General features: G+C 40.4%; 1 protein-coding gene across 5 annotated transcripts; it reads right to left on the bottom strand.

The window, feature by feature from the left end:
- Positions 1-31,168: 31,168 nt before the first annotated feature.
- On the bottom strand, positions 31,169-318,787 carry RFX3 (regulatory factor X3). Of its 5 annotated transcripts, XM_004766195.3 has the most exons (18): positions 286,383-292,665; positions 269,456-269,529; positions 193,334-193,458; positions 150,578-150,675; positions 129,848-130,106; positions 112,269-112,343; positions 103,426-103,607; positions 99,747-99,866; positions 88,232-88,353; positions 86,343-86,455; positions 81,900-82,015; positions 81,310-81,464; positions 77,155-77,252; positions 73,773-73,922; positions 66,038-66,246; positions 56,409-56,562; positions 42,027-42,069; positions 31,169-38,389 (listed from the first exon to the last, which is right to left on the bottom strand). In XM_004766195.3, the coding sequence occupies exons 1-18, from the start codon at positions 286,433-286,435 to the stop codon at positions 38,151-38,153; spliced, it is 2,385 nt and encodes a 794-aa protein (XP_004766252.1). In that variant the 5' UTR covers positions 286,436-292,665; the 3' UTR covers positions 31,169-38,150. The 5 variants fall into 5 exon arrangements, with proteins under 5 accessions (XP_004766252.1, XP_044920966.1, XP_044920965.1 ...); XM_045065031.1 differs by lacking the exons at positions 269,456-269,529; positions 286,383-292,665 and adding an exon at positions 318,524-318,787; XM_045065030.1 differs by lacking the exon at positions 112,269-112,343.
- Positions 318,788-417,090: the final 98,303 nt, after the last annotated feature.

Below are 417,090 nucleotides of genomic sequence, written 5' to 3'. Positions count from 1 at the left end.
TCCATGAATCAGTTTTTCCGACTTCTGTATTGCATGGAAGGCAGATTCACCCATACCCTCTATTTGAACCACCGCTGCGCTCCACTTTCTGTCTTCAGTTTATCCAAAATTTCTTTTCAGGGCCACCAACCTTTTTTTTAAACCAGTTCAAGAGAGTTACTGAGAAGACAGAAGAGCTGCAGCCTGCAACAGAGCATTCTGAGATGAATTGGGCAAACTTCTCTGCTGAGTTCCCATCTCTGGTCGGCCACCTCCACATTGTGCTGGAGGAAGGAGGCCGTGCTTTGCCAGCTGTTTGCAGAGACTGAATGGGAGCCAGAGGATCAAACTGGGGAAGCCAAAGCCATGATCCAGATTCTTCCTCTTGTGTATCCAAAGCCATGATCCAGATTCTTCTTCTTATGTATCCAACAACATGATCCAGATTCTTCCTCTTGTGTATCCTCTAGAAGGCGTAAGTACTCTCGGAAGGAAGAGGAGGACCCCTGGTACACAGTTTCCCTGAGACACCCCACCCCAACCCATCATTGCCACCTCCTGATTGACTCTGTTGTCATACAGCATCAAAAGCACTTACGTTTTTCCTGAGTATAATCTTCCCAAAGTTTTCATTCCCCAAGTAACATCTGGAAAGGGACCTCTAGTTAAGCTCATCTGCAGGGGCCTGTGACAGCAAGCTCAGCAACCAAAGGGTCTTCAATGGACAAGTGCTGAGTTGAGAGAGAGAACGGAAGTCCGGAACTGGGTGCAAACCTGGGATCAGAGGATCTCACCTAGCTGGGTGAGCACATGTCCCTTCACCTATATTCTGTCTTCCACAGGGAGCACCCCAACCCATTCATGGGCTCTATTTCAACAGCTTAAAGTCTAGACTAGGTTCTTCAACCCCTGGGGAGCTCTTCCTTGTACCTATTAGCAGATCCCACTTCCTGGTCCAGACATTGCTTCAGAGAAACCCAGGCAGGAGTGCCCCCTGCCCCCTTCCCCTGATCTCAAAATATATTATCCTCAGCAATATGGCAGCCACACAGCTTGTTATGGTGCCTCACCAAAAAAAAAAAAAAAAATCTGCGCCTCAGCTGAACAATTTAGAAATAAATTTCTACATGCCACAAAGCTTCTGATGTCACTCATAAGTAATTAAAACAGAATATAATAATCTGCATATGATCTAACCCATTAAATACTTGGGAGTCAAAACTCTTATTTGAGTTTCCCATATTTGTGATTTCACCTATTCACCAAAATGTAGCCCTCGAATCAATATTATCAATGCCTTCATGATTATTTGCAGACACACGCTGGGTGCTGAAAGTTTGAGTCACCTGATGAACACATTCCCAGCTGAGGCTGAGCAAGTGACATTCTGTCCTCTTGTTTCAGCTCTTTCCCTGCAAACAAGCGGTCTTTCTGCAGTCTATTTAGTATCCTGTCTTTCACATTTCATATGCAATTTGTTGGGGATTTTGCTATTTAAAATAATCCCCTAGCACAGTGCCGTCTACCGCTCCTAAACACAAAATGGCTGTGAGGTATCTTACAGAGAAAATACATGATTTAGATCATCTTTGCTTAGGCATAAGTTATGGTACTGTCAGCTGTGAACTTAATGTTAATGAGTAAATAATATATATTAAATAATGTGTCTTGAAATAGATAAACACCTAACACAAGGTTATATACTGACTGACAAAAGTGTAGCCGTGGGCTTGTAGGAACGTAACACTGTATTTCCCCTAGGAGCGACGGTTCAGTATTTGCTAATTCAGTGTTAGCAGCAGCTTTCTAGAACATAACTATCTTGAATGACAGGAATTGACTATTTTTTACCACGGTAATTCATTTTTGGTGGTGCTTGGCGAAGAGACCTCTGTAACTCTCAGACAATGCAAGATACCACTTCAAAGCTTAGGCCTAGCCTCTGCGTGCATGGCTTGGTGAAGGGCACACCTGCTCTTCCTGCAGGTGCAAAATGAGGTGGTCTGAGAGAGGGGACGGAGTGGGGGAGCATGCCAGGCATCGTTACTAGCCTTAAGTTACTGAAGGTACTCAATGTCCTGCATAATACAGGAAGGACTAACTTCATTATGAAAGATGGGGGGACATTATGGGGAAAAAGAAGAAGAAAGTTTATCTTCTCCCTTGGAAAACAAACTATATGGAGAAAGAGGGAAAGAGGAAGTGAGCAAGAGAATGGTCCAACAATCACTCTCTACACTGGTGGGCTTCAAGCCATGGTATGTGAAGACCCAACATGGAAGATTTTAAGGGAATGAATTTCCAGATCTACTGCCACAAGTATTTTTCCTAAAATTGATCTTCCTGAGAAGTATGCACAATGGAGATGCTCACTTTATTAAGGAAAGCCATCTTTCCCTTATCCTAATTTTACTAAGGCTAATGCCATGGAGTACAAACACACATGGAAAGCATTAAATAAAGAGACAATTTAAAATACTGCCCTGGGTATACAGAAAGTAAATGACTACAATCTGTTTAAAAGTCGGGTAATATCCAATTTTTTATTTTCAATGAAACCGTGGGAGGCCTAATTGAGCTGTCAACTGAGAGATTATCAAACATAATTTTAGGTGGTAGATTACTCTCTGACCCTTGGCAACTCCCAGCAATCATGAAGGCCATGAAATACGAGCCCCAATGCTTAACCTTCCCTGGCTTCATGGCACAGCAATGCCTCTGCTGACCCCGTGGGGAGGACGTAGCACCTTCTCCAGAAGACCCAGTCCAGGGGCACCCGCCTGGCTCAGTCAGTAGCGCATGCAACTCTTGATCTCTGGGTCGTGAGTTCAAGCCCCACACTGGGCGTGGAGATTACTTAAAAGAGGCACAAACACCTTGTCCAGGTTTACTGGGAGGGAGTGGCGAGAATTGAAAGGGAGCCCCATAGGGCTGGGAATGCAAAGGGGCAATCATGCCGAGAAGGGTGCTAAGAAGCCTGGGAGGAAGAAGATCTGGGGCCAGCCCCAGGTGCTTTCCTTATTACCTGAACAACCCAGGCCAATTTCTTCGGTGCCCTGAATTTACAGCAGCTTTTACAATATGGGGTCCTTGTGGAGAAGAAACTACGCTGCAGAACAAGAACTGACTCGGGGCTGTCGTCACCATCCTCACTCCCGGCAGGAAACAGGACAAAGTCAAAGTTAAAAAGACTGACACTGAAATAGACCATATGCCCTCACCTGAAGGCTACCACTGGAATTATTTTACAAGAGTTATCTCATTTTTTTTCCTATTGGCCAGCTAATCTTGGTGTTAAGTCAGCTTTTGTTATTGAAAAAGAAACAAAAAAACAAAAAACAAAAAGCCGTGAGGTAGGTGGCCGGACTCCATCCTTCTCTGGTAAGAGAGGGAAAAAAAAAAGCCTGGTTAGTTACAAGACACGTGAGCTGCAGCTCTACTTATTTTTGTTTCTGTCTTTCCGTCACTTGTTCATGGCTGTGACTTACATCCCGCTCATGCCCAGAGGCGCACCGGCATGTTTTGTAAACTAGCAAATAAACAGCTATGCTCCAGATCCGTTTGTATGGAGGCGAAAGCAAACATTAAAAAGCAGAACAGATTAGGGAAAACAAGCTGGACTGAGAAGAGGATTGCAGGGTGGGAGGGGCGTTTTGAAGAACTGACCTAATTATTAGTAATCTGCCAATCTGCATTTAAATCCAGGGTCAGACCTCCTGCGACAGTCAGTAGCAAAGAAACTACGTTCCTGATCCTCAGCCTGGAGCTCTCCCCAGAGGGGTGATGTGTTTGGATGAGATGATGCATGATCTCTCAGGAGGTACATTTCTTGATCTTCAGCCAGTAAATTACAAGGCAGACACAGAAAGCTTACTGACCCACCTCTTTGTTTTTTTTTTTTTTTTTTTAATTTTTATTTATTTATTTGACAGAGAGAGAGATCACAAGTAGGCAGAGATCGAGGGGGAAGCAGGCTTCCTGCTGAGCAGAAAGCCCAATGCAGGGCTCCTGAGATCATGACCTGAGACGAAGGCAGAGGCTTAACCCACTGAGCCACCCAGGCACCCCCACCTCTTATTCTTTTAGCAACTCACCGGAAGCCAGATTACACTTGATTATCTGATTTATTAGATAGTTATGGAAAGACTAAAAGGGATAATACCAAAAAAATGTACAAGTATGTATTTCACTAACACACCCCATATTCTTTTCAATTCTTCCATACATAGAAGAAAGTTGCTTCACCAGTTCACACATATACATCCATCCAGTTGTCACGTCATCTGCATGTTTAGAACAGCTGATATTTATTCAGTGGTCTACACGCCTTGTCATTTGTATATATCACATGGTTGCAGATGTACCTTTAGGCCAGGATTAGTGCTAGTCACATTCTGATGGGCAATGCTGGTCACACTCCGTCACGCACAGTAATTCTAGTTCTCCCAAGATCTCGGGCGCTGCCGCTCTGCTGCTGGGGGACCTCCCTTACTGCAACTTGGTTCCAGCCTTGGGAGGAGCTGCAGCCAAAGTGGAGCCGCAGGTTAAAACGTGCAGCAGCTAATCCAGGAAGCTGATGAAGTACGGAGAGATAATGCAGGCTAACGGCAGCATTCAGTTACAAGTGAGTGACATCTGCCGCTCATTGGTTTTGCAACAGATATTCTGAACTATTTCCACGTCCATTCAAAGCTGTAATAATGGCTTGGTTGTCTTTTCAGGGACATGTTGACACAAAATTTCCACAAGGGGCAAATGAAGGAGAGTGCGATTATCTTAAAGAGCCCTAACTCCTTGCTTGTCAACCAATCAGTACTTCCCTTTCATCCCTCTGTAATTCCTGCGTGAGCCTGGGAAGTACAGGACAAGGAGCACTGGAACCTCCTGCAGTGCCCTGAAGTCCTCACCCGCAAAGCGAGGATGGTAACTCCAGACCCAAACACTCCGTGCAAAGACTGAATGAGTCCTGCCTAGGAAAGCAACGACACTACCCAGGGAAATCGCCTTGCACTCCACAGGCTCTGAGGGCACCTCGCTCACTTGTCTCGAAGCACTCATCTCAGATTACACCTGTGTAAGTAGGGGGTGTGCAGGTGTGTGATGACTTCATGGACATCCCTCTCCCCTGCGCCGCTGTCAGCCCCACCAGCGTGGGTTTCGCTCACCGTTGAATCCACAATGCTTCACGCAGCTCCTGATTCTTAGCGGCCACCCAGACGATATCGACTGAATGAAAGCCAGTAGGCGGCCCATCGTAAAAGCTCGGTGAATGTCAATTTAAAAACGAATACATACAAGATATTCGGTGCCATCAAAATGAGAAATGTAGAGGAGGAAGGCATTCCTAATCATTAAGAGTCTGAATCTGACACGGGAGCTGGCTGCAAAGCTAACACAGCGTTTGCCAGGGGCTCTGGGCTTCCTCGCTGCAGCCGAAGCAAACACTGACGAGGCTCGTGTTTAAGAGCTGGGCCATTACGTGCTAGGAAAAACTGGCTGAGCCCCTGACTGTTCTCTTGGGTCCCCCTTGTTTGTTTAAGAATCTACTTTGTCTCTGATTCTTTCAAATGAATCGCCTGTTCCTTCTGAGTTCTCCTTCTTAATGGAAAATTTAAATCAGCGATAAGCAAAGAATCTTCGAAATTTACAAGCACAGTGCAGATTTGCAGCTCAGTAGCTCCTAGAGGTCTGCCAAATTTGTCAAATTTATAATGATGGTCTGGGGGAAAAATTGTTCAATTAGATTGCCGAGAACACTGACACACACAGAGCACATAAATTTTTACCTTTCAAGGATCAAAATTAATTTTTGGTATGAGGACATTATTAGGATGACAGTTTTACTGTACAAGTTAAAAATAGGAGTTGCATAATAGGACAGAGACACTCTATCACTGAGCTCCTCGTCAAGGCACACTGCAGTGTGTGTGTTCCGGGGACAAAGAGAAATAAACAGCTGAGCTCCTGAGGCAGAAGTGGCACGAGAAGACAACATATTCCAACTAATTGCAGACAATAAAAATAAATCTTAAAGCAATTTTTATATATACGTAAATGCAAAGCAGGCCATTTTAGACAGTTTTCCCAAGCTTTGTCATCAGATCTAAACCTGCAACGCTTCTGCCATTTGTCTAATACAGCGTTTGACTGGAAAGCTTTCAAAATAAATTCACCTTTCTTCTGTAGTTTGGCATTAAGGGTCTACTCTCCTTCTTCCACACTAATTATTATCCTTGAGAAGTTATGTCACTATTAAGAAAAGGCTGAAGAAAATAGCGTTTTGGTTATTTATGTATAGTTTCCAGTTTATTATGGTGCAGAGACAGGGCTCTAAGTCAGCAAATGTGTCCTTTCAAAGCGGTCTCACACCTCTTCACCTCTCTCTGCCCCAAGGTCTCCACGTTACCAGAAGGGAATAATAATAAACTTAACTTCACAGAGTAATGGCCTGGATTATCTTCTTAACTCTTTTTTTTTTAAGTGTATTTATTTGAGACATAGAGAAAGAGGGAGAGGGAGCGCACAAGCGGGAGGAGGGGCCCAGGGAGAAGCAGACTTCCTGCTGAACAGGGAGCCCAAGGCAGGCTCGGTCCCAGGACTCGAGGACCATGACCTCAGCCAAAGGCAGACACTTAACCAACTGAGCCACCCAGGCGCCCATCTTCTCAATTCTTATTTACATGCGTGGATTTGAAATTCATTTCTATTCCCCAAAGAGCAACAGTTCATAGTATAACCATCAGGTCTGGCAACAGGAATAATGTATGTAAAAATGCTTAGTAATTCTAAGACCTACACAAAGAATTTTATTAATGTTATTTTATATACCTTCCCAAGAAAGGAAGGAACACGGATGCTGGCCATTGGTAAAAACAGCCCCAAATGGTCACTTGTGAGCCCAGCCACCCACGGGTTTGCTGAGCCCACACCTCCTTAGGTCTTTCAAAGTGGGCAACACTCAGTACTTTGCATCGACCTTCAGTGGTACCTGCCAATTATCTTCCCCAGGTAGCAGCTAAGAAGGGCTGTACTCTAGAAGAGCTGCAATCTTGCTCTGTAAAAATAGAAAGCCACTTTAACTTGTGTAGGCTTAACGCAAGTGAGGACAGAGAACTAACTCAACCTTAGTACACTCGGAGAGTTTTCCTCCTTCGTATCTTAAAACAATCTGTTTTTTCAAGTGTCTCTGAAAATCAGTAACAAAATCAGGAACAAATTGGTCAAAGAGGACATTTAATTGGTAAACAAAAAGAAAGTATTATTTTCCCAGTTTTTTATGCATATTACTACAACTGAGAGGAATAATCAGCCTTGAGGATAATTAGATTTTTCAATTTTCAATCATCATTTAGTTCACAAGCTATAAACTACCAATTCACCAAAAACAAAGGAAATACAAATGTTTTCCACAAATAAGATCAGATATTCAAGCTCAAGTTGGAATGTGTGAAATAAAAATCTAAAGAAAATCTTTCTTTCTTTTGTAGAATCACAAAAGATTTCAAAATCGTATTGGTGAAACATTCTTCTGCTCATTGATGACTGTTATGTACATTGATAAATATCGCTGGAGGACAGCATCTGCCAAATTTCAAAATATCTGTCTCATTACTCAGCAATTCCACTTTCTTTGGTTAAGATCTGTTTGTTTATTTTAGAGAGAGAAAGAGAGCAAGCATGCATGAGCAGGAGGAGGGACAGAGGGACAGAAATCCTTAGGCAGTCTCCTCGTGGAGCACAAAGCCCCCAGGGACTTGGGGCTCTGGCCTCCATCCTGGGACCCTGAGATCATGACCTGAGCCAAAACCAAGTCTGATGCTTAACCGGCAGAGCCACCCAGGCATCCCTCAACAATTCCACTTGTAAAATGGACTACAGGGTCAAAGCTTATAAGGAGGCCAGGTTTTAAGGTCAAAGCCCAAGCAAAATTTATAAATTTATTCTGAAATCCCTTCAATCCACCTCAAAGGACAACCTACCCTATAGACTTATAGTAGTCTACACGTAAGAAATACGTAAATATCTAGAGACACAAATGTACAATGCAATCGACAGCATGTCCAGCAACACAGCACGATGAGACCATCACTCAGCATCTGAATTAAAATGACAATGCTGAATTTATTGACTAGAGTAAAATTAAAGGAAGTTTTGCTCAGGCTCATTGTCTTTGCATAGGGCAGACTGCTGTCATTTTGCTGTGTGTTGTGGAAAGTGTGGGGTTCAGGGGTTGGCAGCTTTTCAGGGGTGTCATAGCCCCGAGTGCAGGCACCATGACTCAGTGAGACTGCTGATTGGCTGGGTACTGAGGTGAGTCTTGGCCCTGATTGGCCCTGATTGGCTGGCTTCCAGAAGGTGGGGATGGCAGTGACTGGCTGACTTGCACAAACCGGTCACGAAGTTGATCCATTGGTTTAAAATGTTTTCTGACGGCTCCTGCTTATCAGGGCCGCGGAACAATCCCCTTTTCCAAAATTCGCCAGAGTATTTCCATTCCTACTAGTTGAGCTCGTGCAGATGCCTTCTGCTGCAACTCCATTTCACAGTCCCGCAAGCGCAGGTGTGCAGACAGGGACATTCCCTGCAAACAACCTGAATGAGGTGAGTAAATAATTTGGTGATTCTTACTGTGGCATGCAACATCACTGTTTCTTTAAGGAAGGAAACAAGACGTACTTGGGTCCAACGCTCTCCATGACGTCGTGGTGAGTGAAAAACGCAAAGCTCATAACAGGTTCTTAGTGTTTCTAACAGAACTATCTGGAATGATAAGAAAGAAACCGATAAAAAGTATTTACAGTAAAGAGAATCTGGGAGCCTTGGGGTGGGAAGAGTGGAGACCCTTTCTTCAACAAGGCAGGATTCAAAAACCAGGATCTTGGACTCCGCGCGCCATTCTCCTTCCACACTTCCCTGCCAGGCGCCTCTCTTCCACGGAGTGTTCTGACAGCTGGCGTAAGAGCACCCCCAGCACAGTCCACGGCATGTCTTCGGGGCCGATCACAGAACACCGTCAGCCAAACCCCCTCTCCTCTTGACTCATTCCTGTTTGCTTGCTTGAGCATCTTCTCAGGGTCTGGCAAACCAGGGAACAGCCCCATCTTAGAGCTCATCCTGAGCCCGACTGTCCTGCGGGGAGAAGTCTACACCGCACACCTTCCCTGCCCACCTGCTGCTGCTCCTGGGGGGGTTGCGGGGTCTTACCTGCTCACCCTGTGGGATGCTCCTGGTGTTTACATTCTCCCTGTTCTCTCCACGTTCCCTATTTAGTCAGTGCAGGGCTGACATCTTCACACGTGTGTCTTTCAGCCGCCTCCTAAGTCGGTGCCTCCAGGGCCCCCGAAGGACTCCCAGCAGTCTCCCCTCAGACCCTCCCAGCCTCCTGCATGCATCCCCGAGGCTCAGAACGAAACCCAGCCAGGTGGCTGCGGCCCCCAGAGAATGACATTACAGCTGGCCTCCGCGAGAAGGGAATGCAAACTACACTGGAGCAGGAACACAGTCCGTCAGAAAGGCTGAAATCTCTGCCCCAGTCCGCACGCGGGGAGGGGTGGCCGGGGGAGTGAGACTGGGGTACCGACCACAGCAGGATGCTACTAACGTGACCCGAGGCCCACGGTCAGCGGCTGAAGGTGCTCCCACAACAAAATATCCAGACTGCTGGGTGTTCTTCCTGCTGGCCGGGGGTGGGGGGATTAAGTAGGTGGATTTATAGATTTTTATTTAACTTTCAACAATTATACAGGTATACCATGTGCACTGTGAAAAAAGCAGAAACTGGGGCACCTGGGTGGCTCAGATGATTAAGCCTCTGACTCTTGATTTCCACTCAGGTCATGTTCTTGGGATGTGGGATGGAGCCCCTTGATGGGTTCCATGAGCCATGGAGAGTCTGCTTGGGCTTCCCCCTCTCCCTCTGCTCCTCCCCCTACTTTCTCTCTCAAATAAATAAATCTTTAAAAAAAGCAAAAGCAAAAGCAGAAACTGCATACAAGCAAAACGAAGCAAGTACAAGTTAGAATGCACGCATTCAGGAACAATTATTATGAACGTCAGATACACTCTAGATCTGTATACATATACAGAGGTTTTAATTTGCTTTTTAAATTTACACGGGGATTCAATGATAATATACAGATATTAAGTATTTTTCACAGTTTTGTTCTTAATCACAGCAAAGATGTCTTCAGCGTGTGCATTTCACCTGATGTTAGACAGCGGTCTGCCATCCAGCTAGCTCATTTGCATTTAGCTAGCCCATCACACCCATTTCCTGTGGTTGGGTGCTTTCAGCGAAGAAAGAATTCACTGAAAATTGAAGCAAACAGACATTCTTTTGGGTGATTAGGGAGACACAGATTCAGGTAGAAATTTGAATAGCTATGCCCAAGAAGACAAAGAGGGGGCAAAGTTCTAAGTGGAAAGACCCCAGTGCTGCTCGCATTAGGTCCACTATACGTAACAGGGACGGAAATCAGGTTCGCTGGGACTGGTTGGGTCCACATGCAAATGAGGGACTGAAGCCTGCTAAACGGGACCGGCTCCTTTGGAAGTGAAGAACGCAGGTGATCCCACTGCCACGGTGAGGGGCAAGTTCAGTCCAGGCTGACTGCCATGTGGCCATCTGTAAAGTGCAAAAGGTTCAGAACTTCGCCCATTAGGATGCGCCTAAATCTCTCCTCCCTTAGGGCCTCCAGACCCAATTTTAGAAGAGACTCTCTCTGCTCAGCTTGCTGGCTACATTTTGAAATCTCTTTTTATAGCGCTCAGGGATGAAAGAGTTTTGTGGTTGTGGCTGTGTGTAATGTAGGTAGGAGTCTGAATGGTTATTTCTGCTTCTGAAAGTAGAATCTGATGACTTTTGAAAGAGACCCCTTTTGTCTTGGAAATGACGTTAATATCAGCTCTCCTGACCCCAAAGGAAAACAAGAGCTACTGTGCTTCTGTTCTGCACTAAGTCACCTTCGATTCTGAATACGGGTGCTGCAGACTTGAAAGAGGCAAGCATCTAGTTAAGCATTTTACATTCCGTTGTAGCTTTAGCTCAACTGTTCTGGGAAGAGGCAAAGTTTGTCCTACCAAATAAAGCTTCCATCTGAAGCATGCACATATTCAGCTGCTCACGCTGCCATAATAAACCACCACAAACTGGGTGGATGACGGAAATGTATTTTCTCACGGTTCTGGAGGCCAGAAGTCCCAAGATCAAGGTCCCAGCTGATGTGGTTTCTGGTGAGGACTCCCTGGCCCATAGATGGCCACCTCCTTCTGGCCATGTCCTCATACAGCTTTGTTTCAGTGTATACACTCAGGCAGAGATAGCAAGGGAGCTCTCTTGTTACTTTTTTTTTTTTTTAAAGACTTTATTTACTTATTAGAGAGATGGAGAGAGCTCACAAGTAGGCAGAGCAGCAGGTAGAAGGAGAGGGAGAAGCAGGCTCCTGGCTGAGCAAGGAGCCCAATGCGGACCTCGATCCCAGGACCCTGGGATCACGACCTGAGACAAAAGCAGCCACTTAACCGACTACGCCACTCAGGTGCCCCTCTCCTGTTATCTTTGAAAGAGGTCTTCTGCTGCCTCCATTTGACTTGAAACTTTTTGGCTGGATTCTTCTTTTTTTTTTTTTTTTTTCCAATATTTATGCATGTATGGGAGCAGGGGGCACAGAGGGAGAGAGAGTAAGAGAATCTTAAGCAGACTCTGCACTGAGTTGGGACCCCAGAGCGGAGCTCGATCTCATGACCCCAAGATTATGATCAACTGACTGAGCCAGGCACCTGATTCTTCTTTCCAGCTAGTCTCTTGGCTTAGGCAGAAGAACCTGAGGGCAAAGCAGTCCTTGATAGGAACAGAAACTACCCCCTTAAGCAACAAGGACTGCCCTGAGCTAGAGCCAACCAGACCAGCCCCTGATTGACTCCAAGACAATGATGGGTCTGACCCCCACTGCCCACCTGCATGCTCCCACCGACCTCTGTCCTACACTTTTCCTTTGTAACCCTGCAAGTATTTTCAGCAGTTTGGAGACAGTCTTTGAGACATTAGTCAACTGTATTCCCAGGGCTGGCTTCACCGAAATAAATTCCTATCTTGTCTCTCTACCTCTTGTTTCTTTGCCTTTGGACTCTGTCAGCGTGGAGTGGCCATATGTGTTCTGTTTGGGACCCCCAGAGCCAGATGCCCTTTCAGCCCTGAACCCCAGTTATATCCTTCCTTTCAAGGACGTTAATCCTAACAACTTAGCGCTCCACTCTTAGGACTTCATTTAGCCTGAATCACTTCCTTAGAGGCCCGAGCTCCACACAGCCATCCTCAGAGGCGGATCCCAACATCCGGAACAGTGCATACCCACATGACGGTGTCACTTAAGACCGACCAGCTCTTGAGGGATGATGCTAACTTAGCTGGTGGCCTTGAGAATGGGCAGAAAGCTCCTCACAAAATTGGTGGGGGTTCCTCCCACCTAACATGGTCAGGTGGAAAGAGCAGTGTGTGGCTGCAAAGGAAAAGAGAGGACTGTATCTTCCATAAACCCCTCAGCACCCAGGAATGTGCTGGATGCCAAATAGGGGCTCAGGACATGAGAACACCACGGAGCACAGCTCTGGTCCTGAGCTGACTAAAGGCAAATCCTGATGAACCTCTTGTTTGCTATCTTGGGAATATCACTTCGGCTCTCTGAGCCAGAATTTTCTGGCAGACAGATGAGGTACTCTGTGCCGCACCAAGACACCAAGGCCTGGGGCTACTGGCTCTGGCCCCCTAACCCCACCCCCGGTGATGAGCAGGCCCTGGAGGCTCTGCACGTGGTCATTATTGATGCCCGTCGTGACATGCTGGAAGTAGACCGCACTAAATACGCTTTCGTTTCCTCATCTCTCATATGGAGTTCAGCACTTAGCTTGGCCCCAATGTGTTCACTGATTTCCTTCATCTTCTTGGCTAAGTGTTGGCTCTGCCTGGCCCTCAGTTCCTACAAGGATGGAAACAAGGGAGCTGGACCAGAGCACATCCAGGCTTCGTTTGGAATCCGCGAGGCTGCCGCAATCACTGATATTGAAGAGACACAATCTTTACACTGTGTTGAGCTGAACACATCAGAAATGCTTCTATTACCCCACCAGCGAGGGCAGCAAACACAGCACGTTCCCCTGTGCATACGCCCGAAAGGGTCTGCCATGAGCTCCTAACAGTGTAAGTGACTCCCAAGGGGTAAAAATGTGAATTGTTACTAACTCTAAGACTAGTTAGGTTTTATGACGATGCAGATCATTCTCCCATTCATTCACTTACTAGACATTTCCCGAAGGCCTACGACGTGCCACTCGCCACTCTGCGCTGACAACAACCGTTTTAGTGTATGTGCTGCCGACGCGAGCATGACAACAATCATTTTAAAAAGTCCACATTCCCGCCTCATTGATGCCTACAGTGGAGGAAGCAGTCAGTAAACAAATCAACAGGTCCGTACAGAATATGGATGCAGGAAGAGCTATGGGTAAGTCAAACAGGGTGAGGGAGATGGGGAATGCCAGGTGCCGGGCAGGTGACCAGAGAGGTCTTCTCTGATGACGTCTGAGCAGAGGCGGAAAATATGTGACAGTAAGCCACACAGTGTTAGGACGGTATGTTCCCTGACAGATCTCAGTGTCTGTAAGGTTAGCCCTTACAATTTAATAAACACTAAGAATACACACACACATGTTTACTACACAGGAGTAAAGTATAAATACTACTAAAATTAGCAAATGTGGACATATTCACTACCCAGAATAATAAAAAATATTTACTACAAGAGCTCTTGTACCAATTTTTATATCATTTTTAAAAGGCATTTTGCAGAAGAATGTCGAAGGATAAGAGAGAGTCAAGTTATATTGCTAAAATGAAAGAGGCAGGTAAAATATAGCCTTTATAACTTCAGTCCAGACCAGAACTCAAGATGGCCATTCTCTTGTTTGGACACACTGGCTGTCATTGCTTCTGTGCCCACCTTAGTCCATGGCTCTGTATCCAAAATGAAGGAACCTTCAGGAACCACAGCTTAAAAAAGAAACAGGGCAGTCCTGGAGTCAGAACAAGGCTCAAATGGTCCTTCCTCTCCCCATATCACTATCTACAGCTACTCTCTTCCCATGATGAGGCCTACTTGTCCTAGAAGCACTACAGTGGTCTCTCTCTGGCTTGTCAGCCCTCTTGCTCCCAGGAATTATGAACCTTATTTGGAACTCATGAAGCATACTGCTAAGTTTGCAGCCATTTTCTCTCTCATGTATCACACCTGCAATGAGATTGGACACTCGATGAGGACTCAAGAGACCAGAAGATACCTCCACCATAACAGTCCACAATGGTTGTCTTCATTACTGTGCTTTGCTCTGTACGGCTGGCAGCTATATAAAGAGCTAAAGTTTCTCTCCCTCCAGATTATGACATTGACCTGTCTCCTGCTGGTCACTCTCCTCGCCAACGAGGGCCAAGTTCTCCTGATTTGTGCAAACCCTTTGTGCTTGCAGATCACCTGGGGCTCAGGACCAGCAGACCTTGTAGAACCTTGTAGAACCACAGTAGTGGACAAGGGTCCACTTTTCCCCTTGTTTCTAAAGATGGTGATGGGTTTCTGGACATGTCACCCCAAAACAAGACACCCTGCCATACTGAATGTTTTCAGCTGGAGAAATCTGCGGAATGGCAGGTACAGAAGGACGTTCTCACCTCCTCCTGCAGCAGATTAGGAAACCGTCTTGGGAGAGGTGCCCTCCTGCCTCCACCAGGAAGAAAGGAGCATTCTTCCCTCCAAAGAGGGACACAGTGAGGAACCTGGCCAAACAGAGCTTGCCAACTGTCCCCCAGCTAAGTCCACTTATCCGAACCTCTTTGTCTTATCATATTTTTCCAAGACTTTGTACTTCTCATCCAACCTAGCACAGGAACACTTATGTTTAACATTTCTTTGGTTCTTTACTTCTTTGTGAAGGGTCCTGCGTCACTTAAAACTTATATAAATAAATTTGTGTCCTTTTCTCTTGTCTCGGGGGTCCCAGCTAGGAATTTGGAATGGTACAGGAAAAAGTTAATTTTCTCCCTTACAATGGTGTAGCTACAAAACCTCCTAAAACCTGCCTCCAGCTTGCAGCCTACTCTGGATATAGGAGTCCTTCTCTCTCCATACCTGGCTTTGACTTGTGCTAAGGATCCTTGTTTGGCTTCTTCTTCCTGAGACAGTGGATATAATCCCAGCCTGTGGTCTGCCCTGGGGGCTAGAGGTTGAGCCTTGGGTGCCACTGCCTGTGGGTTGCTGGCTTAAAGGGCAATTCTGTTCACTGGTCAGAGCCCAGGGTCTTCGGCACTGACACAAAGGGGTGGGGGCAGAAGGAAATTAACTTGCTCCAGCTAAAGGGAGAAGAAGTGGGGGGAGTTGGCGTTTAGAGCAGGTACTTCGTGCAGAAGGTGTACAGCCTTTGATGCAAGAGGAAGATCTACAAGACGACCATTGACCATACTGAGGGTTATCGCTTTTTCTTCAATTTCCAGAAAAATAAGCCCTTAATGTCGTATTTTGTAATCTGAATTCATGAGATGTCTTTTTCCAAAATTGAACTGAAATACTTATTTTGTCTTTGATAAACAGCAAAACACCTGATGGGGTTCAGGACATACTACCCCAAAATGGAGCACACTGGCATATAAGATACCCAAAAATGAAGGAATTAAAAAAAAAAAAAAAGAACAGAAGAAGCTGGACGATCACTCTAGACATTCCCCCTGCCCCACCACACTCACTCTTCTTCCCCGAAACAGGTCAGAAACCTCCCAAGTGAAAGATACCCTACCAGTACCAGGAGATGGGAAGAAATTCTTATTACCAGAGATGGTGAATCTGAGGCCAAGAAATCCATACAAACTGTTGGGGCCGATTCCGCATTAAAACCTGTTAAACCCCTAGGGCCTGCCTGGGCCTACTTAACCAAAGTGTCTCCATGTTGCCTAGGTAGCCATTTTGTTGTTTAATAAATGCCTCAGCAGTTACTGATACCAGTTCCGGGTAACCGTTGCTAAAACACATACCCAGAACAAGGCCATTTTGCTGTTTAATAAACACCTCAGCAGTTACTAGTCAGTTTCGGGTAACCGGTACTAAAACACACAGGTAGGAGACATCCAATCAGCCAAAGCCACATACGTAGAGGTCTGCAGTTGTGCCCTATAAAACTAGCCTGTAAGACCAAAGGGGGGTTGCTCTCTTAGGAGGCAGCCCTGGCCCGTCAGTTTGACTTCTAACGCTTGGCATAGGATAAAACTTTACATAACTTTCACTTTGTCTCAGCCTTGTTCTCCTGGCTGGTCAGTCTAACTTCTAATGCTTGGCATAAGATACTGCTTTGCATAACTTTCACTTTGTCTCGGTCTTGTTCCTTTGATAATGGACCCAACGAAACAAACCTTGTTAAACTAACCTAACACTGCTTACTACTCCTAGCCCCAAAGCCTTTGTCTTGCAAATTTTTTTTTTTTTTAGATTTTATTTATTTGACAGAGAGAGCAGGTAGAGAGGTAGGCAGAGACAGAGAGGGAAGCAGGTTCCCGGCTGGGCAGGGAGCCTGATGCGGGGCTCAATCCCAGGACCCTGGGATCATGATCTGAGCCAAAGGCAGAGGCTTTAGTCCACTGAACCACCCAGGCACCCCTATCTTACCAATTCTTGACAAATATATGATTGCTTTGTCTAAAGGATACAGAAGCTTCCTGCTTTGGTCACTTCTTTGGGTTTTCATTCTTTTGTGAAGGCTCCTAAGTACATGTAAAAATTCAATAAAATTAGTATACTTTTATCCTATGATCTGTCTTTATCGATTTTCAGAGCCAGCCAGAAACCCTGAGATGGTAGAGGAAAACTTTCTCCTCTCCTACACAGCCTATAAAATATGTTTCCATTTGCATAATGATAACAGGAATATAATAGTAATACAATAGCCAAAATGTACCAATGTACACAACTCTTTGTGTGTGTATGTGTAGAATGTAGAAATATACTTAATTTAAGCTTTATTTATTTATTTTAGAGAGAGAGCGGAGGGAGAGGAAGAGAGAGTCTTAAAGCAGACTCTGCCCTGAGTGTGGCACCAGACTCAGGGCTCGATCTAGACCCTCCCTAAGAACACAACCAGAGCCAAAACCAAGAGTCGGACCCTTGTCCAGCGGTGCTGCCTGGCCGGGTGCCCCAAAATCCACTTAAAATTTTTTAATGGAATTACAGGTGATGTTTTGCTTTCTCTTTGGAGTGTCTTGTATTTTCTAAGTATTCACAGTGAAGATATATTAGTTTGTATGAGTTCCTATTTAAAAGGTGTCTCAAAACATTAAATTGATCCACTAACAGAAAGTCAGAAAGAATTACTTCAGGCAGAGTAAAGCAATCCAGGTAGAAAGTCTGAGATATGAGATACGGATAACATGTTGGTGAATTGAAAACAAACAGTAGCTGTAGGAAACAGCCATAACGTCAAATACATGTACGTAAAAACAAACCGGAACCCATATCTGAGCAACAGTGACACTTCTCTTGGGAGAAGGTTATCAGAGTGACGGTGGCACATAGCTTTGGTGGCATCATTTATGAAGGACAGAGGACAGCAGGAGTAAAAAGAGACATATTTAAAATTTGCTTTAAGTGCTCCTTCCAAGTCAGTAAAATTGAGAGAGATGATGATTTGGGCCCCATTTGACAGAGACATCGCCACAAGACATGAAATCAGGACTTCTATTGTAGGAGTTAAGACAATATAATACGCCTTTGAGAACACGAGTTTAAACCTTACTAACTTAAGATGAGAAAAACAAAGAACTGTAATAACTTAAACGTAAGCTAGTCTTTGGAAATTAGGTCATTTTGTCTTAACGAATCTAGCTAGCCAACCTCTGGAGCTCACAAGGTATTCATACATTCTCCAAACAAGTTATTATATGGAACATGGGCAAATAAAAGTTGAAATTATTTGTTTCCTTATACTTTAATGTGCCCTCTTATTTATGGGGAACTCCTATTTCTAATTCCATACATTTTCTGTTTCCACACTAGATATGAGTCTGTACATCTTAGTTCCATTTCCAACATTTCTGGTAAATTATGGTGAGTTAAGCTAACAAAAGTTTAAATTTTCTACTTGCTAAATATCCAAGGACACGGGAGGAAAAGGAGTATGTGCTTGGGTAGGGCAAACCCATGGATTCCATGAATTTAAAAAACATCCTTGGATATCTCTTTATATTAAAAGTGAATGAGCGAACGGATGGATATGGAAATGAACTGATGATTATGCAAATCATCAAGCAAAACACTTGATCACCTGCCTCCCTTTGGTTTTGCTTCTTCTGGCAGCTGGTTCTGAGCACCTGCACTGCTGTTTTGTGCAGGACCGTTTTCCAAGTTGGCCTTAGGAGTTGGGGAAATACCAGGACGGGGCTTGCCATGGCTCCCGCCAGCACTCAGCCACACGTGCCCTTCACTGTGAGAGGGGGTGCTGCTGGCGGCCGACACCCAGAATCTCAGCGCGGGAGCTGCCTCCTCCACAGAGCTCGGTCCCCTGTCAATCCAGCAATGACTCAGCTGGCCTGTGGCCTTGCATCCCATCTCAGTGGTGACAGCTCCTGTCTCCCCTACGTTCTCGAAATCAGTGTTGCTCACTCAGCCACGGGCTGGTCAGCCCTTCATGTGGCAGGTGAAGAGGTGACGTGCCAAACACTTATAGGACAAAGTAGGCAGAGCTAGACTTAATAAAGAGGTTAAAAAAATAAAAGAGTCTGATAACAGGGGGATGTATTTGAAGGAAGTTCTAACCAAAGATACCACTCTACTCCAAAGGCTCGTGCGTGAAGAAACACAGAATGAACCAGAAGTCACAGAATTAGAGACGCTTCAGAAATGCGGGTCTTAGAGGTCCAGCAGTTTAAAGCCGTCCCTTCTGGTGAGGAAGACCAGATCCTGCCTGAGATCACATAACGCGTACGTGGTGGACTTCACATTTGTGTGTCGCCTCACGAGGCACACTGGCATACACTGCCTTCTTTATTCCACCACACCAACCCAGTAAGTTCAATAATTATCATCCCGCAGGTTCTACATCTGAGGAAACTGTCAGAGATCAGACTTTTCCCCTCCCATGACACACAGAGTCCAGGAATCAGCCTGATGGTTCTCTACCCCTGACCCGGGTGTTCAATAAATGTATGCAGAGCTGCTTGGACCCAAGTCTTTCACTGCAGCTGACTACGTCTTATTGACTGAGAATGATTTTGAGATCACAGAGAGAGGTAAACCATAACTTTGTAAAAAAACAAAGAAAGTAAATGTAAGGATAAATTTAAGCCAAGACTACCTGAGCAATATAATAATTATGAATCACATTTTTATAAACAAATTAAAACACATTAATATATCACCTATAACATATAATTTGAAGGCAATAAATGGGGTTATATTGTTCTAAGACCCATGTATTTTCTAGGAAGAAAGTAAAAGTATTAACACTTTTTTATATTGATTATATGTATATAATTTTTAATAATAAATATTATATATAATATCATATACTATGACATTATTATTATTTCTTTCAAATTCACCAGTAAAGACCAGTAAAAGAGTAGATGACTTCTTAACCAACAGAAGGGAAAAGGACAGAAATTAGCTAGTCCAACAGAAGGGACAAGCAGGAAACACAGGAGGAGCAAGACAAATAAACGGTTAAATCAGATGGCAGATGAGACTGAGGCCCGGGGTGGCTCGGTCTGCTAAGTGGCTGACGTCTGATTTTGGCTCAGGTCGTGATCTCAGTTTCATGAGATGGAGCCCTGCATCAGGCCCCCTGCTCTGCGCTGGCTTCTTGCGACTCTCTCTCTCTCTCTCTCCCTCTCCCTCTGCCCCTTCCCCTGTTCGCACTCTCTTTCTCTCTCTAAAATAATATTTAAAAAGTTGGTGGATGAAACCTAATTATGTCAACAATTGTGTCAACTGTAATAAATAGACCTAATGCCCCAGCTAGTGGCCATGCTTTCTCCGAAACCTCCAACTTTGATCCATTTAACAAGAAAAACATCTAAATCACTAAAATATGTAAAAGTAGCAAGTAAAATTATGAGAAAAAGGGAAAACCAAAAGAACACTGGTGCATCGGTATTAATATGAGACAAGAAAGACCTCCAAGCAGAATAGCACGTTGGAGACACGCAGTCACGTTACAATGGTCCCAAAGGAGAGAAAATTATTTTAACCTGGACTCAGAACAAGATGGCCTTCAAATTAATTCATTAATTAATTAATCGATCATAGAATAACTATAAGGAAAGACAGATCCACAGTGTAAGAGATTAAAACTTACTTGCATAAATTATAGAACAAGCAGACAAAATACACCAGTATGAATATTGAAAATATGAACATAATTATGAATCTGGGCAAAATCTGTGCACAGTACTGAATAACACACAATCTTTTATGGCGCGCACTAAGTATTTAGGGAGACTGACTATACTAGGTCATAAGGCAAACCTACACAAATCTCAAAGGACTGAAATCATACAGGAGTATTCACTGACAGTGACGTAATTAAGAGACAAATCAATCACAACATGACAGCTAGAAAACGCTAATACACTTGAAAAGTAAGACCCCGACTTCCAAGTTGTCTGTGGGTTAAACACGAAATGGTAGTAAACTAAACAAGGTTTAGAAAGGAATGATTACAAACACATACCAAAATATCCCTGAAACTCTTTATGCCAATAGAGTGAAAGACTGACAGAAAATGGAAAATTTCCTAAAAAAAAAAAAAAAAAACAAAACAAAAAACTTACCAAAACTGACTTATAAAAGAACAAAAACCTGAGTTATAACATTATCATGAAACAAAAGGGACCATTTACAATCTTCCTCAAAAGGAAACTCTAGGCCCAAGTGGTTGAGTCTACCAAACATTCAAGAACTAAAGAAATAAGTAAGATGGAGGGAATGCAGAGCAGCATTATTAAAAGAATACATATCTGAAAAATATACATCAAGAAGAAAGACCTAAGTTAGTACATAAGTTCTTGGGGTACCTGGGTGGCTCAGTCATTAAGCATCTGCCTTCTGCTCAGGTCATGATCCTAGGGTCCTGGCATGGAGGCCCACATCGGGCTTCCTGCTCTGCGGGAAGCCTGCTTCTCCCTTTCCCACTCCCCCTGCTTGTGTTCCCTTTCTGTGTCTCTCTCTGTCAAATAAATAAATTCTTTTAAATCTTTATTAAAAAAATATATGCATACATATTTTTTTCTCTTGTTTCTGCATCTGGTAAGCTCTCCAAAAGAGTTAATTTTTAGCTTTACTAGCAGTCAAAAGGAAAGACCGAATTCCAGAAAAAATCAGCTCCCTCCAGCACACCTACAGCAAGGACCGACCCAGCCCTCCCCACACAACCCCCCACCCCAAGCATCCTGCTACCCAGGGGACCACGGTTCACTGGGCTCCTGGATAAACTCATGTGTCATCTCTCATTTCATCTTCACACCACGTCCCTATGTTGTGGGTCCTATTCTTAGCTTGATATCACAGATGATGAAAGTAAACTTCAGAGAAGGGGTTTTCATGGTCGCACAGTTAGCAGACGATAGGGCTTTCTATGACTAGAAAGCTCCTACCCTCAGTCCTTCCATAACTATATTCTGAACGACACCGCTAAGCCTCCCACCATCAATGAAGAATGTTTGTTTTCCCACAACACCCCCTTCCTCAGCACAGATAAACCAGTGCCCACTATTTCAAAGGACCATATGGTGCCGAGGATTGACCTTTAGTGGCTGTTTACAGAACACCGACATTACGAGGACTGGGCAGTCACCAGTTATGAACAACAGGTGTTTAAAAACTGCCCTGGACAAATATTTATGATCTCCATAAATCAGGTGTTAATAATGGAAACTACCCTATAGAGTTCTGGAAAATCATTAATCGAGTCAATATAGAAGTCCTTTACAGTACCCACAAAGAAGCAAGCAGATGGCACCTTCACAAAATACCTTCCACCATTGTATCATGGCCGACCAGGCCCTGAGTATTCCTTGTGTTGTCGAAGTGGAATTGTGTCTGTCCAGCCCTAGCTGCGCTCCACTCTCATAAGCTACCACTACCAATTACAAAGAACATCCAAATTTCATGATGTTTGTTCCTTTCACAGAAGAAACACCCTGCTTCTGAAGAGTACTGGGGGTTGACTGATTCAATTACCAAGTGTACAGCCTTCACCCGGTGCTCTTGGCTCCGACACCCGGAGTGAAGGAGCTGCCATCTGCCCTGTGGAATTAGCCTCCTACTGAGACACATCTGCCTCATTCCTCTGATAGCTGTACCAGGATCAGTACTAACTTCCTAGAGATGCCGCATGGGTCAGTCGGGCGTGGAAGACGGTGTCTAAGGAACCACGAGTCATGCGTTACGCACGTTTCCCACTTCCATCTTTGCTTGTGTGTTGTAGGGTTTTAAAACAGCTGTTGGTTTCCTTGAACCTTTGTATTCAAATCCATTCACAGCTTCAAAGAAAAGAATGATCAAGTCACACTTACAGAGCAGCCTTCTCATAAGTCCGTGAATAAGCAGTGGCTTCCAGGGAGCCAAGAGAGAACCCAGGGCAGCAGGTCACCGCGACGGTGGGACTGTCACAGCTGCGTCCCCGCCAGCACCTTCTGCTGGTCCTTCTGTCCTACGCAAGAAGACCAGAGGACCAGTGTCCCTGGCATGTACTCGTCTTGATGCCGCAGACCAAACAATGTAATGCGCTCAGCTCCTAATACACCTGACATCCAAATGTAGAAAAGAAAGGAAACTTCAAAGTGTGCTGAGTATGAGAGAGAAGTGCCAGTTACAGGAGCACTGGGCCTCGGCTCGGACCCGGGAATTTCGGTGTAAGGGGCACACATTTCACAACCCATAAACTCCACTCTGGTACAAAAGTATTTTTAAAATTCTCTATTTCCAGCACCCGTTCTGCAGTTGGCAGTAACCTTAATAGCTGTTAACTATGAAAAGAGGAAATGGATTGGGAAGAGGTACTGTTTTCTTCTTTGTATACATCTGTTTCGCCTTACAATTATCTTAAGAAAAAGGGTCCAGTCCCCCTGTCTCCTAATGAACCCTCTTCAGACCAGACCCGGATGAACCCTGTTACTCCACGGAAAAGCAGATGGATGATGGTGGTGCTTCAGAATATTCTAGGTTGCCCCAGCGGGCATAGTATGCCGATATACTCTCCCCCAGAAGCCACCCTGTAAAACCAAATGTTAGAACGGATGTATCCCACCAAGTACTATCAAGAAATTGAGCCTCTGAAAACACGTAGAATGTTCTAGTGCCAGAATACAGAGTTCAATAAAAGCTGGAAGAGGAGGGGCAGGCTCAAAGGAGCGGCAGACGGTGAGCATGGGCACTGCTCCCGGCTACTAACAGAGAGCCAGCGGGGACAGAATGGCTCTCTCCATTTGTATGATGCTGCTTAGCAAAACATTTCTTTCTTTTTATCTTTTCTTTCTTAAAAACTTTATTTATTTATGGGGAGGGCACGAGCAGGGGAAGCAGCAGAGGGAGAAGCAGATTCCCCCCTGAGCAGTAAGCCCAGGGTGGGACTCGATCCCAGGACCCTGGGACTATGACCTGAGCTGAAGGCAGATTCTGAAGCAACTGAGCCACCCAGGCGCCCCAGCAAAACATCTGTAGGCAAGAGTGTGACTGTTGTGTTTCACTGGTCCTAAGCCGTGTGGCACTTTGGATTCTGCAAATCATACCAGAGGGCCACATGGCATCCCGTGTTTCATTGTCTGGGATTGGGCATACTGCAGTGACAGCACACCTATCAAGCCTATTTCAGAAATGCAAACAGTGTGATTTCCTGCCCATAGTACCTGCTGTTTCTTAGGGTTTCCCCTAGACATACTCTGTGGTCTTGGTTTGCTGCCAAGTGTCACACTGGGGGCTCTGTATTCTAAAGACCACAGAGCTACCCCTCTAATGCATACGGCCTACTGATGCGAACTCTGAACAGCCGTTCGGGCACAGAGGAAAGCCACCGGGTGCTCCCGACCATTGAGAAACATTTCTACAGAATAGGGACAGCTTGTAAATTTGGGAGACTTTCCAAAATGTTCTGTTATAGATTGTATCCTTTACTCTTAATTTACCAGGCACTCAGAGATTTTTGCTCTTAAGATTTATTTATTTATTTGAGAGAGGGATTGTAGGGGGAGGGGCAGAAGGCGAGAATCTTCAAGCAGACTCCTGGCTGAGCACAGAGCCCGGGGAAGGGGCTCGATCTCACCACCCCAAAATCATGACCTGAGCCTAAACCAAGAGTCAGATGCTTAACTGAGCCACCCAGGTGCCCCAGGCACTCAGAGATTTTTATTTCTTTTTAGGATTTTATTATTTATTTGACAGAGAGAGACACAGCAAGAGAGGGAACACAAGCAGGAGGAGGGGCAGAAGGAGAAGCAGACTTCCTGCTGAGCAAGGAGCCCGAGGCAGGGCTTGATCCCAGGATGTTGGGATCATGACCAGAGCCGAAGGCAGCCGGTTAAACAACTAAGCCACCCAGGCACCCCCAGAGATTTTTTTTTTTTTTTAAATATTCTTAGTACTTCTTAACTCCAATCAACTTCAACAAATATATCCTTTAGTAATAAGATGTAAGAAATCAGGTTAGCAGTATTCATTTGTGATTACTGAAGCATGAACATTTCATGGCTGCATCATTAAATATTGTGTTGAAAGTAAAGCTGTATTTGGGGTGCCTTTCAATATGAATGTCTAAGTAAATGCTTCCCAGAGTTTAGAAAACCATTGGGTCAGTCAGGGATTTTAAGCCATTATGTTCTGCTAGACAGGGGAGTCTGGACTCCTTAGTTTTAACATGTTTGTGTGTGTGTGTTTTAACAGCTCAGTAAATCCTCTCAAAGCAAAAGTGCAGATAAAACCTACAAGATCAAGAAACAGAATACTGCTAGCACCTAAAAGCCTTAAGTACTTTCTTAATTGCAAATGTTTTCTCCTCTCCAAAGGTAAACAATATACTATAGTACGCTTCTTCCAGTTTTTGAACTTAAACGGAATAATGTAACATATTTTCCTCCATATTTGGCTTCTTTTATCCCTATAATGTTTGTGAGATTTACCATGTTGTTGCTTGTGCTTGGTTTAATTTACTAATGTCTGGTGTTCCATTATATGAATAGCCCATAATCTTCTTCCTTCTACAGTTGAAGGAAGTGGGTTGTTTGCAATTTGGTGAGATTATGAGTCATATTTTACATTAGAAAAAAAAATCTTTCTTTCATACTTTAAAAAACAGTTCCCTTACTGAATAAATGTAATGAACTGTTCTGAGAGTATGTAGGTATGTTTAATGGGCTACAATTAAAATGACAGAGTTGTAATAACATGCTAACGTAACAGCTTAGTGCTGTATTTGCAATTCATATTCAAGGTTAACTTCAGAATAATCACTTGGGACATAAAATACTTATTTGCCCAAAGTGCATCCACACTTAACATGGCAATTCCTGAAGGAAGGGTTCCAAATAATCAAATACCAGTTTTGCTGAGTAATCATTTTGCCAGATCATTGACGATTTTTTGAAGTATTGATTTTTCTGCCTGTAAAATGATCAAATATAAGTCCTGGATCAAATATAAGTTGCTTTTTTAAAAAAAGATGTGTTTATTTGAGAGAGAGAAAGCACACAGTTGGGGGTGGTCGGAGAGACAGGGAGAAAGAGAATCTCAAGCAGACTCCCCACTGAGCTAGGAATGGTCCACCCAGCTGTCCCCAAATATAAATTGCGTTTGAGACAGGGAAACCAAAGTGACCCCATGAGGGAAAAGGCTGTTTTGTTTTGTTTCCCTTGGCAGTATTCATTTGCCCAGCTTCTATTCTTGCTATGACGTGCACCCCTATCCCACTCTACACAGGCCTTAGAAAATGCAAATAGCGTATATCCTCCTTATAAGGGAAAAGGAGTTTATGATCTGTCTCAAAAGATAGCATTTAATGAAGGACCAACTGAGAATGACCAGACCACGGGCCCGAGACACGGAGATACCAAGACCCCTGGCTTCAGACAGTAAGTGGCTTATGACGGACACCTGTACCCTGTCCTCTTTCTGATTGGCTCCTGGATGCCTCAGAGGACACATGCACCACAATCATCAATAAAAACCCTCAGACCCCGCACCAAAATGAGATACTTTTCCTTTCAGAGTCTCCCAGATGTTCCATCGGTATCTCTAGTTCGCCTATAAATGCTTTCACCTGCTGCTGGCTCCTGTTGATTTCCATCCTGCATGAAGCCAAGGACCCACCTGGCTGGTCCTGCGGGAGCCCTTCGGGGTCCTTGGACCCGCCCTGCCTCCTTCCCTTTCACAACCATTTTTTTTTTTTCCCCTTTCAGTTAATTGGCTTCTAATGATTTGATTCAGAGCTACTGAAGGAATTATAAATTGATTTAAGCTGTCACAGTAGACTTCAGCGACTCTACTAAATTTTGCAGTGTATTGGCCTCCAAATTTGACTTCGAGAAAGTGTGTGTAGAGAACAGATGTATATTGGGAAAATAGGATGAATGCACAGATAAAACGTTCAAGACGAGTCATTAAGAATTATTTGCAATAGCAGAAAAAACTGACCTTAAATTAGTATAATTATTAGGTAGAGTCATAAGACCACTGATTTCTTAATCCATGCAACAAATATTTGTTGACTGAAGCGCACACCAAGTGCCAAGCTGGGGGGAGACTCTGCAGTGATCCACACGGAGAGGTCTCCGGGGCGCGATTCCAGGGGACAGCCTGTAAGATCCAGACGTCACCTCCTCCCACAGACACAGAGACTAGATGGGAGCTTTCCCTACAGATGGATGCTTTCTCTGAAAAAACCGAAAGGCTGACCGAGCAGCTGCTACAGTGGGGGCAAACGAGAGGGAAACGGCATGGGAGCGGGAGGAGAGGCTGGGGCGCAGCCCCCCACGAACCTGCACCCACGTCCCGCGACGAGCACCGCAAGGGAACTCGAAACCAGCCCTTCTCCCTGACGAGCCAAGGAGTCATACCCCACAGCAGACACCCGGACCTTGAAGATCCGCCCCTGAGAGACGAGCCCCCCAAATAGCTGAGACATCTGGAAACCAACGGGACTCACGTCTAGGAGACCCACAGGCTGAAGCCACACTGCGACCGGCTCTTTAAGGACCCGAGCGCGAGGACTTACCACCCCAGGGCCCCGCGGCGGCGTGTCCTGTCCAGACAGACGTGGAAAGGGCTCCTGTGCTCCGAGGAGCAGCGTCCAGCTCCGAGCTGGTGGGCGCGGCCGGCTTGTCCGGCCACAGAGGCGGGGGGCGCCATCTTGGTCCTCAAGCAGCGCCGGCCTTTCCGCTTCCGCCCACGTGGTCGTCACGGCCGCCGCGCGCTGCACGTCCGCGCGCTGCACGCGTGCGGCGGCTTCTGCTGCGGCGGCCCGGGCGACGCCCCTGATGGCCTGGCTCGGGAGGCCAGGAGGGCTTGCGTTCCTAGGTCCCAGGGTCTGTGACCATCAGAGAGACGGTTCTGGGCAGGCCGGCACCCCCGGGGGCGCTGCACAGACAGAGAATTAAAACGCACCGCAGTCTTCTGGGGGCAAGAAGCCTACTTGTCCAGGAGCAACCTCCCCCGGGGAAGCTTCTGGGTTGGCTCACTTTTAGGGGTCTGGGGCGGGGCTCGAGCTTGCCAGTCACACCCAGGCAGGAGCTTATACCATGGTCTGGCACCCTGATTTTGGGGGCATCACTGCAACGCATGGCTGTGATGGCCAGCAGGACTTAAGGCTCGGTGGGACTGGGACCAGGGAAGACAGTGTTTGAACAGCCGCCACCCCCAGGGCACAGCAGGAAGCCACATTCCCAGGAGCTCAGTCTCTGTGAAAAAGGCCTGTTCGTTCATCATCCTAGTGGCAGCCTGGGGAGCAGACGTCTCCTTAAAGACAGAGAGGTCCCTGCAAACCTGAAGCTTGGGATTACAAAGGGAGACAGGCTTTAAGTAAATATTCATCCAAAATACATATTTAGTGTAAAAAGTGGTTGGTGCTCTACGCATACACTTTCAACACCTTGAGTTTTGAGACCTCTTTATAGCTTTGGATACGTGTCCTGTAGCAGATAAATGATTTGTAAATATTCGCTCCCAGGCTGTGGTGTCAAGGGCTGCGAAGGGGCTGATATTTTAACCTGCTGGCAAGCTAAACCTTAAGCTTCCAAGGTTTCAAAGACACCAGCAGAGCACTCAAGGCTCCTGGGTTGGAGAGAAGGGACTTTGAAACTTCACATTTACAACCGGAAGACCCAGGAGGGAGGTGGAAGGACCCAGGTGGGTACTGCATAGGTGGGGGCCTTGGAGTCACAGCTGAGAATCCCCATTTTTAAAGGGGGCTGTAGCAAGCCTGCCCAACCTTTGTGCTGAAGAAGACAACTATCTATTACGCTGTCAGGAAACCAACACGCCCTCTGCCCCAGAGGGAGCCTTTCTAACTTCCAAGGCTTTTTGCTAAATCTATCTCCCTTGCACACACTCTCTCTCTAATAAATAAATCTTTAAAAAAATAAAAATAAAAGTTTTATAGTTTTAGGTTTCATCTTTCAGTTTCTTTAAATATATATATATATATTTTATTTATTTATTTATTTATTTAAGGGAGAAAGAGATCACAAGTAGCCGTGGGAGGGGGGAGTGGGAAGCAGGCTCCCCGCTGAGCAGGGAGCCTGATGAGGGGCTTGATCCCAGGACTCTGGGATCAAGACCTGAGCCAAAGGCAGAGGCTTAACCCACTGAGCTGCCCAGGCGCCCTCATCTTCAGGTTTCTGATCCTTTTTGTGTATGGTGTGTATGGTGTGTATGGTGTGATCATACTTAATTTTTTTAGACAGATGGGTGTTTTTTTGAAAGATTCTCCATCAAATTGCCTTTACACATTTGTCAAAAACCAGTGGTTCATAAATGTGTGGGTCCATTCCTGTACTCTTTATTCTCGTCTACTGATCTATTTGACAGATCCTGTTGGTCTACCTTGATTCCAATACCACACTATCTTGGTTAGGGTAGCTCTACAAGAGCCTTGAATTTAAGTATTGGTAGCTCTCCAATTTGGTTCCTCTTTTCCAAAGCTGTTTCAGCTAACCTAGATCCTTTGCATTCCCATATGAATTATAGACAGCTTGTCATTGTCCATTAGAAGCTTCCTGGAATTCTGATTGGATTGTGTTGACTCTATAGATTAAATTGGGAAGGATTAACATCTCATCAATCATGGGTCTTCTGCTTCATGAAAACAGCAGATCTCTCCTTTTAGTCTTTAATTGCCCTGTCCAATGTTTTATAGCTGTCAGTGTACAGACCTTTCACATCACTTTACCAGATTTATCATTCGTTATCTCATAGTGTTTCTATTTTTTCTCTCTGTATCTTTTTGCTTTCAACCTCTTGGAGCACATTTTCTTGTACCCAGTATAGAGATCTGTTCTCTTTCAAAAATGTTGTTTGCCAATCTTTCCATTTTAATTGCAATAATAGCGCACTTATTATTTATTTTAGTTACTAATAGATTTGTGTTCACACAGCTTGAGCCCAGCTTCCCATGTTCTCCGGGCACACATGGGATACTTTCCAATTTTAAGGCCAACAACAAACATGAAAAACACGTATCAGCTTTGGAAAACTACTATGTCTAGGGTCCCTCAGCCTAACTAATCTGACATCCAGCCCCTGTGAGAGTGAGCAGACCCCTCCTCCTGGTCCAGATGTTGCTTCAGAGAGAAGCAGAACAGAATCAGACTGCAGTGCCCTTCTGCTCCCTTCTCTGGATTTCAAATACAGGATCCTCAACAATATGGCAGCCATACCATTGATGGCAGATTTCTACACACATTACTTTTAGACCATACTTGAAGGAAAGCATTTGGTGAATTGAATTGAATCAGTTAATGAAAACCGGTGCTATTTTTCAGGCTGAGTTCAAGTCTTGAAATGTCCAAGCTCCAAAAGAGAAGGAAATGCAATTAAGGACCTTTGGTGGGAAGAATAGTAAAACCAAAGTGCACTAATTATAGGATATATTTGAAAGATTTCAGATTTTTAAAAGAAACCCAAGTGCAAAAATAAGGATGGAAACCGGGAACTCCATTTTTTTTTTGTACAAAAGTTCCAAATATCGGACAAGTATTTATGCAACATAAAAATGCTCAAATGGGTTAGATATGTTTTCTTCCTAGCCTAGTACTGTGTCTTCTACTAACTCTTAACTGTCTGGCTCTTCTTTCACTTATTAACTAACATTATTTTGGTACATTTCTGTTACTGGGATCCACTTAAGTTAGAATGATTTTGGTGTTTCTGTGGGCTAAGATATCAACATTTTTGTTTCAGAAGTAACTTCGTACTATGACTTGAAAGCCCCATGGTGGTGATTCCCAAAAGGATATTTTCCGTCTTGCATTTCTATCTTTTAAAGAAATCCAAACAAATTGGCTATTCCATATTCTAGGAGGAGGTCCTACACACACACACACATTAAAAAAAAAAATGTTTGCAAGGTTAAAAAAAAGTGTTTTAAATTTGATTGTGGTGGTGGCCACACGCCTGCTTGTGTTTGTCAAGACTTAGTCATGCATACCGAAAACAATAAGTTTTTCTGTATGTAACCATAGAATTCAATAAGAAATAAATAGGGCAGGGCATCTTCTGAAGTGTATTAAAATGAATTTTAATAAGCTGTTTCAATCTAAGCTAAGAACTTGGGTGCCAGATATCAGTGTGAAGTGACATAAAACAAACACTTTACGAACATCCAAAAATCTGGACTTAGAATGGAACTGTTGACAGCTTCTGAAATTAAACAGCACTCAATCACTAATTTTCTTTGAGGGTAAGATTTGTACCCTGCTGGGTTTATAATTCTGTTTTCTCTTTTTGTGCTGTTCATGTGTAAATATTGCTAATTTCATTTGACACAAAAACAGAAAACAACTTAATTTTGTTTCTAAGCTAGTCAATGACACAGGACTATCCTCTAGATGAGGCAGCAGTGCGTTCTGAGCTTCCTGGCAATGATTTGAGGCGGGGGGGGGGAAAAAGCAATGCGTTTCAAATGTATTTGTAACAAGGAAACAAATTTATTGATTTTAAAAGACAAGACACCATTTTGTTTTGAAAAACACAAGAAAGCTAGCCTGAGTTCAAGTCTGAAATATTCAGAAAAATCCTACTAATATCTTTAGTATGTTCCAGTCATTTGTTTAAACAACACACTAAAAGTTAATATATATTTTTATAATTATAAAAGTTCCCCAGTTATTGTACAGTACACAATACAAATCGCCCACAAACTATTATTTAGCTCCTGCCAATTTTGAGAGGACATGATATACTAAAAGATTTAGCATTTCTCACAAAAATCACATCAGGAAATACGTATTTACAAAATCAAATACATTATACAAAAAACCATCACATGTTATTCGGTAAAGATGTTTTTAAATAATTAAAAAGTTTATTCAACTGTAGTCCAAAAACTGGAAAAGAACATTACATTATCTCACACATACAATCTCTACAAAAGTTGCTTACCTCATTTACATAATATATTCAGTCGATTGTAAAATAAATGTTCAAATATCTCCTAGTGTTACTATGTTTCTGTGCTTGTGGGACTGAATAATGTAATCTGCCACTTACTAAGTGAAATTTAAATGATGGCACTTAAAAAAAAATACAGTATTTTAAAAAAACACAATGAAAGAAGTTTACCTAGAAGGTACGAAAGCCCTGAGTGATAGCGGAATTACTGATTGGTAAGCACTACAATTAAACCTAATTAAAAGTTTACCACCCCAGGCACAAATTTCCAAGTTTTCTCAAGGCACTCACTTAAAGTTTCTGTAACCAATGCATTGGTCACCACCATAGGTCCCAATTGATGATGGAGATGAGTAGCGAAAAAAATTTTGCTTTGGTACAAAAGATGCTTTTTAAACGAATAAAATTCAATACCTCCTTTATTGGGTCATTTAAAATTGTGGTTAGCAGGTTAAAACAAGGCAATCATTCGTTCAAAACTATTAATTCATTGAAGGAAAAATTTACTCGGTTATTAACAGTCAATGGGAGTTTCAATTTTTCCCTTCCTCCCCCAGAATCAGAATTCTTCTAACAGAGATTTGTTGTCCTCATGATCGAGCTACATAACAATTCTTACCAAAAGATTTCATTACTCAGGGCTTCCAATCCCAACATCATAATTTATTTTAAAAAACAAAGGAAAGTTGGGGGGGGGGAGATAAAGAATCACATACCGGAACCGAATAAAAGAAGAGACAAAACACATTTCTTAAAAATAAGACGTGTTACCAATTACTTCAAACAAAAGGAAAAAAAAAAATCCTAGGCAGTCACTTTGTAAGTGGCTTTTACTATTTAAGTAAAATTGGTAAACTAAACTCAGGTCTACTGGCACGTAAAATCACTAGCAGCAATGATCAGAGCATGCAAACTGAGAAGCATTTACAGTAAATCATCATGAAGAATTCAAAAGAAGAGAGTTAAATTAAAACCCTTTGAGTATTGCATGTTAACACATGAGTAATTTGCATGGTTGGACTTCCTACACTGCCTGAAAAGCAATGTTTTTGCGGCAAACTTGCACTATGCTATGGATGTCCCTTCACCAGACATCAGAATAGGTTTACACTCTCAGGCGGCGCCAAGCGCGTCTGCAGACGACACTGCTGTCATGTTCCGGCACGTGGGGGACAAAAAGGGGACAAGGGCACGCAGAGCGTCCCTTGAACCAAGTCGGCAACTGTGTAAGCAGACTGACATTTGCCCAGATCAGAAGCAGTCGTCATGGCATCTCCGGACAGATGAGCTGAGAATGAAATGCTTTGCTCTCTGTTCTACCTACGTCTGAGTTTTTGACAAACTGTGACATAAAGTTTTGGAGCATAGGTAAAATTATGCCCTGTCTGAAATTCCCAAACAATATTATTTTGTGAGCGATCAAACTCCACATAGCTTCCCTGCCCCCAAAGAGTTCAACTTTTCTTCATCCACTCGAACTCATTTCTTCCTAAGGCTTTGCTTACAACTGTACTTTCTAAAGCTAAATAAAAGAGATCTTTCGTTTTGTTTTGGGAAAGGACAAAAACAATAAAAATTTAAAAGAGAAAAAGAAATGTAACCCTTTCTTTATCATACCTTTTAAAGGCAATCTAGGTACTTTTCAATGTGCAGAGATCAGTTTCGACATAGGTCAACAGGCCCATGTTATCTGTCCTCCTTTTCTAGAGTCATGATGTGATGCTAGAAAAGTCGATTTTTTCTGTAAACAGTACACTTACTTAGATGGCAGTGAATATTTGGGAATAAATATATCAAGCCCTCTTGAAGAAGAAAATTAAGAGTTGTATATAAAATGCAAGTGTTCAGCATGGAAACACTTTCTCTTCCTACCCCCCCACCCTTTTAAAAAAACAGCATAATTAGACATATGGATATAGAGTATATTTTACCGGTCTAAGTCTAAATAAATGATCTGAAAGGCTTTTGTCCCCCATTGTATATCTTACAATGCTCAAAGGGTTAATACAAGGCATTACATCCAAGGGGTTTTCTAATACTAGAGCTAAGCACTGGAATAATGCTTCTATTCCAGTTTTTTGTGTTTTTGTTTTGTTTTGTTTTGTTTTAAAATCACCAAACTTGCAGAAATACTAGGATTCCATTCATTGATTTACTCTAACCATCTACATGGAGGTTGATCTGATCTAGTGACAAGCCCAATTTCCGTAGTACTGCATGTGCACCCGTCTCCCCCCTGTTCCCGTGCTCTCCATTGAAATCAGAAGTTCTGATTTGTCCTGATTTCCCTGTTTTGATAGTTGGTGTTTTCTCACCAAGAATTTGGGGGAGGGAAGGTTCTACCAAAAGTCAGTCTGTTGTCTATAACCACTGCCTCAAATTGTACAGAAAGGTGACTTGCCAAAGCTTTTTTTTTTTTTAAACTTTCTACTTGAGTCCACACGGGGAGGACCAACATCACAGTGACACACATTTTTTTTTTTCCTTTTACACTAATGTTTCAAGCACAGCATCATTTTAGACATTTCAAATATACCATCTGAAGAATTTTTTCTTTAATTTGAAAATGCATCACGTTCACCACTTCTGGGGAGCGCGCTCACATAACAAGGCTCATGACGACAGCAATGAAAACCGTGGTCGTTCCTGAACGACGTTGACAGCAGATGCCGCGAGAACGTGTTCGTTTTGACTCGTCTGCTACAAAGCGAAGGCAGTCAGTGTTGCACACTACTAATTTCAGGTACGCAGTGTTAAAACCGTTTTCTAAAATTTACTTTTGTTTTTAAAGTACACCATCTAAAGAGAGGTGCATGAACCGTGCTATACAGTACAAGAAAAAGCACAAAAAGGAAAAAGCAGATTTCTGAAAAGGCAGTAAGACTTAAATAGTCAGTCCAAACATGGTTTGGATGAGAATCCTGAAAAAGTGACCAGCCGTTTGAGAGCCAAAGAAAAAATTCAAAATTGGGCCCTGTGTTCCAAGGAGGTGGGTCCCCCATTTCACCCCATTGTTCACTGGCTTCATGAATGCAAATCTTCTGGGTACGATTCTCAAAGTATGTATGTGAAGATCAAACCATACCCACGAGACTCAATCCTATTTTACGGAAGTAACTTTTCAGAGACTTAAAAATAGCCAACATGCCTTCGTTACATCTTCCGCGCTGAAAGTGTAGCACTTGGTCTATGCAGGTACTTTTCATGACTAGTGGGTTTGGTTACAATGTCAAGAAATATTAAGAAGTCCTTACCATGTGTACTTGTCACTTGTCAATAAATCTACTCTGAGAGTATTAGAATCCGTCTTCCTTAGAAAAAGTCACAGTTTCAATGAATGAAACAAATGAAAACCAAACATCAAATAAATGCAATAAAGGGGATTGTTCCAATTGCCTCAAATGCACAAATTAGGAGGTTTGATTCTCTCCTCTATCTCACAGTTCAAATTCGAGAGTGGTTGAGATGTCTGTGTCTGACCGTAGAGGTGTTCTTGTCTTACTGTAGACTATAGATCACCGGAAATAGCTCACACTGCAGATGCTCTTTTGTCTGTTGGTTTGGAACTATCTGTCCTAGTCAAAGATGAATGTTCCTGTGTTCGTAAAGGAGATCTGGAGGTTTCTAGTGAGCCAAGCTGAAATGCAGTCCTACTTATTAATTCCTAATCTGTCCTGATGGAGAACAAACCATGAACAATTGGAAGAAATGTTGAATCCTGGAGGGTCCCCAATCCCTACCTTCTATCACTCTAAATTTGCCCATTGTTATCAGATTCCTCTAAGGATTACAAATATATCCAACAGTGAACAGTGACAATTAATACATTGAAAATCGTTCAATAAACAAGGCGAAACCAGCAAATACATTTGGTCCAATACAGATAGAGTGGAGTTCTGGGGCTGGTGGACAGGGAGAGGAAAGCAAAGAAGCTTTTCAGAAAGGAGAGTCGAAATGAAGAGTGTCTTTTTCATTTTGTGATTTTAATTTTACCTGTAAACGTCCCCTAATGCACAATGAAATAGATATGTGGTCTTTGCAGTGAAGTTGTTTTGTTTGTTTGCCTTTTTGTGTGTGTAATGGTGCAAATTCATCGCTTTTTGGGGGGGGAGGGAAAAAAAGGGAACTAGTCATTTCAATGATATTTGGATGAGGTGATGGGAGAATGCCAGTGGAGGCTTGCAAATATATGAGATGAGTCATACAAAATTTGAATCCATTTAAAAAATTACATCTAGATCATTTAAAGTTTACTTAAGAAATTGTGTGGATCTTAGTTTTGTGAACGGCCTAAGGCAATCGAGCAACCAGAACACCCTACCCAATAAGCCATTTGGTACTTTTAACTTTACAGACTGGCTCACCCTCTACTTTCCAACCTCCCACCCCTACCCCAATAAAACTGGAAAGATAAACATCTTGAGATTAATATAGGCCTCATTAATCATCTATAAATCATTTTGTGCTTTCTCTCTCTCTCTTTTTTTTTTCTTTTTGGCTTTACATGTTTATGTATTCATTTCTTTTTGCTGGTCAGCTTTTTATAAAAACTACTTAACTGGATCAGTGTGCCGGTTTTTGTGGTTGTTGTGTTGTTGCTGTTAATAACTTGAGTGCTTAAAAGAACCTTGGCTTTTCATGTAAATTCAAATGGGGATGGGTGTATCCTGTCTAGGACCTCACCTGACTTTGAGTTGACCCCTGCCCACCAGCACTTGTGTGCGCTGTGGACACACAGATACCAAGACACAGACGAAAACAAACAAACAAACAAACAAACACATTTAGACTGAAAAGATGCACTTCGATAAGTACCTGCTTATTTTGTTAACTTTCTTCAACGAGAACTAGATAAAAATGACCTAAAACATGTATGATTTTATGTGACAAGTTGGTAATTAAAACTAGTCTGCTATTCCACACCCTTAAGCAATCTGATTCGTAATCAAGTAATATTCAGCTCTATGAACAAAAAAGTCCGTTCGTGGTCACTCGGAGAGGGGAATTGATTTTTTTTCTTTTCTTTCTTTTTTTTTTCTCTTTTTGTTTTGCTCTGCTTGCCCTAAATTTCCTTTGAAGAACACGTGACCTGTCCTCACTCCAGGAATCTGAACGTGACAGGTACACCTTGTCAAATGGATTGAAGAGAATTCACATGAACAAAATAAGCCTTACTAAACCGTAGCTTCAGTTCTGTTTTAAGGCACCATGTAATAGCCGAGGTACGATGATCCCTGATGTACATTCTTCAATGGCACTGGTCCATCCGGCCACCTATCCAAATCCTACTGAATTGGGGATAAGCAACAGTGTGGTGTGCCAGTTACACTGCCTTCAGGTTCTGTTTAAAATTTAAATCCACATACTTTAGAAACCAGGAAATATTTTTTGAAGGAAATCACAATATGCAGGTTGCTACATTCCTTGCATTCTATAAATTTTCTTCTATAATAGCAGCATATTGAACTACTATTAGGAAAAAGACCTGGAATAAAAGAAAGTCATCCAAATGGAATGGTTTCCTGTATGTCCAGCTCAGCATAAGTAGCATGTACACTTAAAAAAAAAAACAAAAAAAAATTAAAAGAAAAAAAGTCAAGTCATTTTTTTTCAGCTTCAGTATCTAACTATAACAGCCCCACTCGACAGCAGAATGCATCTGTGCAGTGGTCCCAAATACAGAATCAGTAGTCTTTAAACAGAGGAATTGGTATGCAAATAACGGTTAAAATTCAATGTTTAACGGAAGCTTGCATTAATGTGGTTTAATAATTATGTACACAAATTATGTACATATTAGCATAATCTCTTGCAGTTCTGTCATTTACTCCGAACGGATAAATGCACAGCTCAATTTTTCTCCCGAGAAAAAGAGATGACCTTCCCAACCCTCTAGCACTGTCATAAAAATGCTCTGTATTCTCTCTCCGTACCAAAGTGTTATCAAAATCCTGTCTTGTGGTTCTGTCCAATGCAAAGCACCTTTCAAAAGCAAATCTGATGCATCTGCCGGCAAATGGGCATGCCTCCAGTGTAAATCAAAGAAATTCCTTTCTTTTGATATTTCACAGAAGTGCATCTAATTAAAAACTTACACATGAAATCATACACCAAGACTAACGATCAACAATAAAATATTTTAAGCTACAAAAATGTAAATTACTTTTTAATTATAAGAAAACAAAAACATTGGCATTAAGTGTGGTAAAAATCCTTCTTGACACCTGAAACTAAAGAAGAAAAAAAAAATTCTTATTACTTAGAGGCAAATGATTTTTTTTTAACGTTAAAAAAAAAACAAAACAAAACCCAAAAACAAAGAAAGAAAGACCTGGCAAAATACATACACCCATTCCATTTCACAACTCCAAAAAGGTAATGTTCAGCACAGATAGAATTTGACAACAGTCGACCTTCAGGCTTATTCAATTTTCAACTTAAGCCCAATCTATCAACAGGGGTAATGTTAGCTGGAAAAATACGCTTTAATATTCCTTAAACCGCGGTGTAGGTGTTTCCGGTGGCGCTGCACTGTCTGATAGTCTGAGTACTTGTGACGATGTGCTCGCTGTGGATGGGGTTCAGGAGGCCGGGCTGCACCCCGCTCTCCAGCACCGGCTGCATGCAGCCCACCGGAAACGCCTGGTTCAGCTCGGTCTTCTCTCTTTTGGCTTGGGGTTCCGAAGAGTCATCCAGTTCTTCATCCATTTCGCTTTCCACTTCGCTGCCTTCGTCTGCACAAACGACACCAAGACCCTGTTACCAGAAGAGTCTCGGCTCGTGCCTTTCATCGGGACCAAGGCTCTATTAGTGCACCCGCAATCCTTTCCAACGTGGCAACAGTAACTGAGTCTTGGCTAGGTTGTGAGTGATACTTTTTAAGAATTCTCTTAAGACGACCTCTGGGATTTCCTGAAGTTTTTGGATTAAGTAGTTGGCTAATCCGAGTCATCCTAAAGTAGTCACTTATGCTGCTTTTGGGGAATGAGCTGAAAAATACTAAGGCAGGAAGAGAAGGAGGGATGAAAGTTCTCCGTCTCCTTCGACATCTACCCTGGGTATCGATTCCATCTGTGCCCGTGTTTATAGTGTTGATTCACAAATAACTACAACACGCACACGCAAGGGTGACTTTTCAGTATCCTTGAGTGTTGTAGATGACAATATTAAATAGGCCCTTAAAAATATACTGACTGAGGTAATACTATCAGAGTAAAAATGTACAATGGATTTCCATTCCTGGCAACACTGCCACTCACTGTTAATAGCTGATATTCATTTCTGGAATTTAAATGTATTAAACAGTCATTGTCACCTTCACATTTTAACATATTTTATGCTAATCAAGGCACCATTATAATGGACTACTGTTTCTCTTTTTCCCCTAGCACGTACCGTTGAAATTCAAGCGTACAGTAGAGAGAGAAAATGCTCACACACAGCTTTACCACCTTACCAAGGTTCTCCTCAGAAGAGTGTGGAGAACACCTTCCCTTCAGTGATAATTTTTAAACAGTAGGGAATAGATTTCTGCCTTAAAAATCTAAAGAGTTTTTACTTCACCTTCTACATGTTTTCCTGTTTTTTTTTTGTTTTAAAGATCAGTTTAAATTTTCATTTGAAACAAAAATTGTTTAGCTGCTCAACTATACCTATACTTAACTAGGAGATTTGGACTTTACAAACATGCAGTGAATGTTTAACAAGTATCTCTTCAGTCTCCTCAGTCTTTAGGGAGGATGGACTCTTTCTCCGAGCTGTTGAATGGAGTTGAACCATGTGGAGCACATGCCTCCAGAAGTCCCTGCTAACAATGGGCCCTTTGGTTTTCATCCCTTATTATTGTTATCTTACTATTGGGGCAAAGCTGGTTCCAGAGAAGAGTGATGAGGAGGAACGGGGCTTGCACACATGGTTGCACACACACACATGGTTGTGCAGCATGTAATTGCCAGCAGCAGCATCTCCAGAGAAGTGTGACTTGTGGCTGAAAAGGCTGGCATGAGATTTATTGACTAGAAAGGATGTAACACATTATTATAACACAGAAGTGCTCTTAGATGAGGCTCATCTACTTTATCCTGTTACCTTCTCGCCTCTGGAGAATGGACTTTATAATAATAGGGTCTGTTAGAACAAGCACATCCAGAGGGAATGTGGGCTGCAGGGAAAGGGGTACGTCTGGTAGACATTTGCTTCGTGAAGACGGTATAATCGAAACATATTTGTATGACACATTTTGGGTCTGTTTTTGTATTTGCTTATATATAAACACAAAAACACTGGAATAATCCTCACATTAAATTCTTAATGGTGGTTATCTCCTAGGGTTCTGACTATGAAGATTCACTTGTCATAATTTCTAAATCTCCGTATTATTTGAAATTTTTATATAGAGCTGAAATGACTTTTATTATCAGGGGGGGAAAAAATTTTTCATTCTGTGGAAAAGCCCACAAGAATTCTTGAAGATTTCACATTCAAGCCTCAGGCCCTGACTACACCAGTTTGGCCATATCTCCAGAAGCACCAGGTCTAGGGGGTGAATGGGACCAGCGGGGCCACCCCAAGGTGAAGATAAATCACACTGCTTCATGGCTCCCTCTCCATCAACATCTCTGTGCCTGAGAAATAGTGTCAAAATAATAAGAAAGGAGCACTGAAAGGAAAAAAAATAATAATTTCAAGCTAGTAGGTGAGCAAAGAGAGCGGAGAGACCCCTTTCATCCACCATTACCTGGGTAGAAATGACAATGGGATAACAGGCTGAACAAATCTAAGTGCTCCAAGGCCACTTCTCTCCATGTCCACTTGTGGGTGATGGGGTTCCTATGGATATGCTCCAAAGCAATCCACCAAAGAGCAAGCCCTCTCTCTGCTTCTAAGGGCAAATTAATGCAATTCACTAGACATTTTATGCCCTCATAAAGACTCAAGGACATTTTCTAGAAACATCCTCAAAGATATGGAAATTTGGCACACAGAAACTAAAATTAGGTGCTACTGGAGTTGACTGAAGACTTCGCTCTGGTCCAGCACTTTACAGAGAGGCTTGGAAGCCATCAGTGGCCAAGTAGAAGATGCTTGTGCACTTTGGCACGTGGGGTGAAATCCTCAGGTGTGACCCATCAGGCTTTGGTCAGTGCAAGGCAAGGTTGCCTCACGTTGGCCACGGGTTTCAGCGCTCACCTTCCTCGATCTGAAGTTACAAACTAGTATCATCACTAATTCATCTTCTTGTCACGGGGTTAGCCGTAGAGAGTACATATTTGCAGAGGAATGTCTCTGGACTATTATTTTCTACCCATCCTGCATGGCTATGATGCCTATTACTAAAACAGGAATCAATGCCTGCACCACTGGTCATAGAGACGGACAGGAGCTTAACATGGGAGTGAGACGGACTCCTTAGGATCTCCACCAGCACGTTCACGGTTTCCACCATCGAGGAGGCAAGGAGGCTGGCCACAAGTACCTGGGGGCAGGAGGCTCCAGAGAACCACGCTGCCATTCACACAGATTCCCCAAGCCCTTCCTCTGGCCCGTTTCCCCTCTAGCTGTGGCTCTGTCCCGGAAAGGTTAATTGTACAGTTTTCCCCCATGTGGGCATTCTGTCCTTGACTCCGGAACTCAGTTCCTTAGAACCTCAGGATATCTTTACTTTCTTGGGGTTTTTGTTTGTTTATTTGTTTTGGTGGTTTTTGTTTTGTTTTAGGCCTATATTTTCTGCAGTGTTTGTTTATTAAACATTTTACTTTTTTTTTTTTTTTTTAATTGAGCTGATATTCATTTGCTTGTTTTAACTGAGGGTGCTCTTCCCCAACCTCATTTCCCCAGAGCCCTGTCCCTTTTACTGTGTGGTTCTGTAGATCCTTCCGGAACATGCATCTGAATGGCGTCTTAGCTGAGTGGCAATGCTGGCTTTATCTGACTGTCCCACTGCTGATCCTGCTTTTTTATGGTAAACTTCCTTGCTATCTCTGAGCTGTTTTTCCAGTGAAAAGTAAGCATTGGTGAGAAGGGCAGGCTGAGAAAGCTTTCCGCCTGCCCCATGGGCCTTCAGTAAAATTTTATCACTTTTCTCCAGGACTCTGGTGGTGGTCAGAAAGAATTTCTTGTTACCTGTAATGAACTGTGGGCAAGAGTCACGCAGAGTTTGTAGCTGCATTTAAATTCAATTCTTGCATTTAATATCCTTCCCATAAAGAAGGCACAGAAATGGAGAAGTAAACAACAGGGATTCCAAGAGACGGAACTGTCCTATTCCTGTAGGGCCATCGGCCATTTCCACAGGATAACACATGCCACATTTTCCCCTATGGGAATTTCTCAAAGAAGTCCTTAAAAATGTGCATTATTTTCACTTCTTACCTTTATCCAGATTTCCAGGAGACACAGCATTTAAATCACCAAACTGTAAAACAACAGTCATTTGGGCAATAGTTACTACCAGGTAGAATAAAATAATATTCTATGAGTCTGTGGTAAAAACACGAGGAGGAACTTTTTAAAACTGTAAACCAGGGACCGTTTTGATCTCTAACTACCTGGGTCACCTAATTGTCCAATCAAACTTGTCGAATCTGAACAGTTGAAATTGTGTCACAATTTAGCTGTCTTGACCTCTTTGCAAAGGAGAGCAATTTTCTCTGTCTTCCACGCTCCATTTTAGTTTTATTATTATTTCCCACTTAGCAGTGAGGAAGTGGGGGCTTGGCTGGCCTGGAGAAGTTGGAGGTGGTGGGATAAATTCAGAAATTTGGTGAAGCAGGACACGTCAGCTCCATCACCCGCGGGCAGTCTAAAAGTTCCCCCCTGGGGCCGGGTGGGGGGCGGCCACCTGACAGCAACTTGGTCCGGCCGCTTGGCTGAACTCTCTCTTTAAAAGCTTTCACTAGTGGAAATAAAAAACAGTGGGAATGCCAAAATTCAGAGTATTTATTTTTTAAAAGCCTTTGAGACTTCTTGTATAATAATTTGATGTTCTTATTTACTAAGATGTCAGGGTCCCGTTTTAAAAAACAAAACCATCTGCTTATTAGTAATGCAACAAGAAAGAGCTTAAAACAATGTGGAACAATTAATAACCTTCAGCTTAGATTTTATTTTCTATTCTGGTTCAAAAGCTTAATGGTATTTTTACCATGAGGAAATGGATTTTGAGAGTCTCAGAGAGAACAAAGATGGATCCTCTAAAAAAAAAAAAAAAAAAAAAAGGAATAGCAGAGCTATTGGGCAATAGTTGATCAGAGAAAGGTGAGGAGAAACCTCAAAGCATCCACTTTTTAAATGGAGAACATTACTATTTTAAAAGCTGAAGATTCAGAATAAGTCATTATAGAAATTCAGAGTTCTCAAGAGGCTTAAAAAGAGGGAGACAGAAATTCTACTTACTTCAGAAGTTTGCTTATAAAGAGTTCCATGATAGGAGTATTTTTTTCATCTACAAGGTATGTCTACAAAGTAATAAAACTGATCTTATTTTGCAAACACATTTTTTTTTTTTTAACCTACATATGTATTGTTCTTTCTAGTAGCTACCTCGGGAGCTTAGACATTTATTCCAAGGTCCAAGGTTCCGGAATGCCTCTTTAACAATCAATTTCAAGAGTTAGCTTATGTACCATTCAAGAAAGCCCATTTTGTTATTTTATACCCAATTGGGACTGCAAATAACACTCCAAATTGTACTGATTTTCTTTGATCCTGGGATGATTTCTGACTACTCATCAAAATCAAATTCACCTCTGCCATGATCCAGGATATTTAAAATAATATGTCATTTTACTCTATTATTTCCCAGCAGTTCAGAGGCAGTTTAAAAAGAAACATGCCACAACATTTTAAGCTACCACAGCATGACTGGAACAAATGTGTAGCTTTCCCCAGGTGACTGCTTTCAAGGGGACAATGGCCTCCTGGATCCATAACTCCTAGAACATTTTTTGGAAAAACTGTCCCATTACTTTACAGTTACATCCCATTGGGCAACAAATATGAAATCATAAATACTGAGCTGTTCTTTTGATGCTGTTCCTGATCACTTGGCTCAGAACCTTATGTTAATCTAAATAAAAGTCTCAGTTTAAATTATGTAAAATTTCTTGAATTAAAGAATGCAAGTGACAACAACAACAACCAAAATCAATGGGACTCTATTTTTGGTATAACTTAAATATTTTAGAACTATAAACAGAGAATGCTCCAAGTTGAAAGATCCTGTATAAGTTATGTCTAAGTGAGGCAACACAATAAGATTCATGTTTCTTTTAAATGAATACTTAATAACACTTAAGATTGATCCTGGAAACAAGCTGGCAAGTGATGAGTCTTAAACATTCCTCTATACCTAGAAAACGTGAACATTCCATTTGTTTTTGAAAGAAATCTCAAGAAGTTGTTTGAGACTAAATTCTTATTGCCATTAGTAATCAGTAACGTTACACAAAACAGCTGAAACCAAATTCTAGACCTACTTGGAAGTCTCCTTCAAAAGAAACTTCTTTTGGTTGCTATTTAACTGCAAATATGGCAACTTCCTTAATACAAAGGTCTTCCTTTGAATGTTTCTGCTTAATCTGAATGAATACATTTGATTACTCAGGATGCTAAAAATAAAAAACCCACAATGATCAACATGTCATTGACTGCTAATACTGTGAGTAAATAAACATTTGCATGCTCAATACTTTGTCCTTGTGGCTACGCCCTACGCTGGACATGGTACAGGCAATCTCAGGGACACCGTCAATGTCTCTAGGTGTTTCTGGGATGAATTACAAAGTCGCACGTGTACAGCAAAGATGGTAGATTTAAAATAAAAATATTGTGATGAAGGTAAGATTCTGATACCCTCTGTAGCAGAAGGTGAAGGCTTTCATATGCATTTCACACGTGAGAAAAGAATACACATGTGACTAAGGAAAGCTCACTTTACTCCCAACGGTAGGCTAAGATTAGGAGTCCGTTACTTCCCTTGTTACTCAACCAACATTCGCTGGGAACCTGACGATGCCAGCCAACCACTGTGCCAGCCAGTTCCAGGCGGTCAATTTGGAAGTATTTCCTCTTTCTAGAGGTGAGTAGCAGAAGTTGTTTATATCACAAAGGACCAGGTAGTTCAGCCACAAAATGAGGCAAGCTTTGAGAAAGTTCTGGAAGCGTGGGCGTCTGAGAAAGGGAAGTCAACTGTGGGGGCTTTGGATGGGGCAGCAGGAGGGAAGGACATCAGTGGTGACCAGGAAGACTAGGAGAGGACGTAAGGAAGACAGTGTCACCAACTGGGGACAGACGACAAGCACTGAGATTACGCTAGCACAAACCACACAAAAGAGAAGGCGGAGATCTAAGATTTGGATGAACAAAATGGAGGCTCAGGAGAAAGTCAAGGCTGACTGAATAGCAGATGAATGAATTTGTTTCCTCACTTTAGCCTCAGCAAAATGTAAGAATTTGGCAAGGCAGCTGAGATTTAATCTTGAGGTCATTAAAAACAATGGACTGATTTGTCTAACATTCGTAGGAAATGTGGTGGTGAGAAAGCAGATGGCCTCTTGATGTACAGGTTCTGGGAAGGCCTGTAGGAATCCATATTCTACAGATAGATCGGGATGTTCTGAAGTAGAAACGGAACGGAACATAGAGGAAGCATATTTGCTGTTTCGGGAAGAAAAATCTCGTTTTCCAGAAACCATTTCCTCCAGGTCACTAAAGTGTCCTTGAGAAAGCATGCCCTCCCGGGGGACGGCAGACCAATACATGTGGCGGGAAGGTGTGAATGACCGCCACCTCGCAAGGAGACCAGTACTGACCGGGACGTGCCAGTGGGCAACTGGACAGCACAGCAAACACAGCGATAGGCAGGACCCTTCCTGGCGAGAGATCCGGTGCGAGCCTGACATGTGGCCAAGCAGCTGTGGAGCAGCTCCTTACACGCCCGTCGAGATCTCCCACCCATGAAAGGGTCGGGGCGCTGCTCACCCCAGAGATGCACACCGCAGGTGCCCCCAAGAGACCACTGCGTGCTGGATCCAGGAGCAGCGAACTTCTCCCGGGGAGGGAGGCAAGGCTTGTACTGTGATCCTTGGGAACGAGGACCATGCAGAGGAAGTCCGGGTGCAGAAAGCAAGCAGGTGGGAATCCGTGGGGGTCCACAGTGAAAGAGACTGGGGACAGGAGTTAGGGACCGAAGGAAAGCGTTCAGGGGCTGGGATGAAGATCTCATTCTTGGGGACGCTTTCCCTGCCAGATGGGTTTACCCCATCCTGGGGAGAAAGCATTAGGGAGTCATCCTAACCACACCACCTTGGGTGGCCAGGCAAACACCCCTCTAGAAGCTGTGTCCTTCTAGAAGATCTGTGAGTGTATCAGATTTACAGGTAGACACAGATTTACAGACGCGATCACACGCACACGTGCACCTGTGCACCCACGTTCTGTTTGCTCACTGAAACAGCAGCTGTCCGCATTGAGAATCACCCTGTCCACCAAGCTACCATGCACAAAAATGCCTAACTGATTTCCCTGGGGGCATCAAAATAGGACCGTGTACAGTCTAGAACAGGGGTTGGCAAACGTTTTTCAGCCAAGGGTCAGACAGCTAACTCCTGTAGTCTTCACGGTCGTGTTGTAAATACTCAACTCCGCCATTTGTGCTGCATTTCTCATTCACAGAGTTCAAATTTTATCTACGACTTTCTACCAGTCTGAAAGGCTCTTTCAGCATGCATTGCAAGTTCTAAGCTTGTTGGAATCCCACATGGATACAAAAAGTTTACCAGGATCGCAGAGTGCAAAGTTTTGTGTGACATATAAACAGGGAAATCATTCCAGACAAAAATGGACACTCAAATTGAGGAAACCAAAAGCTACTGGGCTGTGGGGCGAGAATTGCCCTAAGCCTCACGTCCAAATGGAGGCCTGACTCTACTGTCAAAGTTAGACACTAAGAAATAGGGTATGTACTGGTCTTTGGCCAATTTCATGAGGATTAACTCATGCTACCCAATGGCACCACAGGCAACCCCCAAGCCCTCAGGAGGCTTTCCTATATCAGCACGACCCAGTGGTTCTGTAGGATCTATGCTGTATAGACGCCGGCAGCCAGAGCCAGATGCTGAGATGACAGCAGATGCTTAGCTGAAGGCAGTGACTGCAGATGGCATATAATACCTAGACTTTCCATGTGACCCCAGACATTCCTGCTGATGGGGGAGGGGGCAGCTATGGACATTAGCAGCGGGCAGGCCAAAGAGTTGGAAGTTTCAACTAGAAAAGACCAGTCATTTGGGGGCCTCGACTACTTGCAGACTGGTCTTGCCAGCAGTGGGAAGTTTTGATACATGCATGTCGGGAAGAAACTGTGTGTGTGTGTGTGTGTACATTTTTCCAGTTCCTGCCAATGAATCGTTTGCTCTAGGAAAAAAAATCTTTAAGCTGTCAAAGGCAGTAAGAACAGGTAACTGTAAAATTCTTCTGAGGTGGTTTCTACCTCGTAGTTGGAATAAGATGTCTCTTTGGGACATATTTTTACTCTTAAATGTGAAATAAATTACACATATATAGGAACTGAATATACAATACTTTCTCCCCATGTCACAAGTTCTTTCCTACTAGTCATTCCTACTAGTTAAAATTTGATACAAGTCTAGCTATGATCATCTAATTCTGTTTTTACGTCTTCTCTAATACTGCCATTTTTTTTTTCTAATTGACTTATTCCTGCATTCTGTTTTGTTGACTGTGTTTTTATAAAGCATTGAATTAGTTTGCCTCTGATTACCAGTTGGGCTCTATCCCAAAGAATGTTGTTGGATTCTTTGTAATTCTATGAATCACAGGCCTCAACACTCAAAAACTGTCTAGAGGCTACTTTCCCTCCTTGCCATATAGTTTCATTAATGCTTTCACATGCCTTTATATTATCTGTTTTATGAACTTCAACTTCTAAGCTCATCATGTCAAAAACATGATGGTCTAATTGTACACACTGTTCCCTGGATTGTCAGTGCCAAATCAATATTTAAAAATCTAATCTGGAGGGGCACCTGGGTGGCTCAGTGCATTAAAGCCTCTGCCTTCGGCTCAGGTCATGATCCCAGGGTCCTGGGATCGAGCCCCACATCGGGCTCTCTGCTCATCGGGGAGCCTGCTTCCTCCTCTCTCTCTCTGCCTGCCTCTCTGCCTACTTGTGATCTCTGTCAAATAAATAAATAAAAATCTTTAAAAAAATCTAATCTGGAGTAGAAGGCAATCAAATATAATCTCTCCATGAACAGAAAGGTCTTGAAATGTCAATCACAAGGGATTTCAGAGCATTAGTTAATTTTCTTGAAATGTCTTACAAATGAGAACCAAGTTAATCGAAGAATTTTACATTTAGCTTTAGTGCAGGGTTTCACAACTGAAGACAAACAGTTGTGGATTTTAAAGTGATTTCCAATTTTACAAAATTTGCAAGGAATGCTAATCATGTTCCATTTGGTAAAATCCTGCGTTCCTTGGTGATTTTTCTTTCTATAAATGTATCTCCCCAAGCATTCCCAACTAGTTCTATCAAAGCCTGCTAAGACGGTGAGATTTCTGCCGGCTTGCTGCAAACCAAAGCAAATTGGGCCCTCCAGCTGCTGGTGGTCAGGCTCCTTCGAAACGGCCACATGTGATGTCGGCTGTCCTCTCCACAGACTACGGACTTCCATTGCAAGTCTAAGCCCTCAGGCTTTTTTGTTCCCCTCTGCCCCCTGGGAACACAGCCAAGCATGCGCCTTTATGCTGTTTCAAAATCTCTAGGAACCGCTCAAGAGTAAGTACGCAGGCAATGAAGTAAGAATCTAAGCCCAACTTCCTCTTGAAGGAAAAAGTCATTTCAACAACAAGAATGTACAACGGTACCATTCGGCTGAGCAGAGAAGGGCCTCCGTCCTGAGCCCCACAGTCTGGAGAGCCCTGCCCTGGCTTTCCTGCGGCTGGGGTCCTCCCTCCCGGCCATCACTGGGCCAAGTGGACGTGTCTTCTTGTAGGCTTTGTGTCCGTCCCACTCCGCAGGCCACATTCTTGCGAAGATGTCTGGACTCCCTGAGTCCCCTTCCCGGCCTGTGCAGATTTCTTCTCCAAGTCTTCCCTTCACAAGAAAGAAGGGAGAGCCAGCGAGGGGCAGCGGTTTCCTATGGGTGGATAAAACCTAAACATTGGGCTATTCACAGCATAGGATGGGGAGGGATAAATAAGACAAGTGGTCTGGGGCCAAAGGCTGGGCATATCCATGCCATTATTTGCTGGTATGGCCCTCGGAGGAGCCTGAGAATTCTACATTTAAACCCAGCCTTCTATGTTGTGATCAAGGCATTCTTATCAACCAAGGTGGATGGAATCGATTTTGCTTATACTTTGACTCAACACTTTTGAAACGTTTGGACATGGGGGACCACAGGCCCTGCACAGGTTAGGGTTCAGCCTGGCAGCACATCCTTTACGCAAATGAAACCACGGGTTAAAAAGAAAGAACGCTGGCACACCTAACTTAAGACAGGCTTCATCAAGGCCACGGTCCTCATCTAGGAGGAAATCTGGGCCTCGGTTGACTGTGCGAGAGGCGCACTTCTTGATAATCACACCATCTCCCTTTTTCAGAAATGATTCACTCGACCGGCAATGGGGGTGGGGGTAGAGAAACATGTTCTCTTTAGACCCAGTAGTGTGAATCAGGTTTGAAGGGAGCGTAGTATCAAAACACCTGACCCATGTACTCATAGAGAATCTCTCACATTCACACAAGTGTATTATTGTGTACAGCAAGGGGGAATCGCAGGAAACAGCTCCTGTGACTCGAGGAACTTGTGGTCTCCAACAAGAGCAACTTCTTTATCCAAGGACCAGGAACCACTAGGGCCACCTGTTTGTGAGCGAAACTACCAGAAATACAATGGCAAGGCCAGAAGCCATCTGGGCAGGGCAGGGGATGACAAGAGTGCCGCGAAGAGCCAGCAGAGGGAGCCGTCACGCTTACTCTCTGCCCCAGAATCTACAAGTAGTTCGCTCTGAGGCTGGGGATACCAGGCTAACTCTTCCCTAAGCAAAGAGCCCAGGGGTGGACTTTCCTGAAGAGAACAGTGTGCTGAGATTTCTTTCCTGATATGTCCAGTGACCATTTCAGTTCCTGAAATATGGTAAGAGTTCTTCAACTCTTTTGGAGCGCCTGGGTGGCTCAGTCATTAAGTGTCTGCCTTTGGCTAAGGTCATGATCCCAGAGTCCTGGGATCGAGCCCCGTTATCAGGCTCCCTGCTCAGCGCAAGGCCTGCTTCTCCCTCTCCCACTCCCCCTGCTTGTGTTCCCTCTCTTGCTGTCTCTCTGTCAAATAAATAAATAAAATCTTAAAAAAAAAAAAGTCTTCAACTCTTTTATACTCTTTCCCCACTTCTAAACTCTCTAGGCAAGCTAACCTCTAGTTGAAAGCACTTAGGAAGGCCTAACTCGACAGAGAAGGTCCCAGAAATGTGGACAGACACATCCTGGGGGGGCAGGGGGAAGGAGCACTTCTGGGTCTCTGAGTTCTATTTTCCTGATAAAAGAATCCAGTATGTCAATCATGAAATCCAACGAGAGGGCCTACAAATTGGTAGTCTTTCCATCATTGTTTTGTACTTGCTTTCTGGAATGCGTACTGTTTGAGCACCTACAGGACTGTGGTTAGACCACAGTTACAGGCAGAAGTCCACTCCCTGAAGAGCGGAGGAGCGGAGGTGATCGCCCAGAGCTAGCAGGAAGGAAACCAAGGACAGGTGGCTAATGAGCAGGGATCCCAGAGCTGGAAAGGGCTGTGGCCCTGGGCAGCTGAGTCCCTGGGTGCTTTTCTCAAACACAGAGAGAGAAAGGAACAGAAAGACAAACCAGGGACCAGGAGGGAAAATGAGAGAGCTTCAGGAAAGCCAGTTCTTAGGAACTTGGAGGATGACGGTGTAGAAGCGTCTCCCATGTCCTTCCTCCAGGAGGTCACTTTGAGAATTTATTTTCAAGTTGGCAGGAGTATGCTCATGTAGAGGGCAGATTTACAGCTAAAAGCAGACTACAAATTCCAAAATAATGACTTTGACTTAGGTCTGGTCTGTGGGTAGGTACGGAGGAGCTGAAGGGTGTAATTTGTTGTTGGTGGTGTTTCCCAGTACACTGAGCTTTCCAACTGCCATTGGCCTAGACTCGTTTTCCAGTTCATCGGCACGTCCTAGATGTCTAAGGAACAAAAAGTGGGAAGGGAAAGGGTGGTAGGACCATCAAGATGCATCCCGTGATGCAGAGCTAGCAGGAAGGAACTTCCTAGAACAAAAGGACGAAGCTTACATGCTCGCATCTGGTGTGTGTGTAATCGTGAGTACGTGTGTGTTGGGGAAGCTGAACAGCGCAGACGGAAATAAATGAGTCCCCGTTTGAATCTGTCTACAAACAATTTACACGATGAAAAATGAAAACGTGGACGGCACCCATGTGGCGCCTTGGAACGACACAGTTCTACTTTCTATCCCTTCCTGATTCTGGCGTTGGGGAAATTTTCAACCTCTTTTTCTCGTGGGTGAAATGTGGACACTTGCACATGGCTTTTAAGGTTTAAGTGAATATTTTCTTTTTAAAGATTTATTTATTTGACAGACAGAGATCACAAGTAGGCAGAGCAGCAGGCAGAGAGAGAGGAGGAAGCAGTCTCCCTGCCAAGCAGAGAGCCCGATGCGGGGCTCGATCCCAGGACCCTGGGATCATGACCTGAGCCGAAGGCAGAGGCTTTAACCCACTGAGCCACCCAGGCACCCCTGGATGCTAAGATTCTTTTTTTTTTTAATAAACATGTATTTTTATCCCCAGGGGTACAGGTCTGTGAATCGCCAGGTTTACACACTTCACAGCACTCACCATAGCACATACCCTCCCCAATGTCCATAATCCCACCCCCTTCTCCCAACCCCCCTCCACCCAGCAACCCTCAGTTTGTTTTGTGAGATTAAGAGTCACTTATGGTTTGTCTCCCTCCCAATCCCATCTTGTTTCATTTAAGTGAATATTAAACAAGAATGCAAAACACCTAGTATCACGATTGTCACAAGGCAATTCCCCAGTGTTCATTAATTAGAAAAATTTAGGACTATCAAAAAGCTTTAGTATAACAATAAATGGTATAGCTTTCACCAAGTATTTGTTAGATTTATTAAACCGCTGCTGTTCCAAGATGGCTTTTTTCTGCAGATGATTTTAACGTGAGATTTGATCCATTCATTTTAAAATATCCTAGAACTAACCTATCATTCCACGGGTCCATTTTCAGCATATTCCCTAGTCGCACTAGATTGTAGGACTCACTGAAATCTATTTCTCATTAGTTTGATTTTACCTTCAGAATCCATGCTTATTTACCATGATTCTACGTCTACCAAATGGAACTTTTTCGCTCAACTCTCATCCTAAAAGCTTGCCTTCTGAATGATAATTGCTCTGGTCCAATTTTTAGGTTTTGAAGATCTTTTCTTTTCCCCCCCTTTTACTTTGAGTACATCAACTCTGATAAATTCAAGACATTTTTCTTTTGATGGTATATTCTTAAGGGTTCTTCCATTTTTCTTCCCCTAAAAAGTATGACTAAAATATCATCTTTTTTATATTGCAATTCATATGTGAACCACCGGAGCACTTTTCGGGTCCTACTTTTCATTTCAAAAAATTGGCTAAGTAGGTGGCTTAGATGTAATATTAAATAAATGTAATTAAATTATGACAGAGAATTTAAATATATTGAATAAGTTAAACACAAAAATATTTATCACAGAAAATCATTTTATGCAGCCACCAAAATTTATAGATCCAGCTGAATATTTTAATGGACTATGCCTATTTTAAGGAAATAAACTTCCAGAGAGACTCCAAATAATCATAAGATTCAAATAATAGGATAGTTTCCTGCTCAGTTTTTCTCGTCAGGGCTGTACAGAAAGCCCTGGTTTTTTTTTACAATTTTCATTTAACAGGTGTGCAAACAGATGCAACTTGTTTATTTTATTCCTACTCTTAAAATTTCTCCACTCCCAGAGAGTCTCTGTGTGTATTTATAGTATTAAAGTTCAAAAAAAATTACATAATTTTAGCAGCAAATAAACTCTGTTTCCTTTTTATCATCCAGGCGAAAAATTTTACCAAAAAAAATTTAACGAAACTCTGGACTTGCACGTGCTTTGAATAACTTACTAGTCCGCATTACTGTGGCAGTGGGCTGGCATTTAGATGAAAACGCATGGGGTGAGATTCTGTTTCTGTTTCTTTTTGGGGGGCGCCCTGACACGGCGGTCAGACTTACGGTAGTGTAACAGGGAATGCAAAAATAGTAGTTTTGTACCGCTGTATCTCGTTTATATGTAAAACATGGATTGGTCTCTCCTGCCTGCTCAACTAATGTAAACAACTGTAAAATTAAAATTTATTTGTTGTTTTCTCATTAATAAGGTATACTAACGATCCCTAAGTCACTTTAAAAGGAAAACTTTTCCCCTTGCTTCTGGACCTAGCTGGCTGTCTGCCACCTCTCCCAAGGAAAGCACCCATAAGGCAAAACCAATGTCTGGCCCAGTCCGTCTGACTTCGCGGCTCTTCTTGCTCCCACCTCCCCATCCTGCAACAGGTGATAAGCGTGGGGGATTAGCACCAAGAATTTGGGGGCCAGTTTGCTTGGTTTTGGAGCCTGATTTCGCACCATTAGTGGCTGTGTGACCTTAGCGAGCTACTTGATGGCTCTGTGTCTCATGTCATTGTAAAATACATACGGCTTTGGGGTGCTTGGGTGGCTCAGTGGGTTAAGCCTCTGCCTTCGGCTCAGGTCATGATCTCAGGGTCCTGGGATCGAGTCCCGCATCGGGCTCTCTGCTCAGCAGGGAGCCTGCTTCCTCCTCTCTCTCTGCCTGCCTCTCTGCCTACTTGTGATCTCTGTCTCTCAAATAAATAAATAAAATCTTTAAAAAAATACATACGGTTTTATACAGGGATAACAGTATTCATTGAGTTGTCAAGAATTATTAAGTTAATCTACATAAAACACTTAGAACAGTGCCCAGCACATAAATGGTATGTGAAATGCAGGTTTCACTTGAAGTTTCTGGCTTTCTTTCCTCATGCAATTCTACCTCCTGTCTACTGAATTTGAGGTTGTTTGACCCTCACATTTTCCACAGAAACTTCCCCTTGGCCATACTCCTTTCCATCGCAGGCAGGACCCGTGTGCATGTCTCTGTGCCCTGTTACTTCTGGACTTGATGTCTGGAAGGGGGAATCACCCAAGGGGCGAAAGCAACTGAGCCTCAACATGCAAAAGCCCTTTTGACCTCCAATCTGAATTCTAGGGTAGCCACAGGATAACAAGGGAGAGACAATATGTGAAAATAACCTCTGTTTTCCTGAATTTCCTTCTCTTCTTCCCAAGAATCAAGAAATTTTACATATGATAATATGACCACGACCTCCAGATCTGCAGTGGCCAACAGATATACAAGGCCATTGACGCTGTATGGAGAGAACAAAGCTATAAAAGGAGCCTTGACTGGCCGGGGCTGAATAATGGATGAGTAGAGACAGCTCAAAGGATGGTCCTATAAATTGGGTAAGGAGAGAGTAAGCAAAGAAATCAAGAGATGCTCTTAGATCTTAGGTCTTCCAGAAGGTATTTTTTACCTTATTTTCTAATCAAGATTTTATTCTTATTACATCTTCACCTCTTGGGGGAATGTGTCACACTCATTCACATTGTTTACATAAAATAAACAAAAACCAAACCAAAAGAATGCCTACAGGCACAGTCAGTCGGCAGTACTGACTATGAGACCATCTTAACCCTGGTCAGCCAGCACTGCCCGCACCAACAAGCAGGGGGCGTGCTGAGCCCTCACGCTGGGTGACCAGCTCCTGCCCACTGCCTCTATGCTCTTGAGATGCAAGGGAAGCCAAGACCAGGCATCAGGATTAGCCTCGTGGTACTCATCCGAACCCCTGCTATCACTATGCTGACCACCTTGTTAAGAAGTCCCAGAATAGACGAGGGGGTTGGCAAATGGGTTAAATATACCGGAAGGCAAGTCTGTTTCCAAAGTTCGGAGCCCTCACTGGAGAAATTCTGCAGTACTTAATCTACATGCCCACTGGGCGTTTGTAAGACAACCACTGCAAGAGGCTCTAAAGGAAGGTCAAGTCTAAGAAAAGTCTAGATTGTTTGGGTCCTGCCTGTTGTCTAAAAGCTACAGTGATCCTGGCTTCATCTTGCACACAGAATGTATGTACATATAACTGGCATGATTTAAGCACAATCACTACTGAGAACATCACACAAACACGTACAGATCAACACACGAGAGGGATTTTAAAGAGGGAAAGGGGAACCTTTTGCCCAACCTACTGAAGACGTCTGACATGGATTTTATTGATAGTAGAACACTTACAAAGCATCTTGAGGTATTTTAATATATTTTAATTTATATCTTTTTTTTTTAAAAGATTTTATTTATTTATTTGACAGACAGAGATCACAAGTAGGCAGAGAGGCAGGCAGAGAGAGAGAGAGAGAGAGGAGGAAGCATGCTTCCTGCGGAGCAGAGAGCCCGATGCGGGGCTCGATCCCAGGACCCTGAGATCATGACCTGAGCCGAAGGCAGCAGCCCAAACCACTGAGCCACCCAGGCACCCCGTAATTTATATCTTTATCATATTTATTAAACTAGGAAAAGCATCTAATATTTACTTGGATTTTCTAAAACTTAAATAACCACATACACACAGCTTCAAAATGAACCTATCTTCTTTACTGCTTTGGGTAATTTGTAATATTGCCTGATATTTATTACCTAGCAAGATCCGAAGGACCCCCATTTCAGGACAATGAAATGAGATGGCGGACATTCACTTGAGCATTTGCACCCATCCCGCATCGTGTTCACCACTCCTAGTGTAAATTTACTTCGGAGGGTTAGCTTTCTGACACGCGCTGAAAACAACACAGTTTTATTTTCTATCTAAGAACTATGAAGAGAATGTTTTCTTCTTCATAGCTTCAGCAGTGAGAAACCTGATTTGAAAACCAGAGTCTGAGTACTTGAGACAGTCTCTACCACCCACCAGAGCTATGTAAACATTTCATCTGGGTCCTTTGCTTTTTACATCAACCTCAGATACTCATCTGTAAACCGGGGTAGAGCTGTGCTTGTCTCGGAAAGCGTCCAGTGTTTTGTTACATAGAAAGGACTTCGAGCTGTGCCTGGCACATAGTCAGTGCCCCCAAAACATAAGCTTTTGGCACCATTATCATCGTTACTATCCTTCTGAAACAGAATCATTTCTTTCGTTCCTGGGCACTTGGACAAAGAGCCTACAAAAATACATATTTCGTCTCTTCTGCACATTCCTAGCCCTTCGCCTTATCAGCAACATCAATCTTTCCTACTTCCCGTTCCATAAGGGTTTTTTTCAGTCCAGTGATTCTCAAAGTTTTCTTTCAAGCAGACACCTTTATAATATATTGAACCATACCATGAACGTTCACATGATGTAATTTATAATTTTAGACTCTTTTGTTAAGAGAATACACATAAACAGAAGGATTTAAGGACCCCCACCCCCCAATAACTCCACAGTCCCCCAGGGCCTTCATTGCTTTCATCAATCAGTAATATATTCAAATTAAAACAAAATTCAGGTTCTTTTGTCAAAGCCCCATGAGTCACAGCTTTTCTGGCCTCTCTTACCTCGCCCATGACCGCGATGGGTGTCTCTCCTGTTGCCTGAGCAACACGATGTTCTACTAAGTAGAACATGTACTCATCGTAGAGCAGACGGATCAGGTGGAAGGAGCCGAAGCTAGCAGCACTGCGTAAGGTTAAGTCCCGAATAACCATTGAGCTGTTTCGAGAGAGAAGACATATATGCAGCCAATATTAGTGACCAGGACGAGAGTTCAACCTACTTTCCCTCCTAAAAGAAGTTAAGTCAGAGGGTCTAAAAGGCTGGGGTACTACACAACTTGCCAAAGACTAATTTCATGACTGAAAGCAGTCGGCTCCACTCATTGAAACAGGGTGGTAAAGAGGCACCCCTTCGTGAGTTCTGGTTCGATCCTGACCAGATCTAGACAGGTCTTCACCGGGAAAAAACATTTTATTGTCATGGCTGAGTTTTCTGATTCTATCTCTCTCACAGAGGGGACCAGAACTAAATAAAAAAGATTGTTGAAAGATTGGCAATTCATCACTACCATAAGAAACACTCAAAGTGAAAATCTTATTGATGGGTAAACAATGTGTCACCACATCCCAGTGATGACTTTGGGTGTACACTTCAGAAGAAATAGGTATTTGTGCCATACAAAGATTACAAAACATACTCAGTAGTAACGCTCCCAGATGTGGCCATAGAGAATGAAAGTATGCACAGGGATCCCTGCAGATCTTATTGGAAGGCAACTTTATTAATTGATCCCCAGTTTCTTACTGATGTCCATTTAAATTAAGCTGATTTTCCATTAGAAATAAGTATAATAAAATTAATTAAGAAATGCATATCTTTGAAAAAATGTGAATTTATAAAATATGATACCAAAATATGAATGATATTATTAATACTAACAATATACTCTACTATTTTAAAAATGGAAACCAGTCCTAAATAAAATTTTGTCCTCACTGAAGATACACTGGTCTTGGATCTTATCCTCATACTTCAAACCTCCTTAATATTTCTAACTTAGAGCCAGAGTGGGGTGAGTATATGTGTGTGTGTGTGTGTGTGTGTGTGTGTGTGTGTGTGTATGTTTCTTATCACTCTCATTTCATGGTCTTTTCTAGAGATTTTTGGCCTAGGAGAACTAAAACAGCCATTATATTCTTAGATAGGTGGAAGAAATAGGATCTCACAAATGGATAGGCTGATATCCTAAAGCCTGTTTTGCAATGAAGAATTGTAAAATGTCAGGCAGATGGAAAAAGACTGTACTTCTGTTTTCTGTTTCATTGTCAACTTTATTTATGTAGAGGCTATTAATATATCAAATTCTATACATTCGGTTTGGCAAGTGGCAGATGATCATGGTACATGTGAAACTCTAAACCCTACATTCTGATTCTGGCTCTTTGTTAACTCACTGTCGACTTTAAACAAATCATTTCCCTGAGATTGCTTTTCTTCTTAGGTGAAAATAAAATCTACATTTTTGCTCTTACTTAACTTACATGATTATTTCAAGGATGTGAAATAAACTTATGAATGAACAGACCAACTACTTAAAAATAAGTATAATATACAGAACAGGAGAAGATGAGCTTCTCATTCTCAGTTGGTTATAGCAACAAGAACAGGAGGTCATTATAGGATGATGGCAGCGGACCTCCCATTAGTGGATTTATTTACTAAAAAGAAAAAGAAAAAGCAGGAGTTTAGAGTGAGACTGACTCATGTTAACCACAATGTGATCTTAATTTTAATCATGCCGTTCAACATTTTAACGTTCAAGGTTAGTATAGATCAAATGAGATAATGTATGTGAGATCTTAAGAAAACTAGCCATTACTCACTTCTCTGATGTTGGCTATAGCAACATTTTTCTATATATGTCTCCTGAGGCAAAGGAAACAACAGCAAAAATAAACTATTGGGACTACTTCAGAATAAAAAGCTTCTGCACTGCAAAGGAAACAAACAAAAAACCCTAAAAGACAACCTACTGAATGGGAGAAGATATTTGCAAAGACATATCCAATAAAGGGTTAGTATCCAAAATATATAAAGAACTTATATAATTCAACACACACACATACACACACAAAACACAACAATCCGATTAAAACATAGGCAGATGACACAAACAGACATTTCTCCAAAGAAGATATCCAGATGGCCAACAGACACATGAAAAGATGCTCAACATCATTCATCATCAGGGAAATACAAATCAAATCCACACTGAGGTATCACCTCACTCGGTCAGAATGGCTCAAGTCAAAACACAAGAAATAACAAGTGTTGGCAAAAATGTGGAGAAAAAGAAACCCTCAAGCACTGTTGGTGGGACTATAAAATGGTGCAATCACTGTGGAAAACAGTACGAAGGTGCCTCAAAAAACTACAAATATAATCACCAGATGGTCTAGTAATCCCACTACTGGGTATTTACCCAAAGAATATGAAAACACAAACTCGAAAAGATACACGCACCCTATGTTTATTACAACGTTATTTACAATAGCTCAATTATAAAAGCACCGAGTGTCCACCCATCGACAGATGAATGGACAAAGAAGCTGTGTCATATATACATACATTGACTATTATTCAGCCATAAAAAGAATGAAATCTTACTATTTGCAATGATAGGGATGATCTAGAGATTAAAATGCAAAGTGAAATGTTAGTCAGAGAAAGACAAATACCGTATGATTTCACTCATATGTGGAATTTAACAAAACAAACGAACAAAGGAAAAAAGAGACAAACCAAAAAGCGGACTCTTAACCATAGAGAACTGATGGTTTTTTAGAGGGGAGGTAAGTGGGGGGCATGGGTGAAATAGGTGATGGGGATTATGAGTACATGTATCATGGTGAGCACTGAGTCAGGTACAGAATTACTGAATCACTATACTGTACACCTGCAACTAATATAATGCTGTATGTTAATTATATTGGAATTAAAAGAATTATCCATTACCACAGTACTACATATATTAGAGATAATAATATATTCATTATCATACACCATGGTTCTAGTGAATAGTTCCTTAGACTCAAACACCTTAGGGAAAGCTCAAGTTTAGAACTCTGTAAGTGAACTACTAAAAACAGATTCTTTCATTCACATGCCACACACATAAAATTCTGTTTATAATTCTATAAACGGATATAAAATTCTACATATAAATTCTAGAAACAAACATAAAATTCTATATATTTGAAATTAAACAATTATTTTTCTACGGAAAAATCTAAAAAGGCAGAGAAACCTCTAATTAAAAGAGCAAAAGCAAGCACAACATGAAAATAATAAAATGTTGCATAACATCTTTACCTCTACTGATCCAAACTGGATCATATGAAATAAAGAATTTTGGAAAACCAAGTCAGACAGAGGCAGAATATTTGCTCCTAACTGCATCGCTTATTGAAGGCAGCAAATATTTATAATATGTCCCGGAGAAGACAAATGGCTAAAAAAAGTTAAAAAAATGAATACTCTTATTCAATATTTCAAAAATTACCAATTAAAATACCAAATATCATTTATCATACTGTAAGAGAGGAGGAGGTCCCGTGTCACAGGGAAGACGGGAAAAGAACTCTCATTTACTGTTTTCACAAGTATAAATTCATGAAGCTTCTGCTTAGAAGAGAAATTTGGCAGTATTTATCAAAATTAAAAATGCAGAAAACCTTTGACCTACCAATTCTAATTCCAAAAATTTATGCAAATGAACAAAGGTAAGTTTTAACTGTAGCAAATTTATCCCACTGAGAAACTAGGAGGGAAAGCCAAATATCCATCAGTTGATGTTGATTAAACGAATTATGGCTCATTCATATACAAACTGTGCAGTTTAAAGAAACGAGGAAAACCAGACAGAAAGGTAGTAACTCAGAAAGGTGTCTATGATATTATGTCAAGTTAAAGAAGTAAGATATATAGGAGTTTATTTAACAGGACAACAGTCTTGTAGTTAAAGAAAAAAAAAAAATAACCCTACCCTTAAGTAAATGGGAAATTATTAGCTCTGAGCTAGCACACTTCATTAACACAGTGTTAATCACTTCAGAAAGTTCAAACCTTTTTACCAAAATGCGTCTGAAGATACAGGGGAAATTTCATGCAAAGATTACATTATTTTTGTCATTGTATCACAATGCCAAAACCCACCTAAATGCTTAAGAATAGGGGAAAAGGTAAATGTTTAAATAACGTGTGAGATATACATGTGATATTGGATATTGTGAGAACATTATAAAAGTTATGCTTCTGGGGGCGCCTGGGTGGCTCAGTGGGTTAAGTGTCTGCCTTCGGCTCAGGTCATGATCTCCGGGTCCGTGGATGGATGCCGCACAGGGCTCTCTGCTCAGCAGGGAGCCTGCTTCCCCTCCTCTCTGTGCCTGCCTCTCTGCCTACTTGTGGTCCCTCTATCTCTGTCAAATAAATAAATAAAATCTTAAAAAAAAAAAAAAGCTATGCTTCTGAAGGTGTTTAATGACAAGAAATGCTTAAGATATAATGTCAAGTGAAAAATGCTAAGGGAAAGAAAAATACAGATGATAAACTATGGTAAACAACTGAATTCCAATTTTATATCGCCACAAAAAAGCCCCAAAAATTCACCAGTGGTTATTTTTCCAGGTATTAAAATTATGAATGATGTAAGTTTGTTTCTTGTTAAGTTTTTGGTTTTTTTTTAAAGATTTCATTTTTGGAGCGCCTGGGTGATTCAGTTAGTTAAGTGTCCAACTCTTGGTTTTGGCTGAGGTCCTGACCTCATAGGTTGTGGGATCGAGCCCCATGTTGGGTTCTGTGCTCAGTGGGAGTCTTCCTGGGTATTCTTTCCTTCTGCCCCTCTCCTCACTCATGTTTTCTCTCTCTCTCCCAAATAAGTAAAATCTTAAAAAAAAAAATACAATATCTTATTTTTTTAAGAAATCTCTACCCCCAACATAAGGCTCAAACTTACCACCCACAGATCAAGAGTAACAGTCTTTACTGACTGAGCCAGCCAGGTGCCCTTCCTTGTTATTTGTAATATGTCACAGATTTTCTAAAGTGAGCACATATTGATTTCATTTAAAAAATGTTTAATTTTAATTTTTCGTATTTAAATTTTTTAAAAGATTTTATTTATATACTTGAGAGAGAGAGGGAGAGAACCAGAGAGAGAGAGAGAGAAAGCAGGAACAGAGGGGAGGGGCAAAGAGAGAAGCAGACTTCTTGCTGAGCAGGGAGCCCCAAGCGGGGCTCGAACCCAGGACCCTGGGATCATGACCTGAGCCGAAGGCAGAGCTTTAACTGACTGAGCCACTTAAGTGCCCCTAAAATATGTTTATTTCAATAGAGGACATTACAAGTATAAAAAAAAATTTTTCAGTAAATTGTTGCAGAGATAAATATCCCAGATATAGGATGAATCATATATAGTATTTTTTAAGTTCAAGTTGTAGGCCTTTATATTTCCCTTGAGATAGGAAAAACCCTGAAATCGTGTTAATGACTAAGAAAAGTATTCAGACTGAGGAGCCTTCTGACAGTGCTATCGACGTCTGCTGAGTCCACTGCTTTTGCCCAAGGGGATTTACATTCGTCCACTGGGTCGAGGATTATCGCAGTCTTGCTCTGCGCCAGTGTCTTGTTCCAGAGCGAGTCCCAGGAAATTCTAGTATCAACAGAGCTCACACTCTAGCAAGAGAAATGGCTGGGGAAAAACACCACAGGTAGATATAAAATATAAAGTGAGGCCATGATAAATCCTATGCGAAAAAAATAAATCAGGGAAAGCAGTCAGAGAGTGATGGGGGCAGGTACTTTCAGCGAGGCTGTCAGGTAAATTCTTTCTGAAGAGGGGACATAACGGAGTGGAAACTGGATTGAACGAAGCCTTGTGAATGTGGGAGCTTCCCCGGCAGAAAGGAGAGCAAACGCCAAGACTGTGAGGCAGAACCATGCTGGATGCATTCAAAGAAGAGCCAGGAGGCTCGTGCCAGGAGCAAGGGTGCCTGGGTGGCTCAGTGGGTTAAGCCACTACCTTCAGCTCAGGTCATGATCTCAGGGTCCTGGGATCGAACCCTGCATCGGGCTCTCTGCTCAGCAGGGAGCCTGCTTCCCTCTCCCTCTCTGCCTGCCTCTCTGTCTACATGTGATCTCTCTCTGTCAAATAAATAAATAAAATCTTAAAAAAAAAAAAAGACAAGAAGCAAAGAGAAAAATCCAGAGTGGGCCTGGGGTCACTCCTGGATGTCGGGTCTTGTAGGCCATGACAAGGCCTTGGGTTTTATTCTAAGTGTTTTGGAAACTTTTAGACAGTTAGGCAATCAACTTATTTCAGCACAAAATACACACGTAATACCAAAATCTGCTGGAAAACAAAACAAAACAGAAATCTGCTGACCTTCCGGTACAATCCCTAGCTATTTTTACCAGATACTGATAAGCATGCCATGAAATTACTGTCGTAGGTGTAGAAAAACATCAGTTGACTTGCATGATTAATGCTATGTCTCCTTCAGTATCTTCTCTATGTTGGGCCTTTGCCCTACAAGCCAAGTATTAAATGACACAATTAGCAGTTTAATTGGAAACTTTTTGTCTGATTCAGACTTCTGTAAGATATGTTGCAAAACAGACTCCACTGGATTTCGCGTTGCTAAGTTACCACCAATTCAACTTCTTTTAAAATCAGAGTTCTCCCGTTAAAGTTCTCCCGTTAATTATTTTATAACAGATGAGGGACCCCTTTGTGGATTTATCTTTATAACTATGGTCTGGAAGCTGTAGCATATACGCTAACCAGTGATACTCAGTCCACTCTGTGCATCCGGGGATATGCCACAACCTTCCTAAGGAGAAAGAGGACAGCGTCGCACCGGTGACCCCCACACATTCTTTTCAAACAGTGCTGACGGTCGGCTCCAAAAAACTATTACTTTCTGGAAGATGTATAAATTGTCCAGTTGTAGGAATACTAAGTTCCCTGTATCCCCTTTCAAGTCACTGTATCAAAGCTATATATTTTGTTCTTTAAAAAGGGAGTATTTGGGTGACCCTCAGGAATGTTCTCTTCTGTTAACCACAGAACACACCGGCTGAGAAATGGCCCACATGACTTCTCCAGGTCTGCCCAAGAAAGGTGGTGATATGGTCTTCCCACCTCCCAGCTAGCCAACAGTAGTCATTCAAAGCCAGGTTAGGCCAGGAGAGACCCGTGTTTGGAGCACAGTGTGTCTGCAGCAGCAGGTCACCTGCTGTCCAGATTGTCCGCCAGCCCATTTCTCTCTTTGTACGCATGGAAATGTACACACAGAACTTTAGAAATTATGAGATCACCTGGCTTCAGAACACGAAGGGTCTGTGTGTGGAACTGCCAAATTCTTATTTCAATGCCAGAACCATGGGGGAAAACACACACACACACACACACACACACACACACACAACTCTGTAGTTCTGACTGTCTGATACTTTGTGAATGCAATTTCATTACCAAAATGTTCTTAAGCCTCAGTAAAAAAACAGTTTGGGTTTTAACGGCTCTTCCGTTTCTAAGCTATGGACTTTTCCTACGAGCAGGAGGTATGCATCTGTCTGAATATGCTTTTCCTTCTGCAGCCCTGAACTATCTGCCTTTGAGTCTTTTTGAAATGAAAATAATGACCATAATAGTGTCTAATAATAACAAGCCAATTATCCCCGACTCAGGCAAGGACAGAGGGCAGGCAGGGGATGCTCTGCCGGGTTTGTATATCTGCAGAGAACAAGAAATACAAGTAAGTAATTTTCTCTCCTTTCAAGATACTTGCAACAGATCTCTGCGGAGATGGAGGCTCTAGGGGTTTATTTCTAAAACGATATCAACTAAATATAGAAAAAAAATAAAAACCCACAGGAAGGAGTAGGGCAAGGATGACTTCGCAACATAAGAAAGCTCTAAGAAGGAAGAAAAAAGAAAAAACCCACAACCTTGCATTTTCTGATATTGGCGAAGCTATTGGCCTTAGAGGTTCTAGAAGAATCAGCTTGTGTAACTTTGGTTTCGTCTGTCTTTCATGAAATACATACACCATCTGTATGACTTGCTGAGAAGACAATGTTTGAATAATTAAAAAAAAAAAATCAAGTCATAGGCAAATGGGAAAATATCCAGAATCTTCTTAAGAAATGTTCCCAAATTAAAATTCTGAATTCTTACAATTACCCCTACTGTTGCTGCGGTTTCTTTGAGACACTGTGACAATGTTTTCGAAATCTTCGCCATGTATCCAGGGAAAACCTCCACCTCTCATCGACATCTTTCTCGTTAACACCCAGACATCTAAACCTACCACTGGCCTCGCTGCAGCATACGAGGGGGCTCACTGAGCCAGGCAGCATTTTAATAAGGCCCTTCTCAAATCCCATGGGCTAAAGGTATCAGATGTAGGAGAGACAGAACTGTGGAATTATTCCAATCCCAAAACAAAAACAGAATGACAGTAATACAAAGCAGGCAAGCTTTCCTTCACTTGACCCTGGGCTAGACATCAGAAAGCTATGAGATAAGATAAAATTAACACTTAATGAAGCATCAGAGCAGAGCTAGAGCTTAACTTACCTTATTCGTGTTATGAAATGAAACCCCACCCCTCAGTTTCATCCTATATATATATATGGAATATAAGGTATATAAGCCCATGTACACAGGCTCTGTTTTTAATCCTTAGGGCAGACCTATAGTCAACAACTCATCCCGACCCTTGATGTCACATATCATGTCACCTGAAAGGTTCTCTCTTCCGGGGTTCCATGTCGACAGAAACATGCATATACAATTTTAGTCAATAAGGGATTCATAGTGCACCATCTACTGATTATTGGTTCTTAAACTGGTTATGGATTAGAACCATAACCTCACCAGGAGGAAGCTCTCTGAAGACCAAATTTCTGACGACCTCATGTCCTAATCACTACCATCCACACAACAAGATTTTCAAATCAGTAGGGTTGGGGGACGTTCCTACAATTTTTATTGTTTTTACACTAATTCTAATGTGCAGCTAGGTTTGAAAACAGTCGTAGCTGATAAAATTAAGAAATGAACTGGCTGGTTCTGAGCTTGCATCACCAACACTTAAAAGACTTTCTTAAAGGCACAGATGGCTGGGTTCATGCTCTATAGTTCCTGATTCTGGCAGATTTAGGGGAGCGGCCTGAGCGTTCCCTTTTGGAATATGCTTCCAAGTGAAAGTGATGCTCCTAGTCTAATGACCGCAGCTCGCAAATCACCCACACCAGCAGATCAGGAGGAGAGTGGGGTTAAGTCTTCACCACAGAGGCCCAAATAATGTACGTCTGCAAGAGGGGGGGGAGCTGGGCCCTTTTCTGTCTGTTGCTGAATAGGTCTCCTGGACTGGTGCCCGAGACCTCCCACCTGGGAATGCCCGGGCTGGGAGCAAGAGGCTTCGACTCCCGAACGAGAGGGTCTGTCCCCATAAACCTGCTGGTCCGACTCCACGAGGCTGGAATCGCCGAGGCGGGCTGAAGGTACTAGCAATGGGGAGTTTCCAAACCAACCCTCCGCTCATTTCCTTCCCCCGTCTGAGAAGCACGCCTATTTGCAGAACATGCAACAATCCATGAAGCTCAGGAAAACGTGAGACAGTACCTGTAGAAAGACCATTTTAGCAGGAATTGCCGGGCGGCTTTAGGAAAACTGGGCCTTCCCTCGTAGGGTTTTAGCGCCTGCATCATCACGTTGTCCAGCCACGCGGCCCACTGCTCCAGGGTGCTCTGCTGCTGGAGGGTCATCTTGAAGTCTGTCTCTAGTCTCTGGACCATGTTGTCATCACACTGGCACACCCAAGACGCCTGCTCCTGGGACAGGACACGGAAAGCAAAGGGAAACTTCAACTCAGCGTCTTTCCCTTGAAGGTTGGCACACAGACCCTGCGCGTGAACAGGAAATTACAAGGACAGCTTCCAACAACGACATGAGTTCAGAAAACGAAGGACCACTTGCAGGTTGTTAAGAAAACTTGCAGCCTCTGCCCCTGAAAACAAGACGCGACGTGGAAGTGTGACTTGGTTTTTCCACATCAGCTAGTGCACGTATAGGGCTCAAATACGCGATCATCTAAGGAAAAAGAGTGGCTGAACTGAGTGTACAGGGTCTGCCTCCAAAAGTCAGCTCTCTCTCACTTTCTCCCCACTCTACCTCACCCCACAATTAAGAACAGAGAAAACTTTAAAGCCAATCAATCCGTTTGAGAAGATTTAGGGAAAGTCAGATGGAAAAGCAGATTCGACTGGCCAAAAGTGTTCCCTCAGGATTAAAAGAGAAACAAGCCCAGAGTGGAAGGAGGTGGGAGCATGTGCTGGATGAGTTTTATGGATCAGGAACCAAAATCTCCAGGACTACCGAGGCAAGGGTACGAATGCAAATTAACTTATGGAACTGAAAACAACAGTAACGACGGCCACAAAACTACTTTAGAGAAAAGGTAGACATCTACCTGCATCTCACTGGGAAGTTTTTGGTTCAGAAACAGCAATGGGAACAGAAACTTTTTTTTTTTAAAAAGACTGTATTTATTTATTTATTTGATAGAGAGAGAGAGAAAGAGAGAGAGACCACAAGTAGGCGGAGAGGCAGACAGAAGGCAAGAGCGGAGCAGGATTCTTGCTGAGTAGAGAGCCTGATGATGGGGGCTCCATTCCAAGACCCTGAGATCAAGACCTGAGCTGAAGGCAGAGGCTTAGCCCAGCGAGCCACCCAGGCGCCCATGGAATGGAAACCTTTAAAGTTGCTTTTCAGTAGTTGCTCTAAGTTTTGTGACATTTCCAGGGTTGTGTTATATTTTATTTCTTAGATTTCATCTCTTTAGTAGGAGCAGGGGGAGGAGCAGAGGGAGACGCAGGCTCCCCACTGAGCAGGACGGTAACTGCAGGGCTCATCCCAGGACCCTGGGATCGTGACCCAAGCCCAAAGCAGACGCTTCACTGACTGACCCACCCAAGTGTCCCTGTGTTATATTTAAAAATTAAAAAAATATACACCCTCAGGGTCAAAACATAATTATTGGGGAATATAATGTTTGACTGAGAGTCAGAGGACATGGACTTTAATGCAGGGCGTGTGTCAGCTAAACCCACCTCAAGCAACTCGTGTGATCTACGTGGGCCTCATTTTCCCGAAGTATAAAATAGAGAAATGTGATGTGACAAGAATTTTTAAGCTGCGTTCACTGCAACCAGAAAATGTTTTCAAGAAAAGCTCCTTCGGAGGGGTGTCTGTGAAGGTCCTAATTCTACCTCTAAAACATTGTGATCGCGTGTGTATTTTTCTGGAAAGGGCGTGTATAGCTTCCATGCCACGAGCCGTCGGAGGGCGAGTCCACTCACACCGGCAGCTTCTGCTGAGGAAACCCCTCATCTTCATTCTCGGGTTCCCGCCTCTCTTCTCACGGTACAGACATTACCTATTCAAGAGACTGTTCAACTGGGAGGCATTTTAAAAGCAAAATGCCCAAACTGAATTTATTCTCTTTCCCTAGGTAAACCCACAGTTCCTTCTTTTCAATAGATGACACCATCCGCTATCCTTCTCTGATCTAATTAACCATAAAGTCTTTCAGATGTACCTTCTAAGAATCACTTTCAAAGTTTAAAGTGCACTATAAATATAATTCTAGAAAAAACTGAAAATACGAATGAGCACAAAGGAACAAAATATTAGGAATATCTAAGATGTTAACACTAAGAGATAACTAAAACAGGCTTTCAAACGATTCACATGCACTATGTGCTTATGCATATATAAATATCTAAAATAAAAAAGAATCACATTATTCATTCGAGTAGAGATTCTGCTTAGTTTCTCTTATGAGAACTGAATTTATATATGATATTTATAAGATAACTGAATTTCCATGTAGGCAAATGTAGAGCTATGTTTAATTGCTGAGTGACTGAATTTGCTTTAATGTGTGAATATACCATTATTTTCATAATCCATTCCACACAGTTAGACACTCGTGTTCATTATGATTTTTTACTATTAGGTAAAATGCTGGAATTAGCCATCTTGAAGCGACATCTTTGCAAAGTCTGCATTTACTCCTTTATGAAAGAATTATATAAGAATAATAATTAAACGCTTCCAATACACACTGTCAAATGACTGAAGTTTTATATTAAGAGTCCGGGAGAGTATCCAAGGAAGAATCTAGGCATCAAGGAAAGGATAGGGAAGGTTGTTTTTGTTCTCCTTCATTAATGCCTGCACATTTTTAAAATTGTGGTAAAAAACTAATAACATAATTTTATCTTCTTAACCATTTTTAAGAGTACAGTACAGAAGTGTTAACTATATGCTCCTTATAATGCAATCAACTCTTTCATTTTCATAAATGAAATATATTTATTTATGAAATATGTTCATAATTTATGAAAATTATTTTATATAAAATATATTATTTTATATGAAATATATGAAAACATATTTCATAATTTATGAAATATATTCATTTATGAAATATATTTATAAATGAAATATAATTATGATTTATATATTATATATTATAATGCAATCAACTCTCATTTCAAATATATATTTATATATTAATATAAATATATGAAATATTAAAAATACATATAAAATAATATATTATATATATTATAATGCAATCAACTCTTTCATTTTGCAAAACTGAAACTCTGTATTCATTGTAGGGAGGTTTGTTTTTTGTTTGTGTGTTGATAGCTGGGGTGAGGGCTGGGGGGAGGAACTCACTGGCTTCCTTGGAGGAATTCAGTTTCCTTTCATAAAATAAATTCAAACTCACTATTTACTTGGAAGTGAGTTTTAGGAAAGAGGGTGATTGGGACTGAACACTGACTTAAAAAAAAAAACCACAGGACATTATTCTGGCTTTTCAAATTACTTTACATTATACATCATTTTACTACTTTGGAGACTGAAAATACATTAACAGTAGAATACACTATAAAAACTCCCTTGTGAAAGGAATTTGGACTTTTCAGCTCTGGAAAGGGAAAAAGCTGAGATGAACATTAAAGATGTTCTTCAATTACAAATAAATTATATCCAAAATGATAAGGAATTGGTTGCGTCACAACCGGAATATCTTTTAAATAAGCAAACACAAGTGTACACATGGATAAGTTACCAGGTCAACCCACCAAAGCTATTTGCCCATAATGTTGATGAAAAACTATTTATTTATACACAAAAATGATACCAGTGCAATGTTATCAATTAAATAAAACAAAACCAATTATACTGCAGTAGAAAGATGATTTTTTTAAAGATTTTATTTATTTATTTGACAGAGATCACAAGTAGGCAGAGAGGCAGGCAGAGAGAGAGGGGGAAGCAGGCTCCCTGCTGAGCAGAGCCGGATGCGGGGCTCGATCCCAGGACCTCGAGATCATGACTGGAGCCAAAGGCGGAGGCTTAACCCACTGAGCCACCCAGGCACCCAGCTTATCTTTGTTTAGTAAGATTTGTTTATGTATTAGAGAGAGAGAGTGAGGCAGCAGAAAGAGGGGGAGAAAAATTTCAAGCAGACCCCCTGCTGAGAGCAGACGGACTTGGACTCAGTCTCACAACTCAAGATCAGGACCCCAGCTGAAACAGTCAGGCACTTCACGGATTGAGCCACCCAGACGCCCGCCCCTAGATAGGGGATTTTGAATGTCTGAGGGAAATAGGAGTTAATTAGAGAAGAACGAAGCGGTGAAAAAGATTTACGGATGGGATCTAAGAGCATTATAATATTGACATTAAAGTGTCATCTCCTTGTTAAACATTACAGTCCCCTTATTGCAAGAACACCACCTTCATACATATATATCCCTGTTGCTGAGGTCCCTTTAGAAGGGCCAGGGACGACGTCCAGATGACCAGGAGAGGGTGACAAAAGTGCAAGCAGAGTCAGGGGATGGAGAATCCAGGGGATGCTACAAAAACCGAGCCAAGCTCCCAATAGAAAAGGAAGGAAAGGGAGTTAAAGGTGGAGAACACGATACCCTAAGAAAGAGAAAACTGATCAAAATGAACACAGTGTGAGAAGGAAGGTTGTGGGGAAACAGGCCACTGTGCTCCTGGTCCTCTGAAGAAAGGAAAGGCTCTCAGAGGACAGAGGTGAGTCACCCAGGTATCAGCACTGTTAACTGTCAAGCAGATCCAAGAACACTCCAGAAGAAGGGAAAAGGGAGCCTGAGTTGATTGGGGAGGTAGAGCAGAGCAGAGATAAAATCTACCATTTAAATGCAAAGATGTTCCCAAGGTGGGCAGTTACAACCAGGAGGAACTCATTTGCATAAATACTTCACAGGGTCTCAGATACAGGAGTATAGACAGGGAACAGAAAACCTTTCTCAGATATTACCAGGAATTATTCTTTCTATTTTCTGTTCTGGAACTTAATGTCACATTTGAAACCACAGGTTGCCTTACTACTTCGACTTTTTTAAAAGTGCTTTTTATTTTTATTTATTTATTTTTAAGATTTTATTTATTTGACAGAGACCACAAGTAGGCAGAGAGAGAGGAGGAAGCAGGTTCCCTGCTGAGCAGAGAGCCCCTGGGATCATGACCTGGGCAGAAGGCAGAGGCTTTAATCCACTGAGCCACCCAGGCGCCCCTAAAGGTGCTTTTTAAAGTATCTCTTCTGAATGGAGATGTGAAAGAAACATCAGGATAAATTTTCAGGCAATATGAACTTCTAATAGTCTCACTAAAACCAGTTAACGTAAATTTCATTGAACTATGTTAAGCTAACGGCTTTACAAAACCTGAGACAGTTGTTCTTATAGACATTTTTTGTTTGCCTGTGTGTATTTAAACATGTTTTTACATAGATAAACACACAGATACATAGAAAGGCAGATTTTTTTAAGACTTCACATAACCAGCAGTTTGAGCCCAATCCATGAAAGTGAGAACAAACTTATTACTATATCCCAAAGTGAATCAGGCCCAAATATTACATTTTGATATAATGAAATGGGAAAACCAAACCAGACGTGCAGATTAAAAATTTCTAGGAAACAGGAGTAATTGGTGGTTTATTTTAAAGCGAAGGCATTAAGTTTTACTGAGATACAATCTTCATATCATACAATTCACTCGTTTAAAATGTACCACTCAGTGGCTTCTTGTAGAGTTGTCCACCTGTCACAGTTTTAGAATGTTTTCATGTCCCCCAAAAGACCACCCCCGGCGATCTGTCACCTTTCAATTCCCAGTCCCTAGAACCCAGGCAATCAAGAACCTATTTTCTACCTCTTACAGACTTATCTAATCTGCACATTCCATATAAAAGGAATCATGCACTATGTGACCTTTTGCTTTTGGCTTCTTTCCCTTAGCATAGTAGCTTCCAAGTTCATTCACAAAGTAGCAAGTGTCAGAACCTCATTTCTTTTTGATGCCACATAAGGTTCCACTGCGTGAATACGTTATGTGCTCACCAGTTAGCGGCCATCTGGGTTGTTTTCACGGTCATGCAGCGAAGGTGAAATTATGCTGCCGTGAACGCCCATGTACAAGTTTTACGTGGCCTTGATTTTGTTTCTCTTGGTCTAGGAATGAAGTTGCTGAGTCATAGGGGAACTGCCTGTCAACCCCTGCAGAAACTGCTACACTGTTTTCCAAAGTGGCTGCATTTGACATTCTAGTCAGTGGTTGTGTGGGGTTCCGTGGGGTTCCGTGGGGTTCTGTGGGGTTCCGGGCAGTGCCCTTCCTTCCCCTACATCTTGGGTCTCACTTCTCACACTGTTCATTTTAATCAGTAATCCCTTTCTTTTTTTTTTTTTTTAAAGACTTTATTTATTTATTTGACAGAGAGAAATCACAAGTAGGCAGAGAGGCAGGCAGAGAGAGAGAGGAGGAAGCAGGCTCCCTGCTGAGCAGAGAGCCCGATGCGGGACTCGATCCCAGGACCCTGAGATCATGACCTGAGCCGAAGGCAGTGGCTTAACCCACTGAGCCACCCAGGCGCCCACAGTAATCCCTTTCTTAAGGTAGCATATTCCACCTTAAACTCCCTTCTTTCTGCGATTATCTGTCTGATTATACCCATTTTAGTGTGGATGAAGTAAAAATCCCGCTGTGGTTCTGAGCTGCATTTCCCCAGCGGCCAATTCCATTCATGATCTTTTTAGGGGTTTACTGGCCATCTGTCTGTCTTCTTTGGAGAAATGGCTACGCAGATCTTTGCCCTTTTCAAACTACATTTGTCTTTTTATTGTTGGGTTATAAGAGTTCTTTATATATTCTAGATATAAATTTGTATCAGATAGATAATTTGCAAAAATGTTCTCAATTCCATTGCTGTCATTTCACTTTCTTGCTCATCTCTTGAAGCACAAAAATCTTTCATTTTGGTCATGTTCAGTTTAGGTATTTTTTTTCTTTCTTCTGTTGCTTCTGCTTTGAGCAATGTGCTATTTTTATATGGCAACAACTAGTTTCATTATTTTAGTATCTGAAATAAAATATTTGTGGGAGTTCATAATAATATTCCTAAGTTGCCTGTCTTTATAAGTGTACTATAAAGTATAAGTAAATAGTTTGATCGCAAGGTTAAAATACCTTTTTTTTTTCCATTGGGACAAACAAAAAAGAGCCAAATATATTGCTCCTAATTCTTTGCAAATGAAGAAGTTTTTACCAGATGCTCTGAAATATCATCTAAGTGTTCTTAGTTCTTTCAAGGGCACTATTTTTTTTTTTTTAAGATTTTATTTATTTATTTATTTATTTGAGACAGAGAGAGAAAGAGCGAGAGTGAGCGAGCACGCCAAGTAGGGAGGCAGGTCAGAGGGAGAGGGGATCCCTGCTGAGCAAAGAGCCCAATGCAGGGCTGGATCCCAGGGCCCTGAGATCATGACATGAGCCAAAGGCAGGCACTTAACGTACTGAGCCACCCAGGCACCTCAAGGTGGGGAACTATTAAAACATAAATCTCTTGTGTGTTACAGCACAAAGGACTTCATATATTACTAAATATATAACAATTATCTCAGATCGATGTGATAAGGTGGGAAGGGGAAAGCCCAGAGCAGTTAAGCAACTTGACCAAGATTGGATAGCTAGCAGATGGAAGAGTTTAATCTCTGGCCTACCTAACTTCCATGACTGTGACTGTCCTGACCAATAATTAGCAAACCCTGCTGACAGACATCACATCGAGTATAATACGTCTCAGCAGACTACGAGACAGACGAGCAGTAAAGTCCCGGCTGAGTCAGATTCCCCTCTTTCAGGACACAGGACCACAGATGCTGTCTGTGCCTTGATGAAATGTAGGAAAGAGCAAGAAAAAATGGGGTGTCTTTCCTTGCAAGAGATATTCTGAAAGAAAGCAGAGTACCTGGACATTGGCAAAGTCGACGCGGTTGAGGTCATTGAGCATCTGGTTGATCTGGGAAGTGTTCTGGAGCACTGCACGAGCTGCCTGGGCCAGGTGATTGAGCGATGTGTATCTTCGCAGAGTCTGGGCAAAGGCACTTACAGCGGCAACCTGGGAAGAAATCCCATCAAAACTGGGTAGCTTTCCATTCCAGGAAAAGAGACCGCCGCAATTTTCAATTCTTTATTCCCTTGCCAAATTGTAACTGCTTCCCTCTGATACTTATTTCGAACTCATTTCATGGTAGAGGTTACTTGAAAATTATAGCATTTAAATCTCAAAACCAAGTATTATTTTCCTTTTGAGTAGGTAGAGGTCAAGACTAAAACAAACTCCCATGTTCTTCAACATCTGAGTGCAGCATTAATTAAACCAGTCTTGCAAGAAATGACTTTGTCTAGGGAAGCAGGAAAAGTGTTGATTTTCATGTCTCTTTTACTCTCTGTAGAACCGTCGATATAAACTCAGTAATACCATTTTTCCCCCTTTTTATTTGGGAAACCGAAATGTACCATCTCACTTTTTTAAATGGATAAAAGATTTTTATGGTCTTCAGAGCACTGTCATTCAGATTCACTCTTACGGCTTTTATTTTAGAGAAGGTGTTTTTAGTATTAGCAAATACATTGCCAATAAACTTATCAGACATTGGCAACAAGAATTCTTTTGCACAATCAGAATTTCGGTACAAGAGCCAGCCACGATTTCTCCATTTGCTCCTCGACATCTACTTGTCATTCTTCTCCAGACTTCTCTGCCCAGGAAGGCTGCCCTGAATGGACTACATTAAGCACTGCCCTTACATTTTTTTTTTTTTTAAAGATTTACTTATTTATTTATTTGACAGACAGAGATCACAAGTAGGCAGAGAGGCAGGCAGAGAGGAGGAGAGGAGGAAGCAGGCTCCCCACAGAGCAGAGAGCCTGAAATGGGGCTCGATCCCAGGTCCCTGGGATCATGACCCGAGCCAAAGGCAGAGGCTTTAACCCACTGAGCCACCCAGGTGCCCCTGCCCTTACATTTTGGCTTCCAGTTGGGTTTGGCCAATGATACGCAGTGGGAAGAACAGAACAATGGGGAGGATAAAGAGTGATCACAGAATTTATTCCCCTACAACCTCTGCTCTCTCCGTGTTTTGGCAAAGCTTGCTTTCTTGGACTAAGGCCACACAGTCCTTGAGGGAAGGAGATGATGTCCTAATGCCATAACTTTTACCTCTTTCCCCTTCAGATCTCGGGAAGCTCATGTCTTCCCACTGTTGCCAGCCCCAGGGTGATTTACCATTCCTGAGTTTTCTTAACTGCTCACAGCTTTGGGAATAGACCCTTCTTAAATTCTTTTCAGTTATTCTCCCCTTGGATCTACCATTTGCTTCCTGCTGAGACCCTCAATGAAACAGGTTACACTGAAAGATAGCAAAGATAATGTAAAAAAAAAAAGTCTAGGTAAATATCTAAATCTCACAATCTCATGGAAATCTGTCACATGCACAGTAAATCTAATGAGCATTTTTAACATATCTACGGGACTGCAGGTCATGTCATTAGGTGACAAGTGGTATGTAAGAAGCAGCTGATTCAACAGTCTTGTCCAGGGTGTTCAAAAGTCAAAGGATGCTCTGTCTTAACAGTGAGATGTTTGGGGACTATATGGAAGTTGGAAGAGGTCTTACACTTTTTTTCCATTTCTGTGGTTTCTATTAACCAAGGACAAACTAAATGCCAGACACCATGCTCAGTGCCTCACATATATCACCTGAACTTTCATAACTGTCACATGGGACACACATCGTGACTTAAAGGGGTGAAGCAGATGGCTCAAGGTTGCACCGAAACTATGTTATGGTGGTGGGGCAGGTTTGATAGCAAGGGCCTGTCATAACCAGATTGGGCTCTTTCCTCTGTTGGGGCAGATTATTTTCATTGATTGAGTGCTCAGATGAAAACAGGCTGTACATGAGTGACAGAAGAAAAGCAGAAGACACTATCCCCCAAGGCAGATCATCCGCATCAACTCGGGGGACCAATGAAATTGGCCAATATTGCAAGTAGATTGCTACTACATTCACTTCGATAATACTGGGAAGGAAGGTGCTTCCAGCTGTTTGAAGTACTAATGTGAATAGGACTAAGTTAGCAAACTGGAAGGCATTCCTGGAACCATCATAATCAAACAGTACCTCCTTCCTTTGCCTACCTCAATGTGGCACTCTAGAACTTTCTGCAATGATGGTCATTCTCTGTATGTGTGCTGCCAAATATGGTAGCCACTGGCCACATGGAGCTGTGGCACACCTGAAACACAGCTAGCTAGTGTGGCTGGAGAACTAAAACTTTAACTTAAATTAAATTTCAGATTCAAATTTAAATAGCCACTGTGACTCCCCTTACTGCATTGACAGCATAGTTCTAGAGCAGCGATCTAAGGTGAGCATATCCATGAAACATCCCTGCTGTGTATTTTATTTTTTTGTTTGTTTGTTTTTTCTGTATGTTTTGGAAAGCGATACTGCAAATCTTAGGTCAAAGCAGAAGGAACTAGGAGTGACTTGTGTTCCCAAAGAGACCTGTCAGTTACAAGAAAGTCAACTTATCGACTGTGTCCTCACACTGAAAGACAAGCTGTATGGCTGAGGACAGTGGACACAGCCATTGAGAAAAAGCCAGAAATGTAACTTTTGATGCAAAGTTTAGACAGAATCAGTCTGATCTTGCCATAGGATTCGTTCACAGACTAACTTAAAGTAACAAAGTGAGCAGGGCACACAGTGGAGATCACAAGTCATATCTGTAGCCATACAACCCACATTCCAGATAAACACTGTCAATTATGAGATAACTGCTCACTTTAAGAAATGACTCCTTGATTCACAAAAGCATTCTCCAGTGTTCAAAAAAAAAAATCCTGAAAATCAAAAGGATATTAAATGTACATGAACGTTTCACATTACAAATGAGTGTAGTTCAGGACTTAAAAAAAAAAAATCTAAAACTCCCTCAAGTGGAAACTATTTGAACACTCAGGGCTCTTCTTTTTCATTTTTGAAATTAATGATAAATACACTAAAATATATCTGAAATATACACTTTGGAAAAGGGCTTACAAATACTCCACACTTAAAACACTTTTTTAGTTTCTTCGGAAGGAGTAATATCAAACACCATCTCTCGTGCACGTTCTCGATTACATGGTTATAAAGCCCAAGTAGAAAAAAAAGTTTGAAAAGCTCAGTATATTCTGATACCAACATTGTAAATGACACCATTTAACAGGACAGATCTAAACTTCACAGCTCAGAACAATTTCCTAAAAACAGAAGAAAAGGCAACACATACTAACTTACCTTGGTTTGTATCATTCTCTGTGGGATATTGTTCATGGCATTGGAAAGCCAACCTTCAAGGCTTTTTGCAAAATTTCGAATGGCTTGGGTCAAGGCACCTAAATGTTGAAGAATAAAAGCAGAACGAAAAAGACACCAAAGGATGTTAATCTTTATTCCAGGGGAAGAGAAAAACATGCATACATGACATCTGAAATCGCACAGATCTTATACTGTCCTCACTGATGAGACTTTTATTTTAAATACAATTCCTAACTTTGAAAGCATCCAAGAATTGCATTTTGGGCTTTTTTGTTTGGTTTGGTTTGGTTTTAAAGTTGTTCTGTTCCCAGATATTTATGATACTTAGTTAGGAAATGCAAACATTCAAACATTTTTGCTGATAGCAACATATACCAGTTGTGAATATACTTGTGGAATTTTCTACCTTAGACAAAACAGCCTTTTCGCTAGCAGCTTAATGCTCAAGGGCTAAGTATTTTCTTTGTAAATTCTTCATCCTGACTTTTCAAGCTCTAAATCTATTTTCCTTTCTTTAGTTAAAAAGGAAACAAGGAAAGCTTTCTCCCTTTCTCTACACATCTGTCCGTTCTAGAATAGACTCGGGGAGTGGTTCTCTCTTACTCTGGTTGAAAAGTAAGGTAAAAATTAGAATTGCCTGACTTGAAAATTTCAGACAACTATTCACCGTTTCACTTGGTAGGTAGAGATAAAAGATCAGGGTGATATAATTGCTGTCCCCAGAGATCAGTATTCTAAAGAGATTCCTAAAACAGTCCATTCCGTATTCTTCCCCTATCTGTTAAGATCTGAAAGAGGACTGGGTCCCACGAGAGTAGTTTTTATGGTGGTCATAAAATGACTAGAAGCATCAACAGTTACCAGGAATGACTACAACTATTTTCCAAGAAGGGACCTGCTTCCTGAGATGGGTTGTATAATATAATAAACAGAGAATTTTTCGCTTGGTCAACAAGTCATTCAGTATTTTACCTCATCTGTACCCAAGGCTCCCCAGTGTAGGGAGTGGTTTCAGACATTTAATAGTTAAGTGTTTGAAACACCCACAACATGAAAGAAAGCTCTGTGGGTTCCCTCTAATGTGGTAGACATTATAATTTGGAGTCTCCTACAAGAAACCCGGAAATTACATTTTTCTCAAAAGCTCCCAAGAATATTAATATTGATGCTGGGATTAAATTTCTTGGTTTTGCTTCCTGCGCTCAAATGAGTCTGACATGCTTCTCTAATACTTTTGGTAAAGCAGGACTAGAAATAATTTCACTTGCCCAAGTTGCTTGTGAAAGATACAAATTGTAATGACCCAGTCATAAAAACAATTGATTTTTAAAATCATTTTTTTTTCCAACTGGCCAAATGACAGAAGAGAGGTTGAAATGACTAAATTTTGAAGAAGTATCGACTCTTAACCATGACAATCATCTACTGGAAACACTGAGTTGGAAATTTCTTGAGAACTCATCTTGTGAAATTTCCAAAGCTTCCCACTTGAGCCAAAAAAGAAAAAAAGAAAGAAAAATATTCTTCTGCTGTCTTACGTACTAGAACCATGGAGGGCGGGCATGGATGGAAATGAAAAAGAGTGAAAAAAAATTTAACGACCCTTTTTGAAACTCGGGAAAATTTTGTTCAAAATTCAACTTCGCTATCAGTATTTTGCATGTTTTCTACTATTAATATAATAATAATTATTTGATTTGCATTAAAAAACCCCAAGAACTAAGAGAAGTTACTTTAGAAAAAAAAAATACTGAGTATGGGTCTTGTTTTATCTAGATAAATTTGATGCTGGGAAGATCATAAGATAAAAAGATTTTTTTTTAAATCACATGACTGTAAGTTTTTACTTTCTTGTACTAAATGACATTTGGGGCCACTTTTACGTATACTCGTAATTGTACATAAGTGTTACCAGTTGAGTTCTTATACAATTCTTACACTTAACTGCTTTTCATTTTCAGATAAATGTATTTTAGAATATAGTAGCTTCAAGCTGACTTCAAATTAGTGTGATATGCAGACTTTTTTTGGCTAAAAAAAGGAATCCCATCTGGACAGTAAATGGTAGAGTGAAGTACTAGTAGCCAGGAAAATATAATTTTTAAAAATAAAATTAAGTTTGCTCTCTCTATAGGGATTTGTGTCAGATCAAATTGTGCAGATTGACTCTGACAACTTTTTCTCATGAATGGATGGTTTAAAATTTAAAACTATTCCACAGCTAACTTGTCTCAACCAGCTTGTGATTTTATATTAAAATGTACACGATCAGAAGATAGCTATTTAAGCTGTATTTTAAGCTTTGTTTTGTGAGGTCTTCTTATAGAATCAGAATTAAATTTTTAAATGTACATTGTAGGCTAGCACATTAATGTCCCTTATAATGTTACAGAAACTCTGAAATTATGGTCATCTGTAAATTCCTGAAGTCGAGTTGTCTGTTAAAAGTAGAGACAGACTTCCTGACAGAATAAATTGGTTTTCGAATCAAAATTTGCAAAAACATAAAGAAAGAAAGAAAAAAGAAAGGTCAAGTGTATTGTGCACTTAAAATTATGAGGCTGAGAGTCTCATAATATAACGGATACCTGATTTAGGTTAGGGAACTGTTGACTGCACAAGTCCTGTGGTATAACAGAAGCAAAAGATTTCAGAATTTTTTAATGAAGTTGATGTTGTTGATTCACCTCAAACAAGAAAGAGCTCACAGGTATCTCTTCTTGTACATCATGAGAAAAATGGTACTTGGGACAGGGGGCAAAGATGTCACAGGCTAAGGAGCCAGCCCTACACAACTTCTCTTAAAAATCTCTAGAGATTATCACTCAGGGCACAGGGAGCAGGAGAAAAACAAGGGAAATCGAGATTCCGAAACGTACATCGGTAGAGAATACACGCATGGAAGTGTTCCATGACAACATCACTTTTAATCAACTGTCAGGAAACGTGGTGCAGAGAGACTGGAAAATATTACCAGTTTATAAAAATGTGAGACACTGAAGGTTGGATTTCTTTTTTTTTTTAAATTTATTTCTAGAGCCATGTAAACGTGTTCATTGATATTATATGTAAACGAGCGGCTAAGCATGTATTTCAAGATGGTGGGAAACATACGAAAACACTGCTATCTTCCACTGTTGTTTGTCATATTGAGAAAAAAGAAAGCATAGACATACAAATGCTGGTATCTTCACCTTTTCTTCTAGTAACTCCTTCCTTCATGTTTTGTTATGATTTAATATAAATCATCGGTGAACAGTGCACTTGAAGTACACAGTTGCCAATTTCATGAGCTATGAGACTGCTTTTACCTTGTTAATGTCACTGCGGAGTGGAAACTCTGTCCCATTTCTTTAAAAGCTAAGGGCACTGGGTGCTCATGAAGATGTCGGCATAAAATCCTTCCGACTGCCTCGGACACAAGCATCCATACTAGCGTTTATATTGACACTTGCACAAATAGTTTCATTGGCCACAAGGTAGTTTCATCAACAACATCACAGAAAAAAATTCATCTAGCTTATCTATGTAACTCCTATTTGCCTCACGGTGGGAATACAATCCAGAGACTTTTTGCTCACCATGCCGGTTAACCGTTTACTGCTAATGGAACTGCATTTGTAGTTCTCAACATGACGGACGGGACAAAGTAAACGCTTTTATATAGGAATTCAACTTCAGTGGAAACCAAGCTAAATTCATTTTGATTCAAAAGCAACCATGAAAGAGGCTGATCTACAGATTTCAAAAACTTTTGGCTTTATGAAGGAAACTGTGTCCTTGGGTAGAATAATCTTTACAAGGTTGCCTGGCCTGGGAGTGTTCTTGCAATTAGTTATCGGGGCTGTCACACCCATAGGTTGTCTTTTCTGTCGAAAAGAAAATAAACGATTGGAGAACAGATTTTTTTTTTTTTTTTTCCGCCCGGTTCCCTATAGTTTTGCTCTAGGCTGCTTTCATGCAAAACTCTTGTGTTGCATGTTTCTTTTCTTTTCTCTCCTTTTTTTTTTTTTTTTTAAATTGGCAAATCTAAATGAGATTAGAATCACCCTAGATTGCAACGTCACTTTCCCAAACTACTTGGGTGGAATGTATGAGAACAAAAGCATCCGTACTCGTCTGCATTTAACTTACTAGGAATAGGTCTAAGCACGTCGGGGATGAGAATCTCCACCAAAGCCTGGTACATCCCATGGTCACAGTTACACATCCATTTCAGGATAGACTCATGTTTGCACAGAGTTATCAGCTTTGCTTTCGGAAGTCGACTTTCTATTTCACTCAGATTGCTGGTGTGAATAAATGTAGCAAATGAATAGATGGCAAATGAGGATAAAAAAGAAAATGGACTTTAAAAATAGTTTTAGTTTAGCAAATATCACTGAGGTTAGAACTACACCACCACTGCCCTGGCGCCCTGCGGCCGGATACACGCAACAGTCCCCCAGAGCTGCCGAGGCGCCATCACACTCGGACGGTATGAAGGGCAGATACGATACTCATTCCCTGAGGATGAAATAGCTCTACCACGGTCCCCCAGATCGATCAAAATGGGAGCTACGACACACACACGGAAGCCTCGAGAGAGCGGTTTGTGGTTCATCTCAATCTATTCATTTAATGTTATCAGGTAAGGTTCACAACTGGTATACAGATCTCTCATTTATTAACTGTGACATCTACTCAGCCATGAACGTGAATCGGAAAAGCCTATTGATTCTGACCTTGATTCAGTGAGGGTAGTGCCGTCGGTCGGAGTCGAGGGAGAATAGCGCCAGAATGTTTGCCACAGTTTTTCTATCAGGCTAAACTGAAGATTCACAACAACGTCCAATATTGCCTAAAAAAAAACCCAAAAACAAAACCGAACGGTCATCAGAGTTGCCTTACGACGCCGCTGATGGGGCTGGTGAGGAGCGTGTGGCGGACCGGGACGGAGATGGGGAGCGCAGCTGCGGCGCGGCAGCTACCCGTGAAACTGGGGGACACTCTGCCGACGGAAGTCGGCAGCCCGACCAGCTCGGGCAGGGAGAACAGAACTCTGGAAAGACCAGTGGGATGACGTGTATTCCCCCAGCACGGCCTCATATCCTGGCGTTACCCTCTCTTTTCCTCGCTCACTTCCCTTCCTCTCCATTGTCTTCTCTTACTTTTCTTCCACTCCTTTCCACGCTGCTTCCTCCTGCCTCCGTGACGGCAGCTGCTCTTCTCCTTCTTAGACCCAGAAGGACACAGTCCCCAGGGGGCCAGGGGCGCTCAGGGCCATCCAAGAGGGCAGAAGTGAAGGGTGTGGAGCTGGCGGTGCGGGGCGGACAAGAGCCAAGGCTAAACGCGCCTGTCCTGGGGCTGATGACCATGATTCCAGAAAGTTCCCAGTCAACCAGAGGCTGGGGCAGGAAGCGCGACGGGGCTGGCCTTCAGAGGACAGGGTCCCTCTGGGCAGAAAAAGGGCGCCTCTGAGCTCAAGCCAGGCCTTCGCTTCAGTCCTCCCTCTGCTCCTTCTCTTCAGACAGCAGCTTTGAGACTACTCCCTCTCCCTCTCTAACCTGGGACGCAAGGCCCTCATCTCCTTCATGTTCTCGCCTAGAACCATTTCCCAGCTGCACCAAAGATATTTTTTTTCATGATTCTAAAATTTGCCCCTTCATTAAATTTTGATGATCATATTTAATTTCCCCCTGCCACCGCAATTAGTTTATAAATTTGCCTTCAGATAAAAGCAGTCGGAAAACCAAAGAATAACTTGTTTGTGCAAAGAACATGTGATTCTGTGATTATTTTGGGCATAAAAGACAGAAGTCATCAGCATAACGTGTTTGGTGTCGTCAGCACGGAGAATGAGGACAGGTAAAACAGCCCCAGCAAGATCCACAAAATTCCTAGAAGGAAGGAGACCACTGGTGGCAACCAAGAGAGCCAATCTGGGTATCCGAGGCAAAAATCGGAAAACTGTTAACTCCCTAGTTCTAGAGTCTGTGAAACCCGTGTAGGTCTCTGGACCTCTGTACGGTACAGAGAATAATGTATTTTCTATATAAACACACCCTGAGACCAAGTCAAACATCAAGCAAAACATGTTTGGGAGCATGTTAATTAACACTTTTCATCCTTTGATATCAGGAACAATAAAAGATGCAAGTGTTAAGCCTTGAAATTAAAAGGCAGACAGATGGCCCTCCTCCCAGGCAAAAACGTTCTCAAGGAGGAAATTATTATTTTTTAAAGCTTTATTTATTTATTTTGAGGGAGACAGGGAGAGAGAAAGAGCATGAGTGAGCAAGCACAGGGGGGACAGAGGGGGAGTGAGAGAGAACGTTAGCAGATTCCATGCTGACCAGAGAGCCAGACCCAAGGCTGGATTGTCAGGACCCTGAGATCGTGACCTGACCCAAAACCAAGAGCTGGGCCCCTAAACCGACTGTGCCACCCAGGCACCCCAAGGCAAATTATTATACTCCTTTCCCAATTGTACCTTAGGCACATTCCAGGAGATATCTATTAATAAAGCAACTATTAATGCCATATATAATACCTACATATCTCTATCTATGAGATCGCTATAAGAAAGCTAAGCTTTTATAAAAATAAAACCAATTACCGTTGCAGCAACTTGTATGGAAAATTCTACTTGTGCCTTCCATAAAAAGACTAGTGATACTTATAAAACAGGTTTGATAAGCAAATTGTGAGAATTCCAGGAAAAAAAAAAAAACCCAGGCAAAATAGGTAGATTAATCTTTCTTAAAAACATAAACGGTACAGAATATGAAAAAAAAAATAAGGCAAGGGAAGAATTCAGTGCATCTTACATGTGGTCTCTCTCCAAATTAAATAATCTCAAATAATTCTTTTGAAAAGGACATTCACATCAGCCTCGCTTGAGACATTTTTACAAATGAATAAAACATTTTACCATTTGTCCACCTACTTTCAAATATGTTCAGACTAAAATATATAGGCAAATGTATTTTTAAATAATCCTTATTGTACTGCCTTAGGGCAAGTGACTATTTACAGGACGGGATATGAGTCTGAACACCTGCACTTCAAAAGTTTGGAAGTTTGACATGAAAAAAAAATAACTGGAATTCTTCCTTATCATACAATTGGAGTTTCTTTTCCATGCCTCATAAGAGACAGCATGAATGCTGGTGGTCCTGAAATAAGTGGGGATCATTCATTCCCTGGGCTCCGTGGACTGCCATTTCCCACAAAGACTGATTACCACACACCACTGTGTCTCTTCATACAGACTATTCCTGAATGTGGGTACACTAATGTAATTTTTGTAATCCAGAAGATGATGTCATCTTTCATCTTCCTGGTGGAGTTTTCCACTTCGAATAAGCTTACTGGACATTCTTTAGTAATATAAATAAACCCTGCTCCTATTTATATTTTGAACAAATAAAAGAAACTTAAAACAAACTCAAATTATATCTGTGTAGGCTGGTTTGCTTAAAGCAAGATTCACCTGAACACAGAGACATGAGAAATTGCTTAGAAAATCTTTATATAAATCTTTATTGAAGATACATGATAATCACGTCCCAAAGAAAGATGACTTTTTTTTTTTTTGAGATACATAAGGTTCATCCAGAAATTCTCTAATGTTGGGAGAAGCACAGTACTTAAAGGGAGATGAGTATTAAGAGTCTTTCATCGTTCCGGAAAATGTTGGGAACGAACCGGCAGGACATGTTGGAAACACTTTTGGCACATGGTTTGTTAAGAAAGAGAGAACTCGCCCTTGGTTGGTAATAATCCAGCCCCCTTGACAAGCACTCTGATGCACTCAAGCAATGTGTATTTCTGGAGTGGGAAAAAAAAAATCTGTGAATGCTCTGAGCGGAGATGTTCCACTGCATACTGCATTGTCAGCAGGCAGGACGACTGCCGTGAAACCCCAAGGAGTACCTTTTACCTCTAAACAGATCACAAATAGCCCTGGAATAAAGGTACTTAAATTCTAAACAGACTCCTCTTTCAAAAGGAGAAGCATTTGTTGCAATCTGTTCTGCCCTTTCCACCAGGGGCGCTGCAGGTGTATTAAAAGGCTGGCTTGGAGAAGGGTCACCTCTTGGAGGCAAGGAGCCAGTTCCGGTGGGGAATACTCAGAAAAAGAAGTAGAAGCAGAGATGGGAAACACCCAGAGAAATTTTAATTAACCACAAAAACAAAACAGAACTAGAGCCTCCATAATCCCTCAATAACCTCAATAACATCTAAAATGCTCCATTAAACATTTCTAGGACGTATCTTTTTCTTTTCCCTCTTTTTAAAAGATGACTTATTTATTGAGGTCATCTCCACACACAACGTGGGGCTTGAATTCATGACCCCGGGGTCAAAAGTCGCATGCTCTTCTGACCCAGCAAGGCAGCCCTCCAGAAAAAAAAAAAAAATATATATATATATATATATTATAAAAAAAAAATATATATATATATATATTTTTATAATATATATATATATATATTTTTTTTTCCCAGAAAATATTTTGGACAGAAATACAGTTAACGGTGTAAAATTCAAAAGGTTAAAAGGGATCTTGGGAAATTAATTCTCTTCCACTGACTCCCACTCATCCAGTCTCCATCACAAAGGCAACTACCCTTAACACACTGAACATTTTGTTCTTTGTGCTGGAGATTTGTATATATGTTCTTTATCACTCGAAAGATAGTATACGATACATGCTGCTTTACATCTTACTTTTCCCTTAAAAATAAACCCTGGAACTCAGTCCACAGGAGTATATCTACAAGGGTCTGTTATTTTTAATGGCTGCATAGTACTCTACAGACTGTACGATGTTTTATTTACTCAGCTGCCTTTTAGATGTGGAAGCTACAACCAATCTTTTGCACTAAAAACAATAATGCAACAAGTTCACTTATATTCACCCATATTTTCTAGGGTATGTACCTAAAATGGAATTACCACGTCCAAGGATTCTGATTAGGAGATGCTAAGAAGATGGGCAGTAAAATGCATTCTCCCTTTCCCATAGCCCTCTGTTCTTCAGTCTGAGATAAGAAGAATGATGAACTTTTGACTTATGAACCAACTTCCCCTCTCCTTTAGGAATAAGTTGGATTATTTTGTTTTAGCAAGCTGTCTGGCAAAACTTAGCGTGCATTCCTACTGTGTTTGAGAAAACTTACCTCACAGTGCTCTCGATAAAGACTCTGCAGTGACTTGATATCCTCAAAGGTAGTACCATCTGGCAGAGAAGAGATTTCAACTTCTCCAAACTCTGGAAGTGCTCGAGATGCATCTGTTGCCATGACAACACAACAGGAAAAAACACAAACAAACAAACTATTGTGGATTGTGGCAATTACAGATTAATGAGGAGAAGTTTAAGACAGACTAAGAAAGGAAAAAAAAACAAATGTGAAGGCCAGAGTCCAACGATTAAGAACTTTTCATAGTAGTATTTTTCAAACAAAAATGTAGCAACATCATCGGTATAAAAGAATAGAGGAGGAATGTGAAAATTGTGGAGGAACTAAATGTGATTTCACTACTGTTATACTGGAAATAACATACCATAATGTCTCTCAACATAGGACCCCAGTTGAAAGGAAAATATCTCAAGCTGGCCAGTATCAATTTTAATTATTTTATTATTATGTTACTTAAGAATTAATAAAAAAAATAAACCTGGCTTTACACTCGTTATGCTCATACTTCCTGTATCATCATAAGCCAAAAAGCTACAGGATGAACCCAAATAAAACTACAAAAGTCACACGAAACGTAACAACATGAATTTGACAGGACGGATGCTGCGGCTGTCCTGTGACTGAATTACCTCTTGCAGCATGAATGTGGCATTGACCGCCGCAGCCCAGATCTTCTGAACTCGACAGGCCTCTACCAACAGGTACTTCCTGGTGGTGGGTTCCCCTATTACTCTTCTGTAGTCAAACGAGCTGTGGAACCTTCCTCCACACAGAGCACGGGACATCATTTAGCCTTCCCTTGGGATGCATTACGTATTTGTGCAATCTACATAGTAAGTCTCTCCCTGTTCTTTTCTCGTGGGCTCGGGATATCAGGACACTTTGGTGCCTGCCTGCTTTATCATAAATTCAAATACCAATGTGTGAACTAAAACCGCCCAACAGTAATCGTTCTCCTCTTCTAGATAACCCAGAATAGGTCTTTATTATTTCTTTACAGATTTGAATTGAAATAAAAATACAGGATTAGAAAACAAAATTAAAACCCTCTTTTGAGAGTTCGAAGCTTTCAAGAGTGTCCGGGGAGGTCTCCAGTTTGGGAAGGGCTGCCATCGTGTTTTCAACTTCAGGAGCTATTTTGACTTGAGCGTCCTTTTTAGCTGTTTGTCAGAAGGGGCACACAGACAAACGCACACGCAACCTAGACACATGTGCACTCTTTGGTGGCTTCTATTTATCTTGATCTGTTGTACGGAATCTATGCATGTTCATCTCTAGAAAAGCTGTCGATTGCAGTGCCAACCCTTGCACTGGTAGCTATGACCACAATAAGCAGAATGTTCAAGTTCTACTTCCCCACTCTTTAAATGAAAAGCAACACATAAACCATCTACGGAATTACAAAAATAGGATATATTGTAATTAATTTAAAAGAATAGCTTTTTTAAAGTTTATAGGAACTTCTTTTTTTTCTAACCTGAGACCACACATTTGCAACTTTATACATAGGAAAGGAGAATTCTTGGGGGCCCCTGAAGTTAGGTACTGAAAGTAAACACAACTTTGATCATGAAAGCCCAATTAATACAAATTCCTCAAGACAATTTCATAGCTATGAGCCTTTAACTCCTATGCATTTAGAAGTCCTACATGGCTTGATAATTTTTGAAAGAAGCTCTAGTGAACACGAAGAAACAGAAATGGTCTAGAACTATCCCATGATAGGCAGAGTTTCAGCACACACACAGATGTTTCTGTGTGGCTCACATCTGTAATAGACACAGCACTTGGAGAAAACATTACTGTTGTTCTCTTGTTTTCAACATCTTAATAGCAACCATACTATGCGTTACACCTTGACATACCTAAAAACTGCTGATGATGTTGACTTTGGGCTATTACAGTCTGTTCAACAGATGTGCCGGTCTGTTGACCACTTCCTGTGAAACCATCTGCAACCCCATCCACCTTCTGCATAGGCTTGTACCTAAAAATATTAGATGGGGAAAAACAAACAAATACAATTATTCCTTGTTTTGTCGCACTACACATAACTCCTGAGGCATTTGATTTTACTCAATCTTCTTTAACGTCCCATGATCATTGGAGGATATTTTTTTTCCTTGATAGTCTCAAAAAGTTAGGATGAAGAAATTTTTTCAGTTGTGTAAAGAAAAAGGGGAGAGGGATTGGGGAAGGGGACCAATTTTTGAAAATTCAGAAATGTGTCTAAGAACAAAGGAGTTACGAAGGTATTTCTTCGGGTGGGGTAGCTACAATGCCCATGATGACACGTGGTGTGAACATAATTTTTAGTGGCCAGTGGGTCAAGGGAAAACATTTTAACTACACTGGGACTTTAATCTGAAATAAGACCTAGGAGCAGGGGCCTGAGAAATGTTAATGAACGGCTTTCGATTAATTAATATCTCTCCTACGCGATTCAGCATACAAACTCTACCACACTCTTTTTCATACTTCCTAAAGCCTTCCATGCGTCTCAACACAGTCATTTCCATTGACCCCTAACCTCGCCTGCAAATACAAAGACCATACGCATCAGCTAGCAGAGAAGTACATGCAAGAATCCACCTATAAACCTAGGTTACCACATTTTTTAAAAAAAAGAATCCACGTCCGCTATAGTCACGCATTTATCTTTAAGTCCAAGTCATACAAACTCATGAACTTTCCTGCTAAGATGGAGAAGACAGGCTTCAGCAGCACAGGCAAGAAGGAAAGTCTGCTTGAGAGAGAAACAGCACATGTGAAAAAAAGCCTGGGCAAGTGTCCTAAGATGAGTGGATACAAAATAAGATAGAAGAATTTTTCTAAGATTTCATGTATTTTCCTTCATGTTAGAAATTTAGGGAAAAAAGGCAGATGAACGTAAGAAACGATTAAAATCTACAGTAAGCTTAGGACCTCGAGATACTATTCGCTTTGTTTATTTTCTCATCTTCTCCCCGTTTCTCATTATACTTATAAATAAGACCACCTAATATTCTCTCCACCCAGACACTTGACTCTAACACTAATAACACAAGTCAACCGCATCCGTGATATGAAGTTACCAAGAATAACAATGTTCCTGACACATGAGCAGGGCACGCCCAAAGGCACCTGCACTCTGACAAGAGATACGAATCGGATGGACCCGGTGAGACATCGCGCAAACCACTGCGCGGTCTGCGTTTGCAAACGACTCCATCTTGAATGTTGTTCATTAGAACGTGGATAAACAGAACTTCCAAGAAAAGCTGCCGTCCCTCATAACGACACTTACATTCACTGCTTCTGTGACAGATCCCACAGAGAACTCCGGAAAGCAAACATAAAGTCAGAAGGTGAACAGGGTGAGAAAAAGAGCACAACACACGTCATCTGTGTTATCATCTCGGTGATGGCCCCTTGCCACCCAAATGTGGATTATGTGGATTGTTATTTCTCCAAGGACATGGAACAACTCAAACCTATCCTTTAATTTAATGGGGGGGGGGATCTGAAAGGACTTTTCCACGGGGGCCACACCAAATGATGACAGAAGAGTTAGTACCATCCTGTGCTACAAGTGTCACTGATGAAAAATTGAATTTAAAAATTTTTTTCCTCCTTCAAAAATCATCCCAGAGAACCAAAGAAGACTCGGTGAGGCAAGTACTTTGAGTACTCATGTGGGGAGGCAGTTGCCAACCATTCTGTTCTAGAAGCCCTGAATGATTTTATCCCTGAGGAAGTTCCTCACCCTCACTGACCCATTCCAGGCTTCATCTGATTTTAGCCCTGTTTTTTCAGCTATGAAATTTTATACCACTAATAGAACAGGCTAAAACTGTTTAAACATGTTTCCTCATTTAACTTAATGGAGTTAAGTTAAATGTTAGTATTAACTTAATGGAGTTAAGTTAAATCTTAGTATTAACTAACAGAAATGGTTAAAAGGATTTCAATTCTTTACACTGCAGAAGGGAAAATGGAAAAAGATATCTTATAGACTTAAATTCCATTCAATTTTAATACGGGATTACAGGGTAATTATGAGACTTTGTTTTTTCAAGCTTCCTTGGTCCCGCACAGCATCTAGTATACCACCCACACTTCCTAAGCAGAAATGTTGAGGACAAGTAAAATTTAGCCATAAAAGGAAATGATGCCTATTCCTTTTAGAATGTAAGTTTTCAGAGGACAGCTGCTCTCCCACAATCTACTCGCACACAGCACTTATCAAGCCTGCAGCTCGTAAGCAAAATTATCTGCTTCCTCAGAAAGATGAAGACAGAGGAAATTCCAAAGGGAAAGAAATATGATATTTTTAATAAGCACTCAAAATCAGAACACATTATAATTAATAGTAATGATATTGAGTGGGAAGCGGTGATTAGAGGTACATATATTATACAGACGGAAAATACATCAAGATTAGCTTGTCGATAAAACGGAAGTTGGTCAATTCTAGAGAAATTGTGCGGGTCTGTCAGTACACAAGAACAAATCTTATAGGGAAAGGGAAAGGGAAAGGAAGAAGGAAAGGAAAAAAGAAAAGGAAAGAAAATACAGTCAGAACAGAGAAATGAGTGGATTTATTTGAACGCCACAGTAGTAGGGTGAACAGTAGCATGAACAGATACACTTTGTTTGCCTTGTCAGTAAGACCTCTGTAAGCCAGAACCTTCTGCTGTATCTCTTCAAAGAAAGGTTGAGGGCCAAGTCTGGGGGCAGTGTGGGCCATAATGAAATCAGGAAGGGCGGAATATGGCTCATACACAAGAGTAGTATTCCTGTGAACCTCTGACAGAGCTCCCCAGTAATGCGGACTTTTGCATTTCCTGTTTTGTCTTCAGTAGCAAGTCACAGAGGGGCGTATCCTCAGTGTATTGCCTGACAGGGGGTTGGTCCTTAGAATCCCTGGAAATCAGAAACGTTGGATAGAGGGAAGCTGGATGGTTATTTACCTGAAGCTCTGTCTAAGGAAAACATCCTAATCACTACCATCACCTCAGAATTGGGTCTTCCCCGAGGGAAAGTTTCATAGGAAGTCAAGAAGAGCCACATTACAAATAGGTTGAACAGCATCTGTGGTAACTAATTCTCCTTAGAAGAAACAGTTAAAGATGATATCATCAGACCTTAGATCCTGAAACCTAAATGTATATCAGTGACTGGGTAGCTTTTCAGAAAGCTCAAATGCTAGGCTCACCCTAGACCTACCCAGCAAAATTTTTAACACGGGGCTTCACAAGACCTTCACAAGCCTCCCAGATATTTGAGTAGCCTGCCCAGAACTAGTCCATGGGAGCCTGTTGGCCCCAAAATAAGTTCCTTCAGTCCAATGTTGTGCAGGTACAACTATCACATCAAAGAAAAGTCACTTTTTTATAAACTGAGTCCTCAATTTTTAATTTGTTCCCAATAAACTACATTTGGAATATAAATAAGTATCACTGAGTGACTAATAAATGAATGAAAGCATCCTCAGGGGAACAGATTTCATTTTATCCTACCACCAATTGATCATATCATCTATCAAATCGATCGAACAAATATTTATTGAGCACTTACTATGGGGAAAACATGACAGAGGCATGGTTTCAAAAAGGCCATGTAGTAACAGAAATCTTCCAGGATGTTTCTTATATTCTGTTGACTCATCTGAGCATTCAACATTACATTAACCCCGGTTGAATTCCAACTGACCTTTGAGCAATGAAACAGCTTTCAGACCTCCTGCCTCTCTGCTTTCTTCATAAAGTACCATTTAAACATGAAACTATAAAAGCCAGAGACACTTCCTACCAAAAAAAGTTCCTTGATGAATCCCTTAAAGAATTGAACTTTTTAGTATATAAGAGTATCTTCTCTCTTCGTCCCATTTATTTTACAAATCCAGTAATTTTAGACGAGGTTTTCTGACAGCAGCTCCTCAGTGCTCCTGAGCCGCACACGCTCTGAGAAAGACCTGTGCTTCATCAAATGAAGAAACAGCTCTTGGTTTCCAAATTAGCAAGAGGCAAATGATCATTTTAACAGCTTGCAGCTCCATGGGCAATCCGAGCTGAAGTTGTTAATGATTAAGAAATCAAAGAAAGTCTAATGCTTTAATAGCGGCGTGTACGCATGAAACCTGTCACTAACACAGAAAACACGGAAAATTGTTAGGAATCTTCCCCCATGGGGTTAGTGGTAGCTGTTATTTAGAACTTGGACAGCTGGAACTCTACTGTAAAACTGCATCTAATTCTGTCAAGAATTTCACATGTACAGACACTGAAGGAATCCAACAAGAGGCAAAGAATGCCTTCTATGAGCTCGATTATATTGACTCTCGTATTTAGTGGTATCACGATTGTCAACAGACTAAATGAGACATTTGGGAAAGTCCCTCTTGAAGCAGGTGAAAAATGCATGGGCCTCAAGCAACATCTCAACTGCGTGGGCCATGTGAGTCTTTTATCGTTCTAGAAAGCACACAATCATTTGATCAGTATGAACCAGTCTCCACACTGAGCTCCTCACCAGGGCAAGAGGCTAAAATTTTCTATTGGAACCTTGAGATTCAATTTGGACCAACTGTCCCAGAAGATCTTGAGGCGACTGGAGGTCTGAAGCCAGGCAAAAAAATGAAGAGATCAGAGGAAAATACCGAATGCTGGGAGCATCTTTCTTTCAGCGTGTGAACCGCCTGCTTGATGTCACACTAAGGGTGTCTGTGTCTAAATGACTTCAAACGTCAGCCCTGCTGGTGAATGACAGTCACCCCCATCTCTTCAGTCCTTATTGGTGGCTCTTGAAGTACTTGACTCCTCATTAGCTCTACGTCTATAATTGGGCAAGGAGAGGAGGGAAACATTAAATTCAGAGGGGGTAGTTGTCTTAATGGCAGCAGTTTTAGTAGAAAACGCGAGAGAGGCAGGGAAAGGAGGCTGACGCTGTTTGCTGACAGAAAAGGTGGAGCTCATTCATTCACGTAACAAATATCTACAGAGCGCTGACAAGGTGCTTGCTGCTGGCGATGTATTGTTGAAAGACGCAGACGCGAGGCAGACGCTAGTCTCTTCTCGTGACTTTCAAGGGGTCCTCACCACGAAGGCCACTTGGGATTCGTATGTCGAACTCGTAGAGTCTTGCTACAAATATGCACGACACTTCTTTGCTCTACAGCTGGCCCTTCCTGTTAAACCATTTCTACAGGGAAATGGTACTTTTCTTTGAAAAGTAACAACCTGACTCCACTTGATGCCAAGAGGGCAAGAGCCACAAAAGAGAACAACCTGGGGCTCTGTCTAAGGAAAAACAAATTAGAGAGCATCTCGTATACAGCAAAATTAAATGGGCCTTCATTTCCTTATCAGTAAATAGTCCATGTAATTGCCAAGTGAGATCTTGCATAGAAACTGCTTATTGAAGGACATTTAAAATGTTCAATAAACGTTTATCAAGAGGGTAAATGGTGACTGTCACCATTAACAAACTTTACACGAATTACTATAGTTAATAGTTACTGAATCAGGATTAATTTTGATTCTCTGATCTTTAGTGGAAACTATCTTTACATCGGGGACCACTGCAGGGGCACAGTGCACGTTAGATTCAGTGCCAAGATTCCTTATTTGTTTCCAAAAGCCAAAGGTGCAGGCATGTGATCATCTTCCCACCGATGACTCCTGACCTCAGCTGCCCTAGAGCAACCGACCAGCCCTAGATGCTTAGCTCGGCAGTGACCTCCTGAGATTCCTGGCCCAGGAGACGAAGGGTAAACTGTTAGCATCAATCAAAGCTGAAAACCACTTGCCGGGAGGTGTAAAGGAACAGAAGTCAGAAGTTGCCTAACTGCTAGAGTTCATTCATTTCTGAAACAGCCTTAAAGAAATAAATACTGTTCTCTAGAGCACACAGTATAACAATATTAATGATAACAATTTACCTAACACTTGAATGTTTCCAATTATTAAAAAACAAAACAAAACAAAAAAACAACCACCTTGATATACTCCTTCCCACCTGAACGCAAGAACAATCTGTGAGGTAGTCTACTATGAATCAATGTCCATTTTGAGATGGAGAAACCAAGGTTCAGTGAACTTCAGTCACACACACTGCAGAAATGCCAGAGCAGTCTACTGGGAAATTTAAGATTTCCCAGTCTTAATTATGGGGTACTTTCCACTAAGCCTGGGAAGTCTATATTAAGGAAAGTCTTGTGTTTTTCTCTTAGAAGATTTAATTATTTATTTGAGAGAGAGTGAGAGAGAATGTATATGACTGGGGGGAGGGGTAGAAGGAGAGACTCTTAGAAAGATTTCCTCCCAAGCGTGGAGCCCCACACAGGGCTCTCACGACCCTGAGATCATGCCCAGAGCTGAAACCAAGAGTAGACTCCCAATCGACTGGGCCACTGGGGCGCCCCCTGAGGAAGGTCTTCCATAGACAAGGGTTCATGTCTTCCCTCACGCCTTGGAGACATGCGTGCTTCCACATCTGTCTACATCAAAGCAAAGGCAGCCCTGCTGTGTTTCCAACTGGCCTCTCTCTCCTCTCCAGACCTCAGCGCTTCCTGCTTTCACAGAGCCATTTCCTATGAAGATTCAAAGAGGCAGGAGGGCACACCTGTCCCCACTACTTGGGACATACTCACTGAAGTGTGATTTTTCCCTTTATTTCATATGTACAAATTTATTACATGTGTATGTTCCTGTTTGGCTTATCTTCCCTCTTTAAAGGGGGCATTCTTGTAAGAACAAAGACAAGAGGACTGGGTTCTTCCCTTGTTATAGGATTGTGGATAAGGTACCCTGAGGGAGTTCAGTTTTCTCATCAGGAGGATGGACTGGACTGGGGGAATCTCTTCCTTCCAGCTGTAAGAGTGTACGACTCTAGGATTCCATCTCTTTTAGATGGGATGGACATTTTCTATACGCAAATACAGTGGTTGGGTGGTGGTCGGGTGTTTGTTGGAGGAATGATAAATGCACCTTAATATTCTGAGACCGGATACTGGGACCAGACACAGCCCAGCACACTGTCAAAAAAAAGCGCTTGGCTCCACTCTACCACTTCCGCTACGAGGATTTGGAAGAATAACTCAAACACGTACGCCAACACTCTCTTTCAACTCTTCTTTCAAATGTGAAAAACAAACTGCAGCAAACCTTCTTACTTGGTTTGTAGACCTGAGAAGGCCTGGTCTCCTTTTTCTCTATAGTAACCGGATTTATTTATTGCCTAAATAAGGGCATGCAAATTATCCATGAGTGAGTTTCCTTGAAACTAGAGAAGACATTTATGTGCAGAAGTTATTTTCATGTGAAACATTTTCAACAGAAGGTATTTTAAAAAATTATACATTCTCCTTTTTTGTTTTTTTAAAACGTCTTTTTGATCACCTCTACTGTCATCAATAAGCCAAAGTTATTACACTGTGTTGGACTACACTCCAGTGGCTTACTGATGATGCTCAAAACTACTGGAGCACCTGGGTCTACTTGTCCTTCCACTGAATGTGCACATACTTCTGTGTTGATTAACCCAAAAGCAAACAGAAGACCCTTGTCACCTTGTCACTTACATTTCCTCTTGCCAGCTCTTCTACCCCACGATTGCCCATGAATCAAGTGGGCTCTCATCTGCTCCTTTAGTCTAGGTACATGACTTGAGGATGGCTTCATCTTTCCAATTAAGCTATACTACGGGCTCTGTGACATCCGTTTTTTCGATCAGAAGCTGTTTCCATTTATTTCCAGACTTGTGGCTATGCCCCATATGGTGATGTTGCTGGGATTCGGATGTGGAGACAAGTGGAAATTTCCTCTACTACCCTATTAAATCTTCAGATGAGATACCGAAAGGAAAGGGGCTCTAATAATTATAAAAATATACAGAACAACAATCATCAGTACTTCTCCAACTACTGTGACTCCCAACGTCACAGAAAAATGTGCAAACTGAGCTGTAAAACTTCAATTCTATTTGATCAAATGATCACTGCATATACTTGAATTTTCATTCCGTAAGAACACATAAAACATGTAAATTTATACTTTGGAAGATGTACACATGTACATGCATACATTAATGCTCGAGGCGTTGAGATAATCTGAATATTCTAAAATATTAGATACAAGTAGCTGCTACAAAATATTTTAAACCTTTCACATGACTTATATTTTAACAAGAATGGCAGGCTCTTCTTATGTGAAATTGAATATATTCAGTAGAGTCGTTTGAGTTTTATAAGCCATAAGACAAACGATATAATACTTTTCTTTTTCACTGGTTTTTTCAACAAATACTCTTGACCCCGACATCCAGACTTAGAGAGAGAAACTCTCCCTCTTCTGTCCAAGTCTTCTTGCACAATGGGAAAACAGGCTTCACTGAACGGCTAAGAACGTGGCCAGTTGATAGACTCCTTCAGAGAGAAAACAGAACCCTCCCTCCGTCCTGCTAGTCCAAGTGAGGGGTCTGTGAGGTTGACAACACTAACAGGGCAGTCAGTGATCAAGACACCGTTCCAAGAGCAACTATTCACAATCCAAAACTTGTCTCATTAAAAACAAAGAAAATTTCAGTACCACCGCCCTTGAGCAACACATGTTTGAACTGTGCAGATCCACACAGTCACACACAGCATTTTTTCAATAAATACATACTGTAAATGTATTTTCCTGACTTTTTTTTTTTTAGTAACATTTTCTTTTTCCAGCTGACTTTATGGTAAGAATATACCATATAGTGCATATAACATACAAAACCCGTGGGAATCGACTTTCTATTATCGGTAAGGCTCCTGGTCAACATTATGCTATTAGTGGTGCAGTTTTTCTGGGGAGTCAGCAGTTAAGGCCAGATTATGGACATGTGGCGGGGTCAGTGCCCGATTCCCTGTGGCTCACGGGTCAACGGTACGTCTTTGGTTCTCTCACAGCCTTATTTCACAGGAAAGCAAGCACTGTAAGGAACTAAAGTTGGGCAGAGTGTTCATGGCGTATTAACCTTTAGAGCTCTGGACTCTGTTTCATAAGGAGGCCTTTTTAAGCCCCAGGTCTTTCTTCCCTGACCCAGGCTTTTTTTTTTTTTTTTTAAGATCTTATTTATTTGACAGAGAGAGACACAGTGAGAGAGGAACACAAGCAGGGGTGGCTGGGAGAGGGAGAAGCAGACTGACTCCCCACTGAGCAGAGAGCCCAAGGCAGGGCTCGATCCCAGGACCCTGGGATCATGACCTGAGCTGAAGGCAGAGGCTTAAGGGACTGAGCCACCCAGGTGCCCCATGGGCTTTTTTTTTTTTTTTTTTTTAAAAAACAATGAACATTCCTCGAAGGCTCCCATTTCCATGAGCACTTGCTTGATTCTTCGCAGGTAAATCACAGGGAGAGGTAATCTTCAAGCTATCTTAAAAGCAACTGATCAAGTTTTTGTTCAATATTTAGGTTTGAATATGTTCTTTCTGGACCAACTTGTTCTGATCTTGACCTCCCCATCGGCTCCGCTGTGCAGTGCTGCGATGACTCACAGCAGAGGACGCACCAGAGACGAAAGGCACTAAGTGTCGCTGCTAATAGGTGAACAAAATCATCATAACCCGGGACGATAACCATTTAGGACAATTCACACGAACTCCACCTCCGTATGAGGGAGTGTTCTGACTCAATTTATTGTATTTCTCCAAGACCTTTTAATATAGTTTACTGACTATACCTCAAAAAAACCCAGAAATTAGCAATTCAACAAAGAAGGTCGAGAACCTGTGATTCCAAAATCTGAAACCCTAGAGATCACCATGTAACAGTCAATCCTGAATGGACGGACTCTTCAGTCTAGAACACTAGCACCAGAAATTTCGATCTCGTTAAACCACTTAACGAGCCTCTTACCTCCAGTCTGCTCCCATGAAATATAGTCTTGTCCCTAATGAATCTCTCTAAAAAAAAAATCTGCAAGTCCCATTGTTTTGCTCCAAAGCCTTACACAGCTTCAAAGCCATGTTGCATGCAAAGACCAAAGTTACTGGCCACATATACCACCGAGTCCCCCAAGGTAAGGTCCAAAGGAAGTTTTAAGTCTCAGCTCCTCCCGAACCACTCAACCTTCTCCTCAGTTCTGCCCCTGCCAGGTCAGCCTCACTAAATCACACAGTACTTATCAAGGACATCCTGGACTTTATACTCCCAGGAGCTCTTGCTTGCGTGAGTCCATCTTCCTGATCCCTCTGAGACACCCCCCACCCCAAACAGCACTTTCTCTAGGACACTTCTCAGTCCTCCTGGGGTTAGCTGAAAATTCCTCTGTATTTCACTAGTTCCTGGATCAAAGCTTTACTTCAGCACTTCTCACCCTGCATTCCTTAAGAAAAAAAGGTTCCCGTGCCTCTCCTTCTAATTTCTTAACTCCTCCAAGTTAGAGACTGTTTCTTCCCTGGGCACACAGCGGTCTAGCATGCTTCCTGACTAAGGAAAGGAAGGACCACTGAGTGACAGATTCTTTCTCCGGCAGTGACTAGAGCGAATGCTTCCGACTAAGCTAGTATGGCTGGGGAAGGGGCCCGGCTAATGATCCCAGACCAATAAATTCAGCAGACTGAGGCAGGCCATCTGATGACCTGTGTACAGGCCTGCTTTCCCCTACTTAATTCTGCATGCTCAATTGAAAAGAATAATTATAAATACTATTATGGCTGAGCTATACTGGTAAAAAGGAAGAGACTGTTCATTTTACTTACTCCAGACTGTGACATAAGTCACATGAGACTTGAAGGCCCTGGGCTAGGTCACAGCACTGTGGGCTTGAGTAAATTATTTAACGTCTCTGGGACTTCCCTGAAAAACAGAGCTATTAAGGCTCTGGTTGTCACCAAGCTGAGGGGCCAGACTAGACCGAGGTTATTTTTAATTCTGAGATCTATGATTCCATCCATATATTCATCTATCCATCCATCCACGAAAGCTGGATTCAAAGAAGACGTAAGAAGTCTTTAACTTGGTGCCACTGCTCCTACCATGTTAAGAAAAGTGACTGAGGGAGGTTGCCAACAGCAAGAAAGGAACTCACCAACACCGAAACCAGTTTCCCCATTGGCATCTGCTTGGGTATGCGCCTTACGTGTTGTATTGGGTTGGGTTTCCTCGGCTGCGTGGTTTGGGGTGTCACGTTTAACTTACAAGGGGCCCAGTGGGTTGTCTGATAAGTAATTTTAAAAAGATTTGGAAAACAGAGGAGATGAAATTCTACTAAATCATATTTGAGAACTGTTCATGGTGATTTTTAAAATGCATGCCGACAATAGCCACATTTTTGCACACTGAGGTATTAGCTCTAGAGAAAAGGAGACCGTACATCTAAAGCTATGCGTAGCTTGGACAGGTCAGGGAACATTCCAGAGTCTACCTTTGTTTCTGTTGCATGGGCTGCTGCCTCATAGCCATATACTGCATGTCTTCCTGCAGACGATTCAGAGGGGAATCTGGCTTGACGCGAATCCCATAGTAATGGTACTTGGAGTTTCCTCTTCATAAAAGAACAACAAACATTAGAGACACAGAAAGTCAGTCGAATCAATATTAATCACACAGGATGTCCACTAAGCTACACACTGGGAAAGGTTAGGTAAAAGTGGCGTATTTAGGTCATTTGTTTATAATCTCCCTGTTCTGGATCACCTGTGTATTTTTACGGTGGCTACACCTGAAGAATCAAATTAAGATTCTGAACCAGTGGGCTCAGGGCCCTGCGATAAATCTTTCCTTATAAACTAAAATATTAGTATATTATTATGTTTTATATAAATATTCCTAATAAGCTATAAAATATTAATACAACAGCCACTGAGTCCATGCAAGTTACATTTTTCTTTTCAAATTTGTATTTTAAATTCAATTTAGAAGGGGTGATGGTGCAAAAAAAGTCTGGCCAATTAAAATGCATCAACAGCATAAAGGGCTGCACACTAGATGGGAATTTACTACGACATGGTTGTACAAAACGAAGAAAAGAAATCTTGATTCTATCGTCTTGGATACATTCTCCATTTTTGCAAGTTCTATTACGGCAGAGATCATGAAGGTAACTCCACTGATACAGAATGTTGCGGTGAAGTCTATTATTTACTATTTTGAAACTGAAAAGGAAGCAGGCGTTTAATCTATAGGTCTTGAAACATACTTTATTAGTCTCTGTTCTAACGAATTCATATCAGTTTTGGGGGCTGAGTAAGATGTGTCACAACAGACATGGGGAAATTTCTCTGTGAAAATGGCAAATTTCCACCTGGATGAAAATTGTCACAATTTCCCCATGTTCGTGAGAAAGACCATGTTCCATGTTTGTTATTAGAAACGACAAAGTTTTGCTGTGAATGAAATTTGCAAATTCTTGCAAAAATAACATTTTAAATATGTAGATTTTTGCAAAGGGAAAATAGTTTTTCACAGTCTATATATAGCAAGACATCAGCTGCTTTTTCCATTTTTTTTCTTTCATTTACAAAAAGAAATTCAAGAAGAGTGTGGATTAAATATTTTATATAAAAATAGAACAGAATTTTACTTCCAAAATTAAAGAATATATATTCGAAGACATCAAATCTTATTATATAAATAATATTGCTTTTTTTTTTAAAGTAGGGCGTTTAATATTTACCTAGTTTTGGTAAAATAAAACAGTATGAAAACTTAGGGCCTTCTACTTGCAGAGATTAGATCTTGTCTCCAAAATCTACTGCAGAACAGAACAAAAAACAAAACCAAAAAACACCAATTGGTAGTGTTTTCTCTTACAAACAGGGCAGGGGTAAGGGGTAGAGGTGGGAAGTAGGAGCCACTCCCCAAGGGATGGAGCCATGATCGCTACAGAGTAAAATGGTGTCTGTCTTGTAGACCAAAGCAGATGAAGTGTCTAGTTTCTTCTCCATTTTCTACAAATCAGCATTTCCACTGGGTTGCTGGGGAGATGGTTGGGGGAGATCAGCCATGTCCCATGATTTTCTTTGCTTAAACTTAATTTGCAGATGGATTCTAATGAAAGGAAACTTTTGAATTGCCTTTGTTTAGAACAAAAAGTTCAGAAAAGTTTTGGTTTGAATTAATGCACCGAATTATTTTATTGATTAACAAGTAATAGCTGTGCATACAGTTCATCAAGGAGGAGGAGGAGGAGGAGGGGAAGGGGGAAGGGGAGGGGGTGGGGAAGGGCGAGGGGAATCACCCGAGTTAGTTTGCCTCATGATTTGTAATACTGATTTCCTTTCTGTCCCCTGGGTTAGGAGTAGTAAATGAATGAGAAACCACTCTCCACGACAGACCCCCTGGAGCTCTGCCCTCATCGTTGTCAGCAACTCTGCATTAGAGTTCTGCTATCTTCGTCACATAGCATTTGCTTAAACTCTCCCCATAGGGTTTCTTTCCTCCTTATTCTTCTAGGCTGTCCTTTCCACCTCTAATTGCAAACACTACATCCAATTTTAAAAGGAACAGGAAACATAATTGTTATATGGTGAGGGGGGAAAACAGAACATCAGAAAGTGAAGCTGAAATATTGCAATATGTACTTACAGAGTTGGATTCTACTCATTCACACACCCAAACCACCCCAATCCTGTCCCTTTCTATTTTAAAGATGTGTTTCAAGGTTTGAAAGGAACCTCAAAATAGGACCCACTGAAATCCCTCTCCGCAACAAAAGGAGCACGGCGATACCACTACTACAATGTTGAATAAAGCCCAGACTCTCAAAATACTGGCATGGTATGAGCCTTTGGCAAGGGGATAGCAGGTTAGAGCCCCAAATAAAGATGTTTGTGGTTCTGGGGCGGGGGTGGGGAGGGTGGGGGGGACTATGAGAGAGACAAAGAGCTTTTTTCAAGGGACTAAAAGCTTGAGTTCCTTTAGCCGTCATAGTCTCTCGTTTAAAATATACTATCTTTCCAAGTATAGGGAGAAGAAAATATATTTATGAGAGAACCTCCAGCAACCTGAAGGTAAAATCACTTGAAATGCAACAGAAAGGAGTATAGGGCAGATCTCGTCAATGCCATGAAACTGACACATACACCATCCCCTCCTTTTTAGCATACATTGACTATGAAGTCAATTACTGAGGGTCTTATTGTTTTATTAATATTAAATACTCTTCTTCACTAGAACACTACGAAGCTGAGACTTAAAAACCAATGAAGGGTGTATCATCTAATGTTCTACAGCATAGCATCTTTATTTTTACACTTTTTAATATGGATTTCTGTAGGATTTAGGAAATCAAAAACATCCATATCCTTCTGCCCAGCTTCTTAAAATATTTATGTTATGATAATTTGTAAAAATTATAGAAAGGCCCAAAATGAAACTCCACAGTTCCAAGTATTATGTTCATGATATTTTGATTAGTAAAAACACTCATATCTCTTTCCAAAGGAAAGAGGCGAGAAACTAAGAATTTTTTTCACATTATTGGTTTCCGTGCAATGGTGGTATACTATATTTTTACTTCCCTACATGTACGGTTTCACAGTCAAGAGTTTAAAAAAGACTAGTAAGAGGTTAAACAGGACCACGTCATTACTGAGGGCTTCAAACTCCCCAATTTTTCAAGTTCACCAAATGATTTTTAATTGATCTCCAGAAATGAAAACCAGCTTTAATTTCTCACTCTATTCAAAGAGTTATTTATAACGACATTTCAATATAATTTTGCAACAGTGAAGATAGTTTTCCACTGACTACATCACTTACTCATCTCTAGTCTGATTATTTTTAAAAGGAAAAAATAGTGATTTATATTAATTTTTAAGGCACCATGTGTAAATCTTCCACTAACAGTCTGACTTGCTGATTTCTATATGATTTGAGAATCAACTCATAGCTGAGCTCAGTTACGTTTAAGACAATGCATCATTCTGGTTTCGCAGTATTCTGTGAATAATGACCTCTTCATGAGAGACTGTATAAACTGAGATATTTATTTTTTTATTTATATGTTATCTGTAAGAAAGCACTTTTGCTCCAACGATATACTGAACTGCTTTAGTTTGAAAGAGGGGGATTAGTTTACGATCTTATTTTTTCATACTAACCTAGTTCCCAATCTCCTGGTTCGTAATCCCATAAAAATTGACCTTATTAGTTTTCCAAAAGAAGCAGCATTGACTGGGTCCAGTTTGTGTTCCTGGCAATGTCGTAGGTAGTGGTTGTACAACGTGCTTCTGGGAAGGCTCACTCCTTCTGCTGTCTCATAATTGTCCAACAGCCACTGGAGCTAGTACAAATAAGACAAGGTAAACACAGAGAAACCATATAATTTACCAACATGTCTACAAGCCACTACAAACACAATACACAGAAATACCTAGAAGATCTTCATCAAGACTTGTAATAGGGTCAACTGTTGTAATTCAAAGGTATAACCAGACCTTGAAAACTCTTGGAAATGTGCACCACTGAACCTAATTTATGACCTCAGACCACATCCATTCCTTCAAACATTCAAACATGTGTAAAGAACGCTAATATTCCCTGTATTGATTGCAATTCTGTGGATAAACATCTCTTCGGGAAATTCAAAGAAACCCCTCAACTGGTTGTAAATAAAATTTGTAATTTCTTATGTACAAGACGTTTCCAAGCCTAGTGGCGTGACACATAATACAGCTTTAGGGTTACTTTGTTTTAACACATGAACAGCAGGCTGCCTGGTATGAGTTTTTATATTGTTTCTATTTATTTACATAGAATTTTAATTTACTTATGTAATACACTCCAATAGGACAACAACTGTACTAACTAGTGGGTCAAATTCTGCAAGCAGAAGGGGGAAAAAAAAAAATCAAGAATTTCTTCCCCAGAAAGAAAGAAATTAACCAGACACTGATTAAAAAAAAAAAATATATATATATATATGTAACTTACAAAAAGGAATCTTTTATTACAATCATTGGAGTTTTTCTACTTCCCTGCTATGTTTTTACATAATTTTGGAAGAAACATTACAATGGTAGTTGGTAAATCAACATTTTCTCGGTCTGTAGTTCACATTTGAAAGGTTTATGTTGTCCTGTGTTTTTTAAAAATAATCTTTAAAATAAAGCAAGTGCAAAAGAATTTTAGAAAATATAATATAGGTATGTATTACTGAATTTCAACAGCAGGAAAATTATTAACTCATTCATTCATTTCTTTATAAAAGGGGAAATGAAAAATGACTTTCTTAAGGTCACAGATTGTCTCAGAGCCCAATCTAGTTCCCAACACACATTTCCTGATTACTTGCATACCGGTTGTTATCTCCATTGAGCAGCAAATACTTCACATTACTTGTCTCAACAAAATTTCCATGCCATATAGAAGAGGTGTGATAAAGAAGTGGTATTTTTACATGCAATTTAAATTAAACATAAGTTATGGGAGCCCAAAGATTCCTGGCACATCAACTATGAGCCAGGCAACGTGCTAGGCACCTAGCAACGTAGAAATGAATGTGATCTCACTCTTGTCCTCTAGGAATTTACAATCATATTCCAAAAAACAATACAGATACTCAAATATATCAAAGCACTGGCTTACATATTTTAAGATTTGTGAACAAACTCAGAATCTGAACCTTCAGACTCTTACTAAGAAAATTCATTAAAAATATTTTAGACTTATTACCTTTAACTATGATGACTGAATTGACCAAAACCATTTTAATTTCAAATATTCTTACATGATGGTTATGTTTAATTAAACTTATCCCATTAAACTCATACTGATGTTGGCTCCAAAAATATGGGCACCAAGTCTACAAGTTAGGACACTCTTTTTTTTGTTGTTTTTAAAGTAGGCTCCAGACCCAGCATGGAGACCAACATGAGGTTTGAACTCACAACCCTGAGATCAAGACCTGAGCTGAGATCAAGAGTGGGATGCGTAACCGACTGAGCCACCCAGGCGCCCCCAGAGCACGGTACTTTTAAAAATAAAGTTCACGTTCTGGTCAGGGAGACGTGAAGTTCTCCGTGAACACTTATATATATGAATATGTGCATTTAAACATACTCATTGCCTCTGTAACACATACAACCCTCCCTTTCTAAAAGGTTACACAAAATAAATGTTTATTTACATAATGACAGAAAAATTAAAGGTCAAAAAGAATTCTTTAGAGATGAAGCATCTGTAACCTGACAGTAAGGGCATTTTCCAGAGCCATGCGATTTCTGAGTATTCTAAACAGCACAGAGAGCAAGTTCACTTACTCATACTCATTTTGTATAAGGGGGGGGGCAACATGATTGGAAAACCCAGTTATTATGGCTCGGGTTAGTATTCTGCCTACCACAGTGGGTCAGGATGTCTCTAGTGTTTCTTCATAAATATTCAGATTCTGTAGACTATGAAGGCAACTGAAGACAGTGACACCCAAAATATGGCTGTACGAGTCTCCCTCCTACCCTTCACCTGCACACCTCAGGACGACGACTGGCATCTGAAGGCAGTGCTTCCTCACGTGAATGGTGCTGGGGAGGCTCTAGTGAACCATATTGCCCAGCAATGCGAGCTCTTGTTTTGTGTGTATTAACTAGGTAGAACCTTCCAGTTGGTATTCTAAACATTTAAAGAATACAGAAATACAGGACATAGACTAGAGCAACATAGAAAGGTATAGTCTCTGAGAAATTCAGTTTCTTGTGATGAAGGAGTATAAAGGAAACACCAAAACAGAATCCTTAGAAAGACAAACATATAACAATTCTGAAGTATTTGGGGGGAAGCAAATATTCTGCAACTGAACTAAGGAAGTGTCACATCCACAAGCATGGAACACACAACACATGTAAGTAAAGAATACCAAAGATATGTTTGTATGTATTATCTTTGCTTTCTCATGAATGGCATAGTGTCAAAGCCAAAGCAGTATGATTTTGTAACAAAAATAAATAGATAAAAATAAAATATTTCTTTGCTAATGAGCATAACATAGAGCTATATAGGAAATGTTAATTTAAAGGATATTCTTTTTTCAGAAATGGAAAATGATTTCGTAACATGAACTCTATAACCAAAAGTATACAACTAGTAAAAATAGATCTGATACAATCCACTTTCAACAAGATATAAAGCAAATAAAAATAATTTGTTTAATTAATGAGGTACAAATAGAAAATTTCCGTAAACTGCCTCAAATGTTTACTAGTTCTCTTGTAATATTTAATTACCTAGACGTAAAGACAGATATCTAAAATGACACTATTTTCTCATGATAAAGAAAACTGTCTTGTAGATAAAAAAAAAAACCTGGAAAGCAAATCTAAAAATAAAATATTTGAGGGTATGATCTTAAGATGCCTTTTATAGAAAACTCGTGCAAATATTGAAGTTCCACATAAAATATTTTGAGTCCAAAGGTATGTTTACATATATAAAAGAGTTAATCAAACCACCCTTAAAGAAAACTTTTCACAAAAATAGTGACATAATGACAGCAAAAGTTGCCTTAAAATACTTGGAAGCCTGGATAATATTACTCAAGTCCCAGATGAATCGTTTAGAGAAAATGAAGTTTTTACCGGATTGGCTCCGTGGTCCCCTGAAAGGCTCAACGGGTCAAGTAATCTGGACTGACAGCCTGGCAAACTTCTTGTTTTACCGTATACAGTGTTACATTCTTATAGACTCTTCATTTCTACACCATTTCTTCAAAAACTCTGAGTTTATTTGTAGTATGTGCATGGATGTTTGTGTCTACGTCATCAGTTGGTTTGAAAAACTCCCTAAGAGTGGGTTTCCGGAGGACTGTCACTTTGATGGACGTAAAGGTACATTTCGTTCCCTGCCCCTTATTCGCAGGACAAAGAACATTTGCTCCGTGCCAGAAGGCTGGCAAGCAATTTGGAAGAGCAGGAGGAGGTCACGTGGAGGTGGAAAGCCCTGAGAGCTGGAGACCCAACCTGGAAATGCTGGGGACAACTCAACCATGTAAGCATAGCGGTCCTCAGCTCACTGTGTGAGCGGACTCTGGTTTAGAAGCGGCGAGGTCAGATTCTGAGATGCAGCCGGGTATTACCATGTGCAGGCTACATGCAGTTCTGTCGCCTTCAAGTTTCATCACAGGGACGACATTGTAAATCAGATATTTGGGTCTGAAACACAGAATAAGAAAGGACTGATTTTGTTCTAAGAGAAACCTGGCTGTTCAGTGTAAGCTAAAGGTATCCCCTCTCGTGTGGCTCAAGGGAAGGTCAGACCTGTTGAGATCTAGTTTCCTTGGGCTTCGTCCGTAATAAAATCCCTTTGAACCCTAGAATTCAACACCCTTAACATTTAGCAATTTAGAACTAAACTATTACTATTTTGTGTCCTCTGTTATAAAATGTCATTGAATATTTACTTACCTTTATGGCTTTTAAAAGCCTGTAAAGATACCACAGGAACTTTTAACCTTTATCTTTAAAACTTGATTATTCTACTGATGAACTAACACAGATTCATGTAAGGGTGGAAACCAAGATAATTGCATCTTTCAACCTTTGCATTTAATCTATATTAATCAGGGTAGATTAAGGAAGACGAATAGTTCCTATTTTTCCCAAAGGGAAATACTGATTGACAAATTAAAAAAAAAAAATACTGCATTCCCCAATTAACATCTAAATGTAACATTTGGCATTTTTCCCCCAGATGGATTATTATCCATTAGGATTCATTTTAAGTTCAGTTCATTGATGATATGCATTTTGACAGGTCTTATTTCTGTCATAACTTATATTTACAATACAGCAAAGTCAAGGGAAAGTGAGTACAAAACAAGGGTTTGCTTTGAGCTGAATATATTTAAGTAGCTAAAACCAGCAAAAATCATAAAACAACTTGCTAGATTTAAAAAGTATAAAAAATAAATGCCTGATGCTTTTTATATGCTTTAGATGGATTTTTTTTTTTTAATGCACAAGTTCAAGAACATTTTGTGGAAAGTGGGAACAATTAGTTTAAGAACATTCCTGTGTTCAAATATGCAATCTAAAATATCTCACATCGGGTACAAAATAATCATTAAGTGCCAATTTATATTAGTTACCACTAAGAAGAAGTACAAAATAAACTTCGGTCTGCAATGACTGTCTACTTTGTTGTAGGCAGACGATATACATCATTAAGCCCCACTGCATCCTCACATACAGAAGATTTGGAAATAAAAGTATTTAATTAAAAATGTATTATACTAATACTATACTAATACAGTGAATTCCATAAAGCTAAATCAAAAGTACCATTCTAAAATATAAGGAAATGAGTGATATCTCCCTTGGTTATGATTTTTTTTTTTTTTTTGAAGGATGAGATTATTTGGGAGAGAAACGAAGTTGTCTACTCTTAAATGGAAGGTTGCCCATGTGGCAGTGATAGAAGCCTCATATACTCTTTCTCACAAATTCTATGCAGGGAAAAGGCTGCTTTATGCCAATACTGTTCAGAAACAAACCGATAGAAGCATACTTGATAACAAAAAAATGCATGCATGAGTTCCCAAATAAACGAACATATGACAGGCAAAGGTATGGAGAATACTGAAGGTAAGATAAAGTCTGTTCCCTTCTACTACTTGTTTATGTTCATCCATTTAGGAAATACTTGGGAAACTTCTACCATGTACCAGCCACTCTTCTAGGCACCAGGGATGCCTCAGAGGACAAAACGTATGAAGTCCTCACTCTCCTGGGACTTCAACTTGTCAGTCTGTATGTACTCTCTGCTTGCATGGTGTTACTACCAAAATAATTGCCATTATGCAAATATTGACAATACTAGAAAAGAAACATGCCACTCAATGTAACTATACTCAGTTTCTGAGTGGGGTACTATACAGGGTATGAAACTGAGGAGTATATATGCATCATATGCATTTCAACCTGGAGGATAAAAGGAAGATAATGATAAAAACGGAATAGCAGTACTAAATACTCCTAAGGATACCCTGAAAAGGGGACACAGAAAAAAGAAAGGAAGGAAGGAAGGAAGGAAGAAAGAAAGAAAGAAAGAAAGAAAAAAAAAACAAACACAAAGCCATCATGTTGGAGTCTACGGACAGGAGATAATTTCTTTGTTTGACCGTAAGAAGAATTTTCTGAGTTACTGTGAATAATCAAATGTGTAAAGGGAAAATGGGAAACCCCTTCTATCCCATATTCTAAAATAGAGTGAAATAGACTTTCTGCTCAAAAATCATGATTAACATGCCTCTTCTAAAACTACTAAATATGGGACACATATTATTGATCAGTTCTCCTAATTTCTGGCCTAATGAAATCGATCCTCTGTAGTAACTGAGAGGTCAGGGAAGTATCATCATGAAGTTGGGATTCATGTCCATTTTAAAGAATTCCACAAACCTCAAATGGATCTATATTATGTCCTATATAGTGAGGGATAAAGGTAACTTACAGTTTACTGACATTTAAGATATTAAGGATATATTTTTTAAAAACTTTTCCACTAAAATTTTTCTTTACAAGTGAACATCACCAATTAAGTCAACTGATTTTAAAATGCCCTTAGCAGGTGGTTATCAACTAGAACACATGCAGTAGCTTTTCCAGTTGTTTAGATTAACCTAACAAAAATTAGGAGCATCACTAACTTTCCAAGGACAGAAAAACAACAGGATTATTGTTATGTGTTCAGGGAGAAGCCTGAGTGAACAGCAGAGACAAGATCCTTCCTTTACAGTTTCTATACGATCTGTAGAATCATTTGTATTTGTGAAGACTTGACTGTAAATGTGCTTTAAATGAATTTAACTACCTCAGAGGTGTAACAAAACAAATCAGAACATCTAGAGGGAGATTATCACTGTATTTGCAACATTTATCTATATACTCTGTGTGTGTGTGTGTGTGTGTGTGTGTGTGTACCACCGTGTATATATACTGAAATGTCTCTGGCAGTTAGACAACACTATGGAAGGGCTACCGTGCTATGTAACAAAAAGCATGAAGCCACACAGTAACAAACATTTTTTTCTTGTTTGTGCAGCTTAAACCACACGTTTGTTAACATTAAATATTATTTTGTAAGTTTTACAAGAGAATAAAAATCTCAAAGAATCCCCAAATATCTGAAGAGTTTCCAACAAATCAACAAAAATATACCAAAAAAGCCCTCCATGTTCTTATACCTACATTATTAGTCATGGAATACTAATAAATATTGGTAATCCAAGTTAAAATTATACACAGCACATATTTTACTAAATTGCATAATTCAAGTGAAATAAGATATGAATTAAATAACAAAAACACAATTTCTTAGAAGTCTGACAGTTCAGAAAGTTAACTGTTGACTTCAGCTGTTTATTTGTTTTTCTTATGTTCCTGTACATTTTTTACTAAAAGTAAAAAACATTTTTACTTGCCATTTTCAAAACACAAACGCCAGTTAAGTCATTACCCCCTCCCCCCAAAAAAACCCCTAACAGTGTAAATTAAACCAGTCTTTATACACAACTACAAATTCATGCTAACACCGTAGGGATATACTGATGAAACATATAAAGAGTGACATTTTTTACTGCACATAAATTTTCAGACGGAGGTAAAAAATCACATTCCTTAAACTGTTTCAAAAAGAAAGGCCAAAACATACATTATTTCAAAATTTACAACCTATACTTTTTACCAGAATTGCAGGCATTCTCCAAACTGGCTAACCTGTTTTTATTTGCCATAATACAACCCCTTGAAATAGAAAGAACACACAATATTCATCTAAAAACACATGTGTAAAAGACATGGAAGTATTTAGTGCTGAGCTGGAATATAAAATTTAAGTCTTTGAAAAGTCAATTATTTAAAAAGTACAGTGAAAATATTATCTGTGAACTAAAAGTTTTAGGTTTACTGAAAAAATATCTCATTTCAGTTGGGTGATCCAATTTTAGACTTTTCACTCACAAAATATGGGGAAGAATTCAAAAATTATAACAACTTATTTCTCAGTTTAAGAATACATTAGAAGTTGGGAGGGAAAACTAACTTAGTGTATTGTCATTGATATTAATTTAGCAGAAGATCTATATAAAACAGATGTAAGTCACAGCTCTATTTACTTTTTCCCATATATTCAGAAATTATGGCAACAAAATAGTTTTTAATCAGAATTTCCATCAGTTCCCCCAAATCTGAAATTTGAAAGTGTTCATAGTATCACAAAACTGTCCTTCATCTTCTCAGACTTACCAGTGTTACAGTGATGGCTGCATCTGGTAACAGGTAAAAGCATCAAGAAATAATAACAGTGATCCTATTTAATCACAATTCGTATCAATTTATGGCTTATCTAGAGTCTCCCTTCTTCTCTTGGCCCAGTTTCATTTTTCTGTAGGTCTCAGGACCTGAGCCCATCTAGGTCACTGTTTCCTGCCCACCTTAAACAGTCTTACTGGTAAAGAAATCATCTTCAGACAGTTTACCACTCGGTTTGGTATTAATCATCTTTTTCCACGTACAGAATACTACTGGGCATACAAGCAGACACGACCATCTGCCTGCTTCGGACACAGAGATGCGGGTCACAAGCATTTGCTTCACAGACAATCAATAATATCAAACCAGAAAACTTTAAATATTGAAAATCCCCATTAATTAACTCTCACAAGTAAATGGCAGCTTGGTATGAACTGGAAATGTTACATCTGTACCAAAACAGCACAAAAACCTAGTAAAGCAGTATATTAGGGGCTCCACTTGGGGTTTTTGTTTGTTTGTTTCTTTTAGATATTCTGCTGTACAAAATAGCCATGAAGGAATACAGAGATCATAGGGCGCTGAGAGAGAAAGGTTAAGAAGCAAAATAAACAAGTCAATAAATAAAACAAGCATTTAGAAGCAAGCAACACATGCAGAACAAGCAAGAGATTAGTTTACATGAAGAAGAGGCAACTTACATGGCTGTTGAGGAGAGAGCTTCTGTGAGTGGACAGACCGTCAGACTTTTGCAGCGTCTCAATCGCCATTTCAATCTGATAATAGATGTCATTAAAAAAAGGGCTCAAGACAAGATAGTAATAAAAGGCTCACCAGAGAATTTTTGATAGATTCTCTAAAGTTCAATTTCTTCTTCAATGGTGGCTAATGAACAGCTCTTACCTAAATGTGTCTCTCCCCCACCTGCCCGCCCCACCCCCAGAGAATAAAAAAAAAAAAATAGGCACGCTAATGATAAGCCCGATCGCAAAAAGTACACCTCTTTTTTTTTTTCCTTTCTTTTTTTCTGGAACATTCTGTAATGATGATCAGAATGGAGGCCTGAAGAGCAGGAACTCCAGTGGTTTCTTTCTAGTTATGAGAAAACATTCTTGACTTTCAGAGTTCAAGATGTGGGCTAGTAACCGCTCTCTTTCTAAACAGTCTTTCACAGAGTATTTAATATTTGCTCTATTTTGTCATGGAAGAAAAATTACCCTGCAGATTCTGTGTTTAACATGCATTAGTATTTTAATGCAAATGTACAAAGACCCTTTCATTAGTATTCAAAAGCTACTAACTCTATCCATTCCTCTCTTAACCCTGTATTAAAACTTGGAAATGGAGGGTCATTAGTATGAACAAACACTACGATGTAATCATGGCCCCTGTGTTATATTTTAGGAAGTGGTGGTGAGGCAGAGCTATTAGAAATGACAGCAGAAATGGAACATAAAAGAGAAAATAATTCAGAGTCAACAAAGAAAAGGACAACCACAGAAACAGTTTTATACCATGTAATCTCAGCATACCATGAGCAATCATAGCACCTGAACTAAGGAGCAGGTGCCTAAAATACACGGGATGCACTCTTGATAACCTCACAGCAAAAGATGTCTATCTCTCACTCCCAGTGCTAGGGCACGTACTGTCAAATCAGGTTCTGAACACACTCTATTTGGTTACTTGGCTATGTTAACAACATTAACTGAAGTTAAATTTAAAAATCACATTATGTAAGAGAGAAAACTGATTTCGTTACTTTTATTTCTACCGTGTGATCAAATCAGCACATCAGTAGAAGCACCTATAAAGAACACTTAGGTGTTTTCAAATGTAGTTGACTTACTTCTAGTTTACAGAGGTTACGGAAATTAATGATGCCTTGAAATTCTCACATACCGTGTCCCCCCACCAACTCAAAAATGATGGTTGGCAATGTCCACAGCGAAGTTTTCTCCCCCATCAACGTCCCAATTGCTTCCTGGTGGAACTTTACCCACAGAATGTCCAGTCTCAATTACATCAGCATTAGATCCAATTTTCTTCTAAGCAACTTGGGAACTTAATAGCTTTAATTCTATTTTATGTTATTTCCACAAGTTACTGGTTCTGCCTCCCTTGCTTGAGTTAATAAGATATAAAACTGACAAAAATGTTAGACTAGAAATTATAGAAAAACATATTCTTAAAATAGAGATTATAACAATTCATAAGACTACGTAATATGATTTGTTTCACTGTTAGTTTCTTTTAGATCACAAAATTAAGTAACCTGGCTTCTAAAACACTCCTTGCTGGGTGAATGGTCACGTAGTAGATTTTCAGTTGAAAACCAACTGAAGAAGGTGATATTGTACTAGTGAAAAAAACACACATTACAAAAGAGCAACGTGAATGTACGGAGAAATGAGTAAGCAAGCATTTTACTAAAATGTTGAACAGCAGAACTACAAAGGACCTCGGTACTCATCTCTTAAAAGGGCATCCTAAGTGTTCTTGTTTGCAAAGAGAACACATATATACAAAAAGAGAGCTGGAAAGCCTCACCCTCACATGACTTTAGATCACTTCTGTGAAGAATTCGCTCAGGGGACACCTGGGTGGCTTAGGCTCAGGCTCTGCCTTCAGCTCAGGTCATGGTCCCAGGGTCCTGGAATCGAGTCCCGCCTGCTTCCCCCCCACCCTCTCTGCCTGCCTCTCTGCCTACTTGTGATCTCTGTCTGTCAAACAAATAAATAAAATCTTAAAAAAAAAAAAGAAAGAATTCGCTCAAAAGTCTAATTTGCTTCAATGCCCACATTTTCTTTCTAGCTTGAGTGTCGAGAGTTCGAGGTTCGATTTCAGTCTACTAGATAAAAATACAATGATCTGCATTGCCTGATTTTCCACATTGAGTTGAAAGGTGAAAATGATCAGAGGTGTCACTGCAGTAGTGATGATGGCAAAATCTAGGTCTGTGTGGGTTTATTAACCAGCAATTTTAATTTCTTTATGACTAAAAGAATTCGTGGTTACTGTTTTGGGTCATTACAAAGTGGACATGGTAGACAAGCATTTTCCATTTCTTCCTTAAACCAGTGAGGCTTTAGACGATGATGATACAGGAGGTTATTTTTTGAAAAGTCAATGCTCTGAACTAAGGTTCAGTGCCCAGTTATAGCTCTTACTGAATTATCATCCTGAAACTGAGTCACCAGGCGTGTACATGTCCTCTCGGCAATTACCTATTTCTAGGATACGTGGTGCTTGGGAGTTTAGGCTGGTTCAGGTGACCCTGGACTATTGCCTCACAATCAGATAAGAAGCTACGGCAACTCTTCTGAGATCAGGTGGTGGGATGCTCCATTCGACATGAGACATCTGGCCTGGAGAGACAAGCTTTCAGGGCACTAAGTGGGATTACTGGGGCGAGTGACGTCAAGAAACTCCCTGTATGACAGAGCAGGTAAGAAACCGCCATCCATTCCCGACAATCCGGGCAGAAGACTTCCTAGATAAATCAGTTTTCTGGAAGAGAAAAGAAGATCCTCATCACTATGCTAGGGATGATTTTAAAACGCTCCAGAATCAACAGCTTCATGCGGGGATCCGGGGAGAAGGGGACTTGACTCTGGGAGTGGTTCTCCGCCCAAGACAGGAAACTTTGCTTCCACCCTCCTGCAGACGTATTTTCAGCAATGGAAGAAGAGGGTTTTGCCCTGTGTTTAGACAGGCTGCTGCAATCTTGGAAGAGTGGCAGGCCTCGGGGGCAGAAAAGCGAGAGAGACAAATGAGACATTCTCCAGCTCTGGGAATCATGGGGTCTCCAAGCCTCAGAGGCAGCCCCGACGGAATGCCTGGCCAGGTCCGAAGAGTCAACACGCAGGTAATGAGAACTTGCTACACTCACAGGCCAGATTTCTTTCCAACCACATGGTAGCAGAAGGATGCAAAGACCTCATTGCAGTGTGTCATATGACAAACGACTGCGGAGAATCGTGTGAAAAATGGGGACTGTGTGGAGCACCTTGCTGAGAGGGTCACTGGCCATGAAGACAGTTCAGAAAAATCAGACTTCGTCAGAGAGCAGGCACCCCTGGGAGTCTGGCTGTTACCGAAGCTTCATTTGGGTAAAGAAAGAGGAAAAGGGCTATATTTTAAAAAAATGTTTGGGACTGTGTCACCAGCGAATTAGTCACTGGAGGATTAAAATGAATAGAGGTGTAACACTTGGCTTCCCCAACCAAACGCTGAGTTCTCCAGAGACTGAAAATCAGGGAATGGTGTATATGAGTTTCCTTCACTTGGGCAAAAGACACCCCGTACTAAGTCTGGAGGGCTAATCATAGACTATGCCAACGACTTTGCTTCTGGTACAGGAAGTGGCAATGATCACAACTGTGATAAAAATTTGACCACATGTCAATAAGCAAACCTTAGGTCTTGTGTGGCAGAGTGTGTGTGTGTGTGTGCGAGCACACACATGTACAGGTGTGCATGTGTGCGCAGGGGTGTATGGAAGACTTAAGCCACTATTATTCTGAGAGCATAGAGCAAATACAGCAGATTGCACTAGTGACAAAAGTCTTTCCTGATTTCTCAGGAGTTAAGATTAGAAATTCAGAAGAGGCTGGGGAGCTGCTGTATTTCATATGTAAGAGAAAAAACAATACGTAAAACTCAGTGGAGCTCCTACAAAAAGAGAGCAAACCCTCTAAGAAGGCCTGGAAGGGGACAGGGTACCTATGATCTGATGGGGGGCAGATACCCAGGATGATGAACATATGGCCTCAAACCCAGGCTGCAAACTCTTTTCCAGTCACTACAATGCTAGTGCGTTGTGGGAACCAAAGACAGGTAGAGGGTCTCCAACCACCCAGGGCTACCCTGGGTGTATCTAACCAAGAATCAGTGTCCCGAAAAGGACTTCAACTTCAGAGGGACGTCCCAGCCAAGCCCTTAGGAAAAGAGCATGGGAAGAGAAGAGAACTCAGATGGCGTCTGGATGTCCAGCAAATACAATTGTGACCTCTTCTCCCAACCTCAAAGAAGGGATCGATACTATACGTCTTCTAAGGCAGCAAATACTTTTAAGAACAAAAATGAAATATGAAAAAAACCCATTTTCCCCATTATTTATAATTTCCCATTATTATTTGCAATTGGCATTTGTAGTTTCTTTCCCATAACATTACGGATGGCCCTTTTATTATTAGAGGATGGCTCCTCGTTTTGCAGACTTGCTCCCAGGCTGAGGCGCTCCGCTGGGGGATAGGGAGGTTTACAGGACGTCGGGATCTGGGACGACAGACGTCGTCACCTGCGCACAGAACGGGCAGAGTGGGGAGAACAGGGAAGGACAAAGAGGCTTTGAGGGACTGTGCTCTGGACAGCAGGATGAGAAAACCTCAGCTTTTTCTCCTACAGAATCCTCATAAGAGCTCTACCGCGGCCAGATACTGCAGGTACAAGTACTCAAGGCTGGCTGGAGCACAGGGTTCATTCAGGGGCAGCAGGTAATGTCAAAAAGGTAAATTGCAGTTGGAAATGAGGGAGACTTGAAGGGTGAAGGGTGACAAGTCTTTTGCACAAGTTACATGTGGTAAAAAAGAGGCTCCCCTGGACATGTGATTTATACATCCATTTATGTAGACCTGCACATGACTCAAATAGGGTATCACGTTGTGGACAATTAGGGCTCTCTCTTAATGTAAATATCAACCAGTCATTCCATTACATGCTAATAAGGCAGAAGGAAAAAGAATAATTATATCACCTTATTCATTGTTTTTATAGGTCAAGGCACATTCTCTTGACTCTGAAATGGCTTTATAATCTATTTTAAAGAATAAAGGTCAAGATTGATATATTCAACTACCACTATAATTAAAACTGGTCTCTTGGTAGAAACTATTTCCTTTCTAGAACTGTGAAAGTGATTTAAAAACTGAAGTAATACTATAATATTTTATGGTTTATAAAGCCTTTTTTCCATTAATTCTCTTGCGATCTTCACAGCAACTTTGAGAAGTGGGGAAAGCAAGCAATATTATCTCCTTTTCACAGATTAGAAAACTGAGGTTCTCTGGGATTGAGGGATTTTTTGAGATTGCACAGGTATTAAATAAGAGACTAGAATACAAGACTTATCCCTCAAGGTTCAATATCATTTCCATTTTATGCAAATACAACATAAATATCAGTCATGGAATATTTGAAATCAAAATATCAAATATATCAAATGAAACTTCTAGGGAGTGGCTGGCAAAATTATCAATTTCTAAATGGTTTACAAGGAAATTACTTTCTAATGGGAAAGGGTTTAAATATGATTGACAAATATTACTTGAAAATGATTTCAAAGTGATCTAGTTAAAGGCAACCTAAGCTTCTAAATGGGTAGTCACATTTTAATCATCACAAAAAGTTATCTTTAATGTATAATAATTCCCTTTTTTATTTCCATACAGGTTACTGTATTAATCTCACCAATTAACACAGTTTGTTTTTGTTTTTGTTTTTTTCCTTTTCTTTAGAGAAACCCAATCAAGAGAATACACGAGACTGGAAATTTTCTTTGGGGTAATTACTCCCCTGAACTCTTAAGACTTCACATTTTGTTTGCATCTGAGGTCAAGTCAGAAATGTTTCTACTTGGTGGCTTTGGTTCAGAAAAGCTAACTGTGTTGACCAACATGAACACGTAGTCACCACATTTATCTGATAGAAATGACAGTCTCCTGGTGTATGTGGGGGGGGATGGCTGGGGTGGGTCAGAGGGGCTTCCTACAGGAAGCCCTCCAACCAGGAACATCAGAGGAAAGAATGATGAGATCTTAATCTTCCATGCCTAGGCATTTAGAGCAAAGAAGTTTTAGGTCTTGCAAATGCCTAACTATATAAAATCTTCTCCATTCACATAATTTTATGACATCTAGAGAAAAAATTTAAATTGTTTCGCTTTCAACATGAAGTTTTGGCAGTTTTGTACCACCTGAAGCTATTCTGAAATATTTATGAGGAAAAAAAAAATTGGGGTAAAAAAAACCTTGCATAAATTGAATGTGTTCTGAGAATATTTGACTTAAGTTGGTGGATTGAAACCAAGACTGCTGGTTTGGTTCCTCTGATCACTCTGTACAGCCCACATCCCTCCCGCCCTCACTGGGACCCAAAAGACCAGCATTATCAGTGTGTGACAATGAAACTGTTTTTGAGACATCGATTCCCTAAGTACTCAGGGCTAGAATTACCCTTCGGGAACCTGCTGGGTTAGAATTAAGTGATAGGCTTTAAAGCCAAGTTTACATTTTCCAATATATAAGATTTCAAATCTGCCTTTTGCAGATTATTCTGAGTACTAAAGCACATGTTCACTTGGTATTTCATCTGCATAATCACTAAAACAGAGGATTCCTCCAAGCGTGGTGGTCCTGGATCAGTATGATAGGAGTCACCAGGGCACTTGTAAGAAATGCAAATCGGAGGGGGAGACAAAACGTGAGAGACTGTGGACTCTGAGAAACAAACTGCGGGTTTTGGACGGGAGGGGGGTGGAAGGTTGGGTGAGCCTGCTGGTGGGTATTAAGGAGGGCACGGATTGCATGGAGCACTGGGTGTGGTGCATAAGTGATGAATTTTGGAACACTGAAAAAGAATTAAATTAAAAAAATAAAACGCACGTTTGAACTCTCATAATTTAATAATAATAATAATAATACATCCACTAAAAGTAGAAAAAAAAAAGAAATGCAAGTCTTGGACCCCTTCCCACACTGAATCAATAGCCCCGGGGGTGGGGGAGTGGGGGAGGGCTCCGTCCAGGGATGTATTTAATCAATGCCCCCAGAGAAGGCCCCCAGAGAAGGCACACTAAGTTGGAGAAACATGGCAGTAAAAGAGTGTCAACATTTTTCTTCTTTGTCAGGGTCAGACCGCACTTACTATTTTAGGGAGAGTAAGCAGGGAGAGAATGGGCATTCATTCCTATAATGGTGCTCGGGAACTCTACTTAAAGAGCAATTTTGAAGTCTAAGTATTATTTGGATTTTTGCTTCTCTTTCACTCTCTTCCCACCCAATCCAATCCTACCTTGAGGCAGTTTTGCAATTTATATGAGCTACATATAATCCAAAGATAAAATTTTGGTGAATCTAAAATTAATCAATGTATAACACATTAACATTTGTGATTTTAAAAAATAATGTGGTAAGAGAGAAAAGTGAAAGTAACCGCTTTAAAGAAGTCTGGAGGCTATTTGTGGATTTCCATTTTTGCCTTCGAGGATTAGGCAGCTTTCTGGTATGCCAGAACTGGCTCTGGTACCCATATGGTAAACCTTTTATACTCCCAGAAGCACGTGCCTGGTCCACACTGCTGGCTCCATAAATGTCTGAGTGAATGATTAAAGAAACTAATCCAGACTCCAAGTACATGAACACAAACACAAAACATTCACTTCCGCTCCAAACCACTGAATAAGAGTGGATCCAAAGATCTTTACTGAATTTAATGCCAGTTTCTGTTCTCTGAACTTCCCACAGTCTAATAAAGGAGGACTTCTTCCAGGAACATGACTTCACCTGAATTGTGACACCTCATCAGCAGTCTTTACACTGGGCTCGTAAAGGAAGGGTTGTGTCAGCTGTAGGCATTCGGGAAACACGACCAGATACAGACACTGTATAATCATCAAGGGCTTGCTTGAGATTTTTGCAAATAGTAAATCACCTTTTTCAAATAGATAATGTATTCACATGTCTCCATGTTTTTTTTTTTTTTGTTCCTTCATGCATTCTTCTGGAGATATCTTTGTGCTTATATAAGCATATGCAAATGTATGTTTCTATTTAAGCATGCACACATTACCTCTTGCCTTTTCCCTTAACAATATGGATGGAGATCTTTCCGTCTTTCTAGGTCTCGATCTATGTGTCTCCTCTACGTCCACTTGCGTCTGCACACATCCTGCCTCCTCCTTGACCGGCTGTATAAAATCCCACTGAATTAACAAACGCACCAAAATTTATTTAACTATTTCCCTGCTGATGGACAATTAGCCTTTCCCCAATTCTGTTATAAAGAACTCTCAATTCTGTGATAAAGAACTATCCCATGAATATGGTTGTTCATGTTCGCGCAGCATTTCACATATGCAAGCGTATTGTCACTGGGGTAAATTACTAGAAGTACACTCTTGGGGTCAAAGGATAGATGTATTTTCCATTTTTATAAAAATTTCCATAGCACTCTCTACTCCTGTCTGTGCCATAGTTAGATTCCTCTCAACAGCAAGACAGAGGGCTGGTTTCTTGCGCCCCTGGCAAGGCTGACTGACTTTTCCAGCTTCACCTGTGTGAGAGATGAACAACAGTCTCTCTTTGTGCTTTATTGTTCATTTCCTTTTCAGCGGGGTGCTCATTCATATACTTGCGGCATTTTTTGGTCTTTTTCATTTTCCTCATGGATTTATAACAGTGGTCTATACATTAAACCCATTAGTTCTTCAGATATAATGTCTCAAAACTTTATGCCAGGTTGTTTCATTGTTGCCTTTATTTCCTGTGGTTTTTGTCACTGGAACACTTCCCCTTTATGGAGTTGCTTTTTTAAGAGATATTCTTTGTAGCTTCTGGATTTTACATCATACTTCACCACTATCAAAGGATAATGATAGAATGTGTTTTTTCCAACCAAGTAAAATTAATTTTTGTATAAGGAGTTAATGGATGGAACCCATCTACTTTTCTTTCCTAAACAGTAATCCAGTCGTGCCAAACATCATTTATTGACATTTCATCTCCACCGATAGGCAATACTACCTTTATCATGCGCGATATTCTACACTCACTCAGCCTGTTTAGGGTCTCTAGTCCACGACTGGTCTACACGGATCTATTCACGTGCCAACAATCCTGTTTGAATTACTCTAATTTTACAATATGTTTGGATCAAATTGTAAGGCTGTTAACACCCTACTCTACTCTCCATTATTTCTCTTTTGACAAAATTTCCTTCACTGTTCTTGCATGTTTATTTATATAAACAGCCTTTCTTGTAAAAAGAAGAAAATCTATTGGTTTTTGGATTGGGTTCATATTGAAATATTAAAGCTATTTTAGGAAGATTCAAAATGTGTGATACTGAAACTTCTTTTTCACTCACGCAAACGTCTCTTCAGGCTTTAGGAATTTTAAAGTTCTATTTAGCAGCTGGACCTCGTACATATATTGTTAGTTTACTACATGGTGTGGTTTAAATTGATAATAAATGAGACCGTGGCTTCCATAATATTTTCTAACTACTGTCATTTGCATCTAGAAAAGCTACTGATTTCATTAAACATTAATTTTACTAAATTCTCTTACTAGTTGTTATGGTTTTTCATCTGCTGCTCATGGTTCTTATCAGGTATACAATTTTAACTGCAATGCTGAGCTCTTTATCTCCGTTCTATTTTCCCGTTCTCTTTTTCTTATCTAACTACATCTTTCTTGTAATTTTGGAAGCATGATTAAAACCCCGACATCTTCCTTTCCTATAAGGCAGATGGGAAGGAAAGGTACTAAAACTTTTAAGTAGTAAATTTAAAGTAAATGTGTAAAATTATTTCTAACATTCTACAAGTAGATTACAAAAGTCCTAGCCAGTGAAATTTATGGGCTCCAATAGCTATTATCAAACACAATAGCGAAGTTTTGAAAGAATCCAGGTAATCTTGGGGCTAGTAAACACAACTGTAGTTATGCATGCTGAGGAGACAGTAATCAAATCACATACTTTTGGAGGATGAACTGATAAACAGGGGAACATGGAGAGATTTTCTCTCATTGAAAATTGGTAATTGGTCAGAGGCTTTGTGTTGTATTTTCCCTCATTAAATGAAAAAACATGAGCCAGCGGAACAGTCAGTATTAAAATCTTATGGGCCTAACTACCCTATGATGCAGTAATCGTAATACTGGGTGTTTACCCCCAAAATACAACGACAACAAAAAAAAAAACCCCACTAATTCAAAGGGATACATGCACCCCTGTCTACTGCAGCATTATTTATAAGAGCCCAGATAATGGAAACAGCCCCAGTGTCCTCTGATAGATGAATGGATTAAAAAGATGTGGTATACATAAGCAATGGAATATTACTCAGCCACAAAAAAGAATGAAATCTTGCCATTTGCGACAACATGGATGGAGCTAGAGGTTAATACTAAGCAAAATAAGTCAGACAGAAAGGTACATACTGTTCGAAATTTCGATTCCACTCATATGTGGAATTTAAGAAACAAACCAAAGAGCAAAGAGGAAAAAGAGAGAAACAAACCAAGAAATGGACTCAACTATAGAGTGCAAACTGACAGTGACCAGAGGGGAGTTCGGTAGGGAGCTGGGAAACAGCGGATGGGTTTGAAGCATGTGCTGTGATGAGCGGATGGTGATGTCTGGACTCGGTGAATCACAATGTTGAACACTTGAAACTAACATAACACTGTAGGCCAACCATACTGGAATTAAAATAAAAATGAAATAAAAAATTGTATGGTCTTCACAATGACTCCTGTATTTTATTTTATTTATTTAAGATTTTATTTATTTGACAGATCACAAGGAGGCAGAGAGACAGGCAGAGAGAGAGAGAGAGGAGGAAGCAGGCTCCCCTCTGAGCAGACAGTCCGATGCGGGGCTGGATCCCATGACCCTGGGATCATGACCTGAGCAGAAGGCAGAGGCTTTAACCCACTGAGCCACCTAGGTGCCCCCAATGACTCCTGTATTTTAATTTGTCACCAAGCCATTTCGTATTTTAGCTGGAATTACCTGGTCTCCAGTAGTGAAACATGAGTAATTTTTTTTCCTCCCTCAAAATCTAGAGTAGTTTCAAACTAGTAAATTAATTGGACAAGTGACTTATAAATACAAGGATAAAGCAAAAGTTATACAAGAGATCACCTGGAACATTGCTTATTTCTATATTCATTAAGCAGAATTTACCAACATGAAACCTGCCTAATCTAGACATCGCAGGAAATAGAATATAGCCCTTTCTGGCATGTTTACAACACCCTGTGTTCTGAAACCCCATTTCACTAGGAAACGGCTAAAAATTAGAATAACTCATTACACTTGGCTTTAGAAATTCAGGAGAACCCGTCAGCTATGCTCAGGAGAGGCTGAAGGCCTCTGTCATTGTTTGTCTTAACCTTCCAGTTTATCAGGATTTCTAGGAGTGGAATGTCTTGGAGCCTTAACCGCAAAATTACGGCTTCTAGATCTTATCCGCTTCAAGGCTGGAGCAGAGTGGAACTGAGCAACGGCGGAATGGAGCAGAGATACAGTGATGGAGACCACCAGTCATTCAAAGTCCCATTGTATTAAGTGCTTGGAAAATGAGGTCCCAGAACCTTCACTCAGTTTAGGATTCAGTACAGGAAACAGAAGATTCCGTGGGACTCTCTCTGAGGAGATTCATGTGAGGGCCCCAGCTGGCCTAGAGAAAACAGGGCACGGGAAAACAGAAAATGCTAGGATCGTAATGGACATACGTGTTTCTGCCAAAATAAGAGGAGAAGTGTTTTGTTTTTGTTTTTATTCTTCTCACGGAGACTGACTGGAAGACTAAGAAAATTATTTAAAAGAGGAATGATTATTTCTGTAATATATGAACTACATAAAACTGATGTATGCATAATTTATGCACACTTTTAAATTAAAAGATTTTCTTCCAAGCATATTTTTACGTATGATAATTAAACAGATATTTTCATCTCAGGTGACTATTTTGCTTTTCTACCTCTATATAGCCATAACCCAGAATCCAACATTATTTTTTTCCCACTTTGGTATGAGAGATGGGCAGTCTGCCACCTTCTGTAACAGTCATTTCCCACAAATATAAGAAGGCCTTCCAGGGCCGATGTGAAAAAGAATCTCTGAGATACACTGTTAGGTGAAAAACAAGCAAGATGTAGTATTTTTAAATTACTATTTGTATTTTTAAAAAACATAATGACCAGTAGAGAGACAGAGAAAGAGACAGGGAGAGACATTCTGCTCTTCTATTCACAGAATATCTCTAGCATGACTCAAAAACCTGGACGCAAGCCTGAGAACAGTGTCAGGAGGACAGCCATCACGCACACTCCTAGATCTTTCCACTCGTATTACTTAAGAATACGTAACTAATGCACATACACAAATTAATAAAAACAGAATAAATGGCCGCTGGGACCATCCCAGTAAAGGAATAAGAAGGGCAAAAGCATTTTGCGGAGGGACTAACCACCTTCATTCACCTGTTTTCTTTTTTTCTTAAGTAATCTCTACACCCAACGTGGGGCTCGAACTTACAACCCTGAGATCAAGAGTATGTGCTCTACTGACAGACACAGCCGGGCTCCCCATCCATTCATCTTTTCAGAAAAAAAGAAAAGATGAATGGATGAATTCACCTTACACTGAATCCATAACATGTAACCCAAGAATAAAGAAATAAAAGCATCTCTAACTTTTAAACAAAGCTTAAGTTTCTGTAATTACACAAGAAAGGCCAGACTTTGACTTATATAGCAGGAGACGGACATTCAAATTCCCTCCCAGGCAACTGAAAGAAATGACGGTGTTTTACATTAATCAAAAGAGGGAGAGATATAAACAATATTAGTTTCAACACATTTTCCTTGTGTCTCTGGGTGGGATCTACTTTTAGCAAGAGCCATTTAACATATATAATTACTAAATATATACTAAATATATATATAGAAAGGTATAAAAATTAGCTTTCATATCACAGCCTAAAAAATGATTAATGTAATCTTATTTAGTTAACAAGAAGAAAAAAAAAACCCTCCATAAATAACCGTCTAATTATAAGAACACAAATGTTACTTTATGGAGAAGTAAGTAAATAAAGCTTCTTAAATGGCTAATTATTATAAAGTCTGGTATAAAATAAACTATGTTGCGATGAGCACAAAAATACCACTAACTACAATCACAAGGTTTTGATTCTCAAATGCAAATTGGGTTCAAGTTCCAAAATTCTGCAAATGATGTGGTTCCACAGAACGATAATGAAGAAAAATAAGAGGTGTTTTTAAAAAATTATTTATTTATTTATTTCGGAGGGGGAGCAGAGGGAGAAGCAGGCTCCCCACTGAGCAAGGAGCCCGAGGTGGGGCTCGATTCCAGGACCTTGAGAAACTGACCTAAACCAAAGGCAGACACTGAACCACCAAGCTACCCAGGTGCCCCAGGAAAGTAAGAGTTTTAAATGAATGAAGACACACAAGGAAACATCATGGTGATGCAATCAGGAGAAATATCAAAGTATGATGAGCTCAGAGTTGTGACTGAAGCTAACTCCTCCGTATTAATATCCACATGCCACTGAAATATTAACAATAAACAGATCCCTAGCATTATTAATTTAATAAAATATAAAACATTTATTCAAGTAGTAACTTAGCTAACTCATGTCCAGCGATGTTCCATTAAAAATATTACTCTTTTTGAAAATTATTAATACTACCAGCAGGAAATGTCTATTACTGTGTGTATACATATTTATATAAATAAAAACATATATGTATATATGTGTGTATGTGCATATGAATTATACACACAACTCCAATAATCAAATAATAAAATACAGTAAAAGGAAAAATAGTATCTTGACCAAATCTGAATATTAGTAGTTTATGTTATAATATATAGTCATAAAATAAAATTGTATATATTGCCATCATAATCTTTCAGAAAATTCTGGTATTTCTATGTAACTTGAAATCTGAAAACTTTTATAGTGCAAAGATCAAATACTAAAACACGTAATGTAAATGTTTTGTCATTTAAAGTTATAGAACTGAAGGGAATCATTTGCTCGAATGCAAATTTTCCATTAATCACTCAGAGATCTTTCTAGTATAAGAAAAATGGTTATATACTAAATATTAGATAGGTAAGAAAATATTTCAAGCACTGTTTATTCTTCTTAGCAATGGCTTCAATTTGAAATGATCATTTTGTTTCTGTTGGCGTATCTTGGGAACTGGGTTTGCACATTGAAATAAACTTTTCTTTGAGCCAGAAGTTATTCCTACTAAATTTAGATAGAAGGATTTCTGTATAGACTCAAGTCAAGTGCAAGAGAGAGTCAAGGCAATTCTTCTGAGAACCATGGCAACAAACCTTGCTACCCATGAACTGAGTAAAGTTCTCGTGTTCCCAAGAACTCAAAACTTAATCTGTTTCACATTAACTGAATTAGCTGACTGTACATTCTACTTCTTATGACCTCTTAAGCAATAACCCCAATAGACTATTTCCCAAGCGGGAATTCTGACCACGGTATGGACTACTGCTACCCGTTCAGTTGTGTTAAGCATGCTATAGGAGACAGGCTGAGCACTAAAGAACAAAGAGGGAGATGAACGTTAATGGCACAGCCTGGCTCAATGTTTGAAGGAAAGAGCTTGAGTTCTGACCAACAAGTGGCTCAAGATTGTGCTCATATGGGTTCTACAGAGAATGAAAACGATACATGCAAATAAGCAAATTCCCTTTAATGACATGGTACCTGCCAAAATAATCTGAGTTCTAGGAGTCTGAACAACCAGGAGCTACAAATTTTCGAACATTTGGTAAAAGGAGCATGGTAGGAAATTGTAAATAGGTTGCATGGCACTTAGACTTTGTTCCCTTCACTAGAGTAACAGATGCGAAAGTGTACACTTCATGGTGAATGAAGGAGATGATCTTTCGCACTATCGATCTTTCGCACTATCGAGAGAAGAATCTAAATCAAATATAAGTCTTGACAATAACGGAAGATAATACAATCAACACTAGCAGAAGTATATTTAGATTGTTTATTATTATGTTATTATATAGATCACATTATAAATATTATATTACAATATTTAGATTATTAGATGGATAGATATATCTATCATAGAACACTATCATTTGTGCTTTGACCTTATGATTTTTCCATGCAAAGTTACCTTTTTATTTAACTTTTTTATTCTTTTTGCTAACAAGGACCAAAAAAAATCTTAATAAGAGAACTTTAGGTATTAATGTTCTTTTAAAAAGTATAAATTAATATATACAATTGATACTACAGATTGATGGTTTTTAATAGGTTTCCATTACTCCCAGTTACTCTAACTCAGCTACTTTAAGTGTTGTTTAAAATAAAAATCACACATCAAATCTGTGTAGTGGACAATTTAAAGAGTAATGCCACATTTCATACTCTACATAGAAAACAAAACAAAACAAAAAACAAACTATAAAACTTACTGTTACATTTGCAACTAAATTGTCATGATCCCAAATCATCATATTTATGAACTCAGTGATAATACTAATAAATTTAAGCAACCAGTATCCAGTGGATGAGAATGTTTAGCAGACAGCCTGCAGTCAGTGTGAAGACAGACAACAACTCCTGGAGAAAAGGAAGGAGAAGAATCGGGGATGGCAGAAAGAGCTGGGGATGGGGATGGCAGACGGTACGCCCGCACGGGAGAGGGTGGGTGCCGGAACAGTGGGAAAGAGCTCTGTTTCCCCAGTTTTCAATTCTCCTCAGGCCCTGATAAGTGGCAAGTATCTCCCTTTTCACTGCAAATGACCTTCCGAGTAGCCTTTGTCAGGAGTGCTATAAAGTACGGTACCTGATCTACCTCCTTCCTTTTATGGTAAAGATATTCTACAATATTTTACAATTTACAATTATAAATATTATGATTTTAAAGCTGGGAGGAAATTAAGATATCATTGAGTTTAACTAAGCCCTTATTTTACTGCTAGGGGAATGAGATCCAGAGAACCCATGATTTCGTTTCTAATCGACATAAATATACCAGCGTGGCTAAAAAGTTTAGACATGTCATATTTAGTGATATTAAAAGCAAGAGACAAACACACAAAGAAATGCTTCAAAAACACAAAGAAAGAAGTACAAAGAAGCGCTCTCCCTCAGAATGGCCAGTCATCTGTTCTGATGTTAGTAGGGAACAGTAAATTAAATATAATGAGCTTTTAGAGATGGAGCAGGGGAAAAGTGCCAAGTGATGAAAGTCTGACATATGCAATGATTAGAAACATAAAAATTATATACAAAATACTTACCAGGGACATATTATATCTTGAGGAAAATCCATAAAATGAGAAAGGTAAAGCCTGTCATAATTATTTCCTATTCAATTTGTTTCTACCTCTATTTCATTGTAAGAACAAAATATACGGCAAGATTACGAAATGCACTTAATTCAAATCGCCGGCCCCCTTTTACATAAAGCACATACATAACCACTCCCATTGCTACTTCAGCCGGGGGGCGGTTCTCAGTGATTATCCTCCTTATACTTAGCTGAGGGTAGGCTAGAAAGCTCAGGACACAGTTTGATGGTATCAAATTCTACACAGCTTATTATTACTATTTCTAGGACAGCATTATAATACATTAAAATCTGTGTCAAAATAAATCTTTGTATTAAATTTCAAAAACCTGAAAACTCAAATATGTAGGCAGGTTCCTCAGAGACATGCTCACGCCTATCACCAGAGCCAACGGAGATGTTTTTTCACTGGAATCACCTACGTCAGTCTTTCCCGAAGTGTCTCTGTGGTTGAACAGAGGGACTTTATAAAATGGCACAGGGGTAAACACTTCTAACTTTACTATCTAAGTATGGGTTTTTATATATTTTAGAAAAAAGTACACATGGTTTTCTATTTTAGAAGTGAATCAATTTTTAAAAACACTTTGAGTAGATAATAGTACAGGCGATGTGAGTCAATATGGACAAACTCAATGTCTGAGGTTTGGGAAATGCTGCCCGTATGCTACCTGCTCTGGTGATGAGTTAAGACAACTACTGAAAGATGTGAGAATTCAAACTCAATTGTATTTTACTCTTCATAAGCCAGTGTACATCAGCATAAGATAAAAGTGAGTTCTTTCAGCAGAAATTTACAGTATTTTACTATAATCACTGAAGGAAGCCTATAAAAATTAGCATCAATGAGGAAGACTCACCTCTCTTCCCATTACCCATAAAAAACTTCCCAACTCACGTTAACGGGGGTGGGGGCGGGGGGGGGGCACATATCAGTATCAACCCGCACAGAGGCACACGGGCCACGTTCTGGAAAATACCACAGAACTAAAACTACTCAACACATTCATGCCCACCCCAGTCTGTGTTATTTTTTTTTTCTTCCCTCGAGAAGAAAATGTACCATGGAGGCTACCAAGAAGCTAAATGAAAGAAACAAAAACTCAAATACTTACTGTCGCTGGGGAGGCCCGAGTGGTATGGGTCACTGAGTGACCGGAGTTCTCCATGGAATTGCCGATGAGATAGGTTCCTCCAGAGCTGCTGATGAGTTGTCCTCCCGTGACGCCCATCTGAATCCCACCAGTGCCCACCATGCTGTGGGACGAAACCACGGTGGTCACCTGCGCGGAACTCCCTTGGGTATCAAAGTAATTCCCTCCAGTGTTTTGGCTGTACATCTGCGTTTCTGTGTAAGGATAAGTTGTTGTTCGGCTTTAGAAGAAGAAGGAAAAAGGAAGCAATTTAGTAGCTTATTTAGATCATCCTCAGTTCTTTTCTAGTGTGAACTTATGCTTACAATCTATCAGTTAGCTTAGCCTTTGGAACAAGAAGAGTTTTGTACTTCTGTATGGACTTCATTCCAGAAACGAAGGGTACGTTCCTTTAGTTACGTATCTCAACACTCCTCTGTCCTTGACAGCTTCTGCCCTTGACTGGTGCCTACCTCCAGCACGGAAATAAGCTCAGGTCTCATCCCACCAAGAAATCCTGCTGAGGGCCTTCTCCAATTCCTTAAAACACTGCCTGCAAAACCAATTTTCAAAAAAAGGGGGCAGACAGGTCAAATCCCCATGCTACCTCCCATTCCTGGGCAATCTGCACTAAGCCTTCATGACCAAGGGAGTACGCGTCCATCTCTTCCTTGCCCCCGTAAGGACCTTGAGCAAACAGTTCCCTCTTGCTGGACCCCCCATCCCCATCTCTACCTCCTCCCTTCACACTCACGCTCCTCCCCGAGGAGAGGACTAAACCACCTCTTCGCCTCCTTACTTTCTACTTGGCAACAAGTGCAGTGAAGCTTCCGCCCTGGGCTTTTCATGGCAGTTGCTTTTAATAACGTCGCTTGTGGCCTCATCTAAAAACCAAGCTGAAAGGCTGACGACAAGTCCTTATCTTCTCTGACCGACCTACAGCACGACAGTGCGGACCGCCTCGTGCTGCCCCTTCCTTCTCCTGTTCTGATGAAGAAGCTTCTTGGCTTGATTTATTTTTCCTTTCCAGTGGACTATCCCTTACATTTTAACCTGACTTTGGTTTTCACTTCTCATTGTGAAATAATTAAAAGCTCACAACGAGTTGCCAAAATAGTACAGAGAGTTATAAAACACTTTCACTTAAAAAAAAAAAATTCAAATATCCGGTGATAATTCTCAGTTTTATCAACATTCTCTTCAGCCCCACACCCCACAGCCACCCACTACTGCCCATTTTGTGTTTATGTTCTCAGACATTTTCTAGGTCTATGTAGATGTCCTAACCTCCCTTGCTTCTGTGGCATTTCTTGTCCACTTTTTTGCTTTTTCTCACTATTACCTTTAAAGGACATTTTGGAGGCTCTAGTTTTCTGGTACTTATAATACGAGTATTTTCTGAGGTCTCCATTTTTAGCTCTTATATTTTCTCATTTTTATTCAGACCACCTATTTTTACTATACACATGTTCATAGTAAACGACCTAACATGAGTTAATGTCTCTCTCTACATTGTGGTTATACTTGAAGAATTAAAATCTGGGTTTCTAACAGCCACCCCATGAAAAATGGGAAGTCCCCCTAGGTAAAATTTAACTTATGGCTAAAAAGAAATTCCCTTTCTCTCTTGCGTCTTTCCCTAAACTCCCCCTCTTGGTGGAGGGCCACTATCCTTACCTCATTCTTTCCTCATCCAGACTGACATCAATCACTAAGTCTTACTAGTTTCACCTACAAAATAATCTCCCATCTTCCCTTCCATTCCCACTGCCTTTGTCCGCAAGATTCTCTATTATCCTTGCCCCCAAAATTGGTTTTCCTCCCTCTCGTTTGGTTCTCTTCCAATCTATCTTCAACTTTGCCACCAGGGGAACTTTCCCAAAATTCAACTATGAAACTCAAACTAAAAACCTCCCTATGATTCTTCCGGGTCTTCAGAAGAAATTCAAAACCCTTGACCCGCCTGACAAGCAGCAGCAGGGCTGGGGCCTCCATGATGTCCAGACACGTGACGAGCAATATCTCCAAATGCTCTCCTCACTCATACCACACTGACCTCTGCCCTGCTTCCTCCCAGAACTACTCTTCTGCACACCTTGCCCTCCGCAGCCATTCCTCGTAGGGCTGCTATGTTTTGTTCTCTGGGTCCCTGAAACAGCTCTCAATACACTTATTGTTAATTTCCTCGTGTCTTCATACTCCTGTGAAATTGTGTTTTATTCCCATCTGTACCCTCAACATTGAACACAGTTGCTGGTACGTAGCAGCTATACCCGTAAACAATTAAAAATATGATTCTATTTAAAAGTATATTTGACATAATAGCCACTTTCATAAATTTCTAAAATGTAAACCTTTTTTGGTTCTGGTAAAACGTAAAAATTTATGTAAACTACTTTTTTTTTTCTAAGATTTTATTTATTTATTTGACAGACAGAGATCACAAGTAGGCAGAGAGGCAGGCAGAGAGAGAGAGGGCTCCCTGCCGAGCAGAGAGCCCGATGTGGGGCTCGATCCCAGGACCCTGGGATCATGACGTGAGCCGAAGGCAAGAGGCTTTAACCCACTGAGCCACCCAGGCGACCCTATGTAAACTATTCTAAGATGGTTTGGTATGACTTAAAGCAGGTAATTCAAAACCATTATAAATTATCTTGTAATATAATCTACAGTGTAAATTTTGGTAAAATAATAAAGGCGCTCTAGAAGCACTCTCCACTGGGTAAAGTTACTGCTTTCCCAGAAAGAGTTACCAGAGATCCAGGTATAAATTTTAGTTTGGAGTGATGTGTGAAATACCCCATAGAGAACATTTTTCTTTACAGACAGAAAAATGCCATTTAAAATACATACACACCATCATTGCTCTGTTTCCCAACCAGAAGTAATTTTATATATTTCTTTCATTACACACTTATATAATAAAAAAGAGCCATGTTGCTTTTGAATTTAGGTAAAAAGAGAAACGTGCTTATTTTAATTTATGCCCACTACATATGATAGTGGCCCTATTTCACTGTACTTAAAATAACACAATCTGATGATGATATTTAAGTAAAGCCAAGTAAAGTGTAGTGATATACCTAGGACAATAAATACTTCCAGAAAGCTGGGCATGGTGCTGGCTTTCCTTTTCGCAGTCTGAACAAAATGATTAAGCATGCTCTCCACACAAAGCTGATTTCACAAGTGAAACATACAATAGCTAATGATCGCTAATATTTACTGACCATCTCCTATGCAATAGGCACTATTTAATGTGCTTTTCAGGTATTGACTCAATTTAATCTTCATTACGACTCTATGAGATAGGTACTAGTATAATTTCTAGTTCAGAGATAAGGTGAGTTCTTGTTTAGAAAAGGTTAAAGAGATTACCTAGCTTTGTCTAAAGTAAACAGATAGTTAAAAAAAAAAAAAGTAGATTTTGGGGGCACCTGAGTGGCTCAGTTGGTTAAGCGTCTGCCTTTGGCTGAGGTCGGCTCCCTGCTCAGCTAGGAATCTGCTTCTCCCTCTCCCTCTGCCTTCCCCCTGCTTGTGGTCTCTCCCTCTCTCCCTCTTTGAAATAAATAAAATCTTTAAAAAAAAATAGATTTGGGAGTCTGCATTTAGCCCATGTCCTCAACCATTTCGTCACATAAAAACAGCTTTTTCTGTTTGTCAGTATTTGTGAAGGACTGTGGGAAAAAGCCCCTACAGGTCTTACAGGGAACCCATGAGCTCCTTGCTGCTCTCTGGGATTTGCTTACATCTGGATCTCACTGTTCATTAGCACCACACTCTCCTCTTCTCTGACTCAGAATGGAAACTTTGGAGACGTCCTCCCCACGACAAACGAGGAGAGACGGAGAAGGTGGGGTTATTTCAGAGGATACTTACCACCACACACTTGGATTTTAGAGGTTCTATGATCATGGAAGTCAGTATGCTACCATAAGAGACACATTCCAAGGGATTTAAGTCACTCCAGCTGTGGGGCATACCTCTGGAGTTCTTAGGGAACAAGGGGCATACAAACCAATGCATCACAGATACCTAAAATCTCTACAGCCCTCAAGTCAGTTTGAAAACATGGCAACCCACGTTTCTTTTCATACTTTCTTCTAGTAGTTAGAGATCACTTGTGAGTTAGAAAGTAAGAGAAGAATGGGAGAAGGGGAAAGTCAATGAAGAGTGTGCCTGACTCATGAGCTATCCTCATCACTCAGTCATGACCCCTGGGACAGGAGACAAGACTGGGGTACTGCACAGACACATACTGGGATAAAGACTGGCCATTTCGAGGGAAGGACAAAATTTATTAGGAAATGAAGTGTCGTGGAAGGTTTCTGAATTTGTCTTCTGACAAATGTACCCTTGCAGTGGGAATGGAGGAGACTTTTAAACTGGGTCATAGAGGCGGACCACAATATCCTTAGTCCCTGTCCTTTAAAGGTTAGGATGATAAGCATTAACCCGTCGTTGGGAGTCCTGTTTCCAGAGGAGCCAGAGCCAAAGTCATGCACAGATAACTCCAAAAGGTCTCTGCCATGTCTAAATGCTTTAAGCTCCTGGAGAAATATTGAAAAATGTATGTTAAAAAGAAAAAGAAAAGAAAAGAAAAAGAATCACCAACAGGACAAAGATCTTTCCTAGGTACTGGAAGGAATGACTCTAATTCTGATGGCTCGGATCAGCCTGTTTTTCATACTGCATAATGAATACATAAGAGATATTGCCCGAACACTCTTTTCCCCCCAAATTTCCAAAACATATGTCCCAGAAAATTACTCAATATTTGGCATATCAGACTGAAAGCAGCTTACTATTTCTGGACCGTACGTTCCTGAAACAGCGAAATTCCCAAGCAGTCCTGTGCGCATTTGAAAAGTGCTACTGTGTTCCTTTTGCTTGTTCTTTATTGACTGCCAGACTGTTATGAAAATAATGTGTCATATTATTTCTACAGCAGAAGAGAAGCCTTTCCATTGTTCCGCAGATGTATCCAGTAATGAATGTAAATACGTAGATACGTGCCTACTTGCTAACAGATGCTGCTTCGTAGCTGACTCTTTTATAAGATTCTATGTAAATGTCAGGGCTGATCCATTGAATTCAGTAAATTAGTGCTGTTTGCATCCCATCATGCCTCGGCACACACCTGGGCTAAGCATGACCCTGCGTATTCCCTGCTTGCATTTTCACCAGGATGATTATGCCAATTTACCTTAGCTATCACCAATTTTCTGTTTTCTTTAGCGTCAAGTGTCTTATCCACAACTCCAGGTATAGAGTATCTCTGAACTGTGTGTTTTGTGTTTTGCCCAGATTCTGAATGTCCTCCCGCCAATAAGCTAGTCAGCCAGAGGATTAAGCAATGGCCTGAAAATGGTTAATTAAGGAAATAAGAGTATCTTGCAAGTTTTACACCAGAAAATGTACCATGGAGATAGAATATGATAAAGCAGATCATTATAGTATCTCACACGGGGAGAACGTTTTATTCTTTGCAGGCGACTCTGTACACATTAACAAATATTTACTGAGCATCTATTCTGGCAACTAAAATACAAAGAACAAAAGAGACATGATATCTACGGTCACGAGGGCTAGAGGAGGAGTAGGTGCTCAAAAATAAGAAATGCAGGAGCGCCTGGGTAGCTCGGTCGGTTAAATGTCTGCCTTTGGCTCAGGTCATGATTTCAGGGTCCTGGGATCAAGTCTGGCTTTGGGCTTCCTGCTCATGGGGAGCCTTCATTTCCTCTGACCCTCCTCCCCACTTGTTCATTCTCTCTCCAAAAAAACCAAAATAAAACAAAACACATAAATAAGTAATACAATATGATAATTAGAAATTCTCTTAAGTCTGTGGAAGAAAAATCAAATATGAAAGCAAATAAGTGGTGGTGGCGTTATCAGAGGAGTCAAGTAATGTTATCCCACAGGGGAAAGATTTAGCTTAAAAAACTAGAAGATGAAAAGGAGTCAGCCCTGTGGAAAGCAGAAAAGAGTAACATATCAGGAAGAGAGTACTGCATGTGAAAAGCCACAACACAAGAAAGATCCTGATATTTAGGAAGAAATCACAAGTCTAGAATGGCTGGATATGATGAACGAGGGTATCAGAAAGAAACGAGCTTGGAAAAGTGGGTAAAAATCAAACATGCAAACAGTGTAAATATTTTTTTTAAACTGTGGGTCACATTCACAATTTTAATAGGTCACAACAGCTATTTAAAAAGAGACTGGCCTAGACCAGCCAACATTTCAAGCACACTACACCTTGTAAGGAGAAGCATTATTTTGAGCAACATTTATTTTTATCATTTAAATGCATGGTATGCATGTGTGTGCACATACGTGTGCATATACTCCTGGGTGCATGTGTGTATTTACCTGAGTATAAAATACACACCTCACCTTGTCACTGCGGATAGTAGTTCACTAAGTTTTAAAGACACTGTTAGGAACTATCGTAAGAACTTTGAATTTTGTTTTAAGCTGGTGTGGGAGTAAGAAGGCTTAGCTAGGGGACTGTTCCCGCTAGAGAAATAACCTGAACAAAGTCCTGAGGCCAGAGAGGTAACTGGAAACCATGAGGAAGGGAGGGCCCAGGACTGCAGAGGGGTCATGGGAGGTGATTCTGGAACATGTTCATGAAATAGGATAGGAGGTAATCTTACTGGGAAGCGTTTCAGTGTCCTGAAAGCAATATTCATTTTATCGAACCAGATCGAAGAAATAGGCAAATAAGTGTAGCCAGAATGTCTTCTTAAGTATTTTCCAAAAGTTTGAGAGCACAAGAGGAAACTTGGGAGAATTTGGCAATGAGGGGGAATTATTTGTAAAAGCAGGGATCTACTGTCTCACTTATGGACTAGGGGAACCACACAGATGGGGAACTGTCACCCCCCTTAACACAGCCACGGCCAGAATCTAGAGGTGGCACGGGTGTGTGATTTGAGACTGTGGCAGCATGTGCTGTTCTCACTGGACTTCTGTGATGTGATTTCGTCTACAGTCTGGATGCCTAACACCAGTCATGCCCATCCTGGTTCAGCTGCATTCTCCGGACATCCTTGAAATTCTCTAAGTCACAAATACCTTTCGATAAATCCTGTGTTCTGCTCACATAACCCAAAGCTGGTTCCTGTTGCTTAAAATCAAGAACCCTGCCTTAAACAGTTTTCCACTATGAAGTTTTTAATGTGCATCACAAAAGCCCCGCACAGAAGTAGCTATTATTTGGAATCTTCAACAAACTGCGTTCATGCGGGATATAACTTCCAGCTGGCCGGCACGCATGATTTATTTGAATTTTGAAACAGATCTCTCAAATGCTTCCAGTTAGACTGAAGCCAGAAGATGCCACTGAGTGGGGACATGTCCATTTTGTGAAAGACACCAAAGGGTAAATGGTAATTCCAAAGGGAAGTCAAGTGACATGACATTTAATTTCCTATTATTACCTAAGAATAAAAAAACAAGACTGAAAATAAAGAAAGAAATACTACTCAATATCGTGAATAAAACCCTTGGCTTGATTTAAATTCACAAGTCAGACTTACTTCTGCTCATTTCAACTCCTGTAACAATAAGTAAAAACTAAAAGCATCTATTGAATTGTTGCCAAAACGAGGGAGGAAATGCAATGATGAATGGTAAAAGTCGATAAGAATTCTTGCAACAACTAATTGGGATTTCCCATTCACATGCAGTATTTTCATTACCAAATACGTTGATAATGTCTGGAGTACTGGAACTGGAACTTCGTATCCTCCTGTTACCACTACATCAAGATAACCAGACATTTGCACTTTGTATTTAAATTCTTTAATTCTTATAAAGAAATGTGGTTCTCACACTTCAGCATTCATAAGAATCAGTGGGAGGGCTTGTGAGACACCCATGGCCAGACCCCACCCCCACCCCCACCCCCAAAATTCCTGACCCAGTAGACCAGCTGGGTCCTTCTGACAAGTTCTCAGATGATGTCAGTGCGGCTGGTCTGTGAAACTTTAAGAACCACAATACCGGAAGATACTAAAAATGTGCAACCCACAGTTCACAGGCATGAAAGAAAAAACGATCTGACAATTAGTTCTTCTAGTCCAAGTTTTTTGAAAAGTCTAAAGTCTGCTATCATATAGGAGCTGTACAGTCTGTTGTAGCCATCCCTGAGAGCATTAGCACAATGTCCATTGCTAGAATGGTTTTTAAGCACACCAATGAGGTACACGTAACAAGTACATGTACATGTCATTTGTCCTGATAAGGTAAGTCAGGGAAGAGCATACGGACTTCAGTCAACGTTGGCAGAAATGGAGCATTGAAACTTTTGATCCACAGTCCCTGGTTTAAATTTATAAATAAGAAAAACTGAGCTAGATCGAACAGTAGTTCCATTTTTAATTTTTCTTGAGGAAATTTCATACTGTTTTCCATAATGGCTGTACCAATTTATGTTCCCACCAACAGGGCACAAGCGTTCCTTTTTCTCCACCTCCTCATCAACACATGTTATTTCTTGTCTTTTCATTAACAGCATTTCCCTGATGATTAGGGATGCTGAGAAGTTTTTCATTACCTGTGGGCCATTTGTATGTCTTTGGGAAAAAAAAAAAAAAAAGTCTATTCAGGTCCTTAGACCATTCTTTAATTGAATTATTTGCTTTTTTGCAAACAAAAAGTTGTGTCTGTCCCCCGAATACTTCAGATACCAACCCCTCTCAGATACATGGCAGACAAATATTTTCTCCCTTTTGTTAGATGGCCTTTTCATTTTGCTGATGGTTTCCTTTGCCTTTCAGTTGGATGAGTTCACTTGTTTATTTTTGCTTTTGCTTTTGGTGTCATACCTAAAATATTACAAAGACTGATGTCAAGGAGGGTAAATATACCTTATGTGTTCTTTTAGGAGTTTTATAGTTTCAGATCTTATACTTAAGTCTATAAATCTATTTCAATTTTTGTGAGTGCTGTAACAGGGTGATCCAATTTCTTTCTTCCTTTTTGCATGTAGAGGTCCAATTTTTTTCAGTACCCCTTAATGAAGAGACTGTCCTTTTCCTATTATATATCCTTGAGTCCTTGTCAAAGATTAGTTGGCTGCATATAGTTGAGTTTATGGCTTATTTCTGGGCACTCTATTCTGTTCCACTGGCCCATGTGTCTATTTCAGAGTGACCATATAATCTCGTAATCCCACTTCTGGGTGTATGTCTGAAGGAAATGAAATTAGTATCTCAAAGAGGTATCTATATTCCCTATTCACTGCAGCATTATTCACAATAGCCAAGACATGGACACAACCTAAGTGCCCAGCAACAGATGAGTGGATAAAGAAAATGTGGTAGACATATATGCAATGGAATGTTATTCAGCCATTACAAAAACCTACGAACACTTTGAGAACATAATGCTAAGTGAAATAAGTCAGACAAAGACAAGTACTATATAATCTCCTTTCGATGCAGAATATAAAAAATTAGATTCATAAAAATAAAGAATAGAATGGTTGTTGCCAGAGGCTAGAGCTGGGAGAAATGGGAGATAATGGCCAAAGGACCTAACTTTCAGTTAAAGAGTAAGTTCTGGGGATCTAACGTACAGCACTGTAACTACAGTTAGTAATACTGTCTTATATATTTGAAAACAATAACAAAAACTGAGCAACCACATACATGCACATAAGCCCAAAAATGTTTTGCAGCGGGGGGAAAAAAAGAAGAACCTCCTCCCACCCACCGCCAAAAAAGCTGTGTTAACACTATGTTAACAGCTTCTCAATTCAGTTCCAATCATTTTCCCTTATGTATTTAAAACAACCAAGTTAACATATCGGTAAAGTTGCAGGATACAAAATTACTGCACAGACATCAGTTGCATTTCCATACACTAATAACAAAGTAGCAGAAAGAGAATTTAATGATTCCATGCACAGTTGCACCAAAAAGAATGGAATAATTAGGAATAAACTTAACCACAGAGGTGAAAGGCCTGTAGTCTGCAAACTGATGAAAGAAACTGAAGAATGCACAAACAAATGGAAAGACCTTCCATGCTCATGGATGGAAGGAATTCATATTGTTTAATATCCATACCATCCTAGGAAATCTACAAATTCAATGCAATCTCTCCCTAAATCACAATAATATTTTTCATAGAACTAGAACAAATAAAACTAAAATTTGTCTGGAACCATCAAAGATGCTGTAGAGCCAAAGCAATCTTGAGAAAAAACAACAAGCTGAAGGTATCACAATCCCAGATTACCACACAAAACTGTGGTAATCAAAAAAGTATGGTACTGGCACAAAAACAACACATACCTCAATGGAACAGAAGAGCCCTGAAATAAATCTACATTTATATGTCAATTAATCTATGACAAAGGAATTAAGAAAATAAAAAAGAGAAGAGACTGTCTCTTCAAAAAATGGTGTTGGGAAAACTGGCCAGCTACATGCTGGAGAATGAAACTAGACCACTTCCTTCCACCATATAACGTGAAAATAAACTCAAAATTAATTCAAGACCTAAGTATAAGAACTAAAACCATGAAAGTCATTTGAGAAATCATGGGTAGTAATTTCTTTGACATTGGCCTTGGCAACATTTTTCTAGATCTATCTCCTCAGGCAAAGGAAACAAAAGCAAAATTATTAGGACTACATAAAAATAAAAAGCTTTTGTACAGCATAGGTAACTGCCAACAAAATAAGTCAACCAACTTATTTGCAAATGATATATCTGATAAAGAGGTTAATATGTAAAATATATAAAGAACTTGTACAGCTTAATACCCCTAAAAAACAAATAATTCAATTAAAAATGGACAGAGGACCTGAGTCAACATTTTCCCAAAGAAGACCTACAGATGGCCAACACACATGAAGAGATGCTCAACATTACTCATCATCAGGAAGAATGCAAATCAAAACCACAATGATATACCACCTCACATAAGTCAGCATAGCTAGAATTTAAAAGAAAGGAGAAGGAGAGGAAGAGGAAGAAGTAGTAGTATTAGTAGTAGTATTGGTAATAGTAGTAGTAGTAGTAATAGTAGTAGTAGTAAGTGTGGTGAGGATGTGGAGAAAAGAAACCCTCATGTACTATTGGTGGGAATGTTAAGTTGGAGCAGCCATTTTGGAAAACAGTATGTAGGTTCCTCAAAAAACTAAAAATAGAAATATCATCTCATCCAGTAATTCCACTACTGGGTATTTACCCAAAGAAAATAAAAATACTAACTTAATAAGATACATGTACCCCTATTGTTTACTGCAGCATTAATCCCAATAGCCAAGGTATGGAAGTAACGCAAATGTCCATCCACAGAGGAAAACATAAAGAAGATGCGGTATACAGACACAATGGTGTATTACTCAGCCATAAAAAAGGACGAGATCTTCCCATCTGCAACAACAGGGGTGGATCTAGAGGGTATCATGCTAAGTGAAATGAGTTAGACAGAGAAAGACAAATACCATATACTTTCACTTATACCTGGAAACAAACAAACAAACAAACAAAAAGCAAAACAAACCTATAAATAGAGAGAACAAACTGATGGCAGCCAGAAGGAAGGGGCACGGGGAGTGGGAGATACAGGCTTCCCATGATGAAATAAGTCAGTCATGCGGATAAAAAGTACAGCGTAGGGAATACAGTCAGTGGTATTAGAATAGCATTACATGGTGACGGATGGCAGCCACGCTTGTGAGGGGCACAGCACAATGTAGGGACTTGTTAATGACTACGCTGTACACCTGGAACTAATGGAACACCGTGGGTCAACTATACTTCAATTAAAAAAAAAAAATTAAAGACAGAAAATATTCACAGCAAAAATAAATGAGAAATAAGATAGACCAACCAAGTAGCCCGCTCTTACCTCCCATGTCATTAAATGCTATCTTTTATTGAATCCCTTCAACAAATACAGATTGAGCACCTCTTTTTTTTTTTTTAAGATTTTATTTATTTATTTGACAGACAGAGATCACAAGTAGGCAGAGAGACAGGCAGAGAAAAGGTGGGGGGAGCGCTCCCTGCCGAGCAGAGAGCCCGATGTGGGGCTCGATCCCAGGACCCTGAGATCATGACCTGAGCCGGAGGCAGAGGCTTTAACCCACTGAGCCACCCAGGCGCCCTGAGCACCTCTTTCAATAACTGTTCTAGGTATCAGAAAATGGGAAGCAAAACCCAGGCACTTGACTACATGAAACTCCCATTCTGGTGGGGGAAAGACAAGTGTTAGGTAAGTTAAAAACAGTCACAGCAACGACAGATAGTCATTAAGTGTTGTGAAAGAAATGTGATCTCTGTTAGAGAACAGTAGGGAAAGTTACACAGAACTTTGGCTGTAGAAAAATTGTGTGGCCAATAATAAGAATGAGGAAGACCTGACAAGATCAGAAGAAAACAGAAGAACACAGTCAGAAAAGCCAAGAGGAGATCATGATTCAAGCAAGAACAGAGCAGCTGGCAGGGTGGCTGTTTGACATTAAGAAAATTTAATCTAGAAAAATGTCTATCAGACTTAACAGTTGGAGGTCACCAATGACCTTGACAAGAGCCATTTCATTGTAATGTGAAGAAAGCCAGCTTGGAAGAATATGTGGTCAATCCAGAGAGGTTTTAGCATGAGGAGGGGTAGACAGACCAGGCATTTGTCAGAGATGGATAATTTAAAAAATGGACAAAAGCAGCTAACACACTTGTGTGCTGTTGAGGCCAAACAGAGTGCTAAGGCCAGGCAAACAGCTGCTCTGTGAGGCACAAGATCATGATAACAAACAGACCCTTCACAACTACATGCCTTCAACAGAGATTTCTCACTCCAGCTTCAAATACTGATCAAGTGGAAATGTTTACCAAGTTTGACTTTTGCAGTTAGTTTTAGAAGAATCCCTATATCAAAAGTGAATATACTTTTTCAGACAATGCTAATTACCCCACTTCCCATTCCCCCATGCTCTCTGTCCCTGACCTGGTTACTAAGTAACGCTTTTAACTATTAATTCCATTCCATTAGGATTAGGAAATCTTGATGCAAAAATGCTGTTTGTTGAGGGGACATTGTAGGTAGTGGGAGACATGATACCCGAAGGGGTATCAGCAATTCATTTAAGAAAATTAGTGACCCAACTTGTTTCTACACCTATAAAAGGATATGTGGATCTCTTCCATTTCTTCCTTTCTTAATAAAAGGTGTGGAGAGAAGAGAGGAGGAAAAAAAAAAAAAAGTGTCCAAACTCTTCCAGCTATTATCGTGGAGAACTATTCTAGACAATAAGCTATTGGATAGGAAAATATCACATCTCAAATTACCCTTAATGTGCATCAGTTCATTCTACTAATGAAAAATAATAAAAAGTGATACAGACAGGACAGTCAGATAATATAGCCTTCCTCTCGGAAGCCATTTAACTAAAATGTCCAGTGTTGAAAAATTATTACATATGAACTTTTCTATACATTTTATGACTATCCAAAGAACATTAAATACTCACGAAATATATTTAACTATAAATGTATATGATGATTTTTTTAAAAACATGAAAAGAGATTCATATAAATAACAACATTCTTAGTTTTAAAGAGTAAAAAAAGATCATCTTATACTTTTATAGTATAATAATCTAATAAGATATATAATAATATAAGATATACAATCATGCAATAGTATAAAGTATAAAGTTTACAAAAATGTTTGCTTATAACTGAACTTCCCTCCAATCCCCCAAATAACTCAGGATCAAAAGACCTTTACTTGCAGATCATTGGAAAGAACCATGCGTTGAAGGTCAGAAAATATGAACTCTAGACATTAACTAGCTCGGCAAATCATTGTACCTCTCTGGGACTCCACTTACTCATCTGTGAATTTTAAGGATAGGAATTCACAATCTCGAAACCTACCTAACTGCAACATTCTGAGAAGCCGTATCTGAAAGTCCTCCATTTTTGGAAAGAGGGGAATTTTTCTTTTCTTTCTTCTTAAAGATTTATTTACTCACTTGACAGAACACATACCTTTGTTGGGGGGTGGGGCGGAGAGAGAAGGGGAGAAGCAGACTCCTGCTGAACTTGGGAGTCCGATGCGAGGCCTGATCTCAGGACCCCAAGGTCATGACCTGAGGTGAAATTAAGATTTGGACGCCCCACTGACTGAGCCACCCAGGGGCCTCAAGGGAATTTTTGTTACTGAAGAAATGGAGCCATCTCTAACCACGGAGAGATCTCAGTGTGCTTTTCCACAGAAAAGGGCAGTTTTCTCTCCAAGAGCTTCCTAAGTAATCCGCTCTATACTTCCTGAAACCCAAATGACAAACCAAATCCTATACCAATTTGAATGTGTTTATCAGTAGAAGGATAAATGCAGAAAACACCCTCCCGGTCTCAACTACGGAAACTTCACGGTTTCTTCAAAGTAGGAAGTACTTCAATGTTAATAAGAAAACATAATCGTACCTGCAAATCCTGAAACCTATTTCACTAACCGACAAAAAAGGAACGTGAAGAGTATCCCTTTTCATATTTCTTATTTAAGCATTTAAAAAGTATATGCAAAAGGAGCGCCGGGTGCCTCAGTCGGTTAAACATCTGACTCTTGATTTCAGCTCAGGTCATGATCCAGGGTCATGAGATCGAGCTCCGTGTGGGGCTCCACACTTGAGCACGGGGCCTGCTCGAGATTCTCTCTCTCCCTCTGCCTCCTAGCACCCCACCTACTGCTCGCACGCTCTCTCAATCTCCGTCTAAAAAAATAATAATAATAAACAAAATAAACAGTGCATTGCTTGCCACTAAATTTCTTTCTAAAAAAAAAGTATACGAAAAGAGGAATTAGTAGCTTCAGAAAATGCACATACTGTAGGATTTTCAAGAAATGACTTTTTAAAATGTAAGTCCTCAGGCAGCTGGTGACACAGTTAAGTGTCTGACTCTGAGTTTTGGCTCGGGTTGTGATCCCAGCATCCTCGGGCGGAGCCTCACACTGGGCTCCACGCTTAGCGCGGAGTCTGCTTGGGATTCTCCCTCCCCTCTCCCTTTCCCTCTGCTCCTCCCACTTGTGCTACTTCTCTCTCTCTCTACAATAAATAAGAACTTTAAAAAAAAAAAAATGTTGAGTCCTTTATGAATGCTCATGGATTTTGAACAAATCTGTTCTCTGTCCAGACATTAATAATGTACCAAAACCCAAAGTACACCACAGACAGGACTCCATACTATTCAAGATCACAGAATTCTGAGGTTCACTTTCTAAGGCACTGCACTTCTTCTCCAGGGAACTTCTCAGAGCCTTCGGAAGACAAACAGAAATTTAGAGTCCTCAAAAGAAGGGCTTTTGGCACAGTGTCTCCCTGCTTATATAACCACAGAATACTCTCATGGGACTAACATTCTCTGAAACACACTCTATAAAATTCTGTATTGGGGTTGATGAGAAATCTATGAGCTAAACAGGAAGATGATGAGAAGACCTCCAACCAGGCCAGTCTCACCGCAGCAGATACGCAGGCAGTCAGCACACTGGCATTTCAAAATATTGATCGTCTCTGAACAGCAGACGAGCTTCAAAGAGTGGCTGATATAGGACAATCCTTTAAAATTAAAATCATTTTTCAAAAAAAAAAAAAAAGAAAAGATTTCTTAACTTGGCCATGATAGAGCAGGATGTCTTTATTTCCATTTTGACTAACATGATGGAGGACTGATTGTGGGGGCAAGAAGGAGTCAAAAAAAGGGGTAAGGAAAGAAAAAAAATATCATTCTATTAAAGAAAATTGATTTCTGAGCTACTGCAGGAAGTAGTAATTGTGTTGGGCTGTGTCTCCACGGTATGCAGTGCTTCCCAGCTTGTTTAATTACAGCATTCTAAATTATCAGCCATCGTAAATTCTAAGAATCTGTAGAAAAAGACAAGACTGGGGCTCCTGGGTGGCTCAGTGGGTTAAGCGTCTGCCTTTGGCTCAGGTCATGATCGGGGAGTCCAGGGATGAAGACCTGTGTTGGGCTCCCTGTTCAGCGGGGAGGCTGCTTCTCCCTCTCCCTCTGCTCCTACGCCTGCTCATTCTCTCTTTCTCTCTCTAAAATAAAGACAAGACTATGATCCAGACTTTGGAAAAGATTCATGGGAAAACTACCAGAAGGAAAAGCCAATTCTGTTCCCTTCTTCCTTCCACAGAGAGCTGCTCTCGAACACCCAGCACCAGAAATAAGTCTCGGCCTGTGAGGCTGTGGGAGTCGCCCATCCTCACGACGAGGAAACACTCGGGTATCATCCAGTTATAACAACCGCACATGTTCACAAGTGATGGCACATCTCTGGGAGGGCTATGACCACCTCGCGAGGGAGGCCCTGTGCATCCTGGTGACACGGCATGGGGACCCTGGGAACACGAGCAGCAGCGCACTGGCACTGACAAGGCATGAACAGGTTGTAAGGGCAGGTGCCAGGTGCTCGAAGGTTCATGATAAAGACCAACATACCTGTCTTCCGGGAGTGTCATTAGCGAAAAGCCTCAATGATCGCACTAGAAGTAGGCATCTCCCTGAGACCCAGGTCAGGGATCCGCATAAGCTAGCACAAGACTTCAGTGTGCCAGACTCGAGAATGGGGAGGACTGTTTCCTAACACAGAGGGAAGCTCATTAAAGAGAAAGAGGGAACAGGGCGGCTGGGTGGTTCAGTGGGTTAAGCCTCTGCCTTCGGCTCAGGTCATGATCTCAGGGTCCTGGGATCAAGCACTGCATCAGGCTCTCTGCTCAGCAGGGAGACTGCTTCCTCCTCTCTCTCTGCCTGCCTCTCTGCCTACTTGTGATCTCTCTCTGTCAAATAAATAAATTTAAAAAAGAAAATCTTAAAAAAAAAAGAAAAAGAGGGAACATAAGCCCTCTCAAGTGAACCTTTGAGACAAACACTGTACATAGTCAAATAACAGCCTCCAAAATCACAGAAAGATCGAAAGAGCTTAAGCTCTGGGGAAAAAAAAAAAAAAAAGTTTGTTATATTTGAGAATCAGTATTCATACTCCTCTACCTGCCACAATCGTGAGGATAATTCATGACAAGACAGTTTTTCTTTAGTAAATATGAATGTGCTGCTCCAGGATCTTTAGTCAAAAATTGCACTGGAATGGAAATTTTAATGAAAGGCTTTTGAAGCTGTATCTTCTCTCCGCACACATGTGGCCCCTGCGGCTGGAGATGGGGATACGATCCAGGCCCACAGAGACCGGATCAAAGCTTATTGGACTTTGTGGCAAATGAACTCACGACCTAGAACTCATTAGTCATGATCTAATACACAGACACCGTGAGCCAGAGCAAATACATGTTGACATGAGATATTTACTTGGAATCATTTCTGTACTTAAATGGGCTCTCTCGTTCTGAAGTGTCAACTTTAGCGACGCTGTTTTTCCAAGGTTTTGCAAGTGATCTCACATCTGCCTATGGCTCAGAAGACCCCAAAGGCCGTGACCGAAGAGTTTAAAAAGGCATGAGGCAATAGGCAGAATTCAGGTCCTCAAAAGGAGCCGGAAATAATCAAAAGAAGAACTATAGTACTTAACTTTTTTTATAGTATATAATTTTACAGCAATAGTTAAAGTTACCTGGGTGTTAACTATTTATAAGATGCTACAGAAAGCACTTTTGGAAAAGCTAACCACCTCCACAGCACAGACGGATGAGAGTGAAGCAGGCAGTATATCTTGGACAAAGTCACACACCGGTCCTCTCTCTGCCGGCCTTGGACCAGTGAGGAAGGATGAGGACAGACACTGTCTCCGCGCCCCTTCCAATGCCCTTGGTCCCCTGCTGCTTTCTACCGCAAACATGGACGTTACAGACCAGCGTTCCCAGGTCCCTTGCAGCTAACCACTGCCTTGTGATGTGCTTATACTCGAGAGAGAGAAGCTCAAGGGGGCTGGGGGCATCTGGGAAAGCCTCTGTGTGCATGTTCGTGGCTGCATAAACACATATGTGTACACACATCTGCATGTGTACACATATCCACTTTTCCCATCTGAAATGTAGCTACGATGGTCCCAACCGAAGCAGACATCTCATCAACCTAGCAGAAAATCTTGGCTCTAACATCCCTGAGCGGTGAAACCCATGTCGGTGAAGGAAGCACGGTTCTGGATGTTTCTAAAGGTTCATTTCCTATTACCTTTCGTCGTTTGGCTCCAACCTGTCTCAGCAGACCTCATGAATCCCGACGGAAGAAGAGGCTGATGGAACTGAGAATGACAGGCACCCACTTCCTCCCTTTCTAAGCAAGCCACTTTTCCCTACTATGCAGCCCGTGAAGGCTCACTGCCCCTGTTCCCAGAAATAGGCAGAACTCTGTGAGGCAAGACTTCATCTCCTGGAGCATTTCCATGCTGTGGCCAGTCCAGCTATGTTCCCTCGGCTGTATGTCAGCTTGGAAGAGTTTCTCTAAGAAGGCTGACTTTACATTTGCACCATGGAGTACTAATGATTTGCACAACATGCAACCTCTGGGCTTCTTGTGACCTGACAAAAATAAAAGCTCTACTTTGTTCAAACTTCTGTTTGTCAGATTTTCTGGGATTCTCTGCTGATAGAACGCTGTCATACACATAAGACGAAATGCTACAGTAACAGGAAGTAGAGTGGTGACTCAGCCCTCTGCTGCAGGGGGCTGAATTGTTCAGGCTTTGTCTAGGATGCCTTTAAACGGGGAGAACAAACCAGGTAGGAGATGGCACACGCCTGAGCAAAGGCAGAGTAGATAATGGCTTTACTCTGGGGCTCTCGTGACAGAGAAACCATACGCAAGGATGAAATGACAATATAACTGAGTGATCTCTAGCAGCATCTAGAAACCCATTATGTTTTCCTTGATAGTATGCCACTCCAAGTGGCAGGTGGATCTATTTTTTGTGTGTAAATGCCAACCGTAGTGTGGGTTTATGGTAGAGATTCTAAAGCAGACTCCAGGAGGCCCCGGTCCTGCGCAACAAACAGGTAACAAAATATTCAGAGTGTGTCGAACACATGTAAAGAGTTTTAGATTCACTGGAGCAACAGAAACTCATTGGCCCTTTACTACGTGTCAGTCTCCTAACTCGCTGTAAATAAAACAAGAGAATGACATTCTCTTGCTAGTAAGAGTAAGCATTCACAGCACCATACTGGAAGTGAAGGTCAGGGTCCAGTGCTGTCCTTATCCTACAGGGGGAGGGAAATTAACCGCACTAGAGAGCCAAGGGTCCAGGGCACAAGGTTGGGAGACAAGGGAGTGCGGTCTACAGAGATCCCACGAGGTTCGGTGTAGGGAACTGGGAAGGCTGAGAAAACCACACGTCCAAAAAACAGGCACGAAAGGGGGCAGCATTTGAGGAAACCCGTACAAAGTTGGTTATTCTTAAAACAATGGAAAATGAAGCTGGAGAGGTAGGAAATGGGTGAATGCCAAGGCGGGGAGGTGAACTGTATTCTATAGGTAATAGAGGTTTTAAGGCAGTGGGAATGTAGATGGATTCAGTGACCGAAAGCAATGCGAAAGGAGGGGAGGGTCAGGACGAGGGAGGAGCTTTCAGTTTGGTGCCAGCTACGGTCTCCCAGGCCCTGCACAAGTTGCTGAAAAGATATTTCCTCAAATCCTCATAACAGCCTAATAAGAGTGAGATCCTCGTCCTCCCACTTCCCAGGAAAGAATCATCAAAAGCTCAAAATAGTTAAGTATCTTAATCATGACAATAAAACTGGTGCAGAGCTAAGGGACGATTCCAAGGGGCTTAGTTATAATAACAATAGGTAACCATAACTGAACTTTGACTATGTGTCATGCACTCTTCCGGTGTTAGATTTACAGGAGACAAGAATTCCAGCCCTCATGGAGGTGACAGGTTGAGATCATGGGACTCCCTGACACCACCCAAGGAGAGAGAGAGTGCAGTAAGGGTAAAGCAGAACGTACGGACCTGGGGCACACCAGCGCTGAAGGGAGCTGGTGGGCAGGAGAGAACGAGAGAATTTGAGTTCATTTTCGGTAAACTCGGAGACCCAGCAGATCACAAGCAAAACCTCACATGGTCAAATGAAAACAATCATGGTGACTTGTAATAGTTCTTAGTCTCCTAGAACATCCCCAATCTTACTGCATCCAAAGTGGCTAAAAAACACAACTGGTATAAATTTACAAATTTACATTGTTGCTGCTGTGGAGGTGATGAGTTGGGGCAGGGGGAAGGCCAGTTCAGCAGGAAATTAAGATTGCAGGATCAGGTACCCTTACGGACACGAAACTTCATTCAGGAAAAGCCAAATGGAACAAATGTACTAGTTTTGTGGTAGTTTACAGAAAAAGACACACACAAATTCATCTTATTTATAAAAACAAAAAGCACAGGGTTTATAAGGTATTAGTAAGATATAGAAATCACCAACAAGGGGTATACATTTTTCTCAACCTAGTGAAAGCCCTTAAAAAGCATAACAGTTTTCATAATTTAAAGTATTCCACGAAGGTGGAGATCACTGCCCATTCGTCACAAACCCAGACAGATCTCTACACAGAAGCCTCATTCCAGTAACTCTGATCTGGTTAACAAAATTAAAAAAAAAAAAAAAAAATTACCGTGAAAACAAGGAAACAATCTGGGAATAGCGGGGTGTGTCGGCAAACCCAGTGTTTTCCTCCTGACTACGCGGGGGGAATGAAAATGACTCCCGCGTATCGACTTACATTGCTCCGTTGGTATAGACAGTATCGCTTCCTTCCACATACTGCACCTGAGCTGGGTAGACATGCTGGACCTGCTGCACAGTCTGCACCTGCTGTACCTGGAAAACAGATATTAGGATCGCAGTGAGAAGCCAGTCTGACCGAACACACGGCGTTAGCTTTGCCACAAAGATCTCTCTAGGGTGTTGGAAACGGTGAGACTCATGCGCACTTCAAGATAAGCACGTGGGGGGCCTCAGATCGACAGGAGCAAGCACGCCGAATAAATTCTCTGCCGTTTGCAGATACCTCTTCTGCAGGTGTGTAGGTACAGACATACTCCAAATATTTAGGGTGAAACTTTGCAAAGCTCCTCACTTATCCTAATGATTTATGAAGCTCTCTTCACCTGGTCTGTTACTGCTAAGCTTATTTTCCAATTTAAAAAATTCAGGGGGCACCTGGCTGGCTCAGTCAGGAGAGCACAGGATGCTTGTTCTCGGGGTCGTGAGTTGGAGCCCCACGTAGGGCACAGAGACGACTTCTTAAAAAAAAAATTAAAAATAAAATAAAAAATTAATAATGGAAAATTTCACCCATGCAAACGTAGAAAAAATACTATAATAACCCCCTGTACTCATCATCCAAGATAAATAATTGCCACCAACGCTCCTCTTTTAAGCCCTTACAGGATGATTTAAAAGCAAGTGCACAGATTCTAACATTTCACTGGTAAGTAAGAGAGAGGGACTATTTTTTAACAGGAACACAACACTAATATCACATATAGAACATTCACAATTCCAGGATAACATCTAGAATCCAGGCATCATTATAAATCTGATGATTCCAATGTATCCTTATAACTGGTCTGTTCAAACCAGGATCCAAACAAGGTCTGCGTATTACATTTGGGGGAGATTTCCTACCTTTCTCTTTTAATCTCTAAAAGCTTCCCATCCTTTTTATTTCTTGACTATTACTTACTGAAGAAACAAGGACTATTTATCTTATAGAATTTCTAGAATTTCTAGACTTGGATGATAGCTTCCCTGAGATGTCATTAATAAGTTCCTCTATCTCTTGTTTGTCCTATAAACAGGGAGTTAGATCGAGGGCCTTGAACAGGTTCGATTCTTGAAGAGCTGCCACACTGGTTGCCGTATGACAGCTGGGGGTCTCTCCTTCTTCAGTGTTATCATACCATCAGTGGGGTCTGGTGTTGTCACCTACAACCCTCTTCTCAGAATGCTTCATCTTCGTGCTTTCCCTGAGATTATTAGTAGCCACTGAGGATCACTTTCTAGGCTTGTATTTCAATTAATATAGGTTATAACTTTGGTAGACTGATTCTGTTCTGTTATTCCTTCCTCATTTATTAGTAGAATTCTATAAAGAAATTCCCCTCAGGGCACCTGGATGACTCAGTAGGTTAAGGATCTATCTTGGGCTCAGGGCATGATCTCAGGGTCCTGGGATGGAGCACCACATTGGGCTCCCTGCTGACAGGAGAGTCTCCTTCTCCCTCAGCTGCCTTCCCCGCCCCCTCCCACTCGTGCTCTCTCTTTCTCTCAAATAAATAAATAAATAAAAAGAAATGACTCCCATTAATTACTTGCTTACTTTGAAATAGGGTCATACAGTTAGAGGAAGACAACTACACGATTCTTCTCCTTACCAGTACTCAGAATGCTATCCCCTAGCTCCCTTCCAAGGTGAGCAATGTGGTTTGGGGTTTGGTTTGGTTGGCATCTTTAGGATTCTTGGCTGTTAAACATACTTCATGTTTTTCAGCCTGACAGTTCTTGGCTTGGTAAACTGTCCCATCTCTGACTAATGGCATTCCCTTCAAAGGGCATTCTGTATCTTTCGATGCCATCCCAGTAATCTTGCTGACCTCCCTTGCTTTCTGCTGTGATAAGATATTCTAGACTTATCTCTTATATTTCTTGTTCTAGATCTAGAATCAATGATTTCTTCAAAGAGCCTGGTTCCTACTAGTTAGAAGTAATATAAACATGTAAAAACTGTTTAGAAAGGCAATTTATAGACAGACTCTTTGAAAACTTTGTGATTTCTCCTACAGAAATACCACTGGAAAAGTTATTGTACATGTTATTAAAAAATACAGTTTATAACGCATAAAGCTAGAAGGAAAAACCTTAATGACTGAAGAGTAGAGTGATTAACTAAATTAGAGGAAAACCTTTCTGTAGGATATATGGCTAATATCAGAAAAATAAAAATTGATATATAATTTAGTAACAAAATCTTTATCTCCAAGACGTTATCAAGTGAAAAAGTATATTGCAGAATAATAGTTACAGAACTGCTTTACTTACTTTTAAAAATATGTCTACCTCTCATTTGCATGAACATGTGTGTATAAATGGATATAAGTACATGAAGGAAAACAGAAGGATGCACATCAAACTTCTAAAAGTGGTTTCTCTGTTGAGTGACACGAAATGAGATGGGAGAGGTAAGGGGACTACCATATTTTATTCTATTTATAATACTCTTGGATTTTTAAAATGAAAATGAATTCATCTGTTTCATACATAATATATAAAATACATAAATCAGTACGTGGAAGAACTTCCACTTCTGCCCACAATGAAATAAATATACTAGAAACACTTTTCCCACACTGAAAAAGTGGAAAACTGGACAAAATATGTAGAAACAATGTTTCTGGTCATCTGAGAAAAGGCACAATAAAAGTGTGATCCTTAAGAGTAAGGAAACAAACAAGGTAACCCCATAATGATCCCTGGAGCTGAAAGGGAGGCATTCCCCAGGTTGCTGAGCAGGAAGGAAGTTACCAAGTAGAGCATGGTAATCTCACTGAGGTTAGAAGACAGACATAGGAATTGGGGAGGCTGAAGCAGCTAAAATTTGGGGGCACAGTCAGAGAGGGCATGAAGCAGAGAATAATTATGGGGATCCCCTGGAGTCTGATGCTGAGTAAAAAGCTGCACATTCAGTGCACAGAGATACTCAAGTTCTAACTGGACAGTGATGTGAATTGAACGTCCAGGGCATTCTGTAGAAACAGCAGAAGCACTGAAGCCATAGCAGAAGGGCTTAACTAGCTCTACAGTAAGACTACTTTAGAACCATCTTAATAAAGCTAAAAAGGGAGTGCCTGGGTGGCTCAGCTGGTTAAGTGTTTGCCTTCAGCTCAGGTTGTGATCCTGAAGTCCTGGGATCGAGCCCCATGTAGAGAGGGTTGGGGTGCGGGGTGGGGAGTGGGGGGGGGGGGGGGGGGGTCCCTACTCAGCAGGGAGCCTGCTTCTCCCTCTGCTCCTCACCCTGCTTAAGTGCTCTCTCTTATTGTCTCTCAAATTTAAAAAAAAAAAAAATTTAAGAATTAAAAAAAAGCTTAAAAAGTAACCTTCCAAAAGATCGAATTGATTCAGTTAACTGCCTATATCAGACAAGGTTTAATGCTTTAAAAGGGAAACAGCAAAATCCAAACATAGAGAACTGTAAGAATCAAAATATCCAGCACCCAATAAAAAATTACTAGACGTGTGAAGAAGCAGGTACACGTGATCTGCAACCAGAAGAAAAAAGCCAATCAACAGAAACAAACAGAAATGAAAGACAGGAAGTGGCAGGGACTTTAAAATAGGTAAAAGGAGACAAATTTTAAAGAAAACATGAATATGATGAGAAAAAAGGGAAGATGCTATAAGGAACCAAATAGAATACTGAAAAATACAAGTTGAAAAATACAATACCTGAAAAGAGAAATTCACTGAATGGGATTAAGAGCAGACTATATAATGCAGAAGAAAAGAATGCTCAATTTGAAAACATAGTAATAAAAACTATGTGCTGTGGGGCACCTGGGTGGTTCAGTCGGTTAAACATGTCTTTGGTCAGATCATGATTCCAGGGTCCTGGGATGGAGTCCAACGTCCTTGGGCTTGTCCCTCTCCCTCTGCCCTCCCCCTGACTCATGCTCTCTCTCTCTCTTTCTCTCAAATGAATAAATAAAATCTTAAAAAAAAAAAAAAAAAAGAAAACAAAACTATGTGCCGTGAAGAACAGAGACAAAAAAGAAACGAGGAATAGAGAATCGGTGAACTATGGGACAACAGTAATTGCAGTTGGAGTCCCAGAAGAAGAACAGAAAACACAGTTGAAGAGAGCGTGGTAGAAACTTTCCAAATTTGATTAAAACTGTAAACACACAGATGTAAGTTCAATATATCCAAATACACAAAGAAAACCGTATCAAAGTATGTCATCATTAAAGTGCTAAAATCAATAATAAGGAGCAGCATTTTAAAGTAGGTGGAAAATGGGCATAATGTATACAGGGCAACACATATTGAGTAGGACTGAAAGATCCCCAGTTAGAAATAATGCGAGCACAAGACCATCAAATAACACCTTTAAAGTCTGGAGGGGAGAAGAATCTCAACCTAGAATTCCATTACTAGTGAAATGTCCTACCACAATGAAGGAGAAACCCTTTTTCAGGTAAAAGCTGAGACAATTCTTCTCCTGCAGACCTCCAGGGGAGGTAATGACAAAGGAAGTTTCTGGGGCTAAAGAAAATAATACAGATGCAAACTGGGATCTGTACAAAGAAATAAGGGGCACCAGAGGAACCAAATTTGCAGGGGAAATAAAGGGTTTTTTTTTCTTTGTTTTCTCATCTTTTCATTTCTATGAAAGATAACTGACCATGTAAAGTACATATAAGAACAACAGGTAATGGGGTTCACCACAGAGGCAGAGGGGAAATGTGTGTATCACAAAAACAGCACAAAAGATGCAAGACAGAAATGAAAATATGCTTTCATAATATTCTTTATGTTAAGGGACAAAATGTACATGAATAGAGGCTATGGTAAACTAAGATATATGTTAAAAACCCTAGGATGTACACTAAATTATAAAACAGTACAACCAATAGCAGAGATAAAATGCAAAACTTAAAAACACTCAATACCTCCAATAGAAGGCAGAGGCAGAGGAAAGAAAAGAACAACAAATGGGACAAATAAAAAAATAATAATAAGATGCAAGAACTGTATGTAACCATTCTGATCATTATATTCAATACATACTTTTTTTAAAGCCATTTTATTTATTTTATTTTTAAGATTGTATTTATTTATTTGACAGAGAGCAAGCGGCAGGCTCCCCGCTGAGCAGAGAGGCCGATGCAGGGCTTGATCCCAGGACCCCAAGATCATGCATGAGCTGAGCTAAAGGAGGCTTAACCCACTGAGCCACCCAGGAGCCTCTTCAACACACAAGTTTTAAATCTTGACTGTCAGAATGGGTTAGGAAGGTGAGACCCAACTATAGACTCTCCACCAAAAGAAACTTTATCTCTATCTTTTTTTTTTTTTTTTAAGAGAGAGAGAGTGGGGTTGGCGGGTCAGAAGCAAAGGGAGAGGGACAGAATCTTAAGGAGACTCCATGCTGGGCATGGGGCTCAATCTCATGACCTTGAGATCATGACCTGAGCTATCAAGAGTAGGGTGCTTAACCGACTGAGTCACCCAGGCGCCCCCCAGAACACATTTTAAGTACACAGAGACAGAAAGGTTAAAAAATTAAAAAATGTGGGAAAGATACTCTCCGCAAACACCAGTCACAAGAAGGATGGAGTGGTTCTATTAGTATCAGCCTAAGTAGACTTCCAGACAAAGAAAATTACCAGGAATAAAGAGGAATGTTGCATCAATAAAATTATCAAGAAGAAATATTCTGTATGTGTTTGCCTCTAGGAACAGAGTTTCAAAATACATGAAGCAAAATCTGAGAGAATTCAAAGAAGAAATAAACAGGCAAACCCAGAGTCACAGTTGGATACTTCAGCATCCTTCTCTCCATTGTTGACAAAGACAGAAAATCAGAAGGATACAGAAATTCTCAACCAACTTGACCTAAATGACTTTCACACCACAATTTGCAACACAGCAGCAAGATCTGCACTCTTCCTACTGCTCGTAGGCAGGAAGCAAGAAGGCTCAAATGTCGAAAAAGAAAACAAGTCCTAACAAATTTTAAATAATTTAAACAGGGGCCCCTGGGTGCTCAGTCAGTTAAGCATCTGCCTTCAGCTAAGGTCATGATCCCAGGGTCCTGGGATCCAGTCCCACATCAGGCTCCCTGCTCAGTGGGGAGGCTGCCTCTCCCTCTCCCTCTTCCTCTGTGCTCTCCTCTCTCTGTCAAACAAACAAACAAATAAAATCAATAACAATATATTCTCTGACCAGAAAAGAATTCAATTTGAAGTCAAAGATGAAAAGATATCTGGAAAACATTCAAACATTTATATGATGAACACAAAATACACTTTAACCTATGATCCGTAGGAGAAATCACAAGAGAAATTTTAAAACATTTCTGAGTTGAATGATGATGAAAATACCATCCATCCAAATCTATGGAGTTCAGGTAAAGCTGTGCACAAAGAGAAACCTACAGTTTTAAATGTTTTTATTAACAACAACAACAAAAAAATCCCCAAAGCAATAAATCTGAAGATTCAACTTCAAGAAGCAAGAAAAATGAAGAACAAATTAAAACTGAAGTAGGAGAAAAGAAATTAAAAGCAAAAAAGCAATGAAACAGACATCTGAAAGGCAACTGGAAAAAAATCAATGAAACTTTAAACATTAAATAGATTTGGAGAAAAAGAAAGAAGATACAAATTATGAATACTAAGGATGAAAAGGGAAAAGCATCCTAAAGACAGAAAATAGAAATAAAGGCAGCTTAATATCAACAAATTCAATTACTTAGGTTAAATGGAGAAAGTCCTTAAAAGACACAAAAACCAATACTTGCAAATGTAAAAAAAAGCGACAAAAGACTATATATATGTGTGTGTGTGTGTGTGTATATATATATATATATATATATAATTTGATTAGATATATATATATCTAATCAAATGTATCTCCCCAAAGGAAACTCCAGGTCCAGTTGACTTCAAGGGTGAATTCTAGTAAATATTTCAGGAATGAATAAAAAGCCAATTGAAGACAAATTACCTATCACGCTTTAGAGGAAAAATAACCCAAACTAGGACATAAAATCTTATCAATGCCATTTGCACCTTGATGGGTACTTCTGAACACAGCCTCTCTGTGTCCTTACAATGCCCCTTTAAGATTTCTACACATTCGGGCGCCTGGGTGGCTCAGTGTGTTAAGCTGCTGCCTTCGGCTCAGGTCATGATCTCAGGGTCCTGGGATCGAGTCCCGCATTGGGCTCTCTGCTCAGCAGGGAGCCTGCTTCCCTTCCTCTCTCTCTACCTGCCTCTCTGCCTACTTGTGATCTCTCTCTGTCAAATAAATAAATAAAATCTTTAAAAAAAAAAAAAGATTTCTACACATTCACTGATTTGCGGATGTTGAACCAACCTTGCAGCCCTGGAATAAATCCCACTTGGTCGTGGTGAATAATCCTTTTAATGTACTGTTGAATCCTATTGGCTAGTATTTTGGTGAGAATTTCACATCTGTGTTCATCAAGGATATTGGTTGCTGGGGGGAGAGGGGTTGGGAGAAGGGGGTGAGGTTATGGACATTGGGGAGGGTATGTGCTTTGGTGAGTGCTGTGAAGTGTGTAAACCTGGCGATTCACAGACCTGTACCCCTGGGGATAAAAATATATGTTTATAAAAAATTTAAAAATTTATTAAAAAAAAAAAAGATTCTACGTATTCTTGCTACCTTCTCCTAGGATCTGCTTGTTTTGTCTATATCAATCATCTCAACCACCACCATAAACCCACTATTTCCTTCCAGGCCTGATTTAAAATTTACTTTGTCCAGAAAGTCTTCTGTAGCTTACTTTATCCCATGAGAGACTGTTTCTTTCTTTTTTCTCTTTTAGGGCTCTTAATATAGGTGATAGCTCGTGGCTTAGTAGTAACCTATGGTTTCCTTCATAATACCCGATATGGTGAGAGCTGACAAAATCATTTAATTTGAACATAGTACAAATGGCTTTAAGTCCTTGTGCTGATTATCTGCTGTCCATCTACTGAAATAGTCCATTTATTAAAGTAGTAATTTCCTTGTGTGTAAAAATTCTACCTCCGGGGCACCTGGGTGGCTCAGTTGTTAAGCATCTGCCATTGGCTCAGGTCCTGATCCTGGGGTTCAGGGATCGAGCCCCACGTCAGGCTCCCTGCTCAGCGGGAAGCCTGTTTCTCCCTCTCCCTCCCCACTGCTCTGTTCCCTCTCTGACTGTCTCCCTCTCTGTCAAATAAATAAATAAAATCTTTAAAAAAAGAAATTCTATCTCCTCCATCATTAAGCATTTTTCTGAGTATACAAAACTATTAAATATAGATACAAAGCATGGTCTTGACAAATGTGATAATTAAAATACACCTTGAATAATTAGTGAAATTATTAAAGACTTCAAAAAATAACAGTCTGTCTTCTATATTTGTGTAAATTTCAGCTTTATATCCCTCTTGGTTTCAGCCATAAATACGCACAATAAATGTTCATCAAGGGTTCCTTTGGAATATGAGATTCTGTAATCAAAGTAGAAACAAAACTCAGAAAAAAGTCAAGAAACTTGGGAAAGAAGTCTGGATAGATGCTGGCTAACTCACCTAAGACAGCAATATATAAATATATCCCTTGATCACAGTGAGACTTCACAGTACTATGTAAAAACAGGGCATCATTCTTCACACTACCCGCCAAGAATCAACAAAGTAAATAAAGAACAAACTAAACAGTAAAAATACTGAATTACAGCATATTTGGGAGGTAATATAAATTAGTATCCAGTGTGTATGGGTTTGTTTTTTTTTTAAGATTTTATTTATGGGGTGTTTTTATGTCTTTTTTAAATTTTGAATATATTTTTTTAAGATTTTGAATATTTTATTTATTTATTTGACAGAGAGAGAGACACAGTGAGAGAGGGAACACAAGCAGGGGAAGGGCAGAGGGAGAAGCAGGCTCCTTGCTGAGAGGGGAACCCAATGTGGAGCTCGATCCAGGACCCTGGGATCATGACCTGAGCCCAGGACAGATGCTTAACCCCTGAGCCACCCATGTGCCCCTGGTATGTACGGCTTTTCTACCAACCATTAGAAACTGGGTTGAAGAGGCCTTCAACACAACTCCGTGAGCATGAGAAATCCAACTGCCCATTCTGCTTGTGGGTTTTTTTTTTTTTTTAAGATTTTATTTTTCTATTTGACAGGCAGAGATCCCAAGTAGGCAGAGAGGCAGGCAGAGAGAGGAGGAAGCAGGCTCCCTGCTGAGCAGAGAGCCCGATGTGGGGCTCGATCCCAGGACCCCGGGATCATGACCTGAGCCAAAGGCAGAGGCTTTAACCCACTGAGCCACCCAGGCGCCCCTCCGCTTGTGGTCTGAGAAGGTATTCTTTCAAGAGCGTAATGAAGGAAGTAAAACGATGGGGAATATAGGGGCAGAGAAAGAAAAGGAGAAGAAAAAAAGGAAAACCAACAATTTTATGGAAAATAACTACTTTAAGAATGCATGCCTCATTTCACCAATGAGAAGTTAAGATCCTTGGATCTCTTAGTTTTTAGCCGAGGGATTGTTGGATTTTCTTTCTCTCCTGCTTCCCTCGCTCCCTCCTCCTTCCCTCTCTCCTCTTCCCTCCCTCCTTCTGTTTGACAGCGGGGATGGATTATTAATAAAGAGGGGTTGGAGAATCACAGAAACGCCCCTCTTTTAGCTCAAACAGACCCAGGAAGAGATCTGTGTCTACAGAACAGGTCTTGCAGCGTTTACAAAACCAGTCACAGGCTGGAAAATCAGAAGCGCAGAACTGTAGCCCACCCTGCCCTTGGCCCAAGTTCCCATATACAGAGCAGAGCTGGGGTTTTTTGTTGGTTTGTTTGCTTTGTATATCCCAAAGAGCCAACACGATATAAACACATCATAAATACTTAATAATTATTTAATAATTAAATAATGTCCTGCACCTCACAAAGAAAATGTCCAGTGAATATTTGTAAAATGTATAGTATCTTCTAAATGTGGATAAGAGCATTTGTTTTTGTTTTTTTTTTAATAATGAAACCACCAAGGAATGCTTATTATTCTGAAGTGAACTGTTTTGATGACTCTGAATGCCCTTTAATGCATCTTTAAAGACCAAAGTGAAATATTAGGAGGAAATGCATGCTCTTTTCTCTTTCCTAAAATAATTAACTGTGATTTAAATTTGTTCAAATATTTGATACTGTTCTTACGTTAAACTCAATTTGTATTCAAATATTTACTAAATGTTATATAGGTTTATTTTCTATTTTACTTGCCCTACTTTAGTGCAGTGATGTGGGAAACAAAGGCAAAAGAAAAAAAAAATGAAACTTCTTTATAACTTACAGCTTCCCTGACAAGTTTCCCCCAGATGGTTGGAATGACTTTCCTCTAGGACCTCTACTGCCTCACAATTAATACTTTGTTTGCTAAGGGCAAATGGCATTCTTAGCTTAACATTAGCCCAACCTCCAGGATCCTGTAAGTCTCCTTTAACATATGAAAATTCCTTTGGAAATATCCTTTATCTCTACCTGCCCCCAAGACATATCTTAGCAATCATCCTCCAAGCATATGGCCCGCTGATATACATCTGAAGGGTCTCATGAGTAAGGTTTAATTAGATGTTAATAAATGACCTTGCCCTAACAACAGACAGCCCCCTCAAGGTCCTGGAAATCTTGCTCCCAAATTCCTTAGAGACTTACACTAACTGTAACCCCCTTCCAACTTGAAAGTATATAAAATCGGCCACTTATCAGAACCCCGGGCAGCTCTTTCTGCCCACAAGTCCTGTCCCTGGGCTTTAATAAAACCACCTTTTTGCACTGAAGATGTCTCCAGAATTTGTTCTTGACAATTCGCTCCAAACCCCAACGTTTCCAAATCACAGGAACAATTCAGGTCAGCATTACTAAGAGAGATGGAGAAACTCACATCATGTAGGCATTTCATTACCATTCCTAGGACCTATATATTCCATCCATCTTTGTGAAATCTATAAACTGTCACATTTTACTGCCTACCTTATCAAAGCTCTTAGGGGAAAGGAAAAATATGATTAAATAAATTCTATAGGAAATTGATTTTCTTTTAACTTCATTGTCCTTCCCAAAATAAATTCAGCTGCATTTCCCAAGACAAAAGTTTTTCACCATTTTTGAATTTTAATAAACAACGAAGTGGTGAATATGGGAACTGAAAAGAGCTAGAGGAAGGTAGAACTAGGAGGAACAACCAACTATTTCTATAACGAACTGTTCAATGAAAAAAAATGTCCTTGGGCTAATTTCTGAAAGGTTACTTACTACATGAATGAATGTTGACAGTAATGAGGACTGACCAAATAAAGTTCCCTAGCAGAAATCTATCCATTCTCTGTCAAACAAAGGGGAAAAAAAAAACCCAAAATATAAATATATGCAACAATGTATTTACATTCATAGACATCAGATGAATTAAGCAACTTAACCCTGTCTTACTGATACATATTTAAATAAAGCTCCTCTTATTACTAGGCAAATGTGGTATTACAAGTGCATTTGCCTATTTTTGTACACTTCTATAATTATTATTTATAATGGAAGTGAACACCAAAACAAAGTACATACCACAGGAAAATGTGCTAGCTCGACAGAATCAATTATTATATTTTGAGGACAAATTTATACAATATGCTGTTTTGGACGTGCTTCAAAAAATAAAATAAAATGAATCACACTTCAAAACAAATCCCTTTCAATAGTGAATGAAGTCATTTATAACTGTTAAGCTTATTAGTCAGCTAAGAACAACATTAGTTTTGTTGTAAAAATGTCTTTATTATGTCAAGATATTCATTGCCTTTCTTATGTAAGATTATTCCTTACACTTGTGGTTGGAACCAGACATTTCAAACCTTAGTACAGACAGTGCCTGACTTAACAATGATTCAGCTTAACAATTTTAAGCAACAGGCATTCAGTAGAAACCAGACTTTAAATTTTGAATTTCAACCTTTTCCCGGGCTAAAGATCCGTGCTACAATGTTCTCTCGTGACCACGTTCTCTTGACATGATCACGAGGGTAAAAAACCGACAACAGGTACACTCCCAGAACCATGCTGCACCCAAAGACCACTCTGCCTTTCACTTAAAGTGGACTCAATAAATTACATGAGAAATTCAACACTTCATCATAAAATGGGCTTTATGCCAGAGGACTTTGTTCAACTGTTGGTCCTGAGCACATCTAAGGTAGGCTGGGCTAAGCTATTTTGTTTGGTGAGTTGTATTAAAAGCATTTTCAACAGGATATTTTCAACTTACGAGGCATTTACCCACATGTAACCCCGTCGCTCAGGAAAATCTATACTGAGAACTGTCAAAAATTGCAATAAGATGTCTTTAATAGGCCCACAAGAGACGTGGAAGAGCTCGTCTCAGATTAAAAACATGGGATATTAGAGGGGCTCTGTTAGAGGCCGTCGTGTGACTGACCACAGTGAAGCAAAAGGAAAAGACTCCACATCAGAACAGCTATTAATAAAAGGACAGTGGGGAGGAGTAAGACACCCAGGGCAGCGGCGGACAGTTAATTGGAAAAGCAGCTTTGTGAGAAAAGAGACGGAATGGAACTCATTCAGTATTTCTGGGCTGGTAAAACTGCAGGGAATTGAAGGGATTGAGGAAGGATAAGTCAAAGAGTTGCGAGCGCACTGTGAGGGAATGCTAGAAGGGGAGACGTGAGGACAGAAAAAGCATGAAGGAAAAACTAGTTTTCTAAACAGACACAGGTTATGAAAACAGGAATAAACCTGAACCCATTTTTTTCGGTCTTGGTTAAAAGTAAAATACAGGACATGTCACAAGGTATTAACTGCATCTAGTCAAGAAAGAATTCCACAAATACTGTGAATGTTCAAAAAAATTTGCAGGTAAAGGATGTTTATGACAGCACCACAGTGAACAAAACCATGGCTAATTGACAGGACAGGCTCAGGGAAAAATGTTACTGAAATCTCCCTCATGGGGTTTGTTGTGAAAAACAAGTGGTTTCCCTAGATCTTTAACATTAATTTACAAAGTTCTTCCTGAGATACTCAATGATAACCACAAAACGCCTGTTTAATCTTTTAGGAATGAAAGGCCTTCCACTTCAAAGAATGCGATGATGTGAGCTATTGGGAAACACGGTGTTACTCATTTAAATGACAAAATTCATTTTATGTAGAAAATTGAATCTGTTCACTTACTGTGAACTCACTCACTGGCCCTGTGTTAGCTGACTCACAAACTGTGTAGCTTCTTATTTTCAGGAGACTCAGATTTTTGGGCATCATGATCTCACAGTAGACTTTCAGAAAATAAATGATCGTTCTAACATATTCGGATCCCATAAATACCACAAAGTCTACGTCTTCAGCAGGGCTAGAGTTAAACATGGAACTTTGGCTTTATAGGAATTATGTACCAAAACTACATAGTTGCTGTAGGCAATCAGAAGTTGTTAGGAAAATGTAAGAATTACTGTTATACTTGGACTTCAAGAAGAATCATATGAATGCTGAAGCAGTGGGTAAGGAAGGTCTTGGCTCACTATGTGATGATATGAACATAGGGGACTCAATCAGGAGCGAATCAGTTCAATATTCCCTAACTGCCTAGCATGTCCCCCAAAGAATCATGTATCTGACTTGTATCAAAGAGCAGAAGCTACTTCAAAGGGGAGAAGCAAGTTCCCAAAGGCAAGATAGGAAGTGTTTCTGGGAAGAGGGACGTGACTCAGAACGAATTTAGTTTAGAATTATTTCTCAATGACAAACTTGATGGATATCACAGAAAAGACAGAAACCTGTTTTTGTGAGTCAAAAGTAACAATGTAACAACTCATTTGTAAAAGTAAAGAACACTTCTTTCTTTCTTTCTTTCTTTTTTAAATTTAGAGAGACGGAGAGAGCTGGTGAGCAGTGGGCAGAGGGAGAGGGAGAGACTGACTCTCCAGCAGACTCTGCACTAATCTCGGAGGCAGGGCTCGATCCCATGACCCTCAGATCATGACCTGAGCTGAAAGCAGGAATTGGACACTCTACTGACTGTGCCACCCAGGTGCCTCTTTTTTTTTTTAATTGATTAATTGTTTTGAAGTATAGTTGATACATAATGTTACATTAGTTGATTAGTTGCAGGTGTACAACACAGTGATTTGATAAGTGATTTGCAGCTACCCTATGCTCACCACAAGAGTAGCTACCATCTGTCACCATCCAATGTCATCACAACACCATTACTACATTCCCTACGCTGCTCTCTTTATCCCCATAACTTCTTCCCTCCGTCACTGGAAACTGGCATCGCCCTCTCCCCCCACTCGCCCATCTTACCCATCCCTCACCCCCTCACCTCTGGAAACCATCAGCTTGTTCTCTGTATTTGTGAGTTTGTTTTTGCTTGAGGAACACTTTTTATTATGTCTTAAACATTATTTCCTTTGCGGCCCAGCAGGACTGACCAATACTAAGATTCCACCAAAGGAAGCAATAATTTCTGGGGGAAGGAGTTTACTAAATAATACTCTGGTGACCAGAAAAGTTAAATGAGCTAGGTACACCAAATTCACTGCACATTAGGAGAAGTCTCTGAAACAGAAGGCTCCCTCTAGTCTTTCTAGTAATAAATGAAACTATGTGGAAACATAAATTATCAAAAAATGTAAGCAGCGCATCCGAAGATCTAACTGCATAAAATTAAGTCTAGACCGATTGTTAGAATATGCACTTCAAATATGTCTCCTGGTAAGAATTCATAGATACGGAGTCACATTCGCTCTGGAGTGTCTACGGTAACGATGCATATTTGCAGGAGTCAAGACACTGACTCCCTTGGGATGGAGTGCAGGGAATTCAGAAACTGTGCTAGGAGCCGAAGCACGTGACCTAAGTAGCAAACGCTCTTAGTATATCATTAAACTGGTGCTAATACTATTACTTATAGTGATATGCAGTATCATTTCATTCACAAAAATCCTGAGATGCGGGGCACCTGGGTGGCTCAGTGGGTTAATGCCTCTGCCTTCGGCTCAGGTCATGATCCCGGAGTCCTGGGATCAAGCCCCACGTAGGGCTCTCTGCTTGGCAGGGAACCTGCTTCCCTTCCTCTCTCTCTGCCTGCCTCTCTGCCTGCTTGTGATCTCTATCAAATAAATAAATAAATAAATCTTAAAAAAAAAAAATCCTGAGATGTAATGAAGATGCTACGCATTTTTATCCCCATTTTATAAATGGTGACATAAATACAAGGACATCGTGACAACTCAAAGACACAGCAAATGACAGGCAGCAATTGACTCTGGGTCTTCTGATTCAAATCCTAGAATTCTTCTAAAAATATCAGTGTTTCCCATGGAATATTATTCAGCCATCAAAAGGATGAATACCCAACTTTTGCATCAACATGGATGGACCTAGAGGTGATTATGCTGAGTGAAATGAGTCAAGCAGAGAAAGTTAATTAGAATATGGTTTCACTTATTTCTGGAATATAAAAAATAGCATGGAGGCCATTAGGAGAAGGAAGGGAAAATGAAGGGGGAGAAATCAGGGTGGGAGACAAACCATGAGAGACTGTTTACTACAGGAAACAAATTGAGGGCTTTAGAGGGGAGGGAGGGAGGGGGATGGGTGAGCCGGGTGGTGGGTATTAAGGAGGGCCTGGATCCCAGGGAGCACTGGGTGTTGTACACAAACAATGAATCACAGAGCACTACATCAAAAACTAATGACCTACTGTAGGGTGACTAACATAAAACAATTTAAAACAAACAAACAAAAAACCAGTACCACTATTTCCCCAAATGTAGGAGGAATGACACTGGTGGTACAGAGGCAAGACATTAAATAATTATAAACATAAGAACATAATCCATTTTCAATTATCTTTAAATCAGTCTGATAAGGAAATGGTCTCAGTCTTTATCAGTTCTGACACTTAATAATCTTTTTTAAAAGCACAGTAAGCCTCAGTGTTGGTCACTTGCAAACAGAGCAGCAAGCCAAATCATATAACACTGTTTCCTTTTCACTGCAGTTCACTTAATATGTGTCACCCAGTTATGTCAAGAGATAATAGGTTTTTCATTTTACATAGAAATTTAAGATCTTTTTAAATGAACTCATTTAAGTAATTTTATAGAAAACTAGTAAGTAAAAAAATATATATAGTAAACTCTGGATAAAGCAAAAATCGTGAGGCTATTTGCAAAAGATAACAAACTGCTCCACATATCACACACTATAAATCATACTCTTTTTAAAAAATATATATTTTAGGGACGCCTGGGTGACTCAGCTGGTAAAGCCACTGCCTTCGGCTCAGGTCATGATCCCAGCGTCCTGGGATCGACTCCCACATGGGGCTCCTTGCTTCGCAGGGAGCCTGCTTCTCCCTCTGCCTCTGCCTTCCACTCTGTCTGCCTGTGCTCACTCTCTCTCTGACAAATAAATAAATAAAATCCTAAAAACGAAAACAAAACCAAAAAACTCTTTAAAAAATTAAAAAAATTAAAAATATATATTTTATTTATTTATTTGACAGAGAGAAATTACAAGTAGGCAGAGAGGCAGGCAGAGAGAGAGGAAGGGAATTAGGCTCCCCGCTGAGCAGAGAGCCCAATTCGGGGCTCAATCCCAGGACCCTGGGATCATGACCTGAACAGAAGGCAGAGGCTTTAACCCACTGAGCCACCCAGGTGCTAAAGACAACATCAAAAGACTTTACCTTTTTGAGAGATTTACATCTCAGGCAGGAATTAAAACAGAACTGGTTACTTCTTTGTATCAACTTACTAGTTCCCTAAATCCCGAAACAGAAGGGGTAGCCGTCATAATTCTACCACAGTGGGGATCAAGTTACTTTTAAAGCAAATGGCTGGCATATCACCTACTTTTGGGGCAACGTTGCGTTTTATGTATCCCAATATTTTTATAATCAAAATTATCAGTATTTACAGTTTCATAAGACTCACGTAACAGAGAAAGCATCACAGTAAGATGTGGTCCCTTCATGTCCTGCTATTCCTCTTCCAGGAAATAATGACTAACCGTGGGACAATGTGCATCCCTCCAATCCTCCAACAGTAAATACATCTTTATGTGTATATGGTCTCTGGACTAACCAGGACAGTTAACACTACCTGTAACAACAGACAATACCTAAGTCGCGGAGCTACTGGAGAGTGTCGGAGGCCCAGCGCCCAGGTCATTTAGAGACGCTCGGTAACAGGAGCTCTCTCGTTGTGTAGATGTGCGACCCTGATGCAGCCCTGGAGGAGGTGAGAGATTGTAGAGGAGGTCTCAGAGCTCCCAAATGCCTCGACTGATAAACAGTATGTGTCACTTTTGCTTATAACCCAATACTCAGAATACACACGTGGTGCCACCTAACTATAAGAAGTCTACACAATGAACACTGTGTCTCTGCTATGTATCTTTTTATTAGAGAGGACACGGATGAACCAGGTGAGATGGAATGCCTTTTCCTGCTACTTGCTTTCCTTCACTGAACCATACCTCTGAGAGCCCTTTCCAAGTGTGTGTGTACGATGTGTGTCTGAAGCCACACACAGGCACAACTATTTCGGGTTTCACAAGTACACCATAGTACAGAAGAAGGTGACCGTATTTAACCATTCCACAAGTGATGAACATTCACATTACTTTTCTTCTATCATGAAAAATACTGCAGAGAAGGACTGCACCTGGATTTTATCATTCTAGGGGGTGGATCTCTCCATATGTTTACGGGCCATGTGTTTTTCATGTTTTGTGAATAGCCCATTCATATGCTTTGCCCATTTATCTAAGGCATTGTTTGTCTTCCCTTAATGATTTACAGGACTCGTTAAAGGTGATGACATTTTTATTCCCATGCATTTCATGCCTTTAAATTTGTTTATGGTGTTTATTAACTACTACTTGGCAAAATAGGTCAACTTCTTTCCTAGAAGTCTTGTGATGCTTTATGTTCTATGACTGTCCTCTTTCTAAGATTAAGAAAAAATACTTCCTGTTTTTGTTTGTCTTGGCTTTGTAGTTTTAAAATTGATTAGCTCTCTAGCTTATTTTGGGCAGTAAGATAAAGGTCTAACTTTGTTGTGGTTTTCCCAAATACTCAATTTTTCTCAAGACCATCTATGGCACTATCCGTTTATTATTTGAAATAAGATGTTTATCATGAACCAAGTTTTTATTTATACATAGATCTGCGTGTTTACTCTTGGTCTGTCATCACTCAGTTTTTATTACTATTGTTTTGTTAAAGAATTCCAAGATTAGGAAGAGCAAATTCTTTCCCCAGTGCTTTTCTTTTTGCCAAATTTTCTGGGCTGTTCTTGAGTATACTCCTTGCCATTAACTTCATAATCAAGAGTTTTGACTTTCAAGAAAACCTTGCTATATGTTTTATTTGGATTATATTGAAATTATATCTCGTTTTAGAATTAGGGTCTTCATTTTAATGGCCTTTCACACATGCGTTACTTCACCCTAGCTCGCTGGTGATGTGTGAGCTTTTATAAAGGCTGATGCTGGACTTGAAAGTGACCTGGTCGGTAAGATTCCCAAAATGTCGCCACCCTCCGCTTCCAGTCCCTCACTCCTGCAGCCCATGAATGTGATGAGGCATCGCTCCTGTGATCATGTTACATGGCACAGCTGAGCTCAAAATAAAGTAAAACCGATCCAGCCTCAGGAGCCCTTAAAATAAGATTTTATTTATTTATTTGACAGAGAGAGAGAGAAGGAACACAAGTAGTCAGAGCGGGAGGCAGAGGAAGGGGGAGAAGCAGGCTCCCCACTGAGCAGGGAGTTCAACGTGGTGGGGGCGGGGGGGCCTAGATCCCAGGGCCCTGAGATCACGACCTGAGCTGAAGGCAGATGCTTCACTGACTGAGCCACCCAGGCGTCCCTCAGGAGCTCTTAGAATAAGTGGAGGGCTTCTCTCGCTGATGGCAGGAGAAGTCAGAAGTCAAGGCCAGCCTAGAAGGCCTAGCCATGTGATTACTGCTGTCCAGACAGAGGGAGAGGAGTCATGCTGGCAACCTCTGGAAGCAGAGAGTGGACCCCAGCCAAGAGCCAGCAAGAAGACAGTGTCCTCAGTCCCACAACTGAAAGGAAGGAAATGAATTCGGCCAACCACCTCTCGGAGTATGGAAGTGAATTCTTCCCCAGCACCTCTAGGTAAAAAAGCCCAAGGTGACTGACCCATGAATTTCAGTCTGGGAAGACCTAGAACAGAGAACCCAGTGGAGTCCATTCAGACTTCTGACTGCAGAAAAATAGGAGGTAATATATGGGAATTGCTCTAAGCCACCAAATTTGTCATTCGTTACACAGCAATAAAAAACTAATCTAGAACAGACTTCAGGGCAATTGTTACACCATCTTTCACCTCCATGGCTTTTCAGGATTCCCAGGGAGAAAGGAGATACACTCGGTATCACTTCCTCTTTCCTCGCTTCCAATCTCACGATACTCCCTAATTAAAAGTAACATATATACTAACCTGAATCTTTACTTTCCTGTTAATTTTAAGGTTTGGGGCAATGAAAGCCTAATTCTTCCCCCAAAAGTTTGAATATTTAAAATACAGAGTAAATCAGAAAGAAAACTATCAAAGGACCAAAAAAAAAAAGCATAAAATAAAACTTTAGGACAATAATAACTATTATCAAACCCTAGAATCCAAAATCAATTTCATAAGAGGTCAAGATATATATGATAAACAGGGTTCTTTCAGTAGTTATCTACCTTATGTGTGGACAATAATTTTAAAGGACAATACAACATTTTGGTAAAACAGTGACTGAAAACAGTCTCAATTCCACTAGTATAAATTGTTCCAGCATTTAAACCTGCTGTCTTCAAGTGAAAATGCAAGTTTTCACATTATATATTAAATTTCTAAAATTCTTCATACTCTAAGAAATACTGAAATCAGCTTAGAAAAACCTGAAACGATATAAAGCTGAATTATATAATTTTTTAAAAGGGATCTTGAAGAAAATTTATGATGGTCCTCAATGGCTAGACTGAAAATAAAATTGGCTTCCCTGCTTTGTCTGCATGCTCCTATACTATTTAAATCCTTTTCAATGAAATGTGTTGCCTGGTGGCATTTGTGTAAAATGTTTAAGACAAAAGATGAATATGGTAAAGCAAGAGAACAGTTAAACAGTGAAAACTAAGCATGATGATTTCAATTTCCAGGAAACCGGCAAAATCTTAATTTTTAGATTTAAAAAAAATAGAGAAAAGTAAACATAGAAAGAAGAGAAATATTTAAAAATAAGAAAATACTCTGGGGAGCCTGGATGGCTCAGTGGGTTAAGCATCTGCCTTTGGCTCAGGTCATGATCTCAGGGTTCTGGGATCGGGCCCCACCATCAGGCTCCCTACTCAGCAGGGAGCCTGCTTCTCCCTCTGCAGGCTCATGCTCGCTCTCTCTCTCTCTCTCTGAAATAAATAAAATCTTTAAAAAAAGATAAGAAAATACCCTAACATGGAATAATGATTAGCTACTTGTTAGAATTGCTAAAACAATGTTAGAAAAGTGAATTTAAAAGAAAACATTTCTTATTCATTGGCTGAAATAAATTTTAAAGAAGTTGATTCTCTTAATAACAACTGGTCTTTAAAATTATTGACTTGTACAGTATTGCTCTTCTCAAAACTATAATTTTTATGCAAGAAAAGTCAGAGAATTGTAGTGACAGACGTAGGAACCAGTATCTTTCTCGAAGCTCTGACAGATGGTCTTATCAGGAGGATGGACATGGATCTTGTTTACTTAACCGATTTGTTCTGATGATTTCAACTCAGTAAACAAAAGGTATTATTGATCTAACTACCAAGTTGTCCCTGAACCTTGGGGAGCAGGTTTGCAATTGATTTGATCATCACGGGGAAAGCCATCCACAGGAAGTCTCTTTCCCACTTGCCAGACAAATGGCCTGGCACCTCCTAATGGAGAAGACTGCTGTGAGCTCTTCCTTTTCCCACTCTTAAGCACTGTAGTGTAGTTCATCATTTGAATCTCGGGCCTTGTCCTCCATTTGCATCTTCTATAACTAACTTCCCTGCCAAAACAATGCTGGTTGTGATGCAGGGGAGACAGGGGCAGTTTTGTTTCTTAAGCAAACCCCGTGAAGGCAGGAACAAGGTCTGTTGCCTCCTTTACGACCGATCACAAGGCCGAGGACGTGGTAAATCCTCAGGAAGGATTTGTTGAAGGAAAGGAGGCAGGCACAAAGAGCCATTCAGCAAACAGCTCTGAGCTACCGAGGAACAAGAACAAGAAATCACACAGAAAAACGGCACGGTGGGGCCTGGGGTGTGGGCAGGAAACGTAAAGAAAAGAAGGTAGGAAAGAAGGGAGCAGGAAGCGTTCAGTTCTCACTATTCCTAACTAAAGCGGTTTTACTTTTACTTACTTCTTACTTTCTTACTAAATCACTCCACAAAGGGGCACTTGGGTGGCTCAGTGGGTTAAGCGTCTGCCTTCCACTCAGGTCATGGTCTCAGGGTCCTGGGATCCAGCCCCCGTCTAGCTCTCTGCTCAGCTGGGAGTCTGCTTCTCCCTCTCCAACTGCCCTCTCCCCATACCCCCATGTGCGCTCGCTCATTTAAATAAATCTGTAAAAATAATTAAATATATTGCTCCACACATGCACTACTTTTACAGAATAAAACCCATTAGATTGGTAGAAAAAATAAAATTCTACCATGAAGTGCTATTTATTCTAAAGAAGTAAAAAGACAGTCCTTGAAAGCAAGAACACTTTAGCTCAGATAACACTGTTAGACTAGGAGAAGCAAAGACATTTGACAGCAAGAACGAAAGAACAAAAATATGTCACAAAAATGGTTGATGACTAATTTGGGGCTGAATCCATGTCCAGGTAGGTTTACACACAAGTTGTTTTGTTGTGGTTTTGTTTTATGCATTTTTTTTTTGTTTTTTGTTTTTGGTTTTGGTTTTTTTTTGTTGTTGTTGTTAGCAGCCAGTTAGGGCATTTGAAATGGTCAAAAGCATGTTAAGTAATCTCCAGAAAGTTATCCAACTTGAGTACACGTACACTGTACGTAGGCAGTCAATTCAATGTTAATCCGAATTACAAAATATTTACAAAAACAAAAAGAGTATTTAAAAATTACTCATCACATATTTTTAATGATTGCCTTTTAGAATCTTAGAATCAATATTCAGTCTTTATACCTAATCAGTAGTTCAAAACAGTCTTCAATAAACTGTCAACCCGTTCACTTTACATTCTTCTGTGAGGTACATGATTTCTAAGAAAGGAAACCAAACTTGTGAATGCACAATCTGTGAGTTAGAACAGTGCTTGCTTCCTGGACGGGGGTTAGTGCGGAAGGAGGGACTAGGGACAGACACAGGAAACTTTCAGGGGTGATAAAAAGGTCCTAAATCTTGGTCCAAGGGTAGTTTCAACAATCACCCTCACAGCACAATGGACTGTGTCACTTAAGGTCTGAGTAGCTCACTGTAAATACACTGTAGCTCACTAAAAATTAAAGGCAAAAAAAAGTATGTATATAAAATGCTTCCACATTTCTCAATTTTGTATGAAATACACTTACGGAATGCAATTAATTGCGAACTGAGAATAGGTGCTTTCTTTTACAATGTCCAGGTGACTAGCTGGGGAGTGTGTGAGTATATGTGTGTATATGTGTGCGCATGTGTCTGTGTGTGTGTGTTCAAGGGGAGGCGTGAGTATGTGTGTATTCAGGGGGAGGAGTGAGTTTTCCCCGGAAAGTCAAACAGTAATTTATTATGTTTCTCATAATGATATGTGGCCACAATAGTATTACAAAACATCTGTGGGGAAAATGACCAAGAATGTAATTAAACAAAACGTCTTCAAATTATTTTATTTTAACATAAAATGGATTCTATTTTTAGTGAAGCAAAATAGTTCCTGAATTATTTCACTCGGCTTATGGAAAAAACTACAGGCAAAGTCATCAAGTCGTTTGTTGTGGTATATACACCACTGAATGGGATATTCTTAATTGCTACCAGGGATGAGTTCCTTAAGCTCACAATCTACAGTGGCTTTCATTGTTTCAGACGCTTCTGCTGATAATGACCCAATAGGGTACTTTTCTTTTTTTTCTTTGCCAACGGAGCTATAATAAGATAAAGCAAATAAATTTAGATACAAAATAACGTAACCGATTCAATTTCTTCAGCATCAGTTAATTCCAATTGTTTAATTTGAACTTTACTTATATTAAAGCAGGGCACTTAGGACTAAATCAGTGTTTCCACTAACACAGCTCTGAAATACATTATAATAACTATCAAATAATTGATATAGATAAGCCATGACTTCGGAGATAATTTCAGTAATTTGTATAACTAAAATAATTTAAATTACCACTCAAAAGATGATAAATTATTAATAAACTATGAGGTTTTACATGTGGTCAGAAATTTAAATTATGTAAGACTTCAATAAATGTATTATCTAGAAACGCAGTTATGGAAAATAGGTTCATCAACTTAAGCAAGATGAAGAGAAGCTGGAAAAAATCCAGGGACGAAAAATATAAATTACTAAGTGATTAGAAAATAACTTAACAAAGAAAGCCTAAGACAATCTGGATTTGTAGAGAACGGAAGACTGGGGTGGGAATTCATACCATCTTTTATTCGACCAGAGGAGGCAGCACTATGTGCAGGACCTTCCATGCTCTCTGTCCAGTAAGAAAGGGATCGAAGAGAAACCCCAGTAGTAGCTAGAAGGTCTATGACTAGGTACACCAAGAAACCATTCCCTTGCTGTTTCAAGATTTTGGGGTCTCATCACAAATAGAGCTGTAAAATCTGAAACTCTGAGAATGTTTAGCCACGACAGACATGACCAATGGTAGTCCCTTCTCCAGTACATGCATAGCCTGTGCAGTGAGTGTGCGGGCCCCACGTCCCCACGTGCTCACCACGACCGTGCGGATGCCCCGCGGTCTAGCTGCACACCACCGCACCTGTTTGCCCAAGACACTTCTCAAACCCTCAGCACCGTCTCTGCCCAGCTGCAATCAGCCCTCGGCTGGGGACTGACCGGGAGACTGACCCCTGCTGTGAGGAGCCCTCTGCCAAGGACTGACAGGCATATGTACCCAAACATTTGTACCCAACATATTGTACCCAAACATATTGCGTACATATGTACCCAATATGTACTTCCTCTTGAGGCAAGAGGAAGCCTCAGGTGGGGTAATCGGAGATGCAGCAGATTGTCCGTGTGATGCATTCCCACTTATCCACGGCTGTGATGTATATAATCATAAAACTACTACTGGATCAGTTCCTTTCCTTGTTTCACTTTCCCAAGAGCCTACTGGCACTTCCAGAAATCATCTCCCGAATAAGCTACTTTCACCGAAATTCCTGTATCAGAGTGTGCCTCTTTACCGCTCAAATGAAGGCAACCTACATGCCATTTCAACATAGCACAGTCTTCTTAGATACTTACCAGTTTCAGTGGTTCCTCAATTTTTAAATTTCTTAAAAAACTTGCATAGCCCCACAAGAAATGGAAACCTTCTGTACTCCTGTTTTCATTACCATCGTGTGCCCAAAATGAATGATGTCCGAAGAGCCACTCAGTACCAGCCGGCTACTGGTGCCTGTTAGCGCTGAACTGGAATCCTGCTCTGTGGCTGCTGCTGTTGTCTTTAAGACTATTTCAGAGAGAGAGAGAGCCTAAGCCAAGGGAGGGGCAGAGAAGCAGACTCCCCACTGAGCAGGGAGCCCAACGTAGGACTCAGTCTGAGGAGCCTGGGATCGTGACCTGAGCCCAAGGCAGACTGAGTCACCCACGTGCCCCGTCTTTTGTTGGTCTTGAACTGTGAAAGTAAGAGTGGGGGAAGGTGAGCAAATACTGGGGAGATATGACAGATGCGCTGCACCAAACTGACCTTGCTGACGATGTCGAGTGAGTGGCAGGAAATGGAAGGGGGGACAATTTCCTCGCTCTGTGATGCAATGTTTTCTTACACGTCTACCTGAAGTCCATCGGACCATCTTGTACCACTTAAAACCACTTCACACCCCAACGGGATACGCATTCCACACTTGAGAAAATAGGAAGCTACAGAAGAAAGCTCATTCACAACCTTACTTAGAGCAAGTTATTAGAGGTCTCGCAAGGTTTATGTTTCTAGATAATCTCTAAAACTATGAAATAAAGAGGAATTCTAGTCTTCATTTTCTGGGTGGTTGTGGCCAAGGCACTTCATTTATCTGGACTTCAGCTTTCTCAATCTTAAAATAAGAAACTCAAAACAGACTCGTGTTTTTCTCTTCTGTTCTTGTTGCCACTGCAGGAGTTAAAGGGAGGGGCCAAGGCCAAGCTGTAGTCCCTTTGCTCCGAAGGAGTTCAAGGAAGTAAGTCTGATACATAGACCTTTTTGCTGGAAGGAAGGGGAGGAGACAGAACAGATACGGTAGGGAGAGAGGGAGGTAGGTGGAGAGGAAAGAAGGGAAGGGGTAGGAAAAAGACTAGAAAACAAAGAAAAATTTAAAAACCGACTTTAAAAAATGCCAGTACTACTGGCATTCATTAAAGATGTAGAGAAATTGGAACACCCTTGTGTACTGTTGGTAGGGATATGAAATGGTGCAGCCACTAAGGAAAGCAGCACGATCATGCCCCACCCCCAAACTAAAAATAGATTATATCATACAAGACCATAAAAATACAATATACCATATAAAAATAGAAGATACTTAAGTTTTATTTAAGTGATCTCTATACCCCATGTGGGGCTTGAACTCATGACCCAGAGATTAAAAGTCACATGCTCCTCCAACTGAGCCAGCCAGGTTAACCCCCAACAATTCCACGTCTGGGTATATACCCAGGTCTCAGAGAAATGCTTGTACACCCATGTTCATAGCAGCCTAGTCACAAGAGTCAAAAGATAGAAGCAAGCCAGTGTCTCTCGACAGATGAGCCGATAAACCAAATGTGATATGTACATGCAGTAGGCCAGAGGCTACAACATGGATCACCTTGAAGACATGATGCTAAGTGAAATAAATCAATGGCAAAAAGACAAATATGATAGGATTTCCCCTTATGTGGGTCCCTAGAGTAGTCACATTCATAGGGACAGAAAGGGGAACAGAGGTTACCAGGGGAAATGGCGAGTTGCTGAATGAGTAGCTTTAGTTTTGCAAGAGGTGCCCTTGAGACTTGAATAACTTAGCAAAATTGAACAGTGTACTTTAAAATGCTTAAGACGGGGGCACCTGGGTGGCTCAGTGGGTTAAGGTTCTGCCTTTGGCTCAGCTCATGGTCTCAGGGTCCGGGGATCGAGGCCCGCATCAGGCTCTCTGCTCAGCAAGGAGCCTGCTTCCCCCTCTCTCTGCCTGCCTCTCTGCCTACTTGTGATCTCTCTCTGTCAAATAAATAAATAAAATGCTAAAAAAAAAATAATAAAATGCTTAAGATGGTAGATTTTATGTTATGCTCATTTTCCACAACTTTAAATTTTAAATATCCAGGTTAAAAAAAATCCACAGGACTAGATGACATGTAAGATCTCTTTCAGGCCCACAGTCTTTAAATTAGTATTAATAAAACTTATGTAATTTATCATGGTTTTGATAAAAGATTCACAAGCAAAATTAGAACAAAAAGCTATTTATCCCATAAATACTATGCACAACATTTGCAGGAGGTGTATTATAACCATTAATCTCTACGACACAAGCAATGAGCTTCTGTGACAAATACCTATTCATGCTCTCTACAGAGACTCACTAAAATATTACCTAAATGTTGGAAATATCAAGGCCAAATAGAAAGTTCTGCAGATTTAAGATTACTATTAATCTCTCATCAGAGCTGTCACCTCCACTTTGAAGACCATTGATTCCTGGCCAGAACGAAGGGTAGCGTCACACCATAACCCTTTCATGGTCAAGACTGTGTCAGGATAAGCTGTATGTGTCTGAGACTCTTCCTTGACCCTACATCCTAGTGAGTGGGACCTTATCATGCTGTAGCATATCCATCTTATCTACCTGTTCATGACGCACTGCAATCACTTCATGTTTCTTAAAATGATCTGAATTAGCATACCGTCTACTCAGAAATTCTCCAATTTCCCCATGCAAGATGAGGAGAGGTTTTCTAAAATTAATGTCATTTTTTGTATGATTCTATTTCTTACTGAAAACATAGAGCCTAACCTAAGTTAATATAGCATTACATTTTCTCTTTTCTTATTCTCCTTGGTTTTAAGTTAAAATTTTTTAAAATTAATTGAACTCCTCTAAGTTTATTTTAGAAATCTATTTAATTAGACATAGATTAGATATTTTCTAGTTTAAATAAAATAGAAATGGAAAAACAGTAAGCTATCAGTAGGCAAAAATATTAAAATACATATAACTGGCTAAGCAGCAGACAAGAAGATGCTCACTATCATTAGTTATCAGAGAAATGCAAATTAAAACCACAGCAAGATAACCACAATATAACTCGCTAGCGTGGCTAATATTAAAACATTAACAATTCCAAGTCTGATAAGGATGTCTAGCAACTAGAACACCTGTACACTGCTGGTGGGAATATAAAATGGTGTAACCACTTCAGAAAACAGTATGACAGCTTCTCAGAAAGTTAAACACCAGCATGTGTTACCCAACTACTCTACACCTCAGGCTTTACCCTAGAGAAATAAAAACCTGTATCCACATAAAGACTTAATAGATGAATGCTCAAAACTGTAAATAAACCAAATACTCAGTAATAGGTGAACAGATAACCGAAGTGTGATGTTACTAGAGTGGGATGTTACTCATCCATAAAAAGGAATGAACCTCTAATAGACACAAAAACACAGAGGAACTGCCCCGACACTACAGTGAGTGAGAGAGGCCAGACGCAAGGGAGTAGATGTTTTGTGATTTCATGTATTTGAAATTCTAGAAAAGACAAAAGGATCTAAAAGACAGAAGATCAGAATCATACTGGAACTAGGAGAGGGGGAGAACTGAGTAGAATGAGGCACAAGGGAGCTATTTGGGGTCATGAAAATATTCTGTATTTTGGTTGTGATGATGTTTATACAAGGGTGCATATTTATCAAAACCCATCCAACTGTACACTTAAATGGTGAATCTTGTATGTAAATGACATCTTCCTAGAAAGTTACAACTTTATGGTAGCAATACATTAATTTTTAGTTTCCAAACTTTTTTTTATCATTTTCTCCTCTTTCTTAAAAAAATTTTATAAGTCACATACATGTTCTATTGTATTAATAGGATACATTTTACAAAACATACAGGAAAATAGGAATTATAAAATTAAATGTTAAAGATCAAATATTTAAGTGTCCTTATTTGAGACAACTTCAGTAGCTAATCTAATGGCATAATACATACTTAGGTGAGAGGTTCGTGACGGAAGATAGTGGAGATAAATCTGCGTGTCGAAAATCTTGGTTCTCAGAACACGTGGGACCAACTTGTTATCATTCAGGCAGGGAGACACCAACAGATATTTAATATGTGACTGTCAGAGAGTTAGGGAAGAATTCATCCTGCTAACTTCTTTGTTTCTGCAATATGTGTGCTATCTTCAGTATGGGGGGATTTCAAGCTGTTTACCCACGTCATGAAGTTAGTTTAATCAAAACTGGTCCACGGGGCGCCTGGGTGGCTCAGTGGGTTAAGCCTCTGCCTTTGGCTCAGGTCATGATCCCAGGGTCTTGGGATCGAGCCCCACATTGGGCTCTCTGCTCAACAGGGAGCCTGCTTCCTCCTCTCTCTCTGCCTGCCTCTCTGCCTACTTGTGGTCTCTGTCAAATAAATAAGATCTTAAAAAAAAAATTAAAACTAGTCCACATGACCTACCAATCCACCTTCATGGAAACACACACACACACACAAAATGCAACAAACAAGTGAGGGGGGTGTTGTTATCAACCCCTCTTCCCTCAGGATGCCTCAGTCATACACGTGATATATGCAGTTTGTTACATTTTAGCTACATTTCTTATTTTAGGCAAAAAAAAAAAATTAATGAAAATTCCAACATTTCTTCCTCCTCTTCCAATCTTCTTGAACAACCCTAGGATGCAACTGTTCTACTTTGTAAACATCTGATGGTGATCACTTACACTATTCGGAAATTGCAGTTTTAAAAGTGGCATGTGTACATGTCCATATTTCAAACTAAATATGTAAATATTTTCAATCGCTATTAATGGAGACACTGTAGCATTACCTACTTCATTCGTTAACTCAACAAACACTTACTGAGCACCTATTAGGCGCCAGACAGACCATGTGTATTAGCTTGTACTATGGTGGGAGCAAAGGGAAGACATGGTTCCTGCACCACAGCTGGCCAGTTGGCTCAGGCACGGAAGTGTCAACTCTTGGTTTTGGCTCAGGTCATGACCTCAGGGTCCTGAGATCTTGAGATCGAGCCCCTCATTGAGGGTCTGCACTCAGCGGGGAGTCTGCCTCTCTCCCTCTCTCTCCCTCACCCCCTGCTTATGTGCGTGCTCTCTCTCTCTAAAATAAAATAAAATCTTCTTTAAAAATCAAAAGGATGGAACAGACTGTGAGGGAAAGGTACATGTGGTTCTAGGAATGTGTAACAGGAAGACTTGCTCTAGTTTGGGGATCAGCCATGCTTCCCTGAGACCATGACTACTGACCTCTAGTGTTCAATAAAATACTATTAAACCTGTACAAACAGAAGCCAAGGTGTAAATAATGATACTTATGGGGCCAAGTGGTATGATGAAGCTTCTTTTGTACTCACTCTGTCTGTGGTTATCATTTAGCCTTGATCACTTTCATATTAGGGCTGGCTCTATTCCACTCATTAGCCCAAGACAATTACAGTAGTAGCTCAACCTAACACCAAGAAGATCATAAACATCTATAAGAACACCCTGAAACTGGGGCACCTGGGTGGCTCAGTGTGTTAAGCCTCTGCCTTCGGCTCAGGTCATGATCTCAGGGTCCTTGGATCGAGTCTCACGTGGGGCTCTCTGCTCACTGGGGAGCATGCTTCTCCCTCTCCCCCTACTTGTGCTCTCTCTGTGTCTTTATCTTTCCTAAAAATTAAAATCTATTTAAAAAATTTTTTTAAAAGAACACACTGGCAACTGAACATCAATCTGTTATAACGCAGTAATTCAGATGATCTGCAATAAATTCAGTTTCATTATGAGGATTACCTAAATACACACGCACACACACACATGCACACACGCACACACACATAGTAGGCTCCTGAGGAAATATCCATAAGTCACGTCTTAAGAAACCCTGCTCTTTGCAATCATTTTCCCACCTACAGTTTCTAACAAAGTGTCTGATATAATGAATCAGTAATTTTGCCTTCATATTTACAAAATGCTTCGCCTGTTACAAAGGACCATTACAAAGATATTTCTCCTTTGATTCTACAGACAATTTGGGTATATTACCTGTTTCAGAGACTAGGAAACTCAGGCGGGGAGGGATTCATCCAGGAAGTCTCAGGCATTGGCCCCTCCCACCAACTGACTCACCTGCAAATAACACCTTGTTCTTCTCTGCTCCCACAGCGCCATAGGCTGCGGGCACTGGCCTTCTCGGGGTCATTTCTGCTTACCTGTCAGACTTCTCTGGCCTAAACTTAAAGTTCTTCCTGTCCCAGGAGCAAGTACAGTTCCTGCCCCAGAACAGACGCCCGATCACTGTTTGCCGAATGAGCTCCGGGATACGGCGATGGCAAGTGGAGGGCAGGCAGGCTGAAGCAGCTCGCTCAGAAGCACCCAGCCGACCAGCGGCCAGCGGCAGACCCGGCATTCCAACGCACTCACGCCTCCTGAGATCAAACTCAAGCCCTCCTCCTTTAGCCCCCATCGCTAAAACTTCAGGATGACCTTATTACTGCTTCATGAGAAGCACCAACCAAAAGGTGGTTATGGATGATTTAAGCTCAGACACCAAAAACAGTTTCCGTATGTGAAGTAAACTGTCTAGTGAGATCTATTAGCACCATCAGCCCTTTCTATCTTCATCTATTTAAACAATGATGGGTACACTAGCTTCTCTGAGCCATACCCCCCCACCCCGCCCTGCCAGCCCAGTGGAGTTCCTCAACATCTCTGATGCTTTTTTGCTTTGTTATTTTAAAATATCTACTTAAAATAAGTAGCTATAGAAACACTCAATTTCTGTGAAATGTTATTTATGAAATTGCTGGGGAAAATTAAGAGTAATCATGAGTTTTAAATGCATAACCATCTACCAGATCGATGAACCACAGGGAACAAACACTTTAGTGAGCCTCAGTGTCAAGGCAAAAGCCTTCAACTTAAGTATAATAACAACAATAAAAAATCATTGGTAAAATGGTTTTTCACAGAATAATTATGTTATCAAGGGTCATAAATGGGACTGTAATCAATGGTTTGGTCAGTTTCAGAAGAAATTCAGAAAAATTACCATCACTGAGAACTAAAGCTTAGGTTCATTCATTGGAAAGTATCATTTTCCAAAAACTTCAGGAATAATTTTGTTCTTTTATTTCAACCTATACATATAGTTTTATTCACAAAAACAACTCTTGTTTGCTTGTCTATATAGTTTTAACTGCTAGTGATGAGATACAAAGTTACACTGAGATTCACAAATGGGACAGCCTTTTTAAACCTAATTATGTTGAAAAACACTTTTATTTAAGAATCACCTTTCTTCTTATATTTCAAGTGCTATTTTCTCCAATGTATTTTTTTCTTATTCAATTTCTCCTCCTTAATCCTACTACTTTTAAAAAGCTAAAATTACTAATAATAAGAAGGCACAGATTGAATAGGATCCCAAGCTATTACGACTTAATAAACCCAAAACCCCAAGTAGTAAAGGAAAAAAGAAAAAAAAAAATATGGCTTTGGATAGCTACCTAGATATATGAGAAACAGCCTGATCAACTTGCAAACCAGAAATAGAAACCTCATGTCTTACTGTTTTCAGTTTTGAGGTCTGCTTTTTTGATGCTCATTAAAATTATATAAATTATATAATCTTTTAAAGCAATCTTTAAAAATTAGCATCATTAAAGGATGAAAAACTATACCTTTTTATTTGATAAAAAAAAAACCAGTGTTCTGGGACGCCTGGGTGGCTCAACGGGTTAAGCCTCTGCCTTCGGCTCAGGTCATGATCTCAGGGTCCTGGGATCGAGCCCCACATCGGGCTCTCTGCTCAGCGGGGAGCCTGCTTCCTCCCCCTCTCTCTACCTGCCTCTCTGCCTACTTGTCAAATAAATAAATAAAATATTAAAAAAAAAAAAAACCAGTGTTCTACCTGCTTCCCCAACCAACAATTAACATGTCAACCATAATAGGAAGTTGGATGACTTTGACTTTTTATTTTTTTTATTTTATTTTTTTAAGCTTTTTTTTTTTTTAAAGATTTTATTTATTTATTTGACAGAGAGAGATCACAAGTAGGCAGAGAGGCAGTCAGAGAGAGAGGAGGAAGCGGGCTCCCTGCTGAGCAGAGAGCCCGATGCGGGACTCGATCCCAGGACCCTGAGATCACGACCTGAGCCGAAGGCAGCGGCCCAACCCACTGAGCCACCCAGGCGCCCTGACTTTGACTTTTTAAAGCCTGCTAATCAAACTGATTTGATGAACTTAGGTTTCCTCCCAGTTAAGATAGGAATGGTTGTCTGGGCCTTCACAGAACTGGATATATACTGGTACTCATTAAGACAAAAATCAAAGCCACAAATGGGCTACTTATCTTTGTTGAGTTTATGACCTAATTTCAAATTTCTAATGCTTTTGTTTATTTTCTTGAGAATAACAGAGTTTGCATTTTCTAGCAGCCAGGTATTTAAGCTACCCTCCATTGTATCATCAATTCATTATACATATTTGTATTTTTAAGAGTCTTGAAAATATCACCAATTTTTACTGATCTTTATGTATTGATCAGCCTTGCTTGTTTATAGATGGATATATGTATGTATGTATGTATGTACCTTCTTGATAGTCATTATCAAAACTGGAGAGTTGACGGGGAATGTGAAGGGAGTGTGACCAAAACCCCAAAACTGATTTTCCTCTACATTTTCTTTCTTTCCTTTTATTTAAAACTTCAACTCGGGGGCGGGGCGTGCAAAGGTGGCTCAGTGGGTTAAGCCACAGCCTTTGGCTCAGGTCATGATCTGAGGGTCCTGGGATGGAGTCTGGCATAGGGCTCTCTGCTCAGTGGGGAGCCTGCTTCCCAGCTCTCTGTCTACTTGCGATCTCTCTCTCTCTGTCAAATAAATAAATGAATAAATAAAATCTTTTAAAAAAATAAAACTTCAACTCAGTGAGGTGAGGCAAAATATTTTAAATTTGGGATACTTTTCTGAAGAACTCTTACACCTTAACATATGTGTAACTATTGGGCAGAATTTCAGGTTTTATTTAATTAAAGGCAAAATACTGGGGCGCCTGGGTGGCTCAGTGAGTTAAAGCCTCTGTCTTCAGCTCAGGTCATGGTCCCAGGGTCCTGGGATCAAGCCCCACATCGCGCTCTCTGCTCAGCAGGGAGCCTGCTTCCTCCTCTCTCTCTGCCTGCCTCTCTGCCTACTTGTGATTCCTGTCTGTCAAATAAATTAATAAAATCTTAAAAAAAAAAAAGGCAAAATACTAAATAAGTACCCATGTCTCCTGAAAACAGTATTAGGACTAGTAATTCAATTATCACTTAACAGACTGGGAAACTTAGGCTGGTATCAATTTTCAAGCACTTTTTCTTTTGATATGATTTCAGACTTCTGGAAAAGTTGCAAGAATTATACACAATATCCCCAAATATCTACATGAACTGTATCACTTTCCCTCTTTTATTTGCAAGGTTCTATAGTTACTGATTGCTTATATTTATGATCTGTGTTTAGAGAGGGCTTCAGAAGTTCAAGGTTTGTAATTTTTTTGCTATTTATTTTGCTCAAATAGCCTATGTTGCTCAAAGAGTCCAGATGCACCTGTTTCCTTCGTGAGTTTTGCTTTGTGGGATTTCTCAAAAATGCATGGCGATTCATAAAGCTAAAACCGATCCTTCTTGACATAAAGTATATTATGTCCTTTGCCGTGGGACTGCCACGTTCAGTACCGTTATTATGCCACTTAACAGCTGATCTTGATATAACTCACCTGACTGCTTTATCTCTGTAGGGTAGAGCTTAGGAGCTCAGGCTCTAAAGTCGGATGACTTTGATGTGACTCCTGGCTAAAAAAATTCATGACTAAAGGAAGGTGTATTCGTTTTAAACATCGGGTTTACAACCTAGCTCTGAGCAACACGGCAGCCAGAACCAAGAGGGTGGCTCTGATTTACTCTAAATGGGAAATCCATCAGTTAGTCAGGACTGTGTGTAAGGAAAACGAAGCATTGGAGTCGCTCTGAAGAAACGGCTTTGACAGGGCACCTGGGTGGCTCAGTGGGTTAAAGCCTCTGCCTTCGGATCAGGTTATGATCCCAGAGTCCTGGAATCGAGCCCCGCATCGGACTCTCTGCTCAGCAGGGAGCCTGCTTCCCCCTCTCTCTCTGCCTGCCTCTCTGCCTGCTTGTGCTCTCTGTCAAATAAATAAATAACCTCTTAAAAAAAAAAAAAAGAAAGAAAGAAATGGCTTTGACGGATGTCAACCCAAATTTTTAAAGAAAACAAAGAGGCATTCCATGTGTTTCTATTTCTAAAATCAGCTCTGGATCAAAGGAAGAGCAAAATGATCATTTTTCATGGATAGAAAATCGGTGTTAAGTGTTCCATGAAATTAACCTTCTGACATGCTGGTTTGGTATAGGTAGTGAGCTTGAAGAACTCTGATGAACAATCCATCTTGCTCTGAAAGAGTCCAGGAGAAGAGATGACTCACAAACTGCATCGTGTATGTCCTTACAGCTCCCACAAAGGCATCTCAGGAACTGCTTTCGAGGGCAAGGAGAACCTAAGTGGACAGGTTCGTTACAAGCTTTAGAAATGACAAGCTGAGCACCAAGCACACGGAAGGGCCCACACAGGTGCTCAGTAAATGGCAATTACCTTATTGGATCTGTTATTGTCACTGGATATCTGACAAAACTGAATGGTGGTCAATTTCAAAACGAGTGATTCCTGGGTGCCTGGGTGGCACAGTCAGTTCTAAGTGTCTGACTCTTGATTTCAGCTCAGGTCATGATCCCAGGGCCATGGTACTGAAACCCGTGTTGGGCTCCATGCTCAGTGTGGAGTCTGCTTAGAGTTTCTCTCTCCCTCTCTGTGCTCTCACATGCATGGGCATGCACTCTCTCTCTCAAATAAATAGATATATCTTTTTTAAAAAATCAAAAGGAGTTATTACTTATAACTTAAATAGCTTCCATTGCCAGACCAGGAGCCACCGAGGACCCCAGCTCGTGTCTCACCACTTGTCTATCCCCCCTCTTTCCTCCAACCTCAAAACACTCCCCTTTAGTCCCTCACTGGTTATCTCTATTCTTCGTTCTTAGATTAAAAATCACTTCCTCTGGAAAGACTTCCTTGACCAGCTCAGGCTATAAATAATTTTTATTTGGACCTTGAAGTTCCTCTTTCTTTCTGATACTGATGGCAAGGAGGCTCAGCTATGTTGAGATCTATTACACTGAAAGTGCATTTTTAGCACAGATAAAGAATTCTCTGATTTGCTTTGGCAAGGAGGGCCAGTGCTCTGTTTAAATTATGTTCCGCCTTGTTCAAATTATATGGAAACGTAAGTGCCAATTATCTCAAAGTTTTCAACTTTCTACTCATGGGGAAAATTTTATTATCTTCAAGTTAAAAAAAAAAAAAGATCCTGATATTGGAATTGATGGGTTTGATAAGCAAATTAGATATTCACAGGAAACATCATATATCCCTAGAAATAAAATTATGGAATCAACTAAAATTAGTCTATACAACTAACTGATTTATTGAAGAAGAAAATGTTCTGCAATTCAACTCTGGAAGGTCTTTTTGGGATAGTTGCAATAAATGAATAATTTAAGTCTCTTCCAACTAGAAACCCAAATTCAAATCAGGGTAGCTAAAATATTAATATAATATTCTTACCTTAATTTCCTAAACTCTTATATCCTACCACGATATCACACTTGATCTAAAACTATTATTATTTTAAAGATTTTATTTATTTATTTATTTGATGGACAGAGATCACAAGTAGGCAGAGAGGCAGAGAGAATGAGGAGGAAGCAGGCTCCCCACTGAGCAGAGAGCCCCAAGCGGGGCTCAATCCCAGGACCCAGGGATCATGACCTGAGCTGAAGGCAGAGGCTTAACCCATTGAGCCACCCAGGTACCCCGGGATCTAAAATTATCATATTTCATCAACTGAGTAAAATACTGGAGGTACTCCTGATGTTTACTGAGAAATCCTCTGGCATTTTCTCTAATCGCTATGGCAACTGCAATGGGTACCCACTGACATGGGTAGAGAATGCCAGTACTGCCCCATAGATCAGACCACATGGTCTCCGTTCTGATCTAGAGCCTGAGCCTCCCTAACTCATAAGCCAGAATGACACGAAGAAGGATCAGAGGTCCATGCTTACTGAAGAAAATGAAAGCAACAGGTTTTTAAAACCAAAGTAACTATGGAGGAAGGATCACCTGAGAATGAGGGCAACAAAAGAAGGCCAAAGGCCAAACCTTACGGGAAAGGGTGTAAAAAAATCCCCGAACTAGAAGAGTCCAATAATACTACTAAGAACAAGGAAAACAAAAATAGTAAAATAATAATAATAATAACAAATTTATTGATGGTTTATTATATAATACCATGTACTATCTTATTTAATGAACACATTATTTAATATGTGTAGCCAAGCATAAGCTAGATATTATTATCATCCCCATTTTATACATGAGGAAATTTAGTCTCAGGAAAGCTTAGTAATTTGCCCAAGAGCATATAGCCAGAAAAGAGCTAGGGCCAGGATTTGAACCCGTATTTTCTGACTATGAATATCAGTCTCTCCACCTCTATGAAACCTGATTTCCTTGATGAGGTAGCCCTCCAAGAATGAAAAGGGAAACCGGCCCAAAAGTCACAGAACAAGAGAGATATAGGGTAGTCAACAGTATCAAGTGTCAAAGAAAAATCCAGAAAGATCCTAGAGAATACTGTTGGATTTGGTTCTGCCCAAAGGGCACAGTCTCCACAGCTGTATGGGTAGCACCCAAATTTCGCAGAGTGAAGAAGTAGCTGGATAAAAGGGAAACAGCAGACAAGGACAGATGTGTCTCTCAAGAAAACTGGCCGTGGGGGACCAGACCATGAGAGATATCAACTGAAGAAGGTAAAGAATGAAAATACGAGGGGGGAACAGAGGCCAAAGACACCATAAGTGGCTCTTCTGACTCAACTTCCTCTAAGAGGTTCTTCTACATCCCTCTCTTCTCATCCTCCACCACCCAGAACAGACTCCCTGGTTTCCCTTGAGCTTTTTCCATGCTTTTCCCTCTCGGAAATACACCCTCTTACAGTTTGTTTTTCTTCAGACCTCCAACTTTTCCTTGAGCACGTGGCTCAAAGGTCATACCTACCGTGAAGACATTACAGACCTTCCCTCCCAAGAACAATATCCACCGTTATTCTTGGGGTACTTTGCACCCAATCCTGTAATAACATCTATCTCCCTCAAAAGTTGGCTTTCCACAGTCAGGCACCATGTAAAACCACCTCTGAGACCCTGGCATTTAACACAGTGCCGGCCATATCCCTCAGCAGCTACCTTATCCTCAACTGATCACAACGATCTAACTCCAGACAAGAAAAGTATTTTTCAAATCACTTAACAGAGAATCACTGCGTATGATTACTCAACCATTTAAATAGTAGAGCTCTTATTTTTTTTTTTTTTACAAATATTCAGTAGAGATGTTCGACTAAAAGGCCTACATTTTTGGATTGGCACAGCAAAATTTATTTCAATTGTAAATCAGCATGTTCCTTCGAAACACCTTTTCATATCAGATACTAAAAAATTGGCAATTCTGGCTCTAAAAAAATAAAATAAATATGCTCTTCAAGAGCTAAAATCATTATCTTTTGTTTTTCTACAAAAAAGACATTCAATGGGAATTCATTTTAAAGGGTAACCCCATCTTTTAGGATGTCTGCCACAATCTTAATTAGGAGAATAGTGTCCCCTTCGGGAAGCAAGCCAATGGGAATCAAGTCCCAAATAAGAGTGAACCACAGAAAAATGTCTTTGTTTCTGTTGATTATATAAGATAATGGTCTCAAATGAAAAGAATTCTATTCATGTCCATCAAAGCTAGGGTGAACAGAAAGCAAATCTCTTGACCCTGAATAGAAAAGACAGATAAAGACAGAACCAATGGCGTAGACTACTTCAGGCTTAGCTCTCCAAACTAGCAAAGGGACCCATTTAAAATATTACAGATCAAATTTCAAACCAACATTACATTCTCTTACGGATTTAATATACTCTAGGCAATCTTCTTCCCCGTTAATCACTATTCACTGCTTCTACCATGAGAACTTTCTCATGGGTGTACTGCTAATCATCACAGTTTCTTTCTGGTTGTGGCAATATATGACAGGTATCATGGGAATATGGCAAACAGAAGTAACCATAAAAATAACCCCTCATCACAACCGTGGTCTCACATGAGCATCTCAGGAGTACCCATGTTTAAGTTCCTTTCCTAAAATCTGTTTCTGAAAGATACCCATAAAAAACAGAACCACTGGGATTCATTTAATATTTATCCTTCTTGAAGGGTAATCTTCTTGAAGACTGCCCTTTGCCTAGAACCTAACTGGCAACTTCAATTGACTCTGTTTCCCAAACAAAATGTCGTTTGTCCCTTGGACCACAGGGATAATCTGCTCACGTGCCAGGATGTACCATAACTTATATGAAAATGTTGAATATGTGACAGATTGATACTAACAAAAAAGAAACAATATAGCTAGAATATAGCTATTCTATTCATTTCTGTATCTCATACTATTTATAACAATCACTGCCCAGATAGATGACTTATTAGAAAAACTAAGATTCTTACCTGCCTATAATTTTGAAATGAATTTTTAATCACGTAAAAAAAAAAAAAAAAAGAGGTTTCAACGTCCCACTTACATACTAAAGACCTGCTAGAAAGAAAGTCCCTGCGCAGGAAAAGGTAAAGACCACAGTCTCTGGTAATAAAAGAACTCAGAGTTGACAGTAACTTGACAAAAGATCTTTTTCTTTGAATTCAAAAAGAAGCCCCTCAACCCCAGGGCTCCGCTGTATCTGGGATGTCATGTTTACAAGAAGTCGTATAGGGATAACACAGGTGCCAATGTTGACAGAAAAGATGTGTGCCTTTTGCTAAGGAAGGGGGAAGACAAGCAGGGACTGTAAAGTACGAACTGTACTCGGAGGGGCAGTTAAAACTGGGGAACATGAAAGGGAGAAGAAAGTCTTAGAGCCCTGGTTCAAAGTGGTTTAGGAATCACGGACTACCCGAAGCCCAAGATTACAACGAGGAGTAAAAGTTCTGACATTAGTGTGGTTCTGCTTTGCAAACAATCTAGACTGGACGGCTGTGGAGGAGAAGGGAATAGTGCAAGGCATTCTCCTCCTTCCCCCTCCTGGATTTTTGACTCAGTTTTAGGGCAAGTGGGGTCAAAGACCTCTCGGATTTAGGCATCAAATGACCAACTTGAAGAATCATCTACAAGAAACTCTAACAAATGACTCAAGGCAGAGGGAAGGCAAGGGGGAAGAGCTGGTTTCCAGCCAGAGTCTACAGAGACCACCCGTCTAAAAAGTCTCTTCTAAAGATGATGATGAGTAATATCACAATTCTAATATCTAATCAACACGGAATTTGAATATTTTTATAGATTTTATTGAATTGAGCAACCATGTCTATATTTGAAGCTGAGACTCTATGTTCGGGGAAATGATGAAAAATTAGAGAATGTAAGAAATCTGATACAACAAGACCCTATAATCACTGCTCAGAATTCTCTAATCCTGAACCAAACTGTCTAAGGAAAGGTGGAAGGTTGTTTCTTGAGCTCACACGGAATAAATGAAAAAACAGAGAAATCATTTTAGAATCATTTAGAACCCTCGTGCTTTGTGGAAAACAAAACTACATATTAGATCTTAAAATTTTCTGGTATTTCAAGTTTCTAATTAACATAATATCACCTGCCTCAACTTAAAAAATTTTAGCTCTAGATCTCTTCACATCAGAGTGGCCAAAGCAAGGACACAATAAAAGTTGAACCAAGAGAAGGAAATACCTTTGACATCAATGCCATGATTTCGATATTCATCCTGGGTCAGTGATAAAGGCTAGAAGATCCCACTACAGTTTGAAAACTCAAGATGACATCAGCACATTAACAATACAGAGATTATAGGGAATTGAAGAGCATTAAGAAATTACTTCCGCAATAATCTTATCAGTTGTAGAAAATATATCTACAGAGATCCTGTGAAAATGCACTAGGGAGAGGCAGCTAGGGGGCTCAGTGAAGTGTCTCACCCTTGGTCTAAGCTCAGGTCATGATCTCAGGGTCCTAAGATGGAGCCCCACCCTGATGGGCTCCAGGACGCGGGCCTGGAGCCTGGTTAAGATTCTGTCTCTTTCTCTCTTGCCCCTGCCCCTTCCCTCCCCTGCACTCTCAGGTGTGCGCGCGCTCTCTCTCTCTCTCTCTCTCTCAAAAAAAAAAAAAAAAAAGCACTAGAAAGCATCAAATGTGACACTTTTCTAGTTTAAAAAAGGGAAGAAAAGAAAACGAGAGTTCTCACCTTCTTTGCTTGGTGTGAGGGGATGTAAAGCATCACTTGCCTTCAAGGTCCTGGAGAAAAGAGTGAACTTGAGGAGCTGAAAAATATGTCCGCTGGGAACGAGCCATGGGGCAGAATGCAGGGCTTCCCAAAGTGGGGTCCACGTGCATATGAGATTACTTTTTATGAGGACAAGGAACAAGGTGAGTGTGCGTATCTATGATTTTTCTATTTATGCTGGTGATACTGCTTTTCTGCTTCTGGTAGCAATTTTTGTTTTTTATAAAAGGTTATGTATTTGATACAAAAAGTGACGTTATTTAATCAGGAATCAGAGTCTCTCCACTCACTGCACACAGTGAGTGGAGAGGATTTATTTTTCAGTTTAATCTCTGCACAGAAGACGACCAACCACAGCTGATACCATAGGGAAAAAAGGATTGAGTGAATTAAGACAAGAAATACCCAATCTTCTTCCCCTACTCAGCTCTCAGGCAGACAAGTATACCCCCTCTGAACAGGAAGCTGCAGGAGTCGTCTTTAAAATTATCACAGCCCAAGAGAGAAAACTCAGATACTGAACACCAGAGGGAACCCAGTTAAAAAGCCCAGCCAGATGACCCTACGTTGAAGTCAACAAGACCCACCCAGGCATTCACATCAGCTGTTTATCCTCATGCTTTAAATATGGATAAACAGCCAAAGAGTATCAGACAGCAAAGAAAAACTTCAAGAATGAAAGGAGACCCAAAAAAAAAAAAAAAAAACTAAGACAAAACAAAACAAAAAAACCCAAAAAACAAAACAATGAACAAAGTAGCTTGAATGGAAACAGACTATATACAGTAAAAAAAAAAAAAATTTCAACAGCTTCAAAAATATTAGTATCTTCAGAAAGAAACAAAAAGGTAAGAAAATCAGGAAATACAACATGATTGTTGCGAAAAGGAAAAGGAAAATTTTTAAAAAAGCTTCTCCTCGATACCAGCACTGTTCCTGTCCACCCCACTTCTATCTCCTAAAAAGAATTTAACTTAAATACCTTGGTCTACCACTTAGGTAAAACCATCCCTTTCCCTAGCTGCTTTCCTATAATTTTAAGAGCGATGTTTGCTAAAGATTCTCCTTGATACTAAGAAACTGCAGGCAAATCACAAGTCTCAAGATAATGCTCTGTATGATCTTTCCCCTTTATTTTCTCCCCGCTCTTTGGAAGAAATAACAGACCAAGGTGTTCCCAATCCACACTCTAGAACCATGAACTGGCATTATTTCATCAGTATCTTTCCAAAACAAGCCGAGTGTCCTCAGCATGAATAAGCTCTGTAGTAAACATGTGACGATGAATTCATTCTCAATTTTTAAATGGGATGAGTCAGATATGATAATTTGATTTTCATTCAATAGTATTTTTCTAGTCACCAAAGTACCCAGGCATTTTCTAAATCATCACAAAGGCAAAATCCTTGCCTGGAGGGTACAGGGAACTTCTCATTTTTGTCCACTACTTCTTATGAGCCAATTATAGGCAACTACGATTGCTGATTATTTCAGTACGAAAGGAAAAGGGAGTTGTGGTAAAGAGTTAAGAGGGGAGAAGAGAAGAACCTACGGAGGAGGACGGATGGTCGAGGCAGAAACAAAGGTGTTCTTCAGGAGTTAAGAGACGCTTCCAGAATAGGGATCATGGTTTGGACACTTTTTTTTGCATCCCTATAGCCCAGCACGGGCAGAATCTGCCACATCCAGAAAGGGCTCGAGAAACATTTGCTGAATTAACCTGTGAGCTGAGCTCCGTCTATCTGCGCCCCTGGGGCCAGAACGCACCTGAGGGACAGCCAGCCCAGGGAGAGGCTCAGCATTCTCGCTGACGACAGCAGCTCCTTACCTGTTGTTGGACGGGCACCTGCTGCACCACCTGGGTAGGCACTGCTGCCTGACTGGCCACAGAGGTCTGTAAGGTCACTGTCGAACCTGTGTCCGACCCGGTCTCTGATGTCTGCATGATGGTCTCTGAAATGCAGCAAAACAAAGATAAAGTTGTCAACGCGCGCCTCGCGTTGTTCCTGATGTCCGCTACCACCAGGAGTAACTTTCAACTCTCGAGTGTACCTTTACGACAACACACCACCCTGATCTCCCGTGCGTGGTTAGAGTCTGACCATTTTTTAAATAAATGTAGAAAATGACCAAATCACATTAAAAAAAAAAACAAAAACCATTTAGCACCTCTCATTCTGGGGCTATAAAAGTTGAACTTCATTGAAATCTACCTTCCTTAGCTCTCATCCATTATAAATTGGTTTGATCAAATCATAAACTCTAGTCCAAAATTATTTCCAGATACTCAATTTTCAGTACAAAAACCCTAACTGGATATAAATATGTCATAAAATGTCATCTTCTAGACACTTTTTTGGCCATTAAGATGTTATCAAATTGTACAATTTAGAATAAATTATTTTGAACATCCTTTCAAACTCTCACTTACTATGTTGTTACCTAAAAAAAAAAAAAAAGAGGAATGTCTATCCAAAAATTTAACCAAAGGATCAGTCAGGCTCATTAATTTGCTCTGCCTTTGGTATGACTGATAGGAAAATCAACCTTGATTTTACACAAAGGTAGCCAAAGACTAACAACATTTAGTATTTTGAAGACGGAGAGGACTACTCTTATAGAAATGAGACTTGTAAGCAAAGACAAAATTTTACCCTCTCCCTTGAAAGTTCAACCTGGCACATTTTTTAGTTTGTGTATGCCTGACCTGTGAACACAGGGTAAATTCTGCAGCATGTCCTCTAACAGGTCTACTTTCTCAGACCTCCTGGTCTCAACATTCCCTTCTGCTATTTAAATAGTCAATGGAATAAATATTAATTTCTTTGCTACTGAGCAGGGCCCAGAATTCTAATTTTCTTTCCTGGGGGTTTGAGGACACAATATTTAATTGGTAGCTTGATAAAAATACTGCATTATGGTTTAAATCTGTGAACAGTATGGTGAACATTAATTTTCCCTAAGAAATATTCTGGAGGAGTATCCAGTTCTTTCAAGTAGAAAATTAAGCCCCTCGTCATCTTTTGTCACAGCGTGCCCTCTTCCAATTTTCCCCTCAAACCTTTTCTATCATCTCATTTGATTTCAGAAGCGGACCTCTGAGGACATCTCATCCAGTCTTCTTGTTTTATAAACGAGGAAACTAAAACCCAGAGAGGTGGAGACTCACTCAAGGTGACAGGAACAGCCATGGGACTAGGCCTGGTCCCAAGAGCTAAGGATTCCCCAAATGCTCTACATGTTAACGTACGAGCAAATTAATCCATGTAACGACCCAGTATGACTGGGAGAGCTGACTTCCTCCATTTACAGATGAGGGACCCTGGGCACACAGACTGAAGATGGTTGGAAGCTTATAAAGAGGGAAGTGACAGAGACTGTAGCCACCACCCCATTCATTTGGGTCAGCTACTAACGTTCAGCTCCAAGAAGTTGAGAATTGGTGGGAAGGCTAAGCTGTAGGTGCCAGGTCTCCCAATTTTCCAAACGAGGCTGAAAGTTCAGATTTTTATGTGAAATCTCCCAAACGATGGCTCCTTTTTAAAACTGTAGTATTTATCTCCAAGCACACACACACACACACACACACACACACGCACGCACACACACCCCTTTCGCAGCATTAAGACCATGAACATGCCTGAAAATGTTTGAGAATGACAGGATCTGCTACATAAAATTCTCACCTAGTTAAGATTAACTGAAGCACCCCTGGTTCTCAAACTTTGGGAAAGGGATGAACACATTAGGAACCCTATCTGTGCCTCTCCCTTTATTCAATCCCAGAGGGGAAAATATACCCTCCCAAAAATGAGAGCCAAAGCCAATGCCCTTTGATTCATCACATGCTTGTAGACATCAATGTATTCTGTGCTACGGCAAAGGAGCTGTTAGCGAAAGTGAGGGGATTAGCAAGCACTCTTTCTAGAGAACGAAGCATGAACCAGATGTTGGATGCCATCTTCACGGAGGTTTTCTTAGCCTCTATTCCCAACTCCAAGCTAGGTGGAGGCTTTGAAATCTGTTTAGTATAAGAACGAAGACAGGTTGCCAATTACAGGCATTCACATTCGAGGGTGGGTGTCTCTTAGAGTGAAGAGACTACCTAAAACTCTAAAACACTACCCTAAAACTCCCTCCTATTTCTCCCTATGCTCGCTGGGAATCTTATCGAGGCTTTCTCCTGTGCCTATACCTTGTTCTGCATACAAGTATACACACCCTTTTTGGTATATGACCCATACCTTGACATGTACTATTTTAGACCTCATATATGCAAGGATATAAAAATCTCTTTAAAAATTAAATATACTTGGGGGCCCTAGGTGACTGGTTAAGTGGCAGACCCTTGGTTTGAACTCAGGGCATGATCTCAGAGCCGTGAGACTGAGCCCCACGTCGGGCCCCATGCTCAATGCCGGGTCTGCTTAAGACACTCTCCCCCCCACCCCCGCGCCGCCCGTCCCCGCCAAAAATAAATAAATAAATCTTTAAAAAAATATTAAATATACTTTTAAAGCAATTGCTAAGAATTCTCAATAAACTACCGGAGAGAGCTCATCAGAAGATAAAAGGCACAGATTTGAAAACTGGTCTCTCATGGACTATATGAGACTCCACAGACAGGTTCTGGCTCAGAGTTACTACAAATTAAAATTCTTAATTGCCAATATTTAAAAATTGGAAATCTCCATGTTAAACAAAATTTCCAGATTCTTAGGAAAAAAAATATGAAAATTTAGAAAAGTTGAGCCTACATTATGTGTTTTATAGAAATAAAGGGCAATACCCCTTCGGTTGTCTGGCCTCTAAAGGCATGTGAGTTCATGCTATTTTTCGGGATAACCAGAGATTTTTGTCTTATACACCCAGATTGAAAATGGAAAAATTACATTTTGGGTTTAAGACAGTCTTGATAACATTTATACCCATTCGCTTCTTTTATTCAGAAGAGATATACCCAAGTTTTGACCACTTTACTAAGGGAAACGTGCAACCACTATGATTCTCCTCATTTTGTGGGTGAGTCAACGGACACCCAGAGATGTCAGGTCATACGTAACCAAGGTCAACCAGCTGGAGGTCGGAAAGGAGGGTTCGGATATACCAACAGAGCTCATGCACTAAACAACTAGACCCAGTAAGTGGGGAGCCCTGGATTTCAGACTAGACATTGCACAGACAGGAGAGAAGAAAGTAAAGAAAAGCACACTGGAGACCTTTTTGGAATGAAAAGGAAGGAAAGGGCCCCCCACTGTTTTGGAGGAGCAACCTTTGCAGGAGAAACTGGGGAAAATGTGATGGAAGGAAAATGATGGCTTTGCAACTTCAAGTGAGAAAGTCACGGAGAGCTTTCTACCAGCCTTGGCTCTATGCCACCTCAAAGCTGGCACAGAAAGCCCAATCCAGGACAACCAGTAACTGCCCCCAGAACATCTTCTGTTTACTCAGCAGTGACTGCCCTCATCCCCATCCCACGGGCTCCTGCCAACGGTAAGAACTCAGTCTCTCCATCTCTCCTTGACAGACACAACTTCATCCTCCTATGATTTCACTGCCTTCCTCTGTTATGAGTAGGAGGCTGCCCTTGCCAAGGCCTCATGGCTTAAGAGGCTCTCAGTCCCATCCCTGGCAGAGACTGGGTCAAAAACTCACGGCCACAATTTGGTCTCTCATCTGAGAAGGGCCATGCAATACAGTAAGTTCTTGAAACACACCTCAATTTAATCCTCAGAAAACTCCCATTAACGGCAGCACTCTTATTTCCACTTAACAAAGGAGGAAACCGAGGCACAAATGGATTACATAACAACATAACATAGCATAACACAACATAACGTAACAACCTAACACATAACACAACACAACATAAGATAACACAAAAGGATTATATAACTTGCTGAAAACCACACAGCCAGTAAGAGGAAGAGCCTGAATTCAAACCCAGGTTTATCTGAGTCCAAAGCCCATGATGTCACTACTTCGTGTATATTACCTTGCAATAACATGACAATGGGGCTTCCACAGGACAAGCTACAGACTGTGGACCTGAATGCCAAAGTCTTTGGGATTCTCCATCCATTGTATTTGATCTACACCTTCCAGTAACAATGGACAGAACTCCCTTCTCTCTCTGACGCCAAAATCAGAAAGCATTCTCTCTCTTTCTGCTGAGGCCATAAGAGAACCCAACTCCTAAGTATTTTTCCAGAGGCATTTTAACTGATTAATTCTGAAGACCTGACTTAACGGCAGATCAATTAGAATGTTAAAGCATGTTTGAGGGGTAGAACCCTCCTGCCAAATTCTGCTAAACAGATCATTTAAACCCACTGACGCATTCAGAGTGTTCTGGTAGCCTTCCAACATTTCGGCAAAGCAAGAGTCATCCCCGAGGGTAGTGTCTTTGCAGGCTTCGCTTGTGGGTTTCGCTTGAGACCAGCATAAGGTTTGTGTGTACATCTGAGGTGTTCCCATTCATCTAGCAGTGGTTTCTGGGCTTTGTTTATGTTTGGGAGTAATTTGGTTAGTTCAGTTCCTTCACGGCCTCCTTTCAAGTGATATTTGTTTATCGGCCACAAATGCAGTCCCATTAATCCATTTTGATAAGCTAAATAAACCCCTGCCGTGGGTCCACGATGCGTCCCATATGTAAATGAGTTGTATATTCTTGCAGGAGAGACATGCACAATCTCAGTCTAGTCATCCTTGCCTAATGTGGCTGTCAGGTGTGTCGAGAGCAACAGATGCTTGTTTGACAAAGGACCTTTTTATTCTGGCTAATTAAGCAGTTGGACACACCCGCCTGTTAACGGTCCTGCTTTGTACAGCCAACTCGGGCTGAATCATGCGAAGCTACAGCTAAATAGGCCACATTTTGAAAGAAGGCTAATTAACCCCTAGGAGAAGGAAAAGAATATTGCAAAAACCCAGCTGCTGAATGCGACGAGATTAGCATTTCTTCAACCTGATGGGCAAAACCTAGGCAAAGCAAATGTGTTTGGAACAAACACGCGTTATTGCAAGTTTCAAGGCATTCAGATGTTCTTTACGGAACTTCCTGAAGATTATTTAATACACTCAAATTCACAGCTGGATTCCCTTTATCACACACAATGGACCTGCCAAATTAAATGGTTTAATAGTCTGACCTAATCAATTACTTTTCAAACACAACTATATAACTGGGATAGCTTGAAAATAGGTAGTATCCATCTAATTTTTATTGGGGTTCTTCAGCCTGAAATAATTTGCTCTCTAAAAATGCAAGGTCTGCAGAGTTTGGCTCCACCACACCGACTGTACTGTCTTTTTTCACACTGAGGAATGTAACAGGTTCTAATTCAGTACAGAAAATAAAGACTTGGAATTTAATGTTTGAGTGCAATGGAGAATCGTCTTCCTTCTTCCTTAGTACAGAAAAACAAAAGATGCTACTTCCAAATCCTACTTGAACCAAATTAACCGAAGTTATTATGATAGTCATTGAATGGGTATAATAAAGATAAGTCACATCTAAAATGTGACATTCAACTATAAATTATTTACTTAGAAACCTGGTTCAACGTAAGAGTATAAGAATGCTATTTATAGGGGTGAAAATTGTCAGAATTTAAATTAATGCTTTTAAAATACAGAACAAGAAGTTTCACATCTGTGTGCTTTTACACAGAAAAATCCCAAACCATAATTGATGTTTTGTGACATAAAATTTTTATTACTAATGTTCTGATTAAGCATCAGCATTCTTGAATAAATTTAGAAAATAAACATTAGTATACATAATGCCCAGGGCAATAAAAGTCTCTATTAAAATTAGACAACTAAAATGATCTGTGCTTTCTGGCTGGAGGGGGTGGGGGGGGGGGAGAGGCCATTATTTACTTGCCTGAACATAAATTTAGTATGAAAAATACACATTTCTGGACTATTCAGGAGTATATGATGAAAAAGACTAAGATGATTTCAGTTTTTTAAAAAAAACAACAACCCTAAAGCTATTAAGCAACTTTCAAAGTAAGACAATACAACCTAAAACAATGGGCCATACTAGAAAATTTATACATATAGGTAAATAATCATGTGATAAATGTAATATTTTGAAATTCTGGCAAAAATATATTGACTGATTAATTTGACTACAAACATAAAACACTATGACTTGGCTTTTTTCCCACTTTGCCTAGTACAAATGCAAGAAACTGGTTAAGCTACAGACTGTAGTCAGCCTTTTTTTATTTAAAATACACCTCTGTATTAGTTTATTCATTGTACAACACAGAGCTTTATCAAATCAATAAATCAAGTGACTGAAAGGAGGCAAGAGGAAAATGCGCAACTTTCTGTATTATAAAAGCTCTGCCTGTTTATTTAGGTTTCGTGTTGTAGTGCTCATGTCTATGTACAATTAATCTTTTGTACTAAATTGATCTGCAGACAATGACGGAATGATAATAGTGTAGACTGTTAGGCAGTCATCTTCCTGGGATAACTGATGACAGTGATTAATGCTGGTGATGCTTAATCAGCACACTGATAACATATACAGGTTGCCTGGGTAACTTTTTTCACTTTTCAAACAAAGGTGTTCACTTAACTAATTCTTCCCTTGAGTCAGAGTATGAAAAACTGTTTCTCTGGAGAAAAAAAAATCAAATTACATGACTTGAACAGCTTTTATCTTGAAGGACCAATTACTTAAAAAAATAAAACCATCTACTAACATATGAGTAAAGCCAAACTACTGAAATAATATAAGAACTGTTTTATTATTTGTTATCAAGAGACACTGTCTTCAGGCCCAGAGGTCATTTTGGGGAAAAGAGAACCAAGTGTTTGTCCAGTCTACTGCTGGTGTCATGCCAGCACTTTCTACGACTCACGTTCATTAGGAGGCAAATCAGGTCTTACCTGAATGCCATATGCTAAAAATGGTGGTGCACAGATACCAGCTGAAAGAAAAGGAAAAGAAAACCAAAGAAACAAAAACATGTAAGTATTCTACACTCTTTGCTATTGGAAAGAGAGTCTGGCAACACAATGATGTAACACGCAGAAAGATTCTTAACAAAATGTACCAGACAGACAGAGCTCTAAATGTTTCTCCCTTTTGGTCCATCCAACCCTGAGAGTGGCCAGAACCTACTGAATGGAGCATTTAATGATATTAACGCTCAGCACTGAAAAATGATAAGCAACAAGCCCTTAATTCTAAGTCTGTCGTCTTCATTATTAGGGATATATTTAAGAATAGCTACCTTTGCTGAGCAGTTACCAGGTGACAGATGCCCCGCACACACTTAACCTTCATTTCACCTATCAAGTAGAGATTCCCATTTTAGAGACAGGAAAGTAACGTTTAGAGATCCATTTGCCCAGGGCCACAGGGATGACGGGATGAAGGGGTGAAGTCGGGATTCAAGCCCCGGTCTGTCATACTCCAATTATGGCAAGCTGTCATTGGACCCTAGACGGCCACACAGAAAGCAGCAGCACTAAGGCCATTTTAGCCAGATCAACTTTAAAAGAGCTAAAGGAGTCTCTGAAGACTCTGAGTACTGAGAAGGAACTCTAAATCTGAAGAGACACAAGTATCACATAAATTGCAAATATGTACTATACCCAGTATGAAGTCAACATGCTTTTGTGAAGTTATCAAACCTATAATCTTTATGATATGAAAAAGCACATCACAGATTAAAAGAGACTTACACCAACCCGTATTCACAAAATATTTTATAGATGAAAGAGGTTATAATACAGACTAATTTGCATTTAAGAACATGTCCTAAAAAAAAAAGCCAAACAAAGGCCCCATTAAATGAATGTGTATGTATATATAATATCATATGTAATACAAGGATTCAAGTATTGTATACAATTGGGTAATGAATAATAAGCAACAAGAGTGTCCATAATTGGGGAACTTATCCTGTATCCCTATAGTGGAATACCATACAGCTCTATAAAAGCCAGCATGGAAAGTTACTCACAATAATTTAAGTAGAAAAGGCAGGTTTGCTGAATAATATGCAGCCCACAATTCGATCTTCTTCTTCATAGAGACACAAACATATGCTCTGGAAAAATGCTCCAGGAGACAGAATAACATCGATGGAACTTCAACTCTTGAAAACGGGCTTTCCTAATCCAATGACCATAAACTTTGAGTGGCCTCAAGGTAATCTTGGACTTGCTGGTTAAAAGCAACATGGGCTCCAGAGACCGATTTAGCCAAAAGCCACCCCAAAAAAGTCAGTCTTAGATTCTGAAACCTAAACCAGGCCTTATAAGCTCAAAGAAAGCTGCAAAAATAGACTTTGATCTGTTCAGCAGCAGGACCAAAGCTCTGTCTCCCTTCCTACTAAAGTGGCTCAAAACTCTTTAATGCAGGTCTAAAAAACAACTTCTTCAGTGTTTCCACTGGAACAACCTATTTAAAAAATATATAGATTTTATATATTATAGACAGATTGTATCTACAGACCTATTCATTGGTAAAACCATGACGCTTCTCATTCGCTCCTGAACAAAGTCAATCTAGTAACACACACTCCCAAATGTCACTATCAAATATGATCCCTTCCTTATGACACCACCCAGTGCTTACTGCCCAATCCAGAACCAAGACATTAATTCTCCTACCTTCCATGCAAACCGAGAAGAGCATCGGTGCTTCTTTTGAAGACCTCGAATGGAAAAGAGCATATAGGTGGGGAATCCAGATGTTTTATTCCACCAAGCAAACAAGTAATCCCCTTTGGAACTAGCCTTACCAGCATCTGGTCCTTCTTCCTACATACCCTGAACTTCACACACGTAACTTTTCGCTTTCTTTCCCCGCATTCACTTGTGTGGCTTTATTCGCTCACGTGAAAGTAACCGTCCTACGTTATGTTATGAGATTCACACGAAAAGGCTCACCAACGAGGGCTTCTCAGTGGTCTTACATTAGAGGGGGTGAGAACACAGGTGGTAAAGATTAGCTTCCCAGGCAGTATTACTTAAAGAGCTACAAAAGAAAACAAGCAGGTAGTGTCACCCCCCAACAAGAGGATTTCCTTTGGATTTTACAGGGTATGAAGGCAAGAACTGGAATGCTTAATTTTTTTCACACCAGAGAGAGCTCCAATAACAACTTTCTTCTTGGATTCTCTTGCCTACACAAGAAATTTTTCTATTTTTTTTCCTCTCATTTTCCTTTTATAAAAGTAGAGAATAGAGCCTTTTACAGTTCCCAACTATCCTAATGACAGGCTCAGAGAGATCAACACATCTAAAAGGGGAAAATAATACTGTGTAATAACACTGCTAATAATGGAAATAATATACCCCACTTTAAATGTACAGTATCTTAAAGAACTGAACTCTCATTAATGCCATTTTTTTGGCAAACGTCGTGAACAGGGGTGTGGGTGGACTTGGAAAAAAATCTATATATTCACGCATATAAATTCTGGAAACACTGTAAAACATGCTATTAAATCAAATGAAGCTTTTACCTCGATTTTCATTATAAAATGCATGTGTATACACTTGGAATAAAGGCTTGCACAAAGGACGAAAAGTAAAACACACTGAAGATGCCGGCCAACTCCACACACACAAAAAACTAACACAAAAAATTATTTCTCTCTAAAAATCAGTAGTACTTGAAATAAATCAATTACACGGAATCAAAGACAATGTCCCTTTGGAGATTATTTTATGGGCATTGTTAATCCACCCCATGTACGGCTGTCTTTCCAACTCAGTCCAAAGTATTTTCTTGGCTCCAAAAACAAGTTTCTTCTACGGTGGGCCACTATCTCAGGCTGCCTCATAAATCCATGGCTAATGCCCCTAACTGCAGTTATTAATATGCTTGAAATCAACCATAAGTTCTTTATGTTTCAAAGCAACTGTCGTTCTGTAATGTTTCAGGTACGTGTGAAGTTCACGTACTGAGTTCTTTTCTACCCTCCCTCCTCCTCTGGCACTTGAATGGTAAGGGACCTCGTCGTTGTCCCTGAGAGAACACGAATAATAACTGTCCTGTCCCAGTCATTTTCTTGATCACCGTATGTTTGCCTTCACCTGCCAAACCGAACCAGGCCAATGATGCTGCTTCCTCATCTCTCTCAAAAGTCTCCTCATGTATCTTCATCTCCCCAGAGTGGAGGCCACGCCCAGCAGTTGGTCCCCAGGGCCCTCGGGACAAACGACAAAGGTCTAAGTTGATGGGCACAGAGCTCTTGGCCACCCTCTTCCCAACGCTGCGTTACAATCCAAGCATGTGCAGCTCCTCTCAGGTCCCCAAGCCCAGGGTCTGCGAACCAAGAGTGCCCTCCGACTTCCTCTCGCCCACCTTCTCTCATTTTCACTTCACCTTTCGATCTTGGGATAAATTCCACTTCACCCAGAAAGCCTTCCAGACTACCACTATGCATTCTGCTTAACAAGCGTGGGACTGGCATCCTCCTGGGTGTTCCCAGATGACCTTATTTTTACTCGGTGCATTGCAAGTATCATATTGTAGGGTAACGGTCTCTCCAACCACATGATAAATGCCACGAGCACAAAGACTATGCCTCCTTTCCACCCACAAATATGCAACAGTGCCTAACACAAAGATCTTCAATTTGCTGAATGAACAGATGAATAAAAATGGGAATGGGTTCGGGGAGTCTAGGTGGCTCAGTCAGTAAGGTGTCTGACTCCTGATTTCAGCTCAGGTCATGATCTCAGGGTTGTGGGTCAGGCCCTGTGTCGGGCTCACTCTCCCTCTTTCCCTCCTCCCCTGCTCTCTCTCTCTCTCTCTCTCTCTCTCAGAAATAAATAAATAAATAGATAATTTTTGAAAAGGGAGGGGGGATGAGTTTAAGACCCTGCTGACACATTACTATTAGAGTACGTAGTATCAGAGGCATTTCATACTTCAAACTCTGTATAAATATAATTTTCTATTAGAACCATTTCCAATCAAGTTATTCATTAAGGATGTTTTCGCCTAATGTTCCAGTGTGACTTTGCTTTCAATTCTCATTACGGCAGAATTTTTTAACAACTCCCCTAGTCTGAGATTTGTAAGCCTCAACAGGTTTTGTGTGTAATTTCTTTAAAAATGAAACAAGATAAGGATTAAATAAACTCAAATGAGCAAATTAAGTCTTCAGCTACTGCTCTGAACCTCCTGACACATCATTTACTTTGTTTTAATAAGTACACCTGATTCGCTGAATTGAGGATTCTGATCCAATGCTCTAATCATGTCATCTTAGAAAAGGTGGCCTGGTAGGCTTCCTTTGTTTTTACGAGACAGAAGCACTCAGAGATCTTTAATTTTCATAGCTGAAATGCTAAGAATACATGATTAGCCTAATAGTAATTGTTCTAACTTCATCATTAATTAACCACTTGAAATTTACTTGAGCTTGGCAACATTCAACTGACATTCTTCTATGGTCTCTTAACAATCAATGAAACTTTCCACAGAAAAAGGTATTCCAAGAAGCCTCTACTTACAAATCAGTTAACACATTTATGGAAGGTTCCACATGTATTACTTCATCTGTCCAGAAATCCTGAGGTAGGTAGTATTATTATCTCATTTTTACTAATGAGAAAACCTAGGCTTAAAGCTTAAATAACTCTATGAGCCCCAAGGTCACACAGCTACGAACGGGCAGAGTGAGGGCTTGAATGTATCCACCTATTAGATTCCAGGAGCAAAAATCCAATTTTTCCTTTTTTTTTTTTTTTTTTTTAACCCAGCCCTATGCTGTAATAGGCTTATAACATGACAACTTGAAGGTTCTACAGACCAGGGATTACGTCATCCTGTGGAAAGCAGCAGGCTTCTAAAACTTCTACAGTACAGGAATTGGACATGCTGTAGTTTTTCCAATCCAGTCACCAGTTCTCCATGACATGTTAGGGTCTAAAATCATCTTACTTTTATTTCCAGCAACACGGACCACCTGACAAGACAGCTGTCTACCCTATTCTGTACATCTTAGCAATGCTGGATTGTGTAAGATTCTATTCTGCCTCTGCTGAGCTATCAATACAGGTAGGCTTTTTGGCATTTGAGTCACGGGTCAGAAAGTGTTAAAAAGGAAATCTATGTTGTGGCAGCCATGTCTCTGTCTCTGTCTCTTGTGTGTGCCCTCTCTCTCTCTCTCTCTCTCTCTCTCTCACACACAGACACACACAAAGTTAGTTGGATACATAGTAAGTACATCATTCACACACAAAACATGCACAGAGGCATAAGACCTTCCAAATGGTTCCAACTCTGGCTAGAGGGTACGGCTGAGGAAAAAAAAATACCTGAATTCTAAAGAGAGTAGTACTTTTCATTAAAGCTTCACTGTCCCCTAACCCTGGCAGAGATGGTGATAGCAATATGCTATCATTGGGTCTATTTTGCCAAAAATCGGCTTGCTAGGAATTGTTCTAATGGTCAATTTGGGAAATTGAGAAGTTCACTCAAAACTTGTATCTTTTAACTATGTATACTCTTGACATAATTCATACCATTTTAAAGGGCCTTTTGGAGGGGAACCCTCCTACAGTGTTGGTAGGAATGCAAGCTGGTGCAGCCACTCTGAAAAATAGTATGGAGGTTCCTCAAGAAGTTGGAAATAGAGCTACCCTATAGCCCAACAATCACACTACTGAGTATTTACCCTAAAGATATAAATGTAGTGATCTGAACAGGCACATGCACCCCAATGTTTATAGCAGCAATGTCCACAATAGCCAAAGTATGGAAAAAGCCTGCCTAGATGTCCATCAACGAATGGATAAAAAAGATGTGGTATATATATACAATGGAATACTATGCAGCCATCAAAAAATCCCCAAATCTTGCAATTTGCGATGTTATGGATGGAACTAGAGGGTATTATGCTAAGTGAGATAAGTCAATCAGAGAAAGACAATTATAATATGATCTCTCTGATATGAGGAATTTGAGAAACACGACAGAGGATCATAGGGGAAGGGAGGGAAAAATAAAACAAGATGAAATCAGAGAGGGAGACAAACCATAAGAGACTCTTAATCTTGGGAAACAAACTGAGGGTTGCTAGAGTGGAGGGGGCTTGGTGACGGACACTGGGGAGGGTATGTACTATGGTGAGTGCTGTGAATTGTGTAAGACTGATGAATCACAGACCTATACTCCTGAAACAAATAATACATTCTATGTTAATAAAACCCACCGATAAAGAGCTCAGGCAGGAACACCTCAATTTTAGTCCTGCAGACCTGGAGTAGAGAAGTCAGCTGACTTCACCTGTAATCATCATCTACAAAATTACATAACAAATTCATAAAAAAATTTTAAAAAGGGCCTTTTGTGGGGCACCTGGGTGGCTCAGTGGGTTGTCTCTGCCCTCAGCTCAGGTCATCATCTCAAGGTCCTGGGATCGAGCCCCACATTGGGCTCTGTGCGCAGCGGGGAGCCTGCTTCCCCCCTCTCTCTGCCTCTCTGCCTATTTGTCATCTCTCTCTCTGTCAAATAAATAAATAAAATCTTTAAGAAAAAAAAATTTTTTAAAGGGGCCTTTTGAAGATTTCTTTGATGCTCATATGGATGAAGTCAATGTTTCAGTTTGTCTAAAATTTTGTTCCAAGCTAGCACAACAGCCTACCTAGAACTGTATCCTGGAATTTTGCCATTTTCTGGGCCAGTAACTTTTGAGAAAAAGAACTTGTTTCTTTTAAACCAAAGGGCTGTGTGTATCTTGAATGCCATGGAGTTTACAAATGATAATAAGGAAGGTTTATTTTTTGCAACATGTTTTTCATCCATTAAATGCATTCTGCACGTCTCTTAATTCACAAATTTGCTAACCAGTTTAACTAGATAAATATGTTGCTTCTGTTTTAAGCAACTGAAAGGTCTTTGGTATATGAAATATCAATGATAAATTTGGCACTCAGCTGAATTGGACTGATAAATACTGCTGCTGCCAAGAGTCTGCAGTGAAATTGCTATAGAAAAATTAAGACCAAATTAAAACTAATTAATGCTTCCCACCAAAAATTTCAAAAGCTCTTGCAACTATTCTATGCAGTGTGATTTGTGATAAACTTTACACGTAGTTAACACAAACATATTTCAGGCAGTTGATAATTTGGAAAATTGGTTCTTAGGCAAATTGATAAATTAGAGTACTTGGTAAATAGAACAAAACTTCCATTCAGTTTATGTTTTAGCAAACGGCCTGTAGGGAGAATTATGCATTCCGTACATCCATCACTCCACACGTTTTGGAGGGGGGAAGGTTAAGGTGTGATAGGTTTTCAGATAATTGGCCTATCTCCCAGTATCACAACATTGTAAACCAAAAGAATAACCAGAGATCATCAAGTTCAGGCCCCCGTTTCACAGGAAACCTGAGACCAATAAAATAGATTTGTTAGGATCAGAGCTGGCATTAGAACTCAGAACTGCCAATGCCCAGTCAACAGCTCTTTCTAACAGACTATGGTTTATAAGAGAAGGAAAAAAGGCAGGCACTCAAAAAGAAGTAGCAAGGCCTGCCGGAATCTCAAAGTGCTTATTATACAATAAGAGAAACGCTCATAACATGGAGAATGAAATCCTAGAATAAGAGGCGCTCTTAGACGTTTCCAAGTTTCTTTCTCACATAAATGAATAAGGCACTGTTTTTGGGTGTTTAACAAGATTTCAAGTAAGTCGAACTTTGTATGTGTGTGGAGATATCAACCAAAATGGTTCACTGAGTTTCCTATTTTGCAGAAATCCTGGATCATCTTGTAAAACTGTTTTTTTTTCTCAGCTACACGGAGCATCTTGGTGACAGAGGTTCAGTACTTTATTGTTATATGGAGTGTCTGAATGTTTTGGGCTCACGGTTTTATTATTACGTCATCTCTGTATATAATGTACAATACACAAACTCACTGTGTTTACACGGAAATAAACCAAAAAGACTGATTTCTACTTTACCAGGAGGAAGGGGTAAGAGCGAAATTCAACACCACAGTAACTGCCACGAAAATAAACAGGGAACAAACTCTGAATTTTCACTTGCAGCAAATACGTGTAATTTTGGGGTGTGAGACAGAAACCTTTTAAATGTAATGGTTTGGGTAACAGCTTTTATAAGGTGCACTTTTCACTGTCAAACAGCATAAAATGCTCATAAGGGTAATCAGTTGTAGGTGGCAGGTTTACAAGCTTTCCACAACTTGTACTATTTATTCACGTTAAAATGTTTTGCAATTACCTCCTTCCGTATTACACTCAGGCTTTCTTTTAAAAAGATTTTGAAACTGTTCTGCACTGTTCTGTAACTCCGAAACAAGCCACGTTGTTTGACTTTTTTATCCATTTGATGCACACTGTTGGTTTTTATTAACTCACAAGTTGTCCACAGCTAATTTGCGTACAAGAAGCACTTCTGCAATTTTGAAGGATATTAAAACAAGGCAGTAGCGAACAACTTCCCAGTATGATCTATTCAAAAATTATATCAACTCTGTAACCTCTCCTCTGAAGGTAACAGAAATGATTTTCTAGTACCAAAACACTAAGCTAACGTTTACATATTCTATTCAAAACCATATACCAATATGAGCTGATTACTTCTCATGGTTCCATGGAATCATTTTTCACACAAACCAGATTTAAAACGATGGTGTTTCCTGAATGCAACTGAAAGGTTATTTACATAGGAAACCTCTGTGCCTTTTCCTTACAAGATTTCCTTACAAAATTCCTGACTCAATACTGGATGATATATTCTTTTCAACTAAGATAACAGGAGAATGTTAATAAATCATTCTTCCTCACCTTTCCTTGTCCCTCGCTCTCTGTCCCTTTCTGACTTCTCTCCTCTTGCCCTGTTCCCCACTCTGCTCCCCCTTCCTAAGAGTAAGGACCTCACAAGGCCCAGTTAAATTATAGCCACATGACAGCCCCTCCAAACTGCTCTGAGTACGTAAGCCGAGGCAGCCACGTAGCTTAATTACACCGGTCATTTTTTCCTTTGAGATGACTTTTGTGTATCTTCACAACTAATTCTAACATGAACCACAGGCTTGACCTTAGACACAGCATTTCATTACAGACATCAAAAATAGACAACCGTACTCTTCTCCAAAACTTAAGAGATGAGCTCTATGGCCGAAGCAGTCGGCGTATCAGTACAAAGCGTACTGTGAAATCAGGTCGCCGGTGCTGCATATTCCTGGCTTGTCCTTTCCTGACTGTAGCAGAACCACTCTTATCTCAAGACCACGAAAGGTAAACACTAGTTATGTTGTATTGCTTTACTTTATATGGCTATGTTCGAAGCAATTTAGGCTCGGGGACATTAAGGCTGGACATGCCCTTCAAGGTGATGACCTTGAGTCACTGATTGGGCCATGATCTATGTGGTTGAATCTCTATCAGGAAGCACTTACCATAGCACTTCAGCAGGGGTATTATGAGTTACAGAATCTTGCTCTTAAGACGACTGCAAGGTGACTCTACTTTAAGTACGGAACTAGTAATTAGCAGTAGAAAGGCAAAAGGAGCAAAGACCTTAATAAGGACAGATTTATTCATGCATTTTGCTGCCTTTTCTTGTTGAGAGGGCTCTGAACACAAGTATCATTCCCCTAAAGTAAATATATTGGGTAAAAAGTCATAAAAGAAAGGCACAAAGGGTGACGCTGGCTTTTCTGAAGGTCAACAGCTGTTGCTCCAAACCCAGGTTAAGTCAGTGAAATCGGTGAGTCCCCGAGGTGGCTTCCACAGACGCAATGTGGCTGCAACAGAAGCTGTCACCTGGTTCCAAAACAGGAGGCTGCCCATTTTACAGGCAGGTCGACCCCATCGCAAAGTTGTTTTTAGAAAGGGATGGAAATTTATGACTATCTTTGAACTTCCAGAAAAAAAAAAAGACTACAAACTGAACTTCCAGAAAAAAAAAAAGACTACAAACTGCCCACTTATTAAATTATTTTTGCTGGCAATTGTACTAAAACCTATTTCTCTTCCAAACTGAAAATTAATAAGGCTACCGCCAATGCTAAAAATCCGTGTTTATTATGTAATACGAGTTGAATAAAAATCAATATAGAGAGAGAACAGAACAATTTTTTTAAAAACCAAAACTCTAATGGGTTTTATATTGATCAATCTAAAAATGGCACATCTTAAGGTTGGTACTTAAAACACAGGCTTATGTGAAAACTTATCTCAGTTTAACAGGAAAACCCCCCAAACCCAAAACACCCTTTCCTTGGGAAATATATAAAACACATAAATGTCTATAAAATTTGTTACTTTATAGGAACATCTAAACTTTTTCTTTTAGTCACAACCTTTTCTCCTAAAAAGAACCTGCCCCACACAAAACAACTCTACCTTCTCAAAATGTTATTAAAATATTTGTTAAAGTATAACGTAACACACACCAAGAAGAACTTTTTAAGTGTACTCAATTTACCCAATAAATTTTTTGTTGAAAATTATGAATAAGCCTCAACAATAATTAACACTTCATAATTTAAGGGATTCAAGTTCCCTCCCAAGAACAGATCACTGAATTATCTTTTACATGGGAGTTAAATTTATATTTCAGGGATATCCTATTATAGTTTATGATTTGAGTTGCTCAGGAGTGAACACTTTCGATTTGATTTTTTTTTTTTTTTTTTTTGGTAAATGGCTCCCCTTTCGTATTTAGATTATACTCTTTCTCATGTATAGATTCAACAGGAGAAAAAAATTAAAACCTCAATAGAGGAAATTATCTACAAATACTGTAGATTCTGGACACAATTTCTTTGAGGAATTCATCCCTGCTTCCCTTTCTTCTGGCTTTGAAAACAAGGAACAAATGCTTCCTGAATATGGATTTAACCTAACAGTTCACTGCTTTAACACCTTCAGAGTCAAGACAGAACAAACATGAGCCGCGTTGTGCAGTCCTGGATAGCAGTTCTCTTGGCAACTGGGAGTAAGACTGCAAGTGAAAAACCTTTTATGCTTTTTTGCATAGTATGTCAGTGTGGGAGGATGAATACTGAGAGTAATAAATTAGGAAACAGAAAAAAATTACATCCTCTACCTAGAGAAAATGAAAAAAGGAAAGGCTGCTGTTTGGTACCCAACTGTGCTCCCAATAAATCAGGGTTGTTTTGTTCCATTTTCAACTCCTTAGATACATTCCATTTTTTAACTGACTATTCATTGAATGCCTACAACTAAATTTAATACTTCAATTCTCGATAACCTTGTAAAATGTGTGTTGTTCTCTACTCCATAAAAATGGGGCACTGAGGTCCATAGAGACCCAACAATTCTCCGAGGGTTCGACCACTCCTCAAAGACAACAGCAGGATCCACGTGGAGTTTCATTTGACTCGGAAGCCTATGTTCTCGCCATAGCTCCTCTGCTTACAAGTTTTTGTTTGTTTTCTGTGTTTCCAAGTGAATGGAAACAAATTTGGGTTTCAAATTTGAAAACTGCAACTGTTACAAAAAGATACTCTTAAGAGGAAAATCATGGTCCTCCAATATCAGTGAGAAATTTACAAATACTAGGGACTTCTTGGGTGTTCACACACATGCCAGTTTGGGAGACTCAAGAACTTTATTTGTTCTCTTCCCAAAAAAGGACATTAGGTTAGGCAGGATTTTTTTTTTTTTTAAGATTTTATTTATTTATCAGAGAGAGAAGGGGAGAGAGAGCAAGCACAGGCAGACAGAATGGCAGGCAGAGGCAGAGGGAGAAGCAGGCTCCTTGCCAAGCAAGAAGTCCAATGTGGGACTCGATCCGAGGATGCTGGGATCATGACCTGAGCTGAAGGCAGCTGCTTAACCAACTGAGCCACCCAGGCGTCCCAGGTTAGGCAGGATTTAATGGGTTCAATAACTGTTCCCACTCTATCTAAGAATAAAACTCATAAATTATGCTCACAAACTATGTCCAACCCAAATTCAATAAATATTCACTTGCTCAATGCCAGTAACGTTAGATGTTAAAAAGGTGGCAAGATGAGGAAATCATTAAATTCCCTGACTGCCTCCTCGTTGATCTTTCCCTAACGGAATATTCCCCTAAGACACATCCTGGCCCTTCTGCATTCCACTCTGCACACACTGTCCCTCAAATAATAGTTTGCAGCTTCAGTGTCCACTTGTGTATTACGATGACCTTCAAATCTATTCTCCCAGCCCCTACTTTCACTGACCTAAATTCTGGTCCCATGATATGAACTGCCTCTTTGCCAACGCGACACAATGGGATCTGTGACATTCACGTTCGCAGCCCCCCCAACCTCTCTGACCCCTCAACCTCTCTCTCTGTGCCAACGCCTAGAAGATAGTGAGTGATGTCCGTGACTGTTCCAGCCTCTAGCCTTCATGGAGCGCTAGTTACTGTCTAGATCTCCTCTAAACTCTGAACCTATGGGGTTTAACTATCAGACTCACAGTAAGTAACCTCGTCTTTGTTAACTCTTTATTCCCTACATATATACAGATGTTTCTAGGTCTAAAGGACAAACTAAAGTCTGAAGAGGTAGCGGATTATGAAAGTAAACTAAAAGCACTTACTTGGGAGTCAGGCCTAAGTTCCACAACCCTCTCATGTCAAATACTGTTCAAGTCCTACAGTGTGCCAAGCAACTTAACTAGGTGCTTTATAAATACTACTCCATTTAATTTTGACAACAGAAATAGAAAACAAAAGCTATGTGAGCACAGAGAACAACTGATGATTACTACCCTCATTTTAGGCATAAAAATTAGAATTGTTAGGAGTGGCTCAGTAGGCATCTGCCTTCAGCTCAGATGATGAGCCCAGGCCCCTGGGAAAGAGCCCCACACCGGGCTCCCTGCTCAGCCGGGGGTCTCCTTCTCCTTCTCCCTCTGCTGCTTCCCCTACCCATTCTGTCTGTCACTTTCTCTCTCTCAAAATTTTTTAGAATTTATTTTTAAATTAGAATCATTCAATAACTTGTCTAGGGTCACTTATTGAGCAAGCAATAGTGTTAGAATTTGAATTGAAGTCGACCTGACTTCCAGACTCGTATTCTTATGTGAATGCTATGTCAGGCCTGTTTCTGCCATTTACTGAAGTCACTTTAACCTGAGCCTCAGTCTACACACCCAGAAAGAGAAAGGATGTTACCCTTCCACCTATGGGAGGAACAATACCCAGTAGGAAGAGAGGCATTTTTCCAAGCTCCCACATCCACACTACACGTGATTCCAGTAGCGTCCTCCGTCCCAATGCCCCAGCCGCTGCTAAAGTTCACTGGCTGTGGGGCACCTGGGTGGCTCAGTGGGTTAAAGCCTCTGCTTTTGGCTCAGGTCATGATCTCAGGGTCCTGGGATTGAGCCCCGCATGGGGCTCTCTGCTCAGCGGAGAGCCTGCTTCCCCCTCTCTCTCTGCCTGCCTCTCTGCCTACTTGTGATCTCTCTCTGTCAAGTGGATAAATAAAATCTTAAAAAAAAAAAGTTCACTGGCTGCTCTTATACTGTACATGCAGAGGTATAACATCACACAGAAGTACATTGTGGTGAGTTAAGGAAGCATACTGTGAGTCATACAGGAACCACTGGGAGAATAAAACAAAGAGGTATCACAATATGCCAATAAAGGATATAAGATGGAATCATAAAATTACTCAAGTAACCTGGAAGAAAAAGAGGAAAAAGAACCAAAGACTAGGTAGGGCAGATACGAAAATGAAGAGCAACATGGTAGATGCAAACCTAACCATATCAATGATCCCATAAAGTGCGGTTTAAAGAAACCAACGAAAAGGCAGAGATGATCAAATCATATAAGAAACAAAAACCACGCTAAATGTTTTTTATGAGAAATCCACTATAAATGTGGTGTCAGAGGTTAAAAGGAAGAGGACTGAAAAAGATATACCATGCTATATTTTAATACCAAATGAAGTAAACTTCAAAGCAGAAAACAGAACAGCGGAAGAAGGGTCAGGGGCACCTGGTGGCTCAGTCAGTGAAGCATCTCCCTTGGGCTCAGGTCATGATCTCAGGGTCCTGGGATCAAGTCCCACACTGGGCTCCCTGCTCCTCCGAGAGCCTGATTCTCCCTTTACCCCTGCCCGCTGCTCTGCGTACTTGTCTCTCTCTGTCAAATAAATAAATAAATAAATAAATAAAATCTTTTTTCAAAAAGGAACAAGAAGGGTCATTTCATAATGAGAAAGGAGCCGATTCATCAAGAGAACTTGCAGTCCCAAACGTTTACATACCTGCTATGAGAACTTCAAAATACATAAAGCAAAACCTGATTGAACTGAAAAAGAGATATGGTAAAATGCACTATCATAGATGGAGATTTCTAACATTTATCTTTCAATAAAATAATAAGTAGACAGAAAATCAAAGGATATAGAAAACTTCAGAACCATCCACCAACCTGACCTAATTAACGGTTACGAGACACTCTACCCCACCATCGCAGAATACGTATCCTTCCCAACGACACACTGAACCATTTGCCTGGACTGACGATGTTCCAACCACCAAACAATTCTCTATGAATTTCAAAGAACTCAAATCTTATAAAGTAATTTGTCTGACCACAATGAATTAAATTAGAATCAATAACAGAAAAAGACCCTGAAAATCAACGAATACTTGGAAACTGAATAATATACTTCCAAATAACCCAAGGATCCAAGAAAAAAATAAAAAAGAAAATTAGAAGGTATTTGGAACTGAATGATAATAAAACATATTATAATTTATGAGATGCCTTACCACCGCAATGAATAAGAGAGAAGGAAGAAAGAAGCTGAACGACTTCTTTAGTCAACCAACAGATTTAAGTAAGCAAAATAAGAACTTAAGAATAAAAGAAAGGATCATGAATTCATAAAATATTAGATCTGGAAGAATCCTAGAAATCTTTCTAAAATTTGTAAACTTACAAATTTTACAGAGGAAACTGTTCCAGGAAGAACATATGATTTGCTTAATAGGGTTTATAACTGTAAATATTTTTAAATGATCAGTCTCTGCTAGTAGCTACATTACACACATATCTGAGTTCTTCAAATGTCTATTTTCACATAATAAAAGCCGATAAAGGTTTTGTAAAAACAGATGTGCATATCTGTTGGCCTGTGCCTGACTAATGTGAGCATTTTGTGTTTTACATGTAAGTTCTCTATGTTTGGACACAGGACATATAATAATTAAGACGACCGAACTCTCAGTCCACATGGCCCAAATGCATATACCCACCACAGCTGGTGGCCGTGACACTGGGCAAGTCATTTTACAGCCAGTGACTCCGTTTTCTCCACTGTAAAACAGAAATAAATTGTAAAATGAGAGTATCTCGTTCTTCCTATGGTGTTCGTAAGGACTGTTAATGCCTTCTGAGGGCTTAGAACAGAGCCTGATACAGAGTAAGAACTCAAAAAGTGACAACTTTGTTAGAAAGCACTGTTTTAATAATGACCTGAAGCTTATAAGTCAAGACAATGACTTCAATTTTTTTAATTAGGTGACATCAATTAAAATAGGATATCACCACAGAAAAATGGGTGGTTTCCAATTCATAAGTGTTAAAAAGAAAAAAAAAAGCTTAGAAGTTATTTGAAAGCCAGTGTCAAAACAAAGCTGGGGCAATTTCTTTTCAAAGCAAGAGACAATGATCCAATGAAAAATTATCTATGATGGTGAAGTATTTTTGGATCAACCAACAAGTTTAATACCATCACATATGACAGGATACTAAAGTTAAGGCTATCCCACTGCCTTTGACTATTCCCTCTAATGTGTTCCATTCAAGCAGAATTTATGGGTTTGAATATTATAATTTTTAAAAGACAAAACACTTATTTCTAAATTTGTTTTTAAATAGATAAAAGGCAGCATTCAGCAGTGTATCATTTGAATGAATTCCATTTGGTACAAGAAAACAACAAAATAAATGTGGAACACATTTCACATTTTTATTTTATGCAACTTTCAGTGCTTTCAACGCTGCATATATTACTAAACACACAAAAATAGATACTGTACTATCAAATTGTAAAGAATACCAAATTCATATAATTATACTTTATAATTTCTTCCAAATTCAAAAGGACAAGTTTTTTTAATTAAAATAATTTCATATGTCTTGTGTGCTCTACAGAATCAGGTAAAACAAGTATATTTTTACTAAGTATTTCCAAAATTTCATATTTTAATAAAAACTACTATTTGTAACACACGCTGTATGCTTTTGACAATGACACTAAGGTGTCTTCAGCTGGGCTGAGTGAGGATGTGCCTACAATCAGTATGGTAAGAAGAGATCAAATAAGCCTGAGGAACTCCACGCTACAATCTGGAGAAGCACTACCGTACAGGAGTAGATTTTCTCTACATCTAATAACATACCTAAAACTTCACCTACAACCTTAGCCTTGTAAGACCATCCCCTTCTTCTCCCCAGACCATACAGGCACTTTTTATCCTTACCCGAAATTATGAGGACGTGGGCCATGATGGCACATCAAGGCAATGAGTGAGACTATGAGGACAAGGCAGAAAGCACGGGGATGCCCAGACACTTGTCCCGCTGAGCGCTCTGTCTCCATCCATCCTCAGTCACCCAATAGTAGATTAAAGTTCTCTCTGCATTTGTGCTGCCTCCTTTGACTTTTTCCAACCAGTAGCTTTCACCAATGGGAGAAGGATCAAGGTCACGAAAACACTCATGCACTGATAACTGTATTAACAGAGCACACCATGTTTCACTAAGCCTAATGCCTGCTGAGAAGATGGTGGAAACCTGAAAACAGGAGCCCAGGGCAAAGTAAGAAAGCTAAGGTGGCTTGGAAGGCTGGCTAATCGTCAACTATTTAGTTAAGCTTGACCACTTATAAAATTTTTACATACATTATTTCACTGGACCCCCACAGTAGTCCCAGGAAGACATGGCAGAGGTATTTTTATTAATAACTATGTATTTCATGGGTGAAGAAACTGAAGCAAGAAGATTTAAAAGACTTGTCCAAAGTTGTTGTAACCAGCAAGTGAGCAAGAACTTGGCTTCTATTTTCCTGCAAACTCACGGCAGATTGCAGAGTCGATCGACTACATCGCTGTAGCACGTGCAGATGAAGGCAGTGGGGGTACCCGGACCAAGGCAGTTTCCGTACTGCACAAAGTCAGCAACGGCTCCTCCAAAGCACTCGTCTTTCCCTAACTGCCTATCATCACCAGCCCCATTCCTTCCTTTACTTTCTTGCCTCTTTCACGCCTGCTTCTTACCTTCAGATAACCCAGGATGTCAAAAATTATTTTGTCCACGTAAATCCCTGAGATCCTGATCTGCAGAACCAACAATAAACCAGAGTCAAATGAAACCAGCCAATGTAGATCCTTCTCTTCTGTGAAGTCATGAGACTATTTCAGAAACTGGCCAAAGGTGTAAAGAAATTTGTGGAAATCTCAGAGGCACCTACTTCTACTATGTGCATAAAAAGCAGGCAGGCAATGAATAATTGATACGGGATCTCCTGCATCTGGACAGACTGCCTCCTGTTGGCCACACCCAGTGACTGACCTAGAACGCTCAGAATAATGAACTCAGTCACAGTAAACACCAAGACAAGGTATTCATGAACCTCTGAAGAACCACCCAGATTGTCTTGGGAAGTGTTCACAATGTGTTCTGAACTCGTGGCTTATGTTGTCTGGAGGAGTATGTCAAAACCCAGTATGTGTAAGATGCTGGCAAAAACAACGGAGAGGAAACCCAACACATCTAATGCACTTGCTTCAGAATATTACTTTTGTTTAAGAGCGTAATATCCTCCTTCCACTTAAAACTTAAATTTTAATACAGAAAAAATGGAACATTTAAATAGCCAGACGTCTAGCTCCATAGAGAGTCACATTAACATTTTCTAGTCCATTTTACGAAAATATATGACAGGAGTGTGCATTTTTAAAACAAATACTATCTAGTGCTTCTTCTTGTACAGAATAGCAGATTAAAACTCTTAGCATTCCCAGTCCTTCTTGGGTGAAATCACTGAATCATTCCACTAACCCAATGACATGAGTACTATTATCCCTATTTCACAGACAGGGAAATCGAGGCATGGAACTTGTTCACTACAGTTGTAGAGGTGCGCTACATGACACAAATGAAATATAGAAAGTAACCCTGATAGATTAAATTTGTCTTCTTTACACATTCCTTTCTACTACATTTTCTCTTTCTCTGCTTCTCCCACCACCCGCCCCCTGCACAACGCACACGAGAGTCTATCACAACATTAATGCCAGCAGGTCACTTGAGCATATCAACAGGACCTATAGTCGTTCCAAAAGCCAAAAAGACTGTGCTTCATTGCTGGAACAAAGAAAAGGAGAGGAGAGGAGAGGGAAAAGAAAAGAAAGAAAAGGAAAAGAAAAGGGTGAATTTGTATAAGGAGTTCTGATTTGTTCTCTGGAATAGAAAAAGATGTCTACGAAAGCACCAAGAAGCAGCTACAGAAAAGACCAGAGGAGGTTGGATCAGTCAGCCCACGGGCTTTACTCCAGGTGAAACATGTTCAGCTAAACCAACCTGGCATGTGTACCCCTCCCCTGAAAGGAAGACTGACCTTCCTTCAGTCCAGTAGACTTTCTACATTGGTGAACTGGTCCTGAAACAAACTTGGGTTTTCAGGGGTGGTGGTGGTGGTGGTGGTGGTGGTGGTGGTGGTGGTGGTCATGGAAGTAGAGTTGCATGTGTGTGTGTTTGGTATTTTTTTAAGAAGATAACCTGAAGTCAAAGCAAAAACACAGTGACTCTTCTGTCCTGTCATGGACTGGATCTATCCAACCTTACAGGATTCTGAGTTCAAGATAGAAAGGAATTTTGCATTGTTAGTGAAGGAAAAACCTTCCACTCTCTTACCAGAAGCACCTCTTCTCTACCCTCTGATGCTACTGGGAATAAAAGATCTCTGAAGGGATTTACAGATCAAATTCAACAATCTGAATCATTCATCATGATACTTAAGGTTCTGTAATTAAGTCAGATATATTTACTTGCTTAGAAAGAAAATAGTATACATTATAGAATGAAAATAGGATATTCAGGAAACAGAGACACTAACTGCACACCTGCTATGTGTAAGAACCTGCTAGATATGACACATGTAGGGACAAAGAGTTTTATAAAAACGAATAGCTTCAAAAGGAGAGATGTATTTCAGAAACATGATTTCTACAAGATTTTAGTATGATGCCTGGCTGGACTGTTACAATAGAAATGTCTTTAAAAAAAATACAAAAAAGAAGAAGAAGAAGAAGATGAAGAAGCAGCAGCTGTACAAAAATAGTGCTCTTGTCAGAAAGCTAAACATCTGCAAGACACATGATAATTTTGAGAGGATAAAAGATAAAAACAGAAGCTATTTCCTTATTGTAGGACGATACGACCAGAACAGTCAGGCTAAATGGACCCTCTGATGCCTAAAGAGTGCTTTCCTGACATCATTTGACACTATCTCAACATATGCTAAGAATTCTCTTCAATTTTAAAAAAGCAAGTGGATGTGTATGAACTGAAATTACTGCTGCTGGGGTGGGAATGTAAAATGGTACCACCGCTTCAGAAAGTACTTGGGAAACTTTTTCTTAAGTTAGACATACACTAACCACATGACCCAGAATTTCCATTTGTAGATACTTAACAGATAATAATAATAATAATGATAATAATTGTCTGAATAAAGTCTTGAACACCTATCTTCATAGTAGCTTTGTTCATAACAGGCAAAAACGGAAAACAACCAAATGCCCATCAATTACGGTAAATTCCTAAAATGGAAGACTAATCAGCAGTGAAAAGAAAATAACCATTCACACACAAGAGAATGGAGACCAATAGCAGCAACACTATGCTAAGCAAAACAAAAGGCACAAAAGAGGGCATACCGCCTGATTCCATTTATGTGGAATTCTAGAAAGCAGATCAGTTGTTTGTCTGGACTGTGGATCAGAAGTGGGCATGACACTGAGTAGAGGCACAAGGAAGCTTTTTAGGGTATGAAAATGTCCTAATCTTAATTGTGGTGGTGATTCTATGGATATAAATTTTTAAAACCAAACTGAACGCTGTAGAAGGGTATATTTTCATATATGCATTGTATATAACAAATGTACTTCAACTGAGGTGATTAAAACACAACAAGGACAAAATTTTAGAAGTGACATATTCCAAACAGTGAAGTAAATGTTCCCACGATCCTAACGGCACTGTTCAGATCACATTGAGGGTATGGTGTCTACTTCTATGAACATTTGAAAGAGCTGAAAATTAAAGACATTTAGGAGGAAGTTTTATGGTGAGTGTATCTGGCAATGCTGTCACCTGTGAGAAGTGACCGAATGTTTAGTCTGGTGACAAAAGATGAAAGAGGGTTACACAAATGCCCTCGTATGTACAAAGTGCTACCTTCTAAGAGGAAGAAATAGACTCCTATAGGATTGAAATTATAAATACACAGATTCTGTCCTCCACAGATAGAGGACAATAATTACCCTAATTAAAGTTTAAACTAAAATCAAGTCTTGCTTGTTGAATAGTCACAGTATCCCAGAAACAATGGCATGTGAAACTTCTGAGGTAGTAGTTACTGATTTCTTAACACTGAGCTCTTCCTGGTGGGCTTCCTGGAAAGGGCAGTACATCTCAGGGCAAATCAGATGCCCTCTAAGAGTCTTTTCCTGAGTGTTACTTTGTTCCCTTTATAAAACCAAAGTAAACTTTCACAATGTCCAATTGCTGAACTCTATAGTTGCTACTAGTACCATGCCTTTCATATTTGGTGTTTAGTGAACGTTTTTTAAATTGAACTGTGCTTTGCTTTTAAAAAATACATTGCTGTTCATCCCTAGCATATCCAGTGCAGAGTTCCCGTTTGGTATAAGCTACCTAATGGTAAAATTCTACCGTATGGGAAAATAAGACACATTTTAGAATGATTCTCTTTTGGATGAAATTTCAAGTATTACTAACAGTGCCCCGCGAAACCTGTTGACATAGGAAAAGATAACAAGGTGTGTGTCCTACATCATAAGGTGATCAGCCAGGAAAATCGTGTTCTTTCCTACTGTTGGGGTAAGAAGAGTTCCCTACAGGTGGGAATAAGAGGAAGTTTAAATGTAATGTGGGTAATGGCAGGTGCGATGGACATTCACCACCTCTCTTCAGATTTATTCTCCCCTTTTCTTTTCTCAGAAGCTTTAGGATCTACACGTTCCAAAGACGTTAACTCCAAGCACCATTCTTTCCAGGGATATAATACATAATCCAGTATACAATTGGGATTTTGCACCATCATGGCCAGAGTGATTAGTTGAAGTGGAAATATGACCTTTACTGACCGAATCAGAATGAATTATCAGGATTTTAGAAACACTGAGACAAATATACTTTTTCCCAATGCAGGTAAATATGGAAACAGTTAAGACTTAGGAGCTACTGGAAGCCCTATCAGAGCTGAGACAGGAATACCCAAGTGAAACCAACACTAGGGAGCCAGAATGAAGAAATGGGAGGCCACAGAGCTGCTGGTGACTTCCAGTTGTAACAAAATGTAATAGAGTGTAGAGAACCGGGATTCTGATTCTGCTATGTTCCTCTGAAGAGTAGTGACTTTTGTTCTCAGGCTCAGAATTACTGGCTGAACATCATTGTTTATGTCTTATTGGGATGATTTTCAGGAAAGCTCAAGGGGTTTTGCAAGCTCCTCTTGTCTGTCAGGCCCAACTTCTATCTTGTCCTCCCTCTCAGGTTTAGTTTTAATTTGTTAGGGTGGATGTAGAGTAAGCTCACTCCAGGACAGAGTCCTGACTCAAAGCTGTGGACTTTTGGGTCCACAGGTAGATGTCTACACTGTTAGCAATGTCCTTCTATTTGCCTGGGACAGAGCACTAATGTCTGCCAGGAATCTTTAATATGTCTGTGCATTTTTTAGTCCTTTGGAAGCTCACAGGCTCTTCAGTCCATATGTAGTCCACCTATCAGCCGAGATTCATGAGAAGCCCACCTTTAGAGTTCTGGACCCCCATTTCTGAACAGTTTTGTCCATTTTGGTGCCCTTCTCCAATTCCCAGCTGCCTCAAAAGCCCAAAAACTCTGATCTCTGCCTTCTTAGCTCAAGGCATCACTATTAGACTCCATATCCTTGTGACACTGTCAGAAAACTCTCAGAAGAAAGCCAAGGCAAACATGGAGCTCTTCTTATGAATTTGCCTTTTTTCAATAATCTCAGTCCTGGTGTCAATGCCTGCAAACAGCTGTCTCATGTTTCTTCAGCTTTAACATTGTCTATGGAAGGTGGTTTTAGACCAGTAGAAGTTACTCTGTCAAGGTCGGTAGCAGAAGCTCTTGTCCACGTTATTTTTAATGATAGTTGTTCTCTCTCATTATCTTAATTTGTATTTGTCTTATTCTTTTCCTGCCCTCAATTTCGGTAATTTATGGTGCTGAATTAAAGCTTCTTCTTCTTTTTTTTTTTTTTTTAATTTGACAGAGATCACAAGTAGGCAGAGAGGCAGGCAGAGAGCGAGGAAAGCAGACTCCCTGCTGAGCAGAGAGCCTGATGTGGGGCTCGATCCCAGGACCCTGAGATCATGACCTGAGCCGAAGGCAGAGGCCTAATTCACTGAACCACCCAGGTGCTGAGTTAAATGTACATATACTCTTAAATAATTTGTATACAGTATCTTAGAACTTGAAGACCTTATATCAAGATGGAACACTTTGAAAATCTTCATATTACTGTAAGTTTTGTAGAGTTTCTGAAGTTTAAGCAAAAATGTTTTAAATTTAACTTGGAAAATCTTTCCTCCCATACGTGTTTTCTTCATGAATATAAAGAGCACAAACAAAGCCTCAGCACAACCCTGCTACTATACTGCCTTTCCCATTCCTTCCTTTGCTTAAGTACATTTCCTTATTCCCACTTAAGTCCAAAGAAAAAGAACAAAAGAAAAAAAAAACCTCAAGTCATCAGAATTATCTTCGTTTCCTAATTTCCTCACATTATTCCCATCTCAACCCTAACAATTATAATGGTTTTCCTAGCTATATTTAAAGACCATGGAAACATCTACCTGTTTCCCAGTGAGAAAGCTAAATGAGAAAGCAAATAAACATACTGGTTTTTAAAAATTTTAATAAACCATTTATAGGAAATGGTTAGTCCCATAAAAGAACCATAGTTCGTCCCAAGTATGACTTTCTCCATTGATTCAGATACTTGACATGCTAACTCAAATGAATGCTTAAAGATAAACAGGGCTGACTTACCCAACAGGCACAGAGCCTAGGGCCCCATAACACCTTCAGGGGCCCACAAAAAGTTTTAATTTCTTTTAAAATCAGAACAACAACTAAAAATTTAGAACAAAGAAAATGCTTGGCAGCTCTTAATGTGTTTGTCTTTAAACCCACACAGTCATAAAATATAGTTATAATTGCGTGGGTGTGTGTCTGTGTGTGGAGACAGACACGAACTGGCAATTGTTTTAAAATCTGCTGATGAGGAGCCTGGGTAGCTCAGTGGGTTGGTGCCTCTGCCTTCAGCTCTGGTTGTGATACCAGAGTCCTGGGATCGAGCCCCGTGTCAGGCTCTCCGCTCAGAGGGGATCGTGCTTCTCCCTCTCCCTATGCCTGCCTCTCTGCCTGCTTATGATCTCTGTCTGTCAAATAAATAAATAAAATCTTAAAAAAAAAATAAAATCTGCTGATAACCTCAATCTCTCCATAGAACCTGACTCATCTGATCTTAGAACATGAGGCCTCCAAGAATTCTTCCCTTTAAGTTCCTAGAGGTGCTAATCGCATCCTTAAACCATTTGCCTCAGATCTTTTTAGTTTGCCTGAGCTGAATTCACTTGCAAAGTAATGGGATGGGATAATTTGGAGGCAGGCTAGTACTCTGGGTCTCTAGACACATCCATGGTCTCTAAGTCACCACGTATCTTCCTGGCTGCTTTACATCTGCTTTACATCTGCTTTCTACAACAGAGAAGTGGACTTGACGTCTCTTCCTATTTCAAAGCCCTCAGTCTCTTTGGAGCAGCCTATGAAGTCAACAAAATCCTGTCTGAGCACTGCTGTCAAGCCACAGCCCATGTGCAAAGCTAACAACCACACTGAGAGCCCAGGAAGTCCCAGACCTTAGCTGACCTAGGCCACGAGCTTCATTCACTCTTCCAGGTTCTCTTCCTTCCTTACTCATAGCTGTCCCAACAAGTGATTTTTTTTGCATTCAAATCACGGCTATCTTATAACAAAGAAATAATCTATCTGTCCAGGGTGACCAACATAATTTTCAGTGAGACAAAATGGTATTTAAGAGAATAAAATGATGTTTTCAGCAATAGTCCAAGGAAATCTTACAAGCAGTATAACACTGAGGGATACATAAAAGCGCAGGGCTATGGACTGAAGCTTGGCATGAAAGATGGGTACTGTCCAAGAAGTTAAAACACTGAATCTCCTTAGATCCCTTTGCTTCAATGAAGTTCAATTAGTTCATCAGAAGACCTAGAAGGCACCTGGGTGGCTCAGTTGGTTAGGCAACTGCTTTCAGCTCAGATCATGATCCTGGAGTCCCAGGATCTAGTCCCAGATCAGGCTCCCTGCTCAGCAGGGTGTCTGCTTCTTCCTCCGACCTTCTTTCTCTCATGCTCTCTCTCTCACTCTCTCTCTCACATAAATAAGTAAAACCATTAAAAAAGAAGACCTGGATCCTAGGTTCCATCTCCATTACTGGTTACTCGCTGGCTAAATACTTGACTTTTTTAGTAGTCTCAGTTTCTTATAAATAAGGTAGACATATGAACAAATGTTTTGGCAATCTTTGAAATACCCTCAGCATAATATAAACAATTGTGCTACAAAAACACTTCTTAAATTTTTTTTAAAGTAAGTAAAGTTTTTTTTTTTTAAACTAAGTAAACTCACGTTCTTTTTATTATGCCACCATGACACCAACATTCTTCAATTGCCTAGGCCTGTCTCCATTTTTCATAATAGTACCAATCACAAAGTCGGATCAGTCTTTTGAATTTTTAAATATTCTTTACATATCAGACTTCAATGTATGCCATTGGAATTACAGATTTCAGACGTAAAATGTGTCAAACCACTCTTTTTCAGAAGAATTCAAATACTACCTATTCCAAAAGCTTTTCACCAACAAGTAAAATTTAATCTCTTTTGTGCATTCCAAGCAATATGTTTATACTCTAGAAAAAAAGGGCAACATATTGAGTCTCTCAAGGGCCAAAGAGTAGCTGAAGCTCTGTAGACCCATGGAGTCTCTGTTGCAACTACTCCAATATGTCCCTAGAGTATGAAAGCAGCCACAGGCAATACATAAACACGTAGACATTGCTGTCCCAATAAACACTGTTTACAGGGACACCTGGGTGGCTCAGCCAGTTAAGCTGCCTTCAGCTCAGGTCATGATCCCAGGGTCCTAGGGTCAAGTTCCACAGCAACCTCCTTGCTCAGCAGGGAGCCTGCTTTTCCCTCTCCCAGCTGCTCCCATTTCTTGCACTTCCTCACTCTCTCTTCCCCACAAATAAATAAATAAAATCTTTGAACAAAACAAAACATTGTAGGGGCACCTAGGTGGCTCAGTGGGTTAAAGCCTCTGCATTCCACTCAGGTCATGATCTCAGGTCCTGGGATTGAGCCTCGCATCACATCGGGCTCTCTGCTCAGCAGGGAGCCTGCTTCCTCCTCTCTCTCTCTCTCTGCCTGCCTCTCTGCCTACTTGTGATCTCTGTCTGTCAAATAAATAAATAAAATCTTAAAAAATAAAATTTGCTGATAACCTCAATCTCTCCGCAGAACCTGACTCAACTGATCTTAGAACATGAGGCCCCACAGGATCTTAATGCAGATTCTGGGGCAGTAGGTCTGTGGAGAGTCTGAGAGTCTGCATGTCTAAGTTCTCCTGGTCCACTGATGACATACTAGTCAAAGGACCAGATTTCTGAGCGGCAACATTCTGATAAACCCCATTCTTTACTGTGTATAATTCTTTACTGTGTAAAGTCTCAATACCTAGAACAGCACCTGACACATAATAAAGCACATGTTTAAGGAACACATGAATAAAGAAAGAATAAGCATCTAACAGAATGCCACGCCTGCCATCATTACTGTGTGTCACTCAGTCTTCCTTACGTTCACCCTAGCACTTTCTAACAAACGTCACAGAGCTAAGTCACTAAGTCACAGTCTTGGTCCACGTAGACGGTACAAGAGCTAGTTGTTCCTGACATATTCATTCCAAACGCTCCTAGATTTCATCCACACGGTTCCCTTTTCTTCTCTCAAGGATTCAAAATTCCTTATACTTCAACACCTTTGTTCATACGACTTTCCCTGATAGAAACATCCTCCCCTAATCCGAAAGTCTAAGCATACAAGTCATCACTTTGAGAAACAGGACAAAAAGGAAATGTCCTTACTCTACCTGCCACTTCCCCACTGGCTCCCAGTCCAGGTCTCCAGCTCAGCCCTGTGTATCTTCTTCAAAGCACTTACCACATTTTATAATCATTACTTGCCTGCTGACATTTAAAAATTCTATTCCCCCTATTAGAATGTAAGTTCTTCATGGTCAAGATCTACATTTATTTCATTAGCCATTGAATCCCTGCTAATTAGCACAGTTTCTGACCCAAATGGGCACAAAAATTTTATAGATTGAAAGGACAGATGATTATTTACACTTACATTCACAGAAATTTTCTTTTGTTGCCCAATTTTTAGAATGCAGCTATCTCTTAAAGTAAAAAGGCTGCCTTTCATGGCAGTGGGGCCAGAGCAGCCAAATGGGTACTTCAGGATGCTGCCCTCCTGGCAATAACTGATTAGATCAAAGGAAGACACCTGCTCCAAGCCGGTCCACATTCTCTCTCCTGGATTTTTGGAACTGGGATCTCTGTCTAGACTGGTCACTCTAAAAGATGAACTCAAGGGTGGTGGTGGGCAACTGTATTTGGTCATGTGCGTGAAATTAAATTGGTAAATGAGTATGAAGAAGGCAGAGATGTGCAGATAGAAGCAATTATAAAAGATGGGGAGCACACTACCTAGGTTCTCAATGGCTTTACCAATGGCACATTCCAATTGCTCACAAGGCCAAGCTGTTCTTTGGGAGAGCTTCCAATAACCTTCCACAATTCTCTTTTTAGATAGATTGAAATGGGTTTCTGATATTAAAACTAAAAGCATATTAAAAATAAAATAGTACCTAACTGAATATATCCAGTCTATAAAGACTGGATACAAACAAAAATACACACACAAAGAAAAATGTCACGATAGCGTAAGAGGAAAACATTAAATGGAGGGATCGTTTTTCATAACCAGAGCCTAGTAATCAAAGGTATGAGTACTATTAAACATATCTTTAGTGAAAGGACAAATGTTATCAACAGATAACAGTATTAATAGTAAGACCAAGAAATCATTTAAAAAAATAAATAATTCTGTAAATCTTCCAGGGAAATATTTGCCATCACTGAGCCTTTAGTTTCAAAATTTCTCAAAATACTTCATTCCCAGTAACTGGTCCTGATCCACTTCTAAAAGTAAAAAATTAACAATTACTGGATTGAGCTGACGGTGATAACAAATACTTCTTGAACCCAGCGAAAAAGGAAAGAAAGAAATTCCAAGCAATAGTTGGACTAGAAAAATAACGAGCAGGGAGGAAGGATATGCAATCATCACACCCAAAGGGAACATTCAGGGAAAATGTAAAAACCAATGGTTTGAGCCAACAGACCCCCAAAGAACCTCCTGCGAGCAACCACCTCAAAATATGAATCCAGTCTGGTTACCCCTGCAGTCCACGCCTCCCACTTCATTTTTATTTAAATTTTTTTTTACTCAGTTAGTTAACATACGTAGTGATATTAGGTAGGCATACAATGCGGTGATTTAACACTTCCATACCTCACCCAATACTCATCATCGCCCTAAGTGCCCTCCTTAAACCCCATCACCTATTTAAACCATGCCCTCACTCCTTAATTTCTTTAAAAATAATTTCTAATTGAGCAATCCACATGTCTGTTAGGAAGCTAAAATGGAAATGACAAAATCCTAACAGTTTTCTTTTCTAGCACAATTCAAAGTATCCATTATTTTCCAAGCAGGCAAATGAAAATGTCAAAAACATTCTTGCTGTAGATATTTAGTTGTTTTCTGCCAAATTAATGAAAGGAAAATATTGCACTTTGAATTGGTTAATTACCATGAATCCTTCTGCAAAGGGCTCCTGCTTGCAGAATTAAGCCAGCTCAAGTTGGCACACTGCCCTAATATTCATGGAGACTAGACTATAGGCTCCACTGTACTCAAGAGACATTTAGTTTTTGGCATCCGTTCATCAGCTTACAAACCATCAGTCCAAACCACTATAGACACTCAACTGTCTGAAGTAAACAGGGCAGAAAGCACCTGCATTTAATAGGGATGTACCACATTCTGCTGCTTTGACATTTTAAGAGCCAGACTTAAAATAAAGAATGAACAAGAATACCCTGATTTACATATCTTCTAGAAATTAGAACTACTTTGACAAAAATCCTCTACTGACAAAGCTGCTTCCAGGAAATCCTCTAGGAACAAGGCAACTTCAGGAAAGGAGGAATTTGGAATTCTTTTTCCTCAGGGCTAGGCAAGGGTGAATGGAGCTATCTCAAGTCTAGGCCTCTAGGGAGCCCACACATAGAGCTCACATGGCACCACTTCTAGAGGATTTGCCCATTTCCAAATGCGATAAAATACCCTAGCATCAGTCCAGCCTAACCACGTCTCTCCTTTCTCCCTTCTTCATGCCATTCCCGACTCTACACGGATCACAGAACCTGGAATGCCCTCTCTCCCTGTGGAGGACATGATGGATACACTTCTTTAAAACTGAATGGGGGGTGGGGAGAAAGAAAAACAAAATAAAACCCTAAACAGGAAAATGTTTCTCAGTTTTTGAAAAGCACAATCCACCAATCTGTTTATTTGGTAAAGAATGGGTGGAGGAAGATTGAGACCGAAAAGTAACTAATAAGTTCTCTCTCTTCTTCCACCTTTCTCCATAAATAAAATGGGAGAAAAACCCCAGAATCAAGACAAAGACTGGTAAACCTGGGAATGCAAGCTGCCCTCCCCAAGATGCTCTCCATGTGGTCCTTCTGAGTAAGCACCCCAGGCTTACTGGGAGTGTGGATCCCGCTCACCCAGATCCTTGCATCAAGGAATGAGAAGAGCACAGAAGCCTAAGGTTGATCCCAAAAAAGGTCCTTTAACACCAACTACAATATTTAACTGTATTAATATTTAAGGACTACAGCACATGTAAAATCCGCAAGCAATTTTTTAGCATAGCAAAATAACCCTTATAAATCCCCAGTCAAAAACTCTTAGAAGACGTTAGAAATCCAGGCTGTGAAAGGCTGACATAAGTCTATATTTACTTTTAAATAAATTACAGCTAACCCAGATGACAACCAGAATGCTTAGAGTCTAGAAACCATGAGAGAAACAGTTTACAAATAAACAAACCAAAGAAGTTTAAAAAAAAAAAGATAAAAAGGGAACAAAGAGGGGTCCTTGGGTGACTCAGTTGAGCATCAGACTCTTGATTTTGGCTCAGGTCATGATCTGGGAGACCCGGGGTCAAGACCTGAGTAGGGCTCCACACCCAGCAGGGAGTCACCTGGACATTCTCTCTCTCCCTCTCCACCTGTCCCCCAGCCCTAGTCTCTTTTCCTCTCTCTCTCTCTCTCATAAATAAATCTAAAAAAAAAAAAGAACAGATGAGACAAACAGAACAAACAGCAAGACGACAGACTTAAATGAGATCAATAATCATAGTAAATGTAAATGATCTAAACCCTCCAATTAAAAGGCAGATATTATCAGACTCTTAAAAAAGCAAGATCAATAATATGCTGTCTTTAAGAAATGTAACTCAAGGGATGCCTGGATGGCTCAGTGGGTTAAGCCTCTGTCTTCAGCTCAGGTCATGATCTCAGGGTCCTGGGATCAAGTCCCACATTGGGCTCTCTGCTCAGCAGGGAGCCTGCTTCCCCACCTTTTCTCTCTCTGCCTGCTTCTCTGCCTACGTGTGATCTTTCTCTGTCAAATGAATAAATAAAAATCTTTAAAAAAAAGAAAAGAAATGTAACTCAAATATAGACATAAAGAGAGTAAAACAGAAGGATAAAAAACTATTATCTTTTGCTATTAACTAGCAAAAGAAACCTAGAGTGGCTATGCTAATATTAGAAAAACAAATTTGATTTCCGAATAGAACTATTACCAGGGACACAAAGGATAAATTCATAATGATAAAGGGATTAATTCATTAAGAGAATGTAAGAATCTTAAATGTATGTACCTAATAATTGACCTTCAAAATTCAAGCAGCAAAAATTGATAGAAACCAAGGTATACAATATCCTGGTAATAAAACTGGTCTCAGAAGTAAAAGGAGTCAAGATTTGTTCTATGTTCTCTGCTCACAACTGAAATAAATTAGAAAATAATAAGAAAGTTCTCTGGAAGGGCCTGAATATTTTAGAGCAAAATAAGACACTTCTAAATAACCAAGGATCAAAGAAGAAACCAAACATGGTGTTAGAAAGTATTTTAAACTGAATGAAAATGAAAGCATACCATAAAAAATTTGTAGGATGCCACTAAAGCAGCACATGGAGAGAAATCTATAGCAAAGCACATCTATAGTAGAACAGAAGACATATTTGAACCTAACGGTCTCCACATTTACCTTATAAAACTGGGGGGCAAAAATGAGTAAATTAAGTCCAAAGTAGGAGGAAGGAAATAATAAAGATCATACGAGAATCCAAATAGTGAAAGTTTTACAACTTCTTATCAATTTGGATGACTTTTCTTTCTTTTTCCTGGCTCACTGTCGCAGCTAGGACCTGTAGCACTGTGTTGTGTGAAAGCGACGAAAGGAGACATCCTTGGCTTATTCCTGATCTTTCACTATTTAAACAGGACATGAAACTATATATAGAAAATCCTAAAGAGTCCACCAAAAAAACCTACCAGAACTGATAAATGATTTCAGTAATGTTACAAGGTGCAAAATTAACATATTGCAATCCGTTGCATCTCTGTACACTAACAGTGAAGTAGCAGAAAAGAAATTAAGAAAATAATCCCATTTATAACTGCATCCAAATAATGAAATATCTAGGAATTAACTAAGGAGATGAAGGAGTGTACTCTGAAGACACTAAAACATTCATCAAAGAAACTGAAGACGACACAAATGGAAAGATACTCCATGCTTATGGACTGGAAGAACCAATACTGTTAAAAAGTCCATACCACCCCAAGCAATCTACAGATTTAATGCAATCTTTATCAAAATACCAACAGCATTTTCCACAGAACTTGAATAATCCTAAAATTTGTATGGAATCGCAGAAGACCCCAAGGAGTCAAAGCAATCTTGAGAAAGAAGAACAAAGCTGGATGTATCACAGTCTCAGATTTCAAGATACACTACACAAAGCTACAGTAATCAAGAGAGTATGGTACTGGCGCCTAGATACTTATCAGCAGAACAGAATGGAGAACCCAGAAATAAACCAGTGCTTATATAGTTAACTAATCTATGACAAAGGAGGCAAAAATACATAATGAGGAAAAGACAGACTCTTCAATAACTGGTGCTACAAAAACTGGACAGCTACATACAAAATGAACGGAAGCATTTTCTCACCTATATGTAAAAATAAATTTGAAATGGATTAAAGACCTGAATGTGAAACCTGAAATCATAAAACTCCTTAAAGAAAACATAGGCAGTAATTTCTTGGATGTGCGCCTTAACAACATTTTTCTAGGTATGCCTCCTTAAGTAAGGGAAACAAAAGCAAAAATAAACTATTAGGACTATACCAAAATAAAAAGCTTTTGCATAGCAGAGGAAACTGCCAACAAAATAAGTCAAACTACTAAATAGAAGATATTTGTAAATGACATTATCAGATAAGAACTTAATATCTATAATATGTGAAGAACTTAAAGTCAACACCAAACCCCCCCCCAAATAATCTAATTTAAAATGGGCAGAGGACCTGAATAGATATTTTTCCAAAGGAGACATACAGATGGCCAAGAGACACATGAAATGATGCTCAACCTCACTAATCAACAGGGAAATGCAAATCAAAACCACAATGAGAGACCACTTTACACCTGTCCGAATGGCTAGAATGAAAAATACAAGAAATGACAAGCGTCGATGAGGATGTGGAGAAAAAGGAATCCTCATGCACTCGTGGTGGGAATACAAATTAGTGCAGCCACCAGGGAAAACAGTAAAGAGGTTCCTCAAAAAATTAAAACTAGAATTACCATATGATCTAGTAGTTACACTGTTGGATATTTATCCAAAGAATAGGAAAACACTAATTCAAAAAGATACATGCACCTCAATGTTTATTACAACATTATTTACAATAGCCAAGATAAGGAAGCAACCCAAGTGTCCATTGATAGATGAGTGGTTAAAGAAGATGTGGTAGATACAGGCAAGGGAATATTACTCAAAGATAAAAAAAAAGAATGAGAGAGTACCATTTGTAATAACATGGCTGGATCGAGAGGGTATAATGTTGAGTAAAATAAGTCAGACAAAGACAAACAGGATTTCACTCATATGTGGAATATAAGAAACAAAAGCGAACAAAGAAAAAAGAGACAAACAAAAACACTCTTAAATACAGGGAACAAACCGGTGCTTGAGAGAGGGGAGGTGGGTGGGTAAATGGGAGAAACAGATAAGGAGGATTAAGAATACGGGCGCCTGGGTGGCTCAGTGGGTTAAGCCGCTGCCTTCGGCTCAGGTCATGATCTCAGGGTCCTGGGATCGAGTCCCACATCGGGCTCTCTGCTCAGCGGGGAGCCTGCTTCCTCCTCTGCCTACTTGTCTCTCTGCCTACTTGTGATCTCTCTCTGTCAAATAAATAAAATCTTAAAAAAAAAATACATTTATTATGACAAGCAGTCAGTAATGTATAGAATTACTGAATATTTTTTAGAAGATCATTGCAGAATTCAGTAACACAGAAAACAGAAAAATGGGAAAAGTTAGTGAAAGCATAAGCTCATTTTTTAAAATGGTTAATAAAATTCGTACATCTCCAGGCGCCTGTGTTGCTTAGTCATTAAGCATCTGCCTTCAGCTCGGGTCATGATCTCAGGGTCCAGGGATCAAGTCCCACATCAGGCTCCCTACTTAGTGGAGAGTCCGCTTCTCCCTCTCCCTCTGCACTGCTCCCATCACTTGTGTTCCCTTGCTCACTGTCTCTCCCTCTGTCAAATAGATGAATAAAATCTTTTTAAAAAAACTGATAAATCTCAAGGTGCCTGGATGGCTCAGTCATTAAGCCTCTGCCTTCAGTTCAGGTCATGATCCAGGGCCCTGGGATCGAGCCCCACATCAGGCTCTCTGCTCAGCGGGGAGCCTACTTCCCACCCCCCACCCCCACTGCCTGCCTCTCTGCCTACTTGTGATCTCTATCAAATAAATAAATAAAATCTTTAAAAAAATAAAAAACTAATAAATCTCTAGATAGACTGATCAGAAATTAAGAGACATAATTTAATGTCGGGTATGAGAGGTTACATCACTATAGAATCTATAATTAATATGGAATATTATAATAATTTTATGGCAATAAACTTGACAACTTAGAAGAAACCTCAGTTCCTTGAGATGAAGTACCAAAGCTCATTCAAGAAGAAACAGACATGCGAATAAGCCTGTATCTATTAAAGAAATTTAATTTGTACTTAAAAACTTTCCGAAAACGAGAACTTCAGGCCCAGATGGCTTTGCTGGTGAATTGTATCAAACATTTAAAGAATAAATAATCCTAACAGTTTTCTCAAAAATGAAATAAAAAAGTACCTTCCAACCAATACTATGAAACCAGCATCATTCTGATACAACAGAAGAAGTATTAAAAAAAAAGAAATTACACACCAAAGCCTCATAAACATAAATATAAAATTCAAAATGTTGAATCCAACAATCTCCACATCAAGGGCAGGTAGGTTCAATCTCAGGATTTAAAAACTAGTTTAAGGTTTCAAGGGTAGTTTAAATGTAATGTACCACAGTAAGAAACTAAAACAAGAAAACCTCATAAATCTAAAGAGACACCAAAAAAAAGTTTTTCACAAAATCCAACAACCATTTCTGATAAAAATCCATAGCAAAATGGTGAGCACTGTGAATTGTGCAAAACTGATGAATCACAGATCTGTACCCTTGAAATAAATAATACAATATACGTTAATTTTTTAAAAAAATCCTTAGCAAAGTAGCCATAAAAGGAACTCTCTTCAGCCAGATAAAGAACATCTATGAAAAACCTGGAGTTGACATCAGACTTCATAGTGAAACCCTAAATATTTCTCCTCTATGATCAAGAACTAAACAGAAATGGCAGCTCTCATCACTTTTAGTCAACATTTTGCTAGAGGTTTGAGCCAGTACAATCAGGCAAGGAAAGAAATAAAATGTATCCAGATTTTAAAGACTGACTGATTGATTGGGGGCAGGGGGCAAGAGAGTGAGCAGGGGTGGGGGAGGCAGAGGGAGAGGAAGAGAAAGAATCTCAAGCAATGTCTTACAACTCTGAGACCATGACATGAGCCAAAACAAGAGTCAGATGCTTAGCTGATTGAGGTACCCAGGTACCCCTGTATCCAGATTTTAAAGGAAAAAGTAAAACTTTCTTTATTCACAAATATGATCTTGCATGCAGAAAATCAGAGAGAATCTATAAAATAAGAACTAGTAAATTTAATAAGGTTGCATGGTACAAAATCGATATTCAAAAAGCAACTAACTATATGTCTATTTACTAACAACCAAACATTGGAAGTTGCAGTTAAAAAGCAATACCATTTACAACAGCATCAACACATAGGGAATATTTAGGCATAAACCTCACAAAATTAGTTTAAGACCTGGACACTGAAAACTTACAAGACACTTCAGAGAAAAACTAAAGATATAAATAAATAGAGAGGCATTACTTGTTCATGAATTACATGACTCGATATTGTTCAGATGTCAGTTCTTCCAAAACTGTTCTAAAGATTCAATGCAATCTAAATCCATATCTTAATAGGCTTTTTTTATAGAACTTGACAAGCTGATTCTAAAATTCATATGAAAGGCAAAGGACACAGAACAGCTAAAATAACTTTGAAAAAGAAGAGGGCAAATAACACTATCTGATTTTGAGATTTACGTTCATCAACCTACAGTAATCAAGACGTTACTAGAGGAAAGACAGACCAACACAACACTAGAATGTTAGAGAGAATTCCAAAACTAACCCACACATAAAGGGACAACAAAGATGCAAAGACAGGGACGCCTGAGTGGCTCAGTTGGTTAAGCAGCTGCCTTTGGCTCAGGTCACGATCTCGGCGTCCTGGGATCGAGTCCCACATCGGGCTCCTTGCTCAGCAGGGAACCTGCTTCTCCCTCTGCCTCTGCCTCTGCCTGCCATTCTGTCTGCCTGTGCTCACTCTCTCCCCCTCTCTTTCTCTGATAAATAAATAACATCTTTAAAAAAAAAAAAAAGATGCAAAGACAATCATGAAGAAAGGAAAATCTTTTAAATAGATACTGCTAAAAGAACTGGATATTCATATTTTTAGAAAATGATCTTTGATCCATTATCTCATCCCATATTCAAAACTTGAATCAAAATGGATTGCAGGGCACAGGTTAACAACTTTGAAACTGCTTTACGTGTATACTGGGGGTGAGCAACAAAGTAAATGGATGGTGTAAGGCATGTTTCTCACTGTTGGGAAAGGGACATCATGGATAAGGAATGAATCACATGGTACAGAACGAGCATCCCAGGTATCAGTATGAAATCAGTTAGCTTAAATACAAATGGTGAGATGCAGAAGTACAGACATGTATACACAAGGATTAGCACATACACATGTACTTCCTTGCTCTGTCTGCTGAGAATCTAAACACAGTGACACCCCAGTAGCAGCAACAAGCAAACCCAGTGCCCAGATTTTGGTTTCTAAGTAATATAAGGAACTACGGCTCCTTTGAGAAATGGCTGATTCTAGGGCTGAGGCACTGAAAACATAAGATGAGCCTTAGGCATCTTATAGTGTCAGAAAACAAGGAAGTCTGGGAGAAATAAGCAGGGGGAGTCAAGTCAAAGGACACAGGAACCAACCTAAAAGAGCTCCAAGTGCTAGAATAAGGTGAGCAACAAAATAAGTAATGAAGTACTAGATTTCAACCTCAAGTATAAAATAAATGCATGAATCTATATTGATATAGTAAATGACTGAAGAAATAAATAGGGGAGAAAAGATAAAAACTAAATATCGTTTACACAATTGTCTTACAGAAAAATTCCAAGTAATTTATGTGGATACCCATCTCCAGGACTTAGGGTCTAACTTTTCCTCTCACCTCCCTTGATCACGGACTATACTTAGTGACTAGTTCCCCAAGAACAGAGTATGCGAAGGGTGAAGAAAGATTAACTTTAGAGTGGAGAAACCTGGCAAACATTACCTTGGTCAGGTAATCAAGGTTAAGCAACACCAGTGATAAAACATGTTGATAGCATGTATTCACTTGCCCATGATATGATATGATAAAAGGACACTTCTCCCAAAGTATCACCTCAGTCTAATCAAGAGAAAAACATTGGACATACTCCTAAATACTTCAGAATGAAGTTCCTAAAAATGGCGACCTCCCACAAAGCCACATAACAATATTATACCAAAAAATCAAATAGTAATTCCCTAATATCATCTAATACCTAGTTCATACTCAATTTTTCCAACTTTCCAACTGGCTTGTTTTCAAACCAGAATCTAGTCAAGTTTCCCCCATCAGATTTGGTCATTCAGTCTTCTTTAGTTACTTCTGCTCTGAAACAGTCTCGTCACCTTTCCTCCCTTAATCTTTTTATGACATTGACACACTGAAGAATCCAGGCCAGGTGTCTTGTAGAATGAACCACCTGGTGGATTTGATTATTTCCTCATTGTGGCTTAACTCATGCACTGATCTCCTCCACTTTATAAGTTTGATCTCCACATCTTCCAAAAGAAAAGAAAAGTCGGACAAACCCAAACGGCAGGACATTCTACAGAATGTCTGACCAGTAGTGCTCAAAACGGTCAAGATCATGAGAAAAGAAGAAACTCAGAAACTACCAAGGATCAGAGAAGACTAAGAAGACACGTGGATAACACCTGGATTCCGTTCTTTAACAGAAAATGGATATTAACAGAAAAACCAACAAAATTCAAATAAAGTCTGAGGTGTAGTTAATAGTAACAAACCAAGCTGGTTGCTTAGTTTTGACAAAGCTACCACATTATATAAGATGTTAATAATAGGAGAAAATAGGTGAGGGGTACATAGGAATTCTGCACTACCTTCACAACTTTCCCGCAAGCCTAAAATTATTCCAAAGTAACAAGTCTATTGCAAAAATGGATTACAGACTTAAATGTAAAAACCATAAAGCTCCTTGAAACAAATAAATGAGAACATTTTTTGGACCTCGAGTTAGGCAAAGTTTTTTTAAGATAAGATATCAATAACACAATCCATAAAAGGTAAAATTAGTAAATGGGACTTCCTCAAAATTAAAAAATTCTTCTCCTGAAAACACTCTTACTGAAATAAAAAGACCAGCTACGAGGAGAAAACAGAGGACCTAGATCCATAATGAACTCTCAAAACTCAATTAATAATAATAATAATAATAATAAAGTGGGCAAAAGATTTGAACAGCTAACAGAGAAGTCAAAGAGATGGTGAATAGATACATGAAAAGATGCTCAAAATCATTAACCCTGGGAAGATACAAATTAATGCCACAAAGAGAAGCCACTACACACCCATTAGAATGATCAAAATGTCAAAGACTGACCACATCAAGTGTTGATAAGGACGCAGAGGAACTGGAACTCTTAGACAATGCTGGTGGGGAATGTCAAGTGGTGCAACCAGTTTGAAAAGCAGTTTGGAAGTTTCTTAAAAATTTAAACATACACCTACCCTATGACCCAGCCATTCTACTGCTAAGTATTGACCACCCACACCCCAACAAGGAAAGTATATGCCCACATGAAGTCTTGTACCAGTGGTCATAGCTGCCTTAATTGTAATACTCAGTAACTGGACGTAACCCACTTGTCCCCTGAGAGGCGAATGGATAAAGTAACTGTGGTATACCCATTTGGTGGATGGGCTACTATTCATCAATATAAAGAAATGCACTATTTTGTATGCAAGAGAATGGATGAATGTGAAAATAAGCACGCTGAATGGAAGGAGCTGGGCAAAAAAGCATACTGAATGATTTCATGTACATGAATGTCTAGGAAACATAAACTAATTTAGAGTGACTGAAAGCACATAAGCGACTGCAGGGATGGAGGATAGGGTCTGAGCTGATGGCACAGAAAGAAGCGGAAGCCACAGAATATAAAGAGACACGAGGAAATACCTGGGAGTGACAATATTTTCACCATTCTGACTGCAGCAACAGTTTCACAGACATATACAAATATCGATAAGTAAATGCAGTTTATTGTATGTTAAATACACTTACACAAACCTGGTTTTTTGTTTTTGTTTTTTTAATCAACTACCACTAAACCTGGAAAATAGGAAATTACGCTAAGCCTGAAAATGAGAAGCCTGAAAAAAGGACTGATGGCTTTCGGCAAACAGCTGATAGTAGAGCCAATGAAAGATGGATTAGATCTGGTGCATGTGGTTTCGGGACGGAACTAGCACTTACAGAGTAGAAAATTAAAATGCAGCCGCGTCAGCTACACATAAAGAATATTCCAACAACTGAAGCTATGCACACACAGGATGGCCTGCTTTGTAAGGGAAAGTACTCTCAATAGTTCAAAAGAGAGTTCAAGCGAAACTCAACCCATCACCTGTTAAGTGAAGAACGAGGAGAAATTCCCACTGGAGACACAGGACTGTATTTCTTGATCTGTAAATGTACTATGCAGGAGTGCATTTACTTGAGGAGAAATTTATTTAATCATATTCATCAGACCGTAACACCATCAACAACAAATATTTTGAGTGGTGTATTTAGGAGCTCATGAGCAAGGTTAATGAACGCAGCTGTCAATATTCAAATGGGCTTTCACACAGAGAAAGCAGTAAAGAAAGCATCAAAGTTAAACGCAGTTTCTAAAATGTATTTGTCGTCTTTGTTCTTGCATTAGTAAAACTATTATAAATTTCTTGAGACTAAGGCGTTTGCTTTCCAATTCTAAGTACTCAGAGATCAGTAACAATAGCGACTCTTTATTGAATATATATTATAGGCCTAGAAATTCAAGCTAAGCAATTTTTTTGAAGATTTTATTTCTTTGAGAGAGAGAGAGAGGGAAGAAGCCCAAGTTGGAAGGGAGGGAGGCAGAAGGAGGAAGCAGACTCCCCACTAAGCAGGGAGCCCGATGCAGGGCTTGATCCTGGGACCTGGGGATCATGACCCGACCCAAAGGCAGCTGTTTATACGACCGAGCCACGCTGGCACCTCTAAGCTAAACATTTTGAACACATAAACCTTCCAATACGGTAAGATAGCTAATATTCCCATTTTACAGATAAAAAATCTCAGGCTGAGAAAGTTAAGGGGATCTTCCATTTCAGGATCTGAAACGAAGTCTGTCTGATCCCCAAACCCAAGAATAGGAGGTTGCCCCCTGATTCACTGAAGACACAGGGGCCATCTGACGAACGCTGAATGCAGTTTCTTTCTTCCCTCTCTAAATGTTTTCCAAAGTCCTTCCCAATTTATTTTTCCAAAATAGAAACTTTCTCATGTTCCCCAGCTTCATTTCCTTCAGCGCCTTCCAAGTCTGAACTCATCAGGACAGTGATGGGAGACACACCTGCCTCCTTGCCCAGCATCCTCTCTGAGTATTTCTCCCATATATTCCAGATATACCAAAATATTCACACGCCTTCGAAAATTTCAGTGCATTTGTACTTGCTCTTCTTACTTTCCTGTGTGCTCTTCTTCTGATTTCCGGCCTGGTGAAGGAACGTTCATCCCTCCAGACTCCGTTTAAATACCGTTTCCCCTGCTGAAGTTTTCTCTGACATCCCAGCACTAATTACACAGATCTTCCTTTACACGCACATCACTCTACTCATATGGATAATTATTTGTGATTTGTTTCATGCAAAAAAAAAAAATCATCCCCTCAGAGTTATTCATCTCTGTATCACCGGTACCCAAGCCCAACAGGAAAGGTTCAACACATGTTTACTGAATAAATGGACCGATGATGGACAGGTGGATGAATAAGCAATTAAATGCATATAAAAACCGGTGTCTGAAATTAAACAAGAATAAAGAAAACTTAAGAGTTTTCCTATTTTCTGGTCTATAAAAGAAATACTAATGCCTATAACAGAGACATATTCCTTCCTACAGCTATCATATATACTGCCCCTTGCTAATTCTATATGATTTCAACCTAAATTATGTCCTAATTAAAGCAACTGTTAGCTAGCTTACTTGATTGTAGGGTCCTGCTAAAATAGTCTATTTAATCAAAAGGTAATATATAATTTGATGCAAAAATTAATTCTTAAGACTATAAAATGGTTGGAAACCAGGAAATCTGTGAACTACTCTGATTACTTGTCAAGAAGAAGAAAGCCAGAGAAATAACCTTTTTGTGACCTCCTCCCACAAACAAAACTATTCACAGATTTTACCATTTCAAGATGCAACCTTGTTTAGTGCGCTCCCTCTTGCAGATAACACAAGACATATAAAAAAAAAAAACAAAACTACCATTTAAAATTTCAGGCTCCTTTCTTCCTCGATTCTTTATGATATTAAATTAGAGCATTTTTACGCCTGGCCAATGTATGTTTCATTAAGTTCCTAGAAATTAGTCTTCATATGTAACCGGGATAATTTATGGCACCTTCTAGTTTGGCAGGGTCCTTTTATCATCTTATTCTCTTGCCCAGAGCTGACATGAAAATAATCTGGGTTCCTTCTGCACATCGTTGTTTAATTTTAAAATCAGGCTAGAATGAATTCTTTTTTTTAGAAAATGCAAAATCAGATGGAACTAAAAAAAAAAAAGTCAAGAAGGTTTGAGAACTACTCTGCTAATGGAAAAATTATTTTAATTACATGAGAAATGTTCTAAAGCAATCTTCTGGGTGAAAACAAAGCATTACTTATTCGTTGAGAAAAATGCTTTCCCTAAAAATGCTCACATGTTCAGAAGCCCTTAGTCTGTGAAATTAATGCCTTGTACATGTAGATTAAAAAAAAAAAATTGTTCACACCTTGGTAATTTTCTTCTAAAATGCTGCCTCATTATAGCAGTAACATTTTGGTTTATGCTAGAAAGGGTTCCTTCCCAAAGAACCAAAATATATTTTAGAGGGGGAAGGGGAAATGTATTTTAGAAACACATTTAAAAGAAAAAAACAAAAAACTGAAGCACTCTAGAAAGTACTAAACAGTCCAAAGCGGCGTACTTTGCTTGAAAAGGACAGAAGAAGCAGCCATTTTAAACCACATTAAGTGCAATCATCGTTTTGTTTTTTATCTCTGAAACATGATAGTAAAATGAGAGTAAGAACTAAACGAGTTCAGAGCCCAGCACTGGAAAGTATGGGACTGCAATATGAAAAGACAAAAAAATTTTGGAAAAAACGACTTTGGACTAAGATGTCCATTCACATATATATGAGATTATATCCCAAAAGTGGGTGTAATTTTTTTTTGGATTAGTTTGAGAACACAGGATACATGGTTAGTTTTGATTTTTTACTATCTTCAACTTTGCTCCTGCCTTTCCTTTCATAAATAAACAGCTTAACATAAGGAAGTAACTGATTATGTCACTTATCACACTGTCATCTTTCAAGGGACATTTCAGTTCATTCAAGTTCTGGCTCCTCTCAACATTTCTTGTCTCCTGCAGGAGAAGATGATATTCTATAAAAGGAAAGGACACCATGTGTGAATCAAGAAGGGTTCATGAGAAAACCGGGATCTAATTACATAAACACACTTCCCTACAGGTGGATATAAATTCTCTGAAAATCTCTGAAATCTCATCTTTAAAGGCCAGCAGTGCTTTTTTAATTATGCTAAAAGTCCCTTGTCTGCTTGATCTCTCATGAACAATTTTAATCAGGCAAGCCGAATGCACGCTGTCTCACAGACAACTTAACAGAGCTCTCAACTATGAGCTAATGGGAAGACAAGGAACCACAAGCATTTTTATTAAAAGGAAAAAAATGGCCAGCCTAGAGATTTGGCCAGCAATAAAGCAAGATTAAATCATGCTTTTTCCCCACTTAGCCTCCTTAACTTCAAGAACTACAGACATATAATTAATTTGCTCTTGAGATTTATTCTGTAAACATAAACACACCATTTTTAAAATATTACATCCTTACAATTCACAGCGGTTTTTGTTACTTTGCCTTCCCATTCACAAATGGACTAATGTACTAACAACCAGTTTTCCAGAATCTAAGAATAGCCTCCCTAAAATCTATTCTCCCCAAGAAAGAAGAGTCAGAAATCATCCTCTAGCCAAGAGGAGTCCTGACGAGTTCAAAGGGAATATGAAATGATAATTAAAAGAAAGCATCCACGTTTCAGCCCACCCCCAAGCTGATTTGCTCAATCAGCTGGGTCCGTGACTTTTAAGTCCATTCTAAGGCTCTCCACGTACAGCAGCCCACCATAACACTCATTCTTTAGCAGCTCTAAACTATCTAAAGCTAACAGTCAACATTTCACTCCTTTCTCTTAACCAACTGGACCCAGAAAATCCAAAAAAGTATGGTTGGTTACCCCAGACCCTAAGAACTCTGCACCTATGCTACACTGAACTGGTTTTAGTCTATGTTGACCCCCATCCCCCAAACTGCTTTGAAATTAAATTAAAAATTCTAATTTGGGGGGTACCTGGGTGGCTCAGTCAGTTAAGCTTTGACTCAGGTCATGATCGCAGCATCCTGGGGATCGAGCCCCGCATCCCCACACTGGGCTCCCTGCTCAGCGAGGATCCCACTTCTCCGGCTCCCTCTGCCCCTCCCTCTGCTCATGCTCGCTCTTTCTCAAATAACAAAATAAAATCTTAAAATGAAATAAAAATTGCAATTTTTAAACCCTGGTCTGAGTTTACCTCGTTAGTTGCTATGTGGTTTGCTGCGTATTCTCAACCCCCTCTGTGCCTCATTTCCTTCTTCTGTAATACTCTACTACTACTAAGCTGCCTCCGAGAGTTGATGTAAGAATTAAATGACATGATACAGGAAAGAGCGGATCTGAAACTTCAATGACCAAGGACGCCTTGCCCACAGGCGTACACTTAATTCACTTCCCGTTTCCCTCCAGGACGTCCTAGGTTAGCGCTTCCAGGCTCTTTGGGCGCAGGCTCTCTTGGTACTTGGCTTCTCACGTGCTCCCTGGCGATCTCTGCCAGCCTCGGGACACATCAGCAACCCTTCCCCAGAACCTTCCTTTCATGATTGCCCCGTCTCTACACTCTCTCCATGGCTCTCGGGGCTTTCCAGCTACCTGCGTTCCGAGGCTCCCTGGGCATCTCCGACTCACTCAGTCTTCCTGCTTATTCACCAGAGGCTGCTTCCTCCACCTTTGCTCCGCTGTTCACCTGCCTGGTTCTTCTCCTCATTAGTGCTGTGCTTCTTACTAATTGCAACTGCACGCTCGCCATTTACATCGATGCCTTTCTATTTACGCGGAGTTAGAAGACTATTCTTTTTTTTTTTTTTAAAGATTTTATTTATTTATTTGGCAGACAGAGATCACAAGTAGGCAGAGAGGCAGGCAGAGAGAGAGGAGGAAGCAGGCTCCCCGCTGAGCAGAGAGCCCGATGCGGGACTCGATCCCAGGACCCTGAGATCATGACCTGAGCCGAAGGCAGCGGCTTGAACCCACTGAGCCACCCAGGCGCCCCAGAAGACTATTCTTTACATAAAGTGAGAGTAAGAGAAAATTAAAATATGGTCAATGAGGACAAACAGGATGACTGTAGCCCAGGAAAAAGACGTATGGTCAATTCTTAGAAAAGGATTTTGCTTATTTCAATCAACATATATTTTATGCATACATCTATCAGATCCCCTGATCCTTCTGATCTGGTTGCTTGATGAGCTAGAACAATTCAACTTTCTTATTGAAATGGTAGATGCTGACGAGTAAAAGGAAATGCTTGCAGAGCAAGACAGGGCAAAACATGAAACGAAGATATAAGCATTCAAGAAATGTTTATCAGTACTACTAAGATGGCAAATATACACATACAAATCCCTTTCAACACCACGCCCCCCACCCCGCAAAAACAGTTGTCTGATCTACGGGCAAGTATCTCAGATTAAGAAAATCTCAATTCTAGAGTTAGAAAGGCCAGATCTCTAATAAGGAGTATTCCTCTGAAATGACATAAATCAGTTAAAAGTGCCACTGTCCAAATATTTTCATTATATTCAATAGTCATTTTTTGTTCTTTACTTTTTTTTTGTCTTCCCTTACTATTCTCTCCCAATCCTCTGTTGGATACACAAATTTAAACACTTAGTGATGCAAAAAAAAAAGTATTATTCTTTACATAAATATGAATTACATGTCTTTCCATAGACTCCAGGCTTGTTAATTTTCCTAATGGAGTCTAAAGTCTTTCCACTACCCTCGACCTAATCCTAACCTGCTTCAAATTACCATGTTTTGAAGTTTTGCCTCAGGTTCTGGTCAGGGATAAAGCACCATCAAGGACAGGTGGCTTTTGTAAAGTAACAAGAAAGAGTAATAAAATAATTATTTCCAAGAATCTTACTTTAAAATTCTTGCAACCATTCTATTCAACTCAGGTAGATTTTATATTCCAGGAATCTTAACATATGACTTCTTGAAATAACAGAACTCAGCACTCCCTGAAACAGTAGCTAAGACGTTCTTTGCTACTAAATATTTGGTTTTAAAAGAGCTACCAAAACTGGCACCAGATCTTGGTTTCTAATACTATTTTCCAATAAAAGGAACCAGGGTTTTTTAGAGAAATGTTTTTAAGAGTAGAGCAGAAAATCCAGGGGTGAGTCTGATGCACACTATAGTACCAGGTACCAAGTAGTGTTCAGAACGAAAACAAAAGAAACCCCACAACAAGGAGGATATGTCAAAGGGATACGGGCATCAATTAAAGGCTCCCAATGACCAAAGCTGGAACAATGAGAACAATACAATACAATGGTATTGCGTTATGGCCTAAAGTATAAAATAAATATCCACAAATCCATACTCACATAAATAAATGACTGACGAAATGAACAGGCGAGTAGAGACGAATCACATGCAGAAGTATCCCAAATAATTTATGAAGATACTCTACCCTCAAGGGCGTGGAACATGACTCCCCAACTCCTTACACGTGGGCTGTGCATAGTGGCTTCCTTCCAAACAGTACAGTCTGGAAAGGGGAAACTGAGAGCAACCTCATCCTGGTGCCACCTGTTGATAATCTGGGGACCTGGGTGTGAGGTAGAAGGGCACTCTCCGCACTATCCTCGCAAGCCTTCTGTAAATCTGAACCTGTTCTAGAATTTAAAAATGCATTTCAAACGTTAAAAAAATATCTGCTATTCCCTTTGGCTTTCTTAAGTTGACTACCTGGCTTACCTGTAGAAACTCTAGTCAATTTTAGACCACTGCAGTTGTACAACTGTCTGTAAGACTCTCCAATCCGGAGGTCACTTGCACTGCAGCAGAATGGCAGGATAAGAGGCACAGCCTGCACCTGAACACTACTCTCCAAGCAACTCTTCCTGGGATGGAAATAACCGATTTCTTTATCTATAAAATGGGGCCAAACCGCCCGAGGGCTGTGTGACTCCTGTGGGGACAGGGCTCACGTGACGGCCATTACAGAGAGCCTCATCCACGACCAGCTACGCGTTCTCCAGCTCAGCCCCACTTGGGGCCAGTCCTGGAAGCTTCCATATATTTGTTTCTTTAGACATGATGCTCAAACGTTTGTTTGTTGGTTTTTCCCCCCAAAAATCAATTCATGCTAACTCTACCTCTGGAAGAAAAACTAGAAAGGAGACACAGTGGTTGCCTTTCTGTGGGAGAACAGGAGGCCGGAGTGGGGGGTACATAATTTGCACTGTATATATTCCCAGGCTATCTGAGTTATTTTTTTTTAATCCGTGTATGCATTAGCTATTTAAAAACTTCTGACAAAAGCCACAACAAGAAATCTATGACTCAGGGATGACTATCACTTTCTTATTTCTACCTTTGTATCTGCTATCTGTGGGTTATCTCCTTTTAATATAGTACCAGGGCAAAGGCAAGAAGCGTGGCTCAAGAAGATTAGTCTAAAATGATTTCAATCAACTTCTTTTGTAGCAAATCAGCTGTTTCAAAACAGCGTAGCAGTCCCAGAATCAGAAGTGACTGGGGATGGAACCCGGCCCGTGACTGAGCCTCACAGAAGCCCAGCAGCTTCGTCTGTAACACTCGAATAACAATACCCACACTTCACAGGGTTGGTGGAAAGCAACTTCCAGAAGCAACTTCCAAAGCCTAACACCCCTGAGATGCCATTGGTTTTCAGCAATTATTATTCCTCGTTCCCTAAAGAAAAGGTGTTAGAGAACAAGAATGGACAGCAGCATTCCCCTCTGCATATAAACTTCTCAAATAGTAAGAAACAGCAGGAGTCATACACCATTGGTAATATATGCAGAACAGAGTGGTTCTTATAACCATCAAAGGAACAAAATACTCAAGGACAACAACATTTAGCTCTTGATTAAATGTGCAGAACGCTAAGGTTGAAGCTGTCTTGGGGATTATGCCTGAAGATTGTGTAAGTTTAAAATTTTAAGTGATAGTCACATCCTGGCCTTTTGCCTTAGTTTCCTGCAAAAGGGCATGTCATATTTTACTAAGACACAAATTTTTGAGATTAGTGGTAACATATGTAAATAAGCTTAATAAAAATGCAGGTTAGAGCAAGGCAAATAAACATCTTAGGTACTCATTGAATATTTGTCAAATGGACTTCAGTGCATAAATGTGTGCATACGTAACATGTTACCAATGCATACGCCCTTCAATGAGTTATTAGTAATACTATTCCCTCCTGGCTGTCTCCAAAAAGAGAGCTATATTTTACCCTGATTTGTGTTACTGTGGGTTTAAAATTGAAGCACTTCAAAAACTAATGGCATGTTTATGCTCACAAGATCTTCTGTGTATCTGCATGGACACACACACACACACATACCCTATACACAGGCAACACTCTAGCACAGAAATGTATCTATATCTCTGTGTACCTGAATATAATTTAATAGACACAAGTACTACCTCACCAAAGATAGCTTTAGAAATTCTTTATACTTTCTAATTTTTTGCTTTAGGATTCTGCTACAAGACTCGTTAAAGCCACTTCTTGCTTTTGAGGTCACACGCGACCTCAAATCAAACCGAGCAACTTGACTGCTACTAGAAAGTCAAAAAGTACGAAGTCATCATAAATTTTCGGACTTAACAGGTCAAGGATTGTTTCAAGACAATGGGCAGGAGAATAGGGATCTGAAGGTACAATGATAAAAATATTTGTTTAAAGATTTATTTGAGAGAGAGAGTATGATAAGGAGTGCTGGGGAAGGGGGGTGCAGAGGGAGAGACTCCCTACTGAGAACAGAACCTGACCCAGGGCTCCATCTCACGACCCTGATATCATGACCTGAGCAGAAATCAAAAGTTGGACACCTAAGTGACTGAGCCGCCCAGGTGCCCCAACGATGATAAAGATCTGAAACACTTCCAAGTAATTAGACTAGGAACCATTTCAGGAACTCCATTCTATTACTAGATCGCCCCATCCAATAAGACCAATTACTGATGTTTTTTTTTTCTCAGTTCTTCCATTTTATGCAACACCTTACAGTTGGTAAGTCATTTACAAGAATCATCTAATCCAGTCAAAAAGTTGTGAGCAAAAAGTTGTGCAGTTACTTGAGGGACAGAAAGCCACCAAACCTGTAAGTGGCAAAAACGGGCTCCGTACCCACATCTTCCATCCGCAAGCAGAGGGCTCTCTCCCGCCGCCCACTGCTGAATTCCCCTTATGGACGGTCCGGACTCCTACAGCGCGACTCCACGTCCGAGGCCTGCGGTCCTTCCTCAGGTGGTTTAGGGCATCCTCTCCGGCCGCAAGCCCGCACACTGCCCACAGACTCTATTCCAAATTTAAATCGATCTTCCAGATACGACCAGCGGATGCTTTTTCCCTGTTCCTAGACACAGAATAAACTTCCTGCCAAAATCTCCAGAGGCCGAGTGTCCTCCGCTGTTCTCCCTTTTCAGGTGTGGGTGCACCCTGGACCGGCTCCTTCCTCCGGGATCCCGGTGCTCCTCTCGCCAACCACATGGCCACGCTTCCTGGTCTCCTGCCTCACTTCCTGCGGACAGCAGCGAGCGCAGCGACCAAACCGACTGTCGCCGGACAGCAGCGAGCGCACCGACCAAACCGACTGTCCCCACTGTCGCCACCCGTGGCTGTAATTTACATTCACTCATGTCACTGGGTGTTTCATGTCCAACTTTCCCCCCCGCCCCCCAGGCTGTCAGTGACACAAAAGATCAAGATGAGGCCACTTTTTGTTCTTAGTCACTACTGTGTCACCGATGCCTGGTCCAATTTCCAGCCCCACACCGGGTACCTGATTCCTTTCTTGTAAAAGCTAAACAAATAGGCAACGAGGCAAAGTCCTTTTTCAGCCCTTAAATACTTGAAAATACCTATTATTCTGCTGATTCCTCACTCCACACACACACACACGTTTTAATAAGGAAACCATGCTGATTCATTGAAATATTCCTTTTATGACAGAGTACCCAGATATATCCTGGAACCTGGAAGCTGCAATGAATATAATGGTATTTTCTCACCAGCGGAGACCAAACCTTCTTCACTCCACACACTGCACTCGTACTAAGACAACAGTTTATACCTGGGACATGGCAGTAACAGAGCACAAATTCTCAGGTCTTCTTCATATGAAATGCTCTCAAAACACGTCTACTTGATTCTCAACAAGCGTGCTAATTTGACAAACCTACATCCAGATCTTTTACGTTAACCGCTGCTATAGACCATTTGAGTTTCAGCCAGTCATTTCAGATGGCTAAGCTTTTTAGTCCTGATTCCCTCACCCAAACTGTTAGCTATGGTGCTCAGCTTTATGTGATATGCAAATGTGATGGGCCCGTTTCATCGAAATTGGTGATAAAAATGATTGCGAGGACAAAGTGAAAGAGAGAGCCGGATCGCATCACTAGAAACACCTCTCTCCTAGCTGACATCAATCCTCCCATCAAATTTTTTCAACCGTCTATGAATCTGCCAGTCCTCATAAAACAGACCCTAATTTGACCATCTATCTCCCAAACACCATCTGTGACACACTGGCCAAACCCTTGCAAAACCAACTTACTCCACCCAGACAGTAAAAAAGTGACACAATTGTCATGTGACACATTCCAAGTGAACCCATGTGGTCTCCAGAGGATTACTTCTTTTCTACGACAATGTTCACAAAGTGTCTAATAGTGAGTTAAAGAACTGTCCCAGGATAGATAAGAAACCCATAATCTTAGTGTTGCAGAAATCTGCCGTGACCCCTCTTTTCTGGAAATAAAAACAGTATGTGTGTGCTAGTCCTTCAGCACGACTGATCCTGATCCTAACTGTTGCGAGATGAGCAAACCAAGCCTCCCAGCGCTTTCTCCCCACTGCCCCTCCCCACGGCCCCGCCTTCCTTGGACTTGAACCCCCTTGCTACCACCACGAGTCTCCTTTACCGAATTTGAATATCATTTTCTTCCATAGAGAAGTTGAAACCAAACCAGGAGCTCCACAGATATGCCTTTGTTCCAACATCCAGTATTATGCCATCTGCCCCGAGCAGCAGTTTATGCTTTTTCTTGATTTTACTTCTGAACATGTTACGGCCTGAACCTAACATGTTGTGGTCCTTATTGTCCCAAACCTCAACTCGTTTCAAGATTCAGCCTCCTGAACACAACTCTAATACTACCTCGGTGTGTATGTTCCAACCTATGCTTACATATGAGAATCATCTGTGCTCGTACTGGCAGTATTTCACGTGGGAGAACCTACGCACATTTCATTTACTCAATTAGTGTGTCACTGCGTGCCAAAAGTATGCGATTCACCACACGAAAGCAAAGGGCACAAAGATATCTAAGATGTGGTCCCCGCCTTCAAAAAATCCAGAGGGAAAATCGACTTTTAGGCAGAAATACCAGCTTCTCGATTACCAAGATGAAAGGAAGTGCCATATGAGCAGAGTACAGAGGGACTAACTAGCTCTAGGAAGCAGGAACTGCTGCAGTCTTCACCAAGGAAAAAAGATAGGAGTCAAGTCTCTCAGGGTAAGGAAGTAGTCGTTGAAAGACTGGAAATATGCACAAAACCATGGAATTATAAAGAGTACACTGTCTTCAGACAAGAATTAATGTAGCTGGAATTTAAGTTGTGTGGAGTCCAAGAGACAGCCCAAAAAGATAGAGTCCATCATGAAAAGGCACTGTAATCTAGATGTCCAACACGTAAGATAAATAAAATAAGCAAATACTTCCTACAGCATCCTAGGCAGTGGTTAGAAACAATCAAGAAGTATACCCAATGACACAGCAGATCTTTAAATCAGTGCTGGAGACAAACTAAATGATGTCTAGAGGATAACACCAGTAACACACAATTAAAATACATGCCCACCCAGTGTTTGTGTGCACACACAATAAATCCACATGGTTACAAGACACACACCAAGAATCAGATCAGATCAAAAGTAGGAAAATCGTTGTCTGTGGAGAGGGAACCTACCAGGGACGGGAGGTAGGAAGGACAGGGTTGTTGTTTTTAATGGTGTATGCATCTGTTTGAAGTCCAAAGACATCAAAAACTTACAGCTGTCCTATCAGTGACACAAGTTTTCAGGATTGGAAATGCCAAAATCAAACATTTTTAGAAAGAAAGTATGGCCCAGTGTGAAGGAAAAGCCCTGTAGCTATATTTCTTCCAGAGTCAAAGCACATAGGTTCATTGCCTCTTTGGTGCACATGCTGAGTTGACCTTCAGGGTTCTGGAAGCAAAGGCTGGGTATCAGTAAACTGACTATAAGCAAGGGTGCATGTAGAACTTTCCGGAACAGGTTAAAGAGAAGACGAGGTCTGACAGGGAATCATTCACCACAAATACAAGCAGTATCTTAAGGCCCAAATTTGGGCTAGGACTACTTTTGAAAGCAGTCCTGCCCTGCAGGAGAGGGTGAACTACATAAAGACTAAGGGTTTTGCAAGCTGAAGGTCTCTTCCATTTTCTTACAAATGCGCCAAAGGAAGAGCAATGAAAAATTAAAACAAAGCCTTGCTGGGTATGTTTTGGGAGCTCAGGGCAGGGATCCCTGTAATAAACTCATACAAGCCCTTTCACTTGAGAGATAAATCTTGCATTACCAAGCACTGCTTCAATCTGTACGGACAGACTTTCTATAGAACTGTAGCTGAACACTACAGGCAAGACGCCAACATTTTTAAATTTCATCAGGCTCTAGTGCCAGGTGACAATTGTTTGCTGTGACATGATTTATGCAACACATTTCATCCACTTATCGTAGAATCAAAAGGCATGTTACCAAAGGGTTCTCACTCAGATAGCCAGGAATGATTTCTAACCCAATCACCTCTGTGAAAAGTGAAAAACACACCTGGGAAGTTCCAGGACCAGAGCCCGCGAACTGAATTTGGAGAATAAAGAATTTAGAGCCACAGAGCTGGCAACCTTACTGGACCATCCTCTCTTCTGAAGACACCGTTTTTCATTTGGGTGCAAAAAGCTAACCAAAAGGCCACCAGAACCAAAATATATTTTTCAAATTATAAGTGGTAAGTGCAAACGATATGTGACGTGGTTAAAGACACTCTTGATTTATAGAACTTTACGGGTCCACAGACGGGCTCACGAGGGTCGCGCATTTGTGTCTCCCTTCTCAGTCGACGCTTCAGTAACATGACAGGGATTCTTTTCCCTCTGAATCTTCTCCTAAAGAGTCATTTCAGCCCCATTTAATTATCCACCATCTCATCCTTCTACCTTCTGACCTATTCTACTCAGATTAGGGACATTTTGATAGAAAAGCATCTGTAAAAGAGAGGGTCTTCCACTAATGACCCAAAAACAATTTTATATTTTAAGTATTATTACCTAAAGAAGGTAAAATCTATATTCTCCACGGGTGGTGAGATATGGGTATTAGTTCCTTTCCTCTCTATAAAACACGTGTTGCTTTTTTTTTTTTTAAGATTTTATTTATTTATTTGACAGATAGAGATCACAAGTAGGCAGAGAGGCAGGCAGAGAGAGAGGAGGAAGCAGGCTCCCTGCTGAGCAGAGAGCCCGATGTGGGGCTCGATCCCAGGACCTTGAGATCATGACCTGAGCTAAGGCAGAAGCTTAATCCTCTGAGCCACCCAGGTACCCCAAGAAGTTCTCATTTTTAAAAGATGATTATATATCTGAGGACCTTGGTCTGGGGCATCCCTCTTGCCTTCTGTCATGATTCTGGCTTACGCCCGTCTCAGATATGAATGCGCAAACCAGCTTTGTCATGGGATCTCTGACAAACTGGACCATGGAAGGCAGGGGCTGAGCAAATCCCAAAGGTACCTCTCAGATACTAACATGAAATTGTATTATACTAAAATGCCAAATTTTCCCATAATGAGACACGTGAGATCAGCATCTCAGCAACTTAGAGTAAAGACTAAAGGGTTTGAAATCAACACAAATATTCTTATACCTCAGTGGACACATCCATGAAAAAGAAGAATCTAACAGTGCCGTAGCATAAATTTAATACTCTTAGAAAAAAAGCCCTTGTTCAATGAAACAGTTATCACTCTTACAGTCACCCACCCATTCTTCCTCTAGCTTACACACTCACCAAGCAGGGTAAGCAAAACTTCTGAAAACATAACATTACAATGTTTAGCTTCCAATTTTACTTTTCTTAGCATGAAGCTTGAAACTAATAAACCAAAGCTGTTGTTTATTCTTGTTACTTATTCATCTCATTCTCTGTACATCTTAACTAAAGCAGGATTTCACAGAGCTAGCGCCTAACCTCTCAGCTTCCCAAGTTTAAGAGGATTATTAGGGGGCTAAAAAAAAAAAAAAGTCTTCAAACAGTATACCACTAATTACATTACAATATGATAGCAGCTAGCCCACTATCCAAAAAAGCTCCGAGACATTGCTCACTATTTTGTTGCCATTTCCAAATACACGAACTTCTGTTTCTATAGTGAGAAAGGATGATACTTGGGCATCACCTAGCCCATTTCCTAACGGGCAACATATTTTTACTATATGCGCAACAGAGAGCTAAACTACAAATGCCTTCCACTATTTCTACTGCATTCTCATTCTGATGTAGTTAATGTCCCCACAGAATGATTGCTCTTGTACAATGACAGGTCGCTGCAATCGACAAAATCCGGCATTTCCCAGTGAGTTCTGACACCCATCCCTGAGACTATTTTTTTCTTATTTCCTTGCTTTCACTAAAATTCATTTAAAATATGTGTTACACAGTAACAGTCTCCACTGCTGCCTTTAAAAGAGTCATTTGTAACTCAGCTTTTTATGTCACTCCACACAGTAAATAAATATAAATACAACTCATGGGGACGAGATACTGCCTAAAATATAATCACGCCAAGTAGCAACAATACGCTTAATGATTTAGTTTATAGCTACTGATTCTTAGATCTTATGTCATTATGTGGGTGGTATTTACTGCAAGGTAAGCATTTAGCAAATTTACACAGGAGAGAAATTTCAAGTTCATGATTGCTATGAGAGGAAAAATAAAAAGGATCTATTTAAGCACCTTATGAAATTCTCTTTCATGTAATTTAAACTTTCCTGGTAGTTTTGAAATCCCATTATTCCATGAAATGTAAAATATTTACAAAATCAAGAATACACTAGGTGATTTACAGGCCAAAGAGCTTCTCCTGAGTTGGGAGGCTGGGGAGCAGTTACAGTCTGAGTCGGATCACAAGACACATGCAGCAAATGTTTTTAAAATCTTACAGCAAAGTTTATACTTTGATGTTCTTGAAAGTACGTAAGAGAATAACTATTTTCATGGTATGAAAACATAAATTGAGTTTTGTGTTTCTTTATTAAATGTTACAGTTCATCATTTTTATTCATTTGATCCAATATCCCAATCCTCCGAAACCATTTTAACAGATACTGTGTTTGTCAGGAAAAGCATCTGTCATCATGACCCTAAAGTTCAAAGGACTCGAAGGACACACTTGGGGTGAAGACAGAATAGTTTTAACACCAGCATGTAAAGAGCCATTCAGTAAAGCAACACTAGTGAGGACTAAGAAACTGGAATGCATCTGCCAGTCTTCTCATCTAAAAACACATGACGTAAGAACTACTACACTCTCGAGGACCAGGTTCTTGCTAGGAAGAAGTACAATCAGAATAATATTCTGCTACAGCAAAGTTTCTTTTACATTCGTGGTAACATAACAACTATCATAGACAAGTCTGGTAAGAAGCAGAAGTATAAACAAAGCACCACCTACAGAGAATGTTCAAGGGACATCACAGAATGTTTTATGAACAAAAATTAACACAAGCATTAACATCTCTATGGATATATCATATATCATATATATGGTTTATTGATATTAAACTCACATCCAAGTTATTAAATTTTTAATTTGCATATTAAGTTTTACAAACACCTATATTAGCATACCTGCTATTTTGGTTTTTGCTTTATTTTGGTTTTAGTGGCAAGTAACCATGTGGAGAATATCTGAAAGGAAGAACATGGCCTTTTCCTATACTGAACATTTCTTATTTCAGTAACAAGAATTAGGTTGTTAGAGTTACAAAAGTGAATTTCAGTATTTCCCAAATCATAAGGCAGTTGGTGTTTACTATTCCCAAAAATAAAAGACAGGGAAACGTTCCCTAACTCATTTTACAAGGCTAAGATTATCCTGATTTTTTTTAAATGACAAAAACAAGGAAATTTAACTACTATCAATATTCCTCAGGAAAAAAGACACAAAAATATCTGTTAAAAAATGCTGACAAATCAAACCTCGTGACATATAGATATATGTCATGAATCATGACAAAATTAGACTTATTCCAGAATTCAAAGTTGCTTTATCATTAGAATATCAATAGTGGTAATTTACCAGGTTAACAGACTTAAAGAGAAAAAGCGTAGGATCATCTGGATTTAACATTCACTCATAAATAAAAACTCCCAGCAAACAGGCAACAGAAAGGAACATCCTCAATTTAATTAAGGGTATCCACAAAGAACCTAGAGCCAATAGTAAACTTAATGGTGAAAGACGAAATGTTGTATTTCTAAGATCAGGAAGAGCACAAGGATAGCCTCCCGTACCATTTTGATCCAACACTGTAGGTCATAATCAATGCAATAAGGCAAGAAAGATGAATAAAAAGCAGACAAATCAGAAAAGAAGTAAAACCATCTTTGTTTGCAGACAACATGATCATCTATGCAAAAAATCCCAAGGCGTTTTTTTTTTTTTTTAAGTTATTAGGAATAGTAGGTATATTTAGTAACATTACGAGGTTGTAAGGTCAATATCTAAAAAGTCAAATATATTTCTATACCAGCCATATTGTATTTCAATACTACCGAAATTTACAACATATATTATTTACAATAGTATCAGATATATGATCTACTTGGTGATAAACTTAACAAAAACTATATGAAGAAAACTGAAAGATTAGAAATCATAAGGAAGAGAAATTAAAGACCTAAAAAAGAGATATATCATGTTTATGGATCATCATACCCAATATAATGAAAATACTATTTTCTGTGAAATTGATCCATAGAGTCAACATAATTGCAATCAAAATTCCAGGAAGGGCTTTGTGGATTTAGACAAGCTAATTCTAAAGTTTATATCCAAATGCAAAGGATCTAAAATAATCACAACAAATCTGAAACACAAGACGAAATGTTAGAAATTATATATCACCTAATTTTAAGACTCTAAATCCACAGCAATCAAGACAGTAGGGTACACATAAAGATAGTAGTAAAAAAAACTGGAGGGAGGGAGGCACAGTAGGTTAAGCGTCTGACCGTTGACTTCAGATTACGTCATGAGATCAAGCCCCAAGTAGGGCTCTATTTGGAATTCACTCTCTCTGCCATACCCACCCCCGACTTGCTCATGTACACGCTCTCTCTAATACATAAATCAATGTTCTTAAAAAATGGAACAGAAATACATCCCTACATATATGGCCATTTCAATAAAGATGTCAAGGTAACTCAATGGAGAAATTAGTCTTATCAACAAATGGTGCTGGAAAAACTGTATCTTACACCATCTATAAAAATTAACTCAAAATGTATTATAGACCTAAAAATAAGATTACAAACTCCTAGAAGATAACATGAGACAATTTAAGTGACATTATGTTAGAAAAAATTTTTCATCTTCCATAAAAAAAAATGCAAAAAAAAACCCTGATAAATGAACTTCATCTTAATGAGACTTTTGTTCTTTGAAAGGAGAAACTTAAGAAAATCAAAGTGCAAGCCCACGGACACGAGAAAAAAGTTCACAAAACATATTTCTGATAAGATTTGTGCCCAGAATATGTAAATATCTAAAAGGAACTAAATAAGGAGGAGAAAAACAACAACAACAACATGATTTTTAAAAATAGGCAAATGGTTGGACATTAACAAAAACAATATGCAAATGGCCAATAAGCATATGAAAAGAACCTCGCCATCAGTAGTCATTTTAGAGACATACAAATTAAGACTACAATGAGTTACCACTACATAGTCACCAGAAGGATAGCTACAATTAAAAGCACTGTCAATCCCAGGTACTGGCAAGGACAAGGAGCAGCTGGAACCCTTCCACCCTACCAGCGGGGATGCAAAATGGCATAGCTGCTTTGGAAAACAGACTGGCAACTACTCATAAAATTATACATGCCCTTATCATAGGATTCCACAATCTCCTATTCGCCTACCTGAGTGTAATAAAACATATGCCCAAACACTTGCCCTAAATGCACTTAACTACTTTCTCCAGCAGAGCCAAAATCTAGAAACAATCCAAAGAGACTCAACAAAGTGTGGAGGGCCATGCAGTGAACAACACTCAGCAACGAGAAGGTTCCACTCTAAATGATTCATGTCCAATCTCAATTTAAGTGTGACCTAAACTAAGCCAGGCTATATATTGTGTGATTCCACGTAGAGCAAAATCTAGAAAAAACAAGACCATAATGGATACAATGCAGATCTGCGGTCACCAGAGGCCCAGGGATGGAGTAGAAGAAGATCAACTACAAAAGGAGAGAAACATGGGGCGTGCGGGTGGCTCAGTGGGTTAAAGCCTCTGCCTTTGGCTTAGGTCATGATCCCAGGGTCCTGGGATCTAGCCCTGCATTGGGCTCTCTGCTCAGAAAGGAGCCTGCTTCCCACCACCACCACCCCCCCCCCGGCTCTCTCTCTGCCCGCCTCTCTGCCTACTTGTCATCTCAGCCTGTCAAATAAATAAATAAAATCTTTTAAAAAAAAAAAAAAAAGGAGAGGAACAAATTTGGGGGGATGATGAAAATGTTCTGTTCCTTGATTGTGACAGTGGAGTAGGACTAAACCTGACTATCAAACTGTACACTTTATATTGGGGAACTAGAATGTATGCAAACTGCTAACCAATATGGCCAGATAAAAAACTGCTACAGCAATCAAACATATTGAAGATACACACTGGTGGAAATTCCTAATACCTTACCTATCCACATTGTTTGATTTGAATATATAAAAATGCCAATGCTAAAAAAACAAACAAAAACCCAAACAAAACCGCAAAAGGGTATCTCAGTGGAAAAACCAGTCTCTTCTCAATGCTACAATTTCTATGCCTTTCTTTAAATTTCCTTTATACTCACAAGGAAACTATATTACAATATGAAGACTTGCTTACTAATGAAGGTATCTATATTTTAAAAGATGCTTTATTAAAAGAAAAGACTGTTTAACTGATAATAACCTGTAGGTTGTTTTTCCAGAGGGAGATCCTACCCCAAAGCCCTGACAGTCTGGAGACTTAACCCCACAAATCAGAGTATTTGTGGTCTATTAGAAGCATAGCATGTCATATCTAACAACCTGCCAATCCTTGTTCTAAACTTTTATCTCCTGGCAAATACAATATAAACCATTACTTATCAACAGGTCATCTTGGATATATTTTAAGTCACATTAAAATGTCCTTAAAGAGGCGCACCTGGGGGCATCTGGGTGGCTCAGTAAGCCTCTGCCTTCAGCTCAGGTCATGATCTCAGGGTCCTGGGATCGAGTCCTGCATCGGGCTCTCTGCTCAGCGGGGAGCCTACTTCCTCCTCTCTCTGCCTGCCTTTCTGCCTACTTGTGATCTCTCTCTGTCAAATAAATAAATAAAATCTTAAAAAAAAAAAAAAAAAAGAGGGGCTGCTGGGCAGCTCAAGCAGGTTAAGCATCGGTCATGATCCCAGGATCCTGGGATCAACCCCTGTGTTGCGAAGGGCTCCCTGCTGAGCAGGGAGTCTGCTTCTCCCTCTCTCTCTCTGTTCCTCCCTCCTGCTCATGCTTCCTCGCTCTTAAATAAATAAATAAATATCTTTTTTTTAAAATATCCCTAAACAGTAACTACAAAATCAAACCTATTATTCCTGTATGCCAAGAGCCTACAATACACTGAGGAAGAAAAGCCATACACACAGGACACTTCTATTAATAATCAAGATATTATACATACCAAAGTAGAATGGTGAGTGGTAAAGACAGTAAGATTGTCATCGTTGAAAAGAAAGCAAAGGGGACAGAATGAGATATGAGAGACTTGACCATTCCTGAACAAAGAGTTTGAAAAAACAAACGAGGTTGAGACAGAGATATTGGGCTGTGAACAACATTTTCAGCGGAGAAAGTAGAGACTACTTACCTGAATTGGAAGATTAGAGAGAAGTACAAGATAAGGCTGGGAAAAGATAGGATTCAATTATCCGAGAACACCTATTATATGGCAGGCATAGTATAGAAATGGAGCTGTTAGGAAAGAAATTCTAGATTTAGGAATTTGATCTTTTTACCCTGTAGTAGTACAAGTAATGGCAATTTCACATTCATTATCTCAACCAATTTTCACAACAAATGATTTTACAGAATGGAGAAACAGAGGTCCAGGGAGGTATATTTTTGTGCTTAAGGTCATACAGGCAGAACTAGGGCAAAAATAGCCCACTGTTCTTTTCTTTTTCTATCCTCTATACCACTCAGCTCCTCCACTCAAGAAAAAAATAAATCTCTCTTTTTTTTTTTTAAAGTGTGATTGGGGGGTACCTGGCTGGCTCAGTCGGTAGAGCGTGTGACTCTTAATCTCAGGGTTGTGAGTTTGAGCCCCACATTGGGCACAGAGCCCACTTAATAAAATAAAATAAATAAAAATGCGATTTGATAAAAGCAATGTTTTGGTGAAATACATATGCTCATGCTATATGGGTTGAATTAGAAGGCAACGAACATGGAATCAAGGAGCAGTAGCAGTACTGTCCTATATTAATCCTGGAGCAGTGAAAACAAAAGGAATGAGAGTCATCATTCATGGGACTACACAAAAAGATTCAGCTATGTTTCTTGTTTGATAATGCCAAGAGACTCACAGATAACTAAGAGACCAGTAGAGCCACTGATAAAATTGAAATGTCAACAAATGCATCTGTTTTGTGGTGGAAATTAGCTACTGTGGTCAAATGGTGCCCAAACAAATATATTATGAGTCTCAAACCCTTAAACCAAAATAACCCAGGGCTTACTGCCACTGGGTATTTTATTTACAGATATTTTAAACTGTGTATACTTAAAAAATCTAGACCTTCCACCAACCCTCAAAGGTACCTATATTCATAAAACCAATTAGAGTTTATTCCTATTTTCTAGAAACCTCTAAGAGAGTTGGTACAGCTAAATCTAGAGAATTAATAAGTATCTCTTTAATTAAATCTATCATTGAGTCAAGGCTTTCTTTTAGGGGATCGAGGTCATGTGGCAATCACAAGTGAATGCCCAAAGGTATGCAACTAAGAAAGTATTTTAAAATCTATTAAAAGAAGAAATCTAGCTTACCTCTTACATGGAAATTATTTCTCAGGGCAAGGTTACATTTTCAACTTCTCCCAAGATTCTAACAAATTCATCTAAGGTATTAGTTAATTGACAAGAACACTGGGCTAGTAGCTCTTTAATAGCTATAAATCAATATTCAAAAGATAAAGTAGTCCTTAAAAGGGGGTAACAAAGAGGATTAGGACCAAGGAAGGGAGAGGTGAACCCAAATAAAATCATATCCAGGCTCGAGCAAAAAACACAGAGGTCAGTGCTGCTCTGTGCAATGGCCAGTAGAGGCTGCCAATGTACACGGACACGGAGGGCTCCCCTGTGTCCCACAGACACAAAAGGAGGTGTCACCAAAACAAAAAAGCATTCGGAGCTCATCATAGAGCATTTTTCAACAGCAGTCACCAAGACTCTTTTCAATCCTAGCTTCTGGGCATGGGTCACAGGAATGAAGGAAATGCAGAGTAGTTGGAGCACTCGTGAAAGATGATCACACTCAGCCACTCTGACCAAAGGAAACCATCAAGCCCTGTAGGTAAACCTTTCCAGAGATGAAACTCCGGAGATGTGAAAATGGATATTTTCACTTAAGGATACCTCGATTTACAGTCTTTAAAGCCTCCTTCAAATAGATGTAACACTTGGCTTCTTCAAGTAAGGTCAATCAGTCACAGCTCAAAATTTTCAGCTACTGGGTACAAAGTTGGAACCTGATCTCCAGTTTGGAAGTATCGATCTTAAATTACAAATATTAACATGCTTAAACGGAATTCCCTCCTCTCCAGCAGTCAGGAGAAATTCTGTCTGCTGGTGCCCCGACCCAAAGCTGAGAACGTAAACGCTCAAATACACTGAGCGGCAATCACTTTTTAAAATTCATTTGGTGAATCTGCTCTACAAGTTGAAGAATTATGTATCTGGCCCTTTGTGAGCTCCAAACACTGCTAGTTCTTGTAGAGAGGAACTCTGCTGTCAATCAAGGCTCGAGTCAGCCCCGCAAATGTGTGCCGCAGCTTTCACCTGTCACTCCTGTTACACGTAATGTAGGCAGCTTAGCACTAAATCAATTTAAGGAACTGCAGAAGTTAAATACATACATTATTATTACGATGACAGAAAAGGCAATGAATGTCTTGCAGCTCCATTTGCTTTCTTTGTTAAGGAAGAAAAAGCTAATTATCTGTAGCTGTCAACCATGAAGACCCAGACCTATTTAAATCAACATTAGCCTTGGACAACTGAAAACATTTCTCGTTATTTTCGTCCGATTGTTTTCTTTTTTGCACAAAAACATAATTTCATGACAAAACACTAAACATTCTGAGGGACAATGTAAAAACGAGTGGAAAAAATGTAAAGCTACACTTTAGTATCCCTTTTCACAACCAATTTACTATCTCAAAAAACTGCAATACCCATTCTCTAAACAGTATAGCCCAAATTTAGACAAATATAAAGCCTCTCTGTACAAATTCATATTAAGAAAATTCAACTTCATGAAAGCCACTGACTACTGGTTACAATGAAATTATGTCACAGATGATCAAGGAAGAAATTCTGTCCATTTATTTAATTAACAAGAGAGAGAAAGAGAAACACATCCACAGCTATGCTGATAAGTCACAGAAAATTCACACTGAATCATGGGCTTCTGGTTTGTATATTATTTTCTTTATTTACCAAGCTTTCTTTCTCTGGTCCAGTCCCATAAGAATCTAGAAGTAATAAGAAGTTGGTTTTGAATTTTCACTTTTCAGATTTAAGGATCAACTTGTATATTTCCAGGATATCAAAGAAGAATTCAAAGAATATTCTTAATAAGTCCAAGAAAAGCAAACCTATTATCATCAGTAGATAAACTATGGAATAATCTCTTAACATTGTGCTCTTAGAAGTACATAAAGGTCATTACTCTTGACTAGGAATTGTAAATACCCATCGTGTTTGCTCTTAATGAGTTTTCAGTGATAAAATATTATTTTCTGTTTTTTTTTTTTTTAGAAGAGACTTTCTCAGGAGAGTATACTTAATAGTATTTTATGATCTCACAGTTAAAAAACTGCCCATTTAGCTTTCTAATGCATTCTAAACACATGTAACCCCTAATATAAGCAAAAGCAACACAGACAAATTGAAACTCAATCATGTAAAACAAAAATTTGACAAATGGCCCAACACAATTATAGTTTTAAAAATAAAAGCTCCATATGTAACTCCCTAAACCAGCATCAAAGGGAAGCCTTTTCTAACTACACCTGACTCACAACTCCAAGATTCTGGTTTGCCACAACCTCTCCCTGCAATCTTAAGGAATCACTGCTGGAGATGGGGAGAAAAGGTCAGGAACCGTTAGTATAAATAATATAAAAAGGCAACTCATCTCAGACCCCAAGAAATCACCTGTGAAAATGGTTACGGTACAGATGTAGCCTGCGTGGCAGGGGAAAAGGCAGAGTGAAGTAGGTGCACTGTACCCAATAGTAAGTACATTTCCCACTGTCCCAAAACTCGTAAGTGACAGAATCAAGATTCCATCCCAGCTTTAGACACCAAAGCCCAGGCTCTTTTCACAACATGATCCTGCCTCCAAGCATTAACTTTTTCCTCTGGCTTTACATTATCAGAAATTTATATCTATCAAGATTGAGACACGGTTGACACCCTTCACAATTAACAATGCTGGTGACAGTGTTACTCTGTACGCTCATAAACATGGCAGAAATGACAAAAATATGATTAGGAGGGTGCCCTCTGTCTTAAAATAAGGAGGGTAAGATAGACGACCTTCAGGGGTCCTTCTAGCACTAACATTCTAATATTCTTTGGGTTATTTATCTTGCTAAGATAGTTGGGAACAGATACGAAGCCTCTGGCTGTATCTTTTCTAATTTTCTGAAATCTGTTCAAATTATAGTTCCCGAAATCAACAAACTGGTCAATCACAGAACAGTGCCAAATGCAGATCTGTCCTGCTCACAGGTCAGGACGGCTGCCTTCATGTACTAGATGCCACGACAACCATGGCATTTACTTGAACGTCACCGTGACTTTGTGATGTGCTCCCTCATCTGGTTCTCAGAACAAACCTGTAATGAAATAAGGCAGGTGATACAATTCTGGCCTCATTCTACAAGGGAGAAAAACAGACCCAGAGAACTTAAATCACTTGGTCAATGATCCTTACGGAGCATGGCGAAGCCAAGACTAAAACACAGGCCTCCTGACTCTTAAGTCCACAGTTTCTTATTACTGTTGGCGCTTTGAAATGTATCCCGAAACCTTTCCATGCCCACTCTGTGTGACCTGGTCTGTCTAAACCTGAACTTCATGGCGTGTAACTGAGCTCGTGAAGGCACTGTTTATGTGTGATACAGTAACTTACGTGTCCAGTACAGAATTTTCTTTTTCTAACATATTTGTCTTACGTTTTCAAAAAGATCCCCACCCACATTTTGAATGATTAAGATTAAGACTTCTAATTACTAGAAAAATCCTACTTAAAGAAAGCCTAATTTGGGAGCTTGTTCAATTAGAAATCAGCTTTCTTTTGGTGGACATCCACTTAATAAGACAGAGTGTGGTATGCCTGCCTTTAAATCCTCAGAATCTCTCTACCCTAACGCACCGCCATTACTGAAGGCCAGAATGATCTCATTTAACAAAGCTGCTTCTTGCCCTTTCATTAGGCCCTAATCTAAATTAGAGTATAAAGACATAAGGCTCTGTACTTGTGACTGGCTCAGGATAAAGGGCACTGGCTGGCCATGTGGCCTGATGAAGTCCTAGGACACAGAGGGTCTTTTTTGGATTTTATCAGTCTTAGAGCAAGCAATTTATTTTGAGCCAGAAAAATAAAATATAATCTTGGGCCATCTGGTTCTGTAACACTCTTTATTTGTTTAGAAAGGTCACCGTTGTCAAGTTATTGAATGTTATCTCTGGAATTGACAGGAAGAGAGAAGTTTTTAAAAACAGGCCAGGAATATTAAAGTTACCAGATATTAAGATGTAAAGTAGTATTTAAAAGCCTGGGCCTTAGCCTTAGACAGACCACAGTTCAAATCCCAGCTCCACCAACCACCAGTCAAATAACCTTGGGCAAATCATCAGGTTTCTTAATCCATTTTTCCCATCCATAAAATCTAGATAACAACACCATCAAGGAATGTTATATAATGGTAACATAATTTAACATATATATTATTAGCTTACAGTTACCATTCAAAAATTATTCAATAACTATTTTCTGTGTAATTGTGTCTTCTCATTTTTCTTCAGTTTTGCATGAAACCACAATTTTCATTACTTTTATAAACGCTTCTCTGGACAGCAAAGTGGAATTTAAATGCAGACCCGTAATTTATGCTCTGCATATCAAATATGTGGATTGAGAGCCTAATGCTAGCAAAGACTTCACCCTACCTTAAGCATTTAAGCAACATTCATTACTTTTTAAAAATCGAGTTTATAGCAACAACTACTTTCTCGGTGGAACAACTAGACTGCTGTGTCAGTGAACAAGGAACACCAACCAACAACAATTCCGTATCCTAACCCCTTCGGTGGGACAGGACACCGGATGTTGTTACATAAATTATTTTCTTTGCATCGGGCAGTCTTCTATTGATGTCTCATCGCCACACCATGACCCACCACTGCAGCACAAGATGACCCAGAGTCTGCGTAGACAGGCTATTTGGGCCCTGCCCCTTTCTGAGAAGAGCCAATAATTTACACATAGATTTAAAAAAGCAGCTCAATCAAAGCTCCATCCAGAACACTTCCAAAGACCGATGTTTTCATTTCAGCAGGTCGGATTCCAGATGAAATCATGCAACCCGTTAACGTCTCTCCATGTGGGCAAATGCTTTCCTTGCGCTTTGGTACAAATGGCCATCATGACGTGTTGAACTGACTTAATCCCACATATGGCTGGTTTCCCCATAATCAAAGTAGGCACCCTAAGCTGGACCAAAAGGTGTATGTGTCAGGCTAGCAAAGAACATACCCGCCTGTTTTCAACTCATGTACTAGCTGCCGTGCAGTTTCCTATCTGGTGTCAGCAGTAACAGGCAGACATCTTCCCTACGAACCGCTGAGCGGATCTCTTTCTTTCCCATAATATTGACCTAAAACATGGAGTTTTCAAAAACAAATTTCAAGCTCCACGGTCTACTTACAAACCAACAAGCCTAAAACATGCACACTGCGTTAACGGCGATAAAGATAGAGAGAACAGAGAAAACTGTAAGCCTGTATGGAAAATATATGCGAGAAGCTCTCTTGACCGATCTTCATTTACCCAACTTGCTGAATGAAACCACCTCCTCTCCAGCGACAGTGGAGATACCCAGGACATGCTGAAAACTCACAGCCTACCCGCGGCTCTCCGGAGCGCCCCCACAGTTCTGCTCCCGAGAGTTGAGCTGTGTGCACTCCTAACACCAGTCATATTTGTTCCAAAACCTCATTAGGGAAGTTTTATTGTTAGTGTAATTAGCTAATCTAATAAATATTAGATCAGCTATGAGAGTAAAAATGAACAGGATTCTATCTTCAAAAACGAAATCAGAAGCTTAGGAAAAACTTAAATGCAAGTCGCTACAAACACTGCTGTTAAAATTGGTAAAAGAAACAGAAAAATGGGGGAAATCTGAAATATAGAATGGTGGTTCTCAAACTTGAGTGTGGAGGCCTTGTGAAAGCAGATGACTGAGCACCACTCCCTTAGTTTCTTTTTCCGTAGGTATAGAGTGAAAGCAAAGAATCTGCAGGCTACGAAATTCCCATGTGATGCTGCTGGTCTGGGAATCACACTGAGAACCACCACTTTTCAGTTCTCTGAAATTTAAAGCATTAAAGTAGCAACATGTAAACTGAAAGGATTTGTTATGAATGCTGATTAATGAAAGACTTGTTCCAATCAGCAAACCTATGCTACAGAGAAAGGCTCAGTCTTAATCAAAGGACAGTTTATAAGTTTTAAGTTAAAACAGAAATGTTAATGAGATGTACGCATCTCTCTCTTTTTTTTTTTTTTTTTTCAGAACCTACTGTTTTAAATGACATTTTCAATTAATGGGCAAACTGAAAATCAAACTGAGAAGACATCTGTCAGCTATGGGTCATTTAAGTACCACAGGAGTATGAAAATGCTTTCACCTTCACTGTCAGAGGGGAAATTCTAACAGGATAGCCTCCTTGGTGAAGACTTCCTAAAATCACAAGCTCAAAATATCAATGAATCCTTTGTGAACATTAATAAAAGGATATCTCATTTAGAATGGAGTTGGGAGTCAGCAAGGGCAGCTCTTGGGCCCTACCCCTCCTCTTCAGTTGCAAATTCAGTAGGAAGAGACCATAACCTTGCAGGCACACTACTTTCCTATTCCAGAAGGAGGAAGGCTTCTTCCTTCCCTGGCAACAGTGGAGCCAATGAGAGACATTCACAACCCAGCCAATGAGAAGCCACCATACCTCCAACTTCTGGTTTACTGCAAAGGGCTTTTAGTTGATAAGAGCCCTCCAAATTGACCCTTTCCTCCACAAAAGAACATAGCTCCCCTTTGTTCCCCAGACTTGCCAATGGTTTTACCATATCTTGTACCTCCTAGATTGCAAGTCTCTGCTATTCCTGAATAAACCCATTTTTGCTAGTAAAATAACTGGTGGTTTTATTTTTAATGTTAACACCTTTAAAATAAAAGGTTAAGTAAAACAATCCAATTTCCAGATAGGACTTCCGACTCAGAGAAGAAAATTAACCTATCCAAAGGTATAATTCTGTCAAGTGGCTATGTCAAGACTTGAATACAGATCTGCCCCCAAATTCAGTGTGTTTTCCCCTAGTCTTACAACAACACAGTATAATCTTTGAAAGAATCAAAGGCAGGTTAGAACCAACACTGGAGACCCAATCAATCTAAAATATCTGTGAAACATAAAATGCTCACACTTACGCAGTTGTGAACACTAGACGGACTACAAGCATTAGTAACTGTTACCTTGAACATTATCACAGACATCATCTATAACCTGTATAATGGTCTAGACAGGATCATCAAATATAGGGCCCTGGAAGGTAGCTGGTCTACCAGCTCTGAAGCAAAGCTTTTGGCAGTACAACTCCACTTGGGCAAGAAATCTGTGGAGAATGGATGACAGAAAGATTCACAAGCAGATGCAGCAGGGCAAGTGAAATGGAGACAACCAATGTTCAGACAGAGTTGAAGAGGCACATTATTTACACATCAAGGTCATGCATCTACACATGGAACACTTACGGACTTCTCGGAAACCAGAGCAAAGCCGGTCCAGTGACAGTAATCCCTAAACTTGCCTTTTAAAGCAAATCTATCTTCTTAGAAATTAGGGAAAAAACAAAACAAAAAAAAAAAAAAACAGCAGCTTAAGTTTGTCTTATAAGGTAGTAAAATGTTCATGTGGCGTCATATGAATTCCAGAAGTAAAGAGGACCAGCAGTAAGGACCTAGGAATGACCAGAACAGCCGCTCTAAAAGAGGAAGGAAGGAAGGAGGGAGGGAAGAGAGAAAAGAGAAAATACAAAAACAGAAAATAACAAGTGTTAGCTAGGATATGGAGAAACCGAAATGCTCGTACACTGTAGGAATGTAAACTAGTGTAGCCACTGTAAAAAACAAAAGGGAGGTTCCTCAAAAAATTAAAAACAGACTTAGCATATATACGATCAAGCAATCCCACTTCTGGATATAGATCCAAGAAAGTTGGAAACAGGATCTCAAAGAGATCCTTGCGACCCTGTGTAACTGCAGCATTATTCATGACAGCCAAAAGGTCAGGCAACCTAAATGCCCACCAGTGGAAGAATGGATAAAGAAAATGAGGGATACACATACAATGAAACACTATACACTCTTAAAAAAGAAAAAAAAAATCCTATCAAATGCTACAACATGGATAAACCCTGAGGACATTATGCTAAGTGAAACAAGACAATCACCAAAAAAACAAAAACAAACAACCACACTGTATGATTCCACTTAAATGAGATATCTAAAGTTGTCAGACTCAAAGAAACAAAGTAGAATGGTGGTATCAGAAGTGAGGAGAAGGTACTCACAAGGAGGGGAGGTCCTCTCCAGTGGGCATAGAGTTTCAGTTTTATAAGATGAAAAACTCTCACGGTCCATTGTACAACAATGGGCATATAGTTAACACTAATGAACTGCACACTTAAAAAGTTACTATGATTTTTAAAAACTAGGAATAAAAATGTCTCCAAAAAGGTACTAAGAAAAAAAGTATTTGAAATATTCACTATAACTTGCTTAAGAGAACAAGAGAGTCTCATAAGAGCAGATTTCATTTTAATCACTGTAATCTCTTAAAAACACTAATTTCTATAAGATTCAAGGGTTCTATGACTTAAATGTGTTATTTGTAATGGAAAGGAGGTATGCCACATCAGAATTACTTGGAGGCCTTTAAAAATATTACTTATTCTCACCCAGAGAGATGTTCCCAGTTGAGTGAGCCATCATTACAGATGCAACTGTGCTATATTCTTCAACTGTGCTGGGACTGAAAACAGATTGAGAATTTCATTTTTAAATGATTGCTTAAATGAGCAGTAAGAAAATGCTATTTCATCACTTCTCTTATAATAAGGAAATTAACAAGTATTGTTTGATATAATTAAACGGTCTTCATAACATAAAGCTAAGTATCGGTTTTATTTTCTGAAGCATATGTAATATAATTGTGGCAGCTCTACACTGCAATGAACAATTCTTGCAATGACATTGGATCTCCACGGAACTGAGCACCCATGGAGAACAGCATCAACAAACACGCAGAAAATGCAGATAGAAATACCTCTCAAGGCTTCTGAAATATACTGCCCAGAACATTTCTCCATTCAACAGCACTTTCCTATGTGCATTTATCTCCAGATGCATTTTTCCCAGCATCTATTCTGCTCTCCAGAGCGCTTTGCTCATCTTTTCTTTTCTGCATTTAGAGGAAGGAAAAGGACTCAATTTTCCATACCCAAGCGTTCAGTAACAAAATAAAGGGTATCTCTCATTTCCATAGGCTACTGTTTCATCTCCAGTTTCAACTTCAGAACCAAGGATTAATAGAATCACACTGACTTCACTCTGGTGCATTTTCCTTATACCATATTTAAAAAATCTATTGGTAAGGGTCTGGTGGTATCACAAACTCAAGCCCCATGAAAGGATCCACGAACGGAAACACTCCATTGGTAACATTTCCTTAAAAATTACACGAATACATTATTTAACATGGAAGTTACTTCACAACTTCTACAAGAGTATATTGAAGCTCAGGAAATTGCTCCCTCAATTCCTGCCTACTTTGGTGTTAAATATTTTCTGGGGTACCTGTTGGATTCCCTTGTCCTTTCTTTCACTACCCTTTTTGAGTTATTTTCTTGGTGGTGGCCCTGGAAAATACAAGGATCTTTTCTTTTTCTTTTTTTTTTTTTACAAGGATCATTTTTAACTTAAAACATTCTAATCTGGATTAACACTAACTTCATTTCAGTAATAATTAAAAACTTTCCTCTGACATCCATTTTTTCCCTTCCTTTTTATTATTATTGCCAAGCAAACTACCTCTTTATACATTATAAGCCCATCAGTATAGTTTTACTATTATTGCCATATGCAGTTGTCTTTTAAAACAGGAGAAAAAAACTATAAAGACAAACGCATTTGTGTACTTTCCTATGTATGTCTTTCATAATAACTATGTAGTTACCTTCATCTGTGCTCCTCACTTCTTCACGTGGATTACAGTTTACGGTCCAGTCCTTTCTAGTTTACTGTCTGTTCTTTCATCTCAACCTCAAGCGGAACTTCCTTTAATATTTCTTGTAAAGCAGGTCTGCCAACACTAGAAATTCTCCAGGTTGTTATTTTGTTTGATTTGGTTTGTTGTTTTTTTTTTTTTTTTTTAAGATTTTATTTGACACACAGAGATCACAAGTAGGCAGAGAGGCAGAGAGAGAGTAGGAAGCAGGCTCCTCGCTGAGCAGAGAGCCTGATGCGGGGCTTGATCCCAGGACCCTGAGATCATGACCCGAACTGAAGGCAGTGGCTTAACCCACTGAGCCACCCAGGCGCCCCCGGTTTGTTGTTTTAGTTGTTGGTGGTGGTTGGTTTGGTTTAATGTCTTCATTTTTCTCCCGCCATCTTTCAAAGAGAATTTAACTGGATACAGAATTCCTAATGGAAAGTCTTTTTCCTCTCAGCACTTTGAAAATGTCCTCTAGCCTCCATGGTTTCTGATAAAATGTCAGCTACTCATCTTACTGAGGATCCCCCTTTATGACAACTTACTTTTCTCTTGGTGCTTTCAAGATTTCTCTATCCTCCACTTTTGTAAATGGGACTATGATGCATCTAAGTATTGATCACTTTGGGTTTGGAGTCTATGGAATTTCTTTAATGTGCAGATTAGTATTTTTCAGCAAGTTTGGAAAGTTTTCTGCCATTATTTCTTTATATATTCTTCCTGCCTCTTTCTTTTGTTCTCCTCCTTCTGGGCCTCCCATTATGCATGCGCTGGCACCCACAGGTCTCCTGGAGCTCTGTTTATTTTTATTCTCATTCTACTCCCCACACTAGATAATCTTTATTGAGTTACCTTTAAGGTGACTAAGTCTTCTGCCAACTCTTATCTGCTCTTGAACTTCCCTAGGGAATTTTTGATTTCCGTTATCATACTTTTAAACTCCAGAATTTCTATATGGTTCTGTTTAAGTAATTTCTAGGTTTACTGATAGTCTTTTTGGCAAGATACCATTCTCATACATTCCTCTAATTCTTCAGACATGGTTTCATTTAGTTCTTTTAACATATTTATAATAGCTGAAAGTATATGTCTCTGAAGTCTATATTTGGGCTCCAAAGGGACTTTTTTCTAATGGCTGTTTTTTTTTCTTCTTCTTCTTGTGTATATGGAACACTTTCCCATTTCTTAAATGTCTCATAATTTTTTATGAAAAACTGGACATTTCAGATATTTTAACAACTCTGGTACCAGAATCCTCCACACTGCTCTGCCAAGATTTTTTTTTTTAAAGATTTTATTTACTTGACAGAAAGAAAAGAGAACACAAGCATGGAGAAGGGGCAGAGGGAGAAGCAGGATCCTGCTGAGCAAGGAGCTCCATGTGGAGCTCGATCCCAGGACCTCAGGATCGTGACCTGAGCCAAAGGCAGATGCTTAACCAACTGAGCCACCTACATGTTCCCTGCCCAGATATTTTTTTTTAATCACTGGTTTTGTTGTTCTTATTCTTTACAGAGCTGCTAGTTTTAGCTCTTTAATGACTAATTCTGCAGATTCTATACCCCCTAAGGTGTGTGGCCAGGAGTTTTTGGCTAGAGTTTTAAGTTCTTCTTCTTTTTTTTTTTTAATCCTATCTTCCTAGGAGTCACACCTATATCTGTATTATAATTTAATGGTCAGCCACTGGTTAGTCAGAAGACTGCCTTAAATGCCTTGCCTGAATGTCTTCCGCCCTTTGCTAAAGGCATCCTTGGGAGAAGTCACACCTTCTGACTACGGGCAGCAGATAAGACAGTCCTAGCTTCCACTTGCTGCTTCCCCAGAGCCTCAAGATCAGAGAGGACCCTCCACTGTCCCAGGTCTTTCCTAGAAACGTGCATAGCCTTGCACACAGCGCAGCCTTTCAGAGATCCAGGAACGCGGTGGCGTTTTTTCAGAGTTCTGTACGGTTGGCTAATCCTCCAGGATTTCCTTTTGAATTCCCAGCCAGGCTGCTTTGCCTCAACTGAATAAAAGCCTCAAGCGGTAGAGAGGCTGCCAACACTTGCTGTGGTTTCAGCAAAGCCCTGGGGGCTTTTCCTTCCCCCAACTCGGCAGAGCTCTGAGTCAAATCAAATAGCCAACCACTCTCTGAGAATACAGTTTTCTCAGGGAGTCTCAAGTTTGGACAAAATAGTAACTGTGCTCCGGAGATGGCCCTTCCAAGGGGTCTCCGGAAGTGGCCGGATCTCTGTCCGCGGTGGGCCCCGCCGCCACGATGGGCGAGGAGGAGGGCGGAAGCAAACACGAGCGAGAACATCACGGGTCCCACTCACTGTCTTCCAGGTTGCCGTGCTTTTTTCTCTCGGGCAGATGATTTTCAGTTCATTCGCTGGCTTTAGTTAACTGGCAGAATTTTGAGATAGTTCATTTTAGGGGTTGTGCCCATATTTTTGCTGTTGTTGGGGGACAGCAAGGGCTTGGAGGCCCTTCCTCCACCAATCCGGAAGCCTATCAGGCTCTGCATTATTTTAAATCTATTTTCATGTAAGATGAAAAAGCATTTTAACCGCCCCCCCCCCCAAAAAAAATGTTTAAAAAAATGATAGTCTGCAGTCACTCAGACCGATGTGCGAGAAGAAACCATACACGCAGTTGCGGCACCTCCCTGTAGGACGTCTCTCCAGTTAAGTAGTGTGTTCAGGATCAAAATTAAGGTGGCTACTGGCCTTAGCCCCTTCCGGCCCCAAAATGCCTCCTGAGTCTTTTCTGGAGAACAGGAACAAGTTCAAGTGAGGAAGAAAGGCTATTCCATCTTGTCTTGCTTGGCTGACCTAGGCCAATCCCAATTCAGTTCCGACAAGGATCAAGAGCACCACGGACAGTGGGAGTAGGATAGGTAATAGCGAAGAGGTCTCAGATACCTGAACACAGGAAGCACCCTTATCTCCTGAGATTTCTCTGGAGGAACTCAGCACACAGAAATCAGGTTCACCTGAGAATCACCCACTATCAGCCAGACCCACATGATTAAGACAGAGTAAGAGGAGCTTCTGGAAAGGAAGTTATTTATCACTATTATCTCTAACACTGTCTGCTATTGGCAAGCCAAGGGAAGTCTAAAACCATCATAATTGTTATTTTCAGAACATTCTTGTAATTCTTTTGCTTTTCTTTAAGATTTTATGTTTAAGTAATCTCTACACCCGACGTGGGGCTCAAACTTGCAACCCCAAGGTCAAAGAGTCACCGCCCTACTGACAGAGCCAGCAAGGCACCCCTTCTTTTGTTTTCCTTATTGCTGAAACCATCCCAAAACCTACTGCTCAAAAAAACAGCCACTTTATCTGCTCATAATTCTGCAATTAGGGCTGGGCTCAGCGAGGCAGTTCTTCTGCTCATCCTGCTGGTGGATAGTCACAGGAACGCTTCCAGCCAGCAGGTAGGAACTGGGCTCAGCTAGAAGACTGGCAGGACTGGGCTTCTCTCTTCTCTCCGTGTCATCTCTGGGCCTCTCTCTCTTCACATAGCCTCTTTTCCACATAGTCTGTCTAAGACGGTAACAAGGTATCTCACATGATGGGTCAGGTATCCCAAAAACCCTAACGCAAAAGCTCCATGTCCTTCTTAAGGCTTGCATCCAGACCTGGAAAAGCTTTAATTCTGTCATATTCTGCTGGTTAAAGTAAGCTACAGGTTCAGTGCAGACTGAAAAGAGAGGGACTTTGCAAGCTCGTGAATGCCCAGAGGCGTGGTTCACTGCTAACTGCTACTTGACACCTAACACATTAAGGCCAACGTCCAGATAAGGGCAAGAGGAGCAACCACAAGAAACCACACAATGGCTAAGCTGAAGGTAAACAGGGCACTTACAGGCAGAGTCCATTTTCTGTTCCTTCCCACACCGAGGGTCAGTCTGGGTTCACTAAGAATTTTAATTATGGGTAGAAGGAAAATATAAACCTAATTAATCACTTACAAGCCACATGACCTGGGACAACTCAATCACTCTCTCAAAGCCTCAGCTCCTCAATTATAAAATGAAAAATTTTATGAGCCCTGCCTACCCTATAGTAAAACCATACAGGACAAGTAAGACAAGAAATGAAGTAAGTATATTATTTATCTCATAGGATCCTAAGTATAGTCAACCTAGCTAGGCTCCGTCCTATTAGTAAAATCATATTAATCATAGTTAATTATCCCATATGCTAAATTACTACCACAGCAATGATAGTATACATCATAGTGGGCTGCTATTACACTGTATTGTCTTACTATGAAAAATAATGACATTAATACTGACTATGGTTTAGTATTGCCTAATTATATGTCAGGTGTTGCTAGGTAAACCATAACTAACCCTTACAATAATTCAACAAAGTAGGTATCATCCCTCTTTTCACAAATAAATAAAATGAGTCCAGAAGTTCAATACTTTGAGTGACTTACTCAGGGTCATGCAACCAGTATGCAGGAAATCCATTATGAACATTTAAGGTATGATAAGCTCATAACAGATACTTGTCAAATTAAAAACAAAGTCAGGCTATCTGACTTTAAAGTGAGTCTTTCAACTATATCAAAGTATCTCCCTCTCACAATCTCTATTTTTATATATGGCTACTGAAACTGTAATCACAGCAAACTTATCTAATTAACACGAGCAATTCATCACCTTCCTCATCTGCACAATGGTTTCCCATCTGAAAAGCACCTTCCTTTTTTTTAAACATCTAATCTTTAATCTTCCATACTGAGATGTTATGGGTTATAATGTGGGAGTACCAAATGAAAAAAAAAAAAGTGATACATATACAAGCTAAAATATCCCTAAAACAAACCCCTCAAAATAGCAAATGTTTTTAAATGGCAAAATACGGACAGTATGAATAACAAATAAAAACCCATCTCCTTATACTATGAAGAGATCTTGAAATTTAAGGAAAGAAAAGACAATAACCAACAGGAAAATGGGTTAACAACACAAATGGAAATGAACAGAAAAAATGCAAGTGACTAGTAAATACACTTTTCAAAAGTTTTGTCATTAATAATCAAAGGAACACAAATCCAAGAGAGACTTTTTTTTAAAACTATAGGATTGGCAAAAACACACACACAAAAAAAAATTACAAAGATTAATCATACCCAGTGTAAGAAAGCATGCAAAGAAACAAAGACATTAAAACACTATTCTTGGGGGACCTGGGTGGCTCAGACCGTTAAGCATCTCACTCTTGATTTTGGCTCTGGTCATTATCACAGAGTCGTAAGATCAAGCCCCCAACCCCCTCAGGGTGGGGGGTCAGGCTCCATGCTCAGCATGGAGTCTGCTTAGAATTCTCTTCCTCTCTCTCCCTCTGCCCCTCCCCTTCCCTGTGCACACCCTCACACTCAACACACATGCACACTCTCTCTCTCTCTCAAATAAGTAAATAAATAAATCCCTATTCTTAAAAACAAAAATCACTATTCTTGACAGTATAAAATGGCATGAGCTTTCTAGACAGCAATCTGGTAGTTCAAAAAAACATGCAAGATATACCCAGCCTTCTACCCAGTAATTCTACTCCTAACAACTCATATATAAAAGGAAACTGAATGTTGAACAAAGAAGTATACACAATAATTAATTGTAACACCGAACTCTAGGATACCATCTAAACGCTAGCTAGATTATTGTTTAAACACATTCATACAATGGCACTAAAACCATCTTTTCATATACCATGAAAAAATTGTCAATGAGTGTCTAAGTTAAAAAACAAAAACAAAAACACAAATATTATGATCCAGTTTCTAAGAGGAAGTGCACATATTTTTGTAGTTGAAGGGAGAGGATGTGCACACGTGTGAGCAGAAGTTCAGAGAGAGGAACAAGGCACTGGGAGATGAATCAATCCTAAGATAGGCCAGTGATCTTAAGAGCAATGTGATGTCATCGTTGAACAGAATGCTGATTTTTTTTTTTTTTTTACTTTCCTCTCTGTACCTTTCTGTGATTTCTGAATGTTTGACATTAAGCATGCATAAATTTTGAATTCATAACACAATAATTTCCATTTAAAATAATCTCAACTATCGTAACCGTGAGGTTCTGTTGGCTTTCAAACATTATTACTTTTACTATAAAATACTGATTAAAAAGCAGGGATACTGATAGGGATACTGAATGAAAATTTACATTTATTCCTCTTTCAAATGACAAATTAAAAAATCAGAAGCCCTCCATAGGATTGTCTTCACTCACAAATCATTACTGAAATTTCTTTTAAAAGGTCACAGGAGACAAACCATAAGAGACTCTTAATCTCACAAAACAAAGGTTTTGTGGGATTGCTGGGGGGTGCGGGGTGAAGGAAGAGGGTGGCTGGATGATGGACACTGGGGAGGGCATGTGCTATGGTGAGTGCTGTGAAATGTGTAAACCCGATGATTCACAGACCTGTACCCCTGGGGCAAATAATACATTATATGTTAATTAAAAAAAAATTTTTTTAAAAGGGGTCACTGAAAAAAGACAGTGAGGCAGGAATGTTGAAGTACCGTAAAATATGCCGAACGTCAGTGTCCTATATTATACGTCTGAGCAATAACTTGCAGATGTAAAGACCTGGATTGATTTGATTCGACAAAGAAATCCAGCATCATGTGGTATTTTAACTTGGTTGCTTATTAACTTAACCTCATTATTTACACAGTATAATGAGAATTCTCAATTAGCCATGGGTAAGATTATCCACAACTAATCTTGCTTTTCAGTTTGGCCTCTGTGAAGTGTAAGCAGTTTAGTGATTTGCTTTGTAGCTCTCTCAATTCTGTTTACTTTGCATGAAGCTAGGAGTCTACAAAATACAAATGCTTAAAATCAATTATTCAACTTGGATAGTAGATGGGTAAGTGGGCAGCTGTTATTCTCAGGGCTGAGAGTCTGAATATCACCCACCATTACCCTGTCCTCCACCTGTGAACTTTGGAAACCTTTGGAGCCATTTTGGTCATCACAGTGATTGGGGAGGAGGCGAGGTTTTAATGTCATTTGGGTCCACAGATGCTAAGTGTGCTGTAACATAGGGCACCCCACAAGAACTACCCCATCTACATGGGCAACAGTGTCCCTGGTGAGGGACCATGATTTTCTTGTTCAGTGTTATACTTCTAGCCTAATACACAACAGGCATTAAATAGTTACGTGTTTGAGTACAGTCAAAACAAGCAATTTCCAACACTAAGTGAGGTACAAATAAAATAAAATAATAAGAAGTGACAAGGAGGAACCAGAGAGTTTTCTATCTTGACCTGAGACAGACCTTTGTGGCTGAGCTCCATTATACTTAGGGAAATTCTATGATGAGACACATCTATACCCCAAATATGTAGAAAACCATAATAGTCCACACCCAAACACAAATTATAAGAGGATTATCTTCCATCATGGATATACAGATACACATTTTCCTCTGTTAGCAAAGATGAGTGATCGTGTCAACTCAAGACAGGTGCCAACCAAGCTCAATCTTGCCTTGGCAAATGAGTAGCAAAACAGCACGTGGTTTAAGAGTAAGACTGCTGCATTTAAATTTGGCTCTACAATGCATTACCTGAGTAACTGACTTAACATCGTAACACACCGTCGAACCTGGGCGATTTACTCAACATCTTCTGAATTCTCCTCTACCAAACGGCATAATCAAACAGGTTTACAGCCTCCTATTCTAAGCCGGCAGCCAGAAATGTCACATGTCTCAGAATTTTTTCTTAATTTTGGAAAGTAATACTGTATATATGGAACACCCCATCAAGGGTGGCAACACTTGATCATACAATCATACACACTGACATTTCTGCAGCTAAACAGATGAATGTTCAATTTGTGGAATAAATAAAGACCCTGGAGTAGCCTTCTCTCATCCGGTTCAGGCCCTGCAACTACATTAGCTTTGCCCCAAACTTCAGGAAACTGGTGATTTTCAGAGCCTTTTGAACTCCAGAAGCATATGTAAGAGATCATGGATCTGCAGTACCTACTTCCCTTGGAGAGACAGCATGACAATGAAGTTCTTATTCATCCCAGCGCCGGGCACAGAGGTAGCACTAAAAATATTGGTCACTGTTCCAAAATGTTAACTAGTTACTCAATGAGATACAAGATCCTGCAAGCCAGCTAAGGGATTTAGCGGACTTGTGCTAGCCCGGGGTGGGAGGAGGTAGGATGAGGGCAAGCACAGGTCAGAAGGGAACCGAAGACAATTACGCTAATTAAAGTAAAACAAAATGACAGCTTACTGCCCATAAATTGCAAGACAATAATGCATGTGTCACACTGAACTCTTAAGTAAACATTAACTTCCTTTCAAAAACAAGGAGTTTCTTCAGGAGTTAAGATCTAAAGATACTTCTGCTTCACATGTGGTTTCGTACTTATAACTCTAAACGGTTTTCTTCCCAAAAGTGGGTCTGATAGTAAAGATTTTGCTCCAGGTAGGACCAAAACTGGCTTCTCCATGGCGGGGGGGGGGGGGGGGATATGAAAAGTTAAACAGTATATGGAAAAAAGTATGTTGAATGAACCCTATCTCCCCAATGACCGAAGTTCAATTTGCCCCTTCCTCACTCCCTGTTGTATTGGCTTTCCTGACCCAAACTCCTGGAGAAACTAAAACTGAACAGGAAGAATGAAGCATTTGTCAAGTACTACTCGGTACCAAGCTGCGCTGTGGACTTCCCACGTAACCCTATGTTCACAGTCTACAAGGCTACAGTTATTCTCCTCATATTGATAAGAATATTGAATTGCTAAGTGGGTGAACCATGATTCCAACTCAGGCTTGGCTAACTCAAAAACCCACAGGCTATCTGCACTAGACCACCTTGTCAGAGGATATGGAACTCTTCTCACATTCTTGAGTACTCTCTTTGTCTTTTCTTTCCTTTTTTAAAAGATTTTATTTATTTGACAGAGAGAGATACAGCGAAAGAGGGAACACAAGCAGGGGGTTAGGGCAGAGGGAGAAGCAGACCCCCCACTGAGCAGGGCACCCGATGTGGGGACCCAGGAATCATGACCTGAGCTGAAGGCAGACACTTAACAACTGAGCAACCCAGGCGCCCCTTCCTCTGTATTTTCCTATCAAATATTTTTTTAAGTGCACATAATAATATGGGATTTATATTCTCTCTCAGAGTAAGGGCATTTTAGTCGTTTCTATGATCCCAAACTGAAAATGTAGTTACAATTTTATCTTGTCTCTGAAAAAATAAGGAGACCTCCATAAATTACCAGCATCATCTTTAGTTTAAGAATATATTTATATACATATTACATTGTGTTTTCAACAAGCAACACAATTATACTCAAAGAGCTTTCAGGTTGGTAGAGATTTTAAGGCTAAAATATCTATTTAGTTGAGTAACTAACCATTTGGGTCATAAAAATTTTTATGGGGTATGAGCTCCAAAATGTCCCTCTACTGCCACTTCAGAGTTTAATGACCTTTTAGGGAGTGTCTTCTTTATGACAAATTAAAATTGCCCCTTCTCTAAGTTAAGCTCATTCTACTTAGGTTGGACTTTCAAGGAGATAACATAAGGCTCTAACGTACTTGTCATTTTCCTGCTTTATTATTTTTACCCAAAAGTTTGTAACAGAAAATAAATAAATAAAGACAAGTACAAATGAATTTAAAAAGATTTCAAGGTGTTTCTCCCCCTCTTTCTCTAAACTAAACATGTAACTTCCACGAGTTGTTCCTCACTCCTGTCAATGCCCATTTTGCTGCTCTTTCCAGTGCCTCTCCAATGGATCTGTGTCCATAATGAGCTATGAAGAAAATAATTGAATATTATTAATTTAAAGTGATCAGTTTAGCACTCTAAACTAAAAGCTCAATGACCTAAGTTTAAGAAAAAGAATACTCCAGAGTCATGTTCATTTTTAAAAGTACAAAACTGTTGACACATATTCAATTTGTAGAATGCTATGATTTGAGTTCAGACAATTACTCTCATCTTGAATGTCTGTGATTAACTTTTAACCATTATTAAATTTCATGATGTTTCAGCTGGACCACTGAGGGGATTTATCTTCTATTTGCAGATAAGTAATTCTATAATAAGTAATTACGGTAAGTAATATTGTACTGTTACAATACAATGAGGCTTAAATGCATACTTGAATAAGGGGAAAACATACTTTGGAATCTATTATTATTGAAGACTTTTGAACTCTATATGATGAAGGAACCACGCTTTGACACTGTTAGCATTACTACCACTATCAGTGCTGCTCTACCCTAGAATTTTTAAGGCTCTATACACACAAAGAACTTACGGAAATCACTTTTAAGAACTACTGTACTGAACTACCAGACTTGGGATCATGAAATACACTCAATATTTTAAACTGTATTAAAAAGGAGATTGCTTATTACTGTCACTTTATGGCCAAGACAGGATATATTTAATATGGACAGCTCATACTTCAGTTTTTATAAATTTTTATATTTTTAAAACTATACGATTTTAAAACCAATCATCATTGGCACCGGTCCAAGTGTATCCCGTATACTATGTTAATTCGGTAAATATTGGTGGAAGAGGAAGAAAAGTCAAGGAAAATGCCAAGAGCCGAATTCGTGTTTCTCTAGTCCCAACGCCAGTAAGAAAAGAGGGATACAACCTCGGTGACAGCTTCCAGCAGGATGTAAGAACAAAGCAAGAGGCAGAGTGTGCTAGTCTAACTTAGAGTCCGTGCACAAAGGGAAACAGGAGAGGGCAGTGGCTCTGAGGTCCCATCTTCAAATGAACTTGCTCTCCAGGCCACCAACATCCCCAAGGGTGGCTCCTGAAGAACTTTTCTGGTTGGAAAATATAATTTGAAAATTACCCATACAGTGTGGATAAGAATCTCAGAGGAAGAGTCACAAGACCTAGGCTCACACGCTAGATCTCTTTCTACTAGCTCTGAGCTTCAGAAGTACTCAGTCCTAGTTCCCTTAACCTCAACAGGGAGACAACCCCTACCCTGTATGATGACAACAAGTTGAGAAAAGCTAGATAAGATGGGAAACTCACAAAACAAGCTTGTCAGGTGTGATCTACTGTGCGAGTGTGAAATACAGTATGATCGCTGCTTTATACGCTGTGTTATATGTAAAAACACTTTCCATTCCCTACCACTCCCCCTTATCAAGGCAACTTCCTTAATTCACGGACAACAAAGAGGTCCAGTGCTACCAAAATGAAAGGAGGTCCAAAAATTGGATTAAAAAGAAAAAAGTTGGAAGAACAGACGCATAGAATTGTTCCCCACTGCTTCTCCAGCTAACTCAAGGTCAGTTCATCCCCCACTACTTTCCAAGAGAAGGACTCCACTGACATATCTATTAGTTATTTTAAATGTCCTCTGAGCTATTTTAAATAAACCTTATTTGTAAGCACTTGTAGAAATATACAAAATATAAAAAAACCTCTTTTCCCCAAACCTATACTAGCTTTCACAATTATTAGGTAGGATATCAACATCCATATCAGATGCCCTCAATCATGAAAACTGAATAATAAGGAAAAACATCAAATTCACTTGTTTAATACAGACAAATCAAACAGCTTGAGATTTCTGGTAGAGATTTCTGGTAAGACTTCCCTAGAGGTGGTATTTGGAAGAGCGGATACTCTTTAAATACACTATCTGTGGCAAAGCTCTGGAATTAACACTCCTAAACATAAATGCACAATTTTTGGTTACAAATCATGTTACAAAGACCTTGAGACACAAAGCTACTCAATGTATCTTTCTTGCAACTTTATATCCATAACAAAATATTGGGGAATGTATAGGAGAATTTCTGATGCACCCTGTGGAAAACTTTAACCACAGGATTGAGATGAACGATACCGCTTATTTCTCTTGAATCTTGGTTAAGTCTCTTACTCGGTAGATTGTGCGATTATCTTCCCACAGAAGCTGAAGATTAAAGAAATATTAAAATAGCAATGTTTTATCATATTGAATGGGCTGACAACTGCATGTCAACCATGTGGATATCTAAGTAATGTGGGTGCAAACATAACCTCAAAGACCAATGATGACGTACAGCTTACATGTACTCAGACTCGACACTATCCCTCTGATGCCGGCCCCCAACACTCATCTGACCCCTACCCCTGCTCTTTTCACCTTCTGAATGCCAGTGGAAGGCCTCTCTTTAAAGGACACTTGTAGCGGAAGCGGAAGTCCACACACCAAGCTGCTTGCCTTCCTACGTGCCCGCCCATTATTGAGTAGGAGAATTATGACATCAGCAGCATGTTCGCCCACATCCCCTGATCCACACGCTACCATGTCACAGGATGGATTTCCTAAGACGAGCTGCTATCTTTACTACCTTTAATTTGAACTTATTCTGATATAGGCTTGATGTTTGGTGATCTATGAAACAACAGCGGAAATGCACGTGGCATTTAGTTGCTCTTCTGTTGACGGCCACGTTAGAATGTCAAACCCAGACACCATGTAGGGTCCCACACGGGTACTAAAGGGTGGGAAAAGACTAACTCAACAGTCTCAGATTTATGCTCCCAGTAAACCACCCTGAGCAGCACCTAGAATTTCACATTGTTAGAGCTGTTAGTTAGAAGTGTATGTCAATGCACAACTTTCAGTGCAGCCTGCCTTTAATCCTACTTGGGGCAGGCCAGGGAGATGGGCCGGTGGGAGGAGTTCTCTTGTGCTTTCCACAGGCCTACAGAAAGCTAAGCCAGCCAAAGTATTTACAAATAACTGTAACCAAGGGCATCCGGCTGACCCAGTCAGTAGAGCGTGCAACTCTCGGCCACAGGGTCATGAGTTCAAGCCCACATTGGGCGTAGAGCTCACTAAATAAATAAATAAAAAGTAACCACAAGCAGTGAAAGAAAATAAAGTTCCTCACCATATGAACCATTGCCAACCATCAAGACACGAAAAACCAATCCCAAAATCTTATATATAAAAACTGCTTTAAAAAGATTTGGACATGAGACCCCATTTGAGACACATTAAAATACTGTGCTTTGTGTACCTAGAGTTCATAATTTATAGAGGACATGTAATCAATTACCTCATATTCCTTCCACGAGCCAAACTCAATGTATTCTCTACCATAAAAATGCCAGAATGACCAAGTTGCCTAAATTATTAAAAGCAAAGAGAATTAGGTTAATGTTAAAAATAAATTCTTCGCTACCTACAAGTTATGTAATTACTGAATCTGCGGGTAAATATTAACTGCCATACAACTGGATTATTTTTTAAATACGTCTTTGCATCACTGTTATCTGTATTTTTAAGTTTCCTATTTAGAGAAAAAAGAAACTGTTTTGACTAGACAGAGAAGGAGAGAGAATTTTTATTTTTCAAAGAATAAATACACTAACAATCAGGAAAAATACAAGTCAGGGGAAAGAATGGAGAGAAGAATTCTTTGAAAGAATCTGTACCTCTAAATTGTGAAGACAGGAGACCAAACAGATTGAGAATCAGCTTGCTAACTTATTGTCTGGAGAGAAGCAAAAGCAAGAATGGATTAGCAGCTGACAGACCTCTGCTCATTCCTTAAAAATAATTAACTAAGATTTGTTTCTTTAAAAAAAAAAAAAAGCAAAAACAACACCTAAATAGGTCACAAAGCTGAAGAAATTAAGAAATACATGATTACTCAATTTTATGAAAAATTTGAAAAAAAAATCTTTGGCTCAGGGGAGAACACGCACAATTACTTTTAAACTAATGATTTTTATTTGCTACTAAATTAACTTTAGGGTAACGCTGGAATACAAACACGTATTTACGTGTATTTGCTTATTGTATATGTTCATACTCTTTTTGCCCTAAATTTGACCCATGGTACCAGAGATGAATTTAGTCAAGAGTATATCTGATCACTTAGTCAACCATAAACAGCATCATAGCTGCCTGGCATGATATAGTTTTGTTTGTTTTCTTTTTTTCTTTAAGGGTAAAGATGACATTAAGTGACAGTTGCCATCAATTTTTATGTTGGTCCATTATACTTAGAAAAATAACACAGAAAACAGGCACAGCTGAGTATATATGAACAGGCAACCGTCTAAATACACAGATTTGGGGTTACTTGAACAAGACAAGGATCACGAAAATAATCACAGGTGTTTGCTGTGTACTTAGTCGATTACAACTCAGATACAATAAAAAGTTCAATAATCCACACTAATGAACACACCAGAGTTATCAAAAAGAACTTGGCAATTGTAACCCTATTATCAGATTTTCCTGTTACTTTGTTGTCATTATGAAACAGAATATTTTCTGACATGATATATTATACACGATTATTATAAACTACGTGACTAAACAGTATTTTGGAACAACTTTGAACACCAGGACTGAGTTTTATGTACCTACAATTAGATGTTTCTAAGATAACTCTACTGGCTCCTTTGTTTTTTTCCTCCAGTGACCCTCCCTGACATTAACTTGTTAAGTGAATACGGAGTGAGAAAACTCAAGCTCATCCACAGCCATCTGTGTCCTCTACTCCTCTCCAAACAGGTGACAAGCAGAATGCCCTCTCTGAACACCTTTCACCCCCTCATCTGATAGGAACATAAGTGCTCAGGATCTCTTCCTTTCTTGAATGATCACAAGTTCCTCAGCCACCGTCACAGTTCACTGATGATGCAAATGTGTGCTTGCCACTGATCGTTTTATTTTTTCTAAAAGACTTTATTTCTTTGAGAGAGAGAGCACGAGCAGGGGAAGGAGCCGAGAGAGACAAGGAGCCGAAAGAGCCAAGCAGGGAGCCCGAAGACATGGGGCTCAATTCTGGGACCCTAGAATCATGACCTGAGCCAAAGGCAGATGCTTAACCCACTGAGCCACCCTGGTGCCCTCCACTGATCATTTGCCAAACTTAAAATCTGATTCGTTTCTTAAAGCCTGTTCTCATGTAATATGATTCAATTATTCATTTAAGAAACAACTACAGCTCTTCTAGGTCCCATCACACAAATCTTAAACGCACACAGTCCTGACGCACTACCTCGCCAATCACAGTAATATGCTTCCCCCAGCAAGGCCCTAACAGTGGCCCCCCGAGAACTCATTTTCCACCCTTCTTCTCACATCTCTGGCACAGCTGTTCAAATACCTTCATCTTGTCCCTCCACATTTATTGAGTGGCTGCCGTGGGCCTGGTGACATGCTGATGGCTGGTTAGGAGAATATAATGGTGGCCAGTCACTCTGCACTCACCCCCCATCTCGCCTGCCCCGCCCCCGGACCACCCTAACTTTTTCAGTGGCAGTACCTGTCCTGCAACCCAGTGATCTCTGTCTTCTCATACCCCACAACTAACTAGGAAACACATCCTGCTGATCTGTCATTCCCATCAGATAATCCAGTCCAGCACTACCCTGAGACCCAGGGAAAAGGGGCCACTGCCCTGGGCCTTGTGCTTTAACCTCTGGCCAGATACTTCCCCATAAAATGAGAAATCTGCTCAGCCCAGGGCCATGCTCTCTGACTCTACCTCGGCAAACTCCCAGGACTCAAATTCCCTTGCGGAGCCCCAGAGGTTCATTCCCCGGGCAAATGGAGATGCAGGCGTACCCACCTCCAGGCCCAAGAGGTGGTCAAGACACAGCTGGCTTGCGAAGAGTAGGGCATGCGGACTCGCTACGGCGAAGAGTCTAGGAGATGGGAAAAAGGAGGTGGACTGCAGGACAGGGGCAGGGTGACAGAAGGCCAGTTCTCTCTTTGCCACTATATTCTAGAACAGAACTCCTAAAAAATCTGAGAATTCTAAATGGTCATCCATCTCCTTACAAAACTGTACTGGTCAAATCAGGAGGCAGAGCGTATTTTACTTAATGGTTAACTAATCCACAGCATTTAAGTATGCAGAGATATAATGAGTGTGCTCCATTTGCATTCTTATATCCACACGTGTTAGGAATGAAACAGGTTTCCACATGCTACTTCCACTCAAATTTCCCCTGCTCCCATCTTCATGAGAACCTACCAAACAATGATTATTACAATGTAGTGCAGAGGCATAGCAGTAAAAGGAGCATGAACAGCATCTCTCACTGAAGATCCTAGCATACAGCACAGTAGGCGCTTCTAATCTATACCAAATTCTTTCACACCCTTCGTGTTACTTAGGACACCGCCCCTCAACTACCCCGGTCAGTTATCTACATCTTACCCCTGAACTAAAAGTAAAAGCGTGGCAGAAGAGGGATTGTAACCAAGTTCTTCCTGAAACCAAAGCCCAGGTTCTTCTCCTTCAACTTCCTTTCAGATGATTGCGAGAAGTTTACCTGGCTTCAGACCCACTCCCCGCTTGTCTACACAGGCCTGTCAGATCCATCTCCCTACAGCGCCATATTCACCTTCACAGGATCCTCGGGTCGGTTATACTCCGTCCAGTTAAGTTCTAAATCCTCAGTTGATTTTCCTTTCCACTCCCTCTGCTTCATTATTTCCCAAGGAAGGCTTCACACCACAACCATACCTGCCTCTCCCTCTAGCACACGCTTCTTTCTCACAGCCCATACACCTTCCAGATGTACCTCATGTCTTCCCTCCTTCCCTGAAGACTTCTGTAAATTCACTCCAGACCAGTTTCTGTGAGTCCCCATTTTTGTGAACCCCCAAAGTACTGACGGTCCCTGTGCGCTCAGCATGGAGGGAACGCCAAAGGGCAGGATACAGCGTTTGACTTCAAATCCCTTCATGGAGTTAATCTCGTTGGAAGGCAGCATAAGAAGGGTCTGGTAAAGTCCTTCTAGAGCACTTGGCTGAAAGTCTGTTGGAGCATATATTAGCACGGGCTACCGTGTTATGTCTGCATAATAATTAGCAGTCACTCTTCTATGATAAGCAGAACTGTGGGTCACTTAGATCTTAAACTTTTTGAGAATCACGGAGAACTCTGGTTTCTGTGCGTTGTGTCCAGTTTGTCAGCTCTCCTTCCACCCCTGGAAAAAGCCAGAGTTGTAGTTTCTGCCCATTTCCATAGTGTAAATACACCTGACATGGCTGGTCTGGAGCTAGCAACCGGACATCGGAATGTGGTGTTAAGTGGAGACAAGCAACACGGACTCTCTCCAACTGGTACTGACCGGCTTCAGTCTGTCACTAGTATGTGTCCCCAGTCAACATATCAGGAAATAAAATGGGGAAAGGTAATAACTATTTCTTAATTCAAAAATTACAATAAAACCACTATATCTTAATATAAACTTATTTTTATGAATATCTAGGTTTTCCAAAAGATTTAATGGGAAAAGTCGTGTTGTTTTACTTTAACACACTTCCTTGAATGTCTTGCTTTGATAAAAGACAACTGGCTTCTCCCATTGACTTCCACACTCAATCTGCTGCTTTGGTTGTATATATTAAGAAAATGCAGTCTCACGTAGACATTTAGTTTTAAAAGGAAGGACGACCCTAGGTATGCTCCCTTCACATTTTGAACAGCATTCATGTACAGTCTTTAATTTGCACAAAACACTTTGGTGTGAAAAGACCTTACTGATCGTGTGTTACCTAGCAATTCCTCCACATGAATAACTCTAACTTCAGACCACACTGAAAAGCAAGTTTATGCTATTTCATATGCATGTGTGTATATATCTGCACACACATGTATATACATGTGTACACACACACAAAGCATGGCTCCTCAGTTCAACCACTCAAAGTGGTAAGAATATCAAGGAAGAAAAAGATAACGTGCAAAAGACCAACTGAAAACTTCCTTTGTAGGAGCAAAAAAATTCTATAAGAGAGAATATTTATGAAGCTAATGCATGAATCTTCACTGAGCTGGGCATAATATTCAATTAAACATAAAAGGTATAATTATGTTCCACATTTTTACAAGTGGACAGTTGTACCTTATGTACAAGATGACAAGTCAGAGTTACTTATTCACGGATGTCAAACAATGGCTTCCATCAGAAGAGACTCCTATTTCGTTTGATTCTGAAATTCATAACTCCCCAACTTAATGTGTTTGGCAATATTTAATTCTTCAAAACTGATATCATTAAACGGCCTAACAATGTAAGCACATACATCATACTCAGGGAAAAAAGAATTCATGGATTTAAAACTAACGGAACTACTGGTAACAGCTAGTGGTTTTATCTGAAAGACTGTATCTGTGCGACATTAAATGCCATTTTTCCCTGGCTCTAAGTATCACAGTAGCCTGGCATTCCCCCTCTTAAAATACGAAGGCAACATTAAGCATTAAGCACGTTCTGTACCTCCTCCTTTCCTTAAGCTTAGGCTGAAATTACCTTCTTCAAAGAATTGAAACAGGATAGCCATTGCCTAAACCAGTGTAATTCCACTAGCTACTTCAAACCATTCTATTTCAAACCACTTCTATTCTTTTGAAAATATTATCTTCTCATTAAATTAAGTGCCTTATGGTCTCTTTAGCAACAACAAACAGAATACATTAAAATGTAAGCCCTATCCCATAAACCAATGGTGAGCATGTTGAACAGTTTTTAGGGGCAGGCCACAAAGGAGCAAAGGTGATCGGGTTTTTATGTGACTCCTCTCTGGCCTTCCTTCTTAGCTGAAGCTCCTGATACTCGTTTCCGGCTCTCCTCTATCAACGAGGTAGTGTTAACACAAGATAGGGCACTTTACTCTCTCCTGTTCTTACAGTTCTTTACATGGAAGAATCTGAAGAGAGGCTAAATGCTTAAATGATGTAAGGCTTACTGTACATACTTACTAAAATAAATAAATCTGCTCTAATCTTTAAATTCTACCCTTTGTGCAGGGAGCAAGTCCTTTCATCTGTCAGCGCATAATGTTCCTTATCACTTATCACTCTTTTCATCTTTAAAGATCCCACCCCGAGATTGGATTCTGTGAAGAGGGGTCACTTCACAAAAGCTTAAAACATCTCTATCCACTGACCAATGTTGACAGTGACTCCACAAAATATATCCTGCATAATATCTCTCTTTGAAAACAACTTTGTTTCTAATTCTACCCAGCTCCGCGTTACCGTTTTCAGCGGCCACCTTCTTCTGCAAAGCCTTCCTCACACCCTACCACAGAGAGTGAGCTAAGCTAATGACAATCCCAGCAACTCTAGACTGTCATGCTAACTTCTCTAGACAGGCTCTTCTCCTCTGAGCTTTCACTTTTTCATTATAACCCAACTGAATAGGTAATATCCCCATATTTACATAAAAAAACAGAGATCAGAGTAGTTAAGGAATCTGTTCAAGGACAATTAGCTATCAAATGACAAAAACAGAACTTGAACTCAAGTGTCCTCTACTCAAAAGACCAGGATGCACACCTTTTCCTGACAGTTTTGCAAGCTGACAGTCCCCACACAACATGCTTCAGGTGTTGGTCTTTTTTAAGCCGAAAACCTTAGTAGTCATGGATATTTGTGTACATGGACTAAGCAGACGATTGTCTCACATAGTATAGTTCGGGTCTTTGTGAAAATTTTGTAGTTCCGTGCTAGTACTGCGACAGCCTTCTACCAATACTGTGACTGTCCTGACAAACCTCTATAACCAAGATGAGCTGAGGGAGCTAACCTTCCCACAAATCTGCTTCATACCATACCTGTACTGTGTGCTTAAGAGTGAGCTGTGATCTCACACTCACAGACTGAACCACGGGGCATGATGTCCAGGCTTCACAAAGCAGAAGACAGGGACAAGGTCATGAATGGCTAGAATGTGTAGCAGGTCAGGCTACTTAACTGCAGAACTGTAACTCAGAATCATCAACAGGATGGTTCCGTAAGTGCTACACAGTCGCCCTGTAAGATACAGACGGAACAGTCAAGCAGCAGTAAAACTTCAGAAATACGACTAAGGTAGCACCAGCCACAACCCCAATTTTTTCTCTAGAAAAGAAAACAATTCACTGTTGTGAAAGGGATGCCTAAATTCAAGTGTTAAACTCAGTGTGGCTCTACTGGCTTATTAAGGGATAATGAGTATTAAAAATATTTCAGAAATTAATAACCTAGTTGCTAAAACTTCCAAAAAGTTCGAGTTCTGCCTAGGAAAAGCAGTATTTGCATTGGATCGGAATAGCAATTCATTGTTTAGCAGAAACAAGCCACTCTGGGGGTGCCAAGCTGATCCCTGAATCTATGCTGCTTCATAACAGATCCTCTAATAGGAAGCTAGTGATAATATTAGGTGGGGGCATTAGAATATCTTAATGGGAAAACGCCACTGCTGATAAATATTATTATAGAAATGCAAAAGAGCACACCACTCAGTCACTGATAAACATCTCTACCTAAAGCAAATTTATTATAAAATAATAATAATAATAATAATAATGTTTGTACACCAGTTACTTGTTCTATGCCATGTGCTTGCTTAGGAGGTTGATTTTACCTTTAGCAGAAGCTGTGTATTTTCTAATCTGTTTAGGGCAGCTGTCAAGTAATCAGAGTGAGCGGTGCCATTTTAATAAGGAAGTCTTTTAATGAAATATAATAGGTCACAAATACCTAATTTCTGCTCTTTACTGTAATTGCCAGTCTTTACTGTAACTGCCACTTTAACAATCTTTTCCAAATGCTGACACAAAAGATGAACAAATCAAGGGTATTAGCATGTGTGTGTATTTACAGCTTATTGCTGTCAAAGGCTGTAGCTCCACTCCCGACTCCCAGCAGCTACAGGAAGATCTGTTTCTTCTGATGGAGGCATCCTGTTTCAGGTTATGAGTGCGTCTGAATTAATCTCTTTTTCACGGCTACACAAGCACACACATACTCAAGAAGACACAGGAGACAGGTTGACGAAGTTCTAGCACAATATGACACCTTCGGGGATATGACAGACACTTTCACTGTCACTGTGGAGGACTGGACATTTTACTACTTTCTTCTTCTTCAATAAATCCTCGGCACCACCAGGTATTGGCTCACAATTTCAAAAATCGTTGTTTCTATATAGTTCAAATAGCCTGGTTTTCAGAACAAATTTTTTAAAATAAATAAAAGTGAGTATTAGTTTTCTACGCATGGGCACGCAAGCTGTGATCAGGAAACTCCAAGGAGTTGCTGCAAAATTCGAAGAGGAGATCACAAACAGAGAAAACGCAAACATGACTTTTTATTTTTAAAAAGCACATTCACCGTAACTGTTTTACCAGAGCTCAGTTCTAAGTTTATGATTAAAAAAAAAATTCCCTGAAAACTTCTTTACATGATAATCCTTTTACTTTTTTTTTGTTTTTGTGACCAGTATCATTTTCAATTTGGTACTATTCTTGCTATTCTAATATGAGAAGTCCTCTGCACAAACAGTAGTAGTTTTATACGAAGTTTGCCCATTTTTGAAAGGGTAAGCTTCCCCAAATCAAACTAGCTAACTGTGAAAAGAAAACCATGACAACTGTTTGTACCTCTTGCTTTATTATTACATCCGGCCTGGTCACTCTTAGAAATTCAATCTATTACGGTTGCTAGGAGTCTGTTGCCGTGCAACATAGAAGGGTATGCTGGGCTTTCAGGCTAAAGGAGTGCTAATAAACCTGTAGGCTCCCCTCCAGGAGTCTGACCAGTATGCTTAAAGGGCTTAATACTTTTCAAGAGTGATTGGCCCACAATTCAAGACACATCCTATTAAAAACAAGTCACACTGAGAGATTTCTAACAAAGGAACAAAATGCTAAACATACACAAATATTCAAAATGTATCCTCAGAATCCCTAACTAATTTGGTAAAACAAATAAAGAACAGAATATGATCTACATTTCAATTATACCACCTACCATCCCCAAGTTTTTATTTCCATACAGTCCCCTAAAAGGTTATAACGGATATAAATGGAGAAAGTTTCAGGGAGGGAAAAAAAAAGTAGTACTAAGTATCTTCAACTTTGATTTTAAAAAAAGTGTGTGTGTGTGTGTGTGTGTGTGTGTATCAGACTTATACAAAGTCCAATAATAGAAAAATAAATGAAAACTAGCAATCCAGAAGTACTGAAATCAACAAAACTAAATAGCATTCTCCCCACATGCCTCGGCCACAAAAAACACCAAAAAACAAAAAACAAGAACAACAGAAAAAACCATTGAGAAACTGAAGAAACTCTAAATTTCATTTTATTATAAAAGCAGATAATTTTTTTGGTTTGCTTTTTACCCCTTTTGGTAATGATTTTAAATTAATTCCAAATCTATTCTACCCCATCATATGCATATTCTAGAACTTTAAAGATTAACAAGAAGTTATTCACAGAAATTCACTACAATTAGACAGCATTACTTGAATGTAAATGAGAAGAAAAAAGATAGCAGTGTCTACCAATAAAATACTTCTAACAAATTATATGAAAAAGAGTTGAAAAGTGGGCAGAGGGTAAGAGAGGGATTCGCTCTACTTCAAAAGAAAAAACTGTATTGACTTTTATTTACTTATATTAGATATTAGGACTTTTCCATAAAATATCTGAAGACAAAAGTAGATAAAGCTGATTTATCATAAAATACCAAAGACCATAAAGATAAATAAGAATAACATGATTTTACGATCATTACCTTAACTATGAATATTCGTCCAGAACTGTCTAAGGATATTTTGGCTATACTGACACTGCCTGCAACTTTTGCAAGTTATAAATAAAATTTTTTTAAAAAGCCAGACAACATCTTCTCTACGCCCGTTGCAATATTTAGCCACTGTATCTAACTACTCTGAACTGGGAGCCCTTTTTAAAATAATCTGTCAACTGCACTACCAGATCTTTTTTAAAGAGCCACCTGTCCTTCCCAATAGTTGTTTCTATTTCTTCTTGGTACAAACCACAGGAAGCAGAGTAAAGGAATTTAACTATTTTTTCTGAAGTCCCAAGAAACAACAAACAGAGGAATGCAGAACAACCACCCAAAAAAAGAAAGACAAAGAACCCAATAATAAAGGAGCGGGGACTCAGGCCAAGAGGTGGAAAGGCAGCATCTGACCGAGGACCAGACTGAGGCAGGAAGAGAAAGGGCCGGCTAACAAGGCAGAGAATTCAAACAGCCTCTAAGCAAAGCCAAGCCGAGCAGAACAGAGCAAATGGGAGGAAAGGGACAGAAAGGGTGACCGACAAGAATGTGTCAGAAAGAGATAACGGAAAGAAAATCTGCATACAGAAACAGGGACTCCTTTCACACATGTGGAAATAAAAACCAAACATGACAATTTTATATCCAATAATGTTATTTTCCTTGATCCATCCTTATTTTGTAAGAAGGCGTGCATGCAACAACTCAGAAAACGTTCTTAAAAGCAGTGATATCAGTAACGTTCATGATGTAAAAGCCGACTGGTTAGTTAACCGGAGGACTCAGTTTTACAATGAAGTCATTTGAACACTTCCCAATTCTCGCTTCGGGTAAGAAAAATTTCACTTAATTCCAAAGCTGCAAGACCTAACATGTGAAAACCTTATTAAAAGTAATAAAAATGATTTTCCCAAACAAGAACAAAACATGAAAACCCACACACCACACGTATGTACATGCACACACAGTAGTTAATAAAGTTATTAGAGCCGCATTCGACTTACGAGTTATCTCATTCACAGGGTCTGTGATGGGCAAATGTGCACATTTTCAACACAGGGACTTACTAGCTGGTCAGCTGCTAGTCAAGCGTAGTTAAACCATCCTGGAAGAATCTACTCTGAAAGAGCCCAGGTTCTAAACTGGCTTCCTTAATACTCAGGTCCTGTCAGGCACTATTAACTAAAACGCAGTGGGGCAAAAAGAATAAAAATTTTTAAAAATGAGAATGGATGTCCCATTGTGGAAGTGTTATTGGAAAGAGCCTTCTGGTGTTTATTGGTATTTTATGTCTTTACAATCACAAAGCTGCAATAATTACAAATGTGGCATACCTAAAAGAAACCAAAGGAGTGAACCATAGAGAACAACATATCCAACCGCAGAATTAAGCCTCTTTTTTGCACATACCAGTTTTCTACAATTTGTAACACCCTGTCATATTCGATCCATTTCCCCACACCCACCACCTTCCTAAAAAAAAAAAAAAATTCAAAGACCCTCTGTGAATGCTGAATATTTACTGAATTCTGAATTTTAAATTCATAAACTTTTTGTCAAGAATTGTAGGCTCTTTGATAAATCACATAATTGGGGTAAATAGCCAATGAATTTCAGGTTATTCTTTTTAGACGGTATCTTATCAAGTATAAAAAGAAATCATAATGTCAGCCATAAATACAACATTATTGCTCTTTCCTGCTGACAGAATATGTCCCAAAATGCATTTTTTCATATTATCTCTGTAATTTCTTTGGCCAATGTCAAAAGGAAGTTTTAAAATATTAAAATGTATAAAAGGAATGTGACACAAACACCCAATTAGAAGAGAGACATCAGTTAAAAACATATTTTAAAATTTCTTAAAAGCCACTTTCACTTTTTACCTACTACTACTCACTTTTATACATTTAAAAATTTGAAAAAAGGTACTGGACCAACTGAAAAAAAGGTAGAGTCCTGGATCAAGTGATTTCTGAAATGTGTAACTGAGGATACCGAAAACAAGGCATCTTGAGGTACCTCCCATAAATCCCAGGGACAGTTTCAGTGGTATCACATTTAAAATGCCCCAAACTTCAAAGACACATTATTTTACAATGGGGGGAGGGAGCAAATACACAAAAAACTTGTTAGAAACCCTAAAAAGAAACGAAGCCATCTTCATGAAGAGATAAATGTTACTCTCTCACAGAGGCCCAGCAAACTTGTCTTTGTGGGGTCGACGCTAAATTCGGAAGACAGGGTAGCTAGGGAGTGATGAGGTATGGCTGAGGCCAGGTTAACCACAACTCGTTAACTATCAGAGCAGAGTGATGCATACATGCGAATCATCTCATGATGCCGTCAAACTGTTCTATGTTTGTCTACGTTCAGATTCTTCCTTAATAAAAAAAAGTTGGTGGGGGAGACAGATACAGATGAGGGGTGACACTAAATTTACGTTCTTTAATTTTTTTATGTATTTGTGTTTCTCCTGGTAGAAATCCCAGGCACTCAAGTTCAACAAACTCCGGCCTACTGGTTGCTACAATGTGGGCGCCTCTGACTCACTTCAGACCCGAATGCCTGGGTGTATCTGCAAGTATAATCATTTAACCAGCCTTTAAGGACGGAAACTAGGATTCGAAATAAATATTATATCTATAATTATGTAAGTTCAAACAGAGAAAGGGAGTTTTTGTTTTGTTTAAGGTTCCACAGCAACTTCTACTTCCTTAACCTAAATACATTAAAAACACCCTTATATTCTAGTACATTATTTTATATATTTTGTACCATTTTTGAAGTACTCCAATACAGTACATCAGCCTCACATACTGTCACACGTTACATTTCATAATGGATGACAGGCACATAATGCTGAATATGTGACACTGAACTGAAATGGAAAATATGATTTTGACATTAGTACACTGAAAATCTCATTCTAAAAATATCGGCACGACAATCTATTTGTCAAAATAACAGAATTCTAGACAACTTGCTTCCATTAGTAACTTTTATTTATCTAAATAACCTCTCATTTATGTCTTTTTGCATATATGAAATTTTACAAATAAATTCAACTCATAAATCCATGATTAAAGATGACTAGATAATGATAGCAGGCTGTGCCACACAAACAGTGACACGCCAGTTTCACACACGCCGAGACACAGAAAAGCATCTGATCACAGAAGCCATCCATGCGGCGTCCTCCTCCGCTTTCAGTGAGCCACACCGGGCAAACTGAGGCCATAACCAACAAAACTATCCACCTAGCTAATTCTAATTTTTAGTTGCCTATCAATTGCGATTTTTTTACTTTGAGCAGTTCACGTATCAATTCTTTCCAATTCGTTTGGAGCACATTTTGGTGAAAGTCACAGGTGTTTCAGAAGAGTCCAGCTTGGAAGCAGGTTAACATGCCCTCCCCTCTCAAGTAAAAAAACATACTCAATGTAGTTTTTAAGAGTCTCTTAATCTGCCTGTTTCCTTCTAGAAAACCACTGTTTTAGTCAAAATATCTCAAAAGAATGCAGAAGTGAAAAGGCTGTGTGTTCAGGGAAAGGCACATTAAAATGATAAAAGGCAAAGAAGAGAAACACAGAAGGGAAAGTCCTATACAAAGACAGACATAAACAATCAGGACTCTTTAGTATAGGAGGGAAGGCAACCATCAATTAAATGTTATAAATGTATAAAGTCATAATTGAAAAACTACACAAAATCTACTTCCATCAGATTTTGTTCTCTGTAAGGTCTTCCCAAGCTCCCTATTTGAAATGGCAAGCCCCCCATCACCTACCCTACTACCTCTATTCCTTTCTTTCTCTTTCTCCATAGCATTTACAACCATCTACTGTGATACTCATTCGTGTTCCCTGTTCCTCATTGCCAGTTATGTGAATGCAAGCCCCCTCAAGGCAGAGATCTGATCAGATTTGTTCACTGTGTATCCTCCACAGGACTTCACTGCTTGGCCCACAATGTACGTGCCAACATTTGCTCAATAAATAAATGGATGAATACAAAAAAGCGAAAATGAGCTTGTACCCCTAACCTGATTCTAGAAATTGAAGGGAACCCCTTGAGTCTGAAGAGAGGGTGAGATGACTTCACAACTGGTAGTAAATTCACCAAACTCATCAACTCGAGATGGTAGCGAGCTAAAATACACAGATAAAAAAGAGGACCGGATCGATCTGTAAATGACAGTTCACATTTAAAAACAAAGATTTTCCCTAAAGCTACCTTAAAGACACAAATGTAGTGATCTGAAGGGGCACGTGCACCCAAATGTTTAACAGTGTCCACAACAGCCAAACTATGGAAAGAACCTAATGTCTATCAACAGAGGAATGGATAAAGAAGATGTGATCTATAAATACAACGGAATACATGCAGCCATCAAAAGAAATGAAATCTTGCCTTTTGCAAAGACGTGGATGGAACTAGAGGGTATTATGCTGAGCTAAATAAGTCAATCAGAGAAAGACAATTATCATATGATCTCACTGATATGAGGAATTTGAGAGGCAGGGCGGGGGCTTTGGGGGTAGGAAAGGGAAAAATGAAACAAGATGGGACCAGAGAGGGAGACAAACCATAAGAAACTCTTAATCTCACAAAACAAACTGAGGGTTGCTGGGGGAGGTGGGCTGCGGAGGGATTGGGTGGCTGGGTGATGGACATTGGGGAGGGCATGTGCTATGGTGAGTGCCGTGAAGTGTGTAAGCCTGATGATTCACAGACCTGTAACCCTAGGGCAAATAATATGTTATACGTTAATAAAAATAATTAACAACAAAAAATAAATAAATAAAAACAATAACAAAGATTTTCCAGGGGAAAGTCTCTGCAGTAGACATCAAAGCAAAGAAACCTCCCTTACAATAGTGCAACCCTTAGTGGAATATCACAAATACAACCACAAATCTAACTGCTGTAACAGGTCCACTCTGATGACACCAGCTGCCTTGGGGCGACCCTGGAACTCGAGTCCCGATTCTGCACTTTTGACATCCCCAACAGGAACACTGAAGTTAGGCCACAAAAAGGTGAAACTCAAGAGGCTTGGGGTAGTCCACGTAGCCCCTCAAAAAACAAAGTTCTCATAATGCCCCCACCACGTTCCTCCCATAAGCAGCATCAGGAACTCCCACACCCTGCCACAACCAGAAAAAAAGGAAGAAGGTACTGGATCCTAAAAGTCACTCACCAACTTCTGAAACTAAGAAATTAGTTTTATCAGACACTAAGGAAATCTCAGGCAGGTCTAAAATTTCACAGAGAGACACACACACACACGTACAAGTATGAAATATATATACACCTACAGAGTTACTTAACAAAAGGTCACCTGAAAGGTAAAAGAAAAAGAGACTTCAGGTCAGCCGAAATCTACTATAAGATGATGCTGTATTTGAAGAAATATCCAAAATTCATGAATTTATCCCATTACATCCATTTCTAAAGAAACAGCAAATAAATCCATTTGGAGAGGGGGAAGGGGGGAAAAGCATTGCTCTGGTCATTATAAAATCAGGGCTAGACAAAATCATTAAATGGTTAACCCTGTTTTCTATAATTTGATTAGAGGCGAAGATAACCTGAGGTTCAGTAATTACTCACTGATTACTTTCACTAAGAAAGGACATTGGGTTTTGTGCTGAGTTGAAGAAATTATCATGTAGTCTTCTGCCTTCAGGAAGATGACAAACAATTTGAAAAGATCAAATATTGATAAACAAAAATACAAATCACAATCCCCAATCAGTAGCAGGGTAATACATACATTAGAAGTGAACTCTTCAAGTTGGGAACCACTCTAATTTAGGAAAGATGAATTTAACTAGGGCGGAAAACACATTCTGAGCAGAATAAAGGAGAAGAACTAAGTTACAGAGAAATGGCCAGGCCGAGTTCAGGTGACCAGAGGGGAGTAGCAGCAAATGCCACGTACTGAGCCCTGACGTGTCGAACACAGTGCTGTTTGCCTATGTCCTCTGATGGAATCTTTAAAACAGTCTTTAAAGGTAGATCTTATTAGCCCTATTCCACAGAGTTTGAGTAATCTGCCTAAGGTGAAACAACTCATCAGTAACAGAGCTGAAATTCAAACCCAGGACTGTGTGTTCTGAAGTTCACGCTCTTGACCAATTACACAACACCCGCACACCAGCGCCGGCCACAGGAGAGATGCTAGAGAGCAGGGTGGTGGGTGTGAGTCTGAAAACTGTACACTAGACTGTGAGCTTCCTAACAGCACTATCGTGGTTTTACAGCACTTGGTGAATATTTCTTAAATGGTGAATATTTCTTAAAAACTACTCAATTCTGTGGAGTAGGCAAGGAGCAATCCTAAAATATACTGACCTGAAGAAGCAGAAAACTCTGGGCTACTTGAAAACATCCCTTGGCAAAGAAGAAGTCCAACAACCTCTCTTCGCACATGACATGATACTGTATGTGGAAAACCCAAAAGACCATCCCAAATTACTAGAACTCATACAGCAATTCAGTAATGTGTGGGGTGCCTGGGTGGCTCAGTCATTAAGCATCTGCCTTCAGCTCAGGTCATGATCCCCGGGTCCTGGGATCAAGTCCCACATTGTGCTCCCTGCTCAACAGGAAACCTGCTCCTCCCTCTCCCATTCTCCCTTTCTCACTGTCTCTCTCTCTCTCTCTCTCTCTGTCAAATAAATAAATAAAATCTTAAAAAAAAAAATTCAGTAATGGGGCAGGATACAAAATCAATGCACAGAAATCAGTTTCTTTCCTATATACTAACAACGTAACTGTAGAAAGAGAAATTAGGGGATTGATTCCATTTACAATAGCACCAAAAACCGTAAGATACCTTGGAATCAACTTAACCAAAGAGGTAAAGGATCTATACTCTAGAAACTACAGAACACTTACAAAAGAAATTGAAGCAGACACAAAAAGATGGAAAAACATTCCATGCTCATGGATCAGAAGAACAAACATTGTTAAAATGTCTATCCTGCCCAGTGCAACCTGTACTTTCAATGCCATCCTGATCAAAATACCAATGGCATTTTTCAAAGCGCTGGAACAAACAATCCTAAAATTTGTATGGAACCTGAGAAGACCTCGAATCGCCAAGGAAATGTTGAAAAAGAAAAACAAAGCTGGGGGCATCTGGTTTACGATTTCAAGCTCTATTACAAAGCTGTGATCACAAAGACAGCATGGTTCTTAGCACAAAAACAGACACATAGATCAATGGAACAGAATAGAGAGCCCAGAAATGGACCCTCAACTCTATGGTCAACTCATCTTTGACAAATCAGGAAAAAATAACCAATGGAAAAAAAGACACTCTTCAATAAATGGTGCTGGGAAAATTGGACAGCTATATACATAAGAAGGAAACTCAACCGTTCACTTATGCCACACACAAAGATATACTCTAAATGGATGGAAGACCTCAACATGAGGCAGGAATCCTTCAAAATCCTAAAGGAGAACATAGGCAGTAACCTCTTCAACACTGACCACAGCAAATTCTTTGAAGACACGTCTCCAAAGATGAGGGAAAAAGTGAAAATGAACTTTTGGGATTTCATCAAGATATAAAGCTTTTGCACAGCAAAGGAAATAGTCAACAAAACAAAGAGACAACCCATGAAATGGGAGAAGATATTTGCAAATGACACTACAAGTAATGGGCTGGCATCCAAGATCTATAAAGAACTTCTCAAACTCAACACCCAAAAAACAAGTAAGTCAAAAAATGGGCATAAGACATGAACAGACACTTCTCCAAAGAAGACATACAAATGGCTAACAGACACATGAAAAAATGTCAACATCATTAGCCATCAAGGAAATTCAAATCAAAACCACACTGAGATACCAACTTACACCAGTCAGAATGGCAAAAATTGACAAGGCAAGTAACAACAAATGTTGTAAAGGGGGTAGAGAAAGGGGAACCCTCTTACACCTTTGGTGAGAATGAAAAATTGGTACAGCCACTTTGGAAAACAGTGTAGCAATTCCTCAAAAATTTAAAAATAGAGCTACCCTATGACCCAGCAACTGCACTACTGGTTATTTACCCCAAAGATACAGATGTAGTGAAAAGAAGGGGCACATTCACCCAAAGGTTCATAGAAGCAATATCCACAAATACCCAAACTGGGGAAGGAGCTGAGAGGCCCTTCAACAAATGAATGGATAAAGAAGATGTGGTCTGTATCTACAGTGGAATATTATTCAGCCATCAGAAGGATGAATATCCAGCTTTTGTATCAACATGGTTGGGGCAGGAGGAGATTATGCTAAGTGAAATGAGTCAAGCAGAGAAAGACAATTATCATATGGTTTCACTTACTCGTGGACCATAAGGAATAACATGGAGGACATTAGGAGAAGGAAGGGAAAAACAAAGGGGGCAAAAATTAGAGGTGGACACGAACTATGAGAGACTATGGACTCCAGGAAACAGGCTGAGGGTTTTGGGGGGTTGGGTGGGAGGATGGGTTAGCCTGGGGATGGGTATTAAGGAGGGCACAGATTGCATGGAGCACTGGATACACAAACAATAAATCATGGAACACTACATCAAAAACTAATGAGGTACTGTACGGTGACTAACTTAATAAAAAAATAAAAAACAAAAATAATAAAACATCCCAAGTACCTTCTTTTTAGAGGATTCCATTAATTCATATTTAGAAACACTTTCAATAAAATTTTATCTAGATGATAAATTCATAAAATATTAAGAATATATCCCAGGTTCTAGATAATTCCCTTTTATATCCAACGAATACAGCAGCCAAGTATTTAGGTACTACGGTAACTGAATCTCTATATTCAAATCTCAGTTTAAGACTTTCAAGAATCTAGCACTCTCTTTTCATCTGAATTACCTTAACATTTGTATTTTTCCTTCCAACCAGCAGGTACGTTGACAGATCAGGAATACAGTTTACTCCAAAGTAAATGATTTAGTTCTCCAACCCTCCCCCCCAAAAAACCTCTTTTCTTCATTCAACAAAGAGCAAATTCAGTTTAACACATTGTATTCTGAGTCTCTCAATTCAGATGAAACTGCAGCATTAAATTAAAAAAAAAAAAATCATGAAGACTAAGAATGAGGAACTTCTAGGCAAAAATGCAAGAGCTAACTAATATTTCATCATACCTTTGTTTATCATATCTCTTTTTATTGAAGGTGAAGATAAATCCAAAGGGAACAGTTTTACAAGAAAGGTTTGTCCCCGGGGACTTACCTTGTTAAGAGCAAATGACAAATGGTTTTCCCCTATAGGAAACCGACTCCTGTTTTATATAAATGTATCCTTTCAGATTTGGTACCACAAAGGAGGCTGGTAAGAGCATCAGGTTGCTGCTGCTCGAAAGTTCAGTTATTTGTCATTTTCTTGGTCTCTCTTGGATGGATGGTTTCAAATAATCAACAGGATTAGTGCTCAGATCGTGCATCTTTACCATGAAACAGGGCACCAAAACTAAGTTCAAGTGTGACCTCACAGATGTACTTATATAACACACACACACACTCACACACACACATACACACACACACACAATAAAATAAGGCAAAATCTTGGTAATTACTCACTCCTGCCAGTCTCCTACTATTAGTCAGTAAACAACATATCCTTCCAAAAATTCAGATTAAGGAAAGGAGAAGTCATCCAATAACATGACTGCTGGTGCGGCTTCCGGTTGCTATGGAATAAAGGGCAGTCCCTGCACATTTTCATTCTGTTGGCTCTCACTGAGCACTGCAACACCTTTAGAGCCCAGCTGGGCAAGTCTCAGCTTGTACCACTGACATCAGCTGCCAGCATTTTACTTTTGTTCTGTAGGGGTGACCTACAGGAATAAGTGTTTCAGTTTTTAAAATTAATAATTCACCTTTTTTTACAAAGATCGTTAGGACGATTAGTACCACCATTACCCTCATCAAAAAAGTAGAGGCTCAAGTCCAGTGTGAGATTATTTACGCAAATATACTGATCATGACATACGTCACTACACCCAGCAAGGAGAAATCCAAACGTGTAGAACATTCTGGTTTAAAAAATCTAGAAAAAATGGTATTTCCCCTTAATATTCAGCCTATTTATGATTAGGAAAAATATTTTTAAAATTTGACTTCTGTGTCCTTCTAAAACAAAGCAATTAAGGAATGATCTGTATGCCAACACGTACAGTTGGAAATAATAAAAAATTAAGATATGTATTCAAACCTTATGGGATTATAAAACTTTAATTTGCTTTTTCTACAAAAAAATAAGCATGGGGAGGAAATTGGCCCACCTAACCTCTAAAGTCTGTTCCAACTAAAAATTTCTGATTCTAAAATAAAATATCCTAATTATGTCTGATGGAATCCCACATATTTGTGCCATTTGGAAGCATGTGTGTAGCTCTAATGACAGACTTTTTCACCTCTCTCATCTCTACTCTAGCACCCTGGATGACCCCTTTGGTCAGCTGTGCAGAGCCAGAAACACTAAAGGTACGGGGGAAGAAGGCAGTAGAACAGTTAAGTAGAAACAGGAAAAGAAGCTGAAGTTGAGCCCGAAAGAGGAGGACACCTATCACAGGGGGATCTGAGGTTCCAGCTCCAGACCCAAAAGCTTAACTGGTCTGCACACAGGGTCAAGTTCTGAAACAACAATTCCTGGATAAAGCTTTTCTGTACAAGGTGTTCTTCCAAACTAGAATATTAAGTCGTTTGCTCTTGGGAAGTAACTCCAATATACAGTAAGTGGACCATTATTACATTTTCACATTGAAAATGGCTTGTTTTTTGAGTACGTCATAGGACATAAATGGAATAGTCACATTTTTTAAAAACTTTTAAATGCTAGAATAAAATTACCAGTGCTTTTACTGACACTATACTGACGGTAAAATAACAAAAAGCCAAGTAAAATTATACTCTGATTCTGAGGTATCTAAAAAGCACAGAACACGTTATCACAAATAATGTTTACAGTCATGTTGCATTAAGTTCGTAATACAATCTTCTGTGTAAGTGGAGTGAAATTAACGTGTGCTCCATCATTTGTTTTGCAAGGTTACATTTATGCTTTATTCAAACACTGGCTGATTAAGCTTTACACTGGCATTCTCTTACATACATCACATCTTCTCTCTTACTTTTGGAAAGCTTCAATATATGAGAATCTAGTAATTTAAATGTTATTAGAATCTATAACTTAAATGTTTCTTAATGGCAGAAAGAATTAACCATAACCCTTTGAGAAAAGAAATAGTAGTTTAGTTATGGGATAAGATCAATTAATTAGTACATCACTCTGTATATTTTATATAATTTTACCATTCTGTCTGGTTAGCAGTCAGCTGTAGCAGAAATATTTTAAAACACTGCCAATATGTTTTATTAAGTCATATATATTTCTATTGAACCTTTTGTCTTTTTTTTTTTTTTTTTTTTAAGAGAGGGAAGAAAGAGAAGGGGAAGCAGGAGGAGGGAGAAGGGGAGAATCATAAGGAGGCTCCACACCCAGCAGAGTCCAAATTCGGGGCTCGGTCTCAGGACCCTGACACCATGACCTGAGTCAAAATCGAGAGTTGGATGCTTAATCAACTGAGCCACCCAGGCGCCCCTCTATGGAACCTTTTGGTTCAGAGAGAAGCTTAGCCATTAAAATTACATAACCAAAAAATGCAAGCCTTATTTAATGTAATGAATTTACTTCTTCATGCCTTATTCATTTAATTAAATTTAAACAACAAGAAAACATCAGCTTTCAAATAAAGAGACTTAGGTCTACATTTTGTGTTGTTTATTAAAATGCCATTAATCATTGTTTGTTATACATATTAGTCTGCTCATTACAGAATAATCTCCAACATGAATAATGGATTTTTTTTTTTTCTGCTATAGACTCTAGCATTAGAAAATAAGCTTCTTTAGTACCTGACCTCAGTCACATAAAAACACTGAGGAGCCCTCTTCATTCCCTGAGGCAATGAATCAGATGTTAAACTGCTTTGAATGCTGGCCTAAATTATCAGTATATTAGCTCTCAACAACGGATGTCTCTTTCTTTATATTCCATTATGTCCTGTAACAGAGCTGCTAACTTTGAACGGAATATCTTAGTGGTTAGTTCTCTTCCCTGATCAACTTACAGAATGGTTCTAACAGTTCACTCAAATCTACTTACACACAGGTTATAAGAAAGATGCACAAAAGATTAACACCATTTCACCTCTGAGAGGTGTATCTCACACGGCTGTCTTCCTCTGTCCTGCAAACACGAACTACTGTCCTTGTGTTCGCTCCTTTCTATGCTGATAGGTCAGATTTCAAGTAGGAGAGCCTGGAATTACTAAGCAAAACACTTGACAAATAACTGAGAACAAACTTCCTGATTTAGAAATGTTATTCTGAGAAGAAACGACATGAGGGTTGATAAAGATCAATCACTCTCAACCATCCTGCCTCAAACAGAATGTAAGCATCATTTTAAGTCTCCATTGAGTCTTTCTTGAAGTTAAATTTAAATTTTTTCAGAATACGGAAGGATTCAAGTTTATGTTAATAAACAAATATTTCAAATTATATAGCTGTAAGAATAACAGAAGGTATGAATTGTCAAGTACATGTGTTGGGCACATGGGGTTTAATTATACTGCTCTCTCTACTTCAATGGAAGTTTTTAAAATTCTGAAATAAGGAAGTTTTAAGTCTACATACATTTATGGCATACAGTTTTCTTACTTTTTTTTAAAGATTTTATTTATTTGAGATAGAGCAAGAGCAAGTGAGAGAGGGACGGACAGAGCGAGAGAGAGAGAGCGAGAGAGAGAGCGAGCACGCATACAGCAGGGGGTTAGGGCAGAGGGAGGAGAAGCAGGCTCTCCACTAACCAGGGGGCCCAACTCAAAGCTCTATCCCAGGACCCTAGGATCACGATTTGAGCTGAAGGCAGATGCTTAACCCACTGAACCACCCAGGTGCCCCGGTATACAGTTTTCCATTATATATTGGCTTCCCAAGTGTAAACTGCTTCAGATAAGCTAATGAGATCCCAGTCAAACATATTAACTTTGTATATTTCATATAATACTATTATATAACTTTGTAATAATAAAATAACTACAAGGAAACTCCAATACATCTCAACTTAATGCTTTTCTATCTACAACACTAAGTAAAAGTTAAATCCCAAGCAATAACAGTTAAAGACCACACAGCCTTACTATAAATATTTTCAACAAAATATTAAAAACATTTTCAACAAAGTACAAGCATCTCCTATTAGTCAAAATCACACTAAGGCAAAAACAACAACCGTTCATCCAACAAATTATCTCACCAAACTCTGATTTAACCACTTTATTTTTATCTCTATTTTAGAATTCTCCACTATTTTCATCTAACTATATTTTCAATATCTCCTTCTACCCTTTCACCCTTTTTCATTCCCAAATATCATCTGTGTCATTTCTGTAGCCCTCTACAATTTGAATCCTTAAGAAATATGTTCACACAGTTGGGAATATGTAACTCGGGTCTAATTACTTATTTTTCCCTTTTCTTTCAAAACAGTCCCGAAAACCCAATGAAACCCTGAGTTTCCAGGATTCCTAAATTAACCAAAATAGTACACGCACTAAATACCAATTGATATAAATCCTTTAATTCCTCATCCAAAAATAAAGCTAAGGGCAATGGCATAGAACTACAAGCTTACAGACAAACGTACCCAATTACCTGCTAGCACGCTTTGGAATCAAATTTCAGATTTCCCCGATTCACCCTCATTCTTACCCTATTCCTTCAGATCAGGGTGTTGTTCTGGGCATTGGGTATCATCTCTTGGCATTCTTTCTAAGGTTTATAAACCAAAAGGTAAACTGGAACTTCCAAAGCCCACGTAAAATGCGTCACAAGACTGTGCTGTGGGATTGGGAAATTCCAGACAGCAATGAAAATTAACAAAAACACAACAAAATAAGAAACTTTAAATCTCCAAGCAAGAAGCTCTTATTTCAAAGTTTACCCAGGGCACCAGGACTGGAGGTGAGTCAAGTTTCTGGACGGCTACTGTGACCTCGTCTCACCAATACTCTGACCGACAGCTCTAGTCCACCATCCCTTGCATTTCTATCAAAACTATTCAATGTTCCAGGAAGTCTAACCCATCAAAATATTAAAATGCATCACCTTCCAATTTCAGAAATAAAATCCCACCTCACTTCCAAGCCATATGGCTCTCAAACCTTTGCTGAAATATGAAGCCACATCTATTATAGAGCGCGACTCATTCAACATTATTTAAAAGGTTTTAAATTTCAAAACTCGGCAGACTTCTAAAAATAAAGGAACAGATCAAATGTTGATCCAGCAGTATAACATCTCAATCTACCATAATTGGAATGATTTACAATTTTTGTCTTTAACTGGAATGAATTCAACTTCAGCATTTTATGGCTTTTGTAAACTAAAGGTATCCTCTAAAAATCTTCCTAAAATGTGAAGCACGGTTGAAAGTTGTTCCCCAATTCACACGGAGGTCATTCAAAGAACTTGAATCGAATATTTCCCTCACTTTTCTCTGCCTCAAGAAAAACAGCACTGGAGTGGCTCCTAATATTGTTACAAGATACGTATAATGCAAATACTGGTGAGCAAATATTGTACTGACCAACGTTCTGAAACACCAAGCAAAACATACATTGAAATGACTTTCTAAAGACCTACACATATACAAACACACATGTACACAAAACACAATATATACGCTAAATTCTATTTCTCTTAATATATGACTGTCCTAAAAATATAAAAATGACTTTTTAAACAAAAATGTTTTAAAATATCATTTGAAGGCATGCAATATGACCTTGTTATAAAGCAAAGAATTCTAACTTTATCTGGTGCCTGCGTATTAGTTTTTTCCTGTTGGGTTTTCATTATGCCACATCAAAACACATACTGTACATGTAAAATGATGGTAAAGGTGATTTTAAGACCACTAGGAGAGTATCTTTTCATGTGTTTTTTTATTAATGACCTTTACACTGACACTTCATTAAAACTCATCTCCAAGACTGTCATCAGACATAATCAGATACCCATCAGTGAAAGCCTGATGTGACAGAGTGTACTCTTTGGTTCTTTAAAATGTCAACCTTAATAGGAGCAGAGGGGAAAACCAAGGTTCTGCTGCAAAGTAACACATCTACCCAAATGGAGAGACGGGAACCTGAAACATCATTTCCATCATCCGGCACACAAATCAGACCTTCGCAATACTCCTTTCTTTTATTCCTACCTTTCCAAAAACCTGTGCTTGAGCAAATCACAATAGAGGCCCCTTAGAAGAATATTATTGCACATCTACCAATGCACTAAGGGAGAGGCATATACAGAGAGAGGAAGCATTTAAGAGAAAAGGATCACCATAAGCAGAAAATAGTAAGAACCTATCCTCACAAAAGTACATGTACTCGGTACAACACTACAGCTGAAAAGCAAAGAGAAGTGGAAGAAATCCTGGATGTCCTGAGTCACTTCTGCCCCCCCCCCATGTCCACAGTTCCCCCTTCAAGCCCCACTCCCACCAAAACCTCCCCGTCCAGAAAAAAGGACTGGGTAAGTATGCAGTGCACTGGTATTTAACAATGAAAACAGCATATGATTTCTAAACGTATCTCTTCTTCCTGCCTCTCTCCAGTAACCTCCCTCACCCACCGTCCCACAACTAAAGCATGGGAGAAAGAAACGAGTGATAAGCAAGGACTTTCTAAATGGTTTTGCATATTGAAAGAAACTATGATGACTGAGACTAAAGAAGATCAGATACAGGTTTAAGAACAAGAGTTATTACATTTGAAATTACAGAAAGCTATCAAATACTGGAATCTGGACATGGTTCAGACACTTGAAAATGTTCATATAAATCAATATGAAAACAATCATTCAAAAGTAGTTTTTTTTTTTTAAAGATTTTATTTATTTATTTGACAGAGAGAGATCACAAGTAGGCAGAGAGGCAGGCAGAGAGAGAGAGAGGAGGAAGCAGGCTCCCTGCTGTGCAGAGAGCCTGATGCGGGACTCGATTCCAGGACCCTGAGATCATGACCTGAGCCGAAGGCAGCGGCTCAACCCACTGAGCCACCCAGGCGCCCCCAAAAATAGTTTTAAAAGCAACAATCATTATAATCTATTAATCGTCTGTATAGTGATTAGACGGGTAAAGAGGTGAGATAAGGCAGGACAAAAGACTTATCTCGAACTAATGCAAGAGCTGCCTCTTTCCGCAGTCTGCAATGCTCTAAAATCTTGAAGTCTAGTTACCAAATTGACATTAAAATCTTACGAAAAAGCATACTCCTTGACCAAAAGACACATTATTTTTTCGGCCACCAAACCTGAACAAAAAGAATGCTTATTTAAGTATAAACACTATTGAGGGAAAGAAAGCAGGATCACCAATGGAGAAACAGAAAAGAATACCAGCAGACACGAGGGGAATGCTTCTCAGAGCAGGGCCCTGGAGTAATCCAAAGGCACTTGCCTGGACTCCTTGACAGGACTTTAGCTCTTTTCAAAAGCAGCTGAACAGCATAAAGAGGAAAAGTCAAGGCTATAATAACTGGGGGAGAAATGTTGAAAAATGAGATAAACAGAAACCTGAATTTTTATTGCTTCTGATGGGAGAGCTCACGCTACCCACTCTCCTTCTCTGTCTCTGTCTCTCCCTCTCTCCCTCTCTCCATCACACTGCCTATCCACAGACTTGGGAAATTATGTCCCGTTTTAAATATCTCATCGGTGAGCAACAGGCAGGAGTCCCAACTGTCAGACACTCGTCTGGCACAGACAGAGCGGAGCTGGCTCGGCGGAAGCTCGAGCGGTGGGGCTCAGCTAACTCCTAGGTGGGTGAGCAAACCAGGGCACTTGGCCACGGCTCCCCATGGGGGCCAGTGAAACGGTGAGACCTTCTGAGACTGAGCCCCAGCTATGGCCCTTATGCTTGACCCAGGCTCTGGGTTTTCCTTCCCTGTTGCTCTTAGCAGAAGAAAGAAAAGGCCAGCAAAAGGCCGGCCTCTCGGGCCATCGCTCAAGGAACCACCAATCCCTGGCTGCCCGATACTGTCGTGTTTCCCGCTGGCCAGTGCCAGTCTTGCCATGGAATCCTAGACCATCCGTGCTCAGAGGGCCGGGGAGAGCACAGAGCCCTCGTGTCTCATTTTACAGACAGAGCAACTGAGACCCGGAGGGCAGAAGTGAGCAGCCTCAGGCTTCACCCCCCCGGTGGGGTCCGAGTCCCCCAACAGACCTGGGTTCTCTCTTCTGCCCCGTCCTTTGGCCGGCACTTGGGAAGACTGTGTTTCACAGCGTCCCCCCCTCTCTCCTCTGCCCCTCCACACCCCTCCACAGATCTGTCCCCTCTCACCAGCCCCTGCACTTTCATTTTCAGGCGAGCCGCCTGGCTCTTGCTTTTCCCGGGCTCAGCTCCCGCCAGCCCTTCCCCATTTCTGCCTCAACAGGACCAAGAACGTCTCTGGTCGTCCTGGTCCTGCCCGAGCGAAGCAAAGGCAAGCAGCCCGGACTGGGCATCGCAGCCTCTAACAAAAGCAGTGAGGAGAAGTATCTAGGGTTTCAGAGTCAGCAGTGGGCTGACGTACGTGATGCGCAAACGTAGTATTTGGGGGCGAGACGAGAGATTTCAACGAAAGCGCTTAGCCAGAGGCCAGTACCTAGCCAGGGCGAGGACGGGAGCCTCCTGCAGCAAAATCAGGCTCAGGTTACATCATGAGTGGAACAAGGATATGTATTTGTTCAAGAGGCCAGTCAGACGGATAGAACCTTAAGAAAACAATGCTGGGATAACCTTGCCATCTCAGTCACGTTCCCTGGCTTTTTCCCAAAAAGTTCCTTTTTAAATGGGTGTGAAATTCACTGGAAAAAAAAAGCAGCAGAGGAGACGGCTGAGCTGAGAGCTGCTACTTCATATATTGGGACTAATTGTCTATAAAAATAACGTAAAAGGAGTCATATAATTAAACACTTAGCAGGAGTGGGGAGAAGGAGAACAGGTAAGCTGAGCGAGGCAGGCAGAAGCACCGTGCTGTAGTCACACAAGGCTTCAGCAAGAAAGAGGACACGCGGTTTTGAGTCAACTTTCACCTGGATGTATAAATCACATCTCCAGTTTGAGAAAGATCAGGACTAGCTAATCTAGATCACTCTAAAATGGGGGGGGGGGGGTCATTCTCAATCAAAATGCTTAGAAAAAAAGATACAGAGCAAATTACTCAATCGTGACATTAGAGACGACAATGCAGCCAACTGTTTCTTTAAACATCTTGGAAAGCCAAGGAACGAGCACCCAAGATGACATTTTTCACATTATGTTTTACTGCATAACATTCCAAGGTTACTTCACACCTCAAGATTGGGGTTGGCAAATTATTCCGAAATTACTTACTGTTACCGGTACGCAAGGGATGACCTCGCACATTTTCCAACCCTTAGTAAGATAATTCTCAGCAGTGCATTATAAACCCGCAGAATAATTCCTCAATGAACTCATCTTTATACAGTTATTTATTGTCATTATATATTAACGACTCCATTTTTATAAAGTCTATAAAAAGGGCACAAGATGTTTTCAAATAGATTCATGTATAACATATGTGAAAAGGAAACTATAAATTGGACAACAAAATGGACAATGGGAATTGTATGAGTTTATGAAATGTTACATTATGAATTCTCAGTCTGAGATCCCTGGACCAGGAGAGTCAACCAAATGCAGTAAAAGAATGCCATTATAGTAAGACTGCAGAGTAGAACTAAAACATAACTTTGGGCTAACATGCTATTAATTCAGTGTAATAACAAGACTGGTTATCAAGTAGTAATCCAAATTTCACAGTAATCCAAACAGCTTCATGTCTTTGGGGAGGAGAGAATGGTTATTTAATGAGTGTACATACTGGGCAAAATCTTTCAAAACTTAGGGCCCACTGAGGAGATGATCAGGAACATTCCAAAAGAACTTTCAGATGGCAAAAGATTTAAAAAGTTATCTCCTCAATAGTCTCTTATAATAAGAATCAAGGTGAATCGAGCATGTACTCTGTATCAAATACTGAGCAAAGCACTTACATGAATTATTGTCAACCTTCACAAAACCCTGTAAGGCAGGTCACACTGATCCTATTTTCCAGATGAGAAAACTGAGGCTAAGTTAAACTCAATAACTTGTCCGAGGTCCCACAGGTAATAAGACCATCTGAAACCTGACCCTAAACCCTGCGTTTGTAACCAATATCCTTATCCCATCACTCCCTTTAAAGGACAAAGTACCTACTGCGTACTCTAAATCTGTTGCCATTTTTAACTGATTTGTTTTCATTAAGTACATCCAGTACCTTGATAAAAAATATAAAACTTCCAGCACAAAGGTTTTAAAACAATCTCATACACTTTAAAAATCTTAATGGCAGAAACTAATTGGTAAATTGCAAGACCACAATATAAAAGAAAAATGCCTAATCGGTTTTAATAAAAGCCAAGCTTAAAAACCGTTACTCTCTATTGATGTTCCTGATTCTTTGTGACATTCCAACACATGAAGTACAGTTTCTTATAAAGGGACTTTTAAAAAATACCACATTTTGCTGATTGTAGTTAAATGTGGGATAATAGTATAGTTCAATCCAAAAATCTGTCATCTGAAGAGGAATAAAAACTTATATAACGATATCTTTCTAATCTTAGTTGAGAAAGACACTGACTACCACTGTTTCAGTATTTGTCTTTTAGAGTGTATGCTGCCGAAGGAGGAAAACGGAAGAAAGTCAATGATGCAAGAAGAGCCCAAGAGATTGGATTCAATGGTTCTCCTAAAAAAATCCCGCTAAACAAGTACTCAGATACAGAAAACAATATCCAACCACTTCTAGTTCAGAAACATATGGCAGAGAGTAGGGCAAAGAATCGAAAACTTTTCAGATAATAAAGTCAAATTAAATGGTCAAAGAGGACTACTACTCAAACAGCGTCAAGTGAGGACTGAATTCTCCAGACAATTTTTCAATATTATTATTGCTGTTGATTTAATTAGCCTGAAAACTATTATTACCACTTAGACTTTTGAGGTAGTTTTTTAAAAATCATTCTATAAAAGCGTATTGTTAATTATGCCATATAAGCACATTTTAAGAATATACAATATATTGATATGTGCCAATAATACCCAATCTACAGAGTATAGACCCATACTGCCAAAATACTAAGTTTCTCAGGTTAACCTAAATTTTTGAGACAGAGATTGACAGACCTGCATAGGAAGGTGTTCAGTGTATATACGTAAAGGACTAATGCTGACATTCAAACTATGCCAAAGTATCAATCTTGATACTATTTTATGCTGTGCTAATACGTATTATACCCGTACAGAGACAGGCTTTGGTACAAAACTGCCAATTAAGACAGCATATTAAATTTAAACTCAATAGAAATAAGGCTATTATATGCTTGAATGCATATATAATTAACATTTTTTCTTTAAATAAAAGTTCTAATCAGTTCACATTTTTAGTAGTGATAATCTCATGTTGCAAACAGCACAGCACCCTCTGCTGCATCTGCTCTAAGAAGTATAAAATTCCCACAAAAAAGGATAGAATCAAAGTAAAAATGAACCTTAGAAATCAATAGGTTGATACTCTTTTATTTACTCCAGTACATATTTTTCAAACGTTAGCGCTTATAAACAATTTTCACTTAAAAAGACCACTAAAAATGCTATAGTAACAACTGAAGTAGGTCAGGAAAATGTTTTAGTTTGAAAATATTTAAAACAGTGAACAAACAAAAACAATACTGGTTTCCAACACTTTTCATTCAAATTATAATAATGTTGTCAAAAAAATTCTTTAAGGATGGCATGGCCTGTCATGTTAACCAAATTTCACTTTATTTAAATCTGCCTTGGGTTTTTGCTGCAGATAATTTTAATTGATTGTGTAAGTGCTCAGGAGTACTTTTTCTGATTCAAAGGGAATTTACCATTACTTCTAAGAATTTTTAAGTGTTTTGTGAAAGGGTGTGTGCAACTTACACAACTTGAAAATAAAATGATAATCAGAAATAAGTTATATTAAATTATGAATCTTAATTTGAACAGTTCAAAAATTTCTACTTAAAGAAAAAGGTCCCAGGAAAATAACTAACTCCAAAAGTATATTTTACTAAGGACAAAAGCGAAGGATGCCACCTGCTTCAGCCAGCCCCTTTGTGAACCACTGGAGGTCCCAACACAATACACTAGAAATGAAAGTGACACCTGTTTAAAGCAGCCATCTGTCCCTAACAAGCTAGATTTAGCCAAATCCATTTAATCTCGGATTTCCAAAATATGGGAACACTATGCACCTGTGAACAGAGAGGAATTTAAAATCTGTTTTGCCATGGCCACTGGGAATCTATACCCAAGAGTTAAAGACAAATGATTCCATTAGGGAAACTAAGTTGTCTTGTTTTTTAAGTAAATGGAAATAGAGCCTTTTTTTCTAATGTTCAGCATAAAAACAAACAACTAGCAGACTTATTTTAATTTAAAGGTTTACTTCCTTGAAGACTCTTCACAATTTAAAAGCTTTCTTCTTTGATATTCTTGTTTCTTGTAACACAATCTGACTCTATATGCCAAGAACAAAGTAACACTTCCATTAGTCTGTTTAGGAAAGATTTTTTTTTTTTAAACTCTTCTCATAGTATGATGCTACATTCACCCTTTTACTTACATACACACACACACACACACACACACACACCGCGCCTGGGTGGCTCAGTTAGTTGGGCAACTGCCCATGATCCTGAAGTCCCAGGATCCAGTCCTGCAGAGGGCTCCCTACTCAGCGGGGAGTCTGCTTCTTCCTCTGCCCTTCCCCCTCTCTGCCCTTCCCCCTCTCATGCTCTCCTTCTCTCTCAAATGAATAAATAAAATCTTTTAAAAAATAAACACACCCACTTACACTTTAAAAATTTGAAGAGCAAATATCATACTCCATCTGCTAATCTCTTCGGATAGAAGTTTAGAGAAAATCTCTCAGAACATCAGCTTTCTCAAGAATCAACACTGTTACCAAAAAGTAACTTATCATCATTTACATAGTGCACTGAATCTATCTTGATCAATGATTCACTCATTTATTTAACTGCTAATTTTTTAATGGCAAAAAGTTAACCACACTGAATTTTTTTAGGGTACCAGGATGTTAAATGTATAAACTATAAACCCTTTTGAGTACCTGAATACAGGATTATCTGAATACTAGAGGAATACTGCTCTTTTTTAAATTAGGCATAACTACCACATATAATGAAAACATTGTGGAATGATGCACTTTAGGAATGCATTTTAGTTTACTATCTTATGCATGTAAATGTACTACATAAATATGCCTACACCATTTAATGAAATTCATAGGCAAAGCAATCTCAAAAGCTTGAGATAGGCATTAGGACATGCAATGAATCGCAGACACTGAGCTATTCAATACAAGTTATAAGTAACTCCTACTTAATACCTTTCATTTTAAGGCATGGTCACTTTCACAGATTTTAATTGGTCTAAAAACTGAGAACACAGGAGAATGCCAATACAAAATATAGTTCTCGCTAGGAAAAATACCACAGAAAGAAGAAACTAAATGCTAAGTATTCATCCTTGTGTTAAATTTTAAAATTTATCATCAGCTTAGTATTTCTAGGGACTATTTACTCAATCCATACGAAGAACACAGACATACTTGAGCCCAAAACACCTCTTTTACAAGGCAACTTTTATACCACCTATATGCTTTTAAAAATGGATAATAGAATTCAATTTAAGTTCTGCTCTCAGATCAACTTGTGACTGAAAAATCTAAATTATGGAAAACTTGAGATAACTGTAATGAGTGAATTGCCTCAAAAAAGTTCCTGGACACTGCAAATAAAAATATTAAACCATAACATTAAAGCATATAATCCACTCAGCTGAAAACGTACTATGTAAATGGCATAAGGTCTAAAACTGTCTCAAGACAGCAAAACTCCTATTAACTTCAGAGACAGTATATAGGACCCACGAGCTTCACCATCCAAAAGTGTTCAGGCATTTGACACTCATCTGAACAGGAAGAAAAAAAAAATACAAGTTAGTATTAGAGATTTGCATGGAACCCTGGTTGGGGAATGAATATAAAGAAATTTGAGTTCTCTGAGAAAGACTTCTTCCATCCTCAGTTAAAACAGCAATCACAAGGCAATGAATTGAAAGAGAAGTTTTTTGAAAACCCCAACTCTTATTTTACAAAGTATTAGCCTTAATGGTGTTACAATTACCCAACCTGCTCATTGACAATCTCAAGAATAATTAATACTGTCACATTATTCACAGGCTGCTCTGTTAGGTAAATCAATATGTGTTTGCTGTGGGAAGGAAGACTGTTTAAATACGTATTTTTAAATTCCAAATTGGAAACTTCAATATGTGCAAATATAACAGCACACTGTATCTGTTTTAGCACACATTCATTATCAAACTCTTTACCAATAAGCTACTAATTAAACGTTAGGCAGAAAGACGGAACAAATTTACAGGATCTGTAAAACTGGGTTACCTCTAGCCAAGAGCCCTACTACTGGAGGGCTGATAAGTATTCAAAATCTACAGAGAAACAGATTTTTAAATGACAGACTAAAAAAAGGAAAAAAAAAGTGCTCTCTCCTCAGCAGCTTGAAATCACTGTCCAAAGAGACCCAAAAGTAAACAAAAAAAAAAAAAAGAATAGGTTAAGTACACAGACGCCTAGATCTTGACAACCACAAAGAAAGTGAAATATACACACGTTTCAAGTTGAGAAGCTTCATACATTCTTTATGAACAACTTGACTTCCATTTCAACTCTCAAAGGAAAACGAACAGAGAAGACGAGGTGGGGGGGGGGGCACTCTTCAAAGTACCACTGTCACAAATAACATTGTAAACGGAGTTCTCCCGAAGCTCCCTGATGCCCTTTTCCCTATTTATCTCCTAACCACAATGAGAACGGTTAACACTCCGCGGTGGGCACGGAGGTTCGTCCAAGCGAAATGGAACCTCACGGCCACCCCTCCCACCTCCGCAGGAAGGATAAAGCACTGTCAGTAACTACTAACCCAAGTACCACAGATGCCCTGCATCTGGTTTAAATCACAAGCACACGCGCGCGCGCACACACGCGCACACCCGCGCACACACGCACACACACACACACACACACACCCCAAAAAAAGAGAGAAAGAGAGAGAGGAGAGAGACTTGTTTTAAAAATCTCTTTCCCAGGGCAGCGGAGAGCCCAGCGGAGAGGCCCCTGGTTTCAGTGTGTGTGCAAGGGGTGTGGGGGGAGGAGGGGGGGGGAGGGAAGAGTGCTGAATGGATATTAAGACTGTTTGCAGCACAAAGAAAACACAGTTTTAAAAGAAAAAAAAAAGAACCCGTGCAGCGGAGGATGGCAAAAGCAGAGCAGCCCATTTAGCACACGGCCGAGAGGGGCCAAAAGGAAGGGAACGGGCGGTGGGAAAAGTTCCCCGTTGTACGAGGATAAAAATAACAAAACCCGTACCAAGGCCCCACAAGTGCACCACCACCACCACAACACACCACCTCGCGGGTCCCCCCGGCACGCTGCTGCCGGTCTCGCTTTGCAGAGAAGCAGGAAGCCAGCAGCTCGGGGAAAGCAGAGCATTAAAGGAAGAAAGCCAGCCAGCCTCTGCCTTCACCTGACCCTCCTGCTCGGAGCCAGACCCCGGCGAGAGCTCCCGCATCCGCGCCGGGGCGCCGGGGCTCCCGCTCCCGCTCCCGCTCGGCTCGCAGCCTCCGGCGCTCCCGCTCCATCCCTGACGCGCGGCCGCCGAGGGCCGGGGCGGCGCGGCGCCCACACCCCCGAGCCAGCCGCGGCGCGCTCGGTCCATTGTAAACAAGCCGGGGCGCGGAGCCCCTCGGCGGCGGCGGTGGCGGCGCCGCGGCCGCCCCCGGGGTCAGGAGGGAGACCCCCGCGCGGCCACACTCGGCTCGCGCGCACGGACACACACACGCACGGACACACGCGCTCCCACGCAGCCACACGCTCCCACACACATGTAGAGACCGAAGAATATTCACCTTGGCTGTGGATTATTGTGGTGTTGTTGGTGGGTGATGGAGATGGTGGTGGTGGGGAGGAGGAGGAGGAAGAGGAGGAGGAGGAGGAGAGGAGTAGTTGTTGTTGATGGGTAACAGTCGCCAGGACTACGGTGACTATGGCGCTTGATTCACAAGGCAACGGTTGCTATAACTCACAAAAGAGAGAGAGAGGGAGAGAGAGAGGGAGCGAGAGGGAGAGGGAGACACTCGCACGGGGAGGGGCGGGGAGGGAAGAGCGGAGGAGGCGGGCCCGGCGAGCCGCCGGAAGGGGCGGGCTCGGCGCCGTGACGGACAGCCCCGAGCCCGGGCCCGGGCGGCCGGCGCCGGGGGAGGGGGGAGCCGGGGGCGCGGGGAGCGCGAGGCGGGGTTCCGAGGACGGGCTCCGGCGAGCTGCGCTGGGGTCTGGCGGGGGCTGAGGTCACCCCAGAGGCCTCTCGGAGGTGCGCTTACTCCCCGCGCTGACGAGGCAGCAGGGGGGCTGCAGGGGCGTGGTGCGAGGGGTACTTTCCGCGAGGCGAGAGCCGCCGGGCCCGGCAGCCAGCTCTGCGCACAGCAGCCGCAGAGCCGCGAGAGGGTAACGAGGAACCCGGGAGAGGGGGCGTGGAGGGCGATTCCACACACTTTCTGGGAGACCAACTCCGGCGGGCAAAGAAGCCGCTTTGAAGAGCGGTCTCCTCCCCCGCTCCTGGCCTGGAACGTCATTTCCGGGGCGGGGCGGGCGGAGGGTCCCGGATGTGCCGCCGCTCTGCTCTTCCCCCCCTTCTTTTTCCCCCGTTTTTTTTTTTTTTTTTTTTTTCCTTCTCCGTTTCTGAGGTGCCGGCGGTGTTCCCACTTGCATCCGCTGTCCGCCTTCCAGCATGCCTGGGCGCTTCCGAGCTCCGGGGCCCGCGCCGGACTGGAGCGCCCGAGCCGCCTGCGCCCTGCTGCCCGCGGCGCTCCGGCCCGCTCCCGCCTCCTGCGGCCCCGACTCGGAGGAGCGCGGGCGGCGGGGGTGGGAGCGAGCTGCCTCCGCCGCCATCTTAGAGCAGGCGAGCCCCGGGCGTGTGGAGGCCGCGCGTCGCCTCCCGCTGTCCGGCCGCGGCGTGGCGCGCGGACGGCGGGGGCCGAGCCCGTCCGGCTCCCGCTCGGGAGCGGGAGGCGGGGTGCTCCCTCCCTGCCCGCGGGCGGGCGGCCGTCCTCGCGGGAGGACGAGCGAGTGCATGGCGGCCCCCCTGGGCGGAAGCGCTGAGGGGCGGGCTAGTTCCCACCTGCCGGGGTCGCACCCGGTTCCGTTCTGACCCCCCAACCCGAAGCGAGCTGCTCGCCGTCGTGGACGTCGGCCGGACCGGGGCACCCGAGCTCAGCCCGCTCTCCTACTCCCTGCCTCGCCCTCGGCCCTATTGACAACCTGCGGTGTCCGTGTTTCCGGCCGGGTGGACGAATGGCTTCCTCGGGGGCGGATGCTGTCAGCACACCCCCGGCGCCCGAGCCCCGCCGCCCCGGCGCCCGCTGCCAGCATCCCGGTCCAATCCCCTGCACGCAGCCGTCCTGCAGGCACACTCCCCCGGGCCCTGCCGATGCCCCAAACCTCCAACACGGGCAGCTAAGCTGCTTAGCCAAGACAATAACATTAGAAGTGGAGCCTAAGGAAGTCAGTTCTCTGGAGGCTTAATTTTTGCACCTGCAAAATAAGGGATTTGGGGCCGACATCAATTCCCAGGGCTAAAATAATAATAGCGACCATTACTGAGCGCTTACGCTGCCCCGGACATTGTGCTTAGTGTTTTACATACATTATCTCATTTAATCCTCGCAGTGCCCCTGTTAGGTACGAAATACTCTCATTTTAGGGGAAGCAGGCACAGAGTCCTTAACTAGTCGGTGGTTTTATGTTACTGCTCCGTGCCCTGGAATATTAGATGAGAGTATTTTAGGAAGCAACTGTTGAAACAATAGATTGAAGAAAGTGATGTTGCCCTAGGTAATCAATCAACGAACGACTCACAGAGGCTTATGCTAGTGTGTTACAATGTAGCAGTGAACGGGGCGAGCACAGTGCTCAAGCTGAAAGGTTTCAGGACTCACTCGCTGGTACCAGACCCTTTTAGTCCGAGGCAAATGACAGTGCAGTGATCAATAGTTGTTAACCGCTCCAAACTGAATATTCATTTCATTGCATTTACAGCTCTAAGTCCTCTGTTCTTGCAATGGTGTGCAAGAACACCCACAGCCCTGAAGAGCTTTGCTGTTTTAGTTGAATTGCTTGATACACTTTGCCTGGCCCTTCCCTCGCTGGAGGCTTTTGCTTCTGAACTGCGGGCAGTGAGCACAGTTCTAGCTAGTGTCCTCCCCACCCTTTAATTGACTGCTTTCAATCTGCAGGCAAGAAAGCCATAAGGAAGCTTGTGCACAACTGTGTCCCAAGAGTATAAATAGGTACTTTGAGGAACTCTTAGAAAAAGTGTGACCTTTATGTGAGGACGTTTTAACACCAGCCTTAAGCTGCTTAGAGACTGTTGGTTTTTTTGTGTTTTGTTTTTTTGTTGTTGTTGTTTTGTTTTGTTGTTTTAATGTTTTCTTGATTTGGCCTTTTCCTGAGTTAGGAATAGATAAATTTTCAATGTTACTGCCCTACTGAATCACCTTAACTAAGCTACGGGTTCAAGCTCTAGATTCAGAAACAGGCTGGATTATATATGTATGTATGGTTTTGTGCTATAACTAGTTATGAAAGGACCCAGAAATCCCTTTACCTCTAATCAGGTGTGATAGGATCTCTTTTTTGGTCATTTTTAAGCATAGTTACAATTTCACAATATGGTGTCCATATATTTCAGAAATAAATTACATAAGTCACAGAAAAGACCCAGAAGTGTCTAGCTTTTATCAACCTGTTACAGGCAATACACACTAGACTTAATTAAAAGAAGAAAAAAAAAAAGACATCTAAACAAAAAAAATTTTTTTATATTCCTTGACAAATGCAGTGAACTGCCAATGTAACAATTATTTATTGAGTACCAAAAGAGGGCCAGACATAGTTCTTGTCTATAAAATGCTCAAAGTCGTATCTGTGAATTTAAAATGCTGTGTCCTTTGAACTTGGATTGTTTCTGCTCTCAACTTGGACTGCTTGTCAGAGACATCATTTAACACATTTGTATCTGCACCACTTGAAAACTATGGAGTCTAGATTATGTATGGATGAATACTTTAAAAATCATTCTTAAGGGTAAATTTCCTTTTCAGTATTGTCATTAGGTTATTTTCTCTTATTGATATCTGCTGCATATTCAAGAACTAATAAATGAACATTAATGCTTGTAAAAGGAAAAACTGCTTATGAAAAAAAAATACTGATGAGGATAGGTTTACTTCTGAAAAATTGTATGTATGAGAGTTTTGAAAATTAACGTATTGGTCTGTCACAACTTACCACGGAATTGTGATGAATCCTTGTATAAAGCAGAAACCACTTCTGTTTCACACTTTTAATTTGATTATAATATCTGATTCTCTTCAGTTAAAAGACACCTAGAAGTTTTAATTCTCATATGTGAAATGAATAGTTTCATTTTAACCAGTATTTATTGAGTACTTATGATATGCAGAGCCCTGGGGAATTAAACAACTAGATTACGAATTGCCTTTACTAGGTCTGAAATTCTGAGGATATATGAATTATCAATAATGATAGAGGGCCGCCTAGGTGGCTCAGTCAGTTAAGCATCTGCCTTCAGCTCAGGTCATGATCCTGGGGTTCTGGGATTGAGTCCCACATCAGGCTCCCTGCTAAGCAGGGAATCTGCTTCTCCCTCTTCTTCTGCCCCTCCCCCTCATGTGCTCACTCTCAGGCTCTCAAATAAAATCTTTTTTTTTTTTTTTAAGATTTTATTTATTTATTTGTCAGAGAGAGGGAGAGCGAGCGAGTACAGGCAGACAGAATGGCAGGCAGAGGCAGAGGGAGAAGCAGGCTCCCTGCGGAGCAAGGAGCCCGATGTGGGACTCGATCCCAGGACGCTGGGATCATGACCTGAGCCAAAGGCAGCCGCTTAACCAACTGAGCCACCCAGGCGTCCCTCAAGTAAAATCTTAAAAAAAAAAAAAAAATGATATAGACTTGTAAAGGCCAAGGTAATTCAGAACTATACATAATTTACCACTTTTCTCTGGAGAAACCCCAAATCTACCCATCCTCACCCAAAATATATCTTGGTTTTTAAAACATTGCAGTAAATAAATAAAAATAAAAATATTGCAGTATTTTTTCTTCTGGTGGATTGGTCTTTCTAATTGACATTTATTTATTTATTTATTTATTTATTTATGAAAATTTTGTTTTTTATTTGACAGACATGGATCACAAGTAGGCAGAGAGGCAGGCAGAGAGAGAGAGAGGGAAGCAGGCTCCCCGCTGAGCAGAGAGCCCAATGTGGGACTCGATCCCAGGACCCTGAGATCATGACTTGAGCAGAAGGCAGAGCTCAACCCACTGAGCCACCCAGGTGCCCCTCTAATTGATATTTAATCAAATATCTTTCTGTATCTTTCTAATATAAATCAGGTGTTTACTCAGCAGTCCTGAGGTATATCTTACATCCTTACATCCATATATATATAACCAGAAATTAAGTTTTTACCCCAGCACAGAAAGATGGTAATAGAATCCCATGTTGACTAGCTTTTCTCAAGACCAGAATACACACTTCATTTAATGCAGAATGTCATATAGAATATTTGCAACATTAAAATCAGATAAATGGAGTGGTGCCTGGGTGCTAAGTCAGTTAAGCGTCCAGCTCTTGAGTCCGGCTCAGGTCATAATTTCAAGTTTGTGAAATCAAGCCCCGCATGGGCTCGATGCTCGGCACGGAGCCTGTGTGGGATCCTCTCCCTCTGTACCTCTCCCCACTCTCGTGCTCCATAAATGAATAAATCAATAAATAAAACCTTTTTTTAATAAAATCAAATCATTGGAAACAACACAAATGCCTCTCAGTAAGAGGATGAAAAAACGAATTGTGACACATTCGAACAATGGAAGACTGCTGAGCCATGAAAAGCAACTGGCTCATTGTACATAAGACAACATGAGTAGATGAATCTTAGAAACACTATGTTCAGCAAAAGAAGCCAGGCACAAAGTACATGCTGCATGAATCCATTTACAAAGAGTCCAAAAACAGGGAAAACTAATCTGTATTTAGTGTTGAGTTCTCAGTGATGGCAGGGGTGAAGAGATGGGATTTGTTGGAACAGCACGTAGGAGGACTAAGATGGTGTGAAGTATTCTGCACTCTCCAAAGCCAGAGCGACTAGCCTCATGGCTACTACAATCTAATTGTAAATTAAAATTAAATTAAAAATCAGTTCTGCTGTTGCCCTGGCGACATTTTCAACTTATTTGGTGCAGGGAGGGGTGGGTAGTGGGCAGAGAGAAGAATCTTGAGCAGGCTCCAGGCGGGCAGAGCCCAACACAGGGCTCCATCTCACAACCCTGAGATCAGGACCTGAGCCGAAATCAAGAGACAGATGCTAAACCAACTGAGCCACGCAGGTGCCCCTCACACTGGCAACACTTTAAGTGCTCTGTAGCCACAGTTGGCTAGGAGCTACCAAATTGAACTGTCGAGCTATAGAACATTACTACCGCAGAGTTTTTTTTTTTTAGAGCACTGTTCTAGATTTTGTTTTAGGTAGTATGTACATGTGTGGTCACAATTGTCAAAACTGTATACAGTGCACATTATATATGCATTATATGTTAGTAAAACCTGCCCCCAAGGCCCAGAAATCACTAATAGACGTATTATTACAGTATCACCTACCCAGCCAAACCCACTTTTCCTTAATATTTCATTCAGCACTGCAGAGAAAAGGATAAGTAATAGATAGTAAAATTATCCTTGGAAAATCTTCAAAAATGTGTTAAATGTGACCATACGATAGATAACGTTGATTCACCGCTCAAAGAAACAAGTTCTGCCACGTTACAATCCTAAATACATCTAGAAACCAAAGGAACTGCTTTTGAGGGCTCAAGTGAATGCTAGATGATTAAAGAGATTTTCTCCCTATTTCCACGCTGGAATGGAAGTATCTTAAATGTGTTGGATATCGTGTAATCTCATTCTGAGGTAACATTAGGATCAAGTTAAGAAAGTCATGTAAACTCTTGAGGTAACAGTTAAGCCTTAATGCTTTTGGAGGTCCAAGAAAACATGTGTAAATAAGGATTAAACAGTGAATTATCTCAATTCTAAAATTCTAATGTTCATGGATTTTCAGACATGGCATGCCAGGTGAATTGGTTCAAAATTCTAAATGCAAATGTTCTTGTAATGCTTTTATGAAATTAGGAAATTTGGGGAGGTGAAAAAATACTTCCTATAAATTTAACAACTACTTCCACCATTTCTTAACTTTGTGAACTGCAGGTATATTTTTACAAGATAATGAGTTTGAACTGTATTAGAGATTAATTCTTACAACTTAATCAGGAATTAATGTTGCAAGACAGTATTTTTTTACTCAATTATTATCAAAAGTTCTTTATCAAATGTGATTTTATTTTATCCAGTCTGTAACTGGCACAGAAATGCTTTTTAAGTTGGTTCTCTCTCTCCCTTTATCTTTTCCCCCACTTTAATGTAATGTACATTCTGGAAAAAAACGTCTCCCACGTTCCTGTAGGACCATTATTCCTATTTAAATATACTCAAAGTATCTTCCCACTGGAATATGGCAAATATCTCACCCTCCCCCCACCAACATCACAATACATTATAAAGCCTAAATTTAAATAGTTTTTTTAATACTTATATCAACAGTTAAAGCATTATCACTGAATTTTTTTCACCCTTTTATTTTTTTTAACAACTTACCTCGGCCACTAATAAGGAAAAAATAGACTACTTACCCAAATTACATGAATCTGTCTCAACGCCATTTTGTTTTGTTTTAAAAAGACAACTTACATGCATGGAATATTTTTTCCAAAATTTTGTTTTGTTCTGTTTACATTTTCATTTTGAAGGACAGGAACACAAAAATATACATCGCACAGTGGAATGTTTAAAACATTTGTTTCTAAGCGTTGTTGAAATTTTAGCTAGAATTTTCTTCCATAAAAGAGATTAAAGTCATTTTTAAGACTCCTAGATCTGACTTAATGTGTGAAAGTACCTATTAGAATCTGGTTTTGGAGACCTCCAGCCCCACATCGTATCAAATATAGTAGAATGTACTCATGTACCACATAAAATACACATAATTAAGAAGTGAATTACAAATGACATAATGGTAAGTTTGTAGGCATCTAATTATTTGTTCATTTTGATCTGTAGCTTTCTTTTCTTATTTTGAAGTCAACTTTTTTTTTAAGATCAGCATTTTCAGAGAAGCTTGGAAAATGTTTAAGTCCTGGATATTGTGCTTCATGAATAAAATGGCCCTGAAATTTAGCAGGAAAATGGAATTTCGAAAAATTTATCTCTTAATTCATTTTTCATTCTTCCTATGTGAGGTAGAGGAAGTGTTAATTAACCAAAAAAATATGGAAATCCACTGAAATAACAAAATTACAGTAAACTTCAAATACTGGTTTCATAAAGATGAGGGGGGAAAAAGGAATGTAATCAAGATATAGAAAAATTATTTTCTAAGATGACGTAAGTGTATTTGAACTCAGTACCTTAATTTGCTCCTACAATCTTTACTTCATTATAAAATTGCACATAAAAATCAAGACAATTGGATTTACATTGTCAGGATATCCTATTTGTAGCTTCAAATGTGTGACACAATAATTACAGACTTCTTGTTAAATGTGATATCATCCTTCACCCACAAGAAGTAACCCTTAAAGAAAGAACACTAATTTAGTTGAAGATTGATGAAAGACAAGAAATATGAATGTGAATAATTTAAGACAGTATATAAAAATCTGACAAGGAATTTTTCATAGAGTTAAACATGCTTATTTTTGAAAGTGAATAATTTTTTTAGGATTAAGTTCTTCCTGAAATCTAAAAAGATAAAAATGAAACATAAAATAAGCAGGTCATTTTCTTTCCAGCCGGTACTGATTCAGCGACCCAACAGTGTAATACCAACCACTGTGTTTCTGGAAAAGCCAGAAAATACATCAGCTTCTAAAGAACCAGCTATGGCATTGACAGAACTGAATGATCATAAACAAGATCTAAAAAGGGCAGCTTCGTCTGAGTAGGCATTCACTCTGCTGAGGCACACTCACTTTCTTGGTCAACTAGGGATGTATCCAATATAAATAATTCTTGTAAGAAAGTGTTGAAGTTAACTTAGTTGTGTAATCAAAACATTACAACTTATTAGCATTTCTTGAAGATCAAAACAACTTCTTTATTGGGCAATCATCTTTGAGAAAGAAATATTCTAAAAGTGTATTGTAGACTTCAAAAGATATAATGCTTACCTGTCCGAAACAGGTAAGGCAAGCTGGGAGTTGTAACACTTTTGGAAAGGAAGTGAACAGGAACGGAAATGCTCTTCATCCAATGCCAATGGTAATGGGTCAGTATAAAGGTGAGAGAAAGGAAAAATGTAACCAGAAAATATAATCAGCTGAGATGGTTTGGGGTTTTTTGTGTGTTTTGTGGGTTTTTTTTTGTTTTTAGTATTGTGGGTTGTGAGTTGATTTGCTCTGCTTGTCTTTTTTCATTTGTGGAGAAGAAACCAACAAGAAAGGATGAGTGAAATCATAGTTGTAGAGGGAAAAATGTAGCTAAGACTTGGATTAATGCTCTAACTAGGAATAGTGAGAGATATATTCAGAAAACTGGTAGACAATATGTGATCGTTACTGAGCATAAAAAATACCCAGTTCCCAGATAATTATTGAGGATGTCCTCTACATGCTACAGGAATTACCACAGGCACTCAGAGGGGCCAGGGGCGGGGCAGGTTGGGGAATAGAGCAGGTAGGGAAGAAAGAAGCAAGCAAGATACAGAAGAACTAAAAGTCCAAGTTCCTTCCTATACTGGGTATCTTTTATTCCTCCAGATTCACTCATTCTCTACTTGTCTTTGCCCTCTTTTCCAGAGGCTCACCTTCCTGGACCACCTCGTTGGATTCCCCGGCTTTCTGGTCTCCACGAGTGGGCAGCGCTGACAGGGAATCGGAGTCAGGGAAGAAGGAGTGTGAGGTCTGAGTATTATTACCCCGTTTGCCTCCCTCCATCGTTGCTTCGGAACAGTGGCATCCCTTGACTGAAGCTTCTGATAAAGGCTCCTTCCCCTGTTACCTTTGGGTTTAGGGGCCATAACAGCCCCACAGCTCCCTGGGTTGATACGTTGTCCATATGGCTCCCCTACCTCTGCTAGGCCCTCTGCACTGTATATCTCCTCAAAATTGCCCTCTTTCTTGTGTGTGATGCCACCAAGTAAGATCACAGACTATGGAGGCGCCTGGGGGGCCCCGTCAGTGAAGCCTCTGCCTTCAGCTCAGGTCATGATCCTGGAGTCCTGGGACTGGGCTCCCTGCTCAGCAGGAAGTCTGCTTCTCCCTCTGTCCCTCCCCCTCCCGTTTTCTCTCTCTCTCTCTCCATCTCAAATAAATAAGTCAATAAAATCTTTAAAAAAAGATCCCAGGCTATGTATTCCTCTGCTTGAGTCTCCATAACAACGCACCACAGACTGATGGGCTTTAACAGAAGCTTATTTTCCCAAAATTCTGGAGGTTAGAAGTTGAAGATCAAGGCATCGACGGGGCTGGTTTCTTCTAAGGCCTCTCCTTGGCTTGTAGATGGCCGTCTTCTCCTTGTGTCCTCACGGGGTGTCTTCTCTCTGTGTGTTCATGTCCTAATCCTGTCTTTACAAGGCCGCCTACCGGTGCTACTGGGGTAGGGCTCACCATAATGAACTCATATGAAAAAAAGCGCCTGTCCCCAGATACACTCACATGCTGAAGTACTGGGAGTCAGGGGTTCCGCACATAAATTGTGAGGTGAGAGAAGATGATTCACTACATAACAGACTTGTTGAAAAAGGAAGATGTTTTCTAATAAATGAAGAAATAATCTCAAGATTATGAGGATAGTATGAACATAAGAAAAGGATGGTATTACACTTAATCTGAGCAGAACATTAGAAAGGGGAAAGAAGTGGGGGAAGCAGACACAGTTTTATACATGGAAATCTCAGTGGGACATTCAAGTAGAGATACCCAGGGACACCTGAGTGACTCAGTGGGTTGGTTAAGGCTCTGGTTTCGGCTCAGGTCATGATCCCGGGGTCCTGGGATCGAGCCCGGCATCGGGCTCCCTGTTCAGCTGGGAGCCTGCTTCTCTTCCTTTCTCTCTCTGCCTGCCTCTCTGCCTACTTGTGATCTCTGTCTGTGAAATAAATAAATAAAAATCTTTAAGAAAAAAATTAATAAAAATAAAAAAATTAAAAAGTAGAGAGACCCATACAGAAAGCACAGGCACTGGGAAGAACCATCTAGGTAACAAAGTAACAATCACAGCTAAACTTTAGGAGGCACCAGAAAGACTGCTCGTTATTTTTCCCCTTCTTCTATCATAACAGAATTTCTCCTGCTTCTACTGGACCCTTTCCACAAAATGACTTCCAGAGCTCCTGTTCTGGTCCTACTTGACGCTAGATGAGGACCTGTAACTAAGTTCTGGTTGGTGGGATGTAATCAGAACTGTTCGTAGGGCCCCTTCTAAGAAAGCGTCACCTTCCTTGCTTTGTCCCTTTTACCCACATTCCTTTGTCCATCCCGTGCTCAGAACTCGAGTGCCACAAACTTGGACCAAGCCAAGCACAGGACCGTAACAGAACTGGAGACTAAGTCCCTACTGATTGTGAGACCCCTATACTGCCCTCTATTATCTATATTTATGGAAGAAAAAAAAAAATCATAGCCATCTTGATTTCCGTCTCCCAGCTGAAATGAATCCTAATTAGTTCAAGCATTGGGGCATCTGGATGGCTCAGTCGTTAGGTGTCTGCCTTCGGCTCAGGCCCTGATCCCAATGTCCTGAGATCGAGCCCCACATCGGGTTCCCTGCTCAGTGGGAAGCCTGCTTCACCGTCTCCCACTCCCCCTGCTTGGGCTCCCTCTCAATCTGTGTCTTTCTGTAAAATGAATAAGTAAAGTCTTTAAAAAAAAAATTTTTTTTTTAAAGTACAAGCATTTTCTAGGTGCTAGGTACCCTTCTCAGTTTTTTAGATGTATTATTTTAGTGAATCCTGTTAACAATTCTTTGTGTACATACTATTATTATCCTCTGTAAGGAAACAGAGAGTAAGTAATTTTCCCTAAACAACACACCTGCAGAGTTTAGGATTTAAATCAGACTAAGAACCTAGTCACCATGTTGAGCCTCCGTTCCCTAGACTGATCTAACACCCCATAGTCCCACTGATGGGGAATACAGTTATTTTTGATACTGTTATTATTATTTTATTTATTTATTATATTTATTATTATTTTCTCTACAGCCTAGAGAAGAGAATTGTATCTGATTTTGCAACCGTGCTACACGGTCTATCAAAGGAGGAAAGCAAATGAAGTGCAAAACTTAGGCAAACTCTTGTACACAGCTATAATCTTACTGTCGCTGCTTATTTTCGCCTAAAACTTACCACCGTTTTTTTGTGACCCACAACGTTTCTACTTCTGAACTTAATTTTAAAAACTTGACTTTGGAGCCTCTTGTGAAGCTCTAGAAATCTAAGATGCATTTGCTTTGTAGTTCTCTGGCTGAGATCAGGCCCATAGGGCAAGAAGGTGTTTCAGATCTGTGCTACAAAGGGGCTTCCCCTTGGCCATATTCTGCCAGAGCCCTTCTCAGAGCCCCAGCTGGGATAATCTTTGGTGCGATCCAGGGGCAACTTCTGCCCTTAATTGTCAGATTCCTCTTGAGAAAGACTCAGCTCTCAGTCAGGAGTCAATCCTTCTGGTGACAGTCTCTGTTGCACTCCCTTTAGCAGCAGGAGAGCTTTAAGAGTGTTACTGGGCTTTGTTAACCCCGCTCTTAGAGAAACTGGAGAAAAAAGGATTTTAAGGGCATCTTGATTTTTTTTTTTTTTTTTATGTTTGGAAAGAGGAAAAAACTGGACCGGTGGAGAGAGTTCTATCCCCTTCCCATCTGGCCACATAAAAGGCTTCAGAAAGGCCACTGGATCTACTCAGAGGATATTAACACACTATAATTCCGTAAAGAAATAATGCAACAAATAAGAGAACCATTCACCCACTTGCAGCGAGAAGTTCTGAAGGCAGAACACAGAAGGCAGAGGACCTATGATGTCTCTCACACAATTTGCTTTCAGGCTATAGATAGCACTGATCTTCAAGAATAGCTTTATTAGGATGGGATTTCGAAATGAATCCATCCCTATACCTACTGTGGTTTTTAATTTCTACTCCTTCTAACCAATTTTTCCAGCCAACAGAGACATTTACAAAGTACATTCATACTCAGGATTATGCCATCTCGGGGTAGAAATAAATGCATGTTCCTTTTTTAAAACAGCTTTATTGAGGTATAATTCACATAGAGTAGAATTCAACCATATTAAGTGTACAATTAGTTACATTTTGGCAACGCATGCAGCCATTTGACCACCATCCTAATGAAGCTATTGAACATTTCTATCACCATCAAAAGTTCCCTTGTGGTTCTTTGCAATCAATCTTCTCTCACTCCCTATGCCTCACCCCAGGAAAACTTTGCTCGGCAGTCACTGTATTTTCCCTTTACTAGAGCATCATATAAATGGAAACATGCAGTATTTTAAAGTTGGGAGTTTTTTCTTTTTCTTTTTCTTTCTTTCTCTCATCCGTACATCGTGTGTATCAGTAATTCATTTATTTTTACCGTTGAGTAGTGTTCCATTGAACGGACATATTCCAATTTGTTTTCTGATTTTTTGTTATTATAAATAATGCTGCTAGGAGTGTTTGTGCAGAAGTGTTCTTGTGGAAGGATGTTTTCATCTCATTCCAGCGGATACCTAGAAGTGAAATTTCTGTGCGATGGTAAGTGTATGTTTTCACTTTATAAGAAATTGCTGGAATGCTTTCCAGAGTGCCTTTATTATTTTGTATGCCCAGCAGAAATGTGTGAGGGTTCCAGTGCTCCGCATCCTTACCAACCCTTTTGGCAAGAATTAAAGGATCTTTTCGATGTCAGTTCATCTAGTGACTGTGTAGTAATAATCTCGTTGCGGTTTTAATTTGTATTTCCTTAGTAACTACTCATGTTGAACTTTTCATGTGCTTATTGTCCATTTGTATATCCTCTTTGTAAAAAGACGATGTTTTGTCTACTTTTGAGTTGCTTCTTTTCTTACTGAGCTACAAGAGTTCTTAACACTGTTTGGACATAAGTCCTTTGTCAGATATAAATTTGGCAAGGATTTCTCCCAGAGGATGTCTTTCTTCCCTTTTCATTTCCTTAAGGTTATCTTTCAAAGAGCAAAAGCCATTTAATTTTGATGATGCCTCATCTATCAGGATTGTATTTTGTGGTTTGTGCCTTTGCTTTATCTAAGAATTTTTGGCTAACCCAAAGTCATTTGATTTTTCTATTTTCTTAATAAAGCTTTATTATTCTAGGTCTTAAGGTTGTGGGTCTGTGAGACATTTTGAGTTCGTTTTTGTGTAGGCTGTGATGTAAGGGTTGAGATTACAACTTATATTTCTTTTTTTCTTTAAAGATTGATTTATTAGAGAGAGAGAGAAAGCGCACAATCGTGAGGGGCAGAGGGAGAGGAAGAGAGATGCCACAGCAGACTCTGCACTGAGCACAGAGCCAGATGCTGGGCTTGATTTCATGACCCTGAGATCATAACCTGAGCCAAAACCAAGAGTCAGATGCTTAACTGACTACACCACAAAGGTGCCCCAACATTGACAACTTTTTGTACAAATATCCAGCTATGGCAGCCGCATTTATTAAAACGACCATCCTTCTCCACTGGATTGTTTTTCTACCTTTGTCAGAATCGGTTGTCCATACACGTGTGGCTCTATTCTGGGATTTTCTTCTATGCCACTGGTACGTCTCTTTACCCCCATACCACATTATTTTGCTTACTGTCACTGTATAGTAAATTTTGAAACCTGGCACTCTTAACCTGTTCTCTTCTGTTCTTTATCAGAGTTGGTTTGGTTATTCTAGGTCCTTTGCATGTTCATATGAATTTTATTTTATTTTTTATATGAATTTTAGAATCAACTTAATCAGTTTCTACAAAGAGACTTGCTGGGATTTGAGTCAGTACTGTGTTGAATCTATAAATCACTCCAGGGAGACTGACAGCTTAACAGTATAGTCTTCTGACCCATGGAAAAGCTGTATCTCTCCTTTTACTTAGATATTCTTTAATTTCTCTCAGTGATTTGTTGTTGTTGTTGTTGTTGTTTCTTATATACAGGTCTTTCACATCTTTGTCAGATTTATCCCTAAAGATATCATAATTTTGATGTTATTGTAAATGATATTGTTTTTAAATTTTTTGTTCATTGCCAGGGTAGAGAATGTAACTGTTTGTATTGATCTTATGTCCTAATATATTATAGAATTCACTTTGTCAATTCCCGTAGAGGTGTGAATCAAGATCATTTTTACTTCTATCTTTTCAAAAAGTGGAAGCATTCCTCTCCTAACCTCCACCCAACTCAGGTCTCAGAGATAGACACTGTGAACAATTTTTGGTTTTAGATCCTGTGGTAGTTCAAATTTAAATAGCATATATCGATACTCTACAAAGAAAAATGAAAAATTTACCCTTTCTTCAACCCGTTTTTCTCCTGGACTCCAAGTTTTCAAAATTACATTATACTTTTACATGGTCTAGATTTACAGCAATTTCTTTTTCCATTTTTGATCATGTAGTGGGGAAGGTAAGCTGAATAAATATCCCTCAGCAAACACCTAAAAACTCTGGATAAAGTATTTTAAAACAGCTTATTAAATGTATTGCTGAGGTAGCAAACAAGTAAGGGAAACTCTTAGACTTAGGGAAGAACAAAAGCCCCAATCAAAAAAAGTAAAGTGAGTGTTGAAAAGAGAAATCTGCCATTCCTTAGTTAGTTAGAATTTCAGTTTAATGGTCACTCGGAGATTGGAGACAAAGCCTTGGACCTCATGAAATGAGAATTATAGTCCATAAAGCCAAGACCTCAAGACTACACCCTCAGTGAAAATGTGAATTAGGTAGAAAAAAACAAACAGTCACATAAAAGACAGGACAAAGAAGACATGGAGGGCTAGAGGGCTTAGACAAAAGAGATTATGGTATAAAATCCTTTGCAGAGTCAAGTAAAACCAATATTTTTATTTATGCAGTCACTATTTTCAATGATTATTGAAGAGTGTGTTTCTTTTTAATATATTCTATATTTTTCAGTTCATCCTAGTCTCTGGATCCTTTTTTCCTGTGGTTATTGGATAGTGATGAATTTATGAACAGAAGAAGGAGGAGTAGCTCCCCTCACTTTCAGCCCTAACCTTCAGCTACACCACAGACAGCCAATGTACAATAAATATCACTGGGTGTCTTGGGCTTAAGGTCGATGAAAATGAATTTGAAATTAGTTGTTAAAATGTTTTTATGCTTGCTAATGTAATTAGTATGTCATTGTTTATTTATTTATTTATTTATTTGCTAGATTCGAATCTGGAATTTGAAGACACAAAAAATATTGGAAAACTGTGTTTCCTTAAAAAATTTTAAACCTCACTTCATATACTTTTATTTGTACAAAAAAAAAGGGAAGAATATAGTTTAGTACCACTTTGACAAACATATTAGCAATAGTGAGTTTGTGTCCAAAACTGGGAAGGTTATAGAAAATAAAATACAAAACAAAAATTTAGAACTATAATTTTTATTAAAAAGCCACAAACCTCAACCCTTTACTCCTCAGAAATGTTGTTCCTTAATGTTCACCGTTTGGAATCCTTTTAATTTTATAATTCCCCACAAATTGATTTATTGGTTTCATAAATTCCTTCCACAGAGTGTATAAAAAGGTTCTTGATTTCTAATTTCCGCTTGTGCTGTAGTGTTTCTCCTTCATGGGTTTGGAATTTTGTGACTTCTAAGTGGGTTTTTAAATGAACTTGGAGACTACATAATTAGCCATTTTTTCTCATCCCTTTTCCAGTTCTGAAGACTGCAGCTGGCTGCTCTTAGAGTCACTATCCTCTTCGTCCGTTCATTCTCACATTAATGAGATCTGAGTGTTGGACCATCCTAAACTTAAATCATTCCCAGTGGCCTCCAAAATGATTGGAAAGCTGTTGCACTTCCTATTGAGAAAGTTGCATATTACCTGGGCATCTTTTCTCCCGGCTAGCGCATCACAAAAGTTTACCCAACCTCCTTTGAATTGGGGTTTTAGAACTAGCTGTTTTAAGGAAAACGCTTCATCTCTCCGGGCTTCAGTGTTTCATCTATAATGATCTACAAAAGGATTAGCAATTTTTAATTGCTAATTAATACTCTAACGTTGATTGCTCTAAGAAATGTAAACAATGCAGTGGTTTCAAATTTCTAATTTAAAATAGGCTACTGGGTTATTGGTGAACTAACCTGAAATAGTACCATGGTGCTTAAGCTAAGGATAGATGCAAACATGCTTGAGTGTGGTTTAGTTTTTGAATTTTACAATTTCAACATGCTTAAGATGTTCTACTTTCTTTCTTTATTTTTTCCAAAATTTTATTTATTGGGGTGGGTGTATGGCTCAGTTAAGCACCTGCCTTTGGCTCAGGTCATGATCCCAAGGTTCTGGGACTGGGCCCCTGGTTGGGCTCCCTGCGCAGCAGCGAGTCTTCTCTTTCCTCTCCCTCTGCCTACCATTCCCCTGTTTGTGTGCTCTCATTCCCTCTCTCTCTCTAAATAAATAAATAAATTTTTCTTTTTTAAGATCCTGACATAAGGACCTGAGCCCAAGTCCGATACCTAACCGGCTGAACACCCCTATGTTCTACTTTCTATTGGTTAAACTCAGTACAGGAATATTGTAATTGAAACACCAGAATTTGAATTTTTATTAACTCTAACCTTGTATAAAAGTTTTAACAGAGTAAAATTTTGATGAAACAGCTATTCATTGGAGCAAATTTTCTTCACATCAATAGGCTTTTATTGATCTAATTAATGTAATAGTCTTTCATCGTGGCAAGGTATGTTTGAGTGGTCCTTAATTTTTTTTTTCTGGAGAGTTAGGTGTGACAAACTATCTCCTAAAGGCTATGGGAAAGGTTTTGAAATATCACTGAAATTTTTCAAATGTTTAGGAAAAAAATTTAGACTTATAAAATACTTTGGACTCTTTGTGCTACATAAACCCAAAGTACTATTTAAATATTCTTATCACATATTCACTTTAACCACAAGTATAGCTATGTTTCTCTTATGTTTATATCTCTCAACATGTACACTGCTATTAATGTGAGAGATGTGTGTGTGTGTGTGTATCCTTATTAGTTAAAAATAATTTTAAAAAATCAATGCAGCATAGAAATTTGCAATGTTTTGTGCCTCTATTCACGAGGAACATGATTTTATCTTAAGTGAAACTAAAACAATGCGGTAGTGAAAGGCAATGCTTTCCAATGCAATTTTGCTGTATTATCTTGGACTACAACGACAGCAAACATTTACTGAGGATTCTCCTTCTGCCAGTCACTGAGCTATGTGTTCACTCCTCACAACAACCCTGTGAGGTTGGGTACTGTTATAAATCCCATGTTTGGATACTGAGAAAATGAGGTACAGAGAGCTTCAATAATTTTTCCAATGTTACAGAGTCAGGATACATACACCCAGGTAAGGACCTACAGTTCACCACGCTGCTTCTCCAGGATACTGTTGATCATACAAGTTGATTAAACACAAATCATATTTTTCCCAAATAAATTAGCAGGCCTGCCTGAATTAATGATAAGTCCAGACTTTTCAAAAATCCTTGAAAAGATACGCCTTTTAATATAGTAAAAGGCCAAGAATACGATTGCTGAAACTTTGGGTCTGGTTCAGTCCATTAATCTAATGAGAATCAGCTACTCTAGGATTCCATCACTCATCTCAAACCACCAGATATTAATTTTTAGAACGGAAGAGTTACTTGTTTATAATAGTATATACCACATCTGAAAATAGGAATCATCACCTTCATAAAGCACATCCCTTTCCATATGTTCATTTAAAAATCTCAATATTCAAGAAATCCAGACTTCTCTGCTTATGGGTATCTCTAGAGTCCCACAAATGCCTTCTACTCAAAATATCCAGCATGTGACCTTATTATTTTTATCACAAGATTTAATTTATTTATCCTGTATTCCTTTTCTTGATGAATGGCATCACCACTCTTTTCATGTGAGCTAGAAATCCAGTGGTCATCCTGGACTCCTCTCTGTTACGTACTTTCTACAGCCAGCCAGCCACCGAGTCCAAGACATTCTCTCTCTTTCATCCTTCCTCTCTTCACTCCCTGTTTTTCCTTCTTCCTCACGGCCCCTCTCTTAGAACAGTCCTGTCTCCCTGGGATTACTTGAGCTGACACCACCAATGGTGCTTCTTTTATCTGATGTAGAAACTATTACTAGAATAGTTTGATCTTTTTTTTTTTAAGATTTGATTTATTTATCTGAGAGAGAGAGAGAAAGCATGAGCCCAAGGAGGGGCAGAGGGATAAACAGATTCCCCTCGGAGCACGGAACCCAAATGCAGAGCTTGATTCCAACTCCTGAGATCATGATCCGAGCCGAAGTAAGAGACTTAGCCAATCAAACCACTCAGGTGCCCCTTGAATGATCTTAGAATAGAAATTGGATTATAGAATCTCCCTTAAGCCTCCTTGGCAAAGGTGCTTCCATATTCTTAATTTTTCAGGTTAATGAACTGACGTTTGGAGAGATGACTCAACATGTACAAGGTCGTAAAACAATTACATTATAGAGTAGGAAACTAAATCCAGACAATCTGACTCTAGAGTTCCAGCTTGTCAACCACCACTGGCCTTTATCAATTCTCCAGACTGACTTGAGATGCGTCTCCATGAGCATGTGTGTCTATACTCTCATGGCCCCATTCCTCTCTAATATAATCTTATTTATCTGTCTCTCCTGGTGGTTGAAAAGCTCCTAAAAATCAAGGGTCAAATACCTGTGACAAAAGTAGCATTTCAATAAGCATTAGTTTAATTAATTAATCATTACTGTCCATCAAGTCACTAGGGAGCTTAATTAAGGACATTGTGTATTGAACCAAAAAAAAAAAAAAAAAGAAAATTCATGTCAACTAAATCTGGACTATTGTGTTATGCTTTTGTCCTTTGAGGATATTTCTTTAATAAAATCTGGTACCAGTCAACTAGAATGAGAATATCCTCTCACTCAGACCCTAGTAGATATGGAAAAAAAAATTATTTTTCTTTCTCTTTATATGTTATGTAATTAACTCTCTGTTTGCCTCAGGTAATCATTATCATACCCCAGTTTTCAAGATAATTGCTCGTATATAGTATATTTAAGTTAGATGCTTCTCCCAACTCATTCTTATTTTGTATCCGGTTTGACCTTCATGGACTGTGATGTCTTATTCTTTATCTAACTTTTGTGTTTTGGGGTTTCAGTGGAATCTAAGAGAATGATTGACCCCTTTGACCTTAATCCTGAGTGACTATGGGAGACTCAGAATAACCACAGTTCGATCAAAGATGTTTTCAACCGATTGTTTCAAATTAAAAGTTTTAGGATTTTATTTCTTCCCACCAGTAAGTACCTCCCAGGCTTCGAAAGGAAGGAGAAATGGAAGGGTGGGTGGGGGGGGGGGTAACCTAAAAATACACTACCGGGAAGGATATACATTGTCTAGTTCCAACCAGGCTTGAGGAAATTGGCCATTAGTCTTGTTCAGACAGGTGCCCCTAGCCCCAGAGGACTCAAGTGAGAAGCATATCTACGTGCAAGAAAGCAGCCCGCCATCCCTTCCACGCCCTGTCTTCCGCTCACACCTCGAGGAGCCGCGGAGGGATTTTACTCTGCTCACAAAATGGTCAGAAGGAGCATGAAGACATTTTGTCTCATTTATTTCCAGATTTAATCCTGCCCAGATCAGTCAGATTTTCTTTTTTTTTTTTTTTTCCTTTTTAAATATGAAGAACAAGGAGTTCAGAAAGACAAAATAGAATATTCACCCAGACAACTTCACGGTGCAAATGCAAAGCAGAGAAATGGCTTAACCTTGTTGTGAGCTAACTATAGCTCTCCTATTAGCAGAAGGGAGAGAAAAACATTGCATGCTGTTCAGTCAAGGCCACAGAGCTCACTAGGACACCTTGCTATGTTTCGAGGTGTGCAGAGAACGTGGGGTGGAGTAGGTCCCACCTCCTATCACAGACCTCTTCTGCCTTCAAAAGTGAAGGGCAGCCTTGGAGACCCTGCCTTTGTCTCCAGGGTTTTCCATCAGAGCAGCTGCGCCATGGCCCATCCCTGCCCGCCGGAATCCCCGGACACAGGGATAAGTCTCCAAATCTCTTCCTCAGCTGTCACGATAAAGCAAGACACTGAGACACTGGCGCTGTGGAAGATGTGTGCCAGATGGCTGAGGGGCAAGTGGAAAGAGCCTTGGTTGGGCAAGAAGTAGTCATCAATTGTGTCAAACTCCTGAGAAGTTTGAGCGTTTCTGATGCAGCAGCTTTACCCTAAGGAACTAGGCTTCCCCAGGATTGCAATGAGCCTGAAAACCTAGATCATCTCGTCTTCGTTTTGTTTTCATTTGATCTCTTTAAAAGATTTCTTTATTTTAGAGAGAGAGGGAGAGAGCGCATGCAGGCAAGCAAGAGTGGGGTCCAGAGAGGCAGAGGGAGAGACAGAAGCTCCAGCAGACTCTGGGCTGAGTGCAGAGCCTGACGCAGGGCTCGATCCCAGGCCCCCGAGATCCTGACCTGAGCTGGTATCAAGAGTCTGCCGCTCAACCGACTGAGCTACTCAGCACCCTTCCTTCAATCTTTAATAAAAGGTTTTTTGAATGTCTCCATCCTGGCTCTGTTTCCTGATATTAAAGGAAGGACCACAGGTCAGCTTTGGGTCAGACCATTAAGGAGGAGCAGCTCACATCTGAGAGTAGATTTCTGGTGGTGGCCGCATTCATTAGAGATGGACGTCAGTGAGAAGACAAATCTGGAGGACAAGGCAGAAATATGCAGTCCAGTTGTCTGTTCCAAAGGAGATTTCCCACTGAGTTCCAACTCTGGAAACTCTAGCTTTTATATTATAGGGGTTTTTTTGGGAGGTGGGGAGTGGTGCTTCTCTCCTTTAAGTTTTATTTTTATTGAGAAATATTGTTATTTTTTTTCCCACCAAGATCTTACCAGGTATGCCCCTATTCATATTTTAAAATATAAATCGATATAATTATAGTAATTTTACAGGAGCAAAAAAAAAATGTGGTTTCTCAAGCAGAATTAATTCCCATTGAAATATTTACAATTTTATGTATATAGTTCAAATTAAAATCACTGTGGGTCAAATTGTCACATACTACACGTTGGTGAGATACAAAGTGACCTTTCTGTCATCAAAATTCAGCAATAAAAATCATTGAGATAGGCAAGTACATTTAAGAAAGGAATCTTTTTTACGGTAAACAATATGAAAGTTAATCGGTAAAAATAAGTGAAATGTGTAAATGAAAATCAACTTTCACACTCAGAATTATTATGGAAGCATATAGAAAGCCAGGAGAGAACACACTTCCACAAATAAATTTTCAGCCTGACTTTCCACAGCAAAAAAAGCCAAAAACAAACAAATGAAAAACTACAGGGAAAAAAATCTGTCTTCAAATTAAGACGTATCATATGTTAAGGTGGTCCCAAAATACAGTATATCAAGCCCATGTTGTTACAGGAGAAGACACATGTAGGCAGAATCACAGAAAAGTTACTTCCTGAAATATCACAACAGGAGATTCCTTTAAAAGCTCAGCTTGCTTACGAACTAGAAAGAACAAGTTCCTGCCTTTCTGAAGAATTTTTGGGCTTTGGGCACCAAAATCCCCCAACAGCACTAAACACCATCTCAAAATATTTCAGTAAAGTAGTGTAAACTCTTTGTTACAGCGTCTGAAAAAAGTTCCCTTTTTACCACTTCTGACATTCACAGTTCAAACAATTAAAAAAAAAAATAGAACATTGATATTCTCTGAAGCATTTCAGTGGTAAGAAAGGAAGTATTTCCTGACGAATTTTACAGCGCACCTGAATGGAATTAGCCCGTCATGATTTAAAGCTTAAATCATATCCATATGGCTTTTCGAAAGACCGCAGAAGCAGAACCAACTCGGAAATCCAGAGACACTCCTATGAACGAACTTGGAAATCCAGGGACACTCCTATCGACACAGATGCATAGTTAAACAGTAATCGTTCCTTTGTCTTTTATAAATCACTAACAGGAATAATACTGTTAATTAATGGTGAATCATTCTCCAGTGATCTATTCATGTTCTCTGGCAGGCGGCTCTGGAGGTGGTAGGCAGCAAAGTGTTGATAAGTATATTGACTCAACTTGGAAAGAGATTCAGAATCTCAGTATGACAACTAATATGTATTTTCTTGTTATAGAAACATTTCACTCTTCTGTTCACAATCCACTGTGGCTTACTGAGTCTTTTTATAGAGCAGCTCAACTCCCCTGCCTAACCTTTAAGGCCCTCCGTCAATTCACACCTTACACACCTTGATTTACTGGCTCAGATTCACTCTCTCTCTCTCTCCCTCTCCCCTCCCAACGTGGTTTTTGTTTGTTTGTTGCTTTTTCTTTTCGTTATTCTTATTTTTTCTTTTTTTTTTGCATCACTTTCCATTCTTTCTTTCCATCCATGTCCACTCTGTCTTGCTGTTTGACTCAAACAGCAGCTGCAGTAACTCCATGGGAAGAAGATGACAGAAGGAGTAGGAAGACCTTTCCGTTTCACCTGGAAATCTTTTCTGGTGTTTGTGGAAGATGATGCTGGTTGACTTCCCCAAATCCATTCCCCCTTCCCCCTTAGTATCGGAATTCCAATTTCGGTCAGGGTCGCAGTGTGCTTTTCTAGAAATACTTCTCCAGGCTCCCTTGCACTTAAGGGTATCCTGTGACACAGCTCTGGACAGTGAGACAGAAGTCAAGGGTTTCTGTTTTTGTGTTGTTGTTGTTGTTGTTTAGTAAGGAACTTCTTCCTGCTTTCTTCTTGCTTCTTTTCCCCACCAGGAAGGTTGATAGCATCCCTGGAGTCAGACGCGCTACCATTGCGCCACGAGGTCACGATAGCGTCCCTGGAGATACAGTAGCCTCCTGCCACCTTGACAGGAAAGCCCTGAGGACAAAGACCTATGTGCTAAGGATGGTGGAGTGGGACAATGCAAGTGCTTGGGCCATGAATGAGTGGCCACGAATGGCCTTGTTCCGTCTCCCTCCTCCTCCCCCAGCCTCTGTGTGAATCAGATCAACTTCACACCATTTGTGCGGTTCTTCTGCTATTGTAGACAAGCACATTCTTAAAGTTCACACACATTCATAAAGCAGTTTTAGGTTTATGGAAGAATGGAGTAGAAAACAGTCCTCAAACCTTCTTACCCTCCCCTACAGTCTTCCCTGTTGTCATCATCTCTCATTGTATGGTACAGTTTTTACTATTGATGAGCCACTATTGGCATATATTAACTAAAATCCAACATGGACATTAGGGTTCACTCTCTGACTTGTACTTTCTATTTTATTTTATCTTGTTTTTTATTATGTTCTATAGGTTTTGTCAAATGTGTTTTTTTTTTTTAAGATTATTTATTTATTTATTTGACACAGAGAGAGAGATCACAAGTAGGCAGAGAGGCAGGCAGAGAGAGAGAGAGGAGGAAGCAGGCTCCCTGCTGAGCAGAGAGCCCAATGGGGGGGCTCAATCCCGGGACCCCGAGATCATGACCTGAGCCAAAAGCAGAAGCTTAACCCACTGAGCCACCCAGGTGCCCCAGTTTTACCAAATGTTTAATGACCTGCATCCAACATTACCACACCATACAGGAGAGTTCACTGCCCCTAAGACCCTACGTTCCCTTCCTTTGAGTCCCTGGAAACGGCTCATCTTTTTACTGTGTATATATTCTTGCCATTCCTAGAATGTCACATAGTTGCAATCTGACCCTATGTAGCCTTTTCAGACTGGCTTCTTTGACCCAGCAATTTGTGCTTAAGATTCCTCCTGTCTTTTCATGGCTTGATAGCTCTTTTTTTTTTCTAGGCATTAAGTAATATTTCATTGTATGGGGGGGTGGGGGACAACAGACTGTGCTCCATTCACCCACTGAAGGACATCTTCTTTGCTTCCAGGTTGGGGCGACTATGAATAAAGCTGCTATAAACATTGGTGTGCAGGATTCTGTAGAGGCCCAAGTTTTCAACTCATACAGGTACTTTGCATCCCTTTTTGAAGAGACCCAGCATCTGACATGATGTCTTCTCCTCCCCTTTCTCCAACCAGTTAAGAATGGCAGGTGGCAGAGCCAATCTGGAGATTGTCCCCAAGTTTGTACTGGCGCTGGCGTTGGCTTGGCAGGGATTTCTGAATCTCCATGTGCCTTAAGAAAGTCACATAAATAGTCTACCCAAGGACCAGCTCACTGGTGCCCATCACTCCTACACACCCTCCCCCAAAAAGATTCCAACATGGAAAGGGGACCTCGTGCAGAACTTTAGGGAAAGCAGTAGGGATAAGGGAATGCAAGGATGGCACAGTTAAAGACCTCTCATGCCTGGAGCCCTTGGAGGTCTCTACCCAGCAGGTGTGTGACATCCACCAGATGTGCCCCATGTTAGAACCAGTTTCTGCAGACCACCATGGACAGGAACCAGACTGGGTGAACACAGGTGAAGCCCGCGCCAAGGAAGGACAGACTTACTTTAATGGGAGGTGCCGATCTGCTACCTCATTGTCAAGTGGGACAGATGTCATTATGGAAACCAATCGAAACAAAAGCAAGTATTATTAAGCTCTAAACTTTACACTTTGTACAAGTCATATGGGGTATTTGACCTTAACTGTTTCACCTGTAGAATGAAGGAATTACTGCCTCTTTCACCGAGGGGTCGTAGGGATGGAATGAGGTAACTAAATAATGACATGTTGGTTTCTACCCCCTGCCCACCCCGATCTCTAATAACCCCTAGAATACTGCAGTATTGGTAATAGGTTTTCATAGCCCTTAAGGCTCTATTAAGAAACTAGCTTGTCTGCATTTCTGAAATCTCTCATCTCTACAGTGAGTCAGGTTAAGTTTATGAAAGAAGTTCACGAATATTTCATATGCCCTTGCTTCCCTCAGCAGGTTTTTCTTTTCTGTTCTTCCGCACTCAAAATGTCCTTCTACGTCCTAGGGTCCTCATTTCAGTCCCTACCCAGACGTGCTTCCATTACAGGCCACGGGCCACCATGAAATTCTTTTACTGTCAGACCCCTTCCTCTGTGCTGACCAGTCAAGGGGTAGTGGCCTGAAAAATGGATCCCTCTTGGGTTTGTAATTAGTGATAATGAGCTAATTAGTGTGTCATTGCTTCTTCCAAGGTGTTCCATTTTAACAAGATACTCTGGTAGATATTGTCCTTATCCCAAAGGAATACTTTTTTTTTTTTTTTTTTTTTTACAGTTCTGATGTCACTCTCGAGTGCTAATAATGAAATATTTTGAGGTTAGACACTCTTTGGGGGCCCCGTCATATCATACTCTGAGCTGTCTACTCTGCCAACACATACTATACCCTGATCAGTCTAAACACTGGTATCCTAGAGACCTGAGAATGTTAATTCATCCCCATTTTACACAGCACCAAGGGGTGGCACGGGGCACTGTCAGCCCAAGCCAAGTAAGGAAATTTATGAAGCGGAAGTAATTTTACTGACCTCGAGATGAATTTCTGCCCTCAAACCCTTACTGGAGTTATACATTTTATATTGGAAACCAAAGAACACTATAAAATCCCCCTTTAAAACAGACATTTCACAAAGGGAGTATATCAATAATGGGAGCATTGAGAACATACTGTATTGATTCTTACAAAAGTCAGCTTTGGGTAATGGTTGTGTCTACCCTAAATTTGGGATGTTAAAACATCTCAAATCTGTGATGTTCATGCAGTGTTTCTTTTTATGCTTTTCATCTTTGTTCTTTCCATGAAATATAGGTGCCATTAGCCCTTACATAATGAAGAAAACACAGCCTGCCCCTTTTGGCTCTCAGAAAGACAGGCTTTCTACTCCTTCCCCATCCTGTCAGGCCATAAATGGTGAGTCCTACCATCTCTTTCTTATGAATTACTAACACTATGTATTTAGAGAAAACTTTAAGAACGTTAGATCTGAGAACTGATTGGTGACAGCACCATCTTGCTTAAAATATTTGAAAACTCCCTTCTTCCTCTTGAATTCATTTCCTTACAATATTTGTTGACCCTATTTACCAGGCACTAGGCCAGAAACTGTGATGAATACAAAGAAATCATTTCTTCCCTGAATGACTCTTAATGATCTCTTAGAAAGGCAAGGTACACACGAGGTAAGGGAACGTTCCCCTGGACCGTGGGCCAAATCTGACTCTCAGCCTGCAAGCTAAGAAAGGTTATTTGTATTTTTAAGGGATTGTAAAAAGCAAAACAAAACAAAAACAAAGAAGAATATGTGATAGTCTGTAAGTGGCCGATGGCGCCCAAGATATTTACCATCTGGCCCTTTCCAGAAAGAGTTTGCTGACCCCTGCTCTCGGCAGTTCTGGAAGTCACTAATAGGATACAGCCCTTCTCCAAAAGCAAATACTGGAGAATATTCTCATGGTCCCCATGTACACACCCATTGCCCAGCCTCCTCTCTGATGTGTTTCCAAGGGTCACATATGTTTCTTTATATCTTGAGAGAGAATTTCAGTCTGTTTCAGCTCTGTCTCCTAGTGCCGACTTGTGCGGAAGGGCGACTGCCGCAGAACGGGAATAGCAACCTTGATCAGTAGTTGTGTCTCAAGTACAGAAATGAGGTGAAGGCATGCTTTTCGAGGCTTGGGGAGCGGGGAGAGAAACCCTCATCATGACCCCCTCAAGACCCCAAGAAGCGAGAGCCCAAAGTCTTGGAGTCTTAGCCATCAGCCATCGGTGGCCAGATCGACCACCTTCTAGGCACTGGGTTTCTGTGCACGCCCTCCAGCACAGACCCAGAATTTCTGCTCTCTTGCCTTCTAGTGTGATTCTCACCTCAAAAGTGGGAAGGCTTCTATACACACCAGAGATCCTATATTCATCCAAACCTAGTGCTTCAGGAAATTGGCTTGCAGAGGGTTTTAAATTCTAATCCATTTTCAATGCTTAAAAATCAGAAGATTTCATGAAGATCTGCCAGAGCTCTAACACGCAGCTCTCAGTCACGACGGCAGCCATGAAGAAGCCACGGGCTCTCCGAACGCCCTCCTATCACTGCTTCAGGACCTTTGAGCCTGCCTCACTGTGTTTCCTGATCCTTTGGGTCCCTTGTGGATGTTTGTATTCCTAACTCCTGCTTTAAGTCCTCAAGAATGCCAAAAGCTCTACTCCACACCCATAGGGATGGCTACTGTCAAAAACCAACCAAACAAACAAAAAGTAAAGAACAGGTCTTGGTGAGGATGAGGAGGAAATGGAACACTTGGGGGCCACTGGCGGGCACATCAAGGTGGCACAGTCACTCTGGAATACAGGATGGCGGTTCCTCGCAGCTGGGTAGGCGCCTAAAAGAATTGAAGCAGGACTTCAGCCAATATTTGTAGGATCATATCCCTAACAGCTCCTTCATGGTGGGTAGAAGGTGGGAGCAACCCAAGTGTCCACTGACAGATGAACGGATAAACAAAACGGAGTGTAATATATACATACAAGGGAATATTATTCAGCCTTCAAAGGGAAGGAAATTCTGGCACATTCTATGAACCAAGAGGACACGATACTGAGTGAAATAAGGCAGTCACACACAAAAAACCCCACAAATAGCCACCCATAAGGATGGCTACTGTTAAAAACCAAACAATTCCCCTTATGTGAAGTGCGCAGAGTGGTCAAATTCATCGAGACAGAAAACAGAGTGGTGGATGCCAGGAGTTGGCGGGGAGGGATGTGTTGGGTTTATTGTTTAATGGATACGGAGTTTCAGTTTGGCAAGATGAAAAAAGTTCTCGTAGTGGGCAGGGTTCGTAGGGGAGAAAATTGCACAAAAATACCAATGTATCTAATACCACTGAACTTTATATCTAAAAATGGTCACGATGTTAAATTTTGTGTTATATATATTTTACGACAACTTTCAGAAGTGCAAAACATCCTCTCGGGATTTATATTTCTGTCTTGAAAAGCAACGGGTCTGCATCCAGACTATGCCAGTTACTGGCTATCTGGTACCAGACCACACATTCTCTTCAGTTAAAAAATATCTAGTATTTACATTCCTGGATTGTTAGTGAGCATTAAACCAGTATCCATTACTCAGCCATCAGAAAGAATGAAATCTTACCAGTTGCAGTGACAGGGGTGGAACTAGAGGGTGCTCTGCAAAGGGAAATAAGTCAGTCAGAGAAAAACAAATATTGCATGATTTCCCTCATATGTGGAATTTAAAAAATAAAACAGATGAGCATGAGGGAAGGGAAGGGAAAATAAAATAAAAAGGAAATCGAGAGGGAAACAAACATAAAAGACTCTTAAGTGTAGGGAACAAACAGGGCTGCCGGAGGGGAGGAGAGCGAGGGAAAGTGTAGCTGGGTGACGGGCGTGTGATGGGATGAGCCCCGAGCCTTACGTGCAACTGATGAATCACTAAATACCACCCGTGAAACTACTACAAGAGTATACATCCACTAAATTGAATTTAAATGAAGCGTTTTTTAAAAAAGAATTAAATGGGTATCGGTTGTGAAGTGAATTCTAAATAGTAAACCACGTTCCAGGTGGGGGGTGAGGTCACGTGACTGCTACCTGTCAGTGTGACACCGGCACGGAGATGTCATCCTTTCCAGCCGGAATAAAGGAGGAGGCTTTGAGGAAGGACATGGCATTGGGACTGAGTTTCAAGGAAGGGGCAGAATTTGAAAAGGTGCCAATACCCGGGCACGTTCGAAGGAGAGGAAGAGGCATATGTAAAGGGCCTGAAGTGTGCGAGTAGGTGGTGTATTTGAGCAAAGGATCAGGTTTGACAGGAAAGCAGAGAGGAAAATAAACAACATCAATGGTCATATTATGGGGCATCTTAAATGCTTGCCTAAGAAATTTGATTTTCGTTCAGTAGACAATGGGAAGCTATCATGAATTTTTTTTTTAAAGATTTTATTGATTTATTTGACAGACAGAGATCACAAGTAGGCAGAGAGGCAGGCGGAGAGAGAGGAGGAAGCAGGCTCTCTGCTCAGCAGGGAGCCCCACGGAAGGGGGGGTGGGCTCGATCCCAGGACCCTGAGATCATGACCTGAGCCTAGGCAGAGGCTTTAACCCACTGAGCCACCCAGGCACCCTAGCTATCATGAATTTAAGAAGAAGGCTCATTGGAGCTTTCCAAGTTCTCGTGCAGACTTAGAAATAGAGAGTATATTGAAATACAGATAGATTGACATGAGAGAGACCAGTTAAAATACTACAGAAATCTTCAAGCCATGAGTTATTTGGGGCAAGATGGTAGAAGAGGAAATTAAAACAAAAGGATACAGGAGCACCCGGGCGGCGTAGTCGATTAAGCATCTGACTCCTGATTTCGGCTCAGGTCATGATCTCAGCGTTTGTGAGCTCGAACCCCATGTTAGGCTCCATGCTGGGTGTGGAGGCTGCCTATCTTTCCCCTCTGCCCACTCCCCACCCCTGAAAAAAGAAAAGAAAAAAAATTTTTTAAAAGAAGAGGATGCAAATCCTGACATCAGACTAGTAAGGAAGTTTTATGACTTGTTAGTACCTTATATTGATGGAAAACTCATAAGAAATGTGGACCTCTCTGATGTTTTCAAGAAGAGGACTAGAGGGCGCCTGGGTGGCTCAGTGGGTTAAGCCACTGCCTTCGGCTCAGGTCATGATCTCGGGGTCCTGGGATCGAGTCCCGCATCGGGCTCTCTGCTCAGCAGGGAGCCTGCTTCCCTCTCTCTCTCTCTGCCTGCCTCTCCATCTACTTGTGATTTCTCTCTGTCAAATAAATAAATAAAATCTTTAAAAAAAAAAAAAAAAGAAGAGGACTAGATACCCAGTGTGTAGCTTGAGTCTGGTGTTCAAACCATGCCTCCTTCTGCCTTCTTGGGTAGATTGTCATCAAAATGTTCTCCAGACCCCTCAGGTTAAAGATGTCCATTGTTGAACTTAAAACCTACTTATGCCTCAGCTTTCTGATTCTTAAAGAAGTAACATTTGTGCTAACCCCCCCACCTTCTTAAACAAGCAAAATATACTCTGTTGAACATTTGGGGAAATCACCGAAGTGCAAAAAAACAAAACAAGGGGCACCTGGGTGGCTCAGTCAGTTAAGCATCGGATTCCTGATTTTGGCTCAGGTCATGATCTCAGGGTCCTGGGATCAAGCCCTAGATTGGGCTCCATGCTCAGCATGGAGCCTGCTTAAGGACTCTCTCCCTCTGCTTTTCCCCCTTCCCAGCTCCCTCCTGCCCCCCCCAAACAAATAAATAAATCTTTAAAGCAAAACAAAACAAAACGTCATCTTCATCCTGACCCCAAAAATATGTTTGACAAATATGCTTCTAGTCTTTTTATCTATATGATTAACTTTTTTTTTTTTTTTTTTTTTTTTTAAGAGAAGGAAAACCAGGAGAGGGGCAGAGGGAGAAAGAGAACCGTAAGCAGGCTCCATACCCAACAAGGAGCCAGGTGAGTGGTTCCGTCTCACGACCCTGAGATCACGACCTGAGCCAAAATCAAGAGTCAGACGCTTAACAGACTAAGCCACCCAGGTGCCCCTTATATGATGAACTTTTTTAATTGAAGAAATTAACATTGAACTCTACATGGTATTTTTAACTCCTTTCATTCTGGTGACCCAGTATTACTACAAGAGAATATATCAAGCCCATTTTCCCCCTAGCCACACGGTTAAACATTAATCAGGTAATCTGGAGTAAATCCAGCCCCCAATTCTGTTTTCTTTACTCTGTAATGGACATGCCCACTGCATTATCATAAAGCTGGGGTACCAAAACCGCTGCGTACTGGAATCACCAGGTGAGCTTTTTAATATCCCAAACGGCAGATCATGCCTCAGGATTTTGGGGGTGGGAACTAGACACCCGTCATTTCTAAGTGTCTCCATGTGATTCTAATTGGAGCAATGTGGAAGAGCCAGATTTCAAGGTTTAAATGGGACAACATCTAAAAGGTGGCTTGCGGGTAGAAGGCACTCAATAAATAAAACCTCTCTTATTTACCAAATGTCTACTGCACTGGCAAACTGTATTTGTTACATCCCTAACCACCCGTCAGATCGCTGTGATGTTTCATTATCCTAACTTCACAGAGCAGGAAACCCCCAATAATGAAGGAACTTGCTCACTGTCTGGAGCTCATAATTCAGGAGCTGCGATTCAAACCCAGGTCTGCCAGAGCGGAGCCCGTGTTCCCACGACATTGCATTAAGCTACAGAATCCACGCCCCCCCCCCCTTTTTTCCTTCCTGGCTTTCTTAATCCTACCTAAACCAGTTTATCATGCTTTTCAAACTGATTCGGTTGTATAAGAAGGAAAATTAAATCTCCCTTCTGTGGGGTTTCTATCCATATCTCTTTTAACGTTACTAATTTCCATTCCGAGCCAAAGAAAATAAGGGTTAATTTGGTGGCAGAAGCAGACTGTGAATGTCTATTTGATATGTGATGTTACTTGAGTTCAAAATGCGGGTTTTATCCCTTGACTGATAGACGAGTTAACTACGAACAGATTAGACACGGTTATACGTCTGTATCCCACTTGACGCCCTGTTCTTCTAAGTATCTTTTTTTTTCCTTTTTTGAAAATCTTTTTTTAAAGATTTTTATTTATTTATTTGACAGACAGAGATTACAAGTAGGCAGAGGAGATAGGCAGAGAGAGAGGAGGAAGCAGGCTCCCGGTCGAGAAGAAAGCCTGATGTGGGGCTCGATCCAGGACCCTAGGACCGTGACCTGAGCCAAAGGCAGAGGCTTTAACCCATTGAGCCACCCAGGCACCCCCTAAGTATCTTTTAAATATGCAACATTTGCTAGAAGAGAATTTGTATGGACTTCAGGCAAACTAATCACCACCACTAGAGAATGAAGCACACATGTCTACACATTTCATGTATGTACATAATTGTTTTGAAACAGACAAAATTCCTGGCGACACCGTGATTATGACAAGGCCGGCTATCCTGATTCTGCTCAAAGGCTCTGTTGGAGGACGACTTCCATCTGTGGGTACTTAGGAATTGTGTCAATTTTTATCATGTAGTAAGACACAGTCAAATTATTTCCATAACTTTGGAAGTTACTCATTCCACATTTTCTTTATTATTTTTTTTGGCATGTGAGGCTATTTTATTGCTCTGACCAAATGTCTATGCCTTGATAGCAAAAACATTTGCTTTCTTCTCATCTTCCTAGATATTTTTGGAAGAACAAATTGACAACTCCCATGAATGATTCTGAGTTAGCCAGAGAGCATCTGCTGCAGGACGGCTCTTTCTCTTCTCAAGTTCACGGAGAACCTAAGCTCATCATTTTGACAGGAAAAGTATTGCCTCATCTGAGGGGACAATGAAAGAATGCCACATTCAAAGTCCCGGCCACTTACACCCAAAAAATCCTAACATGTCAATGTTTCGTTGGTAGAAGCCAGCAGGTGCCATGTGTACTGATAAAGCCTGTCCACAAATAGGACTCCTGAATGACTCCCGGACGAATCTTAGATTCACTTACTTAATTTGGGTCTTGACATTTCTCTATAAAATTTTGATATCCAGGTGGGTTCTATTTTCAAAAAGTTAAAATGGTGGGGAGAGACAGCCACGATCACGGCATATGATAACACTTTTCACGTTAAAATTGGTAAAAGAAATCTTTTTCAAAGGAATTGTCACACCTCGTTAGTGAAGACACAGCGTTTATTTCTTTATTGTTCGTGGTGTTGATTTTCTTCACCCAATTTCCAGCATGCCTTCAGGGGCCAGTTTTTGCTACATGTTTACTTTATTGATGGATTTCTTTTTAAAGATGTATCTATCATTAAAGATCCTCGGGAATATGTTCAAGAAATGTTCAAATACTGGGCTAAATAAAATTACAATAGGCAACATAAACCAGATTGAGAAGTATCTTGCCAAGCAATATTTCTCAGCAAGCCATTTGGAGGGACTTTTTTTTTTTTTTTAAAGTAGTTGATACCTTGATCAAAAATACAATTTCTGGTGCCTGGCTCAGTGGGTTAAAGCCTCTGCCTTCAGTCTAAGGTCATGATCTCAGGGTCCTGGGATCGAGCCCCACGTTGGGCTCTCTGCTCAGCGGGGAACCTGCTTCTCCCTCTCTCTGCCTGCCTCTCTGCCTACTTGTGATCTCTGTCAAATAAGTAAATAAAATCTTTTAAAAAATGCCTATATTAAAAAAAAATACAATTTCTCCCTTCCCCCTTTTCTTCACATTAGTGTTCTTTATACTTATTAAGTCCTACACGGCTAACAATTCTAAACTATTCCTGGCACTTGTATGCAATCTCAAAGGAACTGAGAAGTTCTCAGTGACAGGATTTTTCTTTAGGAAATTCATTTGGAATTCTGTTCCCACCTTTGGGTTCCAAAACCAAAGTAAGGTGGGGAGGGGGAAGATTAATTCTCTTAGTGACAAACTCAGTACTTTTTTGAGTTTTCCCTGAGGAGACTGTGACTGCTGACAGCTCACCCAGCATTTGTGACCACCAGAAAAGAAACTCTCTACCGGCCATGAGGAGACCCACAGTGGGTGTTGGGGTCAGTGGAAATATATCTGGAGCCAGGGGCCAGGGAAGGCCTGTGAGGCAGTAGATTGAAACACTGAATCCTGAAGCAAAAAGGAGCAAAATGATGTGAAATGTGGAGGGGACGGAGAACTTTCTGGGCCAGGGGAAAAGCCTATAAAAAGGACGCTAAGGAAAGAGATCCCTATGTTTGAGGAATGGGCATGCCTGAGTGTGTCTGAAATGAAGTGGTAAAGAAAAGAGGGTCACAAGAAAGAATTAGAATGGATCAGATGGATCACGAGGGACCTTTAAGCAAGTAAAGGGTTCCAATTTTACTTTATTTATTGAGTAGAGTTTTAAGCAGAACAGTGGTATGATTTAACTTTAGTTTTAAAAAGATTACCCTAAGGATGCCTGGCTGACTCAGTGGGTTGAATGTCTGACTCTTGGTTTTGGCTGAGATCATGATCTCTGGGGTGTGGGGGCTAAGCCCCACGTCTGGCCGCACACTCAGCAGGGAGTCTGCATGAGATTCTCTACCTCCCCCCTCCCCATGCATGTGCTCCCTTTCCCTGCCCCCTCCCGTTTTCTCAAATAAACGAATAAATCTTTTTTAAAAATTAAAAGATTACCCTAGGGATGCCTGGCTTGCTCAGTCAATGGAGTGTGCAACTCTTGATCTCAGGATTGTGAGTTTAAGCCCCACATTGGGTGTAAACATTCTTAAAAAAAAAATCTTTAAAAAATGATGCAACATGAAGGCTTAAGTGGGTAGGAGAAGAATCAATGAAACAAGATGGGATCGGGAGGGAGACAAACCATAAGTGACTCTTAATCTCACAAAACAAACGGAGGGTTGCTGGGGGAGGGGGTGGTTGGGAGAAGGGGGGTGGGGTGATGGACATTGGGGAGGGTATGTGCTTTGGTGAGTGCTGTGAAGTGTGTAAACCTGGCGATTCACAGACCTGTACCCCTGGGGATAAAAATATATGTTTATAAAAAATAAAAAAATTTTAAAAAATGATAACAAATAAAGACAAATTAAAAAGAAGGTTTCCCTGGACCACTAGAATCTTAACTTAAATGATGGAAGATCAGTCAAGAAGCTGTTAAAAAAGAGAAATGATCAAAACTGGTTCAAGAAGAAAAAAATCACTAAGGCTAAAGACTGATAATTTATGAGGCACCAGGCACAGATGGCTGTAGAGATGTATTCTTTCTAACTACCAATAAATATATAATTATTTTTAGCCCATCGATTCTAAGCTGTAAAAAAACACAAAGTCCTCCTGAATAAAGCTAGAATAGCTTTAATAAAAAAACGGATGAAAGTAACAAAAAAACACATTTACACTTTCTACTTTTTGAAATGAAGCAACCCCTCTATTTTTTGAAATGGAGGTATCCAGGGAAAAACCATATGAGTCCATATGAAAGTCATTTGATAAAATTCACTAGTTATTGCAAAGAAAAATTCTAAATAAAACAGGAATAGCAGAAAGTTAGGTGGTGGGTTTTGGCAGCCAGAGGAGTAAGTAGTAAGGGCAGCTCTACCCACTGCCACAAAAGGACCAGTTTCTGTACCTGTTCTGAGGACACCCGCCCGTGGCAACAGGTGTGGACACCTTTAGCACCACTGGCATGTAACCTAAGACCAAGACTTACTGCTTACCTCTACTTCAAGGGCCACCCAAAGGAGCAGTCCTGCTCCACCAAATACCTCTTCTCTGAGGACCAGCCCCCCTGGCCTGGCCTGTCTATGGGGCAGTGGTCCCAGGGATGGGGCATTTTCTACCTAGTTTCCTTTTCCTTCTCCCTGGACACTGGAGATTTCAGGGACTTGGCTAGGCAGAGTTTCTCAACCTTGGCAGTAGGCAGAGTTTCTCAACCTTGGTATTGTGGAGCAGGTCAGTTTTTGTTGCAAGGAGCTGTCTGTTGATTGTAGAAAATGCGGCAGCATCCCCGGCTTTTACCCACTGGATGCTGATCACACATCACCCTCTCCATCTAGTTACAAGACCCCAAAATGTCTCTGGACATGGCTTAATGTCCCCTGGAAGACATAATTCTTGCAGTGGAGAACTGCTGGGCTGGAAGACAATGGTATGACTCTGTCACAATGTAGGGCTTTATAGGGTTGCCTCTATACCCATAAATTCTCTCTTGGGAGAGAAAAAGGGAAACTAGCTGTATTAGTCAGCTTGGGCTGACCAAACAAAATGCCATAAGTGGGGTGGCTTAAGCAACAGAAATTTATTTTCTCACACTTTTCGAGATTGAAGTCTGAGATCAGAGTGCCAGAAGAGTTGGGCTCTGGGGGATCTCTTTCTGGTTTGCAGACAGCTCGCTTCTGTGTCCTCATACGGCGGAGAGTACGAGCTTTGATATCTCTTCCTGTTCTCATAAAGGCCCTAGTTCTCCACCCCATCACCTCATTTCACCCCGATCACCTCCTTCGAGGCCCTATCTGCATGCACCTCGGAGGGAGGTAAGTCTTCCATGGGTGAATTTTGGCGTGATGTAATCCCGTCCACAGCAATACCTAAACAAGTTTTTTAAAATCTCTACCTAAACCCAACAACTACATTATATACAACAGACATATCTAAATTTAAATCAGTAACAAGACAGGGATTTCTGCTTATTATCACTATTCTTCAACACATTTTAAAGATGGATAAGGCTAGAAAGTAAAAGAACAGTTTAATGTGGGGAATGGAATGATAATACTATCCTCATTTCCAGTGGGTATGACTATATACTTAGAACATACAAGATATCCTGCTAAATATCTTTTAATACTAGTAATAGAATTTGTTAATGTGGCTGGCCGCATACAAAATTAATAGCTTTTCTTCCTCCCAATATTATGCAATTAGATGTTAAAATAGGAGATAATTCATTCATAAGAACCATAAAAAAGATGAATTATCCAAAGTAAATTAAGAAGACAGGAATCGGATCTAAATGAACCAAATGATAACATTTTATTGAAGGACAAGATCTGACATTGGAGGGACAGCCTTTCCTCTATTAATATATGACATTTATTGCAGATCCAACCAGATTCACCACATAATATTTTTTCCAGTTGATCAAAATAAGTTTAAATTCATATGGAAAAAGAATGTGCAATAATTTTCCATTTTAAAAAATGACATCAAGGGTGGGCTTACTATATCAGATACTATAAATCTACTGTACTCAAAGCACTACATCGTAGCATAATAATAGACAATAGTTAATTGGTACAAATGAATTCTAAAATGAACATAGTCAATGATAAAGCTGACATTTTGATTTCATAGCAAAAAAATTTTTTTTCTCTGTTCAATGATATTCGCCTTCCTGGTTAGTTATTTGAGGGAATATAAAAGTATCCCACAAGAGCTAAAGATAGAAGTATAAAAAAATTACAAGACAAAAATATCCAAAGAAAAATTAAGAGCTTTTTTTTAAACCTTGGAATGGAGAGAACGCAAGACAGTCAAGCCTTGAAAACATACGGAAAAAGTGGTAGATTTGGTTACATGAAATTAAGAGGTTTTTGCCCAAGAAAGAGCAGCTGCTGCCATTGTCCAGATGGGAGGGAAGAGTAGTCACAATGCTGGTGGCAGTGGGGATTGAGAGACAAAGTTTTGACTCCCATGTTAAGGCAGGAGTAACAGGATTTCCAGATAGACTGGATGTGGGTTTGAAAGTGGGGAAAAAAGATCCAAGTTGTGTGAGATCATTTTTAAGAAAAGAAATACAAAATTACTCACACCAAATTAGATACAAAAGTGAGTATTTCTTTAGAATGAGAAAAAAAAAAGCCACAACAAATTACAAATTTTAAAAAGCTGCCAAATACCATAAACATTACGAAATTAAAAAAAAAAAAAAGAAACCATACTATTTTTAATCAATCAACTGCTAGAAACATTTTGGCAGTAAACTCTTTGCTATCGCCTTTTCTATGAAAATGATTTTATTAGTTTATTTTGTAGAAAAAGAAAAGGAAAATAATTCAGTCTTTGCTGTAGCATAGTTGATCAACTCTTGTCTTTATTTTTGAGAACTGGATATATGAGACACCTGCCATCATATTCATATATATGTGTGTGTGTGTGTGTGTGTGTGTGTGTACTTACTATCTGGAGTACAGCTTTAACCTTGTAGTCTACATTAAAAAATTCTGGTACATTCTATTTCATGAAATTTTCATCTAAACAAAGGATGGATTATTTATAATTGAATATGTTGCATTATTGAGTATTCGTGGCAAGAGAGAACTTCTGTTTTGACAAGGCAATTTTATATCTCAAGTGTTCCAATATTTAGCTAAGTTAAAGGCTCTAATATTTAGCTAAGTAAACACTAAATATTACATGTCTGATGATTGGAAGAATTTTCCACAGCCCAATTTCTGGCTCCTCAAATTTCAAGTATTATTATTTCTCCTCTCTACCCAATACATCTCAGTGAGATAGGTCATGCTCATAATGCAAGACAACCATAGGACCTGACCTTTCGTGTCACAAAGCTGGCTGAGTCAGCATGGGGAGTAATTAAGAACCTGCCTAAAGCTCCTGCATGCAAGAATACCGAGAAAGAACTTAACTATATGTGAGAGTGTCTGTGGACAACTTAAGGTTAATCTTGCTAAATCCAATCTGAATACATTCCTAACACTTCTTTTTTTTTTTTTTTTAAGATTTTATTTATTCACTTGACAGAGAGATCATAAGTAGGTAGAGAAGCAGGCAGCGAGAGAGGAAGCAGGCTCCCTGCGGGGCAGAGAGCCCAATGCAGGGCTCCATCACAGGATCCTGGGATCATGACCTGAGCTGAAGGCAGAGGCTTAACCCACTGAGCCACCCAGGCGCCCCCTAACACAACTTCTACATAGAAATCTCAAAAGTGCTTACGGCAGAGACACGGGGGAATGTGACAAAGGGAAAGGCAGAGGGGGAAAAAAGTTTTAATGAATTGTAGTTAAAATATTCTACATTTGCAAATATACAAAAATATGTGACATGTAAATACATTTAGGTACTAGGGTCTTAGGAAAGCTTCCTGCAAAAGAAGGAGACTGAAACTTAAGCTTTATTAATTCTTGGTAAATTCACTTCGGCTTGACAGAAGAATCATATATGATTTCCAGGTGTCTGCTGGAATAACACAAGCAAAGCCCTTGAGTAAAGACATCTCCTTGTTGAAGTTCATGCCATTTACCTAAAATGTCAAGTGGTTGGGGAGCACCAGGAAGGGGAATCCTGCCCCAACTGGCTGCCTGGCTCAGGAAGCTTTTCTCCATTAGGAAAGAGAGCCCTTTCCTCTTTTAAGAAGCACCAGCCAGGTCTGGGAAGACTTTTTCAGTCCCTTTAGGTGGCACTATCATGGACCTTTGGGAGTCCCCCTAGCATGAGATCAATCAAGCAGATGAAAATAGTACAAGAGCTCTGAAAATTAAATTGTCACTAGACCCATCATAGAGTGATTTATTGCTAGAATACAAGCTTTAAATAGGACTCAGATTCTTCTAAAATAATAGTCTAAGTGTCCAGGATACAATTTTAAAAAATCACTTGTTACATACCAAGAACAAGGAAAATCATAACTCAGATGAAGAAGTACACTAACCAAGATACATCAAATATTCGAATTACCCAGCAAGAATTATTTTTTTTAAGTAAGCTCTATGCCCAATGTGGGGCTTGAACTCACAACCCCAAGATCAAGAGGCACATGCTCTACTAATTGAGCCAGCCAGATGCCCTGATCCAACAGGGATTTTAAAGGAGCCAGGTTAAAATTACATAAGTAAACAATTACAAATTCTGCTGAAATAAATGAAACAATTAAATATCATGGAAGAGAAACAGCAGTTACAAAAAGAATGATGTAGAAAATATAGAGATGAAAATACAACAGTAGAAATAAAAATTTGCTTGATGGTTTAATAGTAGAGTGGAAATGGCAGAGATAAAATCAGTGAACTTGAGGATGGGTCAACAGAATTTATCCAATTTGAACAATAAAGAAAAATAGACCAAAAATACCCCCCCAAAACTGAACAGAGACTGAGAAAATGGGAGCAATAACAAACAAATGAAAACCCAGCAACTATGTTATTGGAACCCTAATCCTAGAATAAACAGAGTGGGCTGAAGAAATAATGGTTGAGAACTTTTCAAACTTGGTTTAAAAAAAGAAAAGAAAAAGAAAAAAAAGAAAAAACAGGTGAGGGGGGAAAAGGCCCTTAAACTATAGAATTAAGAAACTGAGCAAACTCCAACTATGTTAAAACTCAAAGAACTCCATGCTAAGCCATAAAATTATACTTGTGAAAACTAAAGACATGGGAAAAGTCTGGAAAGCAGGGAGAATGAACACATTCACTACAGGAACCACCACTCTGAACATCAGTGGATTTCTTATCTGAAACCACTGTATGCAGAAGGATGTGCCACAACATTTTTCAAGTGCTGAAAGAAAACAGTTGTCAATATCAAATTTTACATCTGGCAAAACTATCCCTTAGGAATGAAGAGGCAATAAAAAACATTTCCAGATGAAGGAAAACTATAAGAATTTATGGGTAGCACATCTACACTTCAAGATTGCTAAAGAATTTTATTCAAAAATAAAGAAAATGAAAAAAGAATCCATTTTGAGCATCAGAAATTAAAAAGAAAAACCAATGCAAAGAAAAGAAATATGGGTACATGCAATAGACTATCCTCTTCATGGGTTTTGTAAATCATATTTGATGATTGAATATACTGTGACCCTATCCTCTACTTAAGAGAATGCTATGGAGAAGTGGGGAAGGTAAAGGAAACTGAATGGAAGAAAGGATTCCACATTTCACTCAGAGTAATAAAATGTTGATGTTGGGGGCACCTGAGTGGCTCAGTTGGTTAAGCATCTGCCATTGGCCAGGTCATGAACCCAGGGTCCTGGGATCAAGCCCAGTATTGGCCTTCCTGTTCAGCAGGGCATCTCTTTTCCCTCCCCCTGCTCTGCTCAAGTGTGTGCTCTCTCTCCCTCTCAAATAAATAAATAAATAAAGTCTTTTTAACAAATTTAAAATGTTGATACCAGTAAAATGTTATGTCATATACATATTTTATAATACCCAGAGCAACCGCTATGAAAACTATACAAAGAGATATACAAGGAAAAATCACTCTACATAAATCGAGATGAAATGCTAAAAACTGTTTATGTAACTTGCAGGAAGCCATGAAAGACAGGATTAGGAACCAGAGGAAATTAATAATAGACAGACTTAAGTTCTAACATATTAAAAATTCCCTTTAAATATAAATGGTCTAAATACAGAAATTAGAAGTACATCAAAAAACACAAGCCAACTATATGCTGCTTACAAGAAACTCACTTAAAATTTAACAACATAGGCTGGAAGTAAAAGGATGGAAAAGTACACCATGCTAATGTTAATTTTTAAAAAGCAGGACTGGCTATATTAATATTAGATAAAGTAGACTTCAGAACAGGCAGTATTATTAGAAGAAAAGAGGCACATTAGACAACAATAAGAGAATCGATCCACCAGAAAGACAACAAGCCTAATGTGTTTTCACCAAACAGCAGAGCCTCCAAAACATGTAGCAGAAATCAATATAGCTGAAAAGTAAAATAGGCAAATTCACAATTATCGTTTAGTCTTTAATGCCCCCTCTTACCAAGCAATATAATTAATAGATGGGTAATCAGCAAAGACATAGAAGATCTGTACAACATGACTAACCAACAAAAAATTGCTCAACAAGAGCAGAAGAGGCATTGTTCAAGCATCCCTGAAACATATACCAAATCTATCATATCTTAAGCCATAAAACAAACTTTCATATGTTTAATATAATTGAAAACATACAAAATATGTTCCCTGACCATAATGAAATCAAATGAGAAACCAATAACAGAGAGACAAGAGGAAAATCTCCAAACACTTGGAAATTTAACCACATAATTATAAATAACTTATCAAAGAGAAAGTCTCAAAGGAAATTTTAAAATACATAGAAGAAAATGAAAATGAAAATGGAAACACTATATTAAAATACATGGGATGCAGATAAAGCAGTGTTGAGAGGGATATTTATTGTACTAAATGCTTACCTTAGAAAAGAGGAAAGGTCTCAAACCAATAATATAAATTTCTTTGTCAAGAATTTACCAGAAAAAGAGCAAAATAAGCCCAAAGCAAGCAAAGGCAATTCTTAATTCCTTCACTTTTCTTGTTACCAGGCCTATATTCCATTGTCTAGCATTATAATTATTCCCCTACAATTGTCATTAATCACTTGTCTATCTTCTTTACTTTTGTACATAGCCAGAAAAAATTTTTCTCCACATTTGTTTGCAAGATTTTCATATAGCTGGAGAACATCACAGCACTATTGACCAGAGTCATTTCAAATCTATCACCAAACCTCTCAGATGATCACTTGACACTGACAAACCTATCCCAATTTTCTGGTAAATCTACCTTCCCACTATTCAGTGGACAACTTCAAATCACCAACATCCTCTTCCCCCTTCGCTCTACGCTAATAACCTCTCTGCATATATTATACAAAAATAGTTCTACTCCAATAAGAACTGCCTCTTCTTTCACCCAGAGAGCCCATCAACCTACTTGCATCTATACACACATATTGGCCTCCCTTATAATTACAATAGAAAATTCACTGTTCCTATCTTAGCTCAACCTTTCCACTTACCCTTTCTTCCTTTTTTTAAAGGAATTTGTACTGCCATTTTTTTCTTTCTTGACTACAGTATTAATTTCTACTAGATCCTTCCCATCCAATGTAAAGCATACTCTAAGATGACCTGCTGAAACAAAGAAACAAACAAAAATTTCTACTGGATACATCCCATCCAAAGTAAAGTGTACTTTAAGATGACCCATTGAAACAAACAAACAAACAAAAAAGCAAGCAAACAAAAGTTTTCCTGCGACCCCACATCCTAACCCAGCTACTGCCCATCTCTCTCTGGGCCTCCGTAGAAAAATAGAACATTGTCTATATTCACCGTCTCCACTACCTCGCCTCCCATTTGCTCTTCAAATCATCCTAACTGGGCATTTCTCTTGACTTCGCTAATAAAATGGGCCGTATCTCACCAATGACCTCATCTGGCTAGAGCTAATGTTCACTTCTCTGAGATCATCTTACTCGAGCTCTTAACATTTTGACACGAGGCGCTATTCCCTCCTTCTTGACACACATTCCTCATTCAGTGTCCGTTCCTCACTTGGTGTTCTCTCATTTCTGGCTGCTTCAGCTCAAACCTTTTACACTTCTTTGCCCAGACCTCTACATGTTTTGGTGACCCAGGACTCTCTCATTGGCTTTCCTCCCACCTTCTGTGATCTCATCTGGGTAATTTCAGTGGTCCTAGGGCTTTAAATACCATCTTGAGCAGACAAGTCAAATTTATATCTCTAGCCTAGACCTCTCTTCAGAACTCCAAATTCCTATATTCTACTTGACATTTCAATTTAGATGTCTACTAGAAAACCCAAATGCAGTCAAGCAGAATGATTAATATCCTTTCCTGATTTGCTGCTCCAAAGTCGTCTACTTCTCACCAAACAGATTTACCATCTACCTAATGGCTCAAAAACCCCCCAAATTTATAGCTTTTGGAGTCCTTGATTTTTCCTACTTTGGTGATAAAAACCAGTATTCTAATCCATCAATGGGGACTGCTGGAGCTGCTTTCACGATGTCCTATCTACTTATAGATAGGTACCTCACGATGTCCTAATCTACCCACTCACCACCATCTCCAGTTACAACCTTAGTCCATTTCACCTACTCCCTCCCAGCTGCTTCCTAATTGACTTTCTGAATTCACTTAAAACTTTGACACAGCTAGCAGGTAATTTTAAAGCAGCAGTACCTTAAACTTCTCCAGAGTCACATACTGTATGTGAGGATTTGCTTTTACTTTGAGGCTTAAAATATATGTTAAGGGAGAAACTTGGAGAAACGTCTTCAAATGTCATTTTAGACTGGAAATATCTGAGCTTCTATTTTGAAAAGACAAAAAGCAGAAAGAGGAATAGATAACCAAAGTTTGTAGAAAATAATAAGGCAGAAAGAGGGGAATTTTGAAAGTTATCCTAACAAGCAAGAGAACAAACAGGAAGGGGTAGGGTAGGCCCTCTGCTTGAGACAGATGGTGATAACAGACGACAGCAAGAAAGCAGGACCACTGCGTTCCTGTTCTGCCTGTCTTCTGCGTCAGAGACAATGATCTTCAGACTAGAGACAGGAGAACGAACTAGTTTAAGAGGGACTGATGTCAAAGATAGGTGGGAAGATAGAGAACATCAAGTGCCCTTGCTAAGATGAACTTCAAGAGAGGGCTGGAGAGAGCAGGGGGTGAATCTTCTCAACCAGTGACTGTTCCCTCTGAGGAGTGGGAGAGAAGGGAGCAGTGGGGAAAGTGTCACAGGACTGGAGAGGAACAAAGGCAGTGCAAATTTTCAATGGAAGAAAACAGTAAATTCTGCAATTATAGATCAGTGAGCCTGACATTAATCCCTAAGCAAAATTATAGAACAGATTATTAAAATGGATGGGTTTTCAAAGAGTATAAGATGAGGGCATGTAAATTCTTACAAAGGGAACTGGTATTCACTGAGACTTGGCACAGGCTCATTAAGATTAAGTTGTACCAGAGTAACCTTATTTTCTTTTTGGGTAGGTGAACCGCTACTGTTAAGAAGAGCTAATATCCTTTAGCACTTATTTGATGTGAGCCTCTAGGTTAAATGCATTATATGCATTTTCTCACTTGATCCTAAGTGTTATTTCTCCCTATTTTATTGATAAAGTACCAAAGGTTTAAGGCAGTAACTCGCCCCAGACCACATGGCTAAAACAGGTGAACATGCTTTTAAGCATAGGTTGGTACATTCCAGAATTCATGGTCTCAAACTCTGCTCTCTAATGCCACTGAAATGTACAGGACTGCTATATCCCAAGAGCGTTATTGAAATGGCACATCTGAATTATGTCCATGACCACAAGATAGACAAAGATGAACCAGCTGATGGGATACTTGGGGTGTCCATCAATGATGGAATGATTATTTTTGAAAAGCATTGAATAATGTCATTGTTTACTGAAAAAGACATCTCCAGTGATCTTACCCCAGAGCCCCATCTTTAACCTATCATTGGTTAACTTTTCATGAACAACTTGGCTCAATAGGTAAATGGCATATTATCAGATATGTGGATGACCTGAAATCTGGCTGGCTAGTACCTAACAGCGGAACTTGATTCCCCAAAGATCTCAGCACAGGGTGAATAAAATCAGAGGCATTATATTAGGGATAATTGTAAAATCTATCACTTAGGTTTTTCAAAATCTACCCAATGTCACATAGGGAAAAAAAAAAAAAAAAAAAAAAAAAAGAAGAGCTAACAAGAGTTCATGAACGGCTCCTTCTTGTGTGGTTGGTCGAGGGCAAGCTCAGTGGTATTACAGCCCCACAGTACAGAATTTCCCCAAAGCCAAAAGTCAGATAAGGAAGTTTTAGATTACATCACTGAACTGACTCTTTATTGAAAGGTTCCAAGATCACGCAGGTAGAAAAAAACAGTGCTAATAGCTCAGTCCTAGAGAGTAACACAGGGAAAATACTGGAGAATAAGCAGCCAGGAAGCTGAGCCAACAGTGAGAATTTAAAGCAGGAGAGGGAGAAAGATTTCAGTGAAATCAAACTCATTCCTGCTCTTTCTTTTTTTATTTATTTTTTATTTTTTTTATTTTTATTTTTTAAGATTTTATTTATTTATTTGAGAGAGAGACAGGGAGAGAGAGCATGAGTGAGGAGAAGGGCAGAGAGAGAAGCAGACTCCCCGTGGAGCTGGGAGCCCGATGTGGGACTCGATCCCGGGACTCCAAGATCATGACCTAAGCCGAAGGCAGTTGTCCAACCAACTGAGCCACCCAGGCGTCCCTCTTTTTTTAATGTATACTGTCTTCTCCCTCTTATATACAACAGAAGGCCTCCAGGTGCTTCATTGTTTTCCTTCCCTGCACTGTCAGCAGGCCTTTAATAGCTTTTGGAACAATATTATTTGGTTTACTTTATTATTTTAATGTTTAAAAAATTAGACTGTTTTCAGTTTTTTTTAAAAAAAATCTTTCACATGGGCACTATTTTAGACAACTGTAGGTTGAATATGCATGTGTCCCTTGATGTTAAAGGAAGACCATTTTCCAATTATGGCAGGTGCAGTGAAGCTTTCTTTTTTGTTTGGTTCCTGATAGGTATTTTGGGAAGTATAGACAGCAGCTCTCAGGAGCCTATAAAAATCATATTTCATAGACATATGAGGAAAGAGTATGATGTGGCCATGTAATAAGCTAAGATACTTTGATATTATAGTAAATTATGTACATAAGAAGAAGAAACTGACCATCTCTTTCTACACACAGCTAAACCTGCACATGGACCAATGATTAGTTCTGACCCTTTAAGAGGACTCACAGACATCGCTGGATTGTGATGGAGAGATCTGGAACCATGTAAAATGAGAAACTCTTAAAGAATTTGGGATTTTTTTTTTCTGGAAAAGACAGTAGTTGCTATTTAGCAAGCTATGAAAGTGACTAGGGTAATAATAGGTTATCAGAAGAAAGGGAAAAATCAGAGTTTTATCACTTTACCCACTAGTGTAGTGTTTCTAGCATTAGACTGGCCTGGGTATATAGCCCAGCTTCACTGCTTACTAGCTGCTTAACCTTGCTCAAGCTTTTTAACTGTTCTGTCCAGCAGTTTTCCCACCTGTATAATGATCAAAACAATAGTACGTGTGTCATTAGGATTAAATGAATCAAGCTACCCAAAACACAGAGAATAGTGGCCGGTACCTGTTAAGCACTCCATACATTTTAGTTACCCGTGAAGCACAATAGAAATTTTCCTCTTGTTGGATAACATAAATGAATAATTAGACTTTGGATGGTGATTCCGCCAGGAAAGGTAGTGATGGGGAAGAAAAAAAAATGATGAGGTCAGGTTTGAGAATTGAGCTGCAGAGAAATGCAGTATAATTACTAAAGTTAGGATATTTGAAAATATCTAGTGCAGTCCCTTCACCCAGCAAGATCAAACACAAACTCATTGTTATTTGATTTTTTTAAATTGGATTGTCAAGAGAGAAGTAACCTAGCCAGCCCAGGCGAACTTCTTGGACTTGGCATGTAAAGACAAGACAATAAACCTTGTTGAGAGTATTGTGTCCGTACTATTATGGAAGTTACCTCTCACTTTACTATGAACAACGGTGGCCCATCAGAATAAATCATAGTCTTGTGGATTATCTGAAATAGGGACAATATATATAGACAGATGAAAATACTTCTATCATGAAGTAACTTTGATTACATCTCTGGGAAATTAACATTTCATGACTACTGTATTTGCTGCTCTAAATCTTCTTCCCCAAAATGACAAATTTGAGAAATAGGAGCTTTTTATTTGACAGAGAAAATGCTGGATAGCAGTTACGGGGGTTGGGCTAGATTCTCTGGGTCCCAGGGTCTCCTGATTCCTTCATTCCTTAAGCAAATTTTTTATTGAACATCTACTAAGTGCCAAGGAAAGAACAAACACAAAGCCCCAAGGAAAGAACAAACACAAAGGAGACAATGTTGCTGCTCTCATAGAACCCACAATCTAGTGAGAAGACACACTCAATAAGCAGAAAGAAGTCCAGGAAGTGGATATCACAGAAAGTGTTAGAGGAGAACTGAATAGGGCATAAACACGGGACAAAACTAGGTGGTTACTTTGGATTGAGTGGTCAAGGAGCCGACATCTCAACTGAGATAGGAATGACAATAAGCATCCAGAACTATGAGGATCAAGAAAAAAATATCATTCTAAGAAAAGGAAACAGCACATAGACTCTTAGGTGAGAGAGAAGGCCAGTTTGGCTGAAAGGCTATGGCCAGGGTGGGTGATGTGTATGGGACGTTCAGAGATGCAGAGTCCAGATCACTCATGGCATGGTCGGACAAGGTAAGAAATTCAGACTGTAGAGGTGCCTGGGTGGCTCAGTCAGTTCAGCCTCTGCCTTCAGCTCAGGTCGTGATCCCAGGGTCCTGGGACTGAGCCCTGCATTGGGCTCCCTGCTCGTCAGGGAGTCTCCTTCTCCCTCGGCTTCTCCCCACGATTCATGCTCACTCTTTCTCTTTCTCAAAATAAATTAAATAAAATATTAAAAAAAAAAAAAAGACAAGGCAAGACATTAAAACTGTAACTACAATCAGAAGCCAGGCACTTGATGAATTTTAAGCAAAGGAATGACACGATCAGATTATATTCATATGAATCAATCTTGCTATTCCATGGAGATTAGGTTACAGAAATAAGCAAGCAAACTAGGAGATCAATTGGAAGGTTGTAGCAATAGTTTAGGCAAAGACATGGAGATGACTTAGAGATAAGATAATGGACATAAAGAGAAATAGATCTGGGGTAGTTTTTGGAGTTAGAAGTGATAGAATTTGGGGATATATTAGAGAAATAAAGAGCTAAATTATGGATGTGTTCTTCTAAGTTTTTGGCCTGAGAAACCTAGTAGAAATGGTGCCGTTTTCACATATTTCCTAGTTTGGAGAAGTTCTCTCATGGACAAATTAAGTTTTAAACCTCTATTAGCCACTCAAGAAGAGCTGTCACATATGAATTTGGGTATCTGAATCTAAATTTCAGAGAAGGGGTGACAAATGAAAGATACTGATTTGAAAAACTTGAGACTACCTGAAGCCATGAGAATGGGAGGTACCACTTAAGGGAACAGGGCCAAGTCACTGGGCCAATGGTACTCCAACATTTAGAGATTGGGGTAGAAGAAGAGGAGGAGCCAGAACACAAGACTGAGAAGGTTGAACCAGTGAGTTGGGAGGAAAGGCGGAAGAGATGCTACGCAGGAAGCCAAGAGAAGAAATAATGTCGAGGGGGGAATGGCTGGTTGTGTTGCATGCCAGTTAATGAAATAGAGTCCTCCAGATTTGGCAGTTCCACTGGAATGGTGGGTACCGAAGCTCAACTAGAATGAACTAAGGAGAGAATGTGAGGTAAGGAAAGGAGGAGAGCAGCGACTGGTCAGAGGACATGTCTAGACCGTGTCATGAGCACAGCCCTCTGCAACTGGGCTTACTCAGAATACTGAAGAGCTCAAAAAAAGGCTCATAATAATAATGAGGGCATTTGTGCACCTGTTTGTGATTTGGACCAGGTGACCTTGGAAATACCCATCATATCATGATGTTCTAGAATTTTTTTTATTCTACAGTATTTATCAGACACTGCTCTCTTGCTTCCCTAAATTGTCAGAGCAGTGTCCCCCACCTGATCCCTCTGCAACCTTACCAAGGACAGATAAATCATTTTCATTAGACTTTATAAAATACTGGAAATAGCTCTTGAATTTTTATTACTTTCTCGGTAGACTCTAGATTGGGAAAAATTGACCTCATTCAACTGTCTCATCATGTAGATAAGGCAATTAAGGCTCTGAGAAGTGAAATGACCAGTCAAATGCAAAATTCAAAGATAATAGCAAAGTGAGGGCTAGAACCCATGTCACCTCGTTTCAGGTCTCACCATCTCATTACTTCTCCATTTTTGGCTCATAACTCTTTGATTTTTATAAACTCTCGGCTCACAATAGGAACTTTCAAAGTTGTGTGAAAATAACAAAATAAAAAGCAAGCAAGCAAACAAACAAACAACCCCCCCCCCAATTCTCCAGTTTAGAGAACTGAAGTTCTTTTTTGAGGCATGAGCTAAGGCGTTCATTCCTCCAGCTGCTGGAGTATTGGCCATGGATGGCTCCCAGCCGAGCCTTCTCTGGGAACTGTCAAGTCATAGGGTTAGATGGACCATTATAAGGTGGAAGTGGTAAATCCAGAATTAAACGTCAGCAGGATAAAGAGTATAATCAAACTGCATTGGCATCTTTCCCTCAGCAAACCTGTGGTCACATGATGGGTTCCAGATGATGAGCTTACAGAGGAGGGAAAAGCCCAACAGGTAGTTCAGAGATGGGTCATCCTGACACGCAGTGCTGTTGCACTACACCTTCACTCCAGGGTGTCTCTAAAAGAAAACTGTGAAGGGAAATCCTCACAATAGGCAGAGCTTTGAACAGACATGGTCAAAGGACAGAGCAATGGACAGACATTGCATCTGGTCATCCACCCTGATGGAAAGAAGGATGGACCAAAATGACACCACATACCAATTCATGAACAGAGGAAAATTATTTAGCTGGTTGTTTAGGGACCTAGAAAAAGAGAAATTAGCAGACTGGCGACAAGGGCATCTGGGGAAGATTTCTGTGGGTGGGCCTATAGGAATGAGCCCAAGTGTGACGATCTTTGTACCATGTGTAAATATGCCCTCTGGAGAGCATCCTGCTCTCCTTCATCATTCTTTGTAGAAGAAGCACTGAACAATGAAAAATACAGAATGGCATGGCCAGTTGCCATCAGTTAGCCTCTGTTATTAGCCATTCCAGTGCTGGCATAATGGTCACATACACAGAGAAGTCCCAGTAGCAGGAGGGAGGCTATTCTCAGGCCCAGCATGGCCCCGACTCACCGAGGCTGATCTTGCTCCTGCCAGTGCCAAGCATCCCAGCCCCCCAGCAATGGAGACCAATGCTAAGTTCTGATATGGCATAACCTTCAAGGACACCCACCAGCTAGGCGATCAACTGACCACTCTAAGGCACTTCTGTTCTGCAAGGAGCAGCAGCAATTCACCTTGGCTGGCTGGAATCAAAAGACATTTCAGGCGTGGGTTTGCCTTGTCAGTCCATAGGATCTAAGCACCATAATTTAAGGGCCTACAGGATATTTGATCCACTGACATGGGATCTTGCACAACATCACATAGGCTTAAGACCATGAAGGAGATATTACAGTCAACACGTGACTGTGGGATCCACTGGTTTGATGATACCGCACCACCCATAGGTTGCCAGTCTAGGGTGATGGGGGAGCCTTTAGAAAGTGTCATGGAGGCACCTGCTTGAAGCTGAGACTCTACAACAATAGGGGGCTTATGCTATGTTCCCAATAGGTAGAATATATGGGTCTGGGACACAAGAACAGGAAGTAGGAGTATCTTTGTTCACCATAACTCTGAGTGACCAACTTGTAGAATTTGTGCTTCACATCACACTACAACTCGAAACAATGCAGGTCTTGATGTTCTGACCCCCAGAGGCAGACATGTTCTATCAAAAGATACAACAAGAATCCCATTCAACTTTCAATTAAAGCTACTGCTGTCCCTTTAGTGTCCTCATGATGAGAAGAAAGTAGCGTAGAGGGAAAGGAGTCACCATCCTGACATGGCTGGTTGACTGCGAGCATCAGCAGGAGGCAGGGCAACTGCTTCACCATGAGGGCAGAAAGAGTATCTTTGGTACCCAGGCAGTACCCTGGGGAATCTCTTGGTATACTGCATTGCCCATTTCGACAATGACTGGGTGAGTGCAACAGCCATGGCCTAAAAATATCATGGTCCCACGGGGCTCAGACCCGTAAGAGATGAGGGTATGGGTCACCCCATCATATAAGCCACTTAGACCAGCAGAAATGTTGGCCAAGACTAAGTGAAATCTACAATAAATATTAGAGTAAGGATACAGCAAAAAAAAAAACTTAATAAAATATGTAAGTGGAATCAAGCAGCACAGGGATTAGACTTAAGACAGTATGTGACCCAGGATTCCTTGTCCAGGACTAAGGAATTCGTTACCTCAGTTGCGGGTAATAATGACTACTAATGGCTTTCAGTTGAATTTTTACCTGTGAATTGCCCTAGCTAAAAGAGTTGCCTTGCCCAAGGTCACATCTATTCCTGGGGCACAGTCCCTATCTAATGAGGGGTGATAAAGGAGTTCATGGACTCAGGCCCTTTGCCTTAAGGAGGGACAGATCTGAAGGTTCATCCCAGCTCCAGAGCTCCCAGGCTCTTTGCTGAAACTTCAGGATAGTTCTGCTCCTACTTTGACTCAAACTGCTTCCTGTCCCAGCCATGTAAGGGGACTCACCAATGAAATCACTGCACACAACACAGATCTCTTTCTTAGAATCCGTTTCTCAGGGACAGCTAATTCAAAAAGCAAAAACCATGTGAGATACTATCTCTAACCATGAGAATAATAGTCTAGTAGAAACTTTCACGATATTGGGAAAATTGGGTTATGACAGTTGTAAAATATTTGCTCCCACTTTTATAAAACAAATGTGTATAAATAAATGTAAATATATCCTGAGAAGGAACATAACATCGTGAGATATTAACAGTAGCTATCGTCAAGATGTTTTTCTGTATTTTTAATAATCAATACTAGACATGTTTATTTTAAGCAGATAAAGTGAAATACTTGAGGATAATATATGTAGAAAAATAGATGCATATATAAAACAAATTCATAGAGACAAGAAACAAGATAATTACTCTCTATCCCAGAAGACTCTTGATTTAAGAATGGGAAACCATCTCTTCCCTAATTCATCCACTGCCTCTACTGAAGTTGCCAGGTGAGGCAGACAGACTGGAAACTCACCCACAGGAGTGCAATTTCTCCGTCCCACGGTCACTCTATATGTAGCCTTTGGAGGAACTGCCAGATTGTTTATCAAAGTGGCTGCACCATTTTACGTTCAGTACTCATAAGTCACATTATTTTTCTACCCTCGGTTCAAGCACGTTTCTCTTTGGGTCTGAATATTCTGCCACATACAGATTAGTTATTTCTCTTAGATGGGTCTGCGCAGGTTCCAACCAAGTGAAAGGCTAGAGAAAGTCTTTGCTTCCCAAGGCACCATCCATGTGCTGGGAACGAGTCAAATATGCTGGTTTTTCTTCAAGACTCACACTCAGCTCTTAGAGCATTTCCCTCGCTGTTCCCACCCAGCCAGGTTGGGTGTGCTCATTAGCCAACCCACTCCAGAATCACTACATCAAAAGTGGGAGCTTTTCTCATTGGCTTGCTTATCTCCATGATCTTCTCAAAGAAAAGAACCTCGTTATTATCCACTCGATTGCTTTACCTTGCATAGGGAGCCAAATATCAATAAAAACCAGAAACTGTGAAAATTGTTAGCCAGGGCAAGGTTGTTTTGCTTGCTATTAAAAAAATTATGCTACTTAAATTTTATAAGCAGGTGATCCTTACTTTTCTTTTCTCCTCTCCCAAAGCTGGATCATCCCCAAATTTGTTAGGAAATTCGCCATATACTGTGGTTGACCATCAAGTTCAATCCCCGGGTTCTCAGCAGCAATTCTCACCTGATAAAAGGAAGCATACAATTCTCAAAACCATTTTTCTGGTACAAAAATTTAAGTGGGGGAAATTATGATTTATTCAAGTGGCAAGAAGGAGCACAATGGTCACAATGTCTTCAACAGTTTCACAGAAAATGCAGAAAAACAGTTTCAAGTGGGTGTTCTTTGATCAACTCTAAATAAAAACCAAATGAATCTCATCAAAATATATTTTCTGTGAAGATTTTTTTTGAGGACACTAATCAAGTGGAGTTCAAGAGCAACATGGCTGCATTTAATGAGATTTCAAACTCCACTAATTTGAAGTGGTGTGGTTATAAAACATTAATAAAGCCTGTACGTATATAGTTTGATATAATTTATATCTTTTCCAATCATGAAAAATAATCAAGCGTTACATAATTCAAAGCTGACTGGATGCATACAGTATAAACTGTGTTTTTTCTATTTTCTTTAGGGGGTGACAGATGAGCTGCTGAACAGACCCACCATCTTTCATCGGATTTATTGAAACTTAGCGTTGGCCTCTACAGATTGGAAATAAGTGAGGTTTCCAGGAATATAGCATTCATATTAATGTAACTACCCTGTGTCTAGCTTTCCAGTGTCCTGTCTTCTTAGAAGGAGAAATCCTTAATCTCTTAGAGACATGGATACTGTGTACTATGTACTATGTTTGTATGTACTATGTACCATGATGTTAATATGTTACATATTATATATTCCTTAGCCACTAGATAAAGTCCTGGCTGAACATCAGACTTACTTGGAAAATTATTTATAAGCTATAACTGGTCATGAGTATTATAGAAATAATATTTTTCAGTCATTTCTGAATACATAATATTTTTACTTAGCTCAGATTTCAGAAGATACAAAAGGTTACGCTATGATAAAATTTCTCTCCCACTCCTATCTGCTAACCACCCAGCTCTTTGCTATAGAGGCAAAACCAGTATTATCAGCTTTTTGTGCAGCTTTCCAGAGATATTTCATGCATATATAAGCAAATAGGTACATTCATCCTTCTTTTTAGCAGCACTGGTGGCAAATGATACACACTCTCAGATTTTTCACTTAAAGTATCGAAGATCAGCCCGTATCCGTACATAAAGTTCCTGATTCTCTTTTTGCAAACACATTGTATATTATGGTATGTGTGGGCCATAAATTTAGTCTACCTGGAAAGCTTTTAAAAATACGTGTTCCTGGGCCCGCCCATAGGACTATAGAACCAGAATCCAGGGGCTAAGTTTGGGGAAGATGTATTTTTAATCAGCTCCCCAGGTAACTGTTACCCATTCAGCCCCATATCTTCCTGCAGATTGGTTCTGGGGAATTATCATTTTAGGTTATCTATTCTGAATATCACTATTTCCAGCTCAGCTTTTCATTGGGGCTAAAAAGCAGAGGTTTTATTTTCTGAAAAGAGCCCAACTCATCATTAGGACGTTTCTGATTGAAAGGAGGTATATACTGCTTATTTCTAGATTTATAGAACCTTTAAAGCAGGAGGAAAAAAAAAAGACTCCTATAGATTGCTGCCAGTAAAGTTACCAATTGATTTGTCCCCTATCACTCTCAGCTGAAATGATTCTCTGTGAGTTTCAACTTTTCCTGTTTTACCTAACTCCCCTCAGCAGCTCTGTTTTCCCTCTACTCAGCAGCTCTCAGGGGGAGCTGAGGCATCAGAATAATGACAACCACAGTACAGGCTCTGATCAAGTCCCCAGGAGAAGTGTACCTACCTCACCTGTGGATAAAGACTGATTTTAATTCTCCAAGAAGGCCATGAAAATCTCCTGGGTCATCCCTATATTCATTCGGTCAAGGGTAAATGATTTATTTTTTATCAAACAGAAGAATCAAAGGCAAATGATAGCACTTCTGTATCTTCTCTTCTCCCTCTCACTCGTATATAACATGTTTCCCCCCTCCTAGTTGCTTGTGTACAAGATCATCTATCATCCAATGGTTTCTCATTACATTTGTATTAAAACTCCTTTTCCAATCCTCTCCTAAACTGAACCTTTCATTTTTTTAATGTTTGCTTCCTTTCTGGTTCACTCAGGTTTATTATCAGTGGGAAGGCTTCAGGGAAATGGTCCATCCCCTGAATTTGACTGGGGGTCTTGCAAGTAGCTTTAGAGCCCCTACTATAAGTGATACTTTGTTTCCATTTCAGTAATTTGAAAAAACAAATAGATCAATTGTTTTAAACAGCTAAAATAAAAGATATGGTGTTCCTTACTGCTTTGGATTCTCAGCATCTTAATCAATGGTAGTGACCTTGGAGATGGATTTTATGAAAGCAGGAAAGGAACTAACATGTATCGATTGCATTCTACATAGATTATTTAAACTAATGGTATAAGGTGTATTCATATGTCCCCATTTTATAGATGAAGAGTTTAAGACTCAAAGAGGTGAAGTAATTTACCCAAATCCCACATCTGGTGAGCGGCATTGCTAAGGCTGGAAACTAGTTCTGATTCCAAAAATGATGCTGCTTCTACTAAATCATGTTTACTATCTAGACAAATTATATAATTTAGAGGCACATTTGCTAGAAGAAAATAGTAAACATATTTAGATAAAACCTATTCGATATTTCATTATGAATCCCCAAACTGGATAATTGAGGTGATTCAATTTCCTAGACAAGCATTTCTGTGGCTGAATGGATAATTATTGAACCTATTGTGCTATCAGATCATTCAGATCACGTGCTATTGAAGAGAGCCGTTATTCTAAATATAGTACTATACGTAAATTGCGCATTGAGTTTAGTTAGAATAGTTTTAGCTCTGAGTGTAGCAGCTCCTTGAGCAAGGCTCCAAATGGAAAAGTGTTTGCACTCATGCATTGTTCTATACTAAATCTACTCAAACCTTAAAAGTGGATATATGGATTTAAATATTGGCTTTAAACATGGATCACTGACACACACTAATGCTTCTATGGCAACATCACATCGAGAAAGATCAACCTCAATAAGACCTTTTTTTAATCTAAAAACAACAACAAAACACACACACACACATATAAAAATTTGTTTTAAGGACATTGCTTATCTGTTTTGAACCTCTCTGGGTTGTGAAAATTTCTGCCCGTTTTCTCAGGAAAGCAGAATCTTTCCCTGTTGCCTTTTGCTTTTGTGTCACTGGTGGAAACCAAGTCACAAGGCTGCCCCAAGTCTGAGGATAGAAAATATTTTGCAGAAGTGGGCAAGTGGGTGTGAATTGAGTAGCCCAGCGACTGAGTTTGCCAGAAGGCCCAGGAACTGTACTTGGCTGGGAGAAGGGATTTGAATTAATTATTGGGTGCTACGAGGGTGCTATCTTAGGTAAATTCTATATAGTACAAAGTGCCTGCTTTGCTTATTAATGACCTTTAGCTCAGATTTTCCCTAAGTCTTATCCTTGGAATAAGATTCAGCGAGATTCTCTCAAGGTTCTATGACCACAACTTAATAAGGTCAAATTAGAATTGACTTACTATCTTGTTAAAATATATTCATACATTAAGTTATAAGCAATTTCTCTCTGTCTCGAAACCCCTGTTGCCAGTGTATGCCTCAACACAGTTATTGCTCTTTTTTTATTTTCTTTCCTTTTCTTTCAGATCATAAATGCTATATTTTGTATGAAATTATAGCATGCCAGACTCCCTGACTCTAATTTCTCTTTATTCCAATTCCCTCAAAGAATATAAATCCTAGACATGATTTTATTATCATTTGAGATTAAAGTCATAGGACTTCTTCATCGATCCTTTCCTTCCAACTATTTTTATTTTTTGACATTTAAATTATTTTTTAATTTATTTAAGTAATATGTGCGTATAGTTTATGAAATCAAATAGTCCTAAAATTTTGTAACAAAAATAGTGGCTCCATGCCTCACCTCTCTCTTCCTTAGGGGTCCTAGTCTCATATTTAAACATCTCCTGATCTGTAAATAATATCTTTATCTTGCCCCCTTTTCTTCAACTTTTATTTTTATGTTATAAAATTTTATAAAATTTTTATTTTATGTCATAAAATTTCAAACATATTTAAAGATTTATTTATTTGTTTTAGGGGGGAGACAGAGGGACAGAGGGAGGGGGAGAGAGAATGCTAAGCAGACTCCACTCTGAGCGCAGAGCCCAACACCAGGCTCAATCTCACAACCCTGGGATCATGACCTGAGCTGAAATCAAGAGTGAGACACTTAACCAGTTGATCCACCCAGGCGCCCCCCAAAATTTTAAACATATTTAACAATAACAAATACAATTAACCCTCATGAACCCATCATTCAAACTTAACAATAGTCAACTCACAATCATTCTTTTGGCTTTTAAATCTCTTTCTGTTCTATGGGATTATTTTTCCATTTACTTTTTTTTCATTGAAGTATAATAGAGATCTAGAAAAGTACAAGTGTCAAAGTGTGCTGCTCACTGCATTTTCACAAAGGGAACACACCCGCTAATCCAGTACTCAGATCAAGAAGCAAAAAATCAGCAGCCCCCAGAGCCACTCCCTCCTTAGAGTCCCTCACTCATGCTTCTTTCCATTTGAGAACCTCCAAGAGTCACTCCCCTGATGGCACGGATTCATTTCCTCTGTGTTTGTACATCACATAAATGCAGTCATACGGTGTGGACATTTTTTTTTTAAAGATTTTATTTATTTATTTGACAGAGAGAGATCACAAGCAGGCAGAGAGGCAGGCAGAGAGAGAGGAAGGGAAGCAGGCCCCCTGCTGAGCAGAGAGCCTGATGCTTGACTCGACCCCAGGACCCTGAGATCATGACCTGAGCTGAAGGTAGTGGCTTAACCCACTGAGCCACCCAGGCGCCCACGGTGTGGACATTTTTTGTGCTACTTCCGCTCCTTACTCTATTTCTGGTATCCATCCTGTTGGGTGTTGTAAGTTTTCTTTCTCATTACTGTTTAGTGTCACCTTATGTAAATATCCTACTATAGACGGGCATTTCAGTAAGTTCTGCCTTTTTTTCTTTTAAGATTTTATTTGTTTATTTATTTATTTAAGAGAGAGAGAGAGAGCTTGCACGTGTGCAAGAGCATAAGTGAGGGGGGATGGGCAGATGGAAAGAGAGAAGCAGACTCCCTGCTGAGCAGGGAGCCCAACAGGGGTTGATCCCAGGACCCCGGGATCACCACCAGAGCCAACGGCAGATACTCAACTGACTAAGCCACCCAGGCACCCCAATAAGTTCTGCTTTTTAGCTATTTCAAATAGCATGGCTTTGAACACACTGAAAAATGCTTTTGCTGACCACATGCTTGTGTTTTTGTTGGGTATACTCCTAGGAGTGGAAATTGCTGGGGTATAGAATACAGCATACTTTCAAAACGTTGTCCGAAGTTGATTATCTCAATATATATTCCCACCAGCGGTATAGGGAGTCCCAATAGTTCCACATCCTTGACAGCCTTTTATTTTCTTTTATTTATGCCATTCTGGTGCCACTGTAGTGATACCTTATTATGGTTTAATTTGATATTTTTTCTCTGTAGACTAATGAAGTTCAACACCTTTTCATATGTGTATTGGTCATTTGGGTATCTTCTATGAAGTGTCTGGTCAAGTCTTTAGAAATTTTCCTCTTGACTTGTAGAAATTCTTTAGGTGTTTTGAATGAGTCCCTTTTCAGACATACGTATAGACAGTATCTCTTCCTACCATTCCGGTTTTCTTTTCAAGCACATAATGGTATCGTTTTATTTTATTTTAAGATTTTATTTATTTCAGAGAGAGAGCACCAGCAGGGAGGGAGAGGGAGAAGCAGGCTCCCTGCTAAGCGGGGAGCCCAACATGGAGCTTGATCCCTGAGATCGTGATCAGAACCAAAGGCAGACGCTTAACCCATTGAGCCACCCAGGCCCCCAGGAAGTTTTAAATTTTAAAACAGTACCATTATCCATTAAAAATTTTTTTGGCTGGTGTTTTCTATGTGCTGTTTAAGAAATCTTTGCCTACCTCAATGTCCTAAATATGTTCCCCTATATTTAATTCTAAATGCTCTACTGTGTTACCTTTCATGTTTGGAGCAGCAATCTATCCGGAATTTTGTTAATCATATGAGGTAGATATATGTGTATATACATTTTGTGTATATACATTTTGCGTGTGTATACACATTTTGATATTGATCCAGCACCATTTATTGAAAACTCTTTTGTTTTTCCACCCCATTGAAGTATTGTATTTGTCATAAGTCAGCTGACCACATGTGAATCTTTCTGGAATCCCCTCTTTTCTGTAGGTTTGTGCTTACTCAAATACCACAATTTTAGGGGCACCTGGGTGGCTCAGTTGTTAAGTAGCTGCCTTCGGCTCAGGTCATGATACTGGGGTTCTGGGGTCCTGGGATCGAGCCTTGCATCGGGCTCTCTGCTCAGTGGGAAGCCTGCTTCTCCCTCTCCTGCTCTCACTGCTTGTGTTCCCTCTCTCACTGTGTCTCTCTCTGTCAAATAAATAAATAATATCTTAAAAAAAAATCCTACAATTTTAGTCGCGGTAACTTTATAATAGATACTGGCACTTACAGTGTAAGCCCTCCAGCTTTCTCCTTTTTTTTTTTTAAAGATTTTATTTATTTATTTGACAGAGAAAGAGAGAGAGAGGGATCACAAGTAGGCACAGAGGAAGGGAAGCAGGCTCCATGAGAGCAGAGAGCACCATGTGGGGCTCGATCCCAGGACCCTGAGCCAAAGGCAGAGGCTTTAACCCACTGAGCCACCCAGGTGCCCCAAGCTTTGTCTTTCTTAAAGACTGTCTTAAACCTTTTTTTTTTTTTTTTTTTTTTGGTTCACAGCATTTCCATATCAACTTTAGAATGAACTGTTCAATTGTTTGAAAAACAACAATAATCTGCTGGCATTTTTATTGGATTGAATTGTGTATAGAGATTAATTTGAGGATACTGGACCACTGTAAAAGACAGAGTATTCTGATCCATGAATATGATAAGTTATCATCATTTATTTAGGTCTCATTTTGTTTCTTTAAAAATGTTGTGCATTTTTTTAGTGTTCCTGTTTTGTACATCTTCATTAGATTTATTCCTAGGTATTGGGTATTTTTGATACTATTATACATTATATACTTTAAAATTTTTAAATTTTTCTCTGTATGTGGCTGGTATACAGAAAAACAAATGAAATTCGAATATTGGCTCTGAATTCAGCAATCTTGTTAAATTTACTGATGATTTAGATTCTTTCAGATTTTTCTAGATACACAATCATATTGTCTGCAAATAATGATAGATTTCTTTCTTTCCATCCTTTTTATACTTTCTTTTCCCCCACTTACTTGCTTCGCTAGGAGTGCTGGTATAATGTTGAATGGAAACGGTGTTAGCAGGCATCCTTATCTTCTTCCCAGTTTCACGGGAAAAGTTTTCAGTATTTCATGAGTATCATATGAGTGATAGGTTTTTATAGATTTTTTCTTTTTCTTTTTTTATTAAATGACATCAGATAAAGGGCTAGTATCCACAATCTATAAAGCACTTATCAAACTCAACACCCAAAGAACAAATAATCCAATCAAGAAATGGGCAGAAGACATGAGCAGACATTTCAGCAAAGAAGACATCCAGATGGACAACAGACACATGAAAACGTGCTCCACATCATTCTGCATCAGGGAAATATAAATCAAAACCACAGTGAGATACCACCTCACCCCAGTCAGAATGGCTAAAATCAACAAGTCAGGAAATGACAGATGCTGGCGAGGATGCGGAGAATGGGGAACCCTCCTACACTGTTGGTGGGAATGCAAGCTGGTGAAGCCACTCTGGAAAATAGCATGGAGGTTCCTCAAAAAGTTGAAAATAGAGCTATCCTATGGCCCAGGAATCACACTACTAGGTATTTACCCTAAATATACAAATGTAGTGATCTGAAGGGGCACGTGCACCTGAATGTTTATAGCAGCAACATCCACAATAGCCAAACTATGCGAAGAACCTAGATGTCAATCAACAGATGAATGGATAAAGAAGATGTGGTATATATACAGAATGGAATACTATACAGCCATCAAAACCCACAAAATCTTGCCATTTGCAACGACGTGGATGGAACTAGAGGGTATTATACTAAGCGAAATAAGTCAATCAGAGAAAGACAATTATCATATGATCTCTCTGATATGAGGAACTTGGGGGCAGGGTCGGGGGTTGTGGGGGGAAGGAAGGAAAAATGAAACAAGACGGAACTGGGAGGGAGACAAACCATGAGAGGTTTTTACAGATTTTTAAAATCACATTAAAGATTCTCCTATTCTCAGTTTGCCGAGATTTATTTTTTAAATCTCGTATCCTAAATACTACTACCTAGATTAGAGGTCAGCAAACCAGAAGCTGATTGCCTCTTTTTTTATAAAGTTTTACTGGAATGCAGTTACGCTCACTCATTTCTGCATCGTAACTTCTCTTGCTCTACAACAGCAGTGTTGAACAGCTGCAGCACAGGTCCATATGTCCTTCAAGCTTAAAATATTAAGAACCTGGCTCTTTAAGAAAACGCTTGCCAATCTCTGATCTAGATGATCATAAACTTTTTCTCCCTTTTCTATTAATAGAGAAAACCACTGATAAACTGGAACAACAAACCAGTCTTGCCTATGGGAGAACATCCCATGTGGTGATAGTTACCCCTTTTATAATCTGCTAGGTTAGATTTGCTCATTTTTATGTATTTATTGTCTCCTTTTAAACTGCCTCATTTGCTTTCTAAATTCTGCTGCCTCTTACCTTCTTTTCCACCTTTATCTGGACTTTCTCTTTCCTTTTTCCCATTGTTCTTATCTTGCTCAATTTAGATTCTATTCTAACGAGTCTCTTCTAAGTGTGACTGTGTCCCTGAAGGCTTATGGCTTCTGGTTTGAGAGTCTTGGCGCCACCAGTAGGTACTCACTAGAAGGTTCTCAGGGACACCTTTGGCCTTCCCTCAGTTTTCTCCTTCATAATTCACAGATGGTGATGGATCTAAAGCTATGAGTTCTTTGTCGACACCTGTTCATCTTTTAGGTTCACGGGAATACTTTATCCCCTAATTTACTGGTAGATGCTGTACTTGTATTTTTACTTTTGTTACCCTATTTGTTCTTTCTGTTTTATTCTAATTTGGGGAGATTCACTGCTAACACAGCAGCCTAGAATCCTGCTTTATTTCTAAATCAAGTAAAGGCATATTCTTTGTCATGCAGCGATGTAAGGTACTCATGTATGACTAAAGCTTTTAAATCACTTATTTAGCATTGAGTAATTTAAAAAATCCCACACAGGCTAAAGGGACAGGTGGTTCAGTTATGTGCTGACCAGAAGTTTAAGCCCACACCCTGCAACAGGACTGGGATGTGTGCAGTAGAGAATCAGCTTTATCCAAAGAGAGTTCTGGCCTTTGCCTTGGCTATTGGGAGATCTCGAGGTCCCTGGAATAACCTGCCTGACAGGAGTGTTTCTTTCCTTGAGAGAGTTTGCTTCTGAAGAGTCTAACAGTGTGATACATGATAGAGGTTTTGGAACTTGCCCTACCCATGTTCAAACTTCTGGAAGAACTAGAGAATAAATGTATTAGCCAGGACCTCCAGGAATGACCAGAGCCTGAATGTCAACCACATGGGATCAAGCCTCAGTACAGGTTCCAGACACCAAAAGCTCAGATGGTTGGCAAGAGTCAGACGGTTGGCATATTGTCACAAATGTGGATCACCCAGGAGAACGACGTGTCCCTGAGGCTGATGGAAGGTTCATGTCTGGGACCCTCCCGGACCATGCCCTGTACATCTCTCCCTTTGGCTGACTTTGATTTGGTTTTGGTAGTGGCTTGTTGGTCTTGTTTATTTTCTCTATAATAAAATTTAATCCTAAGTATAGGGCTTTCCAGAATTCTGAGTCATTCTGGTGAATTATCGAAATTAAGGGGGTAGCAGGAGTCACTGACTTTGTAGCCAGTTGGCCAGAAGTGAGGATGTTTGAGGAACCCCAAGCTTGTGGTGGGTACCTACACTGAGGGCATTTTTGTGGAGGACCATGCCTTTTTCCTGGGAAGTTTGGCCCAGCTTCCAGGTAGGCGGTATCATGGCTTTTGATGAAAACGTTTGGGCATCCGTGTATTATACAAATAAACACAAATTCATTGCGGGGTAAGACTAATTAGGAAAGTGTATGCTAAAAGGGCATATTATAGGGAATACAAATATTCAACAATGAGAAAGCATTAAAAACACATAAAGGAATTAAGGCAGTATTTGTTGCCAGTTTGATAGCATTATTGCTATTACTCTAGAATGCTTGACTCTTTCCTGCCAGTGAGTCCTACAGGGTTCAAGATTCATCTCTTACAACGAGGATCAATAGGAAAAATGGGAATCAAATGACAACCCGCTACTACTCTAATGCAGATCTGAGGGAAGTACAAGGGTCCCTGGGTCTCTAACTATATAGCTGCTTTGGAAAAGGACAAGGAAGAAGCAGATAACCAGGGACACAGCCCTTGTCTAGCTCCCCTTCACATGTGGAGAAAAGCAAGCACAAAGTACACAGGTAAAAGAATGCATATCCTGTGGCCATGCATTTTAAGTTACACTCAACCCACCCACTAGGAATGATGACCAGCCTTTTTCTTGGTCCACTGAGTTATGTTTTCTTCTGAGTAGAGTTCTCTTTTCTCTCTTGGGCAAGTGTGGTAGGCCATGCCAGACTTACTCTACCCAAAACTCAAGTAGGTTCAATGATACAGTAAGAGCTATGATATAGAAGCATAGGCTCTGGGATTATCTTGCAGGAAACTACAGTACCTTCTACCCAGCCCAAGTCATATAAGAGACAACAACCAATGGGTCTATGTCCACCAGCCAGGAAGATTTTGTACTTCATTTTGGGCCATGGTGACCACTAAATTTCCGGTATCCCCTCCATGAGAGGCAACAGATTGTACTAGAGAAGCATGTCTACCAATTTGCATTCTTCATCACCTATAATTTTACACTTGATCTCATACAGTTTTGCAGGTTAGGTAATTTACAGAGTGAAAGTCAATTTAGACTAAGTCCAAGTTGTCAACATCATCAGGATTTGAATGTAGAAAGTGTGCTCTGGTCTAGAGCTGTGGGTTGTTACTAATCAGGTTGGTGATTATGGGTATGGACTTTGACTACAAGATTTTCAGGACAGACATTCTCCTTGCTCTGATAAACTGCACATGATACGTGGTTTGTCTGCAAGAATGTTTTGCTCTTCAGTTTAGGGTTATTTTCTGCGACCTTAAAGGAATAGGGATATGTACATGGGTAGAAAGGCAGAATATGGAAAGCAGGGAGATCACTCAGCGATAAGGTGGTAATATACGATCTTTATCAGAACTCTCCTAATAATTTGTTAAATGTGATATTCTAGGATTCGGTCCACTTAACTGGGGGATGTAAACTCTTTCTGGGTGGAGGGAAGAAGCTAAGGTCCTCCACGCAGTGAGCAGTCCTAAACCCTCACTTTCCTCTGAATCACACCCACGCTCATTTCCTCCATTTCCCCGGGAGCGTCATCTGTCATCCCAGAAAGAAGACTGAGATGCTAAAGACACCCACTCAGTTTGTCACTCTGACCTTTGGTCATATTACTCAGCTTCATTAGGATTTTGTTGATTAACAGGTATGTTTCTAGGCTGCTGGTATAAGATTAGGCACTATTTCTACTGGTTTTCCACTCTGCTGAGCGTCTTTATGTGTTCTAATAATTTCAACTGAGTTAGGAGAGATTAACAACCATGGTAGGTTCGCCCTCAATACTTCCAGAGAGAACTGTTTCCTTACTTCTTTGGGAAGAAAACTTTTCTGTTAATTGGCATCTTTAATTACAAGAAAGTTATTCCCTGTGTTGAGTTAGTTTCCAAAACTTCCCTCCAGAACAATGTGTAGTAGATGTACTTCCTTTCCCAGAGGACCAGATTTAAACATATAAAGACAGCTATCTACTCTTTTTTTCCCAGGTATTATAAATATATTCAATAACTTCATATGTTCCTTCATACACTTCTAGGATGTAACATTCCACAGACATCAACTAGGCAACTTCACGTCAATAAAAGGACGTAACTGAGGCCCTGACCAGCAGATGAAGGGAAGCTCCATTCTAAATACCAATTAATGAAAGTAGAAGGAATGACAGAATGAGGGAGACATCGTTTCAGAACCTCTAGTTAATGTCAATTTAGATAAAGTTCATCAGGGTTAAAATCCTTAGTTAAATTGTTGATGGAAGCTTGGACATTCACTGGGTGTCAAATGAATACCACACAGAGTACTTCCTAACTACAAGAGGTTAAATAAAATTGCGTAGAGAGGGTTCAGACCACAATCACTTCCAGTGAAAGTCAATTTTTAGCAATTTCAGCAATTAATGGTAGACGAACTAGAAGTAACGTATCTTCTGATGTGATACAAAGCATGAGGTATACAACGTCGCCTATGGGAGTCTGTCCATGGTGTTTCCCTTGAATCTAAACAATTAAAATCATTATACACAGGGGAAAAACCAAAAGAGAATGTAACCAGGGAAGTCTAAAATCGTGGAATATTCTGGAGCTCAACTGGTTTTTCATCTTCAACAATCATAGAAAAAAGACTATTCTAGATTAAAAGAGACAGAATGGGTATATATATATATGTATATATATATATACATATATGTATATATATCTCAAACATATGCACGAAGGTGTTAACAGTGTCAATCACCGAATGGTTGGATGTGACATTCTTTCCTTTTCCTTTGTATTTTCTATTTTTCTACAATGAATATTGCATAGTCTTTCTATAATAATAAGGCATTTAAAAACATTTATGGTCAACCTGGCTAAGTGATTTCCTCAATCCATATGAGATTTTTTCCAGATCCTGCCATACTGGTCATTCTCCCCTGGTTGAGCAACTCTTTGCTATTATTGTCTTCACATAGGATACCCATCATTTGGCAATATGCCTCAGATGTGATTTTACTCGTACAAAGTGGAACCTCTGATCTGACCACTACTATTGAGGCAACTGAAGACTATGTTGCCTTTCTGGAAACTCAGTCACATTGTTGACAGTGTAAATAGTCTGTAGACTATAACACAAATTAATGATTTAGAATAGACTACGTGGAACAGAAATTGTACTATCGAGAATAGAGATTTAGGACATGGACTCTGGAGGTTTGGGGAAAATTACTTAATCTCACTAAGGCTGTGTTTTCTCATCTGTAAAGTGAAAGAAATACTAGAACCTGTTTCATGGGGCTGTTTTGGGGGCTAAGTGAGACAGCATAGTGAAAGAGTTGAGTGCAGTGCTTGGTTCACAATACATAATAAATAAATAAATAGGACCTATTATCATAATTATTATTGTGGTTTGTAAAATCTCAGCATGAAGGTTGCTAAGGATCATTAAGACTCCCTCCAATATTTCAAAATTACTTTGATCAAAAGTGATGCATTTGACCTACTGAAAATATCTTCTCATAAAAAAATACAAAATAAGTAATAAATAAATAATTTTCTTCATCTGGCCATAAGTATACCACCTGTATTTGTTTTCCTTATACTATGAAGTCCTCTATTAACTCACCAACATTGGATTCTTTGACTGTTTAGGACCAGTGGGGCCCCAAAAGCACCCATTTGAATGGAGTAATCCTAGGAATTCTGGGTAATACAGTTTAGGGGACTTTCATGTGTACCGATATTCTATGAGGTGCCCAGAATTTTAAAAAAATGTTTATTTATTTGTTTTAGAGAGAGAGAGAGCAAGAGGAGTGGCAGAGGAAGAGAGTATCTCAAGCAGATTCAGCACTAAGCATGGATCCTGATGTGGGGCTCTATCTAATGACCCTACAATCACCACCTGAGCTGAAATCAAGGGTCAGATGCTTAACTGGCTGAACTACCCAAGTGCCCCATGAGAATACCTAGAATTTAATGAATCCCCTGGATGACTGAATGCTCTGAGCTCTTTTGTGCCATACAGTCTCCTCCGTGTGCAGGTAATATACTCAACAACTCATTAACAGAATCACAAAACTTAAAAAATCTCAGAATTTTTGAGAGCATCCATTAAAATCCAGAATTAGATGCCATGGCCATCTGTGTGAGACGTAAAGCGATGGAGAATCTTAAGTGTTAAAATAACTGATGCCCCTGAAAACCCAAAACAATTAGCCCAGAACAGGAAAAAAAAAAAATAGAGAGAAATGGAATTACTTTAAAGTAAAACATTCTCTTGGAGTTTTACATTATTTTAGTGATCTAAATGAAATGGCTAATTTTACTATATATTAATTAGGATCTGTTCCACTGCAAATTAAAGAAATTCAAGGGATTTTAAATAATAATGGCATGTATTGGTTCATGTAACTGGAGTTCTAGAAGTACAGCAGATTTCAGGGTTGGCTTAATCCGGCAGGTTTAAGAATTTAAACTCGTTAACAGAATCACAAAACTTAAAAAATCCCCTGTTCCAGGGGTGATTCTCTGGGTTCTGTCCTCCCTTTTCTGTTGCCTTCATGATATGGTTGGTTATAGCTTTAAAACCTGCTCATCACCTCTTCAAAAGTTTATTATTTCAAGATCAGAAAACATTTTTCAGAGATTCCCAACAAGTTCCCCTTGACCTTACTGGCCACTACAGTCGTCTTAGCCCCTCCCCGTTCCTGAGCCAATCATTAACAAGGGTTGTGGGAAGTGGGATCCCTTCTGAAACACATGGCTTCAGGTAAGGGAAATATGTATGGGTGAATGAATAAAAAGTGGGGCATTCTTGACAAAAGGGTAGGTAATCAACAAGGAGTAATTATTAAACATTGGAGGTTGGATGAAGCAGGGTATTTTATTTTCAGAAAATTAGATTTTCTTACAAAACTTGGCTTTTAAACAATTATGAAGGAAAAGAATCCAAACCTTTCCCCATCTGCTTTTCCCCTTTGCTAAAATGACAATAGTAATTCTGAGTGGGAATGACAATATTGTTATGTGTCTTATCCCCATCAGGTTTTAGAATTCCCAGTGGTTCTGAACACTTTCAACATGTGTGCCATTTGGAAAAACCTAGGTAGTACTCCTTCCCTTGATTTTTAGAACATGGGATTTTTAAAAAAAATGAAGATGCAAATCTGTATGTAGTAATCCAGACTTCGGGGTGTTGTTATATAACAGCCATTTGATGTTTGACAAGTTTCTGACACTCTTTAATGAGCTTGTTTATATCTTTAATCTTAGAAATAAATTTATCAAGTGCAAATCTAGCACCAAGTACGATAAATTCATTATTTTCTCCTTGAAGAGTGGAGCGGCATCTCAACTCAGCAAGCCCCTTCTTAATTTTCTAAAAGTGAAAACATACCTATATGCCCTAATGATTTCTGCCTCAGTACATTCTCCTCTGCCTTTCATTTTTGTTAACCAAATTAATTATCATTTTCTTATTATTAGGGACTTCTAGGCTGTTGTTTGTGGGGGAAAAGTCTTAGGAAAGCCATTTTGTGCTGCTGAATCACAATTTCCTTTTTGGGTCATCAGGTTCCATGAATCACTCATTCACTCAGTGAGGATCTAACGGTTGATCATGGTGGTGGGAATTTAAAGAGAAAAAGAAAAGGACTTGGTCCTGGCTTTCAAGGAGTTCATAGGAAAGTAGGGCATAGGCTATACATACATCTAGCCCAAGGGAATTTTTAGAAGGGGTTTAGTACAGTGTTGGAGATGGGAATGGGGTATTCTGGACTCACCGAGAAGAGATGATCTAAGTCACCTTAAATCTAGAAATGAAGGGACGAGTTTTCTTGGAGACCATGGTATTTGCGCTCCGTAGGGAAGGATGGGTGGACATCAGCCAGGAAGAGGCAGGTGGGAGAGGAGGTGAGGACACTCCGTGACAGAAGACTACGAGATCATAGGCATGAAGTAAGGACACCGCTAAGTACCAAGGGGAAATCGTAAACAATTCATGGAATTAAAGAAAAAAGTGTGAAGCAGGGAGTAGGACAAGACAAGGCTGGCCAGGAACCAGATGGTGTTGAGAGATGTTCTTCCCTGTAAGGTGATGAGGATTCATTGAACGATGTTATTTAAGGGTTCGACTGAAATGTCAGCCTTGCTCTAGCCTCTTATTCTAACCTTCTTTAATTCCACTTGTGGATTTTATCTTTATCATTTAAAACAATCTGAAGGAAGGTCAAAAATTATGGCTGATCCCATAATTTTTGACCTTCCCAACCTCACGACCCCTGCATCGTTGTTAGTGTGGTGCTTGGATGTGGATTGCATCCGAGCTTCTTTCTCTTATTCGAACGAACCAAAATAGTTGTGAAACATTTTTGTGTCAAGGAAACACATAGTGAATTAGTCAAGGGTTTGTCAAAGGAGTTGAGCAAAACCCCCACCATTACCCTCGATTATGCCACCCGCCTTTCAATTTTCTTTCCATTTTCGTAAGGTTAACTGTTCCCCCAGGTACACAAACTTCAGAACTAGCAGAGTACTCTGTTGCCTTTGCACTCTCTGAGACATACAAAATTCTGGGTATTAGAACCAATTTTCTTCCTCCTCCTCCCTCCTCTCCCTGTACTTAGAAAAGTCTCCTATTAAGATGCAAATTCTAGAAGTGGGATTCATTAAGCTATTATCAGAGAATGGCAGCATGAATTCGCTGACCCGGAGATGCCCAGTCACAAGGGAAATGTGTTTGCTGTCCAGGGTCAAGAGGCCAGAGGTGAAGGGAGACTTGAAGTCCGAGAAGGAAGGACCCAGCCCCAGCTCTGCCTTTTCATTGCAAGAGGGCCATTTGCAGCCACTCTGGCTTTTCTAGTAATGCAATCCATGTCAAGAAATGCCTAATACTTCTTAACAAAATAATAGGAGGCTTTATTATTCAAAAGTGTAAATTCAAAACCATTAAATAGAAGCACATTTCTTTGATTTGACTACAGACAATATCATCTCAAAAATAACAAAATGCTTGCCTTGTTGATGTGCTAAACTTTCCTGGGTGACCTGGTAGGAAAAGTATGTGCAGCTATGATGGGGAAACTGAGTTCAACTTGGAGGCCCTGTTTTCTTCATCCTCACTTACAGGATGCATGTTTGTTCACCCCCCACCCCCAACCCACCATGACTCCTACACTGTTGAATGAACAGATAAGAGATTCCATAAGTCCTGGCAAAGAGCGGGACACAGTTCTCTCAGAATTCCCTAGGAAGAGAGGTAGACTCACTAAAGAACATCAAGACTGTCCTACATGGAGGTCTGAAGAAAGAGAGAAAAGGGTAGGGAGCTATTTATAAGATAGGGAGGGGAAAAACATGAGAGGAGACGTCTCCTCATGACAGCTTAAGCCCACAGAAGCTTTCCAGTAGGCTGTGTGAAAGAACCGGTAAGCCAGCGAGAACTCCTGTGACCCCTAGTCTTCTCATTGTCCTGCAAGACTGGCTTCATGGATGTGCAACCGGTGTAGGCTTCGTTCTTAACCCACACTTGTGTTTCATGAGCGGACTGACAATGGAGCATGAGTGGAGGAAGTGTTAGAAATATACCTGCACACGTGAACTCCACCCTTCTCTGCCACCCCACCCATGGCTACCGCTCAGGATGCCTCCTGAGCACAGAATTCCTCTGGACCTACCATGAGTGCGGATTTACTGCGATTCAAAGTGAGGACATGTAAACTTGTTACAACCATGTCTGAGTGAACAGAGGCTGTGACAGCCACAAAAGGCCAGGCTTTCTGTCTGAACCAGAATTGGCTTCGAATGCAGAAAGAAGGCAATGGCACTTTAAAAAACGTGAACTATCTGATATCTTATCCTTTCCAACTCAGGTTACATCCCAGGGTTAGCTAACTGCTTATGATAAAAAGGATGTCAGTCAGTTCTTCTTTACTCATCAGTAACCTAAGGTACAAAGTGTTGGCAGATTGTGCACAGATCAATAGATGAACTAAAAACAATAGTTCTCTGTAGTGATTCCACTGTTCTAGTAAGAACAAAATCCATATGCAAATATGAGCTATGAGATAGGAATTGTGTAAATTCAAAATCCTGTATACAAGTTCAATGCTCTAATATTTGCATTTCAAAGTGGTATTGCACAATAAAAGGAAGGTAAAATTCATGCTAATAATTTATAATTTTAATTCATTTTTACTTAGAACAATATTAAGTAGCAAACACCATGAAAATTTCAGAAAGCTTTTCTTTTTCTTTTCTTTCTTTTTTTTTGGTTAAAGATTTTACTTACTTATTTGAAAGAGAATGAAAGAGAGAGCATGAGCAATGGGGGAGGGGTCGAGGGAGAAGCAGACTCCCTGCTGAGAAGGGAGCCATCGGAGCCTGGAGCCCCAGGATCATGACCTGAGCTGAAGGCAGTCACCCAACCAACTGAGCCACCCAGGGACCCTGAGAAAGCTTTTCAAAAGAAAAGAAAAACTTTAAGGTTTTTGTTTTTGTTCTTGTTTTAGTTTTAGGATTTTTAAAATTGATTTGAGAGAGAGAGGGAGAGAGCATGAGTGGGGGGCAGAGGGAGAGAATATCCAGGCAGACTCCCACTGAGGATGGAGCCTGAGATAGAACTCAGTCTCACCACCCCATGAGATCATGACCGGAGCCAAAACCAAGAGCTGGATGCTGAACTGACTGAGCCATCCAGGCACCCCAAAACTTAAAGTTTAAGACCATTCACAATGTTCTTTTTCTGCTTTTTGAACAAGGGGCTCCTTTTGCAGTGGACTCCACCAATTATGTAATCAGCCCAGTGGCCTTATCTCTTGAGATCTACCTGAACCTTCAATACAAATTTTTGTATTTCTTAACAGAACATGTTTGGTCCAGATGGGCCTTGCTTTCTAGCAGGGCTCATTTCATCATCTCTATCATCCTTTTTCCTGCTGTCAGATATAGGATAAGAAAAGCAATGCACTCCAGCCCCAATTCTGTCATCGTAATTAAAGCTTCCTCTTGTCAACTGAATTATAGAGAGATCCACTTGGCTTGAGAGACAATAGACTGAATTCCTTGATGGTGTCCAGAAGAAAGCCCAGTACAACCTTAGAAAAAAGCAACAGGAAGAGGGACACCTGGCTGGTCCCGTTGGTAGAGCTTACCACTCTTGATCTTGGGGTCTTGAGTTCAAACCCCACATCGGGTGTAGAGCTTACATAAAAAATATAAAAAAGACAAAAGAAAGGCCCAGCTTACTATTTTTCTTCTTTTTTAATTGCATACATTTGACATATAACATTATGTAAATTTAAGGTGTAAAACGTGTTAATTTGCTGATTTATATATTGTACTGTGATCGCCGTCGTAGTGGTCCTTAGCACCTCTATCCCTTCACATAATTATCCTTTCTTTCAGCTTATGATTCTTTTTTTTTCTTTTTAAAGATTCTATTTACTTATTTGACAGGGAAAGAGACCGTGAGAGAGGGAATATAAGCAGGAGGAGCCAGAGAGGGAGAAGCAGGCTTCCTGCTGAGCAGGGAGCCCAATGTGGGACTCGATCCCAGGACCCTGGGATCATGACCTGAGCTGAAGGCAGATGCTTAACTTGGAGCCACCCAGGTGCCCCCCAGCCCATGATTCTTAACACTTGCGATTAACCATCCTTTTCCAGGATGTGGGGGCCTATCTATTCAGCTCTAGACATCACTAAAAACAAAGGTTCATCTGCAACAAAATTCATGCTTCTAGCATCTTACCTCCAAACTGAAGAAACACTATGCCCATTAATTGAACGTTGATTCAACTGTCAGTGGCAGAAAGCCCTTCCCCCCCACCCCCTGGCCAAATAATGACTCCAGCAAGTTGGAAGTTCTTTCTTCTCAGAGTCTGGAAGTAAGTGATGCAGGCCCACTATGTGCTCTCTGCTGACAGTGACTTCTGTTTCTTGCTCTGCTATGCACAACCTCCATTCCCAAGACTACCTGGAGGTTCAAAAGGTCTGTAGCCATCCAGCCTGTCTGTAGAAGAGCAGGAATGCACAAAAGGAAGGAGAAGCCAATGTCCCCCTTCCTTTAAGGATGAAATGAAGTGACTGCAACATAGCACTTCTACCTACACCTCAGTAGCTTGAGTTGAGGCACGTGGCTGTATTAGGTGCAATAGGAAGTAGATAATGGAATTCTGTGTTCTCAACCAACAACGTACGGGGCTGCTGCTGCGAGAAATGAGGAGAGTAGAGAGTAGAAGTGGTGGGAAAATGTCTCTGTGCCATATCGAGTCCCCATCAGCTTGCATGCTACTAAGTCCCTCTAGTGCAGTGCCTCATACGTAATGTAGGAGGTGAATAGCAAATAATGTTCAATGAGTTCCTAAATAGTGATCATTTAAATTCATAAAGTTTCCTAATTTTTTCATGTCTGTTCATTTTGGCTGCTAACTCAGAAGCAGATAAAAAAGAATATAATTCAAATGCAATAACAAAAATATTTTTTTAAATAGTCACACTGTGTTATCTGCTTTAGACACACTGGATTTGTTTTCTAGTAACAGATATTCTTAAAGTGCATTCTGTATGACAATGATAGACAGACTGAATGCGCGCAGATGCTTTTTGAGGGGCATCTTTACTTCCATCAGCACACATTCTGATTCAGAATGCCTGGGGTTGGGCCAGGAACGGGAATTTTCAGTAGGTACCCAGCGTCATAACCAGGATAAACACTACCACAGGACGTAGCAGCCTGGGCTGTCTTCACCATAGTTTGCTCCCTCAAAGCCCAGCAGAGGACCACATCTGTAAAAGTCTGATCACGACGTCCAGAATGTCATCATTCTTCCTGTACCCTCCATAAATTGCTGCTAATTCCGGGCTGGACTTATTTCTGGAGTTTTCTCTCCGAAACTATGATCTCCTTTCTATTTTCGCCTTTTTCCTGATCCTTTCCTGTAAAGCACATTCTGAAGTTCTCTATAGTACAGGAAGAGAGTCCTGAGAAGCCTCGAGGACCGGCTGGGGGCGGTGATGTTTCGGCAAGAATGGAGCGGGTGCTCTTTGCCATTCCTCTCATTTATCTCATCCCTAGATTGGTGAACCAGAAATGTCTTTAGGGCTGCCTGGGTGGTTCAGTCGCTTGGGTGTCCCACTCTTGATTGCCTCTGGGGTCATAATCTCAGGGTTGCAGGATCAGGCCCCCATTGGGCTCTGTGCTCAGTGTGGAGTCTGCTTGGGATCCTCTCTCTCCCTCTCCCTCTGCCCCTCCCTCTGCTCATGCTCTCTAAATATATAAAAAAAAATCTTATAAAAAAAAAACCAAAACTTAAAAGATAAGAATAATAAAAAAGAAATATTTTTACTCAGTAAGATTTTTTACTCATTAATAGTACAGCTAGTAAGTATGTATCATAATGTATTACCTATGCAATATTTGGCTTCGGATAGAATACATTAAGATATAATTATGGAGTTTTGATGTTGATTTCATCCTGTGATTCAATGTTTCCTAAAATATGTTATACATCTTATATACATGAGGTAATTTTAAGTGTACCTTTGAAGATTTATACTTGAGTAGTTCCATATTTATTTTTACTCTCACCTTGCATTTATGGCAAGCAGCTCTAAATATCTATTAGTGGGAGTGATATAAAGTTTTCTTTTAATTTTTTAAGAAGAAAATGAGTTAATTTAATGAAGAATGTTAAGCTAAAGGGTGTTGAAGTAAAATGAGAATCATGTCCTTGTGAAAATAGAAACATTTCTCTTAATAAAGCCAAAATAAACTGAAAAAAAAAATAGAAATGGCAAATCTGGGAGTTGGGTGGTTTGGGGTGAATCTGTCAATCTCCATAACCCTGTTTCTTCATGCGTAAAATGGGAACCATAATAACCAACTCAGAGGATTATTGTATTAAATGAAATAATTCACAGATAGAGTGTGTTCAATACTGACAACTAATATTATTGATGTGGATCTGATTTTTATGTGCATTATCTTGATGTTCAATGTGAAATCTGTCCAGACATGGAAAGAAGATCATCTGGGCTTGTAATGAAAACTGGCTTCAACAGGCGGCCTCAGACGGAAGGTGGTAAGGGTTCATTAAGAGCCTGTGAGTGAGGGCGCCTGGGTGGCTCAGTGGGTTAAGCCGCTGCCTTCGGCTCAGGTCATGATCTCAGGGTCCTGGGATTGAGTCCCGCATCGGGGTCTCTGCTCAGCAGGGAGCCTGCCTCCCCCTCTCTCTCTGCCTGCCTCTCTGCCTACTTGTGATCTCTCTCTGTCAAATAAATAAATAAAATCTTTAAAAAGGAAAAAAAAGGAGGGGCCTGTGAGTGACTGATGCTTTGTCCATGCAGTGCAGCCATTAAAAGAAATGAGAGGTTGCTGGAATGTGGGGGTGATGCTTCAGCTGAAGTAGGCATCCCAAGCAAAGGTGCCTCCGGGCAGAAAGGTCCTCTGTGGTAGAGCAGAAGACGTCACATCTCCAAGGACACTGTGGAGAAGAGGGCACCAGACTGACCCGGGCCTGCCTGCTTCCAGACTTAAGTATAAGAAAGACAAACAAAAAACTACCTTCTTTTAGCTAATGTGACTCTGGGTGTTTATTGTTTCCAGTGGAAGGAAATAAAAACCTGTCCGAGAGGTGATTATAGCCCATCAGAGCAAGCAGTATGGCTGGCACAGAGGGGTCCCCTGGGCCAGGCTTGGGAGATCAAGGGGGAAGTTGTGAAAGAAGAAATGAGGGGTCCCTGGATGGCTGAGTCAGTTCATTGTCTGCCTTTGGCTCAGGTTGTGATCTCAGGGTCCTGGGATCGAGCCTCACATCGGGTCCCTTGCTAGCGGGGAGCCTGCTCCTTCCTCTCTTTCTGCCCCTCTGCCTGCTTGTGAGCGTGCGCTCTCTCTCTCTATCAAATAAAAAAAATCTTCAAAAAAAAAAAAAAAGAAATGAGATAGATATAAATCTGTAAACATGGATCCAACTCTAATGTACGAACATTGTTAAGAAAAAGGATGAGGGGATAGAACAGTGTTTTAATACATTATCAATCATGTAAAAAAGGATATATATATATATGTATGCATGCATCAGTTTAACATATATACTATATATACAGACACACAGAAAGAAGGGAGTGCTGAGGTGGGGGGTGGGAGGCTGAGGATTTGAAAAGTCTTTATAGCAGAAATGAAGGTCAAGTGCATTTGTGGGAGTCGAGGGTGGTAGGTTAACAAAAGGAAGACCTGGGACAGAAGCAGCCCCTGGAATGCGGCCGCAGGTACATGGAAAAGCCTGATTTGGGGAGTGTGACCTTTGTGCAGAGGGGCAAGCCCCTCAGAGCGGCTAGAGCATGAAGCACTGTGAGGCGCACCCCAGGGCAGGGGCGGAGAGGAGTCTGGATGGGTTGGCGCCAGATTGCACGGGATGCTTGGCTAAGAGAAGGGGGACCGGGGGTGCCACCTTCAAGACAAGGTCAGGACTGCGGTCTTGAAAGGTCACTTTGGTGACATGGTGGAGGGTGGATCGTCGCGTGACACGGGGGGTCATCACCAAAGTCTGGGCCAGAAATGCGGAAAACTCCCTAAGCAGGGGCCACTGGGGTGTGGGGATTACTGGAAGTTGATGGAAAACCGAGAGGCGGTGGCTGGTGTTTGAGCCCCTTCGACTGAACAGAATCTAGAACGTGGCAAAGGAGATTATCCCGGTGGCAGCTGCGGAGACTGAGGGCACAATTTAGAATTCACGGCATCGGACGTGCCAAAGGCACATCCAAAGGGCCATTAGCTCCGTGGACCCATGGGTCTAGCCCTCAAGGGAGACAGGGACATGGATAACCGATGCCTCTTCGCCTCATGTCAGAATGCTCCAGTAAAAGCCTGTCAGACAAAGTGTCTTGAATGATACAGCACAATATGAATCAATGCAGATGGGAAATGACCTCTGATTCGCGTCTTCTGGTTCATTTCCAAGTCATTTGTGTCATGCCCTAGCGTGACACAAGAGGGTCTGGTCTAGCTACGTGAAGGACAGTTCATAGTAGCTTGAGTTTCGGGACCCTCTGACACTGATTGGTGGTCCAGTCTCCCCCATGGGACCGGAATGTCACAGCTTACCCCAGAAGTTCTGCCAGGAGAGGTGCTAAGACATACTTCCTATTATGAGAGTAAGATGGGCTGTTAACACAAACAAGCAAAGAAAAATCCCGAAATGTACAGCCGAGTGGTCTTTCGGGTATCCTGGTAATTGACGATACAGAACGTCCCCCTGATGTCTGCAGTTCCTGAAGACACGGTTGTTTTAAAAGTGACGGCAAAAGCCAAAAGACTTTTTTTTTTTTTTTTTTTTTAAATAGTGGGAAACAGTGTGGCATTCCTGCAAAACCTCACAACGATACTTGGCTCTGCCTGGTGTTAGAAGTGACCAAAACGAATTGGGTCCAGAAGAGCATTCGGTAAAGCTGCTTTTCTGACTCTCTGCCTCTGCCCTTCCCGCTTCTGCCACTGAGCAGATTGCAAGAGGCTGGTGCCAACTCTACCCGGCTTAGTAATAATTCTCATTAGCACGCTGCCTTGGATGTGTGTGGCACAACTCAGCTCCTCCTCGGTGTGGATCAAGAAAAGAGCCATGAAATTCTCAGGGTGTGCAAAATGTTGGAAGTCCTCCGCCCAGGAGACCCCTTTGGGTGGGCAGAGCGCCCTCTCCTTTCTCTCCCCGACGGTGGGAGAGACAAAAAGGGGTTTGGGGACCACGCTGGGAACCTCTGGTTCCTCCTGCCCCCCCTACCCCGCCGAGGTTTCATCTGTGGCTTCCTACAGCTCAGTCGGATCCATTCCAAACCCCCGCGGGCTGCGCCAGCCCAGCGCCCCGGCCGAGCGAACACGCGATCCGCTCTGGTCCGTGCCCTTGTCGGCCCAGCAAGAGGCCGCGTGCACCTGCAGCTCCATGGCTTTGGGGAGGTCACTCCCGTTAGCGTTCATTGCGAGAGTGAACGGGCCGCTGTTGGCTCAGCTGCGGACGCCGAGGTGACTGAATGACGCGCCGAGGAGCCACGCGCAGCCTTACACGTTCCCAGCCTGCTTCTCGGGGGCTCTATTTCCCACCAAGGCTTTCACATGCCATCTGCCGTCACATGATACCGGGTGCCGGGGCCTTGTAAGCAATGGATTGGATCACCCCCTTTCTCACTCCTTCTTTAGAAACGGCAAATTGAACAAGACATTAAGTAGGTTTCACACGGCAGGAATTATGTGCATATGAAATGGAGTGAACTAAAAAGAATTTTCATTGTAACTGCCGGCTGCAAGATGGCACACACACACCCTTATGAAAAATGTAGAGAAGTTCTCGGAGTTCGTGGCTAGCAGAAGAGAGGCGTGTGTGCGTGTGCGTGTGCGTGTGTGTGAATTTGCTTGTCAACAGAATGCCCCCGAAGAAATTTAGGCGGGGAATCTAGGGGCACTTGCGGTAGGTACATTTTTTTGTTTTTTTTTTTTCATTCTCCTGTTGCTGCCATGCCTTGGGCTGATCGGAGGCGAAACTCAGTGGTAGAGAAGTTGCACGTCGTGCAAGCCAACCGAACGCAAGCCAGAGAGAGAACTGGTGCAGCGTGTACCCGGGGAACAAATGAATTAGCACAGCCTGCCAGGTCTCATTCCTGAAAGATGGCACTTTTCTTTGTTAATTGAAAAGAAATGTAAAATGGGGAAAATAGCAAAAAAAAAAATTTTTTTTTTTAAATAAGAAATAAAAGATCTCTAGCTCTTCTTTCTCTCTTCTCCTTCCTGACCTCTGACAGCACACTGGAAGGTTTCAGTCTTGCATTTTCATGTATTATTCTGATACCTGTCTGTAGGGAGCCTAGAACGGGCTGCCGGAGAGATAGTCTATAATTGAATGTTCTTTCAAGAGAAGGACTTCTATCAGTCCTGTCAAGGGAATAGGAGCTCCACCTGCTGACTTTTTTATGTTTGCCGACTCCGAAAGAATGCAAAGCATAAAGAAATTGAATGGCAGTCATTTCTTTTATAATTTCTTCATGGAAATAGAGTTTTCAAAATTATTGATAAGATGTACCCATCTAACCAGGGCTTTCAAGATGAAATTGCAATCTATAGCTTGTTTTAAGTGTGGGGATTATATCTGGCTTCCCTGAGCCAGTCTAAGTAATTACTTTAATCTGTAACAACATATAAATTCATAAATTGTTGCCACCGTGGCTCTTAGGGAAAGCTTGGCTTTTCAAACCCCGCGTCTCTCAGCCATAAATTTACACTACGCTGCTGGTCCACGTGGGTGATGTTTTAAGAAGCTGCAGTCTCGGTTTGGAACAAATGCTAGCTGGTTTTGATCTAAGGAATAAAGATCAAATCCTAGGGAAAACATTAGTATTTTTAATAGCGTAGATGTGCTTTGAGTATTTGCCGTCTGCATTTCTGAGAGTTTTCTACCCACGTACAACCACGAGCCATTAGCTTGTCTTTTCCTTGCTGAAAATCGCCGCGAGGACCGTGGGCTACATGACAGCTATGTTCAGTCACTTAGCAACTTGGATGGGGAGAGCCTTGAGGGCAGGCACATCTGGCTCCTCGTGATCTCAGGACTCTGGATTTCATCTCTTAAGGAGACTTCATTCATGAAGAGATGATAAGCTAATTACTTGTTGGAGGCAGCCGAAGCAATGAACCCTTCATTGATGGCTTGGGTTTTGTGCTTAGGAAGACATCTTTATCTCCTCCTCCTTCTTCTCCTTCTTTTTTAAGATTTCATTTATTTATCCGAGAGAGAAAGAGAGCATGAGCAAGGGCAGAGGGAGAGGGAGAAGCAGGCTCCCTGCTAAGGAGGGAGCCCGATGCGGGGCTCAATCCCAGGACCTGAGATCATGACCTGAGCTGAAGGCAGATGCTTAACTGCCTGAGTCCCCCAGGCGCCCTGTGTTATTCTTACTTGTGAGTGTTGAAGTCCTTTTCTGCACGCGTCTGAGCCCCGGGAAGCCGCAAAGTATCCAAACTCAAGTGTCCCCTCAGCCCTCCCCAGTGTAGCCAGAGGACTCCTATGGGGTCTTAGCTGGTGGCCTTGGTCTTCCCCACGACTCTGCCGCTGGTCGCACACTGTGTTCCTCACCAGCTGTCACCTCCTCCTTCTTTGGGGGAGCCCCATGACCTGGGCCTGACCCCATCTGTCACCCTGTCCCAGTCACAGCCCTTCCCTGGGACCAGAGAGCGGCCAGGGGGAGGGAGAGGCCAGCTCCTCCCTCACTAGCTGCTGGAGAGGAAGGACTTTGGAAACTGTAGAGCCCTACACGGAGGCCAGTTTCATTGTCACCGGATGCTCAGAAATTGTTCTGTTCCTCTTTCTCCATCCTTTGTCTTTCTAGTCTCAGCCCTCCTCAGCACTCCGGGTCCCTCGGCCAAGCTGGGAGGGTCCAGGCTGTGACCCGTGGAGCGTAAAGCACCCGGTGTTTTGCTTTCTCCACTGGGAGGACCTCCAGTTGGTCCAGTTGGGGCAGGGGCAGCCCCTCACTTTTCAGGCTTCCTGGGAAGAGCCGCTTTGGAGAATCCACACGGCGGACCCAGACCCGGGGTTGGGGGGGGGGCGCCAAGAGATCCCTTGTGACATTGGGGCCTCTGTACGGAGGGGTGTGGGGCAGATCTGGGCCCAGCTGGACATCAGTTTTATCTGCATTCCTGCCTGTCAGGTGCGAAACGGGGCCCAGGAAAAGGGCGCTGGGAAGACAGTGGCACCGGAAACCCCTGCTCAGAGAGTAACTCCCCAAGGCCACATCCCGGGGCAGCGGGTGAGCCAGGTTTCAAGATAAACCAGGGATGTTCACAGGGGAGCACACGTCAGAACCTCAGGGCAGGACTTTCAACACTCACTAATAAGAGCAACACAGGGCGTCTGGGTGGCTCCATTGTTAAGCGTCTGCCTTTGGCTCACCTTGTGATCCCAAGATCCTGGGATCGAGCCCCACATCGGGCTCCCTGTTCAGTGGGGAGCCCGCTTCTCCCTCTCCCACTCACTCTGCTTGTGTTCCCTCTCTCACTTTCTCTCTGTCAAATAAATAAATAAAATCATTAAAAAAAAAAACAAAAAACCAGATTGCTTGCCTTGCCCCCCAGGGTCTCCGATTTGGGAAGTTTGGGGGAAAAGCCCAAGACTCTGCATTTCTAACAAGTTTTCCAGTGATGCTGGTTCTCCTGGCTCCCCGACCCCCCTTGGAGACACCCACTAGTCTAGACCAACTCAATTCAAATTCGGGGATTCTTATACACCGCTGCACGGCATCCCTCTACTTGTGCACCAAGAAGAGCTTTCCCAGTCCTATCGCACGGCTGACATCTTGTCAATATTCTGAAATAGAATTTTCCAAGACATAGTATTTCCTAGCGAATACGCACTCTCAGCATAGTTCTCTGCAGTTTTGTGCTACGGGTCTGACATGTAACGAAGGCCATTCTAGACAGCAGCTACATGAGCTGAGGTTGGAAGCAAAAATCCAAAACCCTGAAGTCCGTGTTGCTTTGATGCGTATTTTAATTAAGAAATGCGGTCTAAAAGCAGGGCTGAGCAGTGGCGGTGCACACGAGCAACGGTAACTTTGGCTTTGCACATAAAATGTACATCGGGAGACAAAAAATAAAGCAGAAAATAAACAAGATGAACTCAAAATACTGTAGCAAATGTTGGGCTGAAACACTGCCAGGTGTGGAGGTGTAGAGAGAGATGAACACACATTTTTGTGGCAAGGCACAAAACTGTTTAAATCCTCTTGCAGAAGTTTCTGAAAACTGTCATTTTGGCATGAATTTATGAGCAGAGTTACTGGATTTATCATGGAGGTAAACCAGCAATGCTCTGTGAGAATTGCCCCATCCGACCTTGAACGCTGTGTAACCCCTCTCAAACACTTCTATCACATATGCCGAAGAATGGAACAGAGAAACGAATTCATGATTTTTTGTTTCTATACAGTAAGAACAGACCAGAAGGTGTGACTTCTCAATGAATGGTAGCGAGTTCATGTTCTCCTAAGTAATTAAATAAGTTCCTACAAAGGACTCAAACTGTTCTTTTGAGGTCTATGAGAATATGTATACATAGGTGTCTGTAAATAAATATTTTTCTCTAAATTGTTTTATTAAGTTTAGTTTACTACAAGTTTAAAAATGCATCATTTCTTGTCTGTGTTGGTGGCAGAAGAAATGTCTGAGGTGGGAGTAGCCAGTAGGGCAGTGACCAGAAACTTTAAAATAACGACACATCCCGTCTTCGTTTACTACCTGGAAAATGGCGGATGAAGGGCAGGTGTGGAGGCAGGTTCCCCTAAACCCGTGTGTCCCGCAAAGTAATTAATGAAGTGTTCTAGCCACAGCCCAGTCATTGCTACCATGGGAGAGGGTCTTCTCAGCCTTGAACTTCTGATCCTACAACTCCAGGCTCATCAGCAGAAGGGAAGACAGAGGACTGTGCCCTCCGACCACATATGCTTCAGGCCCCTTTGTTCATTTCTAACTGTGGGGTCAAGACCTAACCTAACAACAACAACAACAAAGACCCAACCTGACAACAAGGTGGAAAAGAAAACCGCTGACCCAGTGACCTGCCTTTGTGTCTGCAAGCCCCATCAGTGAAGTAGGTTTTTTAAAGGCAGGATTTCCAAACTCTGCATCGCTGTCTGGAAGGAAGATAGAAAAAGAAAGAGAAGATGCTAGAATGAGACCATGAAGGAAGGAAGCAGGAGGAATTTACGTATTGGTGAGAGAGGTTTTCCTGTTTTGGGGGTTGTTTGGTTTTGTTTTGTTATTTTAGATTTTATTTGAGAGGACGAGCATTGGGTGGGGAGCAGAGGGGGAGCGGCAAATGGACTTCACATTGTGGCGTCAGTCCCACAACCCTGAGATCATGACCTGAGCTGAAACCAAGAGCTGGCCACGGGGTGGCTCAGTCTGTGAAGAATCTGCCTTCACCTTGGGTCATAATCCCAGGGTCCTGGGATTGAGCCCCACATCAGGGTCCCACTTCTTCCTCTGCCCCTGCTTGTGTGCTACCACATAAATAAAACAAACAAACAAACAAACAAACAAATAAATAAATAAATAAAATCTTTAAAAAAAAAAAAGAGTGGCACAATAGACTGTGCCACCCTGGTGGCCCTATATTGGTGACAGAATTTAAGAAAAATGCCTTTGGATTCACCCAAAGTTTTCTCCCTTCGCTATTTCCATATGACTAAGTTTGAAGGTAATCCAAACAGATTTTTACTGTTGTAAGGATAATAATAACCTAGCAGAGTGAGTGTGTATAAATGACCCATGTGCAGATTTTGGTAACTTACCGTTATCACTGCAGTGTTCAGAGGGAGGTGTTTCCTTAATATGACAGATGAGGAAACTGAAGGCTAGGGGCTTGCACACTATTTATAAATGAGTGAACTGGGCGGATTCAAAACTGCCTCTCAGACTCCAGAGCCCTCATGTTTCCAGCTGCCTCCCCATACTGGGGGGATTTTAGTGGGATCTGGGAAGTGAAGATGTTCCTTAGTGGTTAACATTTTGGGATGGCTTTAGCAGTAGCTATTCGAGAGTCGGGACATGGCATAAACCTAAGGGAAGGAGAGCATGAGAAAGTGGCACTTAGGAAGGACCTCAGGGATGGCCATCCTGGTAGGAAGGACCAATAAAATTAAATCAGCTTTCTGACCTGGTTGAGGACCATCCCTGGCTATGCTATTCAGGGCATGGACTGATTTATCATCTCAGCACATCTGTACAGGGGGATTTCTATTTATGAAGCACTAAACTTGGGTTCCTAAGACAGAGCCCCTGCTTTGATGACAGCCATGCAATGGTTCTCAAACTATCGCAACTAGAACATTCTAGAACTTAGAAATTCTGACACCAGGCTATTTGGATTCACTTGCTCTGGGGTGAGGTCTGGGTACTCTTCTTTTTTCAAAGCTCCCCTGGTGTTTCTAGGGTACCACCTGAAAGTACTTGTCTAATGGGGGAAATAAGTTCCCAATGTCAGAATGGAATTGCGTTATAGGCACGTGGAGATAATATGTCCTTTGGCTTTTGTAGTGGCTGCACAAATGTCATTTTCTGTTTGCTGTAGTACGTGAGAGGTTGGAAAACACCCAAATCCTACATCACAGTGTCTGGCGGGGGGTGTTCAAGTTCATGTGTCTCTACAGGGGGCTGTGGAAACAGACCCATTATCGAAGGTAAGTGCTCTAAGCAGAGCCTCTCCAAGTGCTCCAAACAGACTCTCTCCCAGTAGGGCACAAAACACAATTAGGAAACTAGGGGGATCTCAGAAGTCATCTTCTAGCCCAACATTTTTGTCCCAGAGTTAAGGAAGCTGCTTCAAGTTACAGAACAACTCAGGTGGGGAGCCCGGCCATGAGCCCTATTCTTTTAGACCCTCTCCAGATAATCTTAATGGTAACTTATAGCCGTAACCCCACAAAGGATGTAGCATTTAATTGCATAAAGTAAAAAATTAAATGTCTGCCCCAGTCATATTTATAATGGGGCATCACCTTTCTTCCATATAGTATGTACTAAGGAGGGTGAGAGTCCCAGAGACAGACACTCAAGCGAAAGGATCTCTGGAGAATCTGATTATTTCCTTAAGCCCCATAAGAGGAAAAGAAGATACACAGAGCTTTCCGCAGGTAGGTAAAACGCCAACTTCCTGCCAAGCCTTCTTTGTACTCTCTGGTCGTCTCTCCAGCCCCTCTGCCAGCCGCAGCCTTTTTTTTTTTTTTTTTAAGATTTTATCTATTTATTTGACAGACAGAGACACAGTGAAAGAGGGAACACAAGCAGGCAGAGAGGGAGAGGGAGAAGCAGGCTCCTGGTTGAGCAGGACCCCGATGCAGGACTTGATCCCAAGACTCTGAGATCATGACCTGAGCCCAAGGCAGACACTTCACCCACTGAGCCCCCGGGCACCCCTGCCAGCTGCTGTCTTCACCGCCATCATTACTGACGTTTCTCCGAGGGTGAGAGGAGGCTGCCAGTCGGCTCCGTCCTCAGACCCACTCATCCCACTCTTTCCTAAAGTGCCTTCCAAACAGCCGCTGGCGCTTGCTTTTCTCTAGCTCGTACACGATTCCTCCTTCTTCCTGAGGTCGTAACTGTCACATCGCTCAGTTCCTGCCATCCTCACCGACACTGCTGCTGGGCTCAGCTGGCGATACGACCGTCCGGCACCGCCATTTCCAGTGGGAATTGTGGCTGCCCGGCTTGTGACATTCGGACCCCTGGTCCTCCATCCCCGGGAGGTTTGGTGGATCTCTGCTAAAACGGGCTCTGGACAGGGACTGGGTGGCAATGCTCTTGTGCTCTGCCAGGGGCAGGCTTGCCACCACCAGCCCCGCGGCTCCACTCCCGGACCATTCCCTGGCCCTCTGAGCCTCCTCTTCTCCTCCATATAGGAGATGCTTAGCTTCTCAAGTCCTCACAACTATTTGACTGCAACCATCTTGCAGAGCTGTTGAGTCCGACTTTGGCCAACACACTGAGTCTAAATGTCAGCTGTCTCATACGAGGTATGTAACTCTGGGCCAATCACTGACCTTTCTGAGCCTCTGTGTATGGGGACCGCGGGGCGACCTACACCGTAGTGTTGAGAGAACTGAATGGGAGCGTACGTGCCATGCGTATGTGGCATGGTATCTGCCCATAGAAATTGCACGAAGTCGTTCCCACTGTTGCTGTGACAGAGTACCCTACAAATGATCTGTCTACAGATTAGGATCTGTGTAAATCGCATACAAAATAAGAAGATCGCAGGCATCCAGACTCTCATCACTCATAATGATTGATGTCAAGCAGCAGAAGTTTTGTCATTAACCAGGAGTTCCCCATCAGAGTTGCACATTTTGCTGCTACTCTCAGCACAGCCTGGTGACTTTTGACTCTGCCCCTTCTGTTCTCTATATGGTCCCAAAGGCTAGCTCTTTGTTTTTAGGTTAATGCAGAATAGCTCTACGCTCTCCCAGATTCCCAGGAGATATTCTGTCATATAAACCTTTTTCCCTTAAATGTGTTTTCATAATACTTCCCTCCATTCTAGCTGAGCCTTTTTTTTTTTTTTTGAGATGTTATTTATTTATTTGAGTAGGTGAAAGAGAGAGAGCACAAGCAGAAGGAAAAGCAGACTCCCCACTGAGCAGGAAGCCCAACTCCTGGTTCAACGATGGTTCCGAGATGAGACCCACATTTCCCAGACTATTATTCTATTATTCTTTTCATAAAATATTTTATCTTAAAATTTTTGCTCAAATATTTTCCATATCATTTTAGTTAGGGTATAGCTAAACTGCTATAACAAAGGATCCCCAAATACAACGGGTTAAATAGGGGAAACTTGTGTTTTTCCTCTCATGTAACAACCCAGAAGAATGTGTGTGTGGTCCAGGGCACACAAACCACAGCTCATCCATGACCCTGGGTCCTTTCTGCATTGTCTTACCATCCCCTGGGGTGTTACCCCATCTATGTCCTGCTTAAGATCCTCTCTCTCCTGGGGCACCTGGGTGGGTCAGTCAATTAAATGTCTGCCTTCAGTTCAGGTCATGATCTCGGGGTCCTGGGGTCAAGTCCTGAGTTGGGCTTCCTGCTCAGTGGGGAGTCTGCTTTTCCTTCTCCCTCTGCCCTCCCTCTGCTTGTGCTCTCTCTCTTTCACCTACTCAAATAAATAAATAACATCTCAAAAAAAAAAAAAAAAGGCTCAGCTAGAATGGAGGGAAGTTTTATGAAAGTAACAGACATCTTCCTACTCTCTTGTGTTAACACCATTCCCCAGAGAAACCACTGGGGAAATCCAATGCTGTACTTTTCAGCCATTTTGAGATTTAGATAAAGATAAACTTACCTGTTTATCTCTAAATAATATCTTATAGACTCTAAATAGTCTACCAAAATCATGTATCTCTATATAATACCATACTGACTTCCTGTAATGCCTAACTAGGTATTTTGTCCTCATGCTGAAGACAACTGAAGAAGTTGGATGAAATACAGGAAGCACTTCCTCAAAAGCATCAAAGACTTGTGAGACGGTAAGGAGACTTGGGGTTCAGATGTCAAAGAAGACAACTAGGGAGACACCTAGTCCTCAACATGCTTTTTTTACCTTAGGACTACGGCGAAGGCAGGAGGCAGTTGCACAGCTGAACCACCCTTTCAGTGATATCTCCGGGGCTGCGAGCTGGGAAGGGGCAGGCAGAGAGGGAGAGAGTCTCAAGCAGACTCTGTGCTCAGTGTGGAGCCCGACACCGGGCTTGATCTCACGACCCTGAGACCATGACCTGAGCTGAAACCAAGAGTCGGACAGTTAAGCATCTGAGCCACCTGGGCACCCCAGGAGTAGGTATTTGATCAACCAAACCCCCTCTGAGTTGGAAATCTGAAAATCCATATACTCAATGTGAGCAGCAAGTAAACCTTAGCCTTTGCATGGACTTGCAGCCAGGTGTGGCTCATTTAATGGTGCAAGCAATCAACCATTGACATTACACTAAGATACTTCTGGAATGATGACCCTAGTGCTATTTGCACAAGCAAATGAGTATCTTCTCTGGAAGAAGCCGTCACCATACTGGGCCTCAAATTTTCCTCTAAATAATTTGTAAAATATACTATGCATATAGTAAAATAAATATAAATATATAAATATATATAATATATAAATATACAATATATAATATATAATACACATATATTATATTATATTTATATATACATATACTATATATAGGTTTATATATAATATATATAGATTTATATATAAGTCTATTTATATGTAAATATATAAAAATAAAATATAAGTATATAAATATAAATATAAAATATATAGTAAAATATACTATGCAAAATAAACATGCATAAAAAATAACCAGGCTTGTAAGACCACAGGATGTGATGCTGAATAACAGAGGAAAGATAAACAACAGAAAGAGAACCCTGAACTCAAGTTATCAGAATTATCAGACATGGTTCCTAAAATCATCATGCTTGCAACATGTCTGAAATAAAGTCAAAGCCTCAAAATATCAGAAGTGAATTGGAAACTCTAAAATGCAATGTAGCCCATGAAGAAAACCCCAAGCTTAAAACCACCTAATAGAAAATATCCAGAATGTAGCGTGAAGAGACAAAAGGACGAATGTCACAAAAGAGAGGACAGATGGTGTACGGGTATACCCGTATTGTTATTATAGTTTTAGCCTAAAAAAAGGTGAAGTGAGAGAAGGGTATGAAAGTGAAACTTGAAGACGGACGAGCTCTGTGTTTTTCAAAGGCAGTGAAGCCATCCCTCCACAACTCCATGAATCCCAATGAACCCCAAGTAGATTAAACAAATCTGCACCTTGACACGCGGACAAAAAACACATAAATAAATAAAATCTTTGAAACAGCCTGAGGAATAAAGAAACATTTCAAAAGAAGGACGTTTAGACTCAACACTGACTTCTCTGGAGTAACCAAAAAGCAGAAAACAACAGAGTGATCTTTTAATTAACATTAACGTTTGAGATGGTAAGGAAATAAGTTATTTGTAATTAAATCACTTCAAAAAGTGCAGGAAGAGTACAACTTGGAAGCTAGAAGACAAAGAAATTGGAATGTTACAAAGGGTAATCTATCAATAGAACAGTTGGGATAAGTCACACAAAACAAGATTACAGATTTAACTCAAACATATCAGTAATTACATTGAACATAAAAGAACCAAATATTCAATTTGAAGAAGGGATGTGCAGATTGCATGTAAAACAAAACTCAATTATACACTGTTTATAAAGATATACTTAAAATATAAGGATACAGAAAGCTAGAGAGTGAAAGGAAACAGAAAAATCATTGAAATACTAACTCTAAGAAATCAATGGCAGTCATACTAATAACAGAGTAATCTTGAAGATGAGAAGCTTATCATAGTCTCTACAGAGAAATGGTATTTCTACATAATGATAAAATGTTATACTCACCATGAAGACTTAATTTAAAATTTGAATGTGCCTAATAACATGACCTAAAAATATATGAATCCAGCACTGATCCAACTAAAATAAAAAATTGACAAAAATGAGACAATTTAGTTTGTCTCTTTCAGTAACTGATAGAACAAAGCAAAAAAGGAAAATGTGAGAGTTAAACAATGTGATGAACAAAATTGACCTAACAGACACAACTTCAAAGTACATATTCTTTTCAAGATAAAAAACAGCCATAAAATTCTCAAGAGAGAATGTATTAAAGTATATTTCCTAAATTCAATGAAACTGTAGTAGATATGAATAAAAATAGGTAGAACATGCCTGTAAGTTTGTAAATTAAGAAATAGTCTTCTAAATAATTAATGGGTAGAAGAAGCAATCACAATGGAGTTTAAAAATAGTTTGTATGGAACACTGACAAAAATACAATATATCAAGACTTGTAGAAAGCAGCTAATGCAGTACTTACGAGGAAATTTATAGCCTTCAATGAATATATCAAAAAAGGAAGTTAAACCATCAGTGATCTAAGTGTCTTTATGAAGAAGAACAAATTAAACCCATAGAAATTAGAAAGAAAGAGATCATAATGATTAGAGCAGAAGATAATAAAGAAAGAGAAACGCTCGATACTGATGATCAAGAAAGCTACAATTTGGGGCGCATGGGTGGCGCAGTGGGTTAAGCCTCTGCTTTCAGCCCAGGTCATGATCCCAGGGTCCTGGGATCGAGCCCTGAATCAGGCTCTCTGCTCGGCAGGGAGCCTGCTTCTTCCTCTCTCTCTCTCTCTCTGCCTGCCTCTCTGTCTACTTGTGGGCTCTGTCAAATAAATAAATAAATTCTTTAAAAAAAAAAAAAGGAAGCTACAATTTGGTTTTTTGAACAAATTGATAAAAGAGATAAGACCCTGGAGGGATTGATCCAGGCAGGAAGAGAGACGGCACATTAGCCTTTGCTAGGAATTAAAAACGGGATATCGACACCAGTTGGACAGACATTGCAAAGATTGTAAGAGGATTCTGTGAGCTGCTTTACGTCAATGCATTAAAAAGTTTAAATGAAATGGAGAGATTCCCTGGCAAATTTAATTTACCATTCAAGAAACAGCAGCAGTGAATAGTCATATAAAACTGAGTCACCAGTTAAAATCTTTCCCACAAAAACAACTCTAGGTCTACCCAGATTGTCAATGGTGAGTTCTACCAAACACTGAAGGAAGAAACTATTACAGGCTTAAATAACTCTTCGAGATTGTGTGAAATAGGGTGCAGTCCCAAGATTGATTTTATGACACTGATACCTTAATATCAAAGCCTGACAAGCATAGTAAGAGAAGGGAAAGTTACCAGCATTCTCCCTCAAGAACACAGATGCCAAAATCCTCCATAAAAGAGAAGCAAGCATAAGACCAAGTTTTTATTTCCCCAGGACTATAAAGCACAAGGTAACTGAACTCAACATCCATTCATAATAAAGAAATGTAAAAAAAATTTAAAAGGGGGCTTTCATATGCTGTTATAAGAGATCTATAGAGAAAAAAAAATCTTTTAACAAACATTCTTAAAAACGTTGCAAGTTTTCCTCTAAGATCATAACAAAGTAACAGGAGAAGGATACTATCTCTCAACATTATGCCTTTTAACATTACCCATTATAATAGTAAGGCCAGAAAAGGAAATAAAGGATTGGGAAAGTCATAGAAAAGCTGTTATTACTTAAAGAACTTATAATTGTATATGCAGGAAAAAAGTAACTATAAATTATTCAAATTCATAATTGAGTTTATAATTTTGCAGGCTAAAATTCAATACACAAAAAACCAATATTTTCTGTCATCAATAACAGAATGGAATATTTAATGGGTTCAATTTTAAATGACATCAGAATACTACATATACAAGAAGATATCCAAATAAAAAATTCCTAAGGCCCTTCCAGAAAGAATTATAAAAACTTATTAAGAGATATTTAGGAAGACCTAATAAATGGAGAGTTACCCTATGAACATAGATTGGAAACTGAACACTGTAAAAACTGTAATCCTTCCAAAGTTGATACAAAGATTGAGTGTATCTCATCAAAATCCCAAGAGACTGTCCCCTCAGTCCTGCTCGGGGTCTACTTGTCTACCTTTCTGCTGCTGCCACACTCACTTAGTATCTGGCGGGCCAAGTCCTTCCATCCTGCTCCTCATCTTCAAGAATATCTTGGCTATTTTTTAGGGGCACCTGGTGGCTCAGTCGGATAAGCAACTGCCTTCCGCTCAGGTCATGACCCAGGGTCCTGGGATCCCCTGGCGTGAGGCTCCCTGCCCAAAGGGGACTCTGCTTCTCCCTTTACCCCTCCCCAAGTTTGTGCTCTCTCTCTCTCTCTCTCAAATACATAAATTAAATCCTTTTTAAAAAGAATATCTTGGCCACTTTTGGCTTTTTTTGCATTTCAGAATAAAATTACAATCAGTTTATCCAGTTCCATTAACCAACGTAAGAGACCTACACTTGACTGGACTCTAAAATGAAGACAGAGGCATCACTGCAGGCAAGAGGGAAAGGACTGGCTTTTTGAAAAATGGAACTAGGACTAGTAGATATTTAAATGGAAAAAAGAATGAAATTATACCCCCATGGCACAACATAACTTGATCAGTTATTGATGGGTTATAGACGTAAATGTGAAAGGCAAGACAATAATGCTTATAGATGATAACACAGGAGGTCTTCCTGACTTCGCATTAGTGGGGACATTATGCACCTGCACACGGGTCTGTGCCAACAGCAATATGGTCTTTAGATGAATGGGAAGTTGCTTGTTCTTCACTTAAGCCCTTGCCAGCCCTCTGGGAGCAATACCCTGCCCATAGCTATCACATGACCACTGCTCATGAGACACCTGCTGTGCTGAACCAGGTGAAATGGTCCCAGCACCCTTATTCATGGGTAGAATGGGGCTTCTTGAAGTACCCTGGCCTGGGAATGGGAGAACCAGACATCCGCTTGGCCAGGAAACCATGCACTGTTGGAGGACAGGTAATAGTTACTCCTTTCCCCCATTCTGAGTTTTAGATGCCAATTTTTTTTTTTTTTTTTTTGTATAGGGGTTAATTGGGAGAGGGTGTAGTATGAGATTAAGAGAAGAAAATGAGGGCTCTGCTAAAGCGACTGTTCAAAAAAACTTCTTGGTGGCCGACTGACCCATAATTTGCTTGAGTTCTAAACAAGAAAAGCATCAGCACGTAGGCAAAGCAACGGGGCTCAGATGTGGAATGCAAAGCACATGGGAAAGTCAGGTGCATCCTGAGGACTGTTACAGGTCAGGCAGCTCTCCATCATCTTCCAAGAACTAACGATTAAAGATAAGCGATATTAGACAGTGTCTCACTGGAAAGGTACAGCAACGTCATGAAACACCTCTCCCTTTCCTCTCCCCCACCCCTTAGCTCTAAAGTGTCTCTGAACTTTTCCACCATGTCTGAAATTCCACCTTGGAGGAATATTTTTTACTTTAAGCTTAGATCCCTACTACAGCGTGAAGAAAACCACAGTTCCTGGCATTTGAGTATAAAAGACCGTATTATTCAGAATAGGTCTTGATGTGGGGTGGGGGAGCAGGAAGCACTAACAGGAGTGGAGGAAGACTCTGCCACGCGGCAAAGGCAGAAAAGAGAAAAGCAGAACCGGAGGGACAGGTGCCCCAGGAAAAGGGTTGGCAGGATGTGGTTCAGGTTCGGAGTTCAACAGGCAGATCTGGGTAAGAATCATGGCTGCCCTGGACTAGTGACTTACCCAGTGAGAACCTCATTTTTCTCAGCCGTAAAATGGGAATATATAGTACCTGCATATGTTTAAGGATCAATGGAAAAAGCTGCTAAAAGGCACCTGATATTTGGACCCAGAATAAGAGCACATTAAGTGTTAGCTCCCATATGGCCAAGGTTTTGCCTTTTTTTTTTTTTTAAGATTTTATTTATTTATCTGACAGAGAAAGATGCAGCAAGAGAGGGAACACAAGCAGGGGGAGTGGGAGAGGGAGAAGCTGGCTTCCTGCAGGGCGAAGAGCCCGAAAAGGGGCTTAATCTCAGGACCCTAAGGATCATGACCTGAGCTGAAGCCAGACGCTTAATGACTGAGTCACCCAGGCACCCCAGATTTCGCTTTTTCAAAAAGATTTTTTTCATGGGCGCCTGGGTGGCACAGTCAGTTAAGCTGCTGCCTTCGGCTCAGGTCATGATCCCAGGGTCCTGGGATGGAGCCCCGCACCAGACCCCTTGCGGAGCAGGAGCCTGCTTCTCCCCCTGCCATCCCCCGGCTCCTACTTGCTCTCTTCCTCTCCCTCCCTCTCTCTGCCGCCCCCCGCCCCACCCCGTGTTAAATAAATAACTAAAAATCTTAAAAAAATTTTTTTTCCCACCAAGACAATCTCTTTCAGAGCCAATTCCTTTGTAATATATCACATCTAAGCACCCACTTAAAAACTTCCATCAATCAATGCCTTTTGGATTATTTAGGAAAATATTCTTTTAAAAAAATGCAGAATGAGTCCTTTTTGTGTTCCTCATCCCTCACTATTTTGGGGTACTGTTTTTCAGTAGAACAATCAGGGATTGGAAGAAGATGAAAATATCATTGGCTTCCACAATTCTTTCTTCCTTTAATATGACAGTGTTTCTTCTACCTCTCTCCTGATGAAATGTATGGAAGTTTCAATAAAGGTACCTCACAATCTGAAATAATATATGAATAGTTTGGACATGACTCAAGGACAAGGATATTTAAGTAAAAGCCTACTTTTTCCCTGGAAGCAATGACACTGTCTTTGAACAAGGCCAAGGGAGAATCTAATGGATTGAAAAGGAACATAGCTTGTTTCTTTCCCTTTTGAGCAGGAGCTTTTAAATTCTCTTTAAAACCTCAACTCACAGTAAAAAATATATTTCACATTGTGACCTGATACACACATACACGTTGTGTGTGTGTGTGTGTGTGTGTGTGTGTGGTTGAAATAAAAGTTTTATGGAATAAGCCTTACCCTTACTGTATTTTATACACTAAGAAATGTTCCATTCTACTCTAATCTTTTTAAATGCTGTTTGAAACCATTATATTGATTTTATGTTTCACACTTCAAAAGCCACTGCTTCTGGGTTTTACTCATTTTGCTTTTTTGAGTGAAAACCCTCATGTTAGTTTTAAATGCATTTAATTTGGTCCCATTTCCATTCCTGGGATCTGTCTCTCCAAATATAAGTATTAGCTAAGTTGGAAGAATATCGAGAAAAATTAGGTGGGGTCTGGCTTGCCTAACTGAGACTCCATGTTAGTGGATGTAATAAGGCACCTCTTACCATCTTTTCTATTTCCTGCCCATTCAACTTTTATGATTTCACTTGTTCTTTCTTTTCTTATTTTCCCCAAAGACAAACTTTCAGCTGTTCTTTGGCATAAGGACATTATTGAAGGTTAGGGAGCACAGACTATGTACCAGGGGTATTATTTCTTCCCATTCATCACTCAAGGTTTTTTTTTGTTTTGTTTTGTTTTGTTTTTGTGTGTGTGTGTGTTTCAAAAAGAAGCTTTTTTTTTCATGAGACAAATAATAGAAATATAATATTTATATTATATGCAATACATATACTTCCTTTCAAACTGTAAAAAAGGAGAGGTTTCTAAAACATCTCCTTTCATTTATAAAGTTTTATAAAGGTACATTAAGGGGTGCCTGGGTGGTCAATCAGTTGAGCATCTGACTCTTGTTTTTGGCTCAAGTCATCATTTCAGTGTTGTGAGACTGAGTCCCTTGTTGGGTTCAGCCTTGGGCATGGAGTCTGCTTGGGATTTCCTCTCTCGCTCTCCTCCTGCCCCTCCCCCTTGATCATGCTGTCTTTCTCTCTCTCTCTCTCAAAAAAAAAAAGTACATTAAGTATGATTATATATTTGTCCTTTGACTTAATATTTCAGCTTACCAGAAAGAAAATATAACAGTATCCAAAGATAGGTAGCCATATTAACGTTGGCACAACAAGGTCAGCCCTTGTTACTTATATAGACGCTGGATTTAGACAAGTAGAGTAAGTTGCCCAAGGTTCAAAAGCTCGAAAAACCAGCTCCTGGTAGAACTAACCCACACACCTAGATTTTTACACCAAAAAGCCACCATGTATTTCCTTTACGTAAACATTAAAACCACACACACACACACACATCGTAAACCTTATGTTTTTTAATCTGCTAATTCCAGTAAAACACACTTGTATCACTTCTCTTTGAGTTGTTTTATTGTTGTTGTTGCTAGACTCCTATATTTGCCAATTATTATATGGAACATATGTTGAACCTTCCAACACATCGATTACATACATAGTCCCAGCACACCATTTATTCATTTAGAGCACTCTGAAGCTTATAACCTGCTCCTGTAATTTTTCCCACAAGGATTCCATGTTTTCTGTTGGCCTCACAAAGAAACTCAGGATTCTAATTTATCTTTACATTACAACATTTGCTTTTATTTTAACCCCCTCAACATTGAAGAGAAAATCAAAATAAAATGCTTTTCTTTGCAACCTTCAGTTCTAAGCAAAGCCCATCGGGGACTTTAAAAGAATCACATTTGAAACCGATTCTTGCGTCAGTAAACACCTTGCATGAAGTTAAATAAGCTTTGCCCATTCTAGGAGAAAGCGAATTAAACAGCAGTGCATGTCACTTGCCTGAAGTGACAGGAATAACGAATACATTGTATCCACTTCTCTACTCCCATTAAAGCTACTTCTTTCTCCTAAGATTGTACGGAGGTTCTAGGATACTTCTTAACCTACAGGAGATGCTGGATCTAAAGCCAGAGAGGGAGCCCACACCTTTTTTTTTTTTTTTTTTAATTAACAGCTCCATGGAGATGTCATTTACATACCATCACCCCGTACTGATTTTACGCGTAACAAAATCTCTGACTCTGAAACTTGAAAGGAAAGCAATTGAAACATAAATTTCAGGCTTTCTGGTTTACACTCACCAGCCTCCCTTATGATTTTCTCACTCCCTCTTCCCGATTTTTCTTCCCCATTGCCCCATTACTTACTGCTCTGTATACAGTCAGTCGATTGACACAGCTACCCCGGTATTTTCGCACGGGAGTGTTCAAGGATTCCATACCAATTATGTTTCGTTCCAAGTAGGAACAACCATAAAATAGCATCATTATCCTTGAAAACACAATCATCCCTGTGTAGGGCAGGAGTACAATTACTCCTGATGCTTTCTTTTCAGAGAGAAACAAATTGGCAGGCGGAATGGATTTGGAGGTATAATTTTTCCCATCACCATTAACACCTACTATCAAGTTTCCCTTCCTAACATTTGAATGGTAGCAATGGATGGCATCGGACCCCAGCCCCGTGACTAAACAAAAGGCAAGATGGCCATCACACGTGAGCCTGTTATGTCCCAGGGAGGACCAGCGGCGTCAGTTTCTGGGTAATACCTGCGACAGCGATGTCTTTCTTAAATTCTGATACTTCTTACGTCAACTTTCTAACTCACCTGAGACTGCCAGATCTATACACATGGTTTTGGTGTCCGAAAGATCTTACGAAAACCCCAAAGAAGTTTCCCTTCGGCTGCATCGTGTCGTGAGACTGCGTTATCCTGAGGTTACAGTGGGCTGTAATGTCCTGCTGGAGATTTGTGTTTCTTACTCCTACAGGACAAGGGAGAATGCCAGAAAACCAGCTTTGGAACTCACCCCCAGAGAGAGGGAACACGAGGAAAGCCTGGAATCACAGAAGCAGAGGCTGGGGCAGGACAAAGTGTTCTTCTTTGTAGGAAAGGGGAAAATGAGGTCCTGTGCACCTTGCAGCTCGCCTTTGTCCCCAGAAGGAGGTTTAATCATGCTGGGTATGTTTTCAGGTTAGAAAAGGGATAGTTGGGCGCCTGGGTGGCTCAGTGGGTTAAGCCTCTGCCTTTGGCTCGGGTCATGATCTTAGGGTCCTGGGATTGAGCCCCGCATCAGGCTCTCTGCTCAGCAGGGAGCCTGCTTCCCCCTCTCTCTCTCTGCCTGCCTTTCTGCCCGCTTGTGATCTCTCTCTGTCAAATAAATAAATAAAATCTTAAAAAAAGAAAAGAAAAGAAAAGAAAAGGGATAGTTATCTAAACTCTGAGGGTATAGATTCCTGAAAGGCAAAGGTTATCAGAGGAAAAGCTGAATATTATGAAGCAACTGACAGAAGACAAACTGTAGGAACTTTTGGCCAAGACCAAAATGAAAGGAGCTGTATTTCCTTCTTCAAAAAAATAAAAAAAAAAAAAGATTTTATTTACTTATTTATTTGAGACAGAGAGAGAGTGTAAGCACCACAGTGGGGAGACACAGAGGGAAAGGGACAAGCAGACTCCCCACAGAGCAGGGAGCCCGTTGTGGGGCTCTATCCCATGATCTCAGGATCATGACCTGAGCCAAAATCAAGAGTTGGAAGGTGACCAGGGTGACAGAGCCACCCAGGTTCCCGGGAGCTGTATTTCTTAAGGGTATTCACACCAGAGGCTGAACAGGAATCCAGACAGTGAGGCAGCATGTCAGAATGAGCTGCAATCTTCTATCTTATGTGGGAGGCCAAAGAGGAAATTCACAATAGCAATAGCAACGGCAACCCCGCAGTGGAAGAGCAAGACCCGTCTTGGGTCTAGAAGTTATACTGACTGTTTTGGACTACATAAGGCTGAGGATTTTTTTTTTTTTCTTGGTGATAAATTTATGGAGACAGGTTGTATTAGTTTTCTATGGCTGCTATATCCGATAACCACAAATGAAGTCGCTTAAAACAACACACACTGATTATCTTCCAGTTCTGGAAGTGTAGAGTCCAAAGTGGGTCTCACTGGGCTAAAATCAGGGTGTTCCAGAGCTGTCTCCCTTCTGGATACCCTAGGCAAGACCCATTTCATCACATTTCCCAACATCGAGAAGCTGCACATATTTCTTGACTGGTGACTCCCTTACTCCTGTGAGTCAGACTGAGTCCATCTCCCACTGATAATTCCTTGGTTCTCTTTGCTCTGCCTCCCTCCTCTACTTGTCAGGACCCCTGAGATTATAGTGGGCTCACTTGGGTAATTTCCTTATCATAAAGTCACCTGATTATGTACCTTAATTCTATTTGCCACCTTAATTCCCCTTTTCTATTAACCTAAAATATTCATGGTTTCCAGGGGGGAGGAGACAGACAGC

Source organism: Mustela putorius, unplaced genomic scaffold, assembly GCF_011764305.1.
Source record: "Mustela putorius furo isolate JIRA1106 unplaced genomic scaffold, ASM1176430v1.1 tig00003854_pilon_pilon_pilon, whole genome shotgun sequence".
Classification (NCBI taxonomy): Eukaryota; Metazoa; Chordata; class Mammalia; order Carnivora; family Mustelidae; genus Mustela; species Mustela putorius.
The sequence above is the reverse complement of the archived record's forward strand: the minus strand, read 5'-3'. Positions and strand labels throughout refer to the sequence as shown.

Bases quoted from the DNA above. Each gene is read 5' to 3' on its own strand.
- RFX3 (XM_004766195.3), bottom strand. From the start codon at position 286,435: ATGCCCTACTCTTCGCAAGCCAGCTGTGTCTTGACCACCTCTTGGGCC. The intron at 81,465-81,899 runs GTCAGAATCAAT...TATTCACACCAG, and splicing joins ACTACCCTCACTGAATCAAG to CAATCTGAGTGAAATAGAAA. The intron at 42,070-56,408 runs GTAAGAGAGGCC...GTTGTTTTACAG, and splicing joins CCATCGCGGTCATGGGCGAG to TTTGGTGATTTAAATGCTGT.